The 576,716-nt window shown below is 37.1% G+C and overlaps 5 protein-coding genes and 1 long non-coding RNA gene across 7 annotated transcripts; 4 read left to right on the forward strand and 2 right to left on the reverse strand.

Moving 5' to 3' along the window:
• Positions 1 to 734: 734 nt before the first annotated feature.
• On the forward strand, positions 735 to 41,500 carry LOC127017724 (gamma-aminobutyric acid receptor subunit pi-like). Its single transcript, XM_050898975.1, has 9 exons — positions 735 to 790; positions 6,791 to 6,894; positions 16,931 to 16,998; positions 18,444 to 18,661; positions 19,323 to 19,405; positions 23,928 to 24,065; positions 34,038 to 34,190; positions 35,065 to 35,258; positions 40,892 to 41,500. Exons 1-9 carry the CDS (start codon positions 735 to 737, stop codon positions 41,201 to 41,203), a joined length of 1,326 nt encoding a protein of 441 aa, XP_050754932.1. The 3' UTR covers positions 41,204 to 41,500.
• Positions 41,501 to 104,341: 62,841 nt separating this feature from the next.
• LOC127017856 (adhesion G protein-coupled receptor A3-like) lies at positions 104,342 to 389,152 on the forward strand. 2 transcript variants are annotated; one of them, XM_050899150.1, is made up of 19 exons: positions 104,342 to 104,562; positions 148,128 to 148,199; positions 205,190 to 205,261; positions 209,111 to 209,182; positions 218,027 to 218,098; positions 218,880 to 219,043; positions 236,280 to 236,493; positions 249,034 to 249,198; positions 252,604 to 252,802; positions 254,146 to 254,295; positions 257,330 to 257,491; positions 262,473 to 262,688; positions 335,817 to 336,024; positions 336,961 to 337,169; positions 346,555 to 346,682; positions 347,610 to 347,733; positions 355,309 to 355,454; positions 384,608 to 384,703; positions 387,931 to 389,152. In XM_050899150.1, the coding sequence occupies exons 1-19, from the start codon at positions 104,342 to 104,344 to the stop codon at positions 389,150 to 389,152; spliced, it is 3,912 nt and encodes a 1,303-aa protein (XP_050755107.1). The 2 variants fall into 2 exon arrangements, with proteins under 2 accessions (XP_050755107.1, XP_050755108.1); XM_050899151.1 differs by lacking the exons at positions 104,342 to 104,562; positions 148,128 to 148,199; positions 205,190 to 205,261 and having other exon boundaries at positions 209,124 to 209,182; positions 254,188 to 254,295.
• A 55,118-nt stretch (positions 389,153 to 444,270) lies between these two features.
• KNDC1 (kinase non-catalytic C-lobe domain containing 1) lies at positions 444,271 to 509,785 on the forward strand. Its single transcript, XM_050898948.1, has 30 exons — positions 444,271 to 444,410; positions 449,128 to 449,326; positions 452,432 to 452,490; positions 469,908 to 470,054; positions 472,173 to 472,290; positions 472,640 to 473,661; positions 481,792 to 481,906; positions 485,041 to 485,112; positions 485,215 to 485,276; positions 487,536 to 487,694; positions 488,050 to 488,127; positions 488,768 to 488,861; positions 489,045 to 489,207; positions 489,305 to 490,149; positions 490,260 to 490,404; positions 492,010 to 492,101; positions 494,106 to 494,509; positions 501,268 to 501,361; positions 501,475 to 501,572; positions 501,871 to 502,082; positions 503,421 to 503,534; positions 503,946 to 504,093; positions 504,349 to 504,528; positions 505,662 to 505,877; positions 506,187 to 506,269; positions 507,572 to 507,722; positions 508,169 to 508,291; positions 508,394 to 508,453; positions 509,095 to 509,252; positions 509,545 to 509,785. The coding sequence occupies exons 1-30, from the start codon at positions 444,309 to 444,311 to the stop codon at positions 509,774 to 509,776; spliced, it is 5,745 nt and encodes a 1,914-aa protein (XP_050754905.1). The 5' UTR covers positions 444,271 to 444,308; the 3' UTR covers positions 509,777 to 509,785.
• A 21,383-nt stretch (positions 509,786 to 531,168) lies between these two features.
• On the forward strand, positions 531,169 to 537,830 carry LOC127017948 (homeobox protein vent1-like). Its single transcript, XM_050899277.1, has 4 exons — positions 531,169 to 531,268; positions 536,035 to 536,359; positions 536,527 to 536,765; positions 537,300 to 537,830. The coding sequence occupies exons 2-4, from the start codon at positions 536,122 to 536,124 to the stop codon at positions 537,657 to 537,659; spliced, it is 837 nt and encodes a 278-aa protein (XP_050755234.1). The 5' UTR covers positions 531,169 to 531,268; positions 536,035 to 536,121; the 3' UTR covers positions 537,660 to 537,830.
• Positions 537,831 to 539,639: 1,809 nt separating this feature from the next.
• On the reverse strand, positions 539,640 to 542,521 carry LOC127017971 (homeobox protein vex1-like). The gene is made up of 3 exons (XM_050899307.1): positions 542,204 to 542,521; positions 541,801 to 542,006; positions 539,640 to 541,023 (listed from the first exon to the last, which is right to left on the reverse strand). The coding sequence occupies exons 1-3, from the start codon at positions 542,334 to 542,336 to the stop codon at positions 540,652 to 540,654; spliced, it is 711 nt and encodes a 236-aa protein (XP_050755264.1). The 5' UTR covers positions 542,337 to 542,521; the 3' UTR covers positions 539,640 to 540,651.
• An 11,323-nt stretch (positions 542,522 to 553,844) lies between these two features.
• LOC127017958 (uncharacterized) lies at positions 553,845 to 555,099 on the reverse strand. The gene is made up of 2 exons (XR_007766662.1): positions 554,873 to 555,099; positions 553,845 to 554,310 (listed from the first exon to the last, which is right to left on the reverse strand). It is a non-coding gene; the product is annotated as an uncharacterized LOC127017958 (long non-coding RNA).
• Between the last annotated feature and the right edge of the window lie 21,617 nt (positions 555,100 to 576,716).

Below are 576,716 nucleotides of genomic sequence, written 5' to 3' on the forward strand. Positions count from 1 at the left end.
TCATCCAGAAATGGATTACAGAGCTGGCAGATTACTTAAAATAACCATTATGGATGTGAATCATACTGAAAAAAAGCAAAGAAATCCCATTCAGAAGGAAACATCTTGCCTCAGCCAAACATTTTAATGAATGTGGATGGTTATATATGATTATTTATATACAGTCAAAGGACAGCTAGAGGTAGAAACACGTCATTTCAATTTTCCTCATTAACAAAAAGCTTACCAAAGAGATGTATCATAGGTATTGTTACTACCCATGTACCAGAGATGTTGCTCTTAAACATCTCTGTGTTCTAAGATGGGGTTATATATTTTCCATTCAGAGGACTGCACTGATATGCCAGAGATGCACTCATTTACAAGCATGAAAAGCAGAGACAAAACTCAGTGTTTATGATTCTCCTGTACATGATTGCATTATTTTTCGAAACAATTACTTTTCCTAATATTTAAAGGACAGATGCAAAAATGAAAGAGCTGTAGTATACTGGAATGCAACTTCTATTGGTAAGGTAAATTATTGCTGATACCATGTCTTTTTTTAAGTTTTGATATTTTTTATTGTTGTAGATATTTACTATTACATTTGTAGCAGTAGCTATTCAAGATACAATATCTTTAGTGTTGAAAACCTTGTGAAATTTGTATATTTGAAATGCAAATGTGTTGTAAAACATTACCTCTGCACTTTTTTTTAGGAGCTACAGGAACTTTTGAAACCACACCTGACAATGTGCAGTCTTAAATGCTGCAGTCTCAGAGCCCTTTTTCTATTGATGTTGTGTAGGTAAGAAATATTTGCTAAAAAATATTATTTCTTCAATGTATAATAATATCAGTTGGTTTATGATCTATTTACTTATAATTAGAAATATATCTGACCAGGTAACAAAGCCAAACCTACTTGACAGTTGAATCTTGCCTATTAAAAAGATTAAACAACCTGGATATTAATAACAGAAATACAGGACTGAACTCCTTCACGAATCATCTCAGCTGCCTTGATTGAATTACAGATTTTTTCACTGAGAAGCCCGATAGGGGAAAAAAAGAAAGGAATTTAACTTAAGCAAATGATCCTTCAAATGAAGGATTACTGTGTAGAGAGTGTGAATATCGTATCAGATACTTAGCAAATTTAGAAAGGCACACGGTCCTTGCCTGGAGCATAGTACCTTGCCCAAGGACAGAAGCACGCAGTCCACCTAGATGCACTATAAGCTTGAGGTAGTAAAGTCATCGTTGTGCATTTGTTAAAGGAGACTGTCTTAAAAAGAATTACCTGGTTAAAACATTGTCTTCTTATTCTCTGTTGATGAAATAATGAAGTCTTTAGGAAAGCTGAGTTGTGTTAAGCTGGAAAGTGAAACCTGATCCCTTCTGTGTACAAGTAACCCTGCTAACAGTGCAGTTGCCATAACAAAAAACTTAAGATAGAAATGGAGCACTTAAAATATATTCCTTCTATAAAAATGGGGAAAAAATATTCTTTATAAGTAATTCTAATAAGAAAATGAAGGATGGACAGGTTAAGCATTGTCACTACCACCTTTAACTGAAGTATTTAAAGTCTGTTAGCCAACTCTCTGTGTAGAATTGCCTGACCCATTTGGTCTCCCAGTAAGTTCCTCAAGATAAGATTCTGCCTGAGCTTTAGTTCAAGTGGGTGTGCAAACATGTTTAGATAAAGCCTCCACTTGGTTGTGAGGGCAGGTGGAACAGTCCCCCCTGAAAGGGGACATCCATCTCCCCCACCTTCTCCAGTGCTATAAAGAGATCTTTGTCCAGAACACACACTTGCTCTAATTCCACCTTCCTTCCTTGTCAGCTGTGACTTGCCACACTCTGTAATCACTGGATGATTCATGATTTTGCAGTAATAAAACATTGCTAAGAGACCAACAAAATTTCAGAAGCATGTAAGTAGCAAGGAGGCAAAATTCCCTGAGAAGTTCAGCCTGTGGTATATAATTACCATCATTATTATCAGGCAGACTTTGTGAATCTTCTTACAGCTTCACATGGCTAAGAGTATCCAGAAGCACAGACAGTTAATTCCTGTAGAGTACCCATGGGAGTTATGTGCATGCACAGCACCTGTTTAGCTTGGATACAAGTGCACAGCATTGAGCTGATCCGGCCATGTTGTACCCAAATCCAAAGGGCTGAGGAGAAGCTCTGCCCTTTGGCTAGCTCTCACAGCCAAGATGATCCTTAGGTACACAAATGCCTTTTTCCAGTGCACAAATCAGGAAGGTTTGGTGAAAGTGCTGTTTAAAACAAAAACTATCCTGCTTGGCACTGAAACAGAGAAATATTTCTAAGCAATATCCAAGGACTGAGGTGCACTGAAGCAAGGGCCAGGATTGCTCCCCAAGTGGCCTCTTAGATATCCCACTTGTATAAGCTCAGGCTAATGTGTGAATAGAGTTTCCTCTACTGAGAACTTTATAATCAATAATGGTTGGGTTTTTTGGTAGGGTTTGGGTTTTTTTTTTTTAAGTTTAGAGGCAGCCAGAGCCTCATCTTCCCTATCATATAGAGAGAACATGATCTGTCACAACGCATGTGTGCTAACAGTGTCACACCAGGCTATCAGACTCCACCTTACTTTCTAGTTCTCCCTTCCTGAATGACGTTTCTGAACTTCACTCTCAGCACTTGACATTAAATTACATTACGATCGCATCATAGACATGCGTACTAAAATCTATATCCAGGGGGTTGCCTGGATGGTCACTTTCCCAGAAATATTTTTATTAAGAAGTAGAAATGAAAAAATTGAGGCAAATTTATCAGAGTAATCAATAGAACTTACACTTCAAATCATTATCAGGAATCAGCTTAAGTAAATAGATGCTATTTGATCCCAAGAAGGGCTCCCGTTTATTTCAGGAAGGGTGTTTTCAAATTAAAGAATGCTAGCCTGGGTTTATACGGTCAGATCCAGAAAATTCTGTGGGATTTTTTTTTTTGCCTGAGTTTAAGAGCACTTACATTATTTAAGTATTTGTTCCTGTATCTTGTAAGTGGTAATGTAATGCTACTGTTTCAACCTCACCAATTAACCAAAAAACTGTGACAGTACTGGCTATTTTGAAGCAGAAAATTAATCGGTGATGTAAGTGATTCTGCGATTCTGCTGCAGTTTATCTACAAAGACCATACAAAAGCCTGTATCCTTGAGCAGGTCAGGTATGAAACAAGAAGTAACACCTTTGTTTGTTTGCATCAGTAAACCCTTCGCCTGTCAGTGGATTGCCTGAAAAAAGCTTTTTTTCCCTAGCTTTTCCTGAGGGGGGGTATTTCAAAAGCTTGCTCAGACTGTATGTGGCATTTTGTTTCTCCCTTCTCTCAGTTCTAAGGTGTTCCTACCTCTTTCATGACACATAACTTCTGACAAAAAATAGCCAGGAAATATATTCCCATACATGTGTCTAGACTGTACTTTTGTTTTAAGTGGTGATATATACTACTGTTTAGGGCAGATGTTCCCTTTTCCTCCTCCAGTTACCCAATTCTGTTAAGATACTAACTTGAAAGTATCTTAAATAACAAGCAGTTGTTGTGCCTTCCAAGTTTAGCCTAGCCTGTAAAAATACTAAGTTTTTGAGTCATAAGAATAACTAAGGAAATTAAATGATTATAATTCAGCTTTTATACAAGCAAGCATGGGTCATTGAACCTGAAGAGTTTAAAACATGTATTATACATTGGCAGCCCAGAACAGATAGATATTCCTGGCTGTCAAATAAGTATATATTCAGTTTTCTTCTGTAAAAACCTATTCTCTCCTCAGTGGCTGGAACAGCTGTTTCAAGGCAATTCCATACTTAGATGCATGCCAATGTATTTCAAATACATTAAGAAAATGGAGGAAGTAAAACATATGCAGTTAGTTAAATAAAACAACACAAATTCTGGGTAAAAGAGAAGCTTAGATGCATTGATGAGAAGATGTACATGCATAAGAGGAACGAGTCTCAGCTTTTACTTTTATCCTTTGTGATCCCTGCATAAGGCTATATGACAGAATAAAGGAATATGTGCAGCTGTGAGCTCACTGTTGCTTAGTGATGAATGGGGCACGTGAATTGAAGAGCACTTTAAAGGAAACAGGGCATCGTCCCTTAAAATGTAGATAAGCAAAACCACTTAAGGCACGTAACATCTGTAGGTTCCTTGCTTTACAACACTGACAATCTGCTGCTGAGTATCCCCAAAATTACCAGGATGGTAACATCACACACTCACATTTAGGAGGCATCAGGTTCCTCTCATATATTGGCTTACTATGATAGGACTTCTCAAAGATTGTATGGTAAAATAGCACACAAGGGACAGTGCCCCATTAATTCACAGCCTCAATTACTGCACAACGGCTTTGCCATGCCAACAAGTTCTTACTTGACCGTAAAAATCAAAGACCAAAGATATGAGGCTACACATTATGTATTAATGAGGGAAATCAAGAATTACCTTAAAGGGTACCACAGGTGATTCAAGGGAAGGACTTCCATACAATGATGCCGAATATTTAAGATATATTTCAGAAAATAGCTGTTAATGATGTCACACCAGACCACTCTGCAATTGCATACTGATCAGCAGAACAATATTATACCCTTGCAGTGGAAAAGGGACAAGTTTTCCTTTATTGTTTCACAATGCGTGAAAGTTATTCAAGAACAATCCAGTAAAGCTGTGAAATTAAACTCATGCAGCTTATTGAGCGCCTAGCTAAAATTATATGTAAATTACAAAAGCAGAAATATTGTACTATTGCAAGTACAGTATTTAAGAAATGAATTAAATTCAAGTACATTTCTAATTCCAACACTTCTGTGCAACATAAAACTGGCCTTTTTATTTATATTCACATTTCAACTCAACGTGACAGTGCTTGTTTCTTTAGGGCACAACTTACACGAGAAACATTCCTTATTTCAATGCTGGCATTACTCAAGACCACACTTAACATTAAGTAATAACATAGTTCTCTAGCAATAAAGAAATAAAAACCAGGGACAAAATAAGGGAAATAAGTAGGATCATTCAAATATCTAAGATATACGAGTTACAAGACTGCTAATGAAAAACAGCTACTTATGTGGGAATAGGGTCTGGCAAACAGAAAAATAGCGGCACTTCAAGACAGTGGACACCACATCTAAAACCATAGTGTGATTTGGCCACGTGCATTCAGTGAGATCATCTCAGCATTTAAGTTTTGCCAATCTAAGAGACTGGATTATTCCTAGTGGATGAAACCCACAGTTTCCTGACAGAACAGCTCAAGCTCTCTCAGAAAAATAGTAAAATTAAAATCAAAGGAGCAAGCTTTGGAAAGCTACAGGAGGCCCAGAAATATCATTAGGAAGAGCAAGCAGAGTTTTCAGGAGCAGCTCTGGGAGAAATTGGGAAGAAGAAATTCAGTGAGGATTTGGCAAGACTAGGAAAGACCACAAAACAGTGGTGCCCCCTTAGCCATCAGTCTGTAGTTACATCCTTCTCCCCATGGCTGAGCCATCACAGCTACAGCTCTTGTACCTGGTGTAGGAGAGCTAAGGGGTAGAGCTGGTCACTCTTAGTGACCAGTCACTTTTGGTGCGGGGAGTAAGAAACACAGACACCCTCTCCTGGTGAATATATAGGTGGCTGCTCTCCATCAGCAGAGACAACGCCTCTGCCTGCAGCCAGCTGGGCTTCCTTGAGTCAATCAATTATTTGCTTCTCACCTTCATAATTAAAGAAAAGTCATATCCCCACTTTTCTCAAATCATTGGCAAAGAGCAGTCAGTACTACTTGTGTTTTAATTTAAGAAGAGCACAGCCTGAATCCGTGACGGGTGAGCACACCCTGCTCACACTCTCAGGGTGCTCACCTCAGGGGTTAGGCAGAAATTAAGAGCAAAGCTATGATACCTTTTGCTATGGGCCTGCTACTTACAGTGTAAGAGCCCTTAATGGCCCCAGGTGCCCCTCCCACAGCTGCTAACCATCAAGACCCATAAAAGGTGAAGGGGGGGAATATATAAAAATGAATCCTGATGTGGTCTGAGTAAAGAATTGCAATTCAGGTATGTATCTTCCCTAGTCCCTGCACTCATCCTCCCAATGAGGCTATTGCAGGGGCCCAAGGGCAAAAATGGGGTTTGTAATTACTTATTTATATTTGACTTCTGTGGATCGTATTTGTAGCTGTTTCTGAACAAAGGATGGGTTTGCACTCTCATTATGCTTCACTGATTTTGCCCAACAGGAGTATTTCTGTAACCTGTTTAAAAATTGTTTTGTAAAGGCAGGATTTTAAAAGTGTTTTTATGCACAAATCTCTGAGGCTGGTTTCTGTCTCTCTCCAGAGCTAAATTGAATGTATTTCATTATGTAAAAAGAAGCTTAATTTCAAATGCTGAAATAAACAATCAACACCCCTCCCACATTCCCAGATTATAATAATAATGCCCTATTTACAGAGAAGGTATTAAAGAAGACTGAACTACTTTCTCAGGTGAGGTGTTAAGAAATGGTAGGCTTTAAGGTATAAAAGTGGTATCTTTTTCCAATAAGAGACTAATACAGATTATAAAATCTGATATTTTTTAGAACATTTTTTTTCTACAGTGCTGTGAAATGCAAACATACAAATGTTTCATGATATGTTATCTGATGGGCAGTAATCATCAGTAACCTTGAAACTAATACAGCATTTTCCTGGAATGTCATCTCTGCTGTAATTGATGATGTTCTTTTAAAACAACCTCACTCTTTTTTTCATTCCTTTTAGGTTAATGCAAATTCCTGAAGCTGAAGGAAAAGGTGAAATTCTACCTCCAACTATACAAAAAATAATAAAAGGATACAACAAGTATCTACGTCCGTTTTTTGATAGTAAGTAGAAAAGCTGTTTTGATGAGACTGAGCCATAACATAATGCAGTGTCTGAAACTCAGCAGTGAGAGCAAATGTTTTTTCACTGTACTTTTTTCTTCAACGTTTGACAGTGACTGATCTGATTATACATGAGGTACTATGATATAATAAGATATGCGTAATAGCTTTTGTGGCCCAAGGTGAAACTTATATATTCCAGGCATTCACAAGCAAAGCTTCCAGACTCTGTTAGAAACTTGACTATTGATGTTCGTGTGTCCTCAGTGAAATAAACTGTAATACCTTACCTATTTAAATGTATAATTTCCTCTAATTTCCTAAATAATCACTATAAAAATTTTTGATTAAAGATAAGAAAGCTTTATATATCAAACTGTTCATAAAAGCACAGGCAAATCTTGTTACTATAACAAGTATTATGTGCATCTACTGTAAGATTGCAAGAGAATTATTTGATAAATGCTTCTTGCCTGGGGTCTTAAAGGTCACTGAACTGGCTCACTGCAGAACTGTGCAGGAAAATTAATCAAAAATGTCAGTTCCCTGCATCAGAAGGCCACAGTCACCAGGTTGGAAGACCCACTGTCCTGGTTTTGGCTGGGATAGAGTTAATTTTCTTCCTAGTAGCTGGTACAGTGCTGTGTTTTGGATTTAGAATGAAAATAATGTTGATAACACACTGATGTTTTAGTTGTTACTCAGTAGCACTTATCCAAAGTCCAAGATTTTTGAGTTTCTCGTGCCCAGCCAGCAAGCAGGTGTACAAGAAGCTGGGAGGGAGCATGGTCAGGACAACTGACCTGAACTAGCCAAAGGAATATTCCATACCATAGAACGTCATGCTCAATATATAAACTGGGGGAAGTTGGCCAGGAGGGGCAGATCGCTGCTCGGGCATCGGTCAGCGGGTGGTGAGCAATTGCGTTGTGCATCTCTTGTCTTTTCTTGGGTTTTATTTCTCTCTCTTTGTTATATTCCTTTTCATTATTATTATATTAATATTATTATTGTTATTATTATATTTCATTTTAGTTATTAAACTGTTCTTATATCAACCCATGAGTCTTACTTTTTTTTTGCTGATTCTCCTCCCCATCCCACTGGGAGTGGGGAGGATTGAGCAAGTGGCTGTGTGGTGCTTAGTTGCTGGCTGGGGTTAGACCATGACAGCCACATAGTCTACTGTACAAAGGCTGATTTTACTGCCCTGCGGTGCAGCCAACATTACGCACCTAAAATGTCAGTGACGAGCACCTTCCTTGCTTGAATCAGGCTATTGCGTGTATCAGAAACACTAAAGAGTTAAGAGGCACGGTGAAGATCTCTGCCTGGAGTAACTGCAGAACTCTGAAAAAGAAAATATTCTTCATGTTGAAAAGATGCTTAGCACCACATGTCTGTCAGAAAACAAACTTAGAGAGTGAACACTAGGCAAGCGTTCTTAAGTTAGATATTCAGAAATGTTAGAGGTTTCAAATGAGGACTTTCATATCCCTTTATATCTCGCTTAAAAATGGTTGACTAAAGAGTTTCTCAGACCATACTGTTACCTCTTTCCATCCAAATACCTGGTGAGACTATCAGCCTGTTCAATAAGGGCACTCCACATCATGTGCAATTTCTGAATCCATTTCATAAAAATATTAAGATAAATCTGTATTTTAGGTTTAGGAGAAACAGGAAACTATTTAATCTGTTTGGTTTTATTGTAATTGTCTCAGCCGCTGATACAACTGCTATAAAGTATTTACATGGTCTAGGAAGATTTTCAGCAAAATAAAAGTAATGCTAATAAATAAACTAACCCCTTCTCATTGGAGATGATGCATAATGGAAAATAACTATATGTTCAGTGGCCATTAATATTTCATTCATTACTTCATGCTAATACTAGAAATACATTGGCACTGCCATGATGGATGTGCTTTGGTAGACAGCAAAGAGAATTTCATTGCAAAATCCTATGATAGTAGTTAAGACCAACAGTAAGCACTTTTGAGTTACGAATCTCCCTTTTCTAATGTGAGCCAATGTTTTTCTCAGCTGTCATAATGCAGCAAGGCTATAGCTCTTTTTCTGCCTGGGAATTTTGTTCAGAGGGATGCTAAGGACTTTCTGTGTTTGCCTGGAAATCTCAGAGGAGCTCAAGAACAGATCAAGTCTATGTCATACGCAGAGCCAGGCTAGCACTTTCAGACAGTGCCAGCATCGCTGCATATGCTCGCTACAGCTCAGGCAGACAAACACTGTGTCTCAGAAATATTTGATTGGATCTACATTAGCCCTACTGCTGAAGGAATGGGATGAGACTCTGAAAAATACATTTTATAGATGCCATTTCTAAATACAGGGTTGGTGGTTTTGTGAGAAATGACTTTTTTGTAGGAATAATTTAGGTTAGGATGATCCAGGAAGTGTTCACCCTGATTTTTGCACCTGTAGCTTTTTGCAAGATCATTTGGGATCATTTTCCATGTGAGAGGGGCATGTATGCTTGGGGTGGGGTGGGGAGTGGTATCTGCCCAGCCCTGACCCCTCTCTGTTACTGGCAAGGTGGGCTGCGGCTCGGATGAGATTCAGGTGCAGGAGAAGCTGTTGCTCTTCTCAGAAGCAGAGCTAGTAAACCACCTAAATCCTCAGCTTAACAAATCAGTGGATTATACTGATCTGTGCAATCACAGCTATCCTAGCTTTGTTCCATGTAATATTTTCCTTATTTCTATCAATATTGTCTGCCTGCAGCTTGTGTACCTTGCATCTATTCTTCATGAGAAAGATTTCAGTATAACTGACTTTACTCAGAATTATATCAATGGCTACAACACACCTGCTAAATAGTTGATAAAGCCAGAGTATCAATTTAGTCATTTATATCTCTTTTGTGACTTTTTTTTTTACCCTCCTTATCCCCCTAAATCCTTAATCTCTTCGGTATGATATTTGCACGTTAATAGTATGAGACTGACCAAACAAAAATGGATCGTAAGATCAAAGTGCTGGTTAGACTTGAGTAGGGTAATGAACAAATGCATGATAAAAACATAAACTGGGGTATTCTGATACTGGTGGAGATTATCAGCTACTATAAAAGCCTGCACAGTTCTAATTGTGTCAACCTATCAGTGCTGATTTACTCTGAGAAGGAAACTTGTATTTCTAGAAACATGAACAGAAAAGGATGTATATGCATATTAATCCCAAGATCTATGTTTGCTGTCAGAAGTGCATGAAAGGATTTGCATAAAATGGGAACCTAGTATGTGTATGTTGATATGCAGAAGTATCCAAAAATAACATCCTAAAGTCAGCCTCTTTAAGACACTTGGCTCCCTTTTTGTTTGGCCAAGATGCCTTTGCTTTTGAAAGTATGCATGTTTCTGTTTATTCATGTGGTCAGTTAGATATGCACTCATAAATATCCATGAGGAAATTTGTCATAAAACTAGATGGTATTACTTGTTGGCATCTACAGTGCTTTGAGTTTAATGTTAGCTAGTCATAATGGAACACTGAAATGTGATTTTTATCAAGTGTGAGAGGGCCAGAGGTTAGCTTGAATTTTAGAATAACGTAATTCAGAGTCATTTCAAAGTTATTTGTCCTTGAAATTTTTCTTCAGGCAGGAAATGCGGATTTTTGAAGTGATGCTTGCTGCCAAGATACAAGCACACTCTTACAAAATCAGTGACACTGAACTCCTTAATATTTAGCAAAACAGTTTTTTAGTCCTGAAAAGAAAGCATTAGGTATAAACAAATGATCATAAAATGAAGGTTCCTTTTTCCTAAAGCCAGGAGAAACAGAAATATTTACTAGTGAAGGAAATTTTATGGCAGCTCATAAGTTCTTAGTTTTATAAGCTCTCCATTTGCCTATTTGTTTGTGTTTGGTCCTTTTGTTGGGATTGGCAGATGACTGGGAATTACCTAAGCGGATACAACTCAGCTAGTGTCATTAACGAGGGGATTATGAAGATATTTTTCATTGGAATCCAATGACTGTGCATAACAACATAAAAACTATCTTCTCCTCTCCTTGCATGGATTGGAACTAATAGATTTCTAGATTTGAAACCTGGACTAATCTCACCTTACTTTAGTCATCTCCTCCCCCACAGCTCACCCCTCCAGACCCTTGCTACCCAAACGCTGCCATTTATGCCCAATGCAGACTGTCATTCCCATCTCTGGGCACCTAAATTAGGTGCTTAAAATTAGATTAGTTGAAGGCAGTCTTAGTATGTCAAAGGCTTGCAGACAAGTAAAATTGAGCATTTTATGTCTGTCCATGGTGGGTGGCACATACCAGTTACCAAATTATGGGGGTACTTTTACACAGTGTTTAGTACAGAGGAATCCCAGCTGGACTGGCTACTTGGCTCTGCCCTCATCTGAATGTTACTATTAAGAATGTTCTCTTTCCTTAGCTATAGCGTTTTAATGTCCCTCTTTGAGATGGTTCATCAAGCAAGTCTTAATAAACTGAACAGATAGACCTGGGAAGTTCCGTTAGTGAATTAAAAAACTACCTAATTTAGAATGGGTTTAGCCATTCTTTGGACTGGAATATGAAATACTCCTATACTAGTGTTAGTAGATAGTACCCCTTAATGTAGTAATATCCATCCTAGACTTTTAGATAGATGTGAAAGTCGTCTATAGAAAGCTGACATAAGGGATTTCAAAATGCACAGTTATTTCCCTTAAATGTGCTACATAACCCTGACACTTTATCTCAGCAATACAAGCTGATTTCAACATCAGGTTTTCTGCTGAAACTGTGTAGACCAATTTTATAACTTTAGGTGCTGTGCCAAACCTCTCTGAATTAATGAGCAATTCCTGCTGACTTCAGTGAGCCTTGGATCAGGTTCATGGAGTTGTTAAGGGATGCATAAAATCTTGTAAATAATTTTATACAAATAGATTTTGTTCTGTGATTGAATGTGATAATTTAAGTGTTCTAATTAAAAAGAGAGAGACTAGGAAAAGGTCACAGCTAAGTATATTTGAATATGGAAGCTGCTTTCAAGTGGTATAGAAAAGTGTCATGCTTAAATCAGTTATTCTAAACCACATTTAAAAGATTATTTTCCTTAACTTTGTAATAAGTAATACATTTCATGGTCTTAAGGTTTAAATTCAAGAAAGCAAATTAAATCTTTGAGTCCAACCTTCTGTGTAAGACCAGTCATCATATTTTTTTTTCTCAAATGTTGTTTATATTAAGTTCTATGAGTTTAATTAGATGAAGGCATTTTAGTCCTCAGAAGTTTACAGTTTACCCCCAAAAGAGACCAGGAGATATTGGAATGTTAACTGTGTCTAAGACCCTTTGATTTAGGGAGACAAGCTCACAGGGTACATGAGAAAGAAATACCAAATAATCATCACCTACAGACTATTTTATGTACCAGTTAGCCAATGTCTAATGCTTCAGAGAAAGGCAAAAAGCCCAGAATATGTATGACCAGTTGTATATTGGCAAAAAATATCTTTTGAATCCATACTGAATTCTTAAAATTGTGATTTAATAAATCAATGGCTTGGTGCAAAACTAAACTTCAGCATACAGATGGTAATGTAGATTTTCCTTCCTTTCCCATGGAAATAAGAGACACTATGAGACTATCATTGCCACCAAACCCAGCTTCGTGCATGCAAGACTGTTTTTTGGGGTTGTCTGTCCCCCCCCACCCCTAAATGCTGAGCTCTAGAGACTCTAAATGATTAACAGCGATTAAGTTCAGTTAGAAGAAAATCAATTTATTTGAAGTTTCATGTTGTATCTAGCTTCCATAAACTGGGATCTTGCTTTGCTTTGTCAGAGAATGTGTACAACTTACTACTGGATACCTTTTCTGGGCACTTACTGACATTGGGCAAGTCACCTCTCCGTCTTGTCTTTGAGGAGTAAATGCTGTTCCCCAATTTTCATGTTACAAGCTTTGATATTAAGCTTCCAGAGTTTTTTGTCTTGTGGATTATTTCTCTCAGTTGAACTCTGTCTGCTGTTTGCGCATTTTTTTTTCAAATGTGGAAAGCAAATCTTGTCACAGTAATCTCATAACAGTCTTGCCAATACAGTCTAGATTGCAAGATAACTTAATTCTGTGTATTGCTCCCCATTGCAATAGTGCTTCTGCCAAAGCATAATATGGAAAGATCATGTTGAAATGATTATCTGTGACAACCTCTAAATCCTCAAAGGCACTACTTGCCAAGATAGTTTCCTATCCTGTACATACTGCCTGCATTATTTGTCCTCACATTAATTGCTTGCATTTGGCTGTATTAAAATATGTTTTGCTGACAAATGATTTAACAAGCTGTTGTTATTATGATCCCCACCAATTTTTGTCTTGTCCACAAACTGTACTAGCGAAGCTACATCACTGTCTAAAGATCATTGATGCGAACAAATAGGATTGACGCTGATTCCTGCTAGAAATGGGTCTGTCTTGTGATGTCTTCGTATCAACAATTACAGTCAAGATCTGTCAGAAGGCCTATCTTAATCTGTCCAGTCTCTTCACGTAACGTATATTTGTCAAGAAAGATGTCTTGTGGTGGGAAGGTAAATGCACCGAAAAAATCCAAGCGTAACGTATATCTAAAAGTCCCATAATACTCTAAAACAAAGCAAAGCTGGCAATCAGGCAGACAAAAACAGTTTTTCATGAAACTATAATAAATTATTCTAGTGATACTTTTCTTTCTAATTCTCTTAGAGTTGCATAGTATTTTATCCAGTATTGCTGCAAGGATGAGGTGTTCTTTCAAAAAGCCATCCCTTCTGAATGTCAGAATTGTTTTAAGTTTTCTTAAACGAAATGAAAAAGAGCTAGTACTAACGGCTCGGCACTGGCAGTTCGTGATAGTGCTGATTGATTTAAGTAGTAGGTCTTCAGAGTTACAAATACATACATGACATAGTGGTGGTTTACTTTGTTGGTACAAAGTTCAACAGGCTGTGATCATTGCAGTGATACAAACTTCATTTTTAGGTATGCTATCTGCCACTCTTCTGGCTGCTTTCCCATACGGGATTACTGTGAATATCTGTAAAGTGCATAAAGTAACAGTCTTTGTACATAAATGTCAGTAAAAGTTAAAATGTATGTTAATTAGATTGTGCACCCATTGCTGTACAAGGCACGCCCTTTGGGGTTTCTTTGCCATGTTTTGAAGATTCCCTTCACTAATGCAGGCCAGGCTGTGACTTTAGTTTTCTTCTGAAGGTCGGTAGATTTCTTCTGAAGTTGTCATTATACGTACAATTCCTGCCAAACATATGGAAATGTAGGAACTGACTGCCTCATCTGGTCTACTGCCCTGTTTTTGACACTGTCAACAGGAGACCTTTCAGAGGAAGTTCAGGGGAAACCCTGGTGCATCATTATGGGAAGACTCATTCTGCTATTAATACTTTTTGCTTACTTAGTAAGGCACCGTAAATTGTATTTAGCCTCACACACAAAAAAGAAATTAGCATTTAACTGTTAATATTGTTCTGATTTAATTAACTGTTAAAGCAAAGCTATTCTCAGCAGCTTGTATTGTATTAATAAAGACTGCTTCCATAACTGTGGGTTTTTTTCCTGCACAACTCCTCCCTGGCATGTTGCTGTATCTGAGAGGATGTAATTTGCTGCTGAGTTTTCATGAGTGCTTGGCTTGACAGGCTGGCTGCACAGCACAAGCACTTGGGTTGTGAAGACTGTCAGGGCTAACAGAGCAGGATGGCTTTGTCCTGACTACACTACCACTCCTTAGCACTTGAACCGCAAGGCAGGTCTGCGCTAGGACAATTGGTTTGAGCTTGAAGTACCTCTTAACCTAAGCTAGATGTCTTTTAGCAGTTGGGAGTTGCCCAACGCTACAATTCTGCTGTGTTACTCAATATTTTGAAAAATACCAAAACAGGAAAGAAAGAAGGAAGAGATGTACACAGTCCTGTTTCTGTGATTCCAGAAAAATTAAACCTAATTTAATTTCAGTAATCTTTCTGGAAAGTCAGCTTTTTCTCTCAGATGTGTAACAATAGCACTGATGATACTGAAATGCTGCTAATGAACATTTCCCCTAATCTGTATCACCTTAACTAGGCAAGGATCAAGTGTTGTTCCTACCAATAAAATATGATATAGTAGGAAAGAATGATTATTCCCAGCCACAATTCCCACTTAGCCAACTGAACACTGCATTGTCATCTCCTTAGGATGGTCCATCGTTAACCATATGCCTTGCATGATGAGATTCCCCCCAAATTCTTGTGTGACAGTTGGCAATAATATGCTCTGTTACAGTCATACGTAGGAATCTGTAGGAAGACTTTAAAAAAATCAGAAAATGGATTATAAATCACACTTATTTTTAAATTTAACGATTTTTGAGGGTCTGACACATCTTTTGAGGCTGGCAATGTTGTACCTGTAATAATGATATAGTACAATCGTAAGCATAAGTATCAATTGACTCTGCTGTTGTACCCTAGAAAGTTGGGCTGAGTTTCCTAGCGGGTCAGGTTTTTAACCCTGGAGGGACAGAAAATAAATGTATTCTTGGAGTATCAAAACCTGAAAAGAATGGAAAGAAACAGGAGAACTAGCTGTCAATGGTCTGAGAACTTTTCAGTCAAATAATTTTGTTCCAAAGTTAACCTCCAAAATCTTCTTCCAATAGACGAACAATTTCTTCTAATCCCTATGTACAATTTATAGTATATGATAAATGTATAGAGTATCATCAGAGGATGTTGCAAACCTACAGTCCTGCTTTAAGCTGGAGCTTTATATTTGAACTTTCAACTGAATCCAGAACAAAGCATTTATAGATTCTTTCAGGAGTGCCAGATGTTTAACAACTTTAACACATGCATTACAAATGGAAATACACCACTTAGAATGACACCATTTTTTTTTTTAGTGTTACTCAGTGGGGTAGAGTTGGACCCCATCTTCCTCTAGGTGCCATTTGGGGGCATATAAGAGCTATGTACACAATGCATTGCAAGGAGCCAAGCGGGGGCTTCAGCAGTGTGCCTGCAATATACTGGCACCATCAGCTACATAGATCTTGCCTGAAGTATTTCTGCATTTCTCAGCACTACATTCTCTGCTTCTCAATTACTTGGAAAGATGCACTTATTTAATATGAATTTCCTTGTACATGTACTCTGTTAATTATTCTGCACATATTCAACCAGGAATAATGTTACGTTTCCATGAAAGCTCTGCACAAATTCTGCATTTTAAAACGCACAGCTGGTGATCTTCCTTCTGACTCTGTGAAATGCACATTCACAAGGAAATGAGAATCTGAGTATACTAACATTACAATGACAACTACTTAGGTAAGGTATTTAATCACACTGAATAAACCTTCAGCTGATATTAATGTTAAAAGGAGAATAAAATGACTAGTTTTCCTTTATAAATGCAAGTATTTAAATGACAAGTTAACTGCTAATGGTCAAAAGCAAGACATTAAAATGCAGTGACACAATATAGACAATATATTCTTAAATAGGCAGTAAATAAAGTCACTCAGCTGTCCCATCTGGATATTAACCATGTGACGTTGCCAGGTGCAACTCCTTAGTTCACTAACATCTGATGGACCAGATGTTGCAACTGGAAGAATTCTTTCCACTGCTCTGCACCTTGGAGCAGAAGGGTGTGACGTACCATGGGGATTGTACCTTCCGCACCTTGTTGTGCAACGTTTTCCCCAGCACTTTTTTTCGGGGGGTGAGGGGGTGTGGGGGGGTGGAATCATATAAACCAGGAAATATTTAGGAAATAAAGCATGTTTATTAAAACCAAGATACTGTTAGTCTAGAAGTATTATATTTTGGTTATGAAATTGTTAAAATTCTTTCATAATCTAAGTTTGAGGAATATCTCCTTTTAAAAAACTACTAAACATTTAGAAAAAAATGGATCATATTGTGGAAGATCTTGTAGCCAGTTCTCCTGAACACTGACCATTAAAGAACTATGTGCTAGATTCTGACTTTCTCTTTTTTGCAGATGGTCCTGTGTCAGTTGGAATGAGTCTGGATATTGCAAGCATTGATACAATATCAGAAATAAATATGGTATTGTAGCTTTTGCAATCTTTTTTGTTTTGCTTGTTGATAAACTAATGCCTTTGTTTACAGCTGCTGGCAATGTGACTTTGAGGCTTTTCTCCTTGTGCAGTGAATGTGTGTTAGGAGATGGAATTTTATTTCACTACAGACAGTGGTTATAGCACTACAATAAGTATAGAAATGCAGATGCAAATCACAGCTCTCACAGATACAGACAGAAATTTGCTACTGAGTATTAATCTTAATGAAAGGCATGTAGAGCAGTATTTATTTTCCAGATGAAATGTCTAAATCTTTATGCATTTCAGAAAATTAGTTATATTCATGTGACTTTGAAACCACTCCCTTTCCTTGTGATCAGACACAGCTGAACCCATATTGTTTTTGTCTTTTACTGTTACCGTCACACATTAATTTATTCCAGCTGTGTTTCATTATTTGTATCATTTATTTTTGAACAAACTATGAAATGGAGTATACTTTTCTAATTAAAGATCCTCCATTGGTACATAGAAATAAAAGGCAAAATTCATTAATCAGATATTGAATATTAGAAAATATTTGTGTGTATATATATAAAAAAGTGTGTACACAAATAAATAAATATATATTAAAAAGTGTATGTATATAAAAGTACCTCACCGTTTCATTACTCAGGCTTCCACAGAAGTTGAATATTAGAATCCCTCTGTACTTAGTAAGTATTAGTTAGTATTTTGAAAGGGGGAAGTAAGGTCAGAACTTAAGATGAACTTATCATACTGATAAAAACACACCATAAACTCAAAAGTTGATTAAAAAGGTGTTAAGAAATAGTGTGATTTTAATGTAAGACTACAAGGCATATCTGAATTAAAGGTCAATTGGGCTGAGAGCTATATTCAAGGTCTTGATAAATTTGGCACCACTGTTTCCCTTGTGATGCTGAAAGAATAAATTGTGCTAAAAGATGATGATTCCCTTCCTATTTCACTAACTTCTTTTGTCCTTTTGTCTATCTGAATTTATACAACTTTTTTCAAAGTTGCAAAATGCAAAAAATGCATCGTTTAGTAGTTTATGTGAACACAATGATGCTTGCAACCACTTATATAAATCATTCTAAAATGTAAAGATTTACAGAGCCAGATTATCTGCTTACAAAACTCTGATGACTTCAGCTGATTTATAGCCCCAGACTTAGACCACCAGCTTTTACTGTAAAATTCCAATGACCGTAAGAACAAAATCTACTCAAGGTAATATTTCTTAATGATGTTAACCTCACACCAAGTGCTGGAAAATTTGGCAGTACAAGAGCCAGTACAACTGCTATCGGAGTGCCAGCATTTGAGAATGAGACAGGGAGAGTCACAGGCTATTTGTGCCCAACAGCTGTTTCCATGTACTTTTGTAAAAAAGAATATAACACAGGCTTGCTCTGTATGGTAATGTTGTTTTTTCCCTTTCAGGACTACACGGCTACCATATTTCTAAGGCAGCGATGGACCGATGAGAGGCTTTGTTTCGATGGTAATAAGAGTTTAAGCTTAGATGGTCGGCTTGTGGAAATGCTTTGGGTACCGGATACCTTCATAGTTGATTCAAAAAAGTCTTTTCTTCATGATATCACTGTTGAGAATCGTCTTATAAGAATATACCCTAATGGAACAGTCTTGTATGCTCTGCGGTATGTATATACCACCTACCAGCCTTTATATTTGGCTTCTACTTCCATTTTAAACTTTCCAGGTTAGCATAATTTTATGCTTAAGAAACTGATCTATTTGTAAAAGTAGAATATGCATGGTCTTGTAGTTTTATGAATATGTAATATTATTGACCAATATGATTATATTCTTAAATTTTAATAATAGGTCTCGTTTTCTTCCCTAAATAGATCCTTTTGCTTTCATGTAGACCAAATACAGGAGTTGCATTTTGTCATTCCAGTTGTTTTGCAAAGAAGTCATCACAGAGGAAAGCAAGCTGTGATGATTGATTTGGATTATTTATTGCAGATTATCCTTTATAATAGATTTTGATAAATATAACAAAGTTGTAAAATATATTGTAAAATATCAACAAAGGAAAATGCATGCTGTAAGTTAGAAGGGAGCAAGGGGTGGCCTTTTTAGACTGACACTAATCTCAGCTATTCTGGAGTGGTTTCCTGTTTGGAATGCTATTACTTTTCCACATTAAATAACGGCAAATACTAGATATTTTCCTTGCAATAGATACTTGCCTGCAAATATTAGTTCAAGAAGGATACGTGGCTTATTTTTATTTTTACTCATGAACAATTTTATCCCAGTAATAATCAGCAATACTCTTTTCTTTTTTCCAAGGATCACCACAACTGTTGCATGCAGCATGGATCTGACCAAATATCCGATGGATAAGCAGACGTGTACTTTGCAACTGGAAAGCTGTAAGACACTTAATCCTTATTGTTTTTATACAATTAGAAAAATATCTCTGATCTTTTTCAAGGGCTGCTAGATATTATTATCAAAGAGGCTGGAATTTTCAAAGAAGCCAAGGGGCAGTATGTGACCAGTCCTTGTTGAATTACTATAGTATCTGTATACAAAGATAAATGCATGAGGCATCACTGAAAATAGCATGGCAGTACTGAAATGCTGCCATGCTATTAATGACTAATGATTAAACAAAATCTCAGGAGATTATCATAGGCCTCGTTTTGCAGCGCATCCTGCAGTTATTCTGTTGGTCTTCAGGGGGAGTTCTGTGAGCAGACATTTTCCAGCACAGCCGAGAAATTTATTTATTTATTTTTTTTCCTTTCAGATACTACGTTGTTTTTTTTCCCCCGAGGCACAATTCCTTTAGGAAAGAAAGAAATTAGAATAAAGCTTATTTGTAAGGCATAGAGTTAATATTTAATTAATTTACTGTCTTCATACTGAAAAAAAGGTAATTGCTTAGACAGATCTGTTCTGAGATGGATATCTACAGATCCTTCTATGACTTATTTAATTATCTCTGTGCCAGTGCCCTGGGAAAAAATGTCATCAATTGATGGACCAAGACCAAATATACCTTTATAGGTTCTCATTTTATAGATCAATGTCCTTGTAATTTTCATTAAAATATGCTCTCTACTGCTTTGTAGACATGGTCGTTTTGCAAATACCCAAATGTGCATGTTTATAGTTAACTTTTTGCTATTATTCATATGATAAGACTCTATCAAAATATTTTTGCATCGGAAGATGTGAAAGGATACCCAATCCTGCAAGATGAAAATACATGTTCAAATATACGTCAATACATATTCAAAATCTTTTGGAAGGTTTTTCAGTAATTGTCAAGTTTTATTCTTTACCATTTCAGACGTGTGTGTGTGTGTGTGTTCTTTATCTCCTGTTGGTAATGACCAATTAGAAGACTGCTGCAAAGTTTCATTTTAGACAGAACCACAAGGGGAATCAGCCCCAAAACCCTCCTCACACAGGAGTCCCTCTGGAATCAGCAGATTTATAAGATCTGTTTAACAAATAGTAATTTGAATTTGGATTTATCTCTAATTTATTTTCCTTTGGAAGAGCATATTGGTAAGTCAACTGATATGCATTTACATCAACAACATTGCCTAATGAGTCATTTAATATTTTCTCTAGTTCCAGAATGAAATATGTGTCCCACAGGAACTTAAATCTATTTGACATGATTAAAAAAAGGAGAATTCCCTATATAATTAAAAATAAGCATTTTTCAGAATGATTCCATCTGCTTTTTCAACAACACACAAGTGTCTCCTGTCCAAGGGGAAAACATAATAATGTCCTCACAAATGCTCCCATGACATTGGTGTTTAGTTTTAAGGAAAACAGCTAGAAAAAATAAATGCAAAAGGAAAGAGTGTGCATTTAGCTGTGGCCCTTTTTCTTCAGCGCACTGTAATACTTTCTTTTGGGTGTGCTGGAAATTGTGTTTGTTCCCTCATGAGGTAAGCTATGTCAATTTATAGATGAATAATGACATCATCCTAGAATACTGGTTGCAAATATCATTACCTGGAATTAAGAATTGTGAATGCAAGCATGCATACACATCCACACAAATACTGACTTTTATAAATAAAATGTAAAATATATAGCAAATATTTGAGCTGAAACAGTGTTAGGCCTTTTATTGAGTGATTGCTAATGTAAAGACAAACATGACATGATATTATCAAGTAATAGCTTTCCACAGTAAAGCATACCTAGTGGCCTTTACAACATGCTATTCTGCTATTACTAGTGAATAACATTGATTGACTTGTACTTTCTACACATCAAAATACATTTCAGCCAAAATGTCTATTGTTTCTTCCCCTTGTTATTGCAACACTTTAGAAGGTAGTACAGGCATATGTTAGGAGAAAAAGGGTTGCCACTCTGAGTCTCTGCTGATATGGCAGATGTGACATCTGGGGACTTGGAGGGCTCCTGTCTCGGTTGGTGCTGCCGAGGGGTTCATACTCTCTGCCATGTGGTAGGGAACACCGCCATTCATTCACACTGGGCTGAGGACTTTTTTCCTCTTTTTCCCCCGCCCCCAGGCCTCCAGTCCAAATACGTGTTCATGTTTTGGGCCCATCTCTGAAATTTTATTTCCTTTTTGAACTTGTCCTTTAGCATTTATTCAGTGAAGAGCCATGTGAAGGTGCTTAACTCGTGCTTGACAATCAGGGGAAAGTAAAATTAGGAACAGAAAGGTAAAGAAACTCATTTGTATTAGGCATTATGAATGTTTAAACCCAAATTTACTGTTCCTGTGGTTAACCCTGTTGACATTAGCTGTTCATACTGTATCAACGAAGTACAGGAATGAGACATTTTTGGCTTGAGGAATTAGTTGGTATGAAAACTCAGTGTCATATAAAGAGAATAGAGGTTACTTGTAAAAGCCAAATAACGTGGCTTAAGGATTTTGTCTCTATAAACTTTTTAAACATTTTATAATTAGTAAAATATTAATCCCCTGAATAAAGAATAACTTTGCACAAAGGGAGCACTGTGCTATTTAACTTTACTGACTATTGGGAAGACTCTCCCCATGAAAATTCTTCACAAATAGAGTTTTGGAATTAGTATTTTCAAAGAATTTTCATAGGAAGGATCACCAAAACCTACTAATTGTTCAGCTAATGAAAATACTTTGGAAAAAAAATGGTTCTATTAAAGCAAAACAACCTCCATTTGGAGATATGCTTGTTATTACCCATCTGGGCATCGAGAATTTCTCCCATCTCACACAACTTGGAAGACTCAATATCTTGTAAAAAATAAATAAGAATTTACTGTGGTACTCTCTAGTTCTTTGGACTTTATTTAAATATCTGCAGTCCATTTATAGTGAAGGAAAGTAAAATGAATCCATGCCTGGAGTCATGCATAAAAACTGCTTCTACGAACCTCTTTGTTTTGACTGAGGACAATGCAATCGTTTGTTTATAGGAAATGTTACTTTTATTTATTCCCAAATCTAGGAAATTTCCCAGCATGTTGTCTTAGGGAATCGAGAACTTAGCTTGGACGTGCATGCTTTTGGCTTAGTCTTTTGACACAGCAGTGTTTTGGCTTTAATTGCTATAAATGTGATAATGTGAGCAGAGATTCCTGGTTATGATACCTTTTCAGAAAACTGCCAATGATAGTGAAAACAAGATTTACATTTAAAGAATGGTCAGGGAAAGAATTTCCAGGTGAAATTGTCATTTTAGTTGGTCACCAGCACTGTGTTTCCTTAAAATGAAATTTTTGAACTCTTGTTTTTCCTAGATTAAATGGCTGTAGGAAATCAGTTCTTTTTTGTCTTTATAAGAACTAAATCCATTAACTTAAAAATATTAAACTGCTCTTTTTTATTTTAATGCATGTCGTCTTCTGTGATTCTAGAGCTTTGTTCTTTTTGCAGCATATACCTTTGTGCAATGTATTGCATTATTGTCTCACACTGTAATTTACTTACAATTGGCTGGAGTCTAAAAATAATCACCTGCTCGTTTCTGTCCCCTAAGCTTAGCTATTAACTCGCACAATATAAGTCTGTCAAATACAAGAATGATTGATCTAAGTAAGCTAAAGGAAAAGATGTTCAAATGCTCCCTGTTAACATGTAAATTACATTAACATAATCTTGAATTAATCATATACACTAGCTGAAAATTGCCTGCCTTTTAATATAATGGGAAAAAGCTACAGAGGTATTTTAGTTATGATTGTGCTGCGTATTGACAAGTGTGTGCAAAATACAGTTGCCTTCTGATAGATAATTCATGTCCCGTCTCAGCTCCTAATTGCTACTTGAAGGTTAAGAGGAAATCTCCTGGGGCCCCTGAAGTGCGCCATGCTGTTGAGCGTGCAGAAACATCAGCATCTAAGCTAGTGTCCTTGGGAAGCATCCAAGCTCCTAAGCCAAAATGTCGTCCCAAGTGACGACCCAAGCCCAGCTCAGAGCACAGTGCCAGCATGCAGCAGCCCTACTGCTCTCCTCAAACCTTCGTTTCTACAGGAATGAGGACCAAATGCACTGCATCAAGAAACAGCAGGCTGGGATGCAACAAAGGGCACACTTAATGTTTAGTCCAAATGCTGGCAGTGCTGTAATTCGTAAAAACTTTATTTCTTTAAAGCCTAATAGCTTTTCCTTTTAGAATACCATGTGGTACTAATCTCCTTTACTAGTTTATGTCGTCTATACTAGAATAAAAGGTATAAAAAAGACCACTTCCAAAAAAGTCAGCTTTTAAATGATAAGACTTTGCATGTTATTGGGAGTTTTGTTGCAAACAGGCATTATGTTCTGCCAAAATTGTCACTGTTTATGTCTGATTGTACTTTCAGACAGACAAATAAGAAACAGCTGAACTGTAAGTGTGCTCAACACAAATTAATTATTGTGTAAAATAAACACTTTTGTTGGGTTGTGTATCACGACAGGGGGTTATAACATCAATGATGTCATGTTTTACTGGACTAGAGGAAATGATTCCGTTCGAGGTTTGGACACACTCCGACTGGCACAATACACAGTGGAAGACCACTTTACCTCGGTATCTGAAGCGGTCTATGAGACAGGTAAAAACACCCTTCTAACTTTCTAGGTACAGTTCGGAATATGGCTCTGGAAACAGAGCAGCATTAAGGAACTGAGTACATTGCTTTCTCTTCGGATGACGTTTTTAATTTTCTGCTAGATTACATTCTTGAAACCATACGTACTTTTCCAGATGTTACCAGCGGACACCCAGCTAATGTAAAGGTTGAGAGTTTTTGAGCATTTTCTTGGAGGCTACGCATTATCTAAAGACTGATAAACAAGAGATGCACTACTACTTCTGTGTAATGTCAGGGAGAGCTCTTGTGAAGGAAGAAGAGCCTGTAAATTGGGCATTTAAATTGGAGCGAGACCAGGGACCCTGGGTACCCAGCTCAGAACAGTTCCCAGCCTTCCTGGAAATAGCCACTCTGGCTTTATTAGGCAAGTCAAAAACCTCTATTCAGCTATGGAAATTTCCGTGAGTATGCTGGATGCTTTTACAACTGCAAGAAGTTGGGTTTCATGGCTAGTGCTTGTCGGAGTTGCTCTTTATCTGCGGCAGCCTCTGTCCAGCCTGGTGGGCAGCAGAGTGCAGATTGCCCGGCCTGAGGTTCCTCTGCCCGGGAGAGGGTCAGAAGCATTTCCACAGACCTGCTCTTCTGCTGATCTTGGGAAACTGCTGTAGAAAGTTTCCTCTAACTGCAGGACTTAACCTCAGGAAAAAGTCTGTTCCTATTTATTTTCCAGAGATTTTGAAACGGCTTCCAGAGAGTTCAAGACCTGCCAGCCCTGCTTTATGCTCTTTGAGTTATTCTTAGGTCCTTCATTGCTGTTTTTCACTGCATACTCAGTTTCTCTTCTGCTCAAGTCAACATGCCAACAGAAAGGGTGATCTTTAAATGAAGACACACACATGCTTCAAAGCTATAGTTTCACCAGAGGATATGTTACTAATTCTGAATCACAGAAATTTAGTTTCTCTGTTCCATTGTTGGGTATTTCTGCTTTAATAATTCAACACAGAGAAACTTTATGATCTGATTGCAGGCATTAATTCAGGCTAAAAGTCCAAGTTCTCTAAATGGGTGCAAAAGTAGAAATGAAATACATACTAGCAGGCTCCAGCATCACGAAGTATCTTGCTACTTACATAAGTGACATCTGCTTGCTTTCCTCCTCTTTACAGCTTCTGGGTAAGCAACATCAGGTTCAGTCAAAGGAGAATAATCCTTTACTGCTGTTCTGCCCAGAAGGGTATTAGGACCTGTTCACCATACAGGAAAGAGGAAGAGGAAACCTGCTTAATTCTTACCACCTTCTAGCATACAGTCCAGGCTCTAAAGCCAAAACCAGTTCTATTATTTTTTACCAAATAGAATAAAACTAATTTCCAATTATAACTGAAGAGGCATGATCAGATGAACTGTGCTCTTCTTTTCAGTAAATGATGCTGTCTTCCTCCCTTTATACTGGCAGGAATCATATGTCTAAAGTCAAAAGCCACTTTTTCTTTTAATTATACATTATAACACATGCAACTTAATTCAATTAAAATTTCCCACACCTGCTTGTTTCAATTCTCCTGTTCAAGAAAGCCACGTTATCAAGTGCTATGCAGTACTTTTAAAATGAAATCTTATAATCCTCTTAATTTCCTGTTGAGTCATTATAGATTAGGTGCCATTTTCCACAGATTTTTTTTTAGGAAAGCAGTGCCTAATGTAGCCCATATTAAAAGAAAAAAGCAGCCAGTTTATGGAACTATGTAATCAATTGCAAAATGAAAAATGATGCTTTGCATTTCCCTAACACCATTAATAGATATCTGAGAGTATTTTATAAATAAAAGTTACATTATAAATAACAGTTATTTATAACAGTTACAATTCAAAAGGCTAAAGCTAAAGATATGAGAGAAGAGCCGTGTGTAGTATTTCCTAACACAGCAAAAAAGGCAATCAGGATTTGATACTCTGTGAACTTGAACAGACAGTACAGCTGCTGTGCAAGTGAAATATTGTACAACAATGCAAACCCCAAGTTCACATACAGCCACTGACAGAGCCAAATTTAAAATGTAGTCAGCAAAATTCCTGCATAAGTAACTTCAGTAAATTTAAGAAAAGGACATTGTGGATTAATCTTGTTTATAGAACAGCATGTATCACATAATAGTAATCACATTATTGTAATCACATAATAGTAAGTCACTTCGAATAATGTTAGCTAGATTGCTGGCTAGGGTTTGGTGTTGATTTTGTTTTGGTACAGACCAATTTCATTTTGGACATGGGTAAATTAATTGCTAGAACCACTTCCTACATGTCTTTTAACTGTAATCCTTATTCTGCACATACTGATACGCTCTTGGACCCCAAAACTACGTATCTGCATCAGTGGCTGCTGGGTTTTTATTTTAGCTGTCTAGCCAACACCACCTGCACTCTCAGAGTAATAAGTAGTGATATAAAAAGCTTGCCTTTTGTATTGGAAAGACATAAAAGCAATGAAGGACTGTTACAGTCTAGCTTTTTGTGTAAATAATCATAGAAATAAGGCTGAAATACAATTTAAGAATTCATTTAATCTATTCTCATGTTGCAAGGCAAGGTCATCTATATCTACAGCCTACTTCCTGACAGATGTTTCTAGGAGTAAGTTAGACAAACCTCCAAAGTGTCTGCTTCACCCTCCCTAGATGATTTTTTTCTGGTGATTATTGCACGCATATTTTCCTCATGTCTAACCTTGATCTCTCTTGCTACATTTCAAACCCATTATGTGGATATAGAAGACAAATTTCCTGCTATTTTTCAGCAGCCCTTTCACTATTTCAGGACATATATCTTTTCTGAGACCAACACTTTCCCTCTTTTTAATTCATGTAAACAGTTTCCTAGATCTCCTGTCTTTGCTATTGTTTTCCCATTGAATTTCTCGTATCTTTGCTGATGTACAGCACCCAAAAGTGGGTACCCTGTTCCCATCAGATATCCTCCATAGAGGGAAGGGTTTACTTAATGCATTTCACGAACTCTCTTCCTCTTTATCCATTCCGGGTTGATATTTGCTTTTCTTGCAGAAAATTGTTGTGCATTTTTGACCTTGTTCAGCTTGCAATTCCTTCTAGTACTCCACATCCTTATCGCCCTGTAGCCACATATTCCCTGTGCTCTGTTTAGGGAGCTGGTAATTCCCATCTGAGTGTAGGACTTTGTACTTGCTTTTGTTGAATTGCATCTTGTTTTACTCAGGCTGATAGTTGTTGAGATAATTTTGAACTCTAATCCTGTTCTCCAATGTGCTAACGCTCCTCTCGTAAAAGACACTTGGTATGTCATCGTGTCTGTTAGTGAGCAGTACTGGGCACAGGACAGACCCCAAGTGTTCCCACTCGATAAATGTTTCTATTTTCACAGCAAGCAATAGCTAATTAATCTCAATTAACATTTTTAATTGGAGAAAGAATCAAAAATGCCATTTAATACCTGAGGCTAATGGGCTGTTGATAGCTTTTCTTCTGGCTGGCAACTTCCCTTAAGTCTTGCTCTCACTACTGCAACCCTCCTGCCAAGTCTTCAGCAGCAGCAGGAATCAGGCTCAGCTTGCTCAGGTTCAGTCTAACACTGAGTCTTCAGCCTGAGCCCACAAGGCAGGGAGAGTTATGTCAGGCAGTCAGGGCTCTCAGTGCACTTCCTTGCATAGAAAACTGTGAAGTCAGCAAAATGGCCCATTCAAATGGTATTATTTTGGCAGAACAGAGGGAAAGAAGAGACAAAAGCATAAAGTCAGTCTCCTCTCCTTGATGCACAAAGGCAAGACATTTACCATCTTGAAAAAGACTGCAAAGGGAGCTGGCTGCTGTTCCTTGTCTGCAGTCACTGCCAGGGTTTTGATGTCTATCACAAATCCTGCTTTAGCCTCCTTGGGACAGAGGTCTCGTCAGACCTCATTTGGCTATGCAGTTTTAAAACTCTGCTGACCCCTGGCCACTCCATGTTATTCGCTTCTCAGGTGGGAGGTCACGACTAAACCAGTAATGAGTTGCTCTCATTTATAATTAGTGATCTGAAAATCAAAAAGTATATAAGATACATATAAACTATAAAGGGTGTATAAGAGTGTATAAATATAACAGACTCCTACACAGAGTGTATGTTCATCAGTCAGTCTTTTTCTGTCGAAATAGAGGCATTACCTTGCTTTGTCCTACAGGCCCATCTGCAGTTTCCCAAGGCTCAGGGATTTCTCAGTTAACAATCAAACTTTTCTAGGATTTTCAATTCTTCTTTTTTGAGGTACGGTACGCTGAGTAACTTCTCTCATTCTCTTTATCAGTTCTTTTATAATCTGTAATTGCTCTCCAATTATTATTTCTGAGAACATCTTCTTTGCCATACAGGGCTTACAAAGAATCTCAGAACCGTGTTCAGTATAGTCTTATCTAGTGAGTCTTTGGTCAGCCTCACCTAAGATTCAAGCAGTTACATATGCATATATATGTTACATGTTATGTTCAATTTACCTATCTGAGCTCATGTAATCACTCTTTGTAAGCAAGGTTTTTCGCTTGAGTTGATGTTGAAAAGTTTTCCATCATGAGTTGTTTTTGTGATACTTCTGCAATGTAGAACAGTTTAGAAAGAAAACAGTTTTGGAAAATGCATTGAAAAAGTTACAGTAACATAAAAACATACGGAAATGCAATGAATGGAATGAATATCAAGGATATTAAGAAGAGGCATTTTTTTGTAAGGTTTTTTTTACAGGTAAGCTAAATGGATAAATATATCTGCACACAAACCCTACATGAAAGCTTTTGTTTCATTCTTAGGAAATTTGAATTTCAAACTCATTTTTTGTAAAGCATTTTTGTGAAGATGAAATGCATGTTGAGAAGCCTGGCCTGATCTTTCATTTCCTTTAGTTCACCTCTGAACAACAAGTAGAAAAAGAGGTAGTTTATAAGATCTTGACTGTGAAGATCAGAAGACTGGTTGTTCTCTGAGGGAGGGACAAAGGAGCTGTAATAACATATTAACCATATATATTCACACCCTTAGCATCCTACATCAGTCAGAGAATTGCATTTCAGTTGCACAACTTATTTGTTGGGTAAAAGTGGGGACACTACCCATTCCTTAATGCATATGTTCATTGTAAACAAGCAATAAAAAATTGCATACTGAAAACTACATTTTCAGCACGTAGTTAAGGCAGTAAAATTCTATTTAAAGCTTTCCCATACTGTGCCCTTAAAAAGTGCAAGAAAAGAAGAAAATGATGCATTTGTAGAGTTATACTGACGTGCTTGTGTGAGATGTACATCACACATTTTAGGTGGCACCCAAGGGGTTAGCATACATATTTCATGATAGAGAAGAATGTGCTCTTTGTGCCTGACTGCACACCCCTGTGCAGGATACCAAATTGCTTCTTACATAAAGTGTGATGTGGAGCAGTCTTTTACTGGAATAGAGTTCATCAAAAAGTCCACAGAAAGTAACTGTGGGGAAGGTGCTCCCATCCCTTAACACTAGAGTAGAAGTTAGGAACTGCCGACAGCATTTGTAGAGCATCAGTCCTTCCTTCAGGTGCCTCTGCTGTGCCCATCTGCTGGGCAGAGGGCAGCAGGAAAGAGCAGAGATGCAGTGTTCTGCCATCACCCGGGAACAGACGCCATAGAAAAAAGGGATAAGCAAAAAATGGATGACCTAGGGTGATAAGGAAGCCTGTTTGTTTAGGTTTATATCTATTTCTTAGGCAGTGCAGCAATAGTCAGTGTTGATAGAATCATCAGTATTATGGCAAGATCTATAGGAAGTGTCAGATCGGCAGTGCTGTAAATTAGAATATTATTTTTAGAAGCCAAAAGCCAAACTTCAAAGGCAAGCTGTAAAGAGGAATAGATTAGCTTTTCTTGCCTTCAGAAAGATCTGCCTTAGACCTAGATCTACACCTGCTCAGCTACTGGGAAAGAGTCTATGCTGATATAATTTTTATGATACTGAAACAAAAGTAGTCACCTGGAACCAACTGAAATTTGATTTCTTTCACCTTTCTACTTTCTAGGGTACTATTTTTTTTTTTTTAAAGCCATAGAGAGAGTTAGAGTAGGTATGGAGACTATAGTCTGCTATCTAGATTTGTTCTTCACCTACAAGCTAGAGCTACTGTCTAGTTTCGTACTTCTACCCTCTAGTAAATTCTGTAAAGCCCAAGTAACTCAGCTTAATCTTCTTTCACTGTGGGGTGACCTCACCTTCTGGCGGGTTTAGAGTATGTATACTGACAGTCATTTAGGTTCAGATTCATCTGAGAAACTGTTAAAGACAGTAACTTGATACTTTGGTAAGCACTAACACTATGCCTTTGCTACAGTTAGCTATCTGCACAGACGTTATTTCCGTCATATTATCAAATTTAAATCACTGAGGTGACATCCATCATGGGCCAGAAACTTGAATGAAAAAGCATCTTCTCATTTTAATGCAAATATTTTGTTGTCAATAAGACTCAAGCAAGGGGCAAACTCGACAATTTTGAGGAGTTAACTTGAGTTGTACTTGAGTTAACTCTAGTAAAGCCAGATCTAGGACTACATGAACCCGTTTTGCTTTTGATCTGACTGATGGCACCACAGCCTCAAATGTGCAAGTCAAAGGCAATGAGATACGTCATTACTATCTCACATGCAACTCATGTAACAGGAACAGCAGATCTGTTTCTTTTTAAAGAAGATAACTTTTGGTACATGTGGAGTGTAGATGAAAAAAGGGCTGTAATATTTCCCTATCTTCATTTTTGTCCCATTGCTCATTTCTTTAGCATGATAAGTATGCATTGCGCACTTTTCTTGACTACTTCTTCCTTCAGTTTATTACAGGAGGAGCTCATATGAATTCTATATATAGGTTGTTTCAAAATTTCCATTAAAAAAGCTCTTCTGAACTCTTTAGAGAAATGCTGACACTATTATTATCATGTCCATGATGTGTCTTTGGATTCTGGCAAGCAGAAAGCCTTAAGGTTAGAGAAATGCCTTTTCTTTGTTCCCCAAAAAACCACTCACCTATACGCTGTTATATCTCTATTTCTCTTTGTTGTTCACATTGCTTCAGAAATTTCTGGCATCATGAAAAATAACACAGAAGAACACAGGAACGTTCAAAGGGCTTGTGTACACTTGGAAATTGCAGCAAAGTGGCAAAGTGTGACTTTCAAGTTTGATATTTTGAACTAACTTCCTATGTACACACTTGGCTTTTATACTAAGCTGAATGGAGATACAATGGGGAGAGGGTATTGCTGTATGGCTATTAAGTATCGCCTATTTCAGAGTTTTCTTTCTTAAAGACAAGCTCTAAGGCTGAACCACAGGAACTACCAAGTGCCTGTGGTACCCTGCATGAAGCACAGTCCAGACTCTTCGCTCCCCTTTGCTGGGTACATGGCACCACATCCTTCCCTTTGGTCAGCACAGGAACACAAGACAAACGACTTTTGTGGAGGATTCAGTTTCCTGCTGATGGTCTGCACCCTCTGCACTCTCACATGAGCTCTGGGTTGACACCCTTCCCTCACTCACGGTGGCCGTGCCATCGTCCTTTGTGTGCTAGCTGCAGCCATGCCACAGTAAAGACAGTTTGGGGTACAAACACTGCAGAGAAAATCTTGTCTTTCTATTTAAAAGTATCTGTTTTGAGTTCTAGTTAAATAGCAGCCTAGAAGATTGCAAGCAAAATTAATAAAATCCTTAACAGTTTTTATTAAGGTTTTAAATGCTTGCTCTTGCACACTAGGAAGCCACAGATTTACAATTGCCTGTACAACCCTAATTCTCTTTCCCTAAATGTGCTTTATGCTACAGTCTTTTATTGTACAGACTGTTTTTCCATAACACTAGTGCTTGATTTAGTGCAAGGATGAGTGCAGACAGAAGCAGAAGTAATGTTGCACAGTCAACTGTAAGTTTTGCACTTCCTAACTTTTGAGTGCTTTACTTTGGTCTGCTTACACTTAAAATCAATTTTGGTGGGCAAAATGACTTTTACTGAAACAACTGTATTGGTAAAAATCACACTATTGATAGAGGTACACTAATACAATGTTCCTCTTTTCACTTAAAAATGATGATAACGGCATAAATCATCTTTGTATCTCCTGCCTCATGGAGAGAGTTGAAGTCTACTGTCTGTCTTTGTATCCTTTTTTCTATCAGTCAGAAACTTGAAGAACTCAGTATGTTGAACTTGCAAAGAAGAACCCTAAGTACAGTGTATTTTTACCTTCAGGAGGAGAAAGCTGACTACCAAAGGACTATTTAGTCTACCAGTGAAAAGGCAGAGTCAACATGGCAGAAAGCTGAAGTCAGATTAAGGCATTAATTTTTACCTAGAAATTAGGCATTAATTTTTAACAGATAGAATGATTTTAATCGTTGTAACAGATTACTGAGAGAAATGGTGGATGCTGCATGTCTAGATATCCTTAGATTAAGTCTAGATGTCTGTGTGAAAGGCGGACTCTATTCCAATCAAAGTGATTGAGTTCAAAGCAATGGATAATTGGGGAAATTTAATGACTTGTGATTAGGGTCAGGCTACATAATCTAATGATTCTTTCCGATTTTAAGAGTTCTATGAAACCTTGTTGTTCTCTGGATGCAATTTATACAATACTTTTAAAAATTGAAATTTAACCATCCCTTTTCTAGCCTGGGAGCAAGAAGACATTTCTTGGCATCCATTACTCGCACTTCAAGCTTTTAAAAATACTCTTCTTTGACTCCATGTCTCACAGCATACCTGAGGGATGCACAAATAGCCTGTCTATGCATATATTGTTGTTGCTAAAGTGCATTCACCGTTCTGTAGTTCTGTCGTGACTCACAGCACTCAGCATTGGAGACAAACATAAGTCCTGGAGATCATCATTTGTTGGATTAAAATAGATGAAGCCAAAGTTATCTGACCACAGTATATTCAAGCATTACTCTCTCACTGATATTCTGGTTCCAGAACTTTGTTAAAATTTAAGTTTTAAAAAACTTAAATACTTTAACACTTAATTTTGAACTTTGAACATCAGAATAAAAAGTCTGTTCTGCACATTTAAGTTAGTAAAAAGCAAGCTTTTGCCTTACTTTGATCCGTTGGACTGGTAACAATTTCAGATACTGCACTTCTGTTGCCCAAATATAGCCAAATTTTGCTCAGTTAGTGAGCTGGATAGCAAATTCGGGCTCTGCTTACCAGTGTGCTGTTCCCTAATGAAACCCAATTCTGTCTTTGACTGTGGGCCCAAACTTTCATCTTCTGGAAATCACTCATTTAGAAGCAAATCATTTGTGCCACAACAGTGACACCGCTCAGAGCAGCACAAACACTGTAATGTACTAATGTAAAGAAAAAATAGATAGTGAAGATGCAAAGACACTGCTTGTTTTTAAGTGGAATATAAGAGGTAGGTCAGCAGTATCAGAGAAGGTACCTTTGATCCACATCTTGAGCCACAGTAAATGAAAAGAAAAGCAAAATAAACCAGATATCTGAGGCAGTTAAAGATAAGGACCCATGCTAACTTCATAAAATTACAATTGTTATTATGCTAGTTTATATAGTAGCTCATTGTGGTAATTCTTATGAATAGCCACAGCTAAATACATATGTGATTTCAAATTTCCTTGCATTGTGTTATATAATGAAACATCCTTTCCACACATTGATGGATTTATTTTTTCCTTGACTAATCCTCAGTGAATTTCCAACTCACGACGTCTTTAATGAAACTCTGGATATGGTGACTGGGTGTTACATGTTTTGATTTTTTCCTTCAGTTCAATTTAGAGTCTTCATGATAGCATTTTTCAGCACAGTGTTTAATTTTTTTCAAGCTTGTTTGTTAACATTTGCTGCATTGTAATGCACAAAAGTAATACAGATTGATAATTTAAAGAACTTATTATGAATTGCACCTTCACAATATTTTTTTTCCCACTCTTTCCACAGGACGGTACCCAAAACTAGTGTTTCACTTCGAACTCAAGAGAAACATCTTGTATTTCATACTAGAGACATATGTACCATCAATCCTACTGGTTGTGCTCTCCTGGGTATCATTTTGGATAAGCCAGTCATCAGTTCCAGCCAGAATCTGCATAGGTGAGAAGCCGATAAACCAAACCAAACCAAGAGTTGGATCATTAAGGTGCTTTCTTTATTGCACATACATGGCATCCATTTCCAAAAGTTGCAAACACTTCTGAGTTTTATGGGATTACTTTTCTGGTTTGCCATCCACAGTACATCATGCAGATTCCCCTTAAAGCCTTACTATTCTTTAACTAAGAAAATGTCTTTGGGAGCTACAAGAGACTTGGAGGCAGGGGAGGCTGCTGAAAGCAAAGGAAAAAACTCGGTCATCTTGGAAATAATTTCAACATATCCAAACACATGGCATGCATAGACAGAATTGTGAGGCTTTTGTGAGGTCTAATGATACATACTAATTAACACATGAATAATAAGAGAATTATAAGAGATTAAATATAATTAATTTCAAATAAAGGATATTCTGAAAGGGAAAGAATGCAAATCAGTTCTCATCAGACTGCAGGCGGGGTAGGAAAAACACTCCTACAGAATAGGGAAGAAAAAAAGATTTCACATCAAATGAGGCCAGTGGGCAACTGCAATGAGCAAAATGATAGCTGAATGTTTTAAAGGGACCATTTGCATAGTATTGCAATAATAATGCATTAATCTTAAATATACCTTCTATGACACCAAAATCTCTCTTATTTTAATTTCCAGTCTTCTCAGCTTTACAAACATTTTTCATGAGTGTTTTTAAGCATATAACTTCAGAATCACAAGTTCATTTGAAAGTCTTCTTTCTAAAACATGACACATTAAATGCTGTGGCATACTAGAAGTTCACAGAGCCAGGAGAAACTGTCTTGTAGCAGGGCCCTTGCAGCAGAGGCCCTCATTGCTATCCGTGTTTTATCAGAACTTAGATTTTTGCATTCCACAGGTGTTACCACAGTCCTTACTATGACAACACTGATGATGGGAGCTAGGACTTCACTCCCAAATGCTAATTGCTTTATTAAGGCAATTGATGTGTACCTCGGTATCTGCTTCAGTTTCATCTTTGGAGCACTGTTAGAGTATGCTGTGGCTCATTTCTGCACTCTGCATCGACTCAGTTCAAAGGACCTTCCAAAGGTATTTTAATTCTTTGATTGTTGTCCTACAAAACAGACTTCAATTATACCTGCTAAAGAGAATGAATTATCTTAGCACTAATGGTAAATGTATTTAAGGAAGTTTCTATTTTAGAATAAGGACAGTGAAAGCAGAATAACCTTGAGAAAAAGAAATATTATTTGTATACCTGGAACTTTTTGGAAGAGATCAAACAAACGGAAACACCCTTCCATAATGATTCTCTCTTTTAGCATGGACTTTATGGCCATTTATCAAACAATGTGGTAGACATCACAAAAATCATAGGCACTTGTTGTCTCCCCAGCAATGGCATTCACTTACAGTTCAAAAATTAGACTGAGCTCGGTGACTTGATCTTATTGCAATACAGCAAAAAAGAAAAGATTTTGTCACATTCCATTTATGAAACCTGCTGCACATGCATGGTACTTGAGTCAATTTACTAGCAGACAGCTTCACGTATTAGGTGTATCAGATCCCTATAGGCTTCCACTTACACCTTCTCTTTCAACAGCTGCAGCTAAAGCTCAGCCTGGGATTCATTTTCTGTTCTGCATTATTATTATAGCAGTGCTTTTTGCTGCTCTAATGAGCTTCTCACAACTCTGATATACTGTGAAATATACTTAAAATAAAAAGGGATCAAATCAACATAGGCATTTTTGAGTCTGGTGGTTGTCATCTTGCTGAAATAATCAGGACAGGTTCATGAAGAAGTTTTGTCACATCTTCCATCTCCAGTGTTTAGCACTGCTTTCATAAGCAGTGAAAAAGAAATCACAAGGAAGTTGGAAGCTGATTGTCTGGCAGCTTTTAATTATGGAACTGAATCTAACATGCATGATAGAAAAGAAAATTTTAAGCAGCTTATGAAATTTCTGGATGAATAGAAAAAAGTAAAACATGGAAAGTGAGAATAATAGGAAAAAAAGCAGGAAGAAGTTTGGTTGACTGCTGTAGGGCTAAACGGCCAGAAGAAGAAAGATTGTTAACTATTTAAGCCAAACTAGAACAGAGCATCACAAATGCCTAAGCAAAGCTCCTCAGTAGGCTCAAGAAACGATATTGGGTTCAAGTGGAGAAGTTTAAAAACAATGTTCAGCCAAGATGTGTTTTTTTCAATGCCTAGAATTTCAACGATTAATATGGGATTTTGGCCCTTTGGATGAGAGGTAGGTTCTGTAAGTGCACAGGAATATGTTCAAAGCTGTCATTAGATCTAGGTATGTGGAGAAGGACTGAAAAATGGTCACAAAGCTGAGCCACCCTGTGGGTTTTCAAAGACAACATCTAACAGGGGAATGTCTGCAAATGGGCAAACACTTGTTTCGAATGAGGTTTTGAGTGGAAAGTCTGAAAGTAATTTTTCTTGGCAAGGTAGCATCAGTGACAATTCCCTCAGAGCATATCCATCTTGTGAAGTAAGTGGTTGTCATTTTGCTCATAGAGCAGAAAAAAAAAAAAAGCTTATTGGAGGTTTGAGTAAGAAAGTGAAGTGTTCCAGTGCTTGGATGATTAAGCATCTTTGGATCTGTGAAGGGCACTTATGACTGCCCTTGCCTTCGCCTGTCTGTGTCAGATTCCCTTTCATCTGGTGCACATGTACTAGTGCTTGCAGATGGGGCAGACATGGGAACTCATGGACTTGAAAGACGTGAATGGAAGTAAGTGGAGGTACAGCCCTAAAATGAGGAAGGAAGAAAGACTTAAGGTACCGTTTTGTGATGGACTTAATGACTAAAAGGGATGGTATATCACTGCAGGCATGTTCCTGCCTTTTGCAGTGCATCAGGAGTGAGCAAGTCAGTCCAACTCACTTCTTGCCCACACAAACACAAGCATATAAGGGAAGGGACAGTTGGTCGGTCCTAGATCAACTCAAGAGTCCATAGAATAAGGAAAATGTGTGTCATGTCCTTTTCCTACTGTAGACAAGGACAAGCACTGCTTACTGAGCAGGGTGCCATAGCGAGCACACTTGACTTGTATTTCTCATTTCTCACTGTAAAAAACAAAACATCACAAGGACAGAAGTAGCAGCTAAAATCTCATGTCACTGTCTAGCAGGTACTTAACAATTTCTGTGTGAGTATCGTCACCATAAATGTGTTGTCCTCATTACCATATTCTCTTGTGGACACAGGTTAATTGGAAATCTCACTTCCCAGTTTGTTATTCCCATATGCAAGCTGATACAAAATTTGCACTCAGAATTATGTAAATAAATGTAGGAGGTGAAATGAAAATGTAACCCTCTGCCTTGTATAGGAATTAGTTGTACTGGTTTGCTTTTCGGTTTGCTCTTTAAAGCAGTTGCGCACTGGAATATCAGGTCCTTTTGAAGCCCTTGGGATCTTCAGTTTAGAATATAAACTGGTGAAAGAGCTCATCATATCCACACTCTTGCAGCGTCTCACATTATGTGAACCAGGACCCACAGAGACAGCTTCAAAGCTAATGGCAAAAGCAGAGGGACCACCTGCTGCAAGGACGGTCAGGCAAAACGTGCCATTCATGTCAACTGCATAACAGACTGCCTAAATGGAGAGGTTGCCTCTCCAAAATCCTGAGTTTCTTCTCTTTTATACAAAGATGTGAATTGTGCCCTCCTATAAAACAGGAATTCCTCCTCCAGACTTCATCTGTCTTTCACCTAAACCCCTCCCTTTTGGTCAGAAAGGAGAAAAGTTTGAAAACTGAAAATAAGGTTACAAGGGCAGTGTTCAGCCTACGTGGCATTTGTGTGCAAGTCTTTCTGAACACCGCATAAGATCCAGGTGTGCAACACTCTAGGCTGAAATATTTTTAATCTTGAGCATCTTTGTTATTCAATGGAAGTGACAACTTTCCTCAATTCTGTTGGCTGTTAGAAGTCAGCAAACACTTCAGTTAGTATAAACAGCAGCCACAGTAGCAGGTGTCATATACAGCGCTTTTCAGGTGATGTACAGTACCTTTCCTGGATGCTACCGATTTTGAATCCAAAGAGAGCCCTTCTTAGTGCCAGCTGCCATTTTCTCATTGACAGCTGGAATCCAAAGAAAACTTAGTGTGACATTTAAAATTAGAATCACAGTTGAACACTTGCAGCACAATATTTTTTTTTAATAATGTAAACCAGCCTAGTCTTCATCACATTCAGTTCTCCACAGCGAGTTGGAAATGTCCCTTGATAGTCCCAGTTTATAAGACTGCAGTTTTTTATAGACTAGCAGTTGTGGTTCTCCTCTAGACTAGCTTTTCTCCTTTTCAAGCAATGTGATACAGCACTTTTGCTGTAAACTTCTCTGTTCTGCAAGAGTCCTGCCTTGTAACACTGCAAACAGAATCAAGTACATATGCACCGTGTACAGTATTTTCTGCTTAAGTAATAACTGCCTCTTGGGGAGTAGAAAGGAGTTAAGAACAGGCTAGTAAAGCATCAGCCTCCTGCGAATTGTTCATATGCGGCTGTGTGAAAAGAAAAATGGCACGTACGCAATGTCCTTTCATGCTCTGCAGTAAAACTAATTCTGTACAACTTTTAGCCAGCCCTACCTGAGAGACAAATAGACTCTTACACTGAATAATGCCCCAAATCCTGCCATTTTGGAAGTATAGTTGTTGTTTTGCTCTTTTTTTGCTTTCTAAAAAATAAGAGCAGGGGAAAAAAAGTCAGGACTCTTCTGACAGGTTTCTTTATTTTATTAACTTTTGAAGCGCCAAGTGCATTCATTAGGCTGTCGCTCTGGTGCCTTGTTTCAAGTGCCAGACGCTGCTGACAAAGGCTCCTCTGCCGTCCCCAGCGCTTCCCTCAGCTGCCTGAACTTTTTGAAGCAGAAGAGCTAGGTATTTATAACAGAGTTAGGCCCCAAGTAAAACTCCAGGTTTGAGTTTTAGTACTACCCTGGGGATTGTTTAAGGTTCAGACTGGAATTTTATGGATTGATCCTCTTAATGCTTTATAGGCAGATTTTTATCCTGGCCTTTGGTTTCAAAATTCTCACGTAGCTACGGGAGGCTAGGTGGAGGACGAGCGAGGTTTTGTAGTCAGTGTATTTTTAGGATGACACGTTGTGTTGAGCTACGTTTATCTCTCTAAAATAAAACGTACTGGATTTTTTTGGCAAATTGAAAGTGAAAAGCAGTAATAATCCCTTTTTCTAGCTCCATCTGTTCTGCTTCACTGATTCACAGCAGTCTGAGGACATTGTCCAGACTCCACTTTAATTTTCAAGGACGTTACTAATTTTAGATGAAGAAAGGCTGAAGAACCGTGCTGTCTACAAGTACCCTGGGCAGAAGAGCAATTCTGCACCGGCATGCAGATCACTTAGGTGGCTTAATGAGCTTTCTTTGACTTTAATAGCTGGAATATCTCTAAATGAGCTTTTTGTGTGGCCACACATAGGGCTGTACATCTTAACTTTTCTAAAGTTTGTCCTTGTCTAATCTATTTCTTCTCATGATGCAAATGGAAAAAGCAAATTGGTCAGAGGAAAGAGATTCTGCATTCTGTATTTCACAAATAAATTTTTAGCCTTTTCTTCCTTGTATGCCACTCACTGATTTGGAAGGTAATAAAATAATCAGGAGAAAATTAAAATTATGTGTACACCTGCCTGAATTAAAATGACCCCTCCTCCAACTGTACAAATTCAGGTTTAATTTAGATGCAAAGTTGGAGCCAGCTTGGATCTACTGCTATATCTGCAATATCCCAAACCAAACTAAATACCCTAGAACTTTCAAGAAAGTTTCTGTTTAGAGCTGAAGCTGCAGCTGATGTCTAATCCTGTGTCCTCTGAGTCAGTAACAGAAAACCCACTGACTTCAAAGGGTGAAGATTTCATACGTGAACTTCATGGCTCCGAGCCATTTCTAATCAAAGAAACAAAACCCACCAGAAGGCTTATACAACGTTCTCTGAAGAGCTGTCTTGATGCAGTGAAGCACATAAAAATGTGCTTAACCTTAGCATAACTTCAAACTTAAAGCATGGGTTTCGGGACTTGAAACAAAGTAGTATGAGCTATTTAGCATTGAACTAGTTGTGGGGCTTGTCCCTCTTTATGATCCTCTTTTTTTTGTGCTTTTTGTTCTTTGGTTGTTTGGGTTTTTTTTTAAGTAATTTGATTTTCATCACAAAGCACTGGGAATAGAGTAGCCAACTGCACAGAAGGAAGTGTCTTGTATTCTGGGGTGCTTGCTTTGGGGTGCAACCAGCTTGACTAGCTGGTCTGACAGCTCCCCCACCTTCTCCATCTCCAGACTGGGGCCTTGCTTTACCCGCTTTCTAGACACTGACCTTTGCCAGTATTTTCCCTGACCAGAAGACAGCTTACTGTCATGCATTTCATGGATTTGCTGCTGTCTTAAGCAAGGCTTAGTGGGCCATATTTGAACAAATCCAGCTTTGCTCGACAGTCCTATGAAAGCTTTTGCAGTAAGATGTTAAGTCAGTGTTTTTCCTGTAAATGGAGGCTTTGAAAGCTGAAAGGAGCTGTCTGATGCATGTAGGTGCTCGCCCTTGAAATCAAGGAGCGAGCTACAGGAGGAGTCGTAAGAAAAATCCTATTATTTGCTGCAGCTCTGAAGTAAATAGGTGATGAAACATGCACTTAAGCACCTGCTGGTTTGTTTCCTATCAGGATGAGGATGAAGAGGCTGAAGAAGAGAGGAATGGAGTCCTGGCAGCAGTCGCTAACAGTTACAGTGCCCCTGACAATACGAACAAGATTGATTCAAAGAAGAGCAGCAAAACCAGCATCGATGGAAAAAGGGAGAGAAGTAAACACAATGGGTGTAGTTCACCAGTGTCAGTAATGAAAAGACTTTTCTGTATCTTTGATTGCTTCCATGTTAAAAATCCTTACCACATAGACAACTATGCCAGATTTTCTTTCCCGTTATCATTCATCATAATTAATGTATTTTATTGGGTGTATTATTTGTATTTCTAAATATTTTAATGTGTAAAATTGGTTTAAAGTTTAGAAAGTGGATATGGGAGGGGAAGTTGCAGCAGAATGAAGAAGTTGCATTTGGATAAAAGAATATGAACGGACATGCCATCTTTTCAAGCATTTCTACAAAGTTTCTTGTTAACTCACTTTTCCACTGTTAAATGACTGTCATCCAAAACTGACTTTCCTATTAGCATGCATGTCCCATATTAAACTATTTGTCAAAGGCCAATAAGTCCTTTTTTAATATTTTAATGGTCAACTTTGTAAAATAAAAGTTGTATTACACTTGTTTCTGAACTGCATTGAATACATTTAAAAATAAAAACAATGACGTGTTGTTTTCCTGCTATGCTTTCAGTATTCAGTTCCTTCTAGCTTTGTCAATAATGCATAAATTTTCCAGAGTATATAAGAAAATTTATAATTGCAGATGAAAGTGTTTTTGCTTCATAGCAAGAAACAGCTTTGAAGGCATGGGCTACCAACACAAACCAAACGATGTATTCATCTTTGTAAAGTTGCAAATATGTGTTGAGACTCTTCCCTGCGTCTTTAGACAGAACTCCCATAGACATCAACGGCTTTTCTGAATAAGTGCAGGGCAGAATATAGAAATGGACTGCACCCAAAAGGTTTAGATCCAGAGAGATTTTTCCCAAGTGAGAACATACTTAGGTGTTGGTCAGTCCTTAATGGAATATGGCCATTTATCCTGACGTTTATACTTTGTACTCTGCACTCTGCTCAGTCACAACTGCCTGGGTAACTATTAAGCAGAAGAAAAATTTGATATGCTTGATTTTCAGCTTAGCAAATTCCTCTTGAGTCGCTTGCCATTAAAGATTTCATGTAAAGATGAAAAAGCTTACTTCTTGAATTGAAAAGAAAACCCTGGATATGCAATAACTTTTGATGGAAAAAAGTGAAAGTTTTACACAGATGAAATTATGATCCACATGAGAGAATGGTTACACTTGATGAAAAACCATAACAGTCTTTCTGAGTGGTTACTTCACTGACAGATATTACAAAAGCTATTGATATGGCAACCTGTTTCTTATACGGCAGCCTGGAAGGTTAGAAGCACTTATTATTATACCTTTTTCTTGACCATAATATATGTGTGGGTGGCATATATATGTATAAACGTGTATATGTGCTTTTATAGACTGTGTACCTTGGCATTTATGATGATCTGACACACTGCACACATAGAAATGCATTAAAAAGCCCTCATAATATTGACATTCTTTGATACACCTTTCTACCAGTGTGCTGCCTGTGAAGAACACCATTACATGAGAGGAAGGAAAGTGCAAAATACCAGCGTGGGTCAGATTTGCCCCTCCTCACAACTAAATCCATAAAAATCATTGCACACTGGTAAACAATTATTAGGTCAATAAAATCCCCTCAGTATTTTTATTCTCTAAACAGATTGAGTACTGAAAGCTTGTTTCTCTACTGTTATCAGTAATGCCTTTTGCAAGGCTTATTGAGGTAAAGCAACTTCAAGAATAGTCCAGTGGCTTTTGGTACCTTGTGACTCTTCTGACATTCATATAAAAGCAAATACATTCAAGAAATCAAACCAGGACTGCTTGTGTTAAGGACAAGCCAAAAAAAATTTATATTTTTATTTAACATTCTGCTGTTGCAGATTTAACCTCAAACCCTTTATTCAGGAACAGATTCTATGAGATTTTTTCTTGGAAATGAGGTGTGGAACTGGACTCTGAGATCTCTTTCCAGTTCTTACTCCCATAAAATTCACAGAAGGCATATGGTAAAGCTCTGTATTTAGTTTCTTAAATTTGAAGTTTACATTAATCCTGAATCTTTTCAAATAGTTATCCACATGTTGCAAGTTACCTGTTGTGTTAACACTAAATTTGGGATTTACATTTACTACAAGCATAAAGTAAGCATTTAGAGTGTTGTAGCTTCCAATTAACTTGGAGATAATTCACCCTAAATTTTCTTTTAGAAAGCTCTTGAAGGTCTGGACAGCTTTATTTACAGTACATTAACTGATAACAGGGTCTGTTTCCCCACTGATGTGCTAACTGTAAGCAGAGTTAGACACTGAAGTCCCCCATGTTTTTATGAAGGAATAGACTGCACAGCCAGATTATGTATTATTCTGCTTTGCATAATTCTGCATTAATTACTAATTTGAAAAACAAAACTTGGTTTGACATGAATTTGTCTAAGTAAAAGATGTTCCCTCCAGGGGACAGGGGAACAGATTGTCAGTGCGACGTATCAAGAATAGCATTTGAATTATCCCATTCAAACATACAAAACTATCCCCAGAAACTATCAAATTCCTTGGAGTTAGTTGGAAGGCTCTTCTAAGTAAGTGGCATTCACGGACAATGCACTGAAGGCTAAAACTCAGAGGTAAATTAGAGATGGAGAAGTCTCTTTTAGAGCTAAGAGCAGGGGCCAAAGTTGAGGCTGAGGCACTCAAAGCTAGCCTTTGCAATGAAAATGGCTTTGTTTTCATACCTGGTGAAAAGGAAAGGGGAAAGACCTTAGACTTTCTGCAATCATTTTCTGGTTGATAGTTGTCTTTCTTTTGCTTACTTTGATTTTAATGTTTTCTAATCAGAGACCTTCTCAGACTCATAATTCAGAAATGTCCATCTCAGAGGTGTCTTAAGCATTGTGCACACTAGAAAAACATCTCTGACCTTAATAAGCTCTTTGGTATTGTCTTTCTTAATGGAAAAGTATTATGAAAATAAAATCTTTTGCTGAGCTATTTCTTTAAATATAATAATAAAAATTTTTGGAGATTTTAGACATTTGAAGGTATTAATCCTTGCTACCTTTCCACTTTGGCAATTATCTGTTGTGTTTCTCTGATTCAGCTATGTCGTAGGCAAATATCTCATGCAGCCTGCTTAGTGGGATGTTTTGAGAGTGTCTGAAATTTTCCACCTAAATCAAAATGGAAATACTAAGAAAGATGATGTTTTAGAACAGGCATTCATTAGCTCTCTCATAAACTAAGAAGGCATTTTAAATGAATATCAAAACATATATTTTAAAACATAAACAACTAAATACCCCATCTGAATACTCCAGTCAACACATACGGCAAGCATAAGATGAGGGCATCCATCTGTTGTTCTGACTACCCATTTTCAGCACAGTGGCCTTCTTTATTATCAGTGCAGCAGTAACTTAAATAGCTCCATTTCCTTCCTTGCAAGTCTCTTCATTGTTTGCGCTAATTATTTTAAGAGAACTGTTACGTCTTTTAGCATGGGAAAATGTATTAAAAAAAATGATGCCCCACATTGTCACCCTGCAATTCAAAAACGAATTACCAAAAAGATTAGAGATTAAAGAAAACCTACGTAACAGTAAAGCTGATGACAGAAGAAGAAACAGAAAGATATAAACCTTCTGCTTTCTGCTAACAGCTCTTGCCAGTGGTGTGGTGCAGCAGAGTGCCTAAAACACCTCTACAAGTGCAATCTGAAGAGGCTACTGGAGAACTGGTGCTGCTGGTACAATTCGCTCCATGCAGCAGTAGATGGAGCTAATTAACTACTCTTCATGATTGAATGAACAAATGTAAATGGCAAATGCTAGTTAAGGAGGACTCTAGGGAAAAGCTATTACAAGCTGACATTTGTACTGTGGTAACTAGGTCATGTTTGTAGTGACAGATTAATTAAAATCAGACAAAACAGCATTGTCAGGTGGACGTTGAGGACTTCTGTTTTTCACACTAAAGTTCAGGCTTCTCAAACCCCGACTGTTTTTTAGCCACTGAAATCATTAACATATTCTGCCAGTCTGCAAAGTAACTTCACGACTACAATACCTTGTGTTTTAAGCCTGAATTTTCTATCCTTATGTCAAGGTTTTCTCCTGCAGGTTATAATGTTTCAAATCAAAGTATTATAGCATCTCAGTATTTCAAGGCAGGCAGAATAATGGCTGTACCAACAGTTTTCCTATAAATATTTATGAATCCTAAATAAATGTTCCCAGGTAATTCACTGGCACACTGCTAACAGTTGACACAAGGATCAAATTAGTTTTAAAAGCCAGTTCAAATATCTTGGAAAAGTTTCCCTTGAAATAGGGTTTGTTGAAATGGTGGGAAACTGAGCTGTGGGAGTCTTCTGGGCTGATTAAATAGGTCGCTGCAAGAACAAGCTATCTCAATCTGAGAGCTGAAGACTGGAGTGGATTCTGCTTACTGTAGGGAAGTGGGTTCTTGACAGCGCTTAAAGCAGATAAGCTTGACATGATTTCGAAGTCTGTAATGGATTTGCCATTACTTGTTATATAACTTTATAATTAAAACCAGGGGTCCACTTTAATAATATTGCCAAATTCAGCTTTTCATCAGTTTCCATCTGGAGACATCTTTCTTCCCCAGTTCCATCTGACAGTCAAACTTTCCATCCTCAGAAACAGAAGGATAAGGGGGTGCTTGGGGGCATTTCAGTCTCTTGATGTGAGTTTACTCATATAATTTGGGTTCTGGGTCTCTTTCCAAACTGGAATTGACCCTATTTTGCCATTCCAGATCAAACACAGCCAAAACTTCAGAGGACAAAAAAACCTCATAAGATTTTAACACCATCACGTGTGCACACAAACCATAACCCTGATTCGTTTTCAAACTCTGCTCTGAATTTAAATTTAATCCAGATTTAACCACTGGATAACTTCGTCTGTATTAATGCACAAACAGCTGCACCACTGTTGCTTCCCTTGCTATAGCAGGTAACTTTGGAACCTAGACAGTAAAAAGGTTTGATACCAGGGTTATCTGATTTCTCAGAAAGGAGAGGAATGTAATTTTTCTGCTTTAAAGGCAGGTCAGGAATGGATCCAGAATAGCAGCTCTGGCGCTAGCTGGGGCTTGGCTGTTTTGGAAGCAGAACAAGCTGGCGAAGTTAGAAAAAAATTAACATGAGAGTATAAAATAGATTTCAAACCTGAATTACATCTTGACATTCTTAACTTGTATGCCCCTGGCCCTCACACTGATGTTGATGATGTTGCCACAAACAACACTCATTGCATCTCAGAAACAGTAACAAACTTGTGAGATTTGCCAGCATGGGGAAAGCTAGCATTGCACCCACAGATATATTCTTGAAAGATGCAGGAGAAGGGATTGTCTCCTCCTTTTCTATGTCCCAGTTTCTTTAGGAGCCGGTTCATTTCAGTCCACTTCCAGTTTTGGTTTATCGAGCACCTGCTTTGGATGAGTGCCACTACAAGGTGAACAAGAATCATGTAACAGTGCTTTAGTCTCTTCTAAGGGAACCATCTGTTCAATTATATACATTTAAATGCTAGTCCATTAGACTCATATGCTGAACTATGTTATGCATGTAGCTAATTCAGTCCTAATCAAAGTGCTCTTCATTCACAGCAATATGTTTTTGATGATATCTAATGAATACAACTGTCCTTTTCTGAGGTATTTTCCATCCTTGTGAAGAAAAGAAGACCTATAGGAAAAGCTTCTACCCTACACTATCAGTGTACGAGTTGGCCACAGGGATCTGGTCCAATCCTTGCTGTAGTTTTATAAGGCTTACCTTGACAACCCTTCAGTGCATTTCTGAGAACAGAAGAACTGACAGTCTTGACCTCTCAAAATGACACAATCTTCAAAATAATAATATAGCAGATTAAGGTCTGAAGAAATTTTGTAAGTAGCTAAATATAAATTGAACCTCGTTCTCAACTTCTTTCCCAGAAAGATGAATAAGAGATTGAGCATCATTTTATCATCTTTCCCCATCATTCTTTATCATCTTTGTATAAGTTTGGTGCTCAAGTATCATTCCTTGTACTTTTTGAGGTTCTTTCATAATGAAAGATTCAGGCATCCTTGTCATTTTTTTCTTTAAAAGAAAAAACTAAAGTATGATGTGCAAATAACTAAAAACTTTGAAGTCTGAGGCTTCCTATGCCCCAGGACAATTTTAATTCTACTGAACAATCTTTTTTTGCACTGCTGGTCCACATTTTGTGAAGCCTGATAATAAGAACAGATAACAGATTTCCATACTTTTCCATAGAGGATCCTGTATGGATGCCAACTACATGGCTGACCCTGCACCATTTCAAACCACATACGCTCACAGATGCTAGAGTCTTATTTCAGGTGGAACAAATGACCAGACTCAAAAGTGCAAACTCCTTGTTCTGTGACTGTCCTTTCCAGCACATTCCAGCTGTTGGGTAAAGCCTTGTTAAAGTTTTGGAAAATGAGGTGATACGGCAGCTGTAACGGTAAAGATTTTTTGTGGTTGATCAGTCCCACTATGCACCTCCAACCAAATATACTATAAGAGCCCAAAAGGAAGAAGAGCCAATTCCTTTGTTTCTACCCTAATATCCTAAAATCCTAATTTTTAATTTACCATTTCTGGGCCAATAATTTCAAAGTTTCATTTGCCTTGGGTTGCCACGCATTACCTTAAGTCTTTGGACAGTATCTGAACCTTCATTTCTATAACTCAGCTGTAGGTTACCGTTTCTGTAAAGAAGTGCATGTAATGACCTGAGTTGGATTACTCTCGGGTCAGATTACTTGAATTACCATGCAGCTCTTTACCAGCAGGACCAAAAACTGTTTCTGTATCTTTTGCATCTCTGCATATGCCTGTATTCTAGCTCTAGAATTTCCCTTCCCAGAAGGCTCTACATTGTTCTGTGATAGTGTCAGGTCTCCAGATGACAGAGGGACAAGCCAAAATCATAAATTTTAATGATATTTCAGCATCATCCTGGTCCTGTGTCATTCCTGTGTACACTGCAGCCATCAATCTATGTTTGTCTAAAATGCTTCATGCCAGAACCTTAAACGTAGAGAGGGCTGAAGAGACTAATTTATTATATTTTGACAAGGACAAGCCTCATCTGGCAATCCAGTGTGGCTGAGTGCATCTGGTGAATAGTGCATCCACTTTCTCAGATCCAAATTGCTCTGTTAGTTTTCATGACCCTCTTATCTCTGTGCTGTCTCTATCCACCCTGGTTTCCTTATCACGTAACAGGATTGTGCCCGTATCTTCCAATTTCATTTCTATTGGCTTTCAACGTGCATGATGCTGAGAGTGCATACTGGTGCGTAAGCCCCTCTTGCTGAGAGATGGGATCACTCACCCTAAAATGTACTGCCTCATCTGCAGTGCGGGAGACTATCGGCCATGGCTGCTGGCTCCTCTTGTCTCTTTGGGTTTCATTTCTGATTTGAATCACTACCTACACCAAGGTGAACCTCTACCCACACTTCTGCCTATCAAGGGCTGTCTGGTGAAAAGCTTCGGAAACTTAAACAGATGGAGTGGAGAGTGGTTACATTAGGTTAGATGTATCATTATATCTGCCCATTAGTCCATGCTACCTAGTTTTTTGAACCCATTGTTGTATTTTTATGAAATATGATAAAGGAATAGAAATCTGAGAGACAGGATGTTCCTACAAGCTTTATGAAAATAGATGTCCAGGTCAGAGAGACATCTGACTGCTACCCACCGAGAAAAACACTACAGCGTGAGCTTGAGTCTTTTTAAATCCCAGAGAATACACACTGAAGAGAGCACATCTAAGTGCCTCACAATTTACATCTTCTAGACATGAGAGTCAATCAACACCGAAACAGAAATCTGGAGAAAATCAGGCTTCATTAGCTCTAATATTCATAAGCTACTTCTCTTATCTGATCCTCAGAGACTGAAAGTGAGGTAGAAGGGCAGAGCCACTGCTCTCTGCTTTTTTCCTGAATTACAGTGGGAGTTAGAATTTATGTCTTCAGCTTGGCCTGTGTGAGAACACTGTACAAATGATGCTGCTACAGCTATAGAAAAAATATTTATGTCCCTAATCTTCCTCTTGCTCTCATTCTCCCCCCACCCTTTCCTCTGTCTTTCATCTTTGTAAATACACTCTTTTAGTATCAGACTAGCATTTTTTTCAGCTGAATTTAAATCTCTCGCTTGGTGACATGAGCTAAATAAAAAATCAGCCTGCCTCCTTCACCTCTGGTCCTGGATGGCCTCATGGAAATCAAATTGGAACATACAAGAGAAAGAGTTACTGAAAGAAGTGGCTTCACCTTTGTAGAAAAGAACAACTAAAGTAAAAACGTTAGCTTGCAGCTGAAACAAATTTATTGCATTCATCTCCCGAGCAGATTATGTATTTGTAATCCTGATTAAAGTGCAGGTCACTGGAATTTTACAACATACGCAGAAGATCTTTTATCTAGAACCTGAAAAATGAAATTATGATCAGAAGAGGGTGCTCTCAGCTCATGCTGTTTTGGTTTTGTTTTGAACATTTTGGTGGGAGTCTGCAGAATTTTCTTCTCTCTTTGTTGGGATTAATAAAATGTCTTTTTGTAAAATATTTTCTGGGATTTTTCACTAAATAGATTGCCCGTTGTACTGCATCATGTGTAAAATATAGGCTCAAGTCTTTGATTCTAGACTTTTCTATATGCTTTAGAAGGCTTCCTGTAGTATTAACATAAGTCATTCCACAATGAACTTGCTGTTTGGGCTCACACTATTTTCTATGTTATGTTTATGTTCTCGCAGTCACACTCTGGTGACATTAATATTTACAGGAACTGAATTCCTAGCACCCATGACTGTGTGCTATGGAAAACTTTAAAAATTGCAAGAGCAGCAATTCATTCCAATAACACTTGCATTTTTATCCAGGCATGAAAAAGAAACAATAACATATAGCTTCAGTGATCAATTTCCAGTTATTGAAATATCCCACAAGTATTCACAAACAATTGATTAATTGATCTTTAGAGAAGAATTCAATGAAATGCTGCCGATAATGAGTTTTTTAGCAAAGCATTTGAGCACAGAGTTCACTTCAGGGAGTGTGATACATCAGAAAATACCTGACATTTGATCAGTTTTATTAAAGCAGTGTTGATGTCATGGATAAAAATAAACCTTTTAAAAGTTAGTTGATATATGTGTGCATTTTCTCCACTTTTTGGAAGGCCAGTCTTTTAAGGTGATGAAATTTTGCTGTGCACACAGCACTATAGAACACAGGAATAAGTCATGGCTATGATCCTAGACGTTTGCAGACTCGGTTTTCTTGTCTGAAGAGGTGTAGCAGAGGGTAAATTCAGGTAGAAGGAAGGCACCTTCTTTTAGTTGGTGCAATGCAGCATTTAGCTCTTGTCCAGCCTGCTTATGGAAGAGACCTCCCTGAGTCTGATTCCCCACTATTTCACTTTTTCTAGCAATACTTGTATAAAGTACTGTGTAGCTGTCTTTTACAGGCACATACAAAAACTGCCTGGAGAGAGAGGCTCATGCTTCTTGTATTCAACAGCAGTGATTGAAATGGATTGTAAAAGGATTCTCACTCTCTGTGCATGTGTATATATATCTATATATGTCTGTACATATACCCGTACAAATGTTTCTTGAAAAAACATGATTTTATGGGTTGGTTCCTTCTGCACTTAAGAGACTGCTTTTCAATTATGTGCATCAATGATCAGGTCAAAAATCAAACCAAGTAATAAAGAGAGCTCCGGCAGGTCCACATGCAGAAAGGAGCTACTCATCAGAGTGGCCTTTTGGGAAAGAGTTAAGAAAGCAAGCAGAAGAAAAAACAGAGTCCCTGCCTCACTGAGCCTGTTTACATTTGTGGGCAGATGGCTGATGTTTGCCAGGATTAAGGAAATTGATTAAGGAAAACCTGTCCTCCACCTTTTTAGATGTAGGTTTATGCTTTCATTGTTTTTCAGAAGAAAAGGAAGAAATGGAAGTCAGAAAACAGAAAATCAAGACCAGTTTTCTTATGAAATGTTTATATGAAAGCACCATATTACAAGGAGGTAACCTATCACTGCTATTCTAATGATTTCCATCCAAGTTCTTGCGGTTCCTGCACTCCTCAACGTGACAGGTTAAAAATGAAAGAACCGTGTATCTGGGCAGCACTGTCCCAACTGTCAGGAGAGAAGCTCAGTTCCGGTCTGACATGGATTAGTGTAAAGTGGGACCCAAAGGCATAACATGGAATAAAACATATGAATTATTGGATATCCACTACATATTGAAGAAGGGAGGTCAGAGACCATAGGTGACCCTTGTAGCTACTTCGGCTGGGAGAGTGTCTGGAGGGTCAGCAACGAGGGTGCATTAAAGTCATAGGAAAAAGCAGGAACTGAGCCATCAGGTCAGCAATAAGCTAGCACAGATAGCAAGGCAATACATACCCTTTAATCACACTTATTGTGAAAGAGACACTACAATGTGCAAAGCAATTGCAGAAGGATGTTCACAAAATCATAGCTGACCTCTCCAAGACTTGGACAGGGAGAATAGGTATAAGTGATCTGCACTGCAGCTCAAACACTGCATTGCAGACAGGAGAACTCAGTTTTGCCCTTAAGATCTAGCAAGTATTATAAATACAAATGTGTGTATGGCATGACCTGAGAGCTGGTAAAAGACCGCTTCCATTGCTGCCTAGCAAATTCAGTCAGATTCAGCTAAGGGATTATAATGACGTTAGCAACAATCACTCAGTTTCTAAATGCCTGGAAGAAAACTAGCAGAGGTGTAATGAGAGCCCCGTAAGATGACACTTTGGAAAGTATCAATCTATTTCACGTATTTCCAAGATAAGTTTCCACCCAAAATGGGGCTACTGTAGTAAAGAAGGGGATGGACAATCCCATCCCAGAACACCACAATTTCCCTGTCTGATTGCCTTTGCATTTGGTGAGATGTAGGCTGAACAAAAGAAGAGTCTGAAGGTTTGATTTTCAATAGGTTTTACTTCCCACTGACAAACCAGCATAAGGAGCGCTGTAGCCTCACAGAGCACTGGACTGAGATTTTCTGAGACTTTAGTGCTAGTCCCAGCTCTGTTGGTGTCCTTTTCAACTGGAACCTCCCCACTTACTAACATTTCACATAAAAGTCTTTGGTCTAATAAAGCAAACTGCTATCAGCAGCTGTATGTTACTCTTAAAATAAGAGAACAGATTTTCTACCAGGATTTTGAGCATCCTAGTCTTCTGGACTGGGGAAAAGGAAGGAGCACCGGACCCTTGGGGGATCTTTCAGTCCTCATTTCTTTGACTGTATGATGACCTTTATTATCAGGGCAAGTGAAGGCACGAAGACATGTCAAAAGTCATATGGTCAAGACATCTGTTTGGATTTGAAATATTTCTTAATAGAAAACAGTGTTAATAAAAAGCAGACAGACTCGGTTTATCATTATAAGCTCTGAATCACAGCTTTTTGAACGTGGAAGGCCAACAAATGTGAGTATACTATGTAAAACAATTAGCTGCAAACTATTTTGCAATTAAAAACTACCTTGTATTTAAGGCAAATTTAAATAAAATGTCTCAAATATAACTCTGTGTAGTTTTTCTAGTTCAGTGGAAAAAGAGAATTGCTTTTCACAAGAAGTCATCTTAGCATTTTCTCTGTTTGATGCCTCAGCCTGCAAAGAACGAGCTGAATTATTCCACTACTGAAAATATCTAAGGACAACGGGCTGTTTTTTATAGGTCACAACAAAGAATTTATATTCAGTATTTCTGTCTTGGTTTGTCTCTACCTCCACCAGCACTTTCAGAGCTAGCAAATGAGCTGTGAATAGCTGCTCCTCTGGCCCCAATATCTGAGGGAGCAGCAAGCTGTAAACTGCCATGGCTGTGCATATTCTTAAACTTTCACATTTGTTGCTTGTATTCTTCTTTTGGCTGCCCTTGAAAACCTGACCTGATTACATGTTCAAGTGTAGATCTCTATTTATTGACTATTGCTATTCAGCTAATGATTTAACCTCACATAATTTTTGTGTAGTTTTTATTGTTCACTACTAAATATTTTACCATTCATAAAGATCCACGGTCTGAAAGCTGTTGCTAAGCCGACTTACCTGTATTGTTTGGCAATGATTTTACACAAAAAAAAGATCACCAGTATATTTATTTCATGGATCCAACTTTTGGACCAATTCTTAATCACCCACTTTGAGGGACTACCACTTTACTTCAGGTGGGGTATCAGCAGAACAGCTAGAAAGTATCCCGCTCCTTTGAATAGCCAGCATGAGGGCTTACTGGGGGGCTTTTGGACCTCTGAGGAAAATACAAGCAAGAAAACTGGAGAAATCCTTGAATAGACTTCAGAATATAATATATGTTTTAAAAAAATCTGCATGGATTTCTGCAATAAAACTAAAGCAAAGAATATATGACTTATCCTGCACCCTTTGCCCCGTGTTGGTAAAGTCTGTGGGATCCATCTCAGATTTTTAAATGGAAGAAAATGAAACTTTAAAAACAGCAGCAGTTGGGTTTTGATTTAAAACAGGCATTTGTACAAGCTGATTTTCTTTTCTCCAACAACAACAAAAAATACAATGAATATTTTATAGTTAAAATTCATTTATGTATAAAGAACCACTAAGTTATTTCCTCGTTGCAAGGACTATAACTGTACTGCTTCAGATAACCACAGACATCTCTATAGGACAGAGAACTATTCAGTACCATGTGAATTGAATCCTTTTCAGAATTATCACAGCTGGCAGATAGGGAATAAATGACTGAATGAAGGTTTGCAAAATCCTGCCCTATACTGACACAGTGATTTCAGCTATTCATGGGATTGTTTTGGGACTCTCTTAATCAAGTAAGATATTTGATCTGTAAAGCCTTTTCAGCAGTCTTGTTTTTAACAATACATATGTCCTTCTTTTTTCACCTTTAACATCTGTTTAAGGTCTATGTCTTTAACATTGACTTTCCAAAGACTTAAAAACCTCTATGTGATGCACTTTGGGAATTTTGTCTAAGTAGAGGATTGAAGGATGATTCCTGTGCTTACATGCTTTGCTCGAAGATGAACAGTAGTGTGGGTTTAAAATATACTTGCTGTCCATATGCAAGTATTTCTCCTGAAATCTTGCCAGTGAGACAACTGAGTCTGAGTCTATTGCCAGGTGAAAGAAGTAAAATGCTAACTTGTTGCTTTAGCTGACTAGTAAAACCAGTATCTAATACTGATAATGCCTCTAGAAGTAGAGACTTAGGATTTAAAGGGTCTAAAAAGAAGAGATTCAGCTGTTATTACTGTTGAAGACCTAAAAAATTAAGATGTAGTGACTGAGCTATACTTAACCTTTGCACAAATGGCAAAAAGGCTTTTCCTTAAACATCTGTATAGCGGCTAACTGTCTGCAATTCCTTCCTCTTCCTTTCTTCTAGCCTGATACACGAGTTGCATATGAGTTGGATGCTTCTGAAAATGAACCATTAGAATGAAGGATAACCTTTTTTTTTAAGTCAGTGGAAATACTGTAATTGGTTGTAATCAGGTGTGAAGCAGGACCTGAAACCTTCCAGCTAACATCCAAGAAAAGGTCTGTGGAAAGATATTGAAGAGATACCTGTGGTATGTGACTGAGTTGCACACTCCCTTTCTCTCCTTGAAACTGCCTAGCTGGATAAAGCAAAGAAGCAGGGGGATACCACAGAATGAAGAGATTAAGAAATATTGAGCCAAGATATATATATATAAACAATACTTTAGGAACAATACTTTAGAAAGGGGAAAAACATATCTGAACTTTTAGATGGGATAGTTGTGTTTTATTTATCTGTGTTGCAGCGTTTTATGCTACTTCTCTGGCAGACATCCTGCAACTCTGTGAGTCTTGGGGAAAGGCTGACAGAAAGATGAGGCTGTGGGGATTTCAATCTTACTGATTTATAATTTTGGTTATGCTGCTTGGTTACTGGATCATGTATTATTTCTTCCAAATGGCAAGCTGCAGAAGCAGGTAATATTTTTTGTCTGAATTTCAATATTGACTTGGAATGCATGATGGTTTAATATTTTGTTGTTGTTAATGATTTAATTGACAGTATTAAAACACAAAAAACCCCCTACCAACAACAAAACAACCAGGTATTGTATGCGATTGATACCATTTAGTAGGTGCCAGTTTGGAGAGATATGCATGCTACACTGCAGCTAGCATGTTAGTCAGGAAAAGTGCAGCACTAGTCAACCAGCCCAGTCAACTAGGACAGATGTTTCCCAAGAATGCTACATCTGGCGCTCTCTGTGCTGGTGTCCAGATTGCAAACTGTCCTGATTGATAGGGACAAGGAGTGGTGCATTATCCTTTGCTATGCAGAGGTGGATGTGAATTTAATTTGGGGGTTTCTTACACTGACAAGCATAAATTAAAATTTTCTTTTCTCAGGAAAGAAAGTAGTGTAGTTTTACAATTATACCCATAAACTACTTTCTTATCTTCCTTCTCTGGGTATTTCTTGTTTCTGAAGATGGCATCATAGGCTCAGTTGTACCTTGCACCTGAGGTCAGGCTGGTGCTGCAGAGTGGATAAGGATTGTTTGGATTGACGCAGCTGCTTGGTGGCCTTCTGTGAATGAAGGACCTGTGTAGCAGAGATTAGTTGTACTAAATCTTGGATACGCATTCCCCTTCCCTCCATCCCTCCTGTGCCATATGAGGCACAGGACATGCTTCCTCCAACACTTCATGAATGAAGTTTCCAAATACCAATGACCAATTAAAGATAAGAATTTAAATTTTTTTTTATTCTGTCACTGGATGCAGGAAACATCTTTTTTTGGATGGGGAGAAATGGTAAGGTGCCCAGCATGTTACATAGGGAACTGAGGAGATGAGTAGGAGAAGGGGTGGATTTGCTGGAAAGTCTGCCTAAGGAAGGGTTTAGACCACAGACATACGTCACTGTTCTTATTCGCTTGTGTGTATGTATTTGGTGTATACTGAGATAAACACTTAAATCTTTGCAACCCATCTTGATGTCAATGATAAGACCATTCCTATAGGGTGTTCACTGTATTCTACTTAATCTTCCAACGTACGTAACTCGGTGTATTTACTGAGCCAATATAGATCATCTTCTTCATTGAAAACCACTGAGTTCAATAACATTCCAGGAAAATGTCAATAGTCTTGCTTATTATATCACAACTTTTCAAATATTGTTTCTCATACAAGTCATTTAAAAGTTAGTCACAGGACATGTGGTAAATAGTAATGTAAAGCAAAATACAACTGATTATGTCTAGATCCATGTTGTTTGCAGACCAAGTACCTGATGGAATTTCCAATGGAGGTAATGAAAATCTTTGTTTGATTTCAATTAAAGTTTCATCAGATTCTCAAGCCTCCAAGCAAATTAACCTATGTGGAACGAGTATGTTAATCTGAATGAGCAAGCTCTTGCTTAAACTTCTTAAGTTTAAGGTCTGAAACATGTCTGCAACAAACAGGTGTTACTAAATATTTCTGATAGACAGAATCGACCAGAATTTACTTGTTTTCCAGATGGCTAATAGTGATTTGAGAAGATAAATTTGAACTGCCCTTTGTATAAAAGGAGATATTTTTTCACTTCTTGTGATTTGCTTATCGAGTTACAAATGATGGCAACCAGGAGTGAGAGTTGCAGAACATTTTCTTTCTGTACTAAAAAAGATTTTCATAGTAACTAAGTTTGTAAGACAAGTGAGAACAAGACAAGTGAGGAACACTTACTAATTGCATCTAAAGACAACTGAGGAAGCCTGTGGCATAATAAGATTTTTTTTCGATAGATGGGCTTAGCACCCTTTTTGCCCATGTGCAGACTAACATGAGGAGAGCCATACTGTAAAGCATTCTGCATGCCCCGAAGACTTCCATGCATGGCTTACTCTGAATTTATTTCCAAAATGCACCACTTAATGTGAAATGTTCTCAATGGAAAGCTTCATAGACCTTGGTTTATCACTTTTTAATTACTGTGCGCACAAATGCATTGACATTGAGATTTAGTGCCACACATCCGACTGGTTCCCAAACTCTTCTATCTATCTTTTACCCAATTTTATTAGTAATGGTAGAAATACTACTTAACATGCTTATGTACTCAAGTTCTCTGTCATTCTTTGCCTCTGTACTAAAATGAATAACTGTTTTTTACCCCAATAGTATGTTCCACTGCCAAATGTCTCTGTTAGTCTCCAAATGCTAATTAACCCACTAGTGAACTCAGTGAGGAAATTAAGGCTGCGAGGCATTTTTTTAACTTTTACAGACACTGAGAAGTAGCATTTGGGTAACCATTCATGTATAACTGAATATAAAGCAAAACCTTTATAATTGAGCAGAGGAGACGCATGTGCCTGCCTACTTCAGCTTGAAACATATGAAATCATTCAATTCCTTGGATCTGCTCAGGCTGGCAGAAATATCATTAAGGCAACTTTTCACATTAATTCCTTGGATTCAGCCTTTGGAAATTCCAAAGGATGAGCGATAATGCAGTGACATTTGCTGATGGATTGGGAAGTCCAGGTAGCCTGCATCAAGACATGAAAGGATATGAGTGAAAGACATTCCTCCCAGGGTCTGCACATCTGTAGGTTTAGCACAGTTTCTCTTCTGTAATTAGACGTGAATATCTAATTGCAGCATGTTTCATAGATGCATGATCTTCATGAAATAATTTTGAGACTCTCAAATTTTCCTTTTTAGTATCTTGTCATAATCAGGAATAAGAATTCATGAAAATTCAGCAGAATCACCTAATCTCTCATTTTCCTAAATGACCAGTATTTGACAACATCCTCATCTCTAAATTGGAGAGACATGGATTTGACATCTGGACAACTCGGTAGATAAGGAATTGGCTGGATGGTCACACTCAAAGAGTTATGGTCAATGGCTCAATGTCCAAGTGGAGAGCAGTAACGAGTGGCATTCCTCAGAGGTCAGTATTGGGACTGGCACTGTTTAAAATCTTTGTCAGCAACATGGACAGTGGGATTGAGTGTACCATCAGTAAATTTGCCGATAACTCCAAGCTGTGTGGTGCGGTTGACGTGCTGGAGGGAAGGGATGCCATCCAGAGGGACCTTGACAGGCTTGAGAGGTGGGCCCGTGCAAACCTCATGAAGTTCAACAAGGCCAAGTGCAAGGTCCTGCACATGGGTTGGGGCAATCCCAAGCACAAATACAGGCCGGGCGATGAGTAGATTGAGGGCAGCCCTGTGGAGAAGGACTTGGGAGTGTTGGTTGATGAGAAGCTCAACATGACACGGCAATGTGCATTTGCAGCCCAGAAAGCCAACTGTATCCTGGGCTGCATCAAAAGAAGCATAACCAGCAGATGGAGGGAGGTGATTCTTCCCCTCTACTCCACTCTCGTGAGACCCCACCTGGAGCACTGCGTTCAGCTCTGGGGCCCCCAACATAAGAAGGACATGGACCTGTTGGAGCAAGTCCAGAGGAAGGCCACAAAGATGATCAGAGGGCTGGAGCACCTCTCCTATGAAGACAGGCTGAGAGAGTTGGGGTTGTTCAGCCTGGAGAAGAGAAGGCTCCGGGGACACTTTATAGCAGCTTTCCAGTACTTAAAGGGGGCCTACAGGAAAGCTGGAGAGGGACTTTTTACAAGGGCATCTAGTGATAGGACAAGGGGTAATGGCTTTAAACTGAAAGAAGGTAGATTTAAATTAGATGTAAGGAAAAAGTTCATTACTGTCAGCGTGGCGAGGCACTGGAACAGGTTGCCCAGAGAGGTTGTGGATGGAACACATCCCTGGAAGTGTTCAAGGCCAGGTTGGATGGGGCTTTGAGCAACCTGGTCTAGTGGAAGGTGTCCCTGCCTGTGGTAGGGGAGTTGAAACTAGATGATCTTTAAGGTCCCTTCCAACCCAAACCATTCTATGATTCTATGATTTTGATGGCTTTAGGTTGTTTGGATATTAATCATGTTTGTGATGTCATTTCATTTAACTGGAAGTTAAATCCCATTAGCCTGTGAGTTTTTCACATGGCATCACCATGCAACTTTCCTGAGAAGGAGTCCACAATGGCGCTCTGTGAACAATACAAGATTGCTGTTTAGTTACAAAGCGCTTGAAGGAATTTAGCTCAAAGATCAGTCTTCAAGCAATTAATTGTTGTTTGCATGTAAGAAGGACTTGAGGGGTTATGTCACTTTTTTTCTCCTTTAGCTGGGCTACTACAGATGAAAACAAGCTGCATACTGAAAATGTTATTCATTTCTGTTTCAATATCAGTTAGCCAGGCATGTACAGTGTTTAAGAGCAGGTACAATTGGTTCACACTGAAAAGTTTGACTTCAGTTTGTAATGCTCATGACTACTTAATTCCAGAATAATTGCAGAAATGTTCTTTTCTTTTTGTGTTAATGAATCCCTAGCATGTTTGCTCTGAAATTTTATTGAGAAGATACTAGAATCTACTATAGGTTTTCCCACTTTCAAGAAAGTCTATGATAGCATATCACAGGATGTCTTTGGGCTTCAGTGAGTAAATTCAGAATTCCTAAAATGATTACTTCTATTCCTGCTTTAAAGGGCAGAGTAAAAATAAGCAATGAAATCTCTTTTCTATTTACATAAACAATAGATTACCAGACATGGGAGTACTCTTGCCAGTACAGCCTAACGAATTTACAAAAACACTTTATCACTGAGAAATTGTAAAGATAAGGTTAATTTCAACGACTTGTATAAACTTGTTTTAATACTGATACGTAACTGCAAATCCGTAAGATCTGGAACAAACTTACCCAGCACTTGGCAACCATAATTATCAACAAGTTAGCTTACACAGGAATATAGTTAATGTAGGTGGAAAGAAGACCTCTCACATTTTGTCTCTCCTTAACAGGTTTCACACTATCTCAAATTGCCTTGTATTTGTCACTGTGTAAGGACATATACGTGGGCAGTCACAGCAGAGCTGCTGAAGTTTATCTGTGCCCTGAGGACCACAAGAAATGCACAATAAAGCTAAGAATAAAATAACATTTCTCCACATTCAGTCCACCCTCCTATGTTGTTTTTCTTCCTCAATTCCATTCCCTTAGCAAAAGAGACAAAGTAATAAATGTGATAAATCCATCAAAAGTCACTCTCCAAACCCAAAACAACCTACCAAGAACCGCCCCCCCCGCACTGTCTGTTAATGCTATTTGAGAAGTGGCTGTCCATATACCTAAAGTTCAAGCCACAGATGTTCAGTTCAATTCCTAGAGAAACCACAGCAAATTTTTTACACAGTGAACTTCTTGTATAGCATTAGCGTTTCATGCTATTTCTATTTGGCAGGATTAGTTCTATGGAGTTGTTTTTTCATTGGTATTGTATTTTCACATTCTTGTTAACTATTCAGATAGCCACCTGTTTTATTGTGCTATCCCTCTTTCAAATATAAAACCATAAAATGTCCTCCATGAGTTGGGTTTTTTGTTGTTTTTTTTTTTTAAATACATTAAAACAAGTTAGAGTTGTCAAATACAGAGTGTGTGCTTCAACTAACATGAATTGTGGTTTAGGTTACAAAGAGCGAGGCAACTGAGTTGGCGTATCTTTATCTAATCTGAAATATGCTTATTAAGCATGGGAGAGGAGATAAGAGCTGCCATGGGGTCAGAAGGTCCTTAGAAGAGAAAGGGGCAACAGAGCTGTCAGTAAAAAGAATGGTTCCAGTCTTTTGTGTTTGGGTAAACTCCTTTCCATGATATGTGTGTACTCTAGAAATGGAAACAAGAGTATCCAAGTCTGTCCATTATGGTTAAAAAATGTCTAGCTTGTTTGCAATGTTTTAAATCACCAGGTGGAGATATTATAAGTGAAACAATTTGGTACAAACATTTTTTTTTTTAATTAAGCTTACATCATGTTTCTGATAGCAAAATGTAGTATATTTACAATGAAACCCTAAGTTCCTACTATTCCTTAACTAAGAAATTGTATAGATTGTGTTTCTGTGTATGAAAACTTTACCTTCAATACGGATTTCATAGTCAATGTCAATTAATATAATTGCACATATATCAGAAGCTCATGTAATTCTGATAAAACCATAATTCTCTTAATTTTAAGAAAAATATTTATTATATTTGTATTTAATTACAACAGCCATATAAAACTCTTTGTAGGAATTGTGTATAAAGCGTAGTAAGTGACATAAATATTTTGTCTTGGAACAGGGTCTTATCACTTAATATCATTAGCTGTTTGAAACAGGCATGCTATTCAGAGGCAGAAAACACATTCAGCTAAGTCCCTTCCCCAAAAATCTTACAGACCAAAGCCAGTGCCCCGCACCCCTCTGTGGAGCACGGCTGTCCGACATTGCCTGGTGCGACCTGGCTGCTCCTGTCTGCCTCCAGGCTGCTGGCCGTGCCGTGAGCAGCCAGAATCACAGCATTGGGGAGATGATACTTCCTCCTATTTTTATTCTACTTTAATTGAGTTTAGAACCTGAAAACCAAAAAGCCAACCCGAGGTGACCAAAATATTTTCAATAACCTCCAGGAAGGCCTTCTCAGGCTACTGGTGATTCACAGCCATAGCTTAGAATGCCTGATGTACCTCGTAGTCATCGTCCCTCTCAATTGGTTTTTGTTGCTTGATGGTGGTGTTTTGTTTTGGTTTTGGTTTTTCTGTTTTTTTTTTTAACCTCACAGTATATTTAGTAAACCTTTATCTTTGTCTTGCAACAATGCTGAGCCCAGGTACTCACAATGAGCTTTCTTGGCCCTAGCATCCCATGCTCAGTGTACATCACAGAAACAGTCCCTGTTGAGAAATGACTCATGCTATTTAGTTTAGCCTCAGCAGACTTTATTATGGTTTTACTCACCCCTTTCAGATACAATTACTTTTTCCCTGTGAATTAGTATTATTATTTGCGTTTTTATAGCCCAAAGGCAGACTACATGCCTTGCATTACAGGTAGAGGGGCAAGTAGTAAAATCCCATAGCGCAAAACTATCTTTATATTCAATGCAACTAGGATTTTCACACAAATTCCTATCCCCAAATACAGTCTAATTCTGGGCAGAGTGCAGCAACAGGGAAAGTTATTGCAGACCAAAAGTTAAAAGAGATCAGAGTGGTCTAATTAAGATATATACTGTTCATGTGCTCATGTCAATTATGATAAATCTTGCAAAAAAAATCTGTAACAAATCCTTTTTTGTGGATTTTGCTGATAAGGAAGCAGACCTTGAGGGATGGGAGGAAAAGCGCATGTGCTGCATAGATGGAAGGTTAGAAAGAAAAAAAAAAAAGCCATTTCTGGATTAAGTTTCCAATGGCTAACGTTTTTACATCCGGAGCCAGATTATCAAGTGAGATCTCGGTCCTGGGAGAGTTTCTGCCCACAAAGCCCACCCACTCACAAGAACTGCTTCATATGTAAAAGTCAGCTGAAATCTCTAACTGTCACTGGTACACAAAGCAATGTGTAGGTCTTCCTGTCATCTGTGATTTTAATCTGCAACATAACATCAACCCTTCAGCTAAATTCATGCACTCAGAATATCGCTTTATCTGACTGCTGTGCTATAGCATGAACAGAAGTTAAACAAGCCTACAGGTTATTTCACTACTTTCTCCATCTAGAAATAACAGACCATTATTTTGTTTTAAGTACAGAAACAGTACCCTGGACTTCTATTCATATTTACAAGAAAATCAGAAATACTTTTCTGGAAAGAGCTTGAAAAGAGTTTAATTTTAAGATATTACAGGACAGCTCTGGTCTTCTTCAAAAGAAGACAGAATAATAAACAGACATAACTCCTCTTTCATAAACACACTCGCTGACTGTAATTTCTAAGCTCTGTTGCTGGAGCAATTCCTATTCTGTTTCCAGCATCCCAAAGAGCAATGACACACAGCACTCACTACAGTGCTCCTCACATCAGGAACAAAAGGAACAAGAGCAAAATAAAAGTGAACATGGACAGACTTTCCATTGCTCCCATTTTCTAAAGTAAATCATTTTTCTCTCTTATGATCTGCCCCTGCACATAGCTGATAGATGAATGCTTCCCCTTACTTCAGCTGAACCATCTGTGTTAGTAAGGTTTGCAAGAGAGAGCTCTATTCAGCAACTAAGAACTATTGCTGGCCAAAAAATACAAACGGCTTTCACAAACCATTTTTTTTAAATTTCTCTATTTTCATTATCTTTTGAAGCATCACATCTTTTACTCTGTAAGATGTAAAAACTATTTCGGCTCTATCATCAGCTCTAAAAATTATTGAAGGTGACTAGTCAAAGTCCTAGCTTTGAACAAGGAGCTAGATTGTCAACATTTTTTAATTTCCTGTACTCTGCAGGGCTTTTGGAAGAATTAGATAATTTTATGGTAAAATTCTAAATATTCTGGTTTGGCCTAGGCATTACTATTTTACATTATGTGTTTTCACTGTATCCAGATTATTTGCTATGCTTTAATGTGAGTTGTTTTTTCAAAAGAATTTAAGACTCGAGCATTAAGCTGATAATTAGAATGTTCCTTTTAGTGCGCTGAACACATCTTTGTCTGGCATGCTTTACAGTGAGTCCACTATATATGACATTGTCTCAGTACAAGGCTCGCCCTGTCTTGTCTTACTGATTAATTAGAAACAGATTGTAGCCAGAGTTTTGACTGGTGGAAAGTGATTGTTACACAGCCAGGGACAAATGATTTTCCCACAGAGCCACTCCAGTATTCTAAAGCCAAGTTTAAAAATATCATGGCATTTTAATATTTACATTCATCGTTCAAAAAAAATGAACACATGGAAGAATCTGTAAGATATGATATTACAACAGCCATTGTTCATTTTATGGCACTGTACAGAAGCTGATCTAATTCTTCAGTTGTTACAGCTGGCAAACAACCAGTTTCAGGGCCAAATTCTTGCAGCATCTGTGTATAACCACCCAGTACAAAATTGGCAGCGAAATGCAGTTATACAGGCAGGAAACTGTTTATCCTCTGTTATTTTCTATACGGTTTCCTATATAATGCTTGGGATCATAACTTTAGAAGCTCCTTTCAGAACCACACTGAGGGGGAAAAAAAAATCCAGCATCCTCACATCTGTCTTATGTTGTTTGTACACTCAGTGCCTCCCCAGGGCAAGAAAAGTTTGTAAGAGTGTTTCATTTTGGTTTTACTTCCTCTTGTTGTTATTTTCTCTGTTTGTGTTTATGTTTATTTATACTACAGAAGCAGACGCAAAAGAGATGTTCCAACCTGCTTTTTGCACTTGGAGCCATCCTTCCTTCCCAGGAGCAGTTATCCTGCAGCCTAGAGTAGCTCCTCTTCTAGCTTTTCTTCCTTGGAGAAGACTAAAGCCTGAGCTTCAATGTGCTGAGTTGCACGGAGGCAGAGGAGTAAAGCTTTCCATTAGATCTTTCTTCCTAGACTTTTAGGGCAAACTTGTAGATAGTTAGGGTTGTTTAGCCTGGAGAAGAGAAGGCTGCAGGCAGACCTTATTGCAGCCTTTCAATACTTAAAGGGGGCTTATGAGAAAGATGGGGACAGACTTTTTAGCAGGCCCTGTAGCAATCGGACAAGGGGTAATGGTCTTAAACTAAAAGAAGGTGGATTCAGACTAGATATAAGGAAGAAATTTTTTACGATGAGGGTGGTGAAACACTGGCACAGGTTGCCCAGAGAGGTGGTAGATGCCCCATCCCTGGAAACATTCAAGGTCAGGTTGGACGGGGTTCTGAGCAACCTGATCTAGTTGAAGATGTCCCTGCTCATTGCAGGGGGGTTGGACTAGATGACCTTTAAAAGATCCCTTCCAACCCAAACCACTCTATGATTCTATGATACTCTAGGTATAGACCATGAAGGACCAAACTCTATGAAACATGCCAGGCTACCTATGTAAGCATTATCATGTCTGTAGGCTGCATCTAACCTGTGGAAAAGATGTGCTCCATGTATCCTGCTGTCTTTGTCTTGACTGTCTGTTAACAGGGACATACAACTACACCTTGACTCCTTTCCTTGCCTGTGTAGGGAAAGCAGGGCATGCAGAGAGCAAAGCACACACTGGGAGTGTCATAACACAGAAGCAGGAGACAAGCCAGCATCCAGAGACAGAAAGTACTCTGGGCTTGTACAGGTTACACACACCCATAGAGGCCCTTGTTTATTTTTCCTTCACAAGAGAAAAGAAAGACAAATTTTCCAGCAAATTCCTCAAACTAAACTCAAATAGATGTTCTGGCTCCTGGACACTAAGGGGAATAAGCCTATAATATAGCTCTTCAGGGAGAATTTCTCCTTGGTTGCTTAGACCAGATCGAATGGCCTCTATAGCTCAAGTTAGGTGCCCTAATCGCTAAGGTATGTTTATTTTAAAATTTAGTTTATACGCCTATTGTGAATAAAATTCAGGATGTGAATCATCTCAGAATCTGCACCATTTTTACTGCAGCTTCTTATGTTGAGTTTTTTCGAGCATCACTTTGATTGCTACATTTTCAGGACAAAGGCCTGTCACCAGGATTATATATTTTATAAGAAATGATAGAACTCTTCAGAGTCCTATAAAAGGACAATTTATTAAATGAATCTATAATTGTCTCCTTTTTTAACACATTGCGTTACATTAATTTAGCAAAAAGTTTTTAAAAGACTTCTAAAGGTGCAGACGCTTTCTTATTCTCTTGTTCAGTAGCACCTAATGCCTTGACTTCCACGGATATAAGTGTCTCTAAGAAATATGTGACAGTTATATCTTCTGTGGATCAGTCACAAACGGGGGAGCATAACACAAACAGAACACTAACGTTTTGTACAGTGTAACATGAAAAAGATTTGTACTCTTGAATTTCCTTATACATGTCTAAAATATCAAATGAAGCATTTCTGGGGCAGCACGGTTCTTTGGTGTTTATTTGGAATAACATTTTCCAGTGCAACTGAGAAATCTCTTCCTACATATAAAAATAATTCAAAATGTGTGTATGGGGGCACTTAACAGAGGTATGTTTTGTTCTCTGTGTGTTTTAAAATTGCTTTGTTTAAATATGTTACAGTGCTCTGGAGTGGATTCTTGTCAGCTAAATTAAAGTTATTTTGTAGCTGGCACTTGTGTGCTGCTGACAAGCAGCTACAAAGAATAGTATGTTTGCACAGCAATTGCTTAAAGTATTTGGGAAAGACTGTACCTTTCTCCATCAGGTAACAGAAATGTCAAGTGAACTTGGAAAAAAAAAGTCATGAAAGGAAGCTTATAAAGATATATTTCTACGGCTAACATTTTCATCAGGTTTTGGACCAAGTCCCTCAGCTGCACTCCTGGTGAAAAATTGCATCCTGTTATGTGATTTCCAAATCTTGAGTGCAGATGTGCCATTCCTTAGAAACATCACAAGTTATTTGCTCAAAGAGAGAATCAAATCTGTGTGAATTCATTAAGTCAAACACAGGACTGTAAGTATGCATGATGAACCGTATGTTTATCTAAAGAAGGGCTGAATCGAATGAATGTTTACACAAATAAATAGATGTATACACAAGTGACATGTCACAGATATCATTAACAGATATTACGTATCCCTTCTAGAATCCAATCCCTTTCTTTACCCATAAGCTAGGGAACAAACTTCATTAAACTGCAGTAAGTTACTTTCCTCTGTGAAAATTATTTTTGAATACTTCCTCCTGCTACAGCCATGGGTTTCAACAAAATGAGCACTGAACTGTCACATAACCTTTCGGTTAGGAAAAGTAAATACACATACACACTGAAGCTAAGACAGGCGTAGTTTTTTATAAGCTTTTATACTCTCATCTGAAATACAGAAGCAACAGCTGGGAGTTTTAACATGCGTCCTACTCACAGTGCAAGTCTTCCACCCATCTGTAGAACAGATATAATCATGTTCACTAGGTTTTGTGAGATTTAATTTATATTTATATAACTGTTTGATATACCTAGTTATAAATCAGGAGTAAGGTAACAAGTTTTAATTGCTTCATCTTCTCTCATGGGTATCTTTCCATCTTATTAAGGTATTTTCCCTCTATTCTGATGAGGGTTTGAAATCTAAAAGATTATGGGTTCCAGCACCTGTCTGCAGGATACAATCTCCACTTTCAGCTGATTTTACAAATGTATCACACTCATTAAGCTGAAAATGTGCCGAATTTTACTTTAAAAGAGCAGATGTTTAAGAATCGGGACTTTCCAAGCCCCACATGGCATTAGCCCAACAGTGAATTCTTTTTCTACAACTGTGAAAGCATCATGTTCCTGGAAGAAGTTAGAGGACAATGGCAGTCTGTGGAATGAAGCCTGAGATAGAAAGATGCAAAAATGATCAGACATCTGTAACTAAACCATATATATTTGCAAACGTGAAACAAATATAACTACCACAACAATATACTTTAGGTTATACCTGCTATTAGGATTTGCTGTCATATTTTATACAACTGTATGCGTTTTAGAGACTGGTTGTGTTAATATTCAGGTTATCACTAAGTACAGGAACATGAGAGCAGCTGCATTAGGTCAGATCAAAGTTCCATATCTGTCTCACACTGCCTAGAGAAAGCAGATGTCCAGAAAATAACGTCAGACAGGGCAAGCATATAGGATACTTCCCTCTGAAAGCCTCTAGCCACTTATAATTCAGGGCCCTTCTGAACCAGACATTGTTTCTATCTGTTTAGTAATCCTTGATGGACTTTTTAGGTTTTTTTCTGTTTTCCCTTTCATTAATGTGTCCAGTCCCTTTCAACCCATATAAAATATTTCCTTCTACATCAGAGGCTACAAAGAGCTTACTACTGTCCCACTCTACTGAGTGGGACCCTGTATTACTTTAGTAGTAGTAGAGAAGCTTTAAATTACTCTAAGAAAGCAATTATCTCTGTTTCTATATCAAAGGTCATAAAATAATTACTTTTATGCATAATTTACTGATGTTAACAGGAAATGTGCAAATAGATTTACAGTGGTTTTTCATCCTTAGAACAGATATGTTATTTTGATTAGTAGGCTTCTGTCATCTGTGTGATATACTGTATGCACTGGAAGTTAATCCTGTATTACCGTAATAGCAATGGATGTCAGTGATGTATACATACTATATGAAGTAACAAAATTGGCATGGCTTTAAACTTTGTGCATCAGTTATGCACCATCCCCGTGGACTGAAATTCCATACCAATGTAGAAAATATGTAGTAACAGTACTATGTGACCCAGCTGGGGATGGGTCAGCTAGAATAAGGTAGCGCACCTGCTGGAGACGTGGGAAGGATGGCAAGAATTAATGAATGTAAAGAAAGCAACAGTGCTAAATTAATCTTTTTGCATTGATGCTTATGAAAAAAGGAGCTTGAGGAAGTTCTGACCACAGGGGGATATGTTTGAGGAGCTGTCAGATTGCAGTGTCCATAGAACTGCTTTGAGAAGAAAATAACAAGAGGAGTGGTAATAAATCCTGACAATCAGGCAGGCCTAATAAAGTTGTCTGGCAGCAGACCCAAAATAGACAAAAGAAACACTGTTTCTCACAACATGCCATGTAACTTTGGAACTCGTTGTCACCCCACTTAGTAAATGCAAAATTATCAATGGGTTCATAAGGTAATCAATACAGTGGTGAAAAAAGACCCACCAAAGCTATTAAGCAGAATTATACTGACACAACCTCAAACTCAAGAGGTCTCCAAACTATAGATACATGAAAGTTGGGAGTACACACCACAAGAATAATCACTCTACAGTTGCACCATTTCCTAAGCATCTGTAGTGACTACTACTAAAGACAAGATCGCGTGTTAGGTGGGTCTTTGGTCTGATCCATCTCAGATGCTCTCGTGTTCCAGGTACTCCAGTAAGTGGTAGATTGTACCACCATTTTTGCAAATATGGGCATAGGTTCTTTATTATAAAGCAAGAAAGGCTTTTTATATTTTTAACTGCAAGACAAATCAGTGCAAGTAGGAATCGTCACATAATTAATGATAGAAGATGTACATTTTCAGTCTGGTGGGCTTTCACAGTGTCATCACCTCTTTTAAGAATAAAGAATGTACTGTACATATAGAAAGAAAAAGACAATTAGGAGAGTGATTATTTCTGTTTGTACAGTAGTTAAAAATTGCTGTACAAATATTATTTGTGATCTTCGCTCATACTGGGCTGGGAAGATACAGCTGTTTCAACAAAGCAGATAAGTATGTAGTGAAATAGGAAACAGACTTGCTGGGAAAAAAGTAAAAATCTATATTATGTAAACTGTATGCTCTGAGGAGACAAGCTTCTTTCTTCTTTCTCCACCCTGTTTCATTTTGTAAGTTTTTTTTCATTATCTGTAGTCAAAGGATGACTTTTTGTTTTGTGCAATTAGTGTGTGTTCCAGTATGCCAGATGCACAAATATTGGGCTGGTGTATATGAATATAGGAGACATTTGTGAATTCTGCATGAATGCGCAAAATATTGAAATGTTTCTACTGAGACTTTGAAGGCAGAATTCAATTGGTGACAGGGTTTTTTCACCTGTAGTTTATTAAAGAAAACACTGATTTAATTTTAACTCCTAAAAAGCAAAGCTAGTTTGATTAAATTTTAAATTAACTTTTTGCTTAACAACAATGAACAAGTAATAGGACAGAAACCCGTAGTTTTCTGGATTCTCCTTCTTGCCTTTCTTGAATGTGAGTGACATCTTTCTTTACCCAGTCACCAGGGATCTCCCTGACTGCCACAACCTGCCAAAGATGACAGAAAGTCACTCTGTGATGATGGCAGCCAGCTCCCTCAGCACCTTGGATGCGTCCTACCCAGTCCCATAGAATTGTGTTATGTTCAGTTTGCTTAAGGGGTCTACAACAGAATTTTTGTTTACTGTGGGTAGGAACTCATCCTCTGGACTCTGCCACAAGCCAGTTAGAGCTGGAAGGTCTGAGAGAAAACCTTGTCAGTAAAGACTGAGACAAAGAAGGTACGGAGCAATTCAGCCTTTTCTGTATCCTTTGTCACTAGGACACAGCAGCCTCATTTTCCTCAGCTTTCCTTTTGCTCCAGTGACACCGTAGGAGTCTTCCTTGCTGCCCTTCATGTTCCTCACCGATTTTGTCCCCAGTGGACATTTGGCATGCCTGGTTCTGGCCCTGCATGCCCAGGATATGTTTCTGTACTCCTCCTGGGCAGCCTGTCCCCACGTTTACCCTCTGTATGCTTCCTTTTGTGTTGGAGTCCAGTCAGGAGTTCCTCATCTCTCCTGCCAGGCGTCCTCAGCTTCCTGCCCATCAGGACACTCTGTTCTGCTCTGAAGAGGTTGTCCTTAAAGATCAACCAGATCTCCTGGGCCCTTTGTCCTTCTAGTGTAGCCTCCTGAGGGATCTTGTCTACCAGTTCCCTGACCAAATCCTAAACTAACCTAACTTTAGGTCCTACCTAAAAAGCCTGTGTCTTTCCATCACAGTGCTCTATCCCTCTGATTCCAGAAATACTGAGCTATGCAACTGCGCACAGACTCCTACCTCCTGTTTGTTTCCCACACTGTGGGCATGTGTGTACTGGCACTTGAAAATGGTCCCCACTCGTCATTCTTTCTCAGGGGATGTATGACAGCCTCCCCCACTGGGTGGTCCCCCTGGTCACCTTTTCTTGTCCTCTGTTTCTCCATTTCTCTTCAGACTTAGATCCCCATCCCCCCCAAAAAAAACCTAGTTTAAACCCATGCTTATTAGGTTAGTAAGCCTATTGGAAACAATGGTCTTGCCCCACTTTGTCAGATGGGTCCCATCTAACATATTTTCTAGCTTCGAGGCTGATAAATAAAAGATGCAGATAAATCACTTTTCTTGCACCTCTAATCTTGACCTTCAACCATTTAAACAATTTCAACCTCAACCTGTCCATTTTATTCTTGATCCTTGCAGCTAGGCTCTATATTAAAAAAAAAAAAAAAAATTAACAAAGTGACATCAGGATGCAAATCTGTTCTATGTGTTTGCCTTCTCTTTTTCTGCAACTCTGCAGTTTTATTGGTCAAACAGCCAGCAGTATATATTTGTTTTATCTTTTAGATTTGCTCTCCTAGCTATGTCGTCTCCATTTTCCATAGCCTGTCTCAACCTGTTTTATTCTTCCCACATCTTTTCTCCTTTTCACACACAATCTGGATCCAAATAAATGGTTATTTTGTCTTAAATGTTATACTTCAGTGTTCAAAATATACCTCATTATTGATGATGGTCCTTATATTTTCTGCTGGGGGAAGATATAACTATATAGTATTAATACCATACTAGTGCAGTGGTTTTAATTTAAGAGTTGCCTTCCTGTTTCTGACGTAATTTATTTTCATGCTAGGTTGTATATTTAAATATAGGTGAGGAAAAAGTTCTCTCTCAAAATAACCATAATCTTTTTGTTTATTGTCAGAAACTGTCATTTACCATGAGGTTATTACTTTTTCCATCCTCCTGGGCATACATTATGGAACAAGTAAATTGCTGCAGCACATTGATTCTAAACTGCTGAATTACTGGTGTCTATCACAGTATTCAAACGGGTTTGCTCCCAGAGAAACATATTTTCCATTGCTGAGTGGTCTGAAGTAAAAGTAGATTAATAATTTACGTTTCAAACTTGCTCCCAGTGTACTCATTGGCAAAGCTCTCATTGCTTTATGGACAGGAGGATCCTGCTTCCTACACAGGGTTTAGGGAGACTCTGCTGTGGACATAGCTGAATGTATTAAAAGTTCCCATCAATATACCAATCCATGTGTGACAGCATTGTGAAGAAAGCACTCCTTTATTCACTGAATGACAGTAACCAGACTTATTCAGTTGAGAACATTTAACAAGAATGCAATTGGACAGATCTTCCATCATTCTGATCAAGGCTAAATTTAAGCAGAAGCACCAGAAAATACAGGTCACTGATTAATTCACTGAGATTCTGCATTCTTGCTCTGCAATAATCACTTAATGACAAGTTACAGCAAATGCTTCAATGTGATAATTAATTCTGGTTACACATTATTAAGGTCAGAGGAACTAACAGGTTTACTAATGATTTCTATTTTAGAACATGGGACATTTCAATCAAGAGTATACAAAACAGTAAAGACAAGGGAATTTAACAGTATTTACCAGCTTAGTACATGATTAAACATTGACTCCTGCTCAGCACGTAGAGGTATTAAATGCTGCCATTCTGTCAGAGGGGAGATTCAACATTTTTGCTGAAATAAGCACTTCCAAAACTTTTTATTCCATTTAATTATAATTTAACAAAAAGTCCTGCACATAGTTAATATAGTAATAGACAGAAGAATAGTTCTGACCTCTCCTACATGGGAATAATCTACATATGTAGAGAGAAAAAAGTGTTGTATCTCTAGACAATAGAACAAAGCAGGGGAAAAAGTCTAACGTTCATAATTCTCTGTCATTTGATGCCTGCTGAAGCCTGGGGACACATGAAGGTTCACAGTTCACTCACTTAGAAAAGCCCTCTTCTCAACTCCTCACGCCCACCATAGCTGCTTGGCAATCTGAGTGGACGGGACTATAATGTTAAGGTTACCTGAGGTACCCACCATGCAAGAAGGCTCCAGAGAAACCTGTATTCAGAGATCCAAACCACTGGGTAACTAACAAGTCTTTATACATTGTTAACATCTTTTTCCCTCCCTAGGATTTACAGCAAACCTATCTGCTTCTTTCCTGCTCTTGTTCTTCCTCTTCAAACTGTGCAGACATCTTAGAGAAGGGTTTTCATAGATTCATAGATAGGAGAAACAAGAACATGCTCAACTTCTTGCATATCCCTTTCCTAAAGATTTAGACACTGTCAGTGAGTAGGAAAAGGGAAACTTACATCTCTTGGTGTCTTATTCAGTTCTTCCTTTACACTGCCACTTAAGTTATTGGAAGTTTTTTTAAGCCAAAAGTTTAGGAGACAATCCTGAAAAATTACCATTTACTATGAATGTGTTAGCACTACTACACCAGTAGGTTGTCTACCTAATTAATCATAATATAGACGGAAAACTAGCATCAGCCCCATTGACATCTGTCATACTTAGCTCTAAATGACAATATGAAATGTTTATTAGTCTCATTGAACTGTTTATTCATCTCACTGACAACACTTCCAAATCATATATGCTTATTTATCACCCTGATCCCAATGAGCTGATCTCTCTCAATCTGAAGATGCTCATGGGAGGTGAGAGCACTCCTGCCTTACTGTTCCTTCTCTCTTTCAGGTCCAGAATGAAGCTCTGACCTAATGATGGATGGAACGATGAGTTTGCAAAGAAGATCCTTTTGATCCTATTTTGCCTGCCTCCGACTCACCCCAGCATGGCTGTAACCTCTTCATGTGCACTCTGCAACCTCCTCCCTTACTTTGTAGCATAATAAACAATGTGGTAGAACAGGAATAATAGATTATATGGAGAGATTGCAGTTTTGCCCATGAAAAAAAAAAAAAAGAATTAAAACAAGACAATACTTCCTGGGGAAAAAATAGAACTTTTGATGGGGTTTTGGGAGGAGAGATCTGGATAGTCTCTTTCTTTCTTTTTTAGTTTTGTTTCTGGATGGAATGAGGCCTTATGTGTTCCTCCTGTCCATTTCCCTAAACAACTTTGCAATGTGTTGGCCGATTTCAAACAAATTTAAGGTAAGGAGAAAATGTTCAGACATATAAAGTTTCTCTAAGTTTTGTGAAAACTGGATAGACACTGCATTTGAAGGACGCTTGGGTTAGTACCTCCACATAGGAAAAGAATAAAGTGCGGGGCTTAGCACTGTTCTCTTCTGTCTGGCACATACCAGTGAGGCAAAACCTGGCTGATCACTCAGAAACAGCTGCAGCATAAATTGCTTCCTGTGGAGACAGGAGTCAAGGAAGGTGCTGAGAGCTAGGGTACTTCCAGAGAGATGGCAGATATTGCAGAGGGTGATGCCATAGCAGAAATGAGAAGGCAAGCTGGAATTATTGGGAAGGACAGGAAGTGTAAGACAAAAGGACAGAAAGTCCTAAAGAAGATGGGCTTCACCAGGTCCACTGCTTATAAAAAAAATCTTGTAAATTCAAGGTACTTGTGTGAATGTACCTGCTCCTTAATCTCATCCTTATTCATTGTCTGAACTACTGGGCTGTATTCTGGTTTTTGCAAGTTATAGAGACCAAGCAGCCTGTAGTCCTACTGGCTAAGTTCCAAAAATGCTTAAATCACTTAGGCAATATAATTCAGATAACTAAGGGTAGTATGGACAATTTAACTTATAGGGCATAAAAAAAATGTCCAAAATTTTTGTTGCTGTCTGGCAGAAAAAAAGTTCATAAAAATTCTGCATACCTAAAGTTTGTCTTTGGCTTTCAAAATTTTATATTAACCAGAAGTTTTTGAATCCTATAGTCTTACCCTCTTCTCCATTTGCAGTCTGGGTGGGTTTGGATTATTAAAAAGCTAAACAAATCTCCTGGTGTATCATCTGTTCTGATGCTTAATCAGAAGGTAAGTTCAGACTCGTATGTCATCAATCAACTTTAAAAGGCAATAGAGAAAAATATTATTTAAGGAGTGATTTGGAAGTTTCAGATGTAAGGGCACAGTGATCAGCCTTTGCAGGTGTTTTAGAAAGATCTGTCTTTATTGTTGAATCCCACAAAAAGCAAAGCTGAAGAAGGAGATTAAACATCACATTTTGCCACTTCCTCCCCTCTGACATCTGGTAACAAGATTCCATGTACAATGACTTATACGGGGCCTGTTTTTAACACTCAGAAAAGATGTTAACGTGATCCCTTTTTTGTGGCCCATTTTTATAGGCACTGGACCTGCTACAGAATCTCCTGTATTACCACTTTGCATGCAAAAATCTACATTTCTTTGCATCTGTAGCAATTTCACCATTCATCTTGCCCTCTTTGTCATTGCTCTGATTCAAATTACCCATCTGGCTTTCTCACAGAGATGACCATTAAAGGGGTTATCACAAGAAAACAATTAAATAGTCTCTTCTGACTCCAGAATAACTAAAACCAAATAGCAAGTGCAGCAAAGCCCCGATGGGAAACCATGCATATAAATTTCACCTTTTTTTGTTTTGATTTTGGTTCATGGATGAGGCTGCAAGAATAAAATAAAATAGCATCAAATCAAATTTTCGTATTATTAAAAATTGTCTTGTTATATACACTTACAAATTTTATAGCAATTTTTGGCTGTTTGACTTTTGAAAGTTTCTACTTGTATCATCATATAAAAACTTTGGTATTCTTTAACAACATGTTTTTTAAATAGTTCTGACCATAAAATTCAGTTTGACTCTACTTACATTGCATCCACAATGAGGGTTTTTCTCCTGAGCCAGAATGGATAACCTAAATAATAAAGACTATTTCTAAATGGATATTTAAAATCTGTTCATGAAAACTCAGATATATTCCTCTTTGAAAGGGTTCTGTGGTCTTAATTTACAGTGACCAGTCAAATGAGCATTTAGAAATGAAATGTTCATATAATAAACCTTAATAATGTCTTCAAGAGTGCCTGGAGAAAGCTGTAGGAGGGTGAAAGCTTTTCTCCTTAGCTCAGCTCTGACTCTGCAAATCAATATGGATGTGAAACAAAGCCATGACTTCGACTTTGTCCAGTTACTCTTGTGACCAGTGACACCTCTAATGTACTTGTGCTAAAGGATTATTTAGCTCTGTGCATGTGTTCGGGAAGGACACAGACTAAGGCTAGGCTGGTATCTCTGCTTACAAGAAATGGACAGAAGGTTATTTGAACCCTTTTTCCTTCAGCTTGTTGCAACTCAGTATAGTCATAAATATTTACTGTCAAAGACATTTGCTGTCTCAGTCAATAAACCTCAATCTCTGCCATTCTCATTTAGTGATTCGTAAAATACTGTAATTTCCTATGAGTGCGTTACGCTACCTTTTGCTAAGACATTGATTTCAAAAGAAAAAATCTGAGAAAAGGAGACATCAACTAAAGTCTCATTAGGGAAATGGTGGCATCTTGGATACCCAGGCAGAAAGCTGCATTTCTGTCCTAACAACCAAATTAGCCTTGTGACTTATTGTTAGGTGAAAAAAGGAACTGCAAAGCTCCCCAGTGAGGGATAAGTGCTAGATACAGCAACTTGCCCGACAATTTACTTTTTCTCAATTCTTCCTCTCTCTCAGGAAGTGGCATTTTTGCATTACCATAGCTGTGTTGTAGTTCCCATAAAAATAAAAAGGGGGATGTTTAAATATTAAAAGCAAGTTTCTTATATTACCATGCAAGCCCTCCAGAACAAGCAGAGTAGGTATCCTCTGAGATTTATTACATTTTATCTCAGGAAAAGAAATCTAATCTGTGTTGATTAATGGTAAAAACTATATATTTTATTTACTTTTTCAACAGTATTGAAGATTATAATAGGCAGAAGACCATTTCTTATAGCTCAGTATCAGCTCTTATGTTCTTGAGTCACTCAATCTATTCAGACCTAAAGTAATCAGAACTAATCAAACTCATGATTTTGAGTTGACACAAAAATAATAAAAGTAGTCTAAGATTAAGATATTTTAACCCGTGTTTCACCATTTTGTCTTATGATCTCAGTACCTAACTCAGTCTTATCTCAGCACTTTCAGAGTCCACAATTTCAAATCTCACTCCGTTCAGATCAAGACAAGGCACTACTGTTAAAATGAGAGTTGAGACTCTCACGTATTCACAGGACACTAGAGACCAAGCTCTCAAACAAAATTACATACAATTACACCACAGTTAAACCACAACTTGCAACTGTTGCAATAAAATTCTTCGCTATATGGCTCTTTCAGCTTTCTCCTGTATGAGATCCACTCTTTGGATTTATTTTCATGTGCAGAAGAACACCCACATCCTCTGCCGCTTGGAAGCCAGTTTCCTCAGTAAATGCAAAATGGCTGTTTTGCCCTTTGCGACACGTAGCCATTTACAACAACACTTTACATGGGATTGTAAGAGCCCTGATATTTTGCAAATCAGTGACGATGGTATCATTCAGTTGCCATTTACTTACAATGAATTTTACCTGTTGCTGTATTTAATTGTATTGTTGATTTATGGAGATTGATTTTTCTCATAAAAACTGGCACAGGTTCCAAACATAAAAGGTATCCAGGATCTGTGTATATAGGGAAAACTCGGCTGTATCTAATAGGATCCTCCAGGTACCAGGGCTGTGTTATGTTCAAGGAAAGCATTTCTTTCATGCTCTGTGTTGTCCTTTGGCTTCCTGACAGCAAGTAACATCTAAGTTCATTTTCCAGCCACCACTTCCATGGTAACATGAAAAGGATTGTGGATAAATTATAAGACTAATCAGTAAATTCTTCACTCTGTCAAGTGCTCTAGCTATTTCTTTCTTGAGAACTCACATTTTTTTGCTCAACAGACTGGTGTTAGCACTCAAAATTCCTTATCTATCTCTGTTGTTACATGTTTCGCATAGACATTACTGCAAACATTGTTGGAAATGGCTGCAGGACCTGGTTGCAGGCTGTTTATCAGAGATCAGGAGACACAAATGGCCTCTGGAAGCCTGTTTGCTATTGACACCCCTCCAACCTCTCACTTGCTAATGGTGAGAATTCTCATGGAAGTTTCTCACGGAGTTTTTAAAAAATGTCGGCAAAGCACAGCATTAAACTAATAAACTGTATAGGTCAGAGAGGGGTAAGAAACCATTATCCACCCATTATGCCACAAATTGCTTGAGAATATTGTTATAATATCATTTCAGAAATCTTGCAAGGAGTGGTTCTTCATACATTATTTAACTCTTACCTTTTTCTTCTTTTTCTTTCTCTGCATTACATTCAACTATGTTCAACTGCATTACATTCAGCTGGAGAACTGGTGAGGAGATGCTCTCTCTGGCTGATACAACATCATACCAGATGTCACAGACACATCGATCAGGTAATAGGGTTTGGACAAAGAGATACATAAGAAAAGTATAGAAGAAAAGTTAGCATCCTCTAGAAAAAAACTGAGGTAAGATAAACTTAAAAGCCAAGGTTTTGTGGGGGGCTTTTTTGAGCCATTCTTTGTGGCTTATTGCACTTAGTCTATAATTCCTTCAATCGTATGCTGTACCTTTTATATTCAAAATTCAGAGGAAGGAAGCATCCATTTTGTGTTCAGTTTATTACTCAGGCTGAACCATGCCCTCTCTCAAACAAAATTCCCTCTTCTGAATTTCAATCTGAAAAGTATACATCCAAATAAAAAAGTGATTAACAAAAATCTACGCAGAAATAAAATACCTCTGTCAACAGAGGGCACCTGCACAGAGGGATCCTAAAGACACATTATTCAATGTTTAATTCAAAGGTCATCTTCTGGACTTATTGAATGTTCTCAGTCATAATATGCAACAGAATTGACCCAAACCATCTTGAAAATATCTAATAAGCTGAGGTTAAGAAGGGGAAAACAGTACTAAACAAAAACTTATAATGTTTTTGTGGACATTGCAGATGATACCTAAAACTTTTTTTTAAAATTTGAATCAGTCTGGTAGAGAAACACATGGAGAAATTTCAGACATGAATCAACAGTAAATTAAGGAAAAATAAATAATCATAAAAGACAGCTACGTTTATCAACTTGAAAATCCACTCACGGAGGCCTTGTAACACACGAGACAAGTGGGATAAGCTGTCAACTCTGATGCCATTTGGGTCGTTGTGATTATGTGGAGTTGAGAGTTCAGCATGAAAACATGCCTTTTGAACGCTGCAGTGTCATAAATGTCAAACTAATGAAACCATTTAAGTCAGTGAGTGATGTAGGGAGCCAGCCTCCATTGCAGAAATGAACATTAACCACTGAACACCACCAATGAATCACCCAGTGTTTTCTTCAAAATATCCCCTTCCACTCCATGTATTCTTTTTTTTCTTATTGTTTTTTCCCTGTAGCCACTTTCTTTTTCTCCTACAGTCTTAAGAAATACTCCTAGTTACTTCAGTATAAATGAGCAAGGGTTCTTGGTAAGTGAAGCATCTAAACCAGAAATTTACTGTCTCTTTCTGGGCATGAATAGAATACAAACTTAAAACAAACAAAACAAAAAGAACAAAATACAACAACCTCCTGGATGCAAATAATTTATTTTGATCTGAATAATCTCTCATATCTAAAAAATTATAATAGCTTTTTGATCTCAGTCATGAATATTTTGATGGAATAATTATGGATTTTAGTGAAAACCATCTTTCAAGTGATTAGAACGTACAGAATTACTTCTGTACTGCTGGAAACTTGTGAAGAAATATATCTGCTACATTGTTACACTTCTGTTTTGTTTATTAGATGCCTACTGTTATTCATACAATCAGAAAGTAACATATCTAAGCAGAACAAAAAGCTAAAAAGATCAATTTAGGTAACTGAATTTATTGGTTTTTTAGAATTTGTTTAAAATAAACTTTTTCACGGTAAGGGTACGCAGTGTGGTTCCTGAAATGTCATTCTTATTCATGGTTTATAGGCTCCTAGAAAGTTAGGAGAAAGTGTAAAACCTGGGGTATACAAATTATATGGCAGAGAAAACACACAAATAAATGGACTAAAAGATAAACATTACAGCTTGGAGGGCATGGCTAAATATTTATTCTTAAATTATTAAACCATTCTATCAAGCTGAAAAGTTCTCCCTTACTACATAATTTTTTCAAGGTGGCTATAAAACTATTAGCAGTAATGAAGCATAAGTCAAATGATTGATTTTGCCAATCACTGGGAATGTACCAGAGCTTGTGTTATGTAACATGCATCGCAGGTCATCTGTAAGCTTCATTAATCATATGCAACCCGTTCATTCATGAGGAAAAATGATGAATTACTGTCTGTGGAAGCTTATCATTAACCTCACTAATTCCATGGAAGTGCAGGATTGGAAGTCTTTTTTTTTCCCTTTAAACATGTCAGAGACTGTAATCCGTAATCCTGCATGGCACTTTAATCCATGTAAGAAGATATTTACATCCCATGGAGCCCCATGGATTTTAGTGGCTGATGCCTGCTCATGTCTAATTACAGTATAGTTTTCCTACTGTTGATATGATGATAAAATTGTGTATATATAAAGAAGGGAGTAGGGACTTCATTTCACCCAATTTCAGCCAAGTAAAATTTGGGCCAATAATCAAACCAAAAAAAGTGAAGGGAAGGCACTTTTCTTTGGATTATTAAATATAGGCAACCAAAATGCTATAGAAGTCATGTTATATAAAATGGATTGAATGCGATCTTAAAAATAATTATTTCAGGCTCCAACTAACCTTCTTTTGGGAAGCTATTCCAGAATTTTTCTTCACTCATGGCTAGACACTGCCCACCAACACTGCAACTATTTATTCCTATACTAACAGTGTCTAATATTATAAAACTCTCCTCTCTCTTCTAGCATTTACCCACGATATATTTGTAGACAGCAATACTATCCTCCACATTTTATTAGGCAAAACAAACAAAGATCTAAATCTTTTAATCTGTTCTCATGAAATGGGATCTTTTTCCCTTGATTACCCTCAGGATAATCTCAAACACTGGTGACAAGAAACTTTCACAAGTTCTAGAGGGGGTCTCCCAAGAGGCTTATGCATCTCCATTTCTACCATGAAGTACTGTAGGTGACAAGTTATTTGGTGCTTGTCTTAAAAAAAATAGATACTTGAAAATAATTACGCTGTTGGTGTCCTGAAACAACCACCTTATAGTGCTGAGTTGTCTTGTCAGCCTCGTACTTTATGTCTGTCCGCTTTTCTGCCTTTAACTTTTTTTGTTTGTCTCTTTTCTTCTACTTAAGACTGTTGCGCTTTGGTTTAAGATTTTCTTGTGTGTGTTTTGTACAATGATTAGCACAAAATGGTCCTGACTCAACCCTATGGTAATAGTTATGGTAATAATAACAGCAACCTGAACATATGCATTTTCATCCTCTCAAGATAAGCCATAACAGTGTCAACTTTTTTTTCTCTTCATCTAATGGCACTGTGGAGTTATCACAAGCAATAGCTGTGAGTCATTACAATTACATGCTCTCCTAACCTCTGTGGTACTTAATTCATGCTTTAAAGGACATTTCATTTTCCATAGTCCCTAGATAACTAATCCTTTCCAGTCTCTGTCTGCAATCAGAACATACTGCAAAAAATATCTGCATTCTGAAAGACAAGTACCTCTTTTTTTACTCAATTAAAAATAAATGTGATTTCACTGGCATGTGTTGTAGGGTCATTTCTTAATGTGAACAAACCTAGTCTCATTGCAAGGTCTGGAAAATAGATTCCTCTCTTTGCTTTTCTGAAATATACACATGCTCTGAGATCATTTGTTTCCCCGTGTAAATAAAAGGGAGCTCTGTCTCCAGACCTACACGTGTAAGTATTAGCTTTATCTTATCACCATAACCATTTTTAGATTGATGGTGAAAGGCGTTGCCTCCGGTGATCACTCATGCAGTAGAATGCACATTATATTGCCAACTGACATTTAACAGCATCTAATACGCATTCAGCCACTACTGGAAAATTTTTATGTAACACTTTCTAGATTTTGCTTTAATGTACAGATTACAGAAGAGATACGCAGTGTACTGAACAGTAATCTCCACAGCAGTTACATTCACTTTCAAGAGAAAACAGTGACATTTGCTTACATTTCTTGAGCCAAAGAAATGATCACAGCTAAGATAACAGCTGAACTTACAATGCTGTCTTTTAACCTTGTCTTTAGCTTGAATTGTAGAGAACTAAACGAAATAGATGATATTAAAACTAGAAGTAATTCCATACAGCTTTAGTAACCATTGTAGGGAATCACAGTTGCCATCTAAACTTATTTCAAGTTTAATGTTCTAGAAACTTCTGAATATCTGATTCACACAAAGACCCAGTACCAAAATTAAAATGAAGAAGAATCCCAGGGGAAAAAGCTTGAGAAGGTATTTGTTTGTAATAAACCAAATACCCCTTTCTTAAGCAAACAGACCCATGTAATTAATAGATTCACCTGAGATTCAGCATACTTGGATTTTGAGCTGAGACTATTCAAAGCACTCCGAGGGATTTAGATGCATATTGGTTATTGAAATTAAATCCCTTAGACTACTTTGAAAACTCTCAGCCTTGAATTCCTTCAGCCCACATGGGAGGCTGACTGGTTTCAATTACAAGAAGGCTCATGCACAAAGCGATGCAGGTGAAAGGAAGACTGCAGACACCAAATAATCATTAATGATACTAATGAGTTAAGAGCTACTGGACCCATGGACCATATGATGAAACTGGACAATTAGAAAGTGAAGACATAGCTGGATATACGATGTTTGATCCTCCTTTCAATGAAAAATCTATCATAGGATTTCTTAGTTATATCGTGTTACCTCCTTAAGGCTTTTGCTTAGGGAACATTCAGAAATTCAGAAGTTTTGTCTACTTAAGCATAATAGCTACTCTTTTTACTGTGTTTTTTTGTCTCATTAGCTCTTACAATATATTACATAGAATGTTCTGTGTTTATGTTAGCTTCTTTCCTGGATTTATTGATCCAGTTAGAAACATTTCATCATCAAAACATATCAGGTCTGAGTAGTTTCAATTTTGTTTTCTCTTAAGCTAACTAAAATGTAGTATTACAATCAATTAGAGATAGTTTTAGACTGTATAATTTTACAATTAAATATGTTATAGCTGTGATAGAAAGCAGAAGCATTTTAAAGTTATGTAAACAAAGGGCAAGATGACCTTCAAAAAGAATAGACATAGTATGCAGGTGAATAAGGAGCATACATGCATAAGGCTCCTATTATAAGGTACAAAACCACACACATGATGGTAAATTATTACACAACCGTAGTACTGCACTCTTGCAATAAAAATAAGGTTTTAAATAATTATCTCCCTATACTCTGCAAAGCCTCATGTTTCTCTGCTGTTAACAATGACATCTTTATTTAACTTCATTCCTGCATTATTGCATGAGCCTGCTACAGTTGTGTGCCATTGAGAAGAACTGCAAGGTATTCCTCATTTTAGGAAATTAATCTCAGGTGCATTAGGCTGAAGTTTGATCTGGGGGCAGGGAAGGGAGCTTTTATTAGGAAAGAGCCAGGCTGAAGGAAGCTCTTGGGTTATTGATGGTATGCTGTCTAATGGTGACAGAGAGTTACACAACTCAAACTGTGAGTTTATTTCCTACTTTTTCTCCTTTAGCCTGTTTTTTCTATTCTACTATCTGATAATCTTTATATTAATTCCATCAGTAGGAGAAAATGAATGACCAAACCCCCTCATTTTTAATAGACTATTATGAGGGAACAGTAGAATAACCTTTCTGAATAATCTTTGAGGAAAACAGTAGAACAACGTACAGGAAATAGTAGCAAACCAAAATATTTTCTTGAGTAAAACATTTCCTCTGCTGCCTCAGTATCATTTTGGTTCCTATTGTTTTAGCTTGATGTTACTAACTTCCTATTATCTTATATGAACAAGTTTATTCTAAATTTGATGATAAGAAATATGTAGAAGTAGAAAAGTGCACTTACTGTTGTACCTACAATCTGAGAGTATAAACTCTGAGATCTGTATGTCTGATGTTTGATTCGCCTCTTTTTTTTTCCACAGGATGTAAGTTACGTGTAGATTTTAATATCATAATGGTCAATTAAACATTGTATTTGATTCTTTGCTGATGGAAGGAAGTTTGACAGAAATTCCAGGAGGGGAAAAAAAGAGTCTGTGTGAAACATTTTATAACCATCCATGAAGAGTTAAATAAGGCAACTCCTTCTGCCCTTTTGGTTTTAGAGGGTTTTCTTTGTTTACTTTTTCCATAATTAGGGGAATTTTGGCTCCTCTAGAAACCTTTTTCAGAAATATTTGTGTTAGAGATTTCAGGGAAGGGAGATGCAAAAGCCATATTTTGGAACTTAAAATGATGAATGTGGTGACGCTCACGTAAACCTGCTCCAAATTCAAACCTTGTTGATGATTTCCCCCTCCCGCCCCCTCAAAAGGGAACAGGGCCAGCAAAAACAAACAAGAATTTCCCCTTCCATTAACTGTGGCATTTCTGAAGCATTTAAGAGTACTAATATAATGCTGTCACTATTATAAAGGCTTCTGAAGAGAGGTCTACGAACAATGATGAGGAAGGGTGATATAGAAAGCTCATATGCAGAGTAGTTAGTTAGGACCGTCCTTTCCTCAGAACTACCATTTCAGGAACAAATTGCTGTGACTGTCTTCCCTCCAGGGACCTGTTGTTTAGCCAGTGAAGGAGGCTTGTATTAGTTTCCCTGTTACTAAGATAAGAGTCCAGTTCATATAACTAGTGCTGATCAGACTGATGGCTGTTCTTTGACCAGATCAAAGGGCTGGCTTCTTGGAAGAACTTCTTGGCCAGCTGAATAGGAGCGAGAAGTATGTCCATGAAAGAGCTGACTCTGTGATCAGCAGCAGCGTTCCCCACCTCAACCAGAGCTTCCCTCCTTTGGGGACAGAGGGCTACCCTGCCACCTCACTTTACCGAAGATACTTCCACCTTTTCCTCCTTGAAATAGTTTAACCAAATCTTCCCATCACAGGATGTCTGGCCCACTCTGTCCCGTTTTTATTCCCACAATGAAGTGTGCAATAACTCCCAATACAGAGTGATGTGTCTTACTCCAGCATGAGGGCTCAGAACCAGCTGAACCAACACAGATGTTGGACAAACAGTAGCAATTTAATCCCTGAAGTCTTTAAAAAAAATGACAGGCAGAAAATCTTTTCAAACATGTTAAGGTCTTTGGCACAAAAGAAAACCTAGTATTTCTTCTGATAATCCCAATTCCTTCTTTTGTCATCCAAGTAAATACCCTGACAGTCCTGGTAGCAATACATGCTTCTAATTTATCTATTTCCTGGCTCCATTTCTTTGCCTATGCTGCTGCTTGCAGACCTTTCTAGATCTTTTCTCTTGGGCTTCTCTGACTCCACTACAGACCAGTTGGGGTCTTGCCACTGAGATCCTTTCAGGAATAGAGAAAAGCCTGACTTAGACTCTGAGAAGCAGTGGTGGAAAGAGAGAATTATTTTTATGTCCATGTCATCTGCAGAATTTCTAGAGAATAAATTTCTAGACTAAATACTGATCAGACTAAAAAGCTAATAACACTTTTATCTTCCTGACTACTTTCTTCTCTCTTTTCTCCCAAGGTAAAAAGGTAGGTAATATTAAATGTAGCTCAGTTAGGCACCCTCACTTTTCTGACACATCTACTGTTAATCTAACACGAAATGCAAAAATCCCTGGAATAGTTTTACATTGGCAGTAGTGCAAACCTTTGGTCTCCATCTTCAAACTGACTGGTTTATTTCATAATCTTTTATGATTCTCATTGCCTTTGGGAGTCTATATTTGCTTAGCCTTTGGTTAAATGAATTAATCTATCAGTATCTCCTGAGATATTACTTCATTCTGAATAAAGAAATATTAACCTTCTTTTTGACCTGTAGATGGCCTACAGCTTATCTGAATTTACTTCTTGTCTTTGGTATCTCATAAATGATGTATACCGATGAAGTTAAAATAAAACCTTCAAAGTAAAAGAGTAAAAGGCTATTCACCACTTATTTTTCTGAACATGAGGTACTATGAACAAAAATAATCTTGCACACTGCAACTGCTCGAGTGCACATCAGCTGCTTCTCAGTTTAGTCTTGTTTTCAATACTAAATCTGATTTCCTTCCTCTCCCCCACCCACCCATTCACATTCCTTTCTACTTCAGTTCTGGAATGTGTGGTCTGTGGCCAGCTGACAACTTTTAAAAAAAAAAAAAAAAAAAAAAAATTGAGGATATTTAAACAAGGCATTTTAAAGATCTATGGGTCGTGAGCAGGGAGAGCTGCTCAAATGAGCAGACAGTAGCTTGAATGTTTGAATGATTTCTCTTCCCCACCCCGCATTTCCTACCTATGTCTTAGTTATGAAACTGGCTGTTGTTGACATTTCAGAGTGCTTTAACAACTTCAGCTAATCTGTAGTGCTAACAATGAATGCCAGGAGATACATGCATATCCTAGGAGACACAGAGCTCCAATAATCTGTTTGCTTAATTTTAGTCTCTACTAATTTTTCACATATTTTACACCTGCATCTTTAAGTTTTATTCTTCTACTGCTTGACTTATGCAAACTGAACTCATTTATAAGTAGGCTTTATTTCTTGGAAAGTTGTAGTTTTTGTCACTGGGGATCAAAACGGACCAGTTGCACTATACCACAGAAGGAAAGTGGTGGCTCCAGGCGGGCATCCTTTCCAAATGAGCTAAGATTTCCATCAGAATACAATGCAAACACTGCATCAAAATTAAGTAATATGTAATGCCATTTTTGCAGTATAGGACAAGCTGTGGTTTGTACAACAGGTCTTGCAACCAATTACTGAATGGTAGAACAAAGCCTGAGAAAGTGAAGGAGCAGATAAAATAAAGTACTGTTGCCTGCTTCTGAAATCACTTGATACACTTTAAAATAAGTTTGGGTTAGGTGGCAGACAACATATGTAATAGAGGTTTTCAGAAAGCTAAAGGGCAGTAGTTTAAGTAGTTGCTACCTCTACAGGTGGTGGACACTGGACTGGTAGAAATAAAAATCTGTGAATCTGTCCATCTTCTACAGATAGAGAGCAATGGGTTAAAAAAAAACAAACCAAAACAAATCCAAACAAAAAGACCCCCATACATTAGCCTCAATCATACAACTCAAGTAGAAAGACCCATTGACAAATATCGATCTGGCCTACCTCAACTCTGCTGGAAACTTTTAGTTTGGCGTCAGAAAAATCCTGCTTCTACTGAGATCAATGAGAACTTTGACACGCAAGCTGGAAGAAGGATTAGCATTAGAATCACGAAGTATGTAATAGAAATAATAACTCTTTGATATCTTTTTGCTAGTAAACTGCAAAGCACAATGATCTGTAGGGGAACTAAATCATAGATATGGAAGGCTATGTGGCAAGACTTCCTAGTAAGCCAGAGATAGATTGCAGCTCTTTCAAGTCCTGCTGTGGTGCTTTAATACAGTCAACTGTAGAACATCTGAATGTGCGTCCCTCAAAGTAATTTTCTGCAAAGAATTAACAAAGCAATTCTATCTTTCATCCTGCATTTCTTTAACAAGTGCCTTAACCTATTTCAAGAAGCGTTTAGTGTGGAAGTTCACACATCTAAATTGGCCAATTGTTTCTTGGTGAAGTATTTTCATCATAGTATCCTAGAGCAGAATATCACCTTTCTGAAGCTAGTGTGTTTATAGAGTGTTATAATTCCTGGGTTTATGACATTTTATGTGTTAGTGTTAATCGTCCGGATTGGAAAATGGACAGTGGTCTGATACAATTGCATATACATCCTGTGGGTGATATGGAAAGTAGGGGACAAGTTGGAGAAGACAGCTAAGTCTGACCATTTCGGATTTCCCAGTTGTTCTGCAACTTCATGAACTCCTGCTGATCAGCAGTCCTAAATTTCTTTTGGAATAAAATTTATTTTTTTACACTAAGAGTTAAATACTTTTAGGTGGTACCACAAAGCTTTTCCTTTTTACATCCTGCACAAATTCAAGGAAGCCTACTGCTAGTAGATAAAATAGGGAAGGGTAACGTGAAGTGAAATCACAATGGCTAGATTTTGATCTTGCTGCTGTTTTGGAAGAATCTTGATTTGAGTTTCTTTAAAAGGGTACTCTATTAAAAAAAAAAAAAATTGGATGCTCTAAAATAACTGTTTTTAATGTAATCTACTCTTAGACAACGATCTATGTGTGACTAGTGGACTTCTGAAGCTACTTACCAGTAGAGTAAAACAGGGGTAAGTTGTCTAATACTGTTTGCATTAGTAAATAAAGGGGATGGGGACAGCAGGAATCTGCCTTATCTGACCTGGCGCAGTACTGATGAAGTCTCTGGATGTTAGTATGGGAGACCATGTGTGTCACAGTTACAGTGCATTTATGATTTATATGTTTAAGTATTCAGTAATCCTGTTTTATTATAAACATCCTGTGTATTATAAACATCTTCTTTCTTCAGACCAATTTAGATACTCAGAAATCATTCATTTTGTTGAGAAGGAGCAAATGAGTAAAAAGATAGGTGAAGGACAACCTCTTCTTGCTGATTTACTACGAGACTCTTATTCCTTGTTGTAAGTGGAGTGACATGGAGCATTTATTTAAATTCCCATTGAGGGCCCCGTAAGCACCTACTTCCATTTACTTCTCTGTCTTTCATGGTGTAGACTTTTTTCTTCTGTTCTCTGAAAGAAATTTCTGGTAACCAGCAGACCAGGCTGCCTTGGGACATTAGACAGACAGGAACTTATCAAAGTCGCTGACTGAATCTTAAATGCGTTAGGGCTGTCTGGGCTTCTCTGAGTGAGTTCCTGGGTAATCCTGTGAAGAAATTCTTACAAACAGGAGCATCAGATGTCTCCAGCTTCCATAACCAGCCTGCAGAATTTTGATACTTGACAGCAAAGCCTCCACTACACTGATGACTTGCAAGTGTGTGTTTGGTATACATCTGCCGTACCAAGGCCATTATTTTAAAATAACATAAAAACAAATTTTATTCAAATCATGTGAGACAAGGTAACAACTGATTGTTCATGTTATGCAGACTAATTGGAAAAAGCCTTTATTTTTTTCTATGGACCCTTTCCTCCAAATGATCACAGAAAACATAAAAGGGAGAAGTAATGCTTAATCACCACTCTTGATGGTTTTATTCTTGCTACTGTAACTACTTCAGGAACGTTCAGGAAATATATGTAAGTTTTAAAATGTATACCTCCTATTTTATTTCTTTGACTTCTAAATTGAGCGCTGGATTAATTTTAAACTCTACTCTTTAATCCATTCCTAAGTGGTGTGGGGAAATACACCTATGACCTTCTGTGAAAGTGTATTCAATTCTGAACATCCCTTGGTAGACTTAAAGAAAATTCTTAGATATGCTGGATGTTTTGGTTCACGTTGGGAAACAGGCTGAAAAAAGCCAGGAGGACAACCTGATGCTGTTGTGTGGTCTGCATTTCAGCGCGACTCTGCTGAAGCACAGGGTGCCCCACGGGGGCCGTGCTGCCTTTGCCAGCACAGACCCTACCTTTCAACCTAACACTCCTTGAAGACATTTCTCTGCTCTGGAGTTTATCCCATGTCAGGCTATTGGTATATCAGCAAAATCACCACTGTCTTGATCATTAAGGGGAAAAAGAAAAGTGCGTGGGGGGAAGAAAAGAAGCAAAGAGGGCACACTTTCTTCTGCTTGTAGAAATGACCAGATGACTCTAATGTCCTGTGGGAAGACATGTCAGACTCTTTCATGCTCCCCCTGCAAAGATTTGTTCAATTCATGTTCTGCGTTACCATGAAATATTGAAACGTTTGGCAGTAAGGATGGCGGTGTGACTGAAACTGTTAGTGACGGAGCTACCCAGACAAAAGTTTTAATTTAGGGGACAGTGCTCTGATAGGATTTCCAGTTTTTCAGTAAGAATGCCCATTGTGCAAGAGGAGAAATAATACATTGACATTGTACCCTTTAAAAGTGGTAGACTTTTTTTTCAGTATGAAAATAAAGACAAGAAAATTGGCTTCAAAACACATTCCTAATGCTTAAACCATTTTCTGGAATATACAAGTACTTAGACTGAGGGGGAATTGGAGAGTAGATGAAGAGATTATTAAAAATGTATTATTTTTTTAAGGTCGACTGTTACTGTAACACAGCTTAGCCGTACAACCATCTAAAAATTTTATCATCTATGACAATATTTGAACTTATTCATGATCAGTATTCACAGCCAACCATTAGTTTACTTAGCTATCCAGTAATTTTAAATGTCAAAAAAATTTGTTCTTTATCTAGCATGGACTGATAAGAAAATATTGTTTACTTACTCCATTCAAAGCAGGTTGGATCACTTGGCTTATTTTAGAGCATACGTTACTGTACCATACTGAAAGCCTGGCCAGGAGAATCAACCCTTTGGATGAACTTAGGTCCAAATATTGACGGCAGTAACATGGCTTCGAATACCTGTTTGAAATGTGAAAGGTTACACCTCCACAGAGAAGGAACTGAAGACTGCAGCAGAGCTGTAAAATTGTGACTGAATCTCAGTTCCAACTGAGACGATCTTATCTGACACTCTTGCAGTGGCAGTGTACTTGTCTCTAAAATTGAAAATACAAGAAAGCTGTCATCTGACTGTCATGTTTCTGTATAATGACTTTTTCAAACTTTCTCTGAAGCTTCCAGATTAGGCCTCAGCTAAGCAAAAAATTTTTTTTTTTGCTGGCACCTGACTTCTTACAAATGATAATTCTGATATTTTTTGTGTGGGTGAGGTGGTTTTTTTTGTTTGTGTTGTGTGTGATGGTGTTTTGGTTCGTGTTTTGGGGGGAGGGTTTGTTTGTGGTTTGTTGTTGGCTGGTGGTTTTTTTGTTGTTGTTTTTTGGTGGTTTGTTTGGTGGGTGTTTTTGGTTTTTTTTTGTTGTTGTTTTTTTTTTTTTTTTTAGAACACTACAAGTTCACGCAACTCATCATAAGACTTGTCTTCCAGCTGCATATGGAGTACATCCTACACCTACATCCAGGGTTACTTATACTGTGGTACCTTTTGGAATGACATAATGACATGGTTTCTGAAAACCAACTGATACCACTTGCATGACCTATGCTGAAAAACAACCAAGTGGGTGATCCTTCTAATGAGCCTTAATATAGCTGTGCATCTTCAGCAAAAGATAACTGGGAGGTTTCTTTCCTGTAATGGAAGAAAACATTGAATACTACTACTATTTTGTTTTACTTAAAGTGGAGTAAAGGATTAGATCAATTTGGCAGCCATGCTAAGGATTTGCTGTGTGTTGTGGTAACAACTTAAAAAATTCAGGCTGTAAAATATCATTAAAATTGGGATTAATCAGGATTAACACACATTGGGGGGTGGGGAATGCATTATTAAGTCTCCTTGTCACCTTCACAGATTTAAGGGCTGTGTTTCACATGAAAATAAATACCTCATGATTCCTGTAAGTTTCAATAAATATATTATTATTGATCCAATATAGACATCCTCTTTACAAGAAGAGCATTTGAAACAAGTTTATATTTACCAAAGCAGTACATCCTTGGGTTATTTTGGGTTTGTTTTTAATTTGCTTGTCCCCTGACCCTCTTGCTTATTTCCTCTGGCAATAGCTATTCCTAGTCTATAAATGTGCTCTGAACACAGAGGAACTCTGCTGTTCACTATGATTTCAGAAGTGTAAATCTATGATAATAAATAGCCTAAAGTCAAGAAAGACTAGATGTTAAGCTTTTTTTCTCATGGACAGTAGTAATAGCAGTTTGATATAATATATACAAACTAGAGGAATATTTTTTTGGTAAATATTCTTTTTTGCTTTTCCTGTTTCCTAGTGACACAGTTGGAAGCAGGAAACTCTTTCTGATTCTTGAGCTGCAGTAGTCCAAAGGATATCCTTGTCTCTCTCCACCTCTATAAATAAAGTGGGAGAACTTTTACCCTGCCTCTAAAAATCACTATGTGTAACTCCTAGGTTGTTTACAAGAAGAGTCGGAGCTGTTCATAACTATTTGACTTGTTTGCAGCTAATGAGAATTGAAGTATTATACACACAATTTTACTTTGTGAGGTTTCTGACAAATATTAGATCCACCCCCCCCCCCAGGCATGCACACACAGAGTCTGGGCATCTAATTATTTACTTCAGTTATATAATTCTACCTGCAAGGGAAACATCACAGGAAGATCAGATTTTAGTTAAAAAGGGAAAGCATATTTTATTTTATAGTTGAACAATTTTTGGGCCTCTTTCTTTCCTCTTCCACTTGGTAAATTTTCTAGAATTTCCAAATTTTCATATCTTAAAGTAATCCAATATTTGTATTGATAGGATGAGCTGAAATAGCATTTGCGTACCTTGTTCAGTAAAGCACAATGAAGTGCCTTTACAATAGTCTAATTTTGGTTTAAGCTTTCAGGTTTGGGGTTTTTTTTTGAGAGATTTATTTCTAGAACATCTGCTTAATCACTCAAGCCAGTTTGCTACAAGCCTGCACCAAAGTTAGCGGAAATGTGTGGTTTCAAGGAGGAGCAGTATCAGCTTGTGTGTAGCTGCCTGAATATCAGGTTCCTGATTCCTACAGGAAAATGTTGGAACGGTCAGACAGGAATCACAAGAATGAGAAGAGGATGTAAAACTTCATATAAAAACTCAAGAAGTTCAATCCATTTACTTTATCATCTGTAGGCTAAAGGTATTTTTTTTCCAATCTATAACAAATAGGGTCTTGAAACTAGATAACTCTCCTATTGATTAATTAAAAGTAGAACAAAGTTCAATGTCTGCAGTTAGAAGCTAAGCAAATTCTCATAGGGACAAGGTGCAGATTATGTAGAAATGGCAGTAATTAACCTTTACGTTGATTTTAATAAAGACCACAGCAGGTTTTCCATTACTGGAAATCCATAGATCAAATTTGGATAACTTTTCCCTGAATGGTTATTTATATATTATTTCTATTTAGAACATAATTCAGGAAACTCCAAGAGTTTCTCTTATGCAGGAGATCGGGCTGTCAGAACCTCAGTGGAATCCCTGATTACTAATAAGTGTTCTGCTATTGTGGCAAGATTTAGTGGGTGAAAGCCTGCCTATGTGAGTTCAGTGGAAATACTCTCACTAATTTAAATTATTCCATAACTTTGAAATATTTTATTTGCCTGGGGGATCTAAATACCCAGTAGTAATTCTGGATTATGAATTGAAATTACGAATTATTATTTTTGAAATGATGGCATAGTCAGGAGATGAAAGCAGGGTTTTACGCCCCTGCAAACAGGGGAGCAAGAGGCTGCATTCAGCCGTGCTGCTGGCCATGGTTCACGAGCTGTACATGATCCAGAACATCCATTCAGTCCGTTTGAGACAGGAAGTGTGAACAGCAGCATCAGCAGATGCCTGATTTTTGCAGTTTTTCTGGAAATTCAGAGCTTGCCTGTTACCTCAACATGGCAGCAGTTCCCAAGCACAATGGTACTGAGGGTACTATAGGCTGGAAATTTCTGCAGTCAAATTTTCCATCACTCTTCCTGTTGAGGAGTGATTGTACCTTTCCAGTCAGCATAGACAAGGGTGGGTCCATCAACGCTGCATAACTGCTATCCCAGGAGGGAATAAGGCTCATGCTGGTACTTTGGCATTGTACCGCCTGCTGTATGGCCACCTGCTGAGATAAGATGGATGTCATTTACTTCTGTTGTCAAGATCTAGCTAAAGACAGAGCAGAGGAGAGATCAGAAATTCCACTTGGAGCCTCTTGTACGAAGGGCTCTAACATAGAGAGCAGAAAAGGAGCAAGGAAATAAATGAATGTAGTCAGAAGGAATTTGCGTTCACAGACAGACCAGTAATCATCCAAACAAAACAAAACTGGGCAAAGAAACAACATGTAATCACTTTGTCTTTAACTGTTTCCTCCCTGTTTCTACCTGCTCCCCAGACATGTCAGGAGGAATGCAAAAACTTCCAACCACCCCTTCTTTGAATACCCTCAGTGCCCCAGACAGACACATACACTCATTCACTCTTAATTTTTACTAAAGGCTGAGAATATTTTTACCCTCTGTTTGTCTGGGAAGAAAGGGAGTAATCTTTCCAGAGAAGATGCATGTTAGTAGCCTCTTTCCATCAGGACTGTACTGCTTCACTGTCTGACAGGCTGTCCCTAAATACCCCAGTCAGATGTCTGTTTTTCCTTCACTTGGTACTTTCACCAGGGAGATTTTACCTCATCATGCAGTTGCAAGGCAGGAGAAGAAAGAGCTGGGAACCTTCACAGGGATGGAGGATGCGGGTCACCTACACCTTTTGTCCCTCTTTTTTCTTTTATTTTCTTCCCCCCCCCCCCCCAAGATGAGGGAGTTCTTCTTTGGGGTCCTTTGTTTTCAGCTTCAGAGCAAGTTATGTGATACTGCTCCTACACTGCTTTGCAAAAACTGTACCTGCTGAAGGGCACCAACTCTGGAGTCCCTTGTGCCAGGCAGTGTACAAAGACCTACTAAGGAATGGCTTTGCCTAAGGAGATTTAATTTAAAAAAGGTAAATGGAAGAATAATGGAAGAAAGGAAAACTGAGACACATAGTATGATCTACTCCCATTCACACTGGGAAACTGATTCAGCCTAGTGGCTTCTCTAAAACATTGTCATTATTATTGACTAAGAAATAAAGTAGAAGCCTACTTCAGAAAAGGAGGTATGTCAGGTATCAAAAAAGTCTGGTACTTACTGCTTCTGGTATGTACAGCAAGAATTGTAGATAATATTGCAGGAGATTTAGGAGCACCTTTAATTAATGTATTTCTATCCTGTTCACCAGCATACTGTCTAAGAGGTTAGGCTCTGCAATGCTATTAGAGTGGCGGACTTCATGCAGTAAAATCCATGGTGCCAAGGAGGCATCCCAGTTCCCTGAACATGGCTTTGTACCCCAAAATCAGGTTTACAGAAAAGACTGATCTGAGTGATGAACCACAAAAGCCAGCTGACAAGAAAGACTGAAAAAAAAGTTGCATTTTAACTTTTCCCTGGTATTTTGTACCCATTTTGCCTAGGTCTGGAATCAGATTCTTAAACCCATGCAAGAAAAACAGAGCAAAAATGTCTGTTTCCAAAGACAAAACCACAAATGATGAATAGAAGGTGGAATGGAGTATGGCACGGTTGTGACATTCTCATCATTCTAGTTGTTAAAGCACCTCATTTTGGATGCAGAAGGCTTTTTCTCTGCCTGAGGAAACAAAAACCCACCTTGCACTGAACAGTCCAGCCAGTCGTTTATATGGGAAATGAAGATGGCCTCTCGTGTTGAGGCTGTGTTGCTGGGAAGAAAGAGCTAGGTTTGGCTGGGCTAAAGGCAGGAGAGCAACTCAGTACTCATTTCTGCCCCCTCAGCTGAAGAGAGAGCCTGGAAATGGGGAGACCTATATTAAAGGGGGCTGGGAGATGGTAGTTTGCTTTGTTTCCAGACTGTTGAATATAAAACTGTTCTGATAATACGGATACAACTTCATTCTAGTCTTCTTTCCTCTCACAGCAGAAGTAGCTATATCCCAAGCAAAAACAATGTTTCATCCTGTCAGACTTGGGTGGAAAGGGGAGGAGAAGATAAAACATGAAAACAATTAAAAATGTTTATTTTTAATGGTGTCTGGCAGTAGTCAGAGTTTTTAAAACTATAAATAAACAAAGGTCGTAGTCAACGATGAGAAACATATGCCATACATATGCTTTTGAAAATGTAGATAAAGAAAACAGATAATGAATAGGATTATGTAGATGGCTCTTTACAGGAGACTCACCAAAACTACTATTACAATGTTCAATAGTATCAGAAAGCAGCTGCGCCCCTTGGCCCAGTGAAGAATGTAAAATTGAGGTGCCTGTGTCCTGTTCCTTGTGTTACCACTGTCCTGCTGGATTTCATCTCTTCCCCTTTTTTTTCGGTTTGGGGACAGGACTCGCTGTGCCTGGAGAAGGCATGTGTACCGCACGGTGGGCCCAGATCTTTGCACCAGCCTGTAGCTGCTTGTGTAGTAAGTGCAGGATTTAAAAAATCTACTCGTATGTGGAAAGTGGGAAGCTATGTTCAGTGACTAACAAACACTAAAGCTCTGGCAAAGAGGACAAAACCTAAATTTCTGGTGTTTGAAAGAAGATGAGGGCAACTTAAGGATCAACCCAGACCAGGAAGCCGATACAAACCACAGTGCATGGTCAGCAGCCCCTCTCTGTCGCTGGGGATGGGTGCAGGAATACGGCTCCAATTATCTGAGCTATTTATGTGCACTTGCTTTTGGCAATCTTGCTTTGGAATGCTGTTTGTAAAAGGTTTCATACTTTTCTATTAAGCTTCTTAAAGGGCCTTTATGCATTCACAAAAATCCATATCCATCTGGTAAGGAATGTTTCCTGACTCAATTAACACCGTATGCATACCAATTGCTGCCATTCTGGAGTGTGATTCAGTATTCCAAATGCGCTTGCATATTAAGAGAGGAGGTTAGGAAATAGAGTGGGAAAACGGTACATTTTACAAGAAAAGAATAAAGAATAATAGCTTTTTAGTGATTCTCAGGAGCTAGAAGTCTTCATTTAAAAACCAGTCCTCACCAGCTTGTTTTGTGGTGGGTTTAGTGTCTGATACTAGTTAATACCTGTACGACACAGAGCTTTACAAATGAGAAACAGAAATAATTTGAGTGATCTTTGCCAGTTATTTTATTTTCCTGAATATTATCCTTATTCAAGTAGTATATGGGTTTTTAATCACAGATGTTTAAACTGGTTCTAACATTCTTTATCACACCATTTTAGAGAGCTTTAGAAGGATTTTTCTTGGTGAAATTCTTTTCACAGTAGGCTTTTTGGGTATTAGTATTTCCAAGTTTTAAGACAGCAGCTACATTCTCAGCATCTAGTCCTGATACCATAAGATTCAGATGTAGGTGGGGGCCTTTAAAACCGATAATGTTTTAGTGAATCACCTGTGCTATGCTTAACAGCAATTAAGATTTGCAAATACATTTCCTTTTTATTTTCCATGCCTGTAATGCTGCTACTTGTAAGTGGGTTTTTTTTGGTTGACATTTGCTGCTGTTGCTGTACATAGTACTGTAGTTACATAGTACTTCGATTTCTTTTAACACTGAAGGTTTTCCTTTCTAAAAGTACCAAGATGAATGATATAAAAGGGCATAATGCTTCTTAAAAAACAGGATAGCAGCTAAAATATGGAGGGGATGAGTTATTCTTGACGTTTTTGCGTGAGGAGACCAAGGCAACACTCCAGTTCTCCAAGAATGCATAGAAAGTGTAAAAGCAAACTCATGAATTACTGACAAATCTAAAAGACACTGGAAAGAGAGGGAAGAAGGCATCTACCTGACAGAAGAGAAGGTCAGTTTCTAAACCACCTTTACGTTGAGGAAGACATGAGCTCTCCAAAGGAACTTGAAAGAAATAATATGTAATAGTGACCGACACAATTTCAAGTGGCTTGAAGTGGGAAATGAAATGAAAATGAGAATATGCAGACAGAAAATAATAGATGTGACTTTCTGCTTGTAAGGCAACAGGGACAGAAATTTGTTTTGACAGAAGGAATTTAGAGAAAGATGCAAGTGTGTTAGAATTTAGTTGGACTGAAAGATTATTGATATTAGCAGAATCGCTGCACAGCTGCTAGTGGTAACTGGATTTGTTGGCTTCTCATGTTAGTACTTCTATCAATGGACTTTCTAACTTGGCCACAAAATATACATCTACTTAAATCCTCTACAAAAATGGTTCAAGCCATGGTATAGTTTATTTTTAAAAACTCTGTTTATGTATAAATAAAAGTTCTCATTTAGACTTTGTAATTTGTTTTCCCTATGTTTTCAACTGGCCATTTAAAAACAAGTAAGTTATTAGAACCACTAGCTATGCATGAAATCTTCTCTATAATACTGCTGTTGGCATTCAGATAGGATTCCACATAACTGAGTGACAAGGACAAAATGTAACAGGCAATGCAACATTTGTCTTAAGCATCTACTGTATAATGAGATTCTTATTTTAATCATTGTCTTTCAGATTATAAATTGTTATTTTCCTTTTTCTGCTACAAGTGAATAAAACAGCAAGCAGTGAAATACAGGTTAGGTTAATATGTCATTTTAATTCACTGTATGCATGATAGCAAGTAACCCAGAAATTTGCTGAATATCCTTGCCATTAAGTTGATTAAGAAGGGAAATTATAGAGTAATAACTACTTTTATTTTGCACCATTCATATATTGTCACAAAATGGTACAGACACTGATAAACTGGCTTTAGTTCGTCGGAATGTCAGCGAGATTGCTGGGGGGCTAGAGCACCTGACACATGAGGGAGAGCTGGGTTTTGTTCTGCCTGGAGAAGAGGAGGCAAAGGGAGGATCTTGATGCTGTCTTCAATTATCTAATGGGCAGTTGAAGAGTAGACGGCAGCTAGACTTTTTTTGCAGAGGTACACAGCAAAAGAAAAAGAGGGAATAGATACAATCTACAGCAAGGAAAATTATTTTAAGAGCTAAGGAAAAATAAAAAATTCTTTGCAGCAAGGATGGCCAAACACTGGAGCGGGGCCCAGAGGCTGTGAAATCCCCATCTGTGTAGTGATTCAAAATGTCACTGGACAAGCCCTGAGCAACCAAATGTACTTTTGAACCTGGCACTGTTTTAATTGGGAACTTGGACCAGGTGATGTCCAGAGCTCCCTTCTCACAGAAATCATTCTGGCATTCTCCGGCCGTGCTTCAAAACCAAACTCCATTAACAACTGCTGTAAAGTATATTTAAAGTCCATTAACGAAGTTGCACAAATAGGCGTTGCTTTTGCTATTTACGTCTATGACTCTTGTCATCTTCCTGACCTTAGAATATCCACTTGCCATTTTATGTCTCTTCTGCAATGAAGAGAGTACCTAACCTGCCACCTCTAGAAGTACAAAGGAGGGTATTAAGAGATCTTCACAACTCAGGAAGGTGTGGACAAGACTCATTTGACCTTCTTTATGCAGGGAGATGACAGGGAGAAAAAGCAATTTTGTATAACAGGAAAATAAAGCTTGCAATGGCTCTTTACCTGAAAAATACTCAGTTTTCAGGGTGCTAGGTTTTTCTGTGTTTTTCTCTCCCTTTTTCTCTGATACAAGGCATGCTGGCTAGTCAGTCAGAACTCTGACGTGTCTTAGGAATGAACAACACTGAGAAGCACCGGCATGTGTACATCAACATCCAAAAATATGTCCTCCCAGTGCATCTTAAAACCACGTGTGAGAGAAAGAGGGTGGCTCTCCTGAAAGCCCCGCATTCCTGCAGGAATAGATGCCTGGGTCTGTGGGACAGAAGGCAGCTGCCGTCCCCTCTGTACTTTCCGCTCTGCCTTCTGCAGGACAGTGTTTCAATTTTCAGTGCAGTTTTGCAGTATGAACCTTACCCCATGTGAGACCTCAGAAGGTACAAAGTTAAAAAAAAGCTGCTTCTCCTTTGGCTGACCACGCAAAAGTGTTGTTGTTCTGCTACTGTGCAAGTAAATACAACAGCATGAAGAGATGAAGGCTAGAACATCAAAAAATATGTGCCATTAATAGCATTTCTGAACAATTTCGATCTGTTCTCTGAGGCAGCTGAGGGACTTGGTAACAGTTGGAGTTGCATTTGGTGGTCATCAGAAATTTACACTGACATATACTCCCATGTAGGTACGATTTTTTTGCGGGGAGGAGAGGGGAGGTTATATTATTTGGCAATAACTCTGAAGTAGTCATTGGAAAAAAAACTTGGCTCAGCATTGAGAAACAGTGAACACTCTGGTTTTTTCCTCCAAATTATTTATTTCACTGTTGATAGTTTTGTGATAATTATTCCACTCCCCACTGATAGCTTATTATTATTTGTGTATAACTTCAGAGCTACGTTCTCAGTTTCTAACAGAATTTTGCATTGGTCTCTGCTCTGCTGCAGAACAAAGCAAGCCAGCTCTTTTTTTATAAGAGGTCTCTAACTTCAAGGACCTCCTTATTTCAATGAAAAGTTCAATGTAACTTTTTGGAAACCTGTCACCCTGCAAGGACAGAAGTGTTCAAACCCATTTTGATTTCAGATACAATACTATATTTATAACTGTGAAGATGATGCAAAATGTAAGTGAAGGGAAAACAATGCAATGATATTTGAGGGTTTCTTACATCATAATTTCTTAACATAAAACCGATACAGGGGTGTTTCTGGTTGTGCTGATGCAGAATAGCAGAAATGAAATCCTGTTTTGTTAGTTCTTTGTAACACAGCATTGTTCCCTATGGCACATGATTCCCTGCTCTGATTACTCCAGTTCTGAATGACTCAGTTTCCGTATTTCCTTAAAAGATTACTCTGTTAAATAGGTTCAGGACCATTTTGCTGAGAGTCTGTTTCCGCACTCAGTTTTATACAATTAATTCTAGTGATTGGTAACAATTCTTAACAACTTTGCTTTTATTGTTTTATCTTTGTTTTGATATCATCAGTGCCATATATGAGCTTTTTATGGACGAGGACTATCCCACCTCTAATGCTGACATATGAGTTCACTATGTGTGAAGCTAAAAATTATTGGGTCCTTTCCACGTGAATGTTGTACTGTGCATTTTTATCCATTCTGCTTTTTTCCTCTATCACCTTTCAAATAATGTCTTTTCACAGAATTCTAAGTGTCCCAGTGGAAACCTGCTCTGGATTGTTTTTCTCCCAGTTACTTTACCTAGCCTTTTTCTAGGCCAAATCTCTTCTAGGCTTGTTTTTTTAATCATTTCATTGCAAAGGCTTACAGACGTAACATGGTGCTATGCTGATGTGACGAGTAGCAGGAGATACAGTCATGATGGGATAACAGTGTTGGGATACCGAGGCGCTGGAGGAAATGGGGTGAATGATTCATTGTTTCACTACTGTCAATAACGGGTCAATGTTCAAGGAATTAGAGGGCTGATAGAGTGCCAACTTCTGGATAAGAAATAAAACAAAAGCCCTGACCAAAACCTGTTTGTGGTTATTAAAGTTTCCATGGCTCTGTTCCAATACTAACATACAATTTTGAAATCCTGACAAAATTCAAATTGACTTATTTACATTCTGCCTCCCCGTATTTCCTATCATTGTATAACACATTCTTGTTACGTAATTGCTGTGTAATGTCCTGTGATGCTAAGCAGGTGCTGCTGCTGTTTTGTGCTTGGGAACATGATCTAAATGTAATGTAAACCTGTAGTTTAATGAATCACCTGTATCTCTAACCTCTGATTCCTTTTCATATTGTTCATATTCGTTCAGGCTAATACCATTTTAGGATTATCTTCCTAAATTTATTTACATTCCTTTTTAACACTTACACACTCAGCCACAGGATAAAATTTCCCTCTCAAGTACTGTTGTAAGGTCATGGTGTATGCATACATGGGCAGACCTACTAAAAATCCTTAAGACTTCTGATGCACAGAAACAAAAATACAAAGAAAATAGTCACATATAGTCATTTTCTTACTTCCCTGATCTAAGAAAATTTATCCTTCATTTATATGGTTTAATCAAATAACTAAACCAAGACTTTAACTGTAAATAAATTATTAAAATTAGAAAATATTTCATGTTTCAAGTGAATCTCTGGTCTTGCTTCTGTCTGTCAGGAAGTTCATCTGAGCAGGACTTGGCATTCTAGGAACACATATCCTTAAGTGTTCCTTAAGTTCTCCTGGTTGGCTCTGTGGGCAAAAGGAGACCAGCACACATCACATTCTGGTTGCTGACCAAACCAAGAGAGGAAACTGTAAGGAGAGCTATCCTAAAGTGTGTTCCTTCTAACATACGTGTGCAATAACCTTGGGCTAGATTTAAAAAGATTTAAGAGAAATAGAAGGGTCCAAGGTCAACTATAAATTAAAAAATCCTCACTTAGTTCTATTTAACAGCACAGACACCTAAATTCTCCAGGTATCTTTGACTTTAATATACAGTATAAACTCGTAATTCTCTTTTTGCACACACCAACACCCAGCTAAGGAGCTCATGCCCTGTCGTATGCTATCTGCTGTGTAAGTGCCCAAAGGCACCCAAGCTGTAGGCACACTGTTTGTCTAAAACTGGCAGTTTTGGAACCCAAACATAGTGCAGTGCTGGCTGCTTTTCAATTTGTAGTGCCACAACTTTTCTTCTTCCCATCTTACAAGGGAATCTGGGGTTATACCACCTTCCCAAGACTTGGGAAATTCAGTTGTTTGTATATCATGAGCAAGTTGAAGTTGCGTCTTCCAAAGTCTGGGAAAATGGTTAGCTACCACCAACACTAAATGTTCTGCTGTGCTGGCTGGTGACAACTGAAGCAGTACCGAGCTCTGTAGGTGCTCAAGTCCTTTTTTCAATTGGACCTGTTTAGACTGTGAGATCTCAGGGCAGGAACCATCATCTGTGCTTTTAAATAATCATAAAATTTGACTTTCTTCATATTTGAAGATGACAGTGAAGGAGGGGGAAGATGACAGAGATTCTTGTTTCTTCATTTGTAATAAAGCAAGAAAAAAAAGGGTCAGATACATTGGGAAGTGGAGAGGAAACTCCCCTTATTTTTCACCTCTAACATTATGAATAACTCCTTTTCTGCCTTTACTGTACGATTTGATAGATGGCTTCAATGTGACTGTAAACCTTCTTGTTCCTTAATGAAACAATATTTTTAAAAAACTTTCAGGATCAGTGAGTTAGAAAAAATGTTAAAATTCTGCTAGTATGTGTTTAGGGCTGAGTTTGACTGAAAAATTCTATTCCTTCTCAGCAAGGTTAACGCTGAATGAAATCTATGCTACGTCTCAATAAACGTGTATTCTCCACTTGTGCTTTCAAAAGCAGTATGGATGAGACAGAATTTTTCAAAGCTAAAAAAGCATTTGCGAATTTAAATGCTACATAGGGTTTCTTTATCATAAAGAACAGCATGCAACCATTACAATGTTGAGTGGTCTCATGTAACACAGTCCATTTTGCTGTCTGCCAGTAAGCCTTACACAACTTTGCTCTTAAAAATAAAAGAACAGAGGTTGTAATATTTATGATTCTTTAAATCAACAACTGCACAGAAAAAGATTGTTCCTGAGAAAGTTCTTATTAGCCTGGAATTTCACAAGGGCACTAACCCTTCTATCACTTATTAATAAACTTAGTGCCTAACGGCTCCAATTAGGTATTAGAACACAGTGATAACAGGCATTGTAAATGTGCAAGACAAATCTTCCCTAAGGGACTATAATACAACATTGTTTTAAAAAAACTAGTAATTTCTTAAAATAGATTTACAGCCATGGCAGACTATTACTAACTTTGGCCTACATCCTGCAATGAAAATGTGCATTGTGAGTCTCCATTGAGTAAGAGAAGGCAAGGAACATGCTCTTTTTGTAAAAGCCCATTAAAAATGGAAGTCCCTGTTACAAATGGGATTTTTTTTTGTTCGCTTTCAGCAAAAAAACAGGGTAGCTTGCAGTTTGATGCTGAAAATCTACTCCGAGAGTTACTAATCATATCACAAAATACTATTGAGAATGCTCCAAAGTTACAGAGTGCCATAAATAGCTTACAAATACAAGTAGAAAAGAAAGAAATCTGCTTGTTGACCTGGATGACGGAGCAGTCTTTGACTACAGATCAAACATTTGATTTAGGTCATGTCCACAGCACTATCTGAGGTGTCTGAAGTCAGCTAACTGCATGGACCCTCCCTGATGGCAGCGGCTGGCCGGTCAGCGCAGAGCTGGCTGGAGGACTGTCCTGTCTCCTGGTCTACACTGACCTTAGCCCGTGGCCTGAAACTCCTTTCCCACCACCATAGGTGCGAACAGCACTTTGCACACACATTTCTCAAGAGCGGTAGCAAAGGCGGCTATTTTCAAAACTAGGTTCCCAACCCATATAATTTTTCCAGCCCCTGATTTTCCAGCCTGTGCCTAGGCTGGTCGCACCCGCTTTGCACCGCAGCTCGTCCTTGGCGCATCTGCCTGGTTTTCCCCTCAACCACCGGACCCCCGACGCGGGCTGAAAGAACCGCGGCTCAGCGCGGCCAGCGCAGGTAGCAGCCGCGCAGGGAACTCCCCGGGGCCGCGGCTGCCGGCGGAGCGCGGGGGCGACCCCGACCCGGGGGGGGGGGAGGCCGTGCCCGGTGGGTGGCGGGCGGCGGCGGGAGGAGGGGGCCCGCTGCGCGCCGCGGGGTCCGCCCAGCGCCGCCGCTGCACGGGCTGCGGCAGGAAAGGAGCGGCGGCTCCTCGGAGAAAGGAGGAGGAGGAGGAGGAGGAGGAGGAGGAGGAGGAGGAGGAAGGGGGGGGGTCCCTCCGAGCGGAGCCGGCCGCAGCGAGAGGCGCGGCGGGGCGGGGCGGGGTGTGCGCAGGAGGCGTGGAGGGGACCGCGGCGCCCGCGGAGCGGCGCGGAGCGGCGCGTGCCATGCGCGGCGCGGAGCGGCGGCGCGGGGCAGCTGGCGGCTCGGTCGCTGGCTCAGCATGCGCGGGCTGTGCCGCCGCCTCTGCCTGGTGGCCGCCGTGCTGGGGCTGTGCGGGGGCAGCAGGAACTGCCCCGACCTCATCGTGGACCGCTGCCTCTGCGCCGCCGAGCGCGCCAAGGGGCCCGGCCGCCCGGCCCTCCGCATCAAAGTGGTCTGCAGCGGCGGCGACTTGGTGGAAACTTTGCAGCCCGCCGTGCTGCCCAACCGCACCGTGTCCCTGTGAGTACGGCCCGCGGGGCAGCGCGGCCGCGGGGCAGCGCGCACCTGGCGGCGGCCGCCCCGGGGTTCCCCCCGCGGGAGGCGCTGGCGCCGGGCGGGGCGGGGGGTGCCCCGAAGGAGAGGGGTGCGGGGGGGGGGGGGGGGGGACGGACGCGCAGTCCCGGGGTGACCCCTCGGCGCGGCCGTGCCCGCCGCCGCCCCGACCGCTGCCGCAGGAGCAGGCGGAACCGCTCCGCGCAGATTACAACCCCGGCCCGGCTTTGAAAAAGTATGTGAGAGTTTGTGTTGTGTTTTTTTGTTGTTGTTCTTTTTTTTTTTTTTTTTTTTTTTTGTTCTCAGTTTGGAAACTGTTGCTGGCGTTTTGGTCGAGCTGGGGAAGCTGGGCTTACCCTGATGTAAATTGCATGTTGCTGTGTATGGTGGTTTGGAAAATGTCAGTGCTAGCAGAACTGATGGAGCTCGCTGGTGCACCTTTCTGCCGGCGACGGGATGGGCTCAAACTATCCGGGCAATAAATGAATGGTATCGATAATGGTGAACTGCCTTCTGGAGTTCTGTGTAATTAACTGGTTTTCCCCTTCTCTCTCGTCTTCTCTAAATAAAGTTTGGAATTTGATGTCTCCTTTTTTAACAAGAGTTTGTGTACAACCATTTGAAACGACCGAATCTCCCAATATTGTTCTGAGCTGACTGGTAATTGAAAATGACTCACAGTTTGGTGTTTTGCCTTTCTTTTTTTTAAGTGACTTGGAAATAGGTTGTGATGTTTTGTTGCCTGTTGCACATAGCTAAACTTGAATAAATGGTATGTATTGTAAGTAAAGTAGTAGAACTTTTTGTAACTGTATCATCAAGTGTAAGTGAAAGTAATGTCCCTGTAATGGACCCAAGCAGCAATAGCTCTGTGACATTTACCCTTTAGATCATGCACATATCAACAGATCTTTTACTGTTGAATTTAGTTCTGTTGACAATTCCTGCTGTGAACATCTCCACTGTTCACTGCATTTTCTTTAAGTCAACACTTTTAGGAGACAACTGGTAAGGATAGTAATTTATAACATCTGGGGAGCTTGTGCTTGTAAACGTACAGATGTGCTGTGTACGCTTCAGTTCAGTTTTAGCTGTAACTGTTGAATAACTTGATGCTGATTAGCTGCATGCTGATTATTCATTTGGGAAATGTTTGCTTGTTAATATACAAGATATAATAACTACAATTCCTGCTAAATTTTAATAGGCTGGTTTAGAATAAAATTATTACATCAACATAAATTTTGACCTAGGTGATAAATTCACTGTTACTTTTGTAGTTTCTATAACTGGCTGTACAGTTACAGTTTGTACTCCCCCAAAAGTATAAAATGTCGACATCTTGGGCAGGCAGAAACTATTTTTTTCAATTGGTTAAAGATCTGTAGAAACTCTCACACTCAGCATGTCTGCAAAGATTCTTCTTCTCAAGCATTGATTTAGAGAGTCTTATTTAGATTTTTTTTTTTTAAAGAAACTTTTCTTTTAACAAGGTAAGTACCAGTAGATGAATCCAGCTGACCATAAGATCAACAGAAGCATGTATCCACTGTAATGAAAAGAAATTGAATTGGAAACAGAAGTGAGAAAAGATGAATGGGGGAGGTGGTGCATTTGAAGTGGTAGGTGGGAGAATTTGCTCACTTATACATATGATTTAAGGCACTCGTAGCAAACTTAATACTATCATCCTAAACATGCGCATTTCAGGTAACACTTGCTCATACTCATTAGAAAGATACCGTGTTAGGTTTTTTGACTTAATTAGAAATAACCATTGACCTGAGAGCTGATTAGCTGTCCTTAGTTGATATAAAACATATAAACCATTGTTTTTTGTTGTATTTCATGCGGACAAGTACAGTACCATGTATCACCTAAACTTACCCTTTCCTCTTACAGTCTGTCTTCTCAGGTTTTTTTCTTCTCAATAAGTAAATTTAAGGCTAAATCTTGAAGGTAAAAAGGAAAAAAAAAATCTGTGTTAGGGACATAATAATTTTCAGTATCTGGAACACACAGATGACAATTTGATTGAATGTGTCAAAGATTTTCCAGGAGAGACTGTCTTTGATGAATTAAATTACACTTGTGAGATTTGGCCAGCTGCAGAAAATAATGATAAAAAGCTCAAACACTAGTGCTCTTACATTTGTTTTTGTAGCTGCATGGAAGACTTGGGCAAAAGAGAATATTCTAGTAGACACTGCCTGCTTCCATTCAGTTTTATGGGCCCACAGAGAGAGAGAGAGCTTTAACATATGGAACATAACCTTTTGGATTGCTTTAACAATTAAGAAATATAGAGGTGAATAAAGGAATGTATATTCAGATGCAGTAACACTAATGAAACAATGTAACAAACAATTGGGGGTTTTTTGGGCAGACGAAGTAATCTTCTCTTATTTATTTATTTATTTATTTATTATATAGGGATGCGGCTTCCCTAGTGCTATTTTCTTTTGGAAGGGAAGATTGAAGCCAAACTCTTTTAACTGTTCTGCAAAGATGACAGAGGAATTACGTCTGCCGTATCTCTTAAGCCATTAAGAGATGAAGCTGTGGATGTGTAACATTTCATTTATATGCTAGGTGAAGTTGCTTATCAGCAAATTTAAGAAGTTATGATTGTTAGTTTAACGTTTTTTTTCACCTAAGTGACCACGAACCTTGGCTGAATTTGACAATTTAGACTCTTTATGGCATATATGTACTAAAAGTATCGCTACCCGACACAGTCACACACAGTGACTACAAACTGAAGAAATGCTTATTCTTGACAGGTTTGGACCAATTATTTCCAGCTTATGAGGTGGGGAAGTTTGCACAGTTTCTTTGAAATCATATGAACACTGGAGCTATTCAGTACTGTCTGAATGCTCCCAATAATAAACAATCACACTAGAAATAAAATCAAAATATAAGCTGATAAAGCAACTATCCCCTCCTCTTTATATTAAAAAACAAAACCAACAAGAAAACCTTGTTCTGGACTCTGTTTCACTTTCTTTATTTAGTATTTTACTGCTTTGGAAATGGAATTCAAGTGCTTGATGTGGATCAAAAGAAAAAACTTAGCTGTAGCTTCACAAAGTATTTGCATGTATCTTGTTAAAAGGAATTCTAGCCCTTACTGATTTGCAACATGGGGCAGGGGTGGAGTAAGGGAGTTACTCTTCTTTTTTTTTCCATGAAGAATACAGCTATTGAATCACTAATTTATGGGATCCTCTCTCCCCACTTCGCTCTCGGTAGCCGTGGAAGTGTAGACTCAACAAGGAGGAGCCATATCCATTCAGGATAATATAGTTTTCTCAGTTTAGACTTTATGGCTGAATACTTGGGAATTCTTATAGTGAATCAATATTTTACAATATTTTTTTTCAATTATGTAATTGGATTGTTAAAGTGTGACTCTAGAGAAAAAGATTATTTGCAATTTTCTTTCTGTACTATGCTAACAGAAATTTTAGTTGTTAAACTTTTGACTGACTTGCTGAAATTTGGGCTCTATGGAATACAACAGCAAAAATTGTGCTGCTGCTTTTTGCAATGGGGAAGTCCTACAATTTGAAATTTCAGGAATTAGCAGATTAGATTCTCTTCTGAGTTATCCCATATAAACTGGACAGTATATTGGGACGTTACTTGCTTTCTGTACTTCTTTTTTTTAATGTTCAACTAGCGTTACAAAGTTTATCTTTTTAGTCTTAGAAGTTCTCGGTTCAATACGTGTCTTTATCACTGGGCAGAATATACTTTGAAGTTACAAATGCTATCAGTTTCTAATAGTAGCATCATTTTTTTTTTTTCTCTCAATTCAAAAGGGAGTCCTAAATTTATACTGAAAGTTGTTATTTTTACAAATTTTACCCATAGATACACCTATGGAAGTCTGCTGTTTTAACTCATGATAGAAATGAAAAAAATTTAAGGTAGTGTAAGGCTCATAGCAATTCCGTATCATACAGGGCTCTTCATATTTTTTTATATCTAAGCATTTCTTCTGACTTTGAATTGGAGGTTGTCTCAAATTCCTCAGATTCTCAATTTCAGAGTGAGGCTACATGACTCCAGTGGTAATCCATAGCCATAATACATACGTAGGGGTTTTCATCTTCAAAGCACTTTACAAACATTAAGTAGTCTTATGAAAGCAGTGTTGCCCCACTTTTCTCTGTCCCAAAATTACTTTTATGTCACATTCATTTATGTCATGTCTACTGGAATTTATTCAAAGTTATTAGATTACTGTATTTGTTTCATGCCCAGTCTTGTCTTTTATACTCCTATATTCAGTTTAGGATATATCAATATGGTTTATTTAATATAAGCATCTTGCTGTAAAAGTAGATCACAAAAATGTTCTTTATGTCCCAAAGAGCTTAGAGTTCAAGCTAGCCAAAGCAAACAAAGCAAGAACTGAGGAAAGGATGAACAAAAAATATTATTCAGTAGTTTTATTTCCCCATCTTAAAACTCACATCTTTTTCTGTATTCATATGAGATCTAACATAGCATTGCTAATTTATAAATAACAACGTTATTAAAGAAGGTAGGCTAATGCTCATTATAAAGTTTTTCACAAACATTTTCACCTTGGTTAACTTCCTGTGTTCACTCAAAGTGGCAGAAAAAGAATAAAAAACAGGTTTCCTGCTTCATTATTTATCTGTGTATACATATTTATACATGCTTTCTCCAAAACTCTTAAAAAAAAAAAAAAAAAAAGCCAGTTTGTTGTTGTGAAAGAAACTCCTAACATAAAGCAAACTGACATAAAATACAGATAAGACTTGGAAGGTCTGGGACAGATGGTTGGGGAGAGCAAAATAAAGAGAAGAGAAAAACACTAGAGATGAAAAGTCTTTAGATATTAGTCTAATCTTCCTGATATTTCATGTTATAGATTCAACTAGAGTGGCCGTAAAATACCATAACTATTTTATTTTTCTTTATGTTATTTCTGACGAGAGACTATCTGCACCTGAATTCTCTTGTCTACTTGTCAATAGCAGGAAGTACTATGACCACTTCCAAATTATGACTTTCTTTGGATGAAACTGATGCACTGGCATTACTGGAAATTTTAACACGAGAGGAGGGTGAAAAAATTCTGTTAAGGAAAATAGAACTCTCCTTGCAAATAATGTCCAAAATACATAAAGGCTGCATTTATAGTTACCGAATTAACTTTTTAAAGATATATGAATCATGCTGAAGTTTCTTTCTCTATTTATTGTTATTAATCTGTAAATGTCATAAGTTAAAACAGTGCCATATATCCTCCTAGTGCTTTTAAGTCCTCAGTGTAACTTGCTTTGAGGAAAGCAGTTTGTGCAAGATAATGGGATGAGAATTTTTGGAAACAGATAAAATTATTTTACAGTATTGAACAGTTCATTATTTTGGTAATTTCATGTAGAAACCAAGTCCTTTTTTTGCTGCATACTGGGAAATTTGCAGTATTGGGATCTTACACTTGGTTTCGTTCCAGAGGTAAAAATAAACTGGTGAGGATAGACAGGAGGAGAGTAATGCATGTGGGAAGGGAGTTTTATCATATAAGTGTATATCTGATACCTATTGAGAAGTCCTAAATGAAGTTGGGGTTTTATGATATGGTATAATTTGTCAGTTGGTTAGCTACTGACCTTGTTTGCCTTAAGTAGGAAGAGATTCAGTATATGTCACTGGCTCTTTTTTTTTCTTTTTTTTGTAGGATGGCCTAATATTCATAAACCCTATTTAATTTTAACTATCAGAAGTGCAACAGAAATTTGTTTCTGAAGTGTAGGTATTCTCATCTGTTGCAGTGAGGTAGCGGCCAGGGAGAAGGTGATTTATGTATGTGAAATTTGCCTTTATAGGAAGCTGCATGACTTGCTGCCCCTCTGGACCAAAGTACTGTCAGCCCTTAAACTGGACTGTTCTTTCAAGATTTGAAAATGTAGCTCTTCTTTTTTTTTTTTAAGAAGGCATACTGAAACGTTTTCTCAAAATACATTTTTCTTTCCTTGTCCCCATCTAAATATCCTGAGAGCATTATAAGATGTGAGGTGAGGTGAAGAGGGGGGAGTGATGGAGTGGTGGGGAGAGAGGTGAAGAAGGGGAAAGGAATTTCTTAAAACAGGTCGGAATAGCCAGAAGGCAAGGGTCTGAAGAATGTTATTAACATGAAGCTCTAAAGGTTTAATATTATATACATTCTCCTTTTTCTGTATCTTCAGAGGTTTAAAATCACAAATCTTATTTAGTTGTTTGATGCTGTACAACAACAGGGTCATATTAACCCCTGTGACTCTGGAAGCCCATTTATTCCTTTGCCATTCACACAGACCCAGAAACTTTCTGGGCAGAAATAGCCAGAGTAACACTGCTTTCTTGTGTGAAGTTTCTCCCTATTTGGGACCCTCTGTCATCAAAAATTTTGCAGCTGTTGGATCCAACCATGTTCCAGTTAATCCATCCCTACTTTCCTCACTGCTGTCTTTTGTCCTGTTTTTATAATACAGAGCTGGCATAAATCTGAAAGTTAAAGGGCAGAGTATCTTTGCCAAGGCAGACGTTCTGCTCTAACAGCTAGTAGGAAACATACATTCATATAGATGAAGCTTACACACTTCCTTTGTGCACATCTGAGAGTCAGAGCTTTGTGCCAACTTGGTTTTCACTACTTGATAATATTTGTGCATGTTTTCAAGAATCACTCTTTATGCTATTTGACTTAGATTTTTGAGGAAAAATTGCCTATTGATTTCTCCCTTTCCATCTTCCTGATGGAATATCCAAACCATCACAGCAGTAAAAGCATACAAAACATGAAAAGGTTGGGTATGTGCTTCTCTAATCAACTATGATTAACTTTGATCCATCACAAGTTTGCTGTCTAGTTCTAGACTTCCCAAATACAATTTGGCTAAAAACTCTGTGTTATTTATAATATTAACATTTTTTTCCATCTACTTTGGCAATTACGTAATACAGGGAACACACAGTTCAAGCTTGGTTCTTATTTTTGTGCCAACATGCCAGTCTTCACCCTTCTCTTAAAATCAGTTCCAACTGTGTTTTCATGCCTGGGACTGATTTGGGAGTACTCTGAAAGTATGGTTAGTCATATGAAAACTCTGCTTTTGCAGTTTCTATTGTAGTCTTACGGACTTGTTGACAGTTTCTTTTCTGTACTTAGTTGGATATAACCCTATCTGAACAGCAGTATGTCAAATGTTTAACTGTTCTGCCAATAAAGTAAGCACACAGTGGCTTATGGGTATTATGCTCATAGACCTGTAAGTCTTTGCAAAAACCTGAGATTTATTCCTAGGTCATATAGAATTTAGATTGCTGATAACTATGCATAAGTAAGCAAATTCTTTTAAACTTATATTTTAAGCTTTCCTTTGGTGAGTGGCTGTCTTCTGAAATGGCTCTTCATCAAAACTCATGAAGGTATAAAGGCACTGGCATGCATTTTCAGCATATATACTGTAGGCTTTGTATAACACAAAATGAAGTTTAATGGGTTTTCTATGTTATTAAGGTATCATTATGGTTTTCGAGTAACCTGATAAGTCAAGGCCTCCAAATTCCAAATTATGGACATTTATGATTCTCCTTGTTTATTGAAGAATTACTGTGATTTTTTTCCTTCTAATAGCAATCAAGATGATGTCTCCCCATAAAAGCCTTCTCTTTATGTTATGGGATAGACTGTCCCAGAGAGTGCATGTTTTATAGACAAAAGTATAAATTGGGAGGGTAAAGGTTTTATGTGTACTGTAACTTGAGAAAAGTGCAAACTACATCATAGAATGGAAAATAAGGTTAAAACTAGTAGTAACCAAATCAGGCCTGGAAAATTTGAAGAGAAGTGTAGATTTAATGAAAGAATTGAACACTTAACATTACTGTATATTAGTAGTTCCCTGGCAACAGTTATTTCAATGTCTGTGTTACAAATTGATGTGCATGGTGTCAATTTCTTTGAGAGCAGAGGGGTGGAAGAAGAACACAACCTGTTTGTGAGCAACTTTATTAATAAAGTAGGTTTTATAGAAATTTCAGAGGAAGTATACTGAAATGTTAGGAAAGGTTCCTCTAATGGAATGTGCTCACAACCTGGCACAACAGGAAACCTACCAGCATTTAAGAGAGAGGGAGAAGAAAAACAAAAGTTATTACCAGTTTTGAGGAATCAAATTTACCAGCACTCCTAAGTAACTGAATTTTTACACATTAACATGTGTCCTATCAGGGGAGCTTTGCATGCTAAGAAAAATGCTTAATTCTCTGTCTTCCGTGGGCCATCCTCTGTGCTTGGACCCATCTGCCGTTATCCCCAGAACCTTTCAATTCTGCACTTCCCTTTTGATTGTTGTTGTTGTTGTTGTTGTTATCATTATTACATTGATACTTCTCCCCATTTTTTCTTCTCATCTGCATCTTATTTTTGTTCACTGCTTACATGTATTGCACACTTCACTGCAAATGCATTTCTAAAAAGGGAAAAAACCTATCTCCCTCCTCATCAGCTCTGCTCTTGGTCCTCTGGCATGCTCCACTTCTCTGCCAGCCTCTGCACTTTCACTGCTGTGTGCTGCAGCCTCTGCTTTCAGCTCATGGTCTCCCCCATTTCTTTAGTCTCACATGACTTTCCAGTTCCTTCTCCTTTTCTAAAACCCTCCATTACGTCTTCCCTCATCACCTTTGATCCTTGACTCATTTTATCCTTCTCTTCTGAACTTACTGAGTGGAAGTGAAATGAGTGAGGATATGGGTCCTCAGAGAGATCTGAATTAAGTCCTGGAGTTCAGTGGTGCCTGGAATTGGGGCCAGGCAGATGGAGTTGATCCTATTACACAACTTACAAACAAGAAAAAAGTTTGAATCTCTAGCTCTGCCTCCTTACAGAGTTTATCATTAAAACTGCAGCCAGTGGAGTAGAGAAGAAGTCTGAATGTGGTTGTGTCAAGCAGTAATTTTATATTGACCCACCAAACATGTTGCTGATGATCAGAGGGAACAGTCACAATGATCAGATTTGTTTTCCTTCCCCAGCATAGTGTATTTTTTAGAAGGAAAGAGGAAAAGCTTAATTTCCAGTTTTCTCTACACCTTTGTGACAACATTCAAACAACATTGCAACTGTCCTTCCAAAACTGCAAAATGTGCGTAACGCAAATAATTATAGTGATAAAGATGAAATCTGAACGTGCGCTGTTATTCTCATTGTAGTTCTTGAGCCAGAAAACTAAACTTTTCAATATGTAGGCAAATCTAAGCTTAAGAGACTGTATTCCTCTCTCCTGTGATATAGCTAGTATTATTCACATTTTAAGTTTATTATATAGCTCTATCTTAAATTAGATCAAGTTAATGAACTGTTCTCAGCTATGGCTGTAGCAGTTGACAAATTCAGACTAATTTTGCAAAAGCCACAGTTTTCCATCCATACTACATATAGGATGCAGGAAGGGAAACACAGTCAAAATGCACAAAAAGCATGCTTTCCATTGGAAGAAAACAATGTTATTCCCTCGGTAATGAATGTCATCATTATAAGGCTTTTGTGTTGGGCACACATTTTGTGAATCGTATTGTACCAACATCATTAGACTTATTTATTACTAGGGTCCCTGATGGAGTCATACATCATCTCATCTATAGCAAGGTAATTATCTGTAGAGGGAGAATGGTAAAATTTTGTCGTATTATGCTTCGGGTAACTCTTCAAAGTACGATATCATGGTTGTTTAAAGGAATTTGGATTACATGGTGCTCAGAAAACGGAGTCAAGCTGTGGGAGTTATGACACCAGATATTCAGGTAGCTGTTAAACTACTGGTGCATGTGAGAATAGTATCTGTAGTTAGTTTCTTTATGGGGAGTTTTTTCTCCATGTTTGGTAACAATAGGCTCTCAGAAAGTTAATCTGCTCTTTTCCTTGGTTACATCATATAGGAGTCTTGTGGAGGGAAGTTCCATGCTTTTTTCCTTTAACGTTGGGAGACTTTGGGTAAGTCCATCCAGTGTGAGGAGGAAGCCATCTTTAAGGTTGTTTTTCTTTCTAATGGTCATGCTTTGCTTTGCTTTCCTTTCCTTTCTTTAGCAACAGTGCTAATAGGGTCACATCAAGTTCTTAGGATTTGAGGATCTGTTTTTTGTGGACCCTAAGTATACCTGAGGAATAGCAGAGGAGGACAACATTTGAGATATGAACATCTGAAATGACATGATGCTACTCATAGATGTTTGGTATTTATCTATTTGTATGATTTAACATGTGTATTAAATGAATGCTAACTGCTGTTCATGTTAAATAAAGACTTACCTGGCATATTTATATACTTGCTCCTCATGGAACTATAGCAGATATTCTAGCGCTAATGATTTAGTTTAAATAGAAAAAGAAACAATGAGATTTGCAGAAAAAGGGAAAGTAATTTTTCTAGCACTTTTCTTTGACTTTCCCTTTACATCTATAATAAAAGGATGAATAATGAAATTCCTAACACTTAAAATGTGGAAAACCCCCTACATTAGTGGTCATTTATTGTTGTACTATTCATAATTCTCTCCACTTTCTGCACAATTACATGTTATAAATAACAATGTAAAAAGTCAACAATATAGATCGATGAAGCAAAAAATAACCGTAAGAGCTAAATAAATGTAATAAATTCTAATCTTCTGCATTTAGAGCAAATGAAGTTACCGCTTTAAAGTACTTCATGCTTATTGATTATCATTATAAACCTATTTCTAATAAACTATTCTTTCTGAAACAATTCTCATTAATTAATTTGTGCCTATATTTAATAACTAGTCCATTAGTGAATTGGTCCATAAAATGGTCTTCATAACAATTTTACACAGTTAAACAGTAAATTGCTGACTCGAATGACATCTTTTTTGAATAAATAATACAGCAGTATTGCTAATTGGACAAAATGACTTTAAATGAAAATATCCTCCATATTTTTTCATGTATTGTTAATAAGACTAAGGGAGTTGGTTGCTTGCATCTCCCTGTAATTAAATGCTGTTTAAGTTGTTATTTTCTGTAGGTACTTTTGAAGAACTCAGGTCAACTATTTGGTATCGTTATTATGGCTACTTTACAAATGGAATACTTGGTTACCAAGGTATTTGGTAATAAAAGGATTAGATGCCAAGACCCAGTTTGGAATAGATTAGAGCAAATAATTTTTTAATGCTAGCTTTCCAGAGTACTGCTTTAGCTGAGGCAGAGTGATTGTTTTAAACAAATAAAATCCCTCAAGTAATCATTTATTAAATAGCACTGAAGTTAAGTTGGTTTGTTTTTTTTTTTTTCCCTCTAAAAGTAGCTGTCAAAATGGTGGTATTGAATTATATGTTGAGCCAGTAGTTCCATATGATTAGTTAGTCTATAAGCCTTTTCGGTTGGCTGGTGTTTTCTTTTTGAAATTGGAATAGCTAATAAAGCTTTGGAAGAAGCTTTAGGCTGAAGAACTGGGGCAGCTGGGTTTCCTGTCTGTTTTTACTTGCTGCTTTGCTGTTTTGTATGAATTTTCAGTTACTAATATTGTTTTGGAATCTGTAAAAATATGATACATGGACTTCAAAAATGTTTATGGTTACACAGCTTTTCATTTTTTGCAGTCTGGACCATCAATAAAAATACAAGTGGCGGTCCTGGACGAGACCAAACAGCCATTGTAGAGCCCAGTACCGTGTCTCCAGTTTAAAAGTGTTTAAAAGCAGGTGCCTAGGGTAGAGTAGCAGTGCAATGTTTTCCACAAGGATCTTCTAGTCTCCATCCCAACTCAGAGTTGTGCATTTAATTTACCAAAATGGATTATTTTTCCACAGCCTGGTCCAGCCCCCCTCCAGAACCCGTGCCAGCTCCCTGCATTTGGAGCATCCCGTGGCAAGAAGTACCACAGCTCAACTGCATGCTGACAAGGAATGTCCTCCTTTTGTTTATTTCTGAGTTTCAAGAGTTCAAAACTCTTTCTAAATTGTTTCAGCCAGTGCTGATGTGGTTATCAAACTCAGGAAAATGGACCAGGTTCTGTCTTCAATGGAGGAACCCATCTCTCTGCTTTTCTCTTGCTATCATTAGTCATTGTCAGTAAGCTGAAAGGCAAGGGGGTGATGAAATTTCAAGAAGTAAAATTAATTTATACTATTAATAGTATGCTTTCTTGTATGTAATCTACATTGTGTTTAACTTTATGAAAAGAGGGCAGTGATAAAACTTTTTTTATAACCAAAATCATTACGTTTAACTCAATTCGTGGGAAAATGTATTGGTCTTCTAGGGAAAAAAAGGAAGCTGTACTCCTGCTTTTAACATTTTGGATTAATGAAAAATGAATAAAATCTTGAAGTCAGCTTTCTCATTGGTTGGCCTAATTTTCTTGTGGCAGATTGATAGATTTTTCTGCTTCTCTCTGTATTCCTGAACAATAATTGCATCTTCAGTTTTCCTTGTGTGTTGAGGCCAATATTTTGTTCTTCGTTTAGTTGTTGGCACTGTGGAAAGGAGAGAGGGAGAACGTCTGACTGAGAGAAAAAACTATTAAATTGCAATAACAGCATGCCAGTGAAAAAAAGTTTTGGAGGAGGTAAACGGCTTTAAAAGGTAGAGAGTGCTGGTTGATTGGTCCTTTTTATTTTTTTTTTATCTGTTAAAAATAACTTTGAGCATTGATGCTGGCAATGTATTTGTTCAGAAAGACTGCAGCATGGCTCTGCTGATTGATAGCCACTTCACTTGAGTTAAGCTTCAGTTTTGTCTTTCTGTGTATTCTTTAGTTCACAGCTCTAAGCCTTATAACATGCTAATAATTGTTTAGTAGATTTTCTTACTTATTGAGTATGGTCCCCACTCTATTAATCTGAAACGGGAAGGAAATGGGTAAAAGAAACTAGAAGTGGAAAAATTTGCATTTTGAGCTTGAATTTTTTGATTGGGGGAAAACAAAGGTAAAAATATTGACAATGCTATTTTAAACTGGATTACTCTTTTTAGCCGATCTAGAAGAAGTCTTTTTGTAATGCTCCCTCCTCGAGATAGTCTCTTCATGTTATCTCTGTGGGACATGCATGAGGCTGATGCTCTCTGAACATCTATTGTTTTGTGTAGGCTGGCTACAAAACCTGTGTTTCATCCCTGTCTCTGGGCTTAGGGCAGGCTGCTATGCTTTCTCCTTTTATTTGTTACTTTGTTCTGCACCATTTTCCTGATTTCCTGCCATACTGCTGACTGTTTGGGATTGTTTTTTGTTTTGTTTTTTGTTTTTTAACCTGTAAATTATGGGAGCCACCTTCCAGGAACTGACCAGCCGGAAAGTCCTCTCCTTGAGCCTTTAGTAGGGAAGCCTTCACCACTGTTGACCACTCAGGGTGCCTGACCAACGTCTGCCAGATAGACCCTGAAAGAGGAGACAATTAGAGACAGAGTTATAAGATACTTACACACCATCAGCTGGATTGGTACTTCTTACAGTAGGGCAACATGCTTAAAATTCAGATAATTTCTTCCCTGTATTGATCTGTGTGCATGGTTTGAAGATTTACAGGCCTTGCAGAGGAGATCCTGCCCAGTCATCAGAGACAGATCTGCTCTGCCAAGCACTTTCTACGTGTCTGGAGAAATGTGTCCATTGCTGACAGCGAGTCAGAGTCGAAGGCTAACCTGCAGCCACAGAGGAGGCTGATGGGTTCCCCAGCGCTGAATGAGGATGTGGTTATAGGAAAATGGCTGCTCACTCTGAGCTTGCAAGTGTTAGCTTCAAATAGTATTTTTTGTCTGGGTTTGCACTATATTGTAACAGAAGTTATTCTGCAGAAAAAGACATATTGATCACTGAACAAATAATGTTTTATTAAGGTTAGTTTGCCAGTGCTTAAAAGAATAATGAATGGGGCAGGGGTGAGAAAATGAGTTGATGTCCTGAACTTACGAATACTCCGTTAGCTGTCCTGGTCTTTTCCTCCTCTACTTTTCTGTAATTTTCTGTGAGTTTCTGTGATTAAGAAGAAGATTCCTATAAAATCAAGATAAAATTCAGTATTGACAAATGCTAAGTGAAAAAGGGTGTGTGGACCATTTTAACTTTACTTATGCACTGATTGACTCTAAACTAGACGCTTGTTATCTGCAGGAGCGATACTCTGGAGGTATGATACACCCTGTGAAAATGACAACTCAGCAGTAGTCAACATGAGTAACAGAACGAAACATCTTGTTCCCCCTGTGTAAGCCCACAGTGATGCATCTGCATCTTGGGCACTGTGTTCAGCTCTGGTTGTTCCATGTCAAAGAGGCCATAACAGGACAGGAAAAGGTACAGAAATGTGCAGAGTTATGGAAAAGCCTGTGTGTGAGGAATGATGAACAGCTGAGGGAGTCTTATCCTGAAAACCTCTATGGTATGTTAAAAATGAATAGGGAAGGTTAATCACTGTTTTCCATAGTATAGGACTGAGGAGGCAACAAATTATTGGATTGGAGTTTCGTAAGAAATAAAAAGTAGGCTAGCTGAAGAGCTTCCTGCTGTATTTTTTATATTCATGTATCTTCTCTTAACCACTGTCAAGACAGGACAGTGAGCTAGACTCCTGTCTGACCTGCTCCTGATGACTTGTTGCTGTTCAGTATATTTATTCATGCTCCAGATGGAAAATATGTAGTTCTTAGAAGACAGAGTCGGGAGGAATGATTACAGCCTGGGGCAGCTCTGTAGAGTAACTGAGATCACTTGGCGAGCTGGACTCAATAGATCAACCTTCATTTTAACATGGCCAAGAAAGTTGTCGTATATCCAGAACAAAGACAGTTTGCACTTGCACATTCCAGAAAACAGTTCCAAAATTGTGTCACTCAAAAGCAGTTAATTATAATGGTGCATAATCAGTTAAACATCTGTTCCTGGTGTGATATTACTAAAAGTGCACTGATAATATCATCTTGGATCCAAAAGCAGGGAATAAAAAGCGGAATTAAGGAGTATTACTTTTGTTTGCTGCTACTGAGAAAAAGATGACTAGAAAAAGATGTTATAAATATATTTTAAAATGTCAAGGATGATTTAAGAACTAGAAAATATGTGCTGTATCCTTAAATGTGTTCTCATAAATCTCTTTTACTTGTTTGAGGTTAAGAGGTTATTTGATCATATCCCATAGGTGTGTACACAGAAAAAAGATGTCTGATGTCAAAGATAATTTAATTTGGAAAATAATGAGATACAGTCATTGAGAGCTCGAACCAAATGCATTCAGAATAAGAATGCCAGTGGAAATCTAAGTGAGAGTAATTAACATTTGGAAGACATAGGAACTGTAATGGAGACTTCATTCCTTCTTAATTTAAAAGACTGAATATTGTAAAAGCTGAACAAGAAGTTAGTGGCTTGAGGTGGCTTTTACTGAGAGAGGTTCTTTGCATGTGACATGATCACATTGGTCTCTTCTGGGCATTAAAATATACGAACTGGTGAAAATCTACTTCTAGTATGTATTCACACATACTTATATGAATACTACCAAAACGATGATTTAAGTGTTTTTGGGTACGGACATAAAAATATCAAGAGAATCTATGCAATGCATCTTTCCATATGGGAGAAGCTACCAATCTAGTATAATACTTGTAAAAATGTGACTTGCTTTTTTAATACAGAAGTAGAATCATGGTAGTATCAAAATAATTTTGTTGACTGTACAGTAGTACACTGTGTATTTGGAGATACTCAACACTGGATGGTTTCCAAGCGTCTTTTGGCTTGACACTGGCAAACGTGTTCACCAGGTGTACTTCATCTGTGAATAGTTCTTCTGCTTTGAATTCTGCCAAATACTCTGACTCTAATTTAACTCTTGAGGTGTTGAACCCAGTGATTTTAATGGTGTTTGTTTATTATTTGATATTACCCAACTAATTCAATTTCTCCTTCAAATTTAATCCTCACCACTTTACCTACAAAATATTGACAACAAAAAGGTTATTAGCATAAGAAGCTGCAGTTTAAAAATAATCAGACTGTGTCTGCATGCTTCTTTAATGAACTGTATTTCTGTTTTCCCTGTCTGTTGCTGCCAGTAGGATTTTTATTGGGTGGTGGGTGTTGGTAAAAGGGATGCTACTAAAAACCAGTATAGCTCTAAGTCAGCGTATAGCAGCTTTATTGCAGAGATGAAAGTCATGAAGAGCTTTGTGATTTGAATGTTACCATCCTTTGATCTTTAAGTTACTCATTAAGTTTAATGTTTCAGTAGCTACTGTTTTTTAAAGTCTTCCCCTGTACCCTGTATTTTAAATTAAAAAAAAAAAAAGTGATTTCTGTAATTTGGCACTGTTTCTTTCCTGTACTAGGAAGTGTGACCTTTTAGCCATATTAAAAAGATTTCCTCATGGTCTTTCTTAGTATTTTTTTTATAATTTATACAACAATGAAAGTAGTATGTTATAATTTATAAAGACAGGCTAAACAAGTTAGATGTCTGCTCTTTTCACATAGCTTTCAGTTGCAAAACCTACATCTAGAGCTTGTGTGTGTGAAATTAGTATGTTTTACTTACTGAAATAGCAACTGTTTGAAAGAACATATTAATCACCCTGAGGATTCACTGGTAAATTCTTATGTAATCTAGGATTATTTTTGTATTATTGATGGATAATCTCTTGTGTAACAGGTATAAGTGTATACATTCTATTATACCAAAATTCTAAACCCAAAGGCATAATCCAAGGTATTAGGGGAAAGGGGAAATCTTCATGCTGACAATTCTTTAATCATGAATGCTTTCTAGACAGTTAAATTACTGTTGCTTCAATTTGTAAAGATATTTGGAGGGGCTTTCACAATGCAGCTAGCTTTCAGCTTTCTACTGTGTAAAACATCACCATTAATAATTTGGAATTAAATTAGAATATGAGGCATAGCTGCTGGGGGAGGGGTTATGCTTAAAAATAAAAAATAAAAAAACCCCAAAACATAAAACCAGCAAGCTTTTTTCTCCTCGGTAACTTAAAACTGCATGATTGGCTTTCCTAGACAATGTGCAAACTATTATAAAAGTATTCAAGAGCAAAGTCCTTTGCCAGAATTTGGTAGCAGGATCTTGAAATGTTTTTATGGCATCCATGCTGCAGGCATTAAAGGAAGCTGCTGTTCCCTTGCTCTGTTCAGAGCTCTTCACTTCATCTGTAGTGTCTCCAGATGCTATCCTGATACTCTGGTGTTGGTAAAAATGATTGCTGCCTATTTCTGCAAACAGGTAGCATTTTCACAGAAAAAGCCTTTCTAAGTTGCATCAGTTTAATGGCACCGTTAATGGGGTCTGTCTGTGACAGTTTTATGGTACAGCATGTATGATCAAAGATCGTTAGTCTCATTTAATACAATATGTATTTATACAGCATTCTGATGGAGTATATATCCAAATGTTATTGTCAATAAATCTTGACAACAGCCAGGCTGAGAAAATACAAACTGACAATAGGAGCTGGCACGTGAGTAGCAAAATTTATACTCTGGGGATTTCTAATAAAATAAAAAGATATTGAATGACTTAAAACAAGCTTTTTCTGAATTTAATTCTTCCCAGGACTCATCAATTGTACGATATTTTATTTAGGCATTTAAATTATGAGCCTGGTGAGAGTTATAACTGCAGGTTTTGGGACTTGTGTCAAGAACAGAGAGTGCAGAACATGTTCTGTGTTCTTTCAAGGTGAATAAAATCTTATTTTACTTTAATGAATATAGAAAGGGTAAACTTACTGATACTAGTCTGACAGAAATACATCAATAGATCCTTTAGTGCAAGATGATAGCATGGGACTTGATTCATTTTAATCATGTGTGTGAGAGAGATGAATTCCCACTTTCTATAGTGAGAAATCAGCTGTATGTAATTGGTCCAGTATTCAAAGTCAAGATCCATTTTTTTAAAATAATGTTCATTGCTTTGCTATTTTTGAAGATACTTAAAATACAAATTTTGAGTTACCCATAAGAAATGTTTTGTGTAGTCTGTGACAAAAATGCAATATTATAGTATTTGTTTTCTGGTTTGAGTACTCTATACAATGTACATTAAGGTAATTTTAGCATTTACCAGAATCTGTAGTCTGGTCTAAAGCTAAATTCACGGTGGTTTTATATTTGTTGTTCTGAGTGTGTAGTTGAACACGAGTGAAAATTTTGTTATATTTATGATACAAATGATTTGTAGAATCGAAGTTCATGTTGCATTTTGATAGCTCACTCTATCATTTTTGTGCTGGTAAGATACATGTTGAAGTTGTTCATAAATGACATACAATATTTCGGAACAGTAAAAAAACCCCACAAAACACCTTACTGAGTCAGACCGATGGTCCTCTAGGCAAATACTATGTCTCTAAATTCTGTCATTTGAAAAGTATGAATTTAGGTTGCAGGATTATTATTTTTGAGATGATAGGAAAAAAAGAAAAATGAGAGGGAGCAGTGGTGATGCATAGCTTGTATCTGCTATGATATCATACAGATTCAGGTGAATATTGTCAATATAGTGAAATACCATCCTTCAAGTAAATAATGGATGCTTCTTTAGTTGCAGAGGGAAGGCTTAATGATTCATCTGCACTTCCTTTCAGTCCTGTTGCATTTTCACATCTACCTACCATGTTGTTACCATTTTCTTCCATTATGGTAATACAAAGAACAAAAATTACGCTGGATTTCTTGCACATGTTGTAAGGGAAATGGCCAAACAATTTATTCTTTTTATGCATAAAAAGTCATGGATAACGTGATAAAATGGCAATAGCCCCTGATGATAAACAAAAGCATCGCTGCATTGCTTTCCCAGGCCGGACCGAATGAATGGTCTGTAGGGCTCATGGCAGAGGTGTGAGAGGGAGGAGTTTGGGGGAGGTCAGTTGTCATAGGTTTTCAGTGTTTCCAAGAAGTTCCTGCCAAGCACGGAAGCTCAGTGATGTGTAAGTAAATTAATTGAGCATCTGCTGTGCTTTTGCCTGTACTTTCATCTGACGTCCCCCGGGATGGGGGTGGTGGTGACCAGAAGGAAGTATTTTCTTTCCCTCATCGCTACATAAAATATAAAAGCTGCTGTGATGACGCTTGAGGGCAAGAAGGCATGGTGCCTTACTCTGGAAATTTTGCCTGAGATAAAACTGGCTGTTTGCCTGGGATTTCCAGGTGCCTGGCAGCCGGGCGGGAGGGGTGACGGTGGGCGGGCGCCTGGCAGCCCAGGACGTTTGTGCAGGGCTCCAGCGCAGGCAGCGCTGTGGATCCGTGGGGAGAAAGAGCTGGTGCTGAGGACTGGATGTCCATCCTAGAGAGGTTTCAGTTGTTACTTTGGAGTATTAAATGCTGCTGTAGAACTTCATTATACATACTTTGGGGATGAGGGGGAGTGTGTGTTTGTATTTAATTTCAGACTAGCTCTAGTCTGGTCTCACAGACTGAATGCTCCTCTCCTTCTGAAAGGCATTAGGTGCATTCCTGGAGCAGAGCTTGAACTTGATTTCACCCGCAAGAAATCCCATCAGTGTGCTTGGAGGCTGTTTTGTGCTGCAAACCAAAGCACAGAAGTGGGGACAAGCAGGATTCCCTTCAAAGCGCGCTCGGGTCCTGAACTCAAACTCAACAGGACACCAGCGTGGGGACATTGTGGTGGTTGCTGAAAGACCAGAAGGGATAGTGCAGATTTTAATACAAGCCAAACGCAATGAATTTCCAAAAATCAATTCTCAAACAAACAGACACCTTCCCTGCTCCCCGCCCCAGCAAAAAGACCTTTGAGTTCTCTTTGGGGAGCAAATGGACTAGGTAGATCTTCAAAGCTCTGGCCAACTCACAGCCCTGTCACGCATACTTGAAAATTACTTGACGGAGTTTTATATATTAGTTCAGAAATTCAGAGGGATTCTACGTTATTTCTGTACACAAAATTCCTCAGTGTTCTTGATAGCCTGTGTAGTATTTTTGTGCATCTCTGGCTTACACTATGACATGACTGAGCCCATGAAAGTGAACTAATCATACACCTTGCAAGTGCCTGGGATGAAACGATTTTGGATATTTACTAGGATCAGTTCTGAAATGCTCACTGAAAGTTTTATTGAATATAATATGAAATAGTGGCACTAAGAGGTGTTCAGAAGTATTTAAAAAAATTCAGCTAACTTATTTTTGTTTGCCGGTATTATGGATAGTGCATTTTGAAATGATTAAGCTACTTGAAAAGGAAAGGAACTAGTTCTATTTTCAAAATGCTTTTTGTCTTGCAATATTATGATTTCCTATTACTTCAGCTGATGACCAGGACATAAATTAAAAGGCTGGGTGGGTAAAAAGGACAAAGTTTGGAACAGCAAAACAAGAAACAGGTTAATCGTAGCTGTTACTTAAGACCTCTGATAACCTTCTGACTTTGGCAGTTAATGGATTCTTGGGACAGATTCATTCATATCAGCTTGATTTACTACAGTGAGTTTTAATTTTAACATTATGTTGTATCAGATACAAGATACATGGAGTATTTGAACTGACACATATAGGTTAAACATCCTTCTGTTGAAAAAAAAATATTTTAAGCAGAATTATGTCATCAGAGAATTCAAGTCTTGTGCTACTCCAGGTCAGAATTCAGGGGATTAGGTTTGTACTAGTTTGTTTAAGCCATGGACAGGGTCTCAGACTTGAGTTTCAAAAGTTGCTGTTGCCTCTCAATCAGCCCTGCAGGGCACCTTTGAAGTAGGCCCTTTACCTTTAGGGTTGCACATTCTAAATGGATAATCTTGAAATAAATACATTAATTTTCAAGTTGTTACAAGCTGCTTTTCTTGTGAAGTTTCATTAGCTGGGAAGGGGAGCTGATACAATTCTTTTAGAAACAGAGAAATATATTTCATAGAAGATGGTAGGAAAGTTTGTTTTGTTTTTTTTTAATTATCATTATTTTTTCCCCATTTCTTTTCCTTTTCTGCTGGAGTGGTTTTAATCGAAACTTATCTAACACTTCTAGATTGACTTCTAGCGGTAGCTGGCACCAGCCAGTATAAGTCTGGCCCACTACCTACAGCAAAATAAGTCTAAAAGTAAATCTGCCAGCCACAGGAGTACTAGTAATTGTACATTAGAATATGTGTAACACACTTAAGAATAATACTTGTGCACCGTTTGGCCTTTTGGGAAGTTCTTACCCAGTTCATGTGTTTGCTGGCCAGTCGTTCTCATCTTCTGAAGAAGCTGGGATCACATCCCATTTCAGTAAGGTTTTGGGTCCTGCTTGATCAACTTTGAAGTCCATTCCTGATTGTCTGAATCCAAACTGGAAAAAGTAGCTTCCTTCTGTGTGGCCACTCTGCATTGAAGTGTTGATATGGAGACAGAGGTTCTGATGAGAAATAAGCATAAGGAGAGTGACAGTGATGTCTTCGGGTGGTCAGTTACGTATTAAAAATAACAGGTGCAGTCCTTAATGTCAGTTAAGGATAAGAATGTGATGGATGTGAACAAATACGGTGGTTCAACTGTTTCTGCATGAAAAGTCATTATTATTGTTTATTAATAAAGTACCATGAAGATGTGCTGGATTTCATAAATAATCTGAGAGGTAGAAAGGGAGGCAAATCTGCTAAAATTATCAAGGATTTTTAAGTACTGGTTCAGTTCAGCAGTTCTTACTGAAGAACAAAATCATACCTTTTTTGGGTGGTTTTATATATGATAGCTGCTGGATTGCTATATTGGATCAACATTGTTCTGAGATTGCCTCAGTCATTTTATCCCATGAATAAGTTGATTGGTACAAGGTATTCAGTAGACTTTGAAGGCAATGCAGGAATATCAAGTCTTCAAATACATGTTAATTACAGTAATAATATTTTGAAAGTCTGGAGACCAGAAAAAATGATTCCCAGAAGGAAGCCAACAGTTCCAACAAATTAACCTTCAAAGAAAAAATTCAAGTATAAAGAAATAAGAAACTTCTTGGATGCTGATATATCAAAATTATCTTGAATTTTATTATGATATAGTTGTAAGAACATGGATTTTGACTGTCTATGTTAGGAGAGAAGAGAATTAAATGAAGGATGTATTTTAAAATACTTTAGTGGCAGGGCTGTTTCTTAACACACGAGTCATTATCATATGTCATATATTATTTTTGATACTACTATTAGATGTTTATGCATTGAACCCAGAAAAAGTGAAAGGGTTTTTTTTTTAATTTCTCAGAAGAGAAGAGGTAGGGCCAAATGTTATCCTTGGCAGGCATAAGGATTGGCAGGATTTGGTCCATACTTGGTATTTTTAAACTGTTCGCATTTTGCACTTGTATCTACTGAGTGCTAATGAAAAATCACTATTTGCCTGTTAGGCACTTTTGGATTAAAAAAAAAACCAAACCTTTAACTTTTTTTTTTTATATACAAATTTCGGAATATAACAATGTTTCTCTTTTTAAAAATAATAACAGGTCTCCATTTAAATAATTTTACTGAATCAGTTAACTAGAAAAGACAAAGCTTCCATTTTTCCTTTTCTGTGCGGCAATAATATTTTTGAGTTATAACAAAAAACCTCATCTGAAAAATTTTTACACTTGGACTGTGTAAAGTCTACTTATAGCCCTTCATACCTCTTTTTGACACAAATGAAGCTGGAAAAACTCAATACTCTGAATTTCGGAGAGTGATTAGAGACATAATCTCCAGTAAGCGAAGAGTGAATAACATGGATGCATCAGCATAAAGAGCAAACAAATACACTGACAGGCTAAAATGAGCACTAAATTTAAGAGGGAACTTTTAACGAAATCGGAGAGGAGGTGAAGTGAAGGAAGTAAAATTTAAGTATGGCACAAATATTACTTATGAAAACAGCATTATTTTCAAAGAAGTTTACCACTGCAGTATAAAAAAATAAAGACACGTTAAATAGTCTGAGACAAAGTTCTTTGACTGAAATAGAAATACCTACATGAAGCAGTAAATTTAGTTGATATGAAAGACAAAATTGGTAAAACCAACTAATACTTATATAAACTATATCTAAATGCAGGCAGTGAAACTGTCAAAGCAGGTAATGTAATGCTTTAAAAGGAAATTTGGAAAAGAAAAAGTACCATGAGAAAATCTGTTTACACTGGAGTAGATTAAAAGGGCCACAGGCATACATTAATTGATGTTATGGAGTAATAAGCTTATTGAGGACAGACTTTAAACAATTTGGGGTTTTTGTCATTCCTTTGAAGTGTGCAGTACTTCACACGGTTAGAAACAGGGTTGTCAATATGCAATAAAATACATCAATCAGCAAGATAATTCCTGTATTTGTGTGTTGTTTACTACAAAAAGCAATCAGAAATGTATTTTAAATGTTAGGAAAATGCACGAAAACCCTCATGAATGTTGATAAAAGTAGTTTATCTACTTATACAGTAGCTTACGCTGCTGTTTCTGTTTTGATAATTTGCTAAGTGTTGTCATATTAAACAAAGTTCATACCCTTTTTATTTATTGGTGCACGTCAGCTGCTGTTTTAATGTAATGTGCGCTCAGGACAATATATGCAGGGTAATATTTATTTTGATTTTTTGGCAGGTTCAGGTCAGCTGCACACTTTGTTATTTTACTTTTTCCTTCCCTCCACTTCCCTTAAGTCAGGAACCATAGCTTCCTGTAATGTGGCTTTCAGATATTCTCTAAGGAAATTTAATTTCTAGATTCAAAAGCTGCCCATCTCAAGTTCAAGAGCTCTTCTTTCTTCATGAAAATATATTTATGAAACTATATAGCTTAGGAAAATTTTAATCAGCCTTATGAAAGTTCTTTCTCTTTAAATGTAGGAGGAAAGCTGAAGGAATTTAAAGATAAAGGCACATTGTTGAAGTTTAGAAAACTGTCTTGAAGGTTCATAATAACACCGTAGGATTTAGGAATTTAAATTCCTTTTATTATAGAATCAAAACCACCCCTAAGCATATAAAATACTTTGCCTGGTTTACAGACTTAACATTCCAAAGCAGTATGGCCAAGAGCTCCACTTTTATTTTGAGCTTATGGAACTATTAGGAGCTCGATAGCCTTCTCCAGGGAACAGAGTGAATGTTGTAAAGTACCAAGTCCAGTTGGAAAGCAAACTTAGTGTATTTTTTTTTAAGTTATGCTGCATGTTAGAAAGTAAGATACTGGAATTTTCACTTCTTTAAGTGATAATTCATTTGGGAATGAATGAGGCTAGTGGTGGTTTGTAGTTGATTTTCGCTGTTCGTTCTTTCTGAAACTGTGCAGCTACACAATTATGCGATATAAACTATGCAGCTAGAAATTGTACTCATCTTATGAATGTTACATGCCTTGGACTAATACAGCTTATAAAATCTTGTTGCAAGCTTAAATATAAATGAAATAATATCACATGTACTGAATAAGCTTGTTGATACAGATGATGTCACTGAAGTTATATTCAAGCTAAATAAGAAATCTGTTAATCTTATTCTTGCATGCCTCTTAAAGCCCACAATAATTTTGCATATATTTAAAAAAAATTATGTAATAAATTGCTACCTAAAATGTGTAACTGCTGACTAGTCAGTGGTTAGCTGATGATTTGCAGATGGGAGTGAGATGATCCAGATTGTAGGCCAAGGAGTTTTTTATAGTTCTGGTATATCATTTGGATAAAATTACAACCATGGGTTCTTTTAGAAGAAGGGTGATCAAGTAGTTAAAGTGCGATACAGGTTACTAAATCTGTTCTTCACTTGAGTATGGTGAACACAGTGAAACTTGCTGGGACATTCATTGAAACATCTATCTCTTGGGCATTTCTGAAGAGAATACTGAAATCTAAAAAGTGTGAGAAGGTGATAAAAAGTGAATTCACTTTTATAATTTCAATCTGATCCAGTTAAGTATTTGCCTCAGTCACCTCTGTCCTGGGTCTTCTCTCCTTACCCTCTTCTGGCTGTTGTCTGTAGACCAGGACCTCTCTTCCACATTTTACTGTAGGTGGTGAGAGAATTCCTCAGGTGCTGAGCTGAGGGAGGCAAGAACTTATTCTGATGATGGTTTCTAAAGCACATATGTTGATACTCTGCATTGGTAAAGTGGGTACTCTGTGAGAATATTCTAGCTCTGTTCAAAGAGTTTATTTTGGTGAGCAATTGCCTAGAAATGTGAAACAGGGATTTGTAAACTGACCTGCTAGATTTCAGTGAGACTTGCATAGCTAGTTGGTGATATTCAATATGAGTAAGAGCGGCAGACTCAAGTATTAAATCAGTATAATTTAACATGATTGAAAGTGGCAGAAATAATACCTAAGATAAAAGAGATGTCTTAAACAAAATGGTAAATAGCAAAGTACAATGTACAGAGCAGCCCTACCATTGTTGCTTTATAGTCGTGTGCAAGGGAATGTTATAATTTGTATTGCTTGCTATTTAATAATGTTACTAGGTTTATAAATATGTAATACAGAGATAAATTGAAGAAAAAATAACTCTCTCCAAGTTTGGCATTTTGAAAAGCACTAATCCGTTATAGACAGAATCAGTGTTTGTGGTGAAATCTAGAAAATCTTGAAGATACTTTTATTGCTCGGTCAGGTAGTGTTAACTGCATTCTGAATGTTTTTTATATTTTGTTGTCATTCTCCAAATGAGATTGGTATTTGACTCTCTTCTTCAGTTCAACTCTAAGGTATTTCAGGAAGTTGTTATACATTAATTTTGCTATTTTGTTGTTATTCCCCCCTCCCCTCTTTCTTGATAGTTGAACTTGAACAGATGCTATAGCTGTGAAGGTATCTGATTTCAGGCTCCAGTGCTAGCAGTAGGTCCTTAAAGTTCTGAAATCAACTTTAGAAATAGTGTTTAAAAGGTTTACAAGAGTAACCATCTTATTTTGGAGTACAAGCCATAACTGCAAATGCTATTTCATCTACATTTAAGATAAATTTGCGGTCACACAAACCATAGTAATGGTGATTTATCACAGCTGTAGAAGGTCAGTGCAAGCTCAAAACCTTATCCAACAGCAAATGTTTTCATAAGACTTATTGCCAAGGTAGGTACAGAGAGAGTTTTTGTTTTTAATATCACAGATGATTTAGTTGATCAGAGTGAGAGCAGAGTGGCAATTTATAATTGACAGTCTGAGTTAACAGTCTTTCTGTCAGACAGTATTAGGAATGGATGAAAGGTCAATGAATGTAATCACAGTTTTTCATTGCTTTTGGTAACCAAGTATCTACATAAAAGTCAATGTCAGAATTTCACTAAGTGACAGCTGATTTAACCCTTCCTGCACCACTTCCAAATGCAGCCAATGTCATGGGCTGTGGCACCCATTAAATGAAAGTACTCATCATTAGCTGAGTTCAGCTGTCATCTTAATCTACAAGAATAGCCATTATGTAACTAAATGTAAAGTTATAATGTAAATTTTCTATATATATAACTATAAAATTTCCAGCCTCGTGCCCTTCAAATAGGTGTAGAGATTATATGTAAAGAAATTTTGACAGTCAAAGTCTTCCTTTCAAACCCAAGTACTTAAAGCACTCTGTAAAAATGCCGTTGAGTCCAGCAATCTGTTTTATTTATCTCCTACACTGAAGAGGGAGCTGAGAATACAGCAGACATCTGACACCTTGGTGGAGTTCTGTAGATGCATTCTCAGGCACAATTTGTTTGCTGCTGCCTTTAAGTTTATGATGAACTGTGTGGATCAGCAGTCAGATTTTCTCGTACTGGATTTTAGATTTACACAGCATCTGCTAAGTGGAAGCGATTTCAGGCTTTATGGCTTGACTTTGCAAAGTCAATACTCTGTGTGGTGTATTCCCATCCTTTTAATCTTGTCTGCTCAAATCGTATCAAGCTATCCCTGAATTACTATGAAATCATACTAGTTACAATTGCTGAATGCCCCTTTAAAGCTCAATTGAATATTCCTTAGAGTTTGGCAACACAGAGAAGATACTGCTTTTCCAAAAAGGCCTGCAAAACACTTGTTCTCTGGCATTAACAGAGGTATGATCTGGCATGATACCTTGTGTATAACAGTTTTTAAGGTTACTGATGTGGTCTGTATGTAGCTTAATGCTGACAAAACTGGAAGTGACCGTTAGCCCCTCTGGGATTGCAGATGCTTGCTGAAATAATGCTACCAGTTTTTATTGCGGCATATTGTTCTCTGAGGTGTATCACCTGAGCAAATCCCTAAGCATATCTCTCACAAAGGTAGATAGTTAATTTTCATGTTGCATGGTGGTATATGGACCAAATGAACTTGGTCTTTGCTTTGAGGTTTTCTGTCTCTCTGCTCAGAAGAGCCCCTTCCCATCCATTGCTGGATTGGCGGGTGTCCCCAGGAGGAACCACTGCTTTCACTGCCATTCTGCTCAGGGAGGTTTCATAGCTGAGCTTGATGTTTCAGCTGTTTCACGCTTAACATGAAAAGCACCAAGAAAGCTTTGCCAGATTAATGAGCTAGTGCTTTACTGAAACGTAACTGGTTTAATGGAATCTGTAAAATGAATATATGTATGTGTGTTGGTTTTCGTATGTAGTGATTTAAGAAGAAGCTCAGTCTTAGGGGTGAAATTAGCTTTGCCTAAACAAGTGCAGCTGGAGTTGTCTTAAGCTTTCCTAAGTTGACTCATGCATCTCAGCTAACTCTTGCTCACAATTTTTGCTCTCGTGGTAATTCTCAGCTATGTAATTCTCACTCAACCTAATGCTCAGGTTGAAATCAGTGAAGTGAGAAGGAGAATCCCTTGCTCTGAGTTGTAGCCTGAAGCACCGGAAATTTGATTTTGTTGCCAACTCAGCCACAAGTCCAAAACCACACGAATAATTCTCTTTCTGGTACTTTGATTCACTGTCTGTGAAATAATAATACTTACATAAATGAGTGTAATTATAAGGGTAAAGAATACTCAGATGTGCTTTATAAAACAAAGCACAATACAGCTTCCAGTGGTAGGGTCCTGATGAAAATCATCTCATTTTTTGCTTCTACTACACTATTCTGGATTTTGTCTCTGATCATAAAGCCTGTGTGAAAGTTTAAATATTTTTGTTTCCATTATTCCTTTGCTTGTGATCTAACTGTTCTCAATACCTACGTTATTTTGCACTGGAAGTGGAGGGAGCTTGAAATCCTGTGTTTATTCATGTCCTGTGTTCTTATCCAATAGATTGTTGCAAAATAAAAATAATCTTAGTTCCATTCTGCTAAAACCAGTGAGAGAAGGCTTTGCAATGAAAAATAACCTTTGACATTCAGCATCATTCATAAGACAGTTTGCCATTTTAAATATCTGAAAATCTGTTCCCTTAAAGAAGATTAAGAAAATTGGCCAAGGAAAATACCTTTCAGAGTAAGGAATGATATGTTTATATATCCTCTAGTATGCGTATTGGAATCATAAAAAAGGACACAAGAAGATACTGCCTTTTGATTTTCTACAGCTCCCTTTTGGTCCTGGCTGTACGAAGCCAGTTTAGTTTAGCACTGTAACACATAAAAAAAATTTCCAGTACACACAGCATGATAATGGTCTTCAGATGCACATGTATCATCACAATCATTACTGTAGATGTAAGAAACATCAAAAGCAATTTAAAACTCCAGTTATCTTGCCTCTGCTGAATCTCAAGATAATGTCTGAATATCTACACAATAGTCTCTGAAAGGTAAAACATCCCCTCTCTAGGAGTGATTAGTCTGATAAAGAAACATTTCTGAGTTGTGCATCTCCAGCAGTGAAGTAAATTTACAAATAAAGTCTTTGTGGATAGAACTGTAAAAATAGCATCTAGGAAACCTATTTTCTATTTATTTAGTATAGGAATTTAAAGTCATGCCTGTGTTGAGTATTGGATTATTCAGCAGCAATTGTATAGCTTTTAGTTAAGAAGTGCTTCAGAGCTAACAATCTGAATATTTCGCTGTGAGAAGAGCCCTCAGGGAACCATGGGCACTCAAAATGAAGCTGCTTGATAAGATTCCTGAATTCTTACTTTCCTTCTGACTTTTGCTACCTGGAGAAAGGTCTGGGTGAGTGTGAACATCCTGATGATGTGGGCTCGGTCATCAGCAGCTCCCTGACCCTTTTCCAATCCTATATTCATGGGGGCTGTGCCAAGTCCTGCCGCCGCTGCTCACCTGCTCTGGGAGCCTTGACTTCCTTCCCTTCGCAAAAGAGTTGGCAATCCTGAAGGTTTGCTGTGGGCTCCAGAGGAAACAAATGGAGCGTACTGCAGAGGTAACTGCCTGTGCCCTCCTGTGGCAGGGAAGTACGCAGCTCCCTGCTATTTCAGGGAAATGATTATGTTTCAGAATTCCGAGGTCTGTTACAGTAAGTGCTTAGAGTGTTGGAGCTTGAAGGTGGGGGGGAAGGAAGCATTGCTGTTGAATTCATGTGCTCAGAAGTCATGAGTCAGGTTTTGGGGGGGAGGGGGGAGAAGACCTTTTTTTCTAAGGATTTCTCTAGTGTACCTACATGGTACACTTGGGTCAACTTTTTTTTTTTTTTTTTTTTGCATCCACAATACCTGGAAAATTCTTGTTTTAAAGAAAGTTGACAACCAGACTTCTCAGAGATGGAGATTTTAAAAAGTGCAAAATCCCTCAAAAACTAATTCCTTTCCAGAGCTGTCATCTTGAAATAAGATGTATTTTACATGTATAGAAACATTTTTGAAAATGAATGGAAAAGGAAATCAGAGCATGACACAGTAGATAATATTGCTGTAGGTAGACAACTGATGTGGATGCGTTAAGCTTGGTTTCAGGTATATTGTTCTTATGGGAGTGTGTGATTATCTTGCCATGAAATGCTTTAAGGTAATCTTCTATTACTCTAAGTAAATATTCAAATTGGTTAGACCAGAATCATATATAATAAAGACACTGAGCTATTCTTATTAATTTTTTCCCTAGTCTATACTGAATATAACTGGTTTTGCTCAGGAGCAATTAGTTCATGATCGCTTGACTTCTGTGAAGGACTTGGAATGAGAATGTTTTTACTCAGTCAAAAAAATGCCTGATACAAAGATCACAATGAGTGATCACATTTTTTAAGTATATATTGGGTCTTGTGTTACAATTTTGAAAGAGTTTATTTTTTGAAATGAAACTCCTGCTTTTACCCAATCTTCAATACACATCATTCAGAAAGCATTGTAGAGGAGGACTTTTGATATCTTTTAACTATTCTGTGGCACTTATTGAAGCTAATTTGTGGCATCACATCTCTCAATCTCTATAAGTGCTTTTCTGATATTCTGTAAGAACTTGGAGTCTGATGGAAGGTAAGTAAAGAAATTTTAGAGAAAGGGGCCTAACTAGCAAGGAATACCAAAGTTGGCTAAATTGAATACAGGAAATACAGCAGAAATGCATATTTAAATGAAGTTTGAAGGAAAATTATCATATTTACTCTCTCTTTAGTCACTGTAATACCATAATGTGAGGGGAAAACTGATTGAAACAGCATTGAAATATTCAGGTTTAATGTTACAAATGTTATTTGATAATCCAGAGAGTGTATGTTACGGATTTTTGGATTAAAATTTTTGGGTTTTTTATCATCAGGCCACCACTTGGCACCCTTTAAGAAATATAGCATGGTTTCAATCTAAATCCATTCATGGGACTAAGTATCTGTACTAGCAACTTGCTGCCTTAAATACTATACATTAGCCATCTCATATGCTAACACAGTAAGCACAAAATTATGATCTGATAAATATCACTTGTGCAGGTGATCAGTAAAGAAATAACCACTACGTGTGTTGCACATCGTACAGTTAGAAATGAGAAAATGGCATTTGAATGGAAAAGAAATGGATGCGTACTCATGCTGATTTTGGCTATTACTAGAACTGTCTGTTGTGCTTTCTTGTACTTTGTCTTTGATGGATGATGCATCTTCCATATTGGTACACCCAACTGTCCATTACTCTAACAAACAGTGGCTTGCCCAAAGAATGGATGTCTGAGCTATTTATTTGAGGAATTATTTAAGGACCTGCTCCTTTTTTGTCATTCTACTTAAGTTCAAACAGGTCACACTGCTTTCCTAAAGAACAAAAGTTGTGTGTCACTTGTGGACCAGTTTAATAAACAGCTGATAAATTGTATGTGTACCAGAAGAGACAATCTTTATCTTACTTTCCTTTAGTTGTTTTTCTTCATTAGTACTCATAGCTATACTCTCTTCCTTATCCCTGCTTTTTTTCTCTTGTGCTTTTTATTTCTTCTTTTCTTCCTGTAGACAGTCTCTGTTTTTAAAAAATAAATAAGTGCAACTGATCTCACTTAAGCAAGCTCCTTTTGTGTCATTTCAGGCATCCCTGAAAGGTGCTATCACTCTCATTATTTATTCAAGGATCTGAAGACACTTCTGAAAAATGAATAAATTATTCTGTCATCATTATTTTAGGAAAGCTTTAAAAACCACTAAAAGTAATGAATTGGGAAACCATTAGGAATAGCTGAGCTTCATTTAACATAGCTGTGATAGCTTCAGGACATGATTCCCTACAAAGGCTTTGGAATTCCTTGTGGGTATTGCTGCCAGACTTTATTATTGTAAAAGCAAGGCAGTCAGCTACAGTTATTGTACAGCTAAATGTTTTAGGAGCCATTTGGCAGAAATGCACACTGCGAGGTAAAGCTGAATATTTGCGATCAAGTATCAAACAAAAGGTGGTTGAATGGGCTGAACATTGACTAATATGAAAGAAACAAAGACAAAGCAAGGTAGAAAAAAGTTAGTTGTGTGATGGAAGTAGGATCAAATGTTAGGTTTCTTTGTTTGTATTATTTATACCAGTGTTTTGAACAGTTGTGCTGAAAGCTTTATTTCAAAGATAGTGGATATAACTAAAATGGAAAGAACATCAAATATTGAACAACATAGCCTTGGGAAGATAATTTTAAGTACCTGAGCTGATAGATAGCATTTGAGGCTAAGATTAAAAAAAGACAAATCACAAGTGAGACCGTCATTGACCATTTTAGCTTGGAAGCTGAGAGGCAGATGCACTTGGAGATGATTGCTCCTGTGTTACTTTCATTACATGGGGTGAGAACTGCCTTCCCAAATGTCTTACGAGAATCTTATCTTTTAGCCCATTTTCTTAGGGTAACCACGTTGCCCTTCACCAGTGCAAAATCGCTTTGAGAGTTAAGACACAAGTACGTTGCTTAGGCTCAAAGTTAGTACTTTTAACTAAGTAAACTGAGTCTTCTACCTGTAATAATTAATTATTAATTCTGTGTACTGATTTGGTACACCTTAATATATTTTCAAATTGGAAATAAAAAGCTGGCTGAAAGCTTAGTTATTTCTAGAAGATGACATGAAATGTTTGTTCCTTTCTGTACATATATTCAGTAATAATATATTAACACAGGGAATTTTTGCAGTAAACCTTTAATAATACTAATTAGTGCTGGAAACAATGGAAATTCTATACAGATTAGTGGCAATAAATGTTACATCTTAATAGTTTTCCAATTTGACTTAGATGGACAATATAGAACTGGGATTTGATGTGACAGAGGTTGCTGTCATGGTCTCACTTGTGACATATGGATCCTGAAAAAAATTATTTAAAAGGAAGGCACTGTCACAAAAATAAAACACATCCAACCTGTAGGCTACATGTTGGTGATTTTGCTGTAGAACCCCTAGTACAAATATTCTTGGTCCAGTTAGGGACCCATGTTGGGTAAAGCAGAAGGAGATTCAGGTAAAGCTTAAGGTCTGCATCCTCATGTTTAGGTTTCCTCAGTCTGATACTTCTTATTGTGACAATCCTGGTTTTTGCCGTAAATGTCTGGTCTCTGCAGTAGGTATAGAGCAGAGTACCAGCAGTGTGGTGTCTGGATTTAACTTCTGAATTTGAGTGTTTCAGGGATTGTTTAATCTCTTGTAGTCCACTTTATAAATAGTGCTTAAGGCCAAAATAATCCACAACGGCTAATGTCTCCATTACAAAAACGCGTCACCATTTCACTACTCTGAGCAGTGCTCTGATCTAACTGGATCTGCTTTGGGCAGGAGGTAGGACTGGATGACCTCTGGAGGTCCCTTCCAATCTAGGTGATTCAGAGATCATAAATTAGCCATGGTCCTGCATTTTCTACCTCAGCTGGAACTATCCCAAATCTCAGTTTTTAAAACCACTTTCAAGCCTTGCAACACCACCAAAAGAACTGTAAACTGATATGATGGCCTGTTTGCATTATGCGGGGGTTGCTTGCTCTCTGAATTAAATATGAATAATCACCAACTGTTTCAAATGTTGGGATCTCATTCTGCCAGAGCATATATCAGTAGTTGTCTGAAGTACTTTAGAAAAACTTCTTTGTCACTCCCTATTAGCAGTTAAATCTCTGTTCCTCTCAGTCTTTGAAACCAAATGGAGGACTAAGAGGGGCATTCTCACATGCAGTCCTACTGGTTGAGGCAAAATAGAGCAAACAATTTAGATTTAATAACCTCCTCTTTAAAATATCTCCTTATGAGAAAAGACTTTCTCTTCAAATTCAGCTAGGAATTATTTTATGTTGTCAGACCAGTCTCTTTTTCAGGCTTTCAGTTTTCAGATGTATTACCCAAAGGATCCAGAATGAGTTTTGTATTTTATTGAATTATCAGATGATACACATCATCATTTAAAAAAAATACTACTGCAGATATCTCTTTCGCAAAACACAATTGCAGTCCCAGCAGAACCTATGAGTTAAGATACAACCATTATAAAAACAAACCAATTTGGAGGGAAATCAAAATAAATTACTACAGTGAAAAATTTTCACTGTTTTTCTGGATTTATAGTCAGCAATTGTTACTGCTTATCTGTCATAGTAATTGAGGTACCTGGGTATTTTGAAGACAATTCTGAGCATGTATTCCAGAAACAATATGGAACCTTTACAATGCTGTTTTAGAAATACATACAAAATCAGCAAAACTGGGAAAAGCAGAACAGGAGTTTCACGGTTTGAAAGAAGAGCAGTGGGCTGAATAAGAGTAATGCTGAAAAGATCTTATGAAGGAAATAAAAGGTAATATAAAAAGTGTAATAAACAAGGAATGGTGACTCAGGAATTGTTAATCCTTTTCCAAAATGACTTAGAAGAAAGAAAGGTGTAGTAAAATTCAAATTAGGAAAGGTGAATTACTTCTTAAAAAATTTTGACCAAATAAATTATTAAAATTTAATTAATCTTATTAAAAATCTTGAACTTAAGGATTCAGAATTTATTTGTAGAATAAAGCCACCTGAATGTATTGTAGGTAATGTAAACAACAGGTTTGGCCCACCTGCAAGAGCTGCAAGGCAGATTGGGATGCTGATGATTATTTGGCTGAGCAGTAGAGTGTAAGCCCAGGAGAAAGGAAGGGCATGCTCTTGTGTTGACCTTGCCATGAATCACCATGGCAAATTACTTGCAGTAACCGTTTTGAAATGGAGAACGTAAATGAACTCCTTAGTCCCACTGAAATGAGTGTAAAAATTCCTGTCCTTCAGGATAAAGATGCTTCTCAGCTCTTGTCTGTCTAATTGGTGCCGAGCACACTGAAATGCGTAAACCTGCCCATTTTTCTTGTGCATTATTCACTCAGCTGCGCTGGTCCTCCTGGTGTTGTTTGCACTGTAGCTATCAGTGAATTGTACAAAAGTTTGAATGAGAAACAAATTTAAGAGTGTCATTTCCCCATAATGTCAACTGAGTTGAATGACAAGCAAATCAAAAGCTAATTCTCCTATAAACAATGATTTCATTAAATCCGTTTGCATATTACACCAGCTTACTCGGTGAAGAACTTGTTATTTTTTTATATCCTGTATCAGTCTCATTTTTCTCACTAAAAATGCATTTTAAATATATATTTGTTGAATGAAGGCTGTACAGTGAGTCAAAGGCAAAACAAGGAACAAGAAGACATGCAGACCCATGCTGTCACCAGTTGCCTACATATGCTTTTAGAAATGGTGTTTTATTGAAAGTTCTGATGTAACGATTTCCTTCTCATTGTAGAGAGAGCTTTGAACAATTCTTCCCTTTCTCCAGGGAAAATGTTGACAATAGAATCTTTGATCTTCAAAAACTAATGCACATGATAAATTTAATTCATGTAAATAATTCTGCTAGACTCAGTAGGACCCATCACAGAAAGTTAAACACACATAACTATCTCTTGACTAAAGACCATGCACATGGTAGGTATAGTGGCATAGTCCAAAAGTTCACTTAGATAAAATTATCTCTTTTTCAAAAGATGTAATGAAAATGCTGTCTTATCAAAAGATCATGTGTTAGTTTTTTTAGATTACATTTGAAAAAGTTATCTGCACTCAAGTTCAAAACTTCTAAAAGCCAGATTTATCTAGACAGTTTAATGATGTTATAAATACATGTATATGTTGTAGTAAAATAGTAATGATTCATCACATTTTTATATCCTCAGCAGTTCAATATTCTATGATTTCAGGAAATAGCACTGCATAATTTTATTCAACGTACTGTTTATATTGTCAAACCTTTTTCTACAATCAGCCACTAATGACATAAGTTTTCCAGGTGTTTGCTTTATTGAACACAATTGATTAAACTTTGAGCATAGAATCCTGTATGATACTTTGGGTCTTCACTGATCTATAGATAAAACCTTTACATCTTAAAGTTCTTGTGGAAAAAAATGTTTTACTTAAGAGGATCATCTAGTTCGGAAATTTGCTGGTGCTTGACAAAAGTCATAAAATAGACAACCACATTTATTTTCTGAAGTACTTACAGTCCTATTAGTAATGCTTTGATTCCTGCTGCTTCTTGTTCTATTCAGTTAATGAATATCACCCTGTAGTGGAGGGGGCTTGTTTCAAAATCTGGGAACTCTTTAACTCCCCCACTGTTAAGAAATCATATTAAGATTTCTACTTGACAGTGACCTTGCTGCTTCCTTTTGTTAATACACTAATACCACTGAACCAGTGTTAGGGAGAGGATGAGTTGTGTGTCCTGCTAGTGATGATAATATTTGGTTTTACTGTTTGAATTGTGATGTTGCTTACACAAAAATGCTCTTGAATATGATTTGAGTTAATTAAATTGGTTGGTGTGATGATTTATGCAAGAACTCTCTGGCTTTGTTATTTTGAATGTGACCTAGCAGTCTCTTATATCACCCAAGAGGACTATTGATGAAAAGCCACCAGTATGAACACCGAAGCAACAAAAATAAGAGTTTTGCCTTATATTTTGAATTACTGAAAGTGAGGCTATTGAACAGTGACTTTCGACAAAAGCAGTATTGTGTTTCCATAACATGAGTGGTCAGCTACAGTTTCTCCTACATTCCATTAGATGTATGACAGACTATTAGCACTTCTTTGCACTTTTGGAAGGACTTTCATTTAAATAAATAATTACCTACAAGGAAATTTCTCTGTGCTTATAGTTTCATTGCTGCTTTTGCTATCATCAAATAGTGTCAAGATCTGGACATATCTGTTCTGCTGGCACTGTTCTGATTAGAAGGATAACTAGTGCACTGTTATTGCTTCTTTGGCTATAGCTGTTTGGGGTTTTTCACCACACGTAACACACTAGCTACAATGGAAGGTCATTTTTGAGTATTTTTCTGTTTTCACTAATGCTTGGGATTGGTTATGCTGCAAGTGAATGGGTTTAACAAAAGTTGGTATATACTGAAGATAATGATAAAACCAGCTGGAATTAGAGGTGCTAAGTGACTAGGTTTTATTACTTTCTACAGGATTTTTGCATGATTCCTTTTAAGAATGTTGACAACACACTTTTAGTTTGAAAAGACAATACAACGGGCCACAATCCCCTTAGGGGAGAGAGGTGTCACTTGAGACGATTATATGCATCTTTAGTATTCTGATAACTCATCTTTGTACTTTTTTAAGTTTTGATGTTCTCAAAGTCAGATAGAGTAGCAAGCACTATGAATTACTGTACACAATAGTGATATATAATGAATTGATAAATACTTCTCATATTTTTACAAGTTTTTCCTCCTTTCTGTTTGGTTGTCAAACTATGTAGGTGTCTGCCACACCCCATTGATCTAGTGAGCTGTCAATACTGTTTTCAGTCATTTTTCTCTCTTCACTTGTTCCATCAGTTTTGTTATTGTTCTGTGACTTTCCTCCCAGTTTATCTGTATAGTTCTGATATTATCTGTTGAAGCCCTAGGTAGTAGCTCAGCTATGGTCTTCAGTTTGGAGGGGAAGAAAAAGTGCAATTACTACCTGTATTTTATGATAGCTTCATATGTCTCTACATATGTGGCACAAAAAGCAGGCATTCTTTTTTCCTTTCTATTCCTGCCATTTTTGTGGTGCAAGCTCCTTAATTTGTTTTTATGGTGCAACTGTTAATGAATTATGGATGTTGTGGGAATAAACAGTATTCTGGTTTACCAAGAAGGATTTTAAAACCTTAAAAATAGGTTTTCATTTTACACTGTAGCATTTCAATATAAATGATTCTAGTCTTGTTCTGATACCATAAAGAAATTAAATATATTTTTTCCCACAACTGTGTCCAAGTATTTCATAGGATGTCTGCTCACACTCCTTTTGTATCTAACCACATACCATGTGTAAAGAGAACAGCTTAAACTGCAACATGTCAACTGTTATCAGGCTTCCAGGTAAAATGATTAACTACTATTAGTACTTAAATTTTTATTTTAAAATAAAAGATATTCCCCTCTGCTTGAACTGAAATTAGTATGTAAGAGAAACTGCAGAACTTGAAACAATTTCTTAACACAATCCCAACACAGAGGTCCCAGATGTACAGTCTTAATGGACTGAGCTTTCTGTCTTTTGTCAAATTATCTTGGATGTCCGTCTAACACACCTTTTTACTTGAGAAGTGGAAAACCAAGCAGGAATTAAGAGGAAGTGCACAGCAGGGGCAGGTATGGTTGGTCTCCTGGTTGGTATCTCCTGTAGTACTTCAGCATACCTTCAGCTGGTCTCAGTGAGGGGGCCTTAAGGAAAGGATTTCAGAGGGATTAATTTTCTAGACATTGGTTTTTCATCTTATCTATCAGCTAGACACAGGACTGCGTCAAGTCTGGTCTGAAGCAGTTCCTGGGCTGCCCAGCAGAAAATCAAGTGGAAGTTGACATTTTACTGTTTTTTCATGAAGTTTAGATGGGTTTTTTTTGCTTGTGGTTTTTGTTTATTTTCCCCCGTAAATATTATCAGAGGAAATACATATTTTCAGTAATGGGTCACAGTTCCTTCTAGGTTCACTATGCATTTGGGAATAGCAGTCTTCATCTAAATGTCTTGTCTTTCTTGGATTTGGTTATCTGAGATGTGCTTTCTCTGTGGATGCACTGCTGTGTGAGCTCACAGTCTTTGGGCTTTACTGGGTAGGATGCAGTACCATCTCGCTGAGGAAGCCTCAGCTGTGGAATTTTTCCTCTGTAATGTCAAGTGAACCCAAGTCCATTGACTTTGAAGGCATGGTAAAAAGATTCTTTCTCTCTGCTTGAGGGGTTGTAGGAAGTTGAAGTTTGTTTGCATTATGCTTGAGAGCTTTTTGTGATATGTTTTTTAATACTACCGTAGATTATCTTATACTGGGCATGTTTTATACCTGAATGAGACTTTGTTGCACAGGATTACGTCTTTTTGCATTTTTAATGGTTTCACAAAAACAAAAGTCATGGCATCAATTTAAGCAGACTGTGATTTGTGGCTTTTTTAATTCAAATGGAAGAACCAGAAGGAAAATCAGAGAGATGGCCTGTAGCCCATTAGAGCAATTCGTCCTTTTAGGTATGTGTCTAGTGCTAAAGAAAGAGGTCCAGGAGAGAGTGGAAGCAATAGCTCATTGACCATCCATGCTTCTCAGTTGTTAGTATGCTCCTTGGCATGATTTCGGTCCCTGAGTACATGCAAGGTTGGTTGGCTTGTTTCCAGCGCAGGATGAATGAAATAGCATGCGGCCTGTGTGGCAGCCCACCAGAGAAGTACATTTGCATCGTGAAACTACACGTATGGATTACGTGCTTCAGGGTGACACTCTAGGTCAAGAGAGGGTGTTTGAAGGATATCCCTTCAGAGCCTGCAGGAGTAGTGTTGGAGATCTTCACGGGGTGGGAAAGGACAAACCTGGTGTAGAGTTAATGTTTTCTGAAGGCGCTCCCTGGGGTAAACTGTCTCCCAAAGTGTCTTGGGTGAAGGAGCAGCAGAGACATAAGATTTGAAAGGGTCAATGAAGTGAGCAAACAGTTCATAACGTGTTTGGTCAGCGGAGTGGTGCTGGCTAGTGCATTGCTCCCCAGCACTATTTTAGTTAGATGTACCCCGTGAGGGCTAGGGCTGAAAGTACCACCATTTTAACTTCCAGTTACTTGGAGTTTGGATCATTATATATAGTGCAAAGACAGTTTGCAAACTGAACTTTAAAATAAATACCTTCTCAGAAGGTTTCTCTGGGAAACTTTTTTTTTTAAAGAAAAGTAAAACTTTAAGTGGATTTTGGTTTTTAGAAAATAGTTTCACTGACATAAAGCGTGCTCATTTTCTTAGTGTTTCTGTCCTCGGAACAAAATATTGAAAATGTGAGATTTTTAGCACATGGCTAGAAACTGGTAATTATTTAAACCAGCTGCCTAGTCGCAATGTGTAACAATATTTATTGCTGTGATTCACTAGCACATCAGGAAAAAAAAAAGTGAAAATGCTGTGAATAAATAAACTGTGAGAAATACTTAATCATAGTGGATGCATGGTGGCGATTTGTTTTAAAAATCCAAACTATATTTAATCTTTTATTAAAATAAGTGACTCAGTTTCTGTTACATCTGAAAGTTATAATCATGTTAAAAGCTATTCAAAATCAAATATATGAATAGCACCTTTTTACATTTATTTATCCACCAAATGTTTGCATCTGTAAGTACAAGAAAAGGATGTTCTTCATATCTCTGTTTTCCTGCAAAATTTCTGCAGGTCTCTAATTACAAACATCTCCCTGTAAGCAGGTGACTGTATTCAAGGGAAAAGAGATACCTAACTATTTCAGCCATACTTCACACATTTCATGTCCATTCTGTTACTTTTCTGAAGAAGTAATATACAATATTATTCTGTGTAATTTCAACATCAAGAGTAAGAGCCACAATTTGTCCAGCCATTGATTACTTGAAAAAATTTTTCATCATCTGTAGTTAAGCCTCATTTCTGAGTTAGTATATTGAACATTGTGACCAAAACTTTCCTCCCTTCTAGCCTCATTCCCACAGCAAATGTGCTCAGAAGGGAAGAATGTTATGAGTTGCATCAAAAGTTTAACAATTGATTCATTACTGTATGAAAAATAATGTGATTTAAGTTTGCCAGCAAAGTTTTTCATTGTATTCACGGAATTGGTCTTCAGTGCAAACCAAATCCTTCTTGATAACAGCCCATTGCAGGTTCTTGGACGTCACTAAAGCTAATTAAAAACAGGTGGATTCTTCCCATGTAGCATACCAACCAGCTCAATGAAATGTAGATAACTTGAAGGTTGTTTTTTTTTTTCTTTCCCCCACAGACCTTACTGGAATGCTAGGATTCTTTAAAGCTGTGATTCTGAACAGAAGATGAATCGTATTTTAACTGTAATACCCATATTACTTTGTTTATAAAACCTGAATTTTAGTTGGCACTGTAGAGAAGAGAAGGCCCTGAAGGAAACTTAATTGTTGAAACCTGATCTCTGTGTGAAAGTCTCTGTGAAAGTCTGGTATAAAGATTTGAAAGGTTTCATTTAGAAACTCATACAAATTTACATAGTTAAGTTCTATGATTTTTTTTTTTTAATTTTGTGGTGTCTGTTATATTTTTCAAGACTCAGTTTATCTTTCAGAAAAATATAAGCAAATGACTAAATGAGATAGCAGTATTACAGAACATGAGCTGTGTTTACTGAGTGTTCCATTTATGAACTAAATGTTCTGCTTAATCTTGTGATTTATTACTAGTTAGATAGTTCTCTTTAATTTCTAGGAGTTTGTTTTATGCGGATTAATGATACTGGTTTCAGTCTACACGCTTAGGACCGTACAGGAGACCCAGAGGTACAGAGTAGAAGACCTGTGTGCTGCTGACTTGTGCTGCATTTTCACAGAGTTGCCAGCAAAGTTCAGACTGCCCTCTTTTTCTGGGCAGAATGAATAGAAGGCTGGAAAAACAAATTGGCAGCATGAAAATTTTTCAAAGACAGAACTACTTGCATCTAAGCCAGATGAGAGTTCTGAGTGCATATATCTTTGCAAATCAGGCTATGCAGAACAGTCCAAATATAATATTTGTATCTAATGTCATTGTAATAGACCTCAAAGATGATCTCTCTGTAACACAGCATATAACCAAATGACCCAAAACAAAGTGGAATTTATGATGTTAGTCTTTCCAAGTCCAGAGAATTTTAATTTTGGGACTTCATTTTTTTCTTGACTGACACAAGTTCTGTGTAGCCTCAGAAGAGAAGGTGACTAAAAGAACAGAATAAAATAATAGAACGTTTCATGTATTTACATTTTCTGGTTTAGATATTCAGAACTTTAAAATGATTTTCCAATTTAGTCACTGTATGGGCACCGAAAAAGTTCAGAAAATCTGGCAAATAAAACAAATTGAAACAGTTTGTGGTCTTTCATCATGTCACTGCTGAAAGGTATTGCTAAGATGGTAGTGAAGAGTTGGTAGATCAGAGAAATATTTGATGTCATACATATGATTTTTAACCTGAGAAGTAGAAGGAAGATCTTGTGAGATGTGGAGTTTCTTAGTTGATGGCAATAGACTGTGTGTATATTGGAGCATATTTAATTTTTGTCATAAACATAGGCTTCTGTGTGCTTTCAGATGCCTGGGTGTAAGTGTTCATGATCGATCCCAAATTGCCACTTATGGGTTACACTGACCGGTTCTGGATGAGGAGTAATGTTGCTGCACAAGTGTATTCAGTAACAACATAGTGTAAAAACATACAGGTCAGATCTGAGCTGCTCTGTTCTCCATGTTCTCTGACAGTGGGCCGTCAAATCGCATCAAAATATATTTACACATGTTTATTGATGAATTTTAGAAATAACTTGCAAAAATCTCCAAATCTAGCTTACAGTATTTTAACTTTCCTACATCCGTAATTATTTCTGTTTCACTATGAGTCAGTGTTGTGTGTTGTCTTTTGCAGCTAGACTTGAGATTTTATGTAATAGATGTACGCTGGGGCAAAGCACTTAACTGTTCATATACAATGGTAAATGCTAAGAGAGACAAGATAGTCTCGTGTAACAGATTGTTTTAAAACTTTACAAAAGTAAAAAGTCAATTCACAAGGTCTCAAGTTTGCTAGTTAAGAGCATAAAATTTCTTTTGAATTTTTGTTTTATTTCTATCTTTATTGCAAGCCATGTCTCTTATTTTGAAATGGAATTTTGTGCACTAGAGAAGTATAATTTATTGTAAATGTTCCATTAAAAGACTCATTTCTCAAGCAGTTGGAATTAGATTTTTTCAGACACAAACATTTCTTCTGCACATTGCATAATCATTAGATCTGTTTAAAAAAAAACCAGTTTCTTGAGCTTCTAAAAAAAAATTGCATTTCTTTTGTATGTTGTAAGGTTTTTAAGTGGTAACGTCTTCAGAATGAGTGCGTGTTCATATTGTATTACTTCTGAAATAGCTGGGAAAATATGGCGATGAAAAATCACTAAAGTAGAAAGAGCCACTTGTGACATTGACAGTAGTTTAACATGAAGAGGAAGAACAGACAACTTTTCCGATAGCTTGCATGCAGGGCCAGTTTGCATGTGTAGTTGATGGTCCTGGTACTTGATGGGCCAAGCATAGCTTAATTACTGAATTTCTACTAGGCAGAGGTTGCAACAGGAAAACATTTTTTGACTGGTCTGTTTTTGTGGTAAAAGGGTGGTTTTTTGTTTGTCTCTCCTATAGAAAATTAAATACTTTCTCTGTATCTATCAGCCTTTGATGGTATCATTCTTTGTACATGCCTGCTATAGCAGCCACTGCAAAGTGACTGTATTGTCCTTTAATCTACTGGAACAGCTTTTAACAAGTCCCTTGCTTCATCAGCCTTTTTGCTGACTGGGAAGCCCAACAAGTACCTTTGCCAGTGGTAGTTTAGAATCTACTAGTGAAGTGTGGGCATTTATCAATGTTACAATTTTCAAGTTGAAACCAAAATTTATTGACATATTTCTAGAATCTGCTTTTATTTAATAAAGAAGAAACTATGCACTTCAGGAAATGGTAATCTTTATTTACGGCTATGATGGGAAAATGCAAATGAAGCAGAGAATTTTGAGATTAGTATTTTACAGAACAGTCATTTAGTATAATTACATGTTTTTAATCAGTGGAATTATCATGTTCTATTAACCAGATTCTTTCCTGACTTCTTGTAGGATTCTGAGTAACAACAAGATCTTATGGTTGAAGAACGGCTCTTTCTTTGGACTGAGATCCCTGGAGAGACTGTGAGTAACTCATCAGCCTCGTTCCACCTTCAATTAAAAAATCTTTGTATTTTAAATTTAGAAACAAACATCAGATAATGAAGTTGAGATGTTCTGAACTGTATTGCACAGTAGAGTTTCTAGGCAGTCATCAAGTTAAGAAACAGCATAAAAATGAGTGAATGGGGATGGACGTGGAAAACACAGGAAAGCACTGCCATCAATTTGGAACTAAAATAAACATCCAGTCAAAGACTTGTACTACACTATGTACACTATCACAGTGAAGACTGATATATGTAATGGTAACACTAATATACCTGACATGTAGTTTGGGTTATTTAACTCATTGGTCTCCAATACTTCCATTTTAATTCTAGTCTATATTTTAATTATATTTTCTATTTTAATTATATTCTAAAGAAATTGGACAGCATTTATCACTGGAGCAGACAATGACATTGATAAACCTCCATGACCATGTATTTCTAGCCAATATTTGGAGTGGGGAAGAGGAGCTCAGGAGCAGCTAATGAGTTAGGAAGAAAACATTTGGAAACTTCAATGGAATAAATAAGCAGTAACAGCTATACTGTAATAACACTGCTTTCTGTATATATAGGTCACTCATAATCATGTGAGCAAGTCTAAAAGGCTATTTTTTATATCTATAGGCAACTTTGCCAGTGCATCTAAAATGAGCCATTATATCATGCCTATTTTATAACTCCTACAGCTTAAGCTAAATTATTTTTGTATTGCTTTGTAAGAATACCTTCATTATGTAGAGCTGTTGATATAAAGTAGTTGCTACATTCATGAATGCATGAATGTATTCTATGTTGTATCAATGTTTCCATATGCAAAAAAAATTACATATTAAAATCAACTTTAGCTAATATTTTACTATGTATGTGTGTGATGTGCATGCTGTTTATGGTTGTGTAATAAGGTGGGTAAGTATATGATACTGAGATATTTGAATATTCTAACTGAAATTTAAAGATAAACAATGTATTTCAAGGTCTGGAGCAATCCCTTAAGCACCTTGAAGGGTTAGGATAAAGCTAACTGTCTGAACAGTTATGTAAAGGAATGCTACATTTTCTCTGCATCTAGTTATAGATGTGACAAATACTTCTTTAACGTTGGCAATATTAAATGGTATGGAATGAAGAGTAGTTGTGTATTATTTACTAACTGGTTTAATCTTAGGTGTAACAATGATATGAGGTTTATAAAGAAGTTTACAAATATTTTAGACAAAACAATTTAGAATAGGGGATAGGATTACAAATTTATTGCAAGAAGGGAAATTAGTTAATTAAATTCCGATGTACTGCAAGTAAGGCATTAGTGTTTAGAAATAGAGGAAAACATCTCCTCTGGGTTTTTTTAAGGTTTAATTTACATTGGGGAATGATACTGAGAACGTACTTTTAAAAACTTTATTAGTTATCTAGTTAGAGAAATACTTCAATCTGAAAAGACATTGCAAACAGTATTGAGAACAGTGAGAAAACAAAAAAATGACTTAGGTGTGTAGCCTCAAGTATCATCACCATCTAAACCTTCTTAATTTTATTGTATTGAATTTTCACAACATTACAGAAAAAATGCGTGAGTATCATCTCCTCTGTATATAATGGTATTTGGCCAAGGCATTAATACAAAATCCATAAGTGGTCCTTGAAGCAAAGACTAGAATTCAGGTGATGACTTTCTCATCAGATTCAGATGCTCTGTTTCTTGTTCTCTGGCCCCATACACTTATCAATATCTGCGAAGTCCCAGTTTCAGCTGGGGCAATGACAACAGCTGGAATAGTTACTAGGAGGTGGGTGTGAATGAACTACATCTGGATGAGTGCTCCTAACCCTCAGACAAAGGTTTCCCCAGCTTTGCCTCTTCCACAGAAGCTAATTCAGAGCACTACTTCAGGTGCTTAAAATGGAGAACTATAACAGCAACTGCTGTCGATGTTCATGGCTCATCAAATTGGACCAAGAACTTTTATTCCTTGCCTGAAAGGGGAGGTAGAGAATCTTATGAAGTACAGTAGCAGGAAAATCCAGCTTCCTTTAAGATAATGTTACGTTTACATGATCAGGTGCTTAGAAACGCAAGTGTGCTGGAGTTAAGGATTACTCATTTAATTTGGCTTTGCACTCCTTGTGGTCCTGTTCAGAACAAAAAAATTAGTAATGTGAATGTCATAGAGACAACAATCATGTGTGTCTAATTCTTTTGTGGCTACCATGAGATCATGAGCCAGAAGAGTGTTAGCTTATGGGGAAAATGAAATCATTCAATGTCAAACTTGAAAACTTTAGAGGAGAAGTAAAATTTCAGGTGGAACTGAGTGACGTGTATATTCTAGCTCTTTCTTATCCTGGAGTGCTCAAACCCTCTTTTTGAGCAGAGAACTGTTTGAAGCCCTACTCCAATAAGCTAGTGACAACTTTCCCCTTATTATTTTGTTTTTCAATGCATGTCACAACAGGAATAGGATTACAGAAGTGTCAGTTCTCCCAAGTTCTGGTGATTTCTCAACAGCGTGTTACACAAACGAGAGACCTCACGGGGCAGTTGTCTCAAACTAAGACTCCTCATTTTATGCATCTTTAATCAAGCAAACCGAGAAACATAAGTTGTTTGCCCCTTAACTGTCCATTCTAAGAGTAAGACAGAATCGTTTTCTCTAAAGCTAAGACTATTGTAGAACTCCTATATTGTGAATGAAATGCAATTTTTTCAAAATACAGTTGGACCTAGTTTGTATTTGTTTCTGCAGACTTCTCAGAAAATTGCATTTTTTCCAACTATAGCATGAGTATTACAAGGTTTCTATTTCAGATTGTCTTAAATTGTGTTACTGCTGGAAAAGGAAATCTGATATTAGGTTTTCAGGGGATACAACCAGCTAGCCAGGAAAAAAGATGTTTGGGGAAACAGTTATTTCCCTTTTAGTAATAGAAAGACAATCCTATATTTACTAATACTTTATTAATATTAAAAATTAAACATTTAATAATGTCTGTAATAAAAACTATGTAAGTAATAGTGATCAAAATACATTTAGGAAATATTAGTATTTTTACTGGGCAGTTTGTAAAAATGCTTTTAAAAACACCATCTCACAAAAGGTGTTTTTTCTGTATTTTGTGTGTGTGAACAGTGACTCACGAGTGATCTGTAGAGATGGCATTCTCTCTCCACTTAGTCTGAGTTTTCTGAAACTAAGAATTGCTGCCTTGTGCTGGATTGGAAACGTTGACTCACAAATGTGTTATGGCATCTGGATCATGATGTGCCTCTGTGCCACTGGGCTTACTTTGTAGTACTAACAAGAGGCATTAAGAAGTGAATATCATTACTTAAATACCATGCAAAGATAAAAACTTTCTGTAAACTTAGGTTTTGTATGGGGCTCAGTTATATAGGCCTTGATTTGGAATAAAATCAGAAGTGTAGGTAAGAAAATAAATAACCTTTTTTGAAGCAAGTGTGGTAAAGAAACTGTTTGTTAAAATATGAAGAGCTTTGTGGAATTTAACTGGAAGAGATCTACAGACCGTAAATTCTACAGATGAGAGTGAGCACCTTGAACCCGTTTCTGTGATACACCCTGTGGAGATGGCTTCACATTCAGGAGGCTGAGTTCAGCTTGGATCTGAAGCTTGGGGCAAAGACTTGACAGCTTGTAATGGTTTCAGTTCCAGTGCCTTCCCTGTCTGTAGTCAGTGTCCTTTCTTCTTGGGAGTTGCATTGATCTAAGCAGGACAGCATCAGTTATCGTAGACATTTAAATAAGTTTTTCATATGCTCTGGGTACCATACAAGAAAGGCAAAGTGGGCTTTCAAAGCCGTGAAATAGTGAGGTAGTCCTTTCAAGTACGTCTCAGCAATCCAGAAGCTCTCATTTAGGTAAAACAGTGATTTAGATGATCTGAACAACTGAAAAATTAAGTCTATTTAATTTGATGGTATAGTTACTCCATAAATTGGAACAATATATTAAATAGGAAAATCTGTGACTTACAGTTTGCTTTTTAAAAATTATTGTTATTTATTTGTTGATTTTTAACTTATGGTCAGTGGGGTTAACCGTTGCTATTACCCGAGGAATCATAGACTAGTGCAGATTACCAAGTTACTAGCAGACACCTGATCATAGCAATAAATGGTATGGACCCTGCTCCCAAGACATTGCTGTCTCTGAACAGTGTCCAGCAAAGTAGTATTATTAGTAACAGTTGTAGCAATTCTTTTTATGCTTGAGAATATTTGGCCAGCCATAGTCCACATGATGCTTCTGGGGACAAGGACTGAGGTTGTTAGGCGAGGTGCTCCAGCTCTACTGGACCCAAAGTCAAGATCTAGACTGGGAAACTAAATCTTATACCCTCATCCTGATGTCAGCTGGCACAAAACAGTATGTATCTGAGCTATTAACCACACTACTGATTTTCTTACCCTCCACAGCAACCCCTGCATCACAATTTCCTGGATAGCCCTTGTCCTGCACTAACTCCCCATTTTATCTCTAGCTGGGGGCAATCTGTTGTGGCTTCTTCTCTGCTGTGGGTTTCTTGGTGCTTAATGGGGTTGGTCTTGTACTTGGCATTTTCTGAAGTGGGTGTATGAAGTCTCTCTCTCTCTGTTTCATAACCAAATGTACTGTTTCATTAAGTTTATAGGAGCATAATTACCTCTGAGACTGCTGCTCCTTCATCCCCTGTGGCTGAAACTCTTTAATGGGTTCAGAAGCCATTTGGAGGGAACCAGCAAATAAAAATAAACAAACATACACAAACAGACCATGATTGCATAAGCAGTGTTTCCTTGGGAAATCAGGATGAAAGATCACTAAGCAAGATTACACGTATTTTTCACAGTTGACCCAGAAGAAAAGCATGCCAGGCACTAATACTTCAACAGTGACTGTTTTACAGAAACTTGCTGTTACATTTTCCCAATATTCCTAGAGATGTTTCTAGACAAAGTAAAAAAATACTGAAGTATTTGTAAGAATTTAGCAATGATTTTTTTTTAAATTTTATTTTTTTAGCTGTATAGATCAGTTTTACTCGACCAGGTCTCACTTAGATTGTGTGTACTTTTATTAAGTGTTGCTGTATTGTAAAGTTAACCAACTGTGTGGCAGTGCTATGCAGTCACATATTGTCCTCAGCTATTATTAGATAAGATTGCATAAAACCTACTTTCAGTAGATTTCAGTGTGACATTCTACAACTCTATATTGTGCTGTGCAATTGAAGTAATAACACATTAACTTGAGGGAATGAAAGGGCAGGAAAGGCAAGCAAAATAAGTTAGACCATAGAAAAAAACCCATGTTGTTAAACAGCTGGTATAAAAATATGGTATTTAGACATTCTTTAGCAAAACTCAAGTGATGAAAAGGTAAAATATAAAGGTTTTACATTTTGATATACTGATGTGCTTCTTTAAACATGCAATTTACGTTCTTTAAATTACTGGCCACTTCATTTCTTTTCCTGCCTGTACTTTTGAAAAGTGCGTGTGCACAAACACACACGCACACACATGAAGAAACAGAGATGTTTTCCTAGGCACTGTGAAGGATTGGAAATATGTTTAAAGAAATTGTTAAACAAATTTGTTTTCAACATGTATATATGACATCTTTAAAGTTAGAAACTTCATAAATTAAATTTAGAATTACGTGTTCTTTTTTGGATTGTTGTAAAAATAGAACAATACTAGTTATAAACTAATAATATTTCAGACTGACAGTCAGGATCCAATTGTACAACTTTTTTTTTTTTTTTTTTTTTCCCCCTGAAGAGCTTGCAAGGAGTGTGCCCCTAACTTCATGCAAGTGCTTTTAACAGAGAGTAGATTAATAATCTTGGAGACCTCAAATGACCACACTAATTCATCTTAAATACCATTTAGCCATGTTTAGAGAAATGCTGTGATGTTACTCAGGGAAAAGACGTTTTTAAAACCTGTTTCTTAGAGCTGTTTGTTGTGTAAGTAGTCATGACATGCTTGAAACTGTTTGGTTTTATCTAGTTTTTGTATTTGGAGAAATATGGAGAAAGGAAAATCAGTACAAGCTCCTTTCAAGTATCTGAAGTTTTCTTGCCACTTTTTCTTGTATTTCAAATCCCACATGGATTTAGTAAATTCTCTAGATCTAGTTGATAATGATAACAAACAAGTTCTTTGTTTAAATTCACCTTAAATATTCTCAAAGAACAAAAATACAAATGCTCCAACCATTATTTTTCCTTGTCTAGTAATATGTCTAGGAGTCCTGGGGAAATCTAAGCAATTTTTAATGTAAAATTTCTTATTGTGTTGGCTTGTTGTAGTTGTTTACAAAAAACTCTTTATGCTGCATTACTATTTGAAGTGGTTGAGCATATTCCAGTAGGTGAGGAAGGATGGGAATAGTCATAGGGAATTATTTTTCTCGTGGAGCGAGATTGTACTTTGTGCACATACTCTAAACTAGACTGAAACCAATTCATATTCCTCTTGGTGCTCATTGAACTTTGAGTTACCCTTTTGGTTTCAGTGTCAGATTAAGAGATTGTCTTTCTAATTATGATGATGCTAGTGTTTGCATGAAGCAGGGTAGTTGCCTTTGTCACTTCTAGATGCAGCTAATATAGCTGGCAGTTTTTTAATTGGTGTTAAGTATGCTTGCCTGCAATATATTCAGTACTAAGGCAATTATAAATATTGAGCTCAAAGAGGAAAGCTCTGAAAATTCATGAATTACTGAAGTTAAGGTACCTGTTCTTCCAGAGACACATCTATTGCAAATAACAGCTTTGAAGGGTTTGAGATACTCAGAAAATAAAGAGCTTTATAAATACAGGAAGGGGAAAAAAAAGCTATGAACATAGGTCAGGCAGTGGACAGATCAGAAAGAGGAAAGAAAATATTTACCCATATAATAATTATTTATCACCTAAAATTAGAATAGCTTTTTGTGAAATGAATGTTTTTTAAGGCTCATCCTGGAGCATGGAAAGAACCAATTTCTACCAAGAAAATGAGTGTTAAGCTAGTGAATTGGGCTGTATTTTTCAGAGCTTAATACACACAGCTACTTAGCCATCTCATTCTTTCATTGATCATGAATGCCATGGTCAGCCGCTGAAAGATATTTTTGTCTGGGCTTGCAGCATATCCCTGGGTTAGGACCAGATTCCTTACCCATCCTGAGGCTCCTCCTGCATCCACCACGGCCAGTCTTCCTTTGTGGTGGTAACAGCCTGGATGCTCTGGAATTTTGCCTCCCTTTGGTGCTTGGTCATCTGCCATTGTGATAATTTTGGTCACGTTACTCAATAACGCCAATGTCACGTTTATTCTGATACAGCCAGAAGACAGAGACGTCCATTTAAATGAATGTGATCTAACTTCATATATCTGTCAATGAAGTTTGTAACATTTAAATGAATTATTGCTAAATAATTAAATGCACGTCAGAAAAAAGTATTTTTTCCATAAAACCCATTTAGTTCCATAAAATGAAATTTCTATAAAATCATTTTAATATCTTACAATTTTAATGACATAGGTTGGTGAGATTGGTATGAGTCTGATATCAGACTGAAAGGAGATATAAAAATGATCCTTGTAGCACCAGAATATCTTCAGTTCCTCACTTTAAAGATTTTTTTTTTAGCATCAAATATTAACATTTAAAACATTTGAATTATATCTTGTAAATCATGCAAAAATACAAATTTATTTATATATTTATTTATTACAAAGAAAATGTAATGTTGTAATGAGAAGTTTCCCCTATCACCTTAGCTAAAATTATCTTATTCATAGTGGATAAATTTCCAACTGACTGTTTAAGTTGGACAACTTTATTGCTTGACAGTATTTATTTATTGACAGATTTCTTTTGTCGTCATCTGATCCTGGAAGATGCTACATTTTAGGCATTGCATTTAATTAAAAATACAGCTTTTTAGCTAGCACGCCTTTTACTTAAAGGTAATTAATCCTTCTTAATCATAAAGGTGTTTGTGTAAATAGGGAATTTTATGCATGCTATAGCAAATGCATAACAGTCAGGTAATATAATATTTATATTTTGATGTTAAACAAAAGAGTCTTTTGAAACAAGAAAGTCTTTGGAAAGAAGAGCCTTTTATTTGAGACAAATGATTGGAAATCAGAGATTCTCTTTTTTAAATTTTGCCATAGATTTTAATTCCATTTTTGTCACATCACTTGATCTCTCTCTACCTCTCTATGTTTTTCATCTGTGAAATAGTATTGTTTACCTAATATCTCCAAATCTAGTAATACTGGGGGATCTCAATGTATCTAGAGAGAGAAAATGTTGTAAGAAAAAGTACATTGATGTTTATGTAATACCAATTATCTTACATTTCTACCTTATATAGCTTGAGTAATTTATTTATTTTTGATGCACTCCTCCTGGCCTGACTGGCAAGCAGTCTTAATGGGCACAAATACACGAGTGCAGATAGAGGATACTGATGCTCAGTTGAAGTATTTTGTGCAGCTCCATTCGTCACAAGAATTCAGTTGTTAGCTAATTTAGTTACTAGTTAGTAACTGTAAACCTCACTTTTTTGTAAGCAGTGAAAAGGCAGGTTCTATAGCAGAAAATTGTCCTGTATCAGAAAAATTTTTAGCTTTGACTACAACAACTGAAGTAAGTCTCACTGAATCCCATGGTGCCAATCCAAGCATGGTGTAGGCTGAATAGCACAGGGTGTGCATAGGTCTTAGACAGGGATGGAGATGATACTCAACCTGTCATCTTTGGTGACAAGGCTGTCTTGGTGACAAGACTGAGACAGTGCTGGCGCATCTTTATACCTGAGAGGACTGTGACAAATGCTAGCAGGGCTGCAGGGGATATGGTTAAGGTCATCCTCTTGTTGTCTTCTTGATAGGCTTTTTAGGCTCAGTTTTAGTCCAGACATAAATTTGGTCTATTCTTCCAGTAATATAATCTGGTGTAATCACAGGGAAAAAAACAAATACGATGGATCCATGTATAAAACACTTGTATTAACATACTGTCATTAAAAATTGATAGAATCCTGCTAGCAAATAAGTCTACTTGGAAAAATTTATATTTTATTTTTCTCTTTTTTTTTAATGGATGGAAGTCAACTGTAGCTGTCCTATTGAATGTATTATTTTTTTCTGTGAACAATGTTAAATTAGAAATATGCTGAGCAAGAGTTAATGTAATGAACCAAATCCTGACCCAGCACTAGGAATTTGAGTTTGCAGAATTGATACTCCCCTTCTCCTAGTACTATCATCACAACCAATATACGCATGTGTATTTTCTGTGTTCAGTGTTGTAAGTATAAAATGAGAGAGATCCGTGGAAGCCCTGACTACTGTAGCTTGATGAAAATACCTGCCTGGTTACATAAGCAGCAAGAGACAACAGCAGACATGAAGGATCCTTTGAAAACATCATGGAACAGAAAACTGGACTTGGAAAAACCACTGTTGGTCCTCATGTAGAAGTAAAGGAGTCCAGGGTGAAATGCATTTCAAAGTAAATATTATTTGGCTGCAGGCAGTATTTTAATGAATGGCACAGAAGGAGGATACCTAATTTGCAATTGTTGCATAGAAATTTTGAGAAACCAGAGAAAGAGAAACAGAGGCAGGATCAATGTCACAAGTCAAACTGGGCAAACTTAATTAAAAAATTACCTTTTCATTACCTTACCAGTGCAAAGTCACAATACAGACTATTAGACATCACATACTTTATATTTTAGAGGATGAGACAACAGGAAAATACGCTGTATATCTACTTGTGTAGAGCTACTACACCATAATGTGTAAAAAAAGCAGTAATTCTAAAAAGAGAGGATGTTTCCTTTTGGATATTACAGTGCTGTTTTAAAATAGCAGTAATTAACTCTGAAAAATAGGTTAGTAAAATCAATCCCATAGTTTTAGTGCAAGTGTCCAGAACCAAGTGTTTCCCATCTTTTCTTTCTACCTTAAGCCTGTTTTTCATTTGTCTCCTAAACTGCCATATTCATTTCTCTGGTTCTTGTGGTATTTTTTTCCCTCTGATAGAAACAATATGGGCTACCAGGCCATGTCTTTGCTCTTAATTCCATGCTTCATAATGAGATGTAAGACGTGCCAGCGCTGCATTCCCTCGCAGGCGCTGCTCATTGGCGTGACGGGCGTTTATGCCATTCTGAATGTGCTGCTGGGATTGCATTCCTCCAGTTCTGGCGTGAAACTATGGTTTCAGCTCGGGCACGAAGTTACCAACTGCTGGTATGTATGTGGTGTGGTAAAGATATTTAAGACGTCAGTGGTTTGTCAGGTTGCATTGCTATACTTTTGAGTGTAACTATTTGCATTTTTTTCCCTGACAAAACAGATTTCTGTTGGAAATGCCTGCATGGCAAAATAAAAATGTTCTGTGGGGACACAGCAGTTTCAGGAACATCTTTGTCATAGATGTCAGTATTTCATTTCAGCTTTTATATTCACATAACATAGAATCTTTTTGGAATGATAAAGCTGAACTATACCACTTAGGACTGATGCAAGCTGCATATCTTTTCTATAAAAAAATGGCAGACTGGTTGGAGAAGTAGGAAAAACAGAAATGTGGTTTAAGAGCAGTTTGTATGAAGTCACAGAGCAGAATGCTGGGAAGGCAAGCTGATAAAAATTAGTATTAGTTGATCGATAACTGAGCTAATCTTGCGAAGTGAGCTGCGAGGTAATTTGATAGCAGAGTCCTTGTGTTCAGTATTTTGTGGTTTTGATCCCTCAGCTGTAGGCTATTGATGGAATAATGTTTTCAAACTCAAAAAAATATTATAATATTTCTTGTATTCATGTGCAATGTGGTCTTTAGCGTGTTTACTGTTAAGAAGACCAAAGTTTGGTGCCTCATCTGGTAGTATCCATACATAAAATGTGAGAGACCTCAAGTTCTGAATAGGAACATCTCAACATCATGGTGGTGTTGGGTAAAAGTCAGTATCAGAAGAAAAGCTCCAAACTCCATCCTTCCCTCTCAGAGAGTTTTCTGGGCCCTACTGATACCTTTTTTTATGTCTCTATCTCTGACTTGATATCAATTGAGAGACATTTCTCATTTGCTTACATATAAGAAAAAAAAAAATCATATATATAAGTTATTCTCTTCCAAAAGTTCATGTCTATAGACTAGCCTGTGAGGTCTCTGATGAAAACATGCTATTACTTATTCATATCTTGCTGGTCTGTTAATCCTCCAAGGGTACCCAATGACCCTGGGAGCTTGTTGCCCTCAAAACTTGTGGGGATGCCTGCAGAAAGCATAGCTTGTTCTCTGACACTTGTACTTCACCAATAATCTCTGAGAAGGCAAAATAAAAAAAATAGAATTGAAAAGAAATAGAAAGAAGGGCTACGTTTTATGCCAATTTAGTTTAAAGAAAAAAAAAGTCCCCAAAATGAGTTGTCTGAAGTAGTTAGGAAAGCTGATGTAATATAACAGCTGTGGGCAGTTTTTCTCCCCACTTCTTAATATAGACAGAATTGATTAGTTGTGTGTAGTATAGTGCTGCGTGTGTCAAGTAGGTACAAAATGGTTGTTCTCACGAGAAAATTGCATGCAGACTTAGCACATGATGAGCTGTCTTGTGTTAACACAAATTGCCTCGTTCTTGAAATGGAAAGTGACTGGGAGAGCTATAGAGGATGTTTGTATAGTCTGAGCTATGCACATATTCTGTGAAAAAAAGAATTACAAAATTCCTCTATGCTCTACTTTAGAAAGTGTTTTGCTGAGGAGAATACAGAGACAAACATTGTGCTGGAATAAAAATGTGTATTTTTATTTGCTTGTGAACTTGAAAGAATAAAATAAAATTGTTCTACACAATGACAGTGAGCTTCATCTTGTAGAAATAAGCAGTTTGAGTTAAAAATAAGCCACTTGAGTTAGCATAATGCAAGAAACTTGTTGAAGCATAAATAAAATATTTTTATCATGCCTTTATAACCCAGAAAACTGCCAAAGGGGCAGCTTGAATCTCTTAAAATCAATTCATTTCTATGAAAAATATGAAAGATGCTAAATCAGGAAAAAATATTTTAGTTGTAGGTACCTGAAAAAAACAAATTTATTAAAAAGCTTACCTTCTCAACCATAACTGTAACACTTTTGCTATGATGCGATAATTAATGGCCAATGAAAGAAACTTTTACAGCTAATGTGCGTTCCCCAGACACATGGTGCATTTGTTACTTTCACCAAGTGTTCTTTCCATTTTTTTTATGTTCAATATTCACGTTTGTTTCTTAATGCAAAGTAAGTTAATACTTTTTTAAAGACCTTAAAGACATGCTTTTCAGCTGAAATGGGAGTTTAAAGTACATTGTATTCAGAACAAAACAGTGTTTTCTGTACTGTGTCAGCAGCTAAGTTGAGAATTTGATAGCTTTTTTCCGCTTTGTACCATTAATTGCTTTTAGGTATTTCTGAGAAGTGCAAGTGCCTCACAAGGGACAATTCTCCCATTTGAGTGAAGTCTGAGTACTGTATTAAGCTTTCCTACTGTACAGAGTTACGTGAACTTACAAAAATATTTAGGAATGTAAGACCAGAATGGGTCGCAGCCAGGCTGAGTTTCCAGGGATAAAAAGAAAATCTGTTCAACTCTCCCTCTCATCATATACACCATAAACTAGCCACTCCATTAATTGCTTTCCAGCACTCCATTAAGAACACTGAAACTTCAGTTCAAAATAATGTCCCTAAAAATTATAATGTGTCAGAGGAGAAGAAATTGTAATGTGTTACAGGGTTGGGTTTTTTTTTACTTTCTTTTTACGTGACTTTGCCACTGTAACCAATAAATCCTTATCAGTCCAAATCTGACAGTTACTTTAACTGTGAGTATTCCAGCAAGGTATTCCAACACAGACACCTGAAAATTTTTCAGTACTGGACCAGTTCAGGTTGCCAGCATAAACTATCCAATGTTCCCTCTCATAGCCTTTTTTAGCAAAAAAGGAGGAGCCGGGGAAGCTCCTGAAGCTGTGTTCTGCATCAAGCAAGAAATAAAAAAATGTTGCCCATCCTTGCAGATGCCTGGAGAGGATTCAGCTCTGGATGTGCAAAAAGTCATGTCACAAGCTGCAATTTCTAACTCCAGTAAGCCCCGTCGAGGCATAAACCCCCTTCTGTAACAGTATCAAACTGTATTTTGAACAAATAATTCGAAGGCTGCTCCAAATCTTTCTGTAATAGCTAAACTTTTTAAAATTTCTACTTTTTCTAATCTGTGATCTAAATGTACTCATAGCCTATTTTTATCCATATGACTTTATAGTACTGTTATCCTTTAACTTAACTAATCCCTTTCTCGTTGTAGGGTTCACCATTTATAAACAATGGTGTAATACTCACTTTCCTTGTGTAAGCAAGCCAAAAATATGATAATCTCTTAGTGACATCAAGAAAATAACCATGAAATGTATACATCCTTTAAAAAAATATTTATGGGCACAAAGCCTGAAATGTATCTAAAAGTAAGATTATTATCTGCAAAGATTTGTTTTGTATGTAATGACAATGTACTCTTTTTTTTATAGTCTAAAAAATGGGTTTGAATCCAGTTTATTGAATACTCAGACAAGTACAATTTCAGCTTAGTTTAACATTCAGAAGTGATGTTCATGTTGTAAAACTCTCATACAGCTGAATACAAGGAACACCCCTCTGGAGAATCTACGTGCAGTAAATATCTTTGGGAAATTCACTGGGATTTTATGGCTTGGGACGTCTGTATAAAGCTGCTTTCTCTGGTCTTGTGTAACCAGCCAGTGCTGACCAAGTTGTCACTTGGAGAAGCCCAGTGAAACTTGAAAACTTCCTGCTGATGACATTGAATTAATTCCTACTTTTCTTCCTATTTTTATTTCTGTTGTCCCTATTTTCAGGTTGAGTGCTGAGATTACTGGATGGGTGGAGGAAGTTCTTTTCTTTTTGCCTTCTCTAGAACTGAGAATTCAGTAAATTGATCATCTTTTTTAATTCAAACTGTCATCTGCATAGAGATCGAGGGTAAAATACAGACCTTGGGTTACAGGCCTTCTCTCCCAATTTCCTTGCATTCAGGTGTATGAGTAGTGGTCTGTGATGATCACTTTGTAGTTTAGCTGTGTAAATCAAATTAAATGCTTTTTCTTCAGAAGGAAAACAAAACATTTCACTTTTTTTTTTTTTTCCTATTGAATGTATTATTGCACAGCAGCTGCTGCCTGGTTTCATATACCTAACTACTCATGTATTCAGGTTCTGTCTTACCGTAAGAGGAGAAAATTCATCTTAGCTAATAGCTCTGACATAATTTCTCCTTCATTCAGCCATTTCCTACTTTCCTGCTTGCCTTGTCCTAATTTATGTTAAGCAGTGACAATGAAAGGAAAAACATTTAACAAAAGTAGAAAAATAGTATCATAAAATCATAAATATTAGCAGAGGGGTGGAGGATGCACATGGAACATGGGAAGGCACCTGTCTGGAAGGGGTTAGCAACAGCACATGTTGGAAACAGTCTTTATGCAGACTTCCTTCTTTCGTTCATACTGACATAAGGAAATTTCTGGTCTTCCCACCTCTGTGTTGAGTTGCTGTGCTAATGGACGCATATCCTAAAGTTTTGTTTTCTAATTTCAGGTCTCTCACCTTTGAAAATTCCCAAAAGTTCTCTGTTTTTAGGTGAAATACTCATTTCCTAGGCATGTGATTCCTATAACATCATTAAAAAAAAAAAAAAAAAATTCTGTCCTTTTTGTCATTGTATTTGTATTCTTACATTGTTCTGTCTGCTTATTCTTATTGTGTTGAAATAACCTACCAAGACTTCATTTTTACATGTAGTATTCTATACATGTATAATTATTTCAACGGTTCCATAAGTGTGCATGAAGTCCTATATTCTTACTTACTTTTAGCCCATTTCCCCCACAAATCTGGTAAAACATTTTCATGTGACAGTTCCTCAATAAAAGAATTAGGGTTTAATTCTCACATAAGTGAGCTAAGCCGAGTTTCATCTCTTCAGCCTGTCTAATGCCTCTCAGTAGCCCTTGTGGCTTTCCACACCTCCATGTTATGGAGGTGCTATTCCCTAATGCTCCACTCTTTTTCACAGGAACAGCCCATGTTTCGTCAGAAAACATAGCTGGCATACTGCTAAGCTGCTATTTCATTAGCAAGCATTTTAGGAAAAGAGATAGGTGCAGGTTGGGAAGTGAAACTCTGGCTGATATCTACAAAGAATATAGAATCATAATTTATGAAGGATGTATACTGGACACGTGAAGTTGAGCATATGCCAGCAACCAGAGCATGAACTCTTCAGGACTCTGGGCTCATGCCAACATATGCAAAAGCTGGTATAGGCATGTCATTGTTGCTGCTGTTGCTTCAACTTGTGTAACATGCTAACACGTGGTATGCCACACTTTCTTTTGCTAAATGAACCTGGCAAATTCATTTCTTTAAATATTTGATGTGTCTTAGTGAGGTTGAGGTTCAATGGGCTAAAACTCTAGCATTTTTAATGAACTGTAGAGCATTAGCTGTGCACTTTTTATTTATTTAATGCTTGCATGTTTCAGAGGTTGTAAATCTATTGCTTTAGTGTACACTATTGAAGTCACTGGTGGTACACTATGAAGAAGTCCCATTGATTGCCCAATTTTCCTGGTACGTTAGTCACATATAAAAGCAGATGTGGATACTGTTTTCATTAACTGGGTTTACACAAAACTGAAAACTTATAAAATAGCTGGGAAGAGTAAACAGCATGTACACCTCTTTGTGATCCACAATCAGACTTCCATGAAATGAAGAAAATTTTCTGAAACCAAGGCTTTTCTGATGACCTATTTAAGTTATTGTGTAGTTCAACAATGTTTAAAAGATGATATATGGGATATATGAAAAACAAACCCTAATGAAGCGTGGTGAGCCAGCAAAAAGCAGACAGGATCACGCAAGGTATTATCAGTCTTGCAGAATGGCTGAAAGAACCTTTTATACTGGCTTACAGATTTTACTGTCAAACTTTAGTAACGGGCTAATGTAAAAAGAGTAATCTGTGAGAACAGCTGTTGCTGACTTTCCTATTTCAATCCACAGGCTGAACTAAAACTAGAAATTATACGTCTCTTGTTTCAATATTGAGATAGCAGCAGAGCTGGGCAATTTGTATCAATCTTGACTTTGAGAACAATCCTTTTATATGCAATATTATTTTGGTAGTATTACCTCTAGCTCATAAGTTGATGTTCTGACATTAAGAATAGCACAAATCATCATGAATTTCTAACTTAGAGCTACACAAGTGTACTGTTTACATCAGGTGCTAGGATAAATTCAGGTTAGCAAAGTATGAACTGATAGATCAGAACAATACTGCCAGTTTGGCAATATTTCTTCTAAATTCAATTACCTTTCATTTCGCATTGAAGTTTCAAGCTCCTGTGTGAGACCGAATGAGCATGGATTCAATGAAATTAAAAAAGAGAATGCACGTGCATGTATGTATAATATCAGTGCCAATTTGCTAGCAGTGAGCCTGAAGGAAGGCAGCCTGCCTGCTCCACCACTCACCCAGAAAGTTAGCAGAACAGTCCATCACCCAATTACCCGGCAAGCTATCTACATCCCAGAATGCTAAAAGTCAAGGCAATTTTTTTTGTCCTTTACTGGCATTTCTCCTTTTGCATGTCAGCTATTCTGTGCGTTTTCTGTATGTTAAGCTTGGGAATGTATAAGCTTTATTTTCTGGCTTATTTGCTTGTGTTTTCCTAATCATATATTTATTTCATTTTATTATATTGCTGAAAACAAGGGATTTCTAAGTGTTATTTTTATTACTATTATATTTGCCTAAGTGTACCCATTTAGTTTCATCCTACCTGACTTTATAGAACTAAATTGAAGGTGGCTGTTTTGCTTCGTTTGCTTCATTCCTAACAACGTCAGAGAAAAGACTTAAGGGAACAATGCAAGAAGGGGCTGATAGAAACACAATAGGAGGCACTGCTGCAGGTCATTATCCTCTGACCCCTCTTTGCTCCCTCCTCCTCTCAGAGATGGAGGCAATGGAAGTGATTAGAGCTTACCACACCTTGCGGAGGAAGGTTACAGTTCGGGTAAGGAAAATATCCCTATACATACATACACTACCCTTGACGATTTGTGCTTCCTGTTTGCAGGTTCTTTTGTCTATTATTGGCAGGTAACCTTTATCAGAAGATTTTTTTAAAAGCTAATTGGTGATTGTCATCAGAAAATTGATTGGCTATTACCAGAGCCAAAGAAGTATCATTTATCTTAACCTGAACAAACCTCTCTCTGAAGTGATGCTGGAGGTCAGTCTATTCTTGATATAACACAATTTTAATCAGCAACAGGTACATCAGGAATCATTTGATCTGCATGATTTTTGCTTAGAATAAGGCTCCACAGTCCAGTTTCTACACATCTCCCATACTTCTGGATTGCTTTGGTTTTTTTATATAATCTGAACAGTCATAAGTTTGAGTACCCATTCTTGGTTTGCTTGGTTGCATGATGAATATGGGTCATAAATTCATTTTTTGAGAAAAAACGTCTAATTTACTGGACCATAGAACTCTTTCAAAATATGTTTTCTGCACTATTTTTATAACTGTTTAATAGAAATGTATACTGTATTTTCCTAGAATGGAATAGATGCTGTCATTAAAAGTAGTGTTGCCATCCTTCAGGCAAATGTAACATTATATAGATTATTTGTACAAAACTTTCCTTTAAAAATGTTCCAAAATGTGGACTTATTTCTCTAATGAAATATTTAGAAGCTTAAAACTTTAATTTTGAGATCTTTTTTCTCCTTCCCTGTACAAAAGTCTCTTCCAAAAGCTTAGTACAGATTTGTTCTAATTTTGTATTTTTAATCTCTAGTGCGAATAATTTCATCAGGTCTTTTGGTTGTTGTTTGGTCATTTTAGGTTAATCCAGGGGTTAACTTCTTACAAAGATTCATTAAAAAGCAGCTGGGTTCTTTCTGAGGACAAATGGAAAAGTGTTTTGGCAAAGATTTAAAGAAATTATGCAAAATTGAGATTTTTATCCACTCCCCTCTCCTCCCTCAACACTGTTATGTTCAGATTTGAAATATTCAGACTTGAAATCTGGCAGAGATTTGTCCCTGTGTTTCAGATGTGGTCTTGCACAGTTCAATAATGATCTGTTTTCATTTGGCTGAGATGCAAGCTTTTAAACAATATACGTCACATTTGTGCAAAGATTTATATTAAACAATGAAATCAATGGTTTAACAACATTCACTTGGTACATTATATGTGTATGTATATTATATATAAACACTGTGGAAATTCCCAGTAAAAGTCATTCTTGCAGTAACTTGCTGGATTTGTGTGCATAAAGAAAATAAGAGAAAGAAGTTCCAAGATATGTACAGGGCTCTGGACTATAATTAACAATAGTGTATGTGAATGAAATGCATTGATGGAAAAATTGTAGCCTCATTAATTGGGGACTGGAGTATGAGAATTCTGATCACCAAGTCATTGCACATGATGATGGAATTATATCATCAGTGGTTTAGTATGCCTATAAATGAATATTTAAAAGTTGTACAATGAACTCAATACAAAACATTTAATAAAAAAAGAAATTTCTCAGCTGAAAAGTTAATATTGTCACTTAAACAAAGATAAATTTTGCAAATGCAGTAAACCTTTGAATCTAGCCAATCAGGCAAAAAAAAAAATATTTTTAAAATTTATAAAAATGAGGAAAAAAACCCTAAAGAAAAGAAAAATAAAAGATTGCCATATGGCAAAGTTTGGTCTTGTGGTATGACAAAAGCTTCAGTTTCAGAGTTCTGAATGACCTATTAGAGCTTAGCAATACAAGCATTAATTCCTAAAAGAATTGTTTTGCTACAAGCAAGTCAGATTAGATGATCTTAGCAGAATGAATTAAGAAATACTAAGCATAAGATGATACAAAAATGGCAATTGGACTACAGATTTATCTGCCTTTTCATGTTGATTTTACTTGTTAAAAGATTTTTAAGAAATAATGTTTTAAGGGTCGCTGTGGCTGTAGGCTATAGAATGCCATCATAAGGAAGCTGGAAATTTTCCTCATGGTGATGTATCAAATACTTGATACTGAGAAGTATCAAATGTCCTCTTTTCTTTTTCTCAGAAATCCAGGTGTCATAATGGGAGTTGCTCTTACTGTTTACAATATCCTTCAGTATAGTTGTCAACTTGATTGTCTTTGCCCATGTTAGATGTGGGCATAAGCATATGAATACATTTTGTATAATCCTATAGAATACTTAATAGTAAACATGCTACAATCACAAGAATATATAATGAAGTAAGCTTATACTGAGTCAAAGTTTGAGGAGTATTATTGAACAAACTTACATTGATCAAATTTACTTTTTGCCTCTTTCCAAAAGTTTGTTGCTGCTACCAGCTAAGTTTCATGCTTTTGTGACTGACATTTATTGTAAATATATGGTCTAATCTGTCACTCTTAATGTCGCTGTAAGATATTGTGAGCATGAAAGTTTGTAGGCAGAATAGTAGTACCCATTATCAATCTCTAACTAAGCCTGACATGGTACAGATGTGGTCATTCGCTACAAAAATATTCTGTCTTCCTGAAGCCAACAGTGAGATAATTATCTTGGGATATAGAGAATTTTCTTGCCAAGTAATTCTGGGGAATGGAAGTCAAACAGACAACACTAAATATTTTACTAATATAGGAACACTAGCATTGGATTTGTTATAACAAAAAGCTAGACAGAATTCGAAATTAGCGTATAGGAAGGCTGCCTATTTTATCAGGGATTTACATGTCCTGGATGGAGTGCAGAACAATACCTCTTGAGCTTCTCATCTGCATTGAAGTGTCACAGCACTAAGCCAAATAGCACATTTACCAGTATCAGGGAACCATGCGTGCTCAGCCAAACTGGAGATGAAGGTGATCTTCATAGATGGTAATATTGTTATTAAGACTTAAAGCACTCTGACTAAGGCCTCTGCTTTTAAAAAGATTAGTGGAAAGGGTAAAAGAGAAGATAAAAATAGGAGCAGGAGAAATGGAGTATGAGATTAAATAAAAATCAAGATAGAAAGAGCAGGGTTGGAAAATTTAGGTTGGTACCACAGTGGAGATAGCTTGGGAAGATGTGGATACAGGACACCTGTGACTGAGTGATGGGATGCTGATACTAACACAGTGAGAAGGGAGGGTACCAAAGAGCTGCTGAAAAAGGAGAAAAATTCATTGCTCTGAATCTGCTTGAACCACAGGCATGTTACTTGAGCGGGCTGGCTATGCCTGGCCTAGGACACTGCTGGAAACCTGCGTTTAGATGTTTGTTTTGTGTTCCTCATCCCTAGAACGAGTGGCAAATACTGCAGAGGGAGTCACACGCTCTGCACAGCAGAGGAGGAGGAGGAAGTAATTCACGTTGCTTAAAAATAGTACGCTTCAGATATGCATTGCAGTGCACTGAAGGGGGGATCTGGCCAATGAGTGAATGGTCCGTGATGCATTGGAAAAAATGATCTAGGAGTGTCTTGGGGGAAACAAAATCAAGTTAAAAACTGTACTCCCTCTACAGGGCAATCCTTACACAGTTATTTGCTTCATTGCAAAACTTTTCCTTTGCGCAACTATGCCAGAGGTCTAATGACATGTAACTCGGTTCTCCCTTAATCCCCGATACAAGCTTGGGTAGTTTGCTGAGGGTTTGCTGATGGCTGCCTGTCTTCTGTCTAAAGTCAGTGCTTTTTACCAGGTGCAGATAGCTTTTTGGCAAAGAGAAAAATAAAGGAACCCTTGAAAAGTCAAATGGGTCATTTGGACCACGGAAGAAAATGACAAGGAAAAGAGCAGCAGAAAGCTCTTCACCTTTCCAGCAAAAATAAAGTAACAGGATGGGAGACATCAACATTACCCAGCTTGTGAGACACATCCCCATTACGCCTGCTCTTAAAGACATGTCCCCACCTTTGAAATACAACAGACTGTAGTGGAACTGGAGTATAACCTGCACCAGAAAAAATGATCATAAAGAAAAAATCAGTGCATTCTTAAACAGCGACTAGATCCTATGAAGTCGTAATTATCCTAGGCTGACCTACAGAAATCCAGTGCTGAGCCTTCTGTGTTCAAACTTTCAACTTAATATAGGGGGGACTCTTCTTTCCCTTCCCTAATCCTTTTCAACTTTTTTTGCCTTATTATCCTTTGCAGCTAAGGAGCCATTCAAGGTGCTCCTCACCGACAGCTTGGTGATTGTAGAAAAGGTTTGTGACTAAGGGACATGATTTCATCCTTTGTTGGGGCAAGAAAATGCAGAAATTCAGAAGCAGGAAATGGGCAGCAGTTGTGAATATGAATTACAACAGAAATACTGATTTGTTTTTTATCTGTTCAGACCTTTCTTAGAATGGCAGGCTTTTGCAGCAACTGTGCTTTGGTGTTTAAAAAAGGAGGTTTCCATCTCCCATGAAAAGAGAGTCAGTTAAAAAACAGTAAAGTATCTTCTCTCCTTTTTTTTTTTTTTTCCTTTTTAAGAGTTCTGGCTATTGAACTGTGACACTGGCCACATGTGCATTAAAACTATAAAGTCCTTATGAATCTTTAATGAGGAAATGTTCATGTGCGTACAAAGTAGATGGTTTTAACAGAGGCACCTCAGTCACTTTTAATTTTGTTTTCCTCACCATCCCCCAAATACCTCAAGGGCTCCGTTCTGCATTCCTTACACATTTTGCTTCCTCGGGAAAGACTCTCATTCACGTTAATTGAAAGACATCACCCCCTTCCTCCCCCCAAAAAACCCACATGACAGAACCAAAACTCCATTTAAAACTCATTTTGATCTCAGAAAAGCACATAAAGAGTTTGTTTCTTGATTATTCTCTGAGCTTTTGATATGGGTTGAGGAACAGCTCAAACAGAATTACTGTAACTGCAAAGAAGGTAACCTTTTAGAAGTGATCAGGCGCTGTGTTGTGGTGGAGCTAGTTAGTAATGTTATACTGTTTCATTATAGTTGCTGCTGTAATTAGGGAGGGGGAAAAAGTGTGCCCAGTCTCAGAGCAGGCAAAAGCAGCGAGTCCGGTCACATCCTGAGAGGTCAGCAAAATGGCAGAGATGAGGATGCTTCTTGTTGACTCCACGTGGGACCATGGGTAACAGCCTCCTTGTTTTGATTCACTGTTGGAAATAATAAAGGTCAATGCCATTAAAAATAGCGTATGAGTAAAAAGCTAATCTTGCAGGAAAATCTCAAAACCCACTACATGTGGCTTAGTTGTGAGTTTAGTGTAATATTGAAGAAAGGGTTATCTTTCTTGTTTTCAGAACTATGTGGTGAATGCAATCAACAACCGTAGGACTGTATAAAGTCTCATCCTTTTTATTAATTTGCTTTGCTCAGGAAGATTATACTTGCTTCATTTTTAGTTATTCACCTTAAAATACATTTCTATTTTTAAGGAAAGGAAACTGAATAGAGAAATTAATACACTTTGAAATGGAACAAGAAACATGTTTTAGTTTGTGGGTTTTTTTTGTCCTAAGTAAGGCTTCCCAGTAATAACCACAGTAGTATTTGTGAAGATGGATATATAATACAATGAAATGTAAAAAAATCTTGAACTTATTTTTACCTCTGGAGAGGACAAGAAATAGTTGTTTCTCAAACAAGCTGTTTGTCAAAATGCCACTGTGAAGTATTCCCAGTGTCTCAAAATGGGCCTTGACAATGGAATTGCTCCTCTATCACTGTTCTTAAAATCAGATTCTGAAATCTGTTTGCAGTCATAGCTGTATACAGTTTCAAACTTAGTGTGTTAGAAATAAATATAATATTCAGAGCAATATAGCTTATGAACACACTGTGGTTTACAGTTCTCCCATTTCTGGTACAGCAGATATCTATTAAATGATAACGGGAGGAAGTAGATTAGTTTTTGTTTACTGTGACTATGGGAAGAGGATGTCTGCAGCCTGAGCCCTCTGCAGGTACCCACCTCAGAAAACAGGACACCAGGGGTGGATTGCTTGTGCCTGTGGACGATAAGTTGGGCACCTTTGCTTTAAAAGGGTGGGCATTAGCAAAGTAACAACCTTTGTTACTTTACTTATATGCTTGGCTCTAATCCAATTATATTCTTTTTGGTATCCTGCAAATGCGTCTTCGAATAACACTTAGAATCCAGGACACATGGAGGCTGGAGGTGGGATGGGATTGTGCATCTTTGTGGAATCAAGATTAGGTGCCATCCAAAAATGGCTTGCAGGAGGTTACCCTGAGTTTGTACTGATCTACCAGGGACTATTTCAGCTCTTGCAGCAATCTGAATGCCAGGAAATATAAAGATATGAAACTTTATTTGCCCCCAAGGTGCCATTTAGCTGCATCTTCGGACCATCCTTTTCCCAGGTCTTGTCATGTACAGTACCCCAGTGTGCAGAGATGAGAGAATTTAATTTGTTTATAAGTTTATTTTTATTAAATTTATGTAAAACTCGAACTGATAAGGCTTGGATTGGCTATGACTTAAAGAAATCAGTACTTTGCATGAAGTTCCAGGATTCAAGATTATCTGTAAAAAGAGGATAAACACATGTCACAACACTGACCGTAGATAAACAGCATGACACCACATAGTAATGTACTATGCCAGCTGGAACTGCTGGCAGACAACTTAATTCAGCCATCAAATCATAACTGAGGTTAATAGTGGCAACAGCACCAGGCCATGCAGCTGCTGCTGTCTGTGGAAATTTGTCATATGTCAGTAGGTTGCCTTTTAAATATTTTGAAATGCCAAAGAGTTTGGTGTGTGACAAACCCTCTCGGGTGTGTGTTGTGCCAGGTTGTATGCGGTGTTTTACAAGATATTGAAACATAATCCAGATTTTCAGGGAAGACTTAGTATTCCAAGTAGTCTGACACAAAAGAATGAGAAAGTTTCTTTTTTTGCAAAACTTCTTCATTTTCTTTTGCCTAGTGCATACTTGGCCACCCAGAAGATAAAGCCGATACTGTATAAGTAATAAAAGTAGCTTCACTTACAGGTTTGAGGGTTTTTCAATGAAATATTTATTTTTGTTGCTATGCTAGACAGAAGGTTTTTGCACAATGTGTTCTGTTTTTCTCACATTATCAAATGTTTAATGTATGAGCTGTCTGCAATAAGGATACAAAGCTTGTGAAATCCTTCATTATAGCGTGCTACAGTTGTAATTCTAAATATTTTCAGCTCAGTGGGTGGCTTTAAATCTGATTTGACTTTTTTGTTAGTTATGAGCCACACAGCTATGTTGGTATTAATTGGTATGATATTGAGCACTTTTGTTGTTCTCTTTGCAAAAAGGTATTTGGACAGTTAACTGACCTAAATAGTTTCTCGTCTGTGTATTTGCTCATATTACAATGCAGTTTTATAAGGTGGAAATTTAAAATAAGACCCTGTCTTAAAAACTAATTAGCTCTGGATTTTTATTTTTTTTTAAATGTAGTTGTGGTGCTCTGAATTCAAGGAAATAAAATCAGGAATTTGAGAATTAAAATGCACCACTGTAGCAGGAAGTTACATGTTTTCCCATTCAAGCAGCTGTTTAACTGTTCAAAATATTGCAAGCAAATATGTTTTTAAAAGTTTATTACATAAATTTTGATTATATGAACACTAAGAATGCCTGGCTACAGCTTTCAGTTATGCATATATTACAATAATATACATAATATTATTAATAGAATGCATTATGTAAATAATATGTAACGTACTATATATAATGCAATATGTTAATGTTATGTAACAATGTCTATAGATACCCATGAGAGTATGGTTTTATATACAAAATACACCCACCTACCATTTCCCTTTGCCTGGTTTCCCAACAGAAGCAAGATTTCCATTGACAAAGACTGCTGTTCATTATTAAGCTTGCAAATACAATTCCCAGAAATACAGACAATCAAAATGGTATTATTGTTGGGCTAATTTTCCTTTTTTTTTGTTGAGCATTTTCTCACAAGGAAACTCACCAAACATAATGCAAAAAAACTCCCTTTATTTGCACTCATAGGCTAATTTATAGCGGACATCAGGGAAGATGTCCACTTGTAAGCAAAACCAACCTCCTGCGAAATATTCTGAATGACTGAAGCAGCTGTGTACCACTCGGGCAAGAATGCTTTGTCTAAGTGAAGAATTTTAAATTAGTCCTAGCTAGCTATATAGACAGACTCGCAAAAGAATGTAGTTGGGGAAGCACATGGGAACACAGGGCATGTGAGTACCTTCTTTGTGCTCCCAGCCACCCTCTCGTACTCCTCGATGCACTCACCTTCTTATTGAAGTCCCAGGAGAGAAGTGACTGATTACAAAAAACCAAAGGTTTTACAGTTGGAAAATGGGGAAAATCTGCTGGTATGACTTCACATATTGTTGAAGTTACCACTTTGGATAGATTTTGCACTGCAGGATCTTTTGCCCAGTATTCTGTTGGTTTACTGGTCAAATTTAATTTGGAAGTAATGGAAAACAGAATCTTTCCTAAATTAGGAAAGAGAAAGAAGGAAAAAGTCTCTAGGCAGAACCTCAGACCTGAACAAGTGTGTGCCTGTTTCCCTATAGTTGTTAACAGGGTGATGAATGTAATGCAGATTCAGTTTTAGTTAAAGTTGCTGAAAGATTCTTCCACTCCAGCCATACTCAAACCACAGGAAAGCATTATTCACTGAAGCACTGTATATCATTTGTTCTTTTGCTGATTACGTTTTGGTTATAGCCAACTCTCCTGGAATCATGTATCCCAAATCAGATTTATAGTTGCCATGTTAACAAATAAAAAAAAGAAAAATGGAGGAAGTGAACTTATAGTATTAATGACTGCTGAAGTGCTAGCTTTTTTCTAACCATTTTCTTTTGTATTACTGCTAAATATAGGTACTCCTTAATAATTCCCTTGAGGAATGTTCTTCTGTTGATGCGCTAAAGAACGTTGTGGAATTTCCATTAATTTGTATTGGTATTAATGATGTCAATCTCAAAGAATACTTCCAACATATAATTGGAAAGTTTATTGAGATGGTCTTGGTTATATAAGTTAATGTATAATTAATAGTATTTTATATGGGAAAACAGATTGAATTTTATGCTCATTTGCTCAATTTATGAAATCTGTCATGTTACCTTGCTATTGGGGGGGGGGGAACCCCACCTTCTGTTCCCGAAAGAAATAACTCTTTTTCTATGTTGATGTACTTCCATCCCTTGAGAAAAGTGTCTTTAAGAAAAAAATGTCATTTTAGGGAAAATGATTAGTGTTTTTCAAAAGCCTACACAGAAAAAAAAAGGCACCAAGTATTGCTTTAAGGTAGGTTCCCCACTACTATAATGAAACAGCGTGACAGTGTAGCAATCACCCTGTTCACTGGACTGGGGTCTTATGTATAATGGAAAGTGTTGCTTTTAACATAAAAGATACATTCTGCTTCCTCGTTTTCCAGAAAGTACTACTTCAAAGGAATACTATGAATGTTTAAGTAGATGAGAAAATAGTTGTTTCTGTCTTGTAGCCTTTCCATTTTAACTATTTTCATGAGATTTTTGTCAATTAAGCTCCTTTTTCCTTCTTTGGGACTCCTGTAGAATATTTTGCTGACCCCTGAAAATGCTCCTGCCTTTAAATGTGGACAGCTTTTGTTTATCCATGAGTAGGTAACCTGAGTTGCAGATTCTTTCTGCAATATGTATTAGTTTGAGCAGAGCAGTGTACGTATGTAGCTATATGGCTTTGACAGCTGTGAATTCAGAAGCAGCATCACAGTTTCGTGTGGCACAAAGATGGAGTTCAAAATGTGTGCTGGATCTCTGCTGGACCTGGGAGCACTCAAAAATGTGGTTCAGAGATAATAAATTTTCAGGTGAGTGACAGCAAAATAAATACACATAGGGATGAGTACAGTACTGCATGTAGGCTCCTCAGTCTTTCTGAGAACCAGCAGCCTGGGAAGGACACTGCAAAGACATCTGAGTAGCAAAGTCTTCTGACTTGATGGAATTGGCTTTCTCTGTATTACCTACACATTATCTCACTTGATTAATCAAACTTTCCTGTCACGTAGGCTCTGCAGTCCCCTTTGCCCTGGATAAGAAACTGTACTGAATTTGATGACCCATGGTTGTCAGATGGATATTTACAGGAAAGGGGATGGGATGTGGGAACCTGTTCAAGCTCATCTTTTCTTAGAGATAATGTTGCTTGATAGCAAGTCTTTCAGTTCTAATGAATGTTTGCCCAGGAAATCTAGTGAGACCAAGCTTCAATTTACTTTTAAAATATTTCACATTTTGCTTCTCTGTTTTTCATATGGAATGGAATTTCTGGTGTTTTCCAAAAATTTGTACACAATTTTTTGGATTTTACTGCCTGTGAGCTGACACACAGTTTAAGACTGGAAGTTTAAAAATACAGGAATTTCCTATATTTCTTTAAGTAAGTATTTCAGCTGGTTAATGCAAGATCATTGTTAGTCTGGAATACTCATGATGGTTTAACTATAATTTTTTTCTCAGTTGACCCAAATGGGAGAAAAGCAAGTAGGTTACTAGTTAAGGTACAGGGTTGTGGGCAGTTTTCTCTGTGGTGTGCATGCACGGACAGTAGTAAAGCAGTGGAGATGCACAGTTAACTACTCTCTTAAAAATCTTGTGTTGGAACATGCTTTTGAGACCACTTAACAAGATTACTTTAAAAAATAAAAGTAATTTCATTTATGTAAAATTAGTCTTTTGAAACTCTAAAAGATGCAGTAGGGGAAGACAATGCAATGGTTAGTTTATATATCCTGTTTTATGGTCATTATTGCTTTTACAAGTTAATGTCAACATAAAAAACTGTAGGAAGAGATTTGTGGCCTTTTTTTTTCCCCTATATGTAAAATTCAGTCAGTATTTTGTTTTATGCAGGTTGATTTATAGTATAGTTTTACTGTATCTAGTATAGTTATTGTTATGTCAAATACCATTGCCACAGATGTGTTAACGGGGGGTTGGACAGCTGTACAGGAAACTTCAGAAGTGACCAAAGCCTCAGTGAGCAGTATGGGAAAGATACACTGCTACAGCCACAATGCATAGATCTGTATTTTTTTCTGGAAAACCTCAGGCAAAAATATGGATCCATGAACTAGATGGGCATGTGCTTTGTTTCTGATCTGTGTACATGCAGTAAATCCAATGGGTCAAGTTTCTGGGCATATGCTAATCTTTGTGCAAGCCAAACACTGCTGGGTTCGGTGTGTCCCTGAAGTGTCAGATCTATTATGTGCACTCTCAGATGTCTGAAAATTTTGGACAAATGAATATGCTGGATAGTGACCCTGTCACGCTAAAAGAATTGGTGTGTTTCTTCTTTGTCTTCTGTTTTCCTCTTCTCTATCATCTTTGTGAAATTTTTAACAACCATTTGTATTCCCTGAGTAGTCAGTGAGAAATAAATTTTGTGGAAGCAGACCTTAAATATGGTACTCAGTGTGGCAATGCACCTCATGTATGTGCATTGACGGCAGCTATCATTGAACCTAAACCAGAGTTATAAATTTATTCTGGAGCTATACTCTATTTACAATAGCTTGAAGAGTTTGAAACATTTTAATTTTTTGCCATTCACTAACACTAATCTTATTGAGGTGTTGTAGATGCCAGGTTTTCCATTGTGTCAAGCAAAATTTTGGACTTTGGGGCAGGAAATTGTGTATACATGGAACGTTAAAGTAAAGAAGAAAAACTGTGGGAAATAATTCTTGATAGTATGTAATATGGAAAATATGACAGAAGTGCTATTAGACTGATTTGTGTTTCCTGACCTTTATCACCTGATGTCAACTTTGTATCCCATTTCCTGGTAGTGACAGATATAAATTCATTATGCTGTATGGCAATATAGAATATTCAGGCTATTGAATTTTCATCTTTTGACTGTGGTTCAGACTTTTTGCATCTCTCTGATTTAACTTGTTCACAGTTGACAGCCTGATGCTACTGGGTAATGCTTATTTACCTTCTCCTCCTAAACCACCTTCTACTTAGAAAATTCTTCCTTCCCTTCCAACCCACTCCTCTTTTTGAAATTTGGATTTAACTCCTTTCATTTTTCATAATGATTTTATGCCTGCACGTTTTCAGACAAACTGAATGGCAGCTGCTAGTTTCCCTATATGCAGCCTTCCAAATGAGACAGTTGTTTTCTGCATCTTGGCTTTAATAACATTCAGCACTTTGGTTTTCAGATAATATGAAGAAGTACACACTCTAGCAGTTTATGCAACATGCTTTGTATTTGCTCCTTTTTAAAAACTTGACTAAATATTAGTTTTTCCACCATAGATTTTCATCCATACCACACATTTTAGACTTATGATTTAAAATTCACCTTTGGTTTTTCTAAACTAAAAAATTAATTGTATTTGAAATTTGTTCCTTCTGTAAATACAGCAGAGATAAAAAAGGTCAAGATGAAGGGCAGTGTTGCTTCCTGCACTGAATGCCACAGATGTCTTGGCTTTGTCTAAGTCATGTTCAGCCACAGCTGAACAGGAGTTAATGGAGAAACATTTACCAATGTTTTATTTTGATTAATAGTTATAGCAGAATCCTAAATGTGTCAGTTAACTGTGCATGGTGTCAGTGTTCAGAGGGCCAAAGAAATACTATCTTTCTACTAACGTAATCTTTCTACTAAGTCTAAAATGATAGAGACTTTTTAATGAGAAAATGGCATATAAAAATCATTCCACTATTAAAATGGACACTAATATAGAAGATTCTTAAGTCCACATAAAAACAGAGAAACACCATGGAGTTAGAAAATAGCAGTAATATTTGTAAATGTCTGTGAGTAGGGTGATATATCTGTGTCACAATATCTGTGACAACAGTAGACATTACATTAGATGTGCCATATATCCACTCTTTATTGCCTATTAAAAGTTTTTTATTTAGCTTTTTACTGATTTAAATGTACTTATAAAAATTATTTAGCATCAGTGCTTTATATTTTATTTATTATTTATGAATTTTATTAATAAATTAATATTTTGATACATGTGATTGGATCATGTTAAAAAAAGAAGGAAAGAAAAGCCAAGCAACTCTGTTGCCTGTGACTAAAAGTAATGCCTAAAGGTACCAATTCATTTGGAATTCAGCTAATGTGATTAAGGCATGAAAATACTTTCTCTCAAATTATCTTTTCTGCTAAGTAATAGGCATGGCCTGATTAAATAGAAGGAAGTAAGAACATCTGTACAAATTTCAGAGGTCTGCGGGGTGTAACCCCCTCTTTTATGTAAGCCTACAAAAGTGCCTGGAACCACAATACTTTGAATACTTTTGGTACTTTTTAGTAGTTTTACTGTGTAAACACCCGCTAACTATTCAATAGATGTATGTTAAACTTGCTATGTAAATTTTCAGTTTTACATTGTTGAATAGCCTGGTTGGTTCTGTTAAATTAACTAAAATTGAGAAGTTGTGCATATATAAAACTGTTCTATTTGTTTGATAGTGTAGACTTTTGTTTTAGGCAGTTGGTTCTTGAAAGTAATGTACTGCACTCAGATGTACTGCACTATCATGTAACATTCTAGAAAAGAAGTCCAAGCCTTAAATTGTGCTTCCCTAGGCAGAGCCACTAAAGGAAACAGCTGAGTAAACCGCCTTCTGGTCCTGATATGGTCCTTATCTGCAGCTTGCTAAGGTTTCGGACACAGTAGAATTACTGTTTATAAGTGCATGACTTAAGATTGCTGAGCTCATAGAGATGAGACATTGTCAGTGAAAACATTTTGATTTAATAGTTTCTTGTCAATCAATATTTAACCTTTAGTCTCTCCTAACTAGCTGAAGTTTAAAATCTGTTTTGATGTTACTGGTATGCTTGACCAGAACAGGTCTACTACTTTCACTATTTATGCAAAACTTTGAGGCGTATAAACAATTTTACTTATATCTGATTAATGCTCGTGGTGGTGAGCTCTATGTGGCTGGTGCACAGAAAAGGCATACAGCTCTGTGTGGTAAAAGAAAATTACTGGCTTTCTTTTGGTCTATGGTTGAGTAAAACTGCAGAATGGTTCTTCAAAGGGCAGCGTCGGTGAGGAACACAGTGGATGCCATTTAAAGAGCTTATTGATTAAAGTAGAAATAGATTGAGCCCTCTTTCCCGTTCCCTCATGGCTGATTAGAAAGAAACAATGAAAGTTGCCTTTTGTGCCAGTAGGTTTATTTTAATAGGATCAATTTTATCAATGTGAAATTGGATTCGGTTAATGATGATACTCTCTCACTGTCAGCTGAGAGCCCATAATTGGCTATGAAAGACAGCAATATAAAATTTAGAGCATTTCTGCTGCTCTTCTATTATGATAAAGTATGTATAATTGATCATATTTTCTGTATATTTGTATATAATTAGATAATTATTCAGTCTTTTTAAAAAATAATTATGAATACCTGGAAAATAAAAGGTCATGTTGTCCCTTCATAACTATTTAATTAATTGGCCTCTAGCAATTTGTTCCCTAGACATTGCTGCTGCATGACTGAGGCACTGAAGCCTACTCCTTCCATTAAAACATCTGAATTAAACAAAGATCATTTGCTGCCCTTTAATTACTGTGATGAACCTATCTGCTTCTGTTTCTAGGTCACAGTAATAACTGTTACAGGGCTGCTGTTTAAATACTTCATATTTATAGATTTTAAAATAGATGCACAAGTCTCTGTACAAAAATAATGAACAATGGGATTAGGAAGAAACAGAAAAGTCCTGTGCAAGAGAAATCATGAAAGGAGTGTTGTTGTACTGGGTGTAGTATACAACTACACCCAGTATACAACTGGTGTTGTATTAGATAAGGGTAAGTTTTCCCAAACCATGTGCAAGTTTGTTATGTACAAGCATCAAAACCAAGACGTTAATTCAAAGACTTTTCTATCCTACCAACTGGTCTGTCTGTTAGAAGTGAGATACAAGAGCTTCTTGATTTTGTGAGATTAGTTTGAATAGATGAATTTGAACAGATTCTTTGGGGGGGGGGGGGAAGGAATCAAAACCCATATTGTAAGAATTTATATAGCTGAGTAATGTCAGCCACATCATGTATTTATAGCTCCTGTGTCTAAACCCTCATATTTTCACTTGTGTTTTATCTTACATAAATATGCAACTTAGTTGAGAATATCCATGAGATGTTTTCAGTAGTGTCTTAACTGATGGGTAAGGCAAATTACCACCTCACTGAACTGTTTGGTCAAGCAGCTAGTTAATAGTTTCTCATCTTAAGAAAGTATTTACAAGTCTAAACAATTTTTATTTATTTTCCATTTTTATAGTTATATTTAGATTCAGTAGCAGCTCCCATGGTATATATATTTTTGATGGTGCTTTCTTATTTGGGTATGCATATGGTTTAGGGATATCTAGCAACTTTTTTCTTGTTTTTTCATTTTTTTTATTAACTAGCAGATTAGACCTAGGTTTAATATTGAAGTTTCAACTGTCTCCAATGCAATCTTGGCAGATTACAAAAAAATTTACAAATTACAAATTCTGTAACAACTTCCTTTGAAGGCTTAAAATGAAATATGGAGCTGTACTAATGAAACATGGAGCTGTTCAGCCAGTTGGTGGAGAATTTGCTGAGGTAAACGTGCTTGTCACATACTTTGCTAAAAAAAAAGACAATGAAATACTGCTGAGCTATCTCTGAGCTTTTTTTTTCCTGGTTTTAGAGGTACTCTTTTGCATGACAGAGGCAATTTTTAACCTTAAGACTTCAGTTTGTGGTTGTGTACAAGTCAGGAAATGCTCTTGAATGCATCACCAATATAGTTGTGACTAATTTATTTTTTAATTTGATGAAGAGTTGTTTAATTCTAGAGTGGAAAACGTCAATGTCAGGGATTAAGAAAGTCCATAAAGAGGATACCAAATACCTGGTTGAGGAGGATATTTGGAAGGTTGATGACAATTGAGATCTTACCTAAACTAGAAGGGAGAGAGCATCCCTGTCATCATCTGTCCTTTGAGACAAGCTATGCATTAAAGGCCACGAATGGGGGAAGTACCTTCCCCACTGTCCCGTGGGAGGGGAAGTTTGCATAATAATGAGTGGTTTTATTTCTGATTAACCAAAGTATTTGCACTTTGTGGGAGCAGGCTCTGGAAGAATCTTGCACAGTTTGGGAGTGCCAGCTGTGAATTCTAATATTTCCTCACCTTTCACTACGATCGAAATCCAGAAGTCATTGTCACCCAAATATCTATCAACACAACACCCACTGTTTAACTTGCTAGTCTCAAACTACTGAGCCAAATTTATGTCACTTTTTTTGGTAGCCCATGCCAGTAGGTTGCAAAAAATGCCTTCTTCAAAATAGTACATCCTCCCTTATCTATGAACCTGGTGCTCAAGAGGAGAAGTTCTTTGCACAGCTTCATGCATATGGAAGGTCTGAAATGCTGATGACCGTTTCAGTGCGACAATGTAGCTCTCATCTACTGCGCTTGCTGCCATACTTCTGACCTCCCAGTAACCATGAGAAAAGTCATAGCAACCTCCCATTGTACCAGCCAGCTCTGTTTCATCATGTCAGCATGCTGTCTGTGTAATCCCTGTATCAGGGCATGCCATTGTCTCCTCTCAATGACTAAATGATGGTGAAATACATGTGGTGCATCCAGCTCAAAGCTGGGAGAGTACATGAGGGAGGCAGCACTCTGTTCCTTATAAGCATTTATTATGAGTTTCCACTACTGGCCACAGTCGGATACAGGGCTTTTGGCTGGATGGACTTTTAGTCTCATCCTGTCTGGTAGTTCTTGTGCTCCTATTGCATAGGAAGCCAAGTGCTTCACTCGAGGCTCTGACTGCAGCCAGGCATTTAAAGCCTCAGCACTTGCCTTGGTAGATTGAACCCACAGAGTCCTGAAAAAGCAGCAGGACACTCGCTGACAAATCTAATAATATTTTTCAGAAAACTGTGTCCAACATGCCAAATGCTTTAAATACCCCTAAATACAAGGTTCCAACTACTCTGTCCTTTTCTTTTGGTTTTTCAAATGTCACTGTTCCTCGTGAAGAGAATGAAAATGAATGAAAACACAATGAAACAAATTGCAATTCTAGAGGAACACATTCATCTGGGACCAGCAGGCTTGATTTTCAGAACAGAGATACAAACAAATGATCTCTAATGAAAAACTACGTAAAAATAATACTATCATTTTAGACAGCTTCTGTTTTCTGTGGGGGGTTGGATTTTTTCTTTTTTTTTTTTTTTTTTTTTTTTTAAATGTTGAAATGAGCAATTACCAGGTTTGAGTCAGTGTTTTAAATGCAGTTGACAGTTTATGTCTGGCCCAGTTCATAGAAAACTCATGCATCATTAATATGGGATTTTCATGCACTTGGAAGAATGCATTCTACACTCTTCCAACAGAAAGCAGCCTCTTTAGTATGTACAATATGTTCATTAAATACCTTTCCTTGTTTATATAAGTGCTCATGTCTCCATTATTCATTCAGGCAGAAACTAATACAAAATGTGGTACATCTGCTGTAGCACGTAAAAGTAACTAAACAAAAAAAAAAAGAAAAGATCCTTTTACTTAGGAGGAGGTAATTCTGCTCACTTAAGAGGAATTCTGCTGCATGATTTTTTCCATAGTTGGAATGTCATCTAATTTCTGATGGATATCAGGTGACATTAGAGTCCTACATTTGTTTTCAAAGCTGGAGGAGGGGTATTTTCTCTAATTCAAAACTAAAAATTTTTGTACAAATGCATTGGTGACGCTTTCAATGGGAGGGGTGGCTGGAATTGCAGGGGCTCACTGGGGCTCACTGCTATACCCGAGGTAAGTGACTTGGCAATGTTTTCTGTTGAATCAGTTGGACGCAGATACTGTTTATTTTATCCATACAAAAAGGAACAGTTTTGAGAATTAAAACGGACAAGGCATTTGCCTAGGATCAGGGAAGTGCTAGATTCCAATATTTGCTCCACATTGGGCAATGATGGCCCTTCCCTGTCACAAGGCATGTCCTGCCTGCTGGGCTCTCAGCTGTTCTCAATCTCTCCTATTTCCTTCAAAAACATTGAGAAACCGATTTCTTTTTCTAGTGTTGAATGAGAAAATAAAACCAAGCCTCCAGTGTTCATGAAATAAAAATGTTTTCTGGCCCTGTTATTACTGTGTTAGCACTGCTGAGAAACCTTTCCCTAATACAGTGTCCACCCAGATATGCTTTTTATTAAAGTAGTGACAGCTCATTTCGTACTCACAGAAACACTGCAATATAATTTTGCAGATATTCTTTTAAAGTTTGAGGATGAGGAATTTGATCTTTCTGCACAGTTGTAGAAAGATGGCTGCATTTTAGAGGAACAATTCTCCATCCTGGTTTTAGGAGGTAGCATCTTGGTCTCTGTGTGCAGACTGTGTGCTGGAAAGATCTGAAAAGGTCTGAGTGATTTGAAATCATAGCTGACTCCTTGATACTGGGTAAAACGTTGTCATTCCCAGGGAGCCAATTTGTGAGGGCATTGCATACCAAAGGATGCAGGGATCATGTGCAGCTAGATATGCGTCCAACCTCTCACCAAAAGACTCCTAAGTTAAAGCATATTTGCTGCAAGTATAAGGCAAAGTAAGATCCTTCCTGATGAAGCAGAGACAGTTCTTTGCATTAACCCATGCTGCGGCAATTGCTATAGGCATTTAGATAAACCATTAAAGTCTTGCAGTATCTTTGAGCAACGATTTATTTTTTTCCTTTTAGGGGATATAATCAGGTAAATTAGAGAAACTCATTGTGTAAATGCAGCTTTAAAATAACACTCCACTTTGCCATTCCATTATGTATATCTGCTGTCAACAGTTTATTTTTTTTAATGTCAGTTTCTTAAAAGTTTGGAAGTTTTCTAAATCCTGATACTTTAATGGAGACTGTAGATGAAATATAATCGTCATCTATTCATAACTAGTCAAAAATAAACAATTTTTTCAAGCCATTAGAGCATACAGAGGAAAAGTTCATGAACCAATCATTTGGGGATTTTGGCAGACCATAAGGAACTTTTCTAACAGCTATTTATAAGGTCCTAATGTGTTTATTTTCACAATAAATCTGACTTATTGCTGAATGTGTTGGTTTCATAGTAAAATAAACACTGAAGATTACAAACATAACCTTTTGAAAAGTCTTCTGAAAGCCCAAGGCTTAATTTAATAAATGTGATGTTCTCTATATTGCCTGGGAAATGCCTGCCAACTCCGAGAAAAAAGAAAAAAAGAACAACAGCCCGAACTCTTGCTTTAAATTACAAAATCAATTGTCACCAAGTTTACATTATAGCTGAGCCATTTGGCCTGTAAAAAGTATTAATAATTGATAGATTGATAAATATAAGAACTAAGAGGGGATAAATGAGGGAAGAGATGTACCTCAGTGCTGCCGTTGAAGGGCTATGTGGAAGAAATACTGTGTCTACAAGTACACAAACTTAACTTCATTTAGAGATTGTTTAGATTTGCTTAGCTTAATTCTGTAATTTACTAATAAAGTTACATGTAGTTAAGCAGTTTTAAAGTGCTCTGAAAGCATTTACATTATGGCATTTACTGGTTTAATTAGAAGAATTTAAATCATCATGCTGTAAATCAGAGTATTTGTGCAATTTCTCCAATATTTTGCCCCTTGCCAGTGCCAGAGATGAGCATCCTACTCCACTAAAGTTAGTGGCTCTGTTACCCATGTTGTTGAGTCAGGATGTCAGCTCAGATGTATAATAAGATTATCAAATCTTCAGAAAAGGCAATTAAAGAATAACCAATCCATAAAAGAAACTTTCTCTTTTTATAATGAGTCCTCAGAAATCTTGTCTGACATGTATGTGAACGTCCTCATTAGGCATACAATTCCTAATTCTTTTAGTGAATCCTACTAAGTTCTTGACCTCAATGATGTGTTTCAGTAATGAGACTGTAGGTTAATTACATATTGTGTTAGAGTACTTCCTTCTGTCAGCTTTAAATATATTGCTTTTGAACTTCATTAGATACTCCCTTGTTCTTGTCATATTAAAATGTATCACTACCAACCATCAAATAGACTTTTGTGTTGGATTCATTATTTTATTTGTCCGTTGCTAAACAGACTTCTTCTTTTCTTCTTCATGGTAAAATCCCTTCAAACTTCAACCAAATGCTTTAGGTTACACATAATGAAAAAGTTGTTTTATGTAAGTTTTATTGCGCTTCTAGTATGTCCAATTGCATGGGTGGGAAATGAACTTGGCTATGGTTTGGTGTAATGCTGAGCATCCAGTGTCAGATAGACTGCTTTATATAACATAGCATTGTTTCAATATATCATTTATTTTCAAAAGAACTTGAATCATGGCCATAGAATGTGCTTTATGTGCAGCTTTGTTCTCAGATAGAAGCCTGCAGGATCTCAAACAATTAAAAAGAAGTTGTCATTCCAGTTGCTGAAACGCTAGTGCTTTGGGGATAGTTTGGGAATGGCTCCAAGGGACATGCCTGGGAGGGTGGACCTGGATAGCAGATTGTTTTTAAGAAAACATCCTTCTTCTGAGTGATTTTATGTAAAAGAAGAAAGAGACCATTGAAATCCATTAAAAATGCTTTGTATTTTTGGAAATGGTTTTTAAAGTTTAGAAAAAAAGGACCAGCTGGACTAAGGATCTTAATACACTATACAGTAGTTATCTGTTTTCTGGGTGACACTGCAGGCATTTATAAATGCCAGAAATGTTGGTCTATGCCAGGTTTGGGTTTGTTTGGGTTGGTTTTTTTTTTTTTTTTTTCAGAAATGGGACAGGCTTTTTCTGCTACTGGGAAAGCTGCAAATTTCTGATACTTCCTTCTACAGTCTTGTAGAGCTTTTATGAATATTTTGTCTTCCCAGTGAATCATTTAAGCCATATTTGATTAGTTCAAAAGAAAAAAGGTTATAACAATAAACATGGTCGTCACATTCCCCATTTTTCTGAAAGTAATTAAGACTTTCCTGGCAAGAGTTCACGCTGTGGTAGCCTATAAATCTTGTGCAGATCCTCAAATACTGGTGTCATAAATACATTAGCTAAGTCGGAACGAACAGATTGGTTGGGAAGGAGCTTTTTAGTAGAATCAGTATCATGAAGAGTCTGCCCAGGCAAATGCTCACAGTTTATAGAATTCGCTTCAAATGAACACTCCCCCAACATCAGAGCAATCTGGGCCATTTTCATTTGTTTAAATCATGTTTTATTTAAGTTTTGTTTCAACTGCTACTTTGTATTTCTGTTGCATTTGAAATAGTTGTAAGACAAGAATTTCCTTGACTTCATTCTGGTCTCTCAGAGGTCAGTGAGAAAACTCCTATGAATTTTATTCTGATCTCTTTAAGACAGGGAACATAACATCTGTGGCTGATCCTGCAAATGATTGTATATGTGTGAGCTTATGTCCAGTCATTCTATATATATCCAGAATGGGAAAAAATGTGTTTGCACAGCACAAAAGAGCTCCAGCCCTGACTGGAGCCTTCTGGAGGCTTCTGTAAGATAAATATAAAATATTTTCTTTTTGTTGTTGTTGTTGTTGTTCCCGGAAACAAGTTGTTGAACCAAAAATATACAAAAGTACAAGAATACTTCTAGTTCAAATATTATTGACGCAACTGCTGAAATTATTCTGGATATCAGCCTTTGTATGTTATTTAACATGTAAATGGCCAGATTTATCAGCTTAGTAGAATGTAGCAGTACTTAGTCATGTCTAGCCCTGTGATCTTAGATGGTTAACTTGTACAAGACTAGTACTACCCCAACCTGTTAGTAAATCAAGAGTAACAACTTACTCCAAATGTTGACAAAAGTTTCTAGATGAATTGCAGTATTATACCTCCCAAAAAGCTCCCACATTGAAGATACAATCAAATTACGAAAGTGGGAAATAAATCGCAGATAGAAATGTGTTATTTCTAATATCTTGCCACGAGACAATTTCAATTCTCTACTGAAATGCATGCACCGTTCACTTCATACTCTTGCAGAATCTACTGGTGTAGGGAAATCACTTTTTTGAATTACTGTATTCTGTTGCTCTCTGCACTTCTAGGTAGTATGTCAGGGAATGATTTTAAATTTATACCACCTATATAACATCGTTTTGGATCAGTCATCCATATGTTACATAGATTCAAAGTTAGAATGACTATCTATATTTAGGTCTACTCTACATGAGAAGAGCTTTCATTCAAAACAAAACAAAAAAGAACCACCTCACCTGTCAACATTTTCAACACTCACAATTTTTTAATAGCAGCAGTCACCAACCCAGCACTTAAAAGCAATAAAATGAATTGTTAAATACACCATAAATCTTATATTTCATACATAATAAACAAGTGTGTTGTCATCATCAATTATGGAGAAATACATACATGGTTGCAACTAAAACTGCTAAATTTGTCTGATGATGATGGGTTTTGCTGGATTTTAACTTGTAGATTTTGACTTTGTTATCTGCAAAATATTCTGAAGCCTGCATAAAAACATTTCCATTACTAATTTCATTTGTTGACTGTATGTGTTTTGATAAATCATTTACATTTTAATGTCTTGAAAACAATATAGTGTATTGTAAGTTATCAGAAATAGTGCAGGATACTGTCAATATAATGTTAAAATAATACAGAGATTGCATTTGAGGTTATTATGTTATTAACACACATTTATGAATATACCTTTTTTTTATTATTTTCAGAAAATGTGGGGGATATTTTGTTTTGAGGCTTTCAGTTAGAGAGAGATAAGCTTCTCATTTTGTGGTTCTCAATGTTCAATAATACATATGTGCATATGCTTTTTTTTTATTATGCTGATAATTTCAGAATCAAGATATTCTTAACATACTTTTCTTGAGATGAAAAACTTATTTTCAAATTAAGTTAAACAGTCTTAACTGCTTTTTACTATTTTGGTTATTGTGTGAGTTTCATTTCTCTTAAATTTAGAACGGTTGAAATAATGTGTAATGTTTATTTTATTTCATATACTACTTGGCAGGAATGTGGTGGTCTACTTACTTTCATGAAGTCAAGATCAGCCTCTTAGCTTCTCTTCTTCATGCACATAGGTCCTCAAAAAAGAGACAAGAGAGTGAAGAAATCCAGGCCTATATGTTTGCCTGCATATAGCTCTGTTCAAATCTAGAGGCTGCTGAACAAATTCTACAACATTCTTGTTCTCTTTTTAGGACAGTTCTCCTGTTAATGAGTCTAATTCCAAACAATGGCAACATTTTTTTCTTTTTTAATTGTGTTTTTAATTCGTTTCTTTAGGTAAAAACATAATTACTTAAGCATTGTATTTGATTTGCACACAATTCTTTGTAATTGGCATTTTAAAAGGAAATTATCTTTATTTTCTTGATGTGAAAAATATTATATATTGATGGATGAGCATGTAATCTGTGTGAAAAATGTTTTGTTATATCATTAACACTAGGTTGTTTGTCTGTCGAATCAACGACCTTTTGATGGCAACAGAGATTTCACTGTGATAGTTTTTAATATTCTTCTTTTCCCATTAGGGCAAGAAACAACAGTTTTAAAGCAGCCTCTGTTTTACTTTGATATGAATAGATAAATTGTCAAAGCTGCCAACAAGAATGCTTCCGTATTACGGGGTATGTTGTAAGCAACACTACATACAGTGTTCTTGCTGGTAAACACAAACTGTGCGCATTTAGTGGTGCAGCTCAGTTCTCATCCGTCAGCTGAATTTAATGAGCTGAACACTGTGATGAGATTTTGGAGAACTGGGTTAGTGCGCGCCGAGTGGGAGACAGATATGGGATAACATTTTTTCTGAGTTGCCCTTTCCCACCACTTATCAGTGGAGAGGAAGGGATAAGAGTGGAATATGTGTACAATATGTGTATATTGTTCCACAGGAAAACACTGTTCTCCAGAATTAACTCTTTTTAAAATGCTCTATATGGGAAAGGAAATGCAAAATCATAGTTAGCCTTATGCTCCATGTCTTTTTGAAATTGAAAAGAATGATTGGTTTTCAAAGTATTGCCTGCAGTGTTTCTTAAGGGTGTTGCACTGTGCCATTACTTCTTAGAGATTTGCGTTGCAATCCCAAACGCATACCTTAGCTGTCTGTGTTGGAAGGGAGCGCATGTCACATTAATTATGCTCTCTGCTCCGGTTTGCTACTACTGTCTTGTTTGGTTTTTGGTTGCTGGATTAAGAGAAAGTTGATTCTAGTCTTGGCCTATTTCGAAGCCATCTGAAAACAGCTAAAAACAAACTAAACCCCAGCCAAATGGGTAGTAAATAATACATACAGCCCTTAAACAGAAAAATTAGCAGCTTGCTAGCTGAGGAAGTCACTAAGGCTCCCATCAGCAACAAGATACAGTAGACTTAGTGGTTCTCAGTACTATCATGCGTAGCACAGGTATTTAGCTTTCAAAATGTAATTCTCATGTATTCTTTGGAGGCCTAAGCTCTTTACACAGCAAACGGGGAGAATTAAGTGTGTACGAAAAGAATCCAAACCAGCCATCATGCTGAGGGACTAAACAGGCACCGAGTGGCTTACAGAAATGTTGAAGACTGACATGATTTTTTCCTGTACAGCCCTAAGTTAGAAACCTTTGTGGGACTGGGATTTGCAACCTAATACTTCTTCTGAAGCCATACCTCTTTATAGGCATAACTGACTCCATATTTCCTTTTGAAACCTGGTCATAAAAGAAAGTAATTGTGCTTTTGTTCTTTCTGTACTAGCCTACTGGTTGGAGTATCTGCTTGGGAAGAGGACTCAGGTTCAGCCTCTTCAGCCTGAGCACATCACACATTTGCTACCTCTGTGGGAAAAGCCTTAACCAGGATGCAGGTCTTGCTGAAGTGGAGCTGTGCCAATACGCAGTCAAGTGTTTAAGATTTATGGGGCCAGAAACAAAAAAACAGAAGCAGTCAAGTGCCAAGGGTATTTCATCAACAAGGAGAAAATGGGTTTTGCTATAAACATTCATTTGATAAAATACAGAAATACTGCTTTAGGGAACAGAGACTCCTATCTGTTTCTTCAGCTCCTGTGTGTTTTAAATGTAGGTATACATCCCTTCTGGGAGAGGACAGTGCTGAAACAGTGTCTGTCATTTCCCCAGCTCTAATAGCCAGGTTGTCATAGAAAAGATGGATGGCAACACATCCTCACCCCTTTGCCGTTCTCTGCGATGCTGGGCTGTGCTTTGTTTTTGTGGCTTTGCTGAGTGCATCCCCTTAGCCTGCCCGGCCCCGCAGAAAGCCGTGGTGTGGGCGGGTCTTGTCTGCAAAACCTGAAAGAGCTTTTGTACGAGACCAGCTCCGAGGTGTTCGACATGCCCGGCACCATTTCTGCGCTTCGGGAACTTGAAAAGTGAAGACTAAGGTACCTGCAGCCATTCGGACATGTAGAAGGTGAAGAGGGGGTTGTGAATTGCACTCTGGGACTTAGTACCTATGTTCCACTTAAGTTTCACTTTAGTCGGCCTAAGTGCTTTTTTGGACCTGGGCCAACACTTCTCCTGTCATGCTTCCGGGTAGCCAGTATATATTACTGTGGTTCTGCTAGGCATTAAGTAATTTCTGAGCTTGATATGCTTTGAGTATTTAAAAGTGTTGAAAATGATTTCTGCCATTCAGGTCAATTGATTTGAAGAAGAGATTATCCAGTCCTGCTTTTTATTTCATAAATGTTTGTACTCCTGTTTGTGAATACTTTACGTGATTTGCCTAGCTGTGTCCCAGCATTCTTTACTGATACTGCTTGCATAAATGTAACAGATTTTTTATGTCTCCATATTGGCTAGATGAAAATAACTTACAAAAAGAAGAATCTCCAAAGAACAACATATGTATTATTTATTGAGCTCTCTGGCAACTGTTGCTGATCTGTTGAACTGAATTATTTTCAGAGTTCTCAGGAAAAGGATGAATTCAAAATTTGGTATTGCCCTTAGAAAAGTCAAAGAGTGACCTGCTCCCCGATAAACCGGTTTCACGTTAGGCCATCTGTTAGAGAGATTCACAGTCATCTTTTAATAAAAAGGTCAGATTCTGCTAGTTCACAAATAGTTATAGTGAACTTCAATTCACAATTACCTAGAATTGAAATCAACACAAAGCACAGAGTTGTTAGTTGGGTTTCAGCGGAGAAGGTATGAGATCTCTTGAGAAAAATGGCAACTTAGAAAGGAAATGCTAGTTTGAAACAGCATTGTTTCTCCATTAATAAATCTCTCCTAAAGGAATAAACATTTCAGTGTTTTTGAATAAGAGGGAGACACAGCAGGGTCCAGGGTCAGGTTTCATTTTCTTGACAAGTGAAGTAGCCATTGAGGAGAGATGCTTTTGCAGATCAGTTGAGAGGTTTATGTACTGCGGTGCAAACTGCGTACTGAATGGTAAATATTTTTTTAAATAAAAGAATATAATTTTGTAATGATATCAACATAAAATAATAAATGTTACAGTGCTTTCTAAATTTTCCATAGATGGATGCTGTTCTCTTGGTCATGTTATTTGAGACTTGAAAGGATAAGAAAAGTGTAGTCCTATTGATGTACGGTAATATAAAGCTTAGTTTATAAAGGACTAGTAAAGACTCATCTGTGAAAATTTCCTTCATGAAGAGATGCAGGAGACATTTGGAATACAAGGTCCAATTTGACTTAATCAGTACTTAAATAATTATTAAAATTGGTTGTAGTATGTCATTGAAATACTTGGAAGAGTTCTCCATGCCATCATATTTTACTGGTGCAATGGTCATTATCTTTGTGCTCCTTACGTCTCTCATATAATCAAGATATTTTTGCCTTTATATAGTAATTTATATTACGTTAATTGTCCTAGTATCTACACAGTTCATAACAGGACTATAAGAAAAGATTAAGATTATTAGATTTGTTTAGTAAGAATGATGTTCACAAGTGACAGTCGTAATCTGCAACTCAATAATTCGTTTTACTGGATAAAAATACTAAGAAGTTTTTTTTATTTTTGGCTAAAAAGCATTTAGATCAAGTCTAGTACTGTAATGTGTTTTACGAGTAGGTACTGGATTCATCACTTTTAAAAAGGGCAAAACATACTGTATGTATCTTTTCAGGTGTAAAAGATAAAAATGTTTCAAAGTGGGAGGAATGAATATGACATTTATTTTTATTAAATATAGTCCCAGAAATATATTTTAATGGAAAAACATCTTCAAAATTATTACAGTTGTTGTTGCATGAATACAAAATGTGCAGATCATGACAAAAGCCAGGAATTTCTGCTTGAAATTCAGTGGATAGCAATGTAAGCAAAGGGAAATAAATATAGGGAAAATCACTAGTGGTTAAAAGTGAATGAATTGTTTAGAAAGAGTGAAAGAAAGTTGTATCAGACAACCATAGGCAGGAATGAAAGGTCATAATTTTCAGATCACTTTTGCTGTCAACTTAGAATGAAAAGCATCTTTCCTGTGTTGTCAGTCAGTGCAAAGCACCTGTACAATTAAATACAATACCTGTTCCTCAGAGTCAACTGTAGCTGTATTCCTGACCTAGAATAGTCTAATAGTCTACTAATTTAGATACACTTATTAGATGTAAGAGTTATTATTATAAGGAATTATTTTTATACACCTCTTAAAATGCAGATGTGTAAAAACACTTTGCAGTGTTTCTTAGGAGTTTTGCCTGGACACTTGCTGTTAAGTCATCATTTTATTGCAATATAAATTGTCACTTGTATAGCTGGACAAACTGGTTGATTAGACACTAAGATTATTTTTGCTATAGCACAGTCATGAATAGATTTATGAGGGCATTGCACATTAGAAAAATTATATAAGGTGTTCTATAGAAAAAGGCAGTATTAGTAGTCATAAATGACAGGAATGTAAAATAAACTAACTTGTAAAGTTAGTTTATAGAGCTGTTTAAATCATAGACAATTTTTATTTTTTTTTTAATCTACGTAACATGAAGTTTAGCTGTATTTCAAGAAGTCACTTAATTGAATTTGTAAGCATCTAGGCTCCTGTTTCCCGCTAGGACCACAAATAGTTCAGTTAGTCTGATGTGCAGTCAGCCAAGGTCAACCCACCACAATGATATATTCATCTGACTTTTTATATAGTGATGTCATTAAGATAACACATGATTTGTGTCAGATGCTGTCATCCTTTAAGAAAGTGTATCAAGTGCAGATTTATAAATACATGTGTTAAAATAGCCACCATAAAGCACCTTTGCTGCCACCAAAGTTTCTTCCTTAATACTTCTAGCTCTAGCAGCACTGGAAGGTATTAACAGATTTTTTTTGGTAGGGAAATAGTTGTATTAGGACTTATCATGTATCAGCAGGATTCTGAGCTTTAAAGTGAGATATCCATTGCTGATTAAACCCCTGTATGTATGCTTTTATTCTCAATATAGCATGTGTGCTTTACTGAGAAATACAGTCCTTAATTCACTTCCACAACTAACTGCAAATAAAATAACCCGTTAGGAAACCAGCATGGCACAGCTGGTGTGCTGGTTTTGGCTGGGATAGAGTTAATTTTCTTCATAGCAGCTAGTATGGGGCTATGTTTTGGATTTGTGCTGGAAACACAGGGATGTTGTAGTTACTGCTGAGCAGCGCTTACAGAGAGTCAAGGCCTTTTCTGCTCCTCACCCCACCCCACCAGCGAGTAGGCTGGGGGTGCACAAGAAGTTGGGAGGGGACACAGCCGGGACAGCTGACCCCAACTGACCAAAGGGATATTCCAGACCATATGATGTCATGCTCAGCATCTAAAGCTGGGGGAAGAAGAAGGAAGGGGGGGACGTTCAGAGTGACGGTGTTTGTCTTCCCAAGTAACCGTTACGTGTGATGGAGCCCTGCTTTCCTGGGGATGGCTGAGCACCTGCCTGCCGATGGGAAGTGGTGAATGAATTCCTTGTTTTGCTTTGCTTGCGTGCGCAGCTTTTGCTTTAGCTATTAAACTGTCTTTATCTCAAACCACATGTTTTCTCACTTTTACTCCTACGATTCTCTCCCCCAACCCACTGGGTGGGGAGTGAGTGAGCAGCTGTGCGGTGCTTCGTTGCCAGCTGGGGTTAAACCATGACAGCTAGCTAGGCAGGGAGCAGAGAAATTGGGTTGTGGCTCCTCAAAGCACCTGGGGGCTTTTCTGCCCCCTTCATGCCTGAATGAGGTTTTGATGAATAAACTGAATTATATGTGGGAGAGAATAGCTGGGTCCCTGGCCTTATGTAGGAAGACTGTGGAAACAAAGCACTGTTTCTGCGGGGCTGAGGGAGAGGCAATGTGAGGAAGGTAGGATAAGAGATGCCATGAAGGCAGGTATGAAAAAACAAGCTGGGAAAATTAGTTTTATTATTGTATGCAGTGAGGATAGAAAAGGAAGTGATATCTAACTGAACAAAACATACTAACAACGTTCAGCAATAATTATCTCCAACAATAACATACTCCTTCTTTCCCCGCATCCTTTTTTTATGCTTCCTTTCCTGTTTCCTCCATTTTTTGGTATACTTTCAGGGCTTGAAGACCTGTGGGTGTTCCGTGGCCCCAGCTACTATTGTGTGTTGTTACAACTGTGTTGATTTTTTTTGTTGCTTTTTTAAATAATCTTTGCATATTCTAGAGCTGAAAAACTGAGACATTTATATAAACGAAAGAAAATTTATTTTTAAAAAACCATAATTTTTTCTGAAACACTAGGAAAAAAACAACAAAATATGGAAATCTTTGAAAAAGAACATTTCAAGTGGGACCAACAGGGACAAGTTGTAAAGTATGTGCCAACTTCTTATTATTTATAATAGAAGAGGTTTTGGCTTGAAATTAATATCAGTCTGACACTTCTGAGGTAGGAGAAATATAATTTGTTAGTTTCTTTAAAATAATTTTTACTTGAAAATCTCACAACATATACATTGTATAGCATATGAAGTATATGGCGATGAGCTTAAAGAATGTGTAGAAATTGTACGTACATATAGATCCCCTGGTCTCCTCACTTTTCAGCCTTCTAGTTTGCCCTATCATTCATCCATATTTCATATGAAATTTTAGCAAAAGTATTTTAAAATTTCGGGCAAGTGCCTGTGGGAAAGTGCGAATGTGAAAACTGGGCAGTGAAAATACTCAAGGAAATTCTTCAGAGTAGTTGAAGAGGATACTCATTAACCCTGATTTCTGCAGAAGACAATTCTGCATGCCTTCTTATTGGTACACATGGTTGTTTTTTAAATCAGTTAAATTTCTCTAAGTTATTACCAAAGCCTCAGTTTATATAAAACAGAGGCTTCCGGGGAAGTATTCCCAGACTAGTCTTTCACCAAGACTTAATTCCTCTGAGCTAAACTGCTTATAGACAATTCTCCCGTTATCCTTAAACCACTTCTTATTGACAGTTTAAATTGACAGGATTTCTATATAATTAATGTTCCCTCGAACATTGGCTGAATTAAATGTTCAAATGGTCTCTATTTTTAATTTTTTCCCCCGCCTTTTCTGGAAAAGTCTTCCTGCTCTAGGTGATGCTCGAATGTATCTGGGCATTGGCATATTCCCAGGTAAATAGGAAGAATCGCTTTGAGTATACTCGTTCCTGGAGATGGGTGAAGGTTATTGCAGTGTTGTCCTGTCCATCTCCCATCATGAACTAAATAACGACTGCAGGTCCCTCGGGATTCAGTATATAATCAGTGACTATGTTCTTAGTGATATCATTAATTAAGATTCTTACTTTTTAAATGAAATTACATAGAAATAGTAAGCAGGCAGAAAGATGGAGTCCCTTCTTGACATTTTATAATTGAATCACCTTATTTTTAGAAGTGTTCTACTTCTGTCTTGTGAAAACACTACAGTAAAATAAACATTATAGGAAAGATGATACATATTTTATTGATTTACACTGAGTAGTAAACTATCTTATTTTTGGCTCAAAACTGAACTAATCTGTGGGCCATCTGCAGATACTTACTTTCCTTTACAGCTCAGGATGGAATTCTTTCTTCTTTTCTTTGGATGTTTTAAGCCATGGAAGAAAATATTTCTCTGAAGTTCAAATTGAAATTCAATAAAGAATTGCTTGTATTCTTCCAAGTCAATATTGGTTTAGCAACAGAAAAAGAATCAAACATTTCCTTTAAAACAAAACAAACACCCAAAACACCATGATACAATGGTTTATGTATTTTAGGGTTCTCATAGCTAACAAAACACTTTTTCATTACCCTGATACCTCTGATAATTTAGTGTAAAAATGCAAATCTCCCTACTTTACTATGGACAAGTAATTCAGATGCATTTCTGAAAATACTGGATAAATTTCCAATATTTCATTTTCAAAACTGCAATTATGCTGTTAAACTGTGACTCCAGAGTTTGAAATTTGACCTAAGAATGTTGAATACACATTTCTGAAAATTTGTAACAGGCAAATAAGTGCAGTCTTAGAACATGGAATAACAATTCCTACACTGCAGTTTAAACCTTTCTCAGAAGAAAGTACTTTTTATTCACTTTCTAAGTGTCTGTTTCACATTTTGTTTGGTCTGTGCATTTCATTTAAAAAAAAACTTCATAAAAAAAAAAAACCAGAAGACTTTTTTCCCTACTTTTCCGCTTTCTTTGCAAATAGTTTTCTCACAGGTTGGAATTCTGCTCAGAACTGATTTTTTCTTTTTTTTCCCTTCTTTTTCCCCCAACGGTTAACCTTTTTTCAAAAGGAGCGGAGCATGTATCAAGAAACCCAACCCATGCTGAAATGCCTTCTAGGCATGAACACACAGAGAAATCCCAGGAAATTAAGGAAGCCTCTGGCTCTTTTCAGCCACCAAAGGTTTCTGTGCTCGTCACATCTCTACATAGTTATGGATCGACACAAGCTCTGCTATCGTAATCAATGTTATGCCAAATCTATCGCTGTACACCAAGGCATGATTGCCAGCACTCACAGAGGTATTTTCTGCTGGCACCGCAGAGCTGCCTGCAAAGCTGTGGAGACTGAAATCCACTTTATGTGCTTCCCTCGGCATTTATTGCTTCTGACCTTTCAGTCTTGTTTTAGCCCCATGGAACTGATCTACGAGACTCCTTCTGCTGGGCAACATAGCCACTCTGTCTCGACTCCCAAGTTACAACTGCCAAGCATGTGCTTTTGCACCTACACAGCCAACAACTTTCAGACCTAACGAGACCCTACCATATATCTCTGGTTTTGTGGCATTTGCCAGCAAAAGAAAACATATATAGGAACAGTTGTGTATGTTTGGAATTTGAATATTTTGCTGAATTTTTTCTTCTTGAAAACAGGCCAAAGAAAAAGAATCTGGAAAGCATAGATGATTTTTCTTTATTAGAAAATGCGTTTCATTTTGAGCTGTCAATAACAAAATACTAAACTAAAGGTGGGTACCAAATGTCTTTGCATCCTCATCGCAGATTCTGATTTGTTGATGCTGTATTTAGAATGAAACTAGAGTTTATATTGGATAAATTAATCTTTTAAAATGTTATTTTCTACTATATACCTGTAGAAAAATGTATCAACAAAAAATTTGCAGCAGTAGTCTATCCTGTTTTACCAAGCTTTTTGCTCACTTTTCCTTATTTGACATACTGCTCCTTCAATTAAAATACTCTGAGCCTTATATTCTTGATCTATGATTATTATCATTAAAATGAAATACATTGTAACATTCTGTGGGATACTTTGAGCAAACAAACTGCCATAAAGCCTGTATCTGCTTTGTTTCAGCTGCCACTATTGGCACTTCGCTTAACATTTTTAGGCATTTTCCTAAATAATGAATAACTGCCAAATTACCCGAGCACATTTGATGTGAATGAGTCATCGTCCTTAAATTAAAAAACAAAAATGTGATGACCTTTCTGTTGTTCTATATGTCATTATTGCCATCAAGTGACTGGTTTGAAACTTCTGATCGTTCATTAGTACCTTGAACGGGTAGCAGTTATTTTTTTGTCTGGTCCTTAGGGTTTATTGTTTTAGGTAATGGCTTGGATTAAAAAAGAAAATTAAAGGAAAATGCATAATCAACACGCACCAACATGCTAAACAAACAAAAGACCTGTAGCCTCTGTGTCTGCAGAGGCAGACAATTATTGGACAATTATTGTCCATGTTTATGTGCATGTTTATGTTTAGTATCTTGTGGGAAAAATCTAAAAAAAGATTCATCCTTATGTCTTGAAACTTAACTGCAACACAACCATAACTTTTCTGATTCTGGAAAGTAGATTAAATATCCACTCTCATCATAAAAAAACAACAAACAAGAGCTCTGGAGTTTCATGGGAGCACTTTCGTTATTGATGATGATACCAGGCAATGGATATCGCTTAACCTGCCTATTTCTTGGTCTACAGTGTGTGACTGACAATGCATTCACCAACAATGGAGATGAAAATAAGCTTTGATAATATCGAAGCCACCAAAGTATAATAATGAGTCACTGGCTCCTGATAGGTACTGTACAGATGGGTGCGTCTGAAATATCTTCAAACAGATTTTACCAATATCGTCTTAATTCTTTGTTCCTGTATCCAGGACTGCTAACCCTGACAGTTGCTATCGTGACTGCAGGATAGGTGCTAAATGTTGTCTTTCATCATTGGCTATGCCTCTTTCCTACCACCGTGATCATAATGATGTTTTAAAAGTGAATCTTCTTCAAGGGTCCTGGGTCTGCATTCATTTCTTGGGCAAAGGTGCCATTTAGTTTAGCTGGAATATTTCACATGAGAAAGAAGTTGAAGATGTGACCTTATTTTTTTTTTTGCTGTTGTTGTTGTTTCATAGTAATATGCAAAATGTGGAAAGTCAGGCATATTTCACTGGTATTTGGCATCTGCTCAACAACTGATTGCTCTTCTCAGAGCTTTTTTGGAAAGTTTGCAGCACCATAATGACAGCTTTCTAAACACAGATGTCCTCTTGGTACAACCTATAATTTTTTATGAAAGATGTATTGATGTCAGGAATTTGAACGAAGTACTGGAATTAGTTGAACATTCTTGTTATGAATATGTATTCAAAATATCTACAGTACGTATATCGTAAGTTGGGGGAAGAATCTGCAGTGTCTGAAGGCATAGATGTTGGTACAAATGCCCAAAATATCAGAAAGTAGTTTAAGATAAAGTGATTCTTTTGTTAATGGACTGTGTATATTTTAGCGATTTTTCCCACTATGTTTTATACTGTGTAAGTGCATATTGTGAACTCGAAGCATCAAGAATCTCAAGAACACATTTAGATAAGCAGGGATTTGGCCACGGAAGACGTCTGATAGCTGAGAGGCCTGGAGTAGCTATTAAATGTTCTTGTAAAGTCCCATTAGTAGCCTCTTCCTCTTGTTTCATTTACTTCTCAGCTAAGCCATCAGGAAATGAATATTTCAAACACAGATTTCCCCTCCTTAAGTCAGCTTTTTTTGTTGAGGTAACTCCTCCTAAATGTCTTTAGTAAGTTCAAAGATTAATGTGTAAGGTGATAAACTCCCAGCAGCTTGTGATACTTAGTAAAAGAATCCTCGAGTGTTTTTACCTGTGGGACTATTATTTGCATATACATGCAAATTATCTACACACATGTAGGAAGACAGTGCTTAATGGTTATTGTATGTAATATATGTAAGTTCAGACTTGTAAGTGAAAAGGAAACTCTCCTCTGTTAACTTACTGTAACCTTTTGAGATTGGTTTTTAATGATAACATAGTCCATTCTATATTGTTCTTTTACCTCTTCAGGTCTAGTTAAGATCAGGATACCATGCAGCAAGTATATCTAGCAACTGTAATAAAATTAGAGGAAACATATTTCAATAAATATTGTAGTATTTTATTTTTTGTGCAGCTGTGCAGCCTTGATATAAGTGCTGCAGCTGTTATGACTACAGCTAACTTCATGTAGCTTCCATCTATCTGTACTTGTACAAGGCACTTGGTTTTGATTTCTTTTCAGGTCACGCCACTAGATATATACACCCACACCACTAATGACACGTCATTCAAATTCAGAATAGATACTTTAAAGTTAGAATGTTGCATCAGAAATGATGCAAAACCATAACTGTTAGTTAGAAAATGCTTTCTTTTTGGACTTCAACTGGGTCACGCTGTGGTCATTCAATATTATGATACTAGGGTTCTTTCCCTTTTCTCTTACTTTTGGTTGATGATAAAATCACTTGCATGTTATGTATGCATGTGTGCATGTGTGTGGCCCAGGCTGGGCTGCTGTTTGGCATGCCTTGGATCATGACCTTTTGCCAAACCTCAGCAGTAGCTCTTGGGGAAAAAATGTAAACATACAACCAAATTTACTCTGGTTTCTTTATTTAGCTCAGTGAAAGTTGATACTGATTGCTATAAGGCTTCAATATTACAAACTCTTTGCTAAATTAGAAAATGGGAGAAGCTAATTTAATATTTTAATAAAAGTAATTGTGTAAAAAAATACAAGTGAGAGGTAAGCAAATAGATTCTCCTAATGTAGAAGGAAGAATTATAAGTGATTAACAGTTGTGATGATAATTTTATTTATTTATTTTAATCACATTTTAGTCTTCAAGGACGACAAGGAAGAAAACACCTATTTTGTTAGGCCAGAAGTATATGGAAACATTATGGAATAATACTAATTACTAAGAAAGTGCCAGGATTGTGGGTAGTATAATCATCTACAATTTTCTAAGAATATCCTTGCTAAAATGACCTACCTAATTTAAGTGTAATTTCCAAAATAAGGAGACCAGATGTCTTGTTTGGGACAGTGCAAGTGATGGACACTTTTCCTTGAAATGGTCTGCCTTCTACTAACATTAAACTGGCCTTTTTTCTTCCTGTAGATGATAGTTTAGGATTATGCTGGGTTTTCCTATGTGGTTACAAGTTACAGGGAAACAGAGCAGAGTTTCCATAAAGTAGAACATAGAAGATTTCAGTAAATGGAAGACCTTTTATCGACTTGGTTATTTTGACTTGTATTAAAACTCACCCACCAACAGTTTGCCACTCTTACTGACTCTTTTATATTTGTTGTGAGCTGTTACCACTGTTGGCTATAGGAGATGATCACTTTACCTAATTACAACTTGCAGAGCATTTAGATGAGTTGTCAGTTAGCACAGAATGTGTGTAATTGATCTAAAGATTAATGATTAAAACTGTCAGTTTCCCCTGCCTAAAATGTGGATATTTGCTCTGAACTATGCCTCTAAGTCATTTTCAAATGTGTCCCAGTGTAAAGCCTGAGATAAATCAGCGTAGATCCAAAGGATTTATAGTATTGGGTTGGGGTTTTTGTTTTGTTTTGTTTGTTTGTCAGAAGTTCACATAACGAGAACAGCGTCCTTTCAGTCTTTTCCATGTGGACTCACTTCTGCAAGTTAAAGAACTTCCTTCAACCTGAGTAGTTACGTATTTAACATACTGTACAAGCAAAAGGATCTACATTTCATTCATGAGGATATTGTCAGTAGTGCTGTCTAGAGAAAGCTGAGCCCTGATGTTTGGTGTGAACAGAACCAGAGTAGACCAAACAGTTTAGTATTGAATATTTGAAGGTTAAAGTAAATGAGGCTTTGGCTCACCCACACAGCAAAAATCCTAAACCATCAAAGGAAAATACACTCATGTAGATTAATTTTTACCGAACATATTGACTTGTCTTTGCAAATTGATGGGACTCTGGAGAAGAGACTGCAGAAGTTTTGTATAAACAGTTTTGTTTATGAGAAGGTGTGGAAAATTTGGAGTTAGAGCAATTGTCACAACTTCTTGAGCGGACGAAGGCAGAAGAAAGATGAATCTAGTAGCTGCTGCTGGTACCAGGGAACTAAGACGAAAATGTTTGACCACAAAATTTTAAAAACCCCAAAGATTCTTCCAATTCTTAGAGAGTGTTTTCATGATAACAAACATCATCCCCTGTATTTAATTTGTGATTAAATCAGCTACTGTCACTTTCATCCAAATCCAGTAGAAGGGAAGGGGACAAAGCAAGGAAGAAAACTGCTTTGCCTGGATTAGGGAATAGCGAGAAGGGCAGAATACCTGCAGGAGGATGGCTGTAGCCCCTAATTCTTCCCTGTTGTCCATGGGGTTGTTATGTGCTTTGCCAGATAAGAATCAGTGTAAGCACCAACCTTGATGTCTGTGTTTCTGCCATTGTTTTGCTTACATGACTTCCAGGAGAAAGGAAAGAGCTTAGACCTGTGCCTAAAATTAGTTATAGACTGTGCAGCTTTGCTATGAACACTCAAATCACCATCAAGGTCCTTGCCCAAGCTCTGCCCCTTTCTAGCACCTTTACCTGTCTCCTGAATGGATACTTTCCTTTTTTTCTCCCCTCCTGTGTGCCACCTTTTCTCCCCTTGCCTCTGGCTCATATTGCTGGTTTCTTGAGACTATGGGGAATTTCCTGGGCTCCGACTCACTCCCTTTCCCAGGCAGTACAGGCATACTTATCTCTGTACTGCACAGTAACAGGGAAAAGGAAGCACTTCTGGGTTTTGTGCTTTTTACTAGCTTAGCAACGAGTGAGGGACAGCCATTGTGGCTCTGGCAAATAAGAATGACCTATGCCATGTAATGCGTATGCTTAAAGTATCTAGATATGCATACAGTCATGCATCGCTTTAAAAGTTACATCAGTACTGGACAACTGGAATAGTTGGTGCATTTTTAATATGTTCTTGTAATATCCATTGTATTTGTGTTGGGCTGAGGCTAGCGTATTTTATCGAGTTTATTTGCATAATGAACAGATAACGGTTTATTAGTGAAAAAAGCAACTGAAGAAAGGGAACTTTGAAATATCTAAAACAAGCTAAGATAAAAACAGTAGGAAACTAAACCACTGATTTTCACACATGCATGGCTAAAAAATTTTCTAATATATTTCATAGCTTTATGAATGCTTGTAACTTCAGTTAAGTTACTTAATCATAGGTACTCCTAATAAGTAAACCTGTATGCTTTGCAATACTTACATTTTAAAAAGACTCAAAGCATAGCCTATTGTTTGATTTCAATTTTCCTACCTTTCTCCTGGTCCTTTGCTTTTTTCAATAACATCACAAAATCAGGTGCAACACATAGTCGTGATGAAAGCACCATGTAGAGCAAGCTGGAACAAATAAGAAATGGTAATCTGAATTATTTGACAAGCGACGTTGCCATGTATCATACCTGTGTATCACACCTTGCTGATTATGCAGCATAAACTTTGGGCTGAGTAGACTCTAACAAATGTTAAGTGACTATCTTGAATCTTGCTTACAGTTAGGATTTTACAACTTAAGCAACTGAATATCTATATTTTCTAAACTGAGCTGATATTCCAGGGTTTTTTTTTCCATCAAAATTGCAATCTTGGTCTGCTGTGCATTTGATAGCTCTGCATTTCTTATATGTAAGACAAAACATCTTGTACATAAGTAATCAGAATGTCTTATCACCTTCTTAAGGACTCAGTGTTGCATGTTGCAAGCTGAAAGCTGAACTTGACTTAAGAGTCTGACTGAGATCTTTGTTAGAGACAGATCACTCATCAGCATCATCACTAAAATGAAATAGGTGTGACACACAAATTTTTGGAACTGTAGTCAAAAGATCTGCAAAAATGACTACCAAAATACAGAAATATTTATGATTTTGACTTTGAAATTAAAATATATCCTACTGTGAACTAAACATTTGGGATGAAATCTTGCCCTGCTGAGGGCAATCACAGCTAGTGGAACCAAGATTTCACCTAGTATGCATTTTATTTGCAGTAAAATAAAAAGTCATGAATAAGATGACTTGTGGCTGTTGATATATCCATACTTTGGCAGAGTCAAGCAGTGTATGTGCTGTAATATCCTGGAAGTGGCCAGTCTGAGAAACAACACTGATATTACTGCGCACCAGTTGTTCCCTATGAATTGCAAATTGTCAGAAGATGAACACTGACTCCACAAGAATTTACAGCATTTTTCTCCTAGGCCTGCTTATCTAGTTGCACTGAAGGCATTTCCTCAGGGTTCACATCATGAGAGTCTTGAGACAATTCAGTAGTAAATCTCCGTGGGGACTGAGCTGAGAGCAATGTCATGGCCCCAAGCACTGTGCCAAGAGCAGATGAGATTACTAATGCCAGTGAAATATTCTTTATCAACAACCAATCCTCTGGATTGTCGCCAAGTGCAAAATGAAGCACCTATCTGCCAAAGATGAGAAATTGCTTGTATTTCAGGACAGAAACCTGACCTATCTGTTTATATCTCACATGCCAGCTGCTTTGCCTACATTAGGTGGAAATGAGAAATTTATTAAGTGTAAAGTGCATAGCACAATGAATAAGCAAACTGAAAGGCTCTTGCTTAACTGACTGATTATTTTATTCACTCATTGATTAAAACATTTTTCCTGGGGCAAGAATGGCTAGTAAGCTTGTTTTGAAAAGTATAAATAGGAGAAGAATTAAAACAAGCAGATTTTTTTTTTAACATCTAATCTTAACCACCTTACTTGGAAAAATATGTTTTCATAAACTGCAAATGATGTAATGTTTTTGATGTTGCTATTTAAAAGAAATTCATTCTTGGTTTTAGCTAAGACAAATAAAGGTTAGAATTGCATTGCATTTAACACTCCTCGTGTATAACAGTAGTACAGTAGGTAAAGTGATAATTAATTGCTCCTCCTATTATGTCTCTCTAGAGATCTGAAGAATAATTTGATCAGCACAATTGAGCCAGGGGCCTTCCATGGACTTTCAGAACTGAAGCGCCTGTAAGTATTAATTCCATTTGAATTATTCTGAAAATTGTGTTTCTATCGACATTTGTATCCTTGGGCAACTCAAGTATGCCACCAAACAATAATCACATAAGGACACTGGCTGTAAAATAGAAAATCACACACTGTGTTTTTTAAATTTACCATGCCTCTTGCTTCATCTTTCCCTTCTTTTTTTCCATTTCCCTCTTCTTTTTTACCTTTTCCCATTTAAAATTATCTGTTTGCTCTCCAATGCCCTAACAAGTACATCTACAAACTTAAAAAACACACCTAATTAATGACTTAGCAGACAATATATCACTATAGACATTAATCAGAAATAAAACTAAAAGTGATTTAAATATGTGTAAACAATGTTTTGTGCTACACTAAGTTTTTTTGTTATGTAAGGTCTACTTTACTTTTATCACAGACCAGGTCTATAGAATAAGTTCTTAGAAAGGAAACTTTGTCATGCTTTAGAATTTGTGTACCATTTTCATACCTCTCACATTGACCTTGCTTGATATTTTTTATTTTTAACATGGTTTTCTAGGGAAACAAGACTTATGCAATATATTCCCTGTCCATCGTTCTTGCATTCCTCTCTTTGAAAATGTTCTCATAGTGCTTTTGAAAGCACTGGCTGATTTTTAAACTACATTTGTAGAGGGTAAAAATATTGAAGTTACTAAGATCCTACAAGTGGGCCTTTTTGCTTTTATTTAATAAGGACTACAGACCCTCCTTAGTTCTACTCAGCCTAAAGGAAAAGTGAGATGAACCCTTTTTTAATTATAATTTTCCAAGTGACAGCATCCAAATGTCCATGTACCGGCTAACCAGGCCATCAGCGCATGCCAGAAATCTGCCTAGCCATCGTGTGTGCTGTCTTATGTGTGATGAGAAAACCTATGAGAAAACAGGGGTTATTTTTGTGGGATGGGAAGATTTGGATGAGAAGGAATGCAAATCCACAGAAAAAGAAATTTACAATTCCTTCTGCTTTTTTTGCTCTGAGGTTAAATTCCCTAACAACTGCTACATACATAGAACACTGCACAACCTAAGTAAAAGACTTGCATCTCTGATCATACAGGTAGCAGTATTTTCTAACACCAACCACTAAGTTTTAGTGCGTTTGGGTAGAAAACCAGTGACATAGTAATGATGAAGTCAGAGTAGCATATACATTTTTAATATAAAGAAAAACGTCAGGTTGAAACTTTCTTGCTCACTCTCTGTACAGGGATAACAATACAATGAAATGATCAAAACGAGTGCTAATTGTTGCTTTGGCCGCATACTCTAATAACACAACCCTGACCTCTTGTGGGAAAACCAGGAAACCTGTGCAAATCATGGGCTGCATATCTGAAGACTGCGCAGGTGGAATCTTAGGTCAGCCAGGAGAGGCAAGTCAAGGAAGAGGAAGTCATTAAGCATTGGGAAAAGTGAGAAGAAAAGACTCTTCAGCAAACTAGGAATGGCAACGTTGAGATTTATCATGCCAGATTTCAAAAAACCCCTTGTTGCTGATATGGACAAGTAACATTGGGAGCAACCTAGAGACAGGGAATCGATTAATTGCTGGATTGCCACATATTTGGTACAAATCGATGTAGTTTCACGGTAATAAGAAAATCGCTGCACTCCTTCACTGGGCAACTGTTGGGTAGCAGGCAGTTAAGCAAAAGGAATAAATAGTGTAAACTCCTGTTGAATGCTGAATACAGTAATTAAGACTGTACTTTACATTCACATCTTTTTATTTCACATGTAAAATATAAATGATGCTGTGAAAAGCAGAAGCTGATGTAATATGGGCAACTGCAAGAGATACAGCTATGGCAAGTCAGACAGACAAACTGCAAACTGTCAGCATCAAAATGTTTTCTGTGAATGATTTGGAGAACTGTTATAATTTGTATTTGAATGACAAACTGAATTATTTCAAAGAAAGAAGTACGCACAAAATTGATGAAAATTGAAAATTTATGAAACACTAAAATTATGGCACTTGGTTATTCAACAGAGGAGAGTTTTGTTTTCTCTAACATCAATTTTACAAGTCAGCTTTAGTAAGTTAAATGTCTTACTCCTGAAAAGGAGCACCAGCTTTGTACATTACAAATTGAATTATGTCTAATGTAACATGTATTAGTCTGGAGGAATGTGCAGCAAGCTGTCTCTTCTTTTTGCTAATGTTTTTTTAGAAAACATGTTTTACAATACAGAGATTTCAGCCACTGCCATATATCTTATTGTGAAAATAACACTCATTGAAGTAAACTTTGAGAAAAGGGTATGTAGCCTTTCACTTTGTTAAAAATACCATTTTACTGTGTGCACGCTTAGAGAAATATGTACTTGTTTTGATTATTTTAGATGAAATTTACTTTTGCTACCCAAATTATGCCCCACATAGTGATGCATTTCTTCCATACGTGTTCAGACTTTGCTTAGGCAGAAGTAAAGCATTACCCAACCAAGAATTCTGGGTGGGTTCTTATTTACTATTTACCTCTTCTAATAGAAAGATATATATATATATGTATGTTTGTCTTAAACTTGCATTTTTAGATTTTCTATGTAGCTTTCATTAGGAGAACTTAAAGAATAATGCTAATATGCAATTATTACACTATACTGTTATCCACACTATTTTCTCAGCTGTTGGCTACTTAATATCCCTGACAAGCATTTAAGAAATATTTTCATTCTAATGTGATGTTTCATCATTTAATTGTACAACAATATATTCTTTGTCTGATAGAAGAAGACTTGGTAGTGAATTCTAAAGAAATTACCTTCACAGTCTAGCTAATTGGATATGTCTCCATGAAAGCAATAATTGGATTTGTCAAACTACAACCTTTATTTTCCTGTTTGATTACTTTAGTGTTCTCGTGTAACAATAGCAAAATAGGGAACCCGCACAACATAACAAAAGAATCGGAAGGCTACCACTGATTCTAAAACAAAAATATATTCAGATCAATTTTAACATTTTAATAGATGTATAATCACTTAAAATCCTTACATTACTGCAATTATTTAAAAAACCATACTTGATAAGAAGGAAAATTTGAGTCAAGGTTGAAAACCAAACATGTAAAAATTAAACACTAGTTCAGAATGCAGCAAGGGGCAGTATTCATGTTGTTATCACAACATAATTGTTCATGCCTATTTTTGTCTCCTTCCTACAAGTATCCTATACATTATGTTGTATGTATGACTTGTACAGAAAACATCCATTCACCTTTCTGCAGACAAGAGTTATGGAACATAATGCCTTGTACTATTTGTGGTCTGAGACAGCCACAGTATTGCTCTTAAAAGAGCTTGCCAAGTGCTTATCAAGACTGACCTTACTACCTCAAAAATGAATTGCTCTCTGGTTTCTGTGATTTCTTCAGCAAGAAAGCATGCTGTCAATGAGACGAGACATTAGTAAACAGCAAAAATATGTCAATTTTGGCTGAATATTGCATGCAACAAAATGCATAGTATTTTTCATAAGTAAACAAACAGGTGCTAGTAACTTTGATAAAGAAAATTATTTATATTGGAAATAACTTTTGGTTTTTTATTTGCTACATATATAAAATTACATTTTAATGCAATTAGTATAAGTTGCAGTATGGTATGTTTAATTGTGGAATATTGCTCAATAATGTTAATATAAAAGTTGTTAAATCTATTTAATTCAGTTATGTTACATTATGGGAAAAGGTTTTATTTCTCATTTGTCTCTAACTCCGTAAGTGTTAAAAATAAAGAGGCTCTATGTGATTATGTAGGTGTGTATATGAATAAGATAGACCTAATGTTTCACAGGTTTTTTGTTTGTTTCAGGGATCTTTCAAATAACAGAATTGGTTGCCTAACACCAGAAATGTTTGTTGGACTTAACAGTCTTCACAAACTGTGAGTATAATACCACTTTTGTTTTAAACAGGAGAAATCCAAACTGTCACATGGCTTACCTGAGTACAGTTGGCAATAAAATGTCATTACAAGAAAGTTATGGGGTTTGTACTAAAAAAACGCCCTCTCCTGAGCCTTTGATTGTGATGACTTGATATTTTAAAGACGTTTCTACTTGTAATAGTAAAATCTATCAGAACTGCAAAGAATTAAATTTCATTTTCACATTGAAAAGAGGCTGAATGTGACATTTCTGTTTGAATGCATTTCTGTTTGCATGTCTTGGAAACAATTAAAGGTCAAGCATGCAAATTAGACTTATACTGGTTAAAAAAGATACATTGCTCTTTGTATCCATTACAGATCAATTAGAATTTTATAACTTTTTTTTTCCTGAAGTGTATTACATAAAAAAGTAAGCATATACTGAGAAAAAAAAGTATGAAGTATCAAGTAAATTTGGAATATCAGGGTAGTTCAAATTGCTGCAGAAATATCAATTTTAGACTGTCCGTTTAAGGTGTTGTGTTGTACACTTTATTTGTCATAGTACTTTTTGAGTCATTAGTTTATCATGTGCAACTGCACTGGAATATGCTCTAGGGAGCAAAGCAATCAACTTGCATGTCCATAAGCGTGCCAGAGAGCCTATGTGATCAATAGATTATCAGGCTATTCTAGAAAGAGCACTCAGAAAACATGAGATTATGATAGTATACCCAGGCTGTTCAGTTTTAGGGAGAGTCAGATGACCTGGAAGAAGAGATAAAATGTGCAATGACAAAGTTTGCTGGTAGATGCTAAGCTAACCAGAGAATTAGAGACAAGGGTTGATTTTGAAGGAGGACAGAAGTAATGTACAGGACTCCATGACCAGGCAGTAAAATGGCAGAGGAAATTTAATGTAGACAAATATTAAATGATGCAAGGGAGGAAAACCAACCTGCTCTGAGCTAACCATTAAAACACAGGAAAGATTTTTTGAGATATAGTGGATAATGCCATGAAAACATCTGCTCAGTGCTCAGTATCATTAAAAAAATAATTAGGGAGTATTATTAAAGGAAGAGAGAACAAATTGGAGAACATCCATTGTACTATGGGAAAAAAGCAAAGAACCTTCATTTTTAATACTGTGGGCAGTTCCAGTCTGCTCATCTCAAAAAGATGACCAAAACTAGAAAAGGTTCAGAGAAGGACAAAAAGGAATGGCCAAAGGTGTGGTACAGCATAGGCAAGTACTAGGAACGAGTAAGTTAGCTGCGACTTTCCTGGCTGGGAAAGGGACAATTCACAGGAAGGGTCCTGGTTTAAATGGACATTTGGCCAGACCCAAGAGGGCTCTGTATCTTCATTCACATCTGTCTTCATTCCTGAATGGGAAATAAATTCCTGTACTGCATCATAGTGTGTTACAAATCTCACACTTTATTTTCTTCCTCTCCAGCCAGTTCTGGCATTTCCTTGGAAAAACAGGGAAATCTTTCTAAAAAGATCTGCCATGAGGTCAAGATGACACCAGGTGAAAGGCTGAAATCTGGCATGCTTACTGATCACGTTAATGAGAGTAACTATGCCAAATCTTTTTGATGAAAACAAGTGAGAATAGATGATGGGAAGAGCCTTGATAGCATGTTGATGAACAGGTGCAGACTGCCCCTCTTTTTATTCATCTCAGATAAGCTGCCACATTGGGCAAGCCCAGCTCACCTATTGAGGGTTGCTGGGTCTCCTTTTGTTGTGCACAGTGAACATGACTGTGACTATATATCCAGATTACCATAGGAGGTATGTTTAATTCAAAATGGTGAAGTCACCTTATTAAATGGAAGGTGCTTCTAGATGCTAGGAACAACCTCAATAGAAACTGTTCAAATTCCTGCTCTCTCAGGAAAACATGTCTAAAAATTCCGTTCGTAAATCTTCCAGGCTCCATCTTAAAAGCTAATTAGCAGTTAAATACGGAACTTCAGTCTTGTGATGGTAAGGAACAGAAATTCATTCACAGTGAGCATACAACATTTGTTCTGTGACAGTGTTTGGCTGTACTATCCCTTTCTTCTGAAGACCAGGAAAGAGTGTGGCAGTATATCTCTGCATCCTTCACTGATACCAGAGATGTTGGAAAAAGGCACAATATGCACGATGAACACCCGTTCAGTTACCGGGCTGATCAATCCTTGGTTATTGACCTTAATATTGACCAATCCTTGGTTTTCTTATTACTAGATTTCATTTTCACATGCTTACATTTCTGAGCCAGAGTCATTAGTCAAAGCACTAAATACAATCAGTCACAAGACTGCTTCTGCAGAACACCAGTAATGTCTCACTCCCCTCCCTCCTATCCTGTCCATTATCTGACGGTGTCTTACAATAAATGCACTTAACGCCAGGTTCTTCATGCTTTTATGGATGTTATGTCCATGTGTCAGTGGAAAAAATTATGATTCTGGTAACTGCAGACCTGTTAGTCTGGCCTCGTATTTGATGCAGTAACTGAGTGAGTTTTGAAACAAAGAAAAATGGAAAAAAATGTTGGCAAATCAGAAATGGGAAAAAAAATCAATATGCGTCTATTGAAGATGTATCATGTAATCATATAAAAAGATCACTAATTTTCTAGACAAGGAAAATTATTTATTGATTTTCATATACATCTAACATAATACCATATAAGCAGGAGAAAACCATTACCATCTATACTAGTGTTTTCATGTGAGTGGAATTAGCCTAGAAGGCCTCTAGTTGCCCAGGTATTTTTTGGATTTTAACTAGTTCTGCAGATCAGTAGTCATACTGTAGGTGGTCTTGGGAAACATAATTTCCAGAATTTAGTGTATGCTTCTCCCATAAATACCTATAATCCAAATGACCAACCTTACTGAACAGAATAGAAAATAGTAGTAATTGGATATATTTAGGCCATATATAATAGCTACTTTTTCTTCATTTCTTACTTACAATATAGTAGTACTGTTAAAGTGTCTTTTCCACCTTGTTTTAGTGTACTTTCCAAAGTTTAACTTAATTTTTGGTAATTCTCATCATCCCTCTATGCTTCTTGTCTTTTTGCTAATCTTTTCCTGTTTATTATAGTCTCTCTACTTCTTTGATCTTTTTAAAACTTGAATTATTTTTTCAAGATTTAAGATTTGGTTATTGATCCATTTAGTCTATCTTCCATTTTTCTTATTTTGGTTTTAAATTGCCTTTCTACCATTGACTTAACAAATGGGGCCATCCTGCATTCCAGTTCATGTACTTTAGTAGTTCTTCGCTAGTTACTTTATTCATTTTTTTTATTTCAGAAGTCTGTCCTTTGGAAATCAGAGGCATAGGAATAGATAAGTCTAAATTCCCCTTTCATCTGAAGTAAATCAGTTCATGATTGCTATGTCAAAAGTTATAACTTTCTGTTTTGTAGGGACTGTTCTCCTTACCAAACCAAAGTCAAAAGTACCATTACTCTTGTTGAGTCAGTGATTATTTTGTGAGGAAATACAACCACAATCTCAATCAAGAGGAACTGTTCCCTGCTGTTCATAGTATCATTTGTTCCTCGACCTCAGAAATCTGATGTAATGACATAGTGCTGATAGTAATTATTTGAGCTGGGATCTCAATTTGCCTCTGGTGTAAGAACTGGTGATTGCTCGTTGACTGCAAGCTAATGCCACCTGGTACTTTTCTAACACTTTCTAGCTTTTTTCCCCTTGGAAGTTCATACAAACTTCCCAGAATTAAACTTTTTAAACATGTTTAAAATACAATAAGTCACCTTTCCATTGCTACTGATACCTCTGAATTGTGTTTACTTGTCATTTCAGGGATATGAGAAAGCTGTTCCCTGAAAAGGTTATGGAGAAGCATTTACTTAGTGTAACATCAGTGTATATAATTGTACCAAGGAAAAGATGACAGGTTCTTAAACATGGAACTGGTTTCAGAGCCATCAAGTGTGGTTTAGATTACTGAAGGAGCAATGTAAAGAGATATATATATGCACGTTGATTTATGCAGTTGTTGATTGTGGTAATTAGAGCTCTCCTGTGTTACGTTAGCGGAGATGTACAGAAGGATCTTTGCAGGCTGTTATCAAAACCAGTAGGGAGAGCCGTGATTCCACTGGAAAGAGCAAAGGACATAAATCTTTTCATGCACCTTCTGTGAAGTACAGAGATGAGATTTTCTTATACTGTTTACAAGCACAAATACCAGGTGAAACAAAATAACAGTGTGTGTTTCACTCGATCTTGTAAGTCTAATTTAGTTTGAAAAAATTGAGTTAGAGCTGAAAAATGAGCTCTAGGCGCAAACCAACATAGGATGTTTAACCAAATGATGTGATGCATATATCTAAACTGGGTAGGGTAAAGGTATGTTTAAATACTTCACTAAAATGAAGGATGAGAACTGCCTGAGCTTTCAGGGATAATGCAAACGCCCTTCAGAGGGATTGATGGTTTTGTGCAGTCCATTTTAGAACAGGACAACCTACAGGATTCTTGAATTAAGAAAAAATTAATTAGTAATATCACTAGTATTGTTTTGAAAACGTGCACACATACAGAAATCACAAAAAATTGTAAGCCTCTTGATAATGTAGAAAAGAAGACTTTTACTCCAATTGCAGTCAGGATGTATATTTCAGTGAAGAGGAATTGAATTTCAAGTTACTAATGAAATCTAAAATTTCACACAGCTCCTGAAATTACTGCAGCCAGTTAGTTGTGATTATGTTCCTTGAGACTGATCTAATTTTTACACCTTCTTGGATTTGATGATTTGTACTGTGGAAAATGATTCCAAAATGCTTTCACGTTATATAACAGATGCAGCTGACAGATGCAGCCTCAGACAGTATAAGAAGATTTATTATGTCTTCTAAGATATTAGCTTAACTTTTTTGGCTTATATATTACCCTTTGGCTGTGTTTATGCTGTGATGAGGTGCACATATTCTAACTAGGAGTGACATAATTGAATGCAACAAATCTTCCAAATCTCCTTTGGCCCCTCAGTGGCCATGTTTCAGTGCTTTGTTCCAGGATTATGTATGCAAATATATTTCTGCTAGGTAATGGAGCTGCCATCCACATTAATTCTGTTTATATTTAATCTACATATCAAGAGCTGTGGAATACTGGGATGGTGCCACTGTATTGATGTACCAGATTCCATTTCTTTAGTCCCCCGCAAGTTAGCTCTTCAGGTTCTGAAATGTTGCAGCCTTAAATCTGTTTCAACAAGCAGCTACTGCTGGATCTTCCTTTTCAAAGTTCGAAACAGAACTTCCTCCTTACTTCCAATTGTTTGATTAAAGTATATCTGATTTATTCTTCATCCTGCCTCTGAATTATCATCAGCAGTTAGCTTTATGATAATATTATACCATAAATTCTTGTGTGACTTTCTTGCTGTCATTGAAGCAACTAATCACTTTGTATGGTGCCAGAAATAAAGTACAAAACCAGTAGCATAGTGAATCAAACAGACCCCACTTTAGCAACATCAAGAAAATATGCACCATAACCTGCTCTCTCTGTATTTCCGTTGTCGTTTTTACCGCTCCTATCCCAGCCTTTTTGCACTGATCAATCTGTCACCCTTGCATTCAGCTTTTGCTTTTTAATACTGCTCATAAGTGAAGCATTCTTCATATTCATGTACTCCTGCTTCTATCTACATTTTGTCTCAAAATGGTCCTTTGAGACACATAACTCCCTTTCACTGTTTTATGGCGTTTGTCATTGATATTAAATCTTTTGTAAAAGTGTTTTGTTTATTTCTGTAAAAGCACAAGAGTACTTGGTATATGAAAAAAAAAGTGTAGGACCTTATACATAAGACTAAAATATTTTACCTCTGATATAACAGAAAGCACATGTTTCTGTTAATGGAGTTAAGTTAATGGCATAGTAAGAGCTACCAGCTTTGGAGTACATTAATTTGTTATGTTTGAAATGTTTGCAAACTAGGTGATACAAGTGTTTTTAGAACAAACGTCCTTTTAAATCAAGCTAGATTGGGTTTTTAGGATATCTGAAATGGCGGAATTTCACAACACTATGCATTTGGAGACATTTTAATATATAACATAAATGATGTGAACTGACAGAACCAGGCATTTGCAGGGTGCTGCAGATATCTAGCTCAGAAATACATGTGTTGTTGGGGTGATTTGAGAAGACTTCTGAAAGTTTTGTTAGAGAACAAGCTATTCCCACTGTTGGAGATCCAAATATTGTAATTATGTGTTTCCTGGGCATAGAAATGTATTGCTTTATGACTTATACAGCCCTGTGAACATGATCCTAGTTTGCTAATTATTATTAGAAATATGGAAACTTCAAACCAGGTCATTGCCAGAAGAATATGAAAGAATGTGAAAAATTGGCTTGCTGGCTTTGTGCTGACTTTGGAACTGTCAGGAACGCAATTATTCTAGCACTTGGCAAAACCACTGAAGAAAACGGTTACGTACTTCTCTGTCACAATAAAAAGAAACCAAAAATCTGTAAATGGAATATGAGTCAGGAATTTTTAGGTTAATACAGTGTAGGTCAGTTCTGCCTAGATATCTTGGTGGATTTGGTAGGACCTATGGAAAGCGCATAGATTCAGTAGACACAGAATGGACACCACAGGCAGGTGCATAGCTGCCATACATCTGCTGAACCCTGCTACATCAGCTGTGGACATGACTTACAGTTTTTCCCTGTTTACTAAAATATTGACCAGACATAAAGCCTTCCTTTGGTCCAAATGGAATTACCAAACTTCAGACTTGGTGTTCTGTTTGTTTTGCTGTATGAAGCCTGGCTAGCTATTTAAGGGAAAAGCTGGGATTTGCATCAGATCGGAAATGTTGTCATACTGCAGTGGAGTAAGGCAGAGAAAAGAAACCCCTGTATTTCTGCCCTCTGGCTGCCATCCATGCAAGGCTAGGCAGATTGCTTTCCCCGTCATTCAGTTCAGCATGATTGTCCTCTGTCAGTAAATTTATACTACTGGAGCTGCTTTCATATTAGTGGAACCACTTCTGATTTTCTTCAGTGTTAATGTCAGGGTTATCAGTTTCTGATTTAGTCCGTTTAACGTTCCAGTTTGCTGAGCTGCTTCAGCATATGCCTCATCAGGGCTTATGTCCAATAAGTACATGCGTAGATCCATTTAATTTTAGGTAAAGAAGTAACTGAGTCTTTGTGAAATGCTCAATATTTTTAGTTCCTGTAGATAAATCCAAAATATTAAAGGTATAGAAATAGGTAGCTACAAGCAAACATTCATTTCTACCTTTAGACATACCCACACTTGAAGAGATACTCGAAAGTCATTCTATTTCCAAGAGCTTTGCACCACAACTGTATTAAAGGTGCACCGTTAAACAAAATCTTAACAATGAGTTCAATCATATCAACACATCTCATCATCACTCAATATAATGAGAAATAATTTCACTTAACATTGGTAAGCCAGTTTATTTTTCTGTATTAGTAGAATTTTGCTTTAAACTACTATGAAAATTTGAAGTGTTCAAAGTTAATTTTCTTTTTTTTATTATTTCAGTGGTGAAAAATTGTGTGCAAAAATAAGATTAGTCATTGTTTCAAGAATGCTCCGTAACTTTCTTAAAGTAATTTATAAATTAGCAATATTTTCTCTTCTTTCTTGAATTCATTGATCCGTATGTGTCTGTACAGGTTCTGTAGAAAGCATGGTTCTTGAGGGTTTTTTTCTTCCTTACTTTATAAAGCTGGTTCAGATATTTTGCAGCTTGGTAGATTTCTCACTGGTGGAACATTGCTCCTTATCTGAATTTGTATCTTCAGTTTAGTATACGTTCTTTACTTTGTAGACAGAAGTAAAATCAATAATTATAAAAACAGCCTTTTTAATGAAAAAGTAATGAAACCATTTTCTTTGCCAGTCTACATTTTTTTCTATATGTAACAACAAATCTCCAGTGAAGAGATCTGAAATTTCACTGATAGCTGAAATTTTGTAGCCATCCTTGAATTCAGATATGTAGGCTTCAGGCACTGGATAGAAAGGAACATATATCAGTATTTCAAAAGTAGGTAAGTCATATGCTATGAAATGTTAATCTTGGATACTGCACTAATTTTTCAGTTTACTGGTATAGAAAAAGACAGTATTACTTGACATTAAGCATTTACCTTTTATGCTATTAAGGCACTGGCAGAGCAATACTGTTAAACTAGGCAAAATTAAATTTCATCTGTTTGCAAGTATTCAGCCTAATCCATTCAGCCATCAAGACAAGAAATAGTAAAACAGTAGTTAAAATGAAAATGTCCTTAGTTTAAGGTTGGGAAAAATCAGCTTGTTTAGAGTCCTTTGTAATAAAACTATTTGTGTAGTTACTTTGAAAACTCATTACTGTTTTAAGGAATTGTTTGAATTCTTCTGAGCATTACTAAATTAAGATACTTTTCTTATTTCTTTACCTTGAAGTGGCATTCTACATACACTATAAAAATACAACATAGGTCTCTCTGACTAATCATTGTATGAATATTTTCACTTAAACTCTATTCTCTTCTAGAATTCTATTCTATTAAATGTGTAGAAATATTCCTGTTTATTAAACCAAGTGAATTGTATGTATACCTGCTGTGAAAATAAAAGAAGTAAAAGTGTATGATTTGATCTGAATATTGCTGTCATTTACAAAAAAACAATGTACAAATTTAAATATGTTTTTATTGTTGTCAAGAAAGCAGAATTTTGTAATCAGCATTGGGAAAATTATACTCTATGACAATTTTTTTTTCTTCTTGTATTTGTTGTAACTGACTGTAAATTACTTTTTTGTAGGAATTTGTCAGGGAATATTTTTTCAAGTCTCATGAATGGACTTTTTTCTGAGCTGCTATCTCTGAAAGCACTGTAAGTATCATTCCTTATCTTCAGAAATTTGAAATGTTTAGAAAGACTTTAGAATAAACATAGCAGAGTTGAATATGAATTCAAACAGGATTGTTTCTAGCAATGCTTTCCAAATGTAAAATATGCAGTATTTTGTTATCAATGTCTGTCTCGCTATTGATGAGCTGCCATCTTCTACCTGTCCCAGTGAAATGGATAGCACTGACAACTTGACCCCATTCCTGACTAGCACAGTCTAGCCATCCTGACTAGCATCCCTGGTTTTTTGTCCTTTACGATCTTATACTTTTCCATGTTTTCATGCATTACATCATATAATAACTAAATACACAAACACACTCATGTTAAATATTTTTCCTGCAATTATAATAACAAGTCCCAGTTATTTATATTAAATGCACCTCTCTGAGATTTAAAAGTGTATACTGGATGCTTCCATGGTCAAGTTTCTACTTAAAAGAGTTTTTAGTAAGTGAAAGTACATTATAGTATGGCTTTCTACAGTAGCACATACTCAAATTTAATTCAGTAGTCAGTGATGCTGTTCTGTAACCAAAACCAGAATTTTGGCATAATGTCTTGGAAGTCATTAATAGTGGTTCAATGTGTATTAGTTGTCTCAGGATATCTTTATAATTGTACATCTGTAATTATACATCCATAGTTATGCATTTATCTAGAATTAGTTCTCTTTGGAGTTAGATAATTTGAATCTACCAGAAGAAAGTATATTTATGAAAATTGCATGTGTACCAATTGTGATCTTTCTTTGCCTTTCTAGACATTTCAACACTGATTCACTCATTTGTGACTGTAATCTAAAATGGGTCTTGCAGTGGGCCAGAAATGCTTCGGTTCGAATAGCGGAGGAAACAGTTTGCGCTTACCCCAGTGCTTTACAAGGACTGTCATTTCGTAACCTGAAGGAAAACCAGCTGATATGTGGTGAGCTGTACTCTCAGTTAACATTACAAATTGAAGTGGAATCCAGAAAAAATATTAGAAAACAGAAATGATGCAAAAAAATATAAAAAGAGTAATAAAGCTGACTTGCTTATAGGCACAAAGCACTTTACTGTCTAACAAAGAGCAGACTAAAACAGAGATTTTAAAAGTATCACATACTGCAGAGAAAAAAATCATTGCCTAAGATGATGCTGGTGGGTTCCATAATCAGAAGTATAATTTCACACATACTTGATTAATCACAGAATTTTTGAATCTTTGACTTTCTTGAATGATAGAAAATTGCTGAGATGGTGACTTTGCTAATGTCTTACGGAAACAAGAGGAAAGTCACACTTTTATCCTAATAACCACAAGAGGAATTATGTGTGTTGCTAACACATTTACAGCAGAAGGGAGATCAGAGTTGACTGGAATAATGACAACAAATTTGGTTTTAACAGCAAATACAGATGTTTACAAGTTGGGAGAGATGTGAAAGGATGTGAATACCAGCTACAGATGGTCCATCAGCTGAATTGTTGAGGAAACACAGACACCTGTCTGGAGGCAAATAAGGAATGAGCTCTTGTGAGCGAAAGGCAGACAAATTTCCAGTAGCCTCTATTACTGAATATTTGAAAATCTGCAATACTTCTCAAATATCAAGCTGCCATTTTATAGAGACCCAGTATGGGCATCTTCCTAGATATCCATTTCCCAGCAGGAAAAGTCCTTCTTCAGAAAATGCTGGAATGATCAGAAGAATTGATTAAGGACTGTTAATGGGTATTTCCAGGTTGCCAATGAATATGACCCTGTGAATTTTATAGAGGAAATGAAAGCAATTTCTCAGAATTTCATACTTTAATTTCTAATAGGACTCCTTACCACACCTCTGATACAGAATGTGTAATGCCTACCTAGTTCTCACTGTTATTTATAATGCCCACAGAACACTTGACAAAGTTTGTAATAACTGCCAATAGCTTGACACTGCTTTTAATATCCGCAGAGGGCTTCACGGTGGTTATATTTACTGAGCCTTCCACCAGCTCTGTAACGTCTGCAAGGTACTTCACGGTGTTCATAATAGCTGTTGGGCAGCTCACAGTGCCCACAACATTTAGCAATTTCATTTTCAGTAACTTAATTTGAACTTAGGCATAACAGAAGGCTGTCTGGCACCAAAATAATAACAGCTATTGAGAATGTTTTAAAAATAATATGTGTTGAAATATGCATAGGGATAATCAAATTAAGCATATCTTAAAGAAAATATTAAGTGATTTAAAAATTAAAAACTCCTGCATGTGAACATCTTCCATACTGTTAGACATTTGTATTTATAGTTACTGATCTTCCTTCTACATCCTAGAAGATGTCATGAGGTATCACAGTCACAAGATGAGCAAAGAAAAGAAGAATGGAAGGGAAAAAATAAAAATAAAAAGGAAAAGGCAAAGATCTTTGCAGGCGAGTTAGGGAATGAACCAAAAAGTCCAGGTATGTGGAGACGAAACTAGGCAGTAAAAAAATTTCTGAATAGCCACAGGGAGCAGTTTGCCACGAGCTTTTTAGATTTATTTTATGTTTTGATGGGAGAAGAAATCATCTTTCAAATTTCTTTCTGGCAAATCTTTCTCATGCATCTGATAACTCACAATAGCCAAAGTAGTCACCCGTTGAAAACAGTTAAAAACCTGCTTTGGGGATTTTTATAGGAGTTAATTTAAGTAACTGCACAGTTTTGGAATTCACAGGGTTCTACTTGCACATTTCATTAACAGCTTATAAGAGCTACTTAAATCTTCTTTAACAAAAATCTCCAACTCTCAGAAATGTTCAGCTATAAACCAATTTTTGACAATGTTGGAAATAAGGCTGAAAAGTTAGTTTGATGATAAAAGATAGTTTTGCCTTTGTCTTCTGCCTTAATTACGAGGGACAGCAATGAATTCATAATGGTATGGGCAGAGTATCTTTCTGAAAAAAGGTTGTGAAACTGGCTTCATGCAGTGCCTTGTTACTGTTTCTCCATGACTCCAAATAAAACTTACTCAATTTACAGGAGGAAAATTACATTCTCCTGAATACCAGTGCTATAAATTCCACCTGAGGTCTGATAGGAGTCTGTGATTTTCCCTTGCACACATCAGCAGCAGAAATGGATTCTGTAGGCCAAATTCTTCACTCAGGAAAGACCTGTATGAGTTTTTGTCTTCAGGGGATTACAAAAGATTGCTCTTAAAGCTGGGTTTTCATTATTTACACCGATGAATAAGATATTAGAATTTAGTTTCTCAGTCTCAAAGCTGTATTGATGCTATTGAACTAACAGCACTAGGTAGTAAAAGTTCAGTTGTCCTGCAAATTACAATTGACGTATAACTCTGATGAAGCCTTTTTCTGTTAGAAAATGTTGACTCATCAAAACAGATGTTTGGAAAAGTGCTGACTTTCTTGTGTCCCCCAATTAGATTTTATTTAAAGCTTAGAAAGTAGTTGACATAATATCAATAATCTTTAGATAAATGATTTGGCTGAAAATTATGTAAATATTTACTAAATTATACAAAAAATATTGCAAAGGTCAAAATATAAAAATAATTTTATAGTGCTTTAAGACATTATTATTTATTTATTTCCACCACAAAGAAAATTATCTAATTCTCCTGGGACAGAAAACTGTTTCTCATGCAGGTCTCCTACAAATTAAAGTATTGCTTTTTGTGTATATATTTTCTCTACAGTTGTTTATAAATAAGTAATTGGGACCATGCTATCACCTTTTTTTAATTAAAAAAGAAATTGCTCAAAAGTAAGAAAATATAAAAGGATATTAAGAAATATAGTTTTTTACTTAGCGTTTAATGCATTTATACGTAATAAATTACCTTTTTATTCCTTATTATTATGTATTTCTCAGTGCAGAGAGTGGATAGGGTTTAGTTCTTTTCTTGGTGTCAGTAGCTTTTCAGGTTTTTGTAGACTACTGTCCTAATCTTGGTCATCGTATTGTTGCATGGACCTATAAAGCAGACAGGTTAAAAGAACTGGACATAGTATCTTGCCAGTTCTAGAAAGTCTAAATGTAGAGAGGCACCTAGACTTTTTTCAAGTCACTTCGCTCTACTCGACCAGACGGTTTGACATGTATATATCCACACCATCTCATCACAGCATTTTCAGGCAAGCTAGTTTTGTTGCCTGTCACCCTTCCTGTTCCTGTTGTTGTCCTTACCTTTCCTAGCAGTCAGCTGCAAGGCAGTCTGGCAGTCAGCCTGATAAAGCAATCTTTAACAGTCTTGAATGGCTCTCAGGCCATGTTAGCAGAGCTCATTCTAGCCCTCTGCATCTGACCCTTTCATGAGGGATTGGCTGAATGTAATCCCCCAAAACTGTTTACCCTCTTTCTCTCTCTGTGTTGATGGAAAGCTATGCACAAGTCTTTTTCTTGGAAGAAATGAATCGGTTGCTTATATCTTTATTATGCTTCTGCACCTAATTTTTCTGTTTCCCACTTCCTTATTTGCTGTGTTGTATTGAATGTGAGAAGATCTCCTTGCATGTTGAACTGCTTCAACACAGGACTGTAAGACAAGAAGTAAAATAACTTCTAAGATACAGCATTATTTATTCACCTGTATTGTGCACATCTCTGAAAAACCCATGTTGTTGCAATAACTACAACCAACAAGGGCAAATGGAGACAATTAGCAAAGTTAGTATTAATGCACATTCTTCGTATACCATCTTCAGTCAAGAAACTTCCAGAGTAAGGAAACAGATATAAGCTCAAATGTTAGATACATTCATTTTAAGACGCAGTCTCAGGGGAAAATATGGTGGAAATAGAACTTGCAAAGCACAGAGTAATGGCAAATTACAAAACAAAGTATCACAGCTGAGTCATTTTCCTTTCTTGTATTAACATGGCTGAGATAGCATCTGTTTTTTAGTGTCTCATATACCTTCGTGGGGGTAGAGTGGCCTCCCTAGGCTCAAGAGCCTGTGTTTCAGAGGCTCTGAGTATCCAGAAGCTGGTTTTGAAGTCTCTTGTTGCTCTGGGTGCTCCACATTCATGAAAATCAACTGTAGTGTGTTTCACATGGCTTAGAGGGGTTGTTACAGTATGTTATTTTGAAAGTATGTATTATGACAAAATGTGTGTTCTATTCATAGGTAGTGTGCCCGTTGGTTGTGATGAATAGAATTGTAACTGTTTACATCAAACTTGTAGTGAGAAATTGTTTGGGTTGGTTCATAATTTACTCATAGCTTTAATAGTCAATTAGGACTTTCACTATGGATGACAGGGAATGAGTACTCAAAATACCGAACTGGAGTTTTATCTGTATAAGATCTATATGATTAGGTTTCTATCATGCCTTAGGGGGCTGTCTACTGAGAAAAGCGTTAACGCTAAAGAAGAATAAAAATCCATCCTACTGAAAATAGAGGTGAGAAAGAATGGAAGATAATAGCTACAAGTTGTGAGTGTCCAACAGTGTTTGAATTATTACTCAGTCTCTGAATTCTGTAAACTACCTTAGTTTGAAGTGTTAGCTCATGAGTGGAATTAGCAAGTTGTGACTCAGAAAATATTATTGAAATGCACTTTTTTTGGTATAATAGACTCCCTACTTAGGAGAGGTACTTCAAAGGGAGGGATACAAATCAAAGGCATAGATCCTTTTCTGGCTTCTGTGTTCTGCAATACAATTCATCAAATGTTTCATAGAAAATGTAAATAATATATTAGGAGGGAGGGGATATAGTTGTTAGGGAATTGTTTGTACTTAACCAGCACCTTGTCTTTTGTAGCTTGCCTCACTTCACTGAGAATCAGAGTATTCATTCTCTAAAGGTTAAAATGTAAGCACTTTCTGCTCTGATGCTCCGTACCTGTTCATATTGAAACTAGTGCAAAGCAAGAAAAAGAAGAGAGCACATTTATATTCTTTATGCACTCTTTCTACTTGTGTTCTTAGAGATTTCGTGACCATTTTGAGATTTAATTTCTTACATAGAAAGGTATGAAGTACTTTCATCATCACTTAACTACTGTCACATTTTCTAATCTGCATTTCTCATGCTTAAATATCAGCAGAACATTAAGGCATATTTCTCTCGGGCCACGTGCAGCTCCCTAGTCTATTTTCATAAGTAATTTTTTTTGCAATCTTACCTAAAATACTACCAAAATTCAGAACATTCAAGACTTTTAAAATAAATTAGAGTAATACCATTGGGAAAAAAGAGAACATTTTCTTTTCTATAATTCCCGTATAAAGTACTTTCATTTTTTGAATCAGCTTTTTTTTTCTTGACATAGATTCTTAAAACACAGTGTGGCTTTAAATGCTTTCTCAGCAATGGTGGAATAGCAATGTTTTAGATGCTATGTATGTTGAAATGTCCTTACAATTTTACCTGATATACTTACACATTGTTTTCCCTTCATCCCTAGCAGAGTAAGTCTGTTTCCACTGTCCAATAGTAAGAACTTTGAAAGAGATATGTACTTTTAAAATGCTAAAAATAGAAAAAAATAGATTGATATTGGGAAATTTTATCTTTGAAAGAAGACTTTTTCAACATTTAAATTTAAGCCTGAAATCGGCTGAATGCATTCATCCTTATTCTGCATCAGCTTTTAAGAATACTGTCAAATATTTTGCGCTAGGGATATTGGGTGAGAAATGAGATTTGAAGTTGCTTTTTTCATATGGTGACAAAAATTAATTATCTATATTGCCGTTCGAATCTTAAAATGACAATTGTACATATATGCACATAGATTGTTCTTAAGTTTCCTTTCCTATGTGAAATATATTGCAATAACAAATACTGGCTCAAGGTTAACAAGGAACATTTTTTCTTCATTTATTTCTCTCAGTGTACACAAAACATTTTTTTGGTCTCATTTGTTATTTACTTAAACTTAGGGATGGGCTTGAGATTATTGTTTCAGCCATTTCTTTCTTCATTTACAAGTCATTCTTACTACATTAACACAAGGTAAATATTGAACTGTGGGGGTTTTTTCAGTATGTAGTAACTGACTAAACTCAAAATCTCAACTACAAAGAATGATGGATTAATTATCCAGATTTAGATTCCAGTCCTGCAGTTTCTTGGCAGCCTACAGATAGCCTGCTGCATTCATGCGGAGCATGATTGTCTTCAAGAATATGCAGGATCAAGACTTCAGCTCCAATTCTGCAGGGAGTGCCTAATCATATGAATAGGTCTAATTATATTGAAATAGGAATATTCACATTAGTAACCTTTCACAGGATTAGGTTTTGCAAGATATGGATAGCGCTACAATTAGCTGTAGTTAAATCCTCTTGCAATTATTTCTATTTTACAATGTTAGCAATTCAGGATTTTTTTTAATAACAAAATATGCATAATAGCAGAATGTCTATAAATCAAATAATGTAACCGTACCTTTTGAATCTTTCAAAGATAGATGTGGTAGATTCATTTTCTGTCAGAGCTAAGTGGCCATTTTGTATATCAAAGTCGGTTTCCATACTACCATTCGGTAGTATGAAACCAACAATGCTCTAACCTTGTGGCTCCAAATTCTAGATTTCTCATTCTGATATGATCAGTCTCAAACTGGGCAAAAAAAGGAATATGTTGCCCTGCATTTAATATTAAACATTAGTATCTGATTTCTTTAGTGGTTATTTAGGACACTGCTGCAAGGTTTGGGGCACAAAGTTAATAATATTTAAAACTTATAAATGTGAAATAACAGAAGTATTAAAATGGTCATTTGAGAAATTTGAAGGATGAAGTTTTTCCTACTACGTATTTTCTTGCATCTGTGCTCACACATGAAAATATAGTTCAACAGAAATTTTCATCCCTGAAATCTCACTGATTTAGATGCTGGAAATGTACCCAATTTGTTTTTCTTACCATTGCTTACTCCTAAACTACATCAGAGGTTTTTAATGTACAGTTGTGCCTTATTTTCTGCATTGTCTTTGCCTGCTTGTTCCAAAAAGCATGCAAAATAACTAAAGGAAAATTTAGCTAAGAGGTAGTGAGGAGAATATCAGGGAAATGAAGCCTCTTTAATCTTCAAAACTTCTGCCCTTGGAGACTTGACTGGCCATCTCCAAAAGCTAGTTGCTCATGAGCAAAGCAATGGTAGGACAGCGAGCCTTGACTAAGGCCCATGGAGTATCCCTGAAGATATCCTATTTATGCTTATCATGGTAACATGTACATTAAAAGACTAGGGTTAAATTTTATACTGGTAATTTCTAGATGAAATTATATAACCTTTTTTACCAAACCTATGTTAATATTGTCCAGTTAACAGCACTTATTACAGTTTTTTGTAATTAATCTTAATTGTTCTCATGGGAAAATTCCCTATAAAGCCTCCATCCTAACATTCTCTGTTCTAATTAAGTAGAGTATACCATAGTGTCATTTCACATTTTTATAGCACATTTCATCATACAGCACTTTCTTTAACATAGGTATAAAAATGGTTGTCGAGAGCTGCAATTTCTGACAGTGTCAGCTGGGCTGAGAGGAGTTTGGAATGGAATAATTTCGTACAATGACTGGGACAAGTTCTTACTTCAACAGAACTGTCACTTGTTCAGCATCAGTTTGGCATTCTTGCAGCATAGATGGGTACTCATGCAGCCTGCTGGGCTCTGGGCAATTAGGGGCAATCACTGCCACTCTTGGGACCTTCCTGCTGCCATGTTTCCATGGTCTAAGTGTGTAGTAATGATATGAAAATAAAAAGAAGGTGGCTAGTGGTGCTTAAGGTTTGGAAAGATGAGTGCTACCACTGCACTTCCCGGTTAGATGAAGCTAATTAATATATTTTGTAGAGCTAGGTGCTTTACCTTGCCACCACTCAGCCATTTTTATTAACTGCAAGCTGTAATGAATGTGCATAGCCATGAGCCTGCCAGCTTGCTTGCCATAAGGATAATTTGAGTAATCAAAATTAGCTTTCTAGCAATGGCTTCTGACTCTTGCCAGGGAAGGAATTAGTGTTGATGAATCTTCCAATACCATAGCTGTCAATATGTCACGGTCTTCAAGTTTCGAGATGTGGCAAATAATCACATGCCCCCCAGCTTCTAAAGCAGACTTCTGGGGCAATTTGAAAATAAGAAATTGAAAAGTGGCAGCAGTTTTTATTTATAAGAAAGAAATCAGTGATGAAAAAACTCTTTGCCCTTTCTTTTAAATTTCTGCTAGATATGCTAATGCAAGACATGGGCTTTATTTTGCCTGCATGCAGATAATATTTTTGATTAATTGATTAACTGCAGTGAAACCTTGAATTTCCTATTGTGGAAATTTTTCAAGTAGCTGTTGCCATTTCATAAATTAATGTTATGATATTTGGCATTTATATTAAATGCTATTAAATGAAACCTGCTACCTCTGTACTTCTCTACCTCTACTTTCCTACCAAGTAAATCACTGCTATCATCAGTAAATAAGAAAGTGTTTTTCCACTGCTCCTTCACTTAAAATGGTTGTAATGGACACAACACGCATCAGTCGCTAGACCCAGTGCAAAAATGCTAATTTATTTTCACAGGGGCTTATAAATCTGGGGGAAACTCCTGTAGAGAAAGACAGGTTAAATGACTTTGTCGTGGCTGGACTTGTCATCCACCTGCTGAGTGCTGGCTGAAACCTGTATGACTTGGATTTGCTAAAAGTGACTGGATTTGAATTGTCCTTTTTCCAGCTCAGTCTTCCTTAGTTTCTACACAGGTGTAACTTATTTTAATTGAATAAATCTGAGAAGTTATGGAATCCAAGTACTTCTCAGTGAGGCTGTCATCCAAAGCTATGATTGTAGCTCTTCTTGGCACAACTGCACTGACTTTAATCTTCTGGTTTGTAGATACGAAGTATATTTATGAGGTTAGCTAACCCAGATAACTGAAGCACCAGTAGCAGTGAACTGTGACAGACTGGGCTCGCCATACTTCTAACTCAGGATAAATCCTAGGATTGCTACTTCTGTTCAGCTCCCTGCAGCAGCACCTACATTCTTATCAGTGCCTCAGTCCACTGACTCTGCTATGCCTGCTCATGAGACATACACCCTTTCTCTCTTTTTCTCAGCTTTGATGGCTTTACAGAAGTTTGCAGGAGTAAAACGCAATACAAAATTTGTAACTTAAAGTAAAACAGCATACATGTCTGAAGTCTTGCTCTTTGGTTAGTAGCTACCATTTCAGTGTAGCACTTAGCATTACAAAATAAACATAAACCTGTGATTTAATTGTGAGATGCTGCAAAAAAATACATCTACTTTATATTCCTGTCTGAAAAGCATGTATGAGGGTGAAAGGGACTGATAAAACGGTGTGGAATATGGCTTGCCCTGCCACCATTATGAAGTTGGTGAAAATAAGAAGCTATTACACAAACAGAAGCTCCACATTTTCTGCAGGGAGTGGTAAACGAATATGATACAAAGCTTTCTTGTCCCAAGCCCAAAAGGGTTATCTTATTTTGATGTGTTTAATACATGTTGGCATCTGTATTTTCTTGATATCATGTTAATATTGGAGCCAGGCAAAGCTTTTATTGAAACTGAAGCTTGGCTCCATTTCTGTATTCATTCTTGACTTCCTTGGCATATGGCACTGTCTGTGACCTTCTACACCAAACCTTTCATTATTGTCAGCAAATTTTGCAATACGGAAATTGGCGTTGGTGTACTGGCACTTCCCCTTCTTGGCAGAACTGGCCTTCGGAGCAATTCAGATCACTCTCTTCTCTTCAGTTCCATTCAGTAAATATCAACAGATATCATTTGCTGTGTCAGCAATTTAAATTTTTAACTCATGTTTTTCAATTTGTTTTTCCTCATTTTCATCTGTCCTTTTATTGGACCAGTTCCTTTACTTTGTCCTCACTTCCAGCTTCCCCCCACTGTGCTTTCCATGCACATTTCTTTCCCACTGAGATTGTATACAAATATTAGAGCTCTAACTCACACTTTTGTCAGCAGGATGTGCCGCACTCTGTAGGCACACTCGGTTCAAATAAAAAGCCCATTGGCAATGCAATAAATCAAGTGATTAACAAGAAGCAAAATGCCAGCCTCTGGCTTTTTTCTGTCCCCAAAGCTTGTGGTGCACTGTAGCAAACTGAATTTTCTACCAAGAGGCAAAAGTCAATGGTGTATCCTGAGACATGAGCACTGTAATACTGCACTGATGCGTGGGCAACCTGGAGAAACCTGTGGATTTTCCTGTTTCTGACTGTGTAATAGCTGCCAATATCAAACAAAGCCAGTTAATGAGAGCCAGAAAATGTATAGCAGAACACTGTGTTCATGGTAAACTGAACAGTGGAATGCACTAATATAGTAACTAGTGTAAATGCAACAAACGCGGCTGGAGGTAGGACGTAGTTTCATTTTTCTCTGATCATGTCTCCAATACCTTCTGCTGGTCATGTTGGCCAATGACTAACCAACTTTTTGTGGTGTTTAGACAAATCTATTGCATGAGTCAGCTTTTGTGCTTACAGATTTGCTTTTGATCATTCACCTAGAAAACAGTAGTGTCTATTCATTAGAAGTGCATACATTCTAAATGTGATCATATTATATTTGAAATGTAAGTAAAATACAGGTTAGAAATGCATTTTATGTCTTTTACAAGCATTTTTATTCCATATATGTCCAGTGACAGCAGCGTTCCCTTCACATTCTTCTCCTTTCCATCTTTTAAAACAGTAAACAAAAAAGAAGGCCAAAATTAGATGGAAAATTGAACTATTTTTAAAATCCCAAGAACTGAATTGTAAGGAAAACACAGAAAGTATTTAATGTGCGTGCATGTGTATGAGATAAATTGTTTTATAAAGATATTAAGGGCATACGCATTGGAACATTTCCTTAGAGCTTCAGTGCACCTTGCTGTTTTTCTATTTTAGCTAATGGTTATTAAAATAATTTCTCTTTTCTTTTTCAACTTTATATACATCTTGGGGCACTGCACGCATTAAAATGTGCAGGGATATACTTTCTGTGAGAAGGACTTTTAAGTGATATTCTAATTCAGTGGTATTTGTGTAACCTGATCCCTCCTCCATATGTCCTCAATATTCTAGTCTAGAGCTAATCTGAAATACAAGACTGGGTCACATAAAGAATCTGGCCTTCAGTGAACAAAACCCTTTTCTGCTGAGAAGTTGTCACAGATGAGTGTTTTAGATCACTTAAAGAATCACTGTCAAAGGTATTAGCAAAAGTGATTTTAATGTGAATTTGTAAAAGTGCGACTTAACAAAGTTCAATGGCAAGGTTCACTCTATTACTTACTACATGGAAGAAACGTACAATGGAAAATTGAGTTAGAATCAAGCTAGAATGATTTACACAGAGACCGGAGATGCAAAAAGGTAAGGGAGACCCTCCCGTTGAGTCACGAGGTTCAGAGTGGACCCCCTTGCTTTCTAAACTCCTGATGGAGCTTAGGTACAGCTAGGTCCAATCTTAGTCTTAGACTTGGTCAACAGTTTATGTCTAATGGAATTAATACAAAGGGTAAGGAAAACCTCCCGTTGAGTCACGAGGTTCAGAATGGACCTCCTTGCTTTCTAAACTCCTTCTCAGAGAGGAGTCTAGGTGTGACTGGATCCAGACTTAGTCCCAGACTTGGTCAACGGTTTATATCTAATGTAATTAGCTACATGGATTTCATTGGTATTAATTTGGCATGCTATCAGTCACTTACTGAAGATCTGTTGTGGATAAGGGGTCTCTCCACCTTGGGTAAGGAAGGATCTCTTAGTCTCAGGTAAGGAATCTTGAACCTTGAGAGCCGTCCCTGCTCAAGGGGAGAGTTGCCTGGCGTGCGGTCCAGTTGCAATTCAGGGAGAACTCAAATTTGGCTCATCCAACAATCTATTGTTGGTGAAAGGTCTCTCTGCCTCGAGGAGCAACGTTGAGAGGCATCCCAGCTCAAGGGGAGATCACCGCCATGCAGCCACACTGTTTAGCAGGGAGAGCTCAAAGAAGGCTCACTTAGGCTGTCATATTTGTGGCATAAAGTGGTTGGCTCGTAGTCAGATTGCATGCAGTGGGAAAGGTATGCACGAGACTCCTTGTACCCACAACTTTGTTTGTTCCTCAATAAATGAGTCTTGGAAAAACCACCTACTATTCATGTGTTAATCGCATGATTGGTGATCCAAGCTCATATGTATCAATGCTCACTGGGTCATTCTGCTCCTTTGTGGGTTTCCTAGAGGAGTTCTTGGCCCAGCTACGGCTCAGGCCTTTACCTCCTTTGGAGTCTGTACCAAACTACAGCGAGTTTGGTTAAGGGGGAGTTGAGTGCATCCATCACAGAAGTGAAAGATAAAGAAAAAGATGCAATTACTGTAATGACAGGTTAGACCTTTAGATTCATGCTGCAATCAGTGATTCCTGTGGTGCTCTGCCACAATCATGGTTTAGTGCTGACTAGACAGACAAGAGAGGTAAAGACTGTAAAACATTCCAGCAGCCTTTGATCTAAATGCCTATAGGAGAGTCACACCTCTCATTTGCAGATGGTGGTGCTGGCTCCAAAATCAAGGGCAGCAGAGTGGATTGTCTTGGAAGGAGAATCTTGGAATATTTTTGACGTGTGTAAAAATTAAAAAAATAAAATCCCCCTAGGTTAGTCCCTCTTCTCCCAGGATACAATAGTAAACTGTAAATTATTTTTAATCTTATGAGGCTGTTGTATCTGCCATACACATACACACACATATATATGAGCATCAGAGATGATATATATTTATTTGGTCTTTAGTAATCACATAATCAAAGAGAAAATTTCTATTGTGTAGGGATATGCTTGCCAGAACTGTTATATTTCAAGTGCTGTCAAATCAATGCCAAAATAATTCCAAATACTTTCAGAATTTCTTACTTCTTATTTCTTTATTCTCAAAGTCAAGCTTGAAAATGTGTGTACAGCATTTGTAAATACTTTTATTTTTATTCTGAATTTGAAGGATTGTTGGATTATGGATTTAAAATAAGTATTTCCAGCTGATGCTGATGGAATCATACAATCATTTTATAGCCATTCAGGATAAAGGGTATTGGCCCTAATCCTGAAACTCTTATTGATGCAATTAATCCTTATATCTGTGAGCTGTGTCACTGAAGTCAACTGGAACTTTTGCATGAGTAATAGTTGCAGAACCAGCCTCAGTCATTTAAATCATGATTATCCCTGGAAAACAACTGAAGATTAGCTCTGGTAATCATTTTTTTGTAAACATCATGGAGATTAAAAGCAGATGTTTTGAAGAAGCACTTAAGTGTACCTTCCATGGTCTGCAAATGTCATAATCCGTAGAAATTTCACTAGTTTCACTTTGAAAATGAGTTTGCAGCATTATTTGTCAATTTGGCCAACCCAAATAGGTACATTCTCAAAGGGTTCAGCTGGTCAGAAGGATATCCTAGCCTAATGGTAAACAAAAGGTATGTTTCATTCACTTTGCATCTTTGTTGGCACTTAGAAGGATTTACAAAGAAAAAGAAAATGAGTAGGTTGTTGATATGACTGATATCAATCAAAGGATCATTTTCTCCTTTTTTGATAAGCTGCAGTAAAAAAAGGTTTCGTTTACTTCTGATCATTACTTGACAGAAACTGTACAGAATACTCCATTTCCACTCCATTTCTCGGTTTAGTGATTCCCAAGGCTGAGCAACAGAAGTGTTCACGGGACAGCCTTAGAGACCAACTATAAAGGCAGAGACAAACTCAAAGTGATAGTGTTACACTACATCCATATGCCAGGCAAGTTATTTAGCTTGACTTAAGAAACATTGATACTGTAGTTCGCACGCTTACTACTTGGTAGCCTCATGACACAATGTGTCATTCACTGCATGACCAAAAACATTTGACAAGATACAATATCCTCAGTTAAAAATTACTGTATTCATGAGAAATATTTTATTTCTGTGAGTAGTATATGTTGCTGTTGTACTTGTGACAGTATATTTAATTTTTCTGGACTCCATTTTCATAATCATTCCATTAATTTATGGCTAAATTTCCACACCGTAACTTCTCCTTATATTCCATAATTGACTTTGTAATGCAACACAAAGATTGCAACCTTTTGGAGAGAAAGGTTGTCTCCATCTTCTAGTAAAAACCTTTAATGTAAATGACTGAGACCAAGCCTGCAGCTATTATGAATGAGGTATTAATCTGGTTTACTTTCTCTTCTTTTAGTTAGAAGCCAAAGATCATATAAAAATACTAGGTATGTTTCAAGGAATTTTTAGTAACGCATCCATGTCCACAAATAATAAGCGCAATCAGAAGATAAACTACAGGATGTATACCCAAGTAAGGAGAAATTTCTGAAGCCTGCCCTTTATAGTCACAGCAGACTTACAACATTTCAGTAGCAGACTTACAACATTTCAGTAGATAGTAGCTAGCCCCTTAATTCTCTGTGTGCTTCTCCTGGACAGCAGTATCACATATTCACTCATGTACAAATCCTGTGTATTATGCTGGCCAGCATTCTTACTCTGTAAAAAAAGTAGAAGTGATCCCTCTCACTGGTTATTCAAAGCAGGTGATGAATATACTCTTTAACATTTAAATTCCCCAATAGTATTGAGGGCCCAAAGCTAGGTTTATAAATGCAGCTCTCAAAATTTAAGTGTTCCAAAGACAACATCTGAATGACATAAAGAAGCGTGTTAGGGTGGGATGCTGAGAGGAACAAACACTATTGGTTGTCCACAAATTTTGGCAATTGTAGAACCAGTGATTATGGCTTGCAATCTGGTTAGGCATGGTTAAGTTCATCTATATTTATTATGGGCAATGGAGGATTTTGAGGAGAAAGTTTAAGGAAGATAAAATGGTGAGCAGTGAAATGGAAAAAAAGATGTTAAAGTACTTGTCAGAAAAAAAGATGTTTGAGATATAGTTACTAGTGGTGCAAATGTGGAAGGGTGACCTCTCAGCTGACAACTGCCATGGTTTAACCCCAGCTGGCAACGAAGCACCACACAGCCACTCGCTCACTCCCCACCCAGTGGGTTGGGGGAGAGAATCATAAGAGTAAAAGTGAGAAAACCCATGGGTTGAGATAAAGACAGTTTAATAGCTAAAGCAAAAGCCACGCACGCAAGCAAAGCAAAACAAGGAATTCATTCACCACTTCCCATCAGCAGGCAGGTGCTCAGCCATCTCCAGGAAAGCAGGGCTCTATCACACATAATGGTTACTTGGGAAGACAAACGCCATCACTCCGAACGTCCCCCCCTTCCTTCTTCTTCCCCCAGCTTTATATGCTGAGCATGACATCATATGGTCTGGAATATCCCTGTGGTCAGTTGGGGTCAGCTGTCCCGGCTGTGTCCCCTCCCAACTTCTTGTGCACCCCCAGCCTACTCGCTGGTGGGGTGGGGTGAGGAGCAGAAAAGGCCTTGACTCTGTGTAAGCGCTGCTCAGCAGTAACGAAAACATCCCTGTGTTACCAACACTGTTTCCAGCACAAATCCAAAACATAGCCCCATACTAGCTGCTATGAAGAAAATTAACTCTACCCCAGCCAAAACCAGCACACAACCCTGTAGGCTGGATAGATAATGATGAGAGGCCTTTAAATGAAAACAGAAGAAAAATATGAGAGAAGAAGATCTAGCTTAAAAAGTCTCATTCCTCATCAAGGTAGAAGGATTTCCAAGGTGCAACACAGTAGGCATTTTGTCTAAGGAGATTGCAGTAGTGAAGTTATAAAATGACCCAGGTTCTGTCAATTGTTTTGGCATTGTAGGCTGAGGTGAAAATGTTGTGTTTTAGGAACTGTTGTGCAGGATGTTCATGGTAGTGTGTTTGTCAGTCACATATGTGAGTCTTTGGTATTTCCATTACCATTAGAATTTTGTGTGATGATAACAATGTATCAGAGGTAGTAATTTGCTTCTCCTGCCTAATAAGACTATATCAGAAAAAAAGAAAATAATGTTTTCCTTTATTCCTTATTATCCCATAGAAGACTATCTTCTTTCTTTAGATGCAGAGCCTCTATTTCAATTACTTTTCCTAAAATGCTCCTTTTCAATATTCTGCTGCTGATTTAAAGAAATAGCATTAATCTCATGTATAGAAAATGTTTTACAGAAGTTATGTTAAGGTAGTTTTGGGATCTAGAAATACAAATAGAAGAAAACAAATACTGTCTAGAGGGTCAGTCTCTATAGAGACTGTAGGATTGAAGGATATAGCCTTCAATCACTGTTAAATCTATGAAATTAGCAGACTTTCAGTAGTGCCAAAAATACATATGCTTTCCAAATTTACAATGCTATTTATTTTTTAATTGTGTTTGGGCATTTGGGTATGTGATTATGGCAGCTGTTTTTTGTAATATTCTGCTTAGAATATGCAATATTCTCATTATTGGGGTATTTCTTGGGGAAAGACAGGAGAGATAAAATTCATTAAAAAAAGATGGTAAAATGTACTCCACTATTAAAAAGTAAAAAGAGCTATTTAGATAAATATTTAATGTTGAGTAAACATCTAGAGAGTAAAGATGACTTGTGGAAGAGGCAGAAGGAACAGGGAAATGAAAAATCATAGGGACAGTTGAACTTCAGGGAAAAGTTTAACTTTTGTTATTAGCCTTATTATTATCCAAATCCCAGGCATATGAGATGGTTTAGGCTCTCTAGAGTGAATAAATTCCATTCTGGAGCACAGTGGGAATTTCATCCACTGACAGTGAAGTGGTCTTACGAATGTTAACTGTACATATATTAATAGCTATATTTTTTCTTTAATTGGAAGACTGATTTTTTTTTCTGTATACCTCTCTAGTAAAGCATCCTGCATTGAGAAGGAGGCTGGGCTGGAGCATCTCAAAAGATCCCTTCCAACCTCAACCATTCGGTGACCTATTCTGTGAAATCTATTTTCTGTCGATATTCTAGTAATCCTATAATTATCTGGGCTTATCACAAAGAAATGTGATCTCTAGAACTGACAACATGATCAGACTTCAGTGGATAGTTTGTGGGCATATCTTTTATATTAGTGCTTTGATGTGAAGATCTAGGAAGCTAGAATTGTATACAACTAGTTCACTTTACAATATTCATGAGAGGAATTCATTGTGATGAATTTTTTTCCTGTTTTGTTGTTTTGTTTTGTTTTCCCTGCAGCTGGGCCTCTGGAACTTCCTCTATTTGAGCTGATCCCATCACAAAGACAAGTGGTTTTTCATGGAGACCGCTTGCCATTTCAGTGTACTGCAACATACGTTGACAATACCACCCAAGTCCATTGGTACCATGCTGGTCGCCTGATCGAAACAGATGAAGAGAGTGGCATATTTGTGGAGGACAGCATCATTCATGACTGCTGCTTAATTACACGGTAACGTATACCCCTTGTAATAGACTTCTAGGCAAGGTGAACAGATTCAACACTTGCAATAAGCCTCATTAAAACATGCATCAGGAGTTGTTTTATTTGAAGCTATTCAATTGCACGCTTGAATCTGAACACACACAGGTAGAGATTTTTCATGGCTATGAATGGCTGTGGTTCCAAAATGTATTTCTTGTGTCTAAGGATCCAGATTTGAGCAACTACGGGTTTGAAGCAGATAAAAACAGTTTCTTACACAGTAAAGCATGAGAAGAAACTGAACTTAGAATAGCTTCAGTAGCATATGAGAGTGACTTACAGCTAAACTACTTCTTCCTGACACCATGTAGAAGTTTGAATTGTGATCTACCTGCGAAGAACGATCAATTTAAAACGCTTGGATTAATTTTTGTAGGTTCCAGTATACTGGATCCTATATTCTTTAGTTAGGTAATCTCATATTTGTTTCTTATTAAAATATTTCTCAACTTTCTATAACTTTTACCATCTGTGTGCCTCTGTGTGCTTGAGAGACACAGAGATCTACAGAAACCTTTGCTGATGTGAAAAATGCAAGAGGAAGGAAGTAGAATGGGCTTCTATAAAAGATGTAACAACTAATATTTGGCAATGACCATATCGTTCCAGTTTTGCTTCAGTTTTCCCTTTTAAATCGTATTTAATACATTATTATAAATTTCTGTGTTTATTTTTGGTTTTCGTCATAGAGTATTGGCTTGTAACTAAAAGCTGCTAAGCTGTTGCACACATCCTTTTGTCCTCCGCCGATTTCCATCATTGATCAAAAAAGAGTCTGATTCTGTGTCTATGTTCTGCCTTTCTCTGTGTAGAAGATGGAGTGAAAATAGCTATGCTAATTAGCTCTGGTTCATCATTAACATCTTTTCACTCAACCAGTTTCTATTAATATAATTGACCTGAAATGCTTCTTGAACTATCAAATGAAAGTTATGAAGGCAGTCAAATTAATTCCTCTCCACTGGGGTCTTTCGGCTTTATTGATTTTAATTTCATCTACTCACTGATTATTTGACCCCTTTTGGAGTCCTATAGATCTAGAGGCGTAGATCTGACCTATTCTCACAGCTACTGGCTTTTTTCTAATACCAATGCGTATGGCTATAGCAGATAATGAAAAAGACTATTAGACCAATTAGTATGGTAATGCCAAGTGCATGAGCTATTATATAACTGCCAAGTCACTTAAATTAAAGCATGTTCTTCTTATTTCCATGATATCAAAATTAAAAGACATGCTGTTAATCACCTCATTATATTTTTCAACTGAATTATATTTTGCACTATATAAGCAATTTGTAGAGCATAGTAATAAACTGAAATAAATTGTCTAAAAATGTGATTTTCAAAGTAGCTATCCTTTTTAAAAAGCTAGTTTAGAAGTAGCTTGACTGAATTTTACCTTATATTGCTTAATTTTTGCCAGACTATAAAATAAAAATCATTGTCTACCACAGCAATATTTTAATAAGGATGGTTGATCTGCTACCTACCTCGTTTACTGTGCCATTAAATAGGTGACCTTGATGCTCATGTTGCAGTATGCACTGGGACCAGGTATTCAGAAAATATATTCTCTAAATACATCATTATATTTGTTATTACAGACTGGAAAAATACTTTGACTTGTCCAAGTTATGCAATACAGACTGTCAAAATGAGACAAAATATTTTTTGAATTAAACTCAAAATCTTTAAACAGCTATTTAAGTGTACCACATTTTAAGTGCTCATTTATTTGAGCTATATGTTTCACTTCACAATATCGTAGGGCATCAACACTGTGTTTACTGTACAGCATGGTCCTTATCCAGTCAAAAAAGCTAATACTCAAGCAGACATGCCTCTGCCTTGATAAAGGAGTTGATCAAAGTTAACTTACTAAAGGCATAAGAGACCTATACTTTTGAAACTAGCTTTTAAAAACCATACTATTTTGAAGTCAATGATTTTTTTTCATATAAATTGTAGAGACGTATTGTCTCTTCATGTTGAAAATGAGAAAACATTGGCCAAGTTATGATTGTAAAAACTCTTTTCAGCATTTCTTATTTTTAATCCCATCATCATGACCATGTATTCTGTAACTCCATTTACATCATTATTATTACATTAAAATAATATGTAATAGCTTGCTTATTACATGTTACAATAGTATGTATTAATATGCTTGTTACATGCTATTAGACACTAATTTGTGATAGTTCTTAAGACTAAATCACAGTTGTACGAGGCACTGTGAAATATCAGAAAGACTATGCCTCCCTGAGGTTATCATATGTTAAGTATAGGATTTGGAGTGAAAATAAAGGTAATTTAAAATCAGTTCTTAGTGTCATATTTCCTTCCTATACCTACTCTTTATAGCAAATGTCCACTACCTGTGGCTTTCTGTGATTGCACTAAAGGACAGGCTTTGGCTTGTGCTGCTTAGCAATTTAAAGATTTCTGAAACTAGTTTTGAACAAAGAGGTGTAGTCCTGTTCCAAAAGCTGCTTATTCAAACATTTTTAGATGGTTATTTTATTGGGTAGTTCCAGATATTTCTGGATGTGGATTTACAACACAAATATCATAGTAAACCCTTCTGTTTTATTAACTGGCACAGTAGAAGGATAAAATATCCAAATGTGTATTTTTTGTCTCCTATGATAAAGCAGAATAAACTAAAATAAATGTTTTTGTTACAATAATTAAACTAAAGTTTTGAACTGTATTCCGGCCTGTGACATTTTTCTTGGCAAAAAGTATTCCCTTATAGGAGATCTTGAGAAGGTGTTTTCAATTCTGCTGTTAGCTTGCATTTACCGTTTCTTGCCAATGATAATAATATTTGATTTTGCTCATGTTGAATTTTCTGTCATTATGCCTGTGTATAAATGTCATAGTCATACATGAAAATGTAAATGTGATGTGGAACTAATTTCCTATCATCTGTGAATGGATCTAGCTGAAATTGTTACTTGTGTTTCCATGAAGAGAGCGTAATTTCTTAAGCCTGGAATATTAGATTATCAGTTCGATCACAATAAACTGCAATGAAATAATCCATATCTCTGAAGCCACATAGAAGGCAGATTATGTATGATTCTCTGCAGCATAGCATCCTTCCCAACTTCCCCACTGTTCCCTTTCAGTGTTTGGAGAGGCTAGCAGGACAGTTATTAGAATATTAAACTAAAAAAGGAAAATGTTTTAGTTTCATGAACGAAGCAACTCCGCAGTCGTAGAAAGACTTGAATTTTCAGGAAGTTTCTTATTTACCACATAGACTATAATGACAATTTTAAAGTCTTTGTAGTTCTATTCTGTGAATACTTTTGTAGAGTGTTTAACAGTGCTTATGCCTCTGACAGCTGTAATGGCTGCTCTGGGACCATTACAGTTCACAAGTGCTCCTTCTGAAAACATTAAACTGTGCAGAAAGTTAAGAACTCATAAAAAGGAGTGCTACAACTGGAGAAACTAATATGCTCTCAACTAAACCTAGGATAGCAGGTGCTAGTATCAGAAGTGTTTTTCAGATGTAATTTTTGTTAAGTTATGTAGATAGATTTGCCACTGGAAATACAGACTATTAGGTCTCAACTGTGATCCCCCACAGATAGTGTTTTTCTCTTAAATTCTGTCCTAAGTATTTCACTGTTCTAAATATGGCTGCCAAATACAGGTGTTTGGTTTTTTGGTGGGTTTTTTTTTTGTTTTTTTTTTGTTTTTTTTTTAAAGTAAGCTTAAGAATCTGGGATTTTTTAAAGCATCTAGTGCTTCCTTACATTTTGACAGCAGTCAATGCCAATATGGGATGGTCAAAAGTAAATAATGGAAGAAATAGTAATGTTTGAGATAAGAGAATACGGAACTATAGCTGATCCTTTAGGTGTAACAAGGATAGGGGCAATAGTAAGAAAAATGATTTTAAAATTTATACATAAAATGTGTATATTCATTTCTGAAAGCTGCTTTTAGAGGTATGTGATTATGTGAAAATCTCCAAAAGTTCCATCTGCAAAAGAAATGTCTGATAGCAAGGAAGAGTTTCAAATCATGATCCACTTGTACTGTAATAGTGAAGAAAGTAGGAAAAAAATAAAAAGGAATGAAATGTTGTGGATTAAAAATTTTGATCATAATTTTTGTAATATAAAGGGGGTTTTGAGTCCAATTAATAATGTTTCAGTGTTTGAAATAATCACTGCAGCTATTAGTAAAGAATTTGGAATTTGGCTGAGACAGTTTCACTAAAAGAATAAGGATTGTTTAAGACATGATTATTGAAAGAAAATTGATTCCAGGAGTAGACAGGTGGTATCATGACAAGTTTGAGATCCAGGCAGGCATTCCGTGTAAGAAAGAACAAAACACTCCCAGAACTTCTGGGAGAAAGGCAGAAATTCTATGCCTGTTTTTTGCAGAAAGGATCCAAATGACCCCTGAACTCTCTTAACAGTTTGTGGCAAGAATACATCTGGAAAAGATACAAAGCAAGCGGTAGTGGTTTGGACTGATATTAGGTTAAGAACAGTCTGAAACTGGTATAGCACTGATGAGTGTGTTGCTAGGCTGGATACACAATTGGAAGTTCAGATATGTGCCAAATCATGGCAAAATACTGGAGATTCACTCCGCACAAGATTAACAAAAATAAATGTTAGAACAGATCCAAAGAATCTGATTTAGAAATGCAGATACTTTATAATCCCTTTGTGTTCTGCTGTCATGAGGATTTGGAGATGAGCAGCTAAGGGTCATACTGAGAAGCCCAGGGAAATCAGAAATTGTTTAGTGCTGATATTTTGTTGGTTCACCTAATTGACTCTGTTTGACCCTTAGCTGTCAAGCAGTTAGGAAAGAAATGAAGCAAAATAACCATTTAAATTGTAAATCAATGTTTCTGTATTGTTTTGAGATTACTTTAAACCCTGTAGTCAATGGTCTACAGCTTACTTCAGGCGCTGTAGGCAGCAAAGGACTAGTGACAGATACACCTTTACCAGCAACGTTCTCATATATCAGACAGGAAGATAGTATTTAAAATTATTGCAGAATATTATGAAATGCACGGGCTAAAGGTTTCATTATCTGAGATTAAGAGAATCTTCATGTGAATTAATTTGGAAGATTAATTAAACTTAGGCCCTTTCTCTAAAAATCTTTCAATTATCTGAATAAAACTCCATGACAGTTTTACTACTAATCAGTTTGGGGAATAATTTGAAATATAACCTGTGGAAAAGTATACTAATACTATGAAAAGCAAAAGCAGCAACCGCAATACCCTGTACCGTTAAAGGAATAGACCATTATGTAAGAATTGTGCTGTGCCATAAAAACTGTAGGCTTAATCTGGGTAACTGCTTATTGAAACATGACTGAGAAACAGGTATTTTCACAGAAAATATATGTAAGTATTTTTGGCTGATAGAATAAAAAAACCCTAGAAAAATAGTGAGTCAGAAGTGTAAAAAATTTTTCATGGAGTCCTTCTTCAAGAACTTTAAGAGAGTATCCCTTTTTTAATGTTGAGACCAGATTAAGAAGATGCCTTGCACTAAATTTTGACCTCTTACTTCCATCTCTGCTTATTTCCTGCAGCTTTGTATGGGTCCATCCAGCCACGCCACTGAAATGAAATGTTAAGTTCAGTATTAAGAACAAAAATTTGCACTTCCCCCCCCACAAGGGGGAATCAATAGAGTTTTGCTTTGATTTTTTTAGGGCCAGAATGATTTTAATGTGGCCCTTCAAACAGCTGCAGCTATACAGCTGAGGAGATGCTGCACTGCAGCAGCAGTTTGGAGTGAACGAACATCTCAGGACTGGCTTTTTTTAAATTACTTTTCCTGTCGACACCAATGTAAGGTATAATTATACATTTTTCTCTCAGTCCAGGCAGTAGTCTGTAACCCCGTGTATCAGCTGTGATTATCAGAGCAATTCTGACTTATGTCCAGACTTTGAGGTACTCCTTCTACCAGGTCAATCACCCTAGATACTGGTGAAGCAAGCCATTTCTTTAAAGCAAAACATGTTAGAAATATTAAAACAAATAACTGAATTACTTTTTACTCTTCACGTATTGCAATCTATTCAACATAGAGAACATGTTGTAGAACATATTCCTTATGGACTTATAGAAAGCCTTTTTACTCCATTAGCACGCTAGAATTCCATGAAATTAGGTCTCAGCCCCTCCCCTTCTTTTTCCCTTCAGGATAAAAGAACCCTATTTTTAATTGTTTATGGTATTTTGATTGGATGACTCCTGGCCATCACAAAATAAAGTTTACACTGTTGGAGATACACTATATACTGGAGAAAGAATAGAGATTGTTCCTGAAGTTCTTATGTAGGAACCTGTTATGTCTTACCTCCTTTTTAGATCTTCCCAAATTTCTTGCAGATCAGTGAATAAAACAGGTCAGTATTCTAGCCCTAATATACAATTACTCTATCCCATAAAGTATTCATTAAATAAATAATTAATTTCTGCATTTGTACCCTCACCACTGACTAGGAAGAGTGGGAAATTCTGTCAAAGTAGTGTGCATTTGAAAAATAATTTGAAATTGTAAAATTAATGTAGTAGTTTTTTGGTTTGTTTTCTTTTGTGTGTTGTTTGGGATTTTTGTGTTGGGTTGGGTTGTTTTTGTTTTTTTTTCTGGGCACAGTGGCATGTAATCAAATAATCAAGAATTCTCATAAGTAGGTTAACACTTCTGAATCATCTGGGAAATATTTTACTTTAAAAGCTTTTTATGCAGTTTTGGCTATTGAACTGATTGTCATACTGTTATTTTTGTCTAAGAACCTCTGATAGTGTACAGATCACAAGACTTATGCTAATGAAATAAAGCTTCCTCTAGATATAACATTGCAGTATACAGACTACTTAAGGGCAGATGAAAGGCATACAGCAGGTGTAGCACCATTTCCCCAAAAGACTGCAGTTGTATACATCCTGCGACCAAGCAGTTTGCTGGTAGAACAAAATTAATAACAATAAACACATTTGAGCATCCCTAAACCTTTCACCAACTGACAAAGCAGCTCAGTGATAGACAACTGATTCATGAAGTACTTTAAATAAGCCCTGGCTCAGGTGTACTCTCTTCAGATAGCTTTATAGCACTGTGCTGTCACAGACCTGCCAGCTGTCTGAAGGTTTCTCCAGCAAGAGGAAGGTTTGAGTGCTCTAGAGCTGTTGATACCTTTTTTTTCCCCTCCCTGCTTTATGTTCTCAGCTAGCCGGACTGGCATGTATTGACTCTAGGACTGTGGGAGTAAGGAGATAAATACAAACATCTTTATGCACACCCTTCAATGCAGCACAGTAGCTGGTAGTCTGTCTCTACCTGACAAGCTCAATGAGAGAGCAAAGGATCATACAACAAACCAAACCCGTTGTGGTATGTTGTAGAGCTATTGAGATTTCTGATTCCATTTCTGAAGATGATTTGGTAGAGTCACTCTAATTAGTAGTACTTGTTTTCTCAATTTTAAGAAACAATTTGATAGCATATAAATGTAGGTCACAGGTTCTTTGACATCCACCTATAGAAGACACATCTCCCTATTGCGCAAATGTTTACATAACAAATGGATAATATTAGCCTGTGACAATATTTTTGAACATTTGCATTTCAGTCGAAGTAATTTGAGCAATACAAAGGAAATAAAGTGAGATGGTTTACTAACTGACATACGGGTCTTTTCTCCCATTTTGGAAATAGGTTGGGTTTTTTTCTGTCAAAAATTACATCCTTTCCTTGGCATCTCTGAAGTCAAATCCAATGTTGTCATGGTCCTAGCATACTGATGTGAACAAATTAGCTGATAGATAAATTACAGTAAAAGTATGTTATAGCACATTACGTTTCTTGGGTAGCTACAGATGACATTAAATGGTAAGTTATGCTTTGTTTTTATATTCAGTCAGAAGAAACAGAAAATCGTGTATTGAATTTCCTATGTGTATGACAAATTGATTACACCTGAAAATATTTGCTAGACATCTAGCATAAAATGAATACCAACTTGAATCTTTAATCTTCATTTTCTCTTGCTGTTGCCTGGACACAAGTTTTCTTTAAAGGCCATCAGCCTTCTAAAGCTGTTTCTTTCATGGGTAAATAAGTAATTTTGTCAGAGAGATCAGACTAGCAATTTAAGTTCAGTTAAAGTGCCTAGATTTACACATTCTCTCTTCATTTTCCATGTTTTAATCTTATATTCCCTGTGAAAGGCTGTATTCCAAGCAGCAGTGTACTCTGGAGACTAACACTAATTTTTAAAATTCTGTGTTAGTATTAATAATTTAAGGTGGTATGGGTTGGATGCAGGTTATGCAGGCCTTCTGCCTGAACTGTAGAAAAGCATTTGCTATTTATCCATCTGAAGAAGAATATGAGGAAACCTAAATGTTATCTGTTTGAGTAATTAATTTTCATTTTTCTCCAGGAAGAGTAGTTCGTTCTTCCCAAGTCTTACAGGAACTCAAGTCAGACTTTAAAACGTTTCTTGTGGAAAGCCAATCAAAATATGGTGTTAAAGTCTCCTCTTTATTCGTTACTCTGTTTCCTGGCATGCAAATGACTGCTGGGGCATACAGTAAATGTCGCTAAGGTATTACTTCAGGACATAGTTGAGTAACTTTGCATAATGAGACCTACTTCTGATTGTCTAATTAGTTATGCATAGTTGTAGCAATGCAAAACTATGCCTCAAATAGAAATCTATTGTCATAGGTTACTTGATTACATGACTATGGCTTCCGCCTGTATTATGGTTCCTCTCTTTGTAATGACAAATGCCACGGGCTTCTATTGAATATTATAACAACTTTTTCATGCAATTGCATCAGCTGTTAATTTTAATTAATTTTTCAATATGTCAGTCATCACATTTGAAAAAGGAATCCTACCATGCGTGAAATTTCCCAGTACAAAAAAGAAACATGTATATTCTCTTTCTTCCTTTCAATGTTTTTATTGAGAAGGCCACTATAATTTCAAAAGAAAACTTGAGAAAAGCTTGCTAGTCATCCTTTTGTTCTCATCAGGCAGCAATCTTCATATTCAGTTTGCCTTGACACCATCTCATGAATGTCTGACTTTGTTTTATGTCTTGGTAGGTCAAAAATTTCCACAAAAGTAGCATCTATCACACCTCTGAGGAGTGGGATATGATTGCTAACGTAGAGGTAGTAGGAACTCTTTCTGACTCATACTCCATCCTTAGGAAAGCTGCATAGTAGAGGCAAGACTATTTCATTTGTGGCCTGACGTTTATTAGCTTCTGTGAGATAGGATACTCAAAAGTGTACAGCCAAAGGTGCCGTCCTCTCTTGATTCTGTTGTGCTCTTGTCAAGCTCCTAAACCAGAGAGTCCTGCCATGTTCTTAGGTCACTGGAGAGTTCTTGCCTTTTATCAAGACCTGTTGCCATGGCCAAAAGAGATCAAGAATGCCTTTCTACTAAGAGTAAGAAAAACAATGGAACTTCTGGGCATGCTAATGTAACAGTGCCAAGACTTAAAATATGTAACTAACTGACCTACTAGAAAACTTTATGAAGAGGTTTAAAATTCTATACAGGCCCACCCTTTCCTTTTGGTCTGCCAGGACTGTGAAGTCACCAAGGATTATAAGTGGAGAAAATGTTAAAGGACCCAGTTGACTGCTCTTTTTGAGAATTAAAAGACTTTTTTTTTTTTTTTTTAATCCAGTCTCCCAAATTCTCCAGGGGTATAAGATCAATTTATCATTTGTCATATCCAGATGGTAAGTAAATGAACAGTTTCACCATTGGGCTTGCTATCCAAAATATTCCTAGAGGAATATAAATGAATGCATAATTTACAGTGGCCAGATGGCAATTCAGAAGACAATTCCATGTTCTAGTCATTATACAGCTTCTTCTATATTGCATAAACCTATTCTGGCTTATTTTGGTTCACCATCTGAAGAAAGGGCCATAGAAGATTAAAAGTGATTGAATGTGAGGATTTACTCATCATTTTAGAGAACTTGAACCAGTGTTCAAGTATTGCGTTTCTACCAGAAGCAACACTGATGTATCAGTAAATATTTGTCTGTGAAACTGGGAAACTTCATCTAATGACAGGAGATCTGTTTAGTGGCAGATAAATTTGCATCGGAACACATTTCAGCAATTTAAATAAAGGGAAAATGTACCCTTTTTCTTCATATTTATTTATTTTCATATTGACTAACTGTAAAACTGATAACATGCACAAGTATTGTATTTACCTGAAGTCACCATGGTTCCCAGTTTTCTCAAGTCTGTGTTGTTAGCAATGATTATAGATACTTTATAGGAAATACATCAAAAGCTCAGCACATCTATCATACATTCTATTCACTTGGGAAGTCTCTGGGTCTTGATGCCACAGGTGAATATTTATGCTGCCTATTGTTTCAGTGAAAAAGAGCTTTTATGGATAATTGTTTTTATAAGCTTTAGGAATATATTCTTTCTCAGTTGTCTATAAAGATGATGTGAGATTGTTGTGACATATGAAATAGAAGATTTAATTTAAAAATTGCTATCAACTGGCTAATTTCACTTAAGTATTTCATCCTGAATGTAAAAAGATGTATTAAGAGTTAGCGAAGAGGCTGCTGTTATTGGGCTTTCTCATCTGAGACTTCTTAAGAGAACAATTGCTTCTTTTGACGTGAAAATATTCAGCTACTCTGTCTGAGAATGGCTAGCAATGCTTTTCCTATATTTTCTGCAATAAAAACATGTTAGAATTCATTGTAAAAATGAAATAGAGGGTTACAAGGTACTTGGAGCTCAAAGCCATGATAAATAGGAAAAATGTGAGATTTTTAAAGTTAATGGTCCTGTAGTAAGTACTTGAGAAAACCATCCTTCATTGTGTGCATGTTTCAAAGGGAAAATTACATACGCAGCTGTCTAATCACTTCCTACCTTGATTGTGGTCTACTGTCATGTGTATCAGAAGTAGTCTATATACAAGGAGATTAGATTCGATCCTTTCTTGTAGCCAAGTTAATAAAAGTGCATGTATAATATACAAAGGCTTAAACTGACAAAGGATGACATTTTTAGAGAAGTTTAAAAGAGCAAAAAATTAAAAATAAATTATATATAATTATTCTGTGTGTATCTTTCAAAATGTCAGGCTCTTTACAAAAGTGCCAAAGGCCACAAGTAGAATTTTTTAAGATTTTGTTTTAAATACAGATTTGAAATCAATTTAACAACTTTTAAATTCTGTGCTTCTGTTTTTATAATGTACCTTCTCCCTCTTTCTGACTGTACTCCATTTCTTCCCACATAATTTCTAATTGTCTAAACCACAAGGCATATTCAAAGATGAGCCATTTGTGTAAAGCAAATATTTCAGATAATTACTACCTTTTATCCCCTCCCAACTACTTTCAAAAGCTGTACTTTCTTTAAAACTGTAGCAAAATTTATTTCTAGCCCAATGGCAGATTTAAGATCTAATGTATTACCTTCTTAAAATGTAGTAGTTTGCATTATTTTTGTCTATGAGATCTATAGAGTTACAGTAATCAGATAAAATTCTATCCCTGATGAAGTCAATTGAAAAACTAAACTTTATTGACTTCATTACGGCCTGGGTTACATCCATTAGATGAAGGAAAGCTTCTTGCCGGATTTAAAATATATAGAAAATACTAACCAGAACAGTTCTAGACAATTTTAAATGTTTCTGAAATTATTTCCTCCTTCTCTAATTATACATAGAATATTTAGCTTAGGCAGCTAAATATTGGTGTGGTGCAGTCATGCACAATGTTTGTATTGTAAGAGAAGCCACAAAGGGTCTCTATATTTAACTTGTCTAACACTTATAAAGAGTTAATGCAACCTTCATTTATTGATATTAATAACTACCTTTCATATTTGGTGGGGGACAGTGTGAAACAAGTTTGTGAGTAGTAAAGTGCTGAAAGAAATATCAGCATTTGCCTCATCTCATTTTGCATTCATCAGAAAAATCATATATGGCTTCCAAAGTCAATGGCTATTCTAGAAGACTTTTCCCATGCTGCCACAGGAGCTGCAGATTCTGCTGTTGAAATGCCTTAGGGGCTGCAATTGCAGCTGAGGGGAAGCATTCTCTGTGGATTGGTTGCGTTGTCAACTTGAAATGCATTTCTGACTTTCAAGTGCTTGGTTATGCAACAAAACCCACATTGTATAATATTTGGGGAAAGGAGAACGGGCATTGATACATAATTGATATTGTTTTGTGATGATTTGTAATCTGTGCTATAGCCTGTTACAATCTGAGTGGCCAATCCAAATTGGTGCTGCTAAAATCTTAATACCAATCATTCACATATTGTCTGTCCCTATAATAGCATAGAGCAAAACCTGTTTTTATATTTTCATAGAAAATCTCTGAAGATAAGTTAATGTCAGAAACCCAATAACTCAATCTCTATATAATTAAGTATATACAAGAATTAATCTTTTATTTTTATAGTGAACTTATCCTATCCAGCATTGACATTGATGCAACTGGAGACTGGGAGTGTCTAGTCAACAATTCGTATGGAAATAGCACTAAACAAGTAGAAATTGTGGTACTTGAAACGGCTGCGCCCTACTGCCCTGCCGAAAGAGTTATTAACAACAAGGGAGATTTCAGGTATGATTTCCTGTTTTTGGAGTCTGTTTCATATATTAATAGAGATACAGACCATATTCATGCTTACATGATACTTCAGTGTCAGTTACAAAGATGTCACTTATTTTATTTGTCATTTTTATGTAATACAGTAGGAAGGAGGAGCACTGTGTGATTTTTATGGGAAATGGCAGCTAGTGCTTCAAGAGCTGCAGTGGTTTGTGAAAATCAGAGAATCTTTCTTCTAATTCCTCAGTGTGAGATTATGGAAAATTTCAAAAGATGTAGGCTCTTTACAGCTAAATGAGAGAGGGTTCAAAATTGTTCTTGGCTATGATAATAGCCAAAATTGTAGGCTATGATAACACTGCATTAAAGCATTAGAAGATTAAATCTTCAGTACTTTTCTAATCCGTTCCAGTTCTGCTGGTTTTGTTCAGCTGAGATTAGAGGTAACAAATAACATAAAACTGTTAGTAAAATATTTCACTGAAGAGAATCAAAATAGCAAGTATAACTACTTAGTAAAACAAATAGATCATTTGAGGTGAGCTTAAGGACACACAGTTCCACCAATATATCACATGGTTAGAAAACACATCCGTCCTGCTCTCTGAATCTCAGAGTCTGCACAGTTTTGTTGACTAAATGTAATTTTTGTTTCAGCTTTACTTTTATCTACATATGCTGGTTTTGTTTGGTTTTTTTTTTAATCCTCATAAACTGAAGAAAAAGTTAAGGATTCTGTGGAATTTGGTATTGTTTTCAGTTAGCTCTAAAACACTTCAATGATATGCATAAAGCTCTTAAACAAAATATAATTACCTGCTTGACAATAACACTGATGTATGATGGCATTCCCATTGAGAAATCAAGAAGGTAATTTGTTACCAAGTGAATTATAATAAGAATTCAGCTTGAATAGTTAATGAAATGAAAAGTAGACAAGAGAGGAAGCTTCTCTTAAATGCCAGAACTTTCTGCAAATACTTCTGACCTGAAAATCTCTCTTCATTTTTAAGTTACCTTTAAAACTTTTTCAAAGGCCTTTTACTACTATTTCTTGTGTTTGAATAGAAATAAAGGAATGAATTAGAAAGAAGTGGAGAAACCAACTCACATAATCTGTTTTCTCTTTACTACAAACCTATTTTATTACATTAACCTCAGTTCCAGTGAGTATACCACATTTGCTGAACACATATTTATTTACTTATTTAATCCATATATATGGATTAAAATCCATTAGAGATCTTTGACAATCGCAGCTATAGATTTTTTTTGTCATCGCAAAAACTGCCATTGTGTTTTCTCATAGTGGACATGCTTAAATGTATTTTAATTAGATCTTTTAAAATATATATACTTCCTATCAGATAACACATACTCAATCTTTTAGATGACAACTTTATGAAGTTCATGTTCTTGCCATAAACTGACATCCTTTTCTTCATAAATAAATATCTATAATTTCTACAGACTGCACAAACTAACACCAGGGGCATTTTTGTCATTTTATATAAATCAAAAGAACAGGAGTGCACATTTCTCTCCCTATTGATCATCTTTCTAGAAATCCATACAAATTCATTTTTAAAATGTATATCAAAAGGATGCTGAGTCCATAGGTTCTTTTGGCATTTGAGGGAATGAATTTAAAATTATAGAGAATTTGTTAGGCTCAAACTCAGCATTAGGACTTGAAATTGTTCCAAAGGTTTATCATCAGGGATGTAGGTATCACACCAGTAATTTTTCTTACAAAGGTCTTTGAAGTTTTGGTAACATAGCAAGTATGTAAGTAGAAAGAGTTGAACCACAAAAGCAAAGCTAGAAAGAACAGTTCTTTTATTGGGCAAAAAAAGGAAAACAGCATCAACTGTTAGGGAAGTGTGGTTCTTTCAGTTGACCAGCCTAGGTGGTATTTATAATTGCACAACTGCAGTAAGAATTAGGCACTGTGAGTCAGAATAGGCTGGCCTTATGTACTAAAAGGTTTTCTCTATGATGGCCATATTTTGCTCATTTTTTGTTTTCCAGCTCTTTGTAAGATGATTCTGAAATGCAAATGGTAATGCAGTTATGTCCTATCATTCCTATTCATAAAGGCCAGATTCTGCTACCTGTGCTAATACTAGTTTCAGAATTATCTCTTTAGTTTTACTTCTGAGGTAAGTTGCTACTCAGTGTGGCCCAATTGCATTAACGTAAATGTTTTACTAAAAATAATATTTCAGCCCAGAGGCAAAAGAAGAATGTACTACTGTACATATTTTGATTTTTTGTGAAGCTCCTTTCATGGTTCATTTTGCATCAACTGTTTTTATATCACAAAATGAATTATTCTAGTGACAGTTAGCTATGACATATAAAAGTATTTTTATTCTTACCTTTTCTTTGTTTGAAACAAGGAAAACTTACATAGCCCAAAGCCCGTCAGTATATTATGTAACAATGTCCAAATGGACCTGCATTATATAACTAAGAGGGGCTAATATGTATGTTTGAGCAAAGGTTGATTGTCAAGGTGTGGCTTCACTGGCAGGCAGAATATTTTTATGATTGATTGGGTTCAGTCATTACATCAGTGCAATTAAAGAACCATATCCTTTCCAGACATGCTGACTTGCTGATGATACGCTTCTGGTTTTCTTTGATTTCTCCCAATTACCTGATCCTGCTATATCCATACTAGCCTGGAAATGACAATGGATTTGGTACCAAAAGAAATAGATCCCAGTTGTGCTGCTCTAGACAATGCAGCAGATACACAGAAAAAGAGTATTGTATAATAGACCCATGAGCTAAATAGAATAATTCTGGCTGCTCTTGATTTGTAGTTTGTTTTGAGACGGTTTTGGAATCACACTACATAAATAATGTATACCTAAACAGTTAATTTTTGAGGGCTAACTCCTTCCTCCTCCATGAGATGTAATCTCTGCTGAAATCTTGTTTATTAGTTTCTGATACATTCAGGGATTTTTGCTTTTCAGGGCTTTGTGGCAGAGAGGGCTTTGTAGTGTTGGGTCAAAATGCAAAGCAAAGATTATCATCAGGTACATTTTGAGCATTTACCTTCTACAGCATTTAGTAATAGGGTTTTGGGTTTTTTTGCTTATGGACTTACTGCTCTGCTTTGTGCAGTCTGCAAAGATGAATGTAGGGAAAATGCCATCCATATTTTTTTCCTTAATACCAAACACCTTCCTGGAATTAATGCAGAATTAATGTGTGACCAGCCAGACTCAAACCTGTATAATTTTAACATTTTCCAAGGAAACAAAGTAATTCATTGTAGAACATAATGAGGTAACATTTAAAGTAGCCTTTTTTCTCATATATTCTGTATATTGTTGCTGTATTGTAAGTTGCCTTTAAATAAGAAATTTTACGTGATTTTTTTTATTATCATGTTGTTCATAGATGGCCCAAAACTTTGGCCGGGATAACTGCTTACCATCCCTGTCTCCAGTATTCATTTAACTCCATTCCTTTTCACAATGGCGCAGAAGAGTCTAAGGCATGGCGTAAATGTAATCGAACTGGACGTTGGGATGAAGAAAACTATTCTGAATGTCCTTATTCACAAGAAGTAACTCAAGTTCTTCATGCTTTTAGTCAGGTAACGTTACGAAATCCAGGGCTTCCCTTCTCTAGTACTGATCTTGTTGAATACCTCGCAAGAATCTGTTCAGCCACAAGTTTGGGATAGGTGGACTTTTAACAAAATGTTTTACTTTAAAGACAATGTGTGTGTTTGGTAATTGAAGTTCTAGTAGCAACAAGTGCACAGCATTTATTGCCTTTATTTTAATATTTTTTTTCTCTGGGTGCCTGGAGTCTAGATGACCATGAGTAATGTTGGCAGGGTCATCAGTGCTTTACTTCAGTTCCTTCTTTGTCTCCCCCTCATGCATTCTTACCAGAAAGATGTTAATTTCTCTTGAAGTCCTGTATCAGATTTTTGTCAGCTGAAGTGCCTTTCCTCATTGCCATTGTCCAATACATATTTAAAAGAGCTGCAGAAATGAAGCCTACTTTAGAATGCCTTTTTGATGTCTTCCAAAAAAGCAGTACTTAAATGGTTTCTTATGGATAAGTAAAAGAGAGAATGAAATAAAAAATTAAATGGATAGAAATTAATGAGAAAAAAAGAGCATAACAGGGAACAGCATGGAGGATGGCACAGACCTGTAACTGCCATACTAACTTTTACAACTTTCAGTTTCCTTGATCATTTCTTCCCAATCAGAAGTGCTAGATAACACCGCAGGAAATTTGTTTTCAGATGGGTTCATACTTAAATAAGAATAATTACTATATTAAGAGAGACAGTGCAATTATAGGATAATAAAATTATTAGGAAGGTCTCTAGAATCCCGTCCATTCTCCTGTAAGCAATGAGGTTAGTCCAGGTTTCTCAGGTCTTTAACTACTCAGGTCTTCAAAACCTCTGAGGATGGAGGCTGCACAACCTCTGGGGGTAACCTGTTCAAATGCCTGACTATCCTCATAGCAGAAAAGATTTTCTTCATAAGGAGTCTGAACTTCTCTTCTTTCAACTTACTACCATTGTCCCTTGTTCTCCCACCATGCACCACTGTATATATGAACCCTCACTGATACTGTTGTTGTCATGATGATCTAAAGACATAGGCAAGGCAAGGTTAGTAGCTTGGTATAATGTTTTATGAGGCCAGTTAGTTACAGTCTAGAAAAAGCAGACAAAAATCTTCAAAATTTGTTGGCCTGTTGTGGTGTCTTCAGATAACAGCAATGAAATCTAAGGCCTAATGCTGAAGATACATTCACATGCCCCTGAAATTTATGTCCATGGTACTACTGATGCATATAAACCCATGTGAAATTATAGCCAACATTATACAAATGGATGTGATCCCCAGTTTTTAAAAGAGAATGAAGCTAGCTGATTTATTACACCTAACAATTCTGATGTATTTTCAGATGCACATCAATTTGACAACAGTGCTTGAATTTTCCCGCCAGCTGACAGCCTACACAAGAGGTGCTTCCCACTTTGCGGATAAAATGGATGTAATATATTTGGCTTATATAATGGAAAAGTTAATTGTCTTCGTGGATGAAGTTGAAGATGTAAGATATCTTCTCTATGCTGAAAAAAAGTATCACTTAGAAGTGAAGTCTTCACATATGGCCCTGTTCTTAATGTATGCAGGCACACACTGAAGAGTAGCTTCTAAAATTGATTGCAAATGTTCTGCATATACTGTGACCTGTTTCTTTATGCCAAAAAGGACAACTAAGCCATCTCGGCTGACTGACAAAGGCATTGCTGCTTAGGAATAAAAATTGGTTTTCAATAAGCCACTTGTTTAATTTTCTTTTTCGTTTTAATTTCTACCATGTCTAACATATTAGAATGAACTCAAGGTGCCTCTCCATCTGGCCACTGGAGTTACACATGCTTCTTTTGTTTTCTCCATTTCATCAGGAGGTTTTCACTGAGTTTTGAAAGCATGTATCACTTCATGTGAAGAGAAGATAATGTGTCTTTAAGTGCAACTTCCTACAGAAACTTTTAGCATAATGTATGGCATTTTTATAGGGAAATCTAATCAGAGAGTTATGCAAACCCTATGGGAAAAATAGGTTTTTATAGAGAACAGCAACGTTCATCGTAGTTTTTACTGTTAATTTTCAGAGTAACTGCTTGCATAAAGATTTCATAACCTGTAATTTTTGTACACATGATAGCTATAGTTAAAACATTTGTTTTCTTTTGGTTTGGCAATGTTCATTCCATTCTGGCTCTGGGGATTGTAACAGTTAACATTTTAGTGCCAATTTGAGAAAGCCTCCAACTTCAATTTCATCATTATACGCCAGACCTGAAGTGTATTATTAAGTGCTCTCCAAGAATCATGTTTCAAAGCTACAACTGTATTTCAGCTCAAAATCCTGATAAGATCTTACTGCTTTCTGACAAAACAAAAATTTACCATCCAAAAGAAACAGTTGGATTTACCATAAAGCCTCTTTATTTTTCTAGCAGCTGATGCATTATCCATTAAAACTGAGCATCATCTCTAATCTTTTAATTGATTTCTTCCACCTTTCAAATAGGTTTCAGTTTCTTGTTTTTGGCATCAAAACATTTCCATCTCCACCACTTATCTCTACGTCTCTTACCTTGTAATCCCTTATTGTTTTCATAATTTAGAACATTTCTGCTAATTTATCTCTGTTTCCTTCTTCTATTTTGAACTTTACACTTTTTCCTCTCTCTCAAGTTCACTCAGTAGGTTCCTCATTCATTGAGCTCTTTACTAACACCCATTTCTTAACTCTCACTCATAAGGTACAAAAATACATGTGAAGTTAAAGTGTCAGTAGTTTCACACATGAGGCTGCACTCATGTAATTATAAATAGGATTGAACTTTGTTTAATACAAGGCAACATATGAACAAAGGTATATTAGTTTGGAATTAACTAGCAGCTGAAACTACAGTTATAGAAAACCATTAGAAATTAATGAAAATACATACACAGAGGTTTTCTGTGATTTATCAAAATAATTTTAAAACCATTTTAGCTAAACTAGTACAGTTTCTGTACATTCTCTCTGGTGAGTGCCTCTCCTAGACAGCACAGGATTATTGATTTTTATACAAGTTAGTGGTACCTTGTCCCATCTGGTGGTTCACCTTTCAAACAAGAGAGCTTCAACAGCTGCACTGGGGACATATTTGCAATATACTACAACTTTTTGCCAGGAAGATGTACACATATCAGCCCAAATTTTTGTATTTTTTAATGCCGTACCTTTACTCTTCATTAATGCATTTAATTATAATATAAATTACTTCCTTTTCTTGTTTCTCTCCTTTTGCATATTTATAGACTATTGTTCTGCCCTCAGTAAGTTACTGCTTAGCTGATTGGTGTATGCTTTAATCATTTCTCATAAATCACTCCAGTCCCTTAATGTGTTTTATTATTATTCATTGTATCAATAACTCTGTCTGCCACATTGTCAAAAGCCATCTAGAATTATCTAGTAATTATGTTCTCAAAAATAGATTAAATATTTCAGGAACAGTCACATAAAATTTCACACGTAGTCTCATTATTTCTGTGTCCCTTGCAATGCATGTGAATTTTATGTATTTTTTTATTGAAATGCAGAACCAACTTCAGAACCTCAGTCATTCCTTAAACCTTTTTCACCATTGCTGAATTTCTTTTTTCCTTCCCACTGAATTATCTGTGTATTTGCCGTATTTTTCTGTTTCTATTAGTTTGACTTTTTAGCCTCTTGAACTTTTCTTTAGCTATATTTCTCTCAGTCATTTTTTCTCTTCTATATACCTTTTTATTCAGGTTTATTTGTGACAACTTTGTATACCTTTGGCATATCTTTGCCTTCAAAAATAATGGTAATGTGGTAACATTAATTTTGAAATCTCACTCAAATTAAGTTTTAGAATTTTAAAAAGTAAATATTTTCATTTCAATTTGAAATAACCACCAAAAAATACTCACAGTGATGTTTATTCTTTCTAAAAGTAATACACTAATATAAATTTGAAACACATAGTCATGCTTACCAAAATCTGCAAAATGTCATCTAGCAAAACAAAGATTTATCACTTTGGGTTAGCCACAAGAGTGAATTAAAACATCCAAAGCTATAAGCCCACACTTTCTGTATAGCCAATGAGATGATATAGGTTTGTATCAGCACCTGAGTTATATCTCAAATTTACCCCACTATGTCTGTAACAAAAATGTCTTTCAAATATATTTTCTCTCTTTTTTTTCTTTTTTTTTTTGCTCTCAGAAGTCTTTTGATTAAACATGAAGCAGTTCTTTAGAGGGGCATGGTCAATTTTCATTAGTTTAAGAAAGAGGGTGATAATTCTGGGATTCCATTTATCGCCCAATGAGAGACTCAATTTTTGTGGTGTATCTAGAAGATAAGCTTTAAAATTGTGAATAAAAAAGCTTTATTTAATTTTCTTAATAGACTCAAAACTGTCTTTGAATGATGGTTACCAAGAGAAATAAAGTGCCTGCTTTCACTTGTACTCTTGTGTACTCTTTTCCTATTTTTGTGAGTTTTTCAGACAATAGCATTTTTGGTTTTTTGTTTTTTTCTCTTCCAGATTGGGGATGCTCTTATTGAAATTGCCAGTAACATAATGTTGGTTGATGACCATGTGTTGTGGATGGCTCAAAAGGAAGACAAAGCCTGCACCAGGATTGTACGATGTGTGGAACACATTGCAAGTCAAATACTGACCAGCAATATTCAAGTTATATCAAAGGTATTTCATAAAATTACAAAGCTTTTTGTCAGAATTTATTTTTAAAATGTCATTTTTCTTCACAATTTTTACAACATTAAACATTAAACAGTATATAGAGAAGCGAGATTGTGTAAACCAGATACATAGCATAGCTGATTTAAGTAGATATACTTGGATTCTGTGATTTTTTTTTTTCTTCTCCTGGATTCTATTTGGAAGATCAAAATATTTTTTTGAGTATCAATGATGGTATTAAAAAGTGTTTTCTCTTGACTTTGATTTATTCTATTTATTCTTACAATAGACTGTTCATAACACTATCTTTCTAGTGTTCTTACTATTCACTCAGTTTCTATTGTTCTTGCCACTATAGTATATGGGTTTATTTTGAAAGGTCCAAGTTGAGTGAGTGAAATTTTTAATAAGAGAAAAGACAACATGATCCCTTGTTGTTTGAAGATTTTAATATGCCTTTCAGAGAGGATTCTAGACAATACTTGCTTAAAGTATTTACAAAAAGATTTAAAAAGGTGTACCTTGTCATAAAGATTACTAATTTGTGGTTAGTTTTAGTTTTTTAGAAGCAAACTGTAGCAGTATGAAATAATTGTTCTTATTCCTTGGCCTCCACCTACATGAATTTGTCACTTTGATACTGAGGGACTGTCATTTGGACATTGAGAATCTGTCTTTTTGCCAGTTTCAACATCTAAATAGCAGAAGTGCATCTAAATCAGAAGCTTGAAACTTGTCCTTTTAGAATTTTAGATAAATATTTTAAAGCCTTATGGCTCCTTGGGTTGGTTTGCTTGCTTGATTTTTAAACAACCTTTATTATTTTCTCAAATGTCCACTGTATTTATGTGAACACACTATTTACAAGTGAGTTCAATGTTAGCTTCAATTACAGCAATAAGGTATAAAAGTAAAAAAAAAAAAAAAAAAGGAATTATAAAAGGAATTATAGGCTGAGCTGAATTATAGGCTGAGCCAAATAGCATAATGGCCTTAGTTCCTTCGTTGTATATTTTTAGAAAAGCAGTCTTTCAAACAAAGACAAAAATATATTGGACTGTTTTCTAAAGGAAGTTTTTTATTTAATTCCATTTACATAAAAGAATCAAATTTGCTAAAAATATTTATTTATATTAAACACATAGAGACAATAATGTGCCTTTTAGAAGTATTTTGTAATGTGACAGGTAGGAGGGCTCTGTTGCTTTATACTTAAATTTCTTTTAACTGTCAAGTGCCAAAGGTCTTTTTTTTTTCTTGTCACTGCTTCAGGAAGCTGTTGACATTACTGTAAACAGTAATTCTGTGTACTCAAATGTAGATCTGTGTCACTAACCTTTTCGCCATGCTTTATCTTTTTGCTTCTTATAGTTTTCTGTAGGAGAATTAGTTTACTGTTGAGTGCAATTTGTAAATAAACAAAGCTGTGGAGTTTTTCTGGTGTCATCTCATGCAATACCAAACAATTCTGCTCCTTTGGGAGGCCAGCCAGAAAACTGTTTCACAGAAATTGCATCTGCTTTCTTGATTTTAAACAGCAGCAAATAAAAACCCCAAAGCTTAGGTAGCCGCTAGCTTATAATACAATTCCTGGAAAAAAGGAACCTCTATAAACTGTGTCAGTTGTATAACATATGCATGACTGTGTTCCCTGTACATTGAAAAGCTACTTGGGAGCCATGACTGTTACTCCTACATCGTTTTTGGACGACAAAAATGTTATTGCAGTTCCATGAGGTTGTGGAATGACTAATTTCAAGGTCCGAAAAACACCAGGATGGATACTTTTGTTTAGATCTTCTTAAGTCTCCCTTGCTGTCAGATGGCATACAAAACATGCTGCAGGAAGAACGGCCAGTAGCAACTTTCAAATACTAGATAATTTCGTATATATATAAAAAATATGATCTGTTTAATGTTTCATTTAATAATCATGTAATAGTAAAACAAAGATGACGTTATTCTGTTGTATGGTATTTAAAATCTTAGAGAAGTCATATTGACAAAAGGTTCTTGTCAGGGTGCCGCAAGGGCCGGGGCCTCCCTAGCCAGGGCCTGTCCCACTGCCCCCAGCCGGGGAGCAGGGCATGCCGGGGGCAGCCGGGGGCAGCCCCAGCCCAGGGACACGTCCTCAGTGGTGGTGATGAAGCCAGGCTGGGAATGCAAGGCTGCAGATGAGGGTGAGGGTCAGGCCAAGTGATGGTAACCAGGCCCAGTCGCAGCCCGGTGGTCGCCAGGCAAGGCCATGGCGAGGAGGCCGGCCCCAGGTCAGTGGTGGGCCTGGGGCAACAGGGCTGGTGGCCAGGTTCTGACGTGACCACCATGGAGTTCAGCTGAGGCCTGGGAGGAGCCTCAGCTTGCCACTGGGCCAGAGGGAAGGGGATGGGAGCCCCCTCAGAGGCCCTGGGCGCAGCCAGAGAAGCGGGGGGTGCCCTGGGCAACTAAGAGCTCCCGGGGTGGATCTGTATGCCTCAGCACCCCGAAATTAATTTCCCTTTGGTATTGTTCTGAGGCACTTCTTCGCTCCTGCTTTTATTTTATTTCTGTGTATACACGTCAGATGTGCAGTTTGAAAAGGAAGACTTCCTGGTGATGATAAAACTTATCTCAATAGTCCTGTCTCAGGCGTGTGCAATAGTTTTAAAACCCACCCCTGAAGAGTTTTCATTTCATTCTCCAGCCAATGAGACTGTCAGAATATTTTAGGCTAATTGCAACGTGGCGGGGGGGGGTTGTGCTCTCAGTCTTCGCAGCCTTCGGCACTGCCCTCAGATTACCCAGGTAACAATCCCCTTTGGTCCTTCTGCTGAGTGGTGCCTTTATCTGAGGTTTAGGAAATGGACACCAAATTATCATTTTCTGTATCTGCACTGCTTAGAGACAAGATTAGCTTGTGGCTTTTCATAACATGTACCTGACTGTGGCTTGTTTCCATGGATAATTTTGCTCTGAGTTCATCTGTATCCATTTTGTAGCTCATTTTACAATCCTACATAACGAACACTGTTTTACCTTGCATTTTACCCATCTGTTTCTATATGCTGAGAATGGTGTGTTCATAGTGTTTGAACATTGTCAGGCCTTCACAGGTATATTTTGAGAGTGGAAAACCCCAAGTGTTTAAAGAATTTAATATTCAAAATTTAAAAAATAGGGCTCACTTGTGAAATCACTTGAGTCCTCATTACAACATTATCTAGCAAACATCTTATTCACCATCATCTCACAGATGTGAAATAGGGAACTAGTGTTATGCCTATTCTACAGCAGGAAACGTGAAGCTAAGAATAATTAAATGGCTTTTCCCAAGATTAAAGAAAACCAGTTACCACACAGGAGTTTTAACTGAGTCATGTAGCTTGATTCCTGTGATATGGATAATAGTATTCTGCAAGCAGTAAATTTTTTAACTCCTTGAAAGGCTATCTACAGATGGTACAAAAAATTATCCAGGTAAACCTAGTTTCACGTTTTAGGACTTTTCAATAAACAGCCACTGGATTTTTGATACAAAAATTATTTGATTCTTAATGATCTTTGGCATTTTTATTCAAGTGTAGAAAAAAAATCACGTTCAGGCAAGGACAGAAGAGGTAGAAATCTAATCTAAAAAATGAATGTTTTACAAACAACGGAAAAGAATCTTTAGGCTACTTCTACTTAAAAGTAATAAATATTATACTTTTATATAAAAGGTATTAAAAATATACTGAAAGCTTCTGCACTTTGTCTAATTTTGACAAAAAGTAAAATAAATTGCTTAAGGAGACTTAAGTACTTTCATTTTGTACATATGCAGAATCATCAGTGACTGAAGAAGGTGCATTTGAAAACCATTTTATAAGTTCAAAAGAGGACCAGCAAGTCATGCATTGTGTCTCATGCTAAGATTTAATTTGTTCTGGTACCATGACTTTTACACAGTTAGGCTACCCTCTATCCTGCCCTTATTTTTTTATGCAAAAAGTTTTCTTTAGATTCATTTACTAGAATGAATTAATTTGATTTTCTTCAGTGAAGTCATTTCTTGTCAGCAAGATGCCCCAAATTCTGAAGGATTCACATGAATTTTTACTAAGTGGATCTAAGGTACTTCTGTATTGGTAGCTTGCATAACAGAAGCAAAGTACAGTAATATAAAACTGCCACGTTTGTACACTTATCCTTCTGATAAACCTGCTAGTTTGTGGCTTAACTTAGGTATCTTTACATTGCAATCAATGTGCAAAATACGTATACTCACAGATCACTAAACAATCTATGCCTGGAAGCAGAAACCATATAGTCCAATCAGTGTGGTGCCAGTCTAAGCTAGTCATCCTGATTATAACATGAGCTATTTATCTCATGCACAGGACTGTGCTGAAATGAATATACTTGTTTAAGGATAGAGATGCATATCTCTGCACTGTGCTACAATCTCCATCTAGACACATCACCTCACTAAAGGGTAGGCCAAAGAACTATAAGGTGGTGTTGCATTGAACCATATAGTCATGTTCAATATTCTAATGGAACAAGATCTCTAAAAAGCCAATCCATCCACCAAATAGCTAAGAAGCTTTCTGTTTCATTTCTGAGGTACAAAGCGCATCCTTGTTCTTTTTTTAAATAATTCCTACTACTGCTGTTGCTAGTTCACTTTATAACTGTATTGCTTTAAATCAGGATTGATTCTATTGAAGCTGATAATGACACAATTGCAAAACTGATATAATAATAACTGATATAACTGATATAACCTGATATATTCCTAAAGAAGATTAAAGCAAACCCACTATGCCGTTGTAGAATTCTAGATCAATTTTTTAAATAAGTTCCGTTTTCTTTCTTACCCTACGAAGTACCTTTCTTACCCTATGTATGGAAGTATGTGCATTCACAATCCTTTATAAAGTATATACAGTAAATACACAATGCACATATAATAATGCAATTATGCTTTATGAGTTAGCAACATATCTGCTTCTCAATGTTTTCACAGGTATCTCGTAATATTGCTCTGGAGGCCTTTATGATCAAGCCATCTAGTTTCACAGGAATGACTTGCACTGCCTTCCAGAAAATATCTGCAAATTCTGACAAGTCATTAGTGCGTGATTTGGGAAGCTGGGAGGCAAATCACCATCCTGATCAACATTTGAATTTCAAGTGCAACACTGGCAATCTGAATGGTTCCTTGGTGAATTATTCTACCAGGGTAAGTCAGTACAATCGTGAATATAACTTATCTATTTCAGTGTGTTTTCAGTAGTACCTTTAAGCAGAATACTGCTTTGGAAAACATATATTTTATGTGTTGTTAACATTGTAAACTGGTTAATAATTTCAACATGTAAGTGGCCTTGAACTGGTGTATTGGGTGTAGCATATTTTGTTGTGCTAACGGATATTCCATTAATGTAATCAGGTGGAATGCAGAAATGCAGGATGCGACTAGAAATGAGTAAATGTCTTGTTCTTTCTATCTCTGGGTCCAGTTCTGCAAACTTTTCTATGTGTAAGCAATCTCTTTAAAGTAATTTGGAAATATATGTTTTAGCGAGGTGCTCTCAGGGGATTTTACATTGTAAATATGTATTTTTTTAGGGAAATTACCTTTACTTTCACTAAATAATATTACATTCTCTATCTTCTGAACTTTATACAGGAGAGCGTTATGTTGGAGTTTTTTAGTAATAGCCAAAGAAAAACAGTAATAAATAAGCCTTTTAATAGAATGCACTGTTATTATCAAATAATGAAGTGGAACAATTAAATTTTGATCTGGCAGGAAATGGAATTTTGCATTTGGCTGAGCATGTTATTAAATTTAAGTATTGCAGAGTTGAATTTTTGTTATCCTTCAGCAGAATCTCAGTTTAATAGGCTTAGTTCCTGAAATACTTACTATGACAAAATGATACTTTTCTGGACAATATTACTAGTTTATTGAACTTTGAAAGTATTTTGATTGAAGTTATTTTCTCTTCGGTGTATTTTAATCTTCTGTATGGACTATGCAGTCAGTGATATGGTAGCTTGTGCTCTCAGGATCTTCTGGTAAAAAGGAGTCATCTTAATAAGGGAAGAATAGGTTAAATTTGTTTCCTGCAATGGAGTTCATTTCTTCTGTGGACACTGTTAACATGTCTGTCTATAGGAAAGAGAAAGTTGTCTCTGAAAAGAGAAGAGTTTGACATCCATAAGATGAAAACCAAATGTCAGAGATCTAAAAGATACAAGATTTCTGCAAGAAGCAACCCTGGGACACTCTGCAATGTATAGGATAGTATTATTGATATAGAAATACACGTGGGATTACATGAATTGGAAAGTTTTCTTTATCAGCTCTACCAATATATTTTGTATTCCTTCAGAAACTGAGTACCAACATTTCTAGTAAATGAATCTCTTGAAAGTTTGATGGTCAAGCACTGGTGTCTCTCTCCTGTTATAAAGAATTCTACCATAAATGCAAAATTCTCATCTCTCATATCAGCATGCATGTGTCAAATATGCAGAGTAAGTTAGAATATTTATTTGAAGCCCCTTTCTAAAATGTTGGCAGAATGTCACAATATAAAGATCTCAGTAAAATCTTTCCCAATGTATTTTGAACCTAGCTGACTTTATACAACATGCAGAAGGGAAACTTTACTGACTACACAAAGAAAGAAGCTAGGAGAAAGAAAGTAAACTTATTACCATGTAAAGCAATTTTGAAGTATGTGATATGTATTCTGACAAAAGTGACCTTATTAGGTGGATCACTAGTTATCAGCTGTATATGAATTTGTAAATATTATAACAGCACAATACCAGGAGATTATCGATTCAGCTAAATGTTAGTTTCATGGCTTTAGGTTTTAACACTAAATTGTTCTCAGGTTTTAAATGGGATATGTAAATAACCAGACTGAATATATTCCTTTAACTTAATCCTGAAAAGCATTCATTCATTGTTGTTCTCTGAAACTTTTAGGCTAAGCACTCCTTTAATTGATCCTGAAATGAGTTGCATTTCTTCATTGTTTAATAGAATAATCTGTAGAATTGTAACTGATAACAGAAAAATAGGATTCTTTATCATCATCCACTAGCAAAATTATTTCTATATTTGCTCAATGGAGGCAAACAGTAAACCTACTTGATTGTGCTATGCAAAGTTCAGGAAAATAGAGAATTTGTGATGGAGGTGGGAGTTGCTTGTTTTAGTTACCAATGTTTAGTCACTATATTTTAAAGTAATACTCATTATTATATCTGATTCTTTAGAACTTCATCTTAGATGCTGAGATTATTCTTAGAATCTTCCTCTATTTAGCATAGGATTAATCATAAAGAAGAAAAAAATTTAATGAAAATCACTAAGTACAAATGGTAATTATAAATTTAATTTACTTCTAATAAAAATGTGAAAAGTTGTCCTTAAAAAGCTTATTAAGAGAGAATGTTTATATATTTTTGTGCTAAAATGTGTCGCCCTCTTCAAATGTATAATATTGTAAATCATCTGCTCACTAAGCATAAACAATTGTTTATGCTATCTGTCTGTTACTAACCAATTGCACTAATAATTTAAAACAGTGCATACTCATGAAGCAATTTGTGGGCAGTTGATGGGAGAAGACTGAAATAGATGATCACAAACTATCTTAATACAATCAAAGCTTTTGTAGTTTTCCTACAGTAATATTTTCTGGCAATGGTACGAAATTGATACAAATTTAGTCAGTGGTTGTCTGCACATAATTTAACCTGATCTAGTTATTATCAGATAGAGAGCCCCCAAAAGGTGAAGAAATATTAAAAATTTAAATAAATAAGTAAAAAAAAAATTAAAAAAATAAACTTTGAAAATTAAATAATTTAAAAGACACTGAAAGAGATCCACCATTCAGAGAAGTTCAGGAGATAACTGTTACAATATACCTATATCCACTCATGGTTCAAATATGTGGTAGGTCTTTTATAGACTAACTTGCAGTGTTTCCAAATACCTTAAAGCAAAATATTATTGCAGTTTGATACACAAATTTTTATCTTTAAATCTAATTCTGACTCTGTAGCCAGTAACCAATCTGAAAGGTTGAAAAGAATCATTTATCACTATTGCAGATCGAAAGTTTCTTCTGGTAGGCTTTAGACCCAGATGCCTTCTCTTAGATCCCATTTCTGCTGTTAGTAGGGAGCTTTTGCTGCCTGACTGGACTCTACTGGGTGAAAAAAATGGCTCAGATATATCTTCCTAGTTTTTGATACAGTGGCTTGTATTTTGACACAGTGGTTGTTTTCATCTCTGTTTAAGCAGGCTTAAGGGCATCTTCCCAGCCTGGGACTCCAGACTGAGATCCTGTCACAGGAACGCTCCTGAGGCACAATTCTGTCCCATGACCTGGCTGTGGTCTAAGGATATCACAATAATGACAGACCAACAAGGCTACTGTAACATTTGAACCTGGACAATGTGAGAATAGCTTATGAAATTTTAGTGCCATTCAGCATGAATCCAGTGTCTGGTTACCATTTGATCAGACCTGAAGCATACTTTGAACCTAATCTCTGTTCCAGCCTGATCCCGTAAACTTTATCTCCAGTGTGCAAAGATAATCAGTTATACAGTTAACCCTTCCTCTGACTCACTAAAATTCCTTCAACATAAAATGAATTTTTAAACCTCCTGTACTATCATAATCAAATGTGTAATTTATAGGGGACTGTAGATTCAGTATTCATGCTTGGACTTTAAAGAAAGTATTTTATTAACATAATTTACAGTCTCAGCTTCATTGAAAACACTTGTCAAATAAAAGGTCTTTTCCTCTCTTTAATTATTCTTCTGAATGAATTAGCAAGTTAAGTTTCAAAATTTCAGTAATCTATATTTTCACATGTAATCCCTGACTTCTGAAATTTGAATTCCTCGTAATATTCTCCATGCATTTCATTTAACTTTTCAATTCTATTTATTTCTTATATGCTCTAAGCCAGACTGACCTTTTGATTTGTCAGGTTGTATTACAGGTGATGTTTGTGTGATAAAATGTTAAAAGTTAAATTGGTACTAGACATGCTAACCACGAAAAAAAATTCTGAAGTGCTTTGACAAAATCCTATGATTACTTGCTTATACCACTTCAAGACTTTATACAATTTTAGAAATATTCTTGTCTCAGATACTTACTGGAAAATATACCATCAGTATGTAAGCAAAGTTTTTTTTCTTGCATAAAATAAATTTTGAATGTCAGACCATACAAATAATGTATAAACAATAGTAAATTCACATGTAAAAGTTAACAGGACTGCAGAAAATAACTTAATGCAAAGATTTCCACCAACAAGTGACAAGGCATTTGGGGTAGGATAAAGCACAGAATTAAAAAACCAAAGAGGAATTGTGAAGGGGAAAGTTTGAAGGTGCAGAAAATAGGTCTTATAATGAAAGTGCCTTTCGTACAATCCACTATATGTGAAATGTTCAGAATCTCTATAGATAATTAATTATATCCATTTGGAAGCTGCTTAGTAGAGTGTGCAATAATTAACTTTATCATTAATGCAAAAACTAATTCTTATATAAATAATAACTACAATTTACACTACAAGTGTCAAAGCCAGAGTGTAAAAGATGTGCAGTTACCCGGCTATAGCTTCCAAAATGGTTTCCTACAGTATTTCTGCAAAAACAATTAGTTTAGACTAAGATTTGAGCAATGCCTTGTCCTTCTTCAGTGAAACAAAAGCAACAACAGCACTTAAAAACTTCTCTTCTAGCTCTAGATCATACGTTTTCATTAACAGGGACCTTCCTCTTGCACTGGCAATTTGTAATGGTATGTATATTCTAATCACCTGTGAACCTGGTTATGGAAAGTACTTTCATTTAAGCAAGTGCTTGTTGTTACTGATTTCATTGAGTTTCTTATCCATTTAAGGTATGTTTTTCCATGTTTGGGATGCATGTGTGCAGAATTTTTCAAGGCAATAAGATCAGCTAAGGGAATTGTCGTGGTTTAACCCCAGCCAGCAACTAAGCACCACGCAGCCGCTTCCCCCCTCCCCCTCCCAGTGGGGTGAGGAGGAGGAAAGGAAAAAAAAAAAGGTAAAACTCATGGGTTGAGATAAGAACAGTTTAATAACTAAAGTAAAATATAATACTAACAATAGTAATAATGAAATATAATAATAATAATAGTAATGAAAAGGAATATAACAAAAAAGGAAGGGGGGAGGGGAGAAAAAAACAGTGATGCACAATGCAATTGCTCACCACACACTGACCAATGCCCAGTTAGTTCCTGAGCCGCAATCCACACCTCCCAGCCAACTGCCCCCAATTTATATATTGAGCATGACGTTCCATGGTATGGAATACCCCTTTGGCTAGTTCGGGTCAGCTGCCCCGGCTCTGCTCCCTCCCAGCTTCTTGCACACCTGCTTGCTGGCTGAGCATGGGAAACTGAAAAGTCCTTGGCTTAAGATAAGCGCTACTTAGCAACAACTAAAACATCAGAGTGTTATCAACATCATTCTCACACTAAATCCAAAACCCAGCACTGTACCAGCTACTAAGAAGAGAGTTAACCCTGTCCCAGCTGAAACCAGGACTTAGAATTCAAAGTACTGTACAGAATTTGTGAACTCAATTAAAATGTAATACAAAATGAAAATACTTCCTGCACCTTGCACAGAAGATGGCTACTTTTGATTAATTTTTTCTGGTGCAGTATATCAGACTAAATGTTCCCCAGTCCAGATCTTCTTTCATTCACTTCTACATTAAAAAATTGCACAAATGTTTTTCAGTCTCCTGTTGAGAAGATTCACATTGAAATGTTCCATAACCACATACACCTTTTTAACAAAATATCAGCCAACATAGCCAACAAAATACTGCTATACTACAATGTGCCACAGTATATCATTAGGATAATTTAGTATTTTTTTTTTCTACAGTGTAATAACTAGTACGTTGATAGGCATCATAAATATAGCATGAATTATGTTGGCATCATCATTTCCATCATGATTTCCTCTAACTTCCCAGTGCATATTTCTTCTTAGAGAATATTACAGCACTTCCCTCATCAAATATGATGAACTTTGAGTATGTCTGTATCATACAGATTAGTACAAGATTATCGTTTTCTTTTTTCCGAATCCGTAGTATTTACAACTACAGAAAACATGCAGTAAAGAAAACACTGCCAAGTGAAGCAGGACACCACAAACCAAAAGTTAGTTTATCAGTTTTATATGTATGGCATATTACAGTGAGACACTGGGCTCATTGCTGGAATACATCATATCATAGCTTATTTTGGTTTCAAAATATTTTTTCCTCCAAGTACTGTAAAATATATCATGATTAAACATCCAGATCAAGACATTTCGTGTTACACATCAGAATTTGCCCTGTTCCTTTTCCTTTGGGAACTGTCTATTTTTGCCCATTTTTCTCTTTTCCCTATTCTTTTCTTTGTGTGTCTTAGCACTCAAACCATTTTGCTCTTCTTGTATTGGATATTGATATTAATTTGAGAATTTGGTCTGGGAACTTATGGGAAAGTTTGCTTGGGTGTAAATTCTGTATATCGATTTTACAGTAACCATTCTAGGTCTGTGTCTTGTTTCTCTGTGGGTAGGTTGTTGGTACTGTCACAAAGCGGTATCTTATGTGATGTAGGGATTTTTAAGTTCATTATATTTTACCTGCTCCATCCCTTTATATTTATTCTACATGTTTTTTATCTTTAAAATATAGTTTTAAGTTTTATCCTATAGTGTTTTTTATTGTGATTTAGAATCTATCCAGACATATAGTATCTATTTATTCAATATTCTGAATAATCACATTCATTATATTTTTTTACATTTAAAAAGAATTTTTTAATGTTTTTCTTCATTCTTAGACATAATATCTAGAAGGTATAGAAAAGTAGCTGTTGGTATCTCTCTTATTACAGCCATTGAGTCCTTGTTTTAAAATAAAATTTAAACTAAATAAAAGTATTTAGTACTAAGAAAAGATCTGGGAAGAATTTCCACTTATTTTGAATTACAGCCATATGACATATAGACTAGTATTTTCTGTGCAGGCATTAATTTGCTTGCAGGTGTGTTTAGATTGTACACTGAGTACTAGCTATGGAAAAAGCTGAAATGTCTGTCGTTTACGTGATTAGATGGGTCTAATTTCAAAATCAAAACCAGACAAGACAAACTGCCCCTCTCTTTCTTCTTCCAGAATGCTCAAATCACACATTTGTATATTTATACCTCTTACTACTATTCCTTCTCAAACAATGTCTTTATATATTTATCCCTACTATGACATCTTCAACATTTGTAGTCTGGTATTCTATGTTCAATATACCTTCTTTTCTCTGCACATGCTTCCATGGTCTTTTATAATGTGGATGGCTATCCTGCTCTTGCAGATCTTTCTAAACATTGAGAAAATGAAACAGTGCCAAAATACTATTCATGCATGTGTGACAAATTTCAATTATATTAGGTATACAGAAGGGTTTCTACAATTCTTGTATTTGTTTAACTTATGTTTTAACATATAAAAATTAATATACATTATGTTTTTTGAAAGTAGGAGAAATGTGTCACTTTTTTCTGTATCATAGGTGCTTAGAACAAATTTTAAAATGTGTAATTACAAGCTCATGTCCCTTCTTTTTTTATCATGCCCTTTGCCACTTCTCTTTTAGCAGATGAAAAGCTTATTCTGCAAATAGCATCAGCCACCTGGAAGTGTTTTCTGAATTTCATTGTTTATGGTATTGATGTTTCAGAGGCATGTATTATGTTTAAAACTTAAAGTTATTTAACTAGTTCTCCTTTAATGCTGTGTACAGTTTAGACTTCTAACTTGTATGTATGAAGAAGTGAAAAGAAATCTGAATAGCTTGAAGAGAATAAATACCAGGACAAAAGGACTGTAAAAATTACCAACTTGTATTTGATATAAAATTCTGTTATTTCAACTCACATTTGCTTTCTTGTGAAACAAGCTTCTGTTCCTGGACAGACATGAATCATATTGATTTTATGTATGCTGTCAATATATATCTGAGAGATATGCTGTCACTCTCTCATCCACAATGGTTGTGTAAAAGACTTTTCTTCTGATTTTCTGCACCGGTGCTCTTGTTACAGAAAAGTTCTCTTTGGGATTTCCCAAAGGGCATTGTAAGATTAGTTTCCTTGTTATAAACTATCAGACTCCTTCATGTGCATTCTGCTGTTAAATAGTTTGTACACTAATTAAGATAAATCTCATAACAAAAACATGTTGACACTGTAACAGTTAATAACACAGTACATTAGTTGTTAGAACATATTTTAAGTTAACTTAATGGTACAAAGGTAATAATGAACAAGTGGCATACTGAGTACTAGTGAAATTCCCAGTTCTGCATTGACATTTGAGGAATTATATCCCAACTCTAATTTTCTTACTATACTAATAATCAACTTTTTACAGTTTTTACAGAACTGTATGTAAGTTGAATATTTTCAGCTACTCTATTCTAAATTCTTCTTTCTAATGCCTATTTTATTTTTACTGAGGAAGATTGATGCCGTCTAACAGAACATACTTCAGCATCCAATAAATAATTACATTTTGTTTCTCAAAACCTTTTTCACTACATGGTTGTTTAGCTAATTGATTGTTAACTATTTTTGCTATTACAGAAGGCATTTCCAATTTCTAAATGGATAATTTTAGTAACTGTAGAAGTATGTTTAAAAGTTTTGCTTCTTTTTTTTCTGGGTTGGTTTGATTCCTCTTGGTTTATGTTGGACCACAAATAGTTTGATGATGACAAAGAGTTCACTAAAAGATTGCTTTGATGATTAGCAGGTGATATGGCTGGAATGTTTTCTCTGAATGTGGGTTCTTCTCCTACAAACTCTAATTCTTTCCTGACTTTCTAGTCTCCAGCTGTATGTGATAATAAGGGGGACATGGCCAATGGCACAGAGGTGAGGAAGTTCCTTTTGGAGGATTCAAAACCTGCACATGGCATAAAGGTGCTCACTGAAAGGTACAGTCTTTTTCCTTACAAAAGTGACAGTGTTGGCTGGAGCATCTCTTAAGGATCTGATCTGCTCAGGGAAAAGGCAGCAGTATATGAGGTCACGCATCAAAGATTTTTTGAGCGGTTTTTGGTTTTGTGGATGTAGAGGAATTAGTCCATGTGATTTTCTATGTGGTAGTTAGGACACTATAATTTTTATGTTATGGGAGTTTTCCAGAGCCTATATATATATATATATATATAGCCAGATAGATAGTAATTACTGAATATGTAGTGGAAGTCAACAATGGAATGCAAGTTTTCAGTCCAGGAAGTGAGTATGTTACTTCTATATTTTAAGCACAGTGTAGACCTAGGGGTGCAATTGTGTAGAATACCTCTTTTAAAGTGACTTATGAAGAGACTATTATACCAATGATTTGATTAATGAAATGACTAGTATGCTTCAGGACAGTCTCCATGACACAGGAAGTGAAATTTGAGTTAAAATATTACTGCCAATATTGCCTTGTTGTTTGCTCTTTGTGAGGAAATTATTTAATTGGGCTGAGTGCTGTTTCTGTGTTTTTGGTGAGCTTAGCTGGGAGAAGGAATTCACTCCTGACTTTTTTGTTACTTCCAAAAAAAGCATGGAGATACTAGTAGAAATCTGTCAAGTTTCTTTTTTGGGTTAAAGGATTCAATATTTCCTTATTTCATTGACTGTTATAACTTTGTAGAACTTGAGAGATGTTTTGGATCATGGTGAATCCAGAAGTACTTAGCATATTCTGACTCGTCAATCTAAAAATAGATATGAAATTCTGTGAAGTAAAAAATTTTCTTGCAGTATTTGTTGATGTAATACAGTGATATTCAGTAAAAGTACATAGATGAAATAATGATGTGAAAGGGGTTTTTTAAATTGGTTTAAAAATCAAGGTAAAGTTCTGGTATTCTCTACTGTATGAAAAGAATGGTAAACTTGCACGCATCTACGAGCACACATACACCTGTGCATATATAAATAACTTTATTATGGAATTTTTAAGCAAGTTTCATGATTTTGAGGACTGGAGTCCTGGTTTCTGTGTGTATGGGGTTAGCAACAGTTATTCTGGAAGGCATAGTGCACACATGGACAAGTAATATTATGTGTTTATGGTGCCTATAAGCTATTTGAGTTTGATCTATTTTCTGAACTTTGGGAATGTCTCCTAAAAAAAAAATAGAGAGAAAATGAAGTAGAAAAGAGTGAGGGAAGGAGAGGGGAAAAACAGTTAACTTAGAATCAGTTTGGTGGGTTTACAGTCCTCATGAGATCACTCTGCTCTGTTGAAACATATATTGTTGGAGGGTGTGGGAATAGGGAGCGATTTGGTGATGGGGGAGGAGGAGAGAGTTCTTTATTTATTTAAAAAAACCCAAAACTTTATGACAAGACTTGTGTTATTAGGAGAGTTGACTGAGACTGTAATTCTTCCTTCTTGTCTTCCATTTTAGACTGAATGTTACGTGTTACACTTTTAAAATAGCATGTAAGAGTGCATGACTACTGTCCCAGTGGGCATCTCACAAAGATGTGCATAGTATTTCTTGAGCCCATCTCAATGAGAAATTGATTTTTAACTAAATGAATGTTGATATGCTGATTCATGATCATACTGGGAACTCTTCCTGCATTATTGATTTGATGTATGAGTGGCATAATATATATTAAATATATCAAGGAAAGGTTGTAAATTAGTTGAACTGTTATTGAACATAGTAGATACAGACCTGAAAAGCATAGATGTGATCATAGCATAACTTCCTGACTGAGTTATAAAAATCACATATTCAAAACTCCATAGTTCTACATAAGAATTAATTCATTATTCTGAATTATTGTTATTGTACTCCCAGACTGTCAGTGAAGGAACTTACAGGTGTTAATTCAGTTTCCAAATCATCAGTGAAGGAACTTACTGGTTTTAATGCCAGATTAGTTTTTAATGATGCACTTATGCTCTGTTTTACAGAGAAAGGAATTCTAAATAGATATTCATTGTATGACTTTATACACAGTCATTCTAAGTGAAGTTAATTTGCTTCACAATCTTTTTTGGGGGAATGAAACTCATATGCAGCTTTGCTTTGTTTCTGAGAGAACTTTGTGATGAAATACGGACAATTAGATTTCCTTAATGAACTTTAGAAAAACAAATGGTTTTAGATGACTCTTCATCCAGGCCTTGTACCACTTTCTTCTGTTGGTATCAATGAGTGACTAAAAGTAATTTTAAAAAATACTAATCGGAAGTTACAATTGTACTAATGATAGCTAGAAAGATTCAGTACTTCAGTAAGAAACTTGAATCTAACGTTCTTTCAAATGTTAGTGAAAAGTGTTGAATTTAGGAATATAAGCACAGCCATGAAGGATCAGTCCAAAGCTCAATTTAGCCTTGTTTCCTGCCTCTAGTAGGAGTCTAATAGGCTACATGCTTTGGGAGAAAAATATATAGAGAAAAGGAAATGCAGTGGTACTTCTCTTTTATATCCACCTTTGTATGCCTTATGGGTTTCCTCAACAACAGACCGTATCCAGAAGATTGTCAATACAGGAAATTGGTTCCTTCTTTGGAAAAAAAAAAAGATCTGAAGTTTTGAGACATCTTAATGGATTAGGACTTACGGTACCAGACTTGTTTTTATTTATTCACTGAATTATATTATATTTGTTCTTAAATAGAGAAATAGTTCTCTTTCCTAATGTATCATGAATGCAAATGTAAAAGCCTGAGAACAGGAGTGAAGATGATTGTTAAAAAGCCCACATCTGTTAACGTCCTCTCTGTGTGCATGCAAATATATATTCATACACTATCAAACTGCAGTCCTGGAGGTTTTCTGCCATTAATTCTTGTACTGAATTTTTTCATACATCTGGCGTTACTGCTTAAAAGGGGGGGAGGGGAGGGAAGTTGGCCAGTTGTCTTAGACCAAACAGGCTGGAGGCTGTGAATTATAGATAGACAAAATAACACTGAATTGTATTATTTTGCTAGATTTAGATTAAAGCCCCTCAGACTAAAAGTCTGATGAACCAGAATTGAAAAACACAATGGCTAATTCAATATGTACCGGTCATACAGTAGATGTAACAGCTGTGTAGTGTATGCTTCACTGACCAGCAAATGTTGCTACTCTAAAAGAAAAAGAGTAAGCTTAGGACTTGACACTTAATTAAAAAAAAAAAAAAAATTCCAAAAAATCACATTTCTATGACACTATATTACAGAAAGCCTCCTGTATTTCATAAACTCACTTCGATCAGTACTGTGTAGTGTCTAACAGATTTGAAACTGTTACTAAATATAGTCTATCAAAGTCGCATATAATTATCAGACTCATTGAACTGAAGAGTTATTTACAGCTATGTTGTGTTTCTTCAGCCTTTATCGCTGCACTTCTGATGATAGCAGTCATCTACAGAAATGCCACAGAACATCAAATGTACTATTTAAGTGGTACTGATCATTTAAATGTGTACATTCTTAATTTCCACATAAAATAGGATTACATATGCATTGCAAACTATTTTGTTAACAGCTCCTGTTCACCAGCACAATGGTTTTCAGTCTCTGTGGGCTTTCAGTGTACTTGATTGATTTGGCATCTATGTTTTAATCCTTCCTTTTCAGAAATTTCATGTCTGATTTAAGTGAAGTCTGTAGTAAGTAAATGTCTAACGGGAGTATATGTCAGAATGTATGTAGGGTATTTGAAATAAAGTGCATCTTACACTTAGAGTTTAGTTTAATTCTGTCAAATAACAAATCAAATCAAATGGCAGAATCAAGCTTCAGCATGAAGTCTTCCTCCACAGTGCAATTGCTAGAATTTCTTTAAGGAAGGAACTTTCAAGGAGGATCGGACTCACTGGGTACCTTTTGCTACAGTGGTCCTCAGTGGTTTGTTTCTTGAGGATTCATTAAATTGTGGAACATCACTCTAGATAATAATTGAAAACTAGCCGTGAATGTTAAAATCTATTGATAGCTGATTATCTGCAATAAATACTCAGAAAACTACTGCTGTAATATTTGGGCCTGATTTACCATTGTATAATCCCAATGGAATCACTGCACTGAAAAAGGAGTCTGTATTTTGGCTAATGATCTGTGAATTCCTGGAAATATCTTACCCAGTTTGTTATCACTTTAGGAAAAAAAAAGCAAACATAAAGTGACTAGGGCACTATTTTATATCTTCATTTTAAAAACTCTAAAAGGTTATCTTTTTCTCTTAGCATTAGGCTCAGGAATGCTTTAATATATGTCAAATGTAAATCATCAGTGAAAGTAAGATAATTCAGTAAGTATTGAGATACTATAAGTGTGAGCTGGTAACCAGTTGCTCAAGGATGAGCAGATAATTAGGAGGTAATGTATTTGTTCAGGCTTATGCTAGTTGTAGTTGCTTATGTAGTAGACGTGCCCTGGCAATCCTACTTCTTCTAAAACACTATTACCACTAGGAAGAGTAAGGTATCGAGATGATGATGGTTTACTTTCCCATATGCCTTCCATTTTCAGGAACATGTATACAGTTGATACAAGCTACCATGTATTTGCTGATTTCGCAGTATCCTGGAAAGTGGTACAATAGTAAAACCGGTTGGCCTTACATTTCAGTCCAAATAATGGAAGTTTTTAATAATTATTAGGATCTGAGAATAAGCTTCCTTTAAAATGAAATGGGTCTTCTGCAACTGGACGATGGGTAAGAGAATCAAAAAATGAAATATACCTTCTGTAGGCAAAATGTGCAGATGTGTCATGTGAAGTTGTTACATAACCTGAAGAGTCAGGGAGGAGATGTTTATTCAGCTCAGTGAACAGGTATTGGAGTGAGGTTCACAACTTTAGGACACTAAATTAAACATCATCAGTGCAAGAATGGAACAGGCTACAGATTTCACATACAGCTATGGTGATGTCTTCACACAACTATGAAGAAAAAAGTGTAGGAAAACTTTTCTAGCACTAGAACTTTCTCATATTGTGTCATTAGCTTTGCTAGTACATTCTCTTGTGCTGTTGTGAAAGCATACCACGCTGATTTGCAAAGAAGAAATAATGGTACCAACTCCATTTTACTTAACAGTTGAAAGGGCTTGAGAGAGCACAAGACTATCTCCTATGTAGGTTTCAATATGTGTATATTGAAATAATGCATCAAAATTGAAATAATGCATAAAAAATGCATTAAAAATTATTAAGTTCTGAGTTGCTGAAGAGATTATTTTAGAAATAACAGTTTCTAGTGGCACTCCATGTGTCATTTCTTCATTTCCCTTTGTAATCAGTTTAAGGGTTTTGTCTACATACAGACACTGGGGAAAACTAATCTGAATGAATTTTGAAAGTGTTTAAGTGAAACCCTAAGCAGGCACCCTTATCCAGAATCAAAGTATTTTTAATTCAGCTCAGCTGAATTAAATTAATTTTGAAATGAATTCAGCTAAATTGAATTAAGACCACTTAGTTATGAAGGAAAGTATCAACAGAAATGTCTAAGTACAGTTTATTAATTTACTTTAAGACTTTTAGTAACTTGTAACTTTTTTAGTAACTTTTAGTAACTTTTCTTGATCGTCCCTTGCATACATTCTCAACACATGTACACTCTCCAGATTTTCCAAAAAATTTTCCTGTGGCGTGTAAGAGGCTCATTCTGTAATACTTCTGTCATGTAGAACAACTTTGTCTTTGTTTGCTTAATCAGTCTTGAAAACATAGATGTTTTTCCTCTTCCTCTTTCTCTGTTTCACCTTGTTATTGCATTCTGGTTGAGTGTTTTCTTCTGCTAAGCCATGCAGGAGGACTGACTGACCTCTCATTATCCCGATAAGAAATAAGGTAGATCATTTTGACTGTGGAACTACGTACTGAAAAATGCTGTACACTTTTTATTACATGGCATCGCTATAGCTCTAAAAACTGTTACAGCTGAAATGGACATTTGCAAAACACAATGTTCAGAAATTGCTGGGAAGGTTTCAGAGTCTAAACATATGCTCAGGGTGATTTTCTTGACCATAACATCTTTGAGATGTCTTCATCAACAGTTTCATACTGTTACATAATAGTAGCTTTCTTAGTAATTATTTTACAGTCTCTTGCACCCTTAAACAAAAATGAATTTAAAATAAAAAAAAAATAAAATGAGAGGATAGAAGAAATTATTCCAGGGTTGTTTTTATGATCTATAAACAGCAATAAAATGAAAATGCAATAAGTATAAATTTACTGGAGTTATGTCACATAACAGGGTCATGCAGCCAACCTAGGCAGAGCACAGCATAAAATTTAATAAAAATACATATTAATTCCTTAAATTTTATCTCTGTAAACAAGCACATAATTCTACAGAGCTGAATGAAGGAAAACTTATCAGTGAGGAGCCTCAGGTACATAAAATTTTCATAAAACCGCTGACAGCGCATGTCAAGATATCCAGCTGCTTTTGTCATCTTACATCTGTTTATATTTTCCTATGGTATTGGCTCCTAAGTACTTATTTTGTAGTATAAGCACATTATAACCCTTAAGCAGCAAGATAAATGCTTAGAGCTGATTCAGTTAAACTATTATTTCTTGGAATAAATCCTGCTCCTTCCTGCCTAATCACAGAAAGCTTTGCTGGCTATGTGGCTATGTTTTGTAAAGAGGCATAAATCTCATACTGTTTGAAAGAAGTGTCTGCATTTTCAGGTTCATCATATCTAACTGTATTCAGACAAACTTGTTGGAATTTGTTGTATTCCTACAGGTTGTGAGACTTGTAGAATAGGAAGAGAGTTAGAGTAGTGAATCCATCAGAGCTGTACCTGTTATCCAATCCATGGCAAAGTACAGGAGCATTACAGTAGTAAATCCTGCTTCAGTGATTATTGCCATAGGATGGACAGGCCATCTTTCCTGATTGACTTCCCAGAGCATTAGATACAGACAAATCCATAGTAAGAGAAGAATATTGTATGAAGGGGTTACAATTTGTTTTAAGACCAGCTACTCTATGAAATCCCTGTGCTCTGACATCAAGTCACAATGCCATCCTCTTTCTTTTTTAAATACTACTTCTTACAAAGTTTTGAAGAATTAGTCTTTTTAAAAAATATTCTGTGGCTGGTTTTTTATCCTTGCCTAAGAATTCCTTAGAACTTATCAGACCTTCTAAGGCCTTGGCCATGAGGAATTTGCTTAATTATTGAGCAAATCTAGAATAATCACTACAAATTAAGATAATCAGAACTGTTTTCACCCATTTCTCTTTCACTACTTTTTCAGTCTGTTCTATGACATTTTTATTTCTCTTTACTGTGATGTTTAGTATGTCCTTTTTTTCCCCCTGTTGATTCTGTTTTTTCTGGTGGAAGGCAATGCATTAGAAACTAATCAGGTAATTTGTTTATTTTTCCAATAATGTACTAATGCACTACTTATCATTAGTTCTTTTGGGCTAGTTTTCAATTGTTTCCTTTCTCTTCTCTTGGCAAAAGAAGCTGTCAGGCACATCTTGCCCTTCAGCTGCTTGTGATACCTATGCTTATGCTCTGCAGATAAGGTTACTGCCATTCTATAATAGGCAGAAAACCTCATGATAAAGATGGTCCTGGTAAGGACGTTTCCACTTTTGCAGTGCAGAAATTTTCAAGAAATTGGTGATTTATTATCATATAAAGACAGAATGTCATCTATTGAGTGTTGAGTGGCTCCCTTAGGTGGAGAAGTATTTGAAAGGTCTACGTTATAGGGTTTTTCTGATATTTTTTATAATACAAACTGAAAGTTTGGTAAAAGAATTATATTTTCAGTAACTATAAAAATCGGTAGTTGTGATTGCCCAAAGTTAAAATTGTTTTGAATGTGGGATTTTTCAACTAAAATCTAAAAAAATCCAACGGGAATTTTAGACAGGATAAATATAAAAACTTTTGCTGAATTGTTTCAATAAGTTTTAATTGTTTGAATATTCTTCCCATGATTCTCTGAGCAAAATATAATACAAATATAAATCTATACAAAATAGTAGGCAGACTGTATATCGTGATTGTATTTGGTAAATTTAAAAAGATGTCTGTTTGCTGGAGGGAAAAAAAAAAAAGGCAGTTTGGCTTTTTTCCTGTATTGGATGTTTACTTAGCCCACAATCAAAATAAAACAATGTCATTGCTGGAAAAGCATTTATGAACATGAAGACTCATCTTAACTGAGCAGAGACACTTACCTTGACAAGGGATGGTAGCAAAAGCAACAAGGTAACACACAGTTGCCTCTGTGTAAATCTCTGCAGAGGACTCTTCATGTCACCTAACCATTTCCCTGAGCTCCCAAATAAAATAGCTGAGAACAAGTAGGTCCCTCTAAAAAGCAATTTAGAGCACCTGTCTTAGACTCCAAATGTCACAGCTAACCCCACATTTACTGAAGCTCAAAGTTTCGGTACTTAGACAGTGGTTTTGTATAGTGACTGCTCTTTGCATCTGCTCTCCAGTACAGAGTAACTCAGAAAAACATAGTTAACAATGATAACTGATGGACATGACTTCTCTCTGTGTGTCTTTAGCCAGGTGTACCTAAAATTTTAAATCTTTATGACTATTGATGATGATGCTTACATCCCTCACTTTAGATAAGGTTTCTTACAAAGATTCCAAATTACAAAGATTCCAAATTGTCACAGCAATGTTAATGGCAGCTTATGCACCTACTTGATGAAACTATTAGCAAACAGGTTTTGGGGGAAGTTTTTGGACAAATTTATTGGCCAAACACTTCCATGTTTTTCTTTGACTTCAAAGAAGTCAACAAAGGTTTCTCAGGTGACAGAATATTTTGTGCTGTCTGGTGATTCTGATCTCAGTTTTCAAGGAACAGGAATTAGGGAAGCCTGCATTATACTTAGTATTGATACTTTTTTTTTTTTTTTTAATATGATGAAAACCTAATTCACATTGTTATGGACAAAATCTTGTCATGAGTTCCATTTCACAGGTAGCCCAATATAAGATATTGTCAAAGGTCAGTATATCATTGACAAAGTTATTAAAATGTTGAGAGCGTACAGGTTGGGTATTACACGAAATGATCTGTAACTTTGAGAAAAAGAATCAAGTTAGCTTTGAACACAGCAATATCTTTATTAGCATTCTACTCAGCAATGTGTGTATGCTTTTAAAATTGTACATGCACTGGATAATGCATGTAAAATAGATAAAGGTGTAAGTTTTAACTGATTTTGTCAAGTGCTTTGAAGACAGATTGATGCTGAGATAAAAACTACTGCTGCTTGGAAGACACAAGGGAAATTTCTTGCTTCAAGAGGATAAGTCCATTTTTACCTCCGGTAAATATATGGTAAGCTTGGAGTAATGGAGATGCAGCTTAATTTTTTTGACAAGTAACACACATCGTTGTGAAAAAGGGAGGAGGATTTTATTAGCTGTCTAGGTTATCAGATAATGCTCTGACAAAAATTTAAGCATAGTTTAACAAGGTTTCTTAAAATACAGTTTCAGGTTAAAATCTGGCCTCTAATGAACAGCAAGGATTCTCAATATTTTCAGGGAAATAGGATGTCATTCTGATTCAAGAAGTCTGTGAGAGAGGCATGGTACAATCTCCTTCTAGCAAAATAGTTAAGAGTTTAACCTACTGATACTGCTCCAGTAATTTTATATAAAGATTGACCTGTGGCCTCAGTATTATGAGAAATCATGCGAGTCTATTATAATGGGAAAAAAGGGGAAATTATGGTTGTTGCTGTATACCAGTAATACACCTTGCCAGGAGTTGATGGGAAGGACTTCAATGGATAGGAAGTAGTATTTCCAGATGTTTGGGGAGAATTTGAGAGGTAGGAGCCATATGCAAAGTATATTTCAGTAATAAAGGAAATAAAAAATTAAATACAATTAATAACATTAAATTACATGCAATTGACTTTAGCTTTCACGTTTGGAAAAAAAAAGGCAGCATGAATTTTGACAGAGATCAAAATTCTAATGATCAATGAAAATTATTGTAAATTTTACCCTTTACATCTTTCCTCAGTTCCCTTTTGGGGAAGCTCTATTCTTTTTCTTTTTTCCATGATCTTCCAACAGTTCAACCAAGATAATGATGTGTAGGTAAGACTTTCAGACTTCACAGGTATAGTAAATTCCTTAGCTTGCATTGAAATCTTTGCAGCGAACTTGGAAAACCAGTCAAAATATTACACCTATGTTATGTACAACATTAACCAAGCAGTAAACACAATTCATGTGTTTACTATTCACCTGTTTGCTTTTGCATCACTGGTGTTTTTGTTGTGAAAGCACTAATTATTTTCCTTCAAATTAAAGAAATTCAATGGATGATCATTAGACAGACTCCTTAGAGACCATCTCAATAACAACCAGATAGATAATTAGAAAACAACTAGATTAGATAATTGGAAAAAAATGATACATAGTACACATTGAGCCAAAAGTTCTTTTTATTATTGAATTTCTATAGAATCTTTTTACTCAGCAAAGTTTTTGTATTATTTAAAAATGTGCAATATAAACCATGTAAAAATAGCTCAGCCACTGCTCCATTAACTCTTATAAATACCTAAATTACAATAACTACTACCACTGACATAAGTTAAGAGAAGCTGGATAAAATTTTACTGATTATATTTCAGAGTTTTTTAATAACAACATGCTTCAGTCCTAAATATACAAATCAATCAAAATAAATGTGTTATTGTAATGAAATAGGATAAAAGATGTGCGCATTCACAGTGTATTTACTGTGCATAGTTTACTCGAAAATAATCGTAAAAGCCCTCTGGAGTCGCTAACAAGAACTGACTAACAGAGTACAAGGATTCACATATTGTACAGCTATTGAAAAACATCTGTCCGGTCATTCTGCCAGTCAGATCTCCCAGTCATATATTTAAATAATAGAATAGCTTTCTTTTTGTTATTTTGTATTTTATTAGTCCTTCTATAGGTTCTTTGACCTCTGATTATTTGCAACAATTCAATATAGTTGTGGTAAATGATATTAATCAGCACTTGCATATTTTTCCGCTTTTCTTTGACAAAGGTTAGTTCATATCAGGCTAATAATTTTCAATTGTTAGATAGTCATGCAAGTCAGCCAAAGAGAAATATTAAACTTTTCATTTTCCTAATTACTGGTAATGTGGTAATGTGTGGGGGGAAAATGACTCATATTACCAACATTATAAACCATAAATCCTTTTCTTGAAAGGACTGTGATTAAGGAAGGTGTGCCCACTAGTGCTGCTCCTGGTTTGTTTGCATTGTTGATGTTAGCATGAAGAGCAAGCAGTAACTCTATGCTTTTCTTACCACTGCAGGTTGTAGAAAATAGAGGTCTCTTGTGTCATTAATCTTGTTAGAAGTGATCTGACTTTTTCTTCTTTTCTGAAATGTTTGCTAGATCAAATTTAGATGGAGAGGCTGAAATAAATAATTATTTACTTGGTGTGGCTGATGCATTCTGTGTTGACCTTATCAGGACCAAAGAGATTTAGTATCAGTAAGGCCAAGTGATGGACAAAATCATATTATAAAGTAATATATAAGCTCTCTTAAAGCCTCAATATTACTAACTGTTATCAGAGAAATAAATATGAGCTTTTACCCACAGTTTTATAAGAAGTGAGGTATTTATCACTGCCTTTTGTCTCTAGAAATATCTACCTCTCCATATGAAGAATCAATGGACTCAGGTGTGAGCCAGCCTTTTATTGTGAAATCATATACATCTATACATGGTTTAGGGCTGTCTGATGTCAGATGGCTGTTTTCAAGACTACTTACAGAAAATTAGTCTGCACTAACAGAAAGTAGGAGTTGAAAGTATTAAAATATGCTTGCAGTAGTTAGCCTATAAATAATGCATCGAAAGTGTTAGTTTTGAAAGGGGTGAATAATTGATACGCAAATAAAAATGAAGTCTGTTCACAGAAAAAAAGCATTGGAATTTATCTTAAGTTTTATGTAAACAATTTCCTTACTGTTGTAGTTGGCATAGGTTTGATGTGAAATATTTACATAATACAAATTATAGTATGCCCTACCTACTTTCACATGGTGAGCAGCTAGCAATCTCATAGAGCAGGAAATTTTACTGCTGCTCTTTCTTCCACATGTTTAGATTAGTTCCATGTCTTTTCAAAAGCTTGAAACAAATTAACTTTTTAATGCTTCGTGGTTTACCATAATATATAAAGAAGTTGTGAGAAACATACTGGGATAAGAGAAGAAGGAACCAGCAGTTACTTATCTGTCTTAATATAATAAAATTCAAACTTCTATCTTAAAAGTCATTGAGAAAAGAAAAAATAATTAGTCACTGTTATCAAAATCTATTTGATATGAAAGTCTGAAAGTACCACAAGTGATATAAAAATTTGGGGGACCATTTTTTCTAAACGCTTCAATGCACATGCAATTTTTTTCTCAGTTAGCATCTTATGGCAGCATATATTTACTTGTCAGGCAAGCAGGGGGGGGGGAAGAGATGCCATTTAGTCTCTTTCTAAGAGAGACACTTGTAGACATTACTAGTGACAATGAGGGATGTAGGGACTGGAAACTGAATAAAGTGTTTGTCTACCTACAGTCATACTAAACAGGGGAAAACAGTGAAAAAAATTACATTTGTTGAATGATTTAGATTTTTGTTATAGAATGTATATACATATGTATATATGTGTGAGAGAGATTCTTGGTGAAAAGTCTCTTCCAGGGATTTAAATTAAATCTTATTAGTTTTGTAGCCTGTGGTGCCAATACTGAACCCAAGTGACCTCACTAGTGCTATTGCATTCCTTTTCAGTACAGATGACCTTAGTGGTAAATTTTTTTTTTTTTTAACAAAACCACAAACAAACAAAAAAACCAACCCAAAAAACTCAAACAGAGAATAGTGAAGGGCTGCTCTAGATCCTTTGGATCATCTGCATTTGGCCAACAGAAAACTTCAAGCATAAAAGTTTATCCTAACTTGGACCTTCTGCATTTTGGCTTTTGTTAATATAATTTTAGTCTTGTTTAAAGGGCTTGGGGTTTTGGTTGTTGGTGGTTGGTTTTTTTGGAAAAAGTCATGGATACCCTTTAGTGGGTAGTTTCAGGCTATTCTCTTCTTTCCACATTTGAGTTTTGGTATTATCTATCCTACTCACTACCTGGTCAAATTTTTCACCAGTTTTGAAATAAACAGTTGGGTACTTTCATTTTGATGTTTAATGTCTTCCAGAATGGTGTAGATAATCTTTCTTGATGGTGAACCCATTTGGGCTTGTGTGCCACCCTTGTAACGCTTCTCAGGCCATCACTGGGGTGAGTCTTCTAATGCTTTAATTTTGTTTTCTGACTTCTTATTCCTCTTACTTGTCACAAACCACACTATAGAATAGTTTCCTTTAAGAGGCAACTTATTTCCACACTTCTCTAACTCTGCAGAAGTAGCAGGAATTCTTGTCTATTTCTTGGTCTGTTCTTGCTGTTAGCTCAAGGTATTATGGAGGGACTGGTGAATCCTCCTCCCAGACTCCCTCTTTCTTACCCTGTATTCCACTAACCAGAAGTCATCCTTCTTGCTTGTGATATTTTGTGAATTTTGAGGTGTTGCATAACATTTTCAAAAACGAACAAACAGAAAACCCCACCCCAACAGAAAATAACCTGCTTTGTTGAACTGTTGGAAGCTAAATAGATACAGCAGTCATACCAAAGGAGGAGTCTGGACAATATGATCACATATATAGCAGAATTTATTATCCTAATCTCTTCCTGGTGAATCTGATTGACAAATTAAAATACTAGCTCTAATACTAGCTGACTTTTCTTCCACACTTTTATAAGTCACAAGACACAATGAAAGTCTTACTACAGAGATTGTTTTGTTTGCCTCTCAACAGAGACAGAAGAATGTATTAGAGAGAATTGGTTTCAGTCTGTATCATTTAGAAGCAAAATTAGGTGGATATTCTTGTTGACTGACTTATTACTGACAATGATGTTATCATCAGAGTTTAGTGATGAGTCTGCATTTGCTAAAAAAGGCTGGTTTTTTTTTTTACTAATGCATTATCCATCACTAGTCACCTGTCTTAGAAATCTGAACTAAATTGCTCTATTTTTTTTTTAATCAGGAAAATGTAGTGTAATTTTTCCAGTCTCCCATAATTTTCTCAGATTATAATGACTTGAAAGACATTGTGTTTGCCCATAATTATCTGTGCTAGAAGTTGAAAGAAATTTAAGTTTTATGTTGTTACATTTCAACTGCAGAGACGTTTGTCACAATGGAAGTACTAGAAAGTGAAATCGTTTGCATATGTAAGGAACAACAGACAAAGCCCACGGGCAAGCTCCTAGATAGTACATGCTTCCCAACACTGTCACTAAAATGCTTAATTTTTGACCTAAAGAGAGCCCCCTAAAGACTGAAATGGTAATTCAGTTTTCATATCCATTTAATCTTTGTTTTTTCTGACAAGTGTGGCAGTATGGTTGCTAGATCCAATTGTGATAACGTTTTATTTCTATGTGGACAAATGAACAGTAAGAATTAAACAAAAATGTGAGAAAACATGTAAGTAATTTTATGTGGAACATTGATTGAACAGGCTAGGTGATTAAGATGTTTGACTACTACTTTTAAAGCTAGATTCAGTCTGGTAGAATAAACATGAGAATTCTTTGAATAATTTCATTTCTAGCAGACAAATACTGAAAGAAGCTGTCTCTTCCCTAACTTCTGCTCCCCTGTTAAGAAGGGGATACACCAGAATAGCTACTTACACTCTGAAAGTCCCATTCTTACTTGCAGTTATAGACTCTAGAAATAATTTGTTTTAAAGCTCCAAGTCCACTGACATACGAAATTTAAATTAATGCCACATTGTTATCAGAATAGCCTTTTCAGATTAAAAAAAAAGATAATTTCAAATTATTTTCAGCTACTTTTGAAAATAAAAGTAAACTTTAGTTTTTTCAAAAGATAGTGGTAGCTGTCATATTTACCAAGGAAGTTAGATTGTTATTAGCTTAATCTTAAATTTCCATGGCATTATGCAACCTGAAGAATTTCAGTAGAATATGGCTCTCTTCTGTAGTGAGAACACAACCACAAAGTAAATAATCCTTCATGCAGGCATGACACTTTTTTTTTTTTTTTTTTTTAAATCCAGCTGGAAAGTAAATAGGAGAGGGAAGGTAATATACCAATTCCCCTTACAAGCCTAAAGAGCTTGGGGTAATTAAAACTAATTCCTATGCTTGTCCTTCACTGTAGCTACTGAACTTAATAAAATAATATACTGCAATTAACTTAAATCTTCAAAGTTGCTATCTTCTTACTTGGCACCCTGGTCATTAATCACTTTGAGATATTTATCAAACAAGTTAAAGTTACAAATCCAACCAAAGAGGGAGGAAATTTTCCTTCTCCTTTGACAAATGTAAGTCTTGATGCCTGTTCTTATGAAAATAACTCATTTCAGGGATCTGAACTTGGGCGTAGAGATACCAAATCTGAACCTTTTGGAATGTAATTGTTGAAAAATCTCTTAGAAAAACAGTCTTCAGGAACACCATTTATTTTGGTTTTTCTCTAGAAAAATGATCTTCTCAAGTTTTTCATCACAAATCAGACCCTTCAAGACACTTCAGAATATCTTTAGTTTCTAACTGTTGACTCCTGTGTCCCAATTTATCTGTCTGTAGTGAATTCCCTAAAGGCTGAGACCATCTGGTCCTTCAGTTTGTTTAACTGTTTCTCAGTTTTTGTGAGCCTTGAATTAAAACTGTCAGGCTCAAGGTTTATAACCATAATGATTTCTCAGACATCATTAATTTTAATGTTTCCAGGATCTGTTCCATTTTTGCTCTTACTCTTATCTCCCACAGGAGGAAGAGCTTCCTTTCTTGTAGAATGTGCTTTAAAAGTGGATTAAAATGAAATAAGTGGGGGGGAATCTCTGAGTTGCAATCCAAATCTTTATCAGAGTTATTTTAAATTCTCATATGTGAAATAGCTGTTTATGCATTTTCTTGCTTTCTTTTAAGCTTTCATTAAACATAGAAATAATTCTATTTTGCCAGTGGCCAAACCTCCTCTAATGTAGGTGGTGATTATACATAGTAAGTGAACATGTAACAGTGCATTAATTATTAACACGTTATGTAAGGGTTAACTAGCTAGTCTCAAAATACCTCTGGGAGGCTAATAAGTATTATTTATCCTTGTTTTTTTAATTGAGAAGATGAAGCCTGTTTGATATGAAGAGGACTGAAGTATTCAAGGGTTCAAGTGCTTTCCAGTCAAGACTAAATGAGAGATACTCAAGCAGAGAGGACATTATTCTTCCCTCCTATGTCTCTGGTATGAAGGCCAAGACGAAGGGGGTTTTTTTAATTCCTTCTTCAGAAATTCAGAGGAAGGATGAGAATGATCATAGGTCATAGAAATACAAGAGATGTAACAAAAATATAAGCAGCTGAAAAGTCATTTATATAGCCATTGTAGTCCTTACAAATAACATTGCTTTTTTCTGTGTACAGACACTGATTTATAAATACTGATGTTATATTTCACCTCTCTTCTATAGGAATTGAATATTTAGTATACATTCAGTTAAACTTGCACATCTTTTGCTCTGCTGGCAGAACTAGTTGCCATTTACTATCCCAGTGAAAGAGACTGAAATCTTAAATATTTTTTAATGGATCTTTTATGATATATATTGTATGTCAGTCTTGTTATTGATTTTAAAAAATATCTTAATAGTTCACTAAAAAATAATACTTTGGGGATCATTATCACTGCATAAAAACAGAAGTTTAATATTGATATAGACATGAAAGATGAATATATATATGTATTGATCATGACTTTATCGTGGTTATTTTGAATGCCCAGAGCAAGAACTTACATAGTACAGTAGATAAATCACAGAAATGTCTAGGGATCTGTGGTGGTTTGCTTGCATTCTTGTTTTAAGATACAGGAACCTTGAATATTATCCTTTTAGAAAGCGGGATTGTACCATATGATAAAGTACTTAAGAAGAAGGCTACTACATAATGTGAACCTTGGGTCACATCATCTACTCCTCAAGTCCGTATTTTCCCATTGCTACCATCACAGCTCCTTTGATTTCCACTGTGGCCTGTATCACAAGTTTATTCACAGAATGAACAAGATTCCAAGTGAACAAGGGTCTACCAGACCTTAATAAGGGATCCTTTGTAAGTATCTATGTACTTTTTCTCATGATAGACTTGCAGTTCTTTTTGGTGGCTCTTCCATCTCAGGTGTCCCAGGAACCTTGAGGAAAGGTATAATGCTTTTGTTAAAACTTAGAAGCTCATCTAAACTAGGACAAGTATATTTCATTTTTTAAAATTGAGTTATCTACTGAAATATCAGCTCAACTGTATTTCACACTTTAATATTAATGATTTTAGAAGTGGTTTGCCTGGAGCAGGGCAGCAGACTCACAATTTTAAATATGTTAATCTGTATATAAAAGAGGAGAGTTTTAAGGAATAGTCATTTTTTTTTTAATCAGAAGTGGAGGTAATGTTAGGATTTTAGAAGCCCATATTATGTACCAGTTGGTGCTATCATAATAGCCAGTCTCACTGCTTAGGACATCAAGGAGGCACTCTCATTCTTTAGTTAAGATAAAGTTGGCCTGCTCATTCACAGGGTAGAAATGTGCTCTCCCCCATGGTGTCAGAGGTGAACATGACAGGGGTAGTCTTTTGTGTGGGTCACCAGGGGAAAGAAAATTCTTGGCCTGTTATCTCTTCCTTTTTCTTCTTGCTAAAAAATGGAGAGGACTAATAAAGTAGAGCCACAAAACACATCATCTTGGCTATTCCAATTACAACTCAGCTTTTATTACAAAGGTGTAGCTGGTTGTTCAGAATCATGCTCCACTGCTAGATACCATCATATAGATTGGTTTTGTGACTTAGCGTCACCAGGATAATCATGACCTGTATATGGCTGTTAATGGGATGCTAGAGAGAAGTTGCCTTTTGGTTTTACAACAGAATGGCTGTTGTACCGTCTACAACAGACAACATGAAATGCTTTAAACATGAGTCTGGTATTTGAGCTGTGTTTCATCACAGTTGTAGAAAATGGTCAGGACAGGAGCTTGAGCATAAGAAGGAGCTTTCTTTTAAAACACTGTGTTTTTATGATGGGCAGATAGTTGCTGCATTTCTGTTACTGCTCAGAAGACTCTTCTGTTCTACAGATTCCTCTCTATTTCTAGGTGTCCAGGAATGTTCAACACAGTCAAATTCTATAACTACTAGAAAAAAGATCTGATACCACATCTTTTGGAAAAGAAAATTAGAGAAGTCTCTGCAATGGGCATGAGATGGGTAGAACAGGAGCAATCTGTTACCGTACAGTGAACCAGATGAAAATGGGAAGGACTGCCAAGTACTTCTAGTTGCATAATATAGTTGTAGCCATATCAATAATATTTGTGGTGTCTCTTACACCTTTTGATGAGGAGTCTACCCCAGCTATACAAATACAGCCATATTCATCAAACCTCTTTCTAAGCTTTCTTGTCCCATGGACAGATGAATTAATTCATCATTTCATCTTTAGTAACAAATTTATTAGCAAACTAGGCCTCTCCTATTTCTTGCTGATAAGTACTGCTCATCACTTTTGTAACTAACATGTTCAGATCGGAAGAATTAATCTTAAAAGCTGCTATTTATCCGTAGTGTAAGACTTTCTTTTGTACATAAAAGAAAATTGTAGTTAAAGCCAGTTAAAGAAGACAAAGTTGTGACATCTTTAATAAAATGTTTTATTTCCTCAAGCTGGATCAGCTTGGCACATCTGTGCTTATAGGTTTTTTTATTACTCCATTTAATCTAAAAGCGTATGATATTCTTGGGGATACTGGCTAATTTTTCCTTGTTTAGAACCATTAACAATTTTCAAGAGATACATTCTTCTTCAGACTGTATATCACTTTGCACTATCGTAACAATCACTTCTTAGTTCCATGTGAAGCCCTTTGTATGACCTTCCTACAAGCACCTGTTGTCTTTGTTGTGCTGTCTAAGCATAATTAATGGCACTCTCCTAGTGGCAAGGGTTGAATGCTAATTTGTCACAGAAAAGTTGATAGAAGGGTTTTGCACTCCTTGTACTTTAACTTGAGTGCCACTGTAGCGGTACATTTATGTTTAGAAGATATAATTATTATTTCATGTTAAGCATCAGCTAAATAACATCCCAAATGAGTAAGACAGCACGGAGTCCTGCCTTGTCAATTAGAAATTACTGAATTAGTAATATTTAACATTAATACTATTGCACAGACATCATGAAAATATATGAAAATAAGGTCACTTGTCCTAGTGATTTTAAATTATAACTTTTTATGTAAAGATATCAACAGAATATGTAGAATTTCCTGTGTAAGGTCTTGTTTCATTGTAGATTTTTAAATCACATCTTTAAATCTATATACTGTTAATGGTATTAATCAGTTTATACCAGTGGAAGTTCTATCTGTAGAGACTAAAACTGTGATAGCTACATTTACACTGAATATTAAATTGAGGTTTATTCTGGGTTTGATTCCTAATTCAAACTGTTCCCATTTCAATTTCAAAAAACATTAACCGTAACTTACAATACAGTGTAGTCCAGCTTTGAAACTCTGGGCAGGTGCATATGTCAGGGATTAGTGTTGTGGTCCAGCTCACCTCTAATATGTATTTCAAACAGAGCTGAGTCTGCACGTTCTTACCTCAGTTAGTTGGCTTAGCTGATTCCTGAGCTTTGGGACAAAGAAAAAGTGCAGGAATTTTCCCAATCCTCCCCAGAAAGGAAGAAAAAGCTTTCTCAGCTTTTCCAAACTCCAGCATCTGTATCCTTTCAGATGGTGTGACCAGAGACCAGGAAGATGGAGGAGGACTGTATAACCACATGCATGGGCTAGGTTATGACCAGCCACCCTCAAATGCAGTCATTGTTGGGATGTCCCTTTAGTTCATTCTTGCTTTTCTACCTTGAATATTTACCCTTGGACAAAAACTAGGTCTCAGGTTTACTAGTATTCTTCTGCCACTTCACACATTGTCAAATGATTGTTCAAGTGCTAAAATCAAAGTCTCAGTAGAGTTTTAAATTAAGGATTAGAACATAGCTGTAAATTAACAGGAATGTGATTATCTACAGCTATGCAAAGACAGTGAAAATTAACACTGATTGCTAGGAATGACTGGATAGATACTTCTCTGTTTACAGTTATTAACTAGATGCTGCTCAGAGGGTATTTCTCTGGTTTTCTCATTTACAGGTGATAACTTATTTCTAGAATGTAAAATAAGCTTTACCTTTTTCAATATTAGGATATATTTAGTGCAATGCCATTGAATGTCATTGAAGAACATTTTACCACAAGAGGAACACATTTGCCTATGCCTATCAGAAAAAGGCACCCAAATGCAAATCTACAAATCTTAGGCTGTTGGACTGTTTGTATGACAAAATGCATTATTACAAAGAAGATTGACAGAGTTAACTTGATTCTCCCATGTTGAGCCTTATTAAGCACTCTATCTCAATATTACAGACTTAATTAACTGGGATCATAGTTACGTCACTTTCAATGGTGGGGATAATTGATGTGAGCTGAAGCAAGTCTAATAGGCTTGACCTTCAGTCAGTTATGTGAATGGTTAATAACTTAAATGCATACTATATTTACCACCTTATTGAAAGTTCAAACTGATCAAGTCTCCAAAAGAAAGAGCTGCAGAAGTCAGTGCTGAGGAAGTCAAGTGCAGGCATACATGCACTTGAAATGTAGCTAGAAGTTGAAGTTTTTCCTGGACTTTAAACACCTATGTAAAAATACTACTGACTGGAGCACATGTCCCTGTAGCTAGGCAAGGAAATACTAATCAAAGCAGTAACAGTTTGTCGGTAAAAACAAAAGCAAAAAAGTAAAAGACAGTTTTGTGTTTAATGTCATAGTCTAAATATACCAACCTTAATTATCTTCACAAAATTAAATCTACCTGCTAGTTCCTTTGCAGTTTTTGCATATGGTTTTCATATCCACATTTCCCTCAGAAATGACTTAACAGATACAGTGTTTACATCTACATCCTTCCCTGAATACAGTCCAGAGCACTGTAATGATGCCAGTCAACTACAAACATGCCTGAGTGTCACAGCCATAGTCGGGGCGTGTTTTTCTGCACTGGGTGGTGCAGACAGTGAAAACAGCCTCAGCTCTTTCACAACAGAGTATCCTCCTCCTGTTCCCCTGAAGGTTTTGAAGCCACAATCTATGCATATACTATGGGAGGAGGTAGATCTTCTAAGTGGCCTGTGCTCATTTCTTCATGTAGGATACAGCCCATGGATTTCAAAGGCTTCCATAAAGACACGGTGTTTAGATTGTATAAATATCATCCTTATCTAACTGATGCTGAATCTGGGATACATCGATAAAGAACTAAGAACATACAAATGCCCCAGACTAAAGATTAATCAATTTGTTTTGTAGTCTTTGGCAGTGGCTAAAAGCAAGTGCTTAGGAAAGGGCTAGCCTGAAGATAGAGCGTCCCAGAACATTTCTCCAGCCTCCACCGGTTTGCAGCTCTGGGTTTTCTTGACTAGGGAAATATTTTATAATGAGTTGTTATTATTAGGGGCTTTCTTCTTAGAGAAAAAGGCAGAATTGTGACTTAGGATAAACTATGTTTTAAACCTCAGGTGAAGCATGGATTTGGTTTGTGACTGTCGGGCATACTGTTGTACTTTTTTGTACTAATAACAGCTCAGGTAGAAAAGACAGTAGAGAACTGAACTTCAGTGAAAGTCAGACGCTGAACCTGTAATGTTTGTGTTTCAGTAAATGACAGCTGAGAAACTTTCTCTGAATAGAAAATGAGGAGATTTCTGAAAGTCTTACTGTTACTAATGAAAATTACAGCACTTTCAGTATTGCATAGTGCATATTCTGCCAAAATAGTATACTTAAGATCCAGTATTCAGCATCTTGTGTGATCTGATGCACTTGGCTGAAAGGCCTGATATACACTGCCCTGTCTGTAAATGGTCATGACAGAACTATGTCAAAGAAGCTGCCTCTCATATGTATTTGATTTTTCTTATTTTAGGACCTAAAGAAAGCTTATAGTGTTCCTGTTTTGAGAAATGAATTTAATAATATCACTAAAATATTAATTATTAAATTAGAAATAATTGTGCAATTCTTGTAGGCTCCTAGAAATGACTACTTAACATGAGTAGCTAAAAATAATTTTTCAAATACTGCAGAATAGCTGCACTGGCTTTGAAGTTACTAAGCTTACTCTCTAACACAATACATGGTAAAGATTCAGTGATACACTGTTTCCTCAGTTATGTAGAAATTATCTTGCTTTAGTATAACTCTCCCTGAGAATTTTGACTTCGGGCTTTTTAAAATATTTTTATATACACACATATATATACACACACTTAAATATCCATATATGTAAGTATGATAATAGCAAAAGTATAAAAATTTATGCTTAATCTTGACCGTTCACAAATATGTTCCTGAATAGCTTCACAGTTTAAGAAATATTGCTGTCATGGTCTGTTGTAGGTGAAAGTTATCACTTACTCCACTGATACTTCATTATGATTTGTTGGCAACTAAGATAAGGTCTTACTCTTTTGGATAATCTGACTATTTATTTTATTTGGGTAACATTTTAGAGATACTTTAAGATTGCACTAGAGCGCTCTTTCAGTACAGGAAATGGAAAACAGACTAAAATATTTACATCGATATTTGTTATTTTGGGAAATTAATCCTGTGTAGAAGCCTCATGTATACAATCCTATGTGATCCTTCAGGTTCAAGTACCATTGATTTTCAGCCATTCTGGTTCCTGGGATGTTAGTATAGCTCACTGGTGGTATAGATGAACTTAGAAACTTTAATTCCATTGGTTGGTATACAGTATCTATGAATTTATTTTTCTTAGTACTTTTTTACAGACCTCTTAGAATTACTCCACAGATTCTCAGGGATCCATGGTCCACCATGTTGAAATCTGTTGACTAAATAGGGTTGACATAATTCATCACCTAACCAGGCAATGAAACTTAGGTTATTGGCTTTTTGTCTGTGAAGAAGTCTCAGAGAGGGAAGAGGCAAAATTAGCTTTCCTCATATTTTATTTCTCTTGGACTAGCAGCTCCAATATATATATATTTTTTTAACACATTAGCTTTTATAAGCTTTCCATACTTTTAGGTGGAATGCTTTTAGTTCTCTAGCTTGCCTTTTATAAAACTGACAGGTTTTGTATCAAATAGATGGTTGCTTCAACATATCGTAAAACACAATCGCTTTTCTGTAAAAATGGACTAAACTCTTCTTTATACCCTTTGACAAATTCATTTTACAAGCAACTACAAAATACTGCATTTCACTCTGGTAGGCCATAAGTTGTATATATTGAGTTAGAATACCCTGACAGTGGTGTTCTGTATCCAGGAAGAGTGAGTGTCCCAGTAAACAATATATAAAACTCTTACCCAGAGATTGTTACTGGAAATTGTGCTTTGTGTAGCAGTAGATCCTTAGTCTTCTCTGATTGTCATGTTCTGAATCTTCTAAATTATATTTAAAAGGCAAAAAAACCCCAAAACCAAACCAAATCCACAATTGCTTAGTTCTATATCATTCATTATTTAATGAATAAGTACTTCAGCTATTTGAGTGAAATGTGGATTTTGATGTTGGAAGCCTGTAATTACTCATAATGTTGTCTTCCACTCTGTAATAATGACATATCCTAAACCTCAAGTGTCCCATATAGAGAAGACTGCTAACAAAAGACATCCATTAGTTATAAAAATAGTCCCCTGATAATATTGATGTTTACCTCATTTGCTTGAGAAGATAACATGATCATTTCTCAGAAAAAGGGAAAAATAAAAACACTACAATGACCTCTGTGTTGATTTTCTGTGCAGGCAGGTATTTCCTTTATTGTATTTTATTATGACAGGTAAATTTTCATTCAATCTATCTCATTCTAAAGAGAAATGCAAAAGAATTAATGACTTCAGTTTATTCAGTTATGTTCCACGTGATCACACCACTGTATCTTAATATTATATTTTACCTCCACAGAATTTATTAATAATTTATTCTTTTAAGAATAGATGCAAAACAGGCTTCAATATTGCCATAGAATAAATACAAAGATTACCTTAAAATCTTCTGCAGTAAATAGAATTACTGTATATATAAATACTTAATAATATTTCAGGAGAACTTCCCACCTTTTCTCATAGCATGAGCCAACAAGCCACATTTTAATGAACAGATTGGGGAGGGTCAGCATTTCTATCTTCTCTCAATTGGTGTCAAATCATTCCCTTCCATCTGAGGCCACTAAATAGGTCAGAAAGTTTTTTGTCTGCATGGCATGGGAAGGAGGGAACATTTATGCACAACAAAAAGAAACATTTCTGGGTGTCAGCCAAAAAAAGGGAAATTGGCTTTTTTTTCTCTGCCTGAATACACCCTTCTTCAGAAAGTCTTGTTGGAAAAGGTTGAAAAGTTCAGATTCCCCCAGCATAACATTAGTGTTTACACAACATTTTTGTTCCATTCAGTCTTTCCCACAGAATCAAATGTTGCTTATGGCACTAATAAGGTTATGCCACCACTGTCCAGTTGAGAATTTTTTTTTTCTGTGTTGCTAAATTCACTTCTTTTTTTTCTATTCCAAGAACTGTCATTTGGAGAGAACTTTATTTGGCCCATTGCATCTTCCTTTTGCTGCCCTGCAATGGAAAATACCCAGGCTTCATTCTTCTTGTAAGCCTCAGAATATTTTCATGGTCTTTCAGGGCAAGCGCAGGGAGGAGAGAAGGTGGTTGAACTCAGAAATTTGGCATGTTTATAAATTGTTTTAAGTTAATACATATAATCTTTTCTAAGGCAGTTGCTTTGAAAGCTTTTTGACATCTGTTGGCACTGCTGATGAATTTCCAGCTATGAGTTCCATATGGTATGATGGGAACATCGTTTGAGTTGAAGATTTGTTAAAATGTACCCTAACTGCCAAATCCTGTTGATGGTGCAGAATGTCTTCTCAATTATCATTTGCCTGCGTGTTATCTCAAGTAACTTATTTCTGTATTCCATTGCCTTTTTTGGTAATATGTGAATTGCGATCTCTCCAGTGGAACTCTCCTTAATCACACAGACTTGCTTGTTAACTGACATAGAGGGACTATGTTTTAGCAAAATCTAGGTCTTCTGCTGCATTGTTCACAGGTATCTGTACCTTCAGAAGAGTTTTGTGCTTCTTCTCCATACAAATTATTAAATACATATATACACACACAAACACAGCGTTTGCATTTTAATGCATAAATAAACATTGAATAAAAATAGCACCAAAGCTAAATATCATGTCACAAGGACGCAGAGGAAAAATATGGGGCTTTTTCAGCTAAACTAAATGATTTAAAAAAAAAAAAAAAATTGTTTTGTTATATAATCCCATACCAGTAAGGCACGGAGATGCCTTGGGACAGCTCAAAATGCTTAGACAATGACTCCTATCTGAAACGTAATCAGATCCACCTTTGTCATCAAAGAACCAAGCAACATTTTGTACAGTTTAAGAACTCAAAATGTAGATAGCGCACAGCTAATCCTACGAAGATATTTCCAAGAATAGACAAAGATCCTTTTTTAAAGTATAACATCTTAAAAAATGCTTCTTCCTTGAATAAAAAAAAAAAGCTATCCTTTAAAAAGCTAGTATTTTAGCTTTTGATAAATATATGGTTTGCAGTAATGGAATTGTAAAGCTTCTAAAATAACTTATTTACCTGCTACGCACAAATGGCTGATTGGGGTGTTATTACCATGTAATAATAATATGTTTCTCTCCCTGTTACCTCTTCCTTGAGTAATGTGTACTCGGAAAGAGAGGCCTAGACTAATTTGTGTCAAGTAACCATTTGCAAGATGGACCTCTAAGATTATAAAATGTAACCAGGAAATACATAAAGTTGATATGAATAAAAGGTCTTCATTAGAATTGACTGTACTGAAAGCATTCCAGTTCTTGCAAAGAAGTAACCAAGTGGTATAAACCTTTTTCCCATGTGCAGGCAATACAACATGATATGGAACATGCCTCTTAAAACATTAAGATGTTCTTAGGAGCTGTAACATGTATTAAAATATTGAAACAAAATCTGTAATATATATATAATCTTTGCTTCTGATTGTCTTAGTTTTTCTATTGCAGTGCAGACCTATGCACAAGCTGGCACAAATTCATAAACGCCCACGCTGCAGCTGGGATAAATTGAATTTACTTTTGGACAGGATGGAGTCTTTATGGTCAGAATACAGATAGTTTCACTGGTAAGAACTGTAAAGCAAAGAGTTTGTCATGGTAGTTAGCACAGTGCTTATTCATGCAGTAGAGGGATAGCTACAGAACGGTAAGACTATTTGTGTTCAAAGTTGGAGTTTATTCTGCGTTTTATCATTTGATTAACTTTTGAAAATAAGTTAAACACTCTTAATGAAGATCTGAGTGCTTTGGGTGAAGATGCTGAGATCTCTTGAAGTCATCAAATTATCTAGTAAACCTAAATACAATCAAAGGCTTTTTAATGTTTCAGTCTGACACATGCCCTCTTCAATCTCTTAAAGGATGACCTTCAAATATTTTAACAAAAACTAACAAAGGAGTTCCATTTGTTTAAATTCCAGACATATGCTTTATTCAAAATTTTAGGCTTTAAAGTTGAAAGGTTTTTTTTTCCTTTCATGAATCTTTTTGTCATGCACTACAGTTTGTCAACATAAATACTCTAATCTCTATATTTTTATCTTTAAGTAGTGTCACCAAAAATCACTCCCAGAATCAACAAAGTGCCTGTTGGTTTTTGTTTCTTTTTAATGAATATGTGTACTTTGAATACATACTCAGCTACAAGGTAGGCTCTTTAAAATAGTCTTTTTAGTTCCTTCATCTAACCATACTTTGGCTGGACAAGCAATAGCCTGAGCTGACAAGCACGTAGGTGGTAAGGTACTCTGTATCTCTCTGAATTGGATTGCACCTTTGTAAACTTTCAATTTGCAACAAAATTCTAGACATCGAATTGGGAGTTCAAGCATTTGGAACTTTTGTTAATGGTTTTGCAGCATATAATCTACTTGTAAACTAAGAAGGTGCATCATATGACCAAAGTACTCTGTGCTGTAGGAGCCTCTTAAGAGGCTTGATTCCAAATGTCAATCTCAAAAAATTTACAGTTAGACAAACATATGAATTTCATTCCATAGGCTGAATAAACTGCATAAGAAAACTGGTTAGCTTTGTTTCAGCTTCAGTGACTCTCAGTATGTTGGTTCTAGATGCTGTAGCAGAAGGGAACAATGAGAGGAGAGTATGGGGCTCCTAGTTGGGAGTCTTTCTCACATCAGCAGTACTACATCCTTCTTTTAAGAAGTCCTCTCTTCCCGAAAGCTAGCTAATTAGTTCCTTCGCCCTCTCTGGTCTGTTGCCTTGTCCGTTGACCATGGCATTTGTTGGCTTTGAAAGTACAAAGCTCTTCTAGAAAAGTTACTTCATTTTTTGCTGAAGCAGAATCTTAAAAACAACAACAACAAAAATGGCTAAGATCAAACTGCTTAACTACAGAGAAAGAAAAAAAAAAAGCAGCAAGTGACCTCAGAGCTATCACCTTTACGTAATTCCTTCTTTTTGGCAACTTCAAGTATATGTAGACTATCCTGACAAATTTATTTATTTTCATAAGAGCCACTGATGATCACAGCCTCACATAACTAGTAATGAACTTATTTCTTCTAATAGTTGATATAGTTCTAATATCAGGAAAACCTTTTCTTCTTTGTCGCAAATAAGCCAGCTTTCCCTTCATATCATGAAAATGATTGATCACATGCAATATGAAACACACTTTATTATCATGTTGCTTTTCAGCCTTCTCTTTTTTTAGATTTAACAAATCAAATCACATCAAGAGTCATTTTATCTGATCATTTGTCTTCTGGAAGTGGGATGCCCCACAATGGACTCTAGCTGAGGCTTCAAAAACTTCAAAGAAAATGAAATAGCAACATTTTGTATCTTCATGTAACACTTCAGTTACCTGATGTCACCTATTTCAGAACAGTATATCCATTTTTTTGAGCATCAGTTAGATGACTTGCAATTTTCTGTTTCTGTTGAATTAAGCAGTTATATCACTTTTGTGTTTATGAATGTTTTCTTTTAAAATGTAATAGTTTGCATTTGCTTTCATGAAATTTCTCACTTGGTGTTCCAGAACTTATCAAGAAAATTTTATATATTCTTAGAATAATCTATTCTTAAATTATTTAGAATGTTGATGTCTTCTATGCAATATCTAAATCATTGATGACAATATATAATGGTGACTGACCCAAATAGACCTTTTGGAATTCAAGCAGAAATGTTCTCTGCTGTAATCTGTGTCAAAACCTGGTTTTTTGCATTCCTTATTTCCAGCCCATGTGTGCTCATCTTTAGCACTTTCAGCTAAACTGTATTTCTCTTATTTGCTTAGGTTAACATACATTGCAAATATTTCTTCCTCCTTATCCACTAGACTAATGACTCTGACAAAAAAAAAAATTAAATTAGATTGGTTTAATATGATTTGTTCTTGACAAATCTGTGTTGTCTGTATATTATCTTATTATCCCCAGGTGTTTGGAAATTGATTTTTGAATAATTTCTTCCAGTAAATTTTCAGATATCCCAATTTAATCAACTAGTCTGTGAATCCCAAGATACATATAAAAAGGAAGGGGAAAAGTGTAAGTACTGGTTTTGCTGTTTTAATTCTGAGACCTCCCCCTGTTCCATATGTTGTCAGGCCTAACATCTAAAGTTTTTTTCAGTTGATGACACCTCTCTTAAATCGCTAAGTCCTGTTGAATTGGAAATCTAAATATTGTTTTACTCTTTCCCTTTCCTCTTTTTTTTGTCTGCTGTTAAAATTATGCCAAGTGCTTGGTCACAATTAGTTGCTTTCTAAAGAAAAAAAAAATATGCCCAAAGTGTTTTAGCTTTCTCTGTTATCAGTGATTTGACCTTTTTGTGTTAATGAATGACCCTTCCATGCTTCCTCTACTTGCAATTTTTAATAACATTTTCTTGGTTTGTTTAATACACCTTATCTATTAGTTAGCATCTTAATCCACCACCCTTTCTGAGAAATTGATGCTATTTCTTTATAGGTGATATTGTTTACGCTCTTGGTACTATTTTTTAAATGTCAGTCATTCAAGAGATCTTGATTTAGACTCTTACGTCTCTTCATGTACTTCCTTTCTATCTTCCTGTTTGGGATAAGTTGTTTTTCTGCCTGCAGAACTGGTTCTATTTAAAAATTCCCATTTTCCTAAACCTTTTTTTTTTTTTTTTTTTTTAAAAACCAACAAAACTTTGAATGTTTGCCCAAGAGATCCTATCTTTTGTTTCCTGTTTGTTAAAGTCTGGGTTTGGAATGTCATTGTTCTTAATGTGCTGTGGCAATTCCTTCCTTTCCTAGTATTTGAGAACTCTGATTGTTTTATGGTAACTTTCATTCACACTACCTGGTCCCTTATACTCTTGACCAACTTCTCTATATAAATAGGAATTGAAACAGCAGTCCTTACCAGTACCTACTTACTTGCTCAGTTCTCTGAGGCTATTTCCAGCAAATACCAAGAACTTGTTAGACAATTCATATCTTCCAGTGTTACTTACCTAGCAGAGTCAGGGTACTCAGTTTGCCATCATCACCACTTCCTGTCCTTTGATTGCTTCCGTTAATTGCTCTGGAAAAGAGTCATTGACCCTCTGATTGGATTTGGTATGTCACTGATCCCTATCATGAGACTGGTCCAGTCTTTCTTCCCTTTTATCCTTATCCAAAGGTCTCTATTAGGCCTTAAGCTCACCTGTTCTTGAACAGCAGAGAAAATATATTCATTACAGCTATACGGTACATCTCTGCCTCCATTTTTTACTTGTATGTCCTTTCTTAAGCAGTGTTTTATTTATAGCTTGAGGAGACACTGTGTCACAGTAATATACTGATAGAATACTATTACATCTTATTTAAAAGAAAAAAATCTGAACTCATAAACTGAAATCTGGTGACTTAAGTGAACTGTGCTAAATGACTGGGAAGTATGTCATGATCAATGTATTGAGTACAGCATTTGTGACAGGAGGAAGAAAAGAGAAAAGAAGCCTGAATGAGAAAAGAGAACATCATTAGTCTTCTAAGGGCATGTCCAATAGTGAGAAAAGGATGGAAACTGGAAATGTACCAAGATACTGCTTAGAAATTGTAAGATCAGCTAGAAAGATTCTAACAAGTCTGAATATGGGGCATTAAATTATTGGAGACTATTATAATGAATAATTAAAAAATAGAATTGAAATCTGAAAGAGAATTGCTTTGTTGACAGAAATTTTAAATAGGATTGGGTATGAAATGCATGTGCAGATTAGCAATAAGTATTGGCTAATTATTCCATTTATTGAGCAGATTAGAGGGCACGTTTCAAATACATGTCCAGAATATAATAAAAAATGTATGTACAATTCAAAAACCAGGTTTGCGTATACAGAAAAATAAAGGGAAAATGAAGATGATATAGACTAAAGATACTGCTGAGAAGGCAAATTTCCATTGTTCTGTGCAATGCACATGGCAGTACATATGGAATATTTTGCTAAGGAGAAAGCCATCAAAAGCATACCAGGAATTCTGCATTCCTTGCTCACATTTGGAAAATCTCTAAGTGTTTTTCCCCCCTGTAACAGTGAGGAGGAGTTAATGAGTTCAAGGGGAGGGAAGATGACCATTAAGTCTGTGATTACATGAATCTACTGTCCAAGATGCCTGTTTAGGGTAACGTATAACAGCTGTGGCTGCTGCTGCCTATGGACTGCAGTAATGACTGCAGAACAGCTGCTCTAGTGCTATGAACCCTAGGGGAGGAATTTGATCTCTCCTTTTACTCTGCAGTATGTAGAGCTAATTTACTTGGATTGCAAGGCTATCTAGAGTTTTCTTCTAAATACTTACTTAAAAATGAAATTTCTCTTATGAACAGAAAATGAACTCAAAATTTGTACATGGTCATGCACATAACATATACAATTGTTGTAGCCATTCAAAATTATTTATTTGGTTATATCAATGGTTGTTTCTTTCCACAAATATTCTTTGAAGTGTAAACATCTGTTTTATAAGGTCATAAAGGGACTCTCTTATAGTTTATATATGGTTTTATTTAATCTCTCTGAAACCGGTATGTATGTCTTTACTATGGTGAAGACACCGACTTTTTATTGCCTTCATTACCTTTTTCTGAAGTGCTTCCTAAGAAATACAGGTCTCTAACAATAAGAGTTTGGGGACTTGTTACATAATAACATGTATACTACTTTATATTGTTACTCAGTCTGTGAAAATCTCACTACACAAAATGTATTATTCAAGAAAAATAACATATATGCTGCATCACACAATAAATATGTAGTACACCTCATCAGATGAGAAGCCATTTAGATTTTTGGGTTATTGTTCTTTTTTTGGATAGTAAATATAAAGCACACACTTTGATTTTATAGGGGACTTGAGTATCCTTACTGCTACCATTCTCCACTTCCTTGGTTTTTTATCTACAGGCGTTTATTAAAAATATTTTTCAATCCTGGGGAATTTTATGTTGTTTCCTTTGCATTAGAGGCCATCCTGCATTTTCATTACAAATCCATACCACCCAGTGACTTCAGTAGGACTATTCATAGTTATTTCTATATTCAAAGAGATAATTTTTTCAATCAAAACATAGACTTCCAGACTAGAGTCTCAGGTAAATTCCGCCCCCCCCCCCCCCCTTAATTTTGTTTTTTAAAAGCCTTTTGGGGAAAAATGTTGTATGATATAGATAATTATGATAAAGTATGTCAGCATTCACCGAATATCTGTATATTTAAAATATTTATTAAAAAAAATTCGATGTTTCTTTCCACTGCATTTATTATGCATTTTTAATTGTAAAACTGTCATTTCATAACATTTTAACATTCTTGTTTAAGCAACACTTTAACAAATAGCACTGAACAGTGGGTAGGCATTGATGAACAGCAAAGAGATATGAGGGGTTATGTTCTCAAAGTTCTGGAACTGAGTGAAAAACCTATTTACAGTGTATTCATAATCATCCATTTCTCTCCAGATCTGAGTGCATATTTGATAGTTATTGCAGATTCATTCCAAGCTTCCAGAGTATGGGGACTGAAGATGGTCTTTGATCTACATTAATCATTTAAAAGATCAATGACAGAAATATCACTAAATCCTGTGATTCTACTATGCCAACTTAACCAAAACAGTAGGAGTTTACTGTTTTGTCTACAGCCTTTCAAGTAGAAACAGCCTTCGGGCCCATTCCAGTGATTTTTCTGTGAAAATGGTATGAAGTTTAGTGCTTGAATACTAGCGCTTTTTTGTAGCATTAGTTGCATTTGCCTCCTAAATTTTCCATTGCCTAGTCGGCCATCTCCCTAAGGAGGCTTGTAGAAGTATTTTTAGTGTGCTCTCAACACTCTAGCAGGACTAGGGTCACTAGACTGTATGAAAGATCATGCATGCCCCAGCTAGATACTGCAATCTGTCTGCATCACATGATCTACTCAGCACTAGTAAGCCCACAGCTGGAGTGCTGTGTCCAGGTCTTGGCTCTCCAGTACAAGAAGAACATGGACATACTGAGTCAGCAAAGGGCCGCAAAGATGGATAAGGGACTGGACATGGAAAAGATAGGGAGCAATAGTAAAGCAGTACTAATGGTACCTATAGAGAGCTTTATGGCTAGATAGTTTTTAGTACCTCAACTGTTTAGTTTAACACAAGGCACAAGATAAATACAAATGCGGCCTTTTGGCTAAGGCTTCAAACTAGCACACAGGCAGGCTAGGTTGTATTTTTGCCTGCATGCCATTTTCTGCATGATGATACTTAAATCGCCTGAATTTTTTGAGACTCAGTCCTATAACCTGAGCAATTAAGGGATAATTACTACCTTGTATGATTATGTAAAATGTTAATGAAGCACTTTCAAACATTTGAATAGAATACTCTATAGGGATGGAAAGTGTTCTTTATTAACAATAGATTTTTGTTTTGCTGAAGTTTACTACAATGTTCAGTTCTTGTTGCATTCGATTGCAAATTAATTCGTTGAGAAACTGGACAAATCCATGAGTTCATGACAGTTAAATATTTATATAAAGCAATTTAGAAGGTTATGCTTGCCAATCTTGCAAAACTTTGTAAAACTACCTAAATAATTTAACGTCAGAATATATAATATGAACTTCCTTATCTTTACTGTAAGAACAACTACAGTAATTCAAATAATGACATAAACGTATGCTCTCTGACAAGTGCAAGATGTCAAGGGAAACCATTGTATTTGGCATGTAAAAGTTCTGTAATAGAAATTTTGCATTCCTATTTGATCACTTTTTTGTCAGGTGAGGAAATGTTTTCTGTCTATATTTGTGCTACGCTTGTTCCCAGAGTATATGAACTGCATTAAATTAAGTCAGTTCTGGGCTAAAATTGGCTGTTTTTTTTTTTCTTTTGCATAAATACTGTTGCCAGTGGTTATCTTTAGATAGCAAGATATAGGGGTGTGAATTACTTTGCATTACTTTAGTTAAATATGAGACTGCAAGTTGCAAATTCTCTCCAGTAAAAAGAAGTATGAATTGAAGAAATATACGCCTTACTCAGCAGAATGCTATTATTATTATTATTTTATGGTCACTCGAGAATTTTCTCTGCACATTCATACATTAGAGTGTGTACATCCTGCTCAGTCTGAATCCTATGCAGAGCTTGTGGTCTTCCTTGATCTTTAGGATTATTTTTTTCTTTTTCTAAACCTGTGCTTTTATGTCTTGAATATCAAGACAACATGTCTGGGGGATATTTCTGCTTGAAGGGTCAACAGACTTCTGGTATTAAGTGCAGATTTCCTTATGCTGTGTTTTGTAAAAGCAATGTTATTCTAGCTATGTCTACTCTGACTGCCAATGCCAGAATGACTGTGACACCAGTCTCATAATGTCAGCAAAAAGACAGACGGAATACAGTGAGGCAGGTAGGCACATTGCCTAGCCAAGTGCCCAGGAGTTTGGCTGGGTCTCCCTATAATGCTTGCCCCCAAAATGCTCTAATGAATAAATGGTGTAGACAAACTATGAATCCATTCTCAAATCTAGCCTCATGACTACTTTTGCACAGCGCTGTAGATCCGGCATCTTGAAGTCAGATTTAAGTTACACTTACCCAGATATCTTGTAAATGGGTCTTAAATTGCATTAAGGTCTCCTAGAAATCAAACGCATAAACTCTCCTTCTCATATTAAAATATATATGCTAGTAGTTCCCAAAAAAGCTCTATGACATATCTTTGGAACCAAATGTGTGTTGTTAATTGTCGTCATTTATGTATAGAAGTTGGGGGTTTCTAATTAACCACAGTTATGCTGTGTCTTCTAGGTGAATTCAATGTCTTTTGTCAACATTCTAATTTCATGCTAGCGAGTTCTACCTTGGAGAAATAGAAGTGTGGTTTTTTTTAAAGTGTTGCTAGGAGATTAATCCTTTTTCTCCAATTTCCTGCCCCCAGAAAAGGCTGGACACTTTGTTCCCTTGTAGTCATGAGAGTGTTGAACACAGTAACATGATGATGTAAATTCTGAAGTTTGGCTTCTGTCTTCTCCCTCTGTGCTTTCAGAATTGTTTGGGAGATTTCATCATGAAGTGCTTCATGTATTTCTTTAACAGCTACTCAGTGAGAGCACTACAGATTTGGAGTAGGACCAAAACAGCTATTATAAAGATCTATATGTAGATTGGTTTTCTGGCTCTTCACAAATATATCATCTTTGGTGGCTCCACATTTGAACTGTAAATTTGTCCTCACGAGTGACCATTTCATCAGTGCTTTTTTTTCATCTTGTCCTGAATCTTTATCATCTTTGTACCATTCATAGGTGCTTAGGCCACTGTTTAGTTTTGGTGATCCTTAAGGAAGGAAGAAAATATGACTCTCATGTCAGAGAATCAAAAGAATTTTTGAAATGACAAAATATCCAGCAAGTAAAGCTTCCAAAATTTAACTGGCTTTGTTTCCCACTAGCGAAGAGAGCATAGTAAAATTCGCAGCTTAAAATTGATATTCTGATCTGTGACTTTCCCTTTGTTAAAAGACAAAGTTCAGCATTGCTGGCTAAGGAAATCACTTAGTTTCACCTGTCATTTCTATTCTCTATTAACATTTTTAAAAAGCATAATTCTGCAATTGTGACATTATCTGTAGTATATGAATACAGCTTCCTCTAATAAGATGAATTACTACATGTGTTTTTATTGCTTCTGTGGGAGTAATTGGGTGCACCAACCTAACCATGCAAAAATTCAGTATAATATGCAAACAAATTGGCAAAAGCATATTCTTTGCTATGAAGAACACGAGCTTCCAGAATATCTGACTTGGCGTATTCCCAGTGTGTGCTGTTGTCCTCCCATCTTGAGGACTCATTTGCAAAAACTAGTTTGTGATTTCATGAAACAGTCAGGAAAGAATTCCTCTATCCATATCTCTGTACTTATAGCTATGTCTTTTCACCTTTTACTGAGTTTCAGTGGGTTACTGGGTTTCACTGCATTGCTGAGAAAGGTGTGTTACAATCAACATTAACCTGAGGTAATTTTCTTTCACAGAGGTCATGTGTTGTCCGAAACTATATCATATGTAAGTCTAAGCTAGTTTGCATTTCTGAGTTAAAACCCTTTTAAGCAGTTCAAAGCATTCTTCAAGTCTGGAATATATCCAAAGGAAAACACGTATCTACCATGCTCCCGCTATGTCTTTCCTTTATTCTTTATGTTGGTTCTCCATGGTGGTTCAAACTGGTTATATGATTGATTTGTATTTTATTCTTGGTAGCATGCTTCTTTTCTTCAGTCATAGCCCTATTCTTAAGGTGTTTGGGTTTTTTATATGTGCCATGCCATGCCATCCCAATCATAAAAGCTGTTATTCACCATCATGCCCAACAAAGTAGAATACTTCTCATCTTATGCATAAATTCTGAAAAAAAACAAGTAAGGCTTATTTTCCTTTTATTCAGTATTTGTATTTATTAGTATTATTACTTTTACTCTAGACCCTTTCATTATAAAGATAATAAATATCTATATTATTATGAATATCATAATGATCCAACTAGCCCATGAAAAATATCTACAGTCAGTTTGCATAAATTACGACTCATCAGTTGACTAAAATGGTGTCTGAAATGCTACTGGAGTATGTTGAAAGCTGGTGTAATTTGTATACCATGCTCTTTCACAGAATCATGTTGCACGAAGAGAAAGACATGTCAGTATGTACAATTAGGTTTTTATCTGCCAGCCACGCATCAAATAAAAAGTTTGTTTTAACACTAATTCCTCTGGATGCAGGCTTGCTGTTACTAGTAGTTAATAAGCCAAGATCAGAAATTTCAATTATTGGTACTGTGTAGAGTGGAAAGTTCTTTTTGAAAACATTTATGTTCACTGAATTTGTTTAGCTCTGATAAACTTTGCTGAATGATGGCTGGGTATCGGTAATTATGTTTGTAATTACAACATTCTTTAATTTGGTGATAAATTTATTTTGTATTAAATTATGTAAACTTTAAGTATTTATTCCTCAAAATGAGATCTGAAGTACAAATAAGGAACTAACAATTATATTCATTGTTTAAATGTACCACAAGCAAGTAAGATAATCTTTTCCTTGATGGAAGTACACTAGTGATGTTTTAAGGCACTTGTAATGCAACACCTGTATATTAAACAAACAGCACTATTATTATCAGGTCTATGAACTTAAGTCCATTTTAAATACATACATTTTGGCTTCTCAGGAATGAGCATAATTAGCCTTCATATGCTTCAAGATAGGTTTGGGTACTGGTGGTCTGATTTTCTACATAATGTCAAATTCTTTTTAGCTTATTATTCTTTTTAACTTTTGAATCCAATAGAGTGAGTTCATCTTGAATTCCTCGTGCTCAATAGCTTGCACACAGTGCATGCTGGAGTAGTTGGTCTTTGCTTAACAAATGCTGACTGAAGTCAGAGTCACATTTTTTGGCACAGATAAGCTAGAATAATTTTTTTAAAAATCAATTATTGGTCTTCTAAGGAAAGAGAGATATATATGGCATTTGAATTTTTTCAAAGTGTGAAAGCCTCCGTCTTTGCTTAAGCTTGGAAAAGTTTGATATTGCTACTTCTCCTGCACAACTTTTAAGGCCTACAGCTTTCTCTCACCTGCAAAAGTACTAACAATGTTGAATGCCAGAGCTGTGCACACCAGTCAGTGCTCAGTAACATATCATCTCAAGTGAGTACGCTTCCATATCAATGCCTCTGTATTCTGTATTTATCCGTTATAACTATCTGATATTCTCACCAAGATATGTTATTACTGAACTTAAGGCAAAGTGCAAAGACATCAGTGTCTTCAGAAGTGATTATAGCTGTTTTATACTCAACATTCAAGGCAAGGGTTTTATGCCAAATAACTCATATGTTGCGTCTTCTTGAGATGATTTGAGAAGTTTAATTTATACCAGTGGTCTTCAGTTAGGTGGAAGCGGAGGCACTCAGCTGCGGTTCAAAAAGGTTTCTTGCATGGCTTAACTGCGATCCCTTTTTCTCGCGATCCTTTGGCTTAATGAACCTTGACTTCCTATACATTTGTCTGCTTTTGTTTCTTGTGACTTGCACCTGTGTGGGTGTGGATTGACCATCAATTTAGATTTTCTCATAAACAAGGTATACAACTGCAGCTCAGAGTTTCATTTTTGTCCTAAATTTTCCAGTTAAAATGTGAGCAATTGAACTTCTCCAAATACCCATTCTAACTATGCTTCAGTATAATTAAGAATCCTTGGATACCAAGTACTGATCAGATGTGTAATAGAAAATATGTCTCTTTGTGAAGGTTTCTACTAATAACTTTGTGTCAGCATTCTGATTTTTCTTAAGAAATGCCATATTTATTTCATGGCCCTAATTACTAGGTTTGATGGAAGATTTGAACATGAGTTTTCACTCTGCCATTGTTTTCCTGGTCTTGAATGTTGCGTGTTTCATAACAATTTCTTTAATTCCTTATAAATTCCTAGAAAGGGAACACTGTAAACTGTTAATTTGAAAAGAAAATTTTCAGTTGCACAAGCAGGATAATTTTCCCCAAGGCACAGTCTACTTATTTGTAACCACTATAAAAATCTCATTTTTTTCATGTGCATATCAGACCTAAAACCCATATGTAGTCTGTAATACATAGTGCAAGAGATTGAAACAGTGTTGAGATGGAGATAGCTCAAGTTTACCTTTCATCAGACCCTCAATAAAGATAGAGGCATTCAGACATCTTCAGAAAAAATATTTTTATTTTACATGCAAAGGAATGATTTCCCAATACCTTCATATCAAATTATCATCAAACACAACAAAGACATGTTTCTCACTGACAACTAAAATTTGAAACATGAAGTATCTGGTTTTGAACCCAGATTAGAAGAAAGCTGACTATACAATGGTATTCTTAAACCTTAAGAAACAGAAGAAGAATGGATGAAATACTAGTCTCACTGAAGTCAAAGTAAAATTCATGTGCACTTCAGTGTAGCCAGGATTTCTTCTTCCACGCTTGTTTTAGTAAAATCTGTCATTATATAAATTTGTTAGACCTTAAATGCACCACACAAATACAAGCCAAGAAAGAGAAATAGTTGTAATGGTCTGTATGCCAAAGTAGCATTATCCATAAGCTGCAGACATGTGAAAATGTTTGATGTAGTTAAAAAGAGAATAATGTAGTTAACATTTGAAGTAAAATTTAGTCATGCTAAATCTTGGATTTGAGATTTAAGATAATTGTGCACACTATAATCACCATCTTTGCTGGCAGCTATAAAAACAGTATGCAGTATATCAGTTATAGAACCTATCACTGAGTGCAGCACACAGATGGAAGAGATATGGGGGACAAGACCAAAATTAATTCAGCAAAAGAATGTAATTGAATATACTTTGTCTATTCCTAGCTCTCATTTTCTCTATGAAATTTGCCTAGTCCAGCTTCTGTCTTCTGAGTGTCCTTTTTCCAGTTCTGTTGTTTTAACTCATCCCAATCTTCAGATATTTTAGCTATTCCTTATAAAAATAAGGACCAGTTAATGTGTTCTTGTACAGCGCTTTGAATCTGTACCAACGATTAAACTTTTTTCTGGACTAAGCCATTACCAGTTATGAAGTACTTTAAAGTATGAGTTTGTATATTTAAATCAAAACCTAATTTTTTCAACAGCACAGATTAGGCCACTACTGTCACTGCTCTCTTAAATGTTTTTTTTGTAGTTTCAACTGATTGGACACTACTGTACAAGTCTGGTGATGCACAAGGAGAAGTAGAAGCCAGTTTGCTGTGTCTTTTGCTGTGTTGTATCTGGGCTGATGAAAATACAAAATCAGAAATAATGCCTTGGCACCAAACTAAGAAATTGCATCCTGAATAAACATGATTAAGAGTCAAGCTGTTGATTAAAACAATGCCATTTTAGCACAGTCTTTTTTTTTTGAGTGGAATTTCATTTCAAGTACTCATAATTTAAAGCTGAAAATAGCTAGTCAGTTACTAAGACTGTACTAAATGTGTAAAATTAAGTCATCTGTCAAAAAATATGCTATGACAGTTTACTTCTAATTCTTGAAACAAATAGTATAGTGAAAGGAGCTTCAGGGACTTTATGCACAGTAGGGCCAAAGAACAATTAAAGGTTTAATTACCTCTGTGGTGGTTGTGGCTAGTAAAATCTCCCAGGCAATTTGTGTGAACCATTTTATAGTTCCATTTTGGTTATGTAGGCACTGGTTTCAAATCATTATATTACTGGACTGCCTTGTAACATTTGGATAGTTCATTTCTGAGCTATCCATTACCGATGAAGTAGACCATAGTGTTTCCATAGAGATGATCCCTCTCTTTTATCTCTTGTCATATAATCCTCCATGCAACACATTAAATACTCTAACAGAGCAGCAGGCAAAATTCTTCTCTGACATCTACCCCACAAATTTGAGCTTCAATATTGTGTATTCCTGTGAGAATGGTGATCCTTTGATCCATGTTTTCAGAAATTCAGGATATTGTGAGACAATATATAAGTACAGGAGCAGTTTTCACTTCTAACTGGTCCATTGTTAAAGAGCTAGTAAACTGTATAGTTTGTTGTCTGGATCATAGGTTTTAAGAAGGGACTTTAAAATTTTCGTTTTGAACTTTACACTTAAATTCAGAGTGTGGGTTAGTTTGTTTGGGTTTTTTTTTTAATGAATTTCAGTTGTTTAGCTTGTGGGAGCTTAAAGGATGGGGGGTTTAGGAGCTTACAGAAGGGGCTGAACCTCTGTAATACTGGACATACATTGGTGTGATCTGCAATGAATTGATGTAATGACAGTATAGAGGCTAGGAGAGCCAATGTGTATATCAAATATGATAGAAGGTGTCTACATGAAAATGACAACCTTTTTAGATCTGTGGAAAAACAATTTCAAAGGCAAGTTTATTTTATGTCAGAGACATTTTGTACCCCATTGCAGTATTGAGAGGAAGCCTGCACTCCTGGTTTGTTTCAACTGCTCATGGTGTGAATCTGACACCTGGTTACGATGAGTTAAACAAACATCTGCACAAAACCATGACTTTCTGGATGTCTGCCTTACCTTGCAGTGTATGTGAGGTTATTTACTGCTGAATAGAGACGAGAAAATCAATTGGTCATTTACCATGCGAGCAAAAGGATGAACACTGGAGGTTCTTCTGTATTGAAACATATATAATAAATCTGTTCTCTAGCCTGTCATAATCCATGTAGCCATCCTCTCCATCACTGTTTTGCCAAAGTAAAGAAATTTGGTTTTCAACAATAAATGATTCTATCTTACAGGAACTTTGGCCTACAGTCAGTGCTTCTGCCTCTTTCAATACCAGTGGAAGTTACTCATTGATTAAGTAGGAAAGACCCTCAATGTTTAGGATAAGCGATCCTACTTGTTGCTGAAAATTACAGCAAGTGAAAATACAGAGTCTGGATTTGAAATCATGCAATATTTTTACAAACTCCCGTATGTTCACTGAGAAGCAGAAAACAGACTGCAGCAAATCCTTAACTGCTGTAAATTAGCATAACAGTGTAGATTTGAGTGCCTGATGATCTGCTGCATTCTTTCTTGAACTGTTAATATTATATAGGTGCCATTTCTCAGTATTTCCTGAGTGAACAGTTGTCCTGGTTTCGGCTGGGACAGAATTAACTTTCTTCTTAGTAGCTGGTACAGTGCTGGGTTTTGGATTTAGTGTGAGAATGATGTTGATAACACGCTGATGTTTTAGTTGTTGCTAAGTAGCGCTTATCTTAAGCCAAGGACTTTTCAGTTTCCCATGCTCTGCCAGCAAGCAGGTGTGCAAGAAGCTGGGAGGGAGCAGAGCCAGGGCAGCTGACCCGAACTAGCCAAAGGGATATTCTATACCATGGAACATCATGCCCAGTATATAAACGGGGCGAGCTGGCCAGGAGAGGGGATCGCGGCTCTGGCATCAGTCAGTGGGTGGTGAGCAATTGCATTGTCCATCACTGGGTTTTTTTCCTCGCCCCCTCCTTTTTTTTGTCATATTCCTTTTCATTACTATTATTATTATTATATTTCATTATTACTATTGTTAGTATTATATTTTACTTTAGTTATTAAACTGTTCTTATCTTAACCCACAAGTTCTGCCTTCTTTCCTGATTCTCCTCCCCATCCCACCAGAAGCAGTGGGGGGACAGGGAGCAAGGGAGCGGCTGTGTGGTGCTTGGCTGCTGACTGGGGTTAAACCACGACAACAGTACATGTTTTCTCTTTCTTTAAAACAATGGGCAGATATTAGCTTGCATGCATTCTGTTTGTTTTGTTAGATGATTTTGTTTCCACAAGGTATATACAGGCAAGTGGTAATTAATGTTCACAGTGTGAAATTGCTAACTCTTCTTCACACTCAACAGAAAGGATGTGTGCTATACAGCAAACTGCAAAATGAAAGTTTTTTGTGAATCAGGTTCTGTCAGAGTTACATCTAGCTGAAGCTTTTGCTTGTTGTAAATCCAACTGTATTACTTGACTAAAGCTTATGGTGCATTTTCAGTAGGGTATCAAGTTACTGCAAAATGTATATGGCACATGCCTTGTATATACAGGATCTTTCTCTGTTGCTTTTTTTAATTGAGTGTATGAAAAGGTACTTTTTCAGCTATTCTAAGAAATAATTTTACAATTTAAAAAATGGCTTTTTCCAGGTTTTCTATTGTTTAACTTTCAATTTTATACTTAATATGCTACTTTAGACAAATGGTTACCTATATGCATTTTAAAGAGATAGAGTAGGGCTTTACATGTAACTTTTTAATTTCAGGTGAAGAAGCCTATTGTTAAATAATGCTGTGTTAGCTTCATAACCAATTGTTTTATTCATTGAATTGCTTCCAAGGAGCAATACTGTCTGAAAAGAAAGCATAAAGCTTATTGCAGTTGTCAAAATTATTGTAATAAGCACCATGGAAGTATAAGTATTAGTATAAATTGTACCTATACACTTATCAAATATGATTATGGAAATCAATCTAAGTAGAAATATAATCATATTATTCATGTATATACTTAAGAATGTGAAAAGATGAATCTTTTTCAAGAAATATAATTAAATAACTCAGAATAATATAGTAATTACATTAATGAGAAGCACACTGATTTGTAAATTTTGTAGGCCTGAATACCATGATGCAGTCTTAAAAGTCTCAAATACTATTTTGTTGCCCGGTAGATTGATGTTTGATTTGCAAAGGATCGTTGCAGAATTGCAATGGTGGGTGCTTGCCCCATTAGATAATCAGACCATAGATTTCATAAAATATGTTTTCACTGGTTTGAGACTTTCTCTCCTACTTTCATAAAAAGTGAAGGTCTTAGATATCAAAGCTTTCTAGTGCTTCACAATTAAAACCTGAGTACACAGCTATAGTATTGCAGATATGTCTGACATTATTTCAGAGGTAGAAAAAGAGAAAATATATTTGAGAAAAATGAGCGATGAATGGAATTCCTCATTCATCCTCATTTGTTGCAGCACCTTTATTTGGAGAGGATCACTGCAAGATAGCAAGCTGTGGAGCAAGTGTCTCTGGGCTGCACTGAAACAAGTGTTTTACATCCGGGTGGGGATTTTACATTAACCATAACCAACAGAAACATTAGTAAGTGTGTTAAGTAGCAGAAGACCACTGTGTAGAATATTAGATTATAAAGACTGATTAAGCTTTTGAAAAGGGGACAAATTCTGATATCTCTTCTTAAAATCATGAATGAAAAAAGGATATAGAAGTCTAAGTAGAAAAAAAAAATTAGACATTTTTTAACACCCTTTGTAGCCCCTTATAACGTTCTGTTCTAAACCATCTGTGAAATGCGCAATGATAATAAATGCAAAAGTTTTGCTTTAGATATTCAAATTGGTACATACAACAATTCTTGCCTGCAGACTCAATTTTACTGTCCACTTCTCTCCACCTTAGATAATTATGGACTTCTCTCAGGAACTCTCAGTTCATTATGTACTCACTTATCTAAAACTCAAAGTTTGAATTGGCTTAATTGCCTCAGTCAGCCAAGTCTTAAAAATATCCTATTTGATTATCTCCATAACAGAAAATCTTATTTTCACTGTATGGTGGAAGTGCCAATTGAAATTATATCAATTCCTTCATGTATGTCTGAGAAGAGGTTAACTGGTCAGAATAAAATAAACATTTTTGTTTTACTCAGTTCATTGATTCAATCCACTAACTAGCCAGATATCGCAACTTCTTTCAAAATGTGCATTTTTAAATTATTGCCATTCCCTTGCTTCAGATGAAAATATATTTCAGGATTAGATTAAAATGTGACCAAATAAATACACACTTTAAAACATTAAAAAGGTCAGTGTTTTTAAGGACTATAAGACGGACAGTAGAATTGAGGCACTCTGTCTACCTTAAGTAGTTAATTAGCAATGAAAATAGCAATATATTTTTGTTAGAGTATTTCTATTCGGAGAGGAAATGCCAGCTTCTGTAGATAAAAGAGGGTTATTCAAATCTCTGCTTGCTGAAACTGCCATAACAATAGTAGTGGGAACAGAGTGAAGACAAAAACCTCAAGTCATCACAAGTCTCTTCAGCTTTTGGGTTAGCAAGGGTTGCTGGAGTTCATTTGGGCCTCAGAGACAAATCTAGAACTTTCCTACAAGGTGAAAAACTGCTGGCATGTCAAGCGTTAGCTTTCCTCTCCTTATCATTCAAATAAACTAATGTTATTTCCTTCTTATTGAACTATGTATTCTGGGGAAAGGGGAGACTTTTTTCTTGCTTTTTGCAGATCTAAATCAGGAGTAACAAGGTGAAGCTGCTTTTGGGGTTTTGCTCCAGCTTTTAGCTTGGCCTTTTCAAATGCTATCCCGCATATATCTTAAAGCCAGACCATGATGTTACTTCTGGAGAGTGGCGAGCTTGCTTTCCCTTTCCCTATCTGAGTTGTTCCGCCTAAAGCTAAATGGAGCAGTTACAACACATTTGCTTAACTTCAGGGCCCCACAAAGGTGGGCTGAATTTTTTCTGAAATGAGAGCTTAAACAAGATAAGGCAGTTTTCTTAAACAAGCTAGTATTGTATTAGTCACCTGAATATGTAAGGTACAAGATTTTGTGTCAGAATGATTTTATTAGAATAATGGCATTCTCACAGGCAGATCAGCTGTCCCTGTACCATTTGGGGAGCCACATGTTGCTCGTTTCCTGTTTCTCCCCATTTCTTTCTCCTACTGTTTTTTTCAATAGGTTTTAATTGCCTGATTGAGATCTATTTCAGGAGATTTACTAGTGGAGATTAATGTCTACAGATGAAGCTTTCCATCTCAGTTTGGGTTTATTGATTCCCTTTAAAAAAGGGATTAAAAAGCCATTCAATTCCAGTTCAGTTAGTTGTCCTTGAATGAGACAACAGGTGAGGTTACCTGTTATAAGCCATAATGATGGGTCTACAGAAGTTCTAGTTGTTGTATGTGGAGGTTGAAATGATTGTGGGGATTGCAGAGCTGTCCACAATCTTAGAAAGAAGGAAAAAAGAGGAGGCTTATGGTGTAGGGAAGAGCAAGAGCTCCATTTTAGCTGGTTTTGAGGCTTAGGAGAAGATAGATATCAATTACTCTTAAGAGGAAGAGAACCAGGAGAGATCAGAGTCACAGAAGGGAAGAAGAAATTTGTAAAAAGAGAGAATTGTTTAATCCCACCTTAGTAAGTAGTGCAATGCAATAGGTGCAAATCTGTGGAGCAAAACAGGTGGTACTGAGAATCCAACATCAACATTATGTGTATTTGAGGGTGTTTGTTCCAGATTAGCGCTAGTCTGGTCCCACGTAACTCATCAGTTACCTTTTGTGGCTGTTTCATCCAAACAAAATCCACATTATGCACTGTGAGAGTGCTTTGTGAAAACATGGCAATGGAGATCCCATCAGGAAATTTGTCTGAAAATTGACATTCAGATATGAATGTGATAGGATGAAAATAATATCTGAATATCAGACCAGTGTTCCAAATCTAAACTAAAATGTTAATACAGACACACTCATAAGTCTACTGTACTCAAGAAGCATGGATCTGGCAAGCTTATTCAAAAATTTTGGTGAGTCCTGTTTTAGAGGAACACAGTGGTGAGACTGTATTTTTTTTTCTATTTTTTATATTGTTATCTGAAAGACCTTTTCCCTGACTTTAGAAGAAATAATCTTTTTTTTTCAATGATGCTGTCAATACTTCTTTGAAATGTAACAAGAAAACATCCATTAATTGTTAGCAGTGCTACTTTTGTCAATACTTCTTTGAAATGTAACAAGAAAACATCCATTAATTGTTAGCAATGCTACTTTAACCCCATTAAGGCATCTTTGACACAAGGGTATAGACTCAGCCTCAGGGCAAAATGATTCACATCTGCCTATATTGTCATCTTGATTTACTTTTAATTTGTATTTTATGATATTACATTGCAGCTCAATCTAGGAGTTAATGGATTGTTACAGATCTGTTAAATTCCAGTAACAATCATATTTGTTTTCCCATTGTCATTTACCTTTGACTGTGCAGCCTTTTTGCTGGCAAATAAATTGTTCAAGTCTGGGTTTGTGGATTTGGAGCCCTAGGTTATATTTTATTCCTTCTCTTGCTTTCTACGTCTTTTCTGCCTTGAATTCTTTTGTTTTAACATTTAAACATTATGCACTCCCATTGTTGAAAATCGAAGTGCTATATAGAAATCCATTTCTTTTTCTTTCTTGCATGTAGTGTTCCTGTCAGTTCAGTTTAGTGTAACCTTAAAGAAGGGTTTGATTTCAGTTTGTGCTTGATTTCACATTGCCTGTCACTGATAACAAATGTGTCCACAGTGATCCAGGACTGAATGCATTTCTGTGCTACTTCCCTCCTCAACCTTTTAGATATGATTCTATGATTATACTTATTTTTCTGTCTTTGTACCCTGACCAGCATTCCCATGTAAATGAAATTATTTAAAACTTAAAGCATTATATTCAAACTAAAACTTTTTATTATTATGTATTTTCCTCAGGGTTAGGATTCAGTAAGTCTCAATCACAAATTAAAACTACTTATAACAGCATCAGATTCCTTATAGCCTCTGAATGTTTTAAATTTACACTTATTTGTCCAGTTTTCTTTTCTGAAGTGTTTTTAAGTTCTGTAATGCAACAAGTGCTATACCATATACCAAATGGGAAATCTGCAGTAATATTTAGTTGTGGCACTTTCTTCCAGAAAAATGAGTGAGTGTAGGATGTATCATTAATATGTACATAATTCAGTATGTAACATTAGCAGGTTTTTTAGTAAATATAGACTCTATTTAAGTTTTCTGTCTCTGAATTTTTTTATAGTTTCTTACACAAAAAATAGTGTTATTACTTTATTACCTTTAGTTTAACCATGAATTACATTTTTAATAGCTGAACCATCTTTTTTTCAGCATTTACTTCCCCCCCTCTCCCCACACTCGGTATACAAATTCACAATTGATATGTGGTTTTTATGTTGTTATGGAGGTTCTTGTTTTCCCTCTCCTCATAACAATACATCTTCCTGTTCTGCAAGCAGACCTGGCCATCATTGCTGTTATGTGTTTATGCAATGACAATCGTAGAATCATTTAGGTTGGAAAAGACCTTTAAGATCATCCAGTCCAACGGTTAACCTAGTACTGCCAAGACCAGCACTAAACCATGTCCCTAAGCACCACATCTACATGTCTTTTAAATACCTCCAGGGATGGTGACTCCACCATTTCCCTGGGCAATGTCAAGCCTGTTCCAATGCCTGACAACCCTTTTGGTGAAGAAATTTTTGCTAATACCCAATCTAAACCTCCCCTGGTGCAACTTGAGGCCATTTCCTCTTGTCCTCTTGCTTGTTATTTGGGAGAAGAGACCGGCACCCACCTCACTACAACCTTCTTTCACGTAGTTGCATAAAACGATAAGGTCTCCCCTGAGCCTCCTCTTCTCCAGGCTAAACAACCCCAATCAAAACTGACCTTTCTCTACTGAAAGAATGCTTGGTGATCAAAAGGATCTGAAAATTGCCAGGTGGCTACTTCATACTGATGACCAGACATGCAATTGTATGTTTCACCAAACATTGTAAATATGATATAAATTTGATATACTCCTGTTCCCTCTTTCCTTTATAGCTCAGCTGTTTCAGAAGCAACTGAGACGTCTCTTTGCATGTAAATTGATTGTTAAAAACAAAACAAAAAAAAACCCTGCAAATTTACTAGAAAAGGAATTTATTTTAGAATTCCCTAGCCCAGAAATTATATTCCAAGTTTCAGATTATTTTCCCAATGGAGAATTGCTGTCTGATACTTCTGGATGAACATGGATTACACTTTATTTTCTAGTAAGAATTTGTATAGTGAGCATACATGGATGATGTTAGTGATACTACCCAAGGTAATCAACAGCATCATTCAAATGTGAATTTTAGAAAATTATTAAATAAATATTCTAATGCATTTTCCCCACAAACTCTTCTATGAATGTTATGCCTTCTCTTCTCCATATGCTTCTTATATGTTCATTGGGTCAAGAATTTCAGTGGTCCTCAACTGTATATTGACCAGAAGATTACCATTCACCTTTAATTTCTAAGAAAAGTCACTGCAGCTCTCTGAAGATCTCCCAAGTCATACTTGGAATTAATGTATTAAGCTAAGTAATAGTATGAAACTGAAAATATTTATTTGTTCTTAAACCAGATTTTTACCTTCGGGTAATACTGAATTTGTTCTCTTAAATCGTTGTTAGAAATAGTCTGCACAAATTCAAACTGATGCTGTATGTGGGAGACAGCTGGTTGTCATGGTAACTGTAGTGCAGTTTTTAATTCCACTTGGTGAGTAATGCTAACACAATGATGCTGAATAGACCATGGCTTAGCAAGTACAAGTATCTTGCATTCTCCATGTCAAGGTTACAAAGCAAGGAAATGCTGTTGTTCAGACTTGCAGACTGCATCATTTTTAGCTTATTGGTTCTGAACAGAAGCATTAAAAAACAAAAAAATCTAAAAAGCTGGAGGATATCAAAACTATACAGAGAATATGGTTTTGGTTTGTCCCTCGAAAAGCCCCAACAAGGTGATAAAATTAAGAGATGGACTGTAAGATATTTATAATTAGTGAATACAGTTTTGTTTTCTTATGAATATATTTGTCGCTGTGTTTTTAATGTAGATCTATTGAAGAAATGTGAGAATATCAAAATTTAGAATGGCAGAAGAGCACAAAGTGACCAATCAATTTTTATTTTTGTGTTTATGTATGGAAGAAAATGGGACATTAGCTGAAGCTATTTCATTTTGTTAAAGTTGAGACATTTCTTACTGCTGTTTTCAAGAGAAGACCTTTGCTTTTCAGGTAATGTGTCCTGTATGAAAGAAACAAAACACAATAAGTCTAGGTGTAGCTGGGGAAGTAGGATCAAAATACATTTGTTAGTTTGCTTAAATTAGTCTTTTCTAGTTTTATGTAGGTCCTCATACTTGCTATAAAACTACTTCTTCCTTATGTTAGACAATAGTCAGAAAAAATGGGAATACAGTTTTTAGTAGAGTCTGTGCCCTTGGCAGCAGTGTTTTCATATAATTGTAGATATATAGAGCTTCGAGGACTCAGAATTCCTGATGATAAAAAACACCTAAGTCTGTCTTGTTGCTGAGATAGACAATTTGGGACTCTGCCAGTTTTTCTCAAATACACTGTCTTTCAGCTAATGTTAGTTATTAATTTTGTACATGATGTTGGCATGAGAGACTCAATCTTTTTTTGTATTGATTTTCTTTCCCTTTCCCTCCTTGAGGATGTTTCTTTCAGATCCTCGCTCCTAAATAATTAATTCATACACTTACGTACTCATATCAGCATCTGGTAGTAGCAGTAGTAAGAGTCCAGAAATGCATGTGCAAGATTCAGCAAAGTACTCCCATCCTATTTAATGCAGAAAGTAAAATTGAGGAGTCCAGAAGAAAAAGATAGTGAAACAGAGAACATATTAAGTTTTTATGTTGGAAAATGAACGTTGCTACTGCCTAAAATAAAGCATATCAGTTTAATAGGAGACTGGAAGTGATTCAGCAAGAATGATAACACACTTGGGAAAAAAAAAAATCAGTCAAATTTGGCAGTGGAAGCCCTTGAGAAAGTCTGAATTATACACACTGTTGATGTGTCTGACTGATAAAATGAAGCCCTTTAGAATAAAGGCCTTTGGTACAAATTTGTGAACATATTAAATATACTGATGCCAGAAGAATTGACCTTTACTGGAAAAGATTAGAGAATCAGTAGAGCAAGAGGGGAAGACCAAAAATATTCAAACCGTTCTGAATGCTTATGTATAACAATGTAAAACAATTCATTTTCTACTGATTAAATTGCAAATTTGCTGCTTATATAACTAATTTACAAGGTTTAAAAAGTGAACACTTCATGGCATATAGACCGCTATTTTTAATGAACATGTTGCTGTTGCTTTTTTCAGTATACAGGCCCTGCAGCACTAATACTTGAAAACTTGTATTAATTCAAAAGCCATGAGCAAAATGAAAAGGCTACGCTTTCCCACCCACTCCTGTAGCACATTGCAAACTGAAAGTAGCTTTGTATTTGGAAGAATTAAGATTATTGTTATTCCTTTTTGTTTGATCTAAGAAATGGGGAGAGAAGACTGATGTAAATTCTTAGTTCTCAGTCTTCATTTATTACTATACGAGTTCCATCCCATCTAACTTTAGCTAGGTTAGCACCTATCTGAGTATTTAAAGGAATCTTTTATATTAGAAGTCTATTATATTATATTAGGAACCTTCATTCTCAACAGTCACTGAATGGAAATGAGGGAATGCTCCTCCTGGGGTTAGTTCAGACCTCAATTGCATTCATGCACTATATAGGAAGTCTCAAGTGACCTTCTTTGGTATCTCAACTCAAAGGTGCTCACTTGAGTGAGAGCAATACAGCGCATACTGCCCCAGAAATATAAAACCATCCTCACCCAATATAAACTATGAGTTTTCATGTAGTGATGACTGATGACAAGAAACCGTAATGTATATTAGTATTTTAAAATCTTCATCAGGAGAATGTCATCACTGTTTCATAGCAGCTGAGCTACAAAACTTGATTTGACTAGAGGATTAAGATTTTAGTTGTCAGCTTTTAGAAATGAAATGCTTAACATTGACTATGTTAAGTGACTATTTTTGCAGTAACAAAGAAAAATTTGCACACATGCCTAGGTGGTTTCTTAGCATCTGTGAAATGTTAAGAAATAAGAGTTAGGTTTCTTCCAACCTTCTTCAACTAACAGGACTGTATAAAGTGATCACTAGATTGGTGGAGACATGGTCTGATGGAAGGTTCACTCAGACCTCACTTCCATTGTGGTTGTTATTGGATTTTACTGTAGATAATGCTAGCAAATATTTTTGATATTCACATAACTCTGTGACAAATTCCTTAGAAAAACTTAGTAGAATGAATCAAGATAGGTTGTCCCTAAGTGCTTGTTAGAACAGATGCATTCTGGGCTAAGGACTCTGTCCAGATAAACTAGTAATCTATGATGAGGACAACGAGAGTACATGTGATTCAGCTGGAGGTAGAAGTGTTCTGTTTGGCTCTGAATGCTTTGTGGCTGAACCAAAGGACCGACAAGATTTTCACATGAACTATACATACAATGTACTTATGTACGCATCCCACAATGTTTTAATTTCAAGGCTTCCTCATGACTCTAGTTTAGATGATAGTTGGTGAAAACATATCTGCAAATATACTACTTGCAAGAAAAACAACTTATACTGTTTCTTTAAAAAAGGAGTGGGGGAATACACTATTCCTCAGACAATATCTGTTTTCTATATATAACCCCAAAATAGAATGGCTTGGAAAAGGGTACTACTCTTACCAAACTGACAACTTACTTTCCAGATGGACTCCTTTCCTCTATTCCTTTTCTGTCCAGTTGTCAAGAAAGTAAGACAGAAACAAAGGCTGACATCACCACTGTGGCACAAACTTGGACCCACTAGTGCTGATAATTAGCTTATGTAAATGTAGCCTTGGATAAATCCCTTTAACATCTATGGTCTCTTATTTCACACACAAACATATGTACCAAATCTATGTTTGGTTTTGCTCTAACTAGGTGTTCAGCATGGCATTTGGCCAGAACTGAACTTTAAAGGTGAAATTCTGACTTTACCATTTCATTGTCATACTGAGCTCAATATCTTGTCTTTTGTGTCCACACTGGGTGCATCAGAATCCTGAAGATATGTGCGAGACTTACAGAGCAGGGTACGTGATTTTACATGGGAGCTTTAGGGAGCAGCAACTACTAACAACTACAGGCACTAGCAGTAGTGGAGTGTCTGTCTTCTTCATACTCAACATCTCAATTATAAGAATTCTCTTAAAATGTCACTTGCCATCATTGATATACATCCACTTTACCACCATGCAACTCAAGGGTCTGGACACCTTGGGTACTTTCATCCAAATGTGGAGACGCTTCTGTGACTCAGAACCTCTCTCTTGCCAATGTAACTGTACTCACTTTACTCACTTTTTTCCCATTTCTTCTTATGACACATTCTTTCTGACTGTACTGTAGAAGCTAATAAATCAACTGAGTGACTGAAATTCAGGAAGCAGATTATTGTTTTGGCAAGTTGGAGACTAAAATATATCAGTTTTTCAAAATGGAAAACAGTTTGGGAACAGAAGGAGGGAAGAAATCATATTTGCTCTTCTTGAGGAGGTGTATTTTCTTGAATATTGTGAGGATAGTGAAGTTGTATCTTGTAATAGAGTGGAGAAAGGTGTGACTGTATACGTGAACTAAAGAAAAGGCGATCTTACCACTCTTTCAAATACTTAACTGTCTCTATACAGCAAAGCAAAGGAAAGTAGTGATCTCACATCAGCTTCTAGAAATGTGTGCCTTGCCCAGGTTATGGCTTGCAAGAGTAATGCTGGGTCTGAATTGTTTAATGGCCATAGGCAATAGGGATCATTCCTGAGGATAATATCCAAATGATTCAAAATCTGCAGAATGTTAAGTCATTTCATGGTGTGGAGCTTTTAAATTCACTTCCTAAAAGACCCATATTGCTAAAATTATTTTCAGCAGTTTCAGCCTTCCTCCATTATCAGACAGGGGCAATGTTTCAGTAGTCATCAAGCAGCAATGTCAGCATTTCATTGCAGTCATCTTTATGAAAAGGCAGCACCAGAAAAACACTTAATACTTGGACTTCTGTACATTATATGCAATGTAGAAGCTCACTCTGCCTCAGGAAAATTATATCAAAATAGTTTATCAAAAATTTCTGAATTAATCTTTTTCACTACATTCCCACTTATGTTACTAAATGACCTTTATATTTATCTAGCTTAACTAAGTGTTAATACAACATCAGTGAAATTAGAAATCCTATCATCTAGTATGGTTAAATAGTTGCAATATTCAGTCATTTTGAATTACTGTATTGCCTAATGGTTGCATCACTGTGTACTCATATTCAATAAATGGATATACACAAATTATCTAAGACTTTAGAAAAGTCATAAAATCTGTAATGGTATGTACTGCACTCTATTAAAATGCATATGAATTTTGCTTAGTTCAGAGTGGTTTTTCTTATGCTTACAAGTCACCTAGTATCCCTTCTCCTTTTAATCAAATTGTGTTTCTCCAACTTTAGAAAAATCTTTCTTAACACTTTATGTCTAAGCAGTGGGAAATATTCTCTTTGTTCCTATTCCTAATAGTTTCTTATATATGATAATTACTAAGCTATGGATTATGCAGAAAGTAAGACTGTTATGAGGCCTACATTAACACAATTCACCTAGTTCAAAAAACAAATTAAAAGTGATCATGGCAAAAAGACTCATGTATGTTGGTATACCAAAACTAGCATTCACATGATTCCTTCTCCTAAACTGGTAATACTTATGTATAATTGAATTCAGTGCTCAATGAGCTGTAAAAGGTATTTGGTTAGTTGTATTCCATATAATTATGATGCCCTTCCTAAGATCCATGGTGATAGCTTTGTAATTATGTAGTTGAATGTTCCACCTAGACGACTCACGAGATTATTTATTGTGACTTTATATTTAAAAATTCTAACAATTTAGCATATGCCCATCCCATCCTCTGAGTGCATCTGCAACAATTAAAACCACAGTCCCATCAATGTAATAATAAAATCAAATATGCTTATCATCTTTCTAGAAAGATCTCACATATTTAATGCTTGAAGATGAACTGAGCTTCTAAATAAAAAGGAAAAATATTCCTTCATCCCAGGCTGCTCAGAGGAAAATGTAGTTTTTCTAGGAGCTAATGCATCCCTGAAGGGCCCAGTGAACCAAATTCCTAATAGGGTGAGTCTTCCTGTAGAGCACACTACCAGAAGCCATGCTTTTTGAAAATGAAGCTGCAGTGAGTCTCTGTAGGTCCAGAGGAAAACAACAGAAAGTTACAGTGTGAATTTTGGGATGTGTCCAAAATCCTTTAAGACTTCAAGCATCTTCCCCCCCCCGAAAACCCTTTAAATTCCAGTTGAAAAATCATAAGCCACCCTTAAGAACTCTTACATTCCCAGGAAGACCAATTTTATGCATTCTCTGGCATAACTTTCTGCATTTTGGCAAGTCTATTGCAGACCCTGCTTGACTTGTAATAAGGAACCCTGAATTGAAACAGTCATGTAGCGCTGTCTGAAAAATCTAAAAAGATCCTTAAAATAAAAACTTAATCTAAATTAAATATAAAACCTAACAATTAACATTATAACAAAATTGTGTTGTGTTTCTTCTATAAAATTCAATTGATATAATGTTGTTCCCTCATTACTGATTTTTGTTGTGCCTTACAGTGGTTTTTTCTGTTGTTAACATTTGGGCAAAAGATACATTACTGTAAAAGGTGGAAACTTGGGTAAAACTTGGAAATTTTAAAATGAGATTGCTGATGTGGAGTTTTGGAATACACAAAAAGTATACTAACAAATTATCAGCAGTAAATCATTTACAAAGATGGTTCTTAATCCTTGTTCTTACATTATATCTACTGGAGCAATAATGTTTGAGGTGGTCTGCAGATTCCTTGTGTTTTCTGAGGCTTTTGCAGAATCACCTGTTTCAACTGATACTCAAGTTGCTTCAAAGGCTTTCTTTGAAGTCACCGCAATATCGGAGTTAAGTATTATGGCCCTACCTATAGGTGCAGCCTGAGTGTATGGGCGATTGCTAGCCAATCCAACAGTGTAAAGAAAGGATTTTGTCTTTTATTGAGAGCCACAAGGTTACCCACTAGTGCTACTACTGATGCTACCACAAATGAAGGATATCTTCATTTTATATTCTATTTCAGGTAGAGTAAATCTGGGATTCTTGTTTAGGAATGGTGGTGTAGTGATTAGAGTGATTCCATTTTTATGTGATTCTATATTGGGAATATTTATCTGAGTGTCAGTAGTTAACGGTTATCTGTGATGTATATTGCTGTCTTGATCATCACGCAGTGTAGGAGACTGAGCTCTTGTAACATAAGTGCTAAAGATCTCTTCAGTTTTACAGACAAATAGTAGGAAGATAAGTAATAGAAATATGCCTATGTCTTAATTTTTTACTATTCCATGTGAGATCTGTGTTTAATTGTTCTATTTTTAGACATTTGTTTTAAGATTTCTAAAATAGGTGTCTACATTAAATAAGTGGCTCAGTTTTCAAGTTTGCTGACTGTCTGCAGCTCTTACATGTGTGGAGAATTTTTTCTTGTTTCTCAAAAAAATGATAATGTCATTTCTATGCTCAATGTTCTTTTATTGCAGATGTGAGTTGCTTGAATCTACCATGACTGTATAGTTTTTTGAACTCTTTTTATTCTTAGTGAGATTTTTATGAACTCTATTAACTGTATATTGGGGATGTAAGTAGAAGTAGGAAGTTCAGGAATTCCTTTATTCAGGGAATTCATGAGTTCTCAAAAGGAATTTTAGACACTTCTTGTAAAACAGAGAAATAAACCAAAACTTTTCTAACTGCATTGTGTAGTTCTATCACAAAGTTTTCAAATACTCTCTCTAGAGTAGGTAATTTTTTTTGTGTGTCCATAGTCTTTGAAAACTATCCTATCCTCTCTGTTATAAAGGCTAGGAAACATTTTCATACTTTTAAGTCTGCATTTTTGCTCTTGACCAATGTCCTATTTGTCCTTGTGCTCATGCTCGCTATTTGCTCACATGACTCTTCTTCCTTCCTAGATGCTATTCCTCTGGTATTTTTAAAGACAGCAGGCACAGCCTCTTCTTTCATTGTGCTAGGCTAACAAAGCTGAACTCTTTTACTCTGCACTTGTGAAACAAATTATTCATTCTAATGGTGACCTTATTAACCATCCTCTACATCCATTCTATTCTGGACTGATTTTTCCTGAGCCCAGTTGATAAAACCATGTAGTATGTTTCTGATTAGGTCTTTAAAATCAGAGTATTTCCCTGGAAATGCATCATCTTGTATGTTCTGGACTGTATATGTCTTTTTTATTGTTAAATCACACTGGCTCTGAGTCATCCTGTGATCAACCAGTGCTTTCAGGTCCTTTTCCTTGTCTGTTGCTTTCCAAAGTGGTCTGTTTCACCACCTTATAATAGAAATTCTCATTATAAATCTGTAAAACATATGATTTTGAACATTGTCTTAGGTGACATTCCTCTCTGTTTCAAGGTCATCAAATAAAAATTAGAAGTCTCTAAACAGATTTTCATAGGAAATTTGAATATATTCACTCCAGCCCATCTTCCCCTTTCAACATAAATAATTGTATTATCAATTTTAGCTTGTTCCTTATTCACCTGACACTATTTTTCACTAATTCTCAATGTCTCAACTCAGCTAACAGTTTTCTATGTAGCATCCAATATTTTATTAAAGACCAAAGAAATTAGGTGAATTGTATTGCCTTGTCTAGAAAAACAGTTATCAAAGAGGACCATCATGTGGGTCTGGCATTATTTACCTTTGGTAAACCTACCCTGTCTCCCTTTGTGTTATCCTTTTCTTTGATTTCCCCCCCCCCCCCCCCCCCCCCCCCCCCCCCGCTCTTTTTCTCTTTTTCCCTCATGATGTCAGATTAACAGGTCAGTTGTTGCTTGTAGAATTCCACACATTTTCCTTTTCTTAGAAAATAAGTATTACATTTTTTGACCGTATTTTCAGGGGTGCATTAATAATGAAGTCCTAAATGCTGACCTATGGTTTGGAGGACTAATGCATGAATGCATATGCAACTTCAATGGATCACACTGGAACGCAGAAACAATGACATAGTGGTCCATATAGAAGTGCCTAAAGAACACCACATTTTCATGCAATGTACCAGTCAACTCTTTTGAACTCGTTAAAAACGGCCTGTCTTTGGACACAGAAGCAGACCGATATGGCAGCAACAGTTGTGAGTGATGTTGTGAACTATGCAATAAAGTTATTCATTCGTGCATAAGTCTATACCATTATCTACATGCCAAACTTGGTTTACTCATTCACTCTAACTGTAGGTCATTTTACAGAGCAGTCATCATTGCTTTATGACCAACGTGGTAGATTCCTAAAAAAAAAAAAAAAAATTACAATTGTCTTTTGATTTCATGTGTCAGTTCTTTCAAAGATTTGTATGACAATATTTAGCTCTTATTGAATTTTGCTTTGACATTTGCGGTAATTTTGATATTCTTGTTCTCATTATTGATCCTAACATTGTCTCCACGTAACATCAACACTTTAATTGACGTTAAATAAAAAATGTATTACCTGATTCTTTCTATGTGGCAGCTCTACTTCTTTCCTTTTCCTTTTTTTAATATAGATCCAAAGAACTTAACTGCTGTGTGTAAAATGTTTTTGGCAATTATCACTGTATCCATGCATTTCTTGAAACTTAAAATACTGTTTCGTTTCACTGATCAGTGGTTTGGTTTTTTTTTCTTTTCATAGGTTTTCTAGTTATACTCATTGTCTTTTTTTGATCTGTTTATCCATTCTTGATCTTGTAAGTCCTGTTAACTTTTATCAATGAACTTCCTGAGTTTGCCAAGTTTTCAAATTTGAAATACAAAATCCTAATGTGGAGACTACTTTTATTTTTTACTTTTATTAGAAAAGGGTTACTGACGATCAGGTTTTCCAAGATTATTTTATACTACCAGCTTTTCTAAAATTTCCATGCTATTTGCTAAATCTAATGTTTCTATAGCATGACTCTAGAAAACCTTTATTATTAATTAGTGAGAACTTTAAACGCACATTAAGATGGTTTTGTACATTTTCATACAATTTGCCTATGTTTCTTGTTGATGCCACATTTTCACTGTGCATTAAACCAGCATTTACGCCTGGCTAGAACAAACATATCTTTGACTCTGTCCTTAGGTTTCCAGATATTGAGATGGATGTGGACTGCAGTATTGCCACATAATGACTTTATCACATAATAATCCTAACACACTTAGCAATTTCATCTCAATACCCAGGTGACTTTACGTTGCATTTTTGGAGGTACCTCTTCATTTCTCTCTGGGAATCTATATAAATTTTGCTTTTCACTTGCTAGTCATCCCTGAGCCTTTCCAGACTTGTGTTTAAACAGCAGTCTAAAAAGGATAGTTAAATTGTGATAAATCAGGAGCAATGTTATGTAGATAAGTTAACATGGCTGGGGATCTCCTACTTTCCTTGCTTGGTATCTTCTCATTTAAAAAAAAAACCACACCAAAACAATTCTATCTCTTTTAGGACCTGTCAAATTGTTTGTCACCGAGTATGTGTCTTGTATAACCATATTTCTTCAAACTGGCACTGTTTCCATTCTTTTTACAGAACCTTTATTTGGCATTTTCCCAGATAGTCTAAATTTTTCGGGTTGTTTGTTGACACTTTTCATACCAGAAAAAAGAGATCAGCACTCATGTACAGTCTACCTAAAGCCTCACAGCGCTGGGCCAAGTGCCTATCCTTATCTCATATATCATGTGCTGAGATAATTCCAAAGGAGTGTTATTTAAGTATCTACCAGGAGAGATAGCTGAAAAAACAATTTTGCACTTTTTTGTTATGTTAACCACCAAACCTTTAACATAAACTCCAAACTGAAATCTTCAGTTGCTTCTAGAGAACTGCTGTCTTGTTTGAGGGACTAAATAAAATCTATTGTATATGTATAAATAATTTATTTGCTTCATTTTGTTATGATGACCACACTGTTAACTCAGTCAGTACATAATTAGTAATATAGGCTATTACCCGTAGAGCTTAGTCTCTACTTTTTGTTTACTGCTGCTGTAACTTTATATAGCTTGTGCCTATTTTGGCAACACCCTTGTATCTTTAATAATATAATATATGGCATTTTGCATATGAATCTATAAAACACCTCATCAGATTCTTTAAAATCTTGAAGCAGTGGAGCTGCTTTTCCAGTTCTCTGCCAGGCGTTCAGGTGATTTCATTTACTCCCTTTTTCTTTTTCCTCCAGTTTTCTTCTGACCTGTTGTTAAGGTGCTGTTTTTTAAGTTAAGGAAATTGCCAACTGGAAAAATATACCTTATGACTGTTCTGAGGACTCAAAATTGGATGCTTTCCTATGAAATATTTTTTATCTCAAATAGAAAAACTGTGCTTGAACTCAAAATCAGTCTAGGATCAAAGCATACACAAGGAAGAGCTACTGAAAATAATTTGATTTATGTCGTTCCACAGTGGTTACCAAGTATCTTCCTTGATAGTGATTGTCTGATAATGGGTATGGTCTCTCAATATTATGCTAAATTTTAGACAAGTAGAACAAGATAATGGGGAAGCAATGTTGAAAGTAGGAGAAGGTGTCTTAAAAGAATCGTGAAAGTAGAAGGGCCAACATATCACAAAGGCACCTAAGGCAAGAGGCTGTCTTTCCTAAACACTTAAAAACTCCTTGTAAATGCTAGCATTGATTATAAGGAATGGACTGCTGACCAGAATAAAATTGCCTGGGGAAAAACTTCACTTTAAATCTTTCATTTTTCCCTTAAAACATTTTTAATAAGGGTCACACATGCATGAGCTGCAAAAATGTCAAGAGTCAGTTGTTCTCAATATCCTGAGGACCATTTCCTCTTTACAATGAGATTTTCCATTCAAATTTAAAACTTTTGGGATCCAGTTGGATTTATTTGTGTTGTTTCTGTTCCTCAGATATTTTGAAAAATTCCACGCACAAAAAAACCAGCTCTGAAATGGAAACAAAAAATAAAACTTCAAAAGTACTTACAAAACTGTACTTTTCAAATTATGATTCACAGTGTTTAAAACAACCTTTCATTTGGCTTTTTGGAAAGTTTCCCAGGTTCCAAGAAGTCTTAGGAGCCAGGAGTCCTAGGAGCCCTCCCGGAAAATGCTCAGAGCTGGTTTAGAGCTGATAAGCCCTCTTTCCCTGGCTGCAGGTCATACAGCAGATTTTTGAATAACTGGGCAGATGACATGGAAGATAACTGGGAGGTTTTGAAATTTGCATCGTTTCTATCATATTTATGCGCAAATGGGTGGATGTCTGTGGATAGCTTTCATTTTAAAACACTGGCATTTTCCAGCAGAAAAATATTCCTTAGAAAAATCTACAGTATATTCAGGATTTCCTTTTTCTAATCAATGCCAGTACAATCCAGTTAATAGGACTAAAAGTGAAATGGAGTCATGAAGGGATTATTGACTTTCTGTTTTGAAAACGCTCACAGAATGTCTAAATCCTGACTAGTAAATTGCTGACACAGACTCTAAGCTTTTCCAGGGAAAATATGAGATGCCGGTGCTGACCTGTGTCATTGCAAAGCTGCAGCTCCTATGCAGGACACTTGATGGTGGTTCTGTCTCTAGTGCTCTTTCTCCCCTCTTAGAGGCGGAGCAGCTTCCTGAGATGCTGCCACTAGCACACTCGGAAATGTCAGTTCTTATGTGATGTGGTGATATGCTGTCCAAGAAAAATTTTTAAAAATGAGATGATTTATGTGGATTTTGAAACATCTGAAGCATAGTCATTCACTCAAAATTTGATGTTACTGTCGTTGGTTTTAGTAATAATCTGTTCCCACATTGTGTTTCATCTCTGAACTCTGGAGCACCTTACAGAGCAAAAGAAATACCATCATTTTTATTTCACCAAGTGAGAGGGAAACTGAGGCAAGAGTGGGGAACCAACTTATTAATCACCACACATAAGATGAGCAGAATCCAAGACTGAGCCTCCAGTCAGGCTCCATCCATCCTCTACCACTATAACAGGGATTGCCTGGGTGCTCAGATCATCCCTCTCCCGTGAATAATGACTACTGCTATTGAAAAGATTCTCACATATCTTAGATGTAAAAATTGTTCACAAATATTTATTCATATTTTTAAACAGCATTGTGAATGTGTGGGCACTCTCAGTGTGTGCATTTTTCATTAATATCCTAGCAGAGGAGCTTGTTGGCAGGCATGTTGCTGTAGCAGACAGTTTGATGTTTAATTCTGACGAATTTCTACGTAAAGTAAATATTTGATGTGCAGCGAGTAGTTTGACTTTATATGTACATTTGTCCAGTCAAGGAACAGCCCTGTCCCTTTGCCCTTCATTCCATCAGACTGCCTGCATTCAAAAGAAATTGTTTGAAATAACAGGTATACATAGGGCAGTATTCACAATTAAATTGTATCCCAAGAAGTGACTTTAGACATTATTTAGCAAAGATTATTAAATAGTTAATGATGTGAGTACTCATATTCTTGGTACATTCTGAGGAGACAAACAGGGAAAAACACTCTCCTGAAGTCTAGTAAGGAAATAGTTTTCTGTAAATGTGTCTTTTTTTCATGTAAGTAATTTGATGTTGCTGCATGTGTGAGATTTGCTCAGTCAGCCCAAGGAGCGCGACCAGTCCACACTAAATGCATTTGTAGCCAGTGTGCAGCTTTTCTTCACTGCGTTTGGCTTTGCCCCTGTGAGGTGAAGCTGTAGTCTGTGTGTCAGACTTAGGGCACCGTGATCGGGTTCCTTTCTTTTATGTTATGTAGTGAAGGGTCACTGTGTGGGCAGAGACAGGGCGATAGTGAGGAGGTGAGGGGTGGACATCACCTTGGTCTTTCCCCAGCTGTGCGACCTGTCATCAGACCTGCACGTCAGCTCTTTATGCTTCAGATGTGTGCAGCCTCTCTGCACCTCCCCAGTCTCACAGCCAAGATCTCTCTATACTATTACTTTTTCCCATTGGTATCAGTAAGTCCCAATGGAGAAGAAATTAGAGAACCACAATGAATTAGACAATTTCCCCTCTTAGCAAAAGTGCTATAAACCTGTTGTTTTCTCTGGCTTGTGTAGGACTGCTTTTGTCAAGTCATAGCACATTGTTGCTTATCCCAGTGCCTTTAGCTGTTGGTTTCATTATCATAAGCTCATTCAGATGCTTCTAGCTTTCTCTTTTTGTGTATAATAAGTAATTAGTGTAATTTAATATGTCATTGTTGTTGCTTTTTCCAGCACAGAATAATAATAAAAATCCAATACAAATATAAAGTTAGTCACACTGTAACTTCTCTTACACTTCTGTACATCTACAGAAAAGTCCTCAACTGTGACCTGGGGTTTGACAAATGACACTTCTAAAAATTTCTGTGCATACTTATTGATAACAATTTTATGGCCAAAATGGTATCATCAGAGGTTCAGCATATACAGATACTCTGGGATATCATAGAGTAAAATGTGTCTTTTTCAGAAGCGTGAGATAAAGCCAATTATGACAGTTTTAGTGAATTAGGCAGTGGAAACAATCTAAGGATGAGTGCTTGATGTTTAGCTCAGTTAATTCCAATTAAAGCCTTCATAGTAATTCTAAAATGTAATGTAGAAATGTCCTGTTGCTATTTGCTCTGTTTTTCCTGAGTATTTTTAATAAGTGGCATCACCTAGATTGAACATTTATTTAAAAAAGGAATATTTGGCATTTTTACTGTTAAAATCACAAAACCTTTCCAAAATATACATGGTAACAAAGAGAAAATTGTACAGAAGCCTTCATCTGTTTATTTAAGCATCCCAATGACATCACAGACTACTCATGCTTTTCTCCCGTATTTATCGTGAGATCACTAGATGCTTCTCATATTCATTTTAGTTCACTGATCTCTGTTGTACCTTTTATCTCCCACATGTATATTTCTCCCAGCACATAGACATATATTAATGTCATGTTTGTTTACATGATTGTGAAGATTATTGTTTTACTTCTCAAAGAGGTAGCGCACATGTGCTATCAGTAAACTGTGTGATAATCTATGTAAATTATGTGCACAGAAGCTATACTTTGCCCTTGGGGAAAATGCAAATTAGAACATTTTGTAGTTTGTTTGTTTTTAAATACATATACTTTTCACTTCAAGGGTCAGGACAGACTCCTTGTTTATTTTCCCACTGTTCATCATTTGTTTTTTCTTGTAAATATCTCAGTCTTTAATGATTAGTTTGGTACTTTGGCGGAAAAAAATGTTTGATGAGCGAAGTCCTCAGAACATAATGTTTGGTGTATTTTATAGCTCTGCTGTAAGGGAATTATCTGCTTGTAAAAGGGTGTATAACACACTCACAACTCAAAGCCATTATAGTGATCTGACAGTCTTCATTCATTTTCTCCTAGTGCCGTCTTGTTTTCTTCTTTTACATTAGTGCTTGTAATATTTTTTAATCCTGCATTACTAAAACACGAAGTTAACTGATTTTCCTTATATGAAACAAGAAAAACATATTCATAAAATGTGTTGTTTACTGTACTTGCAGTTCTCTGCTGATGTAATTTTTTGTATTAATAAAATTATTTTTATACTCTTTAAGTACCCTTTCGGAGAAATGTTTTCATGTAAGTTGTCTGATTCTGTTTTAAGTGAAGGAGAAAACCTGGTAGAGGTTGTCTCTTTAAATCAGATCTGCAGTGTTGATGGACCCTCTAGCAGGCACGGTAAGAACCATTCTCACCTCTGCAGCAGGGAGCTTGACCATATAGACTCTCACATTCAATCAAAACGTTTTCCCTTTTAATATGCACTGTACCAATCCTATTCCCATGGTTACAGCTTGTGCTTCTTTGGTTGCTTCCAGTCTGTTGGAAAAGGAAGGCAGCATACATTTCTTGTACAGGAGTTTAAAACATCATGAAAGCAACCCTGTTGTGATTTGCATTTTAAATGTTTCTTTTTTTTTCTCATTGTACAGAATGCCGTAGCAGTAGCTTCAGTTCATTTGCCACAGTCTGTCTTCTCTCAGTCTTCAGCCTGGCAATCTGTTGATAACTCCACTTGCAAGCTACAGTTTATTGTCTTTCGGAATGGAAAACTCTTTCCTAGCACAGGAAACTCATCAAATCTTGCAGATGATGGGAAACGTAGGACGGTTGCCACACCAGCTGTTTTTGCTAAAATAGGTGAGGAGTTGTTATGCATTATTTCCTTTAATCTAAAAGCTACGGTATACTTGATTATGTAGAGAATAGAGGAGTAGAGTATACAGTGTGCTGAGAGGCTGGAAACAGTCTCTTTCTTTAGTACAAATGCTTGCAATTGTTCCTATCTGCATGATTTTATTCAAATTATCCTGCAAATAAAGAAATGCACTTGCTGTATGACTAGAATGCAAATTTTGGACTACTGTTTGTTGACAATGTTGTTACAGATGCTTGTTTCTTAAAGCACGGTGCTACAGGAAAGAACCCTGTTGTACTCTTTACAATGAAAATCGCAGTGTTAACATCCTAGACACTGATAAAAATAAGGCTTTTGGAGTGAGAGTAGTGCCCTGTTGCATGTATCAATACTCACCAGTATACTTTCTGATACGATGGACGTAAAACAGGTGTTGTTAAAGGCTTTTGTCCAAATGTGATATTTTGTATATGCTAGTGAGCCATTATTTTGATTAATTATTCACCCCGGCAATTTTACTGATTTTATTTGATACTGAATAGTGCTCTCATTTCTATTAACATTTTTAAAATGTTTAAATGTGACTTTCAAAGTGCAGAATTGTCTCAGCTATTAATCATACCATGAAACTGAGCTGTTTCTGCAGTTACATGGGCAATAGTCTAACACTGGTCGTAACTGAAGAATTTGAAACAAAAAATCTGCTTTGTGAAGGATGATTAGATCATTCGGACACATTATGGGACTGAAATGTTCAGATTTATTTATGCTATTGCAAACTTTTCTGAATGTGAACGCTACCTTTGATTTTGATCATTAAGAGTGTATGTCTATTGCTTTTTTCCCCCATAGTTTAGTGTATCTGATCTCTTTACACAGCATTCATCAATAAAGGGTTTTCCACTCCATCGCTCTGATTCAGTTTGTTGCTTTTGCAGATGGGTGCAGTTTTGGAAATCTCACCAGCCCTCTTACTATAGGGTTGAGGCACTTTGCACGGGGTATAGACCCCATTGCAGCCTTCTGGGATTTTGACCTTCTAGATGGACATGGAGGCTGGTGGGGAGAAGGGTGCCACATAATTAGTTCTGCAGGCAATATTACCACCATTCAGAGTACACACTTCAGTAACTTTGCAGTGCTAATGGTAAGTATATGACTTAGCAAATATACCTATATTTCTCTCTCTCTCTCTCTTTTGCCATATGTATATGTTCTTTTTACACGCATCTGTATCATTCTTACTTGTCAGTAACTGACCTTCTGTTTTGTATAATGTTTAGTATAAGACAGTCTTAAAGAAAGTAAGTTAATTAACTGCTAGTAAGTAAATAAACCTGGTGGTCAGTTTTAATATCCAGAGACAGGCCTAATCAGAAATGACATTAAATTCAGTCTTACAAATGAAAGTTCCATCAAACAATGATTAGTACGTAATGGTTATAAATTATAGGACAGGGTTTAAAAATGTATGCTCCTGTGTGCTTTTACATCAGCACATCTCAGAGGCTGGTCTGCTTTTGTTCCTGCCCTGCACTGTGTTGATCATACTAATTAGTTGCAGGCGTACCGCAATGTTGAATCATTTAATAAATGGAGAGGAATAACATCTTCTGCTCTTTTAAGTAAGGACAGTGCTGTCCTTGTTGATTCTGTAGGAGTTTTAGTTTGTATACCAATGCTGATAGCCTTCTTATGAAATTGCTGTTCGTGAAGAAAAATATTTCTGTGCAGTGCTAACACATCAGCCTGCTTTGGTCTGTTCTCAGTCACACTTACAGTTCCATTGCAGTTATTTAACTATCCTGCTTAACAGAAAGTTACCTTCATGAAAGCAAAAATATTATGCATGCAATAATGACCTTTTATTATTCAGGGAATAAAGGAAAGCAAACAAAAAATGAGAGGTTTCTAACATATGTAGGTGAGAAAATGTTTGCACCGTTAAAAATCTTTATTATAAACCAGTTGTAAAAGATTAGCCAGAAATGTACTATTAATACCAGATTGATCCTGAATGCTGGTGCATGATTGCACTGTAGATGCTGCTTGTGTACACTACAGAAATGTTTATAGTTGAGTAAATAATGTATTGTGTGTATGTGTAAGGGACAGCAAACATAGGCGACAGGAATTGCGAGGACATGTGCAGAGAATACCAATCTGCTGCTGTCAGATGGAGCCCAGATGGCAGCCAATCATAGCACAAGGCTGTGGCACCCACGAGTTAAATGCAGATATTATCGTCCACTTCGTAAGAACTGATTTCCCTCAGAGTTACTTGAACATTTTTTCACCCATTCCAGAATTGTTCAGAATTCAAGAGCTGTTCCTAAGATTTGATGGCATCAAATATACCTCATTTTCTACAGCTTCTATGAGTTCCCTTTTTTCCCCCAGCCGCTTGTTTCCCTGAATGTGAAACACAATTTGCTTTGAGGATGATTTTCTAAATTCATTAAAGAAAGCACCTGTTGACTTTGCAGGTGCCACACCCAAAATGGCTTCCTCCTCCTTCAACTGCTTGGGTTCAGCCTGTTCTTCTTAAACTTTGCGTAGTTACTAAATGTTAACAAATGGCTTGCAAACAACCAATTCTATGGCTTCATTTTGTTTGCAAGGTGACACAAGGGCTGCAATTAATTTTTGGTCTGTAAAGCTGAATGCACGTTTATATCTGATACAATGTAGCAGATTGGTTTTTCTACAATCGTAAAGGCAACTGAGGCACCCGTTACTGCAGCTTTTGCACCTGGTATGTAATTCTGGTTTAGGTCTTGTGTTTGTTTTGTTATAGTAATTCAACTTTGCTTTTTTTCCTGTGTGCATCTTCCATTTTTATCTGTGCAAGACAAGAAAATAGAATCTTAGACTCACCGTTGCTTTGCAATTGATATGGTAGCAAACAATGTGATATGTTCCTTAGCTCATGTTTTGCAGTCACTTTTAAGAAAAAAGATGCCTGACCTTAAGTTGTTTTGATATATATATATATATACACATGCACACAAATATGTCTTCCAACAGCTGTCTTTCTAAACAGCTATTGGAAAACTTTAGTAGCTTCGTTATGCGCAACCATTTTCATTCAAATGTTATTTCTTAATCAGTGTTTTGTGGCATAAAGTCAGGGATTGTTTTATTTGATAGAGACTATGCTTTTCTGGGCAGTTCAATTCTCATACCAGAAATGAAAAATATTTCATTGTTCTGCTTAGCTATTAATTTATGATATGAACAATATAAAGTGCCTATGTGTATCTTCTTAATTCACACCTGAGTGCCTAATATATTTTAAAAAACTAACAACCTGACAGCAAATTCAAAATAGGTAGCATATAGTATGTAGCCAATGAAATTAGCTACAATATCATGATACATGTTACTAATCTATAATTCTCTAATCTATTAAACCATAAAAATTCATAATTGATTATTATGCTTTGGGGTAATAGCAGAAAACTGAAGTAGCATCTGTAAACTGAAGAGCAGCAATAAAGCAACAGTGATGAAGGTTTACATTACCATCAGAATAATGTATATCCTGCTGTGGAAGAAGATAAAATAGAAGCCTCAGTTAATCCAAATGTCCATTTTATAGCTAGTACAGCACATATTCTGATTTGTCATCTTTTTAAATAGTAAGACAAAGTTCCCTGAACTGCTTTATAAAAGTTGTTTCTGCCTACATACCGTAAAAGGGTTAAAATGAAGTTTTCATAGAGTCCTTTTTTAGAAAGGCAGCAATCAAGGATTTATCAGCTATGACTGATAATTAATAAGTATGAGCATACTTCAAGTGAGAGGATTCATGTAGAGCCATTTGATTTCTCTCTGTGACAGTTGTTCAAGTGGTGTCAACGAAGGAGGGAGTACAGTTTGGAGGTTGGGTTGGAAAGGAGGTACAAGCTCCTTCCCTCTCACGCTTTCAGTCTGCTCTGGGTTGGGCCAGTGGATGGAAGGAAAATAGTAGTGTCAGACGTAATACAGCATTATCTTTTTCTGATCAGCTTTTGAATGGTATGTCCTAGGGGTGAGAGTAAAATACTGTGAATTAAACTCCCAAGTTAGATTCCTGCCTTTCCCTTCATATACTGTGTGTTTAGACTAGTCCCCTATCTTGTCTTGTCTTCTGTTATCTGTAGGAGGAAGAGAGACAGTCATACTGTAGTTTCTTTTTGGAGGTCGCCAAAGCCCTCTAGGGTCTTCAACTATGAACCTCTGCAATATGATTTTCTGTTTTAGAGTAAAATGATGAACTTATATATTCTGAACTTTTGGTATATCTAATTATAAGTATTTGTTCTATAAGTACTATGTATTTGCACTCTTTTGTGAACCGAGCTGTATATCAATATTTTAATTTTTCAGGACAATGTTTCTGTATGTTATGACCAATCTAGTGTCCTGTAACCATGGTACATCTGAGAAAAACTCTTCAGGAGATAACAAAAATATCCAACAGAAACATTGGATTTCAAAATTTGCTAAATATGTTTTGGCATACGTTGTCCTTTGTTCTTCCTTTCATTTTTCTTAGAACAGAATGGCAATTCAATAGTGATGGATATTACTGTAATTGTATACAGCATTTCCTTTTCCCCCTCAGACTGCTTTGTCAATAGTAATTTCCTCAAATCTGCCAAATAAACACTAGTAAAATTCTTAAATCTAAGTATGCTACTTCTCAATTAACATAAAATGGATTAATAGGTATTTTTAGCATTTTTAATTGTAATCCTGAAGATAGGTCAAACAAACATAAAATCCATAAATAACTCCTCTCCTGTTTTGTCACAATGTATCTCATTATTCCAAACAACATAGGTGGGGGGTTTGTAGGATTTTTTCTTTTTTATTTGTGAGTGTAAGGAGTTATTATTTGCAAAAGTAGCATACATCCAGTGGATGGCTATTTGAGATAATTAGGGCTGAGGAGACTGATCTGACAAAAATAGAGCAAATTTGAAACTGTTCTGGAAGCAAACCTTGGAAAACTGTGTGAATGAGAAACTGAGGAGAGGCAAGATCCTAGGAATGGATCATGCTAAGAGTTACAGGATTTTTCTCCTTGTTTTACAAGCATTTCCTGAATCTTTTAAGTCTTCCCAAATTGGTACGATCACAGTACCACAAAAGCTACATTTTCAATATTTTCAGTGTGACTGGAGACAATTGCAGAATTTCGTAGGCCTATTAATGAAGTTCAATCCTGAAAACAATCTTCTAAACTTCCATATTTCAGGTCTTCTCCAAATTAAACAGCTTGTCTAAGCCTTTTGAGAAATTAATTCCTGAGTTGGGGAAGTATTACAGAGATGTCATTTAGAAGGTTGACATAATTACAGTATTTGACATTTTCCCCATAGAGAACACAGGGTTTTCTCATAACAGGCTGTGGAAATGTGGTTCAGTACTTTGAAAAATCAGACTGCTTATAAAGAGAGTTTTAAGAATGAACTTTTCAATTTTTTTTGTGTTTAAACACCTACTTTTACACCTACAGAATAGACCTCAGCAGAGTTTAAGCACCAAAGACTATGAAAGTGATCCAGAAAGTTTACTTGCTGTCTGCGAAATTAACATTTGGTGTAGTGGAAACTGCAAAATTCCCTGGAATTAGACTCCTCTGCATGTGCATAGTTGCTTCCCAGTGTGAAGAGCTAGATTTCTAAGCTCTGCTGTCATTCAGAGGCCTGGCAAGGAGGCACATACTCTTCACCTAAGTCCTCAGCTGTCATGTACTGCTCACCTAACAGAGAATGCTTAGCCCATATGGACAGTATTGAGTCCAGCTTCCCAGAAAAGGTTGCTTTTTTCAGAATATTCCTGAATGTGCCAAACTTTTGCATAAAGCCTTGGAATTAGAGTACTCATAAGAGCAAGATCTGGCTTTTATTCCTTTCTCCTTGGATTACATCTACTTTTTATTAAATTACATTAATAATATGTATTATTTGGTCTGTAAAATGTATAAACTGGCTTGGTACTGGGGACAAAAATCCAGGCTTGTCTCCTTCAAAATGCACTAACTTTACAACAAATCAAGCCGTTGGCTCAAGCTCGCTCTTTCTATTTGCTCTTGCTTTCTACTGGCTTAATGGATATTGCATTCTTCATGGTGCAGCTTCAACCAGAGGGTAAAGGGATCCAGACTATAAAGGAGCTCAGTAAAATGGGCCAACTCTTGGGAGATAGGAGATGTAAATTAAGTACCTAGAATCTAGGTCTTAAGCCATCTTATTGTCTTGGTGGCTTCTGCTGGGCTCCTTCCAATTCATCAATGTCTTTCTTGTACTGAAGTGCCCCAAACTGGACACACTAGTCGAGATTTGTTCTCACAAGTGGCAAATAGAAGGGAATAATCACTTCCCTCAGCCTGCTGCCTGCACTCTTGCTAATATGGCCCAATATGTGGTTCACCTTATATGCCACAAGGGCTCACCACTGCTTTGCTTTCAATTTATTGTCCATCAGGACCCTCTGATCCTTTTCTGCAAAGCTTTTTTCCAGTCAGTTGTCCCCTAGCCTGTACTGCTGTCGGGGTGACTCTGTCCCAGAGACAGGAAACTTTTTATTTCTTTTCAACGAACTTCATGAGGTTCCTGTAAACCCATTCCTCCAGCCTGTTGAGATCCTGCCAAATAGCAGTCCTTCCCTCCAGCACGTCAACTGCTCCACTCAATGTGCATTGCAGTGTTTTTGCCTCTCCTAGAGACCCAACTCTATGGATAATTTCCATATTCTGGTGCTCCTAAACATCCTAATATTTGGCACCTAATTTTTAAGTTTTGTTTTGTTTAAGTAGGAGGAATCTAAATAAAATAGGAATCTAAATCTTACCATAACTGATTGTTCAAATGCGCTTGTGTTTCTAAGTCTCTGTGGTGCTTCGATATCACTTCCTCAGGGAACACAATTTCAGGTGTCCTGCTTTAAACACAGAAACCAGTTACACTATACTTTCTAATGTCATACTATTACAAGCAATACATTAAAAATAAATGTTTAATTTGCCAATATAAGTAGATGGATTACAAAAATTTACAACACGAACTAGATTGTTTTTAGCAGCTGTGATTTTGTGAAAGTACCGAATATTTAGTATTAGTTCACTGTGTCTTCCCCTCAGCTTTCTCAGCATCTGCTATTAAATGTCTCAGGGCTGCCTTTGGTATGTAATTTGTCTATACCTCTTTATACTTTCATATTGAGTTTTAACTGATCTGTATAGATGTGTCTGTCTCAGTCAATTTTTGGAACGAAGTCTCAAGTGAAAGCGGAACAGTCCCATTTGCACTCTGATGTTTTTATAATTCTGATTGTTGGATGAAATAGCTGATAAAAAGTCTTTTCTGTCACTGATTTCCATCACTAATTTCTATTGTGCCGTATGTACTACGGTGGCATTTACAGCTGAAAGAAGCTGGTTTCACACCTTCTTGTACGGGTGAATGAACGACAAATTCTCATTAGACAACATTTTACTGGCCTTGTACTTGTAGACAGCAGTTTGTAATGGTCAAAGTCTTGTGTGTATTCATTTTCCTGTAGATAATTCCTGCCATTTTTCAATATCATCATCATTTGAATCCCCTCTAGGAAAGAAAATCACACCCACCTTTTTAAAATGTAACATAAAATTATGCTGCTTTGCGTACAGCATTAAAAAAAAAACCCTTTGTTTTCTGCATGCTGTCTTCCCCAGAGGATTACTCAGGGGAGGCTGACAGATCAATAAGGTTTAATTATCATCAAAAAGCAGACAAGATAAATTTATTATACATCTATGATGAAATCAGTTTTCAATATACAAAACTCTTAAAAAGGATATTCTACACTGACAATAATACATTATGATGCTCAAAAGTTTTACCACTTATTTACTGTACAAGATTAGAAAAGAGATAATAATAAAACCCGAATATTTTAAAATGGAATTAGCTTTAAGATGCTGATTGTTCTTGATTCTTCTGCAGGCAAAACGGTTGTATTCCTGTAGGGCGTATGGCATTTGCTTTTATACTGATGTCCAAACATAGTGATTGGTTGATCCTTGCATTTACACTATTAAAAGCTAGTGCTTTAGTACACTGAATGATACTACCTCAAGTAAAATCACTTTCATTTGTTGCTACATAAATGTGTAGCTTCACTGTGTTTCCTTTTTCACAACTTTGTTAACTTGTCAGAGGGGGTTTTTTTCAGAAATATCCAAGATATTTCTTTCTTTAAATAACTGCACTGTTACTACTATATTAGTTACAGTAACAGTTTTCTTAATGCACAGAAATGAAGCAAGTGTGTACATAAAATTATGACAAAGTGTATTATTGGTATACCAAAATATGATTATATCAGTAAGAGCTAAAAGTAAATATTTTATCATTTTCAGCAGAGTATTTCTATTTAAATTGTCCAGTATTTACCTTACTACTCTAGTAATATGAGCCAAAATTGTACTGAACATTTCTGGTAAATAATAGTCTACCTCAAGAAATTAACTCTGTAAAAGAATTAATGGAGAGATGATGCAAATAAAAACCCAAGAGAAAAGATGGTCAAAAAAAGGGTGTTTGAGTGAAGATTCAGTGGCAGTTCTGAGCCAACAGACTTTTAAAGAATTATTTGAAATCTGTGAATTCAGTATATCCGGAATGTATAGTCATCCACACTACAAAAAAAACCAAATCAATAGAAGGCCTCAAGAGCATAGGTCTGTCACATTAAAAGCTACCACATCAAAAGACAGAGTTCTTTTCCTCTTGTATTCCACTTATGATTGAGGGAAGAGCAGAAAGAGATGTTAGGAGACAGCATAAGAGTACCTCTGTGGCAAGTGACTCCGCCTCTGACTTTGAGTTTTGGTGAACTGAGCAGGGCTGAGAGCGGACTTGTGTGTGGGACAAGTGGTGACTGAACAGATTTACCTGAGGTACACAAGCAAGCTGAGGAAGTACTTGAAGAGAAATGGGATCTGATGACATATATTTGCCATCTTGTTCATACATTATTTATTCATTTTGATGGTCTTTTTTATACATGTTGTAAGCTGCTCTGTTTTAGAACTGACATTAATATGCACCTGGAGAAACTGCTACAATCAAACTTAGGAACTTTAAAGCTAGCATGAAGAAAAATAATGACTACTAGGGCATCTGTTACTTATAAGGACCTTTCTGGAAGGTAAATGGAACAGTACCTTTCCCTCTGACTTAATAATTGCATATACTCATGAAAATTAGCTGCTTGTACATGCACAAGTTCATATACATAAATAATGGTGCTGGAAATCAGCTCTCTGCATGCAAATGCGATTAAAATAATGTATTAGCATTACAGTCCCAATCTCCAAAGGGAAGATTTCACCTTGGGGAAAATAATGTATTGAATTTTCTTCCAGCGGAACCTACAACTGACATATAAGAAAAAACTCTTTTAAATATATGCCAGTCTTTTCAGTGATAGAGTTTGCTGGATTGTCATATTCAGTACTTTGTCAGATTTTAGCTTTTTCTGTGCTGGGATGTATATTCATTTTTGTGTGCACAGTTAGGGCCACTGCACATGGAAACTGGCATGTAGATAACACTTTGTTTGCACTCAGGTAATAGTTTATGTGTCTAATTTATGGTACCTGTTTGCAGAAATGTAGTGCTACAAACAGATGTGGCTTAATGTATTACAGCGAACTGCTAATGTTTGGTTTAATTCAGATAGTCTGAAGACATACTGTTTTCTGTAATGGGCTCCTTTTGCTTTCCATCCATCACACCTGCAGATTTAGCTCTCCTATTATTTCTTACCTGTGAGATCCAGTAATTTAGAATGGGAATGCGATATGGTTTATTTTACAAAGATATTAATAGTTTTTCATTATGTTTTTCATGAAGAATTTTGTCAGTAGGCACTAGCAGGTCCAAAAGGAATGCATGGGTCTTTACTCTGCTGTTAATATAGCTGTCAAGCTGCTTTTGAATTGATATAGGTAGTAGAGTATTTGCAACTAAGTGTGAAGGTTACTGGGTCAGAGGAGGTGTATGAACTGGGAATTATACTTGAAAATAGGCACAAGTCGGTCGATGTTTTGGGTGTATTCTCATGGCTTTTGTTTCTTTGAGTGGTTCTTCTGCAGCCACGTATATGCCATTTAGAGACCTTCATGCTAATTTGATATTTTGTACTTAATATCCTAGTAAAATACACACATAAATTTCATGTTATCAGAAGGAACAGACATTGCTAATGTCTGGAATACGTAATATTCTGTGTATTTTTCCAGACCTTTTTTTATAATTAGGACATGTCTGCTTGTACAAAAAGGTTAATTTCTGTCTTGCAAAGTGTATGCAGATGAGGAAAGAGCAGTCTGATGTTATTGTAAATTTATGAACTATAACTACATAAAAAGTTCATAATCTTATTTTCCTGCTCTTGAAAGGGAGCAGCTAGAAATGACAGGACATATTGAAATGAAGCCTCAGAGTTTCACATATGCCTAACAATGTTAAATCATTTTGCTTTCTCCATAGGATTTTAAGACAGTGCTGTCTTTCCCCCAGTACCCAGGGGAGTTTCTGCACCCTGTGGTATATGCATGTACCGCAGTTATGTTGTTGTGCTTGTTTGCTTCCATTATCACCTACATTGTCCATCACAGGTAAGAATTCAATTTTAAGCACTTGTGTTAAATGGTCAGCATTATGCTGAGGTACTTCAATTTTTCTAACCCTCACTGAAAAGATAAATTAAAATGATCTGAATTTCTGTTGGGTAGTAGTATCAGCAATGTGATTTACACCAGAGAAATCAAAAAAAGGTTATGTCAACCTTTCCCAAGCTGTATCTTTCCTGAGACCTATGTCTAAATGGTCTACACACTGTTCCTAAGATTTCTAATATGACAATTCAATATAAAACCACGAGCACTATCAAATCGCTTTCTGGCAAATTCCAGTAGAGGAGCATTTTGGACAGCTACACTGGCGGTATTGGCTTCTAAGATCAAGTTTGGTTGGAAGACTGGTAACTATCATTGGATAAAAGAAACTTTCTTTGACTTCTAAATCTTCTTGGTTGTAGAAAACTTGTGTTTTCCATTATATGAAAGATTTATACAAATGCCATTTTAACGACATACTTCTGTTAAAGACCATTAGCAATTTAAAAGAGTAGGACTGTATTGTACTGTAGAAGCTGCTAAATATTAATTAAGTGAACTAATGCAATGACTTCTGATCTTCAGCTTCCATTTAATCCTTTAGAGATGTCTTGTTAAAGTTCTGCATATCTGAAGCTATGCAATAAGCCTTTTGCTTTTATTACTCTACTTTAAATGCTTGATTTGATGGATGAAACTTTAAGTCAGTAGACCCTTGTCAGTAGACTCTTTACAATTACCATGATTTTTACCTTTTTACCATTGATTTCAATGCTGTATAAATCTGACTCTGTCCTATAGGTAGATTGCTAAGTAGGTATTCAAGAATCAAAGAATTTAATTCTATTGTATTAAGCATTTTTTCCAATTTGTAATTTTAATAATAGATATGCTGTTTCTTAATTTTAAAATGTGATTTTTCAACAGCACAATCCGAATAAGTAGAAAAGGATGGCACATGCTTCTCAACTTTTGTTTCCATACTGCTCTTACATTTGCTGTTTTTGCTGGTGGAATCAATCGCATTAAATATCCAATTATATGTCAAGCTGTAAGTATCTGCCTTAGTAATTCTTACTAATAGAATGAAAACCTGAAACTCTATCTTTTAACATAATTCTGATAGTTCTCTTTCTTTTCATACATTGTTCCTGGATCTTAAGTTCTTCAGAATAAGTCATCATTGTAAGCATGTCTTTTAAAGGCCAGCACTGGGAGTGTTCAATGTTTGGTTGTCATGTGAGTTTCTGTGAGAGGCTGACCAATGCATTAACTTCTCTGCAGCTCAGATTTCCTTATTTTAAAAAAATCCCTGAAAATCATAATATTTCTCTGTTCTGCAGGATAGTTGAAAACTATGATGCCCAAATATTTCTGTCCTTTCTGATCTTTGGATTGAATGTGTGGAACTAAAGTTACTGCTCCACTTTTCCAATACATATACCATTTGCCTGAGGGTGGCCCTGGCTTCATTGGGTGATCCCTAAATATACACTTGGGCAGCTTAATGTTTATAGTATGATTATGTATTTTAATTACAACTCAAGCTAAGAAGACAAAGCAGACCAGTACACTTGCGATTTATGGACCCCTGTTTGCACTGCTGGACTATTTCACATCTCTTGCTTCATCCTTTCTGGGGATATAGTGCCATGAGATGCACAGAGAGGGCATGGCTTCAGCTGCTCTGAATATAGAGGCTGAGTCTGTACAGTGCATAAAGAGAGTCATTTCAGTCATCTTCTGTAATGCATGATGAGGGCTTGTTGCAATTTGTTTGTCTTAAATATTTCTTCCTCTCGGATTTTGTAGAAGTGCTCGAAATCTCATGAATGTTGTTCGTATTTGCCTGTAGTAAAGCACTTTATTAAGCCAATGTTCTCCCAGATATTTTGCCTGTCACTGATCTGGTTCTTCTGATTGGCTTGAATGGGTGTGAACAGCAAGAGTCACCAGCCAACAGCAGAGTCACTGCACAACTTGCATAACTAGTGTAAGAGATATCACTCTAATTTTCAGTGAGATGCTTTGGAAGCCTTCTGTGTATACTTGTGCATGACCATCAATAAACAGCACATGTAGATCTGTAAGCACCTGTAACGTTCTACATACAAAGTCTACCTATGTATATTACGTGGTATTCATTTAAATGACACAGTTGTCCACTAGATTATTCTGAGATAAATATCTCACAATATCTAGTGTATTGTGTCATAATTAATCTGTGAGTTCTAGCAAATTGAAATATCACTTACCATTGTCTTTATCTGCAGTTTGCAAGTGAGGGTAGCAGATTAGTTTGTAGGGCAGCCATGGCTGTGTAATTACACGATCACAAATGACCATCTGTTGTTACAATCATTGTCTGGTTATTTACTTTACAGATTGCATGGTAACAATGCAGTATTAACAGCAATAATGAAAAATTGATTGAGATAAATGAGTTATTAATAATCTGTTATGAGTAATACATAAACTACAGGGGTATCTTCATAAAATGCAGCTGTACAGCTGACAGCTGTTTCTTGCTATGGTATAGGGCCAGATCCTGAGCTGCTGAGAAACATGCACACTTAGAGACACTGAATGGATCCATTCACATATGCCTTCTAATCAGTTTCATAAAATTATTTATTTACCTGACACTATGCTACATCAACAGACAATATCATCAGTTAAAATACAGGAAACATATAGGACACACAAGACACATACTGTCCTCTGGTTCCTGGTAGAAATTGTCTGATGTAATTAGGTAGGACTAACAGATGCTGGTAACAGGCTGAACAAGTGTTCACTCCTCGAACATTGTACCCCACCACAGACCCTTTCTTGCCTACTGACAGCAACATTTTTCAAAATTCTGTGAGTCCCAGTGCCTGTCTCCTCCTGTGAGAACCCTGAGAGGATTACTCTGTGAATTAATATTCAGGGTGCCAAACCTAGGAGGTAGGGAGGTCAGACCTACTAATGGTTTCCCCAGAAGCTCATGCACGTGAACATTTCCCATAGCTTGCGTAAACAGTGGTGGGGTGGACAGCACTCCTTTTCTCCTGCCTATGGAATATAGCAATTCTTTAAATCACTCAGTCTAATGAAAGGTATATTTATATAGCTGTTTTGGGCTTGTGTCCCTCAAGTCCAAGTTTTGTCTCTTTCTCCTTTTTCTTTCTCCCACCCCCCCAACCCCCACCCCCAGTTCTGGAAAAAAACTGATGTTAGGGTTTAAAAATATATTTGTGAAAATATTACTGCTTCAAGCAGCACTAAAATATTAGTTATACTCCATGTGTAGCACCACCAGTGTTGCTATAGCACAGGTATCTTTCCATCTGCTACAATTCAAAACACAGCTTCACCCTGCAGCAATGTAATTTGCACTTTTGGTTTCCTGAGTGCATAGGGGAAGATTCCAAGTGCAAGCATTTTCTGTCTTAATCACTGAAATGTGATGTCAAAGCCAGTGAACCTCCACCTTTCCTATTGTAATTATCCCTAAAACTTTCACACAAATTTCATTGCAACATCCTTACCCAAGTAAAATAATAGACTGAGTTAATTTTTATCCTTCATAATTAACCAAAAAGGGTGATTCTAAAATAACTTCATTTGGATCACCTTCCCCCTCTAAATGAGGTGTCCCAGGCTAATTTTAAGCAGCAGGAATTAATCCTATGGAAATGGACCCATTTTCTGTGACAGATAGCTGGAAGAACCTTCATATCCCCTTGAAGGCAAAGTAATTACACAAAAAAAATGTGTTTTCAGAGATGGTAAGAGATTTATTTTTAGCTGGAATCTAAAAATCTAAAACTCCCTTTTAAACCTGCATACCTATTTCAGAGAGGATTTTGTACAGACAGTCTCACGTGCATACGTGCTATGCAGTCTTTGTGATTTATAAAGAAAACTGATGTTAGAGTGCTGGTCTGGAAGAGTTGATTTCTTCTTCACAGACTTCCTGTGTGAATGAGGTTATATCTACAGAGTGTTTAGATTACCCAAGAATCTGATTCTGGGTGTCACTGAATGCTGGCTGTTGATGTAGAATCCAGAGTCTTGAGTTTATGGCAAAATCTTTCATGCAAGGCAAAGGTTGTGTTAGGAACAGCAGAATGGGATTAATTAGAGCCTGTACACTAGCCAGAAAGGTGCTTGAGCCAGCCAGTGGATAATATAGTCAGCCCCTTCCATCTCCAAGAGTCAGGGTCTCAGATTACTTTCCTTCAAAGGGCAGAAGGAGGCTTATTCCTTTCATGTAAGGAATGAGATGGAAGGAGACACAGCTGTAGCTGGATCACTCCCCATGTGTGGGAGGCATTGATTCTATACCCTCAGTCTGAAAGATTTCAGTCTCATGCCCCTGCTTTGCAGGAGAGCATGATGGCCATGAGGCTACGAATGCTAGGGGATGAAATCGTCAGTTCAACATGTTGAAGCATGAAGAATAGGCTTAGGGGCACAAGATTCAGGAGACAGAAAAGTTAGGGAGAGAGACAGAATCATAATTTTTTATCCTAATGGCCCGTCACTGAGTGGCATGATCACTTCGATCACATCTCCAAGAACCTCTTATATGGTTTATCAAATAAAAGCTTCCATGTAAAATTTGGCAAGGCTCAGATCTTCCTTCTCCCTGATGAGTGTCATATGTGAAGCTGCTTGTGAATTCCTTTCTGTAGGGCAGTAGATCTTCAGCAAGAAAGGCAAAACCTGTTCCATACTAGCCAGTAGCCTAGAAGTTAGAGTACTACCCTTGGAAGTCAGAAATTTGGATTTGAATCCTGTTAAACTAAGGAGGTCCTAGAGCTATGCGCTACATCTCGGGTAGGAGCTGTAGATACAAAAATATTATAGAAAGAGGAGGAAAAGAGCAGTTCTTTCTGTTCTAGCTATATTTTTTTTTTAAAGAATGGGTGTAAAATTAATGTACTGTGATCAAGTTTGCCAGTTAGAGTGTCTCAAGCAAAGAATGCTATTTAAGAGCTCTTGAGTGGTCTTTGGTGAGAAAGGTGCTGCATTGTTCTGCTCTGCTGAGACAGGAACAGAGCTAGTCATATGCCCAAGCAAGACTTTAGGTGGCTGGAAACATTACTAGCAGCAACCTATGACGGCTAAAGACTTTGCATGCTATGGAGTTAGATGTGCATGCTGAAGATTGTCCTACCTGGTCTCAGGTACCTGATTTGTGGGTCTCAACTTCTTGCTCTAAATTTTCTACCTGTGAAGGGAGCATGGGGTTGTTCTAAGGCTAAAAGTTTTAAGATCATGAAATATTCATGTCCAGTGGTGTTATAGACCGCAGAGAAATTCCTGAATCCTTTCATCTCACTGAAAAGAATCACTTTCAGTGCAGGATTAATAGTTTAATCAGAATGTCAGTGCATATCCATATCCTCCTTTAAATAGAACTGGCTGAAGAAGGACAATCTTATCTGAAATATGATTACAATTGAAAAAAAGAAATTAAATTAAAAACTAGGGGAAAACAAAGAAATTTGTGTGCAAGTTAAAGCTGATCAAGAGAGCTTTTTGTGCCAAAACGCTTTGCATAAATGTGTATTCTGGTCATTACTACGGTAACTGCATGGTATGGAACTTAAGTTACCTCTAAGGTACTGAAATTTATTGAAGGAGCACATACAGACAACATCTTGTTACTGTAGAAAAGCATAATCTTCTATTCAGTAGGCTGGTGCTTATTCCCAAAGATAAGAGTTATAAGAACACAGGACATGGAAAAAATGAGTCCAAGGAAACAAGAAAATTTTCACCATATTACTGCGGTTATTCAACAGCTTTAGGTGCAAAGCTGTCTTCAATGCATATGTCCTGACAGTTCTTTCTGTACCATTTGGCCTGTCAGCGGAAAACCTTCTTACGGATAAGAGTCATCACTTTAATATATTCAATCATAATCCTTTGTTCTGTGTGGAAAACTTGACCCTTCCTATACAATTTTATGTGAAATACAAAAGTTCTACTTATAGTGAAAATAGTTTTAAGTGAACATTTTGGTATTTAATTTCTATCTATTTATTGGCCTCTTAAGCTTTACAGAGGCACAAATCCAGTAACAATATATCCACAGATAAATTTGTACCCTGGACCTTTAGTGCATAAACCTAAGGTTTACATTTACTAACAGAGTTAAGTGAGAGCTTACTGAACAAAACTATCTTTGTGCTGTTCCCCTTTCTGTTGAGCCTTGTCTTCCCCTTCCATGTCATGAGCTGGTATCTCATGTATTTCTAGCATAGGGCTGAGATGTCTTCCTAGCTTAAGAGAGCTAGAAAGAGATGGTCCCACTGAAGGGGACAAAAGAGCATGCAGCCACAGCCCCAAAGTGCAACAATGAGGAAAATGCATCTCTGTGGCATGACTGATGTTCATGTGGAGATATGGGGAAGGAAGAGGCAGAGAGCAAAGCCCACCACTTTGAAATACTGAATTTTCAAGATGAGGTGTGACAAGCATTTCTTTACTAATTATTATTAGTGGATGAATAAAAGCAAAAATGCTAGTCCAGAAAGTATATTTTGTGATGAGAAGTTAGAAACAAAATCATCACCACACAAAGAAAAGGGTACCCTTTCCTTTGGAATTTAGTATAACTGCTCAGTGCACCCTTCCAAATTCCACATTTTTGTTGTGTCATATATGTTTTATCTCCAGATTGTCACCATTGTCCTTCAAATCTGTCAGTCATGAGGAGGTCCTGTATCATCAGGATATATCCTCTTTTCCTTTAAGTAAGAAATTCAAATGGATTTTTTTTTTCGAGAGAGAAAGAGGCATATTATTAAAGAGTTAGTACAGAAGCTGATAACATTTCTGTCTCTTGCCCATGTTTGTTCGATTTGTCCATATATCAGAAGGAACTAAGTTGCTGAAATATGAGCACACTGTGAAGAAAAGTAATGTGACTGAGGTGTGGCATAGCAATGATGTTTTCAGCTCAGTGCAGTTGCCTCCTTGAAAGTTCAATAAAATTGTTCTATTTTTGGGAATCTCATTCACTTAAGTGGCTGATCTTTTCTGTTTATTTGGCTGTATATGTTGTCAAAATTTCACATGTAGGTGCCTTCTCACATGGAATTCATCGCTGCTGTTCATATTCTTATGGACTCTTTGGCATACTCTTGTAGAATAATTACAGAATGTATAGTAGCAGTGCTATGCTGAAATGAGAAAGAGGTTATGAACCAAATCTCTAGAATTTTTCCAGTTCTTTCTCACGGTTCCCGGCTCCTTTTTCTCCTCCCCCTCTTCTCCCTCCTGCCTTACTCCTTCACTCCCCCCCAGCTCATAGTAATATTCACTGTGTCCCTACAGAAATGCTGCAAGCTGCACATGAACTAAGTCCAGACAGCACTAGCCACTGAACTGGCAATGTCTGCCAGCTGATGGTACACAGTTCTTTCATTCTTATTTCTGCTTCTTTTACCTCAAGCGATAACAGCTATGAAGGCTTTATACTCCCTTGTCTAATGTGCCAGACAAGTCCCAGAGAAAATTACAAAGGGTTTTCTGTTGATGATATTTGCTGCTATCTTCAACTTTTGTGCTATATTACTAAATATAAACAAAATTAATGGAAATTTTTTTCTTTACCCATCAATTATTTTGTTTTGAGTTGAGCAAAAATGAACACTGGTTCAAATAAATCATTATAATAGATTTGTGTTAGTTTTATTCAGCAATTCTCTGTATTCCTTAAACATTTATATGCTTTCCAATTATAGCAATATTTTACTTGTCACTGCAAAATGTCAGGTTATTGCTTCAAAGGTAACCTCATTTTATATAATCAGATGGAGACTTAACTGATGTAATAAAGCATTGGAGATTGGATAAAATTCCAATTACTGTTTCCATAGTAATGAATAACAATTACTAATATAACAAAGATGTTAGTATTTTAGAGGTGTCTGTACTTTATTTTACTTTCAATGATAAACACACCAGTTTCTTGGAGACAAAATGATAATAACACTATTCAGAGTTTGTATTTCCTTTTAAGAGAGGATGCCAAGATCTGTCATTTAATTTTAAAAAATGTATGGCCAAGTTTATAAGTTCCTTAAAATATGTCTGAAAATATTCTGGTTTTAGGCAAATAGCACTGATCCCATGACAAGAAGTCAACTTTGGCTATATGCAGCTGAGAGGGAACTACAGCAGGATATTCCTGAAAAATGAAAGGAAACAGTAGCAGAATAGCAAACAAAAATGCTGACCTCTCATTAATTTTTAAATTGCATTGTCATGATAAGCTAACAAAGCTTGCAACACAAACTAAGCTTCGCATCACTTTAAATCCAGGTGTAAAAAGTTGTCGTTAATCAGGTTCTTAGAAAACAAATATCTTTACAGTCTTGGTTTCATAACATACCATCTGGTATCACAGATCTTATATATGATAGATTAAATAACAGATTCCATCTGCTTTTTAAAAGTGTTTTCCCCGGTTAGAAATAACCAGAGAGAAAGAAAAAATTGATGCACTTACAAATTAAGTTAAAAAAAATCTGTTTGCTTGTACACTTATGCAGTAAGATTCTTCTAAAACTCTTGTTTTACTGATCCATTTACTGACTTTTTTAATTGCCCACTATTTTTTTAGGTTGGCATAGTACTACATTATTCTACACTCTCTACTATGCTATGGATTGGAGTAACTGCCAGGAATATTTATAAGCAAGTCACAAAAAAACCTCAGCCATGCCAAAACAGTGACCAACCTTCTTATCCAAAGCAACCACTACTCAGGTATGGAATATTAGCTATCCTTTTTTTTTTTTTTTAATATATTCCTAAAACATATAAATTTTAAACAAACTCTCACTTTTATTTCTGTATTCTTTACTTTTTACAGACTATAAATAGGATCCATAAAGAACTGAGTCACTTAAGTGTATATAAAAATCTGAATATTTATTGTATGCTAATAGTTAACTCAGGAGATGGAAATATGCAGAACTGGTATTGGCTAGGTTCAGATACCTCTATCTGAACAGGAACAATTCAAATGTTTCTGTTGGTTTCTTATGGAGGAAAAAAATCTGGCTTGCTTCTGGGTTAAGGCATTATTTAATCATCAGAAACTATGCTATAATGACTCTCCCTTTACCCTTATCTGTTCTGCTGTAAGTCTTGTCCACACTTGCGTTGATTGCCTGGTAACCTGATAGCAACCTTCCTCATTCCACAGCAGAGATCTAATGCTATTACAGGAGCAACTGAAAGTCTGGACTCCCTATCAGCTTTCTAGATGGAGCAGACTAACTAATGTCTCTCTGACAGCATGGCAGGTGTAATGCAGCAAGAATTTTAACCAGATGCCTATGAGATGCTGAAACTTCAAGCCAAAATAGTCAGTCTGCATAGAAGAAAAAAAAAAAAACAAAACAAACAACTTACCACAAATTAGGATTTCCGACCAAAGGCATGAGAAGATGGATTCATCTTTCTTGACTTTAGCTATCAAAAAGTTAGGTATTAGCCAAAGTTATCTAGTGTCCCTGTATAGATTTTGGAGGGAGACTGAGACAGAGAGGAACTTCCAGAGAACAATTCCTCCCATCTGTCTTGGATGTTTGTGTGAGGACAGGATGAATTGTCTTATGGAGGTGCCTCTCTTTCCCCACAGATCATGGAAAAACCTCAATGGTCAATTTAGACTAAAGACCTCAGTTTTATAGTGAAGGGCAGGAAATACAAATTCTACTTTTTATGGCTTTGCTGTGAAAAATCCATATTAGTGTATTCTTTTAAACAGACTTAGCTTATTTTATTTTGAACACAAAATGTTTAAGTAGCATTTATAGATGGCTGTGTGAGGTTGTCACAACTTGTTAAAAGTCTATAGGAAGATGAATTGTGTTTTGCTGTCTGATTCTGCTGAGTGAAATCTTTATTAACGTGATTAGTTTTCTGCTTTTTAAAACATTTTCTTTCTAGAGATGAAATTGATTAAAGCTAACATAAAATTTGTATAGTGAAGAGAAGAAGAGCCATATTGAACATTAGCTTTGTCAGGTGTAAACAGGAGGATATACTTTCACTGAGAGTGCCTGACTTTGCTAATCCATGATTTACTATACCATTCTTCACAGATGAGAATTTCACTCTTTCAGTTACTAGCTCATGGCAAAATGAATAATTGCCAATTTTCAAATGCTGCAATGTGGCTATTAAGGAAGAAAATTGTCACAGGTTACATAGACTCAGCATAGTGTATGATCTTCAAATTCAAATCTTGTTTGAGCTGGAAAACAATAGACAATCAGTATACAGAAAAGATTACTCTAATTAGAATCTTTGTTGTACCAGTCATGTTGAGGTTCTCAGACAGTGAAAATAAACAGTAGATATTTTAAGTTTAGTAATAGAAATGCTAAACCTCCTCTTAGATGTAAAGGAACATGAGTATAATTGTTTAATAGCTAAGTAAAATGATTCTAAGTTATTTTTCTCACTCAGGGCACCATGTGTCCTAGAGACATAGGCACTGAAATGTCTAATATGATTTCATAACAGTTACTACAAGATTCAAAGTAGTAAAGATCAATTTCATTTCATGTAGAAAATGGGCATAGTATATGGAAAATTAAAAATCGCTTTAAGCAGGAAAATGCCAAATCATAATTAGTAATTATTGTTCTTTTAGAATGATAATGATCATTTTTATGGGAATTTTAACTTTCCTGGTTTTAACAAAATTAAAATCAGAATTATTCTGTATCATAATATTTCCATAAAATCCATTTAAGATGCTTATATTTCAGTTTAGTCATTTACAAGAAATGTTTTAACTAGACAGTGTTCTTGTATCTATAAGCTGATGCCAGCCTTTATACATATTGTGCCTCAGGTACATAAGAGAGAACATCTCAGTTTGTCCGGGTCTGGGTTTGGGTGAGGGAGCGTTGATTTTTTTCTCCATTTGACACCAGTAGATAGCTAAACGATATAAAGTTTGTTCAAATGGAGATTGAGTTAAGCTTTTTTATATGTCAGGACCATAAGTGCTAGGAAGCATGTAATGCGGTCTGCAAGACACTTTTGAATAAGAGGTAGTTTGTCAGTAATCCCTGTCTATAGACCTGGTTTGACTTGTGTTCAGGTTTTGTTGAATGGAAATATATGAATGTGTTTGGCAAGAACTGTACACTTCACTGTTCTCCTTCGGTCTTTTCTAGTAACGGGTGTATATGATAGACTGGGTTTCCAGTTCACATATGAGTGTTTCTGTATTCCTTGTATATGCACTTGCTATATGAGACATAAGGATATCTTTTGTGAGTCATAAGTGGGGACTACTGCCAAAAATCAATACAGAAACCTATGACATGGAATTTACCAAGAAATGATAAAAATTCTCTCACCACATTTTTTTCAAGGAGCTTGATCCACTCTAAAAAGTAGCTGAAACAGTGAAAATAAATACCAAAATGTCTAAAAGGAGACCTTACCTGTTAGTAGAAAAGGAAGTTTGCTTGTAACAGTTCCTTCAGTTTCTCTGCCTGCTATTTGCATATTCATTTGCAGAAGTAAGACAAATGGGGTACACTTGATCTTTTCCTCCAGGTTTTCCTTGAGCTCTGGCAAGATGTATCCTATTACGTAAAATTGTGGTTCTCTATCAGTTTTCTCTGTTCTCGATACAGTGATCAACCTTGAAATCTTTTTGTAGTGTAATTTTACTGAAACTTGTTCTTCATGGCAATATGATTTTGAATATTGCCTCTTTTTATACATTAATCATATATTATATGATACATTATATATATTATACATTATACATTTTATATATTTTACTATATATATTATACATGAGATATTATCTGCTAGTTATAGAGTTAAAGCTCTCGGGCTTATCACTTTGACTGGAACCAACTGTAACAATTCTGGCACTTTTCACTAAATGTGCCTGGATGCTAATGAGGTGGATCAAATTAATGCATCATTGAATTTTGTGTATTGAAATGCTGAACCCTAGCACTTCAACAGATAATGAAATTACTTCCTGTAAAATATACTCTCTGGTATTCTTAATAGAAATAAATAATTCTATCTGTTCATCCCCTGTAGACATTTGTTAAACCTGGGAGTTTGGCTTCTGACTCATCTGAAGTCAGATTTTGCCAACAAAGGGGCATGCAAGATTCAGTTATTACTTGCGAGGTACAAAACTCCTCATCAGCCCAAGCTGAGGCACAGGTAGTATTAGTTTTTATACCTGATACGTGCATGCATTTTTCATGTGATGCTCTGTGCATATACAGATTAGAGAGGAGTACAGATCAAGCAGAAAATATTTCTGAAAGATATTCTGTTAAAATAATTCCTTTCCAGAAAGACAGAAAAAAAATTAGACTACTATCATTTTTAATACGATAACTACTGAGCACAATTGCACTATAAACATTTAAAATAAAAAATAAATAAGCTGCCAGCTGGGCCAGAGATTGGTGTTAAGGAGACAGACAATTAAGTTACCTTTTATCTCAGGCTTAGGTACAAATATGTCTCCTAATTTCCTCCGTCCTCTTTTATTCAATGAATATCTTTCAAGGTAACTAATATGGCAAACTTCAGATTACAGAGAGTCCAATATCCTATATCTGTCATGAAAAAACATCAATGTGCATAAATAAGGTTGCAGAATCAACTACAAAGTGGCTAACAGGTGATGTCACTGTGTCTGCTGAACTTCATCTTGTTTATTGTGTAATGTATCTTGATAAGCTTTTTAAAAGGTTAATACTAAAGTTGTGGGGCTTCTAGGAAAAGTACCTCATGCGGTGCCTTAGAAAAACTGTATATCTAGCTGTAGTAGCAATTTAGGAATGGATTGTGTGTCCTTCGCTTTGTATTCAAAGTACTAGGCTTAGTACTGTAGCTATTAAAAATGAACATAGAGAATTTTGGGAAGATCATAACTCAGGCAAATTAAATCAGTTTTCAGCAGCACACTCAGAGCATCTACAGTTAACACCACTGGCTTCAATTCCATTCTCTTATTGTTTTCAACTTTAAATAATTTTAAAAGTTAAGAATCATTTTTTGAATGAGAAAGCAGTTTGCATATTTCATATATTTTGAAATGTCTTAACTGTTTTATAGAAACTGTCCTTTAACTTGCACACAGAACAGACCTAGAAATAGTAGGTGAGAACTGAAGTGGTTCAGCTGAACTGTAATATCTGCTAATGGATGTGTACGTGCACGTGTGTCTGTGCGTGTGTGTCTGCTATTCTATATGAGCTTGTACATGGGCAAGTTTCTGTACATCATCCATACACTTCCAGAGTACTGAGTGATGTCTTGGAAGCAGCGACAACAGAGGTCTTCCCTGTGGGCTATGTTTGTGGTGTAGCAATGACTAACAACCTACACCCTGATTCCATGGATGCGCAAGATGCAGTAGTGCTCCGCTTGCATCCTCCCCCTCTCCTGTGAATGTGGCGGCAGCTCTTCACAGTCATTCCCTGGCTCATTATTTCTCTCTGCTGCCTAAACATGAATCAGTAGTAGCCAGCTAAACAGTAGCTAAGTATCTTTGTGACACTGAATTATGTTAAATTCTTTCACTGCAAAAAGAAGAAACCATGCTAAACTTTCAAATCCAGGAAAACCTTCTCCTTAGGTTTGTGTCAACCAATCCTGTGATGAGCCTCTTGCCTTGCAGTGAGGAGATTTTACAGACTTGCAAGATACCACAGGGATCATGGCATCTGCTTAGTGCTTCACTCACAATGTTAACCCTGCTTGTCTCAGGATGAATATTTAGATGCTTGATCTGAATTCTGACAAGCTGGAAACCAACTTATGGGCACAAATGGATCTACTGCTATGTGCTGCTGCATCTGCCTAACTGCAGGTCCCAAGAGAACCTGGCTGGAAGCGTTGTGACTTCCATCACAAATTGATGATGTGGCAATTTTTACCGAATAAGTTACCAATAAAGCAGGCTATTTCCTGAATTTGAGTTGCACACAACAATATTCATGATGTCATTGAAAATTGGCACATGATGTTTTTGCACCACAATGGAGGTACTAAAAACACTCCAGTTACAAAGACTAAAGACTTCTTATATTTAGTTTTTTAAAGAATGATTATGTCCTTTACCAGAGAAAAACCCTAGAATAAAAAGAACTAATGGTTCCTAATACTCCTGAGGTTGAAAGGGTCTTCAGAAAATTATCTTTGTTACTCTCAGGGTCTAGAAAATTTACCCTATCAGTTATAACAAGTTGGCTATAATTTATTGCAGAATAATAGCAGTGTAATGGGGGATCAAAATTTGACCATGATAACAAATTCTCTGTTAAACATCAAGTTTGCCAAATATGTCATGTCATTTTCTTGGCCATGTTCTTTTCTGGATCTTGAGTGTGAATCGTATGAAGCGACATAATCTACATTCTGACAGACACAAACATTACTTGTCCCCTTGACACCAGCAGCTCTGAAATGCAGTTAAGTTCTAGTGCATTTTTCATTAGCACTGGCTCTCATGAATTCTTGTCCTCTAGTATCAAACAATGATTAAGAGAGAGGGAAAGAGGTGAGATGAAAAGCATCAATTACAGTCCATTGTTTTCTTCTTTATGGTATGCCCTTAAATATTAATTCCATCCTTGATCCATGGAAGCCCATTTTTCCTTCCCACAGTGAACATACCAAACCTCCTCTATAAAGTTTAAATTTAGGCCTGATTATCCCAAGAGATTATCTGTCTTTTCCTAACAATTCTCTGTAGTTTGTATATGTTGAAATAAATGGGAAATGCCACAGGGCAGAATTCTCGGAAGCCCTGAGGAGATCTCTGTAGTTCACTCTTTACTATTAGAGTAGACACAGTTCTGTCATTGGAGAGTAAGTGAAAGTGATGTCTCCCTGCGAGTAAGGTTTTCACCAGTTGGATGAACCATGGCACAGTAAGCCAACAGTCTCACTAAAAATCTGCTATACCATGCTCAAGGAAGTTGTAAATACTCGATTGCATCCTTTGTTTAGAGGACAGAATATTTTGATGTGGGCAGGGTCAGTCATCAGGAAGTTTAACTAATGTCTCATATTATCATCAACACTTCTTATTTTAGTTCTTGGAAGTTAAGACTAGAAAATTGTCTTTTCCAATGTATATTTTTAGATCATTTTCAAATTGTGCTGTAACTAGTTTGATTCATTATTGAACAATGAAACTTTTTGCAATCCTCATGTATTCGCAAGGCCGCTTATAGCCTCGATAGCATAAGTTCCTAAAAAGAACATAGTGTGTAACAGCTGCTTTCATACATATTATCTGCAAATCACTATTCCCATGTTTCTTGTTTCAATATTTATCATATTTCCCAGGAAGGAGAAAGGCCATATTGCTGAAATACCATTTTTAAAAATTTTGCATTTGATAAAAATTGAACATAAGAGAAGCCATGTTTTCCTTCCAGCAATTGTTTTAGTTTTATTCACCAAAATAAGGCTTATATTCAACATTAAAATAAGCTAGTATATTATTATATTGGATATTAAAATAATCTAAGGATAAGAGCCATTTCAAAGTTTTAGTTTGGTTTGTTTACAGAGCTAATCTTTTGAACAATGTTGTATTCTGAAGACAATTTTAATAACTCTGACATTCAAAGATGACACAACACAACTAATGATACAACAGTACCACCAGAAATGCTGATCTTATCAGTCAGACTGTACTGTGTCTTATCAGCCCACCAATTTAGGCAAGTTCTCAAAAACAAAACAAACAAGAAAAAAAAAAAAGAAAAAAACGAACAAACAAAAAGTATTGTAATGCTGGGACCTTAGCCAGAATGACCAGAAAGATTCTGCCACCTGAGGTATAAAAGTTAGAGAGAGCAAAAAAGAGAAGCCTAAGAACAAAACAGGCAGTTTAAATCTGTTCATCATGAATGAGATGGAGAGAGAGGATTGCAGAACCTACAGGTTCTTGGAAGTTGGTTTGATACTTTAGGGACATATTGATATTACAAGCTATTTAACATGATCATTCTTAAAAGGCTGATATATGGTCAGATGGAGTCATGGATTATAGCCAGAGCCATTTTATTGCTAGCTAGCAATGTAACTGAAAGATCTGCGGTGGAAAAGGGTATAAAATGGTGACAGGGGAAACATTTTCATGAATTCTTCTTATTCAATTTCAGCCTGAAGCTAAATGCATTTCCATCATATAGGGGAAAATTATCTTAGGTCAAAGAAAATGTTTAATTCAGCTTTGAATTAATTGTTCCACACAAGAACATTTTCAGGAAAAACAAAATATTACAATATTAAGGAGATTCACAGCAGCAATATATTGTCAGTGGTGACCTGAGAAAGCTGTAGCACTTTGCCTTGGTCATGTATTCATTGCAGACGGCATTGGATTGCCAGTGTATGGTGTCATAGTGTGGAGGTATTTTCCTGCCTACTCTGAATCAAACAGGAGAAGTGATTAGAACTTTGCTTCTCCACCTTCAAGGTGAGTGACTGAATTATTGTGTTATTAAGAGCAAGATGGTAACAGAGCCACCTGCTTTACTTTTAGTTTCACTTCATCTAGCTTGTGAATCAAGACTCAAACTGGAAGTATTTCAAAAGTTTGTTCTCATTTCCTAGTTGGCAAAAGTATTCTTCAAATCTGATCTGAATGCACTATCAAATGCTTTAAGTGAATGATGCCTGGAACAGAGGTTCCTCCTTGATTTGATCTTATTTCAAGAGTATGTTACAGTCAAAGTAGAAAAAGGATTTTGTTACTGCCATAACTTCATTAGCTAAGGTACAGGTGAGATGATACACACGATGTTGACACTTTCCAGAGTAGAAATCCAATAATACCAAATCTTTAAGAGTCATTGAGGTAGAAGGTGAAATTTTGTCCTCTTTTTTTAAAGAACAGTGTCTGAGCTACTTAATACAGATGAAAAGAAATGGTTTATGGTTATTGCAAAAGAAACATATGCCAACTTATTACTTGTAAACAAGCTATTAAACAGCATAGCAAGTCACGTATCAAGACCTGTTCAACTGAAACTCTCCCCAGTTCTAAAGCTATTGACAAGCATAGCCACAAAAGAAAATGATAACATCTGAGTGATACCTGGTCATTTAATGAGGGAATGATGGTCTTGGGACTTAGAAATTTTAACTACATGAGTTATGGCATTTGGAAGCTTGCAAAGTTGTGAACTTCAGGGAGACTTATGATGATTCCTATGATATTTTCAGGTTTGAAAGGCTGTAACTGCAACATGCTGATCTGCAGAACTGTACTAGGTTGAATTTTCAGCTGCTTTTATTACGAGTTCACATCTAGGTATTTCCTGGAAATTCAGAATTCTTGTCACACTATTCCTTGCCTCAACACTTTCTAGAATTCGAGCTAGTCATACATAACTGTAGAGGATAAGTTAGAGGGTAGGGTAAGCTTGATAAAATGCGCCATGTTTTGATATGCTGCTCCAGGCAAAATGTAAAACGCTGATTGGAAATTTTGCAAGTTCTAAAAATCCTTGAAGATAATATATTCAAACTCCAATGGGGGCTTTGTAGAAAACTTTATCAGATTTGAAAGAGCTAAATATTTTCTCAGATGATTCTCTGGTGTCATATAGATTAAACTTGATTATGCAAAAAAGCTGTAAAGAGAAATGCATAAGATAATTTCAAATGTGTTTATTGCCATAGTATGGACAAAGAACTAAGCATTCCCATCTGCATGTAATAATATCACCACAGTTACAGAAAAGGCTATCTGACTTTTAGTTGTGGATGATTGTACTCATTTATTTTTAAGAAAATTTAAAAATGAAGCATTTGTTTTATTTAAATAAAGCCAGAGTCACATTAGATACAAATTCTTTTGTATCAAAATTGTTATGTGAGAGAGATGGAACTTAAAGCTTGTTATAGGACACCTCTCTTTTAAGTGGGTGTGCGCGTACATCCAGCTTAACCGTAACGAAAACAGCGATGTTGCAAGAAAACATAAGACATGAAGAATTGTGAAGTATGTTGTGCAGACTGATAAACTGCAGTGTCACAGAATCTAGAACACTGCAGGCAACCAACTAGTGCAATATAGAATTATTCAATAGTCTATAATAACTACAGTACAGTACAATCACTGCATTTAAATTATAGCATGGTATAGGTCTTATTAGATATTGCATTTACCAATGCATTGCCACTATTCCATAAAGTAATTTTGGCTTAAAGATATTATTAGATTCTAAGGGCGAATACTAAACAATAAGTACATGGGTTAGCTTAAAATAAACTAGCAATAAAAACCAAATATATATTTTTTTATGCACATATATATGTTTTTAGCAATGATAGTTTTAAAGGCATAATTTTAACATTTCAGATTATTTTTCTTTATTAATGAATGGAAAAACTCAAGGAAATAAAAATATATTCCTTGGAAAAACAAGACTGGTGAAATCTACAGATATGCATATTACATTAAATATGCTGGAGCATATTTAACTGTAACTGTTGTAAATTCAGCTTCAGACCTGACTCATTCTATGCATACTTCCTGCCAAATATATGTGATAATCTCTGGTTTATGGCTGTTTGGAAAGAGGGCTTAAAAGTCTTGGGAGGAAAAGTTGCATTAGATTAATTCATTTGGTTTTGAGTAGAGAGACCATGGAAAAATACACATATACTTCCATTGATCTCCTTGACCTTGTACATCCTAAATAGTTGAAGCCCATTACTGGAAATGTGGGTGATTCTTTTCTTTTCCACTTAGTCTTCATTAAAAACTCCAAATGAGAAGACATTAAAGAGAAAATCACACTTACAATTTTAAAGTAGGAATGTTTAAAGTTAGCATCCTCCTGGGGTGTGACTGAGTATTTTTAATTCAATTTTCAAAATGCTATAAAAGTAGACCAGTTTAGAACTTTGAGCAGGCTTTGGACCAATTTTAGTTGTCCTTCAACTGCTAAGGCTATAAGCAGTGAAATAGTCTTCAGGAGCAAGGTGCATAAGTTGCAAAGTGAAAGGCAGCTCATTGTTCAAAGCTACATCTTGTACAGCAATGCCTCAGAGTTTTGCCTTTTGCTTTTATCATCACTTTTCCTTTTAACATAAACAGAAAAATTAATCACAGCAGCTAAGTTAGTGCAGGCTGGAAAATGAAAGTTCTTCTGTGTAACTTTTGTAATTTTAGTATCCTGGGTAAAGAATAAGGTACATACTAAGAATCACTTCCAGAGCAGATAGAGCTCTTGTATGTCAGATTAAAAGCCAGCCATTGACTGTTGGGGTTAAAGTAACATTTTCTGGATCAATTACTTCAAAATTACCTACTGTGGAGTTCCTGCAATGGTTCATAAATGATAGTAGAGGGAAAGCAGATGTTATCTGTAGGACAGGTCTTGTACATACGTAGCATTTTTCTCTGCTGTTTCTACTGAACACTTTAAACTTTATATTTTTCCATGGAAAAACTACAATTCCAGTACAGCCAAGGTATTCAGAATTTGCATTCTGAATTTCCTGACTATTGATCTTCTGATTTTTCAACCTTTGTCTTGCACTGTTATAAAGTGCTATGAGTATATGTTGTGTTTTACTGAGGCAGTTTAACAATTGCCTCTGCAGAACAGCATACATTGTAAATGAGAGAAACTCAGTGGAATGATTGAAAGTATAGAAACTGAGAAGTAGAGCAGTTCAAGAGGTACATCAGGAGATGAAATTTTGACTCAGAAAAAAAACAGGGAATCAGTGTGAAAATGACACAAAAAAAGTGTCCAAAGAAAGCTTTAAAGAAAACTAAGCAAAGGATGAGTCTTGAAACAAAGTGCAGACCAACATACAGACCTTGGGAGAACTGTAGAAAGTCTCAAAGAGATCAATCAGACTCTAACACAGGAAAGGAGAAGTCATGAGGACATCCAAGATGGTGATAATATTAATAAAGGAAATGGAAAGGGAAAAACACTGGCCTGTGGCAAGGTAAGAGACAAGCAAACTCAAGTTAGGTAAAAAATTTATCATGTATTTTAAAAGTCCATATCTATCCTTATCTATCTGCTGTAATTTCTGTTCAAACCCTATTCCTGATATTTCTTAATGGGATAGTAAATCACTTCCTTGTTGGTGAGACACACCCCTTGAGAGGTTCCACATTTGAAAACGTGGGAAAGGAAAAAGTGAATATCTGTGCAGTGCCATCAGAAAAATCATGATATTTCATATTCTGTTTAGAGCTTGACTTTCTGGACTCATGTGATTTTGTTTGAAACCCTTATCCTAAAGTTTTTAAAGAAAGCTTCTAACTCCTTATTTGCAATGACAGTTGCAAACATGAAAAAAGAAGGAGTACATGAACTCATATCATTTGAAAGTTGTGGACCCTCACTGCTAGTTATGAGTGTTAATAACATTGATAAGAGGTTTAAAATGTATTAATAACAAAATTCTCTGAAATTATTGAAGACAGGACAATCAATAATAAGCTTAAGTTGCAGTAAGGGGTAAATAGGTTGATATTAGAAAAATATTTTAAACTATGAGAATAGTTGACAATTAAAACAGGTTACCTGGGAGGCTGTGGAAACTCTGTCATAAGCAATTTGTTAACATAGATTAGATAAAGCCAAGCCAGTCATGACAGATGTTTAATGTGAGCCTGCCTCAGAGCTTTTGAGTGGACTATATGACCTCTTGATGTTCATTCCCACCCTACAATTCTGTTATTCTTAAAACAAGCATTTTTCCTAACAGTATTCTTGTTTTTCAAACCTTTATCTACTGCTGAATTCCTACAGCCTTGTTAGTCTTGTAAGAAATTGTGTTTTATTATGCAAGCAAATTCTGACAGACGAGACTTTGAAACTAATGTGTTCCAAATATGCCTTCAGTGTTTGCAAATGCTATGAGTCTTGTAGAAACTGGCTGCTGATCCTCCAGGTATTTTTATTCAGGTACCACATTACTGTATAAAACATAACAAAAAATTAGGCCAGCTTCTGCTCTGAAACATCCACACCCACAATGGGTTTTCAGTGAATCACTGTGAGTTACACATATTTAATCATAGGAAGATTTTGGTTCATAGATGGAAATTGTTGCTTATTGCTACTTACAAATAAAATTTGGCAAATTCCCTGGAATTTTAATGATACAGATTAAAAGAATTTAAATATATAATATTTAACATACCTTACCAAAGTAGAATGTCCAGATTAAACTTTATGCCTATATAGATTGAGTACTCAGATAAAGGGGTGATGCCATTTTTATTGGATCACACTTGGTACTCAGGGAATCATTCAAGATTTTAACAGTTTATCTGAAAGTGAACGTTGGCTTGGGTTTTCTGTGAAAGAAAACCTGAGCCCACGAGATACGTGACTTACTTATTGTCCTGGTTTCGGCTGGGATAAAGTTAATTTTCTTCTTAGTAGCTGGTACAGTGCTGGGTTTTGGATTTAGTGTGAGAATGATGTTGACAACACGCTGATGTTTTAGTTGTTGCTAAGTAGCGCTTATCTTAAGTTAAGGATTTTTCAGGTTCCCATGCTCTGCCAGCAAGCCAGGTGTGCAAGAAGCTGGGAGGGAGCAGAGCCAGGGCAGCTGACCCGAACTAGCCAAAAGGATATTCCATACCATAGAACGTCATGCTCAGTATATAAACTGGGGACAGTTGGCTGGGAGGGGTGGATCGCTGCTCCGGCATCGGTCAGCAGGTGGTGAGCAATTGCATTGCCTTCCACATTTGAAAAGGCAGGAAAGGAAAAATGCATCATCTTGATTATGAGTGATACCTAGTTATTGTTTTATCTATTGATGAGGAGGTAGGAGAACTATGATTACTGAAGATCATTTGTCTTTGCTTCTCAATATTTATGAGTGTCATGGTTTAACCCCAGCCAGCAACTAAGAACCACGCAGCCGCTCGCTCACTCCCCCCACCCAGTGGGATGGGGAAGAGAATAAAAAAAAAACAAAACAAAACCTCATGGGTTGAAATAAAGACAGTTTAAATAGGACAGAAAGGAAGAAAATAATGATGATAATAATAATAATAATAATAAAATGACAATAATAATACTAAAAGAATTAGAATATACAAAACAAGTGATGCACAATGCAATTGCTCACCGCTCGCCCACCAATGCCCAGTCAGTTCCCGAGCAGCAATCTGCCCCTCCCAGCCAACTCCCCCAAGTTTATATACTGGGTATGACGTCATATGGTATGGAATATCCCTTTGGCCAGTTTGGGTCAGCTGTCCTGGCTGTGTCCTCTCCCAGCTTCTTGTGCCCCTCCAGCCTTCTTGCTGGCTGGGCATGAGAAGCTGAAAAATCCTTGACTTAGTATAAACACTACTTAGCAACAACTAAAAACATCAGTGTGTTATCAACATTATTTTCCTACTAAATCCAAAACATAACACTATACCAGCTGCTAGGAAGAAAATTAACTCTATCCCAGCCGAAACCAGGACAATGAGCAATGCCAAGAAATTGGAGATTTCAGAGATTTACCTTCAAATATTCTATATGATTTTTGTAGACAATGTATGAAATGTAAGTAGTAGTTCCCTGTTCCAACATGCCTTGACTGGTAGCTATGCTTATTACAAGTAGTCACGTCAGTAAATACAGGTAATTCACCAAGAACATTATACACAAATTTATGCCTATATCCGAGCGGATAACAATTTCTTCAGATATATTTATTGCTTTAGTTTATCTCCCAGTCTTTTACTTTTGCAATCATTGGTTTTATAGGTTGATTATGGAGGGTCCCTGAATTTGTGGTATTTGCTAACTATAGGAGTCATGAGTGGTCAGTCATAGGATCTTGCTTCTTCTTCATATTAGATGAGTTTACAGACATCTCCAGAAAAAAATACGTATACAGTCAGAGTTCATTTCCAAGAAATATTTATGCATACCACTTGGGAATTTGATTTCTGGGATTACTGATGTCAGTAAAACTCATTCTCATGAATCAAAAAGATAAGAAACAGGAATCATGGGCAAATTACTACCACTGTTATTTTCAGAATAGCTACCCCATGCTGGCTATAATTCATATATAAGGTATTTTGGACTACTTAATGTGGCATATCATACTCTTGTTGTTGTCTCATATAAGAATGACATTAAACTTTTCTACTCATATAGACTCCTAGTCTTCCATTAATGATATTGAAGAAGCAACCAATTAGCTACATTCCCTCTTCATGCATTTAAGAGAGTGTTTTCCAACTAGATAGAATGCTTTACTTCTTTCTGAGGTTCTGGCATTGCCAAATCCGATAACAATTATTGTACCTAGCAAAGCTAGGCAGCCTTTTGACCTGGGAAGCTGAGCAATGAGATGCTCTTATAGTTTTCTGAAGATGGCAATGACTGCTGTTCATTCCTTTTCAGATCTCCTTTTTCCACATCACTAACACCGTAAAATTCAGGAAAAGACATGTCATTTCTAGCTTTTAATTAATATTTCTCAATTATTGTTTATAAAGATAACTCTCTATCTCTGCTTGTCCTTTTCTTTCAAAGTTTCATGATCACTTCTGGCTGAACACTCCAAGAAACCCTGTGATTTTTTAGAAACTTACCCTTTGACCTTTTTATATATGATAGAAAAGCTTTGTTTTTGCTTCTGGTTAAAATCTGGGATAGGGATCACCAAAAATAGATTTCTGTGTATGTCAGTTTTTAAACAACAGGAAAAAGCAAATGTTCATGCCATCATCATATATATAATATTTCTCATAGCTCAACTTAGTAAGACTAAAACCAACAACAGCAAAAAACTTCAACATTAAAGCTAAAAATTGGGATTGACACTCAAGAACTCATGCAATTGTGCCTTTGTTTCTTACTTTTCATTAGGGTGAATTAAGGACCTGAATTTTTACCAATGTCAACCTGAATTTTTACCAATAAATCTAAATCTCCACGGTTTTGTGAAGTCATTTATTGAATACAGTTTGTCTATGATTTTAACAGCAGGGTAATCCATAATCATTCTTTTATGTATAGCATTAAGAGAATGCTTTTTGCTGCCTCTAGATGAATAGACTGCATTACGTCCTATGGAATATGAAGGAGAAAGTGTTCCAGAAAGAAGCCAAAAGTCTAAAACCATGAGGGAAAGTTATTTCCATTATGCTTTAATGCTTCACTTCTGCTTGTTACATTTAATAACACCTACTTGGTAAGATTTTAAGTTCTTGGCTACCTGGATATCTGTCAAGATGATAAACTGGAAGTTGTATAAGTGGATAACATTACATAAATCCTAATATAAGATTTTCTCCATGAAAACAAACACGAAAAGTAAGCTTTTTCCTTTTTGCAAACTGTAAGGATGAAACTTCCCTAGGATTCTTTAGAGGGTAGATTAGTTTCTGCAAAAGAATAATGCAGTCGTGTAGTACAAAATCATGCAAGTCTGCATCTCACTCATATGGAGCGTGACCAAAGCTGGTGGGAACACTTACATAAGTAATGGATGCACAACTTATCTGATACAATAATAGATTTTATACGCAGCATAAATTTTTCTTTTGTTGCAACTATTCTTGGCTACAGTCACAGCTGTAGGCATTGTTGATGGCATGTGAAGTGGGGTCTCTTTCTGACCGCAATCATGTCCTATCTATCCTCTCAGTTACATTTTAATGATGCACTGTAGTCTTCTAAAGAACTCTGTCTGGCTCTAGGCACGTGGCCTTCTAACTATAAGAATTTTCAAGCTATGTTCACTCACCTGTGAATCAGTCTACTCTGAATAGTGCATATGTTTCAATTTACAGTGTGATATAAACTAGAAGAGCAGTAGGTTTAAAGAGCCCTTCTCTCAGCATTGACAGCTGGTATGGATGGACCCTCATAAGATTGAAAAGATAACAATGAATAATAAGTTAATCATAGAATCATAAAAATAATAAGTTTGGCAGAAACATCTGTAAGTCATCTAGTTTAACTCTCCACTCAAAGCAGATCCAACTTAAAAGTTAGCTCAGGGCCTTATCTGGTCAAGTTTTGAAAATCTCCAAGGACCTTATTTCTTCCTCCCATCCTAGTTCTGTTTCCTTTTAGCTTTCATCTTGAATGGACCACAAACATGAAACGTAAGGGCTGTAACCTAGTCTGAAATAAAGTACAAAAAAATCACTCTTAATCCCATGAACAAAACCCCATGAGTTTAACAGAACATCATTAAAATTCATAGGTATATAATGTAAAGTTAAAATTCATAGCAACATAATGTAAAATACATAAATATCATGTTTATAAACACAAGAAATTCCCATCAAATTGCACATAGTATATCTAAACTATTGATGAGAGAATATAAGGGATAGCAAAAGAAACTCATCATGTGGTGGCCATCTCATGCTGCCACAGTCCACGAGGACTCTGATTCTGATTCTCTAGTCCCAACTCTTTCAGCCTTTCCAGAAGTTTAAAAAAATTCTAAAAAATTGCAGAAATAAGAATAAAATACAGTTGTGACGGAAGTGATTTTCCATCCCTGCAAACTGAAAGTATCCCTACCTTATAAGGAAATTAGCACCATTCATGCTAATACCTGAACACTGAATATCCAGTACTCGCAGCACTCAGGTGTGATGGCTGACCCTTAACCATCTAATTCAAGGAAAGAGAATCTGTCTTCCTCATCACAGAAGAGAGTCCAGGCACCTGATTATTGATTATTCACAGATGGTTTTCTCTCACTATCACTTAGAGGAGTAGGTTCACTTGGTATAATAGTTCACTGTACCATATAACTTGTAGTTCACTGTACCAAAGTAAACTTTAAATTGCTTCTTGCCTCAGGGTGTGTTGTTATGAATAGTAGTTTTTTTCTCACCTTGGTCAGCGTACACTGACCAGTCAATGTGTGTAGCATTAAGAAGGTAGGGAACTTTGTTATGCCCTAACAAGAATGTGATGTATTCAATGATGTGAAGGCTGTTGGTTATTGTTCTAGAAAAATATCCAAATACATTAATCGTTGCTACTTGAGTTTAAAATTACTTGGTCCAGTTAATACTTAAGCCATGAAAAAAAGGAAATGTAGCTGTCTTTCAAATAGCAAAACTGAGGAATATACTACGGTGTTGAAATACATGAAAATGAAGCTGTCGTTACTAAGGATTCCTAAGAGAAAAACAACAGGAAGTAATAAAATGTGCTTTTAAAAATGTTGGAATACCATCAAATTACCAAGTTAAGGAGAGTAGTTATTCACAATTAATCAAATTAATAGGTTTTGAATTTCTAATGTTTTCTTTCTGGATGAGTCCGTTGAGGTGTAAGTAGTGGTTGCATATACTATAGATACATGTTCCAAATGTGACTAGCTATAAAACTGAATTATCATTCATGGGAGATGACAACATTTTTGGTATGTCTTCTTACTCTGAAAAGGAAATTAAAGTCAATATTTAGAAGTGATTAGGTAATAGATATTCAGAAAAATTTCTGGTTGGAAAAAAATTGAAATGTTTCATTTTAATAGTTTGGGTTTTTTACCTGAGCTATATTTTGCAGCTTCCTATTTTAAATTTCTAGTGCATAAATTTTCAGTAACTCTAGTCTTTGTGGAGTGCAAGTTAATTCTTGAGGCAAGGACTCTATTCTGTTCTGCTGCTCCATGTAAGTACTGAGATATTTTTTTCTCAGCAAGTATTTGTGAACAAAGACAATATGAGGGTAGAAATACAAAAAAAGAAAAAGCCCCGTGTTTAACTTATACAGACACCTTACACATAATACTTTTTTTATATTTTTCATTGTGCAGTCTTGGTAAATAAAGCAAAAATATAGTGCCTTCAGAATCGATATGTCAAGTCATTTAGGGTGTATCTTATGATGTTAACCTCTGTGCCTTGCACTGACTTCACCTGAAAGTGTTTCCGTATGGTTTTCTTTATGATTGAAAGCAGTATTCTGTGTGAATGAAAATCACGTCTTTGATGTTTGAGGTACTAATTTTTCTTAATTTTCAGGGATGCCCCCTCCGTAACTCATGACCTGTGACAAACCTTAAAAATATTAGAACTATTCAAAAAAATAAATCAAAATATTTTAAAATGGGAACCAAACTAAAGCACAGAGTCCCTTCCTTTACTGTGCATTGAATATGGACTTTAGAGGAATTCAAAACCTGCTTGTATGCTTTTCACATCAGAAACAATTCCTTTCAAGAAACTGTTTCATCTTTTCTCTAAAAATGTGGGTTTGATTTGTTGATGACAAAAGCTTGGTAGCTGGAAAGATTCAACAGAAAGGGTTTTGTGGTTTCCATGGATCTTCTGCGTAAATGCTTTTCGATTTTAAATGGCCCTCTGGGTTTGTGACTGAATACTTCTCGTAGACCAAGAAGATTTAATAATCAAAATTATATTATTTTTATTTAGTGTGTGGTTTCTTCATGTCTTAAACAAGACTGTTTGTTCTCTCACTTTGCCTGAGGATACATCTTGCTCTAGCTGTGTGATTAGATTTTAGATACATGCAGTTGAAAATAAACCCAATTACCTAAATAGATGGAAGGTAGAAGTAAATTGTGATTAGCACATAATTGTAAAACCAGAGATGCAGAAGCCTGAAACACTAACTCTGTTTAATTTGGGGGATGTAGCACCTAATCCTTAAGAATATTTTAAAGGTGGGGGGTTTATTACCTTATTGGTAAAATCCTCAGAAACAGTAAGAATGCTTTCATACTTTGAAGTTTTAGTATTTAAAAGCCAGTAGAGCTACCTCCATATATTGTCTACGCACAGACAGTATAAATGTGTCTTGAGTATTGTGGGTGGGTATCATTTAAGAATATGCATAGGATATGCTGAACAAATCTAGGTAAAGAGATTAAATTTACCATTGTTCTGTAAACTTCATAAGAAAGCACTTTATAAGGACATATGACTATATTAAATATGAATCTATTAAATATTAAAAATATCTCTGTTTGTTTGTTACATGGTGGCCAGAACATGCATAATTTTAAAGTGTTTCTGAGAGTACTCTGTGTAACAGTAATCACCCAATCACTGTTATGTGACAGAAACCAGCTAATGCATTCAGCAGTTTTACATACAATTATGTGTGAAGCTGTAATTTTCATTTTCATTGAAGAAAGGCAATTTTTTTTGGCAGAAATGGCAGATTTCATGGGGCAACATTAGATTTCCTAAACACATTATTTTAATGGCCTGTATCAATCAAACAGGCTTTATAAGATGCTTGAAATGTTTCAGGGCCAGCAGAAGAGATAAAAATGCTTTTTAGCTTGTTGGAGCTGTGCTTTCTTGCTACTGTTTTCTCTCTGTAAGTAGTAACACCAACATTCATCATTCAAGAATCAGTGAACTAAAGTAAAAATTGTGGTATTAGTGTAAAAAACCAGGGCATTTTTTGAAAACAATGAATTTAAGATTCCTGTTTGTCTGCTAGTTTTTGAACCATTAAAGTTCACATTTTTCACATTTTGCCTATAATTATCTGTAATGGGAAAATGGAAATTTATTCTCATTTATATTATGATCTCCTTAAAGAAACAGTTTGTTTAAGTATGTGACTGTTGTTGAGACTTTCCCTGTCTAATAACTTGGCTAGTCAACTCGAGATGGATAGAGATCATTAAGCTCCTGTAAGTTTCACATGACTAGATGGGCAGGTGAATAACAAAGACAAATATCTCAACATAAGGGAAGGCTGAAATGATAGAGAGATGCCATAACTATGGGAAAGATCTCAAGAGGACCTTGTACCTTTTTAGACACCAAAGACAATCATAAGACAAAATCTGCAGGAAATCAGATTTCAGTTGTTTCTGCGCCCACATAAAAGTCAGTAGAGAAAGCTGAGATTCTTTATCACCTGCCTTCTGGAACAGGGGCTTAATTTTGTATCAAAAGATACAAGACTTGTAAAAAAATGTGCAAATTAACAATGTAGTTTTTGTGGAAATTCACATCTCTAAAGTATTTCTTGCATTTTTCTTTTAACAATTTCACCTCCCTCTGGCATTGTGGGCAAAGATCTTGCCCTTCACATAAGATCATTGATTATATAAGAGAAAAAGGAAAAGACGACATGAATGTAGCAGAAGAGAATTAAAGTGTCCTCCCTAGAGATATTTCCCAGGAGGTCCTGTATTCTCTTTTCATTGTCTGTTTGCACACATCTGTCTTGAATGCTCAGCTGAGCAAATCTAAGAACAAGCCACCTGTGTCTACCAGTAAAGTCCCTATCTTCATGACATTGATTTCTTGGTCATGAATATCTTCTGAATCATTCTGTGCATATACAGTGAAAGAGCTCAACAGAAAATAAAACTAAGACTATTATTCTCTAGAAAATGGGCAGTTTCACGTATTACCTGTGAAACTCATGCAATCGAAATTATTCCACTCTAACTTGGCAATATAGCTCATAATAAAAAATAAGGTCTCAGAATAACTCTTTTTAATACAACAAATAGATTTCATACCTAAAACCAAAAATATACCAAGTAGTGAATCAATAACCTCTGAATAAACTCTCCAAAGGTTCTCCTCCTGTGAAATTTGAAAATAGTGTCTTTTCAGGTGATGTAAAAATTACAAAACAAGGACTTGACTGGTCCATTTGAAATTTTAAAAAATTACTGCAGAAGAAAAAGCATTCTTGACAAAAAAAATGTTGCCTACAAAGCAAGCATCAAACTCAACAATGCATGAAACACAGGGGGATTCAGGGAGTTGTGTTGATGACTGCCATAATAAAATATGGGATTGACATAAATTCCTTTTTAAAAATATGATTTCAAAATTTAGTCATAGGAGAACATAGACCAGAACCCCCTGCCAGTGACTTTCACAGTTGATCCAAATTAAAATATATTTCTTTCTGCTAGTCGTTTCATTTGGTTCCTTTGGCAGTCTTAATGAAATATGACATCAAGTAAAACCAAAGAAATCCATATTTCCATTTAAAATTCAAGGTGATTCTGCTGACAGTCATAAAACATTGATACTAATATAATGTGAATCGAGTATTAAATATGTGGCAATATAAGGGTACAGCACTTATTATCACTATCTTTGCATGCTTTACTTTTCATTTCACTTTCATATTATATAAAATGGCATTGTCATATATAGGCTGTTATCAGAATTTCTTGTCTTGATGAGGGTTGATAGGTTAATGGTTCTTTTCTCCCCTTTGAAAGGCAGAAGGACATCCTCATGGTAATTGACTTTCTAAAGGTGTACTGCAATGCTCGGTGAAGCAGTTGTGTTTGATTCAGTAGGCTGGAACTACAAAATAATTTCAGCTAACAGCTCTACTCCAGAGTAGTCAAATGCCTGGAAAAATGAGGTAGCAATGAATTGCTCTGAACAAGAGTATCAGCCATTTTACTACTAGAAATTAACTGTGGAAACAGAATTGAAAAGCCTGTTGTGTTCCCTAGGGATAAAATGACTGTGCAAATAGAAAATACTCGAAGCATAAGTATTATTTCTCCTTCTATTATTTCTCTCTAATCATTAACATAAAGTTTTCTCTCTCTGAGCTCCATGCTTTTTTTAAACTTTCTAAAATATAGATAGATTCTTTAAGAAATACTAATAAATATATTTTCTTTCTCATCAACATGCTGCTTAATATTTTACTTACTTCTTTCCTTCAGGAGTACATTCAGCATGAGTACCTCCTTACCCTGACTTAATTTATTTATTCATTAAGCCTGAACAGGAGTAGAAGTCAATAGAGCTAAACTGCAGCATGGAATGCACTGTAAGAATCATCTCTGTCTTTGATTTCCAGCAGCCCCCAAGGCATTCTCCAATAAAATAGGAAAAAAAAAAAAAAAAAAGGCAAGGTCTCTCTTGCTTCTTAGATACAATGGCTCTTCAAATTGGTCTAGCTCACCAAGAGATAGTACAGTTATCTTTATGCAAATGAAACTCCCTTCTCTTTCTTCTGAATTTTTTCTGAACATTTTTTTTGAGTTCTTGAGATCTTTTTTTATTTTTTTGGTATATGCATTTTTGCTTCTCTATCCTCTCTGCTGGCTCAGACTGTCTTACAGGGTCATGATAAAGCAAACTGCAACTGTACTGCCAGCCTGTAAATTCCTTTTCACCTGCAAAATACCGAAGCAGGCATAATGGCTACACTAGCCATGAAGGGTGTTAACCAAGGAAGTTGAATAGAAATAGCTTCAGCACATCCTCTTGGCTTCCTCCACTAGCAGGGCCTAAACTCTCACACTTCCTAACCGGCAGTGCATGAGACATCATCTGACATAGACGGAAAGGAAGAGGAGCTCAGTATGAATATCTAGTGCAGTAGGCTGGCATGAGAGAGGCAAGTGTTTTTGAAGCCTTTTGATAGGTGAGGTTTCATATCTTCTGATACTGACTAACATTCTCCCACTTTATTGCCCAGGTTCCCATATTATAAGTCTCTAAGGGCAGATCCAGCAAAGTATTTAAACTCCTACCTCATGGCCAATTTTAATAAAAAATTAGAGCCTAGTTTTGTCAAATGGAGACCTGGACATCTTAAGTTGAGCAAACAAATCTGCAGAGACTTTTCTTAACGGTTTTGTCATTCGTCTCTCTGTGTTTTAACCTCTGCCTCTAAATGGAGAAGATTATAGATATTCTCAATGGGACATTATGAAGATTAATTAATTAATGTTTGTGAAGCTCTTAATTTGCAATAAGATCTAGAAAGAAGGGATATATATAAAAATGAATAACTACCTGTCCAGTGATCTTTGTTCCTTCTGTGCTGAATAAGCGAAATGCCTTATGGAAAAAAAAATGGACTGTGAACAGGCAGTTAAAAAGAATAACAATATTGCCGCATAAAGGTGCTAAACAGAGTTTTCACACAACTCTTAATTCTGCTATTATTTGCCTTTTAGAGTTTGACTTGCAATATTAAAGTTTATTTTAGCATTATCAGTAGATTGTTTTTCTTTTTTTTTTTTTTCATGTATTCTCCATGTTTATATTCTACTTTGCAGATGGGGAAAAAGCACTTAAGAAATATAGGCTATTTCTCTTCAGCAAAGCCATGAAGCAAAACTAACATGGTATTTGTAAATATGTTCATAAGTCAAGACTATCTGGGAATAAGATTCAAAATGACAATTTTTTTTCTTAAATGGAAAGTATATTTTCAAAATCCCATCATTTCTACAAAGTCTTTTTATTTTATTAAAATTCCCAGGAAAAAGGACCATGAAATGATGCGATGCATGAAAAATTCAGGAATAATAATTTGAAAATCAGGCTCATAAATTCAGCTTTCTACAGAGCAGCTACTTATCTGTCTGCCTGCCTGCCGGGTACTTGAACTGTGGCATCTGGTTAGCTTAGAAGTTAATGACCATTTTCTATATGGATTATTTTCACAAAGATGTTAAAATGAAATCCCAGCTCAAGGAAAAATAAAGGGGAAAGTCATCTTGCTGGGACTCCTCTCTTATTTTCATGTTTATTTTGCAAGTGGCTAATAGATTGACATCTTTTCCTGTATGAACTGTGCCCAAAAGTAAGTAGCGCTAAATAGATTAATCTTCTTTTGTACTGAGGAAAAGGAAAGAAATTAATGTTTCACTGGTATCTTTATATATCCAACATATACCTTTCTAGACTTGTGCATGCAGAGAGGAATACTTTTAAATATACATACATTTTAATCAAGTAATGTCTCCAATAAAGACTATTTGAAGCTATTAAATCACTTCCTGATACATCGCCATTCTGCCAACCTCTGCAGAAAAAACTTTAAAATCAGTCTTGCATTACACCCACAAAGCCAAGGTCTGGTCCTTTTTGGAAGAATTCATTCCAGAGTCAAGGTTCTTAATCTGGAAACAATTTTGGGCTAGAGAATAGCCAGACACTCAAGTAAGAAATTCTTCACTGGGTAGAACTCTCCTTTTACTTGCTGACTTACTGAGTAATATTTATGGAAATAAACTTAGAAGAATATACTGTATGTTAAGTTAGCAGAATGGATGCTGCCTGCAGGCTATTGCAGTCATTCTTGCTGACATTATCCTGTTTCTATCAGATTGGCTATGTAGCTCCCAGTATTTTGTGGTAAGGTTTGCCTTACAAGATGAGTTCTTGCTGAAAGGAAGCTGGAAAACAGTAAGCCATGATGTCGACAGAGGGACATCACCTCAAGCAGTGTCTGCTGCTCTGTTGGGGTTTTTTTGTGTTTATGTCAGTGCATTTAATAAAAAATATTGTACTTACTGGTCTCAGGCAGCTGCAGCAGGAACTTAGGGGTTCCCTCTGATGTTCAATGAGTATGATTCCTCCCCCCACAAATTACTGCACATCATTTGAGCATGTCTGCATAGCCTGGTTTTCAGGCCGTAGGTGTTGCCTACACTGCAGCTAAGAGGTGCGAGTGCAGCATGCTGAGGCCTACTAGGCTAGCTTTTATCTAATTAGCTTGGATAACAATATTAGCAAAGATGTGATAGAATGAGCTTCAGTAAATAAATATATGCTGATGTGAAAGCCTGCTAGGAATCATCAGGACATCCCTCGGTGGCCAGCAACAACAATGTACAAATTTTAAAAACTCTTCCCAAGGGCTATTGAAGCAACAGCTTGCTAATTGCTTCAAAGCCCCAAATCATCCCACAGATAGTTTACAATTAGTAATAGTAAACTAAAAAAACAGTAACACAATTTTAAAATATTATATAAATTAACTGCTTGTCAAGATCAAATTTTAGCTGGAAAAAAGTTTTCATTTCCTCCCTGTGTTTCCCAGTCTTCAAAGATTTGCATGCACAGCTATCTTGACTACAGCCAAACCCTCTGTGTTAGCTGGCTCCATCATAACAGTCACATCTGTCAGAGCTGGGTTCTTCTGACTTCTTACTGCTGTCTACAGAGTTTCATTACTGGTAGCCTGAGTATCACCGTTTGCGTTCTTGAATGGTAGAAGAGTAACACAAGTAGATGAAATTGGCTCTGGGTCCTGAGTTACTGCATGTTCTTTTGTGAAGAGGAGACAGCCCACTGGCTTAATGAGAAAAACTAGAAAATTAACTCAGAAGTAGAAAAGGTAATTGGAAGACAAAAGCTGGTTACTGAACCAAAGGATATAGACCTTTAAAGCTTTAAACCCAAAAAACCGTCATAAGAGGATGTAGTAAATGTAAGTTAGGCAAACAGTGTAGGAAAAAGATTGATTATTATTTTCAAAATAAGAAAATATACTTGAGGGGGGAAAAAAGATGGTTGAAAAGCATGTACTTGCTCAATCTACAAGGGTCATCTTTCCGGTACTGCTTTATTATATTGTTCTGTGAATGAGCATTACTGGACAGGAGCATTGCCCCTTACTTTTGCTCCTATACGGCTGAAAGACACCAAAAGTTGACTGCAGCAGCAAAAGCAGCAGAACCCAGTGTCTCTCCAGTTACAACCCTTACCCTCAGACCACTTCAACTGGTCTGGAAAATCTGCTCTGTGTACATGCCCAGGCAGTGCTACACGAAATACCAGTGGATGTTAGTATTAGGGGTGCACAGGGAATAGCGCACACGGGCTCCTCCTCCACAAGTCGGGCTTTGTAGGGAGCAACAGGCAGACAGTCATTGGCAAGGCTTAGTGAATACTGGGAGGGAACCACCCTAACCAGGGGATCCTTCAGATAAGATATGTTCTTCTTGCTCCTGCTTGAACTCACAGAGAGGCAATCGTGTTTCTTGGGCTTGGAGACAAACTCCTGGATGCCATGATTTGCCCAGTCCTTTCATTTACAGTAATAGAGAGGTTCCTTGTGTTTAAACATACAATGGGAATTAAGAAGTCTCATTCTGAAACAGATTTTCTGCGTGACCTTGAACACTTAATCTCTCCTTGCTTGTTTTCTCATCTGAACAACAGGGATAATAATGTTTATCGACCACAAAGGGGGCTGCAAGGCTAAATTAATTAATGTTATAAAGCACTTTGATTCTCTTATATAAAAGGTTTTCTAGAGGTATAAAGCACAGCTATTTATTATCTGCATTTTCTTCACTTTTTATTCATGCCCTATCAATTCTACTTCAGCTTTTTCATCAAAATTATTTGTCCTAATCATCTCATCTGGGTGAAAAAGAAGAAATTGATAAAAACTAATGATTGCATAGAAACTAATGTTTGGAAAGACTGGTCTAAATTTCTTAATTTTAAGTGCACTTCCTCACAACTAACATATATATGGATCTTCTTGAACAATGTTTCTTCTCTTTGCTGACTTTCCAGTGTGGTCTTTTCTTCTTTATATACTGTTTAAGGTATCCATGAGCTCACACAAATGGGCAAGAGTATGCACTCCTGCTCTTACAATTTAACTTCCATTTCTTTGATTATATTTTCTGTTCGTTCTATTTTAATCCCATTCCTCTCTTGCTGACTTTTATTCTAATTGGCAGACTTTTTTTCCCTTCACCCTTCAAGAATCCCGAATCCACCAATGAAGAATCATTTGTATACACTGTCATTTCTATTTGCTATTTTACTTTTTTTTTTTCCAATGAGAAAGGGCAGGCAGTGTGCTGTGCTGGATATCAGTACAGTGCACCTCAGGTACACTGAAACCATTTGACTTCACCTTATGTAATTTCTAGAATGTATTTTCTTTCTCTTAGCAATGAGCCAGGACAGGAATTTGGCTAGATTTTTCCACATTTCTCAAGCACTGTGTAGCTAAGTGCTTCCAGAACATCTGATGCTACTGTTGCAGCATTCAGCAGCCTGCTGAAAGCGTGAGATATGAAGTAGATTATCTAACACCCAAATACTGGCTTGTCTGAGACTTTAGATAAGGATATGATTTAAATGTATGTATCCAATCTGTAAAAAGTGGTGGCACTGCAAAAAATGAAATTATAGGTTCCATTGTAGGTAAATTCTATAGTGTAATCACTTCACATGAGTTTGAAGTGCAGTTTCCTATACTTGTTTCTGTATTCCTATTTTTCTGCTCCTTACTATTTCTTAGATAAACTGGGATTAACTTTTCTATGTCTCATTGCTTACCCTAGTAATTTCCTGAACTTCAAAAATGTCATTGAACATGTCTTTGTTGAAAATAATAATAAGCTATTAAGCTAGCTTATTCAACATGCTCAAGTCAAAAGATACATACAATCATTAAACTGCAGTGAATGAATGGATTTTGTAAGGAGGCAGCTTGTTCGCTGGAATTTGTTGAGCTCTACAGAATAAGCCAAGTTTGAAGAAAAAATATATACTTAATGACTTTGAAGTTATAAAATCTGAAGGGCTTTTTGATGAATGTGGAGGATGATTTTCTCTGCTCCGTTTACGGCTTAGACCATTAAGACAAAGATTGACTGTAAATGTTAACATGAAATTTTCTGAGGCCTGGCCTCTAATTCTGCTTCAGAAGGAGGTGGGGAAAACAGGTTAAGAAATTCTAACACTAATTCTGGTTTTGATTTAAATGCTGATTTATTTAATCTTACTAGAACTCTGTTTCTGTCAAAATCCTGTCTTGCAATGACTGTGAGATTTCCCAATATTTGTAACACATTATAGAAAACTAGTGGCCAGATTCTGGTCAGAATGTGTCCCACACATTATCAGGTTCCTCTTAGTTCGGGTGGACAACGTAATAGCAGTGATTGGGAAGCATCTGTATCCCTGCATACTCTTTCCTGCACCAGAGGAGTGGCTTGAAAAGAAACTAAATTTGTCTACTGACAAGAGAGCATTGGTTAAACCAGGAAATGAGTCAGGATGCTCAGAGAACCAGCTGAGCTTCTAGGTGCTTTCCCTTTTGTCACTGAGCAGCATTCCTTCCAGCTGTAGCTTCACATGCATGGGGGCCGGTGCTCTCCACCTCAGAGACCACAGCGGTGGAAGTGCTGTGCTCCATGCATAATTTTGTGTTTTGCTTATATAAATGGAAAATGTGATGATGGTTTATTTTGCTGAATTTGGACACAGGAATGCAGGATGCCAACTTCAGTGAGACATCCCTTAGGACTTTAATGTAGCCTAATGATCACACATTGGAATTACTGCTGCTTCCAAGTAGTTCAATGGCATTTAACTGGTTAAAGGGGTGTGAAACTATGTGCTTTCAGTCTTCAAATACAAGTCTTTACAGAAAGAGTAACACTTAGGTTAACACTCTTCTTGGATATTTATGAGATCTTGCTGAAGTCTTAGAGGCCCTCACATTTTAATGCATTTGCAAGGCTGGGTATTGAATGAGTGGAGAAAAGTGTTGTATCTGCAAAGGGATATTTAATCATCCTGATTTCTCCAGATTGCTCCTCTGTGCAGACAAAAAACATTTTGCCAAGTGGACTGCCCCTTTTCTCTTTGCCTAACTGAACTCCGTTTCTTTTGTCATACAGGAGTTAAGAAAACGTTTCTGTGATTTCACTGAATTTCCCTGGGAGCATTTTCAGGTTAAAGTGAATACAGCTGCTTTGTCTGAATATTTTTAATTTATAATGCTTACATATTTAATAACTATTAAATATAAATATCTAGGTGAGTGGAATAACTTTATTTGGGATGTAGGTTCTTTCATGAGACAAGGTTTTGTTCTTCATATGACTGCAATAGTAACTACATTTACTGAAGATGTAAGTCAAGAGATTATTAAAAGTGGGTCCATACAAATATTAAATATTAAGCTTTCTGCTGTTTGCTTCATAAAGTACAGTGTTTATTGTGACAATACTTCATTCTTTGCTTTTCTGGTTTTAGGGACATGTTTAATGTTTCAGCAATATTGTATACTCAAGATACTTCAAGAAGGTACAATTATTTTAAAAGGAGTACTCGACTACAAGTCAGGCAAATTAAAACGTCAGTTATTGTCTCTCAACAGATTTTACCTGATTAGTGGTGGAGTTCCTTTTATTATATGTGGGATTACAGCAGCAACCAATATCAATAATTATGGGATTGAAGGCAATGCACCATAGTAAGTATAAACTATTATCATAAAACTTTTAAGGAAAACATACTCTTTTTCTTATGCTGACAAATGTAACTGACTTCATAAAGGGTACAGACATGCCATTTGGGATGACATTTATTATGAAATTTTATTAAATAATAGCTATGAAAGAGCAATGTCTTAATCTGGAGCTTGCTGCTTCACCTCTATCAATTTGACTCCATTACGGTCAATAGAATCACTTTTCATTTACAGAATTACTCCTAATTTACATCCAAATAAGTGAAAGGATATTAAAAATACCTAATGGATAGCATATTTAATGGAGCTACCAATTAATTAAACACTTTCAATTCATTATGCACCTTGAATTGATATCCTTCATGTGACTGACTTAAAGTAATTTACAAATAATTATGTGAAAAAAGGACAAGTAAAAATCCCCCCTCCCCCTCCTCCACCCCCATCCCCCCCTTAAAAATTTGGGATTTTCACCACCTGGAAATCTTCCAGTCACAATGTCTTGCAATGCTGACACAGCCCTCGAGTGTACTAGTGTATTAGTGTTCAGTATACCTCCACAAGCTGTCCAGGCATCACATTGTTATTAATTCTTGGCATGAAACATGAGATATGAATAAAGTACAATAAGTCTTTCCATAAAAGTGTAGCAGAAAATGAATCAGACGGCAAAGTTAAATACATTCTGTGTAAATGATCAGCGTGGCAACGACTGGCACACTAATGGATATATTAGTACTCTGCCAGCACTAGTACTCTGGAGGACATCACTCTTAGTTACTGCTTTGAGCATCTATTGTAATACATTTGAAACTAGTTATGTTTTGGGTAAGAAAAGTGGAAACAAAGGAGAATGATTTGTAAGTAAGCATTGGGCTCCTTAAAGGCATTTTTGTAGGTAATTGAAATTTAAATTCTGGTAATAAATTAGTACATACCATGGCTAACTGTTTGCTCTGCCTAGGGCCCAACTCATATTCATATATTTATTCAAACGTATCCAATTAGACAATCACTTATAATCAACAGTATATTAAAAGACTCAATTATTTATGTTCATAAATGTGAGACATTTTTCATTTTGGCACAGTTACAGAGGTTATACTTCTTTAACCATGTTAATCATAGCCAATCAATACCTGGTACCACAGTCTGTACAGAAAACAAGGCACAGGTGAGGGATGGTTATAAGACTGAGTAAAAAGAGAGCTTCTAATTCAACAACAGCATAGTGAGTTATATGCCTTATTCATTTTTAATAGTATTAGTACAGTAAATGTAGATGCACAAACTTGAACTTTTTTTTACGGAACTGATTTTTTAAGTGATCCACAATGAGATTCCACTTGAAATAAGAGCATCCCAAGAGACTGTTCCACTGGGGAGCATTCCATTTTCCACTTCACATCAAATATGCAGCATTCAAATGTACTTCAAGTATTCATGTAGCTTTGTGCTCTCTGCTTATCCTATTAAATATAGGTGGTAACTGACCTATCTTTTCACAGATATCTTTCATGGAATCTTTCCATGTGCATGTCTGACAGCAAAATATATACTCCTTGGAGTGTCTCTAAGTTCATTAATAAATATGTGTATGTTTTTGTTTAAGTTTCACATTTTAAAAATTTAAAGTAGTTATTCTGCAGTTTCTTGTGATAAATACCCAGTGGGACTGCCTCTTTTTAGCTGAGAGGTTCTCAGCCTGGGAGAAAAATTCATTCTGCCCTTTTTATAGTAAGTTGTAGATGATTCCTGGCTTAACAAGAATGTGATATCAGAAGGTTCCTTGCTGTATTGGAGGGACTGCAACCAATCACACATGCCTAAATGAGTATGAAGTGTCACACAGTGTCACTTTTAGAGCTGGAATGGATCATGACAGATCACCTTGTCTGTCTTTCTGACCCAGTGGGAAATTAGCTATATCCAAACCATTCCTGACAGTTATTTATCTGAGGTGCTTTAAATGCTCCGATAATGGATAGACCACACTTTATTCCAACAGCTTATTATCCTAATTGTCCTAATGGCTAGGAAACTTCTTGAAAAATCTAATTTCAATCTTTCTTGCTGCAGTTTAAGCCCATTACTTCCTGTCCTAGTCCAACAGATAAGGAAAGTAACTTATTTCTCTTTCCAGAAATCCATGCAATATTTAGAGTGTAAGAACCTAGTAACAGCTGTACTAGCTTATACCGCCAGCTCAGTTCCCTGTCTGTAACCATGGCTAAAAGCAGATCATAGAGAAGAGTGAAAACTAGGCAAATATTCCTTCTCCCCCTGACCCAAGTTCTCCCAGTTTCCATCTGGGTTTTCATGAGCCAGAAGTGTTTTCTTCCTCCATGTTTATTTGATTAGATCATTCATTCTCAGGACAGTCCCGTTAGACTGCTACTAAATTATGCAGCTGACTGAGGCTTATTCAGCTCATACTGGCCTGTGAACTACTTTAAGCTGCTCTAAAACAGTTATGGTTATATTATTCAAAGCCTAGCAAGTACTGATCCATGCTACAATAATATTATGCTACTAGTGTATCACAAAGAGACCGTCAATTTCCCTAATTTTTCTGAGGACATTCAAACTGATGTAAATTAACTCCCAGGAATTTCAGAAACAGTGCAGAATTCAGAAATGGCATATATCTTTTGGGTCCACTCACTGCAGAAAGCGGTTACTGTTCAACTGGAAGTCTTTTTTCAGCCTCTCTTATTACTCACACTGTTCTCTACTTTGGCAACAAGAAAATTCTGTAAGAACAATCTTCAGGCTTCAGAGTTTGTATCAATGTTCATTGATACAAACCATTGAAATCTGTACATTCCTATTGCTCACACAGATTGTATAAACTATGCCTCATTTGCTTTTTAATCAAAGTATTAGCACTGACATTTTTAATAGCAGAAAAAAGGGTTGACATAAATGGTCTTATACTTCACTGCAATTCTAGATTCTAAACTGACCTACACTTCTCGGAAATTTTCAGCTTTAATATACTGTAAATTATACTAGACATTTTATTCTACTAAAAAATATGAATGTGATATCTCAGCTTAATTGATATTAAAGACACACTCCCTTTCTCCACAACAAACATACCTGAACTTCTGAGACACTGTTGGGTCACACAAGTTAGTCAGAAAGCCCAATTTCACATCAGTCAGTTGTCCATCACATCTGATGTGGGCTATAAAATGTTCTTGACTCTCTTTTTTTGTTGTTTTCAGTTGCTGGATGGCATGGGAGCCTAGTCTTGGTGCTTTTTATGGGCCAGTAGCATTTATTGTGCTAGTCACCTGTGTTTACTTTCTCTGCACGTACGTGCAACTGAAGCGCCATCCTGAACGCAAGTATGAGTTAAAGGAAAAGACAGAAGATCCGCAGAGAATGCCAAGTACTGAGGTGGGCCATGGTCATATTACAGACTCTGTGTCCGTTCCCCCGGCAACCTGCTCCATGATTTCTTCTTCCTTATTGGAAAATGAGCATTCATTTAAGGCTCAGCTTCGAGCCGCAGCATTCACTTTGTTCCTGTTTACTGCCACTTGGACCTTTGGAGCACTTGCAGTATCTCAAGGTCATTTCTTGGATATGATATTTAGCTGTCTTTACGGAGCCTTCTGTGTGACCTTGGGGCTTTTCATCCTGATCCATCACTGTGCAAAGCGAGATGATGTGTGGCATTGCTGGTGGTCCTGTTGCCCATCTAGAAGAAACACCTATTCTGTCCAAGTTAATGTGCGCCCAAAGGTTAATGTCAATGGTGACACTCAAGTTCATGCACCTTGTCTTCAGGAATCACCATGTCCCAACAAATCAGCTGTGTTTAATCATCCAGCAGCTAGCCACTGCAAACTTACTAACCTACAAGCAGTTCAAAATCACGTTAACTGCCTTTCGCCTGTGACACCATGTTGTGCAAAAATGCACTGTGATCAGCTACTTGATGATGAAGCTCACATCCATGTCCACAGCGAGGGAACCTTCAGACCCAACATGCACATTCATAGATGTCTGAAAAGCAGAACTAAGCCACGTTATTTCAGTCGGCATAGGTCTGCAGGTGAAAGAGAGTATGCCTATCACATTCCTTCAAGTATCGATGGCAGCATCCACAGCTCACATACAGACAGTCCCCACAGTACGCATGATAGCCAGTCAGGTCACAGACGGGCCTGCTGCTCAAAAAGCGATCCATATCCTACCGTCAACCAGCCCGAAAGTAGCGACGCAAGTACTGTAATATATAGTTGTGCTAAAATGCCAGAAAGTGACACTGTGCACCATCCAGCTCATTTTGAAATGCACCCACGGACACAGTCATTGCCGTTTAATACGACGAATCACAATGGAATTCTCAAGGGAAACGTGCATGAAGCCATGATATACAGCTCAGATAGTACAGGAAATATCAAAACTGGCCCTTGGAAAAATGAAACTACTGTGTAGTTCATGGGCCATCATAATGTGTTTTTTCCCCTAAACCATCGTTATCTTTGTTTTTATTCCAAACTAAGTAAGATGACATATTTGTGTAGCTCATCAGTAAATTGTACAGCTTTTCCATCTTTATTTCCATTTTCTTAATAAGAGTCTAAAAGAGAGGGATAGCGACAGTTTTAAAGTGAAGTTATTTTTAAAAGAAAGTTATAAAATTATTCTGAAAGATAATTAGAAAATTAAGTCTAGACAATTGAATATGAGGCAATATCCTTGTGTTACACAGAACAACATTTCTTTAGAAATACATCATTTTCATTCATTGTTTTCACTTTTGTTCTGTAGTAACTTCAGACACTTTTTATAAACATATCAGCATCTTAAACTTTTACTTATTTATTTTTGTAGCAAAATATTATTACTGTGCCATGGATTTTAATCAGAAGTGACTATGGTAGAAATGATAAACAGGATTTTATAAAATTACAGCTTTTTAGATCTACAAAAGTGATACTGCCTCTAAAGATCTTCTGTAGCATATGGCCTGTAAAGTCGTGTAATGTACAGTCTCTGTTCTGTCCTTTTTCTTGTTGGAGAGAAGTGCTAGGTAATGTCTCTGTTACATCTATGGTGCTGTATTGGTTGTATTTTGCATGACATATGTCAGGATATACCATTTGCTGTTTTCTAGTGTTACATGTGTTAAAAAAAGAACAAAAAAAAGTGTTGTACGAGGCTGTGAAAAACCCTATTGATATTAATCTAGAGCATTATAAATCTACAGAAAAAAAATCACTCTGCACTAGTTTAAGTGGCACAATCCTTTGTATAAGGTTATATGATAGCTTTGATAAGGGTCGACTCTAATGTCTTTACAGAGCATGCACTACTCATTGTATGTGACACTGTGCGGTGTAATAGCAATTGTCTCAACAAGTTTTACACTTCTTTGTAAAGTATGCCTTTTGAACAAATCTGTAAGCTGTTTCACAATAACTTTTCCACATCTGTTAAGGTAGGGCAGTTTTATCATTAACTCTTTGAGGACTACAGTTATTTTCTTAAAGTAGCTTATTCTAGTTCAGAGACACTGTATATATGATATTGTCTATTTAGTTACATGATCAATGTAGTCCAGAGTTGTCAGGAAAGAGAAAGTTCAGTCATTTTCCAAAAACACATCTTCTTAGAGTCCATCTATTAATTTCACCACTTGCTTTCTGAAAACCCATTTCCTCCCCTAGCAAATTTCAGATTGCCTTCATCCTTTAATGCAAATTTGACCTTCAGAGAAGTTCTTTATCTTCCTGATTTCTGCTGAATTGTAGGGCATTCCAGGGTCAGTACCATTCTCTATTAACAAGGCTCTTGGCAAGAAATTTTTTCATGTTTCCATGAACATCTGGACACAAAGCATCAACTCACAGTACAGAACTGCATCATAATTATCCCTATATGAAATAAAACTGCTTTTTTCAAATAGGAAGGGTGCAGGATAATAATGGATCGCAGAAAGTGAATAGGAGCATAGAGCTGTGAGAAAAATGTCTACAGTGGAAAGTGAGCAGTGCATCCATAAATAAGAGAAAAAGCACAATTCTGTATGGCCACATGAGAAAGTTTGCTGTCATGTCTTAACGCAGGCTTATGTAATTGCTACGTTGCTGCAGAGAGGAAATAGAAAATTCCCTTGAGAGCTCATCAGTCTGCAATTCTCTGTGTATATGTTGCAGAAATCTTCACATACTTCAGCCCATTATTTTTCTGTTATTAGCAGTTTATTAGTCTCTACCTTTTTTTTTAATATGTAGGAATGTGTTTCCTAATAGTGTACATAAAGATGACAATTACAATTGTTAGAATGTTATAAAAACATGTAAGTCAGATGAATGTGTTCTGCAGTGTTGCAGGTGGGAATTAGTACTCAAAGGGTTAATGCTCAGTATCTGAGTGCAAGAAATCTTGTTTTTCTGTATTTTTGTAAATTTGAAATATATATCGTAAACTCCAGCAGTGCAATGTATCCATCTCAGATTGTGTATTTTTAAAAGGTGAGCAAGAAGAATGCACTAGGTGGTTGTCAAGTTTTAAGCCAATATACAAGTTTCATGACCGCTTCTTTAGCTAATACAAAAAAAAAAAAAAGAAATGCCTGAGCTTTATTATGTATATGCTGTATATGCTTGAACTGTCTCTAAACTAAAATACAGTATTTTTCTTTGTTTGCATAATGCAACATTTTCTGTTTAATAATTATTTTCTTTTAATATTACTTTTACTCGTTCCACATAGACAGTGAGCCCTAAACAAGCATAGACATAATGTGAAATACCACTTCTCTGTGTCTCAGCACTATGTATATGTATATTCTGTAATAGCAAAATCCTAGGAGGTCTGTAGACCATTATGCAAAATATTCCACACACACAGCCAAGTGAAATACTCACTCTGCAAGACCCCACTCGGTGAGCTTCTTTATTCAGCTTGTGTTTTAATCACCTCTGTTATTTTGTCTGAGAGGCCAGTTCCATCTTCATAATGGCTTACGAAGAAGTAAATAGGTGCTGCTTTCCACAGAATATCTTATGTGATAAAACTCTCTGGAATTTAAACGTAAAATATTAAAACACTTTTCTTATTGTGTTAAAAATTAATTTAGTGAATATTTCTGGGCTAATTTGGAAGAGATGTGTTATGCAATAATCTGTTTGCATATTATTTTTTCAGAAAATATACAGTATAACTACAGAGTAGGAGAACATGATATTAAATAAATATAAAAATATTTTGTAACATCAAATTTGACCAAAATGCTTTTTGTGCTTTTGACTTTTTTTTCCTTAAGATAAATGAGATAATTTCAATGCTTTGGGAGTCGGCTTTGTTTTATTGTGGGGTTTTGGTCAATTATAGTCAGTGAACCATTACTACTTTACCTGATTTTCTTTCATATAAAAATAAAGTCAATGAAATAACTGGAGTATAAGAGATATATTGTCCTAGTAAATTCCTCACAGACATACACATGTAACATGTTTCAAAGTCAGCATTAGTTTTGGTGATTCATTGATGACATAAAAATGACTGAACAGATTTGTACTGTTCACTTTCTGTCTGAGATTAAGCAAGAGAAATTTCATCCAAAAAAGATAATTTTTGGAGAACGATGCAATCAACAGAAATCTGAAGGGTTGTTATTACAGTACTACCAGGATAAAAATACGCTCTGATGCTGTAGTGTTCTTCTCTGCATACAGAAATTCCGGTTTTCATGACCAAATTTCAGACCATTTAAGTGACTCCATTTTAAGTCACGTAGACTTTACAAGATGAATTCCTACCCAGCCTCATATAAAGAGTTTTGGTGTAAAAATAAAGCATACATTTTTGCACATTATGCCTGATCATACGTGTTGTTCCCAGGAAGTCTGTTGGTTGTGTCTGCACTAATATGACTGAGCAGTGCTGTCAGCAGCCATAAACACATGTTCTCCTTCACCACACAGCTGCCTGCCAGCTACCCTGTGGGCACCCTATCCAGATGTTAACCCACCAAGGGAGCCTTCACTGTGGCTCTAAAGCATTCTTGCTGTCTAAACCAAAAGCAAAGTCTGTGCTTAAAGCAAAGTCAAGGCCACCTTTGATAGACAACATAGGCAATTGGGCAGCCTCCACTTGAACACTAAGGGCTGAAGGCAGACAAACCTAATGGAAGTGGCTTTGAGCAGCATAACTCCTCCTCCCTCCAGCTCTCTGCCAAAACTACCTGCCTAGTAGGTCTGCCGCCTACAGACATCTGCCAAATCCAAACAAATCCAGGCAAAATTAGTCAGCTTACCTAAAATTCCTGGTTAGCTGAAATGAGAGTGAAACAGCACAATGGAGTTAATGATCAGAAAAGCCCAAGTTGGAGGAAACCTTTTTGGATGCTCTGTCACAAAGCTGCTTCAGGTTAATCATGTGTGGGGACATGGGTCTAAGCATCCTGGATGCCCTGAAGATCTGAAATTGCTCTTGTGCAGACACCCTGATGGCTTACAAAGCTGACTGTGACTCCACAAATTTGGAGGTAGCTTCCGCTGTAAATTATATGCCTTTTTACAATGAAGAGATTGTCTGACAGAGGAGGCTTGTACGTTTGCCTATTTGGGGAAAAGAAAGCTGTCATTGGGATCAGGCGATAACCTTTTTAACATAGAATCTTCTTTGCATGGAAACAGAAAAAAGGAAGGTTGGTATGGTTCACTGTAAAGGAGATCACCTGTACTCTCACTGAGTTTTTGTTGCCTATGACAAGGAATGTCAGGCTGATGAAGACATTAGCAGCTCAGCAGCTTCCTTACCAGAACATAAATTCAAGTTCCTGTACCAGCATTCTCCAGTTCAGAAAGAAGCTGTAGGAGGCAGCTGGATCAATCAGGACCCATCAGCAGGGTTTAAAGGCTGGCTGGCTGACTCCAGTCAAGCAATTTCAGTAGTAACTTGGTGCTCTAGGCAGCTTTTACTTGCTCAGTTAACTCTACAGAGAAGGGAGCTTTTGGTTTGGTTGCTTGTTTTCTTTTGCTGTGCCCAGTTGACCATTTTTTTATTAGCAATTGAATTGCTAAGAAGAAAACTTATTCTACAAATTACCTTGACTATATAAACCATGGCTTTTTGTTCCCTGTTACTAGGTCTGTGAAGGTGCGAGTGAATCCCTGTTCCCTTATCCTACCAGTCTATTTACCTGAGTTTTTCAGGAGCCAAACAAGCAAGCATCAGGACAGTAGTATGGGGCTCACTTCTCTGCAAGGAGGGTTGAAATTTGGCTTGCAAGCTCCAGAGCAGTTCAACCTCAGACAAATATCCTGCCTTAAGGTTGTGCAGCTGGCCATGCCTGAGAGGTAAAGGGGTTTTTTGTAAACATGGTGTCTGTATACCCCATAGGTACTACTGTCACTTTACATTTTGATCTGTTTGAATTCGGTAGTGCCTTGCAGTCTGAACAACAAAATGACTGACTGTTCCCATCAGCCTGTCACTCTGCTCCAGCTGTTCCCCTTAACCTGCAGCGCACTGTCAAATGAGATTGTCCAGCATAGTCAGTGTTTTCGCTCATTCCTGTATTTGTTTCTCACGTACTCAATAACACCTGAGGAAGGCAGCAGGAGGAGCTGATTTTGGGGCTAGGGGGAAACTCTGGGAGAAGAGAAAGCAATAAAACACATTATTCGTATTCTTCTCACAGTACTTTTTTTTGTTAGCCCATTTGTTACTGAGCTGTAAGCAGTTACAGTCACTTATTCCCTGATTCTTTCCATTGTAAGACCTTGTTCTCTACTAATTAGAACATAGCTGAAAGTTAACCATTTAGCTTGATTTATGCCCTCAGCAATTACTGCCCTCAGATGGATGATTTTAAAGAGTTCAGCCAAAACGGCTGCAATGTTTTCAGGAAAGAGGCTTGCGGAAAGTATGTTTGTCCACAATAACACCTTTCAGTGATTTTTTAATAGTTCTGTCTTCAAGGTCCATTATTTGAAAACTTTGGGAAGTATGGCTATTATAAGAAGAGATAAGGGCACTTTTTGCTATTTCTGGAAAGTAAGCAGTTCAGTACAGATGACAACTTTAGCCACTAAAAATATCCCAACATACTACTGAGAAAAGTCTCCCTTCTTCTTAGGACGTGTATGCCTTGACTGAGGCTACACTCACTGATGATGTTCTGCTGCAAGCTATAGGGGCTGTAAAGGACCTGACCTATAAATGATTGACTTCAGCTGCCCTCAGCTAGGATTAGGATGGAGAGCAGGGAGTCTTGATTCTCATGTTCTCTGCCAAACTCTCCAGCTTGCCTCTCCCTTGTAGACACCGTGACGGAATGGAGGAGGGAACTGCCTGATTTGTATGAGGAGAGACAAATGCTGGGCTAGAGGAAACTGAAATGAAGAGACTGAGCTTCTAGCAGTGGATTGGGTTGAGTGAAGCAAGCTGACCAGAAGGCGAGAGGCTGGTATGAGTAGGAAGCTGCAACAAGCTGGCTTGGGGACTGATTTGAAGCTGGGAGGGAAAGGAGGATCACAAAATTGAAAAGAGGGACTTGGAGGCTGGGAAGAAACTGGGACCAAATTGGTAATGGGGGCGAGGGGGAGTAGGGTGAAACAATTATGTCCGCTGGTGTTGCCGGGCTGGGTATGTAAGCTAAGCTCTGTGATTCCTCTGCAGCCAGTAAATATCTGAAAACCTACTAGCAAAATGGCTATTCGCTTATAATGCTGGTCCTCATAGAAAATGACAGTGTATTAGTGCTGTCAGCTATTTCATTAACGTAAGTGTCAGAAATCTGTGTAATGAATCACAGATGCTCAAAGCTGTTGATTAACCAGATATTTCATGTGCTACATGACAGTATTTCTGTATTTTTAATGTCATCTTTCAAAATCCAGGAACTATCACAAAAAAGACAACTGATTTCAAACAGTACCAGTGAAGCTGAAAGTCAAACACACCAAACTGAGGAACTGTTAGAATTAAGGTTGCCTTTGGAACTTTCATTCACAACTTCAGTCTGTCTTTTGATGTTGTTTTTAACTATTTGAGTGCATGCTGCTTTATAACACCATGGCTTTGATGCTGCATGTTTAGTGTTCTCTAAATGTGTGGTTTTGTGTACATCTAGAGTTAAGCCAGTCATTTCACTGTAAGCTTTCTTTTCCATCTTTTTTCCATGTTTTTTTCTGGAACTTTTAAAGAAAGCCTTCTCAGAAGAATTTTGAGGTTGAAGGCTTCTAATAACACAGACCCTGCTTTCCTACCCTTCCCTGTGCTGGTTGCTAGAAAGGAAGAAGTGGCTTGAAAGACTTTCCTTTGAGCTTCCCCTTATTTGGGGTTCTTTTCCAAAGTATTTAAGTAGTTGTATAATTGTTCCAAGTGTTGTCATCGCTATGAGGACATAGGAGAATTAGGAGAAGGAGCAGGCTGAAGCCAGGAAGTCCCTGCCCTGGCTCTGTGCAGCTGTATTACACTCCGTAGGAAGCCTGTACCTTAACTATAATAATTCATGTTGACATATGGACTGCCTGTAAATCCCGTCTTCCCTGCAATGGAATCTGTTCTGGAAAGCCTCCTATGGGGAAGATACCTGGGGCTGCTGAGAAGGGCATCACATACCCAGTCCCTCCAAACTGCAGAATGTGCCAGCTTTGGCTGATGAGGGATGGACACACTTTTGTCTCCAGCACTGCACAATGGCCTCCTCAAGCCAACAGCTATCTAACCTTACGCACCAGGAGAGAGTTTCAATGCAAACATGAGGTTTAGCTCTTGTCATTAGACAAAGGTCATTCTGCTATGAGCTCTAGGAAGGTCCCTTCCCTTCAAAAACTCATGCTTCATTGCTAACCCTGAGCCCACTGCCCAAGCCAGACTGGAAAGCCCCAGTCCCCTTGACAGGATGGTGTGAGAATGCAACATCAGCATGGAGGGCTGGTTCCTCTCTATCTTGTGTAAAACCTACTGAAACTTTCCCTGCATTCATATATGAGAAAAAAGCAGGGAGGAGAGAGTTAAAGGACCAGCTAATCTCTTCTGGGATAGTAAGTTTAAGTGCTGCAAAAAACAAAACAAACCCCCAGCCACTCTGAGTTAGTACAGAAGCCTTAATTCTAGCATTATAACAACACTGTATTCCACCTGACAGCACAGCACAAGCAACGTGACATACAGTCAAGGGCTACAGTACATTTAAAGTAACTACACTTCACCCACAGTGCTTTTCCCCTGGGTAAAAATAAGCTGTACACAGTTGTACTGTGGAAATATTTTCTGCATCATTTGATACTCTGGTGGACTGTTTTAGACTAAGGATCCATTTAGCGTGGACATGCACTTAAAATGTTTTTGTAATATTGAAGTGAAAAGAGGGAAAGTTACTTTTTCTTTTTTTTTAATTACACAAAAAGCTAATCATCAGTATTACATTGAGATGTTATTTTTCTTCAGTATGTAGCTAACACAGAGCCAGACAGCTGCATAACAGAGCACTGCACCAAGAACGCAAAGTAACCATGGAAAATGGAAAAAAAATCCTCTTACTCTCAGCAGTTCAGAACTTTACCTGTAAGGGAATGATTCCAGATCATGCAATGATGTACTTCATTAGCCCATTCATCTTCTCAGTGTGTTATTAAGCTTCAAGTTGCTTAACAAAACCAGGGAGATCAGAATATGCCAATCAAATTCAGAATGACTTGAACAGTCTTTGGTATAAGTGGCTTACGTAGTTCATTGTAGATTGATGCAGGGAAACTGCTGATAGAGACAAAACATACAGGATATGATTTCAAAGGCCCTGGAGCTGTAGGATGAAAAGTCTTTAGCAGAAGTCCTTTTACTTAGACAAAGTAAGAATAAAATATCTTATGTAGGATATAAGGAGGTTTGAATTTAAATCAGTGAAACGATGAAAGAGACTGACAAAGCACCATTTTGAACAGCTCAGCACAGGCTTTTCTTCCTTGTGTAACCACTGCTGGATGCAAGGAAATTTTAATTTATGCAGTCTTTAGTCAAACTTTTTTCACTTTAGAGCAATAAGCTGTAAAGTTGAAATTACAGGCAGGAACCCTTCTATCAGTTTCCATGGGTCCTAGGTTGAATGCACAGTGAACAGAAAAGGCACGGCGTACGGCTTAGAACCTAATCTGAAAACTGAGAAACTGCAAACCTCATTAAATGGAGGCTTTCCATCGAGGCATGGGGTCGCACATCCTGGCACGCATCCACAGTGGGAAGGACCTGGAAAAAAGTGGGTGGAAATGAAGGAGAAATGGGGCATAAAAGGGAGGAGGGTGTTGTGACGGGTAACTGAATGAGCACAAGTGCCTGCTGAAATGGTGTGAGCACAAGAGTGACCACAAGCCCTGGATGAGTAAAGGAGCGTATTGAGCAGGACTGCACATGTGAGCCTGTTCCTGTCGTGATGCTCATTCAGAAAGGATGCCAAAAGATTGGATAATGTTTGGACAGTAGCCTTGAAGATAAGCTGAAAACTGGAAATATGCTTCAAGCTAAAGGCATGTAATGTGTTCAGGTTGTGGAGAAAGAGAGGGGGAAAAAAAAAAAGTTAAGTGATTTGATCACTGTCCACAGGTACCTATACGGGCAGAAACTACCATACAGAATGTTCTTTAATCTAGCAGCAAAGGTATGAAAAGATCCAGTGATTAGGAGCTGAAAGTAGGACTTGCCCTTTAATCTGCAAAAGTAATTAACTTCATAACAATTCCTTAGTGATATGGTAAGCTGAAATTTTTAACTCAAAAGAGCATATCTTTCAGCAATATATTTCACTTCAAACACAAATTTTTGACCTCGGTGCTATAAGAATTACAGGGTAAAATTTTCCAGGCAGTTTACGTTCTATTTGATGTTCAGTAGACTTCGCCTCAGAAAAACCCTAATTTCAGATAGGTATTGTAGAGGTGAGGTAGAATAGAAAGGACAATGTCTCAACCTGCCTATGGAGAACCTAGGAAATTGTGTTGCACTCCAACACCCTTGACTTTGGTCTTCATGGCACTGTTCAGTTTAAGTGCCATTTTAATGTTTATGATTCCAGGTTCTTTGTAAATGGTATATTTGAATGGAAAATCTTTATATTCTGCAACATAATAAAGCTCTTAGTTACTGCTTTAAATTAAAAACTCCCTTAACCTCTGACTAAAACCACAATGGTGCTTGCTTAACTAGATGTTATCAGTATGTCCTGTAACCGTCCGCATTAAATCAAATTCTTCCTTATCTCCTCTCTAGCACCTAATGGCCAAATTTTGAGCTGCATTAAGAATTTGATGTTTCTAATATAATCCCTTCCTTGCAAACTTCCCAGGGTGTTGTTTATACTAGAATACATTCTTTATAATCCTCTATTTTTCTGTCTTTCCAGTAAAATTGGTAAAATACTTCCAGATTTCACATTTCCAGTAGTAGAAAAATTGAGGATCTCGAAAGCTTCCCAAAACCTTATTCCAGCTTCCAGGTCCAAAGTTTCATCTTCCTTATTTGGTGTGTCTACTTAATCTTGATGTAAAATGATTTAGCCTTTAGTCTGTTGGGAACAAAGGTAAAGCAACCATGTGTTAGGATCCTAGCACACTGCACAGAGGCTGGCATTTTCTAGGCAGAGATAGCTCTGATTCTGTACCTACTGTTTGTACATAGTCCCAGCATCTGCACCTGCGCACATCTGTGCACCTCAAACTGTGATGAACAGGATGAAACTGTTCCTGGGCTGTGTTGGGAGATCTTCCTTTCCCCCCCCCCCCCCCCCCCCCCCCCCCCCCCCCCCCCCCTCTTTCCAGCCTCATGCACAATGGTTCTTCTCATCCTCCTATTTGTCATTATCCGACTTTGGTTTGTGCGCTGTGTGGTCATGTTGCTGTTATTCCACTCACTTTTTCGTGTCCTTCTGGAAAGGCAGCACAGGTTTAGTGCTGACCTCAGCTTACCTGACAGCCCCAGGTCTTGCGCTGACAGGTAGTGTCATGGCTGTGATCTGAAATGCTCTTTGCTGTCTTTTTATCTGTCCTCCTAGATGTGGATTCATCCAGGGAGATAATTAAGCTGCAGTCCCCTCAACCTCTCCATTTCTCCCGCCTGCTGCAGCATGCTGGGTCCTGTGATAGGATCACTCGTGTCCTTTCTCAGGCACATTGTATAACTTCGGTGCCAGGCATCCATGGTGTCCTCTTTATTCTTCCTTTCTGAAAATGCTTCTGCTGTGCAGCACATAGCTCTGCTTGGTTTTCTATATTATTTGTTGTGAAACATCCACATATGGGAGGGTTGTTCTGATTATAGACCTGTGGCAAAGTGATTGGATTGCTTTCTGCTCTTTCTCACAGAAATTATTTTATTTGCCTAGTAACTGATTGTTTATGAATACTGAAACACAAGCACCGCAGCCAATTTGGGAACGTCCTCTGCTGACATTCCCCAAAAGCACCAGTGTTGTGCAAATCTACCAGGAAGTATCACTTCTCTTTTAAGGCACTTGCTGAGTTCTTCATTTTCCACTTCTCTGTTGCCCCTAAAGCTTCTTGCTATTTCTTGGTTTTTATTCTCCCTCTCACACTTTGCTCTGTGCGGCTCAGACGGCATCCAGATGGTCTCTTCCTGAAGTGAGCCCTTTCTGGAAAGAGCCTCGCTGTTGGCACTCACCAGAGGATGAGGCTGACCTGAAAAGACTGTGCAAAGCAGAGAGGTTATTTTTCCTTTCACTGGCACTTAGGAGTTATATAGCTCTAAACTATATATATGTGTATGTATGCATGTGTACGTATGTGTGTAATTTGTATGTCTGGAGACAGATACTCACACACACACACATAAATGAACTGTGGAGAATGTTAGAGAGATACCAACTTAGTGCTTGTTACTGCCTCCCTCTGTTTTGAGCAAGCAGCCCATGTTTTCAGAATATGTCTTCTAATCTGAAATATTACCGGTATTTGCAGTATTTCCTACTGGTTTTAAACGGAACCTACAATTTTCTAAGTGTTACAGGTATTCCAACTCTGCATAAAAGGAATGAACCATTTAAAACCTCAGAAGCTTTTTCCGTGGCCATAATTGCTCTTTCACTTGCATTGTAAGTACCTCCCCAGAGGTGTGGGAAGTTGCCACTTGTAAAATTAGACAGAGAGAAGCACAAGATTCCTAATTGTGATATTTTTAACATAATTTTGCATAGGCTGGACAAAATTAGACCTTTTATATATTCCTGATACGCATTAGCAACTTTAAATTCCTTTTAGCAAATTTCTGTTCCATGGAAATGTCTTGATTTATAGGCAAAGAATACTACCATGCGATATTTCTAGAGAATTGAAGCCACACGGTTCCAATTCAAATTATTTCAGATGCATGTAGTTTACAAATGAAAGTTCCCCTGTGAACCATAAGATATTGATGAGTTTCTCCAGTTAAGAGTTAAATGAGTCAGACTGCAGTCTATCTAGCCATAACAATTAGAGGCAGAAATCATTAATAATTTAATTATAACCACTCTTTTGACTGTGGCTGGTGTAGAAGATTGCAAATATGAAACGCTTGCATAATTATTATTCTGAAGATCATTCAGGACAAATAAAAGACTGAAAAAGATGTTAAATCTCTTAAAGGACTTATTTTAATTATATTAAAGTCATACATTAATTAAGGTGTTTACTTATTAATCCTTGGAAATTGAATTCTGTACTCAGAATAAGTGCTGTAATTTTCTTGAGTAAGTGTGTTTCTCATACATAAGAGAGGTTGAATTGCTCAACCTTAACTTTAGAATTGTCTATAATAACTTGAGGGATGCTGACAATTAACTCGCTCAACAACTTCTCTATGCCTTTAGCAAGTTTTGTGCCTCTAACAACTCTCTGTTTGGAAATCTTCTTGTTGGCCTAGTTTATTTGGGTCATTTACCAGTCATTGTCTGCTGCTTCATTTCTTGCTGGCCCTGATTTATCCATCTGGAATTAAAGCAGAATGTAGACAGAGTTGATTCTGTGGCTGCAGCTGCATGCCAGCTATCACGACAATCTGAAGTTGAAGCACTTTGATATTTGTGGCCCCTCTGGAGAATGTCCTTCTCACAAACATAAGGGATTGGGGTGTCTACTACTCCTACTGCTTTCCATCCCTCCTCATGCTGGCCCTTTGAATGCAGGAAGTAAACTTCACAGACCTTCTTACACATCCATAGCTCTCCTTGAAATATCTTTGTGGGTCAGAGTTTTAGCTATCATCCTGATTTTATGCTCATGAAAAACATTTTAAAAGCCTGAAAGTCAGGCTATGGGTTCATGATTTTGTTCTTTACCTCTTGCGTGCACCATATTCCCCTTTGTCTTACTCCTCTCTCTTGGGTCACCCATATAAAACCCACACTGAGCACTTTATCCTCAAGCAGAGAATCAGCCCTAGTGGTTAAGTGATTTTGGTCCAAATATTTTTCTAGAAAATAAATTAACCCCACTGAAAAGTAATGTTTTGAGGCACATGGAACATTGTAAGCAGATTAAAAGAGAGGCATGAAAGAAATTAGGTAGTTTAAATTAAGACAATGAATACTGCAATAGTATTCACAGGCTTTTTCAGGCTTTTCAATCCTTGCAGGTCCCTTATAGCCAAAAACTATACATTGCCTTCCGTGCTGCAGTGCCCAGGGAAAAACAACAATCCCGCCTCTTCAGCAGAAGTGCAGCAATCTCACTGCAGATGACAAAATACAAAGCCACAGTTCTGCAACAGCAAGCTGTAGAGCTGCCTGGAAGGGCACAGTCTCGGGAAAATGAAAAGTGCCTTCCAGATTCAGTTGTAAGTCTGCTTCGCTTTGCTTTGCTTTCCTCCCTCCCACCCCCCTCCCTGGCCATGCAGACTGTGAGAACTATTACTGCACCAGCTGGAGCAGATTTAAATTTCACACGGGAAGTAAAATATTGGGTAAGAGAACGTGAATCATTTTACTGTTGTGCTGTAGCATAAGGATTATCATTCACTCTTTGTAACTTCGCTCCATCTTACAGACAAAGCCCTGCATTGTAGTTGTAACCAAGCAGTGCAGAGTATCAGCAGCTGAAGCCATTTTAAATGTCATCTCCTAACTAGCTGGTATCTTCTCCCACACTGTGTTATCTGTGGGTTATCTGAAGTTTCTCCTCAGAGCACTTCAACATTTCAGTGGGGTGTCTTGGTGGATTGCCCCTTTTCAAAAGGTAGCTGTTGTCCTCAGTTACAAACGCAACAGTCAAGAGAACGATGGGTGTTACCAGCTGCTGCGGACCGGTGGATGCACCCAGCTTGATGTGGCCGTTCAGTGCCAGTGACATGTAAGGTCTGGACAGATGTTAGCAGTGAAAACAATTTGCCTGCACTTGATTGACTTTCCTGTTTATTCTGCTTGTCATCAAAGCCTTCTAGAAAAATCTGGACAAACATTTAAGTGCTGAAGTCTGTTCGAGCCATTCTGAATTTCCTAAACATACCTATGTCATTGATTTAAAGTTAACAGATCCGTTGTCTACAGCACCTTCTCAGACTGTCTCTCAGAAGGAGCAATTCTGTGTTTGTGAAATTCAGGTGCCAAATAAAGGATTAAAGCTTCAGGCTTGATTGTGGCTGTTAGAGCCCTTTCAAAGGCAGTAAGTCATTGGCTTAAGGTAACTTACCTTTTCAGGCTGTTGAAAGTAGGATACATAGAATTTCTCTGAATGCCCATCTGAAATAGCTCTTCTTAGCTAGAGTGCATTTATTGCACCTGTGATTATTGGAGTAATTGAGAAGGTCTATTTTTCCCACATTAGACTAAAAATGAAACATTTATTTTGACACATTGGGCTACTGCCATCTGTGCCCCAGCATCAAAATATTTTTTTTTATGTTCTATTTCAGCTGTTCCAGTTGGCCTCAAAAGAGCTTAAAATCTGGCAAAAATAGCACCAATGTTTGACTGTGCACAGAAGGTATTATTTATATGTCAGTAGCACATTGTTCACTTTCTAGGTCTTTAACAGCTGTATATAATAACATGATCCTTTACACATGCTAGTTTTCATGGAATATGTCACATGCCTCTGAAGTACAAAGCTGAGGGTCAGCAAATCGTTTTGTATTATTTTTCTCATGTATACAAGGATGATACAGAGGCACTGCATGGAATCTCAGCATAAGCCAGATACTATATTATTTCATCAAAAGTAATAATGCACTTTCCTGGCATTTGTAGAAAAATTGTTAATCTGCGTCTATTCTTCAAATATTGGGCGAACTGTTCCATTTTAATCTCTTTGTATAGAAATATATGGCATGTAATATCCCCGCAGGCAAGAACTAGGACTTGGCTCTCAGATGACCTAATTTTGAGAGAGACAATAAGATTACTAAATTGAGGTGCAGCTGATATCAGTGCCCAAGGCCACCCCCAAGCTTCATCGCAGTCTATGTGATGGAAGGTCACCTTACTTCAGTGCATGTAAACTGTAAAACAAACAAAAATATCAGCAGTGCAAAAGGCCTCACAGAAATGTGTATTTTAAATAGAGGCCAGTTCTTTATTTCAAAGTTCTTTAGAATACATTAATTCTAATTTTTAATTTAATAAAAGTACTGGACACAAGATGTTTTTTCTAAACTCTGAAACTAATTGTAACAGTAAGTAAATAAAAACACAACAATCATTTTGGCTGACCATTAGAGGAATATGAGATAAATCATCTGAGAAGTAATAACAAAATTAATGTGACACCCCAAATATCTAACTTTTTTTATCTCAAATACCGATAAAATCTTCCAATTCATAAACAGTAAATTCCAGATGCTGCCTGATATTACTTTTTTCCATAAAACTAAGGATGCACTTCAAGCTGTAGACACATTGCTTGGGAGTTACAGGGGGAAAAAAAATGTCTTCAGGCAGATTTTTAGGCAAAAGGCACAAATTTGTCTCCCAGACAAATTGTGAAAGTTTATCCCTTGTTGTTGATGCTGAAATGAAAACATTACAGAAATAAATGTCTTTCAATTCAAGCTCACCTCATTCTGGTGGGACAGTAGCCTAAGGGGGGAAAATAGATTTGTAGCTGTTTTCAAGTTGCCCAGCTACTGTGTCCTTCCATAAGCTACTACCCTATGAAAGCTAGCAAGTGTCCAATGTCCCTCTCCCCTCACTGGCCAATGCTCAAGCATCTAATTTCAGTAAAAAAGTATTTATTCAAGGAAAAGGGTAGACTTTATTACAGAAGTTTAAGAAAAAAGAAAATATTCTCCAATTTCTAATGCATGTGAAGTAGTCTAAATGAGAAATCAATACTACAAAATTGAATTCATATGATTCAATGGTGAGTTGTGGGTCAAAATAGCAGCACTGAGAATCAAAGGATGATCTGTTCAGCTGGAAGCTGAAAACCATAACCAGCTGTGTCCTTAAAAAAAGACTTGTCAGGTCCAGTTTTTGAATGCAGTCGTTAGTTAAACCTTATTCCCCTCCCTATTGTTATGTCTTATCATATTTACAACACATATGTACATCCCTACACAGCACATATTATGATACTTTTCCATATCTCAGTATTGTTCAAGCATCTTGGGGTTAACAGAAGGGAGCAAAGAAGGCTATTTTTGAGACTGTCTGAGAGTTCACTTTGATTATTCATAGATGAATCAGCATGTCGTCATCTCTGTAGGTCTAGACGTAAGAAAGGTATAATATCCAACGCCATGCAAGTCACGACTGCAGTGAAAGCCCTTTATCTGAGCAGTATGAAAGCACATTCATTCAGGAATCAGATGCAGGCTCAGAGGCAGTCAAGCAAGAGCAGCTCAGCTAAAGCTCTGGGGAAGAAATGAAAATGCTGGCCTGAAATATTGTGAAATATAAATAACAAGACCAGTTTTGGTTGCATAAGCATATGCTGAATGACATGTGAAAATAATATCCTATAAAAACCAGAAGTCTCTCTTTCCCCAAAAGTAAAGCCATTCATGGCAGTTTAAGACCTTTCTTGTTCTTTGCAACTCTGCTATACCTGCAAACGCCATCTTTGCTGACAAATTTTCATCGCTTCAGTGTCATCAGCAGAAAGGTGCATGGGCATTAGCTATATTTATTTAGTTAGCAGTTTCAATATTTTCCTTTTTCAGTGAACTTCATCTGACACTATAAATGTAAGAGCTAAAAGCTCACTAGGGACTGTAGAGCAATGCAAATTTTATAGAAGAGATCAGGCATTATCTAAAACTTACTTGTTAACAATTCTTTCAGGTCCTGCAGGGCAGTTGGTGCACATTAAAAGAGATTTCCACAAAAATCTGCAGACTTCGCAAGCCCATCCTTCAGTATTTTTCAGTGGAAAACAATGTTTTAGCTGCTCCAACTGTAATGGGATCCCCTGCAGTGTTGCCTAACCTACAATCTTTGGTCAGATTAATATCTCAGGGGCAGAATTTTCTTCAGTGAAAACAGTAGAGTTTCAATGACATGGGTGAAATGTAAGATACTGGGATAATACATGGAGAAAAAGCTCATATTATTTTAAAATAAAATAATTTTTATAAGTAGGAGACTAAAGTATTGCCCCTACCTTGAAAAGATAGCTATGGTACATGTTACTAGATGTGAAGACACATAGACAGTGTTAATGAAGATCAGGGGAAGACTGTAACTGTTCAAATAGACTGTAAAAAGCAAGTCTAACCATCTGATTTGCTCACCGAAGACCTATATTGCAGTATGACCCCCATTGGCTTCTTCCTGTGTGAAAAGTCCTCAGGTGCCTTGTAATGAGGTCTCTGTCTTATCTGAGTAGATTTAACATATTAAGTTGTATATGCAAGTTACGAAAAGTGTTCTGTATTTAAACTAAAAGTTCATTGCACCTTGTCTACGATTATAAGTTAAAACAGTTGGTGGCCCAGTAACACAGTTGGCAGATGCAACTTGTCCATCCAAAGAAAATAATTGGACAATAATTGGATAATATCTGTCCAATCTGGGCCACATCAGTATAGGACACCTGAAATACATAACAGAGAGAGAGATTAGTGAGTAAATGATAGTTGGCATGGATATTTTTTAAGTTTTCATGAAAACAGAGAGAGATGAGAGAATATCTGGAGAGGCACCAATTACAAATAACCCTGCACACACATGCATAATTAACAGGATTCAAGAAGCAGTAATGATCATTCTTTTAACACAGCATAAGTCTGCCTAGAGAGGTGAACACATCAAAAAAACTCAGCATGAAATTTAAAAAAAAATCTTTGACTAGTTTGGCTTTGGGGAGCTTGTCAGATTATTAACATTACTTTAACCTAATTTTAATTTTGTTTAATGTGATTTATTTTTCCATGAAGCTCTTTGAAAAAATGTTGTTTATGCAAATAAACGACATGGAAAATTGGTTTTGTAACTAAATGACAGCTGACAGACTAGACTGTAATAGCCAATTGGGAACTTCTAAAGCATGATTTGTTTACTCAGCAGTACAAATTGCATAGCTCTGATTATTAGGGACAGTAAATATCTTAATAGTGGCTATTTTAATTAACAGAGTCCTATGGCTGGATCTCAGTCCCCACTAAGACTGCTTTGTGCTGCTCCAGTGGCAGCAAAAATAGCCTTAATCCTTATTTCAGTACTTGCTCTATTTAATAGTTCAGAGGAGCTGGAATAACAGAGGTCAGATTTGTCCCATTCATTTCCTACCAAAACAATGTTTCTTGCTTGACTGTTTGCACAAAGAATAAATCCTACCATTTTTATCCTCACTGTCAGCTATGATTTCTCTATTCGCCTTCATCTGACTCCATATTTCTTTTTTTCTGCCTGAGATGCAAGTCCTTTAAGAAATCTCTCTTCTCCAAAATCTTAGATTCTACTCCAGTGTCAGATCTTTGGATTTTTTTAGAATCCATTTCTTCATTTGAATTTCAAGGTATTTTTGTCACAGAGTTCTACAGAAAAAAACCAAAACAAAACAAAAAAACACATCTCCATAGCCAATGCAACATCTGTAAGTAATATAACAACTTTCTTACATCTTCAAATGTAGAAATACAGATGCTAGGTAGGGAAAAAGGTGTTGCACATTGCCACTTTCCTGCCAGTGCAAGATTTTGCCTACTGACAACAATTCAGACTGGCACATTACGATGAAATTATGCAGCATCATAGGCATCAGGTTCATTTCTGAAAGCCTGGTATTCCCAGAGATGCCTTGATTAACTAACTGATCAATATTTGGTCATTGTGTTAAGGAAATTTGGGAAAACACCCGAGTCTCTGTTGTTCCTAACATCCAAGCCAGTGCTCTGTCAAACCTACATCATCCTAAAAACACAGCTTCTGTACAGCAAGGGATGAAGGGAGACCGACTCCAGAGACCGTGGAAACCCTCAGCAGGTGAATTACCCCCTGGGGGGGGAAGCGGAGGCAGCCACCAGCTCTCTCCTCACATGAATTATGAGCAAGTGAAGCCCTTTCAAAATGACCGACTTTGAATTGCAATGTATTTTCTTCTTGTCCTCCTTTCTTCAGGTCCTTTCACACCTATAGACCTCTCATATGGGAAGGGACTGGATATTTGCTTTCTAGTCTGCTTTACTCCACCCCTGGTTGCTCAGTATGTCACAGGCAGTGGCACAGGTCAGTGAAGACGCTGCAAGGAAAGAGTCGTTTGAGGAATTTGAAGGAGAAAAAGCTGGTGACAGCAGTAGTCAGGTGAGCAATGCCATGAATGAAATATTCCTAATCTAGCTAGGAAATAATATGGGACTACTGAGAAGGAATAGAAATATTAGTACAGGAATTAAAATCATCTGGACAACAAAAGAGAGGAAACTGAATTATGGTGCAAGGTGTCAAGCCAGATATAATTAGAGTAACCCAGCTGCGGCAGAATAATAACAATAGGGTGCAACATAAATAGGAAGAGTACACATTGTTCAGGCAAGCTAGAAATAAAAGGCAGGGTAATGAACGACTTATATATTCATAATGGGCTAAGCTAAAAAAAAACGGATAAAATTGATAAGTTTGAGTAAAAAACAATTTAAGAAAGGATTATTAAAAGGTTTGGATAATGTTGGATGTCTGCTTTAGCCCCCTAGAGTTTAATTTGCGCTGGATAAAGATCTCCATAATGTTATTAGAAAGAGAAATATTAGCATTAAGGAAGATTTACTGTCTTTATGGGAGATTTTGACCTTCCAGAAACAGGCTTTAGAACAAATATTACTAATAATGGCAGAATGTAGGAATATCTAGCCATGGCAAGTAAAAGATTTTTTCACTGAACAAAGGTGGTATAACAAAGCTATGCATTTAGGAAGGAAAGCAACAGTTATGCATTTGGGGTTAAACATTTGAAAACTTGACAGTCACAGCATGTCTGTGAGTCACTAATGTAACAGGGAAGAGAAAAAGTAAAAACTGTGCTCAGACATATCAGGCAAGCTAAAAAAAATCAGGCACTAGTTAAAATTTATCTGCAACACAATAAACAGTCCTGGTTACCTGCATTAAAAAAAAAAAGGTATTCTGATAACCAGCTTGATGGTAGAGCTCTTTTATTATTTGAGCTGAAGAGTACAGACAGAGAATATGTAACAATATTTGAAAGCAGAATAAAGTTTGATAAAAATTATCTTGGCTTGTTTAGAGAAAATAAATCAAGGCTGGAGGGGGTAGTAATACAAGGGAAAGAAAAGAATTATTGAAGCATAAATGATAACATTGGCATAAAACCAACCGGACCTATGCTAGTACAAGCAAAGGATAAAAGATCCTTGATCACTGGAAGATTTAATTTCTCAGACACACCAAGGCAAAGGCAAAGAACATAGTGAAGATGTAAAACTACGATCTGATAATTGAGATGGTCACTTCAGGTGACCCTGGCATCCAGGAGAGATGAGGTGATTTTGACTCTTGGCACTGACTAACAATTGAGATATTTTATCCTGAGATTTTGCATACTTTACAGAAAAGAGTGATTTCCAATGGATGTGAGGTGGTTTCATTTCATTCTTCCCTGATCTTACATACCTTGTCAGTAATTTGGATTGTGTCACAACATATGCTCTCACAATAACTAAGTCTTGCCACAAATTTATTTTTTTATATATTTTTGAATGCGTTTAGAAGAAAAATGGAAAATGAGAAATAATTATTTGATTAAAAATAGATTTTTCCAAATTAAATGGTCTTTTATTTATATGATGTTACTATGGAGATACAATATGTTATTGAGAGCAAAAAAAGGCATTTGGTTAGATAGATGCATACTCTCATAGCCATATAATAAAAGGGAGTTAAAATGGATACACTTATTGCTGTAATGTTTCTGAGGAAATAATTGTAAAAGAAAGATATAATTGCTGTTCTTTCCCTTTGACGTTCAATAAATGGGAGATGAACAGATGTGATTCTCGCTGGTTTTGGTGCTTCTGTCTGCAGATTCAAGTGGACATCTCTGAATTAATTACTTTGTTAGCATTACTAAAGGTAGCTTTGCCCCTAGAAGTCAGTATTTTTCAATGACAGCTGAGATAGTGTGGCACAATTACATGGCAATCTGCAAAAAAAAAAAATTAAATGACAAAGTATATGACTGTATGCACTGTATTTTAAAGGTAAGTGCAAAGAACCTTGAAGTTTCATCCTGGGACTTGTTACATAAACAATACCATACAAAAAATCACTTCCACTATAGTATATGACAAGGTCTATAAACCTATTGCCTTTTTAGATCATAGTAAACCTGAATGACCTGTCTGTTGGAGACCTGCTTGCAGAGCTTTTTGTGTTGCAGATGTATAATGTAATGGAGTGGAGTATCTCTGCTATTCAAGACTCTTAAGCTAATGCTAGAGATGAGGAAAACAACTTGAGCAACAGAATAACCAGCCAGGTCTTTCCCAGCACTCAGCTGGCCGTGCTTTATCTAAATCTAAGTTTTGTTATATAAGGCAACCTAATTCACTCTGTCTTCACTAAAAACAATCTCATGCTATGAGTGCCAGGTGTTCCCTGTGCAGTGATCAGGACTGATGACCTTGCAGCATGCTGTGGCCCATCACCCCAGAAGGTCCTCAACACTTTCATTCTAGTCATCACCTTACTGCTGAAACTCAGGGCTAAATGCATCAGCTACAGCTGTCTGGGCTCTCTCAGCATCACCTTGCAGAAGTGAAACATTCAGACACAGTAGGAAGGCTTCAAAAATAAGTTAGTGAGTTGGTGGCTAGAGAGAAGCTATAACCTATCGAGAGCCACCTGCAAACTGTCAATTAAAGCTGCTATCCCACAGCTGAACCTACATTGCTCCATACTATGGGACTGTTTTCTGTTAACGCGTTAAGTGGAGTCAGGACATGTGATCTTAAGGTTGTACCCCAATAGCTTATGAGAAGCTGGCTATGTATTACTTTGGCTTGCCATGCAGCAGAAGAAATAATTTTGCAACTTTGGGAACTGAAGTCCTTAATCTGTCATTCACTAAGAATTTATTTGCCAAAAAAAATTCAATTCAGGCTGTTCTTGTAGGAAACAAAAAGATATGTCTGAGCTAAGTTGCCCCAGCTGAATCGTAAAATATAACTTAATATGCACATGCATCTGCTTCATGGAAACTACAGGGGAGAGAAAAATTATGTGAGTGTTTTAAAGGCTCTTTAGTAATGATGAGCTCAATTGTATTTTGTTAATGCAAACTTGAAGTTACAAAGAGGAAGACACAATAATGGATGGAACCTCTTTTTCTGTCCTTCCCACTCCCCTTCTTTCTTATTTTATGTCTAGTTTAATAGGCTGCTATTATGAGAGAGATCCTTTTCTGTGTGTTGCCCCTGACATGCAGATTTATTTGTATTTATTTGTCTCCTGGAGCTGAATTCAGAACTGCAGAAGCAGTTCTGGCAGAATCTCTCCTTGTGGTTGGTTTAAACTACCTAGACCACTGTAATAATGCTGTGGTTTACAGGAATAATGCAAAGAGACAATTGACCTTTGTTTTCTGCCCTCAGATACCTGACCTGTTCCAGGATTACAAAAGCCCATGGTCCTGTTATATGACAGAGGTCAGAATTTACTGACACCGGTAGTAACTGCTACAGAGACCAAAGCACTAAGGTAAGCAATGTCATGAGTAGAGTATGAAAAAATATATATCTGTTCCATGATAGTGAAGGGTGAATATTGGCTTGTTTTGTGCCTTGCATTACCCAGATAAGATTTCTTTAGTCTGTCACCAACACAGTGTCTTGTCGACTGTGCTGTCTGTCTTGCAGGTGTGGAAATATCATTTTTGCTTTCATCCCTTTTTTTCCTGGCAACACAGTGGGGGGAAAAAAAGTTGTTAATATTAAAGAGAACAGTGCTGCAAAACTTAACAAGGGCAAAACTGGGCATCATAGAATCATTTGGGTTGGAAGGGACCTTTAAAGGTCACCTAGTCCAAGCCCCCTGCAATGTGCAGGGACATCTTCAACTAGATCAGGTTGCTCAGAGCCCCGTCCAACCTGACCTTGAACGTTTCCAGGGATGGGGCATCTACCACCTCTCTGGGCAACCTGTTCCAGTTTTTTACCACCCTCATCGTAAAAAATTTTCTTCCTTATATCTAGTCTAAATCTACCCTCTTTTAGTTTAAAACCATTACCCCTTGTCCTACCAAAACAGGTCCTGCTAAAAAGTTTGTCCCCATCTTTCTTATAAGCCCCCTGTAAGTACTGAAAGGCTGCAATAAGGTCTCCCCCGGAGCTTTCTCTTCTCCAGGCTGAATAACCCCAACTCTCTCAGCCTCTCTTCATAGGAGAGGTGTTCCCTCCCTCTGATCATTTTTGTGGCCCTCCTCTGGGCCTGCTCCAACAGGTCCATGTCTTTCCTGTACTGAGGGCTCCAGAGCTGGATGCAGTACTCCAGGTAAGGTCTCACCAGAGTGGAGTAGAGGGGCAGAATCACCTCCCTTGACCTGCTGGCCACGCTTCTTTTGATGCGGCCCAGGACACGGTTGGCTTTCTGGGCTGCGAGCACACATTGTCAGCTCATGTCCAGCTTTTCATCCACCAGCACCCCCAAGTCCTTCTCGGCAGGGCTGCTCTCAATCCCTTCATCCCCCAGCCTGTATTGATACCGGGGGTTACCCCGACCCAGGTGCAGGACCCTGCACTTGGCCTTGTTGAACCTCATGAGGTTCACAGGGGCCCACTTCTCTAACTTGTCCAGGTCCTTCTGGATTTCATCCCTTCCCTCAGGTGGGTCAACCGCACCACTCAGCTTGGTGTCGTCTGCAAACTTGCTGAGGGTGCACTTGCTTCCACTGTCTATGTCATTGATGAAGATATTAAACAGTACTGGTCCCAATACAGACCCGAGGGACACCACTTGTCACCGATCTCCATCTGGACATTGAGCCGTTGACCACTCATCCACCAAACAGTCCACCCATCAAATCCGTATCTCTTCAATTTAGAGAGAAGGATGTTGTGGGGGACCACGTCAAAGGCCTTACAGAAGTCCAGATAGATGACATCTGTAGCTCTTCCCTTGTCCACTGATGTAGTCACTCCACCATAGGAGGCCACTAGGTTGGTTAGGCAGGACTTGCCCTTGGTGAAGCCATGCTGCCTGTCTCGAATCACCTCCCTGTCCTCCATGTGCCTAGAGCATAGCTTCTAGGAGGATCTGTTCCATGATCTTCCCAGGCACAGAGGTGAGGCTGACAGGTCGGTAGGTCCCAGGGTCCTCCTTTCTATGCTTTTTAAAAATGGGTGCAGTGTTTCCCTTTTTCTTGTCTGTATAAAGAGTAATGTAGCTGCCTAATAATGTACAGGCATAGTTAAACCTACAGATTTTGGAACATTAGTCCACTAAAGGCCAATTAGTCTGTTGTGAGATACTGAAAGGTCACATTGACAGCAATACAAAGGAAGCATGAAATTTGAACAAGAGGTTCCAGCACACTGGCTTTTTGGAGTTTGCTGACAGGGACAGGCGTAGAAACCAGGAGGTTGGGTCATTCAAAAAGTTACTGGAATTTCACAAACTTTACTGCACTGCAAGAAACTCCATTGCACACAGGGAAAATCTCATTCCTAAATTCTATCAGGTTTGGGTGGGGTTTTTTACACTTAATCTTGATAGATGCCAGCATGGAGGCAAACTGCACAAATTTGATTTGAATGACAGAATTACTGTAACTGTGAAAACTGGTGTTCTCACCTGTTGAATTTTGTTACTGGTTTAAGAAATTTTCCAACAACAACAGCAGAGAGCTCTTTGCTATATCCCTTCCCTCGTCTTTCCCCAACGCACATTAATAGTCCTGACAGTTGCCAGCCTACCTATCATCGTCAGTGCTGGCAGGCGAGAGGAAGAACAGAGAAATGTGTTTATTTCACCAAAATAAAAGCTTGTGATCATCATAATTTCAATGTCTCTGAACTGTAAGTCATTCCCCCTGAAATGTCAAACATTATAAGCTGAACAGGGAGACAAACAACTTGGTCATTATTCAAGACAAAGAAAGGATATTTCTCCTTCAAAATAAAACAAAAACACTACCCCACCCCCCAATAAAAAAAAGAAAATGGGCTACTAACATTGCTATTATAACTAGAGCTTCTCAAACGATTCCTTTTCTCACAGTATTCCTTTTCACAATATAAATTTTTGAAGAAAATAGACATTTTTCCAACAAATACTGTGGGCAAATGAAATCTGGAAAACACTCCATTTCTGTTGTTATAAATGAGTGGGAAAAAATCACCTTATACTGAGAAGCAAATTTTCATTGTAAGTTTTTCAAGGACAAAAACATTTTCTTACAGCTATAGGTTGAAAGCTATGACAATAAAATTCGCTTTCAGGAACATGAAGGTTCTCTTGCACTAAGAAGTTAACGCATAATTAAGCCCCAGGTATACTGATGGCTTCATATTTTTAAAGAACTTAGGAAGGCCCCAAATTTGACATACCATGGCTATATATAAAGTTTACAGTTGTATATTAAAAACAATTCTGATGAGAAACATTGCGCCAAACACCTCTGAAAATCCAGCTCTCTGGCTACCTTCTATTATGTGAAGCTCTAATTATATTTTATGGAAAAAGTGAGGTGCAACTTTTCTTATCTTAGCCATGAGTTATAATCTCCACGTTGTTTTGAGAAAACAGAGAAAGTATTAATGTAAATTAAGGTTAGGATTCATCTGCACAAATTTGCCAAAGAGAGAGCATAGCCATCTCTCCTCCTTGCTATTTGTGGCATTTCAAAACTCTGGCCACTCTTAGCAAAGAGTGAAATGTTGGTATTGCTATATTATCCATTCCTGAGACCAGGCGCTTATAACTCATAATTTCATGGAGTTTGAAGGCCAGAAGTGACCACCTACACTGACCGATATGTCAGAGCCCAATGATCATTTCTGATTGAAGTATATCCTCCAGAAAGCAAATCGCCACTTTTCAGCATTACTTGTTTCAGTAGTCAATGTTAAACCTGTGCTGTCTTTACAATGTGAACTTTGTCTTCCATTTCCAGTATTTTTGAGCCCTGCTAAGACTGTTCTTAGTGAGCAGGAGTTCCCCTTTCTAGAGGAAAACATATTAAAAATCAAACTTTTAATTTACTTTTGGATAAGCTAAGCAAATTTATTTTGCTAAGTTGTTTGGTATTTCCTGCAGTTCTACCATCATTATTGTGATTCTGGTTTTGCAGTTTCTTAGCATACTTTTTACGCTGGGCACCAGGACTGTACAGTAGTTTGTATCTCTTTCATATTGCTGTTACTGGATCAAAAAAACCACACTCACACTTCTATTCACTAATTAACTTGTATTTATAGGGTTAGTTTCAGCCAATTTTCAAGATAATTTTAAGGAGAACAGCGTAGGTTTTGTCTGTCTGTCGTCCCCCACCCCCTCCCCCCGTGAAAGCTGTTTAAGTTAAGCAACAGTTCTGAAATGAGAAATTACATGGTCATGCATATGTCCACCCTGCATATGTCCACAGAGTGAATTGCACAGTCTATTACCTCAGGCAAAGCAAATTGCCAGCTTGTCTAGAGAGATTTCATTTGCCTCCCACTGGCTTGGCAGAGCGACCTAATGTCTGCCTGTAACTGAGCATGTAGATGTGTGCTAAACATGTCCTGGGACCCCTGCAGAACTCTGATCACTCATTTGTGATACCAATATAGATATTAGTAGCCAGAAGTTCAGAAGAGCACTGTCGGGATCATGTCCAGACTGAAATATGAGACTCTGTGCCTATTTGCACATGCAAGGATAAAACACACCTTACACGAGTGGATCTTACAGGTCAATATATACAAATCTCACCAGTCATATGCCGGTAAGCTTGGCTTTGTAGGTGCAAATAGGAATGTGTGCCAGAGCCTGTACTGTTTTAAAATCTGCATAGATTACAGGCTGTTTATTTTTGCTTTCAAATACCATCGACCTGGATGGTATTTGGTGGGGTTATCCCTTTTATCACTACTTTTATGATATTCAGACACACAAAAAAAGCCATTCATTTTTTCCAAGTTATAACTTGGGATTTAACTTGGTCTTTGTTGTATCTTGTCAATATAATCCCTTTATAATATTTTTTTTCTCCCAGAAGAAATCAGGCATGGATACATTATAATCTATTTTTAAAGTCCTTCTCAAGAAAATGCTACAATCTATCATTTGATCTTGTATCTGAGATACTATATTTTTGAGTTCAGGAACTTTTATATTAAAAAAAAAAAAAAAAAGGCAGTGTTTCAGTCCATTAGTTGCTCACTTTAGTTTGACCCAGCTTTAACTGGATTGAACATTGTGCTAATGAGATAGATTGGAAATGGCCTTCAGTAGAATGAATGATTTGATGATCTCTACTAATTTGCTATAGGACAATGACCACATTAAGGAGATGATGTATTTTTTCTGGCTTAGAAGACTTCAGGCTATGTACTAATGGAAAAAAAAAAAAAGAAAAAAAAAAAAAGGAACTGAGTCCTATGCCTGTTTGATATCCCTTGTCCAAATATGTTTGTAACACATACAAAGGAAGTCCTTTACAAGTACAAAGATTAGTTAATGTGCTGATTTACATTACATGTATGTCTCACGTCTTTCTCTCATTTGTCCAACCTGTTGCTCTCATTATAGCAGAACCTGCAGCTTAGGTTTCATTTCAAACTACTGTTTGTAGAATTGAGTTTCAAATCTTCCCTCTAATCATCTGAAGAGTCTTACCTCTCTGGCTCTGTAGTATTCAACAGGAAGAATTCTGCCTTGCTAGAAGGATGAATCAAATATATCCTTTTTTTCCCTTTTCACCAGCAGTTAGATTAGAATGAGATGCTCTTGATTAAAATCCCAGCAGTTCCCAGTCAGTAATGAAGTTGCACCACCAACAAAAATAGCTAGCAATAGGAGAAAAGTCTAGCATGGACACTGTTCATCTATAACAAGAGAATTCCCAGCGGGTTTCTAGGACAGCTTCCCCGAAGCAGACATCCAGCAGTGCACTCCCATGCAGTGAAGGCTTTCAGCAAGCTCCTTCCCAGCCAGATTTCACCAGCAAGCTATGCACAGGGCACCCTCAAAGAGACTACTTCTTTGGAGGTCAGGAAGGAGGGATAAGAAAGGGTGAGACGTGGTCGTCCTGAATTTACATCCAGTGTATTTAAAGATGTCACTTGAAAGAGTGCTGAAGAAGTATCCTGTGTGTTAAAACATACAAGATTTCTGGTGGGAGTTGTTCACAGCCCAGGACATTATATTCAATAAAACCTGGCATGGGGTTGGAAGGAGCAGAAGACGCTGTGAAGAGGGTATTTTAAAATCTCTATTGTTAACTAGTCTGTATTTGATCATCAATTTGATCATTTTAAATTACATTTTCTGTGTGTGAATCTGGATTTTAGGTCAAGCTAATCAGAACAGTTAAAACCACCTTCTTGCTGTCCTACAGGGTCTCATTAACCCACACAGAAGAGGGAACCTGACACTTCTTGCTGTGTTTCATTTAATTTCTGCTCAAGTAACCAGCCTATGTCCACTTGTCTAAGTTGTCACTGGGAAAAAAAAAAAAAACAAACCTGAAACATTAGATCTATAAATATTTGATGTGACATCCTTTTTATTTTTTTTTTTTTTTTTTGATACATAAGATGGGACTTCCTTGTGACACAGCCTTACCTCCAGGACTGACCAATACAGGAGGAGTCAGAATGCCTCCATTTACCAACATTTTGGACCTCAACATCCCCTTGTGCCTAATCTGGGACTCACAATGGACAGGCAGTGTCCGATGTTGACCTTTATTTCACCGTCAGCTGAAACCTGTAGCACGTACTTTCACTGACAAACCTGGCTTTTAGAAGAGAAAGAGCCTGTATTTTATTAAGCAGTTGGAGCATTTAAAGGACTAATCTCTACTAATTATAGTTATTTAAATGTTAGGTATCTAAATCAAGCTTATCACCTACAGAGAGACAACAGCTAACCTTACAGGCAGAACACGAGCACTTTAAATCAAAAATTCATCCCTTCCTGAGATAGGCAGGACTAATCATCTTCTCTGAGAGCCTTGTTCTCTCCACTGACTAGAAAGACAACCTAGCAAGTGGCTCATACCATAGGCCTGAGTTCCAGAAGGCTGAAGTAGATGAGATGAATACTACCTTTAACCAGGAAGTGCCTACCGGGGGTCCATACCTGCTTACCAGATACTCTGAGAGTTGTCTATTAAAAAGACATTTCCCCATCTCTTCACTCTTTTACTAGCAACTCACAATTTCAGAGTGATAACTGGACCTATCAAAAATGGGTATCTGGGACCTCATTTTTGCTTCTTGTCTCCTCTCATTTCAATATTAAATAACTAACTAAGCTGCTCTTTTTTCAGCCTGTGTTCACAGACTCCAAAAGCTCATCTGCAAGTTTGACTAGGGCTGAATGGATTATTCAAAGCACGCATGTCTACAGCTTTGAAGGGGGTTGTTTTGGTTCCGTTCATTAGAACAATAGTGAGAAGAGTATCCAAATGAGCTCACTGTGGCTGCCTGTAATGCTCTTATGCATATGTATTGCTATAGTCATGTATTGTCACATGGACCCTTTGCATCAAGTCTGAATCATCTTGCACTCACTAGTTAAGTTACTGTAGGAATGCTTTCTCATTTCATATTTTTCTTCTGTGTTATCAACTTAAACTTTTAAAGGCAAGCAAATAAATCCTCTCTGCCATCTTCTCGTAAATGCATAGTAATATATAAACAACAGCATGTTTGAAGTCTGTAAACTTCCATAGTTACTCAGTATTTTTGCCAAAGTAAATGAAGCCACTGACCATTTTGAACCAAATGAGCTCTCTCTGGTGGCTAATTTCAGTGTACAGTTTCTCACCAATTTTGCTCAAGTTGGATCATCATTTTAAAAATCCTGCTAATTTTTCTTTCTTTTTTTTTTAATTATAGATTAACACATTCCTGGAGCTAAAGCAAATAGATTATTTTTTAAAATAGTGTCCCAAATTAAAGTTCTCTTCCCTAACGCTCCTGTATGTTCCCACAGTTGTGATACAAAAGACAGGTATGACAGACATACAGGAACAAATGATTCTTCTCCATGGTCTTGTGGAAGTTCCTCTGTGAATGGTTCCTAATTAGCACAGGAAGGTAAATGGTGCAAGGCAGAGCATGGCTGGACAGTCTGGAGAGGTCTCCAGAATCTCCCCTCTGGATGTCTAAGAGATAGCTGTGCTGTCAGTCTTTCTGAGGTCTGGTTAGGGGGTTCCTGGAGTAGGTGCATCCCAGTTCCGAAGGCAGCTGTGCTGTCACAGGCATGTTTTCATGCCGCCCTCTCTTCTGAAAGGCATGAGAAATTCAGAGGTAGCCAGGAGCATGGACTACTTCTCTACACCAAGAGCAAGTCTGTGCACTCTCAGCATCTTCTTTAGCAAAAGGATACTGTGGACTGATATGCGTGCTTGGATCAAGGCCCAGCCTCAGATGGCAGTTTCGTATAAATTATTTTAACCTTGATCAAGAAGCAGCAGTTAGACCAGCGAAAGACTTGTGAGGTCATCTAGCTCCTTCTTCCTGCTGACGTACAGCTGTTCTCCGTGAGTTGCCATCCAGACACACATTCAACGTCTGGCTGAACAGAAAACCCCAGGGAATGCTTACACAGACTTTGAATGTTGAACTTCATCCAGAGATGTCTCTTTTAAAGTAAGTGAAAATTAATGGAGATTAAAATGTCATACTGGAGTGGGAACACTTCCTGGGTCTGTCACAGTCACACAGTGAGGCCCTGAACAGGCTTGTCCGTTCCTGTGTGTTTGAGAAGATGGGTAATGGTATAAGAGGCAAGGGTGACCTCAGAGTGAAGCCAGAAAAAGGTAACTATTTAATATTCCTTCAGTCTCTCTAGCAAAATATCTTGTCTTGAGACTGTTCTAAAGTGAACTGAGAATAACGTGCTTAATAAAAAGCATTTTATTTTTATGAAATATAGTTGTGTGATGAATAGGATCCCTTTTATTGGTTTGTTCATGGTTTTTTCCTAGTTTGTTTTTCTAGTGAAAAAATTGGCTGGGTGGGAGAGAAAGCAGCTGCCTCTCTGCCTCATCCTGGCTGCTGCTCTCTGAGTTGGGAAACCCCTGGAAGCACAGCAGAGCCTGGGGCGAGGCACTGTGACCCTTACAGAATGCACTCTGGGGCTGGCACAGATTTCCATGTTACGATACGATTCAGATAATTGTAAATATTGTTATTAGAAAACTCAAGAATTATTTTTACAAGCATGTTTCACATGGCTATGTGATGGAAAAAGATTTGGGCCTCTGGAAAGAGAGTAAGTTGAAAAAGGCAAGTAGGTGTCTTCATGTGCCGAACCTTCATCCTCCTTATAATTGAAAACAAGTTAAGTCTAATGTGTGAGGGCTAAAGAAACGGAGTTTACCCTTCTGCAAAGGCTAGCTCAAGGTTTATGCATAATTTAAGTCATACTTACACTCTATTTTAAGGTTTTAGGTGAGACTTAAATGACTTACCAGCTTTAAGCTGAATTTTCCCCTTAGAAAAGCAATCTATATGAAAAGAGTACATCAGAGATACATTAATTTCTTTGGTACACAACTTCAGTAAGAAACAGGGGTTTTTATGTTTTATGACTTGAACCACCTAGAAAGCAATGAAAAAAGCCTACTGCATCATTGAGATGCCATCTCTGCTCCTAAGGATGAAGGTAATGCTCTGTGACACTAATGTATCCTTGCACCATCTGCTTTTTCAGTCAATAACACTCAAAGCTGTTCCTTTCAGAATTCATCCATTTTAAATGTTTAAATTTTCCATGGAAAGTGTATAGATTATAGAATTCTTTTTATATGTGTTTTCATTTATATTGGATTTATATATTTTAAAATCAAAGAGGCCCAAACTGTATATTAACAAGAGAGAACTTAGTTGCGCAAAGTCCTTAAAGTAGACTTTTCTGTTTTATAAGCTATTGCCGATATGGAGAGAAACAAATCCTTTGGGGGGAATTTATATTATTCTGTAAGTTTTTCTGTAACATTTAAAAGAGATCTGAAAGAGGGAAATCAAGTGCTCAATGTTTCTTTTTCAATAAATTTCATAATGAAGTAAAAACTCAGGATGGGCTGACAAACATAATCAAGAGTTTCCTGATTTTTAGGTCTGGGAAGCTGACGTGTAAACTGTAACCTAGCACTGAATAGAGCTATTCAAACACACAACTGTGGGTGTCAGCTCAAATCACATCCAAAGTCATCTGGGGAAAGAGGAGGAGCACTGAAGTGTTATTCAAGGAGATGTTGACTTCTCAGTTGCAAAACTTGAATGTCCTCATATTGAATGTTGCCTGCCAATTCTCCTTTGAAACTAAAACACCCACCAAGTCCTTATCTATGTAGTAATATAACCTGTAGTACTAGGGGCCATACACAGTAATGTTTTGTTTGTCTGCCCCTGCCGGAGGACAGGTATGGTCTTTTCTCACAGATCTGAATCTATTTCCTTATCAAAGCCTTTGTCACCATCAGTTTCTGTACTGGAAGCTCCTCCACTTGCCAATACAAACACTGAAACCAGTGAAGTTATGGCAGAATTTGGACATCCTCCACAAGGGAAATTTTATGCTGGCAGTCTGTTAAGACATATATTGTGAAAATTAACTTTTGTAGATGCTCCTGATATTTTGGCCAGGCATTTATTTATTAATCTATATTATTAATACTAATTATTTATGCATAAAGGTAAGTGTACCAAAGCAACAGTGAGCCTAAGGAAGTCTTCTGTGCACAAATTTTAATGTATCACAGGCAATGCATTTGTATGGAAAAAATTGAAAGAGACACCAGAGGAGCTACTGCGTAATGTGAACAGACAGAGCAAAAGGGCTACATGACAATCCAGGGAGAGAAAGAGAACTGTCAGATAAAATATAAAGGTGGAGCAATCACAGCGCTTGGGGCTGTGTTTAACTCCATTGGTGCCATGCCAGGGTGAGTTCCAGGATTTACTATACAGTTTACATTCATCTTCCTGTATGTACCAAATTGCTACAACCTAGACAATTGTTACTAGAGACAGACCTCCGCACCAGACTTTTCTAACATATGCAAGATAGTCATATGCAAGCGAAGGATTAGAGCAGAGAAAGGGCAGGAAGAACTCCAGGATATGTATTTTGCCTTGATATCAGCCAGTTTTTTCAGAAGACAGATTAAGAATTCGTTAGAAAGGAGTGTTAGAAATTGCACTCTCTTTCTGTACTGGCCAGTACTCACAAGTTACGTTCAAAGGTCTTGTTGAGATACACCCATACAGAGAGCAAGTTAATAAAAAATATATCCTGGGTTTCTTGTTCTCATATGTAGCTGATATCCTGGTAGATCTTTCTCAAACTATGATGTGAACTGGCAAGTGGGTTGCCAAGAGTGAGATGAAAGAGCATGACAGAGACTCCAGTGTATGGTAATAGTATTCTAATCCCAGGCATGCTTATGCTGTTATTTTATTTATTATTTGTTACATGCCTGGGGTATGCCTTATGCATTGCAAGACAAAAGGAAAGATACTTCTCTTGTGCCTTAATGCATTTTGCTGTGAAACACGCAACTGTGCCCTTTGTAAAAGCAAGGAGGCAACCTTCCTTATTTCTGTGAGGCAAAAGCCCTTCAGAAGCAAGAAATAATGTCCAGAATTCTAGTAATTCAAGAAATGCTACCTGCAACTTCTGAGAGTTACTTAAAGAACTGAATAAACTATTTCCATGGGATTGTTTTTCATTGAAAGCTGTTTTTTTATCTAGTTCCTTCCCCCACCCCCCGCGCCCCCGCAAGACCACTTTAGATTTTTCACACAAGGACCATTAATGAGTGGTCCTCCCACATCCCTCTCACACCTCTGGAAACTTGTATCCCATTTCTGGCCTACATAGGTGTAATTAATGTCTCAGGTGCATTGTCTAACTCCCTTCTCTCTGACATGTCCTAACCATAACAGAACCTGTGAAATCCTGATTTTCAGATCTTAGCAAGGTCTTCCTTGAAGGAAATTGGGAGTTCTATTTATTAAGTAGAATTCTTACTAATTAACAAAGGTGGGCCAGATGGATCAGATTCTAAAATAAGGCCATTTTATGACTCTAATTTTGCTAATGGTACCTAGAAAGGGAACACTTCATGTCTTCAAGGAGCTGCGTGCCTTGAATTACAGCACTTTATAGTCCTCTGCTTTATTGTCCCTCTGGAACAAGGATTATGCCTCAAAAGCTGCAATTTTTCCATGTATTTGCTAACAGACCTTTGAACTAATGCAGAAACAGGCCTCTGGTAAATCACACCTTCCCCAAGTGATTATCTCACTGGAATCGTTCCCAAGGGCTGAAATAACCACGTGCGTGACACACACTTTCTCTATCAGATCAGAAATGGACACGTATCAAGTTCAGTCTTTGAATTTTTATAGAACTGAGCTGGGGGATAGCATGTATAACCTAGTCCATTTAAATCCTTCTGTTACCAGTAGACATATTTATAACTTTGTGTATGTGTATGAACAGATTATTTATATCTTTTTATTCGCAACAATTGGGTAGTCATATAAATATAGACAGACAACTGCTACATGCATAATATAAACTGGCTGAAGTCAGGGTCAAGGGTGATAAGGGATATATTCTAATGGAATCCTTTTGTTCTTTTCAACCTCCTCGACTTTTTTTTTTTTTTTTTTTTTCCCCAGCTTGCAGGATGGAAAAACCTCTTCCTTTAGCTTCACCGTATGGACTGGGAAGATTGTCATATTTACCATGAGTAGTGAAGATTTCTCTAAGGCAGCCTGGATGTTAACACAATGAAGACAGTTTGCTGTCATGCTGACCAAAGCCTCAGGTAAGTGCTGCCCAGCTCAGAACCACAAGTATTTCATAAGGTCTGTGGTCAAGTTAGTGCCTCTTTATTTCTGCCTAGAGATGGTCACTTGCTTATGAGGTTCCAGGTAATGACAGTGATATGAAAGATATTTTTTTAACTTTGCAATTAATTGTAACACAGTGATAAAAGCGCGTCACATTCTTTTTCAGAATAGGTGCAGATAAATCTGCCTCCCTTGCAGGACTTTAGCTCAGTATTAGACAGACAGAAAGAAACGAAGAGCTAGGCTGGTGGAGGGCCACAATGGCCAGGCAGCTGGAGCACATCATATGAGAAGAATTGGGCTTTAGACTGCAGAAGAGAAGGCATAGCAGAAAAAAAACCCAGTAGCCTTCCAATACCTATGAGGAAGTTACCAAGACAGAGTCAGGCTCTTTACAGTAAGAAAATGAGAGGCAATGGCTATAAATTGAAATGTGAGCTTCTGAATAGATATTAGGTAAAAATGTTCTCTATAAGGATAATTAATCATTGGACCAGGGTTGAGGAAGTCTGTGGAACCTCCATCCTTGGAAGATTTCACAACACCATTGGACAAAGCCCTGGGAAACCTGGTCTGAATTCAGTGCTGACCCTAATTTGAGCAGGAGGTTGGACTAGACACCTTGTGAAGTCCCTTCCAACCTGAATTATCCTAAAATTCTGTGAGACTACAGACCATTCAAAGACCTCCTTCCTCTCTTTAAAATTTATACCCACAGCACCTGTTTATCGTTGCAACACCAGGACAAAAATATCTAGCAACTTTTATTCACAAATCTGATTTGAGTTTAATAAAAAGTGTTAATGACATAGGGAAGTAATTTAATGGTGATGTCATTTGACTGAAGTCTATGCAACTAGACATCATTTTTTCTTGGTGCCTTTGTACTGTTCCTTGCACAACAGAACCTGGACGCATGCTTGTGGTTTTTACATAAAACAGTACAAGTAATACCATGGTATTTCATGGCAAATTTTGCCTGTGAACATGAGGTCTGCCTACTGTTTTGTTTCAGCAGTGACTTTGTGAACAGGCACAGATAAATATGAAGAGAAGCAAAGAGAAAACACAAGAGTCCAAGATAAAGTAGAAAATGTTCATATAGCATGACTTTGAAGAAAACTGAGGAGAGAGAACCTTTGGTGTTGCCAGAAAGCATCCTGGAATTGGAAGAGGAGAATCCCAAATTTTGCCTTGTGTCATTTATTTACAATCCTGTTCCAGAAAACGTTACTTTCTGACTGTGCTTAATAAACAAACATGACAGCACCAAAGGTATAATGTGATTGATGTTTCCTAATCAAATTTATATGAAGGCTCCACATAACGACTGACTGGTTCAAAAGTGGGTCATGAGGAAAATTTGTTAAAAAAATCTTAATTTCTAGTTCTCCAGAACTTTTATGCTGATGATTTTTTTGTAAAGACAATTATAAATTTATTCCTCAGCATCTTACTTGGAGGCAGGCAGGTCAGTATTACATATTTATATTAAAGCCTCAACTGAGAATATAGTTATATTTCCCAATCCTGTTATAACATGCTAATAGTTGGGATCGTTCAAAGAAAACTTAATTAAATAGTTCCCTAGATGCACTAAGTTAAGCACTGAAACAACTAGCGTGACATAAATCATTTAACAACCTTTATAAATGCATTTTTCCCCTAGATTTTCATGCGTCTGTGTCTTCCTTGTACTCAGAATCATCCGATTAAGTTCCAGGAAATTCAGAACACAGCCATGCATTCTGGGTTCAGAACGTACAGATGGCTGAACTCAGAGATTTGATGAGGATTGAGTGGCAGTTTGCTTATTATCCCAGGTTTCAGCTGTGGTGGGCAAGTAAATGCTAGGAGGAAGAACAGGATGTGAGTTTCAGGGTGCTCACGCAGACCACCACTCAGGTCCAGGAATACACTCGCACACCTTTAACACAAATTCTATTCGATCCTTTTATTATTGCGGTGGTTGATATTACTTAATTATGTCTTGATAATATTTCATCATTGGCATGCATGGCACTTCATCCACAACTTAACGCAAGCCCTCTTTCGCATTTGGAGAACTGACAGGGCTTGATGAAAGTGGGGGCTGTGTTACCACACCACGTTGGCCAGGGAGGCGATGATGTGTAGAACAGTGTCCTCTACTGCATGAATCGAGATAATGCACTCGCACTAGGTTACCCTCGGAGGAAGGCAGACCGGAGTTGAAAAGCTCCTTCCCTTAAGTGAAGATAATAAGCTGCAGCTTTTCTGCCACGGTTTGGTTGCTGGATGCTATCCAGGACTTCTGCTTCATCAGGCCTGAAACGTTAATTTTTTTCCTTTTGGAAGGGATTTATTGTGATTGATTTTTCTTGCAAATTCTGTTCTATTGTCCTGCAATTCCTCACTTGCGATGTTCTCAATAACAGCAAAACCTGATATAAAGGTAACATTTTACCTATTAATGGGAATATGATTTATCTTAAGTAAAAAGGTTGACAAAACCCTGTGCCTTGAGGGGTGGCTTGGTCTGTTACAGAAGTCTGTGACAGTTAGTGATATTGTTGCTCCATAAAGATGAAGGAGACAGTTAATATGCAGCACACACTGTTCCTTGATGGAAACACTACAGTATTCATTTCACTCTTTAAAACATCTGAACAGTATCAAGAAGGTCAACTCTGACTTCAAGTAAGCCACTGGGCATCTAAGGAGGCTGGTAGCCCCGATTTTCTGCTGAATAACTCAACTTAGTTTCACTGACCCCCTTAGTTACACAACCCCTGACAGCAGAGGATAGGACCCATTGCAATTAATTTAGTCAGATGTTAATGAAAGCAATGTTTCAATACTGTCGGCCACTGGCCACAGTATGGAGAAATGCAATATATAATATAGCACTTTATGACATAACCAAAGGGCATTTCTCCTGTCCCATAATGTTCAGTTTCCTTCCCAGATACACAGACCTGTGCGGATGAACGGTCACATGATGGTTCAGCGATGCACAATAAAACAAGAGTTACTTTTCAAACATTATTCAAAATGAAATTTAATATTTATTTGGCTTTTGTACCTCTCAGAGTGCCATGGGAATGATGAGTAGGCATTCTTAATCCCTTTCCACTAACTGGAACAAAGAGGGATAGTTGTTGGCATAATTCTAAGTTAGAAAAGTGTCCTCTCTGTCAAACTCTTTCCAGTTTGCCTAGGTCTACTCCTACTCTGGGTGAATTCATAGCTTTGGTAAGATAGGTTTGAGTCCATGAAATAAATTTTAGAAATTAATCTAGGCTTGTTTTTTTTAAAAAAGTTGTATCGATAGTCCACTATTAGTACAGACTTTGGCATGAAACAGCTGACAACCAGTCTGAGCTTATGCAGTTATAATGTGTCATGCCTTCTTGTTATATGCTTCTAGATTTTCTCCAGTTATGCTGATGTTATGTTAGAGTATTCTTCTGCCATATTGTTTTTTACTTTCAGGTTTTTAGAGTCCTAGTAAGAAAATAATTTGGCTGATATGACAGAATTTCTTTTCTGAGTTTGGTTAGTCATGGTCTGGACCACTTTGTTGACAACCATAAGAATGGAGTATCCTTCTCTTTAATTTGCCTGCTACTATTTCCCTTGCACAAAGCAAATGTCTAATTAAATTATACTTAGAGGAATGGATTTGTAGCTGGAATTCTCTAGTGCCCAATACATAACAGAAGCCATACGAGTCCATTGATCTGAGAGAGAATATACTGGGAAGTATGTTATGAATATGCAATATGATGACTCAATGATTTACTGTGGATGGAGGCAGATCATGTGCCACAAATGCTTGTGATCACAGTCATGTTATTTAATAGCTTTCATGCTGCTCTTGAAAGACTGAGGCAAAGAGCAAATTTCACCTCCAGTTCTTCGCAGAGATTTTGATGCAACAAAATTGAGTGGAATGCATTCCCTCTGACACATCATTCCTGCACTCAAAAAGTAAACTATTACTTTGGAAAATAGCTTTTTTAGAAAAACATATTTTGAAAAAGAACTGTTCTGGTCAGCTTTTCTGTACAGGCAAGCCCATCTGATGACAATATTGCCATATAGTAACATTCAGACTTCAATAGGAAGCAATTTCCTTGCTGCTGATCAAGTAACATCTTGCAAAAAAACCCTGCATATACCTTTTTATGACAGGTGATGTTGAAGGGGAACCTTTTAAAAAATAAAATTTTTACCATTAATTCTTACATCTTCTGAGCAAAACTGAATGCAGTGGATATGAGCTTTCATCATGACACTCTAAAGAACAAGAGAAAAATACTAGTCTACACGTGTATTAAGGGTTGTGTGACAATTTGTCGTTAGATAAATTATAGTTTTGTAAAGAACAAAATACATTTTTCATAACCTGGAAGATGCTTGGTGGTTTTTAGAGGAAAATTTATCACCATATCAAGTAGCAGCCAATACAGAAGAGGACAGACAGCCTATCAAATGCAGCAAGATAGAACTCCATTATGTCAGACATCTAAAATCTCTGCTCTATCTGACAGAGTGAAGAATATGATTGGACTTTTCTGATTGACCTTTCTCTCACTGAAGTTGTAAGACTTTTTTAAGTATAAACGGAATATTTGATGAAATTCATGGAAAGCAGCCAACCTATTATTTAATATTCCACATGACTGGATAATATTATTGATGGATAATATGCAATTTGTTGGAATACAGCAAGGAAACTCATGCGTATTTTTCCACTTAGATATACAATTCACTGAGTAAATTAGTTTTCTTTATTTTTCTTATTATTTTTCTATTAGATAGAAGAACAAATAGAAATTAAGAGACATAACATGAGGTATAGGGGTTTTTTGTAGAGTTATATTTCTGTTTTCTAGATTTTGAAAATTGGTCACTGATCTAATAATGTAAAACTGATATACAAATATGTCGGGAGATGAGTGTGAAATGAGAGGGCATACTGATGGATTCAGAATAGCATCTTCAAAATAGAAATATGATAAATAATATCTCCAAAACATAACCGTGGAATACCTTAGAGGTTTCTGAAATCAATTTGAAAATAAAGTAAAACTCATCAATCTTAGCATTTTTGTAAGAAGAAAGAATTTATAGCATACTCCCCTTAGATACTGTAGAGAATTTTGGATGTAACAAGCCTTAGGAAAACCTTTGTGTTTCAAACCAATACAAAACTAGTTTCCTTGTCTCTGTTTTGGGGCTGCAAGATCATGTTAGTGCTAATTTTCATTGAACATTTGTTTGAAATGTGCTTATGCTATTGTTCTCTGCTTATTAGCCCTTTTGTTATTTTTATTAAAATATAAACAAAAGAAAGTTAAATACAACCACATAATTCTAAGTTGTCTTTGCCACTTCTACTCTGTACAAATTTCCCTGGATCATAAATTTACAACCTCATTTGTCTATTTGGTTTTAAAGATGTGAGAGCATCTCTAAGCCACTTTTCATGGCACATTTTCCCCTTACTGGCAGTAGCAGATTTTATGGCTGTTGTGTCACAAGCTATGCTGCAGTGACACACAGCTTTATAAGGACATCCAGTCCCTACCAACTTGCAAAGCCTGACGAATATTTTCATACTGACTTGGTAAATGAGTCACAACCTTTATGAATTGCCTGAGGACACAAAGCAATTCAAAGGAAGAGTCAGTTAGAGAACTCATCTTTCCAGACTCCTGTGTTCTGTTCACTAGTTAACAAGGGTCTTTTTGTAATCACAGTAAAATGCTGATTTCTAAAAGTGGGCAAGGATCATTCTGTACATGCTGTGTTCTTATAGTCTTACTTATGCATATGCTATTGGCCAGTAGCAAAGACAGGATAACTAACTGAACTTACTGGGTCTCTGGTTTGACCTAGTACGTCAATTTTTATATTTTGGCAAGAGAGCTTATATTCCTCCTCAGATAGCTAGAGGTAAAATATTATTTGATTAATATGATTAATACGCATTCATTGGATATATGGAGGATCTGCTCTTCACCCAGTTCTGAAGAGGGCTGGCAAGACCTTGTTGAGGTGTATGAACAACCATCTCAGACATCCCTAACAAACATCTTTGTGAAAAGTAGGGTAGGAGAGTAAGGGAGGGTGGGGGAGGAGGTCAGTAATACTTTTTGAAACTTCTAAGAGCAAGTTACGAGAGCTCCCTCAGTTTCAGTCTGGCATCTCTTCTGTCATACTCTGGAGTTACACAAGTGTAATTTAGATTAGACTGGAAATGTGGAAATAATTCAGCCAGTGATGCATAAGGAACAGAAACCAATTCTCCCCCTTCTGATCTTCTTCTGTTGAGCTAGAGAGAGTAAAGAGCAAATCATCTCTACTTCTATTATTAAAATATGGTTCCTAATATTCAAAGGGAAGTAATCCATGGAATAAGGTGGCACTGTTAAGACATAGGTACTTTGCAGAGTGGCACCATGTCTTATGTAAGCCTAATGGAAACACATGACAAAGGTTTTGTTGAAAACCAGGGAAGTTTTAATGCAGACTTTTTTCAGCTGTTCTTTTCACACAGTGCCTGTTGCAACTGTGTGCTACAATAACACAAATTGCTGTCATTAACAGTATAGACCTATTTTACATGCAGAAGTAGACTCAGCAGGATAGATCATTATTAAATTGTAGAAAACATTAAAATAAACTCTGGGAATTGAGGTGGGTAATCTGGAGAAAGTGTTTTTAAACCATGAGGCAAAGTTAAAGATAATTTAACACTGGAGAGTAGAGTACCTAGACTAGACTTGGGAGAAGAAAGTGAATTCTGTCCTTTAGTTGATTAAAAAAAAAAAAAAAAAAGAACAGCCAGTCACTGAGCCTGTTATCAAAATGCTGTCACAACCATTAAAGCTGCTTTGCCCCTCCGTTTCTTCATGCTGGCTGAGGCCCAAACAAAAAACTTGTGATATCCCAGTCCCGTTTCACTTCGGCTTTCTGATTCTTGCAGAAAAGAAAAGTAGGTGAGAGAACATTCCATTTTCATATTATCTGACTGCAAATCTTTAGAATAAGGATGTATATATTTGCAGTGCTGTCAAGCTGATACTATGGTACACACCCCAGTATGTACTTACTGCCAGTGTTGCTGGTGGACCTGGCATTCTGACCTACTGACCATCTGCCCTCACACTGATGTAATGTAACTCGTATGGAAGAGACAAGATGTCTGGGGTTCTTTCTCTGAGCTCCCACCATCTATTCCCAGATAGCCAGGATTCATGCACACCTTGACCTCACACAGCCTCATAGGCTGCCTATGGCAACAGTAAGATGTTTTGTGCCATGTCATGAGAACACCCTGGTTGCTCCTTAGCAACTGACCGCTTGCATTCAAAGTGGCCATAGCCACTGGAGTCATGATGGTTTCATACCAGACTTGGCAAATCCCATGTGTAGGCAAAAAAATTACACCAATGTCATCACCTGAGTAAACAAATATGGAATTCCACTGCACTGAGAAACAGGCTCTGTATTTTTATTGGAATAAAGGATGACGGATGATCAAAGCAGAGGCATCTAAGAGGCAGATATATGTCAAAGCAGAAGCCTCTAATACAAGAGAATAGCACAGTATGCTCAAGTTCATGGTAGTTCATTCTTTGTGAAGGACCCACACTATTATTCTCAGGGTTAGAACATGCTTTCCCAACCCAAACTTATAGGGAATTTCCTTCAATGCCACTGCCCATTTTTATTTTATGATTACCCAAAAAACATGATTAGGCCCTAGGCAGAAGGAGGGTAGGGAGCAGAGAGAGTGACTGAAGACTGGTCAGATTAGGAAACATGTGGAGCAAGTTTGTTGAGTGAACATTTGTTTCACGCCAGTCTTGCTGATGTTGACCAGGAACAGCAACACAGCCTCTCTCCCAGGCAGTCAGTGCCTGTTCCCCCAGCTGCAGCCAGAGGGTTGACTCCCAAGGAGCTTTGCTAGCAGGATGGCACCAAGGGCAGGTATTACAAATTCTATGAGGTTACAATTATTGCTTTCTCAGATAATGAGAAAAAAACTGGTGAGGGATCTTCACAGATATTTCTCACCTATATCCTCACCTTCTCCCCTCCTTCAACTACAGAAGCAAGGTTCATTTTTCCTTAGTGCACTGTACAGTGGGTTTTGAAATCTGCAGGTGGAAGGCACAGTGCTGTTATTATTACTTACTGTTATAAAAGACAACACAGGGATCGCCATCAGTGACTCTGTCTCTCAGAGTTAGGTTTGAAATTTGCAGTCCTCAGCTATCTGGGTAGGTTTAAAGAGTAACTTCTGTTATTTGTAATATATGAAGCAATAAATGGCTACTGAGAATGATTAATAGCCAAAGTGAAGCTCAGACATTTCATCGATCTCAAAGCCATTTATTGCAAGTATATGAAAGCAATAGAGATTATTGCTATTATACAACAAACCATAAAATCAGAGAGGAGAAAAATGCATCCTTTTCTTCTTGCGGATACTGAGAAAGTGTTCTGCACTTTCCCTCTGTGCTGGATTTTCCATCGGAAACACACGCTGGAGGCACAAGTGGGATCAATAACATCACAGACACAGCTTTAAATACTGATTAAATGATCAAGGACAGATACTGTTTAAGGATAAGCTGAAAAATTGTTCACAGAAGCAGCTGGTGCAGAACAGAAGTGACTGGACTGGACAAAGAGGGTTTTGTGTGCAGATACGTTTGAATTTTTCTGGCTGAAATTCTGTGCTTGTTATATAACCTCTCTTGATTAATTGAGCCTCAGTGCCAGGCTGTCGGCTGCGGCTGAGGTATGCCTGGCACAGCCAAGGGGAACTGGCACACCAGACTGCTGCCAGGCTTTACTTTGTTCTGCCCCAAGCCTAGGACAGAACAATCCATATGAATACTTGATGGGCTGGATGTTCCCGTGTTGGTTCTGTAGCACCTAAAGGCTCTCCTTCATACCAAACGAAATGTCCAGTAGTTTGGCTTCACACTGGTCAGAGCAGTCCCAAGGAGGTTCTGGCTTCAGAAGGACATTCCTGGAGGCCAAGTCCTCTGGTCATGCCCAGATAGCCTTTTGCACAAGGTATGAATAAAAGCTGTTCTGCTGGTTCTGTGCCACCCTGACAACTACTTACGTCTGGGGAACCCAGAAGGCATCAGGTGCATTAGGACAACTGGAGGTTGTTACACTGAATATGTAAATGAATCTAGTCTTGTATTTTTAGGTCCCAAGCAGAAGAGGCCTTATGGGGGTATTCAGAGAGAAGTCATTGTAAGAAGAGTTTCCCCCTTATTCCATGCAGTAGTAAGGAACAGCCAGGATTAGGGAAGTGTCACTACAGAAGCTTGCGTGCAGGTGCTTTTTTTTTGTTCATTTTAACCATTTTTCCTGGCTATGCTCCTACAAGTAATGCTGTTTTATTTCAAGAAGCTGAATTGAAATAATTTACCTGTCCTTGTGAGGCAGATTAAAATTGGGATGTATTGCCTCTGAGATACAAGTAGCTGACTCTCTCCTGCTTCTTGAAAGGGGTGTTCGTGGAGACACCAATGCAAAGACCAAAACTTTCATGAAATCAGCGGAATCGTACGCAATACTGGATGGAGGCATTGGCACTACCTTGTCCTCTTCTGCTTCTCCCCGTGTGCTATGAGAGTTTCTTTATGGGATATTCATGTACCTAACTGCTTGCTACACACAATCTTTCCTCTTTTTTTTCTTAATATAAATCAACCGTCTTTACTAAGAATGAAAATTTAATAACATGTTATAGATCCAGATGAATCAATAGCTCTAACAGGTTGGAAGAGAGTCTTGCCCAGTTGATTCATTTGGATTATCAAATTCTGGAGACATATACTGCAGTTCATGGATTTTATGATGCCCAAGATGCCTTTGGCTTCATCCAGGAGGTAACTGACGATGCCTAATTAATGACAAATGCTTCAAACACATACTCGCTGTAGCTACTATAGACTTTGAGCGGAAGTCAGCAATTTATCTTTCTTCCTGGCTCATTAAACACTATTTTGAGCTCCACTAACATACAGCTAATGATTATGTCTTTAGGAGTCTGCCTATCAGTCACCTCTGCCCCTGAATTAGTTCTAAAAAAGACAGGAAAGTCTACAAATCTACAGTTCTGTAAACTGGACTGCAGCTCAATTCTTCAGGCCCTGTATCACGTGAAGGTTGAGGGGCTATTTTCTCCCTTCTCCTGATGAGCTCTCTTGGTAAGAGGAGCTCTTTTGGTAAGAGTTTCTCTCCTCGTGCTAATCTGCATGTGCAATGTACAAGATCTAGTCGCAACTATGTTTTCTGGTTGTAAGTTTTATGGCTAGATTCTGGGTATTAACTGCTTCTCCTCAGAGGAGCATTTCCCAGTATAAAGAAGTCCCCAGTGGCACAATACATAGATATTACTAATGCATCCATCAGCAAATTATCTAGGCAGCAATTACAAAATTGAGACTCGGGTAGTGCAAATAGTTGATTTTTTCAGTGCAGTAGCTGAATGGAGAAGTTAGAAGAGTCTTAATTTAGAGTGACTGGAAATAGAAGCGTTGGGGGGTTTTCTCAGAATGCCAAAAGAGCACTCACCTATGTGTGGCACCAGGGTTCAAACTCAAAGCCTGCCTGTGTAAAGGACTACTTCTTCCATCTGCCAGGAGCGCACCCTGCTCACAGCACTTTCAAGCTACCATAGCAGAGGTCAGCCTTAGCAAGCGCCCTTTTCCTCTATGGTTGTGACTATCATGTGAAAAATAAAAATCTCTCTGGAACTATTTTGGAAATTAAACTTGCATTTTTAATAGCTTCAGTATGGCTCCTGCTGTGTTTTTCAACAAACATTTTCTGATACCCTGTATGAGATTTGCCTCAGTTTGTATGTAAAAAACCTCCGCTCTTCACCTCTTGTGAGGTCAAGTGACTTTATTGGATGATCTGTACCTTTGAAAGTTCTTTCAACTATCTTTGTTACTGATTGAAGGGCTTGGCAGACAGGTTGAGTTTCAGCATTGTGATCTGAAATTGATTGTGATCAGACTCATTCTAATCAGCTCTGGCACAAAGTAACGTAACATAGGGCACTCTGCCAAAAACAGTCTGATCTCAGCTCCTGAGAGCTTCACAGTGCAGTACTGCAGCCCTTGGGCTTCCATGGAAAGCAGTTGTTTTCCTACGGTAAGAATGGAGAACAGGTTGCTGGATCAGCAATGTTTTTGTTTTGGCGGGCCTGTAAGGAATATGGAGAACAGCACCTGGTATGCTCCCAGGAGATTTGGGTTGTTTTGTCTTGCACAGGTGGAATTTCTCAATGCCTTTCCAATTCAATGTCAGGAAGAAAGAACTGCAGTGACCCATGCATGAAACACAGTAGCTAAATCCTCATTGGAGACAAATAGTCACAGTAAATCAAAAAGATTAAATTGTAAATATTGTATATTACCTCTGTTGCTAGTAGATCGTGTCATCTATGTTCTAGTTTGTCTTTATGTTTTATTGAGAAAGCTTCCCAGGATAACCATGGTCATGTCTCTGGGGAAAGGAATGGAACAACAGAGACACTTGTGGATTTCGTATCAGCTGTTGGGGACACCAAGTGATTGTTTTGGAGACATTATGTCTTCAGGATGGACCTTTCCTGCTGATTCATTAACTTCAAGGAGGATTTAAACAATGCAGTTTGATTCACTGCCCCATGGATGGGAGAATACTTTGTCTTGTCAGTGTTTTCCTTTCCATTACGAGCAGCTCATAATGATCTCATAAATTTCTGTAGAGGAAAGCTTAAGGAAACAGCCAAATGTCAGAAATATAAGCAATCTCAGGCTTAGAATTCTGCCTGCACATAGTTAATTTTTATGTTTCTTTAATATGAATTTAAGATTTAGTTAATTATTATGACGTGTTTCTCTGAAGGATGGCTAGTACTACCCTGGAGCTTATTTTCCAGTGTGAAATTGCCATAGGCATCATATTAGACTTTATTATGAACATTATCTTTTAAAATGATCTTCTGCGCAACTTTTTCTAGTGTTTTCAAATGAACACCACTAAAATGAATTAAAAGAGCAAGGGGACCAATAGGTACTATAAAGACAATATTGTGTTATGAAGGCAATGTTATAATGGCAAAACTAAAGCAGTTCAGAATCAATTGCAGGATGTTTTGCCATTATAGTGTAAATTTGGCTCTCCAAGTTCACGGCTTAAATTTCCAGTTGATATGAGCCTCCTGAGTAATGCTGGAAGCAATTTATGTTCATGGTGTCTCACTTTACTGTGTGAAACAAGCAAAGCAGTCTCCACCTTGCAATACAAGCCTATTGTGGGAATACCTAGGATGTGCTAAGACACTGAGATAAAGGAAGTCATGTAACACTGCAGAGTGATAACAATAGAAAGAATCCCATTATCAATCTCTCCGTACATATATATGTGTGAATACACACACATATATTTCTGGATAGATATTGTCTATGACAAACCTAATAATCTAATTGAATTAATGAGACAATGACTCAGAAATTCCCAAATACCAGACTTAGCATTGGATTGATTTTGGACTCATATCTCCTCTAGTCCTTATTTTCCAGTGGTGAAAAGAAAGCCATGTGTTTGCAAATTGGATCATTACTAGGTTATTTTCCCATTTGTATACAAATAAAGACAATTCCGGTCTTTGATCTTGCATCTCAATGAGTTCTCTTCAAAGGAAATTATGCCATGACAGTTTTGCTATTGACTTCAATTGGGGCCAAATTATATCTTTACTTCTGCTCTTTCCCTGCATTTCAGCTGGTACAGGAAGGTAATATCCAACTGCAACAGCATAAGATATTTAAAGAATGACAAAGAAAGTGGAGACGCCTAAATGCAAAGCACATTACCCTGAAGTAGCTCCTATCTATGCCTGGAGTGCCACCTAGTAGAGTTCATGGAGAAAGAATACAGGAATTGGAGATGCAGCTGCAGTTCAGATGAAAATGTCTTAGATGATTGAAAGATGCCCCAGGAGAGCAGTGAAGAATCTTTTGACAGTCTTTCATATGACGACAAATGAAACTACTATTCAAAGAAGATGCAATGAAATCAAAGTCTTTAGACAGTGGACGTGTAGAAGATTATGAAGATGGAAAAAAGGCACAAGCCTCCATAAAGAAATACACCAAGAAGACAGATCGAAGAGGAATCTCTTGGAAAGATCAGATCTCCTAAGCACCTGAGGAAATGATGAAATTAAGGTTTATCAGTATTATAAAGACAACAAAAGTGTAGTGTAGTAGAAAAGCAATCATGACTAAAACACAGGTTTAAGAAAATGCAATGTTTGGAAAAGACAAAAGCACAGTCAAAGGCAACAGAACAGATGTACACGTAATATGGTAATCTGTAAAGAAACAGGAACTGAGATTAAAAGATAAAAGACAACGTTGAGGCAAAGGTGAGTAAGTAGAGGCTGGAAATCAGAAGATTCCTAACATGTAGGAACAAGTGGAGTGCGTTATTTCTATGAAAAGAATGATGTGACAGGTGCCTATAATGACCGAAGACTGTGCTTGATGATTCTGAAGTTTACGTTTCTACCATTCAACCCCACAAAAAGGGAATGCCTATATATGGTTTTCCCCATACAGTAAGCAGTCTATGTATATAATTTTCTGATCCTCTTCAGAAATGCAAAGCTAACACATCTCTATTGCCTTTGTAAGATTCTGCAGTACTTGGAATGCAAACTAACCTGCCACTTCAAGCAAGCAGTTTTATGCCCATATACAATTCGTAGCGGCAACGGGGCTGGTTTAAAAATTGCAGTATCTTTACCTTTGAGTTCTTTCAGGTTTTTCAGTAGCAGCAATACATAATTTGCTTTTTATTACAATGCTTTCTCACTGCTGCTACAAAGGCCGCAGCAGCTGGCAACTGGCAGAAAGCTTTTCTGTCTTGAAATATATATAACTGCTAAAGGAAGAACAGTAGTTTCATAGACTGTAAAAGTATTAAAGCCCATGGCATTAAAGCAATCTCTGATTAACAAAAACCAAACAATTGAAAAAGATCTAAGTCATACACACACAAAGAGCAATTCTTTATACTGCAATCCTTCAGTTCCCTCAGTTTCACCCAAACTAAATTAAAATGAGAACCTTCAGGCAAACTGCCATTAAACGAAAACTCTTAAAAGGAGAATGTACAATCTAATTATAGTGTAACAAATGTGTACCTTTCATCTACAAGACTGGTACTCCAAAATTTTAATAGTCAATTATGATTATATAATCTATTAAAAAGAATAACCAAAGTGCTATAATGAAAAGGAAAAACCTACAAAAGAACATGAAAGATATCTCCAGTGGCACAGAGTGGCCTACCAGTAGTACCCTATACAATTTCCTTTCTCCTGTAGCTTGTATTTAGATTATGCTGCAGAGACAGAGGTGCTGGCAATCACTCCCTGAATTCCCATGAACTTATTTGCATGGCTAGCGCCCACCAAATTATTTTTTGACAATATCCCATGAATCCAAATATCATGGTTCATAACAATATCAGTGAATCACGGTTAAGAAAAGTACTTCCTTTAAGTTTGCAGGTCATTAATATAATACTTTTAAAAATCTCTTGAGACTGTACCAATTCCTTCCTTCTTTCTTTCATTCAGGTTCCAACATTCTCCTTCACAATTTTCAATTACATAATGACACAATTAGAAAAAGTACTGTGAAGTGCTAAAGCATGATCAAAGTCATGGAATAATTTTTTCTGCTAATGAGCAACTAGACTAGGACCCTTCAACCTGAAAAGATGAAACTAGGGTAGATATGACAACTCTATAGCATCATAAATGATAGAAAGATGATAAATAGGGAATCTACCCACCACTTTTTCAAATACAAGAAATTAGGGGCCTCGAAAAAAAAGAACTTACTTTATGCAATGTGCGAGTCAGCTGGGGAATTTTGCAATAGAATAGTCACAGAAACACCAGACAAACAGCAGTATATTTCAAAGTCAATTTTCTTCAATGATATCAAAATGTAATATTCAAATTGAACAGGAATGTTATGTTGTATTGAGATGTATCAGCCAGATTAGATAGGAGTATTAGGCCGTAAACACTGCAACAACCACAGCTGATTTACAGGCTGAGGATGTCAGCAGGGAACTATCGCGACACGAGCTATAACCAGATCTAAGCTTAGAATGATGGCTCAAAACACGCCATCACTCACCGGTAAGGCGAGGCACCCAACCTGCAGGAGTTACCACAGGTAGTACCCCAACCCATAAGGCTGGCCCCCCAACCACACACCCACCACCCCCGGAAGGACTGGCTCAATTTCCCTTCCATCAGGGCTCCACTTACACCCCAGTCGAACCTGAGCTATGGTCATATATGGTCAGCGGTCTAGAAACTTCTCTCGACCGAGGCGTTTCATCGGCTGAGGGCCTGGCCTGTCGACCGAAGGGCCTTGCCTTTCCTATCCCTCGACCGAGGTGTGTACGTGATGGTCGTCACTGGCCGAGGTGTGTACGTGATGGTCGTCACCGGCCGAGGTGTGTACGTGATGGTCGTCACCGGCCGAGGTGTGTACGTGACCGCCGTCACCACGCGGCCGGCAGGCTCCACCCCCAAAGCGCGGCTCCTGGCTTTACCTCTTTCCTTTGAGCGGTCGAGAAGCTTCGGCCGCTATCGGGGAGGGTGCACCTGCCACAGATACGGTGGATAGTAAAACTATTCAGGCTCAAAAAGTCAGTGAACAAATTCATTAAAGAAAAATATTCCAGTGTCTCTTGAACCAGTAGCCACTACCACTGCCTTAGGGAATATCTGAACTGTGACTTTGGAGGCTGTGAGACCGTACAGGAAGAGCATGGTATGTAACTACCTTGTTCCTACGCTCTTCTCTAGACATCTGCTATCGACTGCTGTTAGAGACAGAAATCAAGTCAGCTATTGTGCTGCAAACACTGCTTATGTGAAAATTACAAACTGCCCTAACTCCACTGCATTTGCTACAAATGAGGTACAGCTTAAGGGGAGCATGCTAAAACTGTGAGAAGACTAAAATCAGAAGTATTTGATCCCATCCCTCTCTATTCTATGATCATGCACCAAGTGTAAGACACAAAACTCCATGTTGATTCAATGACTTTTTGGTTGGGAGGTTTCTTTTGTATAATATCTACACTATACCTGGAGTTTACCTTTGCTTAGTAGTTTTTCTTCTCTAATCTACAATTAAGAAGTCAAAATCTCTAATAATTGTGATTCCTGGTGTAATTGTTGCTAAAGAGATCTCAGTTCATATTTAAAATCTGATCACTGGGAAATTAAAACTCTCTCTGGTATTTCCATAATGAAACCTGTTTCAAATATCCTTTACCAAAACAATTTTAGTCACAGTATATTCCTTTAATCTATGCTAATGTTTCTTACTTCTTTTCAGGCTATAGACTCTTACTAGCGCAAAAGAATGTTTTTATTTCTGCTTTTTGAGAATGCTCACCCTCTAGAACCTGATTGTTGTCCTATGTATTTCTGGTTTTAATATGGTATTCACTTGCATGTTCACCTAACCTCAGACTCAGCAGATAATTTCCACAGACACTCACATATCCATCAAAACATCTTTCAAATAATGCCTACCAATACTCTATAAAGACCTCTTAAGAACTTTAACTTTCTTAAGCAATATTGTGGAAAAGAAAGAACGGAAAATATGACTGCAGACAAACTGACAGCTTCATCTACATGTGGGGGTTTTTCTAATGCTGAACTGTGTAGTGTTGCATGTCCTCCAACAATTCCCATGGGCCATGATTAATTGCACATGTTAATAAGAATGAATATTCTAGTGTGAGAATTGCTACATGAATGTACCAAACAAGTTACAATGCCTTTTCTGACAATTGCCTCAACCGTGAGACCAGCGACGAAAGCAAAACAACAGAATTACTGATGAGAGCAGGGGCTTGGTAAAGCAATTTTTCTGGAAAAATCTACCAAACCATATCCGTTCCAGTGACTGTTCTGTCCTGCCTATCAAGGCACCTGTGATAAGGCAAAGTCTGCTACAAGTTTTAGTTTACAGAGGAATCCTGTGTTTATTTCATTTTGTTTTCGACTTTGTACATATTCTACTTGGTATAAATAGTTCTTCAGTAGAGCAAGTAAGTTAACCAGAGCAACCGGGAGATGATAGGTGTCAAGCATCTCAAATCACTTGGATAGTCAGTCACTTACTCTGACAAAATCTACCCAAGCCTAGATTGAACGTCCAAATAATGCAGGGTAGGTGTCTGAACCTGAGTCTGCTAACCTTACAGGGTAATGCTCTATCATCAATTACTAATTGCTTTTAGCAAGGGAGTTTCTCTTACTCAGCAAAAAATATCGATCTTTTCAAAACTAGCATGTGAATTTCCATGCAGCATCCATAGGTTTGACTTAAACTATCATTTTTCAGAAATGTTTGTGAATGCCTAAGTGGCGATTGCAACAGCGTGCTCGTCTAAGATGTATTTATGGATGAGTGTAGATCTTAGACCCAATTTACGCACCAGAGGAATTTTTCTCTTTTTTCTTTCTTTACAATGCAGTTATGAGTCCAGCCCACAAGGGTCCAGAATTCAGGGTTCTTCTTGGGTAGATCGTGCTGCCTGAGGAAAACATTTTGCCAAATATGCTGGTGAAATACATTTTAAGAAACATTTTATAATAATACTGTTATTGGAGTAATGTTGGGCTTTATTTTCAGAAGCACCAGGCACTCACTGTTTCCCATGTGTTGTGGTTTAACCCCAGCCAGCAACTAAGCACCACACAGCCACTTGCTCACTCCCCCTCCAGTGCGACGGGGGAGAGAATCATAAGAGTAAAAGTGAGAAAACTCGTGGGTTGAGATAAAGACAGTTTAATAGGTAAAGCAAAAGCCATGCACGGAAGCAAAGCAAATCAAGGAATTCATTCACCACTTCCCATCGGCAGGCAGGTGCTCAGCCATCCCCAGGAAAGCAGGGCTCCATCACGCGTAACGGTTACTTGGGAAGACAAACGCCATCGCTCCGAATGTCCCCCCCTTCCTTCTTCTTCCCCCAGCTTTATATGCTGAGCATGACGTCATATGGTATGGAATATGCCTTTGGTCAGTTGGGGTCAGCTGTCCCGGCTGTGTCCCCTCCCAACTTCTTTTGCCCCCCCAGCCTCCTCGCTGGTGGGGTGGGGTGAGGAGCAGAAAAGGCCTTGACTCTGTGTAAGCACTGCTCAGCAGTAACTAAAACATCCCTGTGTTACCAACACTGTTTCCAGCACAAATCCAAAACATAGCCCCATACTAGCTACTGTGAAGAAAATTAACTCTACCTCAGCCAAAACCAGCACACCATGCTTTGATATTTGTTCAGAATTAAAAGCCTGAGTTACCAAATTATAAGTATATATACATTTTGTTCACATCTATTTAGTTCAAAAATGTTAGTAAGAAGACAGCATATATATGAAAGACTCCAATCTTCCTGGGTTTGATTTTTTTCTCAGTAGCATGCCATAACTGTGGAATGTATCCAATTAATGTTTAATTGGGAGAAATCTTAGAACTGCTGCAGGATGATTTTTATGGGGCAGTTAATCAGAGTATCTTTGTTTGCTTCGCAGTGTTTGTTAATGTATATTTTAATAGAGTATTAATCTTTTCCAGAGAGTACTACATACAAAAAAGAATATAAAACTCTTGCTTTGCTTGATGTACTGTGCACAGATTAATTCATTAACATACTCCATTTTGACACAGAATTAGAGGAATACAGAAAAGCAGAATAATGAAAATGGCACTATTATTTTCCAAGTACCTGTAGTTATGAAATTCAATTACAGGAGAAAACAGTCCATTCTCTCCATCCACCACGCTGGTTAAAATGGAGATGTAAGATTTTGATGTGGCTGCATGCATGCTTAAAGTTAAATGAGGAGACACCTGCTCAGGGGTTTGTGCAGCGCATGCAGTTACCTGTCCGTTACCGAATGCCGATTCCCCTTCCCAGGCAGAAACGGGAACGGCTACGGCCTGTTTACACACCATCATTTGCGGTTTCCAATGGGGTTTACTTGAAACAAAAACACGTGCCTCCACAGGTGGTACTTTTGAAGGAATCCTTGATCTTGAACCTTCAATTTCAAAGGGAGTCTTAATGACGTTATTTTAAACACCCTAAGCCCTGTGCATAGCAAAAATGGGCTAGGGCTAATGGAAAGAAAGGTGGTAATACCGGATTGTTTTTGTTGGTGCTTGTTACGGTTTGAACCGCGTCAGGAGTTATGGCCATGATCATGCAAATACTTGGTCACCTGCCTAATTTTAAACACTGTGGTTTATCCAGCAAATCCAGTGATTTGGAGAGCTGGTGACGATAAAACGAGGCCGAGGCACACGGGCAGGCAGGGCAGGGGTTTAAGCTCGCCCGCGGTGCCCCTCACGGGAGGAAATCGTTCGCCGGGGGGGAGCAGCTCTCCGGCCATACCGACCGTCAGCACCTCGGGCGCCAGGCAACGCCGCCGCCCCGGGCTCTCGCCCGACACTAGCCCTCCCTCCCGCCGCCCCCGTTCGCCCGGAGAGCGCAGCCAAGCCGGGGACCGGCCCCGCGGCCGCAGCTGGCACTGCGGCGGGCGCGCCCCTCAGGGCCCACCGCCACGCCACCGCCTTCTTGCCGGGAGTTCACCGTGAGCGGGGAGGAGGGGGCGCAGGGGACACGCCGGGACTCGCGACCGGCCCCGGTGACTCTCGGGGACGCCCCGGGGCGCGGTGGGGCGAGGCGGGCGGCGGGGGCGGGCGCCGCCGCAGGAGGGCGGGCGCCGCCGCAGTGAGGCCGCGCCGCACGGGCGAGGCGGCGGCGGCGGGCCGCGTTGCCATGGCAGCGCTGACCCAGCCGAGGGCTTAAGCGGGCGGCGGCGGGCCGCTGGGAGAGGCAGGGGGCGCCCCGCGGCCGGGCCCCACCGGGAGGGGAAGGGGTTAAAGCGGGGCGGGCGAGCGGGCCGGCGGGCCTGGCGCCGTGGGGGTCGCCGCCGGGGGCAACCCGCAGGCGGGTGTGGGGATGAGCCGTGGCGGGGGCCGAGGGCCGTGCTCCGGGCGCGTAGTGGGGCTGCGGAGGTGAAGCCTCTGCTCCCTCGCCGGGTGGAATGGAGGCTGTTGAAGCCGCAGAGGACGTGTTTTATGAGGAGGAGGAGGAGGTGGTGAACTGCTACGACTTCGAGCCTCTGCCGACGCTGCTGGAGGATGAGGTGAGTGAGGCAGGTGCGGGGACGGAGCCGCCGCCGCCGCCCTTGCGCTCACCTGTGGTGAGGCGGCCTCGGGGGCAGCCCGCGGGGCCCACCGGCGTCTCCTTCCTTCTGCCCGCGCTGTGGGGGCAGCCCGCCGGCTGTGCCGGGCCCCGGAGACGACTGGAGCCCGGGGGCTCACCCGCCCCGGCGGGAGCGGCCAGGCCGCGTCGACATAACCGTTCGCTTTCCGTGTGTTCGCCGCGGGTTCCTCGCTTTCTCCTGCCCAGTGATCCCAGCTGCCAAGTTGGGCTTAATTCATCCCCGTGCGCCTTCTCCACACAACAGCAAAGTCATGGTCCTCGAGTGTGGACTGTGTCCTGACTCCTGCCGTAGCCGTGGGTTAATGCTGCAGTCGGGAAGTACATGTCCTTGTCGCACCTGATAACGGAAATTTCTTACATGGGCAAAAGTGTTTCCAGTAGCTGCCAACCAGATTTTTGTACAGCCATTTCTTGCTGCCCTGTGTAAAAAGGCCTTTGTCACTGGGAAATAAAAAAAAAAAAAACAAAACCAAAAACCAAACTGTTAAATCTGTTTGTTCAGTTGTTATGCCAGATAACCTGTAGCTAAACCCAGTTCTGTTGTCACATTTGTCTGGATTTGTACTTGGTTTTGCACTTGCTTTTTATTCCTGTTGCTCATCTTTCTTTGTATCTTTCCACATGAAGTGTGTTCCTTACCCCCTAGTGAATGTTTGGGGAAAATGGTTTGGGTTTTTTTCTTTTTTTAAGTAAAATTTTGGTGAACCATATGTGAGCCACTTGTTCCCCAAACCAGGTCTTGCAAACTTTCTTATTTGCTACGTCAAGAACCCAAGTTGAATCAGGATTTAAAAATGAGTTTGAAAATGAAAAGTTCCTTCCAGCTTTAAGTCATCTAATGGCTCAGCAGTTTAGCTCTTCCTCCCATCATCTGTAGTGTTCAGTGTAGTAGGCCCTCTCAGACTGGCCGATGCAAAATATAGAAGGAAGGTGGTAGTGGCCTCCTTTTTACATATTAGCTTAAATATTTAGAGTATTTTTTCAGGATAGGAGAAGGCTGAGGGTCAACTCTTCTGTGTGAGGAAGACCTGAACCCATTTTTCTCACCTGCTCAATATATACTTTGATTGTGGATTCCCACCAGTCCCTTCTATTTAGTTATTCCGGGCACATGAATATTTTCAATATTTTTGTTGAGAGAATGAGCATGACCTATCACCTGGTGATTAGAGAAGTTAATAAAAAAGGGCTGCTTTGAAGAGTACTCTCTGAGCTTACCCAGGCAACCCAGTGTTTTTCTTCAAATGTGATGAATTTAATGAATGGTGTTTGCCACATTTTCCGTGATTCTGGAATAAATAGTTTTGAAGTTTTTGTGAATTATCTTGGTAAAAAGACTTAGGTGCCAGAAAGCTGTGAATGCTGCTTAGTCATTTAGTGGAGCCTGTGCTTCTCATCACTGTACATAGTATAAGGAATGAGGTTGGTGTCTGATATATGTGGTTTACAAAAGCCAATATGTGAAGCAAGAAGCTGCCTGAGCTGAAGAGTAGGAAATACTGAGGGTGAGGGTGTATTTCGAATGCCTTTCTTTACTAGGACTTTCTTCGTCTCACACTATTTAATATTTAATTTCAATTTTTTTAATAAGTTGTCTGGCAAATTAATTTGTTTTCTTTTCCTGCTCTTTCTTCTTCTGCTTAATTACATATGCTACTGAACTGGTTTATACTTTCTGAAGAAAATATAAGGGAAAATTGAGAACTAAGGTGAATAATTAAAGCATGAATAATTAAACCAGTTCACTTTTCGTAGTTATTAAAAAGCAATTGCTTTTACAAGTGTCTTTTACTGATAATGAGATGAGAGGAAAAAGCATCAGCATCTCTGTTACGTAACAGACTCAAGTTTTCCTGTAATTTGAGTGAACCAACTTTCAGTCGTCCAAAGTACTGAAGTCGTGGCTCGACAGAAGCTTCAGCTTGCCAGAAAACTCCTATGCTACAGTCTTAAAAGGATTCCCCCCCCCCCCCCCATCCCCAGTGAAAAATTTGTTTCCTTATTGCTTTGGGGATGCAAACTAGTGAAATGCATGTCTCAGTGTTTTCAGTGCTTCATTCTCTGCAAAGACCTTGCTTTGCTGCAACAGCAGCTTTAATAACTAAGGTCAAGATAGTGTGGTCATTTGAGAAATACATGGTTTCTGTGAAGTAAATAACTTCATGTCCCGGAGCACTGGAAGGAGGAAGGCTTGCTGTGTGGTGGTGCTGGTGTTTTGCTTTGTTTTTTATCTTTACCTAGCCTTCCATTGCTGATGGAAGCCACTGAACATTCATAGGCTTTTTTTTCTTTTTTCCTTTTTCCTTTGGTTTTTTTCTGTATTACCTAACTTTCCCATCCCCTGGAAGGAAGATAAGTTTGTGTGACATGAGATCATCATCATCTTTCATTTACTCCCCAAATAATCACAGGACAAAGATGGTTTTGTAGGTTTAAACTGTAGATATCGCTACTGACAATTAATATCCACTGTAGAGCTCAACCTGAAAGCTTGACTCAAAAGAAATTCTATCAAGTCCTGATTGTGAGTGGAATTTAATGTTGAGGCTGTCTTAAAGGTTGCAGTTTTTATTTATTTCATATAATCTCTAAATTGAGCCTTTCTTACCCATATGCACAGATAAAACTCTCATAATTTTGTATCTTGATTAGTGAAACGTTCTTTTTTTTTGCAGTTTTGGCAAATGCCATCATGTCACCTAGCTGGTTGATCCTAGGAGACTTAAAAATAGAAATAATTATTGGTTCATTGCTTTGGTCATGGAACTTCTTTTTCTTCTTTTTTTTTTTTAAACTTTTTTTGGTTGGCCATAGAATAAGAAGTTAGTCTTTCCTTTCCAAGCCTATCCTCATCCTACCTATCAGTTTGATCAGCTTCAAAGCCTAATGGTTTGTGGTCCAGCTCTTTGTCATACGTTTATGTTTTCAGATACAGGACGCTCTGTGCTGCCCTTCATGCTTGAAAGAAGTTCCCCATAAAGATGTGCAAAACTTCCTCATCCACCCTCCAAATCTGATGGCAGCATTACACATATGGTGCTGAGCACAGCACAGCGGAAATGAGATCTTTTGTCTCATGGGCCTGAACTGTAAGGGTTTTTGCTGTTCATTAAGATGTAGGACTGAACTCAATGAGACCAGGGTCAATGATTAGTGCTAGAAGGCACTGTGGTAATGCTGCCATTAGTAAATCAATCCATCTCTAGGCTGATGAAAACTAGAATATTGAAAATAGAAGTTAAGTTTCCCAAATAATAGTGAGTGCACTTTATGTCCTACCTGTTTTTTCTCATGTTTATTAAGTATTATACTTTAGACCAAAAAGCAAAATAAATTTTTAGACTGAAGATTGGTCCTTGTTTGAAGGATGAGTGCAATACTTAAGTCTCTGAAAAACATGTTAACAAACTGTTAACCTTTCTGTAAATGGTATTCCAAGTATCATTGATATTCTCCAGTACTGAGGTACGTAAAGAAAGTTATAAAACACTACAGTTTTCTGAGCTTTAAGATAGCTCACATTGTGCTTTGCTGACAATGAGATACTTTCTTTTTTCTATATTCTAAGTAATATGCAGCTACATCTTCAAGGTATATTTATTATCATTCAGAAGTATAGTCTTTAGTCTTAATTACTACATATAAATGAGAAAATATTATGTGTAATTAATAGTGGTGTAGCTTTGATGCAAATTAACTTCTGTAGACACTTCCATTTTTCTGTTAGCTTATTTTTCCTTACAGATGGAATTGATGTTTTGTTTGTATGGTTTTTTTGTCATGCCTTTAAGTTCATGAAAACTTTTTACTTCTGTAGCTATGGGTAACGTATTAGTTTTGTATTCTAAAAAATGTACATAAAAAGGCTAGCTGCTGTGAACAAAGCACTGTTTCTGAACATCTTGACCACAAAAGCCACATTAGAGCCCCATTTTTTTGGAACTGGACTCCTCATAGCCTTATTGTGATGACAGGGTCAAAGGAGGTTGACTTATAGTTTAGGACAGTAACTTAGAAACGAAGTCCATATACTATTTTGATCACTAAGAGCTCTGGGTGTAATGGGAAGGCCTAGTGTTTGGTTTTAAGTCAGAGTATAAGAACACTCTTCCTATGGCTTGTTTGGCTTTTGAGTGTTTATTAAATGGTCTACACCACTAAACTTCACAAGAACATCATTCTTAAGACAGGCTACTTTAGAGGGTACTTTTTCCCAGATCACAGATGGTAGGGAAAACTGCTATGAAGAGAATTTTTAAGTAGTTTATCCAAAGGCACCTGGGAGAGCTTAAGGGAGACAGTGGTTAAACAAAATGTTAGTCTCTCTGCTTTTACCTCCAAATGGTCTGTTTCCCTAACTTTGATGCAGTGTTTATGTAACTTACATAGCTCCCATAGTAAGTCTTTTTTTGATGTTAACGTGCTGTGATACCTTTGTTCAGGTTAACTCTGCTTAAAAGACTCTATGTTAAGAGAAAAGTCATGCACTTGGTGTTTCTTGGGGCATTAATCAGTGTCCAGAAAGTCTGAGAACTTGCTGGAAACATTACTCTTAGCCAATTGTGTCAAATGTAATCTATGATACACAAAGTAGTGTCATGAAATCCAGGGTAATTTATGAATTCATATCTTGGCAGGAGAATGTGTCCCTTGCTGATATTTTGTCACTGCGGGATAGCTGTCTTACAGAGCAAGATATTTGGGCAATTTGCCTGGAGTGTTGCCATTCTCTGAAGAGCATTGCCCATTCTGCAATCTTCCAGACACTCTGCATCACTCCTGACACTTTGGCTTTTAACACCAATGGCAATGTATGCTTCATGGAACAGCTCAGTGGTAAGTATTTGTGTTCCCAGGCCATTTGTTTTAGAACTATGGAAACTCATGGTGAGAGACTGTAGTAAAGCATTATATTCTATTCTTAAGACTTATAATTAAAATAAGGAGAAAACAAAAACTTGTTTAGGAATGGGTGTGTATAGATCCGTATGAAACTACATGCTCAGCTTTGTGATTGATGAACAAAGGCTTTTATGAGCTTGCTTAGAAGATTCTTCCTAGTTATTTTAAGACTTATCTTGGGGAATGTAATCCAGGGGAATGTAATTTATCTCCATTTTAAACGCTGTAGGTTATGTATTTGTGTATCTGTGTGCACAAGTCTCTACCTATGTAAAGCATGTTCTTGGTCTCTTCCAGTTCTTCTCATTTCATGGATATGTTCTGTTTCTAGAGAAATCTGACATTCAATGTATCTTGATGATTGCGGCCATAGAGAATGGGCAATTCTAGTGCATATTCACTGTTAGAAAGGAAAGCTCTCTCTTGAATAAAGGATTATTATTTTTTTTTAAAGTAATGATTTTTAGACTCAGCAAGTGTGACTGAGAAATGAATTTTAATATACTAAAAAAGCCTGTTAGGGATATTACAAAACAAAAAAAACCCCAGCTCTTATTCTGTACTCCTTTTACAATTATGTCAGCTTGAACTTGAAGAACCGTTCTAGTCCATATACACGCTATTCAGGTTTTTGTTATGTTTTCTTTAACCTAATTTATCTTTAAATCTATGTCAGAATAAGTGTTTATTCTTTTAGTCAAAATCTAGATCACAGTATTTAGAAAAAATGGGTAAGGTAACTTTGTAATGAATATTTGTTGCCTTCTTTAGAATTAAAGATAGTATTTCAAATAAGCATGTAACATCATAAAATGTAATTAATAAAGATGAAAATGTATCTTCATAATTGTTGTGGTATTTGTGTTGTGCTTAAATTTCTCAAAAGTCAACTTTGTTTCATGTTAATAGGGTAATGTGGAATCAATTTCCTTTATTTTAAGGAGCTTGTTGTAACTTGAAATTAAAAAAAGAAAAAAAGCTGGCTTCGTATTTGTAAGGGTATATGAAAGACTTGTTGAAGAGAATAAATCTAGTGGATGAAAAATGCCCCTCAACTAAGATCTTTGCTTTCAGCTGGGAAAGAAAAAAAATCAATTTCTTCGTAATGTTTTAGTCTAATTGAATAGCTGGCAAACAATTGATCCAGGAATTTGCCATATTCAAGTGCTTAAAATGTGGGATAACAAATTCCCATGCAAAGCAAATGTACAAAGATTTTGTTCCCTGAAGTCATGTTAGTCTCTGAGGAAGAGACTTTTCATTAGTTCTCTTTAAAGAAAGTTGCGTTTTTCCTAGGAATGCAAAAAGTTATGTATGTATTCTATTTCCCACACACACTCCACTGTGTCTCTGAGTCTTTCAGTTCCCCTTTCCCTCAGATGTTGTTACTATTTGGTTAAAATATAGTTTGTTAGATAGGCACTTGGGGAGGTTGTCCTTTTTGCTTCCCTATAGTTGTTGCCTATGGATTTATTCTTTCAGAAGAACATGATAACCTCTGGATTTGTTTGCCAGTGAGAGAAAATGAACAGCCTGTCACCTCTGCTTTAGCAGTGTTCTGCTTCCTGCAGTTTCTGTGGTGCTAAAGTGACAAACATTCAATAGGATGTTCTGCCAAGGGCTCTGATATCTTCTTGTCTCTTCAAATCAGACAAATTTCCATTGTAAACATTATATTAAAAGAATACAGTGAGCTTTACCAGTGATAAAAATTATATGCTTGTACAGCCTTTAAAATGTTCTATCAAAAGAAAGGAGAAAGGTAGTGGAGAGATAAAAAGAAGGAGCAGTAGTCGGGGGGTAAGGGAGAAGGGAGGACAAAACATCTTCTGTCTATTAGTTCCCTTCCCCTTCTGCTCCCCCAAATATCAGGAAAAAATGTGGTGGGGGGAATGCAGAATTAGTTCCATACCCCTCTTTTTCAGTGCGAAAGTAGAATCAGGAACATCATAAGGAAATGTAGATCAGTTGTTGGCATCTGCAGTGTCAGCCATGCTAGATAGCTGCAATATATGAATATGTAAAAAAAGTCCTCTTTACCATATAACTGAGTTTAGTATCTTCACAATAAGAGCTTTGCATTTCACTTCTAAAATACAGGCAAAAAAGTTCTGGTAGAGCTAAAACTATGATGAGTATGCTACGCCTGTGAGCTTATTTTTTTTTGTCCCCGTTGAGAAGGGAAACTTAGAGTCTTTGCTTGAAAATTATCTCAGTCATCCGTTGGCTTCACAGAAGGATAGACTAGGTGAGTTGAATATGTACATGAAGAGTAGATTTTTAGTTGGGCACTTTTTTAATCCCCTGGTGTTCTTTACTGGGTTCATGTGACATCAGTAGAGTGTGATATTACATGCATGCTTGGATGCAGCAGCAACATCGGTCTCTCATAAGATGTTCCTTTCTTCCTTCCACCTCTTCACTCAAAAGTGGCTGCTGCCGTAGCTCAGTTCTCTGCTAAGCAGCACATGGGTAGGGAATGTGCTTCCTCAACTCTTTTATCATAATTAAAACAAACTAAGCAGAAAGGTCAAGGTTCTAAGCTGGCCTGTAGATGAAGAGGCAATTAGCTGTTCAGGTTGTTTTTGCTGCTTGAACCCTTATGCCCCAGGTCTGCAGCGGAAAATAGTGAATGGAAATGTCCCATTAATCAAATCAAACCTGCAAACCACAGCTGAGCCACGCCAGCTTAGGTGATAACTTGGTCCAAACATAAATGTCTGAAGGCAAGAAGTGGTTAGGCATGGTAACTGTATTTCTTTGGGGGTGTTTTGTCTGTTTTGTTTCTTAGTAGGAAAAGTATGGTATCTGCTTGCAGAAAGCTTGAAAATAGCACTTTATTTTACTTACAGTACTAGAAACATGGATAACAAGTTCTTTGTACATCAGATGTGAGTGAACCAAAATACTGCTATGTACATAGTTTCTTTCGTATTAGATATGAGTGTATCATTAAATTTGTAGCAACAAATTGGTTTGTTTTTTAAACAAGCAAGACTACTAATTTCTAATCTGACACGTTTCCTTTTGCTTTCAAAGATGATCCAGAGGGTGCCTTTGTTCCACCAGAATTTGATATCACCGGTAACACTTTTGAGGCAAGTTCATAAATTTATCTGTAAAATAGAGGGGGGTTTAATCATTTTAGTACTTCTGGCAGTATCAAATGCTCAGCATTCTCAACATATAATTTTAACACATTTAAAGACTGTGAATAGTAAATTGTGCTGTTTAATATGTTTTGTGGAAATAAAAAGTAAACTTAAAATGCTATATTAATTTTTTCTATAAACATTTGTTCACTAACTGTTAAAATGTGAGAATCTATTTTGGGTGAATAATGTGTTGCCTTAAACCACAGCTGGTCTATGTTATGTTCACTGGTATCCTTCACTGGTTACATTTGCTTGTTTGGGGACTAGCCATGAACTTTTATGACTAAATATAAAATTTGTTTGCCATCCTCTTCAATAAAATAATTCATGGAAGGGTAATCAGCAATTTTATCTTTGATTTAATGAAGAAACAAATGACTATCTGTTGCTTTGAAATGCACAAGTGCTCTACATTGTTAAATTAAATTAGGTTTAAATTGTTTATACTAATTCATTAGCCTCCCAAGTCAACCATCTCATTGCATGCTGCAGGAGTGCTTGCTTGCTTAATATCCTTTTTTTAATACAGTATTTTTTCTGGCATGTATTCTTAGATAATTCAAATGCTTTAATTAGCAACATGTTCTATTCAAGGTATAAAAAAACTTATTCTGTTTCTTTATAGTTCGATGCAAATACCTTTTACTTTTTGTAGTTACAGCCTTCATAATCATGCTTATAGTTCTCTATATTTCCTTCGGGGGCGGGGAGGAAGGATAAGTGAACCTTGGAAGTGTGGAGTACTACAAGTAAGATGAGAATGATAAGGCGGGAAGGGTAGTATTATAGAATATGTAGTACAATCTTTGAAGGTTAGAGATGCAACATTTTTCCCTGTTGCTATGCTTTGTTAATGTAGTTATATAGGCCAGCAGAGCTCTAGTGATGTTGTGCTCACTCTCCCCCCCCCACCACCCCCAGGCTGGTTTTTTGGGAGTCTTGGGGGACAGGGAGCCAATGCAGGTGGGGGGTGGTTAGGAGGTGACTGCTATTGCATGTAACCTTGGCAACAGTAGCAGTCTTTATATTCAGATATGGTTGAGGAAAGCAAGTCCCAACATCACCCAAAGGTGACTATTTTTTGTTTGTTTCTTTTTGTTGTACTTCTGAAGCTGGACTTAAGATTTTACATAAATATGTTCTCCATCCCTTGCCCCTTAAGAAGCCTCCAAGATTTGACACAGAAACGCTTACAAGATTTGTGGAATTACTTGCTCCTCTGGCAAACTTGCATTTCCCCCCAACCCTTTCTCCTCCTCTAGGAGTTGCTGAACTCTTATGCATATAGCAAATAGATACACTGAAGGAGGTTCAAAGACCAAGGGGATGGGACAAGGTGAAATGGGGATTTGGGAAGACTGTGGGAATGCTAAGTGACCTGAAATTTTAGTTCTGTCTGATATACAAGGCCATTGTATGCCTCTTGGGTAAAACTCATCTGTGTACGCGTTTTTTATTTAACTCTTCTCTTTCGGCAGTACTTACAAGCCTGTTAAGCCCCAGTGAATCACAATACCAAGTACAGCACAAACAACAATTACACAGTCAGTGAAAGCTGTTTGAGTCAGGAGTGGCTCTGAACATTGATCCTTTTGCTTTTTTTGCAAAGGTCGATGAAGATACATGAAGGTACACATTTGTGTGGAAGGAAGTCAACATGCTCTGCCTTGTCTGTTGTGAAGTGGGGAAAGGGCTGGGTGCACTGATTTCTGTCCATTGCTCCTATTTCTTTATCTAGCAAGCTGGGGAACCTTGCAAAGCAGGGAGAGCAGTACTACAACAGTGTCCTGTTGCCTCAACTGTTTCCCGTTGACCATCTTAGGGCAACGCACAAGACTGAAAAGGCAGAGCCTTTCCACTTTGAGGCAGAGGTGTGTTGTTTTACTCTGGGCTTTGTGTGCATTTTGTCAGACAGCTACGGGATTCTGAGTATTCGTGGAACTTGCAAAGCTTTACCTCTTACCACTTGCAGAGTTTGGTTCAATTTTAAGTACTTCAGTACCAGATCAAATTCTGCCAGGGATTCCACACTGACCTCTGCTTGCTTTTGCAGTTTCTAAGACCTACAGTGGGTTAATCCTTATGTACTTGTTACAAGGGTTTTATAATATTGAAAGCTTTCCAAGCTAGCTGTTTCCTTCTTGGTGCTAATACTTCAAGGTCTTCTCTTTTTCAAAGGTATTGATACTTTTGTCTATCCCCTTGCCCCTAGTTATAACCTCCTGGCATGCAATAGCAGAATAGCACTGGTTTATATACATCTCTCTGAAGAAACCGTGGGCCCTTGTGCTTTCTCAGTATTACAAGATTCTTTGTACTATACCAATAAGCTGCCCTTTTTACAGGGGTGTGAAATCTTTTGTGTTACTTCTTGCTTCTTCCTTGGTAATGACCTTACTCAGTTGTTCTTTGTTGAAGGAGTGTTTTTGCAGCTGCTTAGTATGCTTTGTTTAGAACAATGGAAAGTAGTGTTTGTATTGAAACTGTCCAATTTCAATATAAAGAAAAAAATCAGTATTGAAACTACAAATTATGTTCAGGATGATCTTTGATAGCTATTACTCCAGTGTCAAAGCTCAGCTGATTTAAAATACTTATGTCAGCCAGAGGTTTCGCTTGATTTGAGCATGACCTATTTTGTGGCTTCTAAAATGGAAGCACACAATGAGGTTTGTATAGCTACTGGATGACTTCTCCCTCTTTAAACTCTTTTTTTAAAAAATCCCTCAAATAAAGCTACAGTTATTTCAACAAGAGATGTTTTGTTTCCTGCTTGGTGAATTACTGATCCAGACCTCTAATGGAATTGTGACTCCAGTCTAATTAGTTACTAAACTTAGCTGGCACTCACAAGCACACAAGGGTAATAGACACAGGAAACAAATTGAAATGCATTACTGTCCTGGTGTCTGAAACAACACTATTAAAAATTTCAGTTTCTAGTTGGAATTTCAAATAGCAAGAGCTCTAAAGCTTCGTCCAAATGACAATGCACAGGACTGAAAAGTAATTGATTTCACATGGTTTGTTTTAGACTTGTGCCTTGTTTCCTGACCTGCTCTCTAGTTGTAAAGTGGGAATAATAACACCAACTTCAGTTACTGTTGAGAGTAGGAAGGTGAAAACTAGCCCTTCAGGGAGTTGTCAGCTTCAGTGTCAGGTGTAGAATAGACTTTATAGAGAGAAAGATGTTAAGAAGGAAGTAGCTGTGAACGGGGCTTTTGGTGCCAACAGTGAAGTATGGCTGAGCTTTCCAACTGGTGACTTCTTTAGTGCTGCCACAGTTCCAACCTGTGGGGCTGGAGAAAGGATTGCAGTTTCTGAGGGTCTCAAGAGACCTTGGAATGACTGTACTGCTAAGCGGTTGGAGCAGCATTTAATAGGATAGTTCTGTTATGTCCTCCTCTTCCTGGTGTAAGCATTGTCACAGTGCAAGGGCAGAAAAGGCAGCCAAGCAGGTATTGTTGGTCTCTAGGACAGCATTGGACTAAAATAGAGAACCTTCTGGGTATCTGTTCATGTTAATTTCTTTCCCTCTAACTTCGCTATCTCCTTACAGATTTCTGTTACCATTGTGCCCTAGTAACTGCACTGTTAAGGGTTGGTGCTGCAAAGAGAGGGGAACAGGAGAGAAACTTAGAGTTATGATCCACACTGTAACTCCAAAGAAAAGGTGAATTTCTATACAGTACATTTATTATCATCTTTTATTTGTAATGTATATGCAGGTATGTGATGTGGCTGTGCTCAGTAAAAGCTTTCTGATGACTGAAGCTGTTACTTGCCTGCATTGATGGAAAGATCTCACTTTCTGCTTCTCCTCTAAGACGGAAGGTGTGTCTGTATTTGCTATAGCAAATACTGACCACTTTTTTGTTCTCATTGAATCTTGAGGTAGAAGGCAGTTAGAAACATCTTGAGTATAAAGGCTAGCCTCTAGTTTTGTAATGTTTTACTGGTGTGCTTCTGCAGAGAGCAGTATAGAATGTGAATTTTTCTATTCTAGAAAAACATTAAGAGACTGAGATGCAAAAATACAGATTTGAGACTTCTTTAGAATTTGCCTACTTGACTATATACTAGGCTTATCAAACAATTCATCTTCAGTATAAACTTAATACTGCGTCCTGATTCCCTCCTCTAAATAGGAAGAGCTTTAACCTTCTCCTAATGAAAATGGTTCACATTTCATTTTCTTGCCCTGGGCAGTACAGTGCTAGACTTGTGAAATTTGACCAATGGGAGGCACAACAGAAATAGTTAAATATTGGTGAGTTCATTAATAGCTATCACTACAATACAACTTTGCCTCAGGTTAAAAACATTGGCTATCTCAAACCAGTTTCAAATAGCTGTTTGTCTGCATCACAAAACTGCCATTGAGTCTGACACAGAGGTTCATTGATGTAGAACCCCACATTTCTAAGATATGAGCTTTTAGTGAGATGAAGGACCAATGTCTGCCATGTGTGAACTTGCATTTATAATTGTTTAATAATGTGGCTATTCAATTTTGCTTGTTCTAGTGAACCTCTGTAACAGAAATCAGTGAATTTTCAGTCTTGTCTGCCTAGGGTTTTTTATATCTAAAGCAGACTGGATAATGCTTCTGTTTAATGACTTCTTCCATTATTTAGAGGTGATAAAATGCAATAGTTCAGAAACCTCAGTATGCAGCAGGATTAAAACCTTTCAGAAATAAAAGAACTGAAAAAGTGATACAGAGTTGAATACTACCTTGAAGGGAAGGGGGAAATATGGGATAGAGAATGGGAAGAAAGTGAGGTTCACACTTGTCTCTGTTTTCTCATCTAGAACTTGTTCTTGCTTTTTGCTATCATGGCAGGAGTGGGGTATGCTGATCTCTCACCTGGGAGAGAATCAGAACCAGAGAAGGCTGTACACTGCCTGTCTCTGCTAGAATGTGACAGGTGTTGACTTGCAGTTCTCAGTGGGTTATAGTTGATTTATATTATTAAAAAAAAAGTCCAAGTGTTTCAACAACCTTAAAAATAAACTGTTCTACACAAAGTGGTATAACTAGTGCAAATAGAAAAGACAAACTAAAATGTATTACATATTTTTTGAAAACTAAATAGTTAAGATTCATATGGCTTATTCCTATGAAATGTGACAAGGCAGTTGGATTGATATATACCGTATACATACAAATATTTTATATGCATATAAATGCATGGATTGAAATGCCAAATGAAACATACTGTTCTAGGTAATAGATAAAGGAGGAAAGGTTCGGGGTATATATATGTTGGTCCTACTGAAGAAAACTGAGCTGACAGTTTGGTACTGCAATATTTCTCAATAGCTGATCATTACTGAGCTAGTGTTCAGGTCTCAGCTGTTGGTCCTTCTCTAAATACAAAAGCTTTCATCCTTCTCCCAATTCAAAACAGCAGAAGGTATAAAGGAAGTCTTGCCTTTGCCACTTCCCTGGTCTTTTTAAAGGAGTAGCTTTGAATGCTGTGAGATTATCTCTACTCTTCTATTCTTTCTTTAGCTCTTGGTGCAGGAGGAAGAAAGACGACTTTACGTGTTCTCCTAGAGGGGTTTTTGGTTTTGTTTTTATCTGATGGGGGAAATAAATCTTTTGAAACACCTAGTGCCTTTTTTCTTGAGTTCTGTTTCCCTTAATTTCATGTAGCCTCCTCTTGAGACTAATTCTATCTAACAGCAGCAAGGCTTGTCATCAGCAAATGGTAACTTATCTCCTCCTGTAGTCTAAACCATTCTTTCTTCTAAGTGTTATTTAAAGCTGTCTTTTCCTTCAGTGACAAAAATAAATTACTTTTATTTCGTTACCCATGCCTCTACTGTGCTATAGAAGAGGAAATGGAATCCTCCTGCTCTTGCTTTTACATCATTGGCCCAATTGAGGTTCCATTCAGGAACTTAGTGCTGAGCAAGTATCACCCTTTAGTTGCTTTATACAAAGAGCTAACCAAAGGAAGAATGAGGCCAACGGGATTTTTTTTTTACAGAAGTCTTTTTTCTTTTTTTAAATTTATAGACTATCTTAAAGTTTATTACCTCAAAAACCTACAGCTTGTTGCTTAGTTCTGAAGTTGAGCTTGCAAAGTTGTCATATTGGTCTTTTCTAGCTGGCTTTTGAGCATATTGCCAGTATTTTTACAGTTTTGCCTCGAAATCTGAAGCACAACTTTTCACAGACTGACTTCTATTTTTATCAGGAATAGTCTGTCTCTTTGGCAGAAAAATGTCCTCAGAAGAGAAATGACTGACTGTACAGGTAACCTGCTCAATGAAAATACGTAGTATTTTAGGTTTCTTCCTTACTTGGCTATTAGGTCCCTATAAGAAGGCATTATTAAAGCTAAGATACGTATTTTCCTTAAGATTGAGGAAGATTATCCCCTGATGTACAAAAGCATTTTTCAAATCAGCTTATTTGAGGATTTTGGTTTTGTGAGGGAAAGAAGAATTGGTGTTCTGTCTTAAAACAGTTGGTTCTTGTGGTAGTTGAAGTTTACTCTTTTAGAAGCCTGAGGAGCTCTGTTGGATAAACTTGCAGATAGTTCCCATCATGAGCAAAAATCTATGGCAAAGAGGACAGATTGTTTTCTTCTGTTATGCTTGTGCAGTGTGTCGTGGTTTAAGCCCAGCTGGCAACAAAGCACCATGCGGCTGCTCACCCACTCCTCCCTCTCCTTCACTGACCTCAGTGTCTGCACAGTTGTTTCTCTCGCATCCCACTCCCCTCTCCACTGCAGCTTTTTCAGCAGTCTTTTTTGGCCCTTCTTAAATATGCTGTCACAGAGGCACTACCGCTGTCGCCGACGGGCTCGGCCTTGGCCAGCGGCAGGTCTGACTTGGAGCCGGGGAAGCTTCTAGCAGCTTCTCCCAGGAGCCACCCCTATAGCCCCTCCCCTGCTACCAAAACCCTGCCATACAAACCCAACACAAGTGTCATAAAACTCTAAGCTCCTTAGTGTTAAAGACGCACAAATGTTTTGGATCAGTTGTTTATCTCCAGCCTCCTCCACATAACTCTTCTGATTAGTACTGATACTTTCTCAGCTATGGATGAAGTTGTGTTCCTTAGTGCTGGTAGAATTATCTGTCAGTTTCTGGTCCTACCCGTTCAAACTCATTTCTTTGGACCCATCATCATACTGGTCTTACTGGCAGAACTTTTCTATTGCACTCTCCGCTTATTTCCATCATTTACTCTTTAGAATGTTCAAAAATACTTTTGAAATTTAAGCCTGAACCCTTAAAGGCAACATGAAGACCTCCACCAAAATTATTCCTTGTCTTTACTTGATATCAAAAGATGTATCTTTCATTAATTTTATGTCTATTTTACATGGATATTCAGGTCACTAAAAGATCTATGATCATTGCTAGACTGCATCTGGAGACTTTATACTCCCTGGAGCAATGACAAACAGTTCATTTTTACCATTTGCATGAACTGAAAATAGAGCCATTTCACCAGTGTATGAGAACATTCATAAATACCACCTTCTTTTTGAAAGGTTCAGGAACTGATTGACTTAGTAGATGGCAGAATGGATGACTTCCTAATCTCCAGATAAAATTTTGAGACTAGTTCAGTTTTCACTGTGAATTAGATGGTTGTAGAGTTATATTATTAGGTTGCTTGAGATTTAGTCAACAGAGCCTTCAGGATTATGACAAAATGGTTATCACTCACACATCATTCTCCTTAGTTACAGCATTTCAAAAAAGCTTCAAAGAACAATTGAGAACATGCTTTTGAAGCTAAGGATCTTGTCTTGTGGGAAATGGATTGCAAGTGACTTAGGCTTTCTTAGATGACCGCTTGGAGCAGGTTTTGTATAAACCTGTTAGTATATCCATACTCCAGGATTCTTGAACTTTTGAGCCCTTTCACCAACTTTAAAAAAACCAAACCAAACCTCTCCTCCTTTCTCTCAATTGTAATGGCAACAGGTGTTGCCTTTTTACTCAGGAAGGCTGATCTAATCAGTTTTTGAAGAAGCACATGAATGAAATATTTGTTACACTTTCCTTGTAAAAATTTTTTGTTTATGGGCTATACACTTCAAGTCCTATCACATTATACATGAGTTCTACGCCTGAATAGAGAACAAGGAGCAAGGTTTACTTCTGCAGAAACCATTCCCCTATGAAACAATCAAACAAAACCCAAACCAAAACCAGCCCCCAACCCTCCCCCTGCAAAAAAAACCCTAAATCCTTCCTGTTTACCCTCTTCTGTTTACATTCCTGATATATACAATGAGAGCTACCTACTCATTTGCTATTTCAGTCACCTACAGCTGTTCTGTGAAAATCGGTGTTTTGAATGTGGTCTTAACAAGATACTATGCAGTGGGATAAGTTCAGAAGTGTTTGGCCAGTTTTTTACATTTGCAGTTCATCAAAGATTCTTATATATGTTCCTTGTAGAAAAAAAAATAGAAAAAATCTACATAGTTTATTACTTCAAAGAAGAGTGAACTGGTTACTGTACAGCAACAAATATTTTACATATCAGAGTCCTGATATCATTGATTCATGGCATGGTAAAAGAACTAGGATGCTATTCAAGTTTATTGTCCCATAGTGTTCTTAACTGGAAGTGTTGCACTTCAGTTTTATAGCTCCAAAATGTGGAATAAGCATACCTCAATACAGGATTGTGCAAATGCATTAGTTCAGAGTGACAGACTTCACCAGTAGGCACCTTCTTTTAGGTTTAAGATAAAAAGAATATACTTTTTTTTAAACAAATAACTTCAGTAACTACAAATAACATCAGATTTGCCATACAATGAAAAAAATCTTATACAGTTTAGAGAAGACAGAGCTAGTCTGCTCAGCATGCATGTAACTGTTTCCCAGGTTTCCTTCTTTCTATGCCTACAGGGAATAAATTGTGTTAAATTAAGTGATAAATGAATTACCTTTGGCAGGTAACTTAAAAGTAAGGAGGTTAATGGCTCATAAATCATAAGGAGAGTTGTGACACATGAAACTTGGTTTCAAAGGGAGTTTTAAAAAAATTGCATTGTTCAAGAAGCTTTAAAGATAAATGTGTGTAACTTTTGCTATCTAACCTCTGAGGTCTCCAGCAGTTTTATTGCAATGTTCTTCCTTACCTGTCGTAATTATACTTCTACAGTCCTGCAGGAGAGGAGTCAATTGGTGTGCTATTCATCTGTGTTGGGGTGCTGATCTTTGTGATTAAGGGAGCCTGAAAATGGGATGGAAGTGTAAGAAACTTGTTCTTAATTAGTGTCCTCACCCTGCAAACACATGGGTAACTTCATGCACATCACATGGTTTAAATTTGGTCAAGCTTCTGTGTATATTCCTCTTCGTGTGATTTCTTAAAGTGAAATGAATGTGTACAAAGGTGGCTGCCAGTGGCTCAAGATATATCAGTCTTCACTGCAATAATTAAGGTAACAGCTTCTTGAAACTATATTGAGGTCCAGTTGAAAAGTTTGTTTTCTGACTCTCTTATTTTTTTGTTCTCTCTGGGTGTAGCTCTGGATTGACAATATTGCTTTTCAGATTAATTACTGCTATAGATGCTGGCAATTTAGTCTACGGACAGCAGTCACCTGTGTTTTACATAGCCATATGGAAAGCCAAAACATATGGCTGTTAAAATAAAGTGTTTGCAGGTAGCATGGAGACTGCTGTAAACCTATTGTATGATTTTTTTTTTTTTTAAACAAATATGTATCTCCTATCAAAGAAGATCTCAAAAAAAAAAAAGAGAAGGGGTTTGTATACAGCAGCCTAAGGAGGTGATTAGAAGTAAGTCAAAAAGTATGCAAAAAGCTTACAAAAGTCTGAAAAACTAGCAAATTTTTTTCCAAATCTATCAAAACACAGAAATGCTGCCCAAAGTCTGCAGTGATTGCAGAAGAACAAGATACAAAAGAGTTTTTTCAAAGAAAGCCATAGCAGAAAAACTGTTTAATTTTTTTCATCTTGTAGGACCTTCAGGAGGTTCTTGCATTGCAACTCTTCTTTATGGGGAATTATCAAAAATTTGGCTCAAATAAGTGTCAGAATAGACTAGTGACCAAGTTGACGAAATTAGCAGTAAAATAAATTTCCAGGACCAGATGGTGAAACAGCATTCATAAAAGAAGCAATTACTTAGAGTAATATTCTTTAGCCTGGAAGAGAATGCCCTGAGGAAGAAATTATGCTAGAAATCTGTGAAGTATGCCATGGCGGCAGCCATGGAGTATTTGCCAGCCCTCATAAATGAAGAAGTAGGTGGCAACAATGAGATGAACGCAGGTGGACTCAAACAAGAGGAAATACTTCTTTGTTATGCAGTAAGCTATGGAAATTCTTGCTGCAAAACATAGATGCAAAACGTTGCTTGTGGATAAAGCTTAGACAAATTCATGGAGATAAAACAGTTGTCATGAACCATTACAGAGAAGAAGCCTGCAACTACAAAACAGTGAGATTAGAGTGACGTACTACGTAGAGTTCCTCAGGTCATACTGTGATATAAATAGAGGTCACAAGAAACAAAACATAGTAAAATGTAGGGACTAGACAACATTCAGCCATAATATATGTGATACATGCTCTTTCCAAGTGCATTTAGATTTTGCTTGGTTCATTTCTCCTTATGTTGTTGTAGCATTGCTTTTTAGATGATTGTATCTATGAAGCCTTGCTTGTGTTTTGCGATGTAAACTGATCACCTGACATTCGCCTAAGAACATATTAAAACTTGAAAGCTTTCACTTAGTTGCTAGGTAAATTAAAAGGCAATTTGAGAGTTGAAATACCTGCAAACTTCAGCTGTGAGTGGATTATTTGAGAAAATCTGACCTGTAGCTGCATTTTTGTGCCCATGTTTTTAGAAGTCTTTTGGGGAAGAATTTTTTCCAGACAAAGCTAAGTAGCAACTGTAGTTAGATGAGACAAACTGCAAGTATAGCTTTGGTTAAAAATGTTGTTTTTCCAGCATTTGCTACCAGTTCAAGCTAGAGTATATCTTTTGTGATTAGTCTACAGTGGTTTAGCACTTTCAGCACATTCTGCAGACTAATTATCTACACATCCAAAGTACCAAATGAATAAAAAGCTAATATTTAATACAGCACCTTCCAATAATTCGTTATGTGGAAAAGTGTTTAGTCCCTTTGTAATGAAGGAAAGTGTTAAAAATAGGCCTATTTCCCTTTCATTTTGTTGCTGAAGAATATTACTGTCTGACTTTCTTTTGCATAAAAATAGTGCATTTTAGAGTGAGTACATTGAAAAAAGACATAAATAAATATTAAATGTTTTCTCCCAGTAGTAATTTTCTCAAGCATTAACTTCAATTTGTTTATAAAACTCTGTAAAACTTTGAGGTTTATAACAACACTGAAGCTTTCATTTATGGAACCTTTAAATGCTTTGAATTGTGAAAGGGTGCAAACATCTATATATGTGCAGCAATCTCAATAAAAAAAGAAAAAACTGCAAGGTAAAATAAGGGTCAGATATGAATGTCAAAACCAAGAATTGTCTTACACTATTCCCATAGCTTATCATTTAGTCAGAAATATTTTACAGGAAGTATTAGTTCTATTATGGTCTGTCTTTTTCAGTTCTGAAGACGTACATTTCTGAACTCAGTGAAATCTCAATACAAAATGTAAATGGTCATTATTCGTAATTGCAATATGCTAAATGCTTATGCAGTCACTATTCAAAAGCTCTTTTGTCAGCTTTTTTCTGCAGTGTTTGTCTGCAAGTCTGAGTTCCTATAGAAGCTTAGTTCTTTAGCCCTGCCAAGCAGTAATACAACAGAGGCTCTGTCACACTCTGTGTGTAGGCTTGGAGCTTTTACTTCCTCTCCTGATCTTTTGATTTGCAGATATTAAGTCCAGAGTGGATCATTACTATTCTCTGATTTCACTTCCTATAGTGTTAAATGGTCATAAAATGCCATGCAGCAAGCCCAGTAATTTTTGATTGGAACTGACAGAAGCCTTTTTGAATATATTTCACTCATGATATAAAATTTTAATGTGATGGCAGAAGCTGTCCTCTCCCTTGGTAAGTGCTTCCAGTACTTAGCCTGAAAGTTTTCAAAATATGTAGTATCTTCACCTTTTGAATTTTTATCTGTTTTTCTTTTTTTCACTTTTGCGTCTTGTTATGCCTTTGTCTTGGAAACCACTCTAGTATTAGAAGTTATCTTGATTTGAAGCTACTTGTATGATGATGACCTTCAAACTTCTCTGAAATATATGAGCTCCCTTAGCCTGCTGCTCAAAGGAGGACTTTCAGGACCTCAAATCAGACTTGTGACTTTTCTCAAACATCTTTTCTTCGTGTTGCCATTTTGATTTTTAAAGGGCACATTATTTCCATGATGGCCTTCCCAGTGATGCATACAATTATGATTTTTACCTACAATTCTTGTTACATTTGCTAACTTTTGGCTAAGAGTAGACATACCCTCTAAGACCAAATCTGGAGATCCAGTTTCCTAATGTGACTTCCTCCCTTTCCCCCCATCCTCTTTAAAGCTGATACTGTAGTGCAGTCTTGCTAGCATGGTCTGTGTATTTTTTGTAACAAGTTACATTTAGTCTTTAACTTTAAAAGTCTCTTTAGGAATTGTGAATAGGTTGGTTTGTTGTGGTTTTTTTCTTTTGGATCTTTCTTGAAATGCATGCTATTTATCAGCTATTAATGTTATTATCCTGTAATGCAACAGTTCCTATAATTCATAAACTTTTCTCCTTAGCTAGATTTAAAACAGGTGGGTTTTTTTCAGAAACTAAGGAAAAATCTTCACTGGAAAAAAAACCCTCTTAATTCTTCAAGAAAATTCCTAACTGCTGATACAGTATCAATTTTTGCTTGTCTTCCAGGAGAAGGAAAGTTGTTTGCTGCCCTTTCCTATTTGTTTACTTTCCTTATAACACACTAAAAAAAACTTAGCTTAATTGTGAGATCGTTTTCATTGAGAGCAGTCCCTTCTAGTGAGCATTAGATATTTCATACTTATGAATTTGCTTTATATTGCATTTCCCATCTTGCTCTCCTTTCCCAGAAAGTCGAATTTTCTTCCTAAGCCTAAACAGGGTGGTAAGTAGAAGCAGCAGATTTGATGCATAAACTTGAGGAACGCCCCACCTAGTGGATGATCACAAACTCATTTTCTCATTGCTCCAGTTCAAACAGGAGACTTAAGGTTTTGTTGGATTACCTTACATATTAACCATGTTTACTGCCAGCTCAGGAAATTGGTTAAATAGCTGGATTTTCTTTCCCCTTTTTCTTGTAGGGGTGGCGGTGGTGGTGTTTGGGGAGCTGGGAGAGGGGAAAGGTAAAAAGGGGATTTGCAATAAAGAAAGTTTCAAGTTGGAAGAGATGTTGAAGTTCCCAATGAATGTTTTAACATAGAAATTAATTACAAGCTATGGTGATTGAAATGGCCATCTTCAAAACTAGCTTTCCTGGATGTCAGAGGAAAGGAAGTACCTCAACAGAACAATTTTCTGGGGGGGGGGCGGAATCTGTCTTTATTCAATATGAGACTGGCCTCTCCCTTGTACAAGAAAAGATGCAGTGAACTTCTTTAAAACAGGACAGCAAAATGGAGGGAGTGGAAGCCTGTCCGCTTGCATCTCAGATACTTGTGCTTTTAACAGCAGACTAGGGGATATGAGTTATACCCCACTGTGAACAGAAATTATTAATTGGAAAAAGTGTGATGAGGTAATATGTTGCTCTGCCCTTCTTGTTCCTGTGTCCTATAATGTTCACATCCATCCTCATGTGGATGAGGAAAATTTGTCAAAAGGCAAATTTTTTGTTCCCATGAAGTTAAGTTCTTCATCTTTCTGTCCTGCTTTTGGAGTTGGTATTTGAGTTGTATATAATGAGATTATATTCAAATATACTTTCTTATTCTTCTGTATTATAAGAAATACTTTATTTCTTATAAATTTCTTGCTGAGAGAAGACTAGATAAACTCTTGTTTGTTGTTATGCACTGTGTTATGCACTGGCATAGACACTACATTCTGTACATGAAATCAGATGCTGAGGAATCGCACACATCTTTTTGGAGAGGCTTAAACGTACAGGTAATGTCCAAATGATAAAATAACCTCGAAAGTGATGCCTGTAAACACAGGTAAGATACCACTTTTGAACTGAACACAAAGAAGAGGAGGCAGGAACAAGAATCTTTTCCATCCATATTCTAGTTCACTGAGTTTCCCTGAAATATTCTGTTTGCTAAATGCCAAACAGGGAAAAAGAAATGTGCCAAGTAAGTTGACAATTTGAGGTAAACTGGTTTTAATTCTTACTTCATGGCTACAGCCTCTCTCTTGATGTGGGTTGTTAGGGACATGCCAAGTGCTAGAACGTTATCTGTTTCTGGAGGCTGAGTCTTAGTTGCTCTTTCTTTTTTTCTCCCCCCCCCCCCCCCCCCCCCCCCCCCCAAGAATGAATAAGGAGATTTTTTTTTTTTGCTGCCTTTTGTTAACCTTAGCATTTCTGTAAATAGAACACTATACTGAATAAATAGAAGTGCAATATTTGCTGATAGAGTACAAATGTCATGTGTTGCTTACTCTTACCACATGATGTAAAAGCACATAAGCAATATATTGTCTTTAAAGTATCATCAGTGAAGCTTGGTGTCAGTTATATAGTGGATGTTAGAGTCTAAAAGCAAATTTTCCTAATAAAGCAATTCTGCCCATTCTTGATGTTAGGAGTGGTATAGGGAGGCTGAAATAGGTTATTCTGTTCAGAAGTACCTTCTGAATTCAGACGTGTCCCCACACTGTATGGCGTTATTTCATCTGGTGTTCTGACATTGCTTGGTCTGCGTAGTGTACGTCCATAACTTGCACATGATGATTTTTTCCTTCAGTTCTTAGAGGAGTGATTAATTTCTTTCGTTAATAGTCATTTTGTGGAACAGAGGTGCTGTCACTTGTTGCAGATCATATCAAATACATAGAATAACTTACTAATATCAAGTATATTAAACTACCACAGTATGATATCAGATTTATACAAAAAGTTCTTTAAATGAAGCTGTATTATATTTAAGAGTTTGTCTTTGTTTCCTTGTTCTTTTTTAACTTTATGTTCAGTTTTCTGTTATGCTGTTCATTGAGAAATGCAAAATGACATAGCTCACTGAAACAGAATATTTAATATCAAAGTAAAGGAATAGTTCTACACTCTTCACTGTTCAAAGGCTTATGAAACAGCCTGCAGAAAAAAAGCCTTAAAACTATCTTCATAAATTCTTGTATGTAGGGGAAGGAATTTTGCCTAAATTTTTTCCACAGATTGAAATATACTAAAGTATAAATCTAGATTTTTCTTCAGGCAGTTACCTTTTCAGGCCTTCGGTCTTGGGCAGACTTAGAAAGGTGTTAATTTATGCCTGGTTAGTTTTATAGCAAGTTAACTTGTGTGGACTGTAAGATCATCATCCTCTAGACATTTATTAATAGGAGTTGTACTTCCTGTGTGAGTAGCTCTGTTTAGTCCAAGGTGGAGTTCATTTTCTGCAGCTGAAAGTATGGGTGAAGGTACTGGTAACTTCAGGAAGTATGAAGAAATAACTGTCTTCCCATCACCTTCTCAGTGGGTTATTTGCTCAGGCTTCATAGTTTCGTATCCTTTTGCCAATGCAGTCTGTTTTATCTTGCCAAAAAAAAAAAAAAAAATCATGCCAGTCTGTCAACAGTGTAGTTCAGTAGGACTACTGCCACTAAGTGGGTTATAGTAGCTTAATGGGGGGCGGGGGGGCGGGCAGGGGGGAAGTAAGCCTTACTCTTGGAATAGATGAATGGCATTCATTCTTCTGCTAAATCAAAATAAAAATCGTACCAATTCCTGTCTGAGTTCCTCTGAGATTCTCGAAAGAAAAACAAGTCTTCAGTTACCTCTTCTGCTTAATGGTGAAGTTGTATAATAGTGAAGAACTTGAGACTGAAATTACTGCTTTGCAAAAAAATTTGTTGATCTTTTCTTTTTAGATCAGATGACATATGGTTTGTTTCTCTGACCTTTGTCCTAATCTTGATGTGTCCCAAGGGTAAATCAAGGCTTTAGATCCAGCAGTCAGCACTACTTTATGCTTTCTTGATTTGGGGGGGGGGGGCATGGAGGAGGGGGGAGAAGTGGAACTGTCCAAGCTACATGCTCACGCACACAGCGCTTCCTAGTAAGGTAGCATTGCACTCGCCTTCATGGAGGTGCCCTGCCTCACTAGAAAGTAAATATGTATGCATACCTGCAGAACAAGTCACCTCCCCTTCATACAATTTAGAGACAATAATACACCTTAATGAGAAAATTGGGGGGGGGCGGAGGGAGGAAGTTACTTTTGACCTTAGAGTCAGTCTTCTTGCTAGCCTATAGCAAATGCATTAGTACAACCAGATTTAATGTACAAATCTGGTCATTCTTTTATTTATTTATGTATTTGTAAACCTGAGAGGGCAGTGTTCAGTACACTTGAATTCCTGGCTGTACTGCATTGCCATTGAAATGTTTACACAAACTTGCACTTCTAATCTTGGTTATAAATGTTATTGAATTGTGTTCTCTGAATGGAACATTAAAATACAGGCCATCATGGATAAATTACCATTACTACTAAAGCAGATCTGAAAAGGTCTTTTTTTTTTAAGAAGCAGAAAACTTCTGAAATTAAGAGGTAGCTGTGTTGTATGGCAACTCTAATGCATTAGCACTAGATTTAAGAAAGTTGTTGGCTCACCTCCATTTTTATTGGAGCTCATCACAAGGTTGTGGGCTTTAAGAGAAGCAGAGGTGGCAAACGTGGAGCATTTCTTAAAATTCTTTCATAAATGTCTTCAGAGGAAAGTGATATTATGCTGTATTGTTTCTGCTTGCTTTCTTTATGCTTGATAGCACTTATAAAATATTGCTATATATAAAGTTTTTTGTCAAACTAGATTTTTTTTTCCCTGCTAGGAGGAATGCCATTTCAATCTTCCAGCATGCTTCTAACTTAAATATTACTTGCACACACACAGGAGGCTGAGTTTTATATTTAACTGTAGCCAATGAACAATTGTAATACTGATTATTGGTGAGGAAGAAAAATGGTTCTAGCTGGACCCCGCAGGATTATTTCTTTTTGTTTGCAACAAGCATATCCCCAAAGCAGGACTGAAGCCCGTTTTGTTCCTCCTGTTTAAATTAAACCACCTTTCCGGTAAACTGTTACCTTGTAAGTTAAAAATGAAAACAATGTAAGCTGTATCCCTTGTGATCTCAGGGATTTTTGGCAGGAGAGAAAGAATTGGTAGCATATTTAATGCCTCTCTTTAAACTTTGTGCAGGCACACATCTATTCATTGGGTGCAACGTTGAAAGCAGCAATAGAATATATAGTAGAACCTGAGACAGAATCAGAATTTGGGCAAGATCTGCATACTCTACTGGAACAAATGCAAGAAGAGAATCCTGAAAATAGGCCAGATATTGAGGTAAAACAGCCCTACATAATTTTCTGTTTAAAAAAAGTGACAAAAATATTTCTGTATGTGTGCTCATTAATAGAGAGATGGTCTTTGTATGTAATATGCTCAGATTTTACAAGAAAGCTGAGGTTTTCCCAGACTCAGCAGAAATTATTCTTTCTTCCTACTCTAATGGAGATACAACCTGAAAAGCAGATGTAGATGTTGTACGGTGATTCGATTTTTAAGAAGGTTGGGTGAATACATTTGTGGATCTAAATTTTCTGATTAACTCTTTCTTGCCATGTAATATTTAGTTTAAAGAGAGAGTGAGTCACTAGAAGTAAGAGCACAGGCATTATGCTGTGAAACTTGCATGGTGCCTCAAATGATGTTTGGATTGCATTTAAGAAGGGGATGGAGGGAGCCATGCCCCAGGAAACCTCTGTTCCTTGGCATGTTCAAAGCAGTGTTGTTCAAAGCATTACTACTAACTAGTTTTTCTGTAAATATATAAATGTTTAGTAGTATTTGATTAGGTCTCTTAATTGTTTTTCTATTTTATTCTGTTTAGCCTCTTATATTACCTTTAGTTTTTTAGAAAGAATTTGAAGATACAGGATTCTTCAAGATTATGTCTTCAAAGAATTTACATTCTAAATGTTGGTTACCTAATACAGTGATCTTAATGTGTGAAAGTTTAGCTTTATGCATTGTTTTTGCAGGCTTTCAGACTGTAGCCAGAGAATAACAGTTGTCCAAATGTGACTTTTCTTGGATTCTACTTCAGAATAGTGCTGTCTACTTTTCTGTTTGTTCTTTTTTTCTTTTTCTGACCTGATAGTGTATATTCTAAATGGTATAGCACCTATAATCAATACTTTGCAGAAAGAGTGCTGCAACAGAAGAATGAATAGATTCATTTTTATAAAGCAAATGATATTGGCTCCCTGGTTGAGGACTGCCCAGGCAGGAGACCATTCCTGACATAGAGCCTGCTTGATCAACTCCTGTATTTCTATTTGTTTACTTTCGAGCATAGTCAGGAAAGGGACTGTATAGCACTCCCTGTCATCTCCAATTGGTCTGTAGTCCCTGAAAGCTGTTGCTGACTACTTGCATCAGACCCAAAATAGAGTGGGTCAGGGCTGGTCTAGGGTAATATATGAAGGTTGCTTTGTGACTATCTCTTCTCTTTTCTGTTCCTTTTCCACTGAGCCCTTTCTGGGGTGGAAAGGAGTGGGGGGAGCTATATGGAGGGAAAACCCATAGACTTTTCTAGGCATTTCACTAGACTCCAGCACAGCTGGATACCTGTCTCACTTTTTCCTGTCCTTCCTCAATCTGATATGTGAACCAACAGAGCCAATTTCTTCCTTCCACTCACAACAGCAGAAGAGCAGTTGAGGAGCTTAATGGGGAAGTAAGAGCAGCTCCTTAGAGCTGTATGAGGTCTCATCAGTGTTTATCTAGGAACAGTTACTGAGGAAACAGTGGGATGCATTTGGAAAGGCAGTTCTCTTCTACTTTGTGCCCAAAGTGACAGGTTTTTAAATGTGTGAATGTCTGTAATTAATTGTGAGACCAGTGCTAATGCCATCAAATGATGCTCAGGCTGCAGATTAGAGATAAGTAATGCTATTTCTTCTTGTGATTTGATAATGATTGCTTTCTCTAATTGGGAATAGTGCTTTCTAGATATTTTGCAGTTTTTAAAAGATTCAGGATTTACTTTTAATGTAATTTTGGTAATAAAAACATTCCTCCCCCTGCCTATGTCACTCAATTCAAGTGGATCACTGGTCGTTTAAAAAATAATCCACACTCTAGCTTTTTACGTTTTCAGTATGTTATTCATAAAGGATAACATTTAAGACTATTAATTTTTATCAGTTGTTCTTAGTGTTCTAACTGTAGGCTAGAACTTGAACTGTATTAAATAATTTCATGATAGCCCATGGTAAAAATGAGAAATTAATTCAACTACATAATAGAAATACACAGTATAATGAACAGTGTAAGAAAGACCTCCAATGTAGCATTGTATAAATTCAGATGTATTGTGTGAGTTAACATGATTCACTTTAGTCAAAATTCACAAATCTATTCATTATTAAATAAGTATTTAACACAAATTTTCTCTAGAGCATTTTGTCATTATGTGAAGAAAAACTGAAGATTGCCTCATCAAGTAGTATTTGTCGAAGCCTGTCTGCTGTTGGAAGAAGAGTTCTTTCAATTGAATCATTTGGTGCTTCTCAAGGTAACCTTAATGTGTTTAGTCTAGAACTTTATATTGCCTGACATGTCTAACGATTTTTAAAATACTATGTTGGTGTACTTTCCTGTTACAGGTTCCTTTCTAGATATCAAAAAGGTATTAAATATTTATGGATTGGGGGTGGGAGCAGAGGACATACAATTCTTAATGAACATAACTAATATACTTAGTGTGCTTTATGATTAAAAGTGACAAGTCCAGAAATAATTAATTTGTGTAACATACTAAAGATACGTAACAGCAGTGGCAGAAAAAGCAATATGAAGATTTACTAGGAAAGGTTAGAAGGTTTAAATACACATTTAATATAAGCATCTGTTTTTGCATCTAGATGTCTCTGATAACATGTGGAAGGGAAGAATGTGTCAGAGAAGTTTGGGATCTAAATTATATTCAAATGAGAAAAACAACATAGCAGGTGATTCGTCTGCAGTGGAAGATGTGACAGCTACCTGTCAAAAGGACTCTTCTATAGTTACTATGGTGACTGGCAGAGAAAGTGGTTTAAAGGAAATGCAAATTGATCTGGATAATGAGAAAACTCAACATTCTCAACTTGCAACTCAAGCTAAAAAGAGCAAAGAAGAGGACAAACATGCAGTGTATACTGGCAGTTTTGCTAGTGTTGCTTTGGATATGAAATCTTGTGTTATTGACCTGGAGAGAGATGGCATTTTTAAGAAAGGTTCTTTGAGAAAAATTAAAACCTTTCCAAAGCTACCACTTGAACCTGCAGATACAAATAACTTTTTTACTTCTGTAACCAACAGTGGACCACTAGCTAGGAAAAATCACTTGCTAACACAAGAGTCGCTACCTCTAGACAATAATAATGAGGTTGCTTTTTCAAAGGGAAATCTTAATTCATTTGCTATTAGTAGTCCACCAAAAATAGAACCAAAGAATTACCAGGTTAATGATCTTCATTTAGAAGCTCTGTGTGTATGCACACAGGTGTCTGGCATGAATCTAGAAGAACATATGTCACTTATTAATGGTAAAAAGATAGGTTTTGCTTCATCTGATCACAAAGAAGACTGTTCTGATGCTACCTCTGAAATGCCAAATACAGCTGGTATGCTAAAAGGCCCAAATCAGTCAATTGTTGGAGCAAAAATGCTAGACAATTACATGGCGTTGGAAGACTCTTCTGAAACTTTTCAAGGGTCAAATGAAAATTCTTTACCGCATTTTAACAAGATGGCTTCAGTGTTAACGACAAAACCCAGTGGGAACAGATATGGATCAAACCTAATTAGGTCTCCAGAATTAAGCAACGGTGCAATGAGCGCAAACAATAATGAAGATAATCTTTGTGGAGGCAGAGGGTCAGAAATCAAAAGTAATGAGCAGGTAGTAAAAATAAAGTCTTCATTATATAGTTGCTGTAGTCACTTATGTGGAGATGAAATGACTTAAATACTGTGTGATTTCTTCCCCCCTCGTCCCCTTTAGCATCCTGGAAAATCAAATTTTGCTAGTCTGCACACTTTAAGAGTTAATATTGGAAACGTGGTGATCCTTTTTTCCTCTTTAAAAGTAAAGTACTACGGTGAAATTTATGCTATTGCAAAATCAACTTTCATTTTAATTTTTTTTTTACAAATGGAGTATACTCGCTAGTGTGTTAGAGCAGCATACTTAATAGTTGATTACATTTGTAAGAGAACATTACCAAAGCATATGTAGATTTTTAACTCTTTATGTTACTGTCAGTGCATAAAGTTCACTAACTTGCAGTGGGCCTCCCAGGTGCTTATGAAAATTGCAGAGTTCCTGACTGTAAACCTGACCTCATTGAAATCAATGGCAATATCCCATCTGCTTCAGGAGATGAGAAGACTCCACTTTTTTTTTAATCTACATGTACATTTAAGTTTTTGAAAATTGTACATATGCTGTATCTGTTCTATGTTCTTAAATTACCACCTCTGTGTTTGTTATGTATATTTCATGATAGAATTCAAATATGTGCACAATATGATGTTGTTGTCTCAAGCATTTCATCTTTATAAATAGCCAAATAAGAAGAGGGAGAGCTGGTAATTTACTAGAATTTGTTGATAGACAGTTGTAGTATGGTCTCTTCTCTGCTCAAATTACATATTCTCAGGGTGGACAAGTTTGGTCTCTGACTAGATGGTTTTCTTTTGTGCTACACTCAAAGAGATGTAGACAATCCATGTGATAGGAGAGCTGCTGGCTAAAAATGCAGGATGGTTGATGCTTCTCCAGCCTTGCTATGACTTGATAAAAATGAGCAGCACAAACTTCACACATTTCATTTCCAGAAATTACGCGTAGGTGAAGATGTTGGGTTTTTTCCTTACTTGTCTAGAGACAACTCGGCCTTGTTCTCCTTGCCTAATAGTCAGTCTTCCAGCCATCCCATGCAGTGGCACCTCAGGTTATTTTCAGTCTGCATCCATCCCTGTTTTCACCTTGCCCAGACACCTCCACTGGAGTAGTAACCTAGGACTGTCAAGTGTGTAAAGAGCCTTTGGTTCATCATAGCTAAAAAAATTAATGCAACATTGAAGATTCTGTTCTAACTGCTTTTTTTCCCTTTCCTCTCTCTTCTCCCCTCAATAGCACGTGTGCTTGTTAAATTCATAACGCAGGAAGATAGTAAATATGGATAAGTACCACATGGCATGGTTTTGCTCTCTGAGGGAGTTACTCATTGTATGCATGTTGAGTCCTTTAGTTTTTAAATCCTGCAGGTGCATTCTTCAGACTCTGGGAAAAGATCCGTTTATTGTAGACACATCTTGCCCCCCCCGGCTCTGGACTATGCAACCTTACATATTCAGAAGAGAGTGCAAAGTAATAATCAGATTTATAATCATTCCAAAGTCGTCTGCTTTTGCTATGTCATTTGTTACTCTGGATTTACATGAACCTGTTTGATTTGGTAGACGTGTTTGTATTTCCAGCAAGGATCATAGCAATTTCAGTCACTGACTTCTTGTGAGAAAGCTTGTTAGTATAAAGAAATCTAGATATGTCTTAGTATTCAAGCAACAGAAACAACTGTCTTTCATCTTATATGCAAATCTCTTTTTTTCTGAATGGAGTGGGTTTTTTATGCTAAACTGTATAAACCTAGGAATTAATTTGCATGTTTATTTGTCATGGAGAGGATGGCTAAGATAAGGCTGTTAGACCACTATAAAACCACTGCACCTGGTTTGTTGATTTTTTTGGTTTGGGTTTTTTTGTTGGTGTTTTGGTTTTTGGTTTGGGGTTTTTTTTTTTTCATTCCAAGAAATAAAGGTACCACACTTAAGTCACTTGCCTTGAGGTGGAAGTGGGCTTACTTAAGCCTCTGTATTAACTAGAGAGGTGTGGTGAATAAGCTGCCATCACTTAAGAACATAAATTGTGTAGTGATAGGGGTTCTTCTTTAAGGAGGAAAAAATGTGTTGAATTAAGACCTGTATTCTGTCCTTACTGGATTACCAGGACAACATAAGGCTAGGTACATGAAGATACTTTCAAGAAAATAATCTTCCTCAGAATTATAGTTTCCCAAAACTCTTGCATGATTTAAAAGCTGTAACAAATGTCCTGTTTGCTTTTCCTGCAGCAGCATGTGAGATTGGCACACAGAAAAGTAAACCAAAATATATTTTCAGGTTATTCTGCCATTCTTCTGAAATTCTCTTTTTCTTCAAATATTTCATCATCAATTCAAATAAAGTGTTCTTTCAGCCTGAACAGAATTTCATTCTTCCAAATAAGTAGGCTCTTAGTAGAAGTGAGGTTGTCCTGCTCCCACTGAATTCACAGGACAATCACAGTGAATTAGAAAAGGTAACTATTATTCCAGTTACCCTAATAAGCAGTGTCTTAATATGTATGATCTGAAATGAAGACAGCAGGGTGGTTGTTGTCTATGAAACCAGAGTTTTATAGCTGTGTTCTCAGTAGAAGAAAGGTTTGATAGACTGATGCTCTATATTCTTTTTTTAGTAACCAATTCCAGCAAATATTCAGGGTCTGCCACATAAAAATATTATGCTCTTTAGAGAAATCCTAAGTTGGTCTTGGGAAAAAAAAAAAAACCCAAACCCAAAAAAACCAAAACACCAACCAAAACAAAACAAAAAAACCCCAACACTTCTTTAATTATTTAACTACTATAGGGAGGAAAAAGCATTTAAATATATCAACATCTGCTAGCAACAGCAACGTTTCTGAAATGGCTGTCTGTTCGCTGAAATGCTGAGCTTCTAGCCTGGTAATCTTCATTTTCTGAAAGACGGTCATTCATTTTCAGTAGTCATTGAACTGTATGGCAGACTATTACAAGTCTTAGAGAAGGGGGACAGGTTTAATATTTTCAGCTTCTTTTGCTTCTTTTGGAAAACGGATTTTATTCCTCAGGCTTCTGAAACAGCAATTTCTGCCTCTTTCTTACCTCCTGACAATTGCAAAAATAAAGCCATACTGTGCTATCCCTTATGTGAAAAAGTTACAGCTGATGTCTCTAAAGTTCCCTTTCGTTTCTCTGTGCCAGAATTTTATCAAATGCCTAAAAATGTTTGATTCTTTTTTTTTTTTTTAAAGAAGCTAAAACTTGAGTCTGAGAGTTTGTTCATTTACTGCAAAGGCACAAAAAGTGTGACGCCCCAACTAATGTGACTTCTATCTTCTGGGCTAAATAGAAAACACCTCAGAAGATTTACAGCGCTGCTCTTTCGCTAGTTTTCTATAACAGATAAGCATGATTGCAGCAAATAGAGCTTTTAGAATAGTATCTCTAGCATCTCTTTAAATATTTCTTGTTCTTTAGAGAAAGTGCAATACCAGTCCCATCCGGTTGAAGATCAACCTTGTCTACTCTGGAGAACAGACAGTTTTTCTTGCCTGTCAGTACTCTCCAGTGGACAATATTTTTCTAATGCTCCAACACTGCTTCTTAATGTTGTGTGCTTTACTGCTAGTAAGCATTACTAAAAATACTTGCTTGCTTTTGTCTGGCTACTGCAATGTATCTTGTGAGGGTTTTCCTAGTAATTTTTATAGTTTTGCATGCCATAAATAAATATTTTTCACTTCAAGTTTGAGTGGGGATCTTTTATTTCTCTAACCAATTTCATTCCAATCAGGTGTGTCTCATCTCTAATGCTTTTAAATGTTTCTCTGTGATTCAAATGCTATGGCCTTTACATGGGAAGGGTTAACGGGAACCTGGCATATACACATTTATTTTCTGTTGGTCATTCATACCCAGTCAAGCATGAGAGAGGTGAAAAGCCATGTAGCTAGAGAATGACACTTGAACACTGGGGAGATAACACTTGAAGGACAGAAAAGTTGTCAATTCCCAGAATAGTACTGATTAAGAAAAGAATAATGAAAATCTTGCTTGCTTTGGCTGTTTAAAATATGCCAGCATTATGTTCATAAAATATAGCACGTTGGCGTAGTCTGAATGCTTTACTGAAAGTTTGGTTTTACAATTCTGGTACCAACAATGAAATAAAAGATCTGTTAAATGATCTTTGCAGCACTGAAAAAAAAATCACTTTTCAACAAGTGAGGTTTAAAATGCAATCTTTTTGGCATAAAACAAAATGTCACCAGTATGTAGCTATAGGCAATAATCAGTCATGTGGCTTTTTCATATTTTCTGTCAAAATTTCTGTGCTGTGAAAAACATTTCCTTATTTTAAAAACTGGTTATATAATTTCTGTCATGAAAAGGTCTGTTTTAGAACATGAAGAAAAAATTTCAGGAAGAGGCACTGGATTATAATTTTGTTTGCTCTTTGGTGCAATTTCACTGGTGATAATATATTAATATATGTTTTATATCAGTATTAAAATAATTTTTTAAATGAAGTGGACTTGAGGCCTCATGGATGCTGAACAGTTGTCTTGAGCTTGCTTTGCTAAGATGTCTGAATAGATAGTTAAGAAACAATGTATGCTACAGGTGGTTTGACTAAAAAATTTTAATCATATGTTTTCCATCACTTCAGATTTTTTTTTCTTGGTGGTGAAGTGGGATTTTTTTGAAGTTGTAGGAAGTAATAGCAGCCATGAATCAGAGACTTGCATGTTAAACACCAAAACAACCAAATCTGAGACAGATGCCTAAATAAGAGAGTTTTACACTTAAATGTTTACCAAAACATAAACAGGTTCAGTGGAATTTGAATGTGCATTGTGTTAAATACCTTTGAGGTATTTAACATTAAATACCTTAAAGGTGAGGTATGAGGTGCATTGCGTTAAATACCTTTATTTGAGGTTTGAGACTTAAATAAAAATTGCCTCATAAGCTTAGGTTGAGAAGTGTATTGTTTTTCCTTTGGAAACTATTTTAACTAGACTGCATGTATTTTTTATCACATGTAAATGTGTGATGAAACATGTCTTACTATGTACCTTGACTGTATCAGATAACTTTTACAAGGTGTTAGAAGGACAGGTCCCCAGCAGGTCTGAACCGTCAGTCTTCAGATGAAGTCTTCCAGAATTCTCTTTCTGGTGTAGGAAGGTGAACATTTGGAATAATTAGGACACTAGAAGAATGACCACCTCAGGTATTTTTTTCAGGAATAAAAATATTCTTTTGATATGGTCAAGGTGGGGAGAGACTTGAATTATAGTAAGAGACAATAGCAATGCAGTTAGTTATTAGTATCACAGGAAAACAACTAGCATATGAATACTAGCTAGCAATATTTGTATTTGAAGTTTAATCTTTCTTTAGGGTGCTTGCCAGAGAGGAAACAATGAGGGTATACGTTTAAATAAAGTTCACCAATCTGTAACCAGACTGCATCCTTTTTTTTCCTGACTCAGGTTAATTTGGCCATCCTGTGGATGGCAGTGATTCTCACTTCTGCTAAGATATGCTCTTCCTACATCCTTTTTTCTTCTGAAACAGAATTTGTTTCTGGTGCCTTTTCATCTTCTATTTTGTTATGTCATTGACACTTTCTTCTTTCTTACCATAAACTTTTGCTGCTGCTCTTAGGGTTTATTCCTACTTTCCTGCTGTGCTTAAATTTCTTTCTGTCATTTCTTTCTGTCCTTTCTTTCTTCCTCTAGAGAGCTCGGATATCCCAGAAGTGATGAGAAATATCCTTCAGCTTTCTGCTGTACAATTAACTTCAGTCTCCAGTTTAGTGAGAGATTCTTCTTCCCCTTGCTAGCCATTCATCACCTTCTCCTGAAGTGAGAGGTGATTTGTATATGCGATAGAGGAAGTCCATCTTTCTCCGCTGCAGCTTTTAGAGCCTCTAGGGACGTAAACTTCAAGAGGAGGGATTCTCTTACAGAGAAGCATGTGGCAGTGGTGTGTACTTATTACAAAAATATTCCCAAATCCCAAAACCTTCTTGATGTACTAGTCAGTCTGTGGAATTTCTCTTTTGATTTCTCTCCACTCATGTCAGCTGTGCAGGGTGAATTTGAAGTATTTGGCTACTTCTTTCATTGTAAAGTGTCTGTGAGCAAAGACGTCTGAGGCACGTGAGAACCAAGATGCTATGGAGGGGGGAACGCAGCACTGATCAAGGATAGTAATCAATCAACAGTATGAAGCTCTGTCTTCAATGTTCTCTAGACCAATTCATTCTTTTGACTATCTGTCCTCTTCCTTCCTGCTGTGTAATTGATGTCTTTTTATCAGACAGTTCAAGAGCTTACTTTTCTAGATATAATGAAGGAACACGTTGATGAAAGAATTTTGCACTCCAGGATGCTGGTGATAGCAAAATTTGAGAATGAAGCTTAACCTTATTACATGGCTTCAAATCTGTCTGTGCTGAAGTTACTAATTTTTACCTTGTGCCGCAATGGAGGATAGGAGAATAAAAGCACCAAATTCATTTTTATGTGTGTTGGAGGTAGGCAGAATATAAAACATTTTAAGTAAATCAAAAGGTGTGTTTGCTGGTACATTTTGTTAAAAATTTATAGTTTATCTGGTTCACCTTTAAGGAATATTTGAACAGTACGAACCCAAAGTATTACATTCCTTGAGAAGGTCTTCTGGTAAAAATTAAATTATCAACAAAATTTCAGCTACAGAAATTAATTTGGTTCTTTTTCTCCCCATAGATTGCAGGGAAGCTATTTCTGTTTGTTGATCTTGATGAAAGTTAATGCAGTAGTCTGTTCATTACATATTTTATGATAGAATTCAAATAGTGCCTCGCTGAAGGGTGTTTCATAGCCAGGATCATGAAAAATTGACTGCAGTAAATGACAGTGCAGAGACTGATTTGTCAAACGTAATGATGTACTACCATTGTGTGTGAGAGAGACCCTTAGTCTATTTAGATTTTACAAACATTGATTGGGATATAAAGGTGTCTGTAAAAACAACAGAACAGTTCAGAGGTTTTAATTTTTGTTTGTCTCCTGTGCTCCAGTTTTGTTTTGGTTTTTTTCCAGAGTTAATCCTGAATTGCTTCTGGTAGTTCTTTTCCCCAAGATGGCCTAAAGTTGATATTTAGAGATAGTTTACTATCTTAGGGCTGCATATGCAACAGAAAATGTGCTGTGCTGTTTTTTAAAATAGTTGGATGGGTCTGCTCTAACCCAGAGATTTCTGCCTACCATGTATTTTTTACTGTTCCTTTGGTAGATGAATGGAGATCGTAAAGTCCAGCTGATGTCAAGAGCCACTAGTAGTGATAAGCTCTTCTATTAGCACAGCTTGATCGGGAAGGTGTCTGTGCAGCACTATCAATGTCCAGTTCATATATACACACACACACCCCCCCCCAAAAATGGCAAAATGTAAAACATGGGTTCTCTGAAGAACAGTAAGTTTCCATGGAGCATTATCTTTGTCACATTAAGGTATTATGCCAGATATCAAAAGCTAAATTGATAGCCGGAAAAACAAATGCTGTTACTACAAATTGAGCAGCCAGTGATTAAAAACAGAACATCGTGCTTGGACTTCAAACCTGTCATTGATTCTGTCAATATTTTTAACGTCTTTCACAGAAGAACAAGAAATGTTGATGAAATCTTTTAAGGTAAGACTTGTAATGCAACTGTCAGGGTAAATCAGGATTTGAAGGTGGGATTTTTTTTGTTGGTGGTGGTGATCATTTGGATTTTTATGTTTTTAAGTCTAGGTGGTGTCCCTATAATTATGTGTCATCTTTGATATTCTAAAAGAGTCTTTCCTTAGTATGATAAGAAAGAGCTTCCAAACAGTTCACTTTTCCTGAAACACTTCTATTCTTGCTGAAATCTCACTTGAATTACACTTTTGCTATGCAATTAAGAAACTACTGGTTCATCTATACACCTAGCTAACTGTGCAATGCTTTTTCAATAAGAAGTATTATTAGTTCATTACTGGCAAGTGCAATAAATACCTTTTCTTAATGCTTTTTAGGTGAGTGTGTTGTATATTAGGATTTACTTTTTCATTGCATCAGTAAACATTTCTGGTTTGTGATAATTTTTAATAACATCCTGCATCCTCACTCTTTTTTTCAGTGGATCTCTCTAAAACTCTTGTTGTCCTGCTATGGTAAACCCCTGAAAGATCATGAACTCTGGGCATTATGTCACGAGTGTTTATGTACTCTGCAGACTTGCACAGATTATCCAGGTATAGTCTTAATTATCTTAAAATATTTGCATAGTTATTTATGTTCAGTGTATTAATGTTTTCTTTATTCTGTTGATGCAAAATATCTCAACTTTCATTTTGTGTACAGAAAAAATAATACGCAATATTTCTAACTTCACTGTCTTAAATTGTGACTTAGAATTTTTACTCAATTTGGAGATTTCTTCCATATATAGAAGAATGTCTTCTTTTCTCTTTCTTCTGAGTTTTGATGGCTTTTGCAGGGGAAACAAATCTTTATGACTTCAAGCAGTGAAACGAATTTTGTGTTTAGACTTTTTTGGGGATGGAGAAACTGTACTGTGACTTTTAAGAACAGCACTTGGGACTTGTATCTTGAAAGCAGGAGCAAAATAAGTTTTATATATATGTAAACATAAAACTTTCTCTCTTGCCTGGATTTCTTTGTGACAAATGATTCCTGACATATTTTTGACAATACAGGGCTTTGTCAGTTTAAAGTGCCCAGGGTCTTGTCATGATATTACTCCTTCCACATTCCTTATGCTTCAGTTTATAGAAGAGTTATCAGAAGCCAACTTCTGAGAGAAGAACGGGGAACTGTCCTTTGACAGAATTGGAATATGTTGTATGTGACTTGGGAGAAGACCATCCTAAATTTCCATGGGCATTCTGAATGTTGGTTTAGCTTATACTAATAATAGATCTGTAGCAGTTCTGATAAACAGAGCAGAGTTTCCCACCACCACCACCCTGCCTTTCCTTTTTCTCGATTTAAAAAGCCTGCTTCTGAGGGTTTCGACAGGGATGAGTTTGAAGTCTGTAACTCAATATAGACAATTGGATAGTAAGGTACAGAAAACCTACTGCATCTCTTTGGTTTTCAGCTTCAGCTATTTTATCTTTTATGATATAAAACTGTTAAAAAGGAAAATGGCCATAAATGGAGATTTCTGAGAACTTTAAGCAATGTTACCCTTAAAACTAAGTATTTGATATACCTTGCAATAGAAGGATTATTTCAGCCTCATATCATGTGCCTAATGTTTGTGAAGATTTCAAATAACTGCACATAATGGCTCAGATTCTAATTTAATATGCCTAGCCAGCCTCTGTTACCATACTTACATGCACCCAAAATGCATAAGTCTTCAAAATACTAAAGACTGAGTTGTGATCTGAACCTTATGTAGCCTGTAAAACTGAACATGATACAAACCACTAAATGGAAGGCACCTTACTTAAAATTCCATATATGACAAATAAAACTGCCTTGAAGTTGAATATTGTTTTCAGGTTTAGAATATTTCTGCCAGAGGATTCTCTGCCTGTTCTGAGAGTGATTGTGCATTGTGGAATGACTTAGTGGTGTTACTACTTCAGTGCCCCCCCACACACACGTAAAGTTCTCTCAGCATTCCTTTTGAATAATATTAACTTATTAAAGGTGAAGCTGATATCATATAAAGTGTTTGTTAAAATAGCCTTTGTCTTAATGCTGGTAGAGTAAGATTGGTAAGCTGATGAGTCATAGTTAAATTATGAGATGTGGAACAAGCTGGATTATTTATTATTTATTCACTTAGACAGCCTTTTCCTCCAAATCCTTCCTTGATTACACTTTTTTCATTATCCTAAACAGGAATTATCTGGGTAAGAAAACATACCCCAAAGCTAGCCTCTTCATGTATTTTTTAACCTAATCCTGCTATAAAATCTGTTTGTACCCTCCATTGAGACTTTACTTATTTCCTCTCCTCTTATCAGAGGATGTTGCTTACATGTTGCTTTTAGAGAACCCAGGTGAGAATACTCTCTTGTACTGAACTCATTGAGATCTGGTTTGTGTGAACTGTGTTGCAGATTCAGAGCCGGGGGCGTTAACTCTTGAGAAGCAAAGATAGTGAGCATGAAGAGTTCTCAGGGGAGCTGCCTCTGCAGAAATAACTAGTAAAGGTTCCCATTCAGGAAAGCTTTGCTTTTCGAGGCACATAGTTCATGTCCAGCTTAAATATTATTGAAGGTAGTAGGCAAGCCTTTATTTACGTTAAGAATAGTGAACAATTTAATGGCTTTAGATGTGTTTCGTACAGGTAACTACAAAAGGATGGTTTCCTTTTTTTCTTACTTTGTTTTTCTCTCTTAGACCTCTTCAATTTATTATTTGATAATAAATTAGTATTTGTTTTACTGTTACTCTAATATTTTATTTAATAATTAATAAGTTTAATGTTTTAACCTCTTATTTAATTTGAGTAAGAATCTATTCTCCTAGTACTCTGTTTTTAATAAGAAAACAGCGTATTTGATGATAGTCTACAAAGGCAGGACTGCATTGCTAGCCAACTGGCTTATTATGTTGAAACATGTTAAATCACAGTGTGTTTTGAAGATATCAAACAGATAGACACAGTCTTACCACAAGTTTTTCATCATTGAATTTATATAACGTGATCTCATGACCTTAATGCTAAGTTCCTGAAGACCTCAGATCATTTAAAATAGTTTTAGAAGTCAGTTATTTCTTTCCTAACTATGGAAAATTTCAGGGCCTTGCAAATACCAGTCTACGTAACACTTCTTCAGTGGGAGAGTGTGTGTGATTACAACTGTACAAAACTGCACTCCATGTCCTGTCCCACCTAGAGGAGTTCTGGATCCGGCCACATATGTCTCAGCTGTCTCCAGATAATGACCCTGTATGTTGGTGGGGTTGGAGGAGGGAAGAGAGGAGAGATTAAGTGCTTAAGATAAATTGACTGTCTTTTATTGGTACCTTGTGAGAAGCCGAGTACATCTAGCTGTCGTATTTCTTTTTTTGTTTTGTTCCTTTCTTGGTCTTCCTTTTCAATGCTGGGTATAAAGAGAATAAACTTCTGGTATTCTAAGCCCTTTTATTTATTGTGATCCCATTTTGTTTTACTTTCTTGTCTTTGTTCTGCAGGAATTGCTTTGGGTGATTATGCATCTACTGTCTCTTTGTTGGATGGTGTCTGTTCTAGCATTAGTGTTATTTAAAGCATCATTTATCATAGGGTAATTGCTGACATTGCAAATTATTTTTTAAATTATTTAATTTATTTTTATTAGTGTCAAATAATTACAAGAACAGATATTTATTATGCCTTGCCATTTTGTGGCTTGTTTTGCAGTGGTCTTATGTTTGGACTCTGTGCTGATTAACTGCCATGGAAGTATCCTCTTTGCTGCTCCAAAAGCTGAAGGTAAACTAATACATTGCACGCTCTGTTCTTATTTCTTTTGAGGGGGAGTGGAGAAGAAAGCAAATATCTTACCTTTTGTTTCTGGTTTCTTTTCTCATCTAGAATCTTGTGATATATTTTATTTAGCTCCTGAAATTGAAGAAGAGGATGTCAATACTGAGAAGGTAATGTGGTAGGTTATGTAGGTTGCTATGCATTTTATCAAAGGACAGTTGTATCCCTCTGCTGCTTGAAGAAGAAAGCTAAACTCTAAGGTTCTGATAATATTTCTCATTTCTCCCAGTATTTCTTGGTTATCTGTGGGTTTTTTATATATATTGATCTCCCATAAAATTAGTTGCTTCTGGAAAATAATTTTGCCTTCCAAAATTGTTGGAGTAACTGCCAAAAATCTGTTATTTGATAGTTTTCCATAAAACTTAATTATTTTCAGTTTGTTAGCAGTAAGACAGAGTTTGAAGTCATATTTTCACTTTCTGGAGGTCACACTAAGATCAGTATTTTAGACTGTCTAGGCTAAAGCCCAAACATTAATCTCATTTGGAAGATTGGATAAAAATATCACTATCAGCATATTTTTACTATGGGAACGTTATGAATTATGTCTCTTACCGATACAGTTTTCCTAGAGCTTTTTGCTATAGATACAAGCCATAAGGAGCTCTCAGACCAAAGATGATAAAAATGTTAATAAATAACAGGTGAGTATTTGTCTCCACTGGAACTGCATCTGAATTGCAAACTGTACCACAGTGATCTTAAGATTTAGGAAAACAGAATTTACGGTAGCTTTCTATTATGTTACAAGAAAAGAGGTTAGCTAATATGTACTTGTGCCCCATGAGTTCTTTAAAATTAGACATAGTAGTCATGAATCAGGAAAAAAAAGATCTTCATTAAAAATTCACTAAAGACAGAGTTTGACTGTCTGTAAAATCATCTGTAACTAGAAAATGTTTCTGTATCTTCTTCTTTAAAGTTGCTTTTTCTTCTTAAACTGCTTTGATCCAATGTGCAGGTTTTTCAAAGGCTTCAGAAGCTTAAACTAACCCTGAAATATAATACAGTAGTTTTACCAGACAGTAGAAATTAATAATCCTAAAGTCTTTATGCTGTATTCTTTTTCTTGAGAAAATCTGAAGTAATCTTTTTCCTTGTTTTTCTACAACATTTTATATAGAATAAGCTGACCTGTTTTTTTGGCTATTTCCTGATATTTGTATAACTTTCTGGTTGTTATGAACATTTAGTTAGAATTATGGTATGGGAATCAAGACTGTGTAGTGCCAGTCACAATAACTGTACTACCTCAGTAAAAGGAACTTTTTTGAAGGATATGCTGGATTGGATGGCAAGTTTTTCCTAAATAAATAAATATAGGTTAAAATTGTGATCCCATTGACCTCTTGGAATTCTGAGCCTAAGGGGAAGAAAATTTTTTTTTGTTTGGTGGAGCTGCTTTCTCCTATTTCAGATATCTTTGTACCTACTAGTAGCTTTTGTTCAACAGTTCAAATGGTTCACAGGTTATTTTCTTTATAGTGAACTTCCTTGTTACGTTGTGTTCATTGCTGTTCACTTTGCTCAAAAGAGTGCTAGAAAACATTGTTTTATAGGACCACATTATTTAGTACTGTGCTTAGGTTTCTGTCCCTTGAGCCTTTTTAAAATCTTTCAGAGGCAATGTGAAGAAGCATGGTGCTTTGACTTTGTCAAAATTGCATTTGTAGTACATGCTAACATAGGTAAACTAAGCATTAAGTAGACTAAATCTGGCTCAGTCTGAAAATTGTAATATTTCAAATAAAACAAGAAAGCTTGTGAAGATCAAGTACTTTTCAAAGTCCCTCATCATGACAACTTCAATTGGTCTAGCTGCAGGTAGCACAATAATTGCTAAAATAAATATACAGTACCTCGTTCTTCTGATAGGTGTAATCTTCTCTGTAAAATATGACTCGTACTGGCTAGCTTGTAATTACTGTGTGCCATTTACTTGCTGAATTATCATGACCTTTTTTAAGTAAATTGCGGCTGGCCAGGTTTTATGGTAGAACTCTAAGACTTGCAGCAATCTAAGTTTTTACATGAGAAACGAATTCTTCAAAATGGTTCTAAAAACACTTTTGTCCTGACTAATTTTCCTAGGCAAAGGATAAGACAAATTATGTCTGTTGCTCCAACAGTAGAAAATTAGCTACTATTATTGGCCCTGCATGCATAACAGCTAGTTTTTGAAATGGGCTGGGATTTTCATCGGCATCTTCAAAAGCCAAATGTGATCTGTACTTTGGAAGCTCTTGTCATTATTTTTTGTGTAGGGAATGAGGGGAATTTTTGAATAATTTACTGGAATTGGTTTTGAAGTGGAAGCTTTTTTTGGTCTGTTTACATCTTTCCTGTCTCTTACGTTATACCAATAGGTCTGCATTTATGGTGTTGCTGCAGTTCTGTGGATGGCTGCAAAATACAGTGTTCCACCGAGTCACAAACTAGCATTGCCAAGAAAATTAAAAAAACTTCTTCTGGATATGGCAAGAAAAAACCCTGAAGAAAGACCTTCTCTAGCTGATGCAATTAAGGTTACTAGATTTAAGCAATTTTATGTGAAATCTAGTTGTGTCTAAAGTCTCATTTTAGTGATTTGAATGTCAAAATATTAATTTATTTTTGGTAATAGGCTGATACCTAATTAAATCATAAGCAGTCACTTTGGGGTTTGTTTTTAAAGTTACCTCCCTAGGGACACAGAGGGAAGTGTTTTTAATTTATATTGAAATTGTCAATAAGGTACTCAGAATAGGTTCATAAGACTTCCTAAACTTAGATTACTTCTAACTGACTATTTATCTTGACTTTGTCCTTGTCCAAGAATACCTCACTTGATTGAAAACTTATTTACTGACTGAAAATTATGATCTTTTTTTTTTTTTTAAGACATGCAATCATTATTTACTTGAACATGGTATAAACAGCAAAAATATTTTGGCATTGTTGAATAAATCTGTCTTTAAGGTAAGAGTGCCACCTTTTTTAGTTCTCTGCCTTTTTTCAATTCTGTAAATTGTATTCCAGTAAGATTTTGTCCCCTGCAAGTATAGTTAGATTTGTTCTCTCTTTTTTTTTTTTTTTTTTTTTTTTTTTTTTTTTTAAATTTTCAAGTAGGCTTTAAGTATTGCTTTTTTCTAGTTCTTGATGTTGGAGTGGTCACTCCCCAGATTTTGGTGCCCTGACTCCACAATCTGTATGAGTGAAGAACCAGTGACTTAATTTCATAATCTGTCTTTCATTTACCACACCTCTTATCAGAAGACATTAATATGTAATTGTTGTGTTCTGTTTATGTTTCAAATATGTGTATATAATGCATGCAGCATTCAGTCAATCTATGGAAATGACTTTGTTCAAAACTTTGATTACCTAAAAGTTCTGATTTGAAACAGAGGGTTATCAAGATTTCCAAACAGTTCTACCAGTCCTTAGAGTTTTGTATGTCATTTGTTTTAATTCTCCACCTTGGCATGACTAGGTTGTTACTTTGCAACATTCTAGGTTTATATGAGGGTTGGGTTGGTTTTTGAAGTAATGTGCTGAGCAGAATTTGAAAAAAGAAAATGCTGATAAATTCAGTTTGGACTTCAATTTTTATTGTTAGGATGTTGAGAAAGAAGTAATCTCGTCTCAAGATCATGTTGCTTTTGAATTTAAAAATGAAAAACATGAAATGGACCCTTCAGAGTCAAGTCTAGGTAAGCAGTCAGACTCTGACATGTTTATACTTTGTTTTAGTATTCTCTAGATCAGTTCTGCATGTAAAATTTTCTCAGTCAGGTACACAATTCTTTTTTTTTTTCTATCTAAATTGATTGTTATTTACCTTGCATTTATATTTTACATGTTGTTCATCTTTCTAACTGTGTTTTTGTTTTTAGGATTTGTGCCTATTACCAGTGAAAGTAAACTTGTAGCAGTTAAAGGACCAGTACCCTGCCAGATTCCTCTAAATTGTGAGAAAGCTACATTACCTGTTGCATTCACCTCTCCTGCAACTCACTTTAAGCCTATTATTCTGCAACAAAATGCAAATATAACAAAGTTAGTATATCCTAAAGCAGAATAAGTTAAACTTGAGACTTCATTGTTAAATCTACTGGAATTGTCCTCAAAAAAAAAATTCTTTGTTACTTTTCAGAGAGGTTCACACACCAGTTTCTGGGCAATTCAAGAAAGAGACAAGGCAAGAAAAACATGTGGACCACAACAAATCAGGATATATAGAAGACTTTAAAAGCTATGGTACAGAGGACACAGATGTTGTTGAAATTGCACCTGAAATACCTGAGTGTGATTTACAAGTTCCAGGCCCCTTGTCCCAGATATCTTCAGAAGAGCAAAAGTCAGGCAATGCATTTACTTCTATAGTTAATTTACCATCACCTTCTGATTCCTCACATATTGTACAGGGAAAGAGCATTTCATCTGAAGTTCCTTCCAGCTCCTTAGCTTGTCCTACATCTCCTAATTTTCTTCATATAAATAACATCATTCTCAAACAGGACTCAGAGAAAAGAGTTTTGACATTTGTACCAGTACATTTAGCTGTATCAGAACAAATACCAAATAAACCTCTTCGTTCAAGAATTGCTTATGATTGCTATCATAGTTTGCCAGTGCTACTTTCAAGTACTATTGCAAATTATAAAATGAGCACGCAAACAGAAAATGATGCCTCCCTTTGCAAAGCGCAAAACTGTGAGACTACTAATACACAGAACAAGTTTGATAAAAGTAACCCAGTTATTCGAACCAACTGCCAAGAAATTGAGTGTGCTACTGGTGTAGACAGTGTTTTCACTGAACAAGAATACACACCATGTACTTCAGTGAGTCAAGACAATTCTCATCAATTTGATGTTGAAGTCCTGCCCCAGCAGAACAGAACAAGTGACGCTTTACTACAGGAAGTAGTTCATCTTATACAAGAGGAGTTTGCATTTGATGGCTATCTAGAGAATGGAGTTGAAGTTTTTGACATGGGTATGTACATTTTCTTCTGTATATTATTATCATTGATGTGTAAGAATATTGTTATTAATGTCTTTTTTCTCTTTTTTTTTGTTTGTTTCTTTCTTCTTTTTTTAAACAAGGTAACTTCATTTTAAACTTAAAGGAAATTAAGTTTGGTATGTTCTCTGATACAATTTGTGAGAAATTTTGTGACCTCTACTGGGATGAAAAATTACTGGAGAATCTCTATCAGGTAGTAAATGGAGAAAGACCTTCACATTTATGGTAGGTGTTTTTCAACTTTTTCCTTGTTACAGTTCAATTTAATGCTTTTCTCCCTGCTTCCTAGAAGCAGGAAGGGATATGCTGCTTCTCTTCAGGTATCCTTACTTGTTTCCTGCCAACTGTTAATTTCCCAGTCTATTAGGTACTTCATGGCTTTCCTCATAGCAAACTGCTTAATTGCTTAGCAGAAAATGTTTTCTATTACGCTTGTCTGTAACTCCATCTTAGGATAGCTGAATAATGGAAACCTAAATCTGATCAGTATTGTTTTCAACCATTGATGGAGAGCTTCATAGTCTTGTTAGAAAGAGGCTGTTTAATTAGAAGTGAAATACATTGTTCTTACTGTTCAGTTTGCTTGTTCTGTTTGAGTTTAGTTCTTTATACATCCTTTTGTTCTATTCACACCTAAGAACAAGGAAATTAATTTAGCTTTGCTAGAAATGTTTTACTTAACCGGTTTAGTTTGACTCGGTGTTCCTCCTGGCAGTCTTTTGCAAGTAGCCTGTTAAGTGAGAAAACACCAGCTTAATTAATTTCTCATTTTTACTGTTTCATCTTCAATGATATATCTACCTGAAAAATAATAAAAAACATTCTCGTTTTATTGCAGCCTCCAAATGCAGCATACTTATAAAAGCTACTTACTGAAGGCTATTGTAAACAGTAATCAATTTATATGTGGAAGTTATGTATGGGTTTTTTTGTCTGTCGTGGTCTGGAACTACAAGTTGGAAGTTTTGGCAAAGAAGCTGGTAGATACAGTCTAGGAAAACTTCAGTGTTAAAAGATGTATAATCCCTACAGCAGGTTTCAGAGAGAATAGACTACAACCTGCAAAGATCAGACCCTGACGTGCTGGCCTATATCCCATTTGGGTTGGGATTTTTAAGGAGCCACTGAAAATTGATTGCAGGTTAGGCTCTTAACTCACCAGAGTTGAATGTTATGGTAGGAGAAACTTGAGCAGTTGCAGCTGAATTACTGACATATATGAAGAGGTCATCCTCTATATGAACTTTTGTTACAAAGTAAAGGTTTTGGAAGCGGGAGTGAAAAGGAAATCATCATTTATTATCCAGTATAAAAATACAGATCTACCTTTTAGATCACACACAAGAACTGCCTCAGAATATCTCTGAGACACTGCTTACTTAACATTCTTTAGACAAAGAATATAGCAATTTTTAATTGTTACCTTCTTTGACTTAACATTATGATTATTCTTATTAGGGATGACTTAGAGTCAGACTGTTATCCAGAGGTTGAATCCTGAGTGAAAAACCCATTACAGTAATTTGCAGTCTAAGTTATGCCTGGAGTTATGCCTTCTGTTTGTATGTGTTCTGATACTTTGTCGGAATTTTGCCAAATGCTGTAAAGGAAAATCTCTGTATCTTACTCAGTGTGCTTTAATGTCTGTTTGAACATTTTTTTCTTGTAAAATAACAACAACTGAAACTGAACATGCAAACTTCAGAAGGTAGATAAATGCTATGAAGCCCTTCACATAAATGGTAGAGTCATTTGTAAGATCTCATTTTACTGATGTAAATATAAAAGTATAGGAAACATTAATTTTTCCTGATGATCTTGTATTTTCAGCATAACTGAGGCAGATGATTCAAAGCGTGGCAAGGTATTCCAAGATCTGAAGAAATCTGATAGCTTTTTGGCAAGCAGTGATCAGACAGAGGGTGAGAAGGGACTTCATGTTTCTAGATCTTTGTGTGTGCTAGGAATCTATCAATGACACAAGTTTTGAGAGATGAGCACTTTGAGTGTGTCTTCAGGAAAACACTCATCTTAGCACTTATGAACGTTATCAGTGAATCTCAACATTATCAACGCCTTGGGGACCTGTTGTCTTTTATATGAAGCTTGCATGTGACCAAATGTTGTTGAGTGTGCCTATTTAATTTGCTTTTACTTACTTTTATTTACACAGATGTGTCTGTTGAAAAACTCCCAAAATCCTAACTGCTACTTGTGGTTTTCTTGTGTTCATCCAGTAGATGTTCTAGCAGCATGCTTTAAAGTAGGGAGAGAGAAGGGGGACAGTCATACTAAGTCAGCTCCATGCAACATAGCAAGCTTAGCTAGACAGAGAGGAGAGCTTTAGAAAATGCTTATGACTCCTTAGGTGTTACTGAAGAAGTTGAGGATTGATTGAAGGATGACTGTGCAACAGATCTGGTCCTTCTTTGTTCACTTATCAGAATTAAAACAAAACTAGGCAGTAAAATAAATAAAATGTATTAAAATAAAAAGTGGTATTATCAATAAAATTATTTACAAATTCTGGGGAAGAGAATTGTACAGAAATCTAGAAACTGAATTGCCTGGATTTAAATGGGCATTTTTAACTATTCATCAAAAGGGTTTTCACAAACAGATGAAATAGAATAGTCTTTATGTCTCTCCTAGGAATTCTTCCACTTCCCTATTCTGTCCACTGAAGTGCCTTTTTAAAGATAGATAGCAAAATGAACGGTGGGTCAAATGATTTGTTAATCAAGATAGTTTCACCTTTTGATCACAAACTTGGTTACAGGACACCATTTCAGGGAGTCATGGAGGTTATATTAGTGATTGTTTATTTGTACTTCAGCGTGGGTTTTGCATTTTTCCTGGCATACTTTGTGATTGAAGGTTTACAAAATATTCCATCTTACAGTAACTGAACTCAAAACTGACCTGAGACTGGTAAATCCCATTATTACAACAAAACCATTACCCTTTCTAGGCTTGGTGTATTCATGGACAGCTTGTATTTGGTTCCTGTTGTATCAGTATTTCATTTTTTTTCAAGATAATTCAGCCAAGTTACAGCATTTAAACTTGGTTACTTCTCTGTTTTGAGCAAAGTTAAACTGTGTGTTCTTCACAGAATGGCTTATACCCCTACATTGTTAACTGTTATGGCAAAACATAAATTCGTAAGTTTGCAGTTGGCTGCTGTCATTCTATGTTACAGTTTTCCGTTTTGGCTCAGAATGATTGCAGATGTAGAGCCACAATTTCCCATGGGGTATGTGATTTCTTTGCACCAGTAATTTAGGTCCGTTTGACTCCAAGGTGGCATATCTAAGCCCTGGAGGGTTGCTCAAGTGAAAAGGGAGACTTCTGGCAGGCGTAAAAGCTCCTGTCAGCATCATACCAACCTTTGACTGTCACCTCAGTCCCTTAAGGTTGGTAGTAGCCGTTATAACTGCAAAGAAGTCCCATCATAGCTCAAGGGAGTGAGTCCTGTAGGAGTAGAAAGTTTAACATCTATGTCCCCTTTGGCTGTATCAAGTGTTCTTGCCCTCTATGTATGGAATAAAAGCTTCAAGACTTATGGATGGAAAAAACCTCAAGAGCTAAGCTTTTTACTAATGCGTGCACAGGTCTGACATATTTAACTTTTGTTTTAAAGCTTCTGTACTATGCTTTGTTTAAATGCTTGTTGTATATGCACAGAAAATATTTTGTAATTTTCAGAAATGTATTGCTTAACAGTTCTGAAATGTCTTTAACCTTTATCATTTTACAATGTGTAGTTGAGAAAAAGCACAGAGCCAAAATAAGCATCTAGCAGCACTGTTAGAGCACATAGGTAATCTCATAACTGTGTTTTGTATATGTAGTGTTTAAGTTCACCAAAGCATGCATTGCAGCACATGACCATTACTTCTTTCCCCCCCATACACCCTCTTTAGGAGAAGGGGAAGCAACCTTTGATGTGAAGGCTGAGCCTATGATAAATACATCATTAGCTGAAATGGATTTTGATGAGTCATCTATGGATAATATCAAAAAAGAATTGAGGCTGCAGAATACTATCCCCATAGAGAAAGAGCGACAGTGTTTACAAAGCAACAGCTGTTGTATTGGTCCAGGCTTTGCAGAAGAAACTATAGAGCCAGAGGAAGAGACCATGATAAAGATAGCTGGAAACAGCTACCTTGTGTCTCCTAATCTACCTGACTTTCATGGCTGTAGTCCTGGTTGGAGCAGTGCATTTTATGGAGCTGAATGTTTTGATTCAGAAGTTCATAGTTACATGAAAAACCTTGGAAAGCAGAAATCAAGTGAGTCACAAAATATAGATGCTAAAAAAGTGGTGAGTATATTGATTTAAAATCATTAAGATACCTCTTTACTTGCTGGTTAAAAGTATGATAATATTCGTTGTGTTATAGTGAGTTGAAAACTCCTTTCTTCTTTTAAATACTGATTCTTAAGTGTTTTAAAATCCTCAAGATTTGTGATGTTTTATCAATAAACCAGGGTAAGGGTAGTATTCCAAATAAAAAGAGCACTGACATGAAATTGATAATCACTGACCTACAACCCATCTTTTCTTCCTGAAGCTGACTGAAAAAGTACCATCTGCCGTATGCACCAACCCCATGGTGGTAATATTATAGAAAAGAGCTAAACATGACTATGATTGATGTGTATCGCAGGCTCTCAAGAGGTCCTCCCTGTCATGTGCTCTGAGCCCTTTTCCTTGGTCACGGTGAATTCCCTGACAGCTTCTCACCATTTGCCAGCAGAATGACAGTTATTTGCTCACATCTTCTCTTGGAGATGGCTAATCATCAAGATGAGTGCAGCCTTGTGCCTTTTAAGCAGCTTGGCGGGCATGGGGGAGCATGGGTAGGGGGGTGGGTTATTTTAGATGAGCGAGGTCTTCCATTCCCTTAAAGATCATGTTGATCACATTTACTTAATTTTTACACTTGTGCATCTATCTATAGCAAGCTTCAGTTTGTAAATATTTTTGTAAATATTTCAAGTTCAAAGCCACAGAGTAAGGATAATATATGAAACTGCAGAAATCTATATAGTTGGAGCTGGTTCATGGGAAGGAAAAGGAAAAATTTAAGTAACTGACTTATGAATACTCGAAGACCTATTAGTATAGGGACACCTGGAATCTTTTGGTGTCCCTGAGAATGGTTAGTTGTCCAGTTTGTGTATCCTTACTGTATCTGCCAGATACATGTTTAATAAAGATGGAGCAGGAGTTGCACTACTCTTGTGGATTTCCTTACTATGGGCAGTTAGTTGAATTTGTTGCTTTATTTTTTAAGTGAGCTTGACAAAGTGGAACTGAACAGCTGAGAACACAATCTAGGCTTCTTTGTTTCCAGATAGCCAGTTTAAATCCCAGTGGATCTATTTACATTCTTTTTTTTTTTTTTTTTAAGCACTGTGACCTCACTTCAGTTTTCAGTGAAAAAACATAACTATTTTTCTGTTATTAGGCAAGTTAAAGCCTGAATCACTGAGGATGTTCTTTTTTTTTTTTTTTTTTCTCCTTAACATTCAGGTGTAAGTCTATAGGAGAAAATAGCATGAGAAACTTGACCTACTATTGGTTTGTGTAAAAATAAATAAATAAATAAAATTTAAAAAAGTTTTCAGGACTGTCACTCTCAAAAATTTCCATCTACTCAAAAGTTCCTATTTCTAATCCTATAGGGCTGTTTAATCCTGTGTAAGCATGCTAGCCAGAGAAAAATGGGCTTGCATAATCTCCCTTACTTGAAGGAGTAATTCTTGACTGAAGAACAGATTTTCATGAGTAAGGAGTTTTCATAAGCATCTAAATAGATTTTTTTTCTGTTTCAACAGGCAGTCTTTTTTACTTTGAGATGTTATAAACTAATCAGCAATTTAGTTTGGTTCAAAAGGATGAATTATCTTCTGAGTTCTTGGCAATTATTTTCCCTATTTAACAGGCATATAACAAAAATGAAGCAAGATTTATGGTGCTTACAGTCTGCTTTGGAATTTGCTTATGAAATTAATGCATGCTATTATACATTGCTACTATATGCGTTAATGCATAAGAACTTGGCTAACCCAACAACCATACAGGAGGCTGGGGGGAAAATAGTCATGAGGTATCTGTGTAGAAAATTATATTGTGTTCATGCTCAGTACATTCCACTGGAGGAGGATTACTCTTGATACAAAGTGCAATTTGTTCAGTTTAGCAATTAGTAAACAATTCATTTAGAGAGCAAGAGAATGCATATTCCGATAGCTGAAAAAGATGCTTACTACTCTGAGGATAAGTGAACTAATCTTCCTTGTGTTATCTACAATTAGTGTGAAATCTTAATAGCTGGACAAAAATGAGACTCTAATCTTATTCTGTCTCAGTAATGCAGAAATAATGTATGTGATCTGGACTGCATATGAGGCCAGGTGGACAAATAAGAATAAAATAATTATCTGCAGACAATAGAAGCTTGGTATCTTATATAAATAGTCTTCCTAATTTGTGAGATCCCTTTGTGTCCAAGTTACAAGGAATACAATTATAAACTGTCATCTTCAATTATGAAGTCAAATTCAGTTTATATTCCATCATTTTCTTCAGAGAAGATGATTAACGGAAGATTAAGTACTATTATACAGCATAGAAATGTTTTGAATGCATTGCAAAAGAAAAGTTAATTTTCACAAAAAAGCATGCATGTGCAGATACTTATATTCTCTGTTGTACTGTTTATATAAAAAAGTCTTGGTACACTAGAATATTCAGGTATATAATCTCAAAAATGTTTTAAATAATATTGTATTAAATGTTCTTTCGTATTTTTTTATTAAAAATGCTTTTTAAGTGTCTTGTTACTACAAATTCAACACAGGGTACTTTAAAATATCAGTTACTTTCTGGTGGTCTGACTATTTTTATTCCTTTCACTACCATAGCATCAACAACTTTAATCTTTCTGCTCGCATTACTACAACACTGACTTTCTGTGAAACCCAGCTTCTTCCAAATGTGTTTAAAATAAAAACTTACAGAATCATAATGCTCTAATTGCAGCAATCTTGAACATTTAACCTGAGCAAAGAAAACCTTCCTAAAATCCTGCTGTTTTTCCAAACTCCATCAGTCATGACAATTTCTGAATAAATTATTTAGCAATATTGTTGAAATGAGATGAATTGTTACAAGTTTTAACTGGTCAATATATATAAGAAAGACAGGGAAAAAATATGAAACTGAAATTTATTTTTCTGCTATTGCAGCAGTCAGGAGATGATGATTCTTAGCTGTAAGACAATCAATTATCAACATGTAGGTGATAAGCAGCTCTACCCAGCTTCTTTCTGCTGTCTCTTTGCTGCCTGATTCGTCAAACCAAACACTACAAATCAACTGTGAAAATGTATAGCATGATTTTAATCTCCATACCAGCAGCTGACAAAGACCAGTTCATATCTCATTTTGAACAATATGGATGTTGCTGGTACTGTTGATAGGGGTAGGATTTAACATTTATAAGTCCTTATGTATTGTTGTACTTGGATGTAGCCAACAGCTGTATTTGTACAGCAGTGTTTTCAGCTAGTTTTATAATATGAACATTTATATGTGTTATACTTGGAGTACATGTTATTTAGAAAATAAATGTAGTTGTTAATCATTGGCATTTATGAAGTGTTAACACTGTTAATGTGTAAACGATTAGTAAGAGCTGTGCAAATTTCAAGGGAATGATGTACTGTCTGAACCAAAATACTGAGAAAATAAAATAGTCTCAATGTGAAAATTAACGTGAGTTTTCTGCCAAAGTAGAAGCTCAGAAAAGTTAATTATTCTAGTTGCCAACTTCTCACTGTAAAATCTAGTGGAGAAAACGCGTGACCCATATCCAGTCCAGGAGGACTACAAAGCCCAAAGGAAGGCTTGTAAGTGGCTGTTTCGAGCAGGAAGGTGGTTTGAGTCACTGGAGGAAAGTTCTGCTTGCAAGGTAGAGCTGTTTGTCTCCAGCCTATCCTTCCTTATTTAAATCATCTGTTAGCCAGTTTTATTTCAGAAACCAGTTCCTTGATTAACTGTCGTCTAGTTTTCATTGTCTGGCAAGGACTATATCAACCTACTTTTTGCCCCAGGTCTCTGACAGATTTTTAAAAAGTCAGCAATAAAGTTGAGCTGATTCTACAGCTGTGCGGTAAAGTGTGCTAAAGCAGTGTTTAGGAGTTGCTATTTGAAAGAGTGAATGTTTAAAGATAGATAGACGTTTGAGCTTGACTACATTTGTCCTGACTTAGTGGCACTACCCTTTCATAGGTATAGGTCTACTTGGTCAGTTTAAGTCTAGTCTGCAACTGGAACTTAGTACTGAATGAGAGTCTAACCACACAACAAATTACAGTTTTGGAGACATATACATCTCATTAATACACTTATCTGTCCAATGAAAATATTCGTATGATTGAAATGTTTCTGTATTCACCTTCTAAAACTAAATGCAGCTAAATTTATTTAGTTTTTTTAATTTTGTGTACTTGTAAGTAGGTTTGAGAACATGCGGGTTCTGAGAAACTCTGAGTGCCAGAACATATAATTATGTTTATGACAGAATTAAATATTCTGCCATAAACATAATTAACTTTTCTATTTTCCTACTGGAACCTGTTGGATATTATCTGCACCTTCGATAGGCTGTGATTTAATAAGATGCAAAAAGTGAAACATTTGTTATATGATGAACAATATTAACACTAGGATTAATCAAGCTATTGTGATTCAAAAAATGGTAATATGTACTCTTATGTTTGGAATGAATGTGAAATAGCTAGCATAAAAAATATTTATGGATCAAGGTGACACTTTCAATTGTCATAAAAATAATTAATGCTTTACTGTGTAGGTGCTTATCAGTTCATTGCCATTCTTAAGGTCAGCAAAGGTTAATCTTCATTTAGAAAAGTTAGTCCTTAGGCAAGCAAGCATAGTATATGTCCCATGCCTCACAGCACCTCTAGTCCAGGAGCTGCTGATTTTGCACCCTCATACAGAGTGCATCCAGACAAACCAAACCAAGCCCTTGCAGCAGAGCAAGAAGGGAAGGTAGCTACCAGGGCTGCCATTTCTCCAGGGGGATGTCCAAGTCTGCCCTCACAATGAGAAGAGCTTTTTTTCTGTAGTCTGGTAAGCTGGCTTCAGTTCTCTTGCAGCCCCAAGCCTTCACCCTGAGCCTTTGCCCTTTTCCTCTTTGCCCACACTGGGTTTCAGTTATCCCCTGGATCTCGTAAGCTACTTCTAAGAGTCTCCACCAAACTTTGGTGCAGCCAAGCTGTGACTAGGATGTTTCTAGTGACAGTTTTGCATATTCTGGCCACAGTTTTCCCTTTCCCATTCCTTTTCTCTTTTCCTTTCCCTTCTGCCAATATTCTGCATCCTTTGGTGGAGCCACCCTTCAGCATGTAAAAACTTATGCTTCAAGGACAGATTGGAATTTGCAATTTTCCCAAGTAAGCAAAGTCACTCTGTCATTACTTTGTTCCCTAGACTAAGGGATGTTCTATAGAAAAATATCCTGACAAATTAAATGTACTTCAGAGGGAGCAGAACAATTGAATGTATAGCTTCATCAAAAATGTTTATATTCTAGACCTACCGAAAATGGAAGATGTGTTGTGGAATAGACTGGGAATTTGCTACTGACTTTATTGCTACTCAGCTGAAGTTATTTAGGGGACAAACCACCTCTGTCCATCAGATTCCAAACATCAGAAAATGGCCACTCTTTCTGATTCCCTTTCTGTGTTCATAGTCTCTTAATCAACTTGGTTTCACTTTAATTGGTGAAACAAAAACAAACCTTAAAGTAAAAGCAAGCAGTTTCCAATTCAGAATCGGGATAATAGCTTTTCTGTGCTTTCACTATTCTCTATGTGATGCCTATGTAGCGGTAAGTCTTTTAAAAAACCACAGGACTTTTGTGATTCTTGCTGCTAATGAACTATGTTAAACCTTTTGAGCTTTTCTGAAAAAGTGACAGGTTTTTCACAAACTCAAATTAATTTCTAGTAAGTCCATCCCATTAAAGCTAACCTATTTACCAATCTGTTGTTTGATATGTTAGCTCTGAGCTATGTGTTTTCTGATCACTCTGCTTGTGGGAGTTCTGTCTGCTGCATTCAGTAAACTTACTCCATTTAAAATGCTGTTTCATGTAAGTGGGTCACTGGTAGTTAGCTTAGGACCCAAGTGCAAAAGCCACCACTTTTATAAAACACAACACACATGTTTGTTGTTTCATAATAAATCAGAAGCTGAACCCAAAGTGGATGGCCCATTTTCATTGGTTGGTAAAATAATGAAACCTTTGATATGCAAACAATTATAAATGTTTATATTAAATTTTATATTATTGTGAGAAGCCCAGTATACTTTCATTTCTATACATTGCTTAAGTTATATAATTCTATAGAAATTTAGTTTATTTTTTCAATTATGTAAAAGGCATAAATATAAAATATGTAAGCTGAACTTCAAAACTGATATATCCTTTATTTATAGAGCAGCTCTCCTCTCTGCCTTCTGACCTGGTTGTATAATATAATGTACTTATACTTGTTTGGAAACCATTGCTTTCAGTCAAACATTCAGTTCTTGCTGCAAATATAGGTCAGCTGCTTAACAGAGCATTTTTGGGGTCTGCACTGATTTCAGAACCCATCACTTTTAATTCTGGATGACTTCTGAGTGTAACTCTTAAAAATGCTCTTGAAAACAACCAAATAGGTGCAATTATAACTAAAGGCATATTTATACAAATGGATTCAGACAAACTTCAGTGCGGTCTCATCATACACAAACCAGCTCCAGTACTTAAGTTGTAGAACTGTGGCATTACTAATGCTTTTCTGGGGACAGATGATGCCTGCTGTAATTTGCCTGTAAGCACAGATGTGAAAGGTAGTTTTTCCTCGTTAATATCATATTCTTGTCTCTTTGGATGTTCTTTTTTCCATACAAAATAATTCTCTTCTAAAACTTTAGTTTCCTACTAGAACCTTGCATTTACCATTCTGATTAGAATCCTTTTTCTCTTTAAATAGGAACTAGAACAATTGCTAATGATGGAGACAAAAAATTACAGAAAGACCATGAAGTTTTACCAGAAACTATTGCAGAAAGAAAGAAGCAGCAAAGGTAAGATTACAGCAACTTGCCAGTAATTAAATGGGTGCCTAGTACTTCTAAGGATTTTTTTTCTGTAAATCAGAATCATTGATGTTCTTATGCTGCATGTTTTAAATCTAAAGGTCCTGAAACTAAATCTATGTTGCCCAAATTGAGAGGACAGCTACAGGAGATGAAATCAAAAGTGCAGTTTCTTGAACTGGTGAAGAAATACGTGCAGGCAAGTCAGACTTTATTTTGCTTGTGTTTCATTTGTCATTTCATTACTGCCTCAGTGTAGTTAGCTGCTCAAGTCAGTATATGAAATGTGAAATGTTTTGTGTCAAAGTGCAAATTAAGTAGGATCTAAAAAAAAATTATTAAAATAAAGGTAATTGCTACTAGTATTGTTTAAAAAGCAAAAAAAGCAATTGTATGAAATGCAATTTGGCTTTAAGTTGAGTTGACTGCATTTTGTGTGGGTTTTCCTTTTTATTTTCCTATGTTTTATTTTTTCATGGCTTTGCATCTTTGAGCAGATCATGTATGCAGAGCAGTGGGGTGTGGAATCCTGTGTGCTGCCTACAGTCATTCACAACAGGAGAACTGACGCTGTGGATGTGGCACCTACGGATGAGTCGTCATTGCTTCTTTACTATAACACAGAGAAACACCAATGTAATAATCAAAATGGAATAAGAGTTCTACAGGCTGGTACACCACTTGGTTTAATGTCTTATTTATATTCTAGGTATAGTATATTTTGCACATCCTTAACTGGGAGTGGGTTGAGGCATAGTTGCTAATTCAGGAAAAAGTAGTCTCCGTGATAAATCCTAGTTACTCAACATTGCATACATTCTCCTCTCTTGTATCAAGTTTAATGTTATTTCTATGAACACTTATTTACAGAAACAGGCATGGAGATGGCAAAAGACAGTCTGATAAGAAATAAGCCAAACTGCTAAGTTTGGATTTGATTACAACTTGAAGCATTTGATAATAAATCAAAAACTAATAACTTTAAACTTTTTTATCCTTTACTTATTTGAGGTTTTGCTCTGATAGTTGCCATGGAATCAAGGCTTTATGTTACTGCCAGCAGTATAACAATTCTTCAGAACATATAATTTGATAATTATTATTAATAGGGTCTGGATGTAAAAATGTATAGGTTCTGTTTTACAGGTTATTGCCCCAGTCCTTGGGACTGATCAAGATGCAGGCTTAGCTCAGGGCTTAAATGGGGACAAAGACGTCCTTTAACCTTCAAACTAGGGTGAGGGCAGTGTTGGTTTAAGGTGCCTGAGCCATAATAGCATGAAGGATGGAAACTGCCTGAGAGAGTCCATCAGACTTGTGCCACTGTGGAGGGAGCAACTTCCTCCCAGCTACTTCTCCCAGCTCATCCTGACTCTGAGACCCAGTTACTTATCCTGAGTGCTGCTTTTCCTGGTAATTAATATTTTGCACAAAGTGAACAAATTGTTTTGGAATCAGAGCTTCCATATTCATCAAACCCAAACTTTCATGGTTAGCCATAAGCCATCAGGGAAACATGACAATTGACCTATGTTAAGACCTTGAGTGTCTGTGTGTATATATAAAAAAATAAAACGCACTCATTTTTAATGTGTGTATAATAAGTATATTCTGTTGTTAAAGCAACTACTGCTCTAATTAGAGCTACAGGAAGTATTTTCTTGCTTGAAGTTTCTACTTTTTATGCTGTTATTACAATAAAAATCTTTTAAAACAACATCAAGTGAGATGATAGATAAAAGAAAATTAAGTATGTTCTTTCATACTATTTAGAATGTAACTTTTGATAATAATAGAAATGTCAAAGTGGTTCTTCACAAAATTGCAGGTAGAGAAACTTTTTTTTAAAACAAATTATGCTTTCGGTGTTGGCAATCACAATATTTGATGTGTAAAAGTAAAAAGGAATCAAGGTTTTATGTAGAGCTTGAGAATTTAAAATCCCTATTAATTCTTCATATTTTGAGGAAATTTTTGCTGTTGCTGTACTCTAATGCAAGAAGAAATTGTGTTCTTGCTTGTCTGAACTTTTTCTTGTGCTTCACAGAAATGCATTTTTAGAAGGTTATGTACAGCAGTTTCTCTACACATTTCGCTATTTCTGCACACAAGAAGAATTTTTGCAGTTTCTTCTTGATAGAATCAGCAGCACTTTATCCAGGTACAGTAATTTCCTGTGAAAAATATTATCAAAGCACAATTGACTTTTCCCCCCAATGGCAAATAGCTGTTTCTGAAAAGAACTACTTAATTAAATTGAATTTTGATGTTTGTTTTTGTAAGACTCTCTTGACAAGTGAGAGTGAAACTAGAGCAAGTGCTGTATTTGACAATGTGCTTACTTCTTTTTTCTTTTGAATCTGAGTCTTACTTTTGCCAGTTGTTCAGGGATGGGTTTTAAGTACAACCACAGCTTTGTTTCCATAGAGCCATGGATTCTAGAAACATGAAACATAAGAATTTAAGATGGCACAGTCAATACCGAATAATACTTGTGGTTTTTTCAACACTTATTTTAAATTGGAATTGAATATCAATTTTGGTGAAATAAGTGCCTTTTTCTTCTCACCAGTGCAAGCCTGGATCCTTCCACTTCACTTACCAAAATATGTAACCGCAGTTTCTACATCCTGCAGGCTTGGATTGAAGACTGCTACAGTGTAGACTTTGCAACAAATACTGATCTTTTGTGTACCCTAAAGGAATTTATTTCTTCCAAGGTAAGTCAGAATTTCAGTTGAAGCTTTAAGAAAAAAAAAAAATCAGTTGAAGTCAGTTATGGTATATGTTAGATTGTTATTACAAAAAACTGTCCTAATTACAATTAAAGTAAAAGAAAAATAATGCTATCTTTGACAGCTATGTGCAATATGTCTGGTTTTGGACAGACATGTATCTTACAACTATACTGTGTCTTGCTTATAATTTATGGGAAATTGAGTTCAATATTCTGTTAACTTGTTTTGCATTTACAGGTTGCTCCATTAAATGGCTATGGTGAGCGCTTGTTGTCATTGCTTGAGGATGCTTCTGACAGGAAAAGTGGCAGCGCTCATCAGTGCTCCAGCATGGACAAATGTGAAGAGGAGAGCGAGGAGGACAGAAAAACATTACATTCTCTATGTAAAAAACTCTCAGAAGATGTTTCCAGAAAGGCATGTCTTTTCTTCAGACTGCAGTATATGGGGCACATTTCCATATATCATTTTCTGACAAAAACTAGAGTGTCCAGCTTAGGGTCTACACCCTGATTTAGTAAAATTTATGTACCTGCATTTTAAATTTTCTTTTGAAAGTATCTAAGGCTTAAACAGTTCTATAACTGTGGAAGTCATCGTAAGCCTTAATTGCACTGTGTCAACTGTTTCAGTAATAATAGATCACATAGATAATCAAAATTTTGAGAGGAGTTGAACTCTTCATCCTTGATAGTAGCATGTGACTCATAGTTACTAGGAAACATTTTCCCCCTTGTCAAACATTAATACTTTTTATTAGGCATATATCTTTGTAAGTCTATAGATATAGGAAAACAGTGGGTGAGGGGTTTCCTGCTAGAACTTCAAAGCTTGTAGCAAAAACTTGTCTGAACTTTTGTCTGTATTTACTGGTTCATATAGTGTGCTAGTGAAAAGTAACCCCAGAAACTGGAGCATACTGTAGGCTTTTGCTGAAAAAAGATCTCTCTACAGAGTGACCAAAATGACATGTGGAAGTCAAATGTATCAATAATGTGTAAGTTGAATTTTGAATCAGCCTGTTGATAAAGGTGCAGAATTCCATGGGGTATAATGGGGATTCAACCAATAAAGGGCAAGCGGAATAGAGAAACATGAACTTCTTTTATTGTCACTGTATCATAATGATACTGGAAGGTGGAAGAAGGGAAAAGAATGGAAAACCAAATATTTCTTTGGAAAGGGCTGTTTGATTCTAAGCAAAAAGAGTACAAGAAATAGTAAGAGATAGTAAGAAGTAAAACATAAAATATAAAACTTCAGAATATAAACTATTTTATGGCAGCAAGCTTGAATACACAAAAGTTTCAATTGTTGATTGAGATCTGGTAACCTCCTGCTCAGACTCATCAACTGTGCGTATTATATTAGCTTAAAATAGCGATGTTGAATAAACCAATTAGTGTCTGGGCTAACCTTGAAGATTAGCTGAAAGAGTTTTGCATCCACAAAGGTGTTTCTCTAACAAAACATTCCAGAAAGTTAAATCAAGGGGAAACAAAATGTTTGCTTTAGAGAAGTTGTAGCTTTACATATTTTTTTTTCTACAGAACTTTAACTGGAAACTTTCCAAAGGTATGGGACCAATTGCACAATATCAGAGAGAGCAACTGTACACTATTTCATCAGTTTTGCCAAAGCCATGCTACAACAGTTTTACAGAAGAATTCCCTGTCTCCTTTGCTAAAGCAGATGAAGTGGGACCGTATCTCTTAATAGAATACAGTGCGCAACAGCTTTGTTGTCAGCTGACGTTACTGCAACAGGTACAAAGGACTAGGTTTACTTGGAAGTACAAATAATATCTATCTTCTTACTTTATACTCGGCCTCCTTTCTCTACCATTTCCCAACACTGTTTCAAGCTTATTTCATAAGACTTTGAATTAAAATAATCTGGTTTTCTCTTGAAATCTCTACAGTAAAATTTAGAGTGGCTAATTCTATTCTTAGGGTATGATCCCTCTGATGAATTTTCTGAAGGTGGGGAGGGGGACCCTCTGTCATTTTTATCCCCGAGCATTTTAGAAGAACTGCTAGATCTAACAACAAATAAATCTTGCTCTTTTTGTTTAGGAAGTATTTCAGAAATGTCATCCAGTACACTTTCTAAATTCAAGAGCACTCGGTGTTAAAGACAAATGTGTTGCTGTCCAAAAGTAAGTTGCTTATTTTAACTGCCCTTCTATTCTGTTGATGCACAATAACTTAGTGTGTTATACCTTTACTACATCCAGGAATAGAGAAACATTTTAAATACTTAATATCTTTTTGACAGACTAGATAGTCTGTTTACATAAATCTCTGAATTTCAGGAGATTTTATCCTGAAATACATGTGTTTGTATACATGTGTTTGTATATGTACCTATGCACATATGTGTATGTGGTAGGTGACATTTGCAAGGTGATTTCTTTGAAACCTAAAGTGGGTCAGGCCAAAATATTTCTGAAGACTTGTGTTAGGAGAGTTGCTTCAGAGGTTTTTATTTTTGTCAGAAAAAATTGTAATGGTTTCTGAAACAGGCTATTTGATAATGCCTCTGTGTATGTATATAAAATCTCAATGACCATTACAGAATCACAGAACAGATGAGGTTGGAAAAGACCTCTCAAGATCGTGTAGTCCAACCGCCCTGCCTTGAGCAAGGTCAGCTAGAGCCGGTTGCCCAGGATCGTGTGCAGCTGGGTTCTGAAAGTGGATGGAGACTCCACAGCCTCTCAGTGCAATGTTCATTTTGTACTGTTAGGTAGATGAAGTATCAGTATTCTCAGATACATAAGAATTTTCCTATAGTTATTAGAGTGGTTACCAACCTGTTTAAATTACTTGCTCAATGGTAATTAATGTTTTCATGCAGCCACATGGACCTAATTATATTTGATTATGGTCTACTTCTTACATACTCAGTGGATTCACATAGCTTCTAATTACTACTTGTTAATTGCACTACCTGTAGAAGACTTTTCTGTCTAAGGATAGGGAATGAACACCTAAAGCAGCTCATCTTTTACAGATTGTTAAATGGCAGAGGCTAAATCAGCCGGTTTATGCTGATTTGGGGTTCAGGCATAGGAAACAAAATGTATGGTGCCACTAGGTATCAGGCTTGATTTCTTACGTGGCTGCAGTTTTTAATGAGTTTGGATTTCTGGCTGTTATTTTGTGTCAGATTGGATGGTTTGTTTTATTCAGTAACAAGTGGTGAAGGTGTCTTTATGTACAGAAATGTATACTGCATATGCCTATCTTGTAATCACATATAATTATCCTGTAATTATAACGAAGAAAAAGTAACATAGCTCACTATGTACTTTGTAAAAGATTATAAAATCAATACTGCAAGCACTGCAAAATTATTTTAAATGGTTAGAAGTTGGCATCTTCACAATCAAGATTTTCTTTGAAAATCCAAAGTCAGCATGAATTATTTTTGCCTTTTTTTTCCATTCTCTCCATAGAGCTGTTTCTACTGAGACACTTTCACTTAAAGTCTGTAATTTGTTTCTGTCGAAGTGCATACAAGACCAGTACCTTCTACAATTATTAAGAAATGCAGACAGTATCAGCACCTGGGTTGCTGCTGAAATTGTAACGTGTCACACGTCTAAGGTTCGTCATTGTTTTATTGTATTATTAATTATGAAACGGTTATTTATTTGTTATTGTATATGAGTTGCTATGTAGCAAAGCTGCAAGAAATATTCTGAAAGACACCTGTGAGTGGGCAGTTAATTTGGTTTGTTGTCACAAGGAGGGTCTTGGATGTTTTGTAGTAGCAGGTGTCAAAATGTAATAGAATGTAAGAAATGGGTTGCCTGAGGAGAATAGATGTCAGACTTTAACAAGGACACCTCGGTGACAGAAAAGAGAAAACCTTGTGTTGGAGGCAAATGTTACTACAGTCAACAATTTTGATAACATTCAAAAAGAAAATGCATCTCTTCTTCTTCCTTCTCATTTAATTTTATTATGTAGATTTATGTAGATTTACTATATATATTTAGTATATCTTAATATTTTTTACATATATGGTATATCTTAATTTTTTTTTTCAGCTGCAGGTGAGCTTGTTATCAAAATTTCTTCTTATAGCAAAATGCTGCTATGAACAAAGAAATTTTGCTACTGCAATGCAAATCCTAGCAGGCTTGGAAAATCTTATTGTACGACAGTTACCAGTAAGTTTGAGACTCTGTTCTGTAACTATTTTGCTTAACATAATCTTGTTTCAATATGGACATTAATGTGAAAAACAAAAATATATTTTGTTTTATTGTAAGGCCTGGAAAATTTTACCTGCAAAAGTAGCTGAAATAATGGAGGAGCTCAAGGCTGTTGAGGTATAGTATAAAGTCTTTAATGTAAAAATACTTCTTTGGGGTTGGATAAGATGCAAGATCTGCTTAAATGGGTGCCTCTGCAGGATGAAAGCCACAAGTATTACTTTGTCTTATGAAGGAGATTTTAATTCGATTTAAAACTGTTGACTCTTAATCTGAGAGTTTACATTAATTTTCATCTCAGCATTTCTCAAAAATGTATCCTGTGTGACTGAAAATTAAGAAAGAAATTTCAAAGCAAGCTAGGACATTAGATACACTTTTTCTGATGATTTCTGCAGGAGCTTTGTGGTTGTAATCTGTTTTGAAAAATCTTAAATGTTTATTTTATCACAGGCATTCTCTTACTGATCTATCCAATTTTGAATCAGAGTGAAGTTCTAAAATGTAATTTTGGCTGTGATTTAGAACAATTAAAAGTTATGTATGAAATATCTTTTGATTAAAGTTACTTTCTTTATCTCTGTACTTTAAAATGTTTGCCACCAGATTAATTCATAGTGTTGTCTTTAACTTCAATGCCAAAAGTTAAAATTCATGACAAATAAATACGTAGTGCTAAACACATGAAGTGGAGAACTTCTTGAAAAACCTGCCCTGATATTTAACATGAGATTTATCTGTGTACATTTTTAAACTAGGTGTTTTTAAAAAGTGACAGCTTGTGCTTGATGGAAGGAGAAAGATTCAAAACACTTCCAACAATTCCATCAGCCCATGTTTTGGCTATGCATGTCCAACAACTTGAAACTGGAGGGTTCACAATGACAAATGGAGCTCACAAGTGGACTAAACTTAGGTAATTATTTTAGTTATGTATGTATGTCATGTAACTTTTTAAAATAGAATATTGTCTAATGGGGTAATGAGAGCTAATGCAACATTTCACAGTTAGCAGTTTAATAGTTTCAGTCATTTTGACATTTAACTAAAGGGGCATATACTATGGAAGAGAATGCTCGATGCCTTTGATTTTCCTTTAAAGTCTGGGAGTTTGGGTTTTGTTGGGGTTTTTTGGTGGTGTGTTTGTTTGGGGTTTTTTTATCAGCAGCAAAACAAACTGATCTTTTTTTACCATATTCTCTTTCAAGAAATATTGCAAAAGTTGTGAGCCAAGTTCATGCATTTCAAGAGAATCCTTATACATATACACCAGATTTCAAGCTGCAGTCTTACCTCAGGCAAAGAATAACTCGTTTTAAAGATGCAGATATTTCTGCCTTGGCAGCTGACAACTGTGCCAACTTCCATCAGATACCAGCAGAAAAGCATTCTCGAAAAATTCAGGACGCACTGCGCAGAATGAAGGCAACGTTTCAGTAATTATTTACATTTCATCTGTTCTATTCCAAGTGTGGATTGTAAAACTGGATTAAGTTGACTTCATCTCCTGGACCAATTGGCAAGCAAATACTTAAGTGAAGGACTTAAAATACTATCTCAAGTTGAAATGATTATATTTCTTAACATGGAATTATAAAATGCTGACTAATAAGATTTGAAACCCTGGCAACTGGATGACAGATCAAAAGAATGAAAATAAAGATAAAAGTAAAGAGAGAGTATAGATGAAAAGGATGATTAATTTTGTCACTGTTCTTTAGCATAAAAAAATAATTAGCCCACAAACAAATATCTAAAAAATACTGTGGAAATAAGTTACAATTACAGCTTCTGTTGCAAAGTTGGCCTAGGAGACTTCAAAGTATAGTTCATTAAATGTTGAGTATATTTTTATATAAACATAGTACACTTGTATCTTGTCACAGTGTGCATATAATTCAGGGACACAGATCCTCTGCTATCCTGTGCATATAATTCAGGGACACAGATCCTCTGCTATCCTTTGACTGTCGGTGTGTCTTGCTTTTATGTTGTGTATTATAAAAACTATAATTGACTTAAATAATTGGCCATCTTTTTCTTCAAGCATACTAAGGAAGGAGAGGAATGCCATGCTGCAACTTTTTTTTGTTTTGGTTTTAATGTCATTGCACTAACCTATTTCCAAATGAAAGTAAGATCTGAATCTAAATATTACCACTTTGTTGCTCTGCTTCTGCCCTCAAGGCCTTGTGAAAACAGTAAATGTGAAATTGCTTTTTTTTTTTTCCTGTATTCAGCACAAGAATCACTTTGCCAATTTGTGTACGTATGTATGTGTGCACATTTGATTATGGCTTTTGCTCCTGAGGTTGCTTTTGTAGATTGCAATGCTCCAGCAGCATTAAATAGAAGATAACTGTGTGAAATGTAGATCTGCAAATTGTAAAACTTTGGTGCTAACCTATTTATAGAGCTTATACTTACAAGACCTTCTAAATGGCAATGAAATGTGATGCTATTGCTAGAAAGTTTGTTGAGCTACCCAGGTTTATGCAAGGCCAAAACGTTAAGGCTACAAATTAGTTACAAATACAAGTGTTTCTACCAGAGGGAACAACAGTAGTATTGGAAGAGAAGTGGGGAAGGGCAAGAAACGGCTAAAATGAGCTCTGTCCTGAAAGTGATTTGCTAGAACTGTATTTAAAAAAATGAAAAAGAAAGTGTTTTGAGAGATGTGAAGAGCAGATGTGAACTAACTGTCCTGGCATGTTTTAGTGATGGAGGAAGATAATGATGTAAGAAATGGGAATGTGCACATCTCGAATATTTTGCAAATTGTACTATTGTATTTGACAGAAACGCATGTGCACATGTTAAATTGCAGATTTTTCAATGTTTAAGAGGAAAGCTTCTCCTTTTCTCTTGTCAATAACGGCAATATATACATCGCAGGCCACCTGCTTCTCATTTTTCTCAAACACAAGGTATGTCCATGCTTTCCATTAAATACCTCAGTTACTTTTTCATACTAATATATTAATACCAGACTAACTTTTGTGCTCTTACTGGTTTAAAAACTGGAGAACTCAGTCCTCAACAGGGTTTTCTTCCATTTGTTCTACTTTTAAGATGATTTCTTTTGTTATTTACTATATGTAGGTTTAGCATGTCAGTAATTGTAGTATTCTGACTTACCCTTAAGGAAGTAAAAGGTGTTGCTATTTCTCTAAAAATTGCCAAATGTGAAAGCATTTAATCTTTACCTCCTATCTTTATATAATACAGTGATTTAAGAATGTTAATGATAGTCTTATCTTCAGACATACACTTCACATATTTGATCTATATGCATTTATTTTAAAGAATTGTTTTTATTAGTAGTTATTTGGTTTTTCTTGATTAAAAATTACCATTCATTTAAAGCCACGCCTTGCCTTTGAAAGACAGTAAAATTTAAAGTAGTATAAGCTTTACTAATGTAAAGAACTCCACAAAACTTGCTAATCACATGATCTTAATAAATACTTTTTATATAGTTGCCAGTCAGACTGTTGAAATTGCTTTTGTGGATTTACTTTATCATTTATATTTTGCACTCATGATAATTAGCTCATATATTTCTTACAGTTTTATCAGGATTTAAAGCAACTACTACATCTATGAAATATTATGTTTATTCTATGACAATAAGTGGTGCTATACAAGAATTTAAAAATCATCTCGTCTTCTGTATAATGCTTCAGTCTATCAGACCTTATATTGCTATAAATGCATAGTATTGAGTTATGGTACTACTTTGGGGTGTTTTCATCAATCAGATGTTTAAGATTTTGTATTTAGACACCACCCCACCACAACAACAAAAAATGTAAATAGCTATTGAAAAAAAAAATCACTCTTTTACAAGGAAACTGGTTTGCTTTTGTCCATGAACAGAGATGTATGCACATCTTATGTGACACAGATTTCAGAATAAAGTTATGTCTAGCATATAACTGTACTGCTTACTTATGATTAACAAGCAGGAAGGGTTGGGCTAAAGTTTTCTCTCTTTGTGGGGAATGTCCTTTTAAAAGAAAACACAGGACAAAACATGTCAAAGAAGCAAGTTCAGTCGTATCTAGTTGGCAAAAAATTATTGGCATCAGTAATTGTGTTGCATAACTGAGGGACTATGCAGTCTGGCCCCATGTTTCCATTCCAATACCAAATTAGAATGTTTGGAAAAAATGGAGTTTGTTCTTTAAGCCAGAATTGCCACCAGCTGTCCTAGTTCTTCTTCATTTTTCCACACTTCCCTCATCTTGTTTTTATGTTGTTTATTTTTCAAACAGTGACCCATGGAGCTTCTGAAATGACGTCTTCTCCTTGGGAGCCTTTCCAGTTGCACTGTGCATTGGTGTTCTTTCTGTGTCACTTTGCAGGTGTCTGTCCCCAGGATCCCTGGGGTTTTCAGGCCTCCTGCTAGAGAGCTGGGGACTGTGTCCTAGTTACGCTAGCTGCATTTGAAAGCAGGTTTCCAGCTCCAACACCTCCAGAAGCCTGCCAGGAAGTGGCGATGAATTCAGTTGGATCCTATGAGCTATTCCATAGAAGCCCAAACTAAGAAGCTGGAAAATATTTCATGAATCAACACTGATTCATGATTCTGACAAATTTCTTTCTTTGGAAATTTTTAAACCACTTCTAAACTTTACTTTTATGGTTTTCTACGTTCTTCCTTTATGTATTGGATCGGTTTCATAAGCATTGCTGAGACTCATAACTTCTGTGAGTACTGTATGCAATTTGCAAAGGATTAAGATTTTAAGGAAATCTGTTTCTAAATAACAAACTAATGAACTAAAGTTTGAAAGGAGGGAAGCTAACAATAATTTTTCAGTTTTAAATATATGATTGGTTGTTTCAATCCTTGATATTACGATAAGGGAAAGAGTGCAGATAAATTATTTTTCTCCCTCATACTTCCTTAAATACAATCCAAAGCATATCCACATTTAAATTACACGTTGTGTTCTGTTTAGAGTTTTTCCCTTTTTTTTTTCCAGAAAATCTTCTTTCTCAAAACATGCTTTATAAATAATTATTCTAAAATACATGTTGAGCTTTAGAAGGAGTCTCAAAGCATTGGAAATGCAGGTTTGAACAGTATTTGAAAACTCAAGCCCCATAAATCAAGCTTAACTGAGCGGTCATCTTTGGGATTTGCCTTGCTAACAGGTGTTCTTCACCTATAAATATTTTTGTCTTCCTTTAGTTATTAAAAATATGAATATTATAAATGTAAGAAATTTTCAGATAGTCATTTTAACTGCCCCCACTACAATATGCATTGTAAAAGTTTTTTCCTGAGAGATCTTGTCATTATTTTAAGTACCAATAAATTACTAATTTGTGATAGAAGATTCCATTGGGGGTTTTTATGTGATTTCGTACTCTGATAACTCTCTAAAATACATGTGAGAATGAACAATTCCACGTTTCTAATCTCTATTTAAAAATTCTTGCAGCAAAATGTTTGAAGGACCTTTTCATGTGGCTGTTTATAATCTAGCAAGGAGTGACAACAACCCCTGTAGACTAGAAACTTTGACTTGCAAAATCTTCTTCCCTCCCTTTGCAGAGAGAAGCTCTTTAATTTCTTCTGTTGCAATGTTTGAAGAAGGCTTTTAGCTATTATGTGAAGGTTCTTTGTAGACGACCTGAAAGTATGCCAGGACAGCTTCAGCCTGGCATTATTTTAGTATGCTTCCTGTTCAGTGATATTTCAGTACCTCACATGCAAGTGGAATTAGCAGTTGCCATATTACATCAGGCCATTGCGGTAATCTAGTCTAGGACCTGGTCTTTGCATCATTTTGTTTATTCATTTTTGGTCTAATGTAGACTATGCTTTGGTAACTTGCCTAAAAGGCAGGAGTTGAGTATCTGTCTTGTAAATCTGTCCTGTGTCTTAGCTGTAAGATTATTTCTTGAATCCTTCATTCTCATACTAGGGTTGGTCTTGTCATTCTGATGTTGGCATTATGTAGGTGAAATATGTACTGGGTTAGATACTAAAATAGATACTGTGTTTTAAACTGGTAGAACTCAATTGTCATAATGAAATTAAGAGCTTAGAATACTGGATAATTTGAGTTGCCATTGTCAAGGAAACGTAATTTGGAAAGCTTGACTGGGCATGGGTGAGCCTGAGCATCAGACTGAGAATTAAAATCTCTGCAAATAGATGCTTGTTTGTGATCGTATCTCATAAAGCTCATAAACAGTAACAGTAGTAAATTAATTCACTTAAGTAACAGATACGCATTAAGGTTTTTTGCAAACAAGCTAGGGAAACAGGTCTAGAAAAAACTGCTAAATGGCAGATCCAGCTTTGTTTGGATAAACACAGAGTGATTGACAGTGGCTTGTTATGAAAATGCAAGGTTGTGTCCAGTAAGGCTCTGAAGAGGTCTGCCTGCATTTGGTGTTACTTCATGCCTCCATTGCCATGCCCTGGTTTTTGAAGATGACACAAATCTGTGCGGCTCTGCAGGCATGCTGAAGAAGATTAAAATTTAAAATTATCTGACAACTTGGAAAAATGATACACAATAAAATAAGGTATGTTACACAGAGACATATGCGAAGTTCCGGGGTAATCAGCTGCACACACATAGACTAGGATTACTGGTTTTTTGTGGAAGGGGGAGGATAAGGAATAAAGTCAGTTACGCTGGGGAAGTGGTGTCTTGATATCCCCTCGAGGTATCTCCTAATTCTCTATTTCTTGATGCAGGGAACTGAAAGGGCAAAAGGCTTGACAATAAAAGGCCAAAAAAGAACAGATGACTCCTGAGACAAGCATATAGATCCACAGACGTTAGCAAAGTAGCTTTTCTCCATGAAGGTAAACTGCAGGACAAAGATGGGATACGTCTGTTAAAGACCATTGTTGGGAATACGAAATCCCCCAAATTAGTTTATTTAAATAAAAGATAATTGACCAAAAGACTGAAATGTAGAGAAAGATGTAGGGAACTGCAACAGGTCACCAAACACATAAGGTGGCGTCAGTGACAAATTACTGAGTATCTTAGGCTGCATCTAAAATTGCAAGGACAATGTATTTTGAAATGCCACCCATAGTCCCTCATTTTTTGTTTGTCCAGACCAAGGGACATATTGCAGGACACTGCGCTTCACATCCCTACCCGTACCACCTGCTTATCCCTCTGATGATAGCCAGGATGTGCTTTGGTCTGAGCCTGGCATGGGAACAGTTAGGTGGAGCTTTGGGTGTCTAAGCTAGTGCTGAGAGCATGGGGAATAATGGGGAAAAGCTTGACCTGTAGTACACAAAATGTTGCAAAGTATTGGAGGGAACAAGCAAGTGACAGGAGGGAAAGACAAGGGGAAAGAATACTAAAATGTATGTCAAAAATATATATAGTTGGTTTAGAATCTAAAGACAGGCCTACATAGTTTTTTCTGTGTTTAAATTAAAAGGGCTAGGTGCCATAGTATGGGGTCTGTAACGAATCATCAGCCAGAAAGAGAATGTGGAGACTTCATTTGTACAAACGGGCTACTATTTAAGATTTTACTGTGATTAATAGAGATAAACTAGTTGAAAATCTGAAGGTGGAAAGCAATCAAGATGAAAGTTACTATGAGACAGCACAGTTCGTGATTCAAAGGAAAGAAAAGGATGAAAGAAGCAGAATAACAACAGTGGGCTTCAAAAAAGCAAACTTCAATAAACTCAAGGAATTGGTACATGAGGTCCTGGGGAAGGAATTCTAAGGCAAAGAAAAGTTCAGGAGAGCTGAGAGTTTTTAAAAAGAGGTTTCTAAAACCGGCCATATTTTAAGTTTAACAACAGTCTATCCTCACGCAAAGGAAAGAAAACTGATAGAGCAGTGTGGCCGCATTAGGGGCTCATCAATGACCTGAAAAAAATCAGAAAAAGAATACTGAAAAAAGTAGGAACAAGAAGGCTGCACTGGCAAGAACAAATATAAAAGAACAGCACAGCAGGTTAGGAACAAAACTGGCAGACAAAATGCTATTGCCAGCAAGGGAAAAGCAAAACAATAAAAATGGATTCTTAAATAGTTTTCTATTATACAATAAGAGTTCTCTGCTTACCAGGAGAGGTGAATAAATATCAGATGGTGCAAAAGCCTGAAGTGCTTGCTATTTCACTCCCTACCCTCTAAACAACGCGTATCATGATCAAAGTTAACCAGGAAACAGGAATGCAGGTCAGAATGGGAGACTATCAAGCTAATTAGATGTATTAGAGCATTAAATTCTGATTAACTGTGTTCTACAATAATAAGGAGCAAAACTGAAATTATTATATTTTTGAGGAAGAATAAGTGAGTTCCCAGAGAACCAGAAAATAGTAGGCAAGAGCACAGGAATGAGTGGAAAGGCACGGTAAAGAGAATGACGTGGGAAATGAGCCAGATGAACTTTGATACCAGAAGAGTTACTGAAAAAGCTGTCTAAAAATCTGCAAGCATAGAGACTAATTTAAAAGGCTAACATGCATTTGTCCATAAAGTAATTTTTAAATAACCTAATGGTCGCCTTTGTCAGGGTAACTGTCCCAATAGGTAAAAACAAAACAGCATGTTATATGTTAAAGTCAATAAACCCCTTGACAACAGACCCACCTGACCTGATTATATATTGGATTGCTAAGATCCAGATGATGGTGCTGTACGGTGGATACACAACTAGTTAATACATCATTTCAAAGGGTTCAAACCAGTGTTTGTTAAATTGTGAAGATAAATGGAGTGGGATGTAGTAGGGGTAGGACTACCCATATGTTATGAGCGAAAAGCAGGTGCGGAACCCTCAGGGATGAGGCACAATACTCGGTAAGTGAAAGCTTTGGCTTTATCAAAAGCATAGCATTACCACGGTGGGAATCCTGGGGCACGGACACTAATCAAATGGGGACCTGATGCAGTGGAGCCCTGCTTGGGGGTGAAGCTCAGGGGAAAGCACCACAGGGGTGAGAAAGAAAACCTGCGCTGATTAACATATCATACATATGCAATGTCCTGTTTTGCTCATTAGCGAACTGATACAATGCAGGTGCTGTTGTCCGAATTCTGAGATCCGCAGCTGGCCTTCATCTTGGCGCCCACGCAGATGCGGGGCAAAGCAAGCTATCCTGGCTTACTGTAACAACGAGATAAAACGTGCTTGGGACTCTACATACTTGGATGGGAAGAAGCGAACTATCCCAGGTTACCGGAACAACAAGATAAGACGTGCTTGGGACTCTGCCTACTCGGATGGGGGAGGCGAACTATCCTGAGTTACCAGAACAAAGTCTTCTCACACCTTACGCTGTATTATTACGGGTGGAGCCTGGATCCAGTTGTGTCTGGGATCTTTACTAATGAAATACAGGTTGGGATGGAAAGCACACTTGCACAACATACAAGATTAGAATTCACAATAATCATGATGATAGTTTAAATTTAAGCTCTAAGTCTTACATTTCTGAAGGATAAATATGAAATGAAAAATAACTGCAGAACTTTGGAAAAAATCTGTGGGGACCATAATGGATCACAAACTGAATATGAATCCATGTGTACAGTTTTCAAAAAAAAAAAAAAAACAAAACAGGGAAGACCTGAGGTGTACTATAGGAGAGCCATATATGACAGAAGGTAATTATTTTGCTCTGTTTGGCACTAGTGAAGCATCAGCACGAACACTTTACCATTTAGGCACTGCACTTAAGATATACATACAGGCAAAATGAAAGAGAATAGAGGACATTAAAAAAATATGTTTAGAGAACATAAACAGAGAAAAAGTGAAAGAATTAGACTTATGTAGAGAAGATTAGACTGAGCAGGACTGTGTGTGTGAAACGTTGCTGTAAAAAGTTGTAGCTACAGAGTGAGTTTTCTCCATGCTCTGTGAAGCTTAAGGCAAGCAGTATTAATTTTGAAGCAAGGGTGGTTAGGTTTCAGTTTCAGTTTTTACATTGGAGAGCTTCCTATTCCTAACTGGAATAGGTTACTCACCTGTAGCACACCTGCAGGATCCCCTTTCCTGTAAATCTGTAAGAATAGACCAGATAAAACTGTCTTGAGTGCCCAGGCCCACTTGGTCCTGTCCCTGAGAAAGGAGAGGGACTCAGCAGTGATCTTCAGTCCCTCTGTGTTCTCACTAAAGTATATTGGACACAAATTCAAATACTTACCTGCAATCAGGGAATGCTATTGATTTGGTTATTAATTCCATTATATTCCAGTCACTTTAATTTTTAAGGTACTTTTTATGCCTTATACCTTTTATACCTTATTTAAAGTATTTACATTTTTCCACTGATACATAGCAAAAGAGTAGGTGTTGCCAGGGTGTGCATTACTTGCACTTGTGTAAAAGATGTTATAGAGGGATACTGAATTTCCTTAATATACATATGCCAATGCAGTGGAAAAGTGACCTCGTTCTAAAAGCAGCAGAGGGGTAAAAGCCCGCCATGCACATCTCTGTGTTGGGGGAGGGTGGAAAGCAAGTCTTGCGTCTTAGCTGCCAAGAACTGAGCCACCATCCCTGAAGGTATTTAAAAGATGAGTAGATGTGGCGCTTAGGGACGTGGTTTAGCGGTGGACTTGGCAGCGTTAGGTTTACGGTTGGACTCGATGATCTTCAAGGTCTTTTCCAACCTAAATGATTCTCTGATTCTGTCATGCCTCAGCTAAACTTCAGCGACTTTTTCCCTTCCTTTGTGTAGCAGTTTCCTGGATGTGAAGCCTTAATATGACCGGGAGATGGCACAAGAGACCCTTGCAGCCTTTTCGATGTACTTGCTGCGCTATGAGCAAAGGGATCGTGAAAAACGGTCGGCCTTCCAGATGTCTGCCTAAAATCTGCCCATTAGAAACAGGCAAACGCGAAATGGCAGAGGGGTTTTGTATTCCATTTTTAAAACGAACATGTGTTTACATTCAGCTGCTCCTTTTAATCTTTTAGAGAAATGCATGCACACACAACTTCATAATTTTAAATCTTAATTACGTTCTCTCGAAGTGTAATGCATTCATGGGTGCAAAACTTGTTAAAGAAAGTAGGCTGCATTGCTTGGAGGAAACACAGACATTGAATTACACATTACAGGAGCAGTGTTAAGCATCTTACCTAACCACATTCCTGTCCTCACCCGTTATAGCCCAGCTTTTCCCTTATCAGTAAAATGAGAGGGGAGGTCAGGATATGTCTGTGCTCCCTGTTTTGAGGTGCAGTGAAGGTAGATGGACAGAGTCATTTGCGCTCTGTTGCTACAGTTCTGCATCCTGCCAAATTTATTCTCTTTCTCAGCTAATAGTAACATTTGCAGGGTACTTGATGGAAGTGGCTGGAACAAAGAAAATATGAAGAAACAGTGTATAGTGAAGAATACAGAAGAGGGGAAGAAATAACTAGAAGCATGAAATGGAGGAGAGCCTTGAAGTCAGGGGGGAAAAAAAGGTAACATTTATTTCCATCTAATTTGAGCAGACTGGTTTTGGAGCAGTACAAAGATCTGATTTATATTAGGTGTGAGGTAAGGGAAGGAAAAGTCAGTAAAATATTTTCACTGCTGGGACCAATGCATTTCAAAGCAGCATTGTATGGCATAGACCAGGATGGGCACAGAGAGTGATAGATGACCCAGGGCTGCCAGCTGTGATAGCTCATTCTCCTGCTGACTCATCATGCTCAAATGCTAACTCTAAAATCAAGAAAAAAAAAAAGTTATTCATTCTTTAATAGCTAAAAGTGAAAAGTTACTTTCAGGAATGATAAATGCTTTAGTCATAGTATAGCTAAATTTCTTTAGAAGGTATTTGTGGGAAACAAAAAGTAAAAATACCGGAACATTTCTGATTTAATGCATTCTTAGTTTTATATGTAATAGGTTGTTAAGTGTGACTTTAGAAGTAACCATCATGAAAAAATTTATCCTTCAGCAAAGACTGACAAAGAAAAAGGCCTTGATCTAAAATGTGAAGTAAGCCTCTCTGTTAGGTTTTGAAAAGATTTCAGGGTATCTAGGTATGATATTTTGTGGTCTTGATCAGATTGTTAGTCCAAGTGATCTGAATAATTGCTAAAACCAGTGGGATTTATGTGAATTTGCATATGCACATTATTGTCTGTACATGCATCTCATATCCCTAGATAATTCATATTTTTAACACAACCTAGATCCTAAAGCATATTTATGCACCTAACAATTAATCCCTATCTACTTTGGAAAATAAAACCATTTCTAAAGTCCCTTTTCATGCTGCTTCCTTTCAACTAATAGTTTTAAAAGTCTAATTACTAGTCTAGACAGAATTAAACTAAATACAGACTTTTGAGCAGTTCTGTTTGAGCAGTGTCCATAGAGATCTCTCTCAATGATAGTATGACAGCAATGAGTGCTGAAGAAGGATTTACATGCCTGAAACTTGGCTGGTTTTCCAACTATAATAGTTTGTCTAATAAAAATTTTAAAATAAATTAATAATTTTAATAATATTAGTATTTAAATATTAATATTTAATAATTACTATTTTAATAATAAGTTAAAAAAGAAAGAATCTGCTGGTGAACCTTGCTACTGTAACAACAGTGGTACATGTTTTAAATGTGGTTCTGATTCATATCAACTTTGACTTCTTTTTTAATAAGCTTAATTCTGGGTAAGGAACTGTTAAAAACATAACACATATAAGTGTTTTCTTTCTTAACATTTACAGCATCTCTCTGCAGAATATATATCTTTTTAAAACATTTCACCGATTCTGTGTAGCTGCTGGTAACAGCCTTATGGTAAGGAGCCATGGGAGCTCTTGGCATTTTGAGTGCTGTGTTGATTTAGATCAATTCCAAGCATGATGAGACATTTAATTTTCATCTATGCATTGTCACTCTGTTTATTCCAGGCCCTCCTGGTATTTCTGCACATATGGTCTTTTCATTCCTCATGGAAAAGTAGCTTTTATTCTGTCAAAGAGGAAAGATTATAATAATTGATAATAGAGAGATTGGTTAGAGGCCATTTGTAATGCTTTTAAGTCCTAAAGAGTGATTTCTGAGAAATTACAATGGTTGGATAAACATGCCAGGGCACAGACCATATAAATTGTATAGCAGATGCCAGCAGCCCTTGCTTCACTGGGCAGACCTTCACAGGAAATCTGCGTGTCCACAGATGAACACACATCCTCCTGTGTGTCCTAAGCTGCCTTTTTCACTCTTTTAATTGCATCATCACCTAGCTACTCCCAAGGACCACACGTTCACTCTAGTCTCACAGGACCCTCCACTGTTATGAGAAAAGGTCACCTGCTGTTACAAAATGACAGTCCCCTCCTTTGGTCTTGTGTACCTCCACTGCAGCAAGGCCAAGTCGTGGCAGTTTTCTCCAGTACCTGTGGGGAACCCAAGGTACTTGGCAGTCCTTAGTTACTCTCTCTTCAGTTCCTTCAAAGCTTCGGTAGGAAGGGGATATCTCAGAGCACAATCCTGCCCCTCTGCAGGGCTCTGAGCTGGCTGACTAGGGCAGGGCTGGCCTTTGGGTTGGAAGATGTGGAGCAGCAGTTAGTTCTCAAAGGCTGGGCTGTTATCCCAAAATACATCTGTTATCAACTGCCTAGTAGGCATCCAAGCAGGATTAGCTAGTTCTGCAGAACCTCCTCAGCCTGAGACCAGTGTTGCGTGTATACATTTCTGCAGAGCTGCTTTGCATATAAGCACCATTATCTTGATCCAATCCTACCTGTCCCGCCAGACATCTACAAAGCTACTTCTTGGCCTCTTTGAATGCAGCTGCTGCTCACAAGAAATACAGGGGTCAGTGTCAAGTGACAAATCTCAACTCACTTTAATTCCCCTGGATGCTAAAATGTTCCCTTTTACATCACCTCCCACAGAATGGCCTGGCCTGGGGTGCCATTTGGCATTACGATCCTCAGTCTCCTTTGGTCCTCAGGAAGCTGATGGTCCTTATTTTCATGGGGAAGGTGCTGACTCCCCAAAGAGAGCAACTATGTATTGCACAAACATCTGCATAAAGTATTGTCATTATCTTAAGTAAATGGATCTTAAGACTTCTGCCAGTAGCAGTCATGTTGGTATGTCTGAGCTCTTTGTCTTAACCTCCTTGTAGCAGCAGAGTGAAAGGTCCTGTCCCTGCTTCACTCTGACAAATTTCTGAGGACTTTTTAGCATGAGCAGGTTTTCATCCCATTGGCAACATCACTTGATTCTAAACATGGTATTTCTGAATCACAGTTTAGCAGGAGGTTTTCAAACAAACACCTAATGAATAATACATAGAAACAGAAAGAAGGCAGCTTAAGAATTTTAGATAAAATTAAACTAGCAGCTGTTAAATATTGTAGCAGTCATTACATCCAGAAGTCATCTGCCATCTATCCAGGATACTTATACATTTTATGTAAAATGGAAATGAGATTTGGTTTAACCTTGTCACAACATGATCAATTTGTGTCTCTGAGAGCTCAACATTTGACACCATCTTTTGGCTGTGACATTTGCCTCAATAAAATGCAATTAATAAACCAGCAGTGTATAAAGATGTAATTTGCAGCTCAGATGGTGAAAATGTCTTAAAATCTGTAAAGAAACTATGTGACAGATGTATCAGTGGATGCTAAAACCTGAGATTTTCTATTTTTTAGAGCACCATCATATGTCATGTATTCTTTTTGTCCTACCCAACAGCTTGCCAAGTGCCTTTATTCGTTGACATAAAATAAAGCTGGAAAAAATAACGTCATACAGATAGACTGTTTTACACTTTTTAAAAAAATATTTGTGTATAGATATATAAATATATATGTTATATAAAGTATGTAAGTAGCATATATTATTTATATTTATATGTATATATAATATTATGTAGGGACTAGGAAAGGAAATAATTCTGGGGACAAGCGACATTTATCTCCTTGGGATGGGATCTTGCCCCATCTGTGATGCAGAATGTTGTTAAAGTAATGAGAGAGATTTAAACTGAGAAGGAAGCTTGCAGGGAAGTTACTCTTCCTTTTTCTGATGTTCGTGAGAATTTAGTCCTTGAGAAAGGCATTTTGCCTGACTGCAAAGGAGGCTTGGCAGGATTCTCCAGGCAGGCAAGGGCACTAGTATTCCCAGTTCTGACTGGAGAGGCTGCTGCCAGGCCACATGTTAAATACAGCCAACGCAAGGGACTTGTCATTTAGTAACTCAGCAGAGCAGACTCCTGTATGTCTCCTCTCCATCTCTTGCCTGCTTGGTCTGCTCTATGAAATATGTTGGCACCAGAACTGGCTAATGCTCAGAAGTTTTGGTATTTTAAAATATTTCCTCAGGTTTGTGGTGGGAGAAGTTTCACATTTAGCTAATGAAAAGAATAGTTAAGAACCTGTGCTTGGAATATTCAAGGTGAGGGAGGGAAAGGGGGTGGGATTTTTTTTATAAAATAGAGGAAATTTAAAACCAATCTTGTACAGTTTCATCAAGTAAACTTTCTAAACTTTCCATTGTTAATCAGAAAATGCTTGGGAAGGATAAATGGATGAGGTTTCAAGTAATTAGATATCAAACACTTTCATACAGCGAAAAAAACCCAAATACATATGTCCTGCAGGGCTCTGCCCATGCTAGAGATGTTTGTGGACTTCTTTAGGTAGGTAACAGATGTACAGGAGGCATTAATGCTTGAACATTTGTTTAGACATCTTTACGCCAGTTCCCTTAGTTTCCCCCAGGAAGCTTGTTCAGTGGGCTCAGGCTATTGCTGCAGTGCAGGCTGCAATGTCAATCCCTGCCTACACAGGCCAGAAACAAAGGGCTCCAGGAGGGCTCTGGTCATGCCTGGTTGTGGTGCTAGATCGATTATTAGCCACCTTTAAATAAAGGTGACGATAGCGTTTGTATTTTTGTTGGTTAGAGACAATTAAACTCTTGAACAGTGGCATCACTGGTAGAGCAGAGGAGGACTCAGACTATACCATAAGAATGAACAAGCAAGGAGAGATAAAGCTTAGAAGGGGTTCACAAGTCAAACTTGAACATGGTTTGATGAAACAATTTTCTAGTAAGCAGAAAATGGTAGGATTTCGTGATGGATGGATATAGCAACCATATTTTGAGCAGACAGGAAGTGGAAATGTTGGTTTTAGGAAAAGATAGACGACAAAGATTTGAATAAAACTTTTTACTGGATTAATATAAAGAAAAAGATGTATCTTTATAAGATTAAAATTGAATACATTGAAAGATTTAGACATAAACTAAGTAGGAGGGGTTCAGTCTTCAAGCCTCTGCCTCACTGACAGTCTAAGAAATAGATAGAAGGATGGTTACATTAACTATCATCTCAGAGAAAGTGAGTGCTAAGAAATCCAGCCGGAGTGGCAGAATAGCAGAGCAAGTCACAGGGTAAATGGACAGTAGAGCACTGGGTTTGTGTGCAGGTGGTAGAGGTGAGTGTAAAGCAGAAAGCAGGAACAAGGACAGACAGACATGCAGTCGTGATTTCTGGAGGCAGACTGATACCAATATAGGAGTTGTCAGTGGTGCAGTAGTCCCACTCTGTTCTCGCACAGGAGGAGAAGATGGTAAAGGGAGGGAAATCATGGTTACCCTGCCATGGAAAACTGCCCGTAAAGCATCAGGAACCTTTTGTCAATATACTACAGAGACATTACTGCAGCAGCCAAGTGTTCCTGGTGCACACAAAACCCAAAGATGGATGGGAACACTTCTGAAAGACATGCATAAGATAAAAAGAGGAAAGACAGGGAGAGTAAGATCATAGAGAAACCTGTGTAACCTGCACAGCTGCAAGAGATCTAGGAGGGAAGATAGGACATGAATTCTGTAACCTCAGCAGAAATCTCAGCAGAATGTTAATTCTAAGGCAATAATTGTCTTTTTCTGATTCTTTGGTCCAGAAAACACACTTTATATAAGCAGCCAGAAGCCAGTTGATTCGTACAACCCAACAGCCTTGGCCTTTACCTTTTTCTGTTTCACAACCTTCTCCTCCAAACCCCTCACCCTATGGCTGGTGCTTATAACCTGATGCTGCAGTCCCAGGAGAATGCAATGAGTGAGTTTATCCACTTGCCTGCCTCAGGCTGTCTGGGGAACACAGTGCTCAGCCCAGAGAGGAGCAGGCTTGAGACGATACCTTTAGACAATGGATCTTCTGCTTGAAAAGGAATGAAAAAGCCAGCTCTAGGGGAAGGGGGATCGGGAGCAGCAGCGTCCCCTCTCCCGCCAGAGTCCGAGGATGCTGGTCCCTGTGCGCTCCCCCGGGGGTGCATTCCCCAGCGCCGTTTGAGGCCGCTCAGCTCTATAAATGCCATTTGTATCGGGATAGGATGTAACAAGAGCTGTAAATCACTGACGATGGAGTGAACTCCTCCAGGGGCAGACACGGCGGAGCCGAGCCTCCGCGAGCTGTGGCAATGTGTGAACGGTATCTTTTGTCGGGGGGGAGGACTGATGGCAATTAGATGATACTTATCTGGCCCTTTGATGTGTATTTACACAAACAACGTTTTCCTCCGGGACTTGCGGTATAAAGGAGGAGCCGTGTTCCCCGACACCCTCCTTCCCGGCATCTCCGAAACAAGGCAGGATGACCAAGGCCCCTTTCTCTGTGGAGTGGTTGTCCCAGAGCAGCCAGGCCCTCAGGAGCCCCACCGAGGGCTCCCCGCACCGAGCATCCTCCGCGGGCCGCCAGCCCGCCTCCGGCTCCGGCTCCGGCTCCGGCTCCGGCTCCAGCCCGGGCTTGAGCGAGCGGCGCAAGGAGCAGTTCGCCGGCCCGCGGGCAGGGAGAGGCGGCAGGAGCAGGGAGCGCTTGGCGGCCCCCCCCGCTGCAGGTAACCGCGGCCGTCGGGGCATCCCGGTGCTCCGGCGCTGGGAGGAGGAGGAGGAGGACGGACGGGCCCTGTGTCACCCCCAGCGCCCCGATAAGGCGCAACTGCGCGGTGGCCGCCCGGAGGCGAAGGAGGCGGGCGGGCACCCCCGAGGTTCCCGGGCCTGGCTGACCCTTTTCTCCCTGTGCCCAGGAGCAGGCGGCCGGCCGTGGGGAGCGGGGCAGCCCCCGCCGGAGGGAGGTCCCGAGTGCTCGGGCCCCGAGGAGCCGGGCGGCAGGGGCGGCCGGCGGCTGCGCACGGCCTTCAGCGCCGAGCAGATCAGCACCCTGGAGAGCTCCTTCCAGCGGCAGCAGTACCTGGGGGCCGCCGAGCGCCGCAAGCTGGCCGGCAGGATGCGGCTCTCGGAGGTGCAGGTGAGCGCGGCGGCGGGGGCGCGGCGGGGGCGACGGCTCGGGCGACGGCTCGGGCATGGGCCGTGGCACGGGCTGGCTGCCGCTGTGACCTCGTCTCTTCTCCCTCCCTCCTCCCCTTCCCCCCAGATCAAGACCTGGTTTCAGAACCGCCGGATGAAGCTCAAGCGGCAGCTGCAGGAGCTGAGGACGGAGCCTTTCTGCAGCCCCCCTCTCCCTTACGGACCTCAGAGCGGCGTTGCGCCCTTGCCACTCACGTACGTGGCCCGGCCACCACCTCTGCCCCGGCAAGGGGCGGCCTCTGGGGGCTTCACCTTGGCGGCGCTGCCGGCACCCACCCTGGACGTCAGCAGCGCCTGCAGAGCGCAGCCTGTGGGCTTTTGGGCGGCACCCTGCTTTGTAGGGTACAGGGATCCTAGAGCTTTCTTGCTGGGTGTCTGACCCTCTGATACGGACTATGACTAAGGAGGATTTGCACTACTGATAGCTGTCTGGGCTGCCCTTGTCTGTAGCTGCCTGGTGGAGTTATGACGCAGCACTGAGCAAAGTATTTTACAGAGATGTACTGGACAATCTGAATCATGGACTTCAGGCCCCTGCATTTATAGACAACTGTGTAAAATAGAAACACAGTGGGACAAACACTAATATAAATGGAATCTTTTAATAAACCTAAACTTTTTCCAGCTTTCATGTGAATTCCTTCCACAAGGATTGTAGAGCTATTTATCCTGCCCTAAAAGAGAGCTCCTCGTCATTAACAGAAGCATAGACTCCTTATTCTCTAGATCTGTTCTGGCCCCCTGCAATTTACTGAGGGTGAGCGCAAAAAAGCGTGAATTTCCCCCTGTCCTCTAAAGCAGGTATCCAACCCCTTCAGCTACTTCCTAGGTGGCACTTTCTCTGATGGGACTGGGCTTTTAACCAAACATGTGGATACACCTGTTACTGATACTTCATACGGGGCTTGCTATAGTGGCGGAATGGATGCTTTCTGTTGGAGCCCTTTAAATAATATATAGAATACAATTTTAAGATGTAAAATGTTACTTTCTAAATAAATATGTAAATATATCTTCACGCTTTCACGTGCAGCCTCAGTAGATTAGTAAGAGCCTCTTCCCTAAACAGATCTTGGAAAGGACCTAGCCTTGAAATCTCTTACCAACAAAATAGTATCTTGGCATCTCACATGCACCTAACGGGGTATGAGGGGGATGATCAAAAGAAATACAACATTCCAAAGCTGGTTTTCCCTAAGTGACAGTAAATTTTGCTACCATTGTGCTATGCACTTTTTTTAATTTGAATAATGGTCTAGCAAACTTAAGATCAAAATGGCCTGATTTCAGGCTAGAGAAAGGGCTCTGGGAAATGATCCTTGACCGATGTAAGTTGCCATAAATCTTTCAAAGAAGTCAATTGTCAACTAACATGAAAAGAGCAATAAAAATTTCCATCACTTTAGAGTTGATCTCGGGGGTTATTAGAAGATTTCCGGCGCACTTGCAATCTGGGCTCATATAATGAATGGTCTGAAGGTTCTCTGTCAGTCATCCTTGAACACACCTATTTTCTTTTGTATACAGGGGCTAATCTGCCACTTGGGTACACTTGCCTGGTAACAAGCAACATTATGTGCCGCTGAAGGCTGTGGCCTTTGATTTTCTGAGTAGCTGTCACATTTGGAAGTCTCCTTAATTATTTTGTAATCCATGCTGTATTTTTCTAGTCTTTTGAGATACTAGTATTTGCTTGCAATTGCACAATTAATGTGGCTCTAATGCAAGAGTTTCAGAAAACTAATAAGGGCTTAGGTGCTATCAATCTTGCTGAGATCTCTTCAGGAATATGATGTAGTTTGGGATTAAGGAAATTTGTTGACACGAGATAGAAATTCCCATTGAATGGAGGCTTATTTCTCAAAAGGTCAGGTGTTACTAAATGGCTACATTGATTTGAAGAGAAAAAAAAACACCCTGCAATTCTCTCTGACTCTTTCAAATGTCATTAGGGAACTGGGATGTTTCCAGAAAGCTCTGCAATGGTGGATATTTTCTCTGCTCTAAAGCAGTGACATTTTTAAAATAGCAAAACAGTCAAGGCCAATAAATATACAATTTGCCTAAAAAAAAGAGGTCTTAAGCATGAGACTCGATTTGGCTATCCCGTTTTCAATGGGATAGTGCTTGAGGGATTAGGTGATCCCCTTATAATGTACGGCCACAGAGGAGAACCCCACCTCTCCTCCAAATGCTTTGCTCGCCCCGTACAAATGGAATAGTAACAGCAGTTCGTGCTGTTAGAAGCCAGAGGCGGCGGTATCGAGGGCGAGGGGGCGCAGCCCCCTCCGAGGGGACCGGCCGGGCCGGGGCTGCCCGCAGCGCTGCGGGAGCGCCCCAGCTCTAGCCCCGGAGCAAACGGGGGGAGGGTGAAAGGGAAGGGGGGACGGGCACCCCCGCAGCTGTGCTCGGGGGAAGTGAGAGAGAGATGAAAGGGCCCGGGAAGAGAGAGAGAGAACAAAGTGCTCCCACCCGCGGAGGGGAGCTGCTTCCGTGGGGACAGGGTTTGCGCGGGGGCGGAGGCCCCTCCCCTCCCGAAGGGTAATAAGGGAGAGGCAGGAGCACACTTTATCGGGGTCTCCAGACTTCCTGGGTGAGCCGTCTCCCGGGGGCAGCTCTGGCTGAGCCCTGCCGGGGTGTCTGTCCCTTCCTCCCCCGGATCTACCCTCCCGGCCCCGGGGCTGGTAACGCGGAGCCGGCGCCGCTGCAGCACCGGGCTCCCCGCAGCCGCCGGCCCGGGCTGAGCTATGCGATGGGAGCGCAGCGCAGCGCAGCGCCGGCCTGACGCTGCATCTGCCCGCACCCGAGCACGGCTCGACTGAGGTCCAGCGGTGCTCGGAGGGGTGGGGGGAGCAATTCCCCCTCCGTGCAAAGGTTTAAAGCAAGCCAGAGGCAATTGGGGCTGCCGGGACAACATGTAGTGTTGCAATCTTTGCCACGATTTAAGCCCAGGGGGGTTGTGGGGACCACGCTGGGACAAGCGGGGCTGCGCGACCGAGCGGCACCGGCCATGGGGCAATCTCGGAGGTGGAGGCTTTGCTTGCGGGGTGCGTGTATGCGGCTCCCCGTAGTCTCGCTAAGGCAGGCGGGTTTCGTGCCAGGGGCGCGGGCTGGGTACCGGGGCTAACGGGGTGTCCTGTCTTTGGGGGTACTAGCTGCAGAATGGTTGGCGAGGGAGAAGCCGGGCTCTGTTTGAAAAGGTGCTAATGATCACTTAACATAATGACTCCTTGGCCACATGTATGCTCAACAAGCATACGAAATGCCTTGCCAGTGTTTTGGCAGCGCTAGTTTGCAAATATTGTCCCGTGTCCCGACAATTGCTCAAATGAACGCGAGAGGTGATGCTCACTTCGCTGAGTCTCTAATGGTAGCAGATTCCTCCGAAAATCTACATGATAATTCCTCTTCTACCTGCAAAAGTCGGCTTTCTCTAGAACGTAACTCCTACATTCCAGCGGTCTAGAAAACTGTATGTGAAATCATTTAATTTTTGCTAAAGCGGTCCAATTCTGTCACTAAAACGTGGTTGCAAGTTTTCCCTTTGATGTGGGAGAAAGAAACTCAGACATCCCTTCGTGTTTTATTCCCGCTTGTTTGAATTTCTCATCCTCTGTGTTCCACCCCCGGCAGCAATACAGGTGCGCTAGTGCCAGCGCAGGACCCCTGCACGCTGGCAGCCCCTCGCCGGAGAGCAAAGCGGTCCTGCTCTGGCCCCGCACCCGCTGCACGCCCGGGGGCCGGCCATCAGCCGCGTCCCTGAGCAGCAGCCCTGCAGACAACCTCCCGGGCTGCTCCACCCGCGCGGCTGAGAGCTCCCTTCGTTTCTAGCACTTCCCTTTGTGTCTTTAATCGCATCACAATAACCACCAGCACCGGAATGCTCTCCGGCAAGACAAAGCGGTGTCTGCAAGTCAGCTAGAAATGGAAAAAAAAAAAAAAGCCGAGTCGATTAGCTGGGGAGGAGCAGCTTAATGCTCGTGCGGTGAAACTGTTGGAGCTCCCGGCCTGGCGGCTCTCGAAGAAGAGGCTGTATAACCTGGAAACTGGGCTCCCCGGGGAGGAAAAGGGGGTGGGAGGGGAAAATTGCCAGAGCACTAACTTCAAAGCCTTTCTCCCCTGCAGCGTGTGCGCAGAGGGGGAGAAACATGATTGAATTAGCACCGCGGTAATGGCAGGGAGCCGTCTGCAGCCCGCGCTCGTTAACGCCTGTCCCAATTTGGCGAGAGCAGCCAACAGGGGACTGGGAATAGGGTCGGGGTATTGCCCCCCTGCAGCTCCCAGACACGCTGGAGCCGCTCCAGGGACCTCTTTACAAACCAGGTGAAGTTATTCGGCGTTGTGTGCTAATCGGGAGAGATCTCGCACTGGCAGGCCATTATATCTAATTGCTGGCCATTATCTCTTTCTTTGATACGCAATTAGATGACAATTAACTTGATAAATCCCACCGAAGCGGGGGGAGGAAGAAAGAAGAGAGATCTCTTGGTCTCGATGTGTTCCTTGTGTAGATTTTACTACTTTTCTTTTATAGTTTTCTCTTAAATTCCTAGGCCTCGATCTAGTGTTATCTTCTAATAATATTTAGTAGGGAGCTAATCCCGGCATCTCTTTGGTATTCAGGTAGGTTGAGTGCTTTAATTCTTATTTTAGCGCTTAGTTATTCTGCCTGGGCAATTCTGAACAACTGTGGAGGTGTCACAAGTCCTCAGGCAACGCGGTGATGGTGTGGATGGGAATTCAAGTACTACTTTGTTTCGAGCTAACTTGTACTTATCTAGGCGCTTTGTCCATTAGTTGCGCAAAGAACTGAATGAGATTTCCCCGATAATTTTTTTTTCAATGCAAAGCGCGTGTTTGCTCCCACAGTTGCTGAATAGGAATACCTGGGCTTGCAGCGTGTGAGCCGGGAGGGAAGAGGGTGCAGCACTGCCGAGTGAGTCAGTAGCATTTGTTATTTATTGTGTGTTAGGCCGCATTGTTCCCGCGGGCAAAGGAGCGACTGGGTGATGGCACTGTTAGCGTTCACGGGTACTTCAAACAGAACAGCATCTATTCCGAAACAATCGATCTCGTTGATGCCTAATTGACTATCTAATAGCACCTATCAGGACATCAAAGGAGGCGCTGAATAACCTAGTTAGCATTTCCAAAGGGGAGCAGTGGAGGGTACAACCACTCATCCATCGTCCCACCGGCCGCGGGCAGGGAGCCGCGGCTCCCGGGGCCGGGGGCAGGGCGCCCAGCCCGGGCCCTGCGACTGGCTACAGCCCTGGGTTTTCCATGGCCCCGGCTGGAGCAGGGCAAAATATCTCGTCTTGCCTGTGCTTCCAGCAGTGTTAACCTCGTTCCCTGCAGTAAGCCAGCTTACTTACCTCAGAAGGGCTGCCACACTGCCCCAGGTTCTCTCCTCCTCCCTATTTGTGGAGCTAAACATGAGGTTTTGGGGTTTGGGTGTTTTTCCCCCGGGGGGGTGCGGTGGCATTGCAGTTGTTCTTACTGCATCCTCTATCATCCCCACTTCTTTAGTTTTGTCAAGAAGACGTTGAAATATCTGGGCTTTTCAGAAAGATAAATGAGATCTGCCTATGATGGAACCAGTAACTTAGTAGCCCAGCAGGTTCCAGGTCTGGTGACCTAGTACATCAGCTCTTAATCCACGATAAATGCTGTGATAGTTTGCTCAGTATACTGTTTTTTTATGGACTACTTATAAACATGGCTAGTAGAAGGAAAATTTGGAATCTGAAGATTTGCTCAATTATGCTAGAAATTATTTTTCTTGAAAAGGATTATTCTTCTGTTTTTCAATTCGTGGCCATATTTTCTCACGCTGTCACACAAAACCAGGTGTGATGGTATGTTGAAGGACTTGGCACACCAACAGCATTCTTGGGGAGTACAAGTACTTCAGCTTCTAGTAAAGGGGAAGCTTCTAGTAACTGGTGCAGGAAACGCTGCAGCCTAGATAATGGCTGAACCTTCCCCTCAACAATACCTTCATGCATGTAGAGCTGCCACAGTCCTGCCTGTTCTCATGGGTTTGTGCTTTGTGTGTGTGCACAAAGCCCCAAAAGAAATATTCCCATTGTGTACCAGTGAGATAAATCTACCATTTTCCCCTAGAAGTCTTGTAGAGTTCACATGAAAAGAGCACTCTGTCCTGACGACCTTAGCTGTAATTCTCACATCCTGGCATTAGTCCTAAATTTCAGGGTATTATACTGAGTTACAAGTGCACATAAGTTATCAGTAAATTTCTTGAAGCAAGTATGTTTCTTATGGTTGTAAGGCTTACATGCAAATGCAGAACAATAAGTGTTTTGAAATATGATTTGGAGAAGTGGGTCCACTATGTTCTTAATATAAATCATGTAGGAAAAATACATGTATTTTCCAAGATAATACAGTATCCCCAAGTTCTGGGTATACAGAATTCTATATGAAAAGACATTAATTTCCCTAAAAACTTGGATCTATTTTTGATTGTGGTTATATATCAATTGAATGATACAAAAGTTTCAAGTGACACAAAAGAATTGAATGGAAGTAAATTTGTGTCTCCTATAAGCACCATATTTCTGCAAGGTGAGGGGAGGATTTAACTGCAGCTGCAGAGCCTCTATCCACCTAGGGTCCAGGGTCATCAAAGTTTTCAAGTTTCTCAAGCTGCCACCTCTTTCTGATGGGAGCTACAACAGCCACATAACACCTACCACCCCTTCCCCATCTGTTCCAGGGTTTTGTGGTCCACAGATGCAGCAGATGTAATTCATCCGGGGGGTGGGGGGGATCCTAGGGTTGGGTATAAACATCTTATTCAACAGGCAATTGAGATTGGATTCTAATTAAAAAAAAAAAAAAAGGGAAAAAGTCAGTTTTTATTGACTTTCAGTAAACAGTAGGACAGGTCAGCTGCTTCCCTGCATCCTCAGGCAAATGAGAAGGGGAATGGCAGCAGCTATTCAGGGCTACTAACAGTTTCCCTCTATAAGACACATAATCTATAAATGCAAATGCGCATGCTGGTCCCTTTGGGCACAGCACTGAATGGTCATCTTGTGCCTGGTTTAATTTTGGCAGTAGGGATGAAGTGTCCCTCCCTAGATGGTAGTCCCTGGGTGTCACTGTGTGCCCGGGTGGGGGGACTTCAGGGCACAGGGGCCCCAGGGCTGCCTGGCTTGGCATAGGTTTCATCTGTTGGAGAACCAGTGGGGAGGCTGCCCTGGGGGGAGCACGCTGCTTGCTGGGCAGGTGCGTGCTCAGCTTAGGAGATCCTGAATCCCAGTGGCTTTCAGGTACTACCTCCAAACTTGTTTTTGGCGAGGCAGTCAGGCTCTGCAGATAGTACGCAATGCATTACAGGGAACAACTTGCTGTGGATGAATTTATACGTGGTGGAGCCTGAGTTTCTCTGCTTGGATTTGTCCACACATGTGGTTATTAAGAAATGGCTGCCCTGAAATAAGATGGAGATAGTGAGTACGACGGTGCATTTGCTCCAGAAAAAGAGGGACCATACACAGGTGGAATAGTTCAGGAATAGTTATTAAATCCAGAAGTTATTAAAATTAATGTGCAGGCACTGAGCTCTTTTGGGGAGCAGTGAGTGACCTATCCCTGTTTGACTGAAATGTCTCTGGGAAATTCTATGGGGTTTAAACACTCCCCTGTTATGGTGGTTTTGGTCGGGTCAGTGGCACTCACAGCTATGTGTTTCTGACCCAGGGAGGGAGTCTGGTCTCCAGCTCAGTGTTCAACTGCTTGGGCTTTTGTGCTAGCCTGTGCATATCGGCCAAAATGACAGTGTTGCGCCAGCAGTAAGTGAAACTCCATTAGTGGCTGTGCCCAGCACCCCACAAGGAGCAGGCCGATCTCTCTATCAGGGCTGAGCCGAGGCAAGTACAGCCTCTCCCGTCCCTGCCCTTAGGGGCTGGTGTTGCAAGCAAAGCTCCAGGAGGAATCCAGCTCCTGGGCTCTGTGGGCTCGGTCAGGTGTTCGCATTGCTCTAGTGCCTGGGCTTTATCGCTCCCCTGGGGCCAGAGCTGGGCTAAGCCGCCGTGGCCTTTGTCGGGGCGGGAGGGATTGATAACACACTGTCCATTCCCGTGGCCATGGAGTTACGGGAACACTTGAAACTATGAAAATGGGTAGCACAAATATGGTTTTCTCCCCTGATCTTTCATAATAAACTGGGGAATTTTGAGGGGAGTTGGTTTGGTTGGGGCGTTTGACTTATTTTAAATTAATTTTTTTTGGAGAAGGAAAACTCACATCTACTCTTACGTGTAGGAACCTAGATTATTGCTGTGTTCTTAGAAAGAAACAAGCTCCTGTCCCTTTAGACCCAGGTTTATGGTGCCCACTCCTTTCAGTTGTGTATCCCAGTGGGAACCCTGAGGAGCTTAGTGGAAATTGAGGTCCTGTCAGTGCATTTACCCAGTTACAGGGATGGTGATTGCTTCCCCTGGTCTTTAGGAAGCATCGAGGGTTAGAATGTGTGTTATCCAAGTATCGCTACTGTCAGTGGGGTCATGGTCGGTGCAGCCTTTTTCAATGAGGTAGCTAAAAGTCTGGTGTAAGTTGAACACAAGAAGAGCCCGGAGATGGGCTGAGCTGCCGGGATGCCCCTTTCCCCAGCTGGCCTTTTGCCAGCCAAGCTTTGCTGTGGGGGTGTCTTGGTGTCCTCCCTGCATTACAAGGGCATCGTCCTTCTCGGGAAGCGACGTGTGGATTGGGATAGCTTGAAGCTGATGAGGTGCGAGCTTTGCTGCTCACTTAGTGCTTTGATCACTAAACTCTTCGGGAGATCGGTTGCGTTTTCTAGCCAGACAGACGGCGCCAAGTTCAAGCTGAGAGAGCCTGCGGCCCTGCTAACCCCACAGCCCGGCCGTGGTCCCCGGGGGTGAGGGCTCAGCCTCGGGGATAGGGACTTCTTGATAGCGGCCCCCCACGGCTTTTCCCAGAGAGGCCGGTCTCCACAGGTCCCCCGAGGTGAAGTGCCCGACGGTGGGGCTGGCAGGCCCTGCCGGCCTCACGTTATCCCTCGTCCCTGTCCCTGCCTCGCCCCGCGCCCCGACGGTGCGGGCCGGGCCGGGCAGTCTCGGGGCTGTTTTCGGGTACCTGCGCAATGCGGGACCCCGCGGCTGAAGAGGGAGTGGGTAAACCCGCGCTGTTATCGGCACCGTCGGTATCTTTAAACGCCCGTTTGCGGGGCTGGGCCTGCCCGTGCCCTGCCCTCCGGGGGAGAGGGGCAGGTTTGCACTTCAAGGGGGTCTCCCCGGCCCCGCAGACACGCTGGAGCCAGGGGCTGTAGACATTTGCCAGACGTGTGAACTTTCCTCCTCGCTGGCAGCTGTTATCTCTACTCGATTCCCACTTTGATGTAGGTTCACACTTGCAAACGATCCCGCCCGGGACCGGAGTGCCCATATAAGAGCGGGCCGAGCCCGGCGGTCCCTCAGCCCCTCTCCGCCATGAACCAGGCCGAACTCCCTTTGGCAGAGGCCAAACCCCACGGGGTCAGGCCCCACATCTGCTGCGCGCCCCCTCCCCGCGCCCCCACGTCGCTCGGCAGTACCCCCCTTCTAGTCAGAGCCGAGCCCCGACGCGGGGGGCCGCGGCCAAGCCAGCCCGCGGACAGCGAGCCCTGCGCGGCGGAGCGGGGCCGAGACAGTCCCCGGGAGCCTACCGACCCGTACCCGTCGGAGCCAGGTGGGTGAGGAGGGGACAGGGAGGGACAAGAGGGCGGCGGGGGAGGACACACGCACGGCACCTCGACTCCCGTCGGTGCAACGGCCTGGAAGGACGAGGGGAGGCGGGAGGCACTCCCCCAGCCGGGGAAGAGGCCTCACGGCCGCCCCTTCCCTCCTCCTTTGCAGGCCCCGACGGCGGCTGGCTGAGCGCCGACGAGTCCTCGGGCTACGAGAGCGAGAGCGCGGGCGGGGATCGGGCCGCGGCGGCGGCGGCGGGCGGGACCCGCGGGCGGCAGCGGCGGGCGCGGACCGCCTTCACCTCAGAGCAGGTCTGCCGGCTGGAGAAGACCTTCCAGCGCCAGAAGTACCTGGGGGCCTCGGAGCGGAGGAAGCTGGCGGCTGCCTTGCAGCTCTCGGAGATCCAGGTGGGTCCCGGAGGAAGCGGATCCTTCCCGCCCCCGTCGGGCAGGGGCAGCCAGGCTCGGCGGTCTTGCATCGGCCTTCGCCGTGCTGAACCGATGTAGCTGTCTCCAGCTGGGTTTAACAGGGGCTGTGGGAAGGGTAGTGGGATCCCTCGGGGATTAACGAGTTAACACTCGGGGAACTTGGGGGCACTTTCTACCGGGGAGGTATCAAGGTTCCTTATTTCTTAATAACGTAAACTGCTTGTCTTTCCTGTACAGCGATCTGTGTAGACTTTGCAAAGCTTATATACGGTCTTAAAGACTCAAAGAGATTAATCTAAAGTCGCTGAACACGAACCCTCTTCCCCATTACACCCCTCAGTTGCTCTGCCCTCAGTTAACTAGGGCGAAAGCATCAGTCCAACTCTGTCAATTCAGGTGGACCAAAATGGCAAAAGCAGCTGAGATACAGTTGTTCGTAGTTTGCACGTTGTTTTTAAGCAAAATCCCTGATTTGTCTCCTCCACCCCCCACCCCGTTCTCTTTGTTGATCAGATCAAGACCTGGTTTCAGAACCGGAGGATGAAGCTGAAGAGACAGATACAGGACCACCAGCACAGCCTCGTGTCTCCTGCTCCACTCTACAGCTATCCCCCGGGGACCCCACCAGCTCTGTTTCAGGATGGTCTCCACTACCCCTTTGCTCCACAGCACCAGAGACTCCTGCCTCTTACCCCGGTGCCTGCTGTGCAGTTCAGCTTCTCCTTTCCCAGATATGATGCATCGCAAAGCACCTACCGCTTTATGGCAGATGAGCTGCCGTACTACCGTCAACACTTTCTTCCTCATCCTTCTTTCCATCCAGTTATTCAGAACAAAATGGACAAGCAATGCCACCCTGTATATGCATTATAGTGAAAACAAAAAGGGGCAGACAAAGAGGAAAAGTGTTGTATGCTGTAATGTATTTTGTGCTCAGAATCTCTTGTCTGATTTGGAAGGGTATGTGTTTATTATTTTAAGTTAAATGTGAAAAGCAATAATTTTATATTTGTACTAATTGATATTAAAACTTATTGGATGTGATGCCACTCAGTAATTTTTGCTTTGATAGGCTATTAATTTTTAAAATATTGGTAGTTTACTTTCTTCATTCAAAAGATAGTAGACTGAAAGAAAGCTGCTTGAAAGGGAACTGGAGGGAGAAAAGCGGTAGCAGAAACTTGCTTTTGCCAAATTTCCCATGGTGTAGGGCAAAGTTATTAAGTTAGTCTGAAATGGGCGTGTTAAGAAACTAGTGTTCATTGCACATCCCTAGTTTTCCATATATATATAAAAAAATAAAATCTGAACCGAGGTATATGTGCCAACTCTATAAAGGTTGCACTTGTGCAGTGTAAACGACCATGGTCACCTGAACTCCTGTTTTGGGTAATGGGGAAGGATTTAGATGTTTTCATACATCTTATCCGACTTCCTTATACTCGTGCTGAGATATAGTCTGTCTGTTGTTGTGTTTGGGAGCCTGTACCTTAACAGTTGCATTGCACTGTGCTTTTGGCTAAGTGCCTCCTCCAGGAGGAAGGATAAACTGTTGGTGAGTTTCTCTTCTGAATATTAATCAATTTATTTGCATTTCCAGTCCCATCTTCCTTGTGAAAGCATCAGCTGTTTTAATCACAAATATTAAGTCGGTGTGTCTTTAAACAGGATTTAAACATTCAAGCCTTCAGTATGGAATTTTAAAGTTTTACAATTATGAAAAAAATACTTTGTAAAAAAATTAAGAGCATAATTGTGTTTGGTTCATAGCCATATCATCTAAATGGGATCTTAACCTGCAAATTTGGCCTTTGATTCACCACTAAATGCCCATGATAATTTCATAGTTTGAACCTTTTTTTAGCAAATTGAACCCTTTAGAAGAAACATTTAAAAGGAGTAGCTCAAGGTTTTGCTTTAGCAATTCTGAAATTTGTTGGTTGTTTAGTTCTTCCTGGGATCAGTTTTCACTCCTCTCCTGAAAGGGCTTGGTTAACACTTCTTATTTCTTGATCTTTTAGACCTTAATGAAGTTTCTTTAGTTTACCTGAAAGGTCTTCTAAATGCGTGAGAAACTAAAAGTTGATTGCTGCATTGTAGTCTAAATTCCACACACACCCCCAATCCAGTGAGCCATCAAGAGTTTCAATTTAATAGCCTAGGGGCTTCTCACTTGTGAAAGGATGACTTGGAAGGGGTAAAGGGAATTTTCTCCAATTATGCTGTTCCAAACCAGATGCAGTCTTAACTCCAAGAGGATCCAGGTTGACATGTTGGAAGCAAACTCGCTGGTCGTTGGGGGAAACGCGGTGTGGACTTACAGGCTGACTGTTCATTGATAGTCATGCTGCATCTTCCCTGCATTGTATCGTCTGTGTTCAAAGTGACTGAGAAGCGCAGGTGGTGTCCCTTTGGCTGCCTAGCTGCACCTCAGAGCAGTGCTGTCCTGGTGTGGTGCTGAGAAGGTGTGTGATGGGAGAGGGGGAAATTCCTTCAAGTGTCTCCCACCGTCCCCCTGGGTAGGAGAGGTAGGGGTGCTTGAGAGCAGATTTAGAGAGAACCTCACTATGGTGTGCTCAGGGATTTCTTTTTCACCAGAGGTTATAATCAGACAGGAGATGAGACACGGGAGGCAGGAATTTGGGTGGAAGTACATCCCCTCCCGTATCTCAAGATCCCTATTGTCTACCAAAGACTGATGTCAACTTTGCTCTCCTTAGCCCCACAACACAACTGCTAACGGGAGGGGAGAGAGGGGAAGAAGGGAAGGCATGGCACAAGGTTGTTGTACGCCCTGTTTGCCAACTTTTTTTTCTTATGAGCCATCTTCTACATGGAAGGGAGGGGGTTTTGTGGCTTTTTTTTGCAACTGTCAAGAGAGAAAGTAGTCTAACCATCACCTGGCAAGCAGGTTAGGATGGTCGGGGCCAGGGAAGGAGATGTAATCGCACCTGCCGCAGTTGCTTTGTGCTGATGCAAGATCTCTTGTTTCTCATTATTCCCTAAAGGCTCAGCGTTGCCATTTTCCATAAAGCTTGCTTTGGGATTTCTAGCAACAGCCTTGAGTGTTCCTGATAGCAAGCCTAACAGAATCCTGCAGTTTAAAATTAGTGAGGCTGCCAAGTTACAGCTGAAACTTTAGAAGTAAAAACTGAAATATTTTTATTTTGAGTGTCCCAGGAGACCTGAACTTGTGAACAACTCCAATGTTTTCATCAGCAGACTTAAATTACAAGTATGTTTGACATTGGCATCAAAATACATGCTTGCCAATTAATTCCTTAGCCTCACCTCTCTTTAAATGCATAAATGGAATATCTAAATCAACAAACAGGGGAGACCACTTCAGGAATGGTGCAGAATATACAAATAAAAGACAACACTGGACAACTTGTTCAGTTTTGTTCATAGGGCTGTCACCTTTGGTACCATTTTCATGTCAATGCATTTGCTGTAGTTTACACATCTTTCCTTAAAAACCCACGCTCAATGGCCAAAGTTTTTAACATTGTTGTCTATTACATGATATAATTGCTATGCAAATTGAAGTGTAAACAGTATTCCACTTTTTCAGTGGAGATTCCCACATGATTATAGGTTGTTTTCTGAAAACAAACTTTTGGATAGGAAAATTTATATGTAAGTTTCAGTACAGCATAATGGAGACTGTAGGAATAAAGGGAAGTTTCAAGTCCTCCACTTCCACTCTCAGTATTACTTCTCTAATATAGGCAAATTCTTTTCTCCTTTAACATAAACCCCAAAATTTGATTAAAAAAATTAGTTAATATAACAATAAGTTAAATAATTACTCTTAGAGATATTTGGCAGTTCTTATATAGATTACAAGTAATCTTTGACATTTTTAACAGGAAGGAAGGAATGGCTGGAACCTCAGTCTTCGATGGTCATCCGTTAGAGTCATTGCTGGAATTACAGAAGAGTAACAAGATAATCCTGGGCTAGGAGGCAATAGCAAAGCTGGACTTGGCAAAATTGGCTGAAGGGACTGAGTTGGAACAGAAGGTAACAACAAGGCAGGGCTTGGCATAGCTGGGTGAAGGGAAACGGTAGAGGTAGAAGAGACATTGATGTCCATCCCATGAGAATAGCTGGATGTAGCAATATCTGGGTAACAATGATAGGGCAAAAATAAGCCTGAGAAAAGAGCTTCCACCCTGGCATCTTGAGTCTGACGTTTAAACTTCATACGACGATTCTGAAACCAGGTTTTTATCTAAGAAAAAAAAAAAAAAAAGAGTCAAGAACCAACCTACTTGTCCCTTTTCCATACAGTAATACATCCTGAAGTCAGACTTATTATCAGAGTAACAGAATATATTAACAGTTATAAGATTTAGGGCTAATAACACTGATCTATATTTAGTGTAGAGTAATTGTCTTGACATGAAGAGGAATCGAGCTGTGACAACTCCATGATGCATGGCAAGCCAGTTACTCAGAGATCAGATTTGGACCAGGACTGTAACTCAAGAGTGGTGCAGTGGGACTAAAAGGGCTGGGTAGGGCTAGTTCTGTTCAGAGAGAAATACTGCAATACTACCAAGTATACACATACTTGTAAGGAAGAATTAGCCTGAAAATTGAAATTCCAGTGATCGTGCAAGTGTTTTTACCTCCGACGAGGTTTCACCTTTTAAAGTTTGTATTCACCGTTTTCCATTTGTGTATTGTCTCTGGTTTAACACAAAACTGCAGCGGACAGCAGAGCTGTGCCAGCTGAAGCAGGGACGTAAACTCGCTTAAGCTTGTTCCTGGCCAGAGGGATAAGGCTGACAGGCGGCCTGACCCGCCACACCTGCGGGAGCTGTCACTGTCACTGTCCCCGTCCCCGCGACGGCCATGAGGTGCCTACCAACGCAAACACGGGCTGAGGACGCCTCTCCTCTCCCGCAGTTTTGAGGAGGCGTGCGGGGGCCGCGGCCGCGCGGGGCCCGTCTCCCCCCTCAGGCGGAGGGCAGAGGCGGGCCCGGGGCGCCCCGGCCGCGCTCACCTGGCTCTGGGAGAGGTTCAGCGCGGCGGCCAGGCGCCGCTTCTCGCTGGCGCCGATGTAGCGCTGCTCGCGGAAGCTCCGCTCCAGCTCCTGCAGCTGCGCGGCCGAGAACTTGGTGCGGGGCCGCCCGGGCACGGCGCCGCCGCCCGCCTCCGCTTCGTGCCCGGGGCTGCTGCGGTCCGCGGCCTCCCGGTCCCGGGGCGCGGCTGCGGGGACAGGATCGGGGCGTCGCGGGGGGGACCCTTCCCTCCGCGGGCGCCGGGCCGCGCGGGCGGTGACGTAGGCAGCGGCCGCACGTGCGGCTGCTGTCCCCCGACGGTCTCACGTGCGGCGACCGTTAGCCCAACGGCCGCCACCAACGGTCCCGCCGCGCGACCCGCCCGCGAGGAGAGGCGGGACTCACCGAGGTCCGCCGGGCCCTCCTGGCTGCCGGTGCCTCCGGGCGGGGAGCGGGGCCGGCGGGCTGCGGCGATGGGCTGGGCTCCGCCGCGGCTGCTCTGGGCCAGCCACTCCACCGAGAAGGGCCCCTTCTCCATCTCTCCCGGCTCTGCCGTTGCTGCCGGCGCTGCCCGCTCACTGAAGCCGCCCCGGCTTCGGGGGCAAACATTTAAAGCGCCTTCCGCGACGTGGTTTGAAAAGGCCGCAAAGCATCAAATGAGGCCGCGAACAAAGGACCCCATTGAGAGGCGCTTTAATCTCCCCTTTCAGGTGATTGTTACATCCGCCTAATCTCTGAACGCGGCAGTTAGCAGAACTCAAGGCTACCTGACCTGGCGCCAAGTTCAGCTCCGAGTCGTCTCCTGACCACGTAGCTGCTGCTAATTGCATCATGGCCTGTCCTTTTTATGCTGCCCAAGCTGGCCTCGACTCTTGAACCACGCCGTGATTTTCCATCTTTATCTCCTGGTATGAAGGGCAAGGATTCAGAAGGGACTGGTAACAAAGGAGGACGTAAGGAGGCCTCTTTTATGAGACTTAAGCCCGAATTTGGAGCCCCTCTTGCCTGTTTGATGCAAGATTTGGAAGAATCCTGTTGCCTTTCTACCAGCAAAGGAGAGTGACTCGAGGTAGGAACAAGTCAGTAGTCCTCGAGCTTGCAAACAGGTAAAAATTACGGAGAAACAATGATACCAGTATCTTCGCAACATGCCTATGAGTAACACGCTGCTCTTTATAAAGTCAGGGTGGGTAGATGTTGTTTGAACCAGGAGTTAGTTGGAAATGCAGGGTTAAATATTTTTCACTGCTGTCCATGAAGCAGAGTGCTGCAATTAGGATTCTCATCTTCCTCTGAAGTGTGAGGAACCGTTGTTGACTTCAGTTTATGTAGTATCAGAGATTTAAAGAAGTCTTCAGGGAGAGAAGGTTTGAAACTAGATCAAGTGGCATTAGCATAGCAATTTTTAAGGTCATCTGTAGAAAGTAGGGTGGGGAGTTTTGAATTATCTAATAGGTAGTACAATGAGTTAATTCTTATGAATTTATTTAAGAATAAGATTAAGCAATGAGCAGTTATGTTTCAGGATATTGGACAGGATAAGGAACACTGAGAAAATGACTAGTTGGCTTGAGTTTATCTGTTCATGTCTTAAAACATGATCTCCTTTCCCTGCACCCCAAGAAAGAAATGTATGCATTTCAAAGTAAACAGTTCTGATGTTCTTATAAAGTAGATCAAAGAAGAGGAGTGTAAACTCTGTTCAGAGGCAGTCTGTTCAAGGATGATTCAGATAAGGGTGAGAAAAGAACCACTTTTACGGTCTGAAGTGGGCCTGGGATGGCACAGTCCTTATCCTCTGCAAACACAGGCTAACACATTTACAGGCTGTTTCAGTAAACAGTCACTACTGCTTGAGTTTATACAGTCAGAGATAATGAACTAGCTTTCACGCAGAGCTGAACATGTTTGAGACAACATGTTAATTCTTAGACTTCAAAGAACTTCATGTCACCTTTTATGAACGGTGATGTATTTGTAGCGAGATGGCAAAAGTCAGATAATGCTGCCCTTCTAGCTCTTTTTCCTCTAAGTTTTTCTATATTTTCTCAGGCAGGAATATTATTGTCTCCCATAAAATGTAATGGGATTTACGTGCTCTTTTGTTAAGTGTGCTGAAGCATGACGTAAGTAAAAAATTTTTAGACGCTGACTTTGGATATTCTTCATACATACATCTGCGGTTATAAAATCTTTTGTTCTTGTAATAACGAGGAAAATTCTCTTGAATATCCATCTGGGCAGCCTGTTTTTCTCTTTTTATCAGCATGAAACTTCTAGGGGGTGACTACACATGCTTCGAAGTAAAGAAATGACTTTACATAGGCGACGCTTAGTTTTACTGAAGAGCTTATCTGAATAGACTAACAGGGATGGCAGTTGCATTGTCTTCACGTGCTTCTAATTCCACCCACAACAATCTACAGCTTTTAAAAACAATTAGGATGCAAGTTAGAAGTTACAGCTTTCCTTTTTAATGAAAAAAACCCAACCCCCCAAAAAAACAAACCAAAAAACCACAGAGAAATCTGCAGATTCTTTTTCTGCATTTACCAGATTAAATCAATATTAAAAAAAAAAAAAAAAAGCAGGAAGGAGACTGTTGCTAAGTAGTCTGCTTTGACAACAATCAAGGGGTATAGTCTTGAACCCTTAGTGTAACGTTATGGAAAAATTACTGGGAAATAATTCAGTGTTCAGGATGATTTGTCTGAAATGGACTATACTTTTAGTTAGCTTGGTTCCTAGTCCTACGAACCTGCAAATTAGTCCCAGAAAGAATAAAGTTTCGTCTGGAAAAATGATAGTAATAGACAATTTCTGAAGTGAATCATTTTAATATATTTAGTGTTACAGGTAACATCTAATCAGAAGGGTCAGTAAGACATCATTCCTTTATTATATTATTGTTTCTAGGAGTTAATTATTATTGTGCTTGTTTTAATATATGAACTATGTTTTTAAGCAACAAAAGGATTGCCACTATGATGTCAGTTTTTAAATTTGTATTTTAGTGTCAATGAGACTTGTGAGTTTGTGGTTTTTTTAAAATCCTTCAGTCATTGATCATGTTATTATCTGACTAGACTGGAATAATCTATTTGATAGCTTTTAGGAGAAAAGCCTTAATTTCAACAGACACAGGAAGCTAATATAATATTTTTGTAGTAGAGCAGTCTTTCAGATTCATGCTATGGTTAGACTGGTGAGGCTTCCTTCCTACTTTTTTTCCATGGGACTGAATCACTTGAGAAAGTCTTTCTACAATTTCTCTTTAACATCGTCTGAAGTAGTTTGGCTTTGAAATTGTATGTAGGAGGCTAGGAGTAGGGATTTCCATATTGCCCAGCTCTTTCTGAAAATCAAGTATCTTTTTAAAGGGTGGTGGGGAATCTTCTTTGCTTTATCTGCTGGTGAAAAAAACTTCCATAGATTGGTGTCAGAATTGCTCTGAGAATTTTTGCTGCTGAGGATATTTTTGCATTTAGTGCAATAACTTTAAAAATTATACTAGTAGTTTTAATTTATAATTATAAACAACACAGACATACCATTAGGGACTTTTTCTGCTTCTTCAGTAAAATAAAATGTATTGGCAACAATATTTTTGTGTTGGTATAACTGTTAGCAGAAAACCATGTGCAGACATAAAATGAAAGTGCCCATGTTTTAAATACTGGTCCATTTATTGTAAACAGAAGTAGATGACAAAATGACTAAACTTTCCTGTGTTGGCATGTGACTGTACTATAAAAGATGTTCTCCTATGTTAGAAACTCAATATGCATTTTGTGTGTGGTTTGGTTTTTTTTAAAGGCTTTTAGTATTATTTAACATGATTGTTTTTCTGTAAAATCTTTCTGTCGTGTTTCCTTTAGCTGATATTTAAACCTTAGTGGTTTGGGGTTTTTTTTGGTCCTGATTCATAATAAACTTTATTTTTGCCAGCCTATTCGACCCTGCAATGTTAGAACAAGACTAAACAGGGAGCTCAACAAAACTACAAGAGGGAGCGTGAGTGGTAACTGACACCGTGTGACACAGTGGTAACTTTACTATGAAGCTGATAAACACAAGAAAACATACGCTTGAAGTGAATTACTTTTTTTTTTTTTTTTAATGCTCATGCGTTGAGTGTTATCGTGATGGTTTACCTAAGATGAAGAACATGGCTTGAGGCAAAGCCCCCCTTCAAAGGACTTTGATGGAGTGATTGTAATGCCATAAGCGACCATCACATGAGAGCAATTACAATTTAAAGGATAATTGCCGCGTGTTTCTGGTTAGCAATTAATTGGCAGGTCCTGTGATGACATATTTATCCTGTCTTCCATTGATTTCCACTTTCTATGAATACATAGACTACAAAAAACATAATGACCAAAACTTTGAGTGTAAATAGTAAGCTAGAGAAGTGTAGTGGAGGTGTAACTGATTAACATTTTACTGCTGCCTATTTAATGATAACCTTTCTTGATCGAGATCTCAATGGTATCACTTATAGCTATGTTTTCTTTTGTCTATTTAAGTCTGTTGTTGAAATAACTTTACGAGCTGTCTCATAGTAATTAATAGGTTTTTAGTCATTGCATCAGTTGTGAAGATCTTTTCCTACAAAGCAACAATTACTCTCGTGGTGTTGGTTTGATTATGGAAAATATTAAAGCCTAGAAGCTGTGCTAGGATTTGTCAGTATGCTAGGAGTGAAAGTATCTAAGCAATTAAAAACACTGGAGACAAGTTAATTCAATCATTTGAATAAATACCAAGGGCATTCATCAGATAAAAATGTTATGTACCACATTCATTGCTACCTCGTACAAAGGACACACCTAGCTAATCGAAATGTGTTGAGTAGAACTAACAGCTCCCTGCTGTCGAAGGGAGTTGTTTCATTCCTCCCTCCCTCTTTCTGGGCATGCTTTTTCCCACAAGCTCTGAGTTTAGGTAACCCTGTGATCTTTCAGGGAGTCCATTTAGGCTTCTGAGCTAGCAGGAAACAAACAGGAAAAAAAGAAAAGCAAATGGCTTTTTAACAGCTAGGAGAGCTAAACCCACTCAGTGAAAAGTTGGATGAGCTCTATAACTTGCACAGAGTAATGCTTAGAGGATGGAAGGGAAGAGGAAGCAGCAGGATGATTCCTTTTAGTAGTGAGTAGTTTTGTTGCTTTATATAAATAAATGCTGGTGTCTTTACAGTCAATGGATTAGTATAATTACTCACTTTCCCCAGATGGAGAGACTAAGGTAAGAACTGGAGTGATGGACAGATACAGATGTAATTCACTGGTAAATAAATAATGATATTTTCAATATGACTTTTACTTCCATGGCTTCCTCTTTAGCAGCTTTTCTAGATATTCTGATTAGATTAGTTTGACCCTGTAGTATGTTCTCTGCTCCTTGCTCCAGTACTTTATCGAATTGAATGTTGTTTGCATGCACTGGTGCAAGGCCTCTTATGATTGTGCTGAATTACATCACCTAGTGGCTCTTTGCAGTACTCAAAGCAGAATCTGTTAATGGGCTAAAAGCATGCACTTCCATTTGTTAAGTACTATACATCTGTGATTCAGCAATAGTTGAGTAACAGCTTAATTTTAGTAGTGCATTGTGCTCCAATAAAGGGGTAGTCTATTATTGCTTTCAGGCTCCCTCTGACAGTGGGTAATGCTTTTCTTCCTTAAAGGCTATCATATGGTAATGGAAAAAAATACTTTTAATGCAAAACAATACTTTTTTTAGAATTAAAATTCAGATAGTGCTTAATCTTAATTTAACCCCCTTGACATATTATAAGACACAAAAAAAAAAAAAAGAAAAAATGCAAGTATATTTGTTTAAAAAAACTTGACCCATCTTACAGGAAATCAGTCCCTGACAGAAGAAATAAGTTGTTTGGTATGTCATTAACCTTTCTTCATTGTAAGAATTTTCCTTTCTCTTTCTGCTTTCCCATCTTCACTTGATCTACAGTTTCCCATATCTGCAGCTGACAAGGCTTTGATCCTGCAGAATGGAGGAGTCGTCCTATGGGGGGGGGGAAGTAATAATTTATAGGACCAAGAGGATTGAATTCAGATCGCATTGTAATACATGTTTTATGAAGTAGAATTAAGATTGTATGAGTAATTCTAGTATGTTTTAACTTTTCAGCTCCTAGTAGATTGCTTAATATTTACAAAGATTTATTTTTCTTAAAAAAAAAAAAAAAATCCACAATGTGGATGTGCATTAAAGCCGTATCTACTGTTATTCCCAGTATAGCTGCTTCATTCTTTCCGTGTTTACCGGGGAAGTGTCAGCAGGGGGAGCGCCGAGAACGCGGGAGAGGCTGGTTGTGGTTGGGGCGCAGCCATGGGAATAGTGCTGCCCAGCTCTTTGTAGCCCCGAGCTGAAGCGTGCCGCGGCAGAGGGAAAGTTTTTGGAGAATGCTGAATCTCAACAGGTCGTCTCTGGAGTCTGTGTGAAATCTAATTGGTTTGACTTGGCTTTTTTGGGGGAGTACGCCTGGGACTTTTAAAAAGTTGGAACAATTTTCATGAGGAAAAGAACAGATACACACCTAATACTTCTAGTCCAAGTATTGAAAGTTGGAAGAATTAGAGCTCATTAATTAAATTGCTGTAGCGTCTGTTTGATATAACAATAATTAAAACCCCAGATTAGTTCCAAACTGAGCTATTTTAGGCCGGGTATTGAGTCAGGCTTTTTTTTTTTCACCTCCCCTATGCACACGTGCATGGTGTGTAAATTCTCATTAAACTGCAATTTTTCAGAGAAAAAAAAAAAACAGTTAACAAAGAAAGATATTAGAAGTTGTCTTGGTGGGTTTTGTTTTGTTTTGTTTTTTAAACCAAAAACCCAAGATTTTTCCTCTTTCTGGATGTTTTTGGTAAGAGTTAACTGAGGGTCAGAAAACTAGCCTGAATTGGTGCAAGGTAAGCAGGAGGAGAAGGAGGAAGGTACGAGGGACTGTTCCTTTTCAGCATCAGTGAGCTGTTTAATCTACTCAATTCTTCATATAGAACTGCACCTTTCTTGTTCACACAGTAATGAAACAGACCCTTGGCATCTTCAAAAAAAGAAAAAAAAAGAAAAAAGTTTTATGTAGATGCGGGAACATGAATTTGAAGACTTAGCTTTAGTTTCAGTTAAAAATGAATCTAAATGTTCATGGTATAGTATGTTGCTGCTAACTGTGTTGGGTTTTGTAGCAAAATACTGTATTTGGATGTATAGACCGTGATTCCTTATTGCTTTCCCACTGTCACTTACGCCAGTGCTGACAGGTAGTGTTACAGATGAATTAAATTTACACGTGTCAGTGAGTTTTTGAAAAAGGCAGAGATTAACATATTTCCCTCTAGCTAAGTCTTGGCTCTTTTCTCTAGGGCAAATCTGTCACAGGTATTTGTGTGTTAGAGAAAGTGAGTACAGAGAAAATGTAAACACACACTCTTTCCTCAAACTGCAATTCCAAAGATGTTCCTAAGTGTTCTTCCAACTTAAGCAACTTCTGCTTCTCTTCCTTCATTATATTGATGCAGCTGGTTTTGCAGGTACGAAATGAATCACATCAGAGAACTAATTCCACTGGGAGACAGGGAAGCGGAATTTTTTTGTCCACTTTTTTTTTTCCATAGGCAGGTTGGTTCTCTGATCTATTTTAAAGCTCAGATACAGTGAGGCAAAAGTAGGAATAGGGAGTCATGGGAACTGCAGCATACTGGTCATGTAATGCACATTGTTACCAAATATGAGGGCACAATTTCTGAAAAAAGACATTATTCCTTGTGTCTTGTAAGACTATTGCATGCAGTGATAACGAAAAACTTTGCAAAGAAGTTAATTTAGCCTGACTTCTGAGAGGGCTTTTGTTGGATTGTTTTGTATATATTAAAATGCTTCAGATGTAATTGAAATCCACAATGTTTATCAGTATCTCCCAATATGTAAACTAAAGTAGATATGATTAAGAAAAGAACTATTTTTAAGTGGCAAAATATACTAAACAGCTGAAGGCTAGCTTTTCTCTACCAGCCCAAAACTTGACAGGATTAGTTGGGAGTTCTAACTCTGTCAGATCCCAGAGACTTGTTTTGAAGTGGTGTTATCAGCACCATTCAATTTCTCTTGCAGCAATTCTTCTTCAGAAAATCTAGTTTCTGCTTCCAGTTGATTTGTCTGAACTGCTTGTGCTCCTTAGAGAACTGTTCTACAACTGTGAGTGACCTTACCTAATAGCTTACAGTGCTGTTGCACTTACCTTTTCAGCTTCTGATTGCACAGTTCTGCTCCTTAACTTTTGCTAGGACTGACGCTTTTTGGATTCCTCTATTAGAGGAGGTCTCATTCACGCATAACCCACTATCATAACAGAAAACTGTGGTTTGGTTTTTGTTTTGTTTTAACTGCTGCGTTACTAAGTTAGTCACATACGGAAGGGTTTGAAAACCACCATAGGCAGTGCAAATTCAGGAAGAGACTATCAGAATAGGAAGAAGGGGATTGAAATGTTACCCCTTCTATCCTTTTCATTGCTTTTAAGTTGTAAGTGATTACAGAATTTAACACCATAACAAATAGGAAATTTTAGTTGGCCAGAAATTTTTAAAAGTGTGGGCATTGTAACTGAGATTAAGCTAATTTCTTTCCTGCTTCTCCTAGTTCTGTGCTCTTTATTTGGAGACAGTGGATTAGTTTCATAATATTCACTGCATTAATATACAATAAATATAGTTTTTTCAGTATAGGGTTTTTTAGGTAAATGTATTTATTCTTGGAGGTGCCTTAGAGCATTTAAGGAAAAAAACCAACAGAAATATTCAGGAATTACCTGAATTGGTTTTTTTCATGTGTGTTTACTAGATGTTCCTATAGATAACATGCTACATATAACAACTCTGTAACAACTGCAATACTATAGTTTATTAATATTACAGATTTAGTACTGATGAAATAGTCTTCTGTTTGGGGAATATTTTAAGGCTGTTCTGCATTATGAAATATGGATTTTTCAAATTGAAAAATCCTTCTAAGAAGCTTGAAATGAAATTATTATTCTAGGTGGTTCATGATTTAACCTTTATAGTTTTCTGTGCTGTATGTTTAGTTTCATCACCTCTGTCACATATTTATTGCCAGTCCAAAACTGGATGGCTTAAGTGTTTTTTATACGTAGAAGTGATAAACACCATATACTCTTGTAAGTACAGCAGTATGCACCTTCTCTTTTGACTGTGGAGATTTGTGGGGGGAGATGAATCGACAATGTGGTTAAAATCAGAAGGTAACTGCGCATGTTTCAGACAAATGCACCTTCACATGGCTGTTGCTTTGCTGAAACTGTAGATGGGTAATATAGGACTCCTATATAACATTCCTACTCTGAAGGGCAGTATGTGTAACCAGGATTTCTAGATGATATATCTGTCCTTACTGAGTGATTTCTCCTGATATCTGGGAAGTGCACATCCCAATAATTTAATAAATAATTTATTTTTAATATAATACTATAAAAATAATTTAGTTTTATAATTTTACTCCTAGTTATAAATAGTTTCCAATTTTAAATTGTTCCCAGCTGTAAAGTCATTTGCTTGTACATCTGACTTCAAAATTGAGACCTCCAGTGTTTTACATTAACTTGAAGTATCACATATAAGTACAAGCTAATATTATCAATTTGTGCATAAAACACATACCAATTATCTAGTTCAAAATCAGTACAACATAGAATCTTGAAACAAATCTTGGTTCAGATGAGATACAGTGGCAAAAAATTCCAAATGGGAAAATCTGCTTCCATTACCTGTTACAGAATACAGAGGAGCAATCGTACAGCATGTGGAGCGTGACAGGATTACACTCCAGTCATTGTAATGCGAAACGTTGGTGTTTGTTGTAACAGAACCAAAGCTTGTTTTTCAGTAATCTTTGTTTTCTTATAGAATGATAATGTTCTACTTATGTTTCTGCTGATAGAAAGGAAAAGACCCTATCTCTGGGGAGAAAAATTGGTCATAAAATTACTTTAAAACCCTAAACTAGTGAATTTTACTAGATTTCTTTTATTAGAGGTAGATTTGCAATGCTTTAGAACAATAAATAATCAAAAGTCCTTTCGAACTTGGTGCTTCCCTCTTTGTGCAACTCGTGCAGTGTCAGTGCTCATCACCATCTTGATTCATACCTGATTTTTATTTTATTTTAGTAATGGCCATTTTGTACTTTTATCTGTAGATAGAAGTACGTTCACACTTTCCCCTCTCCCATGTCCTGTTTTTTCCCATTTCCCAACAGTTATATGAGAAATGACAAACAGAATGAACAGTAGGACTATGTTTGTGCAAAGGAATTTTATTAAAGTTTTCACTACCCATTTAACTCGGGCAGTGGTACAAACTGCAATACAGTTGTTGAACAGTAAAATCCTTAACACCATTTTTCTTTGTATTGCAACATTCTTTGCATTTTTCCAGCCCTTCATTTTACTCCACTGAGTATTTACTATTCCGTAATGTGACATGTACCTCTGTATGTTATTTTCATCATACTGTTTTGTCAGTTCATCTTAACCCGATGTTTTCAGGAGGTGAAAAGGGCATTTATAGCTAGGGTTCTGCCTTTCTATTTAAGCCTTACAGAACGGGATCCTCCTGTCCTTACCTCCTAAGTTTACTGCTCCCACTTAAAATAATTATTTTTTATGATAATTAGTTTGGATCTTACACTGTGCCACAAAGAAAAAGGGAAAAGGTGTCTCCACCTGCACTTTAACCATGTCTTTTACTCTCCCTTCAGTCTTGTTCAGGAAGGCGTTTAAGCATAGGGTTGTGGTTTGTGTTTGAGAGATTAAGCACAAACTGGATAGAGGTAGAAAAAGTCTGGGTGCTTCACTATCCCATCATTGTCCCATCCCTTGTCCAGATTTGCTAGCTCTGCTCCCAGTATCTGTCCTGAGTTTTATCATTTGTATGTCCTGTTGTTTCATCACTTTATGCTTACAAAGACTGGTGTCTTGGAGGTAATAGAAAAAATGTGGAATTTGAGAACATTTAGAGGTATGTTACAGTTTGTAAAGTTTTGACTTTAGTCGTGAAAGCTGGGATCAGTAACCAGTGGTACTTAGGAAGAGTGAGAACTAGATTCGCTCTCCTCAAAGGATTTTAAATACATTTAAAAACCCCAAACCTAAAAACATAAACAAAAAATCAATGAGGTGCTTGTTTGTCAGTTCATATACTCCCCCTCCCCCGAGTTTTTGTAAATGAGCTGAAATGATTCCCATAACATAGTGAATGTAAACATTGTTTCTTGTTTGATTTTAGGTAGCTTATCTGATTGTTCTAACTTTCTGTTTACAAAAGTCACTAATTTAAAAGAAAAAAAGATGCCAAATGTTAAAATTCTCTTCTTGTTGACATTCGTGTACTCCTTCAGTTCAATCTTGCTACTTGCCTTGCTACTACCATGTTTGATATGATTGATCTTCGGCCTGATATTTTTATTGATTTCACTCCAAACTCAAACACTTTGTTTTCTTCTCTTTTTGGTAGTAGCTGAGATGACATTATTTTTCCTATTAGCTTTTAATTTAAACTGTGTACTCTGTGTCTTTAAAAAAAGAAAAAAAAAAAGAAAAAAGCATCAGTTGTAGTCTTGTTGCATAGGGTTCTGGGAATTGTTATAGGTGAAGTTATACGAGAGATGTATTAAAGGTAAAATATACACTTTTCTGATACAACTGCATTTTCTTTATATTAATGTGAAATCTCTGAAATTTGAGAAACTATAAGATATATGGGGGTTTGTCTTTTGTTTGTTTATATTTTTGTTTGGTTTGTATGCCTGTTTTCCACCTGTATGTGCAGTAATTTTAGACGTTCCTCTTGATTTTAATGACAGTTATTAGATTTAATATTTTTTTGTATTAAAAAAATCCTTCCATTCTCTCACAAGTGAATTAAGTAATGTATTGTTTCTGTACTTCCATCCCCTTTACCACAAGCTTTGATATGAAATTAGTGAATAAAGATACACCTGGAGATGCAATTTTTTATTGCATTTTAATTTAAGAAAAAAAGTGACATATAAATAGAATAGTCCTCTGACACCGTTACGTTACAGGTAAATGAAACAGTAACTTCTAAAATATTCATTTAGGCTTGAATAGTATAGCATAACAATAACCACTGAGTAAAATGACTTGTAATGCACCTAGTTTTGCTTTTTCTAAGCACATAGCTTTACAAGACTTGTTAGAATTTGTGACGCAGGGTAATGCAAACTTTTGATCTGTCACTGAAACATTAGACTTTTATTTGACATGCGGTATGTACAGTTACATTGTTTCATAATAATAATATTTTATTCCCCAGAACTGATGTGATACATTGCTATTTAGAGTAAAAGTAATTGGACAGAAACATAAAATATGTGTTTAATGACCGTTTTTCTACTGAATGAAAAAAGCCAAGAGAACTTCTACACTTCCACTTCCAAGATACCTGTGGGTGAAAGAAGAAAAAAAAAAATCAGTATGTTTTTACTATTAACTGTCTGATTTTTTTTTTTTTTACAAGAGAAGAATTTGTAATTCCACACATGGAGGCATCATGTAAAAGCTACTTAGGGTCTTAAAGGATCAAGTCCTAAGAATAAATAGTACATTGAAGACAGCCCACTTAGGTAACATTTGCGTGACTGGGCCTTACACACCTGAGTCAGCGCTAACTGAATTCGGTGAAGACTGACTCCCAGCAACTGTGAGATAGGTCAAGAGAGTTGCATTTTTGCAGTTTGTGTGACTACATTCCCATTATTTTCAATTAGAGGTTTATGGGAATAAGGACTACAGAAGTAGCTTCTTAGCAATGCATATATTTTAGATGGAACATTAAACCAAGCGATGTATTAAATACTGCAGTTGGATAAATGCTTAAAATATTATTCTTGTGATAAATCAGGTTTTTAGGATGAAACCAACATTCAACCGTTATATAAGAGTTAATAATGCCAGTATCTTTTTATACAGTTTTTGATGGTTAAGTGAGAGTTTCATAAATTAACCTTTCATTTCTTCATATATCCGTTTTCTTTATACGTTTCTACAGTCACCTTGGCAATGCTGTTTGAAATGAATGGTGAAGTACCTCAGTCGCCCCATTTTCCCATGCCCTATGCCTCTTTAGATCCAATTCTCAAAGAAGTATATGCATAGGAAAAAGGAACAACGAGCCAGACCAAGATCAACTCCACCTGTGGCAAGAGTAAACCTGGAATATAAATGCATAGATTAAGAAGAATAAAAATAAATTCTATTCTTTACACAGTGCCTTTTCTTTTGAACTATAAGGCTGTTAAAAACTAGTGCAGGCTAGAACAGAGGTTAAAGTATGAGACAACCAACATTAATGTCTAGGATTCAGCAGAGACTTAACAGTATTGAGTATGTTAAAAATTCATCAGTGCAATCTCATTTTTTGAAATACATAAAAGAAAACGTAGACTTCTTGGAAAAAATGAAGTCATCTCTGTAGAATTGACCTGAAGATGAATTACAAGTCAGTAACAATATCCTGTTTTCAGTATATTGCACTACTGCACAATATTTGAGTTTTTTTATTTAAGAGCTGCAAAAATACCTATTTGAATTACTGAGCAAATGCATGAGAGAGAGAGGAAAAAAAGTTTATAAATTACAAAATACTGTAAAATCATCTCTACAAACAACAATAAGACTTACCTGGTTAGCTGTCTGATGCTTGAACTGCAATAACTTCGTTTTCATGAGAATTTATGCTTTGCTCAAGACCTTGAAGAAGTATGAACAATACAGTGTAACTGTTTTCATAAGTGATAATCGGTTTGCCCCTTGCCAAGGTCTTTGCTGCACCTGCAGATTGGGTGCACAAAAAGCACTGCTTTGTAAAACTGCTGAAAACATGGAAAGTATCATTCATATGTTGGGGGAGGTAGAAATGGGAGTGCAATGGACAACAGAACTGATAGGAATAATTAAAGTGATGACTTGAAATGTGCGCTGAGAATGAGAATTTATCATCTGTGTTTTCTTTCACCTACGTCAATGGTGTTTGGAAAATGTAAATCTGGGAGAGGACTTCTTGTTCTCAAAGCCTGTGCTGTGTTTTCTGTCTAACCCCCCCCTTTCCCTAGCACACTTTTTTGAGAATCTCTATCAATGTCCTTCACTGCAAATATGACTTTACTGGGGAGATATCAAGGTCTGTGTACAAGGCTTTCCTGTGCTTATCCAGGCACCAGTGAGGCTCCCTGCTGGATGCCAAGGCTGGGAAACATCTTTCGCCATATTTAATCCTATTTGCTAACAAATTCTTTAACCATTTGCTTTCAAGTTGCTGTCTTTCTTTTAGGACCTTTATTACGCTATAACACTTGATATCCTATGTAAAGATGATCTATTTTATATATTAGAGTTTGGAATTGGTTCAAATTAATTCAGAGAACTACAGTGTCACAAGTAGCCACAATACTAATTGTTATGTGCTGTTGTTTATTCATAAGTTTGGACACTCCTGAAATTCATTAAGTGTGCTCTTTCAGTGTCTAGTGTCTTTCAGTGTTTAGTCTTCCCTAATTTTTATTTTGTAACCTCAGGTTCAGTTTGTTCCTTCCTGTCATAACAAACAGTCATTGCATTCTGATTTGTGTACAGTGCCTTGAAATAAAAAGATTTCTGTTTTTAGTTTAGGATGATTCTTTCCTTAGATTTTTACAAAAGATACAATTAATTCTTTCAGTTTTTCTTCAGAGAGGTTCTGTGCTTCTGGCCTGAAGCCATCCTAGTTGTGTCCTGAAGCAAGTACTGTATGTTTTGTGATTTACAATATGCAATGCTTACTTCAGCTCTGCAGGATTTTCTGCCTTCAATCAGACAGTTATGTCACCTGGAAAGAGAAAACCTATCCTGCACAAAACCAGAGACTGTTCAGAGCAGTGCTGAACGGCTTCTCATATAACAGACGTGCTAGAGAAATTGTCAGGTTTGCTTTTGTTATATGTTCTTCTGATAAATATATAGAGAGAGAGAGAAACAGGTTGTTTTTTTTTTTTCCCTAGGGGATTGAACACTAAATTGCTGGATTAGCAGCTGGAATCTAGGCACTGTTTATGCTTTAGTCTTGAGTTCTAGATAGGCCGTCTAATGCAGAGTGAAAGCATCACCAAACTCAGGAATGTTGTGTTTTGACATTAGATGGTGTGTGAAGCTTTGGTTACGGGCTATATCCACAGAAGACCTTAATGAAATCTGGAGTGGGGTCTGAGGCTTCCATCTTTATGAACAGGAGGGGCTATTCAGATAAGTGTTCTCACTGAGAGTAATAAGATTGCTTACTTGTGTGTGAAGGAGCAGTCTCTTGATTTTTGTGGTTTAGAATTGGTATTACTTACGTGTGGATTGGGAAAATATCTGGTACAGCTGATTTGTAATTTATCAGTCTCTCTTAAGAACACAATCAAAGCTAGTTTTGATTTGGATTGCAGAATTAAACCTTTATTAATTTATGTGTTTTATTCAGAAATATAAATAGAGCAGGCAACTTTGAAATTTTAGAAAAAAATAATGAAATGAACACACTAGTCGATCTTTTGCCTTTGATGTTGAATACAAAGAGATGATCTGATCCATTTTAACCTCAAGGCATGATTTCTGAAATGTACTCTATTTAGACACTCCTCTGAAAGCCACATAAAGTTGGTAGCTAGTATAAAACAGCCTGAAATTTTAATGCATACAAGGATTGATGTCTCCAATACTTTATGTGTTGTATGTGTAATTTGGTATCACAAATGTCTATATTTAACAACCTTTTCCTATAAAAAGATCCATGTAAACTTCACTTCATGCATATGTGTAGATCTGTGGATTGTGGCTGTTAGCTGCCATTAAAAAAAAAAAACAACCAAAAAAGAAAAGAAAGAGTCAAATGAATTATGTAGCACTGATGTATCTTAGAGGATATTTATTGTTTCAACACCCTCTGAACAGTTACAATCAGTGGGACAAGAAATCCCAACTATCTTGCAATGTATTTTGAAAAGGGCAGATTATAGCATTTGTGAAGCTCTGGAACGCATTTTTCATCAGCTTACACCAGAGTTCTCTTAGCTGGTGTCTTGAATAGCGTGAAAGGGACTTTTTATTTCATTTATGGGCAGGTGTGTGTGTGTATGTATGTATGTGTGTTTTTACCGGGATTTATTTATGGGCCTCAAGTTTTTTGCTATAGGAATGTTGGAGGTTTTTTTGTATTATAACACATAGAGCTTTGTATAGAATTTTCATTTTTCAGTGCTTCTGGCTTTGTGAGAAATTTAGAATAGAATAGACTATTTCAGTTGGAAGGGACCTACAGTGATCACCTAGTCCAACTGCCTGACCAGTTCAGGGCTGACCAAATTAAAGCATGTAACTTGTGGGAGACGTTGAAGTGTATTGGAAAAAGCCTCGCTTAAAACACCACATGAGTGCTTCCCCTAAGAATAAAGAAAGTTCAGAGCTGGGGAGGGGGGTTTTGGTTACAAACTTTTATTTGGTATTGCTGAATTTACTTTTTTTTTTTTAATCAAAAAATTTTGTGTTGATTAAGGCTGCCTGCAGAAGTATAGAGCTATTTGGCTTTAAGTTGCTGCTTATAGCCCCCTAAGATAAGGAAGTACTATATTATTATGACCATTCATAACTTCTAATATGAATACTTGTAGGTACAATGCCTTGTTAAAGCTGAGGGTTGGCATGAGTTTCTATTTGCCACATAAACTCTCAGTGGAACAAGCAAGTGAGGGCTGAAGGAAGCATCTGATGAAAATTTCCTTCATGCTGATTTTTAAGTAAAATGGTAGGATACATGGCACCGAGCAGGCAGAAGACATCTTGCAAAGATTTGCTTTTACACTGAGCAACTAATAGGATAGGAAGAGTTCTATGTTCCAGGACAGTGAACTACTAGAACATTTGGCTCATGCGTTCTATGTAAGTGAATTCTGTCCTGTCAATATCCAGCTCCCCTACAAAGCCCAAATATTTGAACCTTGACCAGGAAGGATAAATCAAAGTTTCTTTTAAAAAACAAAACAAAACAAAAAAACAAACCAACAGAAAACCCCACAAAACCTCCACCAGCCTTTCCCCCCCAAGCCACACATCCCCCCCAAACCACCCCTCCAACCCCACAAAAAACCATCAGCTGTCTATTTATTATTAAGAGATTATTCACTAATTTACTGTCCTCAAAGAGATAGGATCATGATAATGTTAATAATATCTTTTGAATGGTCTAATGCTGTAAATAGCTGCAGAGGTGGAAAAGCAGTGATCCCTTGGTTAATGTGTGAACCTTGCTTTTTTGTTATATTTTGCAATGAACCTGGATGGCATTACATGTGGGGCAATGCTGGTTATTTCAAATGTTTGGCAGACTCATTTCTGTATTCTTACACAGCTCCAAAGATGGGTGATAGTAGAATTGAGAGTACTCTCATTAAAGTCAGTGATCAACCTCCCTTTAGATTCAGCATGTGCATGTTGGACAGACATGTCCAAACCGATTCCTACACTGACTGAATAATAGGCTGGATAAATCCATGCACTTTTTCCATTCAAACCTCAGTAGTTCTATACGGTGTATCTTACGCTATTTTTTAAGTGGAGCTAACAATTCATTTTAATCACTGGAAGTGATGTTTTAAAAGAATTCTTGGTGTTCTTATGGTTATGGAATGTAAATATATATATATTTATCAAGGCTAATGAATCTGAAAAAAGCCATCCTGGGGTTCTTGGTGTTATTAATTTATTGATCATTGCCTTAGGGAAGAGGGAGAGTTTGGCATTTTTAAACTAATATTTAAAATCTAACGGCCTAGGTAAAGAACATTCTTAACTGTACATAGCTGCCAATCTTTGACCGCTCTGTTTGAACAGCCCCTTTCTAATGTTAAAAGCTATTCTAGATTGTTCATCTAAAACAAACACTTGTAACCTGTCCTTCCATGAATGATGGTTACGGAGTAGATGCAGCCAGAAGGGAAAGCTGACTGGGCTGTAACACGCAGATGTGAGAGAAAGCCCTACATTTATCTTCCATCAGCCACATGATTTATAACGTTTGAATTGTAGCTTTGAAATAAAATAGGTTGGAATGCAATTTATTGGACCTGTATGGCAGCTTGGAAAAGTATGATTAGGGTGGAGGCATAGTTTTCAGAAGTTGAAGATGTAGTAGCAGTTTGAGTGGTTAGCTCAAGGTACTACTGACAATCAAACTAAGCCCAAATTTTTAGAATAGTATTTCTCAAAAAACTTTGGATATGACAGGGCTGGGCCTTTTTTAATTAATTTCTTACACATTTTAAATGTAGAAATGGTATTTGTTAGACCTTCTACCATAGCACCTGAATTAAAACTGGAATGTTCATTCATAATTGCAGATTCTGTGTAATGTCCAAAAGGAGGAAGATCAGAAATGAAAACCTGTTTTTTATGTGAGTTACTCTTTATATTCTAAATATGAACTGAAGACAAATGTTAACTGGAATGGGATCTGGCAGCCTGCGGTGGTGGCTTTCACAACTGAACATACACACACACTCGTATATATGGTTTCTTCTTTCCTTTATCTTAAGTTCCATACTTTTTTTTTAAAGTTTATTTTCTTGGACCAGTGGATCTTTTCTGATTAGCAACATGATGATCACAGGTACAATTTCAGACAGTTGACGTGTAAGGATGTTTAGTATCCACAATGAATTTGACATTCTTGATAAATGTATGATTGATGCATGCATGTATGTTTGTATAGGTCTGTATGTGTGATTTCAATTGGTTTCTGTCTTTAACTATGCTAAGCAGCTATGAATGAGTATAATTAAAATGCACATTCTGAAGATAGCTTTAAAAACATTCTGAAGAATTGTTGTTGCTATATTCTGAAAGTGCTTTGGGTTACAGTGGCCTAAGTTGGGATTTTTTTTAGGACTAATGTATAAGCACTTTGTGATGTAGGCATGTGATGACTTATTTTTCTTGCACTACGAAATATTTTGATTTCTATTTTCACTTTTTTCTGTGAGTGCCTAAGAGAGAAACATTCTTTCTTAAACATTAGATATAGTTTTAATGTTTCTTAATATGTTGCTGTATGGAAGGTAAAATATCTGACATCAGGTACAACAACATTATTTAGAAGCGGGTTGTAGCCTTTTTGCCTTCCTCTTTCCTATTGTATAAAACAGGAGCTGCTTTTTTTACTTTCAAGTCCTTTCATACACAATCGGTGCCTGTATCGGTCTCCTTTCACTCGTTACTGAGAAGTTGATTTGTGCCTCTGATTAACCAAGGATAACAACATTCATTGTTACTTTTTCAAACAGGAATCTTTGGCTTTCTAGTCTACAACATGGCTTTGCTTATACATCTACAAAGCTTTTTGATTATCTTTCTAGAAATCTTCTGTTAAAATTCATTTTTTGCTATGGTACCTACAAGAACTTTCTTGATAGCTAGGCTGCTGTGACGCTGATCATATTGCTCATCATGCTGACTAATTTGTCAGCATTGATTTGTGAGACTAATTGTCTCATTGTTTTCACCTACTCCCTGTCTTCTGTTTTCTGCTTAGCTGTATGGAGCAAGAATTACATTTTTTCGTTCTGTAATGTGCTTAATAAAATCTGTTCAGGGTCTTTCTCTCTAACAATGAACTCCTTTCAATGAAACTACAGCCCTACATTGCCCTGTGTGTTTCACCAAACAAAAATCAACACACAGCCTCTTAACAGATGGTCAGGGCTGCTGCCAAGGGCTTTACAGACAAAACTGCTGGATTTAAATTATGACTCAGTTAGGTTATACATTTTTAATTTATTCCATAACATAACATACTTACCTGGACAAACATGTAATTAAATTATTATTATTTGTAGTATTTGAGGTAAACTTTATAATGGAAAGCATACCTAAAAAATACTGAGGATGTACATAATATTTATATGTAATTTTAGGCTGCTTTGGAAGTTTCATATATAGTAACGTTCTGCCCAGGTTCAGGTTTTTTTTAATGAATGTAAATTATTTCACTGTTCAGTGCCTAAAGTCTTAGATGTTTAGCTAAAAGTAGGATCTCTGCAAGTTCATTTCAGGAAAATACACTGAATGCATAAAAGCAGGTGGTGAGTGATCCTTGCAAAACATGTTCATTTGCATGAAATTGATTTATATAAGCATTGTATAAGCAAAAGAGAACGAGCATTCTTGTTTGCAAATGCCAAGTTCTAATCGTGTAACAAGATGCATTATTCTATTATTCTGTTTTGTTTTTTTTTAATTAAATTGCCTTAAAATGAAGATCCATGAACTGTGCCCAGATAGTTGAAGCATAAATATAAAAAATATGCTACTGACATGAATGGTAGTGGTCAAAGATGTTGGAAAGAAAGCTTGCATATTTTGTGTCTGAAAGAATGAAGTTGGCAAACATCTTAACTACTAAAAGAATGCAAGATACAGTAGTTGGCCTTCAAAACTGTTTTTCTGGGCCAAGTAGGGTGAACAAAGTTGATTGTATGCAAACTGCAGGAAACAGCTTATGAAACTAAACTGGAATAAACTCATATTCAGAGATCTGATTCAGTGTTCACTGAAGTCAGTAAAAGATTCCCAATGAAAACACTGGACTTTAGAGGAGCCTCAAAATCTTCATTATTTTTTTCCACTTTGTCTGAATAATATATGAAGTGCCAGTATTTTACAAATCAAAGCTGAAACCCAGCTTAACCACACAGATGCATTAGAAATTCAGCACAACTAATAGAATTATTTGGTTTTTTTTAAATTAAGGTTTTCCACCTGATTATTTTTAAGTTCCACTGGATATAGATTAACCAATACAAGCATTTTTTGAAACTACCCAAAGAAAAGTTTTTCTACACCTCAGTTGCCCCCTGCTGCTCTTTTTAAGGAGGAAAGACTCTTATTCTTTTAAATATTTTATTTGGGATCAATTTTTTTTTTTTCCTGCAAGTGTGGCTTTTTTTTTTCCTAATACTGTTAACTCATGCGTAGCTATGTGTTTGTATGGGTGATCTATTGCTAGAACTTGAACATATACAGCTGTACTTTTCACTTATGTGGTGCAGGGCTGTCTTAAACTGCAGGTTGCTCTGGGCTACCAGGGTACCAGTCCAGCTTTCTTAAAAGGAAAATAAAAATAATTGGTTTCAATTTTGCATATTAGGGCAGGCTAAATTTGAACTGTTACTAAAGTGTTGATGCTGGCCACTCTCTCCCTCGCAAGTGGTATCTCTGAACTAAAATGTAGTGCTTCATTATTTATGTGTTAAGTGATCCATCTCAAGCATATGATAAAGGTTGCAAGATGCTTTTGCATGCAAGTATCATCTCCAGAGTATCAGTGAGGAAACAGGCTAAACAGCTCAGTAGCTGACAATTCCCTTGTGTCCTCAGTAGGACAAACAACTTGTTCCACAGTTCACTGGAAAAAATTGTTGACCTTATTGTAATATTATGACTGGGGGAATAAGCTGCCCCAAGCCTCTGTGTCTCTACCAAATATGTACAGTGGAATGAACGCTCTACAAAATGGCTTTGCATTACTAGCTTCTCATATCTGAACTATGTCTTCCTGTATGACCCGGGTGGACCACTCAAATCAATTCAGCAATGTAGGTATACTCTTACATAATTTTCATTTTAAGTCCCTGCAGACTCATTGACTTCAAGGAAAAAAAAAGTCGTGTTTAAAGTTGAGCATTGATAGAAGTATTTGAACCATTGGCACCTTGTATTTCATTAGAAAGGAGCATGTGTGAACAGTTTTTAAAATTCTTCTCAATTTGTCTTTGCAGGTGACTTTGTCTTCATTCATTCTGCTTCATTAGTACACTAATTGAAGTATTAATTAATTCAGTATAATACTGGGGAATCCAGCATGTTCAAAGTTAAACCTCACTATTCATGTTTGTGGAAATCTAGAGGAAGATATTGGTGGAAGCAAATCCTTAATTGGGTCAGTTATGACTCTTTCTAAAGATTCATTTTCTTGACATCAGCTGAGACAATCTTAACAGTTCACTGCTACCTCTTTGCTTTCTCTCTGAATCCCAGCCACGTGCTCCTGCTGCTTACTCTGTGCTGGCTCTGGCTTTTGGTGTACCTCTCCATAACCCAGCTCAACTCACTAGTTAGTTTTCAATGAAAGATTAATTCGACAAAAAAGTAGCTTTCAGCCCGATTAGCAAGGTGTAGGGAAAAAGAAGGGGAAATAATGACTCCCCATTTTAGTAAAAGCAAAATTGGCTGGCCTGACTGCAGAACCACACCTTCAAAGTATAAATAGCCAGAATAATAGTAATTCTTCTGTGTCTTGTCCCAGGATGGTGTAACTGGTAACTGTGTGCAATCCCCACAGACTGGGTTTGGTCTCTATTCCAATTGGAAATGGAGTAGGTAATGTATGCTAAACAGCACAGTAAAACCAAAACTTTTGTTATTATTTTATTTCTCTGTTGTTGTTGTAGCTCTATGTCAGTCTATCAGCTGAAGGCCTTTTGTTGTTATAAAACATTAGCAAGTATGGATCAGCTTCATTGTCATTTGTTTGCCTGAGCTCTTATTACAGGTAATGCAATAGTTCCATATAGATTATACATTATTATTGTCATTGGATAAAATTTTGTAAAAAGAATGCATTTCAGATGCATGTGGAAAAATACCTACATGTTAATAAAATGTGAGGACTTCTTTCACCTGTAAATATGTGGATTGGCTCACAAGATTTCGAGTACTTCAAGCATTTTCCTGAGTGATTAGGAAATGGTGGTAGCGCATCTGAACAATCTGTTAGCCTCAAATGCAAAGTAATGCACCTCCTGTAGAACAGATCCTCAGCTGGTGTAAATGAGTAAAGATTTGTCAGCTGAAATTATGTTAATTCACAGCAGCAGGCCCAAAAGTTTTTGTGCTGTACATTGAACAAAATTTTGTATTTTAGTATTTAGGAGCTTGTTCAAACTTGAAACATATGCATTAATAAAAAGTATTTCTGAACATATAATACTGTTGTTACACCTAGTCCTTAGTTTAAGTCTGAATCTATTAATTTTGTCAACAACTAAGCTGCCTATGTCCAAAAGCATCACATTTTCCAAATTAAAAAAATTTACATGTTTATACTTAGAAGAATAGTCTTATTTCAGTAGAATTACTGATGTGAGTATTATGAGGAATGGAACACTCCTTCATGGATATGATCTGAAAAGTAAAACTTTAAGGCTTATACAGTTAATTTCTATCATTAAGACATTTAGTTTGACATTGTTTGACGTTGTGACTAACAGATTTCCCTCCTCTCCCCCCCCCCCGTCTGTTATACAGCCGCAGGGGCAAATACTTTTGATCAGGTTCAAGCAAATACTCTTCAATTTTAATTACTCAGAAATAGAAATGGAAAAATACAGAAGCTTGCCCTACAGTGTTGTCACTGAAGGCATACAACATTCTCAGCAATCTCACTAACAAGAAGCATCCTATGTTTTTTCTACATCCTTTGAAGTATCAATATTACCTTTAGAAATAAAACAGACAGACGAATTCAAACAGTGGCCTTGACAAAAGATGAAAACTTCATTTAGCATTGGTACAAGTTACTGATATCAAACAATCTGGGAAAGAAATTAGTGAGGAGACAGAATTATCTTCTTACCCTGCCAGAGGGAGTAACAGCAAAATTAACCTTGAAAACTGTTTGGAGAGCATTCTTGTGAAAACAGTATGACACAATGTTAAAGTTATGGATATGAAGAGGTCAACAGTTCTTAACTGATTACGGGCAGTTACATTTTATTTACTGTGTTTTTAAAGTAATGTTACAGCAGACCTATTTGTGCTAAGATTTCTGAGTACTTCTCACTTTCTGTAGCCTGATCGAAGGATTTGTTCAATTATTATATTGTTCACTCCTCTTCCTAAAAGCGAAGTTTCATTCAGGTGTCTAATACGAATATGTAAAAAATACAGCACCCCAATCTTAGTCAGACTTAAAATTCTTGCTCCTGCCTCAGGCTCAGTTTCAGATAGTCTGCAAGATTGAATAATTAAGTGGAGTAAGAATAAAATTCAGACTTGTTTGGTATCTTTGAGGATCTTTTTTCTACTTGCAGCAACCTGCTGAAAAACTATCAACCATGCATTCCATATGCTATGATTAGAATTTATATTCCAGGACATGAGATTTTGTTAATATAATGTTTAGGTCAGTAGGGCATACTAACTTGAACATATTTACTGTAGGCTGCTTGCTAATATTTGGTGGTTGTGATAAATAGTCTTCTAGTCTATTTTTTAAGAACACCTTTATTTTTTTTAATTTCTGTTCCTTCAGAAATAGTGTGTCCTAGGGTATAAGTTTTGTGCCTTCACTATATGTTTTTAGATCTTAGTTTAAGTGTGGTTATGGGATAATTGATATATAGTGTTACGGGATAATGGTTATACTAAAACCAGAACTAAAATGAGCCATGAAGCATTGTGTTTCTGCTTTCAAAATAGAGAATTTTAACAAGTACTAGCTAAATGTGAACTAAACTTGGCCATTTAAATGGCTTTTACTAGGAAAAAATATTCTTATCATATGTTGATTATCTTACAGTAACTAATGCATAATATTCTCAAATAGATTTGGTTATCTGTAGTTTCCTTAAAGTCTAGTGGTTTGAGGTAAATTATTGAAGTAAACATTAGAGTGAAATCAGTCTGCTAATTTATGTGAAGAATGGAAATAAACGTGTCCATGTTAGAGGTTAATGTGTCAGACAATTTATGACAAAAGTACATCAATTTCCACCTTCATGGTAAGAAGTACAGGTATAAATGTACCTGGAGACAAGATAACACAGACTACTTTGAGCTGTGAAAAAAAAGTCATTTTCCCTAAGGTTTCTGTCTCTAGAGACAATAAATGTTTTGAAAGTACTTATTTTGAAAGTGACCTTCTACATAAGAAAAAGAAATGGAGTACTTGCCTAGCTTAGCAGCAGCTTTTTTCTCATGAGTGTTGATGAAGAACAGAAAACCCTTCAATGAGAGGTATTTGATTTTGCCAGTTTAATCTCCTGAACAACACAACCTGTTTTGGACTGAAAATTTAGAACATCTCAAACTCATGGAACAGCATCCTTCAGGTGTGGTTCTTTGAGACTGCTAAACCAACTTAACAGTTCTCTGCTATTGAAAGGTAAAGTCTGTTCTTCTATATTTAGAAATATAGCTGCTATCTGCTTTCTTTTGTATTTCAGTTTATTTGGGGGGGGGGGGGTACCTCCTCCCCCGAAGTCTGGTGTAGAACACAAAATTCTAGGATCATTGCTAACATCTAAAGAAAAACATGAATTCAATAACAAGTGAAATCCACACTTCATTAAAAAGCTAAAGAAAAATATAATTAAATTTTCAGCCTTTCTCAACATACAGAGTTCTTCCATTACAAATTGAGGTACACTGAATTTGGGTTCTTTCAGCATGTTATTAATCAATAACATAGCTGTAAATGTAGCTGACAGCAGGACCCTACAAGGTTGCAATCTGTAACCTAATTAGAGGTAAACATTTTTGGGACCTACCACAAACCTATTAATAAAGAACGAAGACCAAGGTACTAAGAAGTTGCTAGTGATTTTGAATGTCTCCTCTGCAGCTGCGTCTAAGAGGTCTCATTTTTGAAACAGTCTTAATGCAGAATTTTCTTACTGAGATCTGATTTTTAGGAGCATGAAATTTGGCACATGTGTAAATGAGGCACTTATGTTCCTAATAATAACTTCTGAGAATCTTAATCCAGAAGCTCACTCACTATGATAAAAGAGGCTCCTGTTCAACTCTGTAGGAGCGACTTTGGCCATGTAGCAGATATTCAGCAGAATGATTACGGACCATGTTTTGTGTCATCGTGTTTATTCTGTGACTGTTTCAGAGCCATTTAAACATTGTGTTCAGCTTATTAGCATATATTGTATGTAGAAAAAGTTCAAATATATTTTATTCTATTCTGGAACAATACTATTCTTAAAAGTCAACATTTTTGTTTAATTTAAAGTTATTAAAAATATTAAGTGTTTATAGGCTTGCAGAAGCCATCTAGAGAAACTGTTGTATCATATTGCACTAAAAACATGTTCTTCCTGTAGATCTGTGATTTAACCAGTTGTTCATAGTTGGTTTCTTTTCTTTGGGGAGCCTTTAAAGAAAATAATACTTAATGAATTAGAGTGATATTTTTCTCTGCTGCATGGGAGATGGAACCTGCTTTGAAGATTGAAGTCTGAAAACTCCCATCTGGCAATTTGATGATGGTGGACAGTTTTGCCATTCTGATGAAAAATAAATTTCTCCTGGTGCATTCCAGCACTTAATGAAACAAAGACATCATAGTAAAGAGTGTGCAAGTAGAAAGAAAGAAAAGGACAACATAAAGAACAAGTGAAAATGACTGGATCTTATATTTAGCCAGGGGAGTATTAGATTATCTAGAAGTTACTTTATATTGCCATGAAGGGGACTGAGATATGAAGTTAAAGAAGGAGAATTATCATGAATAATTGCATGAGAATAAATGCATTTTGGAAGGATTTTAACTTTCCTGAAGCTTTTAGACATATATTCTGTACCTTTGTATCAGCATGACAACTGCAATGGCATAAGGTCCAAAATTTACTTACTTAGGTTTTCAAGATTTAGTCTTGGCTTGCTGAAGAATTAGAGAAAATGATATTCCCATTTAAATGTTTTCCACACTTTTAATGAGAGGCTAATATGATGATTTGCCCTTTTGACAAGACAGAAAGCTGGCTTCATACTTGTGTAAATTTGATCACATTATACAGGGTATGTGAAAGAAAGTTTTTATATACTAAGGACAGATAGAAATGGGTGGACATCAGGAAAAAGTTATGGCTCTATTGAAATAAAAATATATTTTTCTGATAGATGGAATTAGGCCAGGATTTCGCTACAGATGTCCACATGGATTTGTTCAGACCTGTGTTTACTGTCTTCCATGCTCCTGAACCTAAGGGTCTCCTGACACTTCTGTAGTTATGCAGACAATTTTTTCTTTTGCTTTGAGGGATTCCCATAAGTAGTACTGCGTAATGGCTCATTTTCCCAAAAGATTAATCCAGTGCAGGATTGCACAATGGTCTATTCTTCTATCATTAGTTGACTTGTGTCAGACTTCATAGCGGAGTTGTGAGCTCCTAAAACAGAGAAAGAAAACAAGCGAACTATTTCAGTTTGTGAACAAATGTAATCCACATCTGGCAGTATCTGTGGCTGAGGATCTCTCTAAGCAGCCTCTGTACCATCTGCACCAACTTTTTTTTTTTTGAGACTGATAAACAGCAAAAAGAAATGTATTTCCTTTTTGTGCGGTAAACATTCACTCTTTAAAAGTTGTTTCAAAACTTAACTCTTTATGCCAAGTTCTGAAGTATGTTGAGTGATCTGTGTGTGTCATAAACAAATCAGAAAAATGTCTGACAGTATTTTGACTAAAAAATTAAGGCAGAGTAACTATTAGAATTGTTTCTAGAACAAGATTTTTTTTTTGTCAGTCAGTTTTGCTGTGCAGAGTTTAAAGACCTTTCAATATTTTATATCTTCCTTACTTTTTTTTATTTTGAAAAGGTTTATTCACAGAAAATGAAACTCCTTGTTCAGAATATACATATCTTTAAAAATACTTCAATAAAAATAAGGATTTGAAGCTTGTCAAAATGTATACAAACCAGAGCTTTGACAACACTGACATGTTTTTTGTGGTGAAAAGTTTTCCTTTTTTTGTAGAAAGGACTTTTTAGTTGGAAAATATTCTCATAAGGAATCTATTAATAATCTCAAAAGCCATTTATGTTATGCCCTTGCTCCCAAACTATTGCAAAACGCTTCTTAAATCAGACTCAGAAATACACAGGTGAAATGCAGGACGACATAAAAATGACCAGAATTACTGTCTAAGAACTACTTTTCTGAATGGGAATATCAACATTTTCATTTTCCAATTTGTAGCCAAAAAATGCATCTTATCAGACAATGTAGTGAAAAGATTTGTATCTTCTTGTTAGAATGAACTCTCTCTGAAGACATTAAGCCTTAGAAAAGAAAAACCTCTTGGGACTATTCTGCTTTTCTCCCTGAGTTAAGATCTGGTTTAATTCTGTTTTGATTCCCTCTCCTCTGTTATAATTACACTAGAAGGTGTTCTGAAACTTACAAAGTATGATTTTGTTTTGATGCAAAACATTGCAAATGAGCTGGAATTCATGGAAATCAAGGCGACAAGAAGCGTTAGAAGGTTTAATATGAGGTGATCACTTAACAGGCTATTAAGTTTTACCCAGTCACCTCTGCTGTTGAGTCTAGTAATTTTGTTTTACCATAGTTTGTCTTCCAAAAGATTATCTAATTTTGACTGAAATATCAGAAGATAGGACCCTTATTTTTCTTGGTAATCCCCCTCATGATTAATAATCTTGTTTAAGATACTGATTTGCATTTCTCTTTTTTCAGCTTCTCATTATTGGTTGTTGTTAGGCTATTCCTTTGGAATTAGGTAATTCTCTATTATCTAATATTTTCTCCCCATAAAGATACTTTGTATCGCTCAGTGGTGACTGAAGCCCAAACAGCTCCTCTGCAGCTGAGTTAGAGCAAAAAATAAGACATGCATTCCAGTTGATCACTGATAGCTGCAAAGTTAGAAATGCAAACTGGTATCAAACTTTTCAGTATGACACATTTTTTTTTCTTTTCACAGTATATTGCTCTTCATTGAAAGCACAAGGGTTTCAGTATTTAATCCTATTCAAATAATTAAAAGTTCCATTGTCTATTTCTGGCAATTGTCATATGTAATGCATTTTCTAATAAAAATGAAATGATGAATTCAGAAAAGATTAAGGAATTAATTCTGAATATTCATTTCTTTTAACTACTGCCCAAGAGAGTGAAATGGACAATTGTGGAAGGTGATAACGTATAGTCATGATTTGCTCTTTTAAAATGGTTATTTAGATGGGAAATTATTTAAATATAGATTGAGTATTCTCTGAGTGCCTTGGTCTTGATTTTTATTTGGGCCTTAACCTGGTTTCCAGTATTGAGAAGGAGCATTTGTGTGTAGTTAAATACAAAGGTAGCTGTTTCATCATTCAGTTAAGCGTTCTAAGATCAAACCAATTATTGATCCTACCAGTTCATTTTGTAATTCTTTTTCAGATGCAGTCTGCCAGATGACATTGCTGCATGAAATAATTAAGACCTGCTGCTTTCAGCCTTGTTTTATTTAGATGTACAGCCATCTGAATTTAAGAGAAAACTGCCTTATGGATGTTACCTGAACTAGCAGCTGTCCAGAATTTCTCAGTTCACCTCTCACCAAGGAGTAGGTCAGAGAAAAAAAAAAAAAAAAAAGGTAAAAAGGTAAGCAGGGGGAAAAAAAAAAAAAAGCTTTTGGATAATCTGGCTCTGAGGAATAACAGCAAAGAAGTGATCAGTATTTCAAAGAGTATTTACAAGGGGGTGCTTTCTCTTGTTGCATCCCTCATGGCCATTGTAAGAGAGGAAGAGGCTCCTCTGCTGAATGTATATCAACTGTTCAATTCATTTCATTTTTGTTTTTGCCAGGAATCAGACTTTAGGATCTTTTCTACACCAAAATTCAGCATAGTCCTTTAGTGTTGTTACTGCCCAATAGTGTCTGACCATACAAAGGAAATAGCTGAGTCATCCTGTTTCAGGATGGATTTGCATTAACATTGGAGCAGGCTGCCCAGAGAACTTGGGCAGTCTCTGTCCTTGGAGGTTTTCAATACCTAACTGGATAAAGCTCCAAGGAATTTCATCTGATCTCAAAGCTGACCCTGCTTTGAGCAGGAAGCTGCACCTAGAGACCTCCTTAAATCTGTTCCACCTGAAAGCTGGAACACACTAAGTGGTGTTAGTTGATCCATTTTATGTGATAGAGCTGTAACACTAAGCTGTATCTGTAGGAGAAACAGGGCGCACCTTGAGATTGTTCCACCACAGTGATCACACCTGAGTTAGCCTAATCATTTTCAACAGACCTGTGAGGACTTGTAAGGGTTTGAAGGAGAGTGAATTGTGAATTGACCCAGAGATGGTGACTGCAGAGCTGATGTTTTTGGTAGGCTAGTTCAACAGCTGATTGCTGCATGTCCTGAACTTTGTAGCTGAACAGTCAAACTCCGTCTCTAATGTCGCCAGCTCAAAACTTTTCCTGAGTATTACATTTAGCAAAATGAAAAAAGCAAAGGTGACTTGCCCTGTCTTTTATTTTTGAGCATATTACTTCCAAACTGGAACAAAAGTCACAGCATTTAATCCTTTCTCTTTTTGGAATTGTTATGTTCAGGTTTGCTTAAAAAAAATAAAAATATCAGATTTATAACAAAAAATAAATATTTCCATATACCTTGTGTTAATACTTTTTTTTAATATATGAAGATAAATAGCCAACTGTGATAAGGTAAAATTGTTGTTGTGATTGTGTTTTTTAATTCATTTTAATCAGAAGTTATAAAGACTGTGATTATAGTGGGTATGTTATTGCTGAATTCTATACTCTCATAGGTGGTTATTTTATCATTTTGGGCATATTGTCTTTATAGGGGCTTAGTTATAATAGATTTGCCTTTATTACAGCAAACAATGAATCAGTTAATGAGATTATACTATTTTGAAACTTGGCATTTAACTCTTGTGGTTTTTTTCAATTAATCACAATACATACGGTAATCTTTTTCAGCTAAGTTTCTTCAATTATCGTTAGAATGAAATAATTTTACATGCTGCTAAATTCTGCTATTGAGAAATTCAAACTGTAAGCCTCAGATAATTTCCCAGTTGCAGTAAAGATTAGGAGTAGGGTGGACTAAATACTAGCCTAATACTCCCTGCTTACCTTCTAGTTGTCCTTCTACCAAATGATGCCCCAGTTCTCTCTTCCAGTGGCCCTGTTCTATTATCATTGACATGTCCTTAATTCAAGAAAGACTGATGTAGTCCAAAACATTGATGAAAAGGAAATGGAACAAAAAGTGAGAATACTGTATGGAAATATTTTTTTGTTACTTTTGAGAGGGGGAAAAAAGCGTTTTCCAGGTTTGAGGGAGACTGCAATTTAGTGGCAAACTAAGCCAGTATGATTTCTGTGCACTAGCCTGGCTTCTCCAAGTGCCTTGATTAAACATTCCTGCTCCTTTACTATGTCAGTTTCAACATGGTTTGTTTGACTTGATTTGTGGGGGTTTTTTTGTTGTTTTTGTTTTTTTTAAAGCACACTAACCCAATAAAGTATGTCAGTGACAATGAAAAAATGAATGTCTTTTAATCATGACAGTACACTGGTTGAACAAGCACCAGAACCGGGGCACAGGAGGGAACAAGACTGTATAGATAGCTTGGAAGTGGAGCTAAATCTCAGCAATAAGCAGGATTTGGATGCACAGTTTGAGGATGAAGTTACACTTCATGACTGATGTAATCTAACAGCTTGCTTTTGTGAGAATAGGTAAATTCTTTCTCAACTGTTCCTAGCTGCATGATCCCACCTTTTCCCTCACACCAGCTCTAGCACTTAGCTGATTGTGTGATAAATTGATTCAAGTCTTTAAAACATAGAAAAACTATTCACTCTCTTTGTTAGGTTAGTTTTCTTCTGGTTCAACAAGTTGAATTGACTGAATGCAGGGTATGATGTGTGGGAGAGCCAGAACAGGCAGAATGTGAAAGGAGAAAGAACAGTGTATATAGTCAGAAGCAGAAGGAACAAGATCCCCCCCTTTTGGTAGTGATGAACTAGTAGATCAATACAAGACCTAATGTCTAACTTAATCCCATGCTGTTATTTTTTGCAATGGCCCAACAGTTGTTTTCATAAAAAAAATTTTCTTAGTTATTATCTTTATTTCATTTAAAAGTTAAATACTGAATGTTCCTTTTTCCTGGAACAGTTCTGGGTAACACACTGATTTGAAAGCACCTGTCTCATCCCCTTTGCTAGCTCTGGCAAGTTACAGAATTTGACAATAAAAATTCTCAGTATGAGCATGATTTCCACTTTCTATCCTTGCTTTGATTTCTGACACTAGCAGATGGCTTCTTAAAAAGATAATTCGAAATGCATGCTTTTCTATCACTTGAAGTCATCTCTTGCTTTAGATATGACGTTTAACTCAGTGGCTCACAAAATAGCGTAGCTTAGAATTGCTAGTGGTCCGTCAACTTAGTTACTTTGACAATGATCCAGTGCATGCAAGAAGTCATAGACGAGCTCAACAGCATAATCTGTGTATTTAATCAACAATGCCAAAACCTCTCTGATTTCAGAAGCAGTATTTTCTTCCAGTTTACTCGAGTGGTTGGAAATACGTATTTTGAATGTCTGACTGTAACATTGTAGCGTCTATATTAATAGTCTCTAAATCTGAAGAGATTCCAGGAAGAATGGAAATCCACCATACAGAATACGATGTCTGACTTGCATTTTCTTCTTTCCAATTTGCATAGTTAATATTATCAGAGGTGCATTTGCCTGATTGTATTGTTACAATGAGATTTATCTAAAACCAAAAAGCTGAAAATCTAAGAATGAAGCTGTCTGGGATTTTGGAGCTGATTAAAATTAAGTGAGCTAGAACTGAGGTTGCTTCTGTATGTGACAATAGGATTACCTTTGTGCTAAATTATCAGGTTTTATTTTGTACAGAGATTTAAGTCCAAACTCAGAATTAAATGTACATGTTTGTTTTAACATTGAGAACTGGAAAATAGAGGAAAACATTTGGCATTTGGAAATATTCAAACAGAATATTCATCAGCTCACAATGATAATGATAGTCAAAGTGCTTATTATACAAGTTTCTGCTAGAATAAAGGACCCAAGCATTACTTAATTTAAGGAATGTCAATATTCCACAGACTGTGTGCTTACCATATGTATGCTAAATACTCTGCTAAATTGATGCTGATCGGAACAGGTTCTTCAAGAAAGTGCATATATAATGTATTCTGTGCCTTTATTATCCAGCTCCCCATATCACAGACTTTGAAGCAGATCACATAGAGTTTGTTCAGCTGAGCTGAAGAAAGACTTGTAGAAAGGTTTTTCTGTGACAGACCTCAGGGAGATACCAAGGAAAGACATCCAAATGAGTACTAAAAACATGCCCTAGAAGCCTGTAGCTGTACTTGGAGAAACATAAAGACCAACCTGTGAAGAAAAAGTTAATAGAGCTCACTGTGACTGAGCCCTCAGTGCTTGGTCTGTGATCCAGGCACCTGTGATAAGCTATGGTGAAAGTCTGAACTGTCCCATGGTAGAATTGTGTGGAAAGGCTTTTCATGTGCAGTTCAATTAACAATCAAAACCAAATTTGAATATGGTTGATGTGATAATGTCAAGTCCGAGATTCTTAGATATTGGTTTTGTTTTATTGGGTTTGTATCTCTTTATGTTCAATGCATAAATTGATTTAAACTCAGGAGCACTATGGATTGGATGACCATGCAGGGAAGTAAGATAATCTGACTTAAAAAAAAAAAAAAAAAAAAAAAAAAATTTACATGCACATAACTACAGAAAATCAGTAAGTAGTTTGCTACTTAGGAAGTAAAACTAAATGATTATAAAACCTCATCTTTTCATATGAATTAAATTGTCAATTTGAGCTCTAGTAAATTCTTTAGAAAGATTAATCTTGATTTAAAGACATCAAATCACAGACAAATAATAAATGTTTCTAACAGGCAATTTACCTTCATGATTAAGATTGTTTGCCTTATTCTCATTTGAAGTTCAGCCTCCAGTAATATCCTAGGAGTTAGTTTTCACTCTCAAGTGTTTTCTCACTTCATGGTCTCATGTTAGGTAGGTAGGAGATTTGGGAAGTGAGTGTTTTTTCAAACAAAGATGGAACACTTTCTGCTCACTGAAAAGAGGAAGAGATTAGCTCCCTTTACTTGACCATAATTATTCTCATAATTTATATTCATATAATCATTATGAATCATTTACTAACAACCACTGCAGTCATAAATAATATGGCCTGTTCAAGGGAAATTTGCCAGAAGAGAAGGAGCTGAATACATTTTAAACTACTACTATGGCTCTGAACAATTTTCTTCTTAGGCAAGTATGTGGGTCTTCAAGTGCATGCTTATAGGGAAGACAGAAAAAAATATTAACTTTCAAAACTGAATATACACATAATTGCATACCAGCATGGGGCATTACATTAGCAAGTAAATGAAGCACAGATTTTAGAATGTCCCGCACCTTTCCAAATACATCTGATGCAATATAATTTCTAAATTGGAAGTTTTGAAGATTGTAAATTACATCACTAGATGGCAGTAACAGCCAAGTGAAATGAAACAGCCATCTAAAGCATCTCAGGGTTTTATTTTCAATTTAATCTCTTAATATCGAATCTAGATATAAATGTTAGGCATGACATTCTGCTATGTCCAAACCCAGGTCAGATATAAATTATGATCATTCATAGGTCTGTTAACAGGATATAAGATACTACAAAAGGCCATTTGCAATGCTTTCTTGGGCTTTGAGGATCCTATTAAAATCTTCAAATTGTTCTATCTAGTTGGTGGGCTTTTTAAAAAAAAAAAAAAAAAAAAAGGTAAACAGCTAGGAAGTTAGGTGCCCAATGTCCAAAGTGGCTGTTTCTGATGTAGGAAGACTCAGAGCCTAGAAGACAGGAAATTAACTAGTGAATATAAACTGTTATAAGTAGGAGGCAGATGCTGTTCCAGAATCTTATG

The sequence above is a fragment of the Gymnogyps californianus genome, chromosome 6 (assembly GCF_018139145.2).
Source record: "Gymnogyps californianus isolate 813 chromosome 6, ASM1813914v2, whole genome shotgun sequence".
Classification (NCBI taxonomy): Eukaryota; Metazoa; Chordata; class Aves; order Accipitriformes; family Cathartidae; genus Gymnogyps; species Gymnogyps californianus.

Excerpts from the sequence above, each read along its gene's own strand:
- LOC127017724 (XM_050898975.1), top strand. The coding sequence starts at position 735 with ATGTGCAGTCTTAAATGCTGCAGTCTCAGAGCCCTTTTTCTATTGATG. Across the intron at positions 6,895-16,930 it reads TCTACGTCCGTTTTTTGATA|ATGGTCCTGTGTCAGTTGGA; the intron begins GTAAGTAGAAAA and ends TCTTTTTTGCAG. Across the intron at positions 16,999-18,443 it reads CAATATCAGAAATAAATATG|GACTACACGGCTACCATATT; the intron begins GTATTGTAGCTT and ends TTTCCCTTTCAG.
- LOC127017856 (XM_050899150.1), top strand. The coding sequence starts at position 104,342 with ATGCGCGGGCTGTGCCGCCGCCTCTGCCTGGTGGCCGCCGTGCTGGGG. Across the intron at positions 252,803-254,145 it reads TTCTTCATGCTTTTAGTCAG|ATGCACATCAATTTGACAAC; the intron begins GTAACGTTACGA and ends ATGTATTTTCAG. Across the intron at positions 384,704-387,930 it reads ATTGAAGGCAATGCACCATA|TTGCTGGATGGCATGGGAGC; the intron begins GTAAGTATAAAC and ends TGTTGTTTTCAG.
- KNDC1 (XM_050898948.1), top strand. The coding sequence starts at position 444,309 with ATGGAGGCTGTTGAAGCCGCAGAGGACGTGTTTTATGAGGAGGAGGAG. Across the intron at positions 444,411-449,127 it reads CGACGCTGCTGGAGGATGAG|GAGAATGTGTCCCTTGCTGA; the intron begins GTGAGTGAGGCA and ends ATATCTTGGCAG. Across the intron at positions 506,270-507,571 it reads AAATGTGTTGCTGTCCAAAA|AGCTGTTTCTACTGAGACAC; the intron begins GTAAGTTGCTTA and ends TTCTCTCCATAG.
- LOC127017948 (XM_050899277.1), top strand. The coding sequence starts at position 536,122 with ATGAACCAGGCCGAACTCCCTTTGGCAGAGGCCAAACCCCACGGGGTC. Across the intron at positions 536,360-536,526 it reads CCCGTACCCGTCGGAGCCAG|GCCCCGACGGCGGCTGGCTG; the intron begins GTGGGTGAGGAG and ends CCTCCTTTGCAG. Across the intron at positions 536,766-537,299 it reads TGCAGCTCTCGGAGATCCAG|ATCAAGACCTGGTTTCAGAA; the intron begins GTGGGTCCCGGA and ends TTTGTTGATCAG.
- LOC127017971 (XM_050899307.1), bottom strand. The coding sequence starts at position 542,336 with ATGGAGAAGGGGCCCTTCTCGGTGGAGTGGCTGGCCCAGAGCAGCCGC. Across the intron at positions 542,007-542,203 it reads GGAGGGCCCGGCGGACCTCG|CCGCGCCCCGGGACCGGGAG; the intron begins GTGAGTCCCGCC and ends CTGTCCCCGCAG. Across the intron at positions 541,024-541,800 it reads TGAACCTCTCCCAGAGCCAG|ATAAAAACCTGGTTTCAGAA; the intron begins GTGAGCGCGGCC and ends TTTTTTTCTTAG.